Below are 493,834 nucleotides of genomic sequence, written 5' to 3'. Positions count from 1 at the left end.
TTCTCTGGAACCTTTCTTGTAAATGTAGTCTGTGCAAAGGGACAGGTGAGAAGGAGTCTGCCCACTCCTTAGCATGCTTCTCTCGGAAAAAGGAAGCTTGAAGTTTGCATTGAAATCTTAGTTTTACTTTCTTAAAATTTGAAAAGTTCCACAGTGGGTTGAAGAGATGGCTCAACAGTTAGAAGCATGTACTGCTCTTGTGGAGGACCTGAGTTCAGTTCCCAGCAACTGCCTGCTACTCCAACTCTAGGGATAGCCTCTGGCCTCCATGAGTTCCTGTACTCACAGGCACAAATATACCCACAGAAATAGACACATGTTTAAAATTAAAACCAAAATCTTTTTTCAAAAAGTTAATTTTTTAAAATAAATTCCACAGTGAACTACGTTATTCTTGGTCAAGAAAGAATTTTAAAAAACAAAACAAAACAATAACACAGACCCTTTCCATTTTCCTCCAATTTTGTGGCCTATCAGGGGAAATGGGTGATTCTTAGGGATGAAATTATCGTGCCAATATCACATTTTCTTAAGCTTTTGTGATTAAGTTATAAACATTGCTCGAATTAATGTTTTGATATCACTTCCTGATTTCCAGTGGGAGTAGAAGAGGGATCACCCAGCTGTAGCTTTCTCCATGACCCAGTAAGATGCAGAGATGGACAGGCATGTCCCTTTATGCAGGATTCCACATGTCCCATCTCCAAACAGACTGGTGGCTGGAGTTTGGAAACATGCAGCAAACTGGAAGCCACAAAGGCTGGTGTATTCTGGGACCATCCCTGGAAATAGACAACCAGGACCCAGGCTTCTCTATTCACCCCTTCCACTCTTCAGCTTAAACTAAGATTTTCACAATATGAAATTTTCATGGAAATTGCCTTCAGCATAATAGGTCCAGGTAATTTATCTGATAAAAGAATGTCAACATCAAGTACAGTATAATTTGTGTAGTGACAAATTGTAGCCGTCCTTCCAGGCAAGAAAGGACACTGCTGTGCGTGGAATGGATCAGGGCAGGGTCAAGTATAAGCCCCTGGATTTAATATGTAGCTCCCAGAAGCATCACTCTGTCCTTTCAGAAGATAAATGCAAATTATAGCTAATAAAGTTATCATGAGTAATTGCTGCCCCTCCTCTCCTGCACAGCCACTGAATTTGGAGTGGGGAAGAGGCAGTTATGAATGAGACACCTATAAATTATGAATTAGGAGGCATCAGATGGAGTGCTCCTCATTTTTAAAGATTACTAAGACCAACTGTGGCTGCAAGGTCAAATGGACCGAGAGAGGGGTGAGAAACGCCATATCTAGAATGTCTTTGAGACTTCCATCTCTATCTGTGGAGGTGTGTGGGAGTATCCGAGGAAGGAAGATGAGGAGGTGTTTATTTTTCACAGGATAATAGCTATACAAAGTAGGGGACAGGAGCTGTAAATGTGGAAAGCAGTCACATTTATGGACAGTTGGAAATATGTATTCCTATACCACTTTCTCAAAGGCAGACCCCACCAGCTCTGAGCTATGTAGGAGAAATGTGACAGGCACATTAGATACACAAGCTCCAGCAATTTCCACCATTATGGCAAGCAGGCAACAGAAAGTAGCTGGGATCTAAGGGTCAATACCTCCAATTTACTTCTGAACGCTTAGGGAACCATGAGAGGGAAGAGAAGCCTGGACCAGTCCCTTGCCCCCAGTAACTAGAGTAGAACATGCAATAGTGGGAAGCCTTCTGGGTGGTACCTACCAGTCTTAAAACCAAAGGCCAAATACTCAGTTTAGGGCTCATTTTAGCATGAAGAATTTGAACGAATAGGAGTATTCATCTTCACTCAGCTGTCATCATTTCTATTGGGGTCATGGAGGTAGAGGCTGGAGAAAGTAAATCATTGGGACTCCAGTCTTTGTCTATCCATCACTGTGTCCAACCACTATGAAGTGAGATGCCTTCTCTGACACATGTTCTTTCCAATATTTTTGCGTCAGCTTCCATACAAAGTGATGGAACCCATTGACCACTGACTGAAACCCTGAAAACCAGGAGCCAAAATGAATCTTTCTTCCTCTAAAAATTTTTTTTTTAAATATCTGATTGAACATGATGTACTGGGTTGGGTACATTCGTGTCTATCCATTCATAAACTCCTTAAATGAGTATAAAGACATGGCTCGATGGGAAGAAATCTACTAGAGGGAAGAGAATGAGACAAGCAACAACATGGTTTTGGAAGACAGAGAGCAGGTCATGAGTGAGATGAGACAGCAGCACCCGGGGAGGGTGCGCTCCAAGCCAGTGGTGAGGAGAGCTGAGAAACAGGCCACGACACACCACAGAACTCCCACAGCCTCTTTCCACCATCGTTACAGGGGCACCCCCTGAGAAGACAGCGATGTCCATGGTTTGGTAAATCGCGCAGAGAAGAACCATTCCGGAGATGAGTTTCAGGGCCCAGCGTCTGCTTTCATGCACGTGAGGAACCACTTATAGAGTGGAAGCCTGTTGACTGATTGATTGGTCATCACATTGCCTCGGGTTGGGTACTGAGCACTCGTACCACCAGGGCTCTGTGCAGAAGGAGCACTTTAAAGGAGATGGAGGAGCCAGCTAGTGGCTACTCATACTACTTCAGAATTCAGGGCTCTGACTCCTGGGCTCCAGGCTTCTTATTTGGAAAGCAGTATGCCAAGTGGGCTGGCTGCCGAATCATGCCTGCAACTTCTCCTTCCTCCCCCAAGGTGCCATCAACCGGGGACCAAATGTCCAAACAGAGTCCTGTAGAGACATTTAACCTTCAAACCAGAATAGCTACTGTCCATTCCTTTGTTCTTTCCTTCTCTGGACATGTTACAATTTGGCAGGAAGTTACTCACCAGACATATCAAACACTGGCACTCTGAACTTTGAGTTTTTAGCCTCCAGAACCATGAGAAATGCATCTTGTTGTTTATAAATGACCCTGAAATTTCTGTTTCAGTGAGGACAAAATACTGCTTCTTCTGTGATGGCAACATTCCAACATGACCACCATGCCACCAAGCCACATGCCTTGAAAATTATCACAGTAAAGGCACAATGTGGTCCCGTGGCTGCCCTACTGTGTGTTCTCAGCAGTGGCAGCAGGCAAATAGCCTCACTGAGTTGAAATCCTGATGCTGAGCCACCCACTAGCTTGATCTTTACAAAATACTACTTTGTTGACCAGTGTGGTGGTATTGTGTTCCCCAAAATATTGTGCACCCTAATAAACTTATCTGGGGTCAGAGACCGAACAGCCACAATATTAAACATAGAAGTTAGGTAGTGGTAGCACACGCCTTTAATTCTAGCATTCCAGAGGCAGAAATCCATGTGTTCAAGGATACAGTCAAGCATGGTGACTCACACCTTTAATCCCAAGGAGTGGTGGTAGAAAGCAGAAAGGTATATAAGGCGTGAGGACCAGAAACTAGAAGCATTTGGCTGGTTAAGATTCAGGCTTTGAGCAGCACGGTTCAATTATGTCAGATATGAAGACACAGAGGCTTCCAGTCTGAGGAAACAAGACCAGCTGAGAAGTTGGCCAGGTGAGGTTAGCTGTGGCTTGTTCTGCTTCTCTGACCTTCCAGCATTCACCCCAATAACTGGCCACAGGTTTGATTTTATTAATAAGATTCTTTAAGATTCCTGCTACAGACCAGCCCACCAGGCAAGGGTGAGCAGAGCTGGCTGGGTGAGAAAAAGGCATGCCCACAGTTAAGTCATCTGTCTAACCCAAATATCACAATCGTTGTGGTTCACACATACTTGTCTTCACACACACAGGGAGGTCTACAGCTAGGTATCTTTGTCTCTTTACTACTAGTTTTCAGTGTTTTTCTTCTGAATCCTGATCACCCAGTGTCCAATACAGAAGGCTCTAGCCATCTCTCCTTTCAGGTAAAATGAACAATGGGGTCCAGTCTTGGGGCATTTTTCACAGGAGGATTTTCCATCACTGTGGTTGGAGTTTTTTCCAGTCCTGCCTGGGCCCTGTAGCCGCTCTGACCTAAGTAAACACACAGAGACTTATATTACTTATAAACTGTATGGCCATGGCAGGCTTCTTGCTATCTAGTTCTTATATCTTAAATTAACCCATTTCTATTAATCTATAAGTTGCCACATGGCCATGGCTTACTGGTCTGCTGGTATGTTGTTCCTTTGGTGGCGGCTGTCGTCTCCTCTCTGTTCTGCCTTTCATCTTCCTCCTCTCTAGTTAGAATGTCCCACCTAACCCTATTCTGCCTCACCATTGGCCAAACAGCTTTATTTATCAACCAATCAGAGCAACATATATTCACAGTGTACAGAAAGACATTCACCCATCATGTCACTGCTGCCCTTCAGCAACACTCCCAACCTACAGTGCCACAGCTACCTGCTTGTGTGTGTTTTCCCATATGCCATGAAGAGTTCTTGGTAAACAAGGCAATGGTCAGAATGCTTGTCCTTCAGGTGCAGCTGAGTGACACAGCAGAGGTTTGTGTAGGGGCTAGCCTGAACTGTTTGCTCAATAATGAATTTGACTTTAGGGCCTACTGTAACCTAGACCTCAAACTGTCTTCATTTTATCAACTGTTGATAAAGTAGGACAGACAAGACTCACTTTGAGTTGGGCACTTCCTTTACAAGGGTTTGAATGCTTTTTATTTTTAATTAAAATTTATATTTATGTACATATGTGTAGTAGTTTGAATGTAATTGGCCCCCATAGTTTCACAGGGAGTGGCACTATTTGCAGGTGTGGCTTTGTTGGAGTGGGTATGACCGTGTTGGAGGGAGTGTGTCACTGTGGGGGCAGGCCTTGAGGATTCCTATGCTCAGGATAATACCCATTGTCTCAGTTGACTTCCTGTTGCCTACAAAATGTAGGACTCTCAGCTACTACTCCAGCACCATGTCTACTCACATGACACTGTGCTCTCTGTCATGATGATAATGGATTGAACCTCTGAAACTATAAGCAAACTACCCCAATTAAATGTTTTCTTTGTAAGAGTTGCCATGGTCGTAGAGACTATATATAGTCTAGTAAATCCCATATGTATATTTACAGGCTGTGATTCAACTAATTCAATAATGGCAAGCTATGAATGGAAAGTACAAGAATACAGAAATGCATAAGTTGCTCAGTCCACAAGCCTGGATGTCTCAGCTCGTCTTCAGTATATTCTGGAACCCAGAAGAAGTAGATTCCAATGCCAGTGAAGAAATGGAATTGCAAGTAAGGTAAGAGAAAACAGGCAAAGAGCAAGAGCTTCCTTTTTCCATTTCCTTATATAGGCTTCCAGAAGAAGGTGTGGCCCAGATTAAAGGTGTATATTGCAGAATAGAAGAATATTTAACTATGTAAAGATGTGCTTCATTTGTTTGTGTTGCAGAACAATTGTTTAACTATGTAATGATGTGTTGTATTTGTTTAACTATGTAAAGATGTGTTGCATTTGTTTCACCTTGTCTGCCCAAGGCACCTGATTGATCTAATAAAAAGCTGAATGGCCAATCCCTAGGCAGTAGAGGGATAGGTGGGGCCGGTGGGCAGAGAGAACAAGTAGGAAGAGGAATCTAGGCTTGAGAGAGAACCAGGGAGAAAGAAAGGAAGACATCAGGGGCCAGCTAGACACAGAGGAAGCAGGAAAGTAGGAAATCCATTATGATGAAAAGGTAAAAAGCCCCAAGGCAAAATGTAGATGAGGAAAAACAGATTGAAATAAGTTATAAGAGCTAGTGGGACAAGCATAGGACAAGGCCGAACATAATACTAAGTCTCCATGTCATAATTTGGGGGCTGGTAGTCTGAGAAAGCCTACTACAGGGGTGTCTTTTTCTAGATCAAAAGATCTGGATTAAAGGCATCTCTTCCTACCTTAAAGATCTGGATTAGAAGTTGATCTTCCTACTTCAAATTAAGGAAAAATCCCTCATGGGTGTACCCTACCTTTTGGGTTTTTAGTTAATTTCAGATGTAGTCAAGTTGACAACCAAGAAAACCCATCACAAAATGTATGTATGTGTATGTTTGTACATGCACATGCCATTGTGTCATGTGGAGATCACAGGACAGCTTGAGGGAGTATGTTCTTTCCTCTCACCAGGTGAGTCAGCAAGAGCCCTTACACCATGAGCCATCTTACTGGCACTGGACCTTCTGGATTGGGGAGCAGAGCCAAACCATCCTTAACAGTACTGTTTTGAGGATAGTCTCTGACTTGCCTCATAGCTTTAAAAATCCAAATCTGAAGCTGGGTATAGTGGTGCACACTTTTAATCTCAGCACATGGGAGGCAGATGGACTCTGTGAGTTTGAGGCTAGCCTGGTCTACATAATGAGTTCCACCAGTCAGAGCTACATAGTGAGACCCTGTCTTAGAGAGAGAGAGAGAGAGAGAGAGAGACAGACAGACAGACAGAGAGTTTGCTGGGGTAATAAGTCAAGCAAATCAACCAAAGCACCCAACCAATCTATTCAATTACCACAGGCTGAAAATTCAAAATGTGTTAAAATTTAACTTTCATTCTGAATCAAGAGGGCAGAAGCATGGCTTGCCCATGCTGTTTAGAAGTGGGAGCTTTGGGGATGACTAGGTTCACATAAGTTTCTCTCAATGGAGTCTCCATACCAGGATATGTTAGGCTTCATAACAAGAGAGAGAGAAGCCAGTGTGGCAGTGAATGGCTGTAATCCTAGGGTGGGCAGGTGGAGACTAGAGAAATGGGAGTTCAAGGTCATTGTTAACTGCATAGAAAAATTTGAGGCCAGCTTGGCTGACGTGAGGCCCTGCTTTGAAAAGATTACCAAAAAAAAAAAAAAAAAAAAAAAAAAAAAAAAAAAAAAAAAAAAAAAAACTTTTACTGGGACCTGTCAACATGGACCGCATTCGCACCAAGACTGTGAAGAAGGCAGCCCAGGTCATCATCGAGAAGTACTACACACACCTGGGTAATGACTTCCACGCCAACAAGCGCGTGTGCGAGGAGATCGCCATTATCCCCAGCAAGAAACTCCGCAACAAGATAGCTGGCTATGTCACGCATCTGATGAAGAGGATTCAGAGAGGTCCTGTAAGAGGTATCTCTATCAAGTTGCAGGAAGAAGAGAGAGAAAGGAGAGATAATTATGTTCCTGAGGTCTCAGCCCTGGATCAGGAGATCATTGAGGTAGATCCTGACACCAAGGAAATGCTGAAGCTTCTGGACTTCCGCAGCTTCTCTAACCTGCAGTCACTTAGCCTACAGTTGGGATGAATTTCAAAACACCACGTGGAGCCATTTGAATCTGTTCTGTCATATTTTCAATAAACCTGAAAACAACAACAACAAAAAAAAGAGAAAAAAATAAAGAGGAGAAGACAAGGGAAAAAAGGGGGTAGGGGAGAGAGGCAGAACACAAGACATAATATGCATCCCCTGAGTCTGCCAGAAAGGCCATCACCAGAGGCCCTTGAACTGCCCAAGCCATGAGCTAAATAAACCCCCTTCTTTCTAAAAATAGAGCAGTTATTTGTTTATAGAAGCAACAACAAAACCTCAAGATGAATACATTAATCACCCAACAAAATAAATAAACTTGGTTCCTGATAGTTGACCAGGGCTTTTTAGTAAGCTGTGGGCTTAGGTGTGGGAAGACACAGACATATACTGATGACCTAAAGTTAACCAAGTTACAAGGAAATTGTGGCTCTGACTATCCTATGCCTGTCGTTAAGAGTTTCAAAATGCTATGTCTTTGTTAGGATTACTATTGCTATGGTGAAACACCATGACCAAAAGCAAGTTGGCTTGTATTTACTTGGCTTACATTTTCACATAATAGTCTATCACTGAAGGAAATCCAGACAGGAACTAAAGCAGGGATGGAACCTCTTGGAGGCAGGAGGTAGTGTAGAGGCCATAGAGGAAAATTGCTTACAGACTAGCTCCCAATGGTTTGTTCAGCCTGCTTTATTATAGAGCCCAGAGCCACCAACCCAGGGATGACACTACCCATAATGGGCTGGGCCCTCCCCCATTAATCTCTAACTAAGAAAATGACCTATAGGCTTGCCTATAGCCTGAATTTATGGAGGCACTTTCTTACACTTTCTTAGTTGAGGCTCCCCCTCTCAAATGACTTTGGTGTGTGTCAAGTTGACATTTACCTATCCAGCACACAAACGGATACAGAGTCATTGCAAGAAATATCCAATCGAAATTGGGGGCTTCCACAAAGTCTGTTTTAGGAAATGGGTAAAGGAGGCTATGTGCAGGAACAGTTCAGCAGGCGTGACTGGGTGACAGAAAGTTAGGGAGAGTGCACACAGGACACCCAGAGACAGCCTCGTAGTTATGATAGGAGTTTGGGAAATTTTGTCTTAATTCCAAGTCAAAATTCAGTTAACGATTTTTAAAAATAAAACTCAAGCCACTCACACATCATTTCCAAATCAAACGGTTTAGCACAATTCAATTCAAAGATACACTAGTCAGAAACTTACATGCTGTAGAACGATGGTAGGAAAACATTACAAATCTTTGTTTTCTCTAATTAAACTACTGGGTTTCCAAGAGAGCAGAAAAGTTTGCATGTATAACAAAGCACTGCACTTCTGAGCTGAGTTGCTTTAGACAACATTCATTGGCACTGCTTAGTGTGACAGTATGTATGCCTAGTGCAAAGTGCATGTGCTGCATGTTCAGAGACAAGGCTGCAGTGAAGTCATATGATGCAACCCAGGTGAGCACTGCCCCAAACAACTCAGATTCGATGCTTGATTTTGAGCTAATTTCTGGTTGTCAAACACTCAGAAACCTATTACTGCTCTCAAAATGTCTGTGACTCTTACATTGTATGAAACCATGTGGAATCAGGACCCATAGTTTTAAGAAGCTGGGCACTAGAGAACCCCATGTCCTTGTAAGAAGTGTCTGCCTCCACATACACTGTTCATTGGAATGCTACCTGAATCACACCACTTACTTGTTTAAGAGTATCCCCAGGATTCTTGGTCATGGACCTATAAAGCCTACCCAGCTAATACATATAGCTTGAAGACATAACTGCATACTTGCCCAGAAAGTAAACCATGATTTGAAAAAGTAAGCAATTATGAACAAAACACCAAACACAACTTAGAACTCTCTGAAGACTTAACTGTTCAACTACACTAGTAAAAAAAATACATTTTTGGAATGAGAGGGAAATCTCAACATGTTTCAGTGTAGAAAAGAAGGGTGAGGAACAAATAAAATAATGTTGTGAGATGAGCTATCTCAGAAACCTAGAACAACACACTTAGGTCTTTCTACAATGTCAGAATTTAGTGAACAACACTTGATTCACAAGTCACACCAGCTTCTTTGCAGTTTACCATGTAATTCTAACTACTTGGCAGAATAGCTTTCGGAAATCAGATTCTTTTATTCCCATTTGTATTGGTTACTTTTCTTCTTGTGACAAAATGCCTGGGGGAAAAAGCAACTTACAGGTTTATGTTTCATGGTCAGAGTGGCTCTGGCTGTGAGTGCCAGCAGTGTGAAGAAACAGAGAGAGATGAATGAATGATAACACTCCATTCATGTTTTCTTTCCCATTCAGCCTGGGAGTCCAGCCCAAAGAATGGTGCCACCCATTCTGGGTGGATCTTCCCACCACAGTTAAACCTCTATGGAAAATCAGTCATGCCCAAGGGGTTATCTTCCAGATGGTTTTATTTATTTATTTAATTTATATTTAGCTTTCTTCATTTTATTTGTCCTGGGTCATCAGCCTGACCTCCTCTCTATTAACTTCTGGGCTTAAAATATATATATTTTAATTTTTTTTCTCTCATATATTACATCCTGACCTGTTTCCCACCCCCTCTCCTCCCAGTCCCATCCCCCACTTCCTCTCTCCTTCAGATCCACTCCTCCTTTTTCTTCAGAAAAGGGCAGGCCTAGCAGCAGCATCAACCAAACATGGCATATCAAGTCATAATAAAACTAGGCACATCCCCTCATATCAAGGCTGCATGAGGCAACCCAGAAGGAGGAAAAGGGTCCCTAAAGCAGGCAAGAGTCAGAAACACCCCCTGCTTCTACTGTTAGTAGTACCACAGGAACCCCAAGCTACACAACTATTACATATAATACAGACGACCTAGCTCAGACGCATCCAGGCTCCCTGATTGTCGCTTCAGTCTCTGTGGGCCCCTATGGGCCCTGGTTAGTTGATTCTGTGGGCTGTTTACTTGGGGGTGTCTTGACCCCTCTGGCTTCTACAATCCTTCTTCAGGATTTCCCGAACTCCTCCTAATGATTTTCTGTGAGTCTCTGCATCGGCTCCTGTCAGTTGCTGAATGACGCCTCTCTGATGATGGTTATACTAGACGCTGGTCTGGTTACATAAGATGACTAGTTCAGGTTCCATATCCCCTATTACTAGGAGTCTTCACTAGGGTCACCCTTTCAGATGGTTTTAAGTCTCAACTTGACAATCAAAATGAAAGGCCACATGATCTTAATTCACTAACATTAACTCTCAGAGCATATATAATGTATTATACTCATTCATATACCTTTTCTCTCTCTCAGTGGTAAAGGAAGGGTTAAAGGTTGCAGAGTTCAGAAAAACTGTCTTAGGTGGGAGGCAGATCATCGGTAGGGGATCACATAAGAAGTCACACGCAGCACAGACATTTCCAGTGTCACTATGAAATGGCTTTGGTATCACAATCAGGAGAAACTGTCGTGGAGCTTTTGGAGCTGGGGACAGAGGCAGAACTCCTTTGCTATGGTAATTTCCTAGAGGATGTTCCTTAAGCATTGCCTGCCACATTTTGGTCTTGGGGTGTTCCTTTTATAGTCCCGGGTACAAGGTTTGATTGATGAGTGCATGTGCCCGTGTTTCTGGTTTGATATTTTCATAGGTGTCATTATTTATTGGCATTAAATAAATGATCAGTTTGTGCCTCCCGGTGTGCTGCTGGCAAATGGTGGGTGGTTACCTGTATAAACAAGATTCAGAATAACTCAGTTCAAGGCTTGCTCTTGATTTGTCAAATGGAGCTGTTCCAGGTTAGGCAGAACCTGAAAGTGGCTATTCTATACAACAAAGTGACTCAGAGCAGGCCTGGCTCTTTCTCAAGATGGAATGAAAGATAATCAGCAATGTAAAGGGGGGTTATGGAGAGAACACCGAACACGGAGAGGTATTAGCCGGGGTGCAGTGGCGGACAGCCCCACAGGTGTTGATGAGGGTCCTGGGCTGGTCTAGGCTGGCAAGGGAAGTGGCTTTCATGATCTACCCTCACAAACGAAGTCTGAACCTTCCATGGCTGAATGGGTTTGGGTCTGGAATGGCTTAGGCATGGTTTCCATGTGTGTGGATCCTGCCAGAACCTGAATTGTGGGCTGCATCCACCTTCACTCCTGCAGCCAGGCTTCCAAGAAACCGGACACAGTAGAACCGTTAGGTTAGAGCACTTAGGTGAGGAGGGCCGGTCACAAGGCCAGTTCATAAGTTGTGAGGTGGTCGTGTGTGTGTGTGTGTGTGTGTGTGTGTGTGTGTGAGAGAGAGAGAGAGAGAGAGAGGAGATGGGAGGAGAGAGAGAGGAAAGAGATACACAGAAACAGTAAAGAGAGAGGGGAGAAACAGAGACAGACACACATACAGACAGAGACAAGAGACAGAGGAAAGATAGAGAGACACACACAGAGATACAGACAGACACACTGAGAAGAGAGAGAGACACACACAGAGACAGAAGAGACAGAAAGAGGAAAGAGACAGACAGACAGACACACACACAGAGATAGACACACAGAGAAACAGAAAAGAGAGACACACACAGAGGAAAAAGAGAGACAAGAGGAAAGAGACAGAAGAGACAGAAAGGGAGAGAGAGAGGAAAGAGACAGAGCAAAGAGAGCGGTAAGAGAAAGCCTTTGGCGTTTAAAGTAACCAAGTTTGGTGACACATGCCGGGGGCGGAGCTTAAGAACGCAATAGGACCTCGCTTTTCAAACCATCGTCATCAGACGCCGCCGGCAGGGGGCGGGACGTACGGTGGCCACGCCCCCAGAGCGCTCCTCCGCGGCTCTGTGACGCCATCAGTGGGCGACACGCGGTGGGCGGGGCGCCGCGCTAGGGTGCTTCGGCCCCGGCTGGAACTGAGTGGACCCGGCTGGGAGGAGACGCGGAGTTGAGTCTAGCTGGCCGGGTCGGCCGGAGCATGGCGGACCAGATCCCTCTGTACCCGGTGCGCAGCGCGGCGGCAGCCGCCGCAGCCAGCCAGAGACGCGCGGCCTACTACAGCGCCGCTGGGCCGGGGCCGGGGGCCGACCGGCGCGGCAGGTAACGGCGGGCCCGATCCTTTCCGGCGCCGCGGGTCGTCCCTGCCGCCCGCGGTCCGCCAGGCCGCGGACTCCAGAGCCCTCCGAGGGCCACGGGCTGAGAGCCGCGCCCAGGGACTCAGGGACGCCGCTCCGCCTCTCGGCGTTGTTTCGGGAGCCCCAAAACTTACTGTGTGGGCGAGCGGGCCGAGGTGACAGGTGCAACTCATGATGAGTGTGAGAAACACGCCTTGCCGAGTGTCACCGAGTTTTCCAGACGCGAAGCGCCTGTTAGGACCCACTTTGCACGTAGCCACGAGTGTGCGGCACAAGACTTTCTGTTGACAGATGTTTTGGGAGGGCAGAAATGGATATTTAGAGAGGTTAAACTGTTTAGTGGAGCCACTGTTTAGCCATGTAATTAAAATGTGCAGACTTTGCTTTAAGTGAAGTCTCATACTCACATACAATTTCATACCCCAAGATATCATACTATGATTTATAAAAGAAACTTTAAAATGGAGAGTTAATTACCTCGTAGTAACCAAGTTTTAATTTTGTTGTAGAGGTATTGAAGAAACAACCCTTAATACATAGAAGGAAAAAAAAAATACAGATTTCACCGAATATCTAGTTTCTTTCAAATCAGAGCTTTTGAATACTTTTTGAGTTGAACATTAATTATTTGTTTAGAAACAAGGTCTCACTGTGTATCCTTGGCTGGCCTGGAACTTGCTCTGCAAAACAGGCTGGCCTCTTAAGTCCTAGAATCCCACCTGCCTTTGCCTCCCTTAGCGCTGGGATTAAAGGCTTGTGCCACCACGCCCTGCCTTACTTATTTTTATGGAAATTATTAGGTATACTGCAAGGGTCAGCAGGCTGGGCAGTAAGAGTTTTTGGAAGTCTGGTTTTTCGCCGTTTTGAGAGACGAACTGGGCAAGTGTTCAAACGATGTTTAAAGAACTGAGTTGGATCTCGGTCTATGCACTTACTGGTAGTTTGATTTGGGGTTGTTCCTTTCTCTCAGCCCTAATTTCCTCATCTTTAAAATGGTGTTTCATGTCTTCTCTTCTCTCATGGGAACATTGGTTGAGGGTTCCAGGACCTCTGTAGGGGCCTCTTTTTGGAGTGCTTGCCCGGAGGTGGATACTCCAAGCTCCCATCTCTCCTGTTCTCCTTGATGGGACCCAGAGGAGTCACTGCATTACTGGTTTTGTAAGTGATTAACTTTAGGAGCTTATTTTGAAATGCGCTGCCTTTAAAAGTATATTTTTGTCATAATTTGAGTCGTTTTGCTCTACATATTCTGAAGCACTACTGCTTGATGCCTACATATTCAGGATTCAATGTTTAATGTTGCTTTTTTGCTTTTATTATGTCATATTCCTTTGTTTCTGATTATTTTCTTTGTTCAGTTTATCTGGGTCATTTCCCCCACTCTTTCCTTCCCTTTCCTTCCTTCCTTCCTTCCTTCCTTCCTTCCTTCCTTCCTTCCTTCCTTCCTTCCTTCCTTCCTCCCTGCCTCCCTCCCTCCCTCCCTCCCTCCCTCCCTCCTTCCCTCTCTCTTTCTTTCTTTTTTCTTTTTCTTTCTTTTTTCTTTTTCTTTCTCTCTTTCTCTCTTTCTCTCTCTCTCTCTCTCTCTCTCTTTCTCTCTCTCTCTCTCTCTCTCTCTCTCTCTCTCTCTCTCTTTCTTTTTCTTTTCCCATCCTTTTCTTTTGTTCTTGTTTGAATCAGGGTCTGACATTGTAGAGCACCGCCTAGGACTTTTTATCCTCCTGTCTCCACATCCTGAGTGTTGAGATTACAGGCATACACCATCATCCCTGGCTCAAGTTTTTTTTTTAAAGCTGGTATATTAAGGGCATTTATATTCAAGCTGATTTTCCATACATTAGAACCTAAGTGTAGCATTTTATTTTCTGTTCCTTCTGATTTTCATTCCTACACCTCTTTTTTTTTGCCTTCTTTCAGATTATTTGAACAAAATATTTTTTCGAGGCAGTTTGTCTTTGTAGACTAGGCTAGCCCAGACTAGCTGTTAGCACTCAGAACTATTTTGACTCATGTATAGTGTGTTTCAGAGCATCTCCTTGTATAGCAGTTACTTAGAGTAGCTCTAGGCATTGCAGTATATATACACATAACACATTGCAGTATACTGTTGATGTTTTGCATGTAAGATTTACCTTGTTATGGCCTTTGGTCCAGTTCCTTGGCAATGCACTTGTAATGTTATATGTAAGTTTTACATTTTGAAAGTATACAAATGTTTCCCTTGCATATATTGGAAGCCCACATCTGACGGTGTTATAAGTTTTGCTTTTTCTTTCAATTTAGAAACCTCAGGAAGAGAAAGTTTCTTGCATTGACTCATACTTTTTTTTGCCCTTTCTTGACTGCCTATTTTTCTGATATTCTAGAATTTCTTATTTCTGTTCCATTTAAACAATTTCATAGTGATTCTTTTGGAGTAGGTGTGTTGAGAAGTTCTTAGTTTTCCTTTGTCTGAGGAACATCCCTGAAGGCTAATTTCAGGAATATAATAACTACCCCCTTACAGTTTTACATTCTGTGCTTTCAGGTATATGCGTTAGAAACAGCCATGGTTTGAAAACATTCAATGGAAGCTTCCAGAAATAAGCAATTAGGTGTGCTGTTCTGGATATTGTAGGAAGTCTTTTAGTCTATCCTGTCTGGGATGTGATTTCTGTGCCCTGCATATGTCACCTGATGATTAGCCTCTTGAAAGTTATCTCTACTGTTGTTGTATTGACATTGGCCGCCATGATGTTGACAGTTATGGAACTTCAGTGTTCAAATAATTCCATTTTACCTACTAATGTTCCCAAGTACAAAAGAAGTGAACCTGTCAATCTTTTTAGACATATATTGTTAAATTGTATTATAGGTGTGTATGTAAAGGAAAAATCATATTGTTTGGTATGTATGTTTTCAGACATCCACCAGGAGGCATTCCTGGAGGAAAGGGAAAAGAACTATATTGCAATTGAGAGTGACAATCCTTTCAGCATTTGAAAAAGTTAGGCCATGTTGAGCTTTTGTGGTTTTGATGAGAAATCTGTTGTCAGCTGAGTTCTCACTCTTTAGGTGGGATTTCTCTCACTACGTTAAAAAAGATCAGTAGTTTGATATTATGATTTTTTCATGGATTTCTTATGGTTCATTTTTTTTGTCCTTATGTGAATTTTTTGAGCCCCTTTCTCTGGCATTTCTTTATCTGTGGCATTGGTAATACTTCAGAAGCTTTTTCTTGACTTTTTTTCCCCAAGTCCTAAAGTGTGTCATTTGCTTGAGATCCATTTCCTGTTCAGGTTGAGCAGTTCCCGTTCTGTCTTCAAGTTAGCCAATTCTCCCCGCTGTTCTGCTTGTGAGCTACCTTTTCAGCCTTAAAATTCCACTTGGTTTTTCTTCATGTTAACGCTTTTTGTGGGGATTATTTTTCCATTCATTACTCATGTGTTCACGATTGCCCACTGAAGCTTGTGTATATGTGTAATGTATATGTTCTTGTGGGTGTACATATGTGTATGTGTGTGTGTAGGCCAGCAATCTATCTGGGTGTCTTTCTGAGTTGTTCTTCTCCATCTTGGGTTTTTTGTTTGTTTTTGTTTATTTTGAGACAGAGTCTGTTAGGTAGCTCTGACTGTCCTAGAACTCTCTGTGTATGCCAAGCTGACCATGAGTTCACTGAGATCTGCTTGGCTCTGCCTCTGCCTCCCAAGTTCTGGGATTAAAGTCTCCCCTGTATTTTCTGAGACAGGGTCTCAAAAAATTGAATCTGGACTCACCAGTTGGCTAGGTTGGCTGAAAAGTGAGCTCAAATGTCTTGCCTGTCTTCATGTCCTCATCCCTGCGGTTATAGACATGCTGTTTCTGTTTTTTTTTTTTTGTGGATAGTAGGAACTAAACACAAGTCCTCATGATTGTATGGCAGACCGTTTACCAACTGATGCCATCTGCATAACTTCCCATTTCTCTTAGTTTGTATTTCTATTGCTGTGAAGAGACACCATGACCACAACAACTCATTTTTAAAAATAATTTATGTGCACTGGTGTTTTGCCTGCATGTATGTCTGTGTGAGGATGCTAGATCCTCTGGAACTGGAGTTATAGACTATTGTAAGCTACCATGTGGGTGCTGGGAATTGAACCCCAGGTCCTCTGGAAGAGCAGCCAATGCTCTTTACCACTGAGCCATCTCTCCAGCCCCACAGTAACTCTTATAAAGGAAAACATCTAACTGAGGTCCTGGCTTACAGTGTTAGAGGGTTAGTCCATTATCATAATGTTGGGGAGCATGGTGGCATGCAGGCAGACATTGTACTGGCTACATCTTGATCAGAAGGAAATGGTCTGTGGCATTGGTTGGTATCTTGAGCATAGGAGACCTCAAAGCCTGCTCCTACAGTGACACACTTCCTCCAACAAGGCCATACCTCTTAAAAGTGCCACTCCCTATGAGATTATTGAGGCCAGTTACATTCAACCTAACACACCATTTAAGCATTTTTTTTTTTAAATGATAGAGTTTTAAAACTCAAGTCAGAAAAATTTGTTATCTATAATTTTGATGTTAATGTCTCTGGAGATCCTGAAATTTTGGGTATTATGTGATAAGACTCTGAGCCTTGTTTAATTCTTCAGTTTTACCAGACTTCCTGTGATACCATTTTAGTAGCACATGGGGAAAGTGGAAGACACTGCCTTGAAGGGCCAGGTTCCCGACTCCTGAGAGGGCAAGGGTGCTCTGTTTGCCTCCATTTGAGATTCCCACTAGTCTTGTTGGCATGAGAGAGGAGTGTCTGGTTACTGAAGCTTGGAGGCCCCACAGACCTTACAGGTAAGGTCTTTACATCTGGAGAATGGTTGGGGATTCTTCACATACCTTTTGTCCTCTTTCCTTCCCTCTTCTTACCCCCCTCCATCGAGTGAGTGAGTGAGTGAGTGAGTGAGTGAGTGAGTGAGTGAGTGTGTGTGTGTGTGTGTGTGAGAGAGAGAGAGAGAGAGAGAGAGAGAGAGAGAGAGAGAGAGAGAGAGATTAAATCCAAGGATTTATAGGCTAGCCAAGCACTTTGCCACCAGTGTATTCCTTCAGCTTTACTCTTTCATATAAAAATCACTTATTTCTGGGTGGTGGTGGTGCACACTTTTAATCCCAGCACTCGGGAGGCAGAGGTAGGTGGATCTCTGTGAGTTCGAGGCCAGCCTGGGCTACCAAGTGAGCTCCAGGAAAGGCGCAAAGCTACACAGAGAAACCCTGTCTCGAAAAACCAAAAAAAAAAAAAAAAAAAAAAAAAAAAAAAAAAAAAAAAAAAAAAAAAAAGAGACTCATGCTGAGAACAGATGGGTGTTGTCTTGTTATCTGCAAAATATTAGTGTTTCTTGGTATATGTAACACAGATTTTATAATGCTAATTTTCTTATTTTGAGGATCTATACATTTTTTTGAATCCTAAAAGTTTCATAATTATGATGATCTAATATTTTAGTAATTATAAAGATGATTTTTTTTTTTTTTTTTTGCTGTGATAATTATAGCTGAAGGGATCTGGCTTGTTTGTGGTGTTGGGGATGAGCCCAGGTCTCAGTCAGGAGCACTCAGTCTCACAATGAGTCTTAAGATGGTGCTTTTCTACTTGCTCCAGCCCACAATTTTCCTTGGGACTTCAGAAGTTTTTGCAGAAGTTAATAAAGAATTTCACTGGAAAGGGATCACAGTTCAACTTGAAATCCTTTACACTTGTCAAAGTAGGCATGTTTCACTCAGTTTTCTCACATCTAAAGTATTAGTGTGAAGATAGAATTGGTAATAGGGTCCATAACAATTATAGGCAACTAGAATTTATGTCCTGAGCTAACAGGTCATGATCCTTAAAATTTCTGTATTTGTATTTATTTTGTGTTTAATGCTGGATATTATTTCATTAATTCTAGTTCAAAATTTTCTTTCCATGTATAGTATTGGTATAATTTTTTTTTTATTCAAAGAATTCTTAGGTTTCTTATAGAATTTTTTAGAAGTCACTAATTCCTTGGGGCTGGAGAGATGGCTCAGTAGTTAAGAACACTGACTTCTCTTCTAGGGGATCTGAGTTTGATTCCCAGCATCCCATGGCAGCTTACAATCATCTGTTACTGCAGTCCCAAGGAATCCAGTGCCCTCATTTGGCCTCCATTAGCACCAAACATGCACATGGTGCACAGACATGCATGGCAGATAAAATACCCATACATGTAAGAAATAAAATAATAAAAAAATTTATAAGACAAAAAAAAAAAGAAAAAAAAAAGAACAGTTAGTTCAAGGTTGTGATTACTTCCCAGCTCAAGGGACTGGCTAGTCTTCCTCTTTGTTCTTGTTTTTTTCAATCAGGACCATGGCATTTTTTCTGGTACTGTTTCCTTAGTTACTGTGATGATAGTGGTGCTGGTCATTACTGTTTTACCATTAGTTTAGTTTTAGTCTGTTTGTTGAGTCTAGATAATTTATAAAGGGCAGAAATTGCCCTCTTTTTGGTTTTTCGAGACAGGGTTTCTCTGTGTAGTTTTGGTGCCTGTCCTGGATCTAGCTCTGTAGACCAGTCTAGCCTCAAACTCACAGAGATCTGACTGGCTCTGCCTCTCAAGTGCTGGGATTAAAGGTGTGCGCCACCACTGCCTGGTAGAAATTGCCCTCTTATAGTTCTAAGGATGCATGGTTCAGTGTCAAGATGGTTTAATGCTGGCATGTCTTTTTGTTTTTTCTGTGTGGCACAAGGGCAGGAGAGAGGAAGCCTCCTTTATGATAGCATTCGCCCTTTTTGAGGCTATCTCATGACAGAAATACCTCAGGTTAGGTCCTATGTAGCTGAAGTTTTCTCCTATCCTACCCAGTTTTACGGACCCCGCAGCCGCTTATAAAATAATCACTCAGAAGCTTATATTAAATTAAAACTGTTTGGCCATTAGCTCAGACCTACCACTGACTAGCTCTTACACTTAAACTCAGCCCATTTCTGTTAATCTATATGTTGCCACTATTCTGTGGCTTTACCTGTGTGCCTGTTACATGCTGCTCCCTGGACGGCAGGCTGGTGTCTTCTGACTTAGCCTGCCTCTTCTTGTCTGCTTATCCCGCCTATACTTCCTGTCTGGTTACTGGCCAGTCAGTGTTTTATTAAACCAGTGTACAACAGCATTATCCCACAGCAGCCCTGTCTCTTGACACTGAGTCATTAAGCTTCTGTCACACATTTGGAGAGTATAGAGACAAAAGGCTCAGAATAAAAGCAGAATACCCACACTTTAATAATCATGCCTGATCTCTAGTGACCCATAGTATCTTATGAAGACGTTTGGAGCCCAACCACCAATGACCGTGGTACCTTACAGAAATGACCAGACTCAAAAACCAACTTAAGGTGTATAAAATTTACATCTCAGGAAGATAATGAGGTGCCTGCCCGTTCACCCACATGTAGATCCCACTTAAATGGTCCATGATTATGAGACCAAGAAACTTCCCTTTAACAGCACTAAAAGAACTTCAACCACCCCATGGCTTGATATAACCTCTGAGCACTCGCCTGTTGCTGGTTATCATTGTGTTTCTCTAAATCCTGTCTTCTTTTCATGCATTTGGTGAATTCTTTGTACTAATTGTGCCTCCACCTTCCATAAGCCATTTTTTCATGGCCAAGGGGCAGAGCATTCATTCCTCTGAGAGGCCTAGTTTCTCATCTGCTTCTTAATGACTCATAAGTGACACAGTTGAACTACACAGCTCCATTTGACAGGGTCTGCAATTTCCTCATACAGCACTTACTTGTTGCATTGTTTTTCTATTTTATTAGCACGGAGGCAAAGGAGGTTATGTTATTCTTTTCTAAAGTTTCAAGCATTAGGTTGCACTTCAAATTAATTTCTTTAATATAAATTCTCAAGAATATTTTGAAGCAGCAGAGCTGTCAGACACTCAAGGTAACGTGTAAGTGTAGGCTCGCCACTGCACTGGCCTTCTTTCACTTAGACCCATGGAGATGCTGTGCCCTCCAGTCCTTGAGCAGTCTACTTCTGCTTGTCGCAGCAGCTGAGGTGGCGTGTCCTCCTTCTCGAATGAGACACTTGGGTCTGTGTCATCTGTTCTGTTTTCTTTGTTCACATTGTTTTTACTCATTTTAAAAATGTTTCCAGAATTATACTTAATTGCTGGAAACGTTGATTTCTTTTGAGTGACAAACCAATTAAGTGTGTATGACACCAGGCAACAAAGACACTTAGGATTCTCTGCTTATCCTGCCTCTGGGGAAAAAAAAATCCATTATTCATCATCTTATTGTTTTTAAATACCGAAGTAAAATTTTCAATACAATAGGAAAATTGCTTTGGAGAGGGAACAAATTGCTTGCCAGTTCAAAGGCTGCATTTCTGAAGTCTACGTTACTAAACTTAGTATTGCTTATATTCTGAGCTTCTAGAGCTCATCAGGCTGCTCTTCCTGCATTCAAGTTGGTAAGACTGTGACTTTTGCAGCATGATCATTGAGAGAACCTTAATGAAAAAAAAAAAAGAACCCAAAAAATCTTATGTGTATTAACTGGTGTTCTGAATTTTGATTGTAATTTGAATAAATATTCATTTTTCTAGTTTATTTAGAAAGTTTGTTGAAAGACATAATCTTATGCAGAAAAGTATAAAAGGACCTTTTAAGGGGAAAATACTTGCCTCAGACTCCTTTGTGCCCCCCCATCACCTAAAATGTAATTTGTAGAAGATTATATAGAGCCACTAAGATGAGTTGACAGATTGAGGGAATGTTTAAAGGGGGAGAAATTGATGCTATTTCTTCCAGTGTACTTACACTTAACAGAGGTCTTACACATCATCATTCTTCCTGCAGTGAGAGCAAGGAGATGTGACCCTACATTGTTGCTTATAGCCTCAGGAGTTCCTTTCAGAGACCTCTCCATGGAAAATGTTGGGGTGCTTGACTTAGGCGGCAGAAAAGAATTGCAGGCTGAGTCAGTGTGAAGTAGAGTCAGACTTAGGTTAAGTCAAGATTGAAGCCAACCATTTAGAACATAAGATGCCAGGCACACGCCTTTAATCCCAGCACAGAGGAGGTGGAGGCAGGCTGGTTTCTGAGTTCCAGGCCAGCCTGTCCTATGTAGTGAGACACTGTCAAAAAAGGTAAAACATAGTATTGGGGCAGTGAGAGGGCTCCTCACTATGCAAGCCTGAGGAGATGGAAGGAGAAAACCAGTTCCTAAAAGTTGCCCTCTGACCTTCACATGTATACAGACATGCATACACATGTATAATTAAAGAAGGCAGTATTACATGTCCTGAAGTGGGTGTGGACTTCTCAAAACAGAGTCTCATTGAAGTTTCTCTATAAAAACTATCCACATGAATTTTGTGTTTTTTTTTTTTTTTTTTTTTTTTAAATTATAGTATGGTAAGAAATGAAAAGATTTAGCAAAAAAGTAAGTTTTGGTAAACTTATCTAAGGAATCGTTATTTTGGAAATGAGATCATAGGTTGGGGATATGGCTTAGTTGCTTAGAGTGCTTGCCTAGCTCTTGTGAAACAAGCCCGGGTTTCTGTCTCTAGCACTGTTAAAACTATGGTGGTGCATACTACCCTGGTGGCACACATTATCCTGGCAGTGTACTCTGGTAATTCCAGCACTTGAGATATGGAGACAAATACAGGAGATACAGGATTATGCTCAGCTACATAGTGAGTCAGAGGCCAATTGGGGTCACTTGAGACCCTGTCTTAAAAACATCCGCCTGCCCCATCTAAAACCCCAAACAAAAGAATGAGCTTATAAGGTGGTTTCTGAGGTGCACTGATAGTCTATAGACTCATAAGATAAAAGTATAGGTCACAGAGTTCAAAGAAATATTCTTATTTATAAACAGGTCATAAGGAAACCAAGACATGTTTTTACTGCTAACAAGGTTCATAACTTTGTTTGGGAGACCCTCTTGATCCCCAGTCAGCAACGGTTAGGAGCCCCCTTCCTTTCCCATGATTCTTTAGTTTTCCCTGTTTTTTTTCTCTTGTACTAACAATATGATAGGCCATTATGCATATGTGTGTGTGTGTGTGTGTGTGTGTGTATGTATGTATGTGTGTGTTAGTGTTATGTGTATGAGTGCTTTGTCTGCATGTATGTATGTGTATACCATGTGTGTCTTGGTGCCTATAGAAGCCAGAAGAGGGTGTCAGATTTCCTGGAACTGGAGTTATAGACAGTTGTGAGCTACCATGTGAGTGCTTGGAACTGAATCTGAGTCCTCTGCAAGAGTAGCAAGTGCTCTTAACCACTGAGCCACCACTTCAGCCTTCCATTGTCTGTTTAACCAGTCCTTTGGTCATGGGTATTAAAACTTTTTCTGTTTCCTTAGTTCGTCTTTCAAACAGCCAGTGCAGTTATGTCTGTCTTTGTAGGTAAATTTCTGCACATTTAATTGCATGGCTAATTTGAACCTGCAGTTATAGTAGCTGTATATTACTGTGTAGTGACATAAAGGCTTATAATACATCTGCATGAATTGTTCACTACTCATACCAGCAATGAAGAAAGTCTATCCAAGACTATTAGCCACGCTGAATGTTAAGAATTCATTTTCTAGGTGATATGTAGTGATGCATGTCTGTAATTCCACCACTCAGGAGCCAGAGGCAGTAAGGTCTCAAGTGAGTTTTAGGCCAGCCTGATTTATATAGGAAGGTCATATCTCAAACAGCAACAACAGAAGAATTGCTTTATCCACTTGACAAATAAGGCAAAGCACATTTTTAAAGTCTTTTTTGGAGACAAATTATTTTCAAGCTTAGAGCTTCTAATGAATAATGATAATTTGAAATGAGACTGAAACTCCTTTCTGGTGCTTCCCTGGCACTATGCATCTTGTCCATGTCTGTCTCTTTTCTGCAAACATGGAGATAACAGTTTTTGGAGTAGTATGGCTTTGTCAATTTTACATTTACTCTGTATCAGTGTTGTTGCATGTGCTTTGAAGATGCATCTCCAACACTTGCACATTGCTGTGTAACACGATTTGCTAAATGGTCTTATTAATAAAAAACTCAGAGCCAGATATTGGGGTGAAAGCTGAGAGATCAGAGGAATAGAGCAAGCCAGCCACAAGTTCTTACTGCTAGGAAATCCTCAGCCCAAGAGAGAGCTACTTCCTGTATACTCACACCTTATATACCTTTCTGTGCCCTGCCATCTTACTTCCTCCCCTCTGTCACTTCCTGTCTGTATAGACCTCCAGACCTCTATGGTTAACTAGTGCTGGGATTAATGGCGTGTGCCACCACGCCTGGCTCTGTTCCCATTGTGGCCTTGAACTCACAGAGATTGGGATGAATCTCTGCCTCCCAATGCTAGGATTAAAGGTGTGTGCTACCACTGTGGGATCTCTATGTTTAATATAGTAGCTGGCTTTTTCCTTTGATCCATAGGCAGGTTTTATTTGTTAGAGCACAAATAAAATATCAACACATTGCTGCTCCGGTACCTCCTTCATCTTCAAGATCTCTGCTTGAAGACCCTCCATTGGGTGACTGTTTTCCAGTATATTGGGAAGCACACTGCTATTTATCTTTCTTCTGTGATGATGCTTGTTAAGAACAATTTAAGGAAGAAAAGGTTTATTTTGGTCCTTGACCATATGTCTGTCCTCACTGGGAGAGAGAGGAATATTAGGCTCATGGCCACATTGTGTCCATAGTCACCAAGCAGAGAGACACAATATTGGTATCCAGCTTGTTTTCTTCTAGTTATTCATCATGGGGCCTCAGTCTATGGGATGGATGCACACACACGGAGAATGTGTTTTTCCTCTTCCACCAGACCTCCCTTGAAACATTCCTCTCATGGATGTAGGCAGAGGAGGTTCTAACTCCCATCAAGTTGACAACTAAGATCACCATCACAGGAAGACTTGCTGGGTTTGCTTTCTTTCTGAATCTCTCTTTGTCAGTAACCTGTTAGTTTACTTGTTTTGTCCTGTGTGCTTATAGACTTAACATGAGCAGGGCATGTGTGCTTGTTTAACGCTGTGTGCTCATTGCCTAGGACAAGTGTAGCACATGCGGGTACCTAGTACCTAGTGTCTAGTGCAGAAGTGCTAATGTGGTTAAACATAGTTATGTGAGTTTACCTGCTTTTCTTTGTGAATTGCCTTCACTCATTTGTCGTCCATAGTGTTTGCTTATATATATATATATATATTTTGTAAAAACTGTTCACGCCTCCACCCCCCACTCTTCTTCAGTACTGCAGAGTACAGGTGTCTGCCGTGCCTGGCCTGGTGCCTGGCAGAGGTCAGGTCAGTGTCTAGTCTCTATGACCTCCTAGTTGAAGAAGCCCTTAGGAGGTCTTTTGCATTCTGCTTTGTAATGTAAGTGACACACATACTCTAGATCAGTGGGTTTCAGCCTTCCTGGGCTACAGCCGTTTAATGCAGTTCATGCTGTGGTGACCCCCAACCATACAATTATTTTTGCTGCCACTTCATAACTGTAATTTTGCTACTGTTATGAATCATAATATAAATATCTGATAGGCAGGATATCTGATATGCAACCCCTGTGAAAGGATCAGGGCCCATAGGTTGAGAAATTCTGTTCCATATATTTTTTTTTTTAACTTTTATTGATTCTTTGTGGCTTTTACATCATGCATCCCGATCCCACTCATCTCCCCGTCCCTCACATCCTATCTCTGTCCTTGCAACCTTCCCCACAAGACAAGACAAAGTTTAGAAGAAAAACCAAAGTCCAAACATAATGAACAAAACACCCCCCCCCCCAAAAAAAAAGGGGAGAAGAATCTCATTGTAGATGCTGTAGTGTGGCTCTTGAGTCACGCAGTTTACCTCTTAGTCTATTCATCTTTACTTTCAAGTGTTCATTGCCACGTGTGTCATTGGTCTGGCTCGAGGACTCTGGCTGCTGCTAAACAATCTTGCTGGGCTCTCACTGGGGCTCCTCCCACACATCCTATTGTCGTGTGTCATGGAGATCCTGCTTCTTTGGATCTGAATGTTCATCCCCTTCACATGCTCCAACAGTTCATAGATTCAATGGATGTGGGGGTTAACCATTAACTCACAGCCCTGGTTCTGGGCCTGGGTGGTAGCTGGCCAGCCTGCCAGCTTTCCCTCATTGTCACTGCCTAGGCGAGCTCTCTAGCACTGCCTCAGGTAGCTCACCTAATGCAGCCTGCAGCAAGGGGGGGGGGCAGTTCTTTTGTTCTGGGGTCCTCAGATCCAGGTCACCCACTGTGAGCCAGCTCTAATGTTTTGTCCAGGTGAGGTGCAGGGCCCTTTCCCTCTGGATTACTGTAGGGGGCATACAGGGGTAGAGGGGGGGTGTCATCAGAACTCCTGCTGCTGTATCCAGCGAAAGGTAGGGCCAGTGAAGGGCGGGGCTGGCTCAGCACATCATGGTTCCAGTGACTCCCTGTGCTAACATGGGCCATGGACATCATCACAGACCCCAGCTGCAGTGGGACCCCCGACCCAGACATGGCCCTTGGCCGAAGCTCAGGGCCGATGTCACCATAGCCCTGGTGGCAGCATGGGGTACCCAGATCAGCATGGCCCTCAGACCCAACGTGGTCTCAGGTAGCTTACTAGACCCTGGGCATCCACAGAACCCTTGGTGGTAACAGGAGCCATGGACATCACCCCAGACCCAGGCTGCTTGGATCAGTATGGCTCTGGCAGCAGCCTGGTCCTCAAATACTGACATGGTCTCCTGCTCCTGGCAGCAGCCCTGGCCTGGACAACACCATGGCCCTGGGTGACAATTGTAGGCCACTCAGGTCAGCAAGGCCATGTCTATATGATTCTTGAAAGAAATTGTTTTGTCTTTTTGTGTAAGCAGTTAGATTTTCCTCTTTGGCCCATTGGTGATTGATTTGTGCCTCCCCAAAGTATTTGTGGATTTTGAAGATATCTTTCTGTTATTGTTTAAAAAAAATACCTTCTGATGAGCAAATATACTTGGTATGATTTTAGTTATTTTAGAGTTGATAGGGTTGGTACCATGGCCCATGATGTGATCTGTGAGTGAATTAAGGAGAATGGTATTCTGTTATTGGTAGAGGTTTTGTTTTTCTTTGTTTTTAGGTAAATAGTATTTAGGTCAGATTGCTTTACAGTATTGAGTGTCTTTCTCTTTTTTTTGATTCTCATCCTTTTTTTTTCTATAAACATTGAGAGAAGGCTTGTCAATTTTACATTTGCTCTGTATCAGTGCTGTTGCTGTGCTTTGAACTAGGTACATGCTTGTTTAAGATTCTTGTATTTTATTGACCTTTTTAGTCCTGGCTGGTCAAAAAAACTGTTTTGGGGGCTGGAGAGAGATGACTCACCAGAATTCAGTTTGCAGCACATGTTGGGCCACTAACAACCCTGGGTAAATTCAGCTGCAAGGGGTCTGATGCCCTCTTCTGGCCTCCCACACACATGTGTATATGTGTGGCACAGTTACACACATAAACACATACATACAAATATTTAAATGTTTAAAGAATATTTTAGTTGTCTTAGTTAACACAGCTATTTAGCTTTCTTTGGAGTAGTCTTCATATCATGTCATTTTCTATTTTTTATTTTTTAGCAGTACATATCCCTTTATTTAAGGTACTTCCTTGAAGAAGTGATTTTTGTACTCCAGAAGTTTTTTGACACTGCACAGAGGCATTGTTGGGATACTTTAATTGTCAAAAAAAAGGGTGATGCTGCTGGTATTTAGTACTTAGAACTAGGTGTGCATGCATTTTGTTTGCACAGGACAACACTTCACAAGGAGTATGTGGTCACCATGTGAACTATGTCCCTGTTGAGAAGCCCCACTCTGAGGGTTGCAATATCCATAGCTAAGTTAACAGCGTTCCTTGAACACTGTCAGCTTAACACTCAGGTAAGCTAGAGGGCCTTGTACCTTCTTACTCTACTGCTGCTGTTTGTCTTCACGTTTGCTGACAGTGGGAACCCAGCCACACAGTGCTGCCAGTTTTACCTAAAGTCCTGTGTACTTCTGAAGATCTCTTTTTTATTGTTTCTTGCTCTTACAATTCTGAATGTCCTTTGGATACTGTTTTTATCTTGAAACCTTGCTTGGCATTCTTTTAGGGTGGAGCTGCTGACAAAATGCTGTCCTGATTTTTCTTCATCTGAGAATGTTTTGTTTTGTTGGAATAGTGTTCTGTCTGGCATAGACTAAAGTTTCCAGAAAACAAGGAAAGCCATAGCTGTGTTCAAGATTCTGCAAAACTGAATGATTGGCTAGAGCCTCAAGTTTATGGAGTGGTAGGGTGCTGCAGACCCAGCGCCAACTGATCTTGAACGGGTTTAGTGCCATTACTAGTCATTTCTTTCCCCTTGTGTGTCTGACCCAATCCCTTTAACATTTTAACATCAGCCTTTTCAAACAGTTTGGAAGGTTCTTCCTCCTCCTCTGTCCTCCATTTGTGCCCTTCTGCTTATCCTCTTCCCACTCTGATGTCTGCTGTTGCCCTCTCCCTCTTTCCGGCCCCTTCTCCTCTCGTGCTCCACTTTCTGGTATTACAGCCTCCGTACTTGTCCCCACTCACATGCAGTTTTTGTCTGAGTTGCCTCATGCGCTGTAATACTTCCCATTCTGTGCATTTTCCTACAGAGTTCATTTTTCTTTCACAGCTGAAGTAAGTTCCATTGTGGTCTACATACATGCATACTGATTTTTGTAATGTCGGAACTAGTTTTCACTCCTCCCAGCAACGAATACAACTTCCACTGTCCCACATTCTTCACATCATTTATTGTATCTCTTCTCATGCCATTCTGATTGCTGTGAGACGGAATCTTGAAGTAATTTTGAATGGCTAACAATGTTGAACACTTAAAAGTACATCCAGGGCGTTGTGTTTCTGCTTTTGAGGACTGTGTGTTCATTTCATAAGCTCCTGTGTTGACTGGCAGCACACTCCCTCTCTCTGTGTGTGATGTCTACAGTTCTTTATGTAGTGTAGACAACCCTGTCTGTAGTGTAGCTGGCAAAAGCGAGCTCATCCTCATTCTGTAGGCTGTGTTCACTGCTGATTGTTCTCCTTTGCTGGCAGAAACTTTTAAGATTTCATGTTCTCATTTATTAATTCCTGAGGCTGTTTCCCTTGTTATTAGAAACAGTTCAGAGAGTACTTGCCTCTGTGTATATATTGAATTATATTTATTGCCTAACCTTCCTTGTACAGGTTAGACCTTTAAAATGCTTACTTAGCTGATCACTGATTTCCAGCAGTCTAAAAGCTAAGCATGAAATAGCATCTAGCAGCAGATTTTACCTGTGTTGCTGAGAGCTGCCTACCTATGGTCTCCCAGGGTTTGGTCAACGACTTAAGATTATGAACTCTTCGTTTCATAAGAATATAATCTTAATGTATCTGCCTCTGTGGTGGAACATATCTTTATGGGCAGCCAAAATCCATGTTCCTGGACAGTGGTCATTCCTGTTTGACTCAAGACAAACCATTTCTTTGAAGTGGGAGCTGTGTTTTGGGTCAGTATAGGTCTTTCCTTTGGCTTTTTACAAATATAGTTTCTCTGTCTTGGGGCTTCCGTTTTCTTCTGGAGAAGTTTGCAGATGTTTGCTCCATGTTCCTCTACACCCTGTCAGCTGAGTCAGTTTGGAATGCTTCTTCTCTTTTATGTGGAGAGTAAATTTAAGTACTCTGTCTCTTGTACTCATGGGTTCTTACTGGTTCTGTTTGTCTTTTGTATAGATCTGGGACAAAAGGGTGGAAGTTCAGCTTGAATGACTTCCATTTGACCATAGCAACTTCAATAATGAAGGTCTGCTTCATTAACTTTAAATGGAGATGATGCATTCCATAGAAGCCCATTGTAAAATTAAATGAAATGCAGTTGATGAATCATTATAGTTTCTGAAAAATGGATTGTTATCAAAAAGGTAGTGTTGGATTGCATCTGTGATTGAGAACAGTGATGTGGCAGTATGGATGCTAGGCTGCTTTTCTTTGAAGAAGAGTACTGGTTGGGTGGTAGCCCAGTGGTAGAGCACTTGCCTGGCATGTATGATGTCCTAGGTTCAGTCCCCAGTAACACACATGCATGCATGCACACGTGTGTACACACACATAGGCACATGCACTCATACATGTACATGTACTACACACTTATGTACACACATTGAGAGACTGTTGAACTTGAAAACTTATGCTAGTTGTTGAGATTTTTTTTTTTTCATTGAGTGTTAGTTTAGCAAAGGGAATGACAGAGACACTTAATACATGGGACATAGCATGATGTTAGCTCTGACAACACACCCAGGGATGGTGCCCAGACCCCTCATTGTACAGACAACTATGTTTTCCGAAAGTCACTAGTCACTTTCTAGAACTTTGGTGACTATAAAGTTATGTAATATATCTTAGAGATGTAGATTTTTGGCTAATAGTAATATTCTAGGTTATTTTCTTATCAAGCTGAATGTAGTGATTGGTTGGGTGTTAGACAGCCTTTGCTGTGGGATGACTGTGAATATGTGTTGCTACCATTGATTAATAAAGAAGCTGCTATGGCCTGTGGTGAGGCAGAATAGTGCCAGGCGGGGAATCTAAGCAGAGAGACAAGGAGAAGAAGGTAGGATCAGAGGAGATGCTCAGCGCTGTCTGAGAAACAAGATGTAATGGAACAGGTAAAGCCACAAGACATGTGGCGATACATAGATCAATAGAAATGGGTTAATTTAAGATGAGTGAGCTAGTTAGTAATAAGCCTGAGCCATAGACCAAACAGTTTGTAATTAATATAAACCTCTGTGTGTTTATTTGGGACCAAACGGCCAAGACACAGGAAAACTTCTAGCTACAAGCCTTGGTCATTTAGTCACCCAATGTTATGTAAGACTTTTTGTTTTGTTTTGTTTTTGCTTGTTTGTTTGCTTGTTTGTACAATGGTTTGTCTCGGGTGAAGGTAGCTTAGTTTTGAGAAAAACAAAAGGTGATGTCTTAATTACTTTCCTCTTTCTTTGAAAAGAGAGACAGCATAATCAAGGCAATTTACAAAAGAAAGTATTTAGTTGGGGGCTTGGTTACAGTTTCAGAGGGTAAGTCTATGACCATCATGGCCAGGAACCTAATAACAGTCAGGCAGGCATGGGACTGGAGTAGTAGCTGAGAGATTATATCTGATCTGCAGGTTGGAGGCTGAGAGAGAGGGGGGGGGTGAGAGGGAGGGAGGGAGGGAGGAAGGAAGAGAGATTGAGATTTTGGGCCAGAAATGGGCTTTTGAAACCTCAAAGCACACTTCCAGTGACACACCTCCTCCAACAAGGCCACACCTGATCCTTCCCAAAACAGTTCAACCAACAAGGGACAGAGCATTGAAACATGAGCCTTTGGAGGCTATTCCCATTCGCATCACCACAGGTGATTTGTAAACCGTGGCCCGACATTATCCTAGATGACACACACTGTAACAAGACTACTTAGCTCTCTGTTTTTACCTTTAACTAGGTACCAGCTGGAGGATGAGTCTGCCCATTTGGATGAAATGCCACTGATGATGTCTGAAGAAGGGTTTGAGAATGATGAAAGTGATTACCACACATTACCTCGAGCCAGGCTCACACGAAGAAAAAGAGGACTAGAGTGGTTTGTCTGTGGTGGTTGGAAGTTCCTCTGTACCAGGTTCGTCATCTGTTGCTACCTGATTATCATGTGCACAAAGAGTATGTATAGAAATTCAGTTGCTTAGATGTATCAGTATATGTTGGTATGAAATCTAAAGAAAATGTCCTCATTATGGAGTGTACTGACAACATTAATCCACACCAGAGGATGCTGATCTGAAAAGGAGAACACAATTTATTATTTTGTGTGAAATGTTAATGTTGAAAACCTGGAGAAAATTAATAATTTTGTTGCTGATGTATAGTATAATTAATTCTATTTGCTGTATCAATGTAAATGACAAATCCTTTTCTAGATATGAACTTTAAAATTATAATTTAGAAACAATGTAATTATGTGCATTATTCAACTTTAATGCTTTGACTGAGAATAAGATTCTTCTGTTTCCCCAGCAAATCACCAAGTTAAAACCTTCAGATTTCCAAGTGTTTTCCTAGTGCAATGTTAACCTGCTCTGACTGCCTTACTGGAGCCTGGTAGAGGAAAGTGCAGATGCCACCGAGTCCCCTGGCACTCCAGGGACAGGCTGGCACATCCAACAGATGAGTGATTCCCTGGAGCTAAGCAGAGCCTGTCAAATGATTAACGGCTTTTACTGTCTCTCTGTAGTTCAATATTTATGTCAGGACTTTTGCCGCCCTTGGATTTTTAACCTTGGTCCATGAAGGAGGGTAAAGCTTGTAGAACAAACAAATTTATCTTGACTGTCTTTCTTGTCATTATCCCTTTAGAACTTGTCTGTGACTTACAGAAAAAAAATCTAGGTTAAATAGCCAGAATCCCAATATACTTGGAATATTTTTTTGTGGGTACATATTTAATTATAGATTACCTTCTTCAGCAGATCAGGGACTGTGGGTTTTTATTGTTGCTGTTTTGTAGGTATCACTTTGGATAATTTTTGCTTTTTAAGAGCTTTATTTATTGTTGTTGTTGTTATTATTATTATTATTATTATTATTGAGACAGGGTTTTTCTGTGTAGCCCTGGCTGTCCTGGAACTCACTGTGTAGCCCAGGCTGCCCGCGAACTCACAGAGATCCGCCTGCCTCTGCCCCTGAGTGCTGGGATTAAAGCCATGCACCACCACCAGTTGCTTGATGACTTAATTTTTAAGTTTACCCCAGCATGAACTTTCTTACAACCATCATCCTGTGGTTTGTCTAACGTGTGAGGTCAGTAGTGAGCACTGTTTAACATTCCTGGTAACAGAAGTTTATAACTCTCTTTACAAAATGAATGTTGCTAGATTGTTAGTTTTTTTTTTCCCTTTCAAGGATTATTTGAAAACTTTTGGTGTCTTCTTTGTCTGTTTTCTTTTACTTTTAATTGTTTCCCTTGAATTAAATTTAAATCTATAGGACATGTAATAAATGTACAGATGACTCCAGGGTGACTTTTGCTTTTTTTTTTTTTTTTGGTTGTTGTTCTTAAACATTTGATCACATTTAAACATTTGGCCACATTTAGTTTTTCCTTTTCTTGCTGTTATTTTGAATCATTTGAACTGTGTTACTTCATTTCTTCTTAAATCTCAATTCTTCAGTATTCCTTTTTCTTTTCAGTGTTTTGTTTTGTTTTTTTTCGAGACAGGGTTTCTCTGTGTAGTTTTGGTGCCTGTCCTGGATCTTGCTCTGTAGACCAGGCTGGCCTTGAACTCACAGAGATCTGCCTGGCTCTGCCTCCCAAGTGCTGGGTTAAAGGCGTGCACCACCACCACCCAGTTGTTTTTTCAGTATTCTTAAGAAAAGGGTACTTTCTTATGTAGTCACAGTCCAGTAACAAAATTAATGAAATTTAACATTGTTTCAATACTTTGTGTATAGTCATAAGTTCATATTCATTGCTATCTGTTTTTGAGCAGTGTTCTTTGTGGTCCATTTCTCTCAGTCCTTGGAATCCTTGTTGTAGCATCTAGGTGGTTTGGCTTTCCACTCTTGATTTCATCTGGGCCAGTTATTTAGTTCTGATCTTTTGACTCTAGGAATTTTGAGGAATACAAGTAAGTTGTATAGAATGCTTCAAGTCTTGGTTTGCCTTTCGTAGGTTATTTTGAGGCAGTATATACTCTGTAGTTCAGGTTGAACATCTAGAAACCACGCTGAGGCCCAGACTTGCCTTGAACTTGTGGCCATCCTTTGTTCTCAGCCTCCTGAGTGCTGAATTTACAAGCATAAGCCACCATGCTCAGCTGTTTGATTTCCTTTTTTGTTGTTGTTTTTTGAGACAGGGTCTTTTTTTTTTTTTTTTAAAAATCTCAGGCTAGCTTCCAACTCACTGTGTAGCCAAGGATAGCCTTCCATTTCTGATCCTTCTCCTATATTTCAAATGCTGCCATTATAGGCCTGTACTACCACATCTAGATTTAGCAGTGGTGGGCATCTGTCTTAGGATTTGTATTGCTGTGAAGAAACACCACGACTACGACAACTCTTATAAAGGAAAACATTTGATTGGGATGGCTTAGAATTCAGAGGTTTAGTCCATTATCATCATGGTTGGACATGGTGGCATGCAAGCAGATGTGGTGCTGGAGAAGTAGCTGAGAATCCTACCTCTTGACCCCGCAGGCAACAGGAAGTAAACTGATTGTCACACATACCAAGACTTGAGCAAAGGAGACTTCAGAGCCCACTGCCACAGTGACACACTTCCTCCAACAAGGCCACAGCTACTCCAACAAAGTCACACCATAGCATCTAATTCCAGGCTTTGTGCAAGTTCTCAACCAACTTAACTACATCCTCAGCTCTTCGTATCATTATATCTAGGTTGACTGAGTGTTCTCAGTGGAATACTATATGAGTCATGAGTCATGCTTTGTTCCTGTCAGCAGGATGTTTGATTCTTGTTTTGTTGATTTCTGGTTCTCTCTCTCTCTTTTTTTTTTTTTTTTTTGCTTTTTTTCCCTCTTACAGAATATTTTCTGATGTTCATTCAAAAAGTGAGTTCAGTTTCCATGAGTTTATATGCCTTCTGTTGTTTCTTTAGTGGATAGCCAGCCAGTATTAGTCCAGGGTGGTCAATAGGAGGCAAGGGGTTATTTCAGTTTTTTTTTAATTTGTGTTGAGACATGCTTTGCGTTCAAGTATGTGGTCAATTTTGGAGAAAGTAACATGAGCTGCTGAGAGTAAAGTATAATCTTTTGAGTTTGGGTGAATTGTAAATAGCTGCTAGGTCCATTTAATTTATGATGCCATTTAGCTTTAGCTTTTCTCTGTTTAATTTTTGTCTGAATGACCTGTTTTGTTGGCAAGATCGAGGTATCAAAGTCATTCACTATCACTGTGTGAAGGTCAATATGTGATTTTAGCTGTAGTAGTATTTCTTTTATGAACTTGGGTGCCCTTGTGTTTGATGCCTAGAGGTCTAGAATTACAAGGTCCTCTGGTGGATTGTTGCTCTGATGCGTATGTAGTGTCCTTCCTATCCTGATTAGTTTTGGTTTGAAGTTTATTTTGTCAGATACTAAAATGGCTGTACCTGTTTGCTGCTTTGGTCCATTTGCACGCAGTATCTTTTTTCGTCCTTTTACCTTGAGGTGATGTCTGTCCTTGATGGTAAGGTGTGTTTCTTGGATTCAGCAGAATAGCTCCTATTTTCTAAACCAGTCTGTTAGTCTGTCCTTTTTTTTCTATATATGGGGGTTGATATTATTAATATTGAGAGTTATCAATGAGGAGTGTTTCCTGTTATTTTATTATGATCCCCTCCCAACCCCCTTGATTTACTAGTCTGAGATTATTCTTATTTTTCTTGGGTGTAGTTAACCTCTTTAGACTGAACCTCTTTCTGACATGCTCTGTAGAACTGGATTGCTAGATAGATACTGTTTAAATTTCGTTTTATCTTGGGATGTTTTTCTTTCTCCATCTATTGTGATTGATAGTTTTGCTGGGTATAGTAGTCTGGACTGGTATTTGTGGTCACTCAGAGTTTATGGAACATTTATCTAGGCCCTCTGGCTTTCTGAGTCTTCTGAATGTTTTCATTATTTAGTCTTTTTTTTTTATTGTAGGTTTTAATGTTCTTTTTTTGTTTTGTTTTGTTCTTTGTTTTTTTTTTTTTTTTTTTTTTGAGACAGGGTTTCTCTGTGTAGCTTTGTGCCTTTCCTGGAACTCACTTTGTAGCACAGGCTAGCCTTAAACTCACAGAATCCCAGCATATGGGAGGCAGAGGCAGGCGGATCTCTGTGAGTTCGAGACCAGGCTGGTCTACAGATCCAGGACAGGCACCAAAACTACACAGAGAAACCCTGTCTCGAAAATAAACAAACAAAAGAGAGAGAGAGAGAGAAAGAAGGGTTTGCTATTTCCTGTAAGTTTTTTAGGTGATGTTCTATTTGTTGGACTATTGTCACTTCTTTTCATTTCCCTGCATTAGTTTTGTGGGCTCACGAAGTTGCTGTTTTGGACTTGGTTGCTTCTTTCCTAAGTCCGGTTTGTTTATCTGTAGTTCTGTGGCCTTTCATCTCCTCATTTAGAGTATTGCACTACGAACTTTCTGGAGTGCTGACTTGGTTGTTATGAGTTGCCTTAACTTGTGTTTCTCTTCAAATGCCCTTATTTCTCCATTAGTGTTGAAAGGCTGCTTTGCAGCTGTCTGTGTTCTTGGTTCAGTCATTTCCTCTTAGCACATGGAGTAGTTCATGTTAAACTCTTCTGGCTTTTGTGCTTGCTTGTCAAAAGTCTGGTAGTTCTATTATTTCTGCCTTTGTATGTGAGTTCTTCTCTTTCTCATGCTGATTTTAGGATTTTTCTTAACTTTATATTTCTGACATCCTGACTAGTATGTCGTGGAGAGATTTTTTACTGGTTGTGTCTGTGTTCTATTACCTCCTCTGTCTGGAAGCCTAGTTTCTGTAAATTTGGTAATTCTATTCCATTCAATTTTTCTTCAGCTCCATGAATTCTCAGGTTTGGCCTCTTGAATGCATCACACACTTTGGAAACAGCATTCTTGATCCTTGTTCCCTTATATATGTCTCGGTATTATTTTGTCCTCCCTTCCTGAAATTTGTTGTTCTTCATGGTCTTGTCTGTTAATGATAATGTCTGTTGTGGTTTTTTATTTGATTGACATCTCCTTTATTTTAGTTATTTCTGTTTGTTTTCCAATGTTTCAATCTTCTTGTTATTTTTCCTCCATATTTTGAACTTCAGTTTCAATTTATTGTTATGTTCACTTGGGAGATTGTCTTGTTAAGGTCTTGGACAGATTTTCTTAATTCCTGCATCTGTTTGTTTGATAATTATTTCTTTGAACAATAAAACTTAAATTCTTTCTCAGATATTTCAGCTCTCTGATTTTGGATTCCCTTCTAGAGGAGGTTCAGTTGGTGATGAGTCTGGGTGGTGGTTGTGTTATATTTTTTGTGTTGACTTTGTCATGTTTTATGAATTCGTTGGAGTGGGTTTGTTTTGACTGTTTTCAAACCTTTTAAGATATCCTCTTTCCTGTGTCTCTTCCTAGAGGAATGTCTGCATGAAGTTAATCTAGGGGGACTGATAAAACTTGGTGTTCATTGTGGTATAGATTGCTGAAGTGGTCCTCTCTTGGCTGTGTGCCAACAGGACCAAGGCTGGGACTGGATACTTAACACCATGATAATCAGATAGAAAGAAAGTCTGGGTCATCCTTTGGAGTCTATGCATGTGCTGGAGACAGGGTACAAAAAGCTTCATGCCCAGTGAAGTCTGTCTACTTTCTGGGGATGATGGTTAGAGCCGCAGGCCCAAAGTGACCTCTGGGGTCACAGCAGTACAGGTTCTGGTTCCTGCTAGAACCTCAGAGATGAGAACCTCATAACAATAGTGAGATCAGAGACCACTGAAACCAATGTTCCAGACTCCCAGGGGACCCTGGGCACACTGGAAGCGAGCCCCAGACTCTGCACTGACCTGTGAGAACCACTGGACTGAAGTCCTGGCTGCAGTTTGGTTCCACAGAAACTGGAGGCACTGGTTCTCTCCAGTTCTGCAGAAGCCAGGCCTGAACACTCTGTCTTGACATAGTGGTAAATATACTAGTAAATACATTTTTCAATTTTTCTTCTCCTTTACAGCTTTAAAAAAAATAGAATATATAGCTGTGTTTAGATTTAATTTGTAATATGGTGCTTTCTTCATGGAAAATATTAAGAATATATTTGAAAATGTATATGTCATCGGAAAAAGGGCCCAGGTTTAAGGATATTGAAATAGCTCAATAAAAATCTAAAGATGTGCTTATAAAGTCCTTTATATAAATAAACTGTGATCCCATGGGAAAAGCTAATAGCTTGATAGTTAGTGGATATGGCATTAGTGCATGTCCCATTGCCTTGTGGGATGTGTGAACTGAGATCCTTACCATTTTGTTGTTTGGTTAGGATCTCCTCCAGAACTAACACTGTCCTTAGAGAGTCAAGTTACGTATTTAGCAATCAGCATGGACCTAATTCTTTATTGCTTATATATTTTCAGTTTTGAATGTTTGTATTTGTTTTCTGAATGCCAAGCGTTCTTATATTCAGAATTATTGTAGCTACTTATAGTGGTTCTCACAGCAGATGTATAAAATTAATTGCAGGAAGAAAATTTTAGGGAATATTTCAATACAATTAGATTAGAACTAAGATTAGTGAGTTCTAAGTGTTTTGATACGTTGTTGCTTGTTCATCCTGTGAGTATTTAAGGCTCATTTTAAGATTACTTTCAGTATCAGGGGCTGAGAAGGTAGGTACTTCATGGCTCAAAACCGGTTTCTTCAAATTTCTTATTTGACAAAATTTCTAACCTGAAGACTTGCTGAAAATCTTGCTGAAATGATTATTATTATGGTTATTTTTTCCAATTTTTAATTTCTTTCATGTGAGTGAATAAAGCTTCCTGTAGACTCCTGTGAGGGGCATTGATCTATCTATTTCTCTGATCTGGGCTGATGATCTTTCTCACGAGATTTACATTTCACTTGTTATCAACAATTACTTTGTCTCTAGAAAACTGGAGCCAAGAATGGCATTTCCATATGAAGGGAGGAGAAGGGGGATATCAGATGCTGGGATTATTCCTGGTTCTAAATGGCTCCTGTAGTTTGAGTTAATCTGTAAAACATTTGGGGTGTAGAAGCATGGGAAACTGCTCATCTTGTAAGATGATGTGAATACTATGTTGTTTTGGTCATAGTAACCAAAGATACTTACAATAAGTATAATAGTCTAACTTGTGGGAAATAATGGGAAAAAAGTGGTCTGTATTTTGACAATTATTTAATTATGAATAAATTTAAAAGATAGATTCTTGATATATAAATATATTTTATTTAATGCTAGAACACTGCTTTGATTGTAGAGGTATTTATGAAAAGCTGATTCCAAAACATTTTAAGGAAAAGTTTAATTTGTTCATCGCTGGATTTACTTACTAGATTTTACAGCATAAGGCATTGTATGAGTCTGAAAGTGTTCTCTATATAGTCAATAATTTAGGGTACATAGAAATGTTATTAAGGAAATACCCAGTTACTTCTTCTGGAGACCCCTTCCCTCCATCCCTCTCTTTCTCTTAGGTTTTTGGAGGCAGGTTTCACTGTATAGCTCTGGCTGTCTTGGAACTTTGTAGACCAAGCTGGCCTTGAACTCACAGATCTGCCTGCCTCTGCCACCTGAGTGCTAGGATTAAAGGCATGTGTCACCACCACCCTTGAGACTTCTCTTTGGTTATCCCTCTTATTTTTCAGTGTTTTCTGATGTTTTGCTTACATTACTTTGCCCTAAAAAATTGTCCATAATTTAATTTTTTCCCCTTAGTTCTATAAGTCAATAAGGTTCACATATACTTTTTGGTGGGAGTTAGGGTTTCATATTGTAACACAAACTGGCCCAGAACTCACTGTGTTCCACAGTCTGGCTTGTACTTTGGTATCCGTCGTCCTGTCTCAATCTCCAAAGTGCTGGGATTACAAGTATGACTCACCATACCCAGCTATTTTAGATACTTTCTAAAAAATATTTTTGAGGCTTATGCCCTTTCCTCTGAGCACTGAAGTCATGTGTGATTCAGTGAGATTTGTCAGGAAGCTTCAGTCTTTGCACACCTCCAGCCCATCATGAGTACATTTGTTCAGTTCTGTGTAGTAGTGGGACTTGATAGTTGCTCTCTAAAAACTAGATAATTCTGTCTGTACACAATGACATGATCAGCAATGACACATTTCCTAAATTTTTAATGTATTTTTCAAATGCTTAGCTTTATGTATGTACTGTTTTAACTTAGATCTGTCTCTGTATATTTATATATCAGATTAATTATTTGTTGCAGAACAAAACTTTGTAACAATGCATTTCTGAGGAATTGCTGCTGAATTTTGAATGCTGAAAAGAAGTGTGTTCATAAGTAGCTGTATTCACTTGAGGTATCTGACCCCGTAGTTGGTGTTCTGTAGGACTCATTATAGTAATGGAACTTCTTATCTCTGATGTAACCAAGGTGGCTGTTGAACTCTTGAAGCATAGCTGAAGATCTGAGTTGTCAGTTTCAATTAATTAAAATGTTCATCTGTGGCTACTGGATTTTGTATTGGATTGTCAGTGGGAGGTCTTCTTGTACCAGAGTCAATATTCAAGAATCGTGACTTTATAATAGAATGTTAAAAAGCACAGGGTAATGACAGGCTAGCATTAGATAATGGCCAAGGAATACAAACAATCAATATTGATTTTAAATATGTCGAATTAATTTAGACCTTTTAAAAAAGGCATATACCATGTATGTATATCTTTTGTTTCATGCAGTTGCTGTGATTGGCTGATAAATGTTTGTCAAAGAAAGAAAGAACTAAAAGCTCGAACAGTATGGCTTGGATGTCCAGAGAAGTGTGAAGAAAAACATCCTAGGAATGCTATAAAAAATCAGAAATACAATGTATTTACCTTTATACCTGGGGTAAGACCATCATCTTCAGTATCATTTGTATGTCTGAGATTGCTACCTTTTTTTGCCTTCTGAAAAAGCATGTGGAGACTGGTTGTTGATGGCACTGTTTGTTCATACTGGGACCTTCCTGGTTCATACCTTCCCATTTCAAGTGGTTACTCAAGACTTCCTTTGCATTTTCCTGGCTCTATCTACTTAAGAAAATATACAGTTTGATTATTACTTTCAGTTTTTTATAAACATTTATGTTATGGGAATATAAACGTATAGAAATACTAAAGAAAAGATAAATGATCAGGAAAAACATTGTAATTTTTGGGGACACTTGAAATTTGTTTGGAAGTAAAAGTAGAATGTAATATTGAACTCTGCCAAGGAATTTATAAAGGAAGTACATAATTTGTTCACATTAACAATATTTCTATGTATTTATTTATAGATGCCCTTTTCTTTCTTTCTTTTTTTTTTTCCAAGACAGGGTTTCTCTTGTGTAGCTTTGCGCCTTTCCTGGAACTCACTTGGTAGCCCAGGCTGGCCTCGAACTCACAGAGATCCGCCTGCCTCTGCCTCCCGAGTGCTGGGATTAAAGGCGTGCGCCACCACCGCCCGGCCTAGATGCCCTTTTCTATATCAAGCTGTTAATCTCAGGCCTTGTTACATTAACTCATTAGTTATCTTTAATTGAATATATTATTAAATTTAAATACTGAAGCTTAAATATCTTAATTTTTTGGTACTGATTATTTTGATTAAATTATAAAACTGGATTTATTATGAATTTGTAATAATGGGTTAAATTTTGCTTTCTATATATCATTTCCTATTTTAATAGATTCTTGTTTCTTTATGAATGTAAAGGCAGCTGATATTGATTATATGTCTTTTTTATTTTACAGGAATTTGTTTTCTTTCTAATCATTGATTCTTAGCTGATAAATCAACGTGGTTGATCTGTAGAAAAAAATTCAATCATATAGCTTACATTTCTGAAATAAAATGTTGGCAAAGTTTAGCTGTTGGTTTTTTATTTTCTAAGAAAGCTCTTGATTATGTGAAATAAAAGTTGCTTTACCTTGTATGTTTATTTAAGTAGCTATGCTGAGTTTCTTTTGAACCATAATGGTCCTCTCCATCCCTGGTCCACAGCCATTCATTAATAGGCTTAATATATACTGTGCTTCTTAATTAAAATGCGGGATTAATGACTCCATAATCAAAAGACTGATCTCTTATCAGGACAGTAAAACATAAATCATTTTTCAGTCAGATAAATATTCTCCAGTTATTGAGCAAAGTCACCGTTTCCTCCTTAAGTATAAAGTATTAAATACAAAGTGTCTAAGGATGGTGCATTGTCCTAAAGGTCACCAAAGTCACTGAGTATATTGTAAAGTATTTGGTCATATTTAAAGCCAGTAGTGTAGCTCAACTTTGATGAGTATAGATTCCCACAGCCATTGGCTGCCTGCTGAGAATACCTGTTGATGGCTCTGCACAATGCTTGGTTACTGTGTGCATGATTTTCTTCTTTATCAAGTCTCTGAAATTAGTCTTTTCATCTAAAACGTAGTATTTCAGAAACATTTAGTAATTACACAGTAGGAATTCTATGCCATTTTTAGCACAAATGGCAATTTCTGAATTGCTAATAGATATAATTTGTGCTGAGATTTTACAGAAATTGCTGAAGAAAAAAAGCTTTCTTTCCTGCTGAGATTAATTTATGAAATAATTCAAAACATTTTTAGACAGCAATTGAGCATGATTATGGATATAAACATATTTCAAGTATAACTGTTTTTGTTACACGCAGAATTGTGTGATGATGCAGGTAACTTCAATATGCTCAAACTGGTTCTAGCTCTTTAAGCCAACATTCACCATTTAACCCATTGTTCTCTTGTTGAAATTGTTGTGTCTTCCACCTCGCACAAGGAATGGCATCCAAGGAGATTTTCGATTTACACGTTACAACTTTGCAGGCTTCCCTGAAAATACTGTTATTTGTATTATTTCTTCCTTTCTTTTCTTTCTTTTTTCTTTTTGTTTTTTTTTTATATAGAGTCTCCTGATGTAGCCCTGAGTTTCTTAGAACTTACTATGTATACCAGGCTGGTCCCTAACTTACAGAGATCTGCCTGCCTCTGTCTCCTGAGTGCTGGGATTAACATGTCTAAAATTATTTTTTGTTAACTATAACTCCAATTGCTTCTTTTTAAAATTATTTTTTAGTTTTGTTTTTTGCAATATTATGATTAAACCTAGGGCCTCATGTATTCTGGCCTACTACTATTTTCAGCTCCAGAAGACTTGATCTGAATTAAAAAGAGGGGAAAAAAAAGCAAAACCTTTCAATTTTAGCAATCTGAAAATGTATTAAATGATGAAATTTATTTGAAAATAATGTCAAAAACCAAGTACTAAAAGATACTAAAGAGTATGGAGGCTGCTGTCTTCCTGACACTGGTCTGTTATGTACATGTTTTCAAGTGCGTGGTTTTTCTACTCTGAGAGCTAGTAAGTCAAGTATTCTGTAGTCATGCTTGGATCGTTGGCCTGTTTACCTCATATTTGTAAAACTCAGTATCTGTGCTAAAAAAGCACATTGTTACTATATTTTACATATATATTTATTTTTTCCTGTTTCATAAATCCTAGACATTTAGGTTTTTCCTTTGTATGAGCTGCCTCTTGCTTAAAGCAGAAGGGTATTACCTTCTGTGATGTGCGTTTGAATGTTTTACATTTCATTCAAAAAGAAGTTAAACTTTTAGGGAAGTGTGCTTTTCATATAGTTGAAAGTCCTGATTATCTTTAACATTGTATCTTACAGTTGGGTTAATCTTAGCATACCTTTGGAAAGCCAATGTCAGAAGTAATTAATTTGTTCTGAATCAGCATATTTTCACTGATGGAAATATGTTTGCGTGCTTTGCTGAATTTAATTGATTGAAGTGTTAATACATTTTTCTTGAAGAGATTGTGCTAATTTCTGTATTTCTTTTTAGGTTTTGTATGAACAGTTCAAGTTTTTCTTGAATCTCTATTTTCTGGTAGTGTCCTGCTCACAGTTTGTACCAGCATTGAAAATTGGCTACCTCTACACCTACTGGGCTCCTCTGGTAAAACGCTTCTGTAGTTATGCTATATTGTTTAGTACTTAGCATCTAGTTTTCATAGTTGAATGAGTGGGTTCAATTGACTTTATTTTATATATGGTGTTGCTGTGCACCAGTGAACTTTGGGGAAAAGACCATGCTGAGTTTTGTGACCTAACTCCCGTGAGTCCTGCCAGTAAGAGTGCTGCCAGCACCTGGCTGCAGAGCTGCAGCTGTGTGCTCCCTCCTTCTGGAGGGTCACAGAGTCCTCTGCCTGGGGCCCTCTGCAGCTGTGTACCCCCTCCTTCTGGAGGGTCACAGAGTCCTCTGCCTGGGGCCCTCTACAGCTGTGTACCCCCTCCTTCTGGAGGGTCACAGAGTCCTCTGCCTGGGGCCCTCTGCACCTGCCCTAGGGTAGCAGTAGCCTGCCTGCCCCTGCTGCTCCTTCCTGTGCCATTTAGGTGTTGGGAATGCTGCTGGTTGGCTCTGTTGATTAGTCTCCTGACACTCGGTTGATGGTGAAAGTTCTGAGGTGTTTGGTTGCAGGGTAGTTCCTGGTTGCTCACCCAGTGTTTTTTCTATGGCTGATAATGGTGTACCTCTTTCAGATATATTCTCTCTTTATAGTTTTATATGATTTGTTGGTTGTTGTGGTTGCTATTTTTTGGTTAGATGATCAGAGGCAATACAACAGATAAAATTATCCTCTCTATGCAAGAGGGTGAAGCGCTCAGGTGTCTTCAACATGTGACTTCAGGGTTGAAGATCTGAGTGTCTGCTCTTGAGCTGATCCATGCTGACTCATGTAGGCCCTTTAACCACCTAGAGACTTCTTAGTGAGTCTGTAGAGCCAAAGGGAGAGGAGGACCCTTGTTCCAGGTCAGGTCCAGTAAAGTTATACTGAGGTGTTGCTAATGACTCCAGTCCACAAGCCATAACAGTAGGGTAGATTTGAGCAATGACAGAAGCATTCCATAATTGTATGGAATATAAATACAAAATGAATAAATGAATGCTTATTTCACTTGCTAAATCAGTGTTTTTATTGTTGTGAAGAGACACCATGACCATGGCAACTCTTACAAAGGAAAACATTAAATTGGGCCTGGCTTACTGTACAGAGGTTTAGCTCATTTTTGTCATGGCAGGAAGCATGAAGGCATGGAGGCAGACATGGTGCTGGAGAGGTAGTTGAGAGTTCTGGATCGGCAGGCTTGTCATCAGTATATTTTGAAGACCTTTCAAATGAGCTTACTATTTTGAAGGGATTTATTTTATAGAAATGTGGTGATTGGTAAGACAAAAAAATGCTTAATACTGTTTTTTAGTACATTTTAGAATAAAACTGCACAGACTGTGAAACTAGAAAGAAGTCTCTAAGAGGGGACAGAGAGGTGCTGAGGAATGTGGGGAGACCAGTAGGACACATGAGACAAGAAAGCAGAAAGGAAGCTATAGGGAGTGGGTAGAGGAGTACAGGGTGGGGTTGGGGTAGAGGATAAGTGCCCAAGAGGACAAAAAAGAAACATTTTGTTTGAAACTGAGCAGTATGCTCATGAAAAGTTTTAAAGTGCATGTAGGGTGTACACACACTTCTTTTGATCAGCTCCTTTGTATCCAGCACTACACCTGGCAGTGTTGATATTGCGAACAAAGCTGTACGAGATCCTACCCTGATAGAACTTGAATTGTCAGGGAGAAGGTAGTCTAGAAGAGATACTGGTCTAGGTCAGTGAAGAAGTGCATAGAATTGTAATTCATAGTGAAAATGCAAAACCTAAGCAAAACTCCATAGTTTTAGAATGGCCATTCTAATTCTGTGTCACTGAGAGGTAGTGTTTGGGCCTGAGCAAATGTTTGAGTGAAACCCCTAATCTAGTTTGTGTGATGTTTTTATTTGTGAGTTCATTATAATAAAGTGATTTCTAATAGTAAAAATATGGAACCTATCTTATAATTCTGAAATAAATTCCATCTGGTTAAATTTTTTAAAAATTTTCTTTAGTGAGTTTATAATTAAAGAGCCAACAGCATTCCAGAAGCTTTTTTCTTAGATTTGAAGATGATCCAATGTGCTCACTAACTCCTTTAGATTTCTGCTAAATCAAATATTAAGAGACATGTACACAGCATAAGCATTCATCCTTCTTTTCTCTCAGATGCAAACAAGTTTTGCTATTGCAAAATCAAGAAACAAAAAAAATTCATAAAAATAGCTCAATTCTCAGATCTAAATATGGCAACCAAATTCAGGGCTGAAAGAAGTGAAACAAAAAGGGCCTTTCATTCCCACTCCTCACAGTATAATGAATGAGTTTCCGACTGAGATATCGAAATACAGTTAAGTCTTCTATGCCAAGACTTAGAAAGCACTTCCAGAACAAACCTATACCTGAAATCAAGCTAACAACCTTAAAATGAAACCGGAACTGGAAATGAGTGCAGGCATGAAAACAAGGAAGTTGCCTTGGTGTACACTATGTTCTATGCATGTATAAGCACATGTATAACACGTAGGTTATAACACACACACATGCGTACACACACACACACACACACACACACACACACACACACACACACATACACAAACAAATACACACAAATTCATTCCAACTCTGGGTAAAATAACTTTGTGAAAATATGAAATAAAATCCTTCATAAAGTATCCAACTCCCTCCCTCCCTCCCTCCCTCCCTCCCTCCCTCCCTCCCTCCCCATTCTTCCATCCTTCCTTTCTTTTTTTTCCTTAGAGAACCCATTGGGAGACAGAAACAGGCAGATCTTTATGAGTTGAGGCCAGCCTTATCAACAAAAAAAAATAATAAAAATAAAACTAATGAAACCAGAGTTAATAATAAAGGCAAAGTGCAAAAGCAAAATATGACTAAATATACTTTGCTTCAGATTTTTAAGAATTTGTATTCTCAAATATCATTAACTTAAAATAAATTTTATTCTAAATGGCAAATAATATTTAAACGATGTGTAAAACTATAGAAAAAGAGGGAAGAAATAAACCTACTAAAATCATAAATATGGTTGTATTTAGTATTAGCAAATAGTCTGTTTTAAAATTTTCTTTAATGCTATATTGCCTTCATCAAAAAAATAAATAAAAATATGCCAGACATGGTGACCTGTACCTTTAATCCTAGCACTGGGAGACAGAGGCAGGCAGATCACTGTGAGATTGAGGCTAGCACAGTCTACATAGTGAGTTATAGGCTGCCCAGGGTTACATAGTGAGGCTGTCTCAAAAATAAATAAATAAAATTTTAAAGTAAACTCCTAGAAAGTATGTAGCATACATAATATTTTCTAAATGTATGTAAGGAGTTATAAAGAAACAAAATTATTTATCACAGCAATATCTAATAACAAAAATTTAGAAACAACCTATCAAGAGAATGGACATATAAGTTACAATGTAATCTTATTAAATATAGAGAATAAAGATGAAATGGATATACATGTACAAAAATGGACCAGTTTCATAAACGTATGTTAAACCTGAAAAACATGTTGCAATAGGATACAAAGTAAGGTCACTTTCATAAAATATTTTTAAAGGATGCAAGACAATAGTGTATACTATTTTAATGATATATTTCTGAGTCCTAAAAGTTACTAAGAAGTGCAGAAAATTACAATCTTGCATTCAATTCAAAGGCTGCCTCTAGTGGTCTACAGAGCAAGTTCCAGGACAGCCAGAGAAACCCTGTCTCAAAAAAAAAAAAACAAAAACAAAAACAAAAACCAAAGAAAAAAGCAGCAACAAAAAAAGAGCAAAAGAAAAGAGAAGAACAGAAAACAGTCTTCTATGGGATGATAATAAATTAGTAAGATAAAACAAAAGTGAACATGCTGGTTCGGACAGAATAAACAGAAGGAAAAGAGCCCAGGAGAAGGCCCAAGAAACCGAGACCCACTCCTTCAAACACTCAAGAATCATATGAAAACACTAAAGTGGAGGCTGTTATATATACTATATTATATATATATATATATATATAATATGTATATGATCTATAAGGTAAAAAGAAGAAAAATATAAATACAATAAAATGAAAATAAACAATAATTGGTAAAATATAAAGAAGATCCCTGATACAGCATTATGAGACAAGGAACTTCCAAAGATGGCCTTGAGTTCATTTTCTGTTGGGCATCTACTGCTGGGCACGCTGCCTACCTGTAAGAGTAGTTAGTTTCCCCAGTATGACTCACTTGAAGGAAGCTAAATTTTCATTTGCAAGTGGTTCTCAATTGGAGATGCCTTCTGGGTTAGGGTTGGGGGCGTGTATCCACGTCTTTGAGCTGTGGACCCCATCTGGTGCAGGCCTGTGCAGGCCTGTGCATGCTGCCTCAGTCTGTGAATTCACATGTGCATCGATCCGTTGACTTTGAGGGCCTTGTTTCCCTGCTGTCATCTGGCTCTTACTCCGTTTCTGCCTCTTCTTCCTTGGGGTTCCCTGAACCCTGAGGGGAAGGATTTGGTGGAGACATCCTGTTTAGGGCTGAGTGTTTCAAGGTCTCTTACTACATAATGTCTGGCTGTGAGTCTCTGTATTTGTTTCCATCTCTCCTGCATAAGGACATTTCTCTGATGATGGCTGAGGAAGGCACTGATTTATGAGTATAGCAGAATGTCATTAGGAGTCATTTTATTGCTAGTTTTTGTTTTTGTTTCTTTCTTTCTTCTTCCTCCCTTCCTCCTTCCATCTTCCCTCCCTTCTTTTCTTTTCTTTTTATTTTCAGAACCGTATTATTTGGTTTTACCCTAGGTTTCTGGGCTATCTAGTTTTAGGTTGGTCACCGAAGGAGTGTTGTTATATGGGCTCCATCTCATGGAGTGTGCCTTAAGTCAAATGAGAAATTGGTTGGTTACTCTCACAAGTTTTCTGGCACGATTGCAGTATCATCTCTTGCAGGCAGGACGCCATTGTCCATCCCAGGGTTTGTCGCTGGGTTAGCGTTCGTATTCCTCTTTTGGTAACTTTTTTGTACCAAAGTCACTAGCACATGGAGGTGAAGGCTCTGTGTAGTACCAGCTCAACCTCTCTGTGGTCAATGAGTTGTATAGATGTTTACTTCAGTCATGGGACTTGCTATCAGTTTGTGTAGAGCAACCTATAGTTTTGGCAACAGCCTGGATTATTTGGGGGTTAGAGTTATACCAAGATATTTTATATTACTTGAAGCTATTGTGAAAGGTATTGTTTCTCTGATTTCTTTTGCTGTCCATTTGTCTATTGTATGTAGGAAGGCTACTGATTTTTGTGAGTTAATTTTGTATCCTGCTAAGTTTGCTGGAAGTGTTTATCTGCTGTAGGATTCCGAGTAGAATTTTTTCAATCAATTTTGTATCCTATCCTATCATCTGCAAACACAGAATCTTTGGCTTCTTCGTTTCTAATTTGTATGCCTTTGGTCGCCATCAGTTGTCTTATTGCTCTAGCTAAGACTTCAAGTACTATATTGAATAGATGTTGAGAGAGTGGACAGTCATGTCTTGTTCCTGATTTTAGTAGAGTTGCTTTGTGTTTCTCTCCATTTAACTTGATGTTGGTTATGCACTTGCTATAAACTGCCTTTATTATGTTTAGGTATGCCCCTTGTATCCCTAATCTCTCCAGGACTTTTATTGTGAAGGGATGTTGGACTTTGTCAAAGGTCTTTTCTACATTTAATGAGATGACCATGTAGTTTTTGTTTTCAGTTTGTGTATATGGTGGGATATATTTATCGATTTACTTGTGTTGAACCATTCCTGTATCTCTGGGATGAAGCCTACTTGATCATAATGGATGATCTTTTTTGATGTGTTCTTGGATTTGGTTTGGAAGTAATTTATTGAGAATTTTATATCCATGTTCGTTAGGGAAATCGGTCTGCAATTATCTTTCTTTGTTTAGTTTTTATGTGGTTTGGTTATTGAGGGTAACTATGGCCCCACAAAACAAACTGGGCAATGTTCCTTCCGTTTTATTTTGTGGAATAATTTGAGGAGTATTGGCATTAACTCTTCTTTGAAAGTCTGGTAGAATTCTGTTAAAACTATCTGTCCTGGGCTTTTTTTTTTTTTTTTTTTTTTTTTGACTTTTAATGATTGCTTCTATTTTCTTAGGGGTCATAGATTTATTTAATTTGTTTATCTAATCTTGATTTAATTTTGGCAAGTGGAATGTATCAAGAAAATTATCCACTTGTTTAGATTTTCCAATTTGGTGGAGTACAGATTTTTAAAGTATGTCCTCATGATTCTCTGGATTTCCTTGGTGTCTGTTGTTATGTCCCCTTTTCATTTCTTATTTTATGAATTTGGATATTTTTTCTGCATTTTAGTTAATTTGGATAAGGATTTACCAATCTTACTAGTTTTCTCAAAGAACCAACTCTTTGTTCCATTGATTCTTTGTATTTTTTTGTTTGATTTTTTTTTTTTTCTGGTTTCTATTTTATGGATGTCATTCCTAAATTAGATTATTCTTGCCTCTTCTCTTTTTGGGTGTGATTTTTTTTCTTTTGTTCTAGAGCTTCCAGGTGTGCCGTTAAGTTACTAGTATGAGGTCACTCTAATATTTTATTTAGTCATTAAGTGCTGTGAATTTGCATGTTAGAACCACCTTCATTGTGTCCCATAAGTTTGAATATGTTGTATATTCATTTTCATTCAATTCCAGAAAGTCTTTAATTTAATTCTTTACCCATTTTTCTTCTTTCAGTAGTTAATTGTTCAGTGTCCCTGAATTTATAACCTTTTTGTTTTCTTTTTTTGTTGATACCCAGTTTTAATCCATGGTGGTCAGATAGGATGCATGGCATTATTTCAGTTATCTTTTATCTGTTGAGAATTGCTTTGTGTCTGAGTATGTGGTCAGTTTTGGGAAAGTCTCATGAGATGAGGAGAAGGTACATTTTTTTGTGTTTGGGTAAAATGTTCTGTGAACATTTGTTAGGGCCATTTGGTTTATAACATCTGTTAGTTCCAGGATTTCTCTGTTTAGGTTTTGTCTGGATGATCTGTCTACTGGTGAGAGTTGGATATTGATGTCTCTCATTATCAGTGTGTGAAGATCAGTGTGTGATTTATGCTGTAGTAATGGTTCTTTTAGCAACTTTGGTACATACATTTCTAGAATTACAATGTCCTTTTAGATTTTTCCTTTGATGAGTATGTAGCTTCCTTCCCTATCTCTTCTGATTAGTTTTGGTTTGAAGTGTATTTTTGTCAGATAGTAAAATGGCTATACCGACTTGCTTCGTAGGTCTATTGGCTTGGAATATCTTTTTTCACCCCTTTACTCTGAAGTGATGTCTGCCCTTGATGTTAAGTTGTATTTCTTGGATGCAGCAGAAATCGGTCTTGTTTTTATATCCATTCTGTTAGTCTGTGTCTGTTTATTGAGGAATTGAGAGCACTGATGTTGATGTTATTTTGTGGTGGCAATGATATTGGTGTGTGTGTGTGTGTGTGTGTGTGTGTGTGTGTGTATGTTTCTCACTTTTGATTTGCTTCCCTGGGATTATTTGTTGTGTTTTGTTGGGTGAGATTATCCTCTTTAGGTTTGAGTTTTTCTTCTAGCTCCTTTTGTAGGGCTGGGTTTATAGACAAGTACTGCCTAGATTTGGTTTTGCCATTTGTCTTATTTTCTCCATCTATTGTGATTGAACATTTTGCTGGATTTAGTGGTTAGGGTAGGCATCTGTGATCTCTTAGAGTCTATAGAACATTTCCAGGCCTCCTGGCTTTTAGAGTCCTCCATTGAGAAGTCAGTTGTTCTAACTTGTCTGCCTTTATATGTTACTTGGTTTTTCCTCTTTCATTTTTTAAATATTCTTTCTTTTTTCTATACATTAATTGTACAGTTGTTCTGTTAAATAATTGTTCTGTGTTCAATTATTATATGCTGAGGGGAATTTCTTTTCTGATACAGTCTATTTGATGTTCTGTTTTCTTTTTGTATCTTAATAGGCATCTCTTTTAGGTTAGGGAAATTTTCTTCTATGATTTTCCTTAAAATACTATCTATGCTTTTGACCTGGGTTTCTTTTTACTCCTATTATTCTTAGATTTGGTTCTTTTCAGAGTATCCCAGATTTCCTGGATGATTTGTGCCAGGATTTTTTTTTTTTTTTAATGTTGTCTTTGACTGAGATACCTATTTCTTCTTCTGTGTTTTCAGTGCCTGAGATTCTCTCTTCCATCTCTTGCATTCTGTTTGTGAGGCTTGCCTTTGAGGTTCCTATTAGAGTTCCTAAATTTTTCATTTCCAGATTTCCCCCAGTTTGGGTTTTGTTTATTCCATTTCCAATTTCAGGTCTTGAACTGTTTTATTAATTTTCTACCACTGTCTGTTTACGTTTTCTTCAAGATTTATTCATGTTGTCTTTAAGGAGTTCTATCGCATTTATAAGTGCTATTTTAAGGTCATTGTCTTGTCCTTTAGCAACATGGCAATACCCAGTACACAGGGCCTATTGTGCTCGGCTTGCTGGCATCTAGCAGAGGCATACTGTCCTGGCTGTTGGCGATTGTGTTTTCACACTGGCATTTAATCATCTGGGTTTGGGAAAGATTATAAATCTAGGTGCTGATAACTGGTCTAGTCTTTGGTGGTGTTTTGTTCTTTGGGTTTTGTTTCCCTCTCTGGTTTTTGGGAGAGTGTGGTGGCTGTGTGTTGTCTAGTAGGTAATTCTTCTGGGATCCTGAGAGGTGTGGCCACTGGGGGTTTCAGGTCAAATGTGTTACTAAGTATTGGGACCTGATAACTAGGAATGGGGATGAGCTTTTTTTGGGGGGGGGCTCAAGGGATACACAGGAGAGAGAAAAACAGGGTGCAGAATCTGCTAAGGCCTGGGGAATGGGGGCAGAAAGTAAAGAGATGCTACAACATGTATGTAGTCTGCTAGAGACCTGGGATGAGACCTGGGGACTGGATGTTCAGGAGAGGAGGGAGAGTGGAGAGCTGAAGCTTGCCCACCTCCTTTGCTTCCCTACTGGGCTTTTCTGTCTGTCGGGGTTGGCTGGAGAGTTCCCAAAGAAAGCCTGCTGGGATTGGGGCCTGCCATAGCAGGATGAGTGAGGAGGAAGGTTGGAGAAGACCTGTGTGCTCTGCTGGAGATGGAGGCAGAGAGGAGGGGACACTGCAGCAGCAGGTCTGCTGCAGAGCTGGGGTAAGACTGGGGTGAACTCAGGAGGGAAGGAGGAGAGGTGAGGATCTGCAATCAGCCTGCCTGCTTCTCTTGGTTTTCTTAATGACGTCTGTTCTGCCTGGGATGAGACGGGATTTCAGTTTTCATTTGCATTTCTCTGATGGCTGGTGAAGCTAAACATTTCTTTTTCATATGTTCTTTCTTGGCCATTTGTGTTTCATCTTTTGAGAATTGTTTTCATTTTACTAGCCCATTTATCATTTGAGTCATTTGACTTCTTTGTGGGTTTGTTTTGTTTTGTTTTGTTTATTTTTTTGTTTGTTTTTTGCATATTTTGAAGTTACTGCACTGTTTATTTCATCCAGAATAGTTTTGTTTTCCCAAGCAGGTGGTCAGTGTGGATGAGAAATCAGCGTAAGAAGTGTCATTTTTCTTTCTAGTCTCATTTTTTTTCATTTGCATTCAATGTGTGGGTATTTAGAACTGTAGTTGCAGAGTAAGTCACCAGCTGCGGGGATTGAACCCTGTTCCTGGAAGGTCAGTCAGTGCTCTGACTGTTGAGTCTCCTCTTCAGGCTCTAATTTTTGTGTAGTTTATATATTTTTTTTTATGAAATTGAATTCATTCAGCCTTCCATTCATTTGTACCTTTTCCAACTTTCTTTTATTAGAAAGTTTAAATTTATACAATGAGAGCTAACAAAAGATGAAAGGTATCAAGATCAAAATAAAACCAAAACTCACAGGAAATTGTTAAATATGTAGAAACTTGCAAAAACAATATCACAACATTTTCAGTGGAATTACTAATCAAGTTGAAATATATCTGGAAGTGAATTTGAGTAATTCCTCAGAGAACTTAATCGAGAGTTTAAAATTTTTCTTAAATGATTAGATGCTAATAGAATCAATCATGACTTCTTAGGTTTTAAATATAGCATAGATAACATTTGCTGTGATTTAATTATGGGGTAATTTTCTGTTGAAAGTAATTTTTTCCTCTGTCACAGGCTCCTTTTCTATTTCCTGGCATTTACCCTCCCTCACTCCCACATAGATACACTTAGATAAAAACTAAAAAGCTCAGCTACACACATGAGAGAGAACACGTGTCTTTCTGAGTCTGCGTTACCTCACTTTATGTAATATTTTCCAATTCTATGAGTTTTCCTGTAAGCTGCATAATTTTATTTTTCTCTGTGGCTTTATAAAAGCCGTTGTGCATATGTGTACTATATTATCATTGTTCATAAGTCTATTGATGGTCATCTAGGCCGAATCAATTTCCTTGCTATTTTGAATAGAAATGTTGGAAAGCATGGGTATGAGGTGTTCCTATTGTAAGATACGGAGCCTTTGGAAGAAGGGAGTTATGTAGCTGAGCTCTATGGAAGTTCTGTTTCTAGCTTATGAGAAACCTCCAGACTGATTTCCACAGTGGCTTTACAGTTTACATCCTACCAGCAGTGAGTAAGTGTTCTTTCCTCTCCGTCTCCAGCATTGAGATAGCCACTCCGACTGGGATGAGCTAGGGTCTCAGAGTAGTTTTAATGTGTATTTTTCTGATGTGTAAGGATGTTGAACATTTTAAAAACATTTATTGGTTATTTTAATTACTTCTTTTGAGAACCCTCTGTTCAGCTCTTGAACCTATTTTTTTTTATTGTTTTTTGTTTAGTTTTTGAGTTCTTCGTGTGTTGTCGATACCTCCCCCCCCCCCATTCCATAGGCTGCCTCTACTTGATTAGCTTGATTTTGCTGTGCAGAAACATTTTAATTTTACAGGGTCTCATTTGTTGATGTGTGGCCTTATTTCCTGCTTGCTCAAGTCCTATGAAGTGCTTCCTGTGCCCAGACCCTACTTTTTCCTCTCGCATATTCAGAGGTTCAGGTTGAATGTTAAGTTTTTTGTGTTTTTTTTTTTTTTTTAATCTATCTGAAGTTGATTTTTGACTGAATGAGAGATGCAGGTCTAGTTTCGTTCTATATGTAGGTATCTAGTTTTTCTAGCACCAGTTGTTAAAGAGGCTGTTTTTTCCAATGAATATTACATGTGTTTTTATTTTCATTCATTTTGTGTTTTAAGGAGTGATATAAATTGAAGGGGAAAAAGTAAAACTAAATAATAAAGAAATTTCCTCTGCATTTTTTGTTCTGCTTTCTAAAATACTTTTTGTTTTATAGGGATTTGTCTTGGCTGTTACTATTGCACGTGAAGCGATTGATGAATTTCGACGTTTTCAGCGAGACAAGGAAATGAATTCACAATTATATAGCAAGCTTACAGTAAGAGGTTAGCAAGAGACCTTTAATCCTCCTAGCATTTGCTTCGTGTAAGCGTGTTCGAGTTAACATAGAAAGGGAAGCATGCTCATTCTGTTTCTGAAAGCTCACGTGATTGCATATGGGCTCCAATTTCCTTACAGTATGTAATGCTAGAATTTCAGGTAAAATTTTATTCATTTTCTCGATGCTTACATGTGCACACATGCGTGTGTGTGTGTGTGTGTGTGTGTGTGTGTGTGTTGTGCATGTGTGCATATGTATATTTTCATTTTTACACACAAACACACATGTATGTATACACTCGCACAAACCTATATGGTGTGTGCTGTTAGAATGCTGTAACAGATTTGAAAGAAACCCAGCTGCTCTGTGCACATGTTCTGTGATTCATAACAGCTCTTTAATGTGCGTCTTATTTTAAACACACCCATAGAGGTCAGTGTTCATGGTATGGCAGTAAGCATCTGAAATAAATGTCATTATCCCGTGTGGCTTAGTGCATACACATAGTGCACCTTACCCCACATTTGGGCCTTTACAAATACTTAAAGAGCTCATTTTCCTCATTTTCAGTCTGTAGTTAAAGGAGCAGTTTATCGGGAAGATAATGGGGCACACTGTTACACACAGGCTTTGTGACAGCAGAAAAGAGATGTGATGAGTAAATAGTGTGGGGCACACTGAGACTCTAGGTGAGATTAAACCCTGGGCTTTTGTTGAAAAGGAAAGTCAGAGTGGATAGTGTATGTTCTGTCTGTATGTGGCATATATAATGAGTAACTTACCTTAAATAATACCTCATTGAGTATGTGTGACTAAAGGTTAATTTATTTAAGACTTACTGGTCAGTGTTTTTGCTCTATTCATCAAGTTAATGTGGTCATCACCATCATCTAAATTTAGAACATTTTTAAGCATTCCCCAAAGAAACCCAAAATTTACTGGATCACCTCTTCATGTTTTCCTCCTTTTCTTCCACTGAAGTCCTAGGTGACCTCTGCTTTACTTTTCCGTCTCTGGTTTTACCTACTGTGGACATTAATATGTGTGCAGTCATGTACTGTGAGGTCTTCTGTCATTGACTTTTTTACTTTGGCATGCTTTTCAGGGCTTATACGTGTTATAGCATGAAGTAGTATTTTCCTTTTGTTGACAAGTAATATCCCACTGCATGACATACCACATTTTGTTTATCTAATCAACACTGACTAGATAAACACTGGCATTTGAGTTGTTTGTATTCTGTGATGGTTATGAATAACCAACACTCCTATGAACACTGTATAGCTTTTCATAAACATCATATTTATTTCTCTTGGATATATTCCAGCAGGGAGATTGCTTAGACTAGGTGGTAACTCTGTTTAGCATTTCAAAAGAACCACCATGACCCTGTTTTTTAATTGGTGCATCATTGGCATTCTTGCCAACAGTGTACATAGGTTTCAATTTTGCTGTGCCTTCACCAGTACTCGTTACCGTCTGCCATGTTTATTGTAGCTGTATGGGTTTTATTTGCATTTGCTAATGATTATTGAGATTGAGTGTTTTTGTATGTTTATTGGCCATTTTCATATCTTCTTTGAATAATTGTATATTTATTTTCTTCAACCGCTTTTTACCTGAGCTGTTGGTCTTTCTGTTGCTGAATTGTAAGTGTTCCTTAGCTATCTTGGGTAAGCCTTTGCCAGATTTATCATTGCAGATAGTCTCTCCCATTTTGGGGGCCTATAGCTTCACTTCCTTGATATATCAACCTTTTGTTTGGTCTACTTCATCCACTTTCCCTCTTGTCTGTGCTTTTGGTGTTGTAGCAAAGAAAGAGATGGCTGACACTCTAATTTCCCTTTTCTTCTAGAGACTAAGCTCTACAGTTAAGTCTGATCCATTTTCATGTACAGTCTGTTATATGGGTCCACAATGCTTTGCATAAATATCAAGTTGTCTGGTACCATATGCTGAAGACTACTCTCTCTACAGTGTTTTAATCACTAAAGAGTTGAATGGGCTGGGAAGAGGCTCAGTCACTCAAGTGCTAGCTGCACAGACATGAGGACCTGGGTCACAGCTGAGTCCTGGGTGAGCATCTGTAAGGCCAGTACTTGAGGAGGATGTATGTTTGGGGAATGGAGACAGGCAGATTACTGGAGCTCACTAGCCACAGTCTAGCCATATCAGTGAGCTCCAAGTTTAGTGAGAAACTCTGCCCCCAAAATTAATATGAAGAACAACTGAGGAAGACATCCAACATTGACCTCTGACCTCCACCTAGGTGTGCATACATACGTGAACACATGTAAGTACTAGAAAAGAAAGATTTAGGAAAAAGAATCCTCAAATGACCAGGTAAATTAGGTTTGACTTTATATTATTTTGAGAACAGATATAGATTCCAGCTTATTGTGAAATTAGTTTTACTCTGGTGTTTGCAGTTAAGCGCAGTGTGTTGATGGAGTGGTTATGTCTGAAAATTAATAGTTGTACTCATGATGTCAGTGCAGCATGCAGAGCAAGCAGCTCCATGTGCCTGCCCTTAGGCTGAAATGCTGAAAAGCCAAGCAGAAACCTCCTGAACTGACTTTGTGAGAACTTTGGAAAGCATTAAAAGTTTTTTAGCACCCATAAGATTGCTAACTCCAGATAAAGGCAACTGAAAAAATGTTAGAAAACTTTTGGTTCTGTTTCTGATTCCTCTGGCTCCAGATTCTCTCCAAGTCTTGAAGATGCATTTGACAGCCTTTTGGAAGAACAGAAATGATTTAAGAGGACTGCTGTTGGTCTTTCTCTGCAGACTGTGGATGATGGTGGGAAGTGACCCAAGGCAAAGGTTTTTGGCTCACTCTGCTTGGAACACAGGGCAGAAGACCAGAAAATCAGCAAGAATTTCTCACCTATATGTCAGAATAAAGAATAGTCAAAGTAGCCTGGGGCAAAGAATTACAGTTAAGGCCTAAACGCTAGTGTAGTGTAATCAAGTGACAAGCAGCAGAGTAAAGGAGAAAAAACATCTATGCTATTTGAATGTTCAGAATATCTCTATATACTGGAGAGTTTTGAGTCCTGTGTCCATGCTGAGAAATAGGGAAATGCGCAGAAAAGGCCTGAGAAGTTCTTTGTCCGTTGGTTAACTGTATATGCTCAGTGCAGGTAGGAAGTGGTGGCCAAGGCAGAGTTGTAAACTGCCTCATTTGTTGGCTAGAGCCTGAAAGAGGACTGGAGCAGAGTCAGTCTGCAAAGAATGGGACAGTTTTTGTTTCCGTCCTCTCTCCTCTTCATATGCCAAGGAATTTCCAAACATTGGCTGATGAGTATAAGCTGATGGAAGAGAAACTTGAGAGAGCACATTTGACAAAGAATCCTCGAGTTACAAGTCACTCAAGAGACGCTTCTGCAGTACAGATAAAACAACACAACAAACCTAGACTAGGAAGACTAGCGGAAACATAGTGGTTCCAGATTTACTTTCCACAGTCCACTTTCCCACAAAGATTAAGGAGCTGGCCAAGAATCATTCTCAAAAGAACTTTACAGACCTTTCTGATGAAGGTCAGATGTTGCACTACAAGACATGAAGTTTAAACCAACTGTCTTACTCCTGGTCAAGAAGGCAAGGAAGCCACGGGAGAAATTGCAGAAAGATGTCAAGAGAACGATGTATGAATACGTAGAGAATAACTGTAAAGATACAGAAATTATGTGAATATGTAGAAGAATTCTGGAGCTGGTCAATAGGCTAGCTGATGAAAGAAACTTAGCAGAAGGTTGTAGTCGAAGATTTGAGTGGACTGGAGTGTCAGTGACCTTGACTCTGGCAGTTGAAATGATCCAGTCTGAGGGGCATAAAACAAGCACAAGTGAGCAGTTCCTGAGAGGTGTTGGAACAACAGGAAGTGTACTGACATAGACATCTAGGACAGGAGGGAGGGGAAGGATAGAGCAGGGAAGGAGTAACAGCAAGAGACTTGTTCTGTTTGATCAAGGACAGGAACCTGGGCTTTTAAGTTCCTACTACCTCTAGAGGATCAAGAGGAAGAGGTCTGCACCAAGGCACAGACTGTTAAACCCGATGACCCAGAGGAAAGCCTAAAAGCAAAGGAAATGGTTCAGATACGATGTGCTCAGATCACAGAAGCCATGGAGATAGATGATAGGACATGTTTTTAAAGCAATGAGAGCATAAACTATCAGCCAGGAATTCTGTCTGGTAAAACCATGAGTTAAAAATGGAAGAAGAAATTAAAGCATTCTTAGATAAAATTCCCTGATAATATTTAAATTTTTTTACTTATGTATGTATGTGTGTGTGTGTGTGTGTGTATGTATGTATGTATGTATGTGTGTGTATATTGTCTGTGCATGGCATACATGTAGATGTTAGAGGACAACTCATATGAGTCAGTTCTCTCCTTCTACCATATGTGTCACAGGGACCCAACTCAGATAATCAGGCTTAGTAACAAGTGACTTTACCTACTGAACCTTCTTTTTGGTCTACTGATCAGCTTTTATGCACTGAAGGAAACTGTCAAAAAGTGAAAAGAAGGGCCAGAGAGATGGCTCAGCAATTGAGAACGCTTGATCTTCTTGTATAGGACACAGGTTCAGTGTCTAGCACCTGCCTCAGATGACTCACAGACTCCTGTAATTCCAGTTCCTGGGGCTCTAATGCCCTCTTTCGGTTTCCTCAGGCATGTGTACTTGTGGGACATATAACATACACTTAGCCATACACATATAATAATAGATAAATATTGAAAAGGAAGAAAGAACAGAAAATGAGAAAACATGTATAGACCTGGTAAAGATTCAGTATCCAGATAGGTAAAGAACTTTGCACTTTACTAGCAAAAGGATGCTTGACTTACAAATGGACAAAGACTCCAAATAGATATTTTTTCAAATAAGATAGAGAAATGGCCAATAAGCACATGGTGTTCAGTTAACAGCATTAATTAATAGGAAAATGTAAAGAAAACCTCAGCAAGGTAATACTAAGGGTCGGCCATCACTAAAGTAGTGTGAAACAAAGTATTGGGGGTGGATGTAGAAATACTGGAACCTTGGAACATTATTTGGGGTATTGTAAATGTTTCATCAGTCACAGAATAGATTCTTGTACTTCCTTCATGGTTAGGTAGAATTAAAAACAAGAGATCCAAGAACATTTGCCCATGTTTATCATAGTATTTAATATTCATGACAGCCAAAGTGAAAACAGTCTACCAGTGTGTGGGGGCCCACAGAGGTTTCCTAGTGAGATCTGAGCTTGCTTTACCAGCAGGGCTGCATTAAGGGATGGCTTGACCACAGCATCCTTACCAGGTGTTTTGGAAGGGTCTGTACTTGGCTGTGCTGGGAGAGATCTTTTGCCCCGCCCCTTGGCATTCCTATAAAAAGCCCTTTTGAAGAGACTGAAGGGGCTGGTGGTTATTGATCCAGATCCTCCTGAAGCTTTCCCATGTTTCTGTCTGTCTTCTCCACACTATCTTTCTAAGTATTTCTTATCCCTTTCTCCTCAAGAGTACCCTGGGAAAAAGTGGGAGCTGGCCTCCTACACCAGTGGTTAAATGCCTAAATGAAGTGCAATGCATTCAGTCTGTGTGGGAATGCTTCTCAGTCCTGAAAGGAATGAAAGGTTGATCCATGCAGAACAGGGTTGAACACTGAACACGTGTGAAAGAAGCCAAACACAAAAGATTATGTATGATTTTACTTCATTTATGTGGAAGAGCTTGATTAGGGAAGTTGTGGAGATAGAATGTGGATGAATTGGGTGCCATGGATTAGGGGAAGAAGGGAGCAGGCAGCAAGTGCTTACTGGATGTGCAGGTGAGGACACTGGAGCGTGATAGCACTGCTTGTACAGCACTGTGCAAATGACACAGGTGGCCTTAAAGTGACTGTGTGTGTGTGTGGCAGTCAGGTCACATAAAATAATGCCATACAAGGTTGAGGACTGCCTTTTCTTTGGCCCTTTTTCTTCTTTCTGTTTTGTTCTATTCTGATTTGTTTTAGTTTATTATTCTTTAGAAGCCTCTTTTGTTTTCTTTTTTGTTTGCTTGTTTGTTGTTGTTTTGAGATAGAGTTTCTGTGTGCAGCCCTGTCCTGGAACTCGCTCTGTAGCCTAGGCTGGCCTGGAACTCACAGAGATCCGCCTGCCTCTGCCTCTAGTGCTGGGATTAAAGGCGTGCACTAGCACTGCCAGGCCCCTGTGTTTTCTAATGAGAGACAGAAAGGCGTAAATTTGGATGGGAGGGGAAGCAGGGAGGATCTTGGAGGAGCTGGGGGAGGGGAATCCATAATCAGAATATATTGTATGAAAAAATCTATTTTCAATATGAGAGAGAGAGGAGAGAGAGAGAGAGAGAGAGAGAGAGAGAGAGAGAGAGAGAGAGAGAGAGAGAGAAGGAGAGGGGAAGAGAGAGAAGGAGAGGGGAAGAGAGAGAGAAGGAGAGGGGAAGAGAGATATATCAAGCAGCCTAATGAGAAGACACCGTTGAAATAAAAGAAAGTCACCTGCAAGTATAGCTTTCCAAATGACCGGACGAAACCAGAAGTGATCAAGTAGTTTAAAATCTACAATAATCACATATTCTATTGGTATTGCTTACATATGCTGGCAGATCTTGTTGTATTTGAGGACTTTTCTATAACAAGAAATAGAAAATGTTTATGGACCTCTATATTGAGATTAAATTTCAAACTCTATCCTGTTTTATACAGAATGAGATAGTCTGTCCTTTTTAATACTTTTACAACCACCACCACTTAATAATGATTTGATTAATATAATACATTGTTTTGTGATTGAGTACATTTTATTAATACCTCATCACACAGCTTGAAATATATGACAATAATCCAGTTCATTGTTTAGTCAAATAATATAAAGTCAGAAAACATTGGCCAGGTTACTTTGTTTTACTTGAATTTTGCTGATGTGGCATGTGAATTTAAGACAAAAATAGGTATCTATAGTCCAAAAACCCCCACACTTATTTAGCAAGTCAGTTTACTATGTATGTTTTATCATTATAAAATTTCAGAATATAAAATCAACTGCCTTAGAAAAATGTGATGCTAACTTTTGTTGAAAAAAGCAAAATTTCTTTCGTTATCCATACTAAACAGAAATTAGCTTTTAGAATTCCAAAGGATATTGCCTTAGACTACAAGTTCCATGCAAAGCTGTATGATGGTTGTTTTTAACGTGCCTACGAGATGGACAACAGCATGGCCATCAGTGTTCGAGATGGTGTTTTATATTAAATCAGAACTTCAGGTCTGTCTTCTGCAAGAAAGAAGAACTTTTGTCTTTAGGTTGAGGAAGACATTACTTCTATGGATTTTTTACTTCGGTAGTACTTGAATTTAATATACTTTAAAACTAGTTGTCAGCAGGTTTGTTTCAAATGCAAATAGCAATATACGTTTTTTAATGTCCACCACCATTGGGAGTGATGGAAGACTCGAGAGTTTCATACGTGTCAATGGGAACGACAGCTGTTTGGAGACTACTTATGGTGTAGTACAGTCACTCGGGGTGCTTTTGTGAGCTACAGAGGAGACAGCTGAGGTCCACAGCTGTGTGTGAGTTGGTGCAGTGTCTTTTCTGTGGCACCTTGCTTTGTGGATGGGCATTTTGACAATATTTGATAAGGGAAAGCTAGAGTGTAAAGAGAGCATCTGTTTAACTTATGATGAAGCATGGTGTAAATATGTTTTTGAGACATATTAAGCAGCCTAAGACTTTCTGATTACCTCCTTCATTTCTACTATTTCATAGACTGCCTATTGGCACTGCGTTGGTGTGGCTTCCTTTTGTGCTTAACTGTGGTTGTAACACATTACTGCAGTTTACAAGCACATTTGGATGGAAGGTAGCTGGGGAAATGTTTCATTATTTCTTTTGTAAAGGAATGCCTCTTCTTACTTTAAATACGCTAATGTTCTGAAAATGCTTTGTTTGGAAGCAGGATCTGTCCAAGTAGATTATCACCTGTCTTGTAGAACAGATTTTGAGCTGGCTCTTTGCCTCACTCTCTGATAAGCTGCCTGCCTTCCTTGCACAGGTTTTATCCACCCAGGTGGCTGCTACTTGGCTTCCTTTCTTCTTGTCTGTGACTGTGTTACTACTTGTCGCCATCATCTGTGAGTCTCAGATGGTATTCAGTATGTTAATGGCATTGTTTTCTTAATCTGTAAGAGCGCTCACTGAAGCCTGTATGGGAAGACACATTACCCTTGTGCAGACTGGACAACTAAACATTGCCAAAGCACTGCTATATCTTTCATTTGATCTGCTAGGAGAGAAAATATTTACTCTTTAGATATTTGCCAGATGTTTCAAACCATTGTCAGAGTTTTACAAATTCTTTATCTGATGTGAACAAGCTAGATTTTTATTTCAGTGTTTAGTTTTGCATATCACATTAGACAAAAGGTGTGTGCATTCTTGCTCTCTGAAGTCTGTGTGGCAACATCCATATTATTTCTTTGCTGATTGTACAGGTGGCAAAACTGCTTCAGTTACTGAGGTAGATTTAGAGGGAAAGTAGTTAGCTAATATAACTCACTAATTGTGATGTCACATTTCATTAATGCAGTATTCCAAAATTACCAAATTCATTTTTACTAAGATAATAAGAAAAATTTAAGAGGATCTTAAATTATGTTGTTTATAGCTAAAGAAGAATATTTTTTAAATGACTTCGTTGCTAATGTAGGCTAAGCGATATTTTTTTTAGTATTTAATCTGTCTACTCACTAAAGATTTATTTTTATCTTTACTTATGTGAACATGTATATAATGTATGTATGTATGTATGTATGTATGTATGTGCAGGTTCTCATGGAGTCCAGCATATTCCTTGGAGCTAAAGTTATAGGCTGCTAGATGTGGGTGCCGGGAACCAAACTCAGACCCTTTGGAAGAGCAGTAGCGCTCTTCACCATTGGGTTGTCTCCAGCCCCTGTTGAGTGGTGGTGGTGGTTGTTGTTGTTCTTCTTCTTTTTTCTTTCTTCCTCCTCCTCCTCCTCCTCCTCCTTCTTCCTCCTCCCTCCTCCCTCCTCCTCTTCCTCTTCCTCTTCCTCTTCCTCTTCCTCTTCCTCTTCCTCTTCCTCTTCCTCTTCCTCTTCCTCTTCCTCTTCCTCTTCTTCTTCTTCTTCTTCTTCTTCTTCTTCTTCTTCTTCTTTTCTTCTTCACCATGAAGGATGTTTAATATCAAGTGCTTTTTCTGTGATCAGTGAAGTAGTGTTTGGAGTGTGTGTTTAGAAACTTATTTACTTCTTGTAAGTTATTAAATTTACTGGAATGTAATGTCTCCTAATAGTCTCTTGGATCTTTTGTATTTCTATTGTATCAACAGCAAATATGTTATCTATCAGTGGATAAATGAAAGTAAGGTAAGTATACATAAGAACACTATTTAGGCACAAAAAAAAAAAAAAAAGACAGCAAAAGCTTGTGATATGTGCCAACATAGATGAACCTAGAATACATTATGCTGGACATAGAAAGATAGATAAACACTGCATGAGCTCATTCATATTTTGAATATGAAGAAGTTGATCTCATAGAACTGGAGAGTAGAAGAATGATTTGCTAGAAGGATTTATAGAAGGCAGTGGGGACGGAGGGGTGATCAGAAAACAGACACTAAGTTTGGAGACACTAGAGAAGTAAGTTCTGCTGTTCTCCAGCACAGAAAGCTGACTAAGAACATTCTATTGAAAAATTTAAAATACAATATTTTTATCACCAAGAATTGATAAATATGAGAGGGGACAGAAATACCAAATGTGGACTTAATACACATTATTATATATATATGTGTGTGTGTGTGTGTGTGTGTGTGTGTGTGTGTGTGTGTATGTAATATATCTATATCTATATCTATCTATCTATCTATCATCTATCTATCTATCTATATAAAATTCTCACATTGTACTCTTTTTTTTTTTTTTTTTTTAATTTTTTTTTTTTTTTTGGTTTTTCGAGACAGGGTTTCTCTGTGTAGCTTTGCGCCTTTCCTGGGACTCACTTGGTAGCCCAGGCTGGCCTCGAACTCACAGAGATCCACCTGGCTCTGCCTCCCGAGTGCTGGGATTAAAGGCGTGCGCCACCACCGCCCGGCCACATTGTACTCTTTATGCAGTCATTTTGTGCCAATTAAAAACAAAACAAAAATGGAGGAAAGACGTGTCAATAAGATGTTTATATTGAAAACAAGCAATAGCAACAGAAAAGGATTGCAAGGATTTAGACTAGGCTTCCCGAGTCCCCCCAGCCATTTCACACTGATTGTTTTCTTTCCTTTGTGTCATTTCACTTGAAAACCACAAGCACCAGATTTCAGAGTCACATCAAGTTCTGTATCATGGTTACCTCTTTATTCATACGCTTCCCCTCTTCTCCTGTGCCTTCCAAATCCAGTGCCTTTTATTATTTGACCTCTTCTCTCTCCAGGTCTCTCTTGGGGTGTACCTCTATTTTATTTATTTATTTATTTTTATTTATTATTATTATTTATCGGTAGTTACAGATTTGCTGATTGCTGTGTCCTTGGCACAGTCAGGTCTGGGGTTAGTTACTGTTCTTATTGCCATGATGAAGACCTAATGGAAGGACGTAGCCTAGAGAAAAAGACTTGATAGCTCACAGCTTCAGGAGTTACAGTCCACATGGCAGCAGGATCCTGGCAGCCGGTTCTGTTGTCCACAGTGAAGAGGCAGAGAGAAAGGAAACCTGGGGCTTGACTGGTTCTGGTCCTCCCTCACCCGCCTCCCTTTATCCAGTCCTGTATCCCTAGCCTGGGGGATTCTTCCCTTCTCATCCAAACACAGCCGCATGTCTTCTGGGTGATTTTAAATGCAGTGAGTTTGACAGTGAAGGTTAACCCCTGCAGGCCCCTCTCGTCTTTCAGATTCTTCCTGTTTACAGACAGACCAGAGAAGCTGTTTTCCAGGTCCTAGTTTGTTGATCACAATTTTTCCTAACAGCCTTTGGCTTCTGATAATCGATTTGATAAAGTTTAACTTACCATCTTTTTTTTTTTAATTATTGTGGTTATGATGTCCTAATATCTTTCTGCATAACTTAGATGCACAGAGGTTTTCTTTTCTATTTCTGTATTTTCTAGAGATTGTTTAAGGATTCATATACAACCATTTTGAGTAACATTTCTTTCCCATATAGTACATAGTATGTGTCTAGGTTCTTTTATTGCATATGGACATACAGTTGTCCTGGCTCTGTGTCTTTTCCTGCAGCCTTGCTTTTACCCCCTTTCACATGTGGGTGTGGCTCTGGGTTTTCGTTCCCTCTGCGTCATCTTAGTTGACTTTTTGTTTCAATATTGCTCTTTCTGACTACTGCTATTTTACCATAATTCTTGGGGACTGTTATCCCTCCAACTCTGTTGTTCATTTTAAGAGAAATTTTGGATAGTTTGGGGGATATTTCTTTATGTTTCTAGAGTTAGCTTGTCAATTTTTTTACTCTCTTCCCCAGAACCCACCAAAGTCTGGGCTGTTGATTGAGATCATATTAAATGTATTGTTCAGCCTGGGGAGAATTACCATTACCTCTCCCTTTACTCTTATGTCTTTTAAAGTTTTCTCTGTTAATATTCTGTTTATTACAGGGTTGGTATAATTTTCTTCTTGTTTTCTATTGTTGCTGTCCACTGAGTGTCTTGAATTAAGATTTTCATTAAATGAACTTGACCTAGAGTGTCATTAAACAAGAAAACAAAGACTATTTCTTCATATATTTTTTTTCTGCCTCTCTTTTCAGTATCCATTTATACCTGTATTGGGCTTTATGAGGTTGCCATGGTGTTTTCTATGTCTCTTTTAAATTTTCCACTTAAAAGAATTAAATCTTTGGGTGAGTACTTGATACTTCAGGATGTAGAACAGCTTCAGTGCTTTTCACTTTGACCAGTACTTTGATTTGCTATCAATGACAAGATGAGAATGCTGTTTCACATACTTATGTAGTACAAAATGTGAAATTATGTTTAAGCTCATTTGAGAATTTTTAGTAATCTGTTCCTAATCTTAAACCAGCCCCAGTCCTAAAACTTATCATTTTAAAACATATTTGTTTATTTTTTTCTGTGTATGTGCACTAGTGGGAGCCAGAAGAGGGCACTGGATTCCCTGGAGTTCAAGCAGGTTGTGAGTCCCCATTGTGAGTGCTAAAAACTGAATCTTCACAAGAGTAGCAAGTTAATATTTTCAGACACAGTTCAGTTCAAATGTCTATTACTTTGATACATGCTAAGGAATAGCAATAGGAATACATCAAAATCTGTTTTCCATGAGTAAGCCATTATAGTTCTGTAAGAGCAGAAAACGTCATATGCTAGTCAAAATACGATGATTCCTAACATCCAATAGTCTTTCATCCGAGCCAGGGGTTTTCAGGAGCATTCCTTGTCATTGCTTAGTGCAAAGTGTGCATGTTGTTGTTTCGAACCCAGGCTGTGGTGAAGCAGTGGGGGAGCATGACCCAGGGCTGTCTAGAAAGGCTGCGGTCCCTTACTCTTCTGAGTTTGAACTTCGGGTGTTGTTCATCCAGAGCCCTTTACAGTTGATAGTTTTCTGAGCCCGGCATTCAGATGTGATTCATAGTTTAAGAAGGCCCGAGTTGCTGGAATATCTTGCTGTCAATGTGGACTGCTGAGATTTTGTAGTCAGATGGGCTTGTCTGTGATCCTTTCTCACTATTGTCTCTGGGCACTCGCTTCACATACTTCCAGGCATTTATTCTCATATTCTTTCTCTCATTCATATTCTCTCCCTCTCCCCCCTCCCTTTTCTTTTTCTCTTCCCTCCTTCCCCTCCCTGTCCCCCTCTCCCCTATTTCTCTCTCTCTTCCTCCTGCCTCCCCTCCATGTCCTCCTCTTCCTCTCTTCTCGCCTTTCTCCCTCCCTCTCTTTTTTTCTTTCCTTTTCTTCCTTTCTTTCTTTCATTGTTTCCCACCATCAAATTACAGTTTACTTGTAAGGTGACCAAGCATGGCAGGGGACCCAGATGTCAAACCTCTCTCTCAGGGTAGAGGCAAAGGCTATTTATGTATCCAGTGAAGAGGAGGATACTTAAAGTGCACTTCCTGAAACTGGCGGTGTGGTATGGTCTATAGGTGGTATTTGGGGCTCTGACATTAAAAGGGCACTCATCAGACACCTCTGTAGGAACAAGAAAAATGGTTTAGCAAGAACAGTCTTGACACTTCAGAAAAGTAACCTGGGCAGCTGTTCGTAGCCTAACCTTATTCTAGAGGTGTTGTCTATAGTGAAGCTGGTGGGGAGACTTGTAATTCTTGACTTCCAGGAGTAATAATTTCTAACCCAGTTAAAATCAGCTAGCCAAGGAAGAATATAGCATCTCACATTCAGAAATAAAAGGCACTGGGGGTTAGTTAAGGTAAATGAGACTGGCCAGCTGTGTGTTGGCTGAAAATAGAACTCTATCTTTTTTGTTTGTTTGTTTTGCAACAGAGTTTTATTATGTAGTCCTAATTGGTCTGGAACTTGCTGTGTAGGCAAGACTGGCTTTGAACAGAAATAGTCAGCCTCTGCCTCCCAAGTGTTAGAATTACAGACATAGGTCACCACAGGGGGCTAGAAGTCGTCTTCTTTTAATGGTAACATTTTCAGGTCTGTATGTAAGAGATGCTTCTGAGCTGTAAAAGATACATAGTTACAACTGAGGATAATTTTTTTCCAGACAGTGGTAACACCTTGTAGCCCAGGCTAGCCTCAAACTCAGAAGTGCTGCGATTCCAGGCATGCAGTACTGCACTGGCTGTAAGAGCTTTTGGTGCATTGAGCTTGCTATTTTTAGGACATGTACTGACTTTTGCTTTGGCCCAGGTACTCAGTCATTACTGGTGTTTTATTGCTGCTGTTTTGGTGACACAGGGAATTGAACCCAGGATTTTGTATAAGTGCTCTACCATTGAGCTGTAACACCAGTCCATTCACATTTTGAGGCAGGGACTTCTCCAACTGTCCCCATGTCCACTCTTCCACTCACAGGCATCTCTGCTCTGCTCTTATCATTGCTTTCTGTCACACTGAACGCCTCCTGACGTGCCAGATGACCTTTTACATTTTTGATGTTTGTCATATGTAGGAGGAAGTCCCTAGGCCAGGGCTGGGACAGTGGAGGTGCTGCATTCTGTCTGCATGTCTCACTTGGGGTTTGCTGTACTTCTCAGTTGACAACTGATACCAAGCCAACTGCAGTCTACCCACACAAGAGGGCTCTTCTGGGCCAAGACACCAAAACAGCTATTGATATGTGCCACAGCATGAGTGGACCTCAAAACCAAAACACTGCGAAGGCCAAGAGACCAGGTGCAAAGGATGAGTCACTGTTTGAGTCCACCTAACAGTGCTTTAATTTGGTTTTATTTGTTAGTTTTCCTAGTAATTGACACAAACAGAATCATGTGTACACTGTTGTGTTTGCTTCTTTCAGTATGCTTTTGTAGTCTAGGTCTGATGGTATGTAGACCAGTCTTGCTGCTACCCACTAGGACTCCATTGTACAATCATTTTCTCTCTCAGAGATGGGTGCTGGACTCTTCCCAGCTTTTGGCCATTCTGAGCAAAACTTCTAAGGATGTTTTCATTTAAGTTTTAGTTTCTTTTAGAGAAATACCTAAAAGTGAAATTGCTTGGTCACTGGATGGATACTTGGTTTTGTTTGTTTGGTTTTTAGTTTTAAAATTTACTTTTTGAAAGTGGAGTGGAGCATGCCACCTCATTTTGAAGTTTCATAGCCACTCAGATACTGAATATTCATGGCATTTTTAAGATTAAGTGTATAAGCATTAAAGGTGTTTCTCTTACTTAGGGTGTCTATTGCTGAGATGAAACACCATGACCAAAAACAAGTTGAGGAGGAAAGGGTTTATTTAGCTTACACTTCCACATTGCTGTGTCACTGAAGGAAGTCAGGACAGGACCTCACATGGGGCAAGAACCCGGTGGCAGGAACTGAGGCAGAGGCAATGGAAGGGTACTAACTGGCTTGCTCCCCATGGCTTGCTCAGCCTGCTTTCTTATAGAACCCAGGACCACCAGCCCAGGGATGGCAGCATCCACAATGGCCTGGACCCTCTGCCATCAATCACTAATTAAGAAAATGCTTTACAGCTGGATCTCATGGAGGCATTTCCTCAACTGAGGCTTCTTCCTCTCTGATGACTCTAGCTTGTGTCAAATTGACACAAAACCTGCCAGTACAGTGTGTAAAAAAAAAACAAAAAAAACAAACAAAAAAAAAAAACAACTGGTCTTGATTTGAGTCACTGTAAGTTTACAGAATTATGTTTGCTGTGTGCTTAAGAGTTCTGGGATAGAGAGGTTTTGTTATTGGAACAAACACAGGAGTGAGAGTAAGCAAATGACCGCTGTGCAGGTGTAGGGTGAGATACTAGGTAGGCACAGAGCAGGCCAGTGGGAACAGCAGTAGACACTAGAAAAGGCAGAACACTGCCTTGAGGACAGTCATAAAGAACTTGTATGTTATTATACAAATCTTAATGAACTTCTAAGTTACTGTCAAATAATGGAAGTTTGGGGGTGGAGATAAACCTAATGTTTTGGTTTTTCAGTTCTTTAGAGTTCAGATTGAAGTAGAGAGATTACAGTGGAGTCTGTTTTGTGTTGTATTCTGCATCTATGGCTTGAAGTGAGGAGAGACTGGGCATGTGTGTAAGGAGCCTCTGAGCAGGAACACACAGCTGTACTCCTTGCTCTTCCTAGAAGTGAGCCTGGTTCTGGGGTTAAGCCACGTGGATGCTTTCTTCTGGCAGGGCCAGTCAGCCCTCTGCCTTGGCAGCACAGTGACAGGTCCTATGGTGGCTGTGCAGAGAAGGTGGCTCCTCCAGGGCCCCAGGGTTCCCTGCCAGAGCATGGAAGGGAGCTACTCAGGTTCTGTAGTGACAACATTACCAAATAAAAAGCAAGCAGCCTTGTGAGTGTAAGGTTAAGCTGTCCAGGAAATTAGGTCTTATTAACAACGTGAACAGGTCTTCAAAATGTAAATCCGTGAACTTTGAACTAGACAGTTTAGGCAGATGCTACATGGTTTGGTGTTTAGCCCACTAGAGTTTGTTTTTTAAAGGATAGTCTTTCAATATACCCCACACTTATCTCAAACTCCTGTGGTCAAGTGGTCCTCCTGCCTCAGCCTTCTGAGTGGTGATGGAGACAATAGACATACACCACTATGACCAGCTTAGCCTTCTAATTTTTTGTTTATAGTGTAGAATGATTGTCTCAAAACTTTTGACACTATTTACCATAAACATGTAATCATCGATTCCAAAGACATAAAAAGCAGTCACTTATATATAGCATGTCTGAATATTAAAGGCCATTGCATATACGTAATGTCTGTTATCATACAGTAAAATAACCAACTTTTAGGGAGATTTAAGTATTCTATAAACAAATATAAATGAGTATGCTTTCTATGTTTTAAAATTATTTTAAACATTTTACTATATTACATCTTTTAACTACAGGTTTTTTCTTTTCCTTATTTTTAAATTTATGTATTATTCAAAATGTAAAAAGGCAGAAGGAAGGCAAAGTGAATTGGCTGGTCGGGAGAGAAAATGAATTGAAGACAGTGTAGGGATTCTGTGAAGAGTGGCCAGAAAGTCAGTGGCAACCCTTCCTATTTCATACTTAGCTGTGAGAACAACGGTAGCTGGAGGCTTCGAGTGACCATGTTTGCAATGATTAAAAGACTACGTTGTAAGTGTTTTCTACTGGTGTTTAGACGTACTCTTACTGGCTATGGTGTGATTTGTTTTACATGTAATTCTAAAGAACATTGCTGTTTTATGAATAAAAAGTAGTTGTAGCCTTTCTTGGTTTGCCTCATTGAAGAACACAAGACAATGTAGTAATAAAGATGTACTGTGTGCTAAACAAAGCAGTTCCAGAACTGTGGTGCCAGTGAGACTGGGCTTCATCAGGAGATGTTAGGAAATAAGGATTAATGAGAAGCTGGTAGGAGTAAAACTCAGTAATAACTCTGGTCATTAGTGTTAGTAAAGCTCCGACTCTGCTGGCAGTCAGAATCAAATGATGTCAAAGTTGCAAGCCAACCTATTGGTGTGCTACACCCTGTCACAGACCATGGGTGGATGGTTGTCTTGAAAAGCGGAAGGGGGCTGAGACAGAGTATCAGATTGTCTGCCAAACATCACATTGTACATAATATGTTGTAGATACTTAAGTATAATACATATTCATCTTTATTAACAGCTATTCCATATCAGTTAGATAGATATTAAGGATTTACTCAAATATGTACTTAGAACAATTACTTTAAGTAGTAAAATTGTCAGTTTTCAGTTCTGTCCTGTATTGGCAAAGATACTAGTGACTGATGATGTTATATATCATTTGCTTTACTTTCTCTGTGTGTTTTATGCCAACCAGCATAATTCATGGTGTTGATTTGTACAGCTCCATAATACTGTTTCAGTCACCAAATTTTTTTATTTAGTAATTTTCCTGGTCATTGCTAACTAACGTGTAAATATGTGATGAACCTTCCACACGTGATCTTTACTAAATTACCATGAGGAACCCCTTGTTTTCTTATTTTTACTATAATTAGGGGGTAGTTATTTAGTTGTGTTTGGTAGTTTAGTAACAAGATTGATTATGTGTGACTGTATATCTGAAATGTAACTTGGAAATGTGGAGAGACAAATATCTGCTTTTAATTTTTAAAAATTTGTATGTTTGTTTTTTTGTCTAGAGTTGCTTTAGAGTATTACTTATCAAAAGTTACTCTCTAGTGTGCTTCCGTTTCCCTGAGTTAATTGTACTTCTTCTTCTTTTTAAGGTAAAGTGCAAGTGAAGAGTTCAGACATACAAGTTGGTGACCTCATCATAGTGGAAAAGGTTGAAACATTTTTAATATATTTTAGATCTGTATGTATATCAGTCATTCACATTAGTTTAATTACAAGTGACTTCTATTTCGAAGGAACTGTTAAGATAGATATTTTAATCTTAATGTGTGTTTGTAAGATTTGATGTATTTAACTAAATTTAAATATTTAGATTTTCTGTGTATTTTGCTAAAGTGTATTTCAATGTCTTTAGGTAAAGCCATATTTTTTTAATGTAAGACCTGTGTTAATTGCTTACTGTATCTCATTTGACTTTAGAATTGTGTTCAGAACATTAATAATTCTACATCACTTTTTAGAATTTACTTGTCCAGATGGCTATATTATATATAAATTATTGGCTCTAATTCTTAGGGCTAAAAATTTTAAAGAATGAAAGTGAAAGAGCACTAGAAAAATAGTTGAGGCCATGATGAGAAGAAGCCCTGTTCTAAAAAAAAGAACAGACCAGCATGGGGAGTGAATGGATGGGCAGTGTGCAGATCAGGCATGGGGAGTGAATGGATGGGCAGTGTGCAGATCAGGGCTTTCTCCTGTGACATGTAAGGGACTGTACACTGTGTGTGTCTCTCTGTAAGAGGTTCTTCCTAGTGTGCTGTCTCATTCTGTGATGTGTGAGTGCTGTGTACACTACCTGGACATAGGATGTCAGTGCTGTGGTTGTATCTTCTCTGGCAATATCCTTCCTTTGCCATTTATATTCTTGGGGAATTCCTTGTTGACTTTTAAAAGTCTCTAAGGCAGATTCCCATTTGGCTTCCTCCAGAGCTGTCTGCAGTGTGTTGTGTTGGCTGGCATCTCAGCTGCCTGGGGCTGACGGTGTCTTCTTCCCATAGAAATGATCTTCTTGTCACTCTAGTCTGTGTACAGGCATTGTGGTTTGATTTTACAAAGTGGAACAATGCTTAGCATGCACAGGGCACTGAAGCCAAACAGCTGTAGTGTTTCAGTGTATAAATGTTAGAAATTACTTGTATCCATTCAGTTTTTGGAAAAAATTCTACTTTATTATGATCGTTATATCTTTGCACACTTGTGTAGGATGGATTCTGACAAGGCCTTAACTCAGTATATCTTACATACAGATTTTGTTAAGTGTGTCCTTCCCGTCATAGGCTAGATATCTGCTGTGTTGATTAATACACAGTTTCACCTTTGCCTTACTTTGTGGTGCTGAGTAGTGAACCCAGGACCTCCCCTAAGAATGTATTCCATCACTGGACTTTTAGGTGTAATTTAAATATTACATTTAAATTTAGAAGGGGAGGAAGCTGTTATAAGTAAGGAAAATAGCTAAAAATGGTAGTGACTTTACAAAGTGTAGACCTTGTAGGGAATTTTAAGCTATTGTGAATAGAGTTGATATTTTTGAAGTCAGATTAGATTAATTAGAATGTTTTTTATGCCACACTTCGAATATGGAAGCCTTTTGTTAAATATTATATTTGGGACTTGGAATGTGACACTTGTGTACAAGGCTTTGCTTAGGTTGACTTCTAGTTCTGAATACAAATAACAACAACAACAACAAAAACCAGTTTTAAGGCTTGGTCCATAGAAGAATTTAAGTAAGGAGTAAAGTGAATTCACTGTGCTATTTAATTCTTACAATCATGGCTAACAGTACATTTGCACTACTGAGTGTTTGAGTGCTGCAACTAATCCTGGGATCTGCTTCTTTGTGTGTAAGCTTTGAGGACTAAGTAATGCGCTTGGTGCTGGGGTCCTTGTGCATGCTGGGCAGCACGCTGCCACTGTGTTCTTAGACTTCGCCTGTGGCTGCTGTTGTCTGGTGTTGTGTGCTGCTTTGATGATGGTGCTGAACAGCACAGTCATCCTTCAGACAGTTCCCCTCATGCATCAGCTTAGATGCCTGCCATGTTTGCAGTGTATATGTCTTGGGTGAAAAACTTCAAGTTGTAACATTTCTGAGTTAGGCCCCAATATTAAAGGGTGACTTTGTAAAGAAACTGTTTTCGGGAGTTTACTGGTTTTCCTCTTTTTAGCACCCCCTCCCCCCAAAGCATCCTTTGTTTAAAAAGTAAGCATTATATGATGGCAATTGTATAAACACATGTGTAGAATAAGGCAGTACTTTGGGTTATTTTAGAGCTTCATATAAATGAGATAAAGACTCAAATATTTGTTTAAGCAAAAAAATCCACTTACCTAGAGTCAAAGATATCTTTATACCTATATTTAAATGAAAAAAAGGCCATAGTTTTCTGCTGTCTTTACACATATCAAGTTAGTCACCCATATAGAGCTAGAGGCCTTCAGAAGTCATTTGCATGCATGTGACATACATGTTGAGTCAGTCCCTGAAGAGCCGGGCAGGCGTTAGGAAGGAGCCTTGAAATAGACTCAGGGCAGGCAGGACTTAGAGCGCCCCTGTTGTCGGCGCTCCTTCCGGAGTCTGGCAGAAGACTCGCTTAGGGAAGAAGACTGATTGCTTTCTCCAGAAGCAAGGAGAAAACCCATTGTCTTTCTCTTCTTTTCTAATTTGTTCAATGTAATGAGTTAATATACTGTGTGTCATAATGCCCAGAGCAGAAGTGCATGTGACAGAAAGGATCTGAACAGAAGTGTTCTGGGGGTGCTCTAAGGAAGCAAAGGTGCATTCCAGAACAGGACTCTGATGACCCCTTTGAAGGAAGAAATGAGAAACAGAGGGCACTAGTGAATCAATGATGAAATGCCCACCACTTTCACTGTAAACTCCAATACACCAACTTAGACACAGGCAGAGTGGATAGGAGGAAATGTGCTCAAGCACTATGTCATTGACAAGAAAGATACCTCTGCTTCAAATATGTAGAACAATATACCATATAAAGTTAGTTAAGCCAGGTGTGTGCAGTAGCAGGCTGTTTCATTGGTGCCAAAGAAAATGTCGAGTAGAATAATGAAAGTAAAACAAACAAACAAACAAACAAAAAAGGAAGAAGTTACATTAGTAATTTAGAACACTTGAAAAGGAAATATCCAGGTATAAATTCAATTTTCGGGCCTTTGAAGAGGATTTGACGTGAGTTTTTATAGTAATTGTCAGAAAATAGCTAGGCTGGAGTACTTACCCTCATTTTATAAGGCAGGATTATCATTGTACCAACACCAGAGGGAGGACAGTCATTACAGAAGAAAACTAGACAGGAAAAGCTGTCAATAGTAAACCAAGTTCTAAGTCACATCCCAGTAAAAATGATCACCATAAGGATTTAAGTTTCACTCTGGAATGATCTACCATATCAATTGACTAGAGAAAAATCACACAATCATATTAGTGGGTGCCAGAAAAGCATTGACTAGGTTAATACCTACTCTTGATAATTGTAAGCCTTCAGTTTGGTGACCAGGAGCCCCAAACTATTTAAGAGTACCCAGAGACCCCTGTAGAACATCATGTGTAAAGAGCTAGATGGATGCCTCTTCTCTGAACTTGGAAACAAGAATGTTGTTTTTACCACTCTTAACTTGCCTAGCAGCTCTAGTTCCTTAAACAGAACAAAGACAAAGTTGTATAGAATGGGAAAGGAGGCAATAAATGTCCTTAATTGCAGATGGAATGCTAGGGAATATAGGAAATTCAAAAAGATCTATTAAACAGTATATTCAGCAGAGTGGCAAGCTATAAGACCAGCACACAAAATACATTCCCATTTCTGTAAAATAACAGACCATATGGAAACAAGTGAAAAATGTCCCTCCTATGAAATTCAAGTATTAAATATGCTGAAATCTACAATATATTAATGAAAATAATCAAAAAAGACCTAAGGAAATAGTTGTGTTCTTGGGGGATGACATTTCATCTACCTTTGATATTTAAAAACAATGACCAGGTCTTGTCAAAGTCACAGAAAGAGTCCTTTCTTCCCCCCTCTTCGCTTCTTCCTCCCTCTTCCCCCTCTTCCTGCTCTGCCCTTTCTTCTCTTTTCTCTTCCCCCTCCCCATCTCTTTCTTCTCTCACTAATTAAAAAAATGACACAGATAACCGTGCTCCAAAACCAATTTAGAAAGGCACAGGTTTGGCCACAAGGAAAACCAGGGGAAGAATCTCGGTCCCTGTGTTGAGGTCCGCTACACAGCTCCATTAATCAGCAGAGTGCGCGTAGGAAGATGGAAACAAACACTGATGAGACCTCAAGGAGAACTCAGAAATAGGTCCATCCAGATATGCACAACTAACTCTTCAAAAAGGTACAAAAGCAATGAAAAATAAAAAGGAAACTTTCAGATTAAATTAAAGCATCTGTAGGTCAAATAGAAGATTCAGGACTTAGTGGAAAATGAAAAACTTCCAGGAAAAAAGCACAGGAGAAAATACCCTGAATCTAGATATTTTAAATATTAATATTTTATAAATATAGAACTTTAAAATAAAAATATAATTCATAGATTGTATATCAAAAGAATATCACACACTAAAACAATCTGATAATTGCATCTTGTTAAAATTAAATTTTTTTTTGGAAAGAACCGTGATGAAATGATAGGTGCCAATAGTAATTAAAGAAGATGTCATGCATTTGAGAGGGATTGGAGAAGAGGAGGAGGAGAGGAGGATAGAAATGGAAATGATATAAACATAGTACTCACATATGAAATTCTCAATAAAAGTTAAAATGAAGAAAGTAGACGCGGCCAGTAGAATGGCTCAGCAGGTAAGGTGATTATTGACAAGCCTGCATACCTGATTTTGATCCCTAGGACCACATGGTGGAAGAAGACAGCCTACTATAGCAAATTGTCCTCTGATTTCTATAAAATGTTAATAAAAACATTTAAAAAGTATAAAAAGAAGCTACTGAGTCTGTATTGGGTGAAAACATTTGGGCACTATATCTAATAAAGAATTGTTGGTGAAATTTGTAAAATCTCCTAAATCTGAGCAGTAAAAGATTTTCACCTTAGGAGATGGACAGAAAACCTAAGAAAACATTTACCCAGGAACTATAGATGAAAAATAAACATGAAAAAATCCATATCAGTAGTTATCAAGAATACACATAAATCAGAATGGCTAATTTTTAAAAATGATGTCACCAGATATTGACATTGGTAAGAAGGATGTGGTTTACTTAACATATCTGTTGAGAAGACCAGATGGTATAATTATTCTGGAAAATCACATGACAGTTTCTTAAGCAAAAAAATAAAACAAAAAACAGTCAAAAACCTGTATAACTGTCTCATGCTCCAAAGTTTAATTCCTGTGCCTTGGGCCTAGTGAGATGCCTCAGCAGATGAAAGATGCTTGATAACCTGAGTTTGATCCCTGGGACCTACATGGTGGAGCTCTGATCTCTATGGGTGCTATAGCTCATGCATGCATACTCACATATTTACACATATATAATAAATACAATTCCTGTATCTTTGCCACAAAGAAATATTAATTTATGTTGATACAAAATCCTCTACAGGAATGTTTATATCTGCATTCAAGATAGCCAGATCAAAAGCAGATCAGATATCCTGTATAAGATGTCTGGTCAGCGATCCTATGTATAAGTACATCATGGCACAGCATGGGAAGAAAATACAAGACTTTGCTTTTGGGAAGTGAATAATTTGAAAATTCCATTCACATTAGCATCCAAAGAATAAAAGACTTAAAATAGAGCTAACAGAAGAACGCTGAACTTTGAACTTGGAAAGTTCTAAATGTGATTGAAAAGATGTTAAAAGAAAATACTAAGTAAGTGGAAAACAGTCCACCCGGGTAGGTATGTTACTGTTGTGAAGTTGGCAGTACTTCTGAAATGGACCTGTAGATCCATGCTACACCACCTTAAAAACCTCAGCTGACTTCTTGATAGAAGTTGACATACTGGTGTCTATAATTTGCATAGAAATTCAGAGGACTTAGAACAGCTGAAACAATTTTGAGGGAAATTTTTGCACATTTTTGCATACTCAACACTTCTCCATTTTAGAACATAATACAAAGCGACAGTAGTCAATACAGTGTAGACCTAGTATAAATGCAGGGATGATGCATCTGTATCTATCTATATCTATCTATCTATCTATCTATCTATCTATCTATCTATCTATCTATCTATCTATCTATCTATCTTCTAGTCTCTCTCTTCCTCTCCCCCTCCCTCCCCCCTTCCTCCCTCCCTCCCTCTCCCCTCCCTCCCTCCCTCCCTCCCTCTCCCTTCTCTCCTCCCTCCCTCCCTCCCTCCCTCCCTCCCTCCCTCCCCTAGAATTTATGGTTTGTTGGTCCCTGGTAGGTTCCTTGGACAGGCGGCTTTCATGCATCCTGCCATTGATGGTTATCTAGTTGCTTACACTCTGTGTCATTTGACATCAAGTGTGCATACTTGCTACTCCATATATACCTGCGTTTTAAGCTTGGATACGTTTCCCCATGGTTGATCATACAAAGCATGCAGTGCTGTGTCTGTCCGGTGTACTCTAATTAGGCAGTGTTTTATGTGTGCCAACCTTGGCATTTTTAGCATTTTCAGTGTACCTTTCTGGTATGTGTGCTGGAAGTGTAGTTTCAATATGAGTTTCTCTGATGTCTATTAAGTTGGTCACTTTTGTTATGACTTCTGTATCTTTCTGTACTGCTTGGGTAAGAGTGTGGAAATTCTCGTGTGTTTTCTTCTTCTATGTGGGCCTTTCTCTGCTTGCAAGTCCCCAGGCCTTTCTGTCTTGTGATCAGAGTCTCCTGATACATATGCTGCAAGCATCCTTTATCTTCTTTCCTTGTGGCCATATTTGAATAGAATTCTTACTTTTAGGGAAGTCCAATTTAGTAATCTTTTCATTTAAAGTTAAATGTTTTCTTTTCAAAATAATTCAGTAGTAGTGGTGTTGGTGAAGAAGCCCTCCCCATAAAAGTCATGAAGTCATCTGCTGATGTTTGACCTGCATCAACTTTTAGAGGTTCTGTTGTCTTGCCTTGAACATTTTAACTGTGGTTTGAATCAGTTTCTGTGTTAAATTACTGGGAAGGCCAGGCATCATCTCCACTCATCCCCTGTAAGTATCTACTTTCCTTAGGACTATTTCTTGGTAAGACTGTAATTTTCTTATTGCTCATAGTGCTAGTTTTCTCCTGAGCCTGGTGTCCTCATATAAATGGTTCTAGTTCTGCCTTTTCTTGTTTTGTACTGGCATAATTGGCTGTCTTGGTTTAACACCATTCTGCCTTAGTCACTATGGTTTAATCTTCTTTTCCCAGGTTAGTCCTCGAGTGTGTCTTGTTCAGTTCTTGGCCTTAGCATATGAGGAAAATCTTATTGACTCCTAAAGCTTGTAAACATAATTTATTTTAGCTTTTCTTGTGTTCTGTTCTGTTGAGTTCCAGTGTGTCCATGTCTTATATGTTTTCCTCCCAATGCTTTCTGGCTTTGGATGTTCCACTCATTTTCTTGTCAGATGATTATTACCTTTCATTTGGAAAATACTCTTGGATGTTCACTCAGATTTCTTCCTTGACCTGAGGGTCTGTTAGCTCCTACATAGGCACCTTCATTCACCTTTTCACCCTTACTAACTTCATCATTTTTATTTATAAACTGGAGAGTTAAGCCATTTCCTTGTGGTATATGTGCAGATTTTCACTTAGTTCTCAAAAGATATAATTTGTGTAATTATGTGAGTTATTATTTTAATGGTATACTTTTTCCTTAGTTTTTTTTACTTCTTTTAGCATTTCCAATTGATAGAATTATTAATAATAGTTAAATGCATGAATAGTGACTTGTAAAAATGTGAATATACCATCGCATCTTTAGTTACTTCCTATTCTGTCTAATAAGAGAATAAATAGCTCTTCAGATTTGTGGGACTTTTCTGTATTTGCTTATTCTCCAGATTGTTTGTTTACCCATGTTTATTATTTACTGATGATGTGTGTTGGCCCTGGAATAGCCACTGTCTAATTTCCGGGGCATTTTAGAATAAGAAGGAGGCAGTTCTTAGGTGACAAGACTAGTATGATGCATTATGTTTTGTTAAGATGCTGTGGAAATAATATTTAACCTTTTCCACATAAGAAAGGTCTGAATGCCATGTATATGGCTTGCTGTTGTTTTAAAAAAATCTAAATGTTAATTTTTATATGAAAATTATAAATAGCTATTTTAGTACAATATTACTTTTTAAAATTTAATTTTCTTTATTAACTTCTTTGTAATAGTATTATGTTAATGTACATCTTCAGATAATAACTAGTACATTACTTTTTTGCAGAACCAAAGAATTCCATCAGATATGGTCTTTCTTAGAACTTCAGAGAAAGCAGGTAACTTTTAGTGTTTTCTTTTACATTGCTGCAGGTTTTTATTAGTTTGTTTGTTTTTTTGGACAAGTTGATATTGTTTAGCTGTGTCTGACCTGGAGACCAGGCTGGCCTTGAACTCACAGAATTCTGCTTGCCTCTGCCTTCCAAGTATTAAGATTAAAGGCATACACCACCGTGCTTAGCTTGATTTCTTTGTTTTAAAAAGTATAATCAAGTTTTCTGCCTATAAAATTTATTTTTTAATATTCTAAATTCATTCCAAATGACATTTAATTGTTGATATTTAAAAACATCTGACTTTAGTGTTTAATAATTGCTTGAAAAGTTATCTGAGTAGATTTTCATTCATATAGGCTTTGAAAACCCAATTACTTAAATAGTGTAACTCAAAATTGTATTATTATTTTACATTTTCAGTTTTACTTATTTCACATAGAGTTATTTTCTACTTATTATGTGCACAGTAGTAATTATTGTGTTCACTACAGAAGAGAACAGCATCTTGTGGATTCCTGCACTGTAGTTATGGGTACTTGCCATGACCAGTCCATGGTCTCTGTGTGTGGTAACATACCTAGGCACTCTCTCACAGTGGAAAGAACTATGTATATGGACATATTTGGGGCCTAGGTGAGTGTCCATGGGCTTTTTTTTCAACTGGATGCTCATGTGACTAAGTAGAGAAGTCAGGGCATCTCTGCCAGTGTCTCCTCAGCCAGTTGCTCACTACTGCCCTGGCTGTGTGGGCACACTTTTCTTATCTCTAGACTGGGGCAGCATATTAAGGAATGCCATAGCTCCTTTCTGCCCTCTGCGCATGGTTTGTAAAACTAGCTGTCATTTTTTTCTTTTTAGGCTCAGCATGAATGTTTTTTGTAAGTGTGAATACCTTTCAAAAGCCTGGGTTGGGTTCAGAGTTCATTACTTATTTCCTCCATGAGAAACAACATACTTTAAAAATCAGACTTTAATTGTGTGGGTTTGTGCATGTGAGGGGCCAGAGGAGGGTGTCAGTTCCTTTGAAGCTGGAATTAAAGGCTGGTGTGAGCTATCCCATATGGGTGCCAGGACTGGAACTTAGATCCTCTCCAAGAGCAAGGTGGCTCTTAAGTCTTGAGCCGTCTGTTCAGCCCAAACAGCACACTTTTAAAAGAAACACTGGGTCATGATAAAGAGACGTTTGTCTGTGGCACTGTTCTATGCTGTGCTTGCTTACCTTGCTGAACGAGCTGCCATCAGGAGAAAAGCTATCCATGGTAGTCAAGGACCTGTGAGCTGATACTTATTTTGTGTGATTTAGTGTGAGCTTTTATTTTCTCAACTTCTGTACAGACTGGCTAGGTGTTCCTCATATAATTAAGCACTAAAATTACAAGTTTGTCCTTTATTGTGGCTAGAGACTCCTTAATTGTTGTCTAATCCCACTCACCTACTATTAGAAGTTGTATTACAAGAGAACTTTTCTTTTTAGAATGTTAGTACTCTCCGTTGAGAGTACTGCTTGGCTATATTAGGGTAATGTACTCGTTTCCAAAGCATTTCTGTCTAACAAGTACGTAGTGTGGCCTTCTGTTACAGCAGTCCGTCAGTAGGCTTCCTTCGTGACTTGGCACCTCTGGAGTAGCAGTGTTTCACAGTCCAGACTGCCCAGCGCTGTGGGAGTCCATGAGGTCTTGAGAGGCTGAGTTCCTTAGCTGTGGGCATGTACAAGAGCATAGACCTCTTGCTTATGGTATACAGCCCCTTTGTCTGGCTAGATTTGAATTCTAGTGTTTTCATAATGATTTTTTCCTCTTTAGTCATAAAGGATGTATTTGGAATTATGGAGTGTGTTTGTGCTTTTTTGTGATACCTTTATTTTGATATCAGGGTACTATTGGCCTTAGTGTCCATTAGGGATTATTCTGTCTCATCTTACTTTTTGGAAGAATCTTTAAAGAAATTTTATTCTTTAAATGTTTGGTTCAATTCATCCATGAAGTGATGTGGGTCTGACCTTTGAGAGTCTTTGTTTTGTTTTGTTTTTTAATTTCTAATTACTTGCTAAAGGCATGCCCACATTGTTCTTTGCTTCTTGAATCAGTTTTTGTAGTTTGTGTCCTTTTTTTTCCAATTAGTCTACTTTAGGTTTTTTAATTAATGGGCATGCTACAATTATTTCCTCATGATCTTTTAAAAACAGTTTCTGTAACATGGTAGTGATGTCCCCTCCTTTGTTCTTGGTTTATTATTTGAATCTTCCTTTGCTTTGTTACTCGGGCTAAAAGGTTGTCAATGTTATTGATTTGTTGAAAGAACTAACTTTGGGTTTCAATTATTTTTTTTTCAGTTGTCTGCCTGTTCTTTATTTCATTTATTGGCACATACCATTTCTTTCCTTTTCTCTGTTTTTGGTTCAGGTTGATCCTGTGTCTGTAGTTTCTTAAGGTATAAAGTTAGATTGTTGATTTTGTATCTTTTTTAACATGGGTGCTTCCAATTATGAATGTCCATCTGCACTTTTTTTCATTGTCCTCATAAGGTTTACTATGTTATTTTATTTCCATACCTCTAAAGTAGTCTCTAATCCCTTGTCTTTTCATCATTGATCCATTGTTTTGTGGTTAATGTGTTGCTTAATTTCCATACTTGTAAATTTCCCAGATTTGCTTCTGCTATGATTTTTAGGACATTCTGCTGTGGTCTCATTCTGACTCACTCAAATCTGGCTCTAGCATGTGTGTAGCTGTGAGTGCGCTCCGTATGCTGTGCACACCAAGGAGCCTGTTCTGCTCCTGCAGTGGGTTTTAGCTCTAGTCAGTCTTCAGCATTGGCATTCTAATTATCCTGTCCATGGTTGAAGGGGAAGTGGTATAGTTTGCACCTATTTTTGCAAGATTGATAGCATGAGTATGCTCTATGTGATGACTGTCACCCTCCGCACATGCTCTTTCTCCTGCTGTCCATTCTGTGTCCATAGCTGCTTGGTTCTTGGAATTCACTCAAGTTCTTCTGCACTCACTCTCCTGCTGCAGAGCTGTGCAGAGAGACACACAACTGCTGTTCTGTGACCCGCTCCTCTGCCAGCCTCAGTCTCACCTGAAGAGCAGCTTTATCAGGTGCTTTCTATGGTTCTGCTTTCATCACCTGTTGTCATTCTCTGCCAGACTCCACCCTGAAACATCACCAAGTGCACAGAAGCCCGCATGCAGGCAGTTCCATCTGTGCCTTCCCTCTTGTAAAACCTGGGCTTTTCTTTAGCTGGGCACCTGACCACTGAGAGGAGCGCTGTCACAGCTACTCCAGTGGTTTCTTTGTGTTCTCCAGATGCGCTGCTCTCTTGCTGGAGGCATTCTTATGTGCCTCCAGTCCTACTCCTACCCAGCTCTCCCCTGTGAACCTGTGTAATTAATTAGTCTCCCGTTTTTCTTGTGGGATGTCTTACTCTCTATTGCTGTGATGAAGCACCATTGCCACAGCAACTTTGAGAAGGAACAATCTATGTGGTTTACCGTTCTTGAGGGCTAGTAGTCTGTCATGGTGGGAGGCATGGCCGCAAACAGAGAGCGTGGTGGCTGTAGAAGAAGCTGAGGGCTCTTACCTTGAACAGAAGCAGGAAGCAAAGGTGTGTGTGTGTGGGGTGAAGTAAGAGGCTTTGACCTCTAGTGACATATGTCCACTAGCAAGGCCACAGTTCCCAAACATCACTCCCAGCTACAGACCAAGTGTTTAAATACATGAGCCTATGGGGGATATTTTCATTCAACCTGCCATAGGCGATAGCAAGAAACTTGTCCTTATTGCCTCCTGCATGAATTTTTTCCTCAGAGTTCTGTTGCAAATGCACCTGCTTATATGCTCAGTGTTGTTTTCTTGAGGGTGTTGTGTTTTCATATTCCTTTAATAATCATTGTCCACTGGTTATTACTTAGGCCCGATGGAAGAGCCATGACTGATAAAGAATATAATGAAATAGAATTTGGTTAGTCTCTGCTTTTTGTTTGGAGTCTTTAATTCATTTCTATATAGTATAATTATTGAAAAGGTAATATTTACATCTATCACTTGCAACTAGTATTTTCATTGTCAATATAGAGAAGTAGATTTTCAAAGAGTTTATCTGTACCCACATTCCTATTGATAGTACCTGTTTTATTATGATCTCTGTCTGATAGCATACTCAGTATAACAGGTTACTGTGGTGATTTGAATAAAAATGGTCCCCTAGGCTCATGTGTTTGAATGCTTGTCTGCAGTTGGTAGAACTGTTTGGGAGGGATTAGGAGGCATGGCCTTGTTGAAGGGGGTGTGTCACTGGGAGTGGCTTTTGTGCCTTTACAAAGCCCGTGCCACCCCAGGAAGCCTCCTTTTCTCTGTTTCATGGTTGGTACTCAACATGTAAGTTCTTACTCCTCCTCCAGCACTGCTCTTCCCTGCCTGCAGCCACATTCCCTGGTCACGGCTCACCCTCAAACTGCAAGCAAGCTTTCTAATGAACCTTTCTTTTATAAGGTGCTTGGTCACTTCATTTGTTGTGGCAGTAGAAATGTGACTAAGACAGTAAACAAAATATTTTTGTTTGAGAGGCGCTTTTACACATAAATGATTGTGGTAGAAATACATATAAGATCAAAAAGAGTTGGGTCTGGTGGCTCACACCTTTAATCTCATCACTTAGGAGGCTGAAGCAGGGATATTGTGATGAGTTTGAGGCCCAATTAGCCTGTGTACTGAGGTCCAGGCTACTGCGCTACAGAGTAAGATCCTGCTTTAACAAACAAGCAAGACAGACAAAATAATATTCCAAGTACAAAAAATGGTTTTGGGTAATTAACTTTAAAAGGAAATAATAATATAGATTTTGTTGGGGAGTAAATTGTGAACAGCATGCAGTACTGTCAAGTTGGGAGATGATTATAAATGCTGATTTTTTTTCAGAGGAGATATCTGAGGGCTGGAGACTGAGAACACCATTTTTAAAATCATGCAGTTCCTAATAGTTTTGGACATTTGCCAATTTCCTCACCATTTTTCACTGCATCATTGCATGGCCTCGGGAGTCAGCAGAGAATGAATGGAACACCGGAGTATTAATAGATGAGATATTTTGTGGTAACCTCAGACAGGGAGCAGCAGCCCAATTGATGACTATTTCTCCAGTCTTGCCTTATATCCCATGTTTCTAGGAAGGTTGGTCTCTGTGGGCTAGTGATACTCAGTATTTTGATGGTCAGGAGTCTATTTGAGAATCCTAATTTCTTTACCTTAGAAAAATGTACACAGTACACATTGTTACTACATTTGTATTATTTACATATATAATCCTATGTGAGTACTAGTAGATTTGAGTTTGAGACCTCTGTGTAGTTGTAGTCTGGCTTAATCTATCATGGTTCTGTTATAGCCTTCTGTTTGTCAAATTTAAATGTTAAAATATTACTACTCACTCACCTGCAGATATTAAGACTCAGATTGCTTTTTACTGTGTCTTCCTTTTATACAATGGATCAAATGGCTTCCAAACTTGATAAAATTTGTGTGTCATAATATTTCCTTCAATCTGAATTCTTAGTTTCAGAAACTCTTGGGTGATTTTTGCTATCTTCTTTTAACTGTAAAACTTTGTCAAAATAACAGTCAAAATGTAAGGTGTACCTTCAGCTAATCTTATTTTAAACTTATGGTTGTATATTCCTTCAGACCAGCAGCTTCCAACTCAAGGTTTTCTTCCTAACAACCACAATCATTCCTTCTTCTCTTTGTTTCCAATATCCCGACTTTTGACTGCTGCTTGTTCATGTTGAGATTGTTCAGCACTGAGTTTCTGTATAGCCACAGGTCTTATCCAGTTGTAACACTCTTGACCATCTCTTCTGCCTCTGGATCAGACCTTACTTGTGCAATTATATTTCATTCAGTCTGTAGCGCTTTCCCGTGGGGTATGGAGGGGAGTTTTACATGAAGGTCAGCAAAATGTCTTTTGTGTGATTCTAAGTAATTAGTTAAAGTTTCACTGTTGTCTAGTTATTGGCAGAAAATAAACATATTCGGGTTTTTTGTGTTATTTATTAACTTTTTTTTGCTTTTCAATTTTAGTTTTTAAAATCCTTTGTAGCATATCATTTTTTATAATAAAATTCTAAACTTTGGTCAGTGTAGGAGTCCTAAGTGTAACATTGTGGTTTAGAGCTGAATAGTAGCATCTGGGCGGGTGCTTGTCAATACAGCATGGTAAGTCAATCCATGGCATTCTATTGACTGAGTATTAATAAGAGTATTCTATTGAGCCATGACTGGATTGTTTAGAATGTAAATGGAGCTGTTGATGGATCTGGTGACTGATGACTTAAATTCCAATTAATCAATTGTTCCATCAGTTTCTTAATCCAGATCAAATATCTCCTGAGTGCACGCAGTTCTTTTAATGGTATTAGCAGAGATGAATGCTTTAGAACTAATTTTCATCAATCTCTTATAAATGCCAATATCTTTTTCACTTGTATCTAAGTGATAATGTTATAATTTAAGTGTTTGAAAGACAATACAGTACCTCAGTTGTCACTTGTTAGTGGGATGAGGATAGGTAAGTGACACTGTTCTCATCCACATTATCTCTATAGGAAGATATATCTTGCAACTAGTTTAAAAATTTCATGCAGTCATTAAGTCATATAAATATTTAAAAATCAAGTTTAATAGCCAAAGATCTGGTATTATAAATACCAGTCAATGTCTATTTTTCTTTTGTAGAAGATATACTGTAGCTCATCTCTTCCAGAGCTATTGGATAGATGAGTTGTTGCAAGTTGCCTGCTAATGCTTCAGGATGACTTGTTAATGCTGTGACAGCATCAGCTACCTCACAGGGTCCCCTCACTTTATCATCCCTTGACGTGGCTCTTAATGTGACACAGATACTAGCTGGTGGTCTTAATTTGAGGTCATTATATCTGTCCTTTCCTGTCAACTCTTGTCAATTATACAAAATAAAATCAAGTATTCATAAGAAGTCTGTAATAGGATATAAGCAGATCAGTTTAATAATTCAGTTTTACTGAGCTTTAACTAGTATCAGTTATAGCTAGTGCTTTATGTTAAAAAAAAATTACTAGATTGGTCTTGGTAACACAAGCCTTCCTGGCTACACTTCAAATTTTGTTGTAGCCCTTTCCTCTATCATATCAGTGGCTTGAAGTTAGTAATTTTCAGTCTTCTTAGGTCATTTCCCCTTTAAATTTTAAAAATAATGTATACTTATTTAACATGGAGCATACCTTTTAACTTTAAAGGACTTAGATTGCAGAGCTTATTGTGTTTATAGGGTTCATTGTGCTTGCTTGTTTTTTTTTTTTGTGCTAGAAATGTAAGACATTTCAGAGCATATCACCTGTTTCTATTTAAATTTTTGAAAGCAGGGTTTTAGCAGTGGACAGATAAAAACTAGAATCTAGTCCATTGAAGTTTCATTTACTCTTTAATGAGAATACATATACTTACATTTAAGTTGGAGTAAAAAAAAGACCAATCTTGAGTAAACATATAACTTTAGAGTTACCTGATCTGCATTTTTTACTGCTCTTTAGCTTTTCTAATCAGCATGTGAAAAATGTTTTCTGTAACACGAATTGGTAAACGGTCTTATATAATAATAATAAAAAAAACTGTAGCCAAATATTGGGGTGAATGCTGAAAGATCAGAGAAGCAGAACAACCACAGCCAACCTCACCTCACTAATTCCTCAGCTGATCCTGTTTCCACGAATCCTTAGACTAAAGACCTCTGAGTCCTGACCCCTGAGGATCCAGTTGAACTGCTTCTTAGTTCCTGTCTTCTCATGCTTTATAGACCGTTCTCCACCCAGCCATGTCACTTCCTGGGATTAAGGCGTGTGTGCTTTCCAAGCAGAGGCATGAGATCTCAAGTGCTGGGATTAAAGGTGTGTACCATCACTGCCTGGCATATTCCCAATGTGGCCTTGAACTCACAGAGATCCAGACAGGTCTCTGTTTCCTGAGTGATAGGATTAAGGGTGTATGTCACCACTGTCTGGCCTCTATGTATAATCTAGTGGCTGACTCTGTCCTCTGATCCCCAGATAAGTTTATTAGGGTGCATAATATATCACCACAGTTTTCCTTTTCATAGTGCTTTTGACAGTGTACAACAGTTTGTTTATTCAGTTATTCATATCTTCCAAAGTTCATATACTCAGGTGAAGGTTCCTTAATGTAACATCAACTGATAAAGCAAATAGTTGAAAAACCCAGGGAGCCATGGGGTAAAAAACTGAGAGATCAGAAAAGCAGAAAGAAGCCAGCCACTTTCTTACCACTTGGAGATCCTCCGCCAAAGAGAGACCTAATTCCTGTATACCTATGCCTATATGCCTTTCTGTTCTGCCATCTCATTTCCTCTCTCCACTCAGCTACATCACTTCCTCTTCCTGCCCAGCTCTGTCACTTCCTGTCTGTCTGTAGAGACGTGCAGATCTTTATGGTTAGTGCTGGGATTAAAGGTATGTATCACCAGGCCTGGCTCTGTTCCCATTGTGGTCTTGAACTCCCAGAGATCCAGATGGATCTCTGCTTCCCAAGTGATAGGATTAACGGTGTGTGCTACCATTGCCTGACCTCTGTGTTTACTATAGTGACTGGTTTTTTTCTCTGATCCTCAGATAAACTTTATTGAGGTACACAGATAAAATATCACCACATTTCCCCTATTTTTGTCTACAATAAAAAAATAAAAAGTTATAACTAATATAAGAAAAACTGTATACAATAAGTACAATAACTGTATACAATGTCTAGTCCATTTGCACGTGACAAATTTAGTGAAAATATTCCATTATCCTATTTTTTGTGACTCCAAAGGATTATATCTAATTTACATTCTACCCTAATTTGCATTACCAAAACTATCTTTTGATCTCTTTCAAGATTATACACTTTATAACTCTTAGTGTGTTTATTTTCTGAATTTAACAAAGCAAACTATAACTATAACTATCTAATCTTCAACTCCCTCAGAGACCTGTGAAGGAAATAATATTACCTAGTAAAACAGGATGTGCACACAAGCAACTTCCAAAAAATGTAAGTTATAACTGAAAAAGCCAACTGCCTGGACAGCCACCCAAGTTTTCTCTGCAACATTGGGGCATCATCTTTGGCCTATAGACTTATCATATCTGACAGACTAATCTGTGAAGCAGGTTTTTCTAAAGAGCCTTCCTACCTGGTCTTGGCAAGGATCAGCAGTCCTTTGTTTTGTATCCTGCTTGTCCATTTTGGACAGCATACAGTCAGCAGTCAATGTGAGGGCACTTTCTTGCCCAGTGGCTAACTTTTGCCAAAATGAAAGTAAACTCCATGTGGAGATTCTTCAGTGCCTATCATTTTCTCTGAAGTAGATTGATGCTGCCAGGAGCAGACATGTTTCATTGTCATAAAAAAAGAAAAAACATCTCTGTTAATAAAGCATCTTAAATGCCATATTCTGTAAATCTCTGAAGTGTTTGAAGATGATCTGTCTACCTAAAATATATTTCTGCTTGCTGTAGATATCTGAAGTGTTTGAAGATGATCTGTCTATCTAAAATATATTTCTGCTTGACCTTGAAAACATACCTAATATGACTACAAGTTCCATTGTAATGATTAACTATTAACTTATATTTCTTTCTATCCTAATAGTTGGTAATGTTAAGTTTTAATGATTATCAAATTGTGTTACATTGTTAAATGAAATTTATAGGTACAATACCTTGAACAAGATTAGAAATATACATATAGTATTTTCAATCTCAAATTTTTATCAATGTACATAATACAATATAAAAAATCCAACAATGTAAAATACTTACAACTAGCAGTTGCTTTCTAAAAGTAGATTCAATAAATTATCACTTCTTACAGCTCTTGGTCTTGCCATGCTTCAGAGTAGATTCAGATCTCAGACTCCCAGAGTCATTTTCAAATGATAATGCTTATACTCAAATAGTTAAAGGGATTAAAGAAAAGGTAGTGGTATGCTCACTTTGTTGGGGCACATTGCTGGCAACTGTTGTTAACTGAAAATTCTTTAGCTGAACAACAACAGAATGATCTTTATACAGTGTAGGAACAAGACAATATTCATTAGCTTAGTACAGACATTGTTTCTTCTCTAGCAATCAAGGAGACACAAGGTAATTATAGGTATGGATTTTCATGATCTCTTTTCATTTCAGATGATTGTGTAGAAAGGATTATTGGATGCAGCTATGTGAAGATACAGTCTTACCTACTTTTATCTTTTCAGATTTGTGATAATGAAAGTAATAAACAATCACTTAATGAGTTCATATAGCATACATTCTTGGCAGACTCCTGGAAATTTTTCCTGTAAGTTTTACAACATGATTTCAAAGATATTTTTCTGTAAGTGGAGTTTTCCTATCCCGACTTCCTGGTCCCAAATAAACACACAGGAACTTATATTAATTACAAATTCCTGGCCAATAGCTCAGGCTTGTTACTAGCTAACTCTTACATTTAAATTAACCCATTTCTATTAACCTATGTGTTACCACTTGGCTTGTGGCTTTACCTATTCTCTAGCATCTCTTGCTTCTGCCGTGGCAGGCTGGCATCTCCCAGACTCCACCCTTCTTCTTCCCTGTCCTTAGTTTGGTTTTTCTGCCTAACTTTATTCTGTCCCGCTATTGGGCAATCAGTTTCTTTATTAGACTTGTCACAACGACACATATTCACACAATGTAAAGGAATATTCCACAGCATTTTTCTCATTGGGTAGATGAAGAAAAAGGAATAAAACTGAGGCTTCATAATGTAAATGTAACCTTACATGGTGCAACAGTTAGTACATTGTCAGATTAGTGCTTGGCTCCAGGCTGTCTGATTCTTTCTTCTACGCTGTGCTACATTATAGGGATCCTTCATTTTTGTTCATGGGGTCTACTATGGTTAACCCTTCATTACAGCTTGACAAAATTTAGATCACCTCAGAGATTGGTGAGGGATGCCACTGAGTGCACCTGTGAGGGCATTTCCAATGGGTGTTGAATGGGGAAGACCTACCCTAAGTGACAGTGACATCTCACAGACCACTCCCCCAGAAAGGGAAGAAGTAGAAATCATGTCTAGCATCAGCACTTCTCTTTTTCTTCATGTCCTTGTTCATATGACAATTGTCTTCTGCCATACTATCTGCTGCCATAGTGATTTGTTGTCCTTTGGACATAAGACCAAATGACCATGGATTAAATTTGATGAAACCACGAGCCAGCATATATCTTTCTCCCTGTGTTTGTGACAGACATTGTTTCACAACAATGAGAACAGTAACTAAAATAGGGCTACTCTTCTGTATTGTAGCTTGCTGAAAATATCCTTGTCTTTATGTGACTGGATTCCAGGAGCATCCCCAGCATGCACTCCTGTGAAAACGAAGTGTCTCCTAAAGTTGCCAAGTGTAAATTGTCTCTGGTTGAAAACCAATGTAGGGCTTCTGATTTTTGCTAAAGAAAATCCCTGTGCTTATCTTAAATGTTCAGTTATATATCTCTTGAAAGTAATTGTTTCAGTATTTTTCGGATTTTCTTCCCTATTAATAATAGACTGAGTCAATGGCAACTGAGTCATACCCTCTTTCTTCCTCCCAGATCTTCTGTAGGCCCCTGTAGCCAGGAGTCAAGCAACTCCCAAGGCACCTGAAGCTGCCAGGTTAAGACAAAGACCCTAACTAGGAGGAACTGGCCTCTGTCTGTTTTCCCCAGTCCCATGTTGTGGATACCCTGCTGAAGTAGACTTGGGATAAACACTGGACCAGTTTCTTGTCATGTCCATTAGAATTCTATTCCAGGCTCACAGTTCTGTTACCACAGTGAGGTTTGACAGGCTGAAGGAAATTTGTGAAGGTGCTGCTATTCCAAGTGTCTTAATCAGTGTACTATTGCTATGCAGAGACACCATGACTGCAGCAAGTCCTCTAAAGGGAAGAATTTAATTGGAGCTAGCTTGCAGTTCAGAGGTTTAATCCATTGTTATTATGATGGGGAGAATGGTGGCACTCAGGCAGACATGGTGTTGAAGAAGTAGCTTCAGAGTTCTGTATCCAGATCCATAGACAGCAGGAAGAGAAAGAGACACTGGGCCTGGCTTGAGCATTTGAAACCCCAAAGCCCACACCCAGTGACACACTTCCTCCAACAAGGCCACACCTCCTAATCCCTGTCAAGTAGCACCACTCCCTAATGACCAAGCATTCAAGTCTGTGTGCCTGTAGGGGCCATTCTTGTACAAACCACCACACAACTGTAGAATCACTTGAAGAGCAAGTGTTCTGCAGGTCCAGAGAAGTGGCCCAGAGCATCTACTCAGAGGTAGAAACAGATACCGAGGACAAGATTTCTGTACCTTTACCTGAAAATTGGAGAAGAGCCTAGCAAGGTTCATGCCTAACGGGCATTTTTGGAAATAATGGAGAGCTTGGTAGCCAGCTTTTTAAAGGTGGCAGCATGTACAGAAACTCCTAAGGTAGTTCCTGGATCAGGCTCTATCTGGGGTGAGAAACTGTATACTTGTGCTAGGCTCTTAGGAACCATAAGAAAGGACTGCAACACATTCTAAAGTATTCTCCCAGAAACAGTCCTTCAGCAGAGCCCAGGGAACACTGAGAATGTAGGATACTTTGAGGTTGTGTAAAATAACAATGGTGGCATTCTGTGAAACTTACAATCAGTAGCTCATTCCCTCTCCCCCATACTCAAGCTCCTTGTCTTGAAACACTGTTAGTAAAGAAAGACAAGCCACCATTTTCCTAGGGAGCTACCTCAGGGCTAGTTGATCCCTAAGGACAGAAATCTCTGCTTGGGTTGTATTGCAACTGCACATGAGCAGGAAAGGTAGACCTCACTGTCTGTATCCTCCATCACTGCAGCTCTGGGCATTGACTCCTTAGTCTGGCTCCAGCCTCAGGGCAGAAGCGAAGCTGTCCTTGGTGCCTCTGGACAAAAGGCTGACATGTTTGGAGTGTAAGAGGCTCAGAATATCAGTGAATGGTATCGGTATAGACCCAGACCTTCCAGCCCATGACTTGGTAAAGTAGGGAATAGAGGGAGCCTGAAAATTACTAGTGACTTTGATACTGTGCTGAGACCAGGCACCTGGGAGGTGGAGGTGTCAGTAGTGTTCCTTCAGGAGGGAGGGAGGGTGCTGATGGGGACTCTGGGTTGGTTTACAAGGTGTACACCTTTTCATACTGGAGTATAATGTATATGCAGTATAACTAGGTTTGTGGGGGTTGTAACTTTCATTTTATAATTAAAGTTTATAAGTGACTTAAAGAATTCTCTGTGACTGAAGCATGAATTTGATTATTCTTTGTTTTGCTTTTTGCGGTGTTGGGGATTGAATCAAAGGTCTTGCACATACTCAACAAGTGCAGTGCCATAATATACATCCATATCCCTGAATTTGTTGTTTCATGGACTTCCTTTTATTGCTTAAGAATTGCTTTATTACAAGCTTATTGTAATTTGTTCTTTAAATTATGTAAAGCATGTATGATTTCCAGATAAACATTGTAAGGTATGATCAGGAAGGTTCCAGTTTCTGTTCTGTTCCTTTCTTCCCTATGTATATTTCACATATCTGTATTTGTATATGTGTGTAACAAAACATGTATAGATATACATACAGGTATGCTTATACATAGAGCACAGAAACACATGTATGAATACATAACAGATATCTATGGATGCACAAGACCGCATTGCATGCATATAAAAGATACATACACACAGAGGCACAAAAGGATGCAGATTTGCATACTTGTAGTTATATAACAACACATAGAGATATGAACATACATAAATATTTTTCCTCTCCCTTCCTCCCCCCCCACTTCATGTCAGTGTTTATCAAACCCCCTTCAAGCAAGCAGTTACCACTGTAAGAATATCCCACTTTGTACATGCATTGCCCTCTGTTGTTCTTAAACATAATGTTTTAATTGTTCCCCCTGGACAGGGTGTCCTGTAGCCCAAACTCTCCTCAAACTCTCTGTGTCGCTGAGGATACCCTTGAATTCCATATCCTCTTGGCTCTACCTCCCAAGTGCTGGCATTGCAAGTGTGTGCCCCATGCCTCAGTCAAGTCTCTCTCTCTTTCTCTCTCTTTCTCTCTCTCTCTCTCCCCCTCTCCCTCCCTCCCTCTCCCTCTCTCCCTCCCCCTCCCCCATGTATGCGTGCACCATATTTTTTCACTTAACACTGTGTCCTACAGATCTTCTCACATTGCAGAGCTCTTTGTGCTTGCCTTCTTCGAGTTGCTGCCTCTGCTGTTTTATTCCACTTGTTCTCTAATCCTTGTGCCAACCTTTTGTTATTGTAACACTGTTGCAGGGAGTGGTGTGTGTGTGTGTGTGTGTGTGTGTGTGTGTGTGTGTATGTGTGTATCATTTAGTGCATTTGTGTTTGCTTTCATCTCTAGGATCAATTCTGAGAAAAAGGATGATGAGTATTGTCTGGGGGTAATTATATTGCTGGGATTCAGATTTTTCCCCTTTTGAAATTTGATGGGTTTGTTATTATACAATAGCACTTACCTGGGTATTAGCATTTTAGCTGTGCTTGTATTACTGAACATTTATATTGGTCAATTAACATTTTATTACCAAGGTAATGTCAGACTCTGAGATATTTTTGTATGTATCTTATTATCTTGTCATCATCAACACATAGATTAAAAGTAGAAATGATCTAGACAGCTTTCTAAAATAAAATAGTAGTTGATATTAAACCTTAACAGGCATAGGCAGGGGTTGTAACTCAGTGGTAGGGCACTTGTCTAGCATGCTCAGGGCTCTGGGTTTGAGCCATAACACCATGCAGAACATGCACAGGTACTGTCACTGCCACCACCAGAACTACCACTGCAGCAAAAACACAGGCACCAAACAGGACGTAAGTGGTTAAATAGATTTATTCTCGGAGCCAAATGATAGCATCTGAAATGAGGGCTTTTAAAGCTGGTTGTTCTTTGGACTGTTCAGATGAAGCGTTTTGTGGGTCCCACTGTGCCGAAATCTGCTTTGAGAACACTTGTAACTTAGGAGAACTCTTCAGTGCAGTTCTAGATGGTGACGTTTTCTCCTCTACCTCCAAGGTTCATGTTTTATCCGCACGGACCAGCTAGATGGTGAGACCGACTGGAAGCTGAAGGTGGCGGTGAGCTGCACACAAAGGCTGCCAGCCCTAGGGGTGAGCACCACTGGGCACTGTTCCTTCCTCCTTCCTTCCTTTCCCTTCCCCTTCCCCTCTCCCTTTTCTCCTTTCCCTCTCCCTTTCCCCTTTCCCCCTCCCTTTCCCCTTTCCCCCTCCCTTTCCCCTTCCCCCTCCCTTTCCCCTTTCCCCTCCCTTTCCCCCTCCCTTTCCCCTTTCCCCCCCCCTTTCCCCCTCCCTTTCCCCTTTCCCCCTTTCTCCCTCCCTTTCCCCTTTCCCCTTCCCTTTCCCCCTCCCTTTCCCCTTTCCCCTTCCCCCTCCCTTTCCCCTTTTTCTCCCTTTCCCTTTTCCCCTTTCTGCCTCCCTTTCCCCTTTCCCCCTTTCCCTTTTCCCTCTTCCTTTTCCCTCTCCCTTTCCCCCTTTCCTTTTTCCCTTTCTTTTCTCCCTTTCCTTTTCGCAGTGGTTTTTAAGTGGCAAGGAAGTTTCTGTGTGTTTTTCTTTTTCCTCAAGGTCCTTAAAGATGATATGGTGACCTAGTTCAGAGCCTCTTTTAGGTAATATTGAATGTCCTGTTGATTTGGCACTTAGACTATGTTTTTATTTGTTGTTAACGTCTTAGTTAAGTGCTGAGAACTGGCTGCTTACTGAGTAGCAGGGTAAGGTATTCTGGGAGCAAAGAACAGGCCTTACTTAGCCTGGTCTTAAGTGTTTTGCCTGCAGTTCTCCTTCCAAGGACAGGAGACTTTGATCTGGAGGAAGTGAGTGCTGCTGTCTTGTATGCAGAGAGAAGGGCGAGATACTTTCCTGTCACAGCTTAACAGTTGCAGAGTGGGTCCCCCCTCACACACACCCCCTGAGAAGCTGCATGGAGAGTTTAGGGAGAACAGGAGAGTAGATTTTTGTGGATTCAATCATTGCTAAAGCAGCTGTCCTAGATGTCAGTCTCTTCTGCTAGTATACCTTTTCTTCTTTTATTCCTCCCTCCTTTTCTCCCCTCCCTCCTCTCTCCCTCCCTCCCTCCTTCCCTCTTTCCTCCCCTCCCTCCACTCCCTCCTCCCTTCCTCCTCTCCCTCCTCCCTCCCTTCCTACCTTTAAAACAACCAATGCTTCATTTTTGTTAGTTTACATATAGTACAAATCTGGATACAAGAAGCTTTGTCTTACATGATTTGCTGACCTTCCGTGGATAGAGGAAAGATGGAGATTGTCAAGAGTGACCTTTTAACTCAGGCAGTATTGCCAAGAGAAGAAGGGCTTCTGGAGGGGAGGAGTGGCTGCCTTACTGTACAGTTCATGACCTCCATGGACAGCAGGTGCTTCCTCCACTGTGTGTGGACTCTGGGAGTTAAATGTGATTCATATGGCTGAGATTTGGGCAAAATTTGCTTTTTTGGGTATTTTAGTGCTACCTGTATTTCAGGTAGTTTCTAAGCTAGGGTTCATTCCTTAAATATTTTCTATCTTTGTATCTTTGCCAAAACCAGTTGGACCCTAAAATGGTTTCCTTATTCCTTCCTTTATGAAGGAATACAGGATTTGTAGCTGGGTGATATTGAGGATTAACTTTCTTCTCTAGTAACATGCAGAGTGCCTTGTAGCACCATGAATATTTGTCAGTAGGGGTGAAGTTTCTAGTTGGGCACCAGCCCAATTTTCCCATGCTTGATGACATAGCTAAGTGGTGTTTTCAACAGTAGGACCTTACTATCAGAATGTAGGCAGGAACCAATAGCCTGTGATATTTGAGCCTGTGTTTCATCCTCAGCACCCATATAAAAAGCCAGGCACGCACTTAAAATCCATGTGCCAGGAAGGCAGAGGCAGGTAGACCCTGTGAGCCCAATGTAGGGACACTCTCAAAAAACAAGGTGGACAACTGTTGAGGAACAACATTTAATCTTGACCTCTGACCTTCACACATTTGTCCTCCCCCTACTCAATTCAAAACAAAGCATGTAATAAGATACTCATTATCCTTCAGTTGAAGGCAGGGGATGCAGTCTACTTTCTGTCTGGCTATAGTCTTATTTATTCATGGATGTTCCTGATCAGGTTGAAGTTTTTCATAGTCTAGTTTGCTGGGAGACTTGGTAACTGTGTGTGAGGGGACGCAGTAAAGAAACTGCTGATGTGACTGCTCTATGACATGGTTAAGATTTTTATTGTGAATATGAGAGAGAGAACAGCCGGAGATGTCGGGAAGAGTTGAGAACAGAGAGAGAAAGAAGTAGGTTGAACATGGTCAGCAGACTGAACATGGCCAGGGCTAGAGAAATTAGTGGAGGTAATAGATGGCGAGCCAGCGAGAGCTAGAGAATAGAGCATAGCGAGAGAGTCTAAGTGGGGAGAAGGGAGAATAGTGGAGGTAATAGATGGCGAGCCAGCGAGAGCTAGAGAATAGAGCATAGTGAGAGAGTCTAAGTGGGGATGAGGGAATAGTGAGAAGAGCCAGGCTATATGAAGGAGGAGCTGCTGAGGGAGGTTAGGGTAAGGGGGGAGGTGAGAAGGGCTAGGCTGCTGGCATGGACTGTGACTCGATACTGAGGGAGCCTGCAGGTCAGCATGGGCTTTGATATGCAACCCCAGGTAGCCATTTGTCCCTCTGCCAGAGGTCAGGGAATGCCTCCTTTTAGCAGATGGGAAGTGGTTTCACAAGTTCCTGAGGAATGCTGACTTTCATCTAACCTCCAGAAATCCTCCTGTATTTCTGAATAGTTGGACACCCTGAGGCCTAACAGTAACAAAGGGTATTCCATTTTTTAGAGGCATTTCTGTATCTTTGGAGACCACCTTTTGTTTTTTCTCCTTTGTTAATATATTAATACATAATGTTGCTTACTTTGTATTGGCTTTGTTTTCATGCCAACCACAAAATGGGATAGATTCCACTTTCTCCTGTTGGGTGTCTTTTCATATATTATAGTATTTTATTTTTGTATATTTGCTGAGAGAGAGAGAGAGAGAGAGAGAGAGAGAGAGAGAGAGGGGAGGGAGGGGAGGGGAGGGAGGGGAGGGGAGGGGAGGGAGGGGAGGGGAGGGGAGGGGAGAGGAGGAGAGGAGAGGGAGAGGGAGAAGAGAAGAGAAGAGAAGAGAAGAGAAGAGAAGAGAAGAGAAGAGAAGAGAAGAGAAGAGAAGAGAAGAGAGAGAGGAGGGAGGCAGAGAGAAGACATGTCAAAGGACACTGACTCACATTGGTCTGTTTTGATGTCTGTTGTGTGACAGCTGGGGCTGTGCTGCCTTACGTATGTTGTCTTATGAAGGACTGTGTGGCGTCTTTGATTCTTGCTTTTTAAAATAGTTGTCATAAATAAGTGCTACTGCTGTGTGTGTGTGTGTGTGTGTGTGTGTGTGTGTGTGTGTGTGTCTGTGTCTGTGTCTGTGTCTGTGTCCCCCTGAGACAGGGTTTCTCTGAGTAACAGTCCTAGTTGTCCTTTAACTTGCTCTGTAGACCAGACTGGTCTAGAACTCACAGAGATCCGCCTGCCTCTGCTTCCCAAGTGCTGGGATTAAAGGCGTGCGCCACCACTGCTTTTTACGTGTTGAACAGATTCACTTCTGAAACTCTGTGGTCATAGAGTTAACCTTTCTGGAAAGTATGTAATTACAAATTATTGAGTTTCTTGACTTGATATAGAGCTGATTGGATCTTTACATTAGTTCATGATACTTAATTCTGTAGCTAGTAATTTTATCATCTCTGTCATTTTGGGGTATATCTCTATTTGAAAATTTTGTCCTTGTCACAGGTTGCACTTTCCTACTTTGAATGTCTGTCTAGTTTTTTTTTTTTTAATACTGTATATTATAAAAGTTACAGTCAATGTCTGAAATTTTTTCTTCCTTCAGGGCCTCTCATCTACATTCTTGGTTCAAACCCTTGCAGATGAGCTTAGTCCTGTCAGGGCTGTTCTTACATGTTTCTAGAGTGGGCTTCTTTGTGCTGGAACACTGGTTTAATCCCACTGCTAGGATGTGCTCCTTCTGGGATCTACTAAACTCTTTGGTTTCTCTTTCTCTCTCTCTCTCTCTCTCTCTCTCTCTCTCTCTCTCTCTCTCTCTCTCTCTCTCTCTCTCTCTCAAAACTCGATGTCTTCTGAGCTCTCAGATTCTAAGGAAGGTGCAGTCTGGAGGTTTACACAGTGCTGCTGGCCAGATGGTTTTTCCCTTCTGTGCTTGCTGTGTTGCTGTGGGCAGCTGACTCCAGTGGAGGGAGCCCTCTGTGAACTCCTGCACTTCTTTGTCTTTCCACCTCCTTCCCAGCAATTTCAAGTCCACAGTTTTCCTGAGCTGGTCTCTGGGCCTGAGCCTGCCTCCCCTGCTTGGCATCTCCTCCCCTGCTGTGAATTGGTGCTCCCTGACAAAGGGCACACAGTCTGTCTGTCTTCCCTCTGGTCATTGTGTGCCTGCCTGAATATGGCTACTTCCTGACTTAATCCATTTTTATAGTTGTTTTCACTGAGAATGCAGGTCTCTTATTAGTCAGTTCAACACCACTGTGCCTGTTCCCTAGACCTTGGCCCAGTGCATGCTGCAAATGGGATCTTTTCATCTGTGTTTGCACTGCTGGCTTCATAATATCTGTTGTTGGGTCAACGCTAGCGTGCCCTAATGCTACTTTCCTGACAGCTCTTACCTGTCATTCAGTCACTCCACCACTGTCAGTAGGTGGAGTCAAAGGGTCGTTGGCATTATAATGTGCAGTTTCTGAAATATTCCTTGCCTTGAATGTACAGATGAAGAAGCCCATCCATCCTACAGTTGAGTCTGTCGGCCACCTGTGCACCTTCGAGGGAAGGCCAAGCAACTCCTTCCTCCTCCCACTTGAACCAGGGCACTCCTTTCTTTCCTTTTTCTTGGGCCTTTTCCATACTTGTCCTCCTTTTCAGTGTTTTCCATTTTTACTTTATTTTTTTATGTTGCAAAATAAAGTTGTGCTGTTAAATGTAAGACAATTATCTTCTCATTCTCTTTCATACTTCGTTAGAAGGAGTAAATTTGGGCGAGTGAGATGGCTAGCAAGGGTGTTTGTCACCAAGCCTGCTGACCTGAGGCCAAGCCCCTATAGTCCACATGGTGGAAAGAGAACTGAATCCCTCCCAGAAGTTTTCTTACCTCTAAGCTTGTGCTGTGGCCTCTGTATCCTGGCACACACACAAAAGAGATATAACAAGGAAAAAAACATAAAAGCGAATACATTTTCATGGGGTGAGTGTTGCTCCTTCTTGGTTACATATAACCCCTTGTATTGTTTCCTTACTAATGTGTCTGGAGGAAACTAAGAAGGATGTTTGAAAACTGTTCCAAGTGGGTGATGACTCCACTTTCTGTCTTCCCCCTGAACATCCTTCAAGAACCCTGGCATACACTGGCAGTCGGCAGCTCGGGAGTGGCCACACTAAGTGAGAATTTGACGTTTGCTGAGAGGAGCAGCAAAGAAAGTGCAGAATGAAAACCCTGTTAGAAAGAATTTGAAAGAAAATTGAAACTTAGCTAAACAAGAATATGCTGTTTGTGATTCAACTCAAGCAATTCTGGAAGAGCAAAGTAGCAGTTGAAGAGGGTCAGAGTGGAGGTGGAGGACAGCAGAGGAGGGGCTGTTCTCACACTTAGGGTCACAGCGTGGCCTCCAAGGCAAGGCCAGCCACTTCTCCTTATAAACCACTTAAAAGAGCCATTAAAAGTGGAAAGCAGAGAAGCGAGATTTATTCAATGTGGCCACATTGGGTAGAGGGACAGGGTACCCACAAAACCTCTCAGGTACATCTTTGGGGTTCTTAAATGAGATCAGAGTTTCAATAGAGGGCTAAGGACACAAACTTCTAAGCAGTTGTAGTGAAGGCATGTCCCATATACTACTGTTGACCCATCCTTGTCTGGGTCCCAGCCTGTAAAGTGTCTGACAAGGTGCTAAAACCCTTTGAAGTCTTTCTCTAGGAGACAAGATTCCCCCTTGGCTGACACCCTTCCCTTCTCCCAGCATGAGATTCCTGGGGAAATTCCCATTTCTTTGGTGTCTATTGTTTCAACATTGACTGTCAGGTCTAGAGAGCCAGTATCTCTTTAGAATGGCTTCTTTCCCTCTAGGTCCTTCAGAGATAGAGGTGGAGGAAAGGAGAAGTAGAAATGGAGCTAGAGAAATGTAGAAGTCTAGGAGGGTGGGTTGGTGGAGTTGAAGGTAGGTTGGGTGGGAGGGTGGAAGTAGACATGCAGGAGGTACAAGTGGATGAGAGTGGAGACGGCAGGTGGAGGAGGGAGAGGACGGGGGTAGTACTTGGAGGTAACGGGAGTGTTTATATCTTATGATGATGAGCATAGGTATATATGTACATCAAATCATTTAGTTTTATATTTTTATTATGTGTAGTATATACATAATTATGTGCTAGTAAAATAATAAAAGATGCAGTATAGTATTTTCTATTCATTACTTTGAATGACCTTTTTAATCATAGGAAGTCATGCTTTATTATATTCAATGTTTGGAGAATCTTCATTTTTAATGGAAAATATAGATGTTAATTTATATTTAAATTACTGTGGTCTATATTTCATATAATATAGTAATTAAAGAAATATGTATTTCATGTAGTGCTACTTTCAGATTTTATGCCTGATATTTGATTGGAAGTGTGAGTAATTATTGTGAGATAACTGTATAATTAATGAGGACATTTTAACTTTTTATTTGGTGGTAAACAAGAATATTTTCTAGAAAAGAACTGACCTATCTACAGACCATCATAAAGCTGGACACACTATTCTTTTTCTTAGAAAAGAAAGCTTTGATTTCATTGTGGCCAGGCAGTTCAGTTTGTTATCATTTTATAGATTACAGTACCGTAGCTGTCACTTGTTTTAACTCCTGTGTCTGGGAGTGATGGATTTGGAGATACTTTGTGTCCATCACCGGTAATGTCCTCCCAGCTCCTGACAGTGTGTGCAGGGTAGGTAACAGTGTGTGCTAGAGCCTATTGTCCTCTTAATGTGGTCAGAGCATGGAGCTTGGGAAGGGAGGGGTTCCCGTGACCAAGGCTGCTCTGCTGCTCTGCAGTCCCAGATGTGGTTCCCACGTGTGGCTGCCCTGTTGGCAGAGCACTTTCCAGACACTGTAGACATTGGGGATATATGCTTCTGGCTTTTGTGATCAAGCAAATTTATTAACAACCATGAGACTCCAGCAATTTTCAATAAATCATGAGTTGCTGATTTATTTCAAAAGATCTATATAGCAGTAAACAATACCATTTACATTTAATTAGTTTTATTGAACAAGAGGCAATTTTATTTGTAATGAAACACATGTTATGATTAAGGATGTATTTTAATGACCTTTAAGTAATGCGAACAAATGTTGCCCTTGACCTAATAGCAGAGGCTTTCCTACATTATTGAAAACTTCAGAATGATTTTTAAATTATCATGAAACGCTTCCAATGACACTCTCATTATTGTGCCATTATTCAGTCATTTGATGTCTAATATACTAAATGAGACGCATGCTTGTAAATGTTCATGTGCGCGTGGAAATGAGGATTGTTGCTAGCTTGTTCTTTATGGCCCTATATCAAAAGGTGGTGTGTGGTATGGAAGTTTCATGTATTGAGAATTATTGCGACCATGTTTGTTCAGTCATAAGATTGATGCTCATTTTTATTTTCTATTTTCCAGGACCTTTTTTCTATCAGTGCCTATGTTTATGCTCAGAAACCACAACTGGATATTCATAGTTTTGAAGGAACATTTACCAGGGTAAGATATTCAGCATTTGTATAAGTTAAAGGTAGTGGACCTTGGTTTGGAGAGAATAATTCAGTCTAGAGTAGATTAACACAGAAGCTCTAAAGCATGAAGCAAAAGCTGTAAAATGTGTCAAGTTCTTAGAGGTTCCCATGCCACGTCTATGTCTGAGGAGTACATTGGGCAGTCTCCTTGGGTTGTAGCGCATGTATCACTGATAAGATCTGCCTCCACAGGTTAGGAGTCAGGAACACAGCACAGTGTAGCTAATTCAGTCTTGGCTTCAGATAATAGTTGATGACCAGTGTGCCCAGTACTTCTAGCTTCTTGTTTCCTGGGAGGACAAATACACATTTCCACGCATGTATGTGCATTTATACAGTCCTTCACTTCTGTGTGTGTTCTGTTCCACATGCTTGTTATGGAGACTTGGGAAAGCTTGAAGCCCAATTTTGCTCTTGACTATTGGATATAGAAGAACTGAATACTTATTTTAGCAGCTTATAACTGTTAACATATCTCTTAATAAGGGACTTTATTATATGACTATGTTTTTTTTTATATTGGAGCATGGTTGGACATGTTTCTTACTCATATACAAGATTTATGTAGTGAGCATTATCACTTGTAAAACTATTTGCAGGCGCTAAATTATTTGACAGTTAATATACAAGTTATGAGGATGCGAGTTGAGGACCCTTGTGAGTCATTCAGGGTCCACAGGGGAGATGGATATCACTTTGTAGCTGCTTATTTACATGTGTGCTATAGAGCTACATGCCAAGATGTACATGGAAACATGGGAAGAAGTATGTGCTCTTGATGGTCTATGGTCATTCTGTGCTTTTCCAAAAATATTATGAAAAAACCTCATACTCTTTATAGGTAACATTTTAGCATGTAAGAAAAATTGTTACAAATAGGTGTCTTTCAATACAAAAATTACTCCAACCTTCTTTACAAATCTTAGATACTATTGGTGGTCTTCTTTTCACTTCTTTCTCTTTCTTTTCTAGTTTGTATTGCTTATGGCTTCGTGAGTGTTGGCAATATTTGCTAGGCAGATATTTGCAGATCTCAAGGTTGAAGAGTCAATAGTTTGTTCAGAACCTTGGAGGATGCGTCTGGCATTGTGGGTAGAGATGCTGGGGTGGAAATGAAGTCAGTCCTGTTGGAGGAAGCTGTGCAAGAACCTTCTTCATCTTAGGGAAGAAATGGTGCTGTCAGTGAGTTTACACGGCTGCTTCAGATTTCCTGTCACCTTAGGATGGTTATGGCCACCAACTTCACGTTCTGACAGACCTTCACCAGTTCCTGCCCACGATGAGTGTTGAGTAGAGTCCATTCTTTTACTGCATGGGTAGACTTGGCCTTGACAGCTCCTCCCATTTCTCTCTCCTGAAGTGGGGTGAAATCCAAAATAGCAGAGTCAGTGCCAGGCTAGTTTTGTGGATGGGGGAGCAAAAAGGTGACCCTGGGACACTGATGTCAGAGAGGCTTTGCTCTCTGAAGAGAAGGCCTTTTTTTTTTTTTTTTTTTCCCAGATAGGATCACATGTCCTCTGTATGGATTTGATGAGGGTAGCTCTCTAAATCACCAAGGGATGTTTGGAAAATATCAGAGGTGACTATTTGGGACACTTGTGAGGCAAAGGCGGCCTCCTTAAAGGCGTGGTGTGCCTAGGAAGCAGAGTGAGGAAGGGGACACCATCAGAGCAGGCAGGAGAGTCAGCCCCACTCCCACACCGTGGAGTGATGGTGCATCATAGATGATGCGCTGAAGAAGTGCCTTGTGTGAACTGAAAACAGATGCCAGTTCCCATCATGAGGTAGAATCCCTTTTGTATGTCTGGTTCAACACATCGCTATGAGCAGAAAGAGCCTGTGTACTGCATATAAAAGAAGAGATGGAAAGATAGCGGGGAAACAACACTTTCATTACATACAAATTCTCCAAAACCTACCAAGAGCAACCCCAAGGCAGAGGGGGCACTGGAGCACCTCTCATCCCTGTCATTGAGATGTCAGAGTAGAGCTGCACACGCACTCACGTGGCCTGTCTGTCCTTCCTGTGCTAGGAACTGTAAAAACCCACACGGTTCCTCAGACATTCTTGACAGTTACACTACACCTGGTCAAGTCAGAAAGGCTCTCTTATACCAAATGTATACAGTAGGGTGTAATTCAGGCCACTGTATATGTTTTTTAAATGGAATCCTATGTATTTGTTTATAACTGCAGTATAGATTTAGAAATAAGTAAGAATTAGACTACACAATAGCTCCAGGCATTTGGATTCTAAATTTAGAAACCTCTTAATAACTTGTGTTCAAATGTAAATGATCCATCCTCCAAATACAAGGCAAGGGTTGTCAGACTCTAAGCCGTAAGATCCCAATATGTGGTGTCTATAAGAATCTTTTTTGAACACTTACAGTTTAAAAGTAAGAAGACGAAAATAGACCTTAGGTCACGCTAAGTAAAACTGAAGTTGTTTATAACAGTATCACAAAGAAGTTGGTTTCAGAGGACAGTGAGGAAAAGGTTAATTTATTATCAGGAAATACAAGCATAAGTATTTATGTACCCCATAACAGCTTTGAAATGCATGAAGCCAACTCTTAGGACTATAGGAGAAATAGACAGATTCTTAATGGTAGTTGGAAATTTCAAATCCCTCTTAGTAATTAATGAACAGGTATACAAAATCTGTAGGAACATAATAGCCTTGAAGATTATCTTCACAGTTGACTGAACTGACAGTTATAGAAGGTATCATTCACAGTAGAATGTAAAATATATTTTTGAGTATGTGGGAAATTTATCAAAATAGATCAAACAAATCTTAGTATATTTTAAAAATTTTTCATTTATATGTTCTTTAACCACAATACAGTTAAATTAGAAAGGAATAAATATTTCTTGGATATTGCTAAATTTTCAATAATAATAATACATCTTAAATAGCTTATAAATTAAAGAATTGATTAAGAAAGGAATTAAAAATTGTTTTAGTGCTGGAAGAAAACATTTATAATCATGAACTGTCTCAAGAGTTTTTCACTGTGACCTAAAATCTAGAATTATTATGAAAAGTTGATACATATGGCTAAATGAAAATAAAAATTTGCATATCAGAAATAATCATAAGCAGTGTCAAAAGTCATATGAATTATGAGAAAATATGTATAGCTTACATTGTGGCCATAGGGTAACCTGCATTAGGAAAGTACCCTTAGAAATTGACCCAGAAAGGAATGGTATTCTTATACATTACATAATGGGTGAAACTTATGGACATCATTTTAAGTAAACTAAGTTATTCCAAAAGAGCAAATATTTTATGATTCTGCTTGTAAGATGTAAGTAGAGTAATTGGATTCATAGAAAGTGAAATGATAGGAGCTGGGACCTTGGGAGTAACCCAGAGATGGTGTTTCGTAGGGACAGAATTTCAGTTTTATAAAATAAGATGGTTAGTGGTAAAGGTGTTTAATGCTGTGCTGATAAGCTTGGTTAGGTCAGCAGATTTTATATTTTGTGTATTTTCCTCATTTTAAAAAAGCGTTTGATTTGCATTTCTCTGATGATTAAGATGTTGAGCATTTCTTTAAATGTCTTTCAGCCATTTGTAGTTCTTGTTTTGTGAATTCTCTGTTTAACTCTTTAGCCCATTTTTTAATTGGACTGTTCAGTACTTTGATGTCTAGTTTCTTGAGTTCTTTATATATTGTGGAGATCAATCCTCTGTCAGTTGTGGGGTTGGTGAAGATCTTTTCCCATTCTGTTGGCTGTCTTTTTGTCTTATTGACTTTTGCCCTGCAAAAGCTTCTCAGTTTCAAGAGGTCCCATTTATTAATTGTGCTCAGGGTCTGTGCTGTTGGTGTTTTATTTAGGAAATGGTCTCTGGTGCCAATGCGTTCAAGAGTGCTTCCTATTTTTCTTTTCTATTAAGTTTAGTGTAACTGGATTTATGTTTAGGTCTTTGATCCACTTGGACTTGAGTTTGTGCATGGTGACAGATATGAATCTATTTGTAATCTTTTACATATTGACATCCAGTTATGCCAGCACCATTTGTTGAAGATACTTTCTTTTTTCCATTGTATAGTTTTGGCTCCTTTGTCAAAAACTAGGTGTTCAGAGAAAATGCAAATCAAAACGACTCTGAGATACCACCTTACACCTGTTAGAATGGCTACGATCAAAAACACCAATGACAACCAATGTTGGAGAGGATGTGGAGCAAAGGGAACACTCCTCCACTGTTGGTGGGAATGTAAACTTGTACAACCACTGTGGAAATCAGTATGGCGGTTTCTCAGAAAATTAGGAATCGAACTACCTCAAGACCCAGCCATCCCACTCTTGGGCATATACCCAAGGAATGCTGATTCATACCATAAAGATACATGCTCAGCTATGTTCATAGCAGCACTATTTGTAATAGCCAGAACCTGGAAACAACCTAGATGCCCATCAACGGAAGAATGGATGAAAAAAATGTGGTACATATACACAATGGAGTACTACTCAGCAGAGAAAAACAATGAAAGCATGAAATTTGCAGGCAAATGGATGGAACTAGAAAAAATCATCCTGAGTGAGGTAACACAAACCCAGAAAGACAGTTATGGTATGTACTCACTCATAGGTGGATTCTAGATATAAAATAAAGAACAATCAGACCACAACCCATTAAAAAAAAAAAAAAAAGAAAGAAATCTTTTTTTTTAAGTTTTTTTTTAAAAAAAAAAGCATTTGAAAAACCAAAACACCAAAGGATGCTGTGCAGCCTATAGTTTCAGCTGAAAAAACAAGCACAGATTAGAATGAAATGTAAGCACTGCTAAGCATTTGCAGTACATCTCTGTGTGGAGAATAAGAACACCACCACCAGTTGTGTTTGCAAGAGCACCTCTCCTGAGGAGGCTCGTGAAGCTGCTGCTGTGTTCTGTATGGGTTTTCAGATTGCTGCTTGTGCATTTCAGTTGAACTCCATAGAGAGGCCTGCTCCTAGGAGAAATGTGAGTGTCCTTCAGCAGGCATCGAAAGCTCTCTCCCACTTCAAAACTCACTTCTCATTCAGAGTCTCTTACTTTTTCTGATTATATCTTTCCTCCTGGGTTTGTCGTGTTGTTGTTTTGTTTTGTTTTTGTTTTTGTCTTCTGATTGTTTATGGTGTCCAGAAGGATTGTCAAAGTTCCATTATTTCCATAAGGCCTTTGGGCAAGCTTCCCAAGATCTGAAGTCAGAATTTGCCTTCTCCCCACTCAGATTCCCATAACAGATCACATCTCTTGCTGTTACTACATCTGACCATGTTGGCCTCTGTCAGAAGTGTCGATCTCAGACTGTGTCCACTATCTCATTAGCTTTTCAAGGTCAGAGGCTGGCTTTGGGTGTCACTGTGAGGCCTTTGGCATGGTGCATGCATGTGAATTTGAAGAACTTGCTTTCTGGCTGTGAGATCAGGGTGGTCGGAAGAGAGTGGAAGAGCAGGCACAGTGTTTGGCTTTGTGGTGGGTGCCGTTTTTGTTTGGGTTTGAATGCAGTGTGTCTCTCATAGGCTCATGTGTTTGGAGACTTGTTCAAAGCTGGTGGCTCTACTGTGGGAGGTTGTAACCTGAGACCTACTTGGCAGACATAGATGCCATTGGGCTATTGGGCCAGAATGTGTGAATTATAGCCTGCCCAGCTCCAGCTCTAGTCTCTAAGTTTCTTTACTACCCATGCCTTGTTACCAGGTCCCTCATGCTCCTGCTACCACACCTTCCCCTGTCGTAGATTGTTCTCATCCAAACCATGAGCCCCATTTAGTCTCTCCATGCAGTTACTTCTTAGCAGTTGTTTGTCCACAGTAAGAGGAAAAGTAACGTGAGAAATCTGTGGAGTCTGCTTAAATAGCAAGGAATTTATCAAGGGATAAAAACTCACTACAGCACAGGAGATTTATCATAGGATATTGGAAAGTCAAGCTATGGTCCGTGCTGTTCTTCCGCCTGGTCCATCTCAGCATCCAAAAACAATGAGGGAGAGAGAGCCCCACATACGTGCATCTCAGTTCTTAAAGGTCATGAGAGGCCATGCCCTAGGGATGTACTTCAAGGTCATAGGCAGGTAGAACAGTTACCTTCTCCCTCTCTAGGGGCAGTGCTTCAAGGTCATAGCCAGAAGAGCTACCCACTGCAGAAAAATAACTAGTACAGTCCTCTTTAAAGGTCATGATAGTGCTGTTATTGTCTGGAAACTTTATATTGAGAGAAGCTTGGCAAACAGTCTTCACCTTTCGTCTCTGTCTTGATAGAGAAGATATTATAGACACTGGGTCATCCCTTTTTATATAGTTATCCCACAGGACACCTAAATTCAGGATTGTATAGTATTTTTATCAAACTTAAACACACACCCATATGTTTTGTTTTGTTTGGGTTTGGTCTTTTTAGACAGGGTCTCTCTGTGTAGCTATGGTTGACCTGGAATTTCCGGAGATCCACCTCCTCCTGCCTCCTGAATGCTGGGATTAAAGCCATGTGCCACCACACTGGACCTCTCCCATGTACTTTTAATTACTTCTAGATAACTTATAATAACTAGTTCTGTATAAATGCTGTGTGATAGCTGTTCTATTGTGTTAGTCTGGGAATTAGAATAAGAAAGAAAAGTCTAACATGTTCCGTACAGACATATCAATTGTAGGACCAACTCTACAGGTGAGACAGTTGAATAAAACCAGAGACTGCTACAGAGACCGAAGATGAGTTAGTAGCAGACTGTAGCAGGGTGTCCTCATACATCTCTCATTTGCATGGACTCACCATAATATGCAGGGCATGGGAAATCCAAGTGTTACTATATGGAACTTCCTAGATTATATTTTTCTTGAAGATTCTTCATCTACTGGGCTTAATCCACATCTACAGAGCCCAAGAATAGAGTCAATTTTGTGTGTCATGGTGCACATTCATACTTGGAACCAGGTTTCCTGTTTGCCAGCCACCTTTTGAATTAGTGACAATGTCTTGTTCATACTGACCTCCTCCATCTCTCTTAGTTGAGCATTTTCTATATCCTCTTCAAGACTGCTCTACTTAAAAGATTATACTTTCTAGTTTCTATACTTTTCACGTACTGCCATAGCCTGCTACATTTTAAAAATTAGATCAGGGAAGCTGCAGTGTGTTAGCAACATATAACTTCCTTGGTGGTCCATATTGCATGTGTCTGTGTTGTTTGCATGTTTTCACACACACACACACACACACACACACACACACACACACACACACACACACCCCACAGAGTCAACCTGACACAAGAAAGAGTCATTTGAGAAGAGGGACCCCCATCCTTTTGGCCTGGGGCATTTCTAGATTGATAATTGATGTGGAAGGGCCTAGGCAACCGTGTGGAGTGCAGGTGATACTGGGTTGTCTTAGAAGCAGGCTAAGCAAGCTATGAGGAACATGCAACAGGCAGTATTTCTCCATGACCCCCGCTTTGGGTTCTGCCTGCGAGTTCCTGCCCTGTTTAAATTCCTGCCTTAGCTTCATCTAAGGGACTGTGGTCAGAAAGTGTTAGCCAAATAAACTCTTCCCCCAAGTTACTTTTGGTAGTGTGCTTTTTATTGCAGCAATAGAAACCCTAAGAAGGTGTCCCTGAGTTCATAGGCTGGAAATGTGATCCTTAGCACAGCAGTGTTGGCACATGGGACCTTTAAGAAGTGATTAAGGCCGGGCGGTGGTGGTGCAGACCTTTGATCCCAGCACTCGGGAGGCAGAGGCAGGCAGATCTCTGTGAGTTTGAGGCCAGCCTGGGCTACCAAGTGAGTCCCAGGAAAGGCGCAAAGCTACACAGAGAAACCCTGTCTCAAAAAATAAAAAAACAAACAAACAAACAAACAAAAAGAAGTGATTTGGTCACTATGGTTCCTGATACATGATTGGTGCTCATCGTAGAAATGATATTGTTGTCATAGGAGTGTGTTCTTGATCAAAAGATGAGTTCAGCTCTCTTCCTTCCTCCCCATTATACACATTGTGACCTAGCCACTTGAATCTTCCTGGCATATTGCATACAGCCCAAAGGGCCTTTGATAGGATAACAAGGTAGATTATTGAATCTACTCTAAAAAATATAGAAATAATAGGATAAAAAGGTAGATTATTGAATCTAGTCTGAAAAGAAAAAAAAAGGATATAGATATGATAAAAGGTAGATTATTGAGTCTACTCTGAAAAAAAATAGAAATGATAGGATTAAAAGGCAGGTTATTGAATCTACTCTTTAAAAATATAGAAATGATAAGATAAAAGGGTAGATTATTGAACCTACTCTGAAAAAAAAGATATAGAAATGATGGATAAAGGGTAGATTATTGAAATCTACTCTGAAAAGAAAAGAGAGAGAATATGGATATGATAAGATAAAAAGATACATTATTGAATCTATTTTTAAAAAGCAACTAATAGTTTTAAATATTTTTACATTGGATTTGATTTTTGTATGTCATATACAAATTATATATATTAATACAAATTGAGATTGATTTTGTTAGAAAATATTGTACATATATTTCTAATCTTGTTCAAGGTATTGTACCTATACAGTTCATTTAATAATGTAATGCAGATTGCTAGTCCTTGAAAGTTATTATTACCAAGTAATTAGGATATAAAGAAATGAAAGTTCATAGTCATTACACCAAATTTGTAGTCATGTTAGGTATGTTTTCAAGATCAAACATATATTTTGGATAAATAGGTCATCTTCAAACACTTTAGAGATCGACAGAATGTGGCATTTAAGATGTTTTAATGAAAAAAATTCCCTCGCGCTCGCCCTCCCTCCCTCCTCCCTCCTCCTCCCTCCCTCCCTCCTCCCTCCCTCCCTCCCTCCCTCTCTCTCTCTCTCTCTCTCTCTCTCTCTCTCATGACATTGAGACATGTCTGCTCCTGGCAGCACCAATCTACTTCAGAGAAAATGATAGGCATTGAAGAAACTCCTTATGGAGTTTACTTTGTTTGTGGCAAGTTAGCCAGTGGGCAAGAAAATGCCCTTGCCTCGACTGCTGACAGTGTACTGTCCAAATGGACAAGCCAGACACGAAAGAAAGGACTGCTGATCCTTGCCAAGACAAAGTAGGAAGGCCCTTTAGAAAATCGTGCTGCCGGGCGGTGGTGGCGCACACCTTTAATCCCAGCTCTCGGGAGGCAGAGCCAGGCAGATCTCTGTGAGTTCGAGGCCATCCTGGACTACAGAGTGAGTTCCAGGAAAGGCTCAAAGCTATACAGAGAAACCCTCTCAAAAAAAAAAAAAAAAAAAAATCCTGCTTCACAGATGTGTCTAGTCTGTCAGATATGCTAGGCCTGTAGGCTGAAGATGGATGCCCCAACATTGCAGAGGAACCTTGGGTGACTGTCCAGGCAGCTGTTTCTGTCATTTCTCACATTTTTGGAAGTCACTTGCTTGTACTTCCTGATTACTCAAGTATTATTTCGTTCTTAGGTCTCTGAGGGAGTTGAAGACTAGATAGTTATAGTTACAGTTTTCCTTGTTAACTAATTCAGAAACAAAACTCACTAAAGAGGTGTAAAGTATATAAGTTTGAAAGACATCAATAGATAGTATTTGTTTGGTAATACAAGTTAGGATAGAAAATGAATTAGGTACAACATTTTGGCCTCACCAAAATAGGATCAATAATGGAGTATTTTCTCTGAATCTGCCAAATGTTAATGGACTGGACATTGTTAATGTAATTCTTGACTGTATATATTGTATATACTTTATATATATAAATATATAAAAATTAAAATATAAATATTTATATATATAATATATGAATATATAATGTTTTTCTTATATTAGTTATACCTTCATTTATTATTTTAGACAAAAAGGGGAAATGTGGTAATATATTGTGTACTCTAATAAAGCTTACCTGTGGATTAGAGAACAGAACAAGCCACTAGATTGAACATAGAGGCCAGAGAGTGGTGGCACACACCTTTAATCCTAACACTTGAGATCTCATGCTTTTGCTTGGGAAGCACACACGCCTTTAATCACAGAAAGTAATATGGTAGGGTGGAGAAAAGTATATAAGGCATGAGGAGATAGGAACTAAAGACTCTTTTTGACTGAGGCCTTTCTGGCGAGGACTCCGAGGCTTTTAGTCTTGAGGATTCGTGGAAACAGGATCGGCTAGGATTAAAGGTGTGTGCCACCCCTGCCTGTCCTCTATGTCTAATCTAGTGGCTGGCTCTGTCCTCTGATCCTCAGGTAAGTTTACTAGGGTACACACTATATCACCACAGGTCTTACCCCTGGCCTATACTTTTCAGCTTCCAGAACCATGAACCACAGATATCCTTCCATTATTTATCTGTTCCTAGTCTGTGAGATTCTGTTGACAGCAGCAGAAGACAGACCAAGACGTGTAGATCTGAGCAGCATTCTGATGTGATTTATAGTGTCTTCTCTTGTCAGGGGTTTGGCTCTGGTGAATGCCCCTCTTCCTCAGTGTACTTTTCAAAATTTTCAGGAACACAGATCAGAAAATATGTAGGTTCTTCAAAATGTTTGTTCTTTCCACTGTTGCTGCATAAAGGTGGGTTTTGAGAGAATCTCTGCAAACACACACATACATATACATGTACACACACACACACACACACACACACACACACTACTCACATATATATGTACATAAACACCCAACACACATACATGTAGACACACACACACTACTCATATATGTACATAAACACCCCACACACATACATGTAAACACACACACACACACACACACACACACACACACACACACACACACACACACACGCCTAGGTGAGTGAGAAGGGGAGTAGGAGAATGGGCGCAGCACCAGGTTTAGAAGAGGTCTGTGTGTACCTGCCCCATTCTGATTCAGTGTGAGTTCGATAGAGGAGGAAGCTTCCTATATGAGGGCCATCCTATCTCTAAACACAACAAAACTCCTGTTTGTCTTAGAGTTTTACATTTGTGTCTACATTTCTGCTCCTTTAGAGAGTTACTACTACCAGAGTCATCTAAAGCCCTAGTATTGAAGCCTTGGGTGAGTGTTAGAATAAAGCAAAGAAGCCACTTTGGAGATGAGAGGGCACTCTGGACTGACACTCCACGGCCCAAGCTTCATGTCAGAGGGATGTAGTGGGAATGGGAGCATCCTCTACTAGAACAGATTTGCAAGTGCTGCATGCTGTGGATGCTGATGGTGGAGTCCAAGGGAGATCCAAACATGCAGAAAAGCTCTGCACACAGTAGGCGTGCCTTTGTTTCACGTGGCCTAAGGCCCTGTCTAAGGAATACCCTTCAGGTAAATGGCCTTGTACCCACATTTGACGTTTTTAGCCACTTTGTTTTTCTCATTTTAAATATATCAATCTAGAGTTTTAGATTATTATAATATGAAAATATTTTGTGTGCATTTTTCAAATACAAAGAAAGAAAAAGACACTGAATATCTTTGCAATTAGAAATTGAAATTCAATTTAACTATAGAAATGTATCAGTTGAACATTGTTAAAAAGTGATATTCTTGGAAACTCTTTTAGTACAGTATAAAGGAGCAGCTACCTCTGTTGGCAGCCAGTTTAGAGACTGAGTTAGGGATCGGAGCACAGCACTTTGAGGTTGCTGTGCTAGTAGGTACATTGTGCATTTTGTTGTCCCTGTGACTGTAACACAGGCATCGTGTTGTGAGTGAGTCTATGTCTGCCACCCTCCTACAGCATGGGCAACCTGGCTGCACAGTGTTGGGCTGGAAGTGGTTTCTACCTTTCTTCCAGATGTTAACCTCTCCTTTTGTTTAAGACATAAGCCTTCCTGTGGAAAGCTGGGGTTAAATATGGGCTAATACTTTTCGTTATCCTCTACCAACATCTCCTATATGCTCCTGCTGTGAATTTTCTGCCTTAGTTTCTTATATATGCCACAGCACACCCAACCTTTGTTAGTCCTCTTCTTATTAGAACTCTGGTCTTTCTGAGTAGAGCTGCCCTGTCTATTATACAAGGCCACTGTTGAGGGATGAGCCTGGAACTGGAACATTTGGTATTCTTCCCCTCAAAGTGCATTCTTTTTTTTTCAAACTACGTAATTCTAAGGAAAGAGTAACCAAAAGTGAATTGATTTAGAAATTCTTTTCCATCATCTCAATCTTTATTACTTCTGCATGAGATTGGTAAAGAACTTTAGAGTTATTTTTGTGATATGTATTTGATATACTTAATGCTTAGAAACTGTCACTCCCATGACAGAATTGAAGGAAAACCATGGAGAGTGAGTGTTCATCAAGATTTTATTAGAAATAGATAAAATAGGGTAGACAATTAATGGGAAAACCAACTTACATTTCTTAAATTATGTTGTATAGAAGTTTATTTCCAGTTCAGACAGTTTTTTTAAGACTGTTACCTGCTTTAACTCCCATCTGTCTCTGAGAGTTTGACATAAAAGGGAAATATTATGCCAAGTGGTAAATACATGTGAATAATTATTGACACTTTTTTGAAGGAAGCCTTAGGGAGAGGTTTTGATTGTGTTGTTAATTTTCTTTTTGTAATAACCCTGCCTAGCTTTGTATTTTTGCTGTATAGACCAGGCCCTCCTACCTCAGACTTTCGGAGTTCATTACCTGTGTTACCTGATGGCTGGAATTCAGGTTGCCACTGTGCCACCAGAGAGAGTTTTAAAGGAATGAAATGAATTTCATTGTGCTCAAGGGGTAAATAAAGGATGTGCTAAAGGGAAGCTTGTGTGCACTTCTCCCTGGATGTGTCTGTAAGGCTTGCTTTGCAGACCCAGCTCAGTTACCACACACAGAAGACAGCCCTGTTCCTTCTCTTGAGGCACTGCATGCTCCACCTACTCATGGCCTTATGTAGGATAGCTTAGCTTAGTGGTTGGCATGGCCTTGTGTGTGCGTTCAAGTCTGTGGACTCATGATGCCTATGGAAGGTAGAGAATTCCACTTTATTTTTCAGTTATTAATGTATTGGGTAAGTTTATGTTCTTGTGCTGTGTGTGGAGGGCAAAGGTTAACCCTGTAGTTGTTTAGCTATGGTCCTTAGGTGACAAACAAAGATATAAATTATTGTGATAAAATAGGAACATGTTGTTAGGGAGTAATTTTATAAAATGGTAAATGTGCAGATCAAAAAGTGTCTAGTTTTGTATTCCATTGCTGAAACTCTTAGACCAACATAGAATTGAAGGGTATACCATATTGGCTGTATATGGTAAATACAACAAAGAGCATCTGGATTTATCTCTCTAACAGTATTTATCAGAACTAAACTATTGGGGAAAATTATAAAGGCCACTCCACGTAGTTAAAAGGAAGATTTATTTAGTGGATGACTTACAAATGAAGGAATGGATAGGTCGCGGGGGTCTGGGGAAGGCGTATCGCAATCCAGTGGTGTTCTCTGGAGCTCTGCACAATCAATCTCCACCATCCAGGGTCCAGGCGCAGAGAGCGCGCCCAGAGCGAGCGCTTGCCCATCCAGCTCTCAGATTTCAGCACCTCCCCTCGCCACGCCTCATAGGCGTGACAGTTGCCAGAGTCTCAATGGGGGTTGGAGCTTCCAGATCCAAGCTGGAATGGCTACCCACTACACTAAACTCTATTCAAAAGTTGTCATTTCAGTTCAGCCATAATGTCAAATAAAAAGCAATGTGGTCCATCAAGATGACCTGGGTTTTCTAAAAGTTGATACTTTTGTTCTATTAAACTATAAAAATAAAGGGAAAACCTAATTTTCCTTAGATAACCATTATCTGTTTACCTTGAAGAGTGATTTCAGTTCTGAACTGGAGAAGAAAAGGCAGTGTATTCTTGGCATTGTCAATGGAAGACATTGTTGGAAAATATGAAGCAGATTGCTTCAGTATCTGTGTGTTTTGATACTAATGATGTGGGAGGTCCCATGCAGGTCCCAATTCAGTAAACATTTTGTCACCCTTATTATATCAACGTATAGTGATTAAAGCATAAGCATGCTTATAACTCTGTCATCCTTAATTAAATACTAATATAATTCTTGGACTCTAAGTTTTTCCCCATGCAGACATGAACATTTATATTGGATTGAAATAAACATCAGCTTTTCCACATAAAGAGGTATTAGCTGGTCTAGGGATTTTGATCTGTGGTAGAGCAGTTGTCTACATGTGTGAAGCCTTGTGTTTGATTCCTGTATTTGTGAGTACTGTAACCAGGACATAAATTAAACATTGTTCTGTGTTTTGGAAGAGTTCTTTAAGCATCAGTGCTCCCCCACCCCTGGCCCCTAATGAGGATACACGTATTTTTAAAGCATACCTATGTTTTTAAAACTTGCTGCTATGACAGCCTTCACAGTCCCCAAACCCGAAACCCAGGGCATGACTAGGTGCTGTCTTCTCTGGGCACTGTAGAGGAATGCAGGAATCACACAGTTCTAAGACACAAGCCTGAACTCAGTTGAAGGAAGGCAGTAGGTTTCATAATTACTGGTTTTGCTGTCAAATGCATATAAGGCACCTATAGGACAAACAAAACCTTTTATTTTATAAATGTTGGCAGTATTGGAAATATTTTGAAGTAGTCTGCAGTTGCAGACAAGTGCAGCCGACCAGTAGCTCCGGCAGGCCTGAGTTATTCGTAGCACTGGCTTTTTTATCTGGCTGCAAGTAGCTCCAGCTGCAGGTAATCGCTTGTAGCTTTGGTCGGTCCGGCCTGGGGCCTAGGCCGAGCCGGCCCGAGCTGAGAGGAGCTGGTCCTGCTGAGGCGGGAAACTGGGCTGGGCTGCCAAGCCAAGCCAAGTAGTTTTTAATGAATTCTTGCCACATGGGCACCAAATGTAGATGTAACAGTCTTATTAAATAAGAAACACAAAGCCAAATGCAGAGTTAAAAGCCCAAGAGGTCAGAGCAGTAGCTGAGAGCTGAGACTTAAAACCGCCTTTCTATCCTTCCTGCCACTGCCATCCTCCCCCTGAGAAAGAGACCTACTTCCTGTCTATTTGTCTTTTTATTGACTTTCTGTTCTGCCTTCTTATTGGTTGTAAACCCCACCACATGACCTCCTCGTCACTGCCCATCTATACAGACCTCCAGGTCTTCTATGGTTGGTATTGAGATTAAAGGCGTGTGTCTCCATGGTGACTGTGTCCTTGAACACACACAGAGATCTGCCTGTCATGTGATCAGGATTAAAGGTGTGCGCCACAACCACCTGACTTCTGCTATGGCTTGCTATTAGCTCTGACCCCCCCAGGCAACTTTATTTATTAACATACAAATAAAATCACATTTCAGTACAAATAAAATGTCACCATATTTAGGTTCTGTGCCTTAAATATAAATCAGAGAATTGTGTACCAAATATATTTGATAGCTAGCAAGATGGCTGGAAAAGGTACCATTTGAAGATGGCCTGATACATTCATGGAAAAGACACACCCATAGGTAAAAACTTTTTTCTCCCCACATTTGATTTCTTTGCTATTTTGGAATGTATCTTGATAGCAAATTATCAAGTTATAATAAAGATCCTGTGGAAGTTACTGTTTTAAGGAGTAATACTAACAATCGAGATAATGTGACATGTTTTTGCCACGCGCAGACATTGAGGTCTGTAGCTGAAAGTTTTCCTGTGTCCTGCCTGGTCTGCAGCTGTTCAGACCCAAATAAACACACAAAGGCTTATATTAATTTCAAACTATATCATCTAATGGCTCAGGCTTCTTACTAGCTAGCTCTTACATCTTAAATTAACCCATTTTTATAAATCTATATATTTATAAATCTATAGTTCGTGGCTTACCAGTACCTTTACATCTTGCTTCTCCTGGTGGTGGCTAGCAGCATCTCTCTTTCTCTCTTTCTCCTTACTCTCTCTCTAGTTAGAATGTCCCACCTAAACTTATTCTGCCTCACCATTGGCCAAACAGCTTTATTTATCAACCAATCAGAGCAACACATATTCACAGCATACAGAACGACATCACCCATCAGAGGTCATTCACTGTGGTGTGTATTTTCTTCTGGGAATCACCATCAAGTGCAGATCTTTGGGCTTTTGTGATCCTGGACTCTAGCAAGGCTCCCATAATCACAATATAGACTGTGGCTTTACATTAAGATGAAATCCTCAGCTTGTGTATTTTATCTCTGAATGTCAGCATGAAACATGTAAATATGAAACTAAACTATGTACTATAATATTGTGGTGTTGCTATTTGGGTATATTTGATGTTCACATATATAATTAGCAACAAAATGCTTGTATTTGGAGGCTGCTTAATGAAAAATATCTAACATCATATTTTAAAAGGGAGATTTAGGAGAAGTGATCTCTTTCTCCTGTGTGTGTTACTAATAGTCACAGAAGCATTTTTCACTGTTCATGAGCATATTTATATTTTAAAGACTAGCCCTTGTCCTAGAGAAAAATTAGGGAGAGGAAATTCTACCATGTTTATGAAATATAGGAAAATTCTACCATGTTTGTTTGTGGTTATGTCTGTGCTAATATTAGTTTTTTAACTTTCTAGGAAAAGTGCATCTAAGATTAGGAGTGTTGCTTACACCATGTGTTTAACAAAATTTTAGCTTATTCTCTGCAAACAATCAGCATACGAGAAGTACACATATGAAAATTTAAAATTATTTATTATAAATGTAAGCATTAAAGTGTTAGTGAATCAGTCAAATTGTAATTTCAAGATTTTATATTCCCCCTTGAAACTTGTATTTGTGATTAGTTGGGTACAGAAGATGGGCACGTTTCTTTTCTAACGCTGTAGATACCTGAAATGTGAATAGAACATTGCTAATTTTCTAGCTTTGTTTTGTTTTTCTTCTCCCTGAACAGGAAGACAGTGATCCTCCCATTCATGAAAGTCTCAGTATAGAAAACACATTGTGGGCAAGCACCATTGTTGCATCAGGTAAGGGAGAAGTGTCCCTGCATGTCTCACAGACCAAGGATATTAGTCCTGTCTAGGTATTCTAAAACAGTTTTCCTAAACTTCCTGTGGTATTTAGAGAATGCTGGTTGAGAAGCCAGGAGATAGTCTTGAGAGTCTGTGTCAAAGCCTGGGCTACTATTTTCCCCTTGGCAGAACAAAGCCAGAAGTATGAGAGTGTTGGTACAGCCATTGTGGTGGACCAAGGGCCATTTTTCTATGTTTGACATATGTTACTTGATGTATACTAGTGTGCTTTGATGAGGGGGGTCACAGGAGGGCTGGGAGGCTAGTAATAATTTTTGATGGTTCTTACCCACTTTTTGTCTAGCTGACAAAACCTAGAAAAGACTGGCTGAGGTAATGTAGGAGAGTACCGGATTAGATGAAGTCATACAGGCCAGAAGAGATAGCACTAGCCAGGGCTTTGGAATCAGGGAAGATCTGAATGTTGTTGGAGAGAAATTGGAAGACAGTGGAATACTCCTAGTGGTTAAAGAGGAGGTTACTTAAGATGACAGTTTTACAAGTAATTTCTATGAGGTATATTGGAAATGCAAGGTTTGACCACCTCGTCAGAAGTAGGTTGACATCAGTGATGGTATTAGAAGAAGTTAATTGATCTTAAGGAGGGTACCAGGCATGAAGCTCAGTGTCAGAAAGCACAGGGTAAAGGATGCTGGAGGAGATAGGAACCTAGGGACACTTAAAGAGCACTCAGCAGTTTTGAATAGGATGTCAGTTCTCCCGTCATACTGCTAGAATGAAGTGGTAATGGAACATGTCAATAGGCAGCTTTGGTGGGTAGGAAAAGCTTTAAGAAAATGGTTCAGATCATTTTAGCTATACTAAGTACCACAAAAAGTACCATGTCCTAAGAAAGTATGTCAGCCAAGAACCTTAGAGACATGAAATACAGAAGACCTCTCTGCAAAAGAGATGTTTAAAAAGGATTAAAGAAATACATAGACAGGTGGGACCAGGTGTAGTGGATGACAGGACAGTTGTGGGAGTATTCCTGTCCAAAGACAGCTGGGAGAAGGCCTAGTACTTAGAGGACACAGTGCCCTGAAGAAATTCTGAGGTAACAGTGTGCCTGGCCCCAGATGTGTGAATGTGTTGGGGAAGGGGAGTATCAGGCAGGAAGGAAGTTCTGTGATCCTTTGTTTAAATGGGTGCTGTTTATACCACACAGCCCTAGAGAACTACAGATACTCACTCTTTAGAGATAAAATATGAAAATTTTATCATATTTCATATGATAAAACAAACATGGAGGCAAATTGTGAGAATCTTGAAAGTGTTCACTTGTAGATGGGGTGTTTGATGTTTTGATACCCACATATATTTGTAAAATTGTAGATAGAGAAGTAAAGATGTTTCTCCATGAAGATACCTCAGAGGTGGGAATGCCAGGTGCTCAGCTCTGGAGAGAGAGCACAGGTTCAGGGTCTTTGAATTCACCGTAGAAAGGGGCTCATGGCATCTCTGGAAGCCCTCCCCGCCCCTCAGACTTTCCTGACCCTACAGACTGACGAGCCCTGTTCCGGTTCAGTGAGGTGATGCCACTATTGGTTGTTCCCCTCAAATGCCCCTGTGTGCACAGGCCAGAGCTGTATGGCATCCACCCAGGGTTGGAGGGCACTTGTGATCTCTGAGCTTCCCATCAATTTATAATAGAGCGTCTGCAGTATGGGCCATAGAAGCACCTCTTTGGACAGAATTTAAAATTTTCTGTCATTAATCATTCTATTTATAGTGTTAAGTTAAGACTCATTAAGGGATTAAAAGATTCTCTTTTTAAATACTTCATGTTTTGTTCTTTGTTTCTGTTTTAAATATGTATTAGACTGTTGACATCAAATCTTAGTACTATTGATTTGTGGCCTTTCTCCTGGGAGACAGAAGCAACTTGAGCTTAAGGCTTCTGAGATGTCCTGTAGAATTTCCTGGACATAGTTTTTCTGTTTGACTTTCATTTTCAAAATGACCTTGGCATGCAGTAGTGCTACATGAATACTTTTGCAGCAGAGATACTAATAGAGGCATCATAATGTCTGTCACCTCTCAGCCTCTCATATTTGCTGTCCCTTGTAGTACTGGGTTGGATGGGGTGGTTGAGCTCTTAGAGGATGTTCTAGAGCAGTGGTTCTCAGCCTTCCTAATGCTGTTATGCTTTAACACAGTTCCTCCTATATTTAAAAACATAGGTCTTTAGGAGTGTTGCAAGTCTCAGACTACCAGAAGTAACCAGAGAGTCCTTATCTCTCTGTAACTGATCACAGGCTTAAAATTCTTTTTAGCTGAATTCAAGATAGCACCTTTAAAAATTAGATTATATAGGAGCTGGAGAGATGGCTCAGAGGTTAAGAGCACTGGCTGTTCTTCCAGAGGTCCTGAGTTCGATTCCCAGCAACCACATGGTGGCTCACAACCATCTGTAATGAGATCTGGTGCCCTCTTCTGGCCTGTAGGCATACATGCAGGCATGACACTGTATACATAATAAATAAATAAACCTTTAAAAAAATTAGATTATAATTATATCACTTCCCCTTCCCCCTTCTCCCCTCTAAACCTTTGCATGAATTCCTCTTCCCCTTTCAAGTGCATATCCTCTTTTTCTTTGTTGTTGCGCATATACTATGTGTATGTGTGTGTGTTTGTAACTATAAACACAATCTGCTTGGTCCATATACTAGTAGTTGTATGTATATGTTCTCAGACCTGAGCATTTGGTGTTGGATAACTTAATCGGTGTGCTGTTTCCTGGGGCCGACTTATTCCTTCTACTCTCAGTGTTCCTAATTTCCTATAGTTCTTCGTCTAGGGTTTAGGCCTTGAGAACCTTCCCACTAGCATGTCTGTTGTTGGTGTTCCCCTTGTTCAGCTCATGTTTAGGCGGCCATGTTTGGGAGACTTCATGGCACTTTTTTTTAAAAGCTGTGCTGCCATTCTTATGTCTCATGGCCTAGCATGTAATAGTCAAGTACTGTGCCATTGTGCCTTTCTAGGCCCAGAGTAGCTCTTTGAATGAAGTTATTTCTGACCTTCTGCCCTATCATAGAGTTTTAACAGTATGGGACTAGCAATTCAAGTTACAGAGAGCAATAAGGTGTCAGGTGACCAAAGAGACCACTCCAGGCTGCCCTGTGTATCAGCTGCCCTATTGACTCAGAGAACACTATTCCTTTAAATCATTGGTTCTCAACCTTCCTAATGCTGTGACCCTTTAATACAGTTCCTTATGTTGTAGTGACCCCCAACCATAAAACCATTTCTTTGCTACTTCATAACTGCAATTTTGCTACTGTTTTGAATTGGAATATAAATATCTGTTTTCTGATGGTCTTAGGTGACCCCTGTAAAAGGAGTCTCAACCCACAGGTTGAGAACCACTGCTTGAAAAAGCAGGTCAAGTCCCTACATGGAGTTGCTCTAAACATAAAAGCAAGCCTTTCTGAAGCAATGTATGAGAATGTATATGCACAGATTGGACTGTCCCGGATCTCTGCCTCTAGAGCATGTGTAGCATACATGCAGATAGGGCTTCCAGGAGTGGTGCAAGTATTGTGGAAAATGCATAAACTGAGAGTGAACATTTGGAAACATTTAGAGGCATTTGATATAGTTTACTAATACTAAAAAAAGGAAAAAAAATGAAGGCATATTTTCTTTTACTTGGCTTTTAATTTATTTTCCTGGTAATACATTTTTACTGTGTAAATAGCAGTTCTCAAGGCTCGGCCTGTTGTCTGCTCCAGTCAATATGCACCTGGTGCTTGAATAACATGTGATTATATCCTTTGTGCTACCCATTTTTCTACCTCTTGGATCTGGTTGTGAAGCTTCCTTATAAGTGAGCATCTGCAAAGATTGGTAGTCAGGTCCTGGCTGGTGACCATAGTCCTAATGGCTTGTCTTTATATTATTTTTTTAGGTTCTAGAAGCATCACCAATATTTGGTCTACACTTTGACTAACGGATCTTTAGTATATACACAGAATGCATGCTAACTCTTTTACTTTCTGTCTGAGTTTTTGTCTTGTTTTATTTGTGTAGGTATCCCCCTTTCCATTAGCTTAAAGCCACTAGTCCGTTTGTTTAAAGGTCTCAGCTTATTTTGCATCTATATGTAATTTTCTCCAGATCACCTAAAATGATTATCAGTTTATAAACATTAGTTGATGAGTAAGTTCACATGTTGTCACCTCTGGTTAAAAGGTGGCAGCTGAAAATTTTTTAAGAGTCCAGTCATTTAAAATTAAGGAGAGTAGTCAGTTTGACTTGACTGATTACATTTAGCGGTCATACATGTTAAACATTTATATGAAGAATACCTTTTCCCCTAAGGTTGTTGCTGTTAGCATTTTTAGTTTTCATAGAAAAGTTATTTGCTTTAAAATATAACTCAACTATTAATTTGAAACTGGCATTTTATGAAATTTAGATATATGGATAACAGGGAGGCCATAGTATAGTCAAAGCATTCATAACTGACCTCCTCAAATGAAAGTATAATGGATCTTCAGACTCACCCCACAGAGGCCAGCCAGTAGGGCCTGGGTTTCTAGTCAGTAGTCAGTGTGTCATGCTTCTACTAACCTTGCTTAGGACAGTTAGCATCTGAATCTTTACAATGTTTTTTAGATGGCTTTAGTCAAATCAAAGATGTAAATTTTGACCAGAGGGGTATAATCCTTGACTTTCAGGGCTAGTACTCATAAGCCTTAAAATATTGTCTTGCTGCAAACTGAACCTAAATTTTGGTTCACTTCTAGACATTGTATCCCATTGCTCTTAGGGATTTTGTTACCTGGTACCTACCTGTTAGGAATTTCTTTGTGGCTGTGTGTTTAACATGCAAGCATTCTTCAGAATTTACTGAACTTTCTCACTTTGGAGCCAGAAGGGTAGCTTGATTTTTCACTAAAAAATATGGGTTAAGATATTGAAATTCTTGTACTTACATGTCCCCTCCCTTTGAAATGTAAACACATTTGGCATCTGTCCTGTTTCTGTCTTCTGTTTATCTGCCGTAGTGCAAGAGTAGGTCATGTCTTGTCTTGTCATGGCTCAGTGTCGAGACTGGCATCTTCTCCCTTCCTGTGCTGCTTTCTCCAGGGTATACTAAGTCTGTGCCTACCCCATTCTATACATGCATACTCTTGTCCAAGAGATCAGAGAGTCTTATATAGCACTGGACTCATTCAAGCAATTCTGAGTAATTAAAAAGCACGAGGCTCAGAACAACAATGCACTTAAGCTAATTGCACTGAGTAGTCATTTTCAGCAACCATCAAATGAGAGAATACAATGAGAGCCTGTAGCAAATGTTAATAGATTGCACAACTCTAACTTCAGGAATTGTGTGTGTATGCCATGTTTCTTGTTAGTCTTGCATTTCTTTGTTTAATTTGAGTACTGTAAATTACACCAGCCTAGAGTCTGCATTGTTTAGAATCTGCCTTGGTTTTTAGGACAGGGGTTTTAAGCTTGATGGATCATTCTGAAGGCTTCTCTGACATTTGTTTGTTCTGCAGATGTTAAGTTGCATTGTTGTGGGGTTGTATTATTCAACATTAATGGCAATTTTATATTTGAAGAAGTTAAATTGGCAGATAGGAAACATATTGATCAGTCTATATTTTACATTTAACCTTATTTTAATATTGAAACAATTCTGTGGTATGAACTTTTATGTGTAAGAGTTTGATAGTAATACACTAAATCTTGTGTAGGAAGTGTAAGTGGATCATAATGCAGAGACAACCCTTGTGCAGCTGCATGAGCTCCACACCCCTTGTTAGCCAGTCACACCTTCCCAGAACTTGGCTTCACTGTGGTGCTCAGCAAGGACTACACACTGGACAGCCTCTGTGCTGCTGTGTACTGCTGCCGAGGCCTGGGTGGTCTGCCCTTCCTAGCTCAATGAAGCAGAAGCTGAAATGACCTCATGTGCACATGCTGCTGTCAGTGCTCAGATGGAACCATAGTAGTGTATATTTACCCCATGAGTCCTGACTTTTGAGTTTGCTGAGTTTCACATGCTAATGCCACATCTAGGGTTGTAGGTATTGGGAGTGGTGGTGTTCTTGGTGAGGGAGGTTCTTGCTGTGTATTCCATTTACAAGCTTTCTTCCTCTGCCTCTGCAGCAAAACAGTTTTTTATATCATTTTTAAGAGTTAATTTTGGTAGGATTGTTAATTTCAGTAATTTATATGCATATGAATATAATATCTTTCTACTTTGTATTTTTCAATATCAGGAATTTTGAATTTTAAAGACAAAATTAGGACTATAAGTGCTATAGATGTAATGTAGAGATTCCATGGTTTTTAGTTTTTGCAGTCTGTATATGAATGCTTTCAGCCTTTTAACATACAGATTATCATTTTCTTAAGTTTAAAAAGTACATCTTTTTTACCTATAAACTTAGACGATCAAACTCTTATAGACATCCATTAAAGAAATGAGTAGCTTCTGAAATAAAATATTTTAAAATTATATTTCTGGTGAGTTTTTGTTTGTTTGCCTAGTTGATTTTTGGGGTGCTAAGCGTGGACCCTCGGCCCCAGCACATGCTAGGCCAGGGCCCCACTGAGCAGTGTCCTGGTCCTCGGATGTTGTTGAAGACGAGCATCTGAAACAGCTGCTGAGGCCCTGCCTCGCCCTGCCTGCCCAGCGATGCCCTCAGGCGGGGGAGCTGGTCTCCTGGCCTGGCCTGTTGGAGGTCCACCATGTATTGTCAGTGAGGAATAGGGATAGATAGCCTTTCGATGCCAGTTTAACCTGACCTTCGTACTGTCTCGGTGGACAGTAAGGAAAAGCCATGCCACTCCCATTGTCAGGAAAACGAACATTAGTACAGTTTTTAAATGTTCTGTAAGCAAATCGTATTGTTCAACAAATTATTTTACTTCTAAGTCCTTTTTAAAAGTTAAGGTTGAGTTTTCTTGAACTAACCAAATCAAATAGACTGCTGGGTAAATGCGTATAAGCTCAAACAGTATAATATATTTTCCATCAAGACGATTAATTAGAAAGTGTTATCTCTGCTTTCAAGTATTGCTATAAGGACCACTTTCGTGTTTTTGCAGGTACTGTAATAGGTGTTGTCATTTATACTGGAAAAGAGACTCGAAGTGTAATGAACACATCCAATCCAAAAAATAAGGTAGGCTAGATTAAGGAGTGACTGCTTTCATGATCTTGCTTTTTCATATCAGTAAGAAAGTCTATGTAGTGCTGAATAGCTCATTTATGTAGCATAATATGTAATATGAAAAATAGACTCAATTGCTGGTAACTTGTAATGAGTCCTTATGTTTGTATGCATTCTCATCAAGCATTGTCTGCCTCATCCAAGTTTTATGTGCCTTATATTGGGCAGTTAATTCTTGGTTTCTCATCTTAAGTTTATTTTGTGGTTTGTGTTCTTTATGTTGATTGTTTATTTTTAAAATAATCTATTAATCTTTTATATTATTTATCTTGATAATAGTAGTTATATCCGGGTTGTTTCTTTCATTTCAGAAGCATATTGAAAGCCTAAAAACTCCTGGTAACACTCCTAAAATTATCACTTATGCAATCAACATGTGTGTATATGTGAAATCATGCCCAAAGTCAGTGTGAATTTTAAGTATTTGCTGTGTGACTGATTCATTGTTCATAATGAACTCTGTGTTCTACAGTACAGTTAAATGAGAAACTCTTACTGTTTGGTTTATGCTTATTTACTTGAAATGTAACACATATTTAAATAAAACTAACAGTTCTCACAGATCTTGCCTTACTCTGCAGGTTACTAATAGTGAATGTTGTTTTTATTTTGCTGGGAAGTTTTCTACTAAGTACTAGAAATGAAATATGCCCTTAGAAATATATGTACATGTCTGGTGTGATATCATCCATGTCTTCAGCTAAGAGCTGTTTTTAAAATAGCCCTCCAAAAAATAGGAAAGTAAGCCAAGTGTAGTGCCTTATGTCTTTTAAGTCCACCGTAAGTTCAAGGCCATCCTGGGCTTCATAGTGGGTTTCATAGCTAAGAGCCTGTCTCAAAACCAAATCAAAACAGAAAAGCCTTATCAGCCCCAGCGCATGGCCCATCCCACTGCAGTGGATTAACCCCCATGCTTGTTGAGAGAAGTGAGGTCTGCTAGAGAATCTCCCCCAGCACTCCTGATCAGTTAGGAGTCTTTGTGTGTTTGTGTGTGACTCTGTTTAATAATTAGATTGATAGATAGATAGGAAGACAGTAGTAATCCAACAGAGCTATGAATGATAAAAATTTGCATATGTGATAGAATCTTGCCAAATGTTCAGTGTTAGCTTCACCAGATTAAAATTCAGTGATATTAAGTGTATGCACTTGTATGTGTATGTGTATACTACTGGAGTTTCAGTATGAATTCTAACTGTGATGATGAAAAACTTCTCTTTAGATTTATTTAGCAACTCTATTTGGGCTGTCAAATATCCCTTAGTCACTACTTCAATAATAGAACTAAAGTTATGTTAAATTGATCTCAGGATTTCAATTCAGTAAGCTAGTTATAGAATGATGCCCATATTTCTACATTTTCAAAGAAGTAAGATTATTGTTTCCTCAAGAGAACAGAAAGACTACTCTAATGCACATGCAACTTCAAGAGCTTTTTCTCCTGTGTTTTCACTCTGGTGTTTATGGTGATTGAGGATAAATTTAATTGTAAGGAGTAAGTTTAACATCTTAAAAGTTACCTTTTAATCAGACTTTTAAATTCCACCTTCTTCTTCAGTCTGACTTACATCTTGTTTTTTATTGTCTACAGTTTATCCACTTTATTCTCTGCACATGTTTCATGTGGCTTATTGTGGTTCAGATAAGTTGTGGGACTTATAAGTTAGGGACTCTGGTGCTTGAGCTTTGTCAGCTGAAGGAGATTATAGGTTTTGCCATGGACCAGGTTCTAGGCTTTGAGAAAACAGTTTAATTATGCTTCTTAATTTTCATATTTGGAAACTGGAGATAGTGCCCACATGTGGTTGAGAATCAGATCCTGCAAGTGTTGCTTTTAATAAAGAATTTAATATCTAACAAGTGCTCAGTGGCTGCTGTGTTGCTGTTGTTGTTATTGTTATTGATAGGGTCTCACTGTGTAGCTTTGGCCTGCCTGGAACTTGCTATGTAGACCAGGCTGGCTTTAAACTCACAGGGGTGATCTCTCTTCTAGAGTGTTGGGTTTAAAGCTGTGCATCACCACACTCAGCTGTGTTCCATTCCCTAATGTTCTCTGACATGAAATATTTTCAGTCTCAATCGTCACTTCCATTTTAGAAGACTTGTTGATTCATATGTAGACAGTCTAAGCAGCTGGGACTAAAGAGAGGGCTCAAGGGCCGCACTACTAGAGGTCCCTGGTTCAGGTCCCAGCTCCCATAACCAGCTATAAGTCTAGTCCCGGGGATTTGATACCCTCTCCTGGCCAAGTTAGGGAAGCTTGTCAGCCACCATGTGGATGCTGGGAAACAAACCGGACTCCTCTATAAGAGCATCAAGTGCTTTTAGTCAGCAATGTGAGCCTTCTCTGAAGCACCCCTTCTTTTGTGGGTTTGAAATATCCTAGTTTTCTTGGTGTTAGGATATGACTGGTGTGTTCCAGGGTTACATTAGAACCCTTACAGGCTGATGTAAAAGTGCTCTTCAGCTGGCCCCACCCTGGGCCTTCTCAGTCCACTCCCCTTTTAGCCACAGTTGTGGCAGTGACAGCTGAGGTCTGCAGAGCACTTAGTACACTGTGGATAGTTCTCGGAATCTTTTTCTAAAATCATTCATCTTAACATTGTAAGATTTTCTGAAGTCTAATCTTAAAATCATTTTGTAAATGATTTTATAGTCTTACCCCGAGTTTGTCACTTCTGTGTGCTCACTTCTACCTCTGGTATTTCACTGACACCTGTTCCTTCCCATCTGAGTTTACACCTCCACACAGTGGTTGCCTGAAGGTCATGTGCCAGTGGAGCTGACTCTTGGGGACACTGAGTGCTCAGGAGGGCCTGCTTTCTGCAGCAGAGCCTGTAGACAGTTAGGTTCCTTAGGGACTTGTTTCTCAGGCTTGTTGGCCAAACAGATTTTTGTAAATGGTGCATTTATTCAAGAGAGAAAGAAATTCTATGTGTTTACCTATGCAGTGAAATCTTTCCAAGTGCTCAGTGCTAGTTTTATAAGAGTAAGACTTGGGAAAGGACTCCAGATAGGCTCAGTGGACAAAACAGCTAGGATTTTTTCAGGAATTGCTTGCTTTGATATATGTTAAATGAAAAAGAACATGGGATATTGACTGTAATTACAGAACAGGAGGCAGAAGCAAGTGTTTGTGTGAAACTTCCCAAAACTGAATCCAGTGTTCTGGAGCTTTTAGCCTTCAGAGCAGACTAGTGCAACAAAAGTAAACATTTCACAGGGAAATCAGGTCAGTTTCCTGTTTTACTGGGTTTCTAGCAAACAAATGTATCTTGAACTCTGATTTCTGACAGTGATCCTAAGCATAGGACCTTGATTAACAGGGTGATAGCTGAGATTTAGCTATGGACTCATTGCTAGCAGAGTAGCTGTTCTTCAAAAGATACATAATTCTGAAAAAGTGAGTAAGTGGTTTCCAGTCACAATGAGCTAACCCATGCCAGATAATAGGCTACAAAGCCATGGTGGCCTCTGTAGCAGTCCCACACATATTTTGTGTCTAATTCCATCTGACTTGCTCATCATGGTACCCCAGGAACCTACCTTGACAGCCCAACCCCATGACCCCTAGGATAGGACTGGCATCTCATAAACTCACTCTTAACGGCTTTTACCAATGAACGGCATAGGACTAATTTCATTGGCCAAAGCAATTAAATGGTCTCATCTGAGTTCAAGGTCTCAGGAAAGTACAATCCTGTCCTATGATCCGGTGGGAGAGTTGGAAATATCTATTGAGCACTTACTAGTACACTTACAGTGTTCTCATGGATGACATTTTCTTGGAGTCTTGTGGCTGGTGGGAAAAAAAATAGAATCCCAAAGAGTGTTTGTTTCCAAAGTTAAACAGAAGGAGGAAATAATGAAGAAAAAAGAAAGTTGGGTAAAGAGGGCATTTATCCAGCAGGATATAGCAGTAAGTGTTGGTGAAGACTGCAGGATTCACTGAGCTAAAAGAAGGGGTTAGTAGGTCAGTATATTTAGAAGTCTGAGTTGAGTCATTTCAGTAGTTGCAGGGACTCAGCTGTGGGTCCTCAGGGTTAGAGGAGCTAAGGGCACAGCAGGGTATGGTTGTCATGCTGCAGGCCTGGGTCAGGGTGAAGGGAACGGAGGCTAACATGCTATGACCATGATCCCAGACGAGGGAGAAGTCATGTGAATTCAAGAAGCTGAAGAAGAGAGGAAGAGAAAGAGAGAGAGGAGAGGGAGTGAGCAAGGGAGAAGAAATTAAGGGGAAAAGTTAAACTATAAGAGAAAGAGTTTATTGATTTTTTTTTTTTTTTCCTGGTGTGAAAACTCAGTATCATAGTCCTGGTAATGCTTTCAGCGAGGGTAAAGGGCATTGATCAAGAAGGAGGATGCTCACCGGGCGGTGGTGGTGCACGCCTTTAATCCCAGCACTTGGGAGGCAGAGCCAGGCCGATCTCTATGAGTTCGAGGCCAGCCTGGGCTACAGAGCGAGATCCAGGACAGGAACCAAAACTCCACAGAGAAACCCTGTTTCATGGCAGTGGCGGCGGGGAAGAAGAAGAGGAGGAGGAGAAAGAAGAAGAACAACAACAACAACAGCAAGACTCATCTCCCGAAAAAACAAACCTTGTGCAAGCATCGACAGGTCCCAACAACAACAACAACAACAACAACAAGACAAATCTCCCGGAAAAAAAAAAAAAAAAAACCTTGTGCAAGCATCCACGGGTCCCTGTTCATGTGAGGTTGAGCACTTAGAAGAAAAGTGCATAGTGTTACCTGGCCACTCTCTTCTGGTTTAGTTGACATCCTGCCTTCATCATGGTGTGCACATGAGAAAACCATGCCAACTTATAGAACTGTTTTGGGCTTCTGAGATTGAAGGTGGTACAGGAATACCAACCTTGACATGATACGAGTGAATCCTAACAGCTGGTGCAGTAGCAGAGTTGACAGGGAACTTGGTTGGGGCTTACCACACTTCCCCAAAAGGGCCGGGTTAGATTAAAGCCTAGCCACTCACCTTTGACACTGTCGAGCAGATCTAAGGACATAACTCTTCTTAGAATTCCATGACAGTGATGGAGTAGAGATAAACAAAGGCCTTTTATCATCCCATGCATAACAACCTCAGCTCATGACACCAACAGATGGGCATCGGGTTTATCCAAGGCTCTAGATTGATAGGAACAGGTGTCAAGAGGAGAGGACTATAACCCTAGAGGAGGACCAGCAAGTGATAGGTAACTATACAGACAGCGGACCAGAAACCTCTTGTGGCTGGAGAATATAAGTCCTCTAAAAGAGGAAGGAACACTGAAAATGGTCATCTTCAGGCATGTCCGCCAAGGGAAGTAAGGCTGCACTTGGTAATGAGACAGAGTATAGCCAGGAAAAGGAAGTGTGGGGTGGAGGTACAGTGGTGTCCAGATTACAAACCTGTGAATGTTTTGAGGAGCCATCTTGCCTTTTCACATCGTAAAATAAATGTGTTTTCCAGCCATTGTTGCTGGCAAACAAGGGCATAGGACTAGCATCGCATGAATTTGCAGTTCTTCCGTTTTATTATCCCAGGAAGCCTTCAGCTCCGTCTCTGCTCAGTGGCTTAGAGGCTTTCACAGTGTGAGTTTACCAGCTGTGCTACTGGTTGACAGACCGGTGAGGTCCCCACGTTTGTCTCCTCCGTGTGCTCCCACATCTGTTGATACATGCTGTCTGTTGACTGTCTTCTGCCGTGGGTGTGGCTCTCATCAGGGTTCTGTCTGTGACTTATGCTTAGCTCATTTTCAGTTGCTGTGATAAAATACCCTGACAAAATCAACCTACTGTAGAAAGGGTTTATTTTGGCTCCCAGTTTGGAGTATACAGTTCATCCTGGCTGAGAAAGGTTGATATCAAGAGCGTGAGGCCAATTGCGTTACTTCCGCAGTCAAATGCAGAGAGAGCTGCTTCTCAGCTCCCTTTCTTTGCTTAAACAACCCAGGGCCCCACCATTGAATGGTGTCACCCATAGTGTGCAGGTCTTCCCGCCACAAGTCTGTCAAGATAATACCCCACAGGCATGCTCAAAGGCCCATCTCTTAGGTGGTTCTAGATTCTGTGAAACTGACAATTAACTCACAATCCTTGTCACAAAGGAGAGTTTGTAATGTGTTCCATGTGCTAGCAGAGATTTAATGCACACCTGTGGCTCTAGCAGAGACATAATGCACACCCTCCAGTACATACCCACCAGTACCCTCAAAGGTCATCCCTAGTGACTTCCCTTAGACCTTTTTTTTTTTTTAAAGATTTTTTTTAAAGGTTTATTTATTTATTATGTACACAGAAGAGGGCACCAGATCTCATCACAGATGGTTGTGAGCCACCATGTGGGTGCTGGGAATTGAACTCAGAACCTCTGGAAGAATAGTTGGTGCTCTTAACCTCTGAGCCATGTCTCCAGCCCTCCCTTAGACCTTTCTTGTATGCAGACCTCCCACTATCAATTCCCAAAGGTGTGTTAATCTGCCAGGCTAGGTGAGGCTGTTCCAGGAGGTCTTTCTTCTCTACCTAGAAGGGCAACAGCTCCCAGCAGCCGCTTTCTCCCTGGATTCAGGTCAGAGTGTCAGCTTTCCCACTTAGTCTCGTGTATCTGCAGAGCTGAGCAGGTGGACATTGAATATTCACCCAATTTCATTGATAGCTTCAGAAATCTATTCTTAAACTTGCTGTTTGCCTCAGTTAGCATAGTATCTCCACTGTCTTTGACTAATTTCTCTTTGTTTTGTCACCTTTTTTTGTTTTGTTTTGTTTTGTTTGTTTTTTGTTTTCTTTCTAGTAGCTTAAAAATATTTTAAGTCAGTCCTACAACCTGGTATCGCATGTGAGAAGTAGGGAGAATAATCTGACTGCTGTGAGACACAAGCTTGGGCCTAGACACCCCCAGTTCCTTTCTCTTCTCAGTGATTATGGATATCAAATATTTGAGCCTTTGTGCATTTTCTTGGTGTTAAAATATAGATAAACTATGCCTAGCTGCTGACCTGACACCCCTCCTTCTGTGGCATGGGATGTCTGTCATCCTTCAACTTGCCTGGACTGTAAAGTGCGGCCCCACTGTTGGGAGTGCCTGTCCCCATGGAGGACCTGGCAAGGCAAACTCTTGGGTCAGACTTCCTGAGTCAGAAACAAAGGGCTTCAGCCCCCTTTGGGGTTCTGGTGCACATTAGAGGTAAGCTCTACTTTGGAAAGATCCTGTCAGTTAGTGTGTCTGTAAGTAGAGTGACTGACTAATATAACTGATGTATTCTTTGTGATTTCTTCTTCAAATTTCTTTGTGCACTCTCATGCCATACCTTGGAAACAGCTCTACACTTATTTCAGGGAGTTACAGGAGTTAAAAGTACAGCATGATCTCCAGACAGTGATATTGTTCTACTTTTCCTGATGGAGGAAAACTTCCTAATCATAGAGCTCACTCTGGAGATCGACTCTTTTCATATTTGGAAGTTATAAACCTTTGAACAAATAAAAAGTTTTTATTACTAAGCAACTTTACAATGAAATTTGGTGAAAGTTTAAATTACAAGGACTACAGCTTGAGTAATGGACTACTTTATAAAACCTAGCCTTAGATGTATTTAATAAGATGATACTTGATTACATTTAAGAGGGAAAAATTCTTAGAGAAGGTTAAGGAAATCAATCGTGACAGGTTGCCATTTTCATGCCGTTCATAATAATAAGCTGCTCAGAGCAAGAGCATCAAGGATGAAATGATAATACAAATTGCTTCAAGCAGTTATTGTAGTCCCTCGGGCATATTGATTTGTGTTTCTAATAAAAAGATGCTTTCAGATGTCCCATTGACAGAGAGACAGGTGACATGTGCCATTACGGGAATTGGAGCTGCCTCTCGTTATCTGGATTGTTGCAAAGGCATTTTCAGACAATAGAACAAAATAGAGTCAGCTGCGGTATACATTCCCAGTTGAAATGCCAAGGCAGTTTTGGAAAATGGCCTTTTTATTTTAAAAAGGGCCATTTATTAATATTTTAAGACTCCTCTTGATCTACAATAAAATATTACATTAGAATAGCTTGCTTTTGTCTTTCTTGTAGTTGCATACCATCATAGAACCCCTTTGTTTTTCTAATAGCTGCTTTCTTGAGTAATATAGTCTCCAATTTAATGTGTGCTGCTCTACTTCACCAAGAGCTGTATGGGAAGAACCTCATGGATAGAGACTTGGATAGCTTCTTCACAACTGTTATTAACATTAACAAACCATAGTGTTTCCAAGCCTCACCAGGAAAATATGAGTCATGATCAAGCCAACCATAAGGCCCTCTAGTAGCACAGAGACAAGACACAGGACACCTGCTTGGGCTGCACTGTTACCCAGGTCGCCAGCACTGTGCCTGGCACAATGTGGCATCAAAGCCACACACAGCTCTGTCTGCATTGTGAGCATACACTTACAACTTAAGGAAAACAGGAAAAGACGAAATCCTGATGCTAGCCAAGACATGCTCTGCAAGCACATAGAAACATCTAAAGTGCAAATGTTGTTGTCTCTGAATTCCTTTAAATATGAATTTGACTATAAAGGAAATGCCCTTCGTAAGAAATATGTTATTTTAAATGCCTACCTAGTTCTGCATAACATTCTGAATAAGAAACACTTGCTGTGTGTATGTCTATGTTAAGTAAGAATATATTTGGTATTGTTTCCTTATGCCTAAGTACAAAATTATCTGTAACCTAAATTCATAGCAGAGAATTTTACTTTAAGCAGGTAGACAATTTCATTATTATATTCATTTATTGGACTCTGATTCCTTACCCTGAGGCCCTAAAAACTGTTAGGGATTTGTGATAGATTTATTTTTCATATTTCTGGCAAAAGTAAGTTTTTCCTCTCCCAGATCATTCTGACCTATTTCTGATGGCCTGGTCTGAGAGTAAGTCAGGACAATTCTCAAACCTGTTTGTGGAGTGCAGTGCAGTGGATGGGGGAGGTGCCATGTTGTTAAAGAGGAAGAGTGGAGGTGAGCCTTTTCTGTCACTCATGTTCTCAGAGGACTACATGATGCCACCTTTTCTCAGGCCAGAAGATTTCTGTGAGCATCTGATGCTGACCTGGATGGCTTTCTGTGCCCACCCTCCCCTTGTCCCCTTTTACCCACTATTATGTGAATGGAAGTTCTTCCTCCCACCCCACCTCCGACTCCCCCATAATCAACAGGTCACACACATGCTGTAGGTTCAGAAGCAGACTTAGCTGAAGAGGATTTTGAGCCAGCAGTCTATTAAAAAGGAGGGCCCTTGGTTTATCAATGGTTCCCTGCCAAAGACCACTGGGTGGAGTGAGTGGGGTTCGGTTGAGCATGTGTACCTCTCTGCCTGCCTTCTGTTGCCTCCCTCATTCACTCTATGGATTGGGGAAAGACTCCTTCTGTGGCATAGAGCCAGGCTCTGGGCAGGCCATAGGGTATCTGTTCCTGCCAAGCCACTGAGGAAATAGCTTTTCCACAGGTCCAGGAGCCTTCAGCTCATTGTGCAGAGAATTTTTGACATATTTTCACAGTAGTGCGTACTATTCTCTCTTAAGAGAAGTGCAGGTGTGATAAGGTCTGTTCCCTCTCCCATCCATCCTCCTCTCCTCACTCTCACTGCCTCTCTAGGAGGGCTTGCTTTGCCTGTCTAAGCTTGAGGGCCATTTAGCTACACACTTGTGTAGACCTGTGATTATTCCGTGCCTTCTACCACAGTTTCTTGGCTTGGATTATCCATTCATTCTGGCATTTCTGGCACTCTGCACAAGCTAGCTTCTCAGTTAAATGCTGGTTGAAGATGAGTCAGTCTAGGACAACTATTTATTTACTTACCCCTGCCTTCCATAAGGTTTTCAATGTCATGGAGGCAGGAGCTGTGCTGTGCACATTCTTGTATCCCATGCTTCTCACACAGCTGATAGATGCTGGACAGCTGAACAAAGAGCTAAAATAAGAAATAAAAATCACTCTTACAAACATGGTTTATAGTAGTTGTAGATATAGTGACCACATCTTATAAAACTAGAAATACCATTCAAGCTTCTAGAAGCACTCTGGAAGTAGAGAGAATGGAATGGGGTACAAAGACAGTGAGCACTTGCTGCTGGGTACCAAGCTCTGCCTGTGTGTTCCTGTGTGAATTGTGGTTTGCTCTTATTTGGGGAATTATATGATCTGTTACTTTATTGGATTGCTGCTCATTTTCTCCTTCCTTTGGCGTGTGGAAACCTTTTAAGCAGGTTTTGTGTCCTATTACTATGAGAGAACTATCCTGAATATGTTTTGTTCTTCCACTAAAGATGTATCTGGCTCATCTTATATCTTTCTTGTCCTAGCTCTGTTTGGTTTTTAGAAGTTAAGTTCTGGGAGTGGGACCTGGCCATTGCTATTGAGGTGTGCTGTGTCAGGCTCTTGTAACAGACAGAAGGAGGGGTCGGATATGTAGATGGATATATAGATGAGTTAATGGATGGTTAAGTGAGTGGATGGGTGTGTATACATGCATTTAATTCTATTTCGTTGTTTATGTATACTAATTCTAGTAGATTCAGACATACTTCCAGTCTAGCTCAGGTCTACAGGGTTTGTTGGTAGTTTCCTTTCTCTGTATAGTGATTTTCTTCCCTCACACTGGGAAACTGTCTGCTAATATGTGTAATGTGCTTACATATGCAGCCCTTTACTGTAACTAGCCTAGATCTCTGTCCATTTGAGTTCCCCTTGCTTATTTTCTTTCCTTTATTAACCATTGCATAATGGTTTTGTTGCATAAATCAATGAAAGGTATAGTTAAAAGAGTCTAATGGTAAGTATGTAATAGTATTTGTCTTTGATGGGAAAGGCTCTTAGGCCACATGGTCATACATTCCCCTCTAGTGTTAAGCATGCCATGTTGCTTGGTGAATGAAGAGTGATTTGTGCACAGATAGGCAGACGGCTCCACTGGTGGGTGAGTTAACACACCATAGGATAGCATCCATCTTCCCATAGACAACTGTACATGGATTTCAGTACTCAACGCCCTCAGTGTGGGTTTCCATCTCCCACCACTGCCATCACCAAGCCAAGTTGTCACCAGAGAATGGAACTACTGGCAAGTGTGTCACCTAACTCTCACTCAGCAGGTGTGTCACTACCTTTGGTGAGAGGCTAATCCAAAGAGTGATTTTTGTCTTCCGCCTCTTTCCCTGTATTTTGTACATAATAAATAGAATAAACTAGTCTGTTTGAGGTGTGACTTACTATGATGGCATCGAATATACACATTCTTTTAGACTAATGTTCTAACTTAAGTGACCTTAGTGTTAATGGACAGACTTAAGGGTATAGACCTAGAACTGAAACTTAGCATTTAAGCCACATAACCAGATTTCTGTTGACTTTGCCATTAGTGCTGATGTGAAGTATATTTTTTGCATTGTGGTAATGTTGATGGCCCACACTAACTGTGTCACATAGTCACGTAGCTGCTAAAGTGCATTTCGGGAACTTTTTCTTAAGCCCCAAATAAAGACTTAAAAAAATAGAAATGAAAGACAAGCACCAACATAGCACGACTCCAGAGAGTTCATTAACCTGTGGAAATGAGCAAGTTGTATGTGACACAATTTAGAGAGAGATTTGTTTCGTTTTGGTTGAATATTTAGTCATTCAAGCAACAATTTTCTTAACTTAAAGTCAATAATTTGTTTTGTTATTACAATTACAAAAATTGTTTCATAGCCTTAAGATATAGACATGATCTGAATCACACAATGTAGAGAATAGAATCTTCATAATGGATCAATTTAATACGTTTTTAATTCCAAACAATATAAAGAAAAATGACTACTCTGAATTTAATCTTGGCCTCAGATGATGCATTTTCCTCTCGTTTGGGTGAAGGCAGATCATGGGGTGCTCCACCTCTTCCTAGCAGACTGAGCACACAGCCCAGACAGGGAAATCGCCACCAGGGAATGTGTGGGAGCCCACAAAGATTCCAACTTGTGGTTTGACTCAAGGTCAAAGAGCCAAAGTTTATATTGCTCTCCAAGGCTGCATAATAGGGTGCAAAGGCATCTTATACTTCAAGGCCTAATCACAAGATGCTTTGCTGTGGGGTGTGGTTACCAGGTGTTTTGATTTGGTTGTGCTTTGATCTCGAAAGAGGGAGGTCTTTTGCCTCTCCCCTTTCTAGTATATAAAAAGCCCATTAGAAATAAACTCAAGGCTGCTGAGTATTGACTCAGGGCCCTCCTGAAGCTATCCTGTGTCTCCTTTTTTCTTCATGTAATTCTATATTTCCTATCTAGCATTTCTCAATTCCTCACTCCCCTCTTCAAGGACCCTTTGATAGCTGGGGGATAGGTCAGGGCTGGACCCCAACACTGGGCCAGCAGGAATGGTGCTGAAGGAAGGCTAGACTCACCTTCTTGCGCTCTCTTGTTTTTCAAGACAGGGATTCTCTGTGTAGTTTTGGTGCCTGTCCTGGATCTGGCTCTGTAGACCAGGCTGGCCTCGAACTCACAGAGATCCGCTTGGCTCTGCCTTCCAAGTACTGGGATTAAAGGCGTGCACTACCACCTCCCGGCTTGCTTGCACTCTTTATTGGTAGTCAAAGTGCTTCTGATAAATATTCCTGGATAACAAATCATAATAATTCTAGAGGTGATTTATTACCTTACTTACTTAAAAAAAAAAAAACAAAAAACAAAAACAAAAACAAGTGAGCTAGGCATGGTAGTTTACACCTTCAATCGAAGCATTCTGGAAGCTGAGGCAGGCAGATCTCTATGCATTTGAGGCCAGCCAGGGCTGCATAGTTTGACCCTATCTTAATTCAAAACAATATGCTTCTTGAACATTATTTTTCATCATCTGTTATTTATGCTATTTGTATAATTTCATTTCTATGCTAGGTTGTAACTTCACATTCTATCGTGGTTTTGTTTTGTGATATTCCCCAAGTGTTCCACTTGGATCCTCTCCCTCCTTCAGTTTCATTTTAAAGCTGAATGAAGAGTAGTTAGCTATCCCTCCCTAAAGGAATGTGAGCTGTTCAGAGAATATAAAAATGGCACTAGACATTTTCTTTATGCTACAAAGTTATTTTCCAAGCAAACTGCAATTCTCTTTGGCCTGACTGCTGTCACTCTTGAAGGTGGGGATTTGCTGGCCCTGCGTCTGTGTCCTTCTCAGCCCTGGTGGGTCTGAGTTCGGGTGAGCTCTGCTTGTTGAGTTGGGTCAGGCTGTCTAAACTGTCAGTGGTCTTTGTGCTGTCCTCATCTTCCCACATGAGGCCTGAGGCTCTTTTAGGCTGATGAGTCACCATGACTACTGACTCCGCCAGAAGAAGTACAGTGCTGTCCCTGCTGTTCAGCAAGAGTCCCCCAGCCTCTGGTGACTTTTATTCAGCCCTCATGACATGTGAATGAGATTATAGTGTGAGGCATTCTGCAGTGCCTCTCATGTCAGAAATGCTTAGAGTCATAGTTCGAAGCTGCAAGGGAACCTGGGATTTAAATCATTAGTATAAAGAAACCACGGGGTTTGGTACTCGGCTTTTGAGCTTCTAAATAGTTGGGTTTTTTTTTGTTTTTTTTTTTTAAAGATCTGGACAGTTGTCTTGAATGCTGAGGTGTGTGTACTTGTATGTGTGTATATACACATGTGTTTTGAGGCAGAGTCTCATGTGACCCACACTGATTTCCACTTGCTTCCTAATATTGTAAGCACAGAGAAGTTTGATTTTGAGGGACTGGATACTGTTGGGATCCAAGTGATAATTCTTAAGGGAAATTCCAGCAGAGTTTAGGGATTAAGTGGTAGGAGATAGAAACACAAATGTCCCCACGTGGCCTGCCTTAAGGGGGTGGGGCACTAGTCAGAGAGGTCCCGAGGATGGGTGTAGGCTCCTTTCCTCTTGCTTGGGCTCCTAGGGCTGAGGTGTGGAAACTATATAGTAGCAATGTTTGCCTGAGTTTCTTCGTGATGGGCATTCGTGTGGGAGCGCCCCAATTCTTGCAGCCAACCTTAGCTGACTGCCTAAGTCTAGGGAAGACCCCACAGGCTGTTAAGAATCATGCAAGCAAGAGTGCCTTATGCTTCTGCACCCCAGGAGGGAGCAGACTGGAGAGGAAAGCCCACAGCATTGATGGCACTGTGGCTGTGAGGAAATAATAAAGCTGTGCCACATGCCTATGATATCAAGAGTGGTGTCACATGTATTGGTGTGGGCATCAAAGATGACTTTCCCCTTATTAGATGCCACAGGATTCCCCTCACTACCTCCTGGAACTTAGATGTAGGGTAAAGAAGCAGCCACAAAGGCCTGAATTTGAGTTAATTAAATTGCTAATTTTAATGAGTTTGCTTAGAATTTGGGGAAGTACCTACCTGTGTTATCTCTCTCATTCTCCCTTATGCTTACTCCATTCCAGGACTTTCTCCGTCGTGTCCCCCCCCCCCCCCCCAGTGATAAACCCTTTCCTTATGCTCTACTCTCTTGTTTAGTACTTCTACTTCCTGGACAGCAATGGGTCACATGACCTACATCTCCCCCTTGTCTAGGCATAGCAGCATGCTTTGTAGAGTTCACTGTGATGGAAAGTGTTCCTGCCCTTTCAGCCAGGGCCCTTTACTTTCTATCTTCTTTCAAGATTCTTTCTATGGAAAGCAGTTAAGGCTTGCAGGGCTGTGGATGGGCATTCAGAACACAGAAGTTAAGTGTATGTATTTGGGGATGGTGGGGCACTAGGAAGATAGCTCCGTTGGTAAAGTTCTATCTCCAGAAGTCATGTGGAAAACTGCATGTGCTGGCATGTGTTAAGATCCCAGCACTGGGGAGATAGCGAATGGCAAGCTATCTGGGAACCCTCAGGTAAACCCCAGGACCCTGACTCAGAAAGCCAGATAGAAGACTGCTCTGGAAATGAGGTTGACCTCTGGCCTCCAAAGGCAGTATATGCACAACACCAGAGGATCTGTATTTTTTAATGTTTTATCTGTTTTCCCTGAATGCATGTGTACCAGCTATGTGCCTGATACCCACGGAGGCCTGATACCATGTGGGTTCTGGGAATCAAACTCAGGTCCCCTGCAAGAACGGCCAGTGCCCTTGACCACTGAGCCATCTCTCTAGCCCCCAGGATCCATATTTTTAAGCTCCATAAAATAAAATATTCATAGTTTATAAATTTATTAACATCTTATTAACAGAAATTTAGGTTCCTTCAACCTGTCTTCTCCCAATGCTTCTCTCCTGATCTCTTAGTTTTAATTTACCCACCATCTTGAAGCTGTGGTGGCATCACTGAACTTCTTTCTTAGCTAAATATTTTTAGTCATCTAATTTTTACTGTCATCTCCACCGTTATATAGTCTGCAGCTGGGGCAATGTGATAAACTGACAGCGTACAGTTTATTGTTGCAGATGACAACATAGAGCTATATGTATTAAGCATTCAGATTCTGTGAAAGTATCTGATATTATAACCTTATATTTCATAAATTATTCTGTCAGCTTTATACTTTCTAGTTTCAGAACTACTCTTTACTTTGCAGTTGTTAGGACATTAAATCCAGATTTGCCCTTATTTAGTATCCTCTAAGCTTCCACCACACATCACATGACCATCACTCTTATACTATAACGATGCATATAAGCCATGCTAGAAAACTTCTCAATGACACTTGAATTTTGCTAGTAAGAAAAGGCAATATGTCTTGGTTTGATTTTTAATTTTTGGCTGACTTAACACAGATTGCAAGAAATATTTTAAATGAACTTAAAATAACCATCAGATATAAGGCTATAGAGAATCATTCTGTTATCTTTTCCCAAGGTGACTCCCATCCTTCTATCTAAAGTACTAATTATTTTGGCTTATTTTTAAGATTTTAAAGACAGAGTTAAACGCGCATTCTTTTGTTTTTGACTTCTTTTGTACAGTAATATGTGTGTTGTATTTACATTATTGCAAGTCAGTGACATGAATACACCTAGTGTGTGAGTTTCCTGGCTTAGGGGTTCTCTAGACCATCTTTGCCCATCTCGCTATGAGTCTTAATCATCTTCTACAGTTGTGTAGGATTTCTCTGTTCATCTGAAGGCAAGCACTGTGTGGGCTTTTAGGTCACCATTCTACTACTGTGGGGTTTGTACCCTTCTTTTCATTGGGATGAGCCACCGCCTTAATTCTAATATGATCAATGGATCAGTCTTTTCCTTTTATGACTGCAAGAGTCTCCTGACCCAGGTCCTGAAGACACTCCCTTACTTAAACGACCTGCTCAGTAAGCTCTCTGACCACCTGGCATTGTTTTTATGTATAATGTGACCAGGGACCAGGCTTCTTAGAGACGGACAGCACTGTGCAATGCTGCTGTCTCTGCTTAGTAAGATCCATCATGAGTCATCTTCATAACATGACGATGCATGTTACTCAGGGCCTCCTCATATATTGGGCTGTTAATGTAGTCTGTGCTAAAGCATTTTGAGACTGTAAGCAGATCAGTTATAACTGCATTTCATCACCATAGAGCTTTGAAGAGAATTGATTTTATAATTTAGTCTTTAATCAATTAGTATTGTATAACCCTTTCAATATTCTTTGTAATTTTCTAAAAGTTTCATCCTATTTTGATTTATTTCTACTTGAAATTTTTATGCTGCTTTATTCATTATCTTTAAATTTTTTATTTTCAGTTTGCTGTTATATAAAAATAAAATTCTGGGCTCAGTTAGTAGCTTGCTTACCCAGCATGCACAAAGCCCAGGGTTTGATCTCCAGCATGACATAAAACCAGGCATAGTGGTGTGCTCCTGTAACCTTAGCCCTCAGGAGGTAGAAGGTCATCCTCAGCTACACATGGAGTTTGAGGCCAGCCTGAGCTACATGTATATATATATATATATACATGTATGTATGTATATGTCTAATTTCTCTTTGATGGATTGCTTTTCTGTAAGTTACAGACCTGACAGCGTTCAGATAGTCACCCCTCTCCCTCTCTGATCGTGTTCTAAACAAGGAGGGAGGTAGCTGGTTACAGTGATCTCATGCCTGCTCTTAGAGTGCCCCGTTACCTGCTGGGTAGAGAGGCCACTTTCCCCCTTTGTCATTAGAATATGTCTGAATGCTTGGTATCCTGCTAGTCCACTCTTGGGACATTTGGGCCTGATTGGTCAGCTTCAGCAGGTACGTACCAACCAGGGGAGAAGAAATTGAAGGAGGAGGAGAAAGAGTTGCCAGGAACTGTGCTCTTGGTTCAAACCCTCTGCCCCGCTTAGGAGCCAAGCAGGAATAATAAGGTGGGATGAAATCAGGACGGCTAGATAACAGACTGTACAACAGACTGTACAAAGGAGTGTTCTAACCTGGAAAGGGCTGCTAAGTTGTGAGTTTGTGGAGATCATAGAAGATAAGGAAATTAATTAGTTTTATTGTTTGTTAAGCAATGCAAACTTCAAAATTAAGCTTATGGATTAGTTATTAGTTATCTATGTGAAGTTAATCTTGTCAGAGAAATTGGATTATCCATTTGCTTTTTGTTTGACTTAAGCAATTTTACCTTCATTTTTTCTCCATAGAACATAAACAGATGAACACCAGTCGTGGCTTAGCCCACCATGCTCCCTGTAGGAAGCCTTGGGCTTCCTACTTGCTGCCTCTCCTCTCTTGTGTTCCCAACTACTTAAAGTAGACCATGTTTTCCTTCTGGGCAGGAAGCCTTTGCCAGTGGCTTTTAAGATTTGAGAGTATTTCCTAGATTTTTCAAACCTTGAAGAGCAGTGTCTGCTCTGGTCTGTCCTTTATCCTGAGCAGTGGTGTCTGTTGCTGTTCTTACCTTTGTTCTAAGGAGACTCTCCTTAGAACTGGGCTGTCCTGGGGTTCAGCCATGAGCAGCATCATCTAGAATTAGAACCTGTTGACTCTAGCTTGCCATAAGACAATTCACTAATTACTAGAATTTTAGCTCTTTTAGTTTAGGGCAACCTTTTCGTCATTATGTTGCATGCTTGTTTTTAACAGCTAATATGTGTAATTACATTTCAAATAAGTGCGCTCCAAGTGCTTTAACAGCATTTTGATATTGGTGCTGTGACCTAGCAGTTGTCTTCTGGTGGTTGAATAATTAATTTGTTTCTAAGAGCTTTTGAGTTTGATGGTTGCCTAACACAAGGGTTTCCTTGTGGAAGGGTTGCTGGCTTCCAGTGACCCTTTGCTGCCATCTGGTACAAATTCAAAGTGCTTCTGTCATCTGCTGCTAATTGCTGTCACCTGCACATTGCAGTCCCTCATAACTGAGATTCTGGGAACAAGACACTTGCCTTTTGGGGGGAGGTTCCTTGTGCACTTGCAGATGCACCCCTAAAAGAGAAAAGGGGATCAAACTAGCAGAAGCATTTTAGGTCAGTTTATATTTTAATACCTAAGGTGTGAGACATGGTGAGTGTTTTATGAAAGTGATGGATTCCCTGCATCCTGGTGGTTCTGTCTGTGCTATGATGTGTTTTAAATGGTTCTGGTGCTCAGCAGCCTCTTTAGGCCGGCAGGGTAGTTTGTGCACATTTTCCAGAGGCTTCTTTAATCCTCTTCCCTGAGCTGATAAGCTTTCGACAGGGCACTAGCCTATAGCGCCATATTATATTAATGTATTTTCCGTGTAATTTAGAGAACAAGAAGATATCCTGATTTGAAGTCTAAACTGTCCCCTGTGGCACTGGCACAGCTGATCATCGTGAACGAGAAAGATGTGTATATCAAATAGTTTACAAAATGAAGCCAGCTGTGTTTCCCTACATACTGTGGCTTCCTGACATGCATCATTAAACCTTATTAGCTACTTCCTTTTACAAAGATTCTTGTAGTCTTGAACATTGCATATTAACATTTTCTGCCCCTCCAACTGGAAATTATTTGCTTTATTGTAGAGTGTCAACTTGCTCTAGTTTCTGATGCGTTCTAATTGGTACTTTAGAGTATAATCATCGTGAGATACCACGCCATGCATTTCTTTATTTGGAAATTAATACAGACCTTTTCACTTTATCTGTCAATCTGAACAACTTTTCACACAATTCCCAACTCTTGAGATTGCTTACAAGCCATTAAGTATGAAATGGTTCATAAAATGTCTGTAAAGACATAAAGTAACACAAAAATTTTAGATGGTTTAAAATAATGTTACATTTGCCAAGATACTAGCAATAAAGCTTTAGACAGTTTTAATAATAAAAGGGTGATTAAGGAAGATGAAAAGTTTATTTAACCATTTTACCCTTATCATTTAAATTTTTCAGCATATCTTCTGAATTCTATTTTCCTTTCAAAACAAAAAAATGCAAAACATGAGGTCCATGGATTTTGGAGGCTAAGGAACAGGTTTAGAGTTGGGTGTTAGCTATGATAACTTCCCTCCATTCTTTCTCTCTCTGCTATTCTGTTACTGCCATTCTGCTGTGCTGTCTTAAAAATTAAAATGTTTACCTCTTATTAACTTCTAGTTAATAGCTACTTAAGCTGATGTGTGGGTGGGACGGAAAATGGCAGGACAGAGTTGTTCAAGATGATAGTAATTCTGAGGTGCTTCAAACACTGGCCAGCATTTTATATCTCCATGTATTTTTAGTGTTATTATAAATAGGTGATACATATCTAATTGCCAGTAAACTTAATGAAATAGCTGGGAGTGTACTCCTAGGTTCTATTCCAGTGACATTTCATGCAGAGACCTTTTGAGTCAAGGAGTGGCTCTTAATGTAAAGCACTCTTGCTGGTTTTTGTAGTGATAGATGTCCTGGAGAATGGGGAGGTGACCTTCTTCAGTGGTCCATACATCACATACATTCAGTCACCCAAGAGGCAGCAGGGGAGAGTCAGACCCCACCTTTGGCACAGTGACAGCCATTTGAGCTGTTTTCCTGCATCCCATGCCTTTCCTTTCTTCTGAATTTCATGGCACAAACTGGTTTTAGCAGAGCTGTGTGCAGATTCTTCAGCTGTGAACTCAAGGAGCTACCGCCTCGCTGTTGCACAGTCCGACACTCATGAATTCTGTTGTCCTCTTGATATTCCTAAAATGCTATGGCTCCGCATTAGCAACCTCGGACGCCTTAACAAGATCCCACTAGAGAAAAGGGGCATTCTATGGAAACCCAGAGAGTATACTCTCCATGGTCTGACTATATATGTTTAGTGATTTCCTTAACACATCTTGATGGATAGAGTTCAGAATTTTAATATTGTTATCAACCTATTTAAAAATAAAAGATTTTTTTCCTGTTGAGTAATATATTTTTCTTTTTTTTTTTTTTTTTTTTTTTTTTTGGTTTTTCGAGACAGGGTTTCTCTGTGTAGCTTTGCGCCTTTCCTGGAACTCACTTGGTAGCCCAGGCTGGCCTCGAACTCACAGAGATCCGCCTGCCTCTGCCTCCCAAGTGCTGGGATTAAAGGCGTGCGCCACCACCGCCCGGCGAGTAATATATTTTATAGCCATCATCTTCAAATGAATATTTAGGGGTAACTTTGAAGAATGTTCTAACAGACTCTCCCTCCAAGGGTATTTAAAATAAGGTACTTGCTACAAAAAGAAATAGACATTGCACACAGGCCTTCCAGAATGAAAATGTGTCCAATAGTATCTTTTCTTCAGATTGAATTGTTAGGAATAGTGGAACAAAATGAAAAGCAGTGAGTTCCCTGTGTCTTAAAGAAGGCGTGCTTTGACTGCTGAGCTTAGACCTGGGTGTATTCTCATTCCAATGAGAGCATTGCCTCCCAAGGGTCAGCATGCTCTTTCCAGATAGGAAAGATTAGGCTAGTGTTCTACTTCTTAAACAAATTCAAAAGGTAAATAATGTCTATTAAAACACATACAAAATTGCCAAAATAAATTGCATGTGGCCTGCTGCATGGGTGCAGTTAAGACTTAGTAGTTCATATCCCAGAATAAATAATAAACTTAAGATGGAAAAATAACCTACCACATGTTATCATACACACACCAAACCAAAGGGGGCAGGGCTGCTTAACAGTGAAGATGGTTTTCCAAGAACAGGTATCATGGAACTAAGCCAAGCATGCCAAAGAAGGCACCGATTTCCAGGCTTGATCTGATGTGGCCGTGAAACCCTAACTAAATGAACTGGGCATCTAAAGAGAGAGTGTTCTAGAATAGAGTGTCCCATCTCAGTCAGGATAAACCTGGGTGTAGCGCGCGCGCGCGCGCGCACACACACACACACACACACACTCATTTGCGTGTTATATATAACACATTTTTAAGTTAAAAAGGAAGTAGTAATAACACATTATGCTGTTCATCACAACTATTCATTCCGTTGTCTTTAAAAAGGGGACTACACTTTGTCCTTTGATTCCTAGAGTCTGGAGGGATCTGTGGCTCTGCCTCACTGCCTTGGCCAGTGAACCCCGAGCACTGGGAGGTGGCTGTTGCTGGTTTTGTTTCGCCATTTCACACGCATCCTTCAGCGACTGCCAAAGCGTGGATTCCAGAGCAATAGGTAGTTTTCACTAAGTTAGATGAGTTTGCAAGTCTAGAGTCTATTAATAATTCAGAAAGGCTCTAGAAAACTCAAGCTTATTAAGTCTTCATATACCGTTAACAACAGTAAATGTCAGTTAGTGGGGTGGGGAACCTGCTTCTAATTTAAGCTCCATGACAAGAACGTTATCTATGTAAGATGTAACAATTATATGTATTTTACAAGTTTTGTGTGGTTAAACTAAATTGCTAGTACTTGACCTCAGATACCAGTTACTGAATGGTACTGAATCCTGAGGTGTGGTATCAGTGGATAGCATAAGCTATTTGAAGTGAGTATTTTTAATTGGTGGATGATTTGGTAAAACCATTTAAAAATAAAAGCTTTCTATATTGTTACCACAAAAAGGATGTTCACTAGTTGCACTTGGCTTATACCCTATATTATAGCATTTTGTGTGTATGTCAGGGGCAAGGGTTTCAGATCTTTAATAGGATTTCTTCCTTATAATGGCAGATTATCATTCAGAGACCTCTCCCGCCCGTATAATCCAGAGTGTTAAAGCCTATCAATTCTGTCCTGAATTCTGCATGATAAGAAGATATTTAGGTCAACTCTGCTGTCAAAAATAAGTAAATCCATGTGGCTAATGTCCTGGTCTGCTGATCTTGGGGGGGTTGGGGGGAGCCATGCTGTAAAAGGAGAGCAGATTCGAGGAAGACGCTGTGCCAACCTGGAGCGCCCTCTGCTGGCAAAGCCTTGCCATGCCACAGACTCGCTTTTGCTTCTCCCTCCTCTTCAAATATGGGCGTGATGAGGTCTTGACATGCAGCATGAATATACATGGTGCTACCTATATTCCAGACGTAGAACCAGGGCGAGAGTGAGAACAAGCTTAGGATTTAGTCTCCTTGTTACTGACTTGAAAAGGTACTGCAACTATGGTCAAATGTGATCCGAAGTAAGGTGCTTTAGAAAATTGTGGGCTTATTACCCAGGGCTAGATTTCAGTATCCTTTGTGTATATAAAGTAAAAATGAAAATTCCAGATAGATCTTTTATACATTTCCCTTATTTATTTTTGTTTTAAACACTATTTTGCTGTTTCACAATTGAAAAATTCAAAATAATTCTTTAAAATAAAAATCTTAGCATATCAACATGTTAAAACCATTGTATTGTCTTAACATTTGCTGACTTTTAGCATTTTTATTATATTTCAATGAAGATCTTAATGTAAATAAAGGCTGCCAGCCAGCAATCAGCAGCACTAGGCTATCCCTCTTGAACACACAGAATCAGCACAAGCTTTTCAGAAGCAGACCCAAGACTTGTCGTGTGCATGGCAGCTGGACTTGATGGCTGCCTGGACACATGCACTTGACTGTTGTGCTGTTCTCTGGGATTACTAGAAGTTATGGGGAAGGTCTTGATGAGTGGAGTATGTCAGGAAAGGCCAGAGCCAGGGTATAAAGTCCAGCGTTTTGAGAAGACGGGTACCACAGTGCTCTTCAAGCCAGCGGGGAGTGTACCTGCAGGGACCAGCAGTCACTCATTCGCTGAGATGAAGCCTTGTTCCAGTGTGCATTGTCCTACACATCAGGTGAAATGGGTTTTTGTTACTGAGCATAAGACCCACTTGAAAGCCTTTTGTCTCTTGGTTGTGTTTCTCCTTGAGTGTTGAAAGAAGTCTCACTCCTTTGCTTGGTTCCCAAAACTCACACTGGTATGTTTTTGTTTATATCTAATACATAACGATGATCCTGTTTTCGTACATTTTGTGTAACAAAGCCAAGATAAAACCCTAAATTCTGAGTGAAGAATAGTCAAATTTTATTTGTAGATAAGAACATGGGTTATGAATTATTGTCTCATAGTAGACCTGAATGTCTTACATAAATACAGAGTTTGATATTTTAAGTTAAGGTAAATATACTTTAATATTAAGCATTGTTACACTGATACTTATTTAGAGAGCTTTTAAAGCACAGATTATTGAGCCAATAGACAATAATGGTCCAAAGTAGCCCTTCTTATTTCGCAGATCACTGGGGCGGCAACAGTAATAGTCAGCTACATCATCAGCGTGGCCAGCTGCATGGCTGCTGACAGTTAAGACTTAGTAGTTCATATCCCAAAATGAGTAAGTAAACAAACTTGAGGTGACAAAAAGCTAACTCATTATATCAATTTTTGAAGTGATAACTTCAAAAAACAAAACAAAAACCTTCTGATAATAGTTTAAGTTCTATGATAGGAAGTAATTGATATACAATTCAGAAATTGGCTGTGATGGCCAACTTTCATTTATTTAAATACAAATGCCGATCTGAAAAAATGTTTTTTTTTCTTTCTTCTTAATATTGGACTAAACATGATAGTACAGACTGCTTTCTTTCAAAGATATTGAAAAAGGAGTATTTCTTTATAGGAATCCAGTTAGGTCTGTGACTGTTCTACATCAGTGTTCTTAATCTGAATGAAGAGATGATAGTTAATCCCAAAAAAGCTAGTAAAAAGATATTAACAGTTAGAGTTTCCTCCCTAAACATCTTGTTTAAAGATAAACTCATGTTCGTGGAGTCTCAAATGAGTTAGACATTTGATCAGGGGCTTATCTCTTTTTCAAATTGCACTTTATTCACAGAGAAAACATAGGGCAAATTAAAATATATAGTTTTCTTCAGGGGTGTAAATTGGCTCTTTGAAATTTTGTAGTTTTGAAATACTTCCATGTAAGGAATGAGTTCATGTGAATTTTAGCGGATTAGTAAGAGTGCTGTAATATTTTGATTCTTCTAATCTGAGGATGATGTTACCAGTAGTTACTGGTGCTTCAGAGCTGTATTTCATGTGGTGCTTTAAAAAACCAGTGGGTAGGCCTGAGGTTTTATAACACACTGCTCTTGCTCCAGTTTGGGGTGCACATTGATTTCTTAGGAACTTAGTCTGTGCTGGTACTATTAACTTGGAGATGGATGGGAATGGTACTGTTCTAAAGAGATAAGGTCCGAGTCTCATTCATCCATGTGTTCATTTAAAAAAAACTGACTGATCTTTTCTTGATTAAGCAGGAGAACACCGTATTTACCCTTTATTGTTGGTATAAACCATTATTTTACTGAGAACCATTAGCTATTTAAAACTTGGTACATAAATTAAAGAGGAGCTAAATGGATTTGTGATCGTTGCCATTAGTAGCATTTTAGATTATACAGGCAATTATTGTGTTCATTATCCTAGAACAGCCCCTTTGCAGAGCCATTGTGGTTGTCTTCGGCATTATGCACACATTTTCCCTTGGAGATTAAAATTTCCAGTAGCGTATTTAATTTTGTTATCACAGTTGTTTCAGATAAAACAAATATTATGACAAGCAGAAGAAAATTTGCTTTACTAATATAAGAATTTACAGTAAATGTTGGAAATTACTTCCTAGAGTACTTAATTTACCTTTTCTCATACAGTCATAATTACTTCAAGTGATTAATCATGTATCTTAAGGATTAAAAAAAGGTTTTACAATCATAACAGAAGGTCTGCCTTGTTCAGGTGTTTAAAACTTTCTTTAATAATGTGGGAAATACACATCAAAGCTAAAGGTGACACTTTATAGAATCTGTAATTTTGTAGTTAACTAGTTTTTCTTTGAAGTACCTTTTGGGTCCCTCTTAGCCCTTAGATGGAGAAACTTTTAATAAAGTGTTGCAGAGAAATTGAATATAAAAAGATTACTAATTGAAAACGACTTTGTGTTTTTAAAACAAACTAGTATTGGAAATGTCTTTTCTTACTCCCGCCCTTTCTTAGAATTAACCCAAGTCAGCGTTGCCATCCAGTCCCGGAAGAGCAGGAAGGGCGCCCTGAAGGAACATGGGGGACAACTGTCCTGTTGTCTGAGGGAGGATGGTGTCTGACCCTTCTGTGCCTGTCACCGTTACCTTCTTCTCCCTGCAAGGGAATGGGAGAGTTGATAGCCACTGGTGGGCAGTCAACTACATTTGTCTTGGTCAATTAGAAAGGTATTAATGCCTTGAATTATTTGCATATCCTGGGCATGGGCTGCTTTTAGTGTTTTCATCCTCTATGTGGCATTTTTCAAAGGAAACTTTGTATTCATTTCTCAGAGGTTGTTGGAGCTTTTGGTCTTTCACTGCTATGATGCAGGGGAGAGTGTGAGAGGTAGTGGTTATGCATTTCACAAGACAGTAATTCTTTATTTTATTACAAAAAAAAGGCCAACTCTGGAAGGCCAGATTAAATCATTCCTTTCACTTTTTAATGGGATTTGGATGAATAGAGTAAAATATGCACTTTGCATTCATTGATAGCATCTTTAGGTTGAGGTAATTGAGTCTTTTTTCCCTGACTGAATGAATAATGACTTCATCTGATCCTCAGTGAGGCCTGAAACTTAGACCGCCTTTGTCACAGCAGAAAGATCTGGGCTTTGAAACATGCTCTACTTCCCTGGCTTAATTTTTCTTCATTTTAATCCCAAACCCTATTTTTCTCAATAATTCAAGCATAAACTACGTAGTAGTGAAGTAGCGGAAATCGCCTGGTATTCGTCCTCCTTGTGCTGCCTTTTAAATGGAGCTGATAAATCAGCCGCTGAGCTCTGGGCGGCCTCATTCTCCAGAGGGGGAAGTAGGACTCTTGAATACCGTTCCTTTCAAAGTGCTCACTCTCCAGGGAAGTAGTCACCTCACTGTTCGGGTGCAAGACCTGAAGATGGGAGGGCTCCCAAGGGCCTGGGGATTCCCACATGACTTACTGGGCTCCAAGGCAATACATCTGCTGCTGAGAATTGGAGCACATAGAAAGCTGGGAGTCTTCAGTCCACAGAGTTTCTGTTGAAATGAGCTACAGTGTGCAGAGGAGTCTCTGTGCCAAGCCATGCCCTGTTTGTCCCTAAAGAAGTGAGGTGACACTTGTGTGAATCCGGCATGTAGTTTTTGTTCGAAATTTCCTTGATTAGGAGCCTTGCATGGTCATGGCGGGGTGGGGAGCCCAAGTGAACGCATGCTGCAGATGTGCTGGGCATGCAGAGAGGAGCCGTCTGCAGCCCTGCAGCCCTGGGGCACTGGTATGCTGCAGGCACCAGCTGTTCTCTTGGGTCCTGGGCAATGCCCCTTTTATTTCTGTAGTGTTCACTAGGGGAGTTCAGACATGAACCTGGTCAGAGAAGACCAGGATCCGTAAGAAGAGCTTCCATAAGACATATAGTACCAACGTTCATTTTGTTTTTCTTAGTAGACTCTTGCAGGTAAAAAGGAATTCTCATAATTAACTCATTTTCATAACCTTAGAGTTTAGCACAAGGTGTAGGAGGCATGTAATTACTTGCTTAATTAGTTTTTTTTACAATTGCACTTAATGAACTTTTGAGAAATTTAGGGGTTTTTTTTTCTTTCTAACAATGGCTTCTCATGGTCTCATAAGAGTTTGGCAAATATTAATCAAAACGAGATTTAAACTAAATTATTAACTGTGGGAAAAGCTAATTTTCCAAGACACTAAAATAAACCATATTAGCTTAGCTAATTCTCAAACTTGTACATTTAAGAGCTAGAGTTTTATTTTGTTTGCTTTTTTTTTTCTAATTAAGATTTTGGCAATCATATTCCCTCTTCCCTCTCTCTTTTTCTCTCCCTATCTCTTTCCTCTCCTTTCTTCTTTCCCTTTCACGATCCCCTCTTTCCCTCCCCCATTTTCTTTCCTTTTTTTCAAAAGCTATACCAGATTCAGGGGAAGTTGAGGCACACGGAGAGATGCTTAGCCTGGTAGCACTCTGTCTGCTGTTTACACCGCCTGAGTCAGATACAGCCAGTTCAGTTCTACACACTCTTAGCAGGCCACATTAGGCAGAGGCTGTGACTGTGCCCAGTATTATGTGTGTGCTCCAATGACCTGGCTCCTCCAGCTACCTTTATGCTATGGATAGTTTCATGTCATAGAAGAGTTTGGTGCTGGGCCAGCTGTAATGGCTTATGCCTGTTTTTCAATATTTGGGAGGTTAGAGGCAAGAAGATCAATGTAAATTAGAGGCCAGCTTGGTCTGTGTAGGGAGTTCCAGGTCAACCAGGGCTACAGAGCAAGATCCTGTAAAAAACGGTAAATAAAATTTTTCCCCCAAGGCTATCCCCTAAATTCACACAGATTATCTGAAGAGTAACTGGCTCTAAAGGTGAATGTAGAACAGTGAAAGCAGCATGCCTATTGGACTTATAGAGATGCACTGTGTAATATTGCACACAATGTCACTTTCCCTGAGTCCTGTCAGGGACGTGCCAATGACTCCTCATTCTACATTAATGAAACTGGAGGCCCACTGGCCCAGGGTTATACACTCAGGGGACAGAGTCCAAGTCTGAGTGACAGGTTCCAGTATCCTCAGCTTCTGTGTGCCTTCATTCTTCCATCTCATACTGCTAACCAGAAGCTCACGGAGCACACCTCAAAGAACACTTCAAGGAGCTCGAAAATTGGAGTTACACATTTCAGAAGAGCTGAGTTTGTGTTCTCTTTACTTTTAGGGCAAGGGCTGTTTGGGTATCCCTGTTTCCAAAGTCAGGGGAAAATAAACTGCTTTCTTTGGTGTAATTTTCCTTACATTTAGGTGCCCAGCTAGTAATCCATCCACAGGGTGAATTTCAGTGTCGCATGCATGTCATACTGGAGGAATCAGAAGTGTAGGGCTTGCATAAATCAAGCAGGTTCTAATCCTAAAATGACCTCCAGCTTGGCCTTTCTTTGTAAGTTCTTTTGGAGACTTGCAGAAAGGCAGACACACAGAACTGAATGGAAGGTGTGCAGGGAGGGATACTTGAGAGCGACAACAGGGATGCTTGTCTGGTCTGGCATGCCACAGAAGATGGACTTTTTTGCTCACAGAGGAGTTTTGATGGGCTGGGTGTGGCGAAGGCTACCCGTGCCCTGCTTTGTAGTTCTGATCTTGTTGTCATGGTTGGGATCATCCTATCACCCACACAGTGGAACTAACTGTGCTGGTTGAGTTGTCTACTCTGGTCTACTGTTTTACCCTGAGAATGCTCTGCAGGTTACAGTACATTTTCAAAAATTCTACCTAATTCTAGAAGAGGCTTGTCAAGAGAAAATCAAATGGTTTTTATTGCATTATTATAAAGACTATTAAAACCTTTCATTTTATCATGTCCCCATTTTCATGTATTCTGATCAGGATACTATGGATAGGGCCAGTTTGAGTTGTGTATTAATGCTGAGCTTTTTTTTTTTTTTTTTCAGGTTGGTTTGCTGGACCTTGAACTCAATCAGCTGACAAAGGCGCTATTTCTGGCCTTAGTTGTTCTTTCTGTTGTTATGGTAACCTTACAGGGATTTGCAGGTCCATGGTACCGTAATCTTTTTCGGTTCCTCCTTCTCTTTTCCTACATCATTCCTATAAGGTAGGTTTAAAATTAGAAGACGACAAATGTCTCATTTCATAATGTATGATTTTGCTGAAATTGTTTTGTCTCACGTGAAGGAAGTTATCCAGTCAAAGCTGTAGAGGTGGGAGGGGCCAGGAACCTAGGTGAATGTAACAAGTTGCCCACAGAAGTGTAGTTTGGGACTTGACTGGCTTTGCTAGAGTACTTTAGAGAGAACCTCTTTTTCTGCTCTTAGTAATGCTGTCTTAATAGATGGAAGACACCTCTTGTGCAAGCATAAATATGAATCTAGGAAGAAAATTTTTACAAGTTGCTGGTTGCTATTTTATGTCCACTGCTCTGGAGTCTGCACATGTTGCTGACATTTAAAGATACCCGTATTTAAAAGCCAGCCCTAATGGTGTGAGCCTGTAATCCTTAACTGTAGTCAAGATGCCAGGGCCTAGCTTCATAGCAAGATGCTGTCTCAGAAAACAAGCCAAGAGGTCCCTGCTGTTTAAAGGAAGATTGGATAGATTGTTCAAGTTAGATACAGTGCTGACTAAGGCACTCTTTGAAAGGAACTGTTTTTCAAAATGATAAGCAATATAACGAGATTGATAAGTAAACAGTTAATATTCAATTCCTATTTAAAGACTCATTTGTAATATGAACATTCACAAAAATGGTAATTTTAAAAATATACCCTTAGTGTGTTTGTGTGTGTATGTTTACTTATATAAAAGACTGAGAATTTTCATATGAATAAACCTTGTGAATCCTGACTGAAGTCTGAATCTAGACTAACCGTCATTTGTAATGTCAGTCATGGTGACAATGTTACAAGCAGTAAGGCTCTTGTATGCCACTGCCGTTGTGATACTGAATCATTGTTCATGTGGACATTGCTCATTTTTCTGACACAATCTCAAAGCTAGCCAGCTCCATAACTTTTGGCCTTGGGAAGCACAAGCATGTACTAGATTATCGTTGCTGTTGAGCAAATCCTGTCTCCAAGCCTTGCCAGATACACAGACCAGGCTTGCCTTCTCTCACCTCTCCAAGAATAACCTAAGACTGTTTAGCTGTTAAGTTCCTCACACCTAGCTGTGCTGTCTACCCAGGTACCCACAGTTAGCTCCTTGTCATTCACATGTCACCTAAGTGCTTAAGGGTAAGCCTTAGAAAGGTCCCATCAGGAAGTCACAGGTGCTTGCTGTCCTGTCAGTGACTGCAGTTCTGTGTGGGTCTGTATTGATGCCTGTCTGTTTTGTTGACACTCCTCTCCTCCACTAACTCTACAAGGGATGTGGACTGTGTGAACAACTGGCTTTGTGTCTAGTGCCAGAACCAGGTGACACCGTGTGCAGGAAGGGCTCCTGGACATAGCTGCTTTGGGAAGTTACATGTGTACAAATCCTCGTAGATCTCCTGCATGCTCATATTGAATACTGTAAGGGAACTCAAGGACAGATCCTAGTCCCCAAAGACCAACTGGGTAGTGCAGGTAACCAGAGTGTAAGTGTGATATTACATGTCTGTTTTCTTCAACAGTTATTACAGAATTTACTCAGATATGCAGAGCCTTAGGCATTTCTTAGTTGGTACTCTTTCAACCTATGGATGAATGGCTTGCATTGATCCAAGCCTCTGTACCATCTACCACCTTCTTCACTATCCATCTCCTCCTCCTCCACCATCCTCCTCCTCCACCATCCTCCTCCTCCCTCCTTCACTATCCTCCTCCTCCTCCACCATCCTCCTCCTCCCTCCTCCACCATCCTCCTCCTCCTCCCTCCTCCACCATCCTCCTCCTCCTCCCTCCTCTACCATCCTCCTCTTCCTCCACCATCCTCCTCCTCCACCATCCTCCTCCTCCTCCCTCCTCTACCATCCTCCTCTTCCTCCACCATCCTCCTCCTCCACCATCCTCCTCCTCCCTCTTCCACCATCCTCCTCCACCATCCTCCTCCTCCTTCACCATCCTCCTCCACCATCCTCCTCCTCCACCATCCTCCCTCCTCCACCATCCTCCCTCCTCCACCATCCTCCTCCTCCTTCACCATCCTCCTCCTCCCCCATCCTCCCTCCTCCACCTCCTCCTCCACCATCCTCCTCCTCCACCAGCCTCCTCCTCAACCAGCCTCCTCCTCCCTCCTCCTCCACCATCCTCACTCCTCCACCATCCTCCTCCTCCTTCACCATCCACCTCCTCCTTCACCATCCTCCTCCTCCACCATCATCATCCTCCTCCTTCACCATCCTCATCCACCATCCACCTCCTTTCCTTCACCATCCTCCTCCTCCTTCACCATCCTCCACCTCCTCCTCCACCATCCTTCTCCTCCCTCTTCCTCCACCATCCTCCTCCTCCTTCACCATCCTCCTCCTCCTTTACCATCCTCCTTCTCCTTCACCATCCTCCACCTCCTTCACCATCCTCCTCCTCCTTTACCATCCTCCTCCTTCACCATCCTCCACCTCCTCCTCCTTCACCATCTTCCTCCTCCTTTACCATCCTCCTCCTCCTTCACCATCCTCCACCTCCTCCTCCTTCACCATCCTTCTCCCTCTTCCTCCACCATCCTCCTCCTCCCTCACCATCCTCCTCCTCCTTCACCATCCTCCTTCTTCACCATCCTCCTCCTCCTTTACCATCCTCCTCCTCCTTCACCATCCTTCTCCCTCTTCCTCCACCATCCTCCTCCTCCCTCACCATCCTCCTCCTCCTTCACCATCCTCCTCCTTCACCATCCTCCTCCTCCTTCACCATCCTCCCTCCTCCCCCTTCATCATCCTCCTCCTCCACCATCCTCCTCCACCATCCACCTCCTCCTCCACCATCCTCCTCCTTCCTCCTCCTCCACCATCCTCCTCCTCCTCCACCATCCTCCTTCTCCTTCACCATCCTCCTCCTCCACCATCCTCCCTCCTCCACCTCCTCCTCCACCAGCCTCCTCCTCCACCAGCCTCCTCCTCCACCAGCCTCCTCCTCCCTCCTCCTCCACCATCCTCATCCTCCACCATCCTCCTCCTCCTTCACCATCCACCTCCTCCTTCACCATCCTCCTCCTCCACCATCATCATCCTCCTCCTTCACCATCCTCATCCACCATCCACCTCCTTTTCCTTCACCATCCTCCTCCTCCTTCACCATCCTCCACCTCCTCCTCCACCATCCTTCTCCTCCCTCTTCCTCCACCATCCTCCTCCTCCTTCACCATCCTCCTCCTCCTTTACCATCCTCCTTCTCCTTCACCATCCTCCACCTCCTTCACCATCCTCCTCCTCCTTTACCATCCTCCTCCTTCACCATCCTCCACCTCCTCCTCCTTCACCATCTTCCTCCTCCTTTACCATCCTCCTCCTCCTTCACCATCCTCCACCTCCTCCTCCTTCACCATCCTTCTCCCTCTTCCTCCACCATCCTCCTCCTCCCTCACCATCCTCCTCCTCCTTCACCATCCTCCTCCTTCACCATCCTCCTCCTCCTTTACCATCCTCCTCCTCCTTCACCATCCTTCTCCCCTTCTCCACCATCCTCCTCCTCCGCTCACATCCTCCTCTCTTCACGTTCCTCTCCTCACCATCCTCCTCCTCCTTACCATCCTCCTCCTCCCCCTTCATATCCTTCCTCCTCCCAATCTCTCCAGACCACCCCTCTCCTCCACCATTCCTCCTTCCTCCCTTCACTCATCCTCCTCATCCTCACCATCCTCCTTCTCCTTCACCATCCTCCTCCTCCACCATCCACTTCCTCCTTCACCATCATCCTCCCCCTTCACCATCTACCTCCTCCTCTTTCACCATCCTCCTCCCCCTTCACCATCCACCTGCTCCTCCTTCACCATCATCCTCCTCTCCTTCACCATCCTCCACCTCCTCCTTCACCATCCATTCTCTATGTCCTTTCCAGTGTCTGTCTCCACTCCATTCTTATGTATACATTGATCTCCCCTTGCACACACCCACTGTCACTCTACATAGGGCAGAGGGGAAACAAACTTGTTCAGAGTAAAAAGAAAATTGTGTCCCCTGCTTAGGAACTTCACCTTAGGCCAGTTGCACAGTAGTGTGTAGCAGGAATCTTAAAAGTTCTTATTAATAAAATCAAACCCGAGCCGAGTTATTGGGGTCCATGCTGGTAGATCAGAGAGACAGGACAAGCCACAGCTATCTCACCTCACCGGATCCTCAGCTGGTCTTGTCTCCTCAGACTGGAGGCTTCTGAGTCCTCATCCCAATGGCTTTCAGCTGAATTGCTGCTCCAAAGCTTGAAGCTTAACCAGGCCACATGCTTAACCAGCCAAATGCTTAACCAGCCCAATGCTTAACGTTTCTCACCCTCACGCCTTATATATCTTCCTGCTTTCTACCACCACTCCCTGGGATTAAAGGCTGGCTTTCTGGGATTAAAGGCGTGTCACCACGCTTGGCTATTTCCAATGTGGCCTTGAACTCACAGAGATCCAGAGGGATTTCTATCTCTGGGATGCTAGGATTAAAGGTGTGAGTGCCACCATTTTCTAGCCTTTGTATCTAGTGGCTGTCTGTTCTCTGACCCCAGATATTTTTATTAGAGTACACAATATTTTGGTGAACACAATACCACCACAGTAGTGCCCAGTTCTGAAAGGAAGAGCGCCACTCCTGGACCAGGCTGCACAGGTCCCAGGCAGAGGCTAAAACTGTACTCACCTTAAAGGAATAGAATGGCAGGCTTTTTCCTATGGGGAAAATGATGCCAGCTTCCAGATTTCTTGGTAGACACATTGAAATATAACCACTCCAGGTATATTAGGCTACACAGCCACTTTTATCTGAGCATAATGACAACATATTTCAGGACTTCTTCTGGAACTTACCTCCAGATCCTCATGACACTTACTTTGTTATTGTTTGCATGATGTGGTCAGTTATAAATGTCCATGTGTGCTTAGGAGTATTTGTATTGTCTGGAGTGAGTTGTACACATGTCCTTAGGTAGATGTCATGGGATTTTAAAATCATCTGTATGCTTCCTATAAAGGAAATCTCCCTAACTTTTTAAGTACATCTCTTACCATGATTTTTGTTTTCTTCACTTCTATGGTTCATTTGTGTGTTTTAAGGCTGTTATTAAATGTTTACAGGCTTAGAATTGTTTTTTTTTCCCTTTGTAGTGAATGAAAGGGTTTTAGATATAGTGTGTAGCTAGGTATGTTTGTTTCTCCGTCCTTCATCATCTTTACATTTATTGCAGTTTGATGACTTGCCTGCATTGAACACTTGTTCTGACTCTATCTGTCCTACCTCAGTATTTTTGTGCCCTTTTGAATTTGTAGTCCCTTCTGTCCTTGTCATTCTTTGTGTTCTGTCGTGTAGTTTCCCTAGAAGTGTTGCCCAGCGCACATGAAAAGCCCATAACTTTGCTTTTCTTTACAACAATTCAAGACCTTAAAATAGTTGAAGTCTAGCACCCCATGTCTTCTGGTTAAATGTACCCCCACCAGTACACACACAGTGGTATTTGATTTGTATTTGGCCCTCCTGTTCTATGCATCTGTTTGTTCTTATTCATACTCAAGGCTGCAGGCAACCTCTGGGGCTTGAACTCCTGCATAGCATCCCAGGATTGAAGGGTTCTGATAGTGAGTCACCCCGCATATCCAGGACAGACAGAAGGGTGGGCTTGGAGCAATGTTAGTGACATTTACAGATATCCTTAGTGGTTAGGAATAAGACTTGGACATTTTTTTAATTTATATTCTTTTTGGTTTTATTTGTAACTAAAACAATGAGAAGCAGCTATGGGTCTGACATAGGCAGCAGTCAATGCTGCAGGCTCAGTTGGATAGTACACATGCACAAACAAACCAGTGTCCTGCCACCTTCATGTCCTTTCCCCCATCTCTTATAGCCCACTGTGCTAGTCACCTTGTAGTCAGTTTGACACAAACTAGGGTCACCTAGGAAGGGGAACTTCAATTGAGAAAATATCCTCATCAGATTGGCCTGTAGGCAAGTGCGTGAGGCATTTTCTTGATTAATGATTAATGTGTAGGGTCTCAAGCAATTGTAGATAGGACCACCCTGAGCAGGTAGCCCTAGTTTGAATGATCGAGCAAGCTAAGTGAGCCAGTTAGCAGTGTTTGTCTATAGACTGCTGCAGAACCTACCTCTAGGTTCCTGCTTGAATTCCTGCCCTGACTTCTCTCACTGATGGATTGTGATGTGACATGTTAGCCAAATAAACATTTTTCCCCCAAGTTGTTTTTGGTAATGGTGTTTATCACAGCAATAGTAAGCAAACAAGGAAGGACACTTAGTGATCCTCCAGCTTTGCCCTGGGTGATGACAGGCACCAAAGAAGACGGACAGACAGTGTTGTGGCAGAGGAGGGAAAGCCTAGGGTGGCACTCCTGCCTGCCTTGCACTGCCCCACCTCCGTCCTCTCCACGCTCACTTGTGCAAGGCACCATCTCTTGCTGATTCAAAGTGGCATTTCCCCATCTTTTTGGAGGATTCTCAAGATTTTCTTTCTCATGTTCTTCCTTCGGGTTGATCTTTTTAAACCTGTCTGGAATGTGCTGTGATATTACTTTCAAGACACTTGTATTTGAGTGGGAGGAAGGCCAGAGAAGCCTTTCTTCTCAGCTCCAGAGCATTTCTGGTGGGATCTGGACTATACTTTATAATAGACTGTCTCCTTTTATCTCCGTCTTCAGGAAAATAACAACATAAAGGTACTTGCCCATTTTTCTTTTGTTTATTCAATAGAGAAAGCTAGTTATTTTAACAAAATTATGCCTTAGGATTGTTGGAACTAAAAATGATTTCTGTTGTTTTCATATTTAAATAATTGCATGGATTTGTAGTGAAAATGAAAAATATCTACTAAGAAAATAAATACAATCTCACTGTGTATACTATAGAAACCTTTTATGTGTTTAGAACTGGGAAAATGGCCCACTGGGTTACGTGCTTGCTGCCTGACCATAGGAGGTGAGTTAGGTATGGCACTGCACACCTGTAGCCCCAGTGGTGGGCAGTGGAGAAAGGAAGATCCTTCTTTCCAAAACCACAAGTGCCAGGTTCAGTGAGAAACATAGTCTGAGGAAATAAGATTGGAAAATAATAGAGTAAAACATTCAGTGTTGACCCTTGCCCCTAAGAAGTGCATTCCAAGACAAATGTTACATTCTGTAGTTTTTGTTTTATGATCCTAAAATGAACTTAGGTCCCTTCGATCTGTGCATGTCTCCTATATACAGGAAGAAACCGACAGGTTCTTCATAGCACATCAGCACATGTAGGACCTGAGACATGTCTTGGATCAGGTTTTTACTGTTCCTTGTGTGTTCTTTTCAGATGGTTTAAAATGCCCCATGTTTTAATTGATAATCAAAAAACTGACTTCTCAATGCCGAGTCAAAGAGACTTTTGCTTCTGCATAAGGCATCCATGAGCAAGAGAGGCAAAATGCTGTAGACAGAGATAATTCTATCCCTTCTGAGGCACACTTGAGAACCTCTTGTGCAGGCAGTGTCTTTCCTGGAGCACTGAGCTGCAAGGGTTGCTTGTGGTTGCAGGAGACAGTTTCTCATTCAGAGTCAGCGTATGGGAGGCTTCTCAGCAAAATGCTGAAGACTGGATGGCACAGGCCCTGTCCAAATCCTCACCCCGAAAGCTGGAATACCAACAGTGTTGGTGGCATTGGTGCAGCTGTCCTACCTGGGTTACCAGTAAACTCTCACTGAAGGAAATTCCTAGCAGTTTCTACAACTTGTTGTCAGTTCTGGGATTTTTTCCCCCTCCTTATCCAACAGTCCTTCTTCCTGAGAAAGGGGTTCTTTTTCTCCTGATGAGTTCTCACATTGGAGTAGGTGGCTAAGCTTTACACACTCCGATACTCTAGTGGATTCTGTTATATGCACTTACATCTATGTTCTGCACAGTCCTCAGGCTGGGCCACTTCCTTCATTAGGTGTGTAAGGGTTAGCTCTTGTTTTTGTGACCCATATGTGCACAAACATCCACAAAGAATACTTGTCTTAAAAAAGTTCCCTGTATTATTCCCTGTTCCAGCAACCTTTTGAGCATTAATGCTTGCTTTTACTTTGAGTGGAGTATTTAATTTTGTTGTTTGATTCTTATATGGTGTTTTAATTAAAACAATTTAATTTAAATTAAATTAAATTAAATTTAAAAACAAAAAACAAAAAACAGAGCCAGATATCAGGGTGAAAGCTGAAAGATCAGAGAAAAAGAACAGCCAGTCACTAATTCTTACCTCTTTGAAATCTTCAGCCTAAAGAGAGTTCCTGTTTCCTCACACCTTATATACCTTTTTCTGCCCAGCCATATTACTTCCTGGGATTAAAGGCATGTATGCTTCCCAAGCAAAGGCATGAGATCTCAAGGGCTGGGATTAAAGGTGTGTGCCACCACTGCCTGGCTCTGTTTCTCTCCTATACTGGATCCATCTTATGTAGCCCAGTAAGGCCTTGAACTCACAGAGATCCAGTCAGATCTCTGCCTCCCGAGTGATAGAATTAAAGGTTATGTGCCACCACTGCCTGACCTCTATGTCCATTCTAGTGGCTGGCTCTGTCCTCTGATCCTCAGGCAAGTTTATTAGGATACACAATATATCACCACATCAGTTTTATTTTTAGTTGACAATAATTTTGTATGTTTGCAGGACACTGTATGATGCTACAGTTCTTGCCACATGGCCAGATTTTTTTCTCAAGGTCAACTTCTTGCTTTTCTGAAGAGCATTGCACAGACATTTGCAAATATAAATATAATATGAATTTTTATATAAACTATATAAAGCAATAAAGCTTTATATAGTTGGAATTAAATTGAAGATTACCCTTTTACAATTTTTCATCTATGATTACCATGGCTCCATAGATTCATCCATTTCTTACAACTTGCCATCCTCATTTATGAATGTACCACTGAGTGTATCCAAAATCAATTGGAGAACTTTGGGTTGTTCCAGTGTTGCTGTACACATTCATGAGCACACATGTGAACATCCCACATCAAGTATTAGGGATGGAATTATTTGGCTGTGTTTTGTCTGTGGCTTTGCTATATTTCCTAATATTGCCAGGATTTTGCTAAGTGATAGTACCAAGTTATCATTCCAATATCAGTATAGAGCAATGGTTCTAAACCTTCCTAATGCAGTGTTGGGGCATCATCTTCAGCCTATAGGCTTAGCGTATCTGACAGACTCATTTGTGAAGTAGGATGTAAATAAGGTCAACAATTCAGCCTCACATTGGGTGAGAGCAGTCCATGTACCAGAAACACCTGAATTCCACTAGTGTCATGTCATGATTCAGGATTTTAAATTCTGGAAATTGTTGGTTTTTGAATTCAGCTGTCCATTCTTCTTGGCTGTGTATATATGGCTTCATCTCAGCATCCCCTTCTTCTCCACATCCCTCTATTAAATGGCAGTCTAATATTGAGAGGTGTGAGCTTAGTTACTCTTCAAGAATAACTGTTTCAGCTGCTGTTCCATTGCACGTCAGAAGCCATCGGCCCACTGCCTATTCAGCTGCCCTTGAAGAAAAGGGCACTGTACCTTTTCCAGATTGCAAACGCCACTTCAGGGATGGTGCCATATTGTCCTGGCCTCAGAAGATGCCTTTTGATAAAGCCATATCCACACTTGTTTTGGCAAGAATCAGTAGTCCTTTGTTTCGTGTTCTATCTGTCCTTTTTGTCTTGTTGATTCGAGGATAATTTGTTGTCCAGTGGCTAACTTTTGCCACAATGAAAGTTAACTCCTTATGCAGTTTCTTCAATGCTCATATTTTCTCTGAAGTAGATTGGTACTGCCAGGAGCCGACATGTCTCATAGTCATAACAGAAAAGAAAAATTTTCTAAGTTATTAAAACATTTTAAATGCCATATTCTGTTAGATCTCTGAAGGGTTTGAAGATGACCTGTGTATATAAAATAAATCTCAATTTTTAAAACATATCTAATATGACTACAAGTTCTATTGTAATGTCTAACTACTAACTTTCATTTCTTTATATCCTAATAGTTGGTAATAATAACATTCAAGGGTCAGAAAATTGCATTACATTGTTAAATGAACAGTATAAGTGCAATTAGAAATATACATATAGCATTTTCTAACAATATCAATTTCAAATTTGTATACAATATAAAACAATCCAATACAATGTAAAGTATTTAAAACTAGTAATTGTCTTTTTCTTCTTCTCTTTTCTTTAAAAAAAAAAAAACAAAAAACAAGAACCTTAAGTCTAATCTCCTTTGCTTAGCCTTTTTCCTAACCCTTGACAACAACTTGTAACCAACCCCCCTAAACAATGAAAATTATCCCAGACACAAAACCCATTAAAAAGACCAAAAAACCACCTGCCCCACACCACCTCTTTGGGAATGTGGGCGTCATATTCTTAAAATTGCCTCCTGCTGGGTATGGGCGAAGTTATCTTTATTCTGAAAGAAAAATTTTAGGTTTATTGTCAAATTATAGAAAAGGTAACTATATCCTTCGTTATTCAGTCTGTGTATAATGCCAAAGTTCAGGGTTTATCTCAAGTCCTTATTCAAGTAGTTCTTGAGACTGGATCATCTCAGATAGCCCTCTCAAAATTGCTCTGAGCACTTTGTAGTTCAAAGCTAATCTGTAGATGATGTTTGTCAGCTTAGTGATATTATTATTGTCCACGTGGAATTGTTGTTGTTGTGGGGCCCCATCTTCTTCCTGGAGACTTGAGTTGATGTTAGGCCTGGCCATGATTTCCTTCAGAACACTGATAAGAGACTCAAACACAAAGACATATATATGCAGCTAATTGAAGTGTTTTTTCTAGAATTAGTTAGTACTCTATATGACCATTAATATCTTAACAAAGTTTAAAATATATATATATATATATGTGTGTATATATATATATTAATCTTGTAAATTTTGATATAAAATTTATACTTTAAGAATAGTTTAAAGAATCAGAATAGAATCAAAGAGTTGAGATTAGTAATAGAATAGTCCCTTAATTAATTTGGCTTTTCTCCTGTCCCAAAGCAGAAGATGTCTCTTTTCTTCTGGCATGATACAGGGAGTTTGCATTTTCCTTTTAACAACATGCTTGAGTTTAAAGGAGAGAGCCATTCTCCAACTCCAAAGTCAGCTTTAAATTTTAATTGAACTGGGACTATTAGAAGACCAATTGTGTTAAATTTCTTTAGAGAAGAGCAGAAACAAACATTTAAGAAGACTTACAAAATTTTTTTAGATGATATACCCATACGCCATTTCACTCTGTTTCCTGGGATAGATGATTTGTCCCTTTTCTTCAGTTGTCTCATTTGTCCAGTGTTCTTCAGATTCCTTAACCTTCATTCTCCTAAAAGACAAAAACAAAAACCTTTCCCCAAGACTAATTTTGGGGATATTCCTTTTTGGCAAGTTAGCATCTGATTAAATGAAAAGGCATGTGTTACTGGTATAAGTTAGTTTAAATTGGATGTTCATGCTGGTTGATGAACTATCACCTCCTCTAATTAAGAGGTCTCTCTTGTTCACATCGAACCTTTATCAATTTTGATGGTACCCACAGCTTATCTTCTCCTGTAGAAACAAAAGCAAAACCTCGTCCCCAATGTAACACATATCCTGGTTTCCATTCTGAGGCAGCACATCCTTAAAGTATATAGGCAGATTTAATTCTGTAGTTTTTTTCTATTATCCAATGTCTTTGCAGCTGTTGTTCCTTTCTCATTGGCATTGAGAAAATTCAAAGTTAGAAGAGCATTGTGCAGTCTATTTCTGGGGGGTTTTGTTACCCCTCTCTGTTTATTTAGCATATTCTTTAGAGTTCTGTTTGATCTTTCTATAACTGCTTGACCTGTAGGATTATGTGGTATTCCTGTAATATGCTTTATGTTGATGTAACCAACCATCTTATTAAATAAGAAACACAGAAACAATGTAAAAGAGAAAGCCAAGAGGTCAGAGCTCAGAGCTAAAATCTCACCCTTCCTCCTGCTGTGTCCCAGCTTCTTGAAAGAGAACTATTTCCTTGTGTGTCAGTCGTTTCAAAGGCATTCTGCCTTCTCATTGGTTGTAAACCCAAACACGTGACTGCCTCATCACTGTCTGTATGTACAGCCCTCTAGGTCTTAAAGGCGTATGTCTCCAATGCTGGCTGTATCCCTGAACACACAGAGATCTATGGGATTAAAGGCGTATGCCACCACCGCCATGCTCTTTCTATGGCTCTAATAGCTCTGACCCCCGGGCAACTTTATTTATTAACATCCAATCAAAATCACATTTCATTACAATTAGAATACTACCACAGCTTTATATTGTAATAAGTAAAAAACTGTTTCATTTTAACAGAGACATATGCTGGAGCATTGTCAGTTTTAATTTGTGCAGGTATACCCATGATGGCCATAACTTCTAGCAAATGAGTGATTACAGAATCAGCTTTTTCAGAACTCAAAGCAGTTGCCCATTGAAATCCTGAATAAGTATCGATGGTGTGGTATACATATTTCAATTTTCCAAATTCTGCAAAGAGAAACACGTCCATCTGCCAGATTTCATTTCTTTGAGTACCCTTTGGGTTACATCCTGCTGGTAATGGCGTTTGATTGTAGAAGGAACAAGTAGGACATTTCTTTACTATTTCTTTGGCTTGTTGCCAGGTTTTGGAAAAATCCTTTTTTAAACCTTTACAGTTGACATGATGTTTTTTATGAAATTCTGAGGCCTCCAGCACATTTCCTATCAATAATTTATCAATCTCATCATTGTCTTGTGCTAGAGGGCCTGGCAGACCAGTATGGGATCAAATGTGAGTTATATATAAATGATGACTCCTTTTCCTTATTGTATTTTGTAATTGCATAAATAGTCAAGTTAATTCTGAACCATCAGGGATAAATTCTGCAGTCTCAATATGTAATACTACTCTTTCGGGATACTGAGAGTCAGTTACTGTGTTGAGAGGTTCTGAAAAATCCATTAATACCTACAGAGTAGCATACAATTATGATTTTTGAACTGAATTATAAGGACTTTGAACCACTTTACTTAAATTTTCTGATTTGTAACCTGCCTTTCCTGGTTTGTTGGCATCTGTATAGAATGTACGGAACTCCAGATGTGGGTCTTTCTCATATAGTTCAAGGCAAGATCCAATCAGCTCTCTTTATAAGATCACTATCACTTTTGGGATATTTGCTGTTAATTTCTCCCAAAAAAATTACTGCAAGCTCTTTGCCAAGGTTCACTTTCTGTCTATAATTTTTCAATATCCTCCTTAGTTAAAGGTACAACAATTTCTGCTGGGTCTATTCCTGCTAATTGACGGTCTCAATTTTCCTTTCCAAATCAAGTCAGAGATTTTTTCCAAATAAGTTTTTAATTTTTTATTTTGTTTATTTGGTAAAAATATCCATTCAAATATAATATCTTCCTTCTGCATTAATATTCCTGTAGGAGAATGCCTAGAAGGTAAAATAACCAAAATGCAATCCAGCTTTGATTTGCAATACCTTGTATAACTAGAGTTTTCCTGCCTGGCCCACAGTCAGGACAAATCTTTGTTACCTGCCAGTCCCACAATATGATCCACATGCCCTTCATGTACTTTCTTTTCTACCAAGGCCAATTCTTTCTCAGCTTCAGGTGATAATTCTCTTGGACTATTTAAGTCCTTATCACCTTCAAATTATTCAGTTCATCATTTTTTACCCCAACAATAGTTCGTAGATGAGAAATATCTCCAAATAATCTTTGAAAGTCATTAAGAGTTTGTAGTCTGTCTCTCCTAATTTGCACCTTTTGGGGTCTAATTTTTTGTAGCTCTATTTTGTATCCTAAATAATTAATAGAATCTCCTCTTTGTATCTTTTCAGGAGCAATTTGTAATCCCCAGCAAGGCAAAATTTTCTTTACTTTTTCAGACATTCTTTCTTTCTAAAGTATCTGCATTTGAGTCAGCTAGTAAAATATCATCCATATAATGATAAATTATAGATTTAGGAAATTTTTTACGTATCACTTCCAATGGCTGTTGTACAAAATATTGGCACAGAGTTGGGCTATTCAACATTCCCTGTGGGAGGACCCTCCATTGAAATCCTTTAACTGCTTGAGAATTATTATAAGTAGGCACTGTGAAAGCAAATCTTTCTCTGTCTTTTTCTTGTAAGGGTATTGAAAAGAAACAGTCTTTTAAATCAGTAGCTATGAGAGGCCGTCCTTTTGGTAACAGGGTAGGCAAAGGAATTCCAGATTGTAGAGAGCCCATTGGCTGAATTACTTTGTTAATTGCTCTAAGGTCTGTTACCATTCTCCTTTTACCAGATTTTTTAATAACAAATGCAGGAGAATTCCAAGGGCTGGTTGATTCTTCAGTATGCTGAGCATTTAACTGTTCTTCTACAAGCTCTTCTAAAGCCTGGAGTTTCTCTGTTGTTAAAGGCCATTGCTGAACCCATACAGGCTTGTCTGTTAACCATTTTAAAGGTAGAGCTGTTGGTGTCTTTGGAAGATCATCAGTTGTTGTGCCCTGTTCTTGTATAATATGGATGGCTGGTGACCGCTCATTAGAATAATATCTTCTAATATTTCTCTCAGAAACATGTTCTAGTTTATGATTTGTTTCTGAGATTGGAGGGATGTTAATCTGAGTATTCCATTGTTGCAACAAGTCTCGACCCCACAGGTTCATAGCTATGTTAGCCACATATGGTTTTAATTTTCCTCTCTGTCCTTCTGGACCTATACATTCAAGCCATCTTGCACTCTGTTTCACTTGAGATAATGTTCCAATTCCTAACAGTTGAACGTTTACCTCCTGAAGAGGCCAAGTTGGATTCCAAAATTCTGGTGCAATTATGGTAACGTCCGCACCTGTGTCTACCAGACCAGACAACAAAACACCATTTATTTTTATCGTTTTGGTCTTTGTTCATTAATAGAAGTTTGCCAAAAAATTTTCTTTGTGTTTTCTCCTGAATTTTCTATTCTCTCTGTTTTATCATCCTGACCAGCATGATTTATTCCAGTAGGCATTTGGTTATTTAATTGCTCTGAGTAGGGGTTTCCTCTATGACTGCAGGAAAGGTTTGAACTGGATTTGCTATGGGGGCCTGCATGAGGCCCCTCTGGGAGTTTCCCGAAGCCTGGGGCAAAGGATTACCTTGCCTGTCCCTTGTTAATCTACATTGGTTGGTCCAGTGTTTTCCCTTACCACACCTTCTGCATACTCCAGAAGGAAGGGGCATTCTGTTGCCATTATTCCTTGAAGAAACATTGTTTCTAAGAATGACCTGTCTATAGTCCCTTTTCAAATGTCCTTGCTTTCCACATCCAAAACATCTAACATTCCTCAAACCTTTTGAAATTGCTTCTCCTACCCACATATCATCATGCTTATGAGCCTCAACATTAACCGTGTCTCTAATCCAATCTTCCAAAGGTGCAGATCTTACCTTTAATGGCCTGATTATTCTTTTGCGTGCTGCATTCGCATTCTCAAAGGCCAAAGATTCAATTATTATCTGACTAGCTTATGAATCTGGGACCATTCTCTTTACTGCTGAAGCCAGTCTTTGTAAAAAATCTGTGAAAGGTTCTTTTGGGCCTTGTATAACCTTTGTAAATGACTCAGTTTTTTTTTCCTGGTTCCTCAGCTCTGTTCCATGCATTCAAGGCTGCCGTTTGACATAGAATTATGTTTTGGACATCATATAAACATCGTGTTTGTACTGAAGCATATTGGCCTTCTCCAATAAGCTGATCGTGGCAGACTTGTATTCCTTTATCCCTCCATTGTTTTTCTATGTTTTCAGTCTCATCCTTGAACCAAGTTAGCCACTGGAGTCTTTAACTGGGTTCCAGAACAGCTTGTGCCAGCTCCCACCAGTCCTGTGGTATAATCCTATTATATGTTGACCAAGAGTTTAACATTTGCTTTACATATGGGGAATGCATGCCATAAGATACTATTGCCTCCTCCTTAAACCTTCGTAAATCTAACATTTCAATTGGAGCCCATATATTTTGTGTAGTCAGTTGATTAAGCAAGTGCTGTACAGTTACCAGATAAATAAAGGGTGACTGTGTGAAAACAGGCTTTCTTTCTGTAACCTTATGATCCAATCTTGAAACAACTTCACTGTTGATTTCTACAGTCTGAATTTGATTTTTTTTCTATAATTCATTTTTACAGGTTTAACAAGTTTTTGTAAAACTGTTATCCTGGCAGTTAAATTGACTATCTTTTTAAATAGTGAAATGAGGATAAGCATACTAATAAACTGCATAATTCGATCAACATTAATGTTCTCATATAGCTGTTTCATTGTCAGACTGCTTAAAATTTCAAACAAAACCCAATTTTCTTCCAATGTACACATAAAACCCATTTTTTTAAAATGTGGAAAATTTTCTCTTTTAAATAGTTTCCTTTAAAATATCTGATATGTTAAGTGACTTACCAAGTCTGCGTAGTACAATAGAAATCCGAGGGAATTTCAAAACAGCCACCTAGTGTCCGAGATGTGAATCCAGAGAGAGAGAGAGAGAGAGAGCATGCACAAGAATGCATAGCCTCGAGTTCTGGCTAAAAGCTTAATCAGCCACGTGTTCCCGCTTGAGCTGAGTCAAACCTTGGTTCTGGCTTCCTTAAGCTCCGACCATGTGCATTGGCTTTACAGGCAGGGGCCCTGTTCGGCAGGGCAGGCCTGAGTTGTTTGTAGCACCAGCTTTAAGCAAGTAGCTCCAACTGCAACTAACCTCTTGGGGCTACGGTCAGTCCGGCCTGAGACCAAGCTGACCTGGGCCTGGGCTAGGGAGCCGGCCACCCAGCAGGAAACCGCACCTGCCACCAAGCCAAGTCAAGAGGTTTTTAATGGATTCTTGTCACATTGGGTGCCAAATGTAGATGTAACCAACCGTCTTATTAAATAAGAAACACAGAACCAATGCAAAGAAGAAAGCCAAGAGATTAGAGCTAAGAGCCTTACCCGCCTACTGCAGCTAGCCTCTTAAGCCAAGAGACCTCTCTGAAAGAGAACTACTTTCTGTCTGTTTGTCTTAATATAGACTTTCTGTTCTGCCTTCTCATTGGTTGTAAAACCAGCCACATGACTGCCTCGTCACTGTCTGTTGTACAGCCCTCCAGGTCTTCTCTGGTATTGAAATTAAAGGCATGTGTCTCCAATGCTGGCTGTATCCTTGAACACACAGAGATCTACCTAGCTCTGCCTACCAAGTGCTGGGATTAAAGGCATGCACCACCAACGCTCAGCTTTTGCTATGGCTCTAATAGCTCTGACTCCTGGGCAACTTTATTTATTAACATGCAATTAAAATCACATTTCAGTACAAACAAAATACCACCATATGGTTCAACTTCCCTAAGGGGTCTCAACCCACAGGTTGAGAACCACTGATTAGGAGTTTGTCTTTTGGGAACTTTCTAAGTTCTGTCTAGTCTTCTAGTTTATAGTTATGTAGCTCTAACTTTTTCATTCCTGTTCTGCTGACATCTTTCTCTGTAGCTTGATATTTTTTACCCAGAAATTCTGATTTTACCTCATTAAATATGTATGAATCTTTGTATATTGTCAAACTGTCCTCTGTTCTAAAACCATGTTCTCCTCTCACTGTCTGCTGAACGTGAGCATTCTCTCTGTTGACCACTGAAAGTGATCTCATTCTCTTGTGATGCTAGAACTTTAACTCGGGTTTTCAAGTATTTGAAATGTACATTCTAATCGAAAGATACACTCCTGCAAGGGGAATGGGGAGACAGAGACCAAGGGTGAACTTGGGGCCTCACCCATGCTAGACAACTGATTTTTTAAATTAGCATATGATAGAGTTTTCAGGTCCAATTTAAAAAAGAATTATTGCCTCACAGCCATTGTAGAAACAAACACACACACACACACACACACACACACACACACACACACACACACACACACACACAAAAACTCTCCCCAGAGACTTGGTATCATCTCTGTCATGTATACATTGCCTGTTGTGGGCTCCCTTGATCTGTCTTCCACAGACCAAATAGCAAACTAATTAATACGCCTTCAGAATGAGTCAGTGTTTTAACACAGACCTTTCCTCCTTGTGTCTTTGAGTTTTCACTCCTTTTGGTCATGAATCTGCTGTTGCGCCTCTAAACTTTATTTATATTTTCTCTAAACTTTCTCCATATAAAGATTATACAACGTGTGTTAGAGTCATTTGTAGCCGGAAGTTTCTCTGGTGTCCCACTCAGTCCTACATCTGCTTGGACCCAAGTAAACACACAGAGGCTTATATTACTTACAAACTGTATGACCTAATGGTGCAGGCTTCTGGCTAGCTAACTCTTAACTCAGCCCATTGCTATTAATCTATGCATTGCCACGTGGCTTCGTGGCTTACTGGTACTTTCACATCTTGCTTCTCCTGGCGGTGGCTGGCAGCACCACTCTCCTTTCTTCCTCTCTCTCTCTCCAGTTAGAATGTCCCACCTAACCTTATTCTGCTTCACCATTAGCCAAACAGCTTTATTTATCAATCAATCAGAGCAACACATATTCACAGCATACAGAAAGACATCCCACAGCAGTAATTTATAAATATTTCATATTCTTAAATCCTATTATGTTTTTTTTCAAGTTCCCTTTCATATCTGTTTCTGGTATAAAGAAATAATGTTTATTTCTATTACTTGAATCTGACTTTAGTAAAACCTTGTTGACTTTAATAATCTAGAATCTTTTAGACTTTTATATAACTTTGTGCCATTTATTTCTTTTCTTGTTAATAAGCAAAAATCTTGTGTATTATTCAATAAAGGTAAGAATGACGTGTATTCTTCCTTTGTTCCCATTATCAAAGTTAAGACAGTCACCATCTAAACATGCTACCTTTTTAATAAAAACTCTTTAACATTTTCATTGTTTTTAATTCCTTTTCCTAAAAGTTATTTTCAAGTCATAATATAATTTTATATTTTCTAAATCTCTTCATGATTCTTCTTGATTAATATGTTCCTTAAATAGATTGCTATGCTAAATTATAGTCATTGACTTTTTAGTTTCATACCAGCTTTTTATATCTAGGGGACAAGCTAATTTGGCCATGGTTTGTACTCTGTGTTTCACTAGAGTCCATTCACTTGCATTTACTGGAAGATTTTTTCTATCAGTTTACAGTTTACAAGAGATAATACTTTTATAATTTAATAATGTCTTTTCATACCCCCTTTTTTGCAGTTTAGTATCAAAGTTATATAGGCTCATAAAACAATGATGAATCTCCCATTTCTCATCTCTAAAACATTTATGTTGGCGCTGTCTATTTTTTAAACACTTGCATGTCAAGAAGACAGTCAGGACCCTGAGCTTTCTCTGTGGAAACACTGCACAAATTTGCTTTCATTAGTAATCAGTTTGGCAGAGCTAGTTCTCAAGAAATAGATGAACTGTCTAAATTTTCAATTTTTTTTCACAAATTTGTTTATGGTATTATCCCATATATGTGTAAATTCTATAATGATTTATAAATTTTTTTCATTGTTTTTATTTATTATTTTTGACACAAGGTTCTTGTAACCCATACTAGCTTTGAATTTTCTGTGTAATTGGGGCTGACTGTGAATTCCTGATCCTCCTGCCATTACTCATGTCCAGTGTGCCGGGATCACAGGTTGTGTGGCCACGCTCTGCTTCATCACTTCCATTCTTTAGTCTTATCTGCCCTTCCTGTTTTCTTTCTTCTTTAAATCAGTTTCCAAACAACATTGGTAGGTTTTTAGAAATTCATACTATTATCCTTGTGAATTTTCCTACCGTATATTATTTTCTATTTCATAATGTTACTTTCCTATTCCTACTTACATTTAGTATTTTTCTTCATGATATAGATGTTTAACTGATTAGTTTAAGCCCACCCCCTTGAATACATATATTTATGTCATTAATTTCTTTTTATTATTTTGGTTATATCTCTAAAATTTTCATGTATAGTATTTTTGTTATTAACAAGTACAGAAATGGTTTGGGTTTTTTGTTGTTGCTTTTTAGACTGGATCTCATGACTTTAGTAACCCAAGATTGCCTTGAACTTAATTATGTAGCCAAAGATCTACCACCACCACCACTCCCACCACCACACACACACACCTCCATCTCCCAAGTGTTGTATTACAGACATTTGCCATGATGCATCTGTTGTGTGGTGCTGGGTATCACACCCAAGATTTGTACATGCTGGATGAGCACTCTACCAACTGCACTGTTCCTCTTAGCCCCGAAATACTTGATCTCCATTGGGAATTCTTTTACTTGTGGCTATTACAGAGGTTTTTTTTTTTTTTTCCACTGAGTTTGTAATTATATCTTTGTTTACAATAGCTTATTTTCACTTTATCAGAAACAGTAGTGTCTTTGTTCTTCAGCCACCTGTTAAACTACAGTATTGCTTTCATTGAGTAAAAAGGAATGAACTTTAACTATATATAACAACTTGAGCATTGCTTTAGTCCATGTGTGCTTCTATAACAAAACACTGAGACTAAATTAATATAAAACATCAGTTTATACCTCATACTGTGAGAACTGGTATATCTAGTCAAGATACTAATAGATTCTGTGTAGCAAAGGCTACTCTCTATTTGCTGGTAGTGTCTTGGGCCATGTCTTTATAAGGTCTTTACATGGTGGAGGGTAGAAAGTCAAAAGGGAAGTAGCTAGCCCTCTTAGGTCCTCTGATAAAGCAATAACATATTCATGCTGAGGGCTGAAGTGGGGGGTCCTTCTTGTGAGGTTGCTACAGGGGAACTAAATGTGAATATGAAGTTTTAAGAGGACAGAAACAGCAAAACTTTTAATCACAATAGATGGAGAAAATAAGATAGCCCATGATAAAACCAAATTTAAGTAATATCTATCCATAAACCCAGCGAAACAGAAGGAGCCAGAAGGAAAAGTCCAACTTAAAGAGGTTAATCACACCAAAAAAAAAAAAAAAGTCACAAGGAATAAGTCCTAGAATAGTAAATCAAAAGAGGGGAAAGACACACACACACACACACACACACACACACACACACACACACACACAAACAAACAACTGAATAACAGGAATCATTAAACACTGCTTATTAGTAACACAATACTAATAGTTCCCCACCCTCAAAAAAGAGACAGACTCATAGATTGGTTTAGAAAACCGGATTTATCTTTCTGCTGCATCGCTATCATCAAGGATGGATATCACCTCAGGGTAAAATCAGAAGGGCCAAAGAAGCAGGCTGGTGTAGCCGTTTTACATTTGACAAAATAGACTTCAAATCAAAACTAACAAGAAGACATGGGAAGGAACACTAACATACTCATCAAAAGAAAACTCGACCAAGAGGAGTTTTCATTTCATTCTTAACATCTATGTACCAAACCTAACTTCATAAAACAAACACAACTACAGCATAAACCACAGATTGACACTCATACACTGATAGTGAGAGATTTCAGTTCCCCCATTCTTGCCAAAGACAAGTCATAGATACAAACAAAAACTAAACTGAAGAAATGCTGGCACTGAGTAACATTATAAACCAAATGGACCTAACACATATTTACAAAAACATTTCTCCAAAACACAAAAGAATATACCTTCTTCTCGGTTCCTCTTGGAACTTTCTCCAGAATTAACCACATACTTGTACATAAAGCAAGTCTTAACATTCATAAAAAAATTGAAATAACACCCTGCATCCTATCTGACCACAACAGATTTAAGCTGAATATCAACAATAACAGAAAGTTTACAAACTCATGGAAACTGAATAGCACACGAATGAATGAAAAAATGACAGAAATTAAAGACTTACTAGATTTGAATAAAAATGAATATACAACATACCCAAACTTATGGGATATAAAAAAGGTGGTTCTAAGAGGCAAGTTCATAGCACTTGGTGAGTACATAAAAATTTGGAGAAATCTCATACTAGTAACTTAACAGCACACCTGAAAGCTCTAGAACAAAAAGAAGAGATCACATCCCAAAAAAATTAGACAGCAAGAAATAAACTAAAGTATGAAATTAATAAAATAGAAACAAAAAAATAAAAACAATCAAGAAACAAATAGTTGGTTCTTTGTGAAAATCAATAAGATTGACAAACCCTTATCCAAATTAACCAAAAGGCAGAGAGAGATTAACAAAATTAGAAATGAAAACGGAGGTATAATAGACACTGAAGAAAATCCAAGGACTCATAAGGACATACATACTCCACCACATTAGAAAATCTAAAAGAAATGGATAATTTCCTCAGTACATACCACTTAACCAAAGTTAAATCAAGATGAGACAAGCGTTTAAACAAACCTGTAACCCCTAGTGAAATAGAAGCAGTAATTAATAATGTCCCAACAAAAAGAAAGTCCAGGTGATGTAGCAGGAATCTTAGAGAGTCTTATTAATAAAATAAAATCCAGGGCCAGTTATTGAGGTGAAATGCTGGATGGTCAGAGAGACAGAATAAGCCACAGCTACCTCACCTTGTTGGATCCTCAGCTGATCCTGTTTCCTCAGACTGGGAGCTTCTGTGTCCTCATCCCAATGGCTCTCAGTTGAACTGCTGCTCTAAAGCCTGAAGCTTAACTAGCTAAAAGCTTAACCAGCCAAATGCTTAACCAGGCCAAATGCTTCTAGTTCCTGGTCCTCACGCCTTATATATCTTTCTGCCTTCTACCATCACTCCCTGAGATTAAAGGCTCACTCCCTGGGATTAAAGGCATGTGTCACCATGCCTGGCTCTTTCCAATGTGGCCTTGAACTCACAGAGATCCCAGATGGATTTCTCTCTCTGGAATGGTAGGATTAAAAGAGTGAGTGCCACCATTTTCTAGCCTCTGTATCTAGTGTCTGTCTGTTCTCTGACCCCAGATAAATTTATTAAGGAACACAATATTTTGGGGAACACAATACCACCACAAGGCCAGGTGGTTTTAGAACAGAATTCTACAGACTTTCAAAGAAGAGTTAATGCTAATACTACTCAAATTGTTCCACAAAATAAAACAAAAGGAACATTGTCCAGTTTGTTTTACAAGGCCACAATTACCCTGAAACCCAAACCACATAAAGACCCAACAAAGAGAATTTCAGTTGAATTTCCCATATGAACATAAATGTCAAAATTATCAATAAATGCATGCAAACTGAATCCAAAGACACATCAAAAAGATAATCCACCATTATCAAGTAGGTTTCATCCCAGAAATGCAGATTTTTCAACATATGTAAATCAATAAATGTAATCCAACATATAAACAAACAGAAAAGAAAGAAAGAAAGAAAGAAAAGTACACTCACCTCATTAGATGCAGAAAAGTCCTTTGACAAAACACAACACCTTTTCATGATAAAAGTCCTAGAGATTAGAGATATAAGGGACATACCTAAGCTTAATAAAGGCACTTTATAGAAAGCCCATAGACAACATCAAATTAAATGGAGAGAAGAAATTCCACTAAAATCAGGAACAAAACAAGGTTGCCCACTCTCTCCATACCTATTCAATATAGTACTTGAAATGGCTAAGTATTATAAATGGCTAAGATCAATAAAACAAGTGACAACTTGTGTTGTTAAGTATATGGAATTAGGGGGACACTCATATTGCTGGTGGGAGTACAAACTTTTACAGCCACTATAGAAATCAGTGTAGTGGTTCCTCAAGAAGATGGGAATTGATCTACCTCAAGATCCAGCTATTCTACCCTTAGGCATATACCCAAAGGATGCTTCATCCCACCAAAAAGACACTTGCTCAACTGTTTTCATTGCTACTCTATTCATAATAGCCAGAAGTTGGAAACAACTTAGTTGTTCCTCAACAGAAGAATGGATAAAGAAAATGTGGTGTATTTACAAAATGGAGTATTATTTAGCCATTAAAAAAGAAGAACTTCACTGGTAAATGGATGAAACTAGGAGGGAAAAACTGAGTAAGGTATCCTGAGGTATTCCTGAGTGAGGTATCTCAGACCTAGAAAGGGAAATATGGTATGTATTCACTTATATGTGAATATTAGCTGTTAAGTAAGTGATAACCAAAGTATAATCTATAGAACTAGAGGTTAGGTATGGAGTGAGTGACTAGTTAGGGGACAGATAAATCTCCCTAGGAAAGAAAAATAGAAAGTTTTAGGAGAATAGGGGGATGGCTGGAATAGGAAGATCAACTGGGGAGGGAGAAGGACTTGGAAGAGAATTTGGGGAGAGACAGCTAAAACTAAGGGCCATTTGAGGGGTAGTATGGAAACCTAATATAGTAGAAGCTTCCTACACACACACACACACATGCGCGCGCGCATGCGCGCGCGCACACACACACAATCTAACTGAAATCACCAATTAATGATGAAGACAGAGTCACATTAGCTATCTCTTGTCACTAAATGAGGCTTCCAGTACCAAGAATGGCTTACATCTAATTGAGATTTTGGCTCAAAACGTGGAGAGGATGTGGAACTAGGAGAACCCTCCTCCACTGCTGGTGGGAATGCAAGCTTATACAACCACTTTGGAAATCAATATGGTGCTTTCTTAGAAAATTGGGAATCAATCTCCCCCAAGATCCAGCTATACCACTCTTGGGCATATACCCAAGAAATGCTCAATCATACCACAAGAGCACTTACTCAGCTATGTTCATATCAGCATTGTTTGTAATAGCCAGAACCTGGAAACAACCTAGATGCCCTTCAACTAAAGAATGGATAAATAAATTGTGGCACATATACAAAATGGAATACTACTCAGCAGAGAGAAACAATGACATCATGAGGTTTGCAGACAAATGGATGGATCTAGAAAAAATCATCCTGAGTGAGGTAACCCAGACTCAGAAAGACAAATATGGTATGTACTCACTCATAGGAGGATGCTAGATGTGGAACAAGGATGACTGGACTGCTACTCACATCACCAGTGAGGCTACCTGGAAAACAGGACCCTAAGAAAGACACGGAGAAATGGATGAGATCTACATGAACAGCCTGGACATGAGTGGGAGCGATGAAGGGCGAGGGTCAAGGGAAAGAAAGCATGAGATCCTAGCTGGATCAAGAAAAGAGAGGGAGAACAAGGAGTAGGAGACCATGGTAAATGAAGACCACATGAGAAAAGGAAGAAACAAAGAGTTAAAGAGGCCCACAGAAATCCACAAAGATAACCCCACAAAAGACTGCTGGCAATGGTCGAGAGACAGCCGGGACTGACCTACTCTGGTGATGGGATGGCCAAACACCCTAATGGTTGTGCCATAAACCCCATCCAAGGACTGAGGAATCTGGATGCAGACATCCACGGCTAGGCCCCTTGTGGAGCGCTGGGAGTCTAATTAGTGAGAAAGAGGAGGGTTTATATGAGCGAGAATTGTTGAAACCAAGGTTGGATAAAGCACAGGGACAAATAGCCAAATGAATGGAAACACATGAACTATGAACCAAAGGCTGAGGGGCCCCCAACTGGATCAGGCCCTCTGAATAGGTGAGACAGTTGATTGGCTTGATCTGTTTGGGAGGCATCTAGGCAGTGGTACCAGGTCCTGGGCTCGTTGCATGAGTTGGCTGTTTGAAACCTGGGACTTATGCAGGGATGCTTGGCTCAGTCTGGAAGGAGGGGACTGGACCTGCCTGGACTGAGTCTTATCAGGTTGATCCCAGTCCTCGGGGGAGACCTTCATCTGGAGGAGGTGGGAATGGGGTGTGGGCTGGGGGGAAGGTGAGGGGGGCAGGAAGGGAGAGAACAAGGGAATCTGTGGCTATTATGTAGAACTGAATAGTATTGTAAAATAAAAACTAAAATAAAATATAAAAAAAAATGTTGTACAGTTCTCTCCAAACAATCAAAACTCTTGCCAAGACTATAGATTGCTTTCCACAAACTAATAGCAAGTCCCCATTGCTGAAAACAACACATACACAACTTATTGAATGTGGAGAAGTGGAGCTGGTGCCTACATAGAGCCTTCACCAGTACATGCTAGCATCTTTGGTACAGGAATGTCCTCTGAATGCTACCAAAAGAGAAGTATGAATACCAACCCAGCTACAAATACTTGGCTTGACAATGGTATTCTGCCTGCAAGATATGTTAGTGCAATGGTGGAACAAAGTTTGTGAGAGTAACCAATCAATTTCTGATTTGACTTGAGACCCGCTCCATGAGATGGAATTCATACCTGGAACCTAGTCAGGAATCTAGTCTCAGGTTCTTGGTGGACCTAGCATAAAACCAAATACTGCTCTTCTTTAGGGGGAAAAAAAAGGTGGAAAAGTAACAATAAAATGATTCCTAATGACTTTCTGCCATACTCATAGGTCAGTGTCTTGCTCAGCCATCATCAAAGAAACTTCCTCCTGCAACAGATGGGAACAAATACAGAGACCTACAACAAGACATTATGCACAAAAGGATAGACCTTGGAACATGCAACTCTGAACAGGATGTATTCATCAACTCTCTCCCCTCAGGGCTCAGGGGAGCCTGTGGAAGAGGAGGTGGAAAGAATATAAGAGGCAGAGGGGTTGGAGGACACCAAGAAAACAAGGCCCTCTAAAGCAATATGATCAAAGCTCATATTAACTCCCAGAGACTGAAACAGCATGCACAGGACTGTCAGGTGTCTGCACCAAGTCCTCTGCATATATTATGGCTTCCAGTTGATCTTTTTATGAGGTTCCATATTGTGCAAACGAGTGGGTCTCTTTCTTGTTCCTTCTCTTGGGCTGTTCCTTCTCTTGGGCTCTTCTTTCTCTCTGTATTGTCCAGTTTCAATGTGCTAGTTTTTGTTTTATTTTTGTTACTTAAAACCTTGTTTTTTTTCTAATGAGAGACAGAAAAGGAATGGATCTGGCTATAAGGGAAGAACTGTGAGGAGTAGATGGAGGGGAAACTGTGATCAGGATATATTATGTGAGAACAAATTTCAACAAAAGGAAAAAAAATAAAATGGAAAGGAGCTTAGAGCTATCCAGTACACACTTTTAATTTCAGCAAAGCAGTATATTGTAGCTGGAAGTTTTCCTGTGTCCCACCTGGTCCTACAGCCACTCAGACCCAAGTAAACACAAAGAAGCTTATATCAGTTACAGATTGAATAGCCATGGCCTATGGCTCAATTTTCTTGCTAGCTAACTCTTATAACTAAACTCAGCCCATTTCTATTAATCTATATATCATTCGTGGCTTTACCTGTGTGTCATTACATGGTGCTCCCTGGATGGCAGGAGAGCATCTCTTCCACCTCTCCTTTCTTCCTGTCTCTCTCCTGGATTTCCCACCTACCTCTAATAGACAAACAGCTTTATTTATCAACCAATTGGAGCAACACATATTCACAGCATGCAGAAAGACATCCCACAGCACTTCCCCTTTTCTATCTAATCAAAAAGGAAGGTTTTAACTTTAACATAGTAAAATTACATATAACAAAACAGTTATGAAGAAAGAATTACAGTTATAATATCTAGTCTGTTTGTATTTGGAAAAATTAAAGAAAATGTTCTATCATCTACCCTGTCTTTGTGATTCTAAAGTTTCATGTCTAATTTATCTTTTATCATAACCAAGGAAAATTATAACTATTTAGTCTTCAACTACATCAAAGTTATTATATCCTACCTCAGAAGGATATAATATTACCTTAGTAAATAAGAAATACATTATAAGCAACTTCAAAAAATCTGGAAATGACAGAGACAGTTGTCTGCCTGGACAGTCATCCAAAGTTCCTCTGCAATGTTGGGGCATCTATCTTCAGCCTATAGGTCTAGAGTTTTTTCAGTCACTTCTCCCTGTGTTCTATAGAATATCTGGCAGTCTGCCCTGCGAAGCAGGAACCTGAAGAACCATTTCACCCCAATGTGGCAAATTCAGTGGTCATTTTCCTATGGGTCCTGCATGTCCAGTTTATACAACATATTATCAGCAGTCCAGGCAAGAGCAGCCTCTTAGCCAAATAGGTATTCTTGCCAAGAAGAAGATAAACTCCATATGGAGTGTCTTCAGTGCCCATCCTCCCCTCTGAAGTAAATTGGTGCCACCAGGAGCAGACATGTCTCACTGTCCAGAAAGTCTGTTTTTAAAACATTTTAAATGCCATATCTGTAGGTCTTTGAAGTGTTTGAAGATTACCTACCTAACTGAAATATATCTATGTATACCTAGAAAACTTAACTAACATGACTATAAGTTTATCATGGATGACTAGTTATTAGTTTGTATTTTTTAATTATACATTAAAATTTTAAATAAGCTGCTTAAACATAATACCTTCAACAAGAGTATAAATATATATACAGTATAACAAAATTAACTTTAAATTTGTATCAATAAACTAAAATCCATAGCAATGTAAAACATTTTAAACAAGTTGTTACTCTTTAAAAGTAGAATCAATAATCTACCCTTTTATCCTATCATATTTATATTATCCCCTTTTCTTTTTTAGAAAGACATTGCATTTATAATCAACCCCCTTTAAATAAAAAAAAAATATCTATAAACAGTATTTTGGGAATTTGGGTGTAACTTCTCATACTACTTCCTTCTGGATGGGAGCGCCAGCAATCTTATGGGATCCTGAGAAAATTAAAATTATGGTCAAGTCCTGACTGAAGTAATCTGTAATGCTGTATTCTCTGAGCCAGTTGCCTTGAAGCTGTTCTGGATGTTAGAACATCTGGAGACCTCTCAGGGAATCTTAGATGATCAGACCATATTAGCCTGGAAGCAATCCACAGGTTTTTATCTTCTGTGGAAACAAAAGCAGAACCTCTTTTCCAAACCAACATATCATTAGGCACAAATTTTGAAGTCAAGATACCTTCAAAATATATATATTGGTTTAACTCAGCAGCCTTTATAACCAAATGTCTTTCTGCAGTAAAAAATCCCAAAAACAATATAATCCAGACTCTTTGAGTGATTTCCATCTTTATGTGACTTATTTTTTTATATTACTTTTACTGTCTCTTTAAAGACTTTATTTTTTTTAACTATCTATTTCTTTATATATTTAAATATTACTTTATATATAACTCCCCAAGTTCCAAAATTAGTCATGTGCCACAACACTTGGCTTTATCAACATTATTTAGATCTTTTACATTTTCTGCTTGTATTGTTGTAGGGTATACATTTACCTCTAAACATTTTATAGTTTTTTGCCATTGTGAGTAATATACTTCAATTTAATTTTGATTATCATTGGCATATAAAATATACATGACTTGTATATTTTTTGCCTTAAAAATATATTATAAGGAAGAAGGACAAAAACATTCATGCCATAGCAGGTTGACAGCTATGTTGAGTGTAAAAGCTCAAAGTCAAAAGCTATACATTGTATGATTACTTCATATAGTTGCAAAATTGAAACAACTGAACAACTTGGTGGTTTTAGGTGAGATAGTATAGGAAGGTGTGAACTGTTAAAGGTCACCTGTAGGAGCTTCCCAGGGGTAGTGGACATCTTGACCTCACACATCTGTTTTGGATGTACAAAATCTAACAGTGTTTATACAGGCTGCCAAGGCTCCACTCAAGTCTGTGTGGTTGATTGCCAATCAATTCCCGCCTTCGAAGAAGTTACAGAAACAAAACAGTCACGTAGGTAGAGTTTTCCTGTCCCAACTGCATGCTCCCAAAAAACTGGCAGCCACTTCCCAATAACTGACTTGGAGGCTTAATATAAATTATTAGTGCTTGGCTGATAGCTCAGGCTTGTTACTAGCTAACTCTTACATTTAAATTAACTCATATTTCTTATCTATGCTTTGCCACATGGCTCTTGGCTTATTTCCTCATTTTCTGTGCATACTGCTTCCTCAGCAGCACGCTGGTTGGTGGCTTCTCTCCCTCCTCCCTTCTTTCCATCATTCTCCTATAGTTTGGTTGTCCTGCCTATAATTTCTGCCTGGATACCTACCAATCAGCATTTTATTAAACCAGTCTGAGTGACACAGTGTACAGAAGGATTATCCCACAGCACAATCAACCTGCTTCCTGAAAGCTGTTAACGCACCTCAGGCGGAGAGCTCAGACTAAGCGTTTGCACTGTTGGGCACACAGGAACTGTTGTGCATGGAGCAGAACTCTACCTGCCTACCTTTAGTTTCCTTTCTTCATTCAGTGAAGTTGGTCATCTGCCCCACTTGTACATACCTTCACTTTCTACAGTTTAGTTTCACTTACCATGATCAACTGTGCTCTAAAAATTTAAGTGCTCAGTAAAATATTTTGAAAAGTCCACATTCATGTTACTTTTATTATAATATTTGTTATAATTATGTTTCATTGTTATTGTTACATACTGTGGCTAGTTTATAAATTAATTTCAGTAGATATTACATATCAGAGGAAATATAACATACCTAGAGCTGGTCTAGTCTGTGGTTCCTAGTGTCCTCTGGGGATGGAGTAGAGGAATGGCCGGACATAAAATAGCACACAAAGCACATGCCTTTGCTTCTTTGTGCCCTTTGCGCTGAACTCTTGTTAGCCTCATTTTTCTGTGTCAATTTGAATTTTAGTATTTGAATGATTAGTGTCTCGTGTTTGCAAATACATTTATTGTCTCATTCTTTTAGTTGGATTGTGGTCCTTGTGAAACCTTTGAACAGTGCATTTATTTCTTGGATCCAGCATGCCCTGGTCTGTGTGTGGAAGTCAGGGAACTGCTTGTGGGAATTGGCTTTCTTCTTCCACCATGGGTCCTAGGGATCTAATTCAGGTGCCAGGCTTACACTACAGTGACTTCTACCCACTGAGCCATCCTGCTTGACCCAAGGTCTTCTTTCCTTTGAAACCTTGCTTGATCACTGGAATCAAGTCAGCCTTTAGTAAGAGATCACAGAACTGACATACATTAAAATTAGAAACTGATACAAGTGATAGCTAACATCAAACATGTTAGCCTGACTTCCTCCACCTAGAGCATAGAAGACAGTTGCCAGAATTTTAGGAGGATAAGTTGGCAGGAGGTCATGCTAACTAGAACATACACATTAAGCAGAAAGGTTGGTACAGGTTGACATTTGCTAGTAGGCAGATTGCTGGAAACGGTGTTGCAGGGTTTCAATTTCTAGACCTGTACTACACATTTAGCTGGGCTTGGTGGCACAGGTCTGTAATTCTAACAGTTTAGCTACTCAGGAAGCTGAGACAGGAGGATAAAGAGTTCAAGATCTACCTAAGATAGAAAGCAAATTCAAGTCTAGCCAGGCCATTTAGCGAGAGACCCTGGAGATATAGCCAGTGACTATGGATATAGCTTGTAGTAGAGCATTTTGAGCGCAGTGAGGAGTCATTCCCAGGTATGTTGATTCATCTAAGGTTAGAGGTCCCTCAGGCAGCAGTGCTGGCCCAAAGCCCAGGAAGGGACTCAACTGGTCCTGAGGTGACAACATTAGCTGTGTTATGTTGTACGGGGCAGTTCTTAGCTTTTATAGGAAATGGTTTTGATTACATTTGGTAAAAGTTCTGATGAAAGTGGCTTCCTTTTTTTTTTTTTTTTTTTTTCTCAGATTAGAATTGGCATGTGAATTATTTCAGGTAGATTTGTTCCCCAAGGAGAATTGTGTGTGTTTCTCAGGTGGGCTGGGGACGGGCTCACCTGGCAGTGATAAGTGCTGAGGTTTAATTGTAACGAATTAGAGCTTAAATATAGCAAGCATCCTGGGGCCTAAATGGAATTGTATTGTGTATTTTGGGAAAAATGCACTTGAAATTTATTCAGACTCTGAGTTTCTTCTTCGGGTATTTGTAGCTGTGGGATTAGACTGTTTGAACAAAAATAAGTTGTCATGAAGGTAGTCTTACATCTTGAAATCCACCTCACATTTCCTACAATTACAAAAATAAACATTTTCATATACGTTCCTGTTGGCAACATCTCTGAAAGACTACTAGTCATCTGAGGTGATTCATCTTTCCTACTGTATGATAGTAGAGTCATGGTTGTGCCCTGGCTCAGTGAACCATCTGAAGACAAATCACGTTTTACCTGGAATAGGTCTGTGACTAACAGGGTCACAGTTGCTAAGTCAGCCGTAGAATGGACTTGGCAATGCATCTGGTATCTGCTACCATCTAACATGTTTCTGTAATCACATGATTCATAGATTATGCAGCGTGTCAGAGTTGACACCTCCCTAGATAAAGGTCTGTATAGTCAGGACATTACTAAGTAAAGTCAATGTAGTGACAGCCATTATTCTGCTACCATAGAGTGTGAGTACCTTGGAGGTTTAGCATTAAAAGCAAATTATTCCTTTAGCATTTGACCAAATTCACAACATGAATCATGGCACATGTGGAGCTGTAATTCCCTGTGTGGAAGTGTTGTCCTATTTGAGACATTTTACTGGGTCATTTTTGGTGATGGTTTGTGTTCTATGCCCCTTGCACCTTTTTATCCTCTAAAAGGTATTCATTCTCCTCTGCCACGAGCAACTGCTGTTCTGTATGTTCTTCGAGGGATGTTTGTATTCAACTTTAAATGGCCCAGGAGTAATTACTTACAATATGATATTCTGCGAACTAATACATTCTTATAACTCTTCAACAACATAAATTGTTCATGGTTTGAAAAGAACAGTGCACATTAGAGTCTCAGTGAGCTTCTTTGGTTCTTGACACCCTGAGCCTGGTGACAGACTATAAGCTGAGGACAGAAAACAATGCAGGGTGACATTTTCCAAAACCTTGACCAAATCTAAAAGAACCAACACACAGGCAGATGACCATGTTTTTCTAGTGTGCAGGTCTCTGAGCCAAGTGATGAGAGCTATGAAAACTTAGACAGCTGTCTAATCTCCCTGCCGTGTTTTGGGGGTGTCTTCCCGTACTGGCCCACTTTACCGGCTCAGTTCTTCCCCGACTTCTGCCTGTTTATTTCAACAAGGGTCTATGGTTACTTTATCTCTCTTATTCATGGAGAATCTGTTTGAAAGCCCAAATCAAATCAGAATCTATGGGAAAATGTTTTTTGCATTTCTTCTTCAAATGCCCCCTTCATCCTAAATCCACCTGGAAGGGTGTTGTGATTTCACACTGTTGACACAATGTCCCTCGCACTGCTTGATACTTACCATTGACTAACTCAGCAGCTTCTCCCGGATCCCGGGCTGCAGACCCACACAGTGGCAGACCTGCACTGGGCCGCTGGCCCTTTCAGGAACGCCATTTTCTACCCCTCCTGCTTAAGGACTGTCGCCATCTGTTAGTTTGCTGCACTCTTTTAACAAGGCTGTAAGCAGCCAAGAGATGGGGAAGTGCTGGCTGGAGAGAGATGCACAGGTAACACCAGTTACCAGTTTTCCTTCCAACTCATGTCATTCCTGTGATTTTTAAGGTGGGAACCCTACAGATAAATTAATGAAGTTATGCTAGTTTGATACCTCTTAATTTATACATTTGCTGTTGACTGACTCCTGAATATTGTTTTTCAAAGGTGCATTTACTAATAGGTTGAACCATATGAATTACCATGCTGATAGGTCATAAATGGTTGATGAATAGCACTTTCATCCCCATGGCTGTCTACTGAGTTTCCATGGTTTAATTAGAGAGAGATGAACAGGTTTGAGATGGCACATAATAGGTGTGCTGAGACTATTTCCTCCAGTGGACAGTTTTAGAGTGTGTTCTTATATAGCCACCCTTTAATTAAAGCTTGGAAGACATTCCAGAGGCCATCTATTGTAGTCTGTTACATACAGATTTGAAATGTGTAATATTACAAAACATGAAATATTTAAGAAAAAATCAGTAAGAAGCAAAGTGCCTATTCCAGATACCTCAAGACCCTTTTCACATATTTTCTCACAGTAACCTTAAGCATATGTGTTTTCCTCTTTACACCCATAGTACTCTGTGTGTTAATGGGCTACTTAGAACCACTTGCCTGCTTCTCTTGTAGCTCATACTGTAACTCAAATGAAAGGAATTATCCACCCAATTATTACCTGTAAACATTATCTAGAGTATAAAATCATGTGTTCACTTAAATATACACAAATCATTTATTTTAAAGTCTGAAATCCAGTGTTATTTATTTCTATAAAAATTAAAGTATGTGTGTAAGTCTATGGAGCAGGACTGTTATATAGGTCTGGACTCACTGACCATCATGATGGTTTCACTTGGCAGTCTGCGGGTAAACTTGGACATGGGCAAAGCAGCATATGGATGGATGATTATGAAAGATGAGAATATTCCTGGGACAGTTGTTCGGACCAGCACAATACCAGAGGAACTTGGACGCTTGGTGTACTTACTGACAGACAAAACAGGTACTGTTCACTTCTGTTTGTCTTTCAGTGGACCAGATAACATCAGAAATACTGTTTACACATGATGTGTGTCATAACTGAGTGCTGCATTTGTAGGTTTCTAGACCCATTTTTTGAAAGCTGTTTAAATGAGTGAATCTCCATCCTTTCATACCTTCACTGTCTTGACAGCTAGTGAAATGTAACTTTGCTGTAGCTTTAAGTGACTTATTTTTGTATTTTGAATTTTACAGAATCTCACATTTTTTTCTCACAGCTACTACATACCTCTTTAGTGGCTGAAAAACAAAATGTGTATTTGTTTATTGTAGGATGATCCTTGAGTTGTTAGAAGTTGTATAAATTCAGTGTTTTAACAATAGCACTCTCCTGTAAAGATTACTACATCTATTTATCCCATTCTGTGGCTCCATTTTTTCTTTTGTTTTTTTGTTTTTTGTTTGTTTGTTTTTTCGAGATAGGGCTGTAGCTCCATTTTTATTTTGCCCTTACTTGGTATTTTTTTCTGTTATAGAATTCTTAATCTATAATGTACTAAATAAAAGATAATGATTTAAATTTCTAGTGTTAGTGAACTAGAAATAAAAGCAACATACATAGCACAATTAAATAAAATATGTCCCCAACACAACATTCAACATCACCTGTGATTAGTATTAGTTTGTAGTTAGACTACAAAGAATACAGATACACTCATAACATTATTTCTCATTATTATAGAATAATTTCCATTCGCAAAAAGGTAAGACATAGAAGTAGGTGTATAATCAGGAACGAACACATATTTACAGACGTGACAACCAAGGTGGTGAACTGAAAACTAATTAAAATATTAAATCAGCAAAATGGCAGGTTGCTGGTTAAAATACTCAAAACAGCCCTTTAGGTGTAGGTGAAAATAAAGCTCCTATTTACAGTAACATGCTTTCATCAAACTGTGGATATGAACCTAAGGACCTGGATGGGTGTGTGGGAAAAGTAACATTCCTGAGAATTGTAACTAACCATTTCATAAATATAAACTCCAGATTCTGTAGGTGTTAGCTCCCATGGAGAATTTGGAAGTTTAGTGTAATCCAGGGTCCAGTTTGGGGATTTTTATTTGGATTTCAGTACAGTACCAGGTGGAAAAAATCAAGAAAGGATGGATGGTGCTTGTAAGTACAAATGACTCACTTAGGACATAGAGGTTTCTGCTTCAGGAAACTAGACTGAGGAAATGGGTTACAAGTTTCCTTTCCCAATTCCAGTGAGCAGACAGGAAGTTACAGAAGATCTCAGTCTATGGCAATGCTAGGAAAAGTGAAGAGCATTCCAGAATTGAAAGATCTGGAGCAAGGAGGTCACTACCAAGCATACTGAAGCTCCAGATGGCTCCTAGGATGAGCCACACAGAGGGAGGAAGAACTCTCAATACCAGAGTCTGGAGAGGAGGTATTGCACAGCCAGTATGCTTAGGCAGGCTGGTACAAGTATCCACCAGTGAAATGTGTGCACTGCTGTTCAGGGTTCCTAGGCAGCCTTTGTTCAGGAACCAGTCCATTGGAGTAATAGGGGGAGGACTATAGGGTAGAGTTGCCCCATTGCTATGAGCTGCCTAGTCCTGCTGATAGAGACACTAAACCAGACTCTCCAGAGTCATGCCAAAATAATGATATGAGCAAAGGAACACAAAGCCTGGAACAACCTTCAGGACATTTTTAGTCCTTACGAGAGTTTAGTTGAAAGTATAATCCTAGTATCCTGTATCCCAGCAGCAGTTAGGACACTTGGCGTGAAAATACAGGAAAGGTCGGGCGGTGGTGGTGCACGCCTTTAATCCCAGCAGAGCCAGGTGGATCTCTGTGAGTTTGAGGCCAGCCCGGTCTACAGAGTGAGTTCCAGGAAAGGCGCAAAGCTACACAGAGAAACCCTGTCTTGAAAACCCAAAACAAACAAACAAACAAACAAAAAAAAAAAACAGGAAAGGACCTAAATCAATGATAGTGCATGAAGGATGCAGGTAACCAGGCTTTTTCAGTTTAACAAGCACAGGATAGTAGTTCCTACTTGTTTGCACAAGGATTGCATAGGGTACCATATGATGAATAGATTGGCTGTATCATTGAAAAGCATGTGTTATACTTTTTAGTAATTATACTCCTACTTTTTTCCTTCCCAAAAGAAATGTTTGCATATCTATATGGGAGTTATAAAATGATACTGATAATATTACTTTGGTTAACAAAGCAAACCATTTGGCTATAATACACACAGACTAACTTTTCTTACAATAGCACTTAGGCCCACCTGGTAGTGCGCACTTGTAAGCAGGAGGCTGACTCAGGAGAGTTGTGAGTTGAAGGCCAACCTGGGCTATGTAAGTGAAACACTGTCTCAAAAATTAATTTTAAAAATAAATAGGTAAGTGTAGAGTGTTCATACTGTCCAGAGCCCCAACCAGCAGTGAGAACAAAAGATAGATATATGAGCACAGAGAGACTTCAAATCTTAGTAATGAAGGACTAAGACACAGAAGGAAAAAAGGCATCCCTAATGTTTGTTGGTACTAAGATTGATAAAAAACAATTAAACAACTGAACACTTAAAGAAAAATAACTGATTGAGCTATTAAAAAAAAAGACAAAACATATAAGGAAGAATAATCATTAAGGTAACTAGGAATTGAAAAAAAACCTGACTTCTACCTGAATATCAAACAAGATAGACTCTAAAGAAAAGAGGGACACTTTTCTAAAAGAAGGTTGAAAATATATACATGCTTTAAAGGTCTCAATGTACAAGCACAACATGATGCAGGAGAAAATTACAGTATCTGCTATCATAGGAGGAAATGTTAGCATCACTTTAAGTAATTGATCATCCAGGCAGGTGGGAATCAGCCAAAGGAAAGTCTGATAGCATTGATCTCATGGAATAGATTGACTTCTTCATCTGCCACCTAGAGAACACATATTTTCATCTAGTGTGTGTAGGAAATTTAGGCAGATTGGAATGAGCTAGATCTTAGTCAAGTCTCAGTGAATTGCAAGGAGTGGGTGTGCCTATTCACAGTAGAATGGTAGAAATGGGAAAAGTTAGGAACACAATGCAAATAGCAAATAGAATCATTGCTATCTTTGCCTAACATCAGAAGTGGTAAAAGTTAGGAATAAAATAGAAATAGCACACACATAATCACTGGGTACCTTTGCCTGTGGAATATTCAAGGAACTTGTGTTTTTCAATGAAAAAAGGGAAACTGGGCATGGTAGTGCATGCCTTTAATTCCAGCACTCATGAGGCAGAGACAGTTGGCTCTCGGTGAGTTTGAGGCCATCCTGATCTACATAGTGAGTTCCAGACAGCTAGGACTACATAGGAAAATCCTGTCTCAAAAAGAAGAGAGAATAAAATTTAATCTTAAGAGCAGTAGAAGTCAATGACATAGGAAGAGATCCTAAAGATGAGAACAGAAAACAGTGTTGTGGTACTCAAGAGCAGGTGGAGTGTGATGGTGCACATCTGCAGGCCCAGCTGCTTGGAAGGCTAAGGGCCCCTTGAGTCTATGTTCAAGGCCAGCCTGGGCAACATAGCAAGATCCCTTCTCTGGAAATAAACAGTTTTAAAGATAAAACAATACAGCTGGCCAGTCTTTTGAAAAGACTTAATAAGTTTGACTTAAAAGTAGAATCTTGGGGAAAAAAAACAGATGCAAGCAAACTGAACAAAGTTACAATGATGATATTTAAAATAAATCATAAAAGAATATCGGTTCTTTACTGTCAGCAGCTTTGAAATGAAAGCAATAGAACAATTCTTTGGGAAATATAAGCCATTAAATCAGACCCAGATGACATAGTTTTTATCACCTGAAAAATCTCTTTTTGAAATTTTCACATTTATTTCTTTTGTGCGCATGGTAGGCACATGTGCATGCTACCTTACAAGCATGGAGATGAGAGGGCAGCTTGCGGAGTCAGTTTTCTCCTCCACCATAAGGGTTCTGGGGATTGAAGTCAGGTCACTGGGTTTGACAGCAGGTGCCTCTATCTACTGAGCCATCTCACCCCATCCTAAAACTATTAAAAATCATCTTCAGAAGAATCTCCTAACACTGGTAATTTTATCATTATACATATGCTTTGTATATGTAAACTTGCTTATTAATAGACAAGAAAGTGGAGAGGACATGTTATTGTTAGAAAACAGAAGCCAGAACAAGATGAGAAGAGAGCAAGACAGGGAAGGTAAAAGTATCTCTCTTGCATGTCAGTGTAAAATTTCTGAATAAAGTGCCAAATCTAGTAATGTTTAATATTTAGAACTCTGCACAAGCTAAGGAGAAAACCACAATGAAATATACAATAATAGATAAAGCATAACAGATTTGAGACATTTGTTAGAAGTCATTGCCCATCTATGATTTAAGAAGAAAAGCTCATAATAGAACTTGAATGCATTGAGATGCCCTTTACTTTGCTGTTTAAAGCCCTGTGATCAAGAAAAATACAATGTGTAAGCTCTAGATAGATGTGATCCAGCTGCAAGGCTTGTTTAAATTTAGAAATCTATCACTATAAATTACAACATTGCCATAAGAAGAAAAAACCCAGGGACCCCCTCCAATTCAGTAAAGCATTTGATGAATTTCAATTCAGTATTTCCACATATGAAGTTCTTTAGCAAACTAGAGCTGAGGATGAACTGTCTTTATTATAGAAAAGGGTACTCCCAACATATAATCTATAATATGTAGCAAGTATTAACACTTACCAGTAGGATATTTAAAGCTTTTCCCCAAGTCTAGGAGCAACAAAAAGATAACGTAGTCATTATCATACTTGAGTTACTAATTCATGTCGAAAAACAAGGAAAGAGTCAAAGGTTTCTGAGTGAGCCAACCCAGACTCAGAAGGACAAACATGGTATGTACTCACTCATAAGTGGATACTAGATTTAAAGCAAAGGATAACCAGACTACAACCAACATCTCCAGAGAAGCCAGCTAACAAAGAGGATCCTAAGAGGGACACATGGATCTCCCTGGGAAGGAGAAATAGATGAGATCTCCATGAGTAAACTGGGGATGAGGGGTGGGCAATGGAGGGTAGGGAATGGGGATAAGAACATAAGGGAAAGGGATGGTTGAGCTGGAACAGGGATGGAGTGGGAGAACAATGAAAGAGATACCATGATAGAGGGAGTTATCATGGAGATAGAGAAACCGGGTGCTAGGGAAGTTCCCAGGAATCCCCAAGGATGACCCCAGCTTGGACTACTAGAAATAGTGGAGAGGGTGCCTGAACTGAACTGGCTTACCCCAGTGATCAGACCGTTGAATACCTCTGTCATCACAGAGCTATTCTACAAAGACTGATGCAAGCAGATGCAGAGATCCACAGCCAAACACCAGGCAGAGCTCCAGGAGTCCAGTCGAAGACAGAGAAGAGGGATTCTATGAGCAAGTGCATCAGGATCATGATGGGGAAACCTGCAGAAATGACCAAACCAAACTAGTGCGAACTCATGAAAGTTGGATCAATGGCTATGGAGCCTGCATGGGACTGGACTAGGCCCTCTGCATTGCAAGGCAGTTGTATAGCCTGGTCTGCTTGGGGGCACTGCAGGCAGTAGGATTGGAATCCATCCCTGGTGCATGAGCGGGCATTTTGGAGCTCACTACCTATGATGGGACACCTAGTGCATCCTTGAGGAAGGAGGAAGGGCTTAAACTTGCATCTACTGGATGTGCCTCCCTATGGGAGGCCCTTGTCTTCTTGGAGGTGGGGAGTGGGGGGGAAGGTTGGGAGGGGGAGGCTAGGGAATGGGAGGAAGGAAGAGGGGGATCTTTGATTGGTGTGTAAAGTGAATGGAAAAAATTTCTTAATTAAAAAAAAAGAACCATGACAACTAAAAAAAAAAAAAGAAGAAAGAAAAGAAAAGAAGGATGTAATCCTAGCAGCTTGGTGGAAGGGTGGGTATTGAGGCAGGAGGAATTGCAAATCCAAGGTCTTCCTGAACTACAGAGTAAGTACAAAGCCAAACTGAGCACCTTAGTAAGACCCTGCCTTAGGAGACAAAGTAAAACATGGCTCAGTGAAGGGCTCAGCCCGCATGTAGAAGACCCTAGGTTTAATTCCTGATACTACCAAAAAATAAGTACCTACTATTAGTAGATACTTATTAGCAAATAACACACATAAAAAATCTAATAAATTTATAGATCAATATAAGAATTAGTAGGTCATTTTAGCAAACTAATCTAGAAAAATCTATTGTGTTTACAAATAACTAACCAGAAAATTTTACAGAATAATGTTCAATGACATAAAGTTAAAATCATTAATGTAATTGTCTTCCCTGTGGTTGGAGAATATATTTTCTATAGTGTTTGACCTTTCTCATTTCCAGAGGCTTACACTTAGGCAGAGTATGCTGGAACTTGGTGCAAGGCAGAGGCCCTCTACTCAGGTGTGGGGTTGCCCTGACTGCTCCTTCCTGCCAGCCTTTCCTCTGACCTCTTGGATTGAGGGAAGCTTCTTGTTTAGTTGGTGTTCCCTAGGGGAATGTACCACATCTTCTACTTCCCTCAAGAGCTTTTCTTCCTGTTTGGTTTTCAAAGTTCACTTGACTACCACCAGTGGTGCCAGACCTTCTGTGGAAGTCAGAGGGGAGGTTGAAGAGACTGGCTAGATGAGGAGTCCAGATGTCAGAGTAGGATGGGCACTGGGAGTCTCTGTGTTATATGTATAGGCCCTGAGGTTGCTTTGGGTATTGGAACCACCAGTAGTGTTGATAAGCAAAGTACTGACCTGAATTGTCCTAGTCATTCCCACTTTCAATGTCTGTCTTTGGCTGCCTGCTGTTGTTAATATGTAAATGTTTTGTGACTCTAGTCTTCCTTAAAATGCTGATTTCCTTTTTTTAAAAAAACGAGGATGAGATTCTTAATTACAGTTGCCCATTTTCCACTGTGAAATTTCAGTTCATTAGGGTAAACTCCTGAAACCCAAAGCTCCCTTCACTTGGTGCTGCTTTTGAAGCTAAACAGTGCTTCTCAGATATAAGCAATGTTAGTGTTTGGGATTAGATAATAACAAATCCAAAAGACTAGAGAACTGGAAAGAGTTTTGAATACATAATTCTGCAGAAAGGGAGTCACATAGATGAAAAGCAAAAAGTAGCATTGACCTGGCAACAGACAGTGGCTTTAAAGGTGCCTCCACCTCTCCTCAGATCCCCATCTCACTGGCCTAGGACACAAAGCTCATTCAGTGAAGAATTTGGGACCTGAGGCTCCTCCTGCTCCCTTTTCCAGTCCTGGGCTCAATCAAGTAGAACTTATTCTAGCTCTCAGAATCCTGAGACAAGCAGGCTCCAGCCAGAGGAGTGAGGAGTTGAATGTCTACAAATTCTCCTCACCTTGAAAATGGATCACAGTAATCTCTTTCTTACATTGGTGTGAGATTTAAGAATTCTGGCAGAACTGTAGAGAATGTACTGGGGAGCAAACCAGTTGCTGTCACAGCTTTTCACTTGTTTGTCTGCTTGTTTATTTGTTGAGATGGCTTCTGCTTCTGCTTCCTGGGCTGACCTGCAACTCACTATGTAGCCCATGCTGGCTTTGAACTCATGGTAGCCTTTTGACCTCCTCCTCCCAAGTGCTGGGGTTACAGATGTGAGCCACCATGCCTGCCCTCCATTGCCTTTCTGAAAAAGCCTTTCACTCTAAGAGCAGCTGAAGAACATGCCCTCCTTGGCTGAGTTTTCCATTGTCTGGCCATTGTTTAGAGGTGCTGTCGTTATTCCAGCTGCATCTCCAGCTTCAGTCTCTCCCGAAAGCTATCTTCTGGGACTCTTGCTCATCACCTGTTCTCAGGGTGGATCCTGACCTGTCTTGTGGGATTTGGGGTAGGAGGGTGGATCCCTGATTCCTGGGTTTCTCAAGGGTTCTTGAAGGTGGTACATCTGCCATGGTTTATCATAAAAGCCATACTGACTAAACCATAGGCTGATGGCTAATAGAGAACAAATGATATAATTATTATTTTCAGCCGCTAAGTGGCGTTTCATTTCTTCCACCTCAGTCTTATAAAAAAAACATACGTATTTCACACAGTCAGATGAAAAGACGTGAGAGTGAGTAGTGGCCACCCCTCTAATTGTGGTCTCAGACACATCTTCGCTCTACTGAATAAGAGCTGTCAGCCTCTCCAGCTCAGAGGCAACTGCTGGGCAGCTCTAGGGACAGGGACAGTAGGTGAGCACAAACAGAAATCTGGGCAGCTCTAGGGACAGGGACAGTAGGTGAGCACAAACAGAAATCTGGGCAGCTCTAACAGGGACAGTAGGTGAGCACAAACAGAAATCTGGGCAGCTCTAACAGGGCCCATCTTGCCCCCAGCCCCTTTTGTGTCCTGCTGAGACAGTGCACTCTTGGTGTTATGTTCCAGGATGTAAATTGCTAGTTCTGCCTCGTATTCTCTATTTTAGTCACATAAGAATGGCTTTGTATTCTCCTGCAAGTCCATGTATTCTCCTGAGCACATGTGTCAGAAACGGATCAGGTATTAGCTGCTGGTACCTTGTGTCCTCGACTGCAGCAGAGGTTGCAGCAGTGGATGCTTGATGGCGTGAACAGCTCTGGTTCGGGAGAGCAGAGGTGCTGCACTCAGACTTCAGTCAGTTTTCAGACATCTTATAAGAGCTGAACTTCTACTGAAATGCTTCAGTGTAAGCTGGCATCTGAGGAGCTTTACATTACTAACATAATTGTAAGGTGGTCCTTCGTATGATTGTAAATTGGGTTTGTGCTTCATCAATAAGCTTTTTGACAAGAAGCGTCCATCACAGTGGCTCTCTCATTTGCCACAGCAGAATAGAAAATGAAGTGTCCCAATAATTGCATTATAGTTTCCTTCTTGTGGACAAGAAAGCAATGTGGTATAATTAGGTTTGATTGGAGTGCACGTTTCCGGTAAGATCTGGAATTAATGATGTTGCTATAGTGACACATCTGCGGCCAGCAGCGCGTGAAACATAAAGTAATTCATTCGACAAGAGTCGACATCTGTTAGCTGCAAGGACGCAGAGCATATTGACACTGACCAGGAATACTAGACGGTGTGTGATGAATGAACAGATGATGCTGAGACAGGGGCACAGATAATTTGTACTTAATCTGCTGGGAGAACTTCAATCTCCTCACTGGTTGCATTTGACAATGCCATTGTTTAAAGAACAATGCTGCAGTGAACTCATCAATTTTCAAACTTAACTTACGGAGAAGCCTATTAAAGCAATACATTAATTCCTTTGCTAGGAAGTTTTTGTCTTCATGTAGAACAAAACCATTACTTGAAACAACGGGATTTTTTAACCTATATTTTAATTATAGCATCCATTATCCAAGCTGTCATGTTGTTCAGGTTTGAATATTGTGAGTTTCATAGAACGGCACCGTCAGGAGGGAAATGCTGTTCTCATGGGTTTTAAAAGCAACAACAACAAAATGGGTGTGTGTGCTAGTTAGTGTATATAGGGAAGGCAGATCTGGAAACTAAGATTTAGAGTAAATTATCAATGTCCTCTAAACCAGAGGGCACTATGGTCTCTCCATCTTGGTGGTAGCTACAGTAGTCATGTGCAGCAGACGTGCTGTCTTACTAGGACAGCCGGTCACTGGAGTCTGTACTTGGATGTGAGTGGTACAATTAACAGTTTGGGTGTTTAGAGTGATTGAAATACTCAAAACAGGCAGCGGCTGAGTAGATGCCTCCAGTAATAGGAATCCTGCATGATCTTTGGGAAAGGCCTGATTGATGAGGAAAGTAGACTAAATACATGAACAATGTTTTTTGTTTTGTTTTGTTTTTTGTTGTTTTGTGTGCCTGTGTGTGTGTATATATGTGTGTGTGTGTGTGTGTGTGTGTGTGTGTGTGTTTGATTGATTGATTTGTATATGTGTGTGCATGGATGCACATGAATGTTCATACCTGTATGTGTGGTGGCCAAAGGACAAGTTTGGGTGTTCTTCAGGTGCTCCCCACTGTGTTTTGTGAGATAGGGTCTCTCTCTCACCTGGAACCCAGGTAAGCTAGCCTGGCTGGCCATTGAACACTGGGGATCTCCATGTCTCCACCTCCCCAGCACTGAGGTTACGGGCTCATATGCACTACCATGCCAACTTCTTGTTTGTTTTCTGCTACAGCATCTCACTATGTCATCCTGGCTGGCCTGAAACTCTCTATGTAGACAGGCTGGCTTCAAAGGCACTGCCTGCCTTTGCCTCCTGAGTGCTGGGATTAAAGATGTGTGCCACCACCATACCTGGCTAACTTAAAAAAAAAAAAAAAAGTAGGTTCTAGAGATTGAAGTGTGGTCCTCATGCTTGTGAGTCATATACTTTACTAACTGAGTTATTTCCTTAGTCCTGTTAGTTTTTTGAGAGAACTCAGTCCATAGCCTAGGCTGGCCTTGAACTCATAATCCTGACTAAACCTCATGAGTGCTGGAATTACGTGTGTGCCATCATCCCTACTCAATAGCATGTTCTTAATGGCCAATGCATGTAAAGTTCAGTGATTTTAGTTGTCACCTGAGAGGTTTTGTTTTCATTTCCTCTTTGTTTTGCTGGAATCATGATCTCTCACAGTCACTGTGTTGCCTTGCTAGAATCTTCACAGGAAATCCTGTAGTCCTGGGGATGAGCTGGTCCCTGTGCACTGTAATTGGCTTCTTCTGTTTGTCTGTCAAAAGCCCCTGTCTGTCCATGTAGTATGGCTTGGCAGAATCTTGATGTAGCGGCAACTTGCAGCCTAGTGGCTCTGATCAGAGGCTTCACATCTGCTTCCCAGCGTGGACTGCATCTGTTGCCACCCTGAGAATGATGCCTGCAGGACGTTTTTCTTAAAACTCAATTTCCTCTTTGCCTGCCTTGCTCACTGCAGTCCAAAAAGCCTCTGCTTTATAAAAGACTACTGTGTTGTCGTCTCTGAGAAATCATAGGAAGACCTGTTCTCACAGGAACTGTGCATCGTAAATAACTCAGTGTCACTCTCTTCCATGTGGTGGCTCCCTTACCATCTGGTTTTGTAGCCAGCACCTCCCTTCTGAGAGTCTCCACTTTGGAACCCATTGGTTCCTGTCATGTTAAGATGACAGAGTGTGTAGAAATACCCAAGTGCGCGAGCTGTGATGGGTGCTGGAGTGGAGACAGGGGAGCTGTGGCTGCACCCCACCTGTGATCCCGTGGAAAGAGAGTCTGGATGAGTGCAGGAGGACGTGCCACACTGGTCTGTAGAGAACACTCTACAGAATGTTCTCAAGGTCCTCATGCTATGTGGATATTTGGGGCACTCACCTAAAGGACCATCTGTCTACATGCACACTCCAGATCCTAGGACCCAGTCAGGTAGGATGTACTTACCTTGAATACTGAAATATCAGAGACACTTCTTTTTTTTTATCTGATGGGCAGTGCTAGTCAGTGGTTTGAATATATCAGTTTTGAACGGCTTCAAACATTATTACCACTTAGACATTTTTAATATACAGTTATTACATTGTACTTGAGTCAAGTGAAAAACTCAGGCTTTATCTCTCTTCCACAGCACTTGGTATAACTATTTTATAGTGCTTACCACAGCCCAAGTTTAGAAATGTCTCGTTACTCCCCAGAGCAACCCTGTATGCACTGACAGTCACTCCTCACTCAGTACCTTCTCCACTCACAGTCCCAGGCAACCCTGGCCCTGCTTTCTGTCCCTGTGGATTTTCTGCTGGGCATTATATAAGTGATAGAAAACATCTGGGGTCTGTGTATTAGGCTTCATTTAGTAGAATGTTTTCAAGGTTGACCCGCAGTGTAGTATATAGTAAGTACTTCATTCTTTTTTTCTGATAAATACTATTCTACTGTATGTATATACTTGATTTTATTTATCCACCTTTGAATGAATGGGCATGGGGTTGTTTCTCCATTTTTGCTTATTGGAGATAAGCTATATTCTGCTATGAATATGTAGACATTTAGCCAAGGCAAAGTAGACATGAAAAAGAAATGGCGTCCATGTTGTAGAGGAGAGTAAAACTGTCTGCTTATGTACAATGCAGTCTTGTGTATAGGAAATCTTCATGGATCCCCTAAAACCCTAATAGCCAAAGTATGTAAAACAAAATCATTCATAAAATGAATTGTGTTTTATATACTAGCAATAAACTATCCCAAGGTTGAATTAGAAGGCAATTTTATTTAGAATAGTCTTTTAGTTGTTCAGCCTTAACAACTTGCTCTGACTTCTTTTATTATTAAGAAATTTTCTATTCATTTTACATACCAACCACATATCCCCCCTCCTCCTTTTTCCCACCCCCTAGCCTTCCCCTACAACCCACCCCCCATTCCCACCTCTCCCAAGTCAAGGTCTCCCATGAGGAGTCAGCAGAACCTGGTATATTCAGTTGAGGCAAGTCCAACCCTCCCTACCCCGCGCATCAAGGCTGCACAAGGTGTCATATCCTAGGCACTGGGCTCCAAAAAGCCCGCCCATGCACCAGGGACAGATCCTGAACCCCCTCCCTGGGGGCCCCAAACAGTTCAAGCTAAACAACTGTCTCACGTATCCAGAGGGCCTAGTCCAGTCCTATGGGGGCTCCACAGCTATTAGTCCACAGCTCATGGGTTTCCACTAGTGTGGCTGGTCATCTCTGCATGTTTTCCCATCATGATCTTGATGTCCCCCTGCTCACAGACTCCCTCCTCTCTCTCATCAATTGGATTCCTGGAGCTTGACCTGGCACCCAGCCGTGGATCTCTGCATCTGCTTCCATCAGTAACTGGATGAAGGCTCTGTGATGACAGTTAGGGTATTCACTAATCCGGTCACCAGAGTAGACCAGTCCAGACACCCTCTTAACCATTGCCAGTAGTCCAAAGTGGGGTCATCCTTGTGGATTCCTGGGAACTTCCCCAGCATCCTGCCTCTTCCTATTCCCATGATACCTTCATTTATCATGGTATCTCTTTCCTTGCACTCCCACTCTGTCCCTGTTCCAGCTTGAACCTCCCATTTCCTTATGTTCTCGTCCCCCATTTTTTGCCCTCCATTACTCCCCCCCCCCATCCCCTGTTTGCCCATGTAGATCTCATCTATTTCCCCTTTGCTGGAATATCTATGTGTCCTTCTTAGGGTCCTCCTTGTTAGCTAGCTTCTCTGGAGGTGTGGGTTGTAGTGTGGTTATCCTTTGCCTTACAACTAGTATCCACTTGTGAGTGAGTACATACCATGTTTGTCCTTCTGAGTCTGAGTTACCTTACTTAGGATGATATTTTCTAGTTCCATCTATTTGCCTGCAAATTTCATGATATTGTTTCTAACTGCTGTGTAGTACTGCATTGTGTAAATGTGTCATGTTTTCTTTATCCATTCTTCAGTTGAAGGGCATCTAGGTTGTTTCCAGGTTCTGGCTATTTCAAATAATGCTGCTATTAACATAGTTGTTGCTCTGACATCTTTATGACATCCTCCCTGGCTCCAAATAAACAATTAAGTAAAAGGTCTTTAATAATCCGAACCCTGAGATGGGTGTGGTGACCTACTCAGAAGGCACAGGCAGGACGATTACAAGTGAGGCTAGCTGAGCTACATAATAGAAGGAAAGAAATCTAATCAGAGCTTTATTATAATATCCTAGGAGGAGGAGATAATAGTTGTAACCTGGCCTTCAGTTACCTTTTCCATCATTTCAACTGTATGTAGTATGCAACAATGTATTTAATATTTTAGTGTTTTCTGTTTTCATGGTCTTTGTGCATGTGTGGAATTACTCTTGAGATTTCTCCAAAGATGCTAAGAAGCAAAATGCTATACAGTAGATAGCATTGCTGAACTTGGGAAACTTAGGTTGGAAATACTATATCACAGGCTTAAAAAGGATGACTAAAGTGATGTATTAAAATAGGACCCACATTCAAACCCTAAATTTACTATCTAGAAATAGTCTGAATGGAATGATTGTAATGATATGTCTTTGTGTTGGGAAAGCATCTGATACCACTGTGGACCTGTTGCATTTGAAATGCAAGGTTTTTCTTTGCCAGTAATCTGGAAAAAAAAATACACCATCAAGTGAGTGGTATATGATTCAAATACATAGTGCCATATATGCCTTCTCCCATGCATCTTTAGTCCCTAGGCCTTTCTTCTTTTTGATCAGTTTTGTTTGTTTGTTTGTTTGTTTTCTGAGATAGGGTCTTAATGCACATCCCTGGCTGACTTGGAACTTTTTAGACCAGGAACTCAAAGAGATCCGCCTGCCTCTTCAGTTTGGGTGCTGGGATTAAAGGTTTGGGCAACACCATATTGTGCTCGTTTCCAGTTTTAATTAAACTGTTTTCTTCATTCTTTTTATCAGCAGCTCTTTTCATTCCAGGTTAAGACCTGAGCTTTGGGGATGACATTAAGATAATACGGAGAATCTAAGCTGGGAGTATAATTAAGTGATACAATGCTTCATAACATGCTCAAAGCCAGAGATTTGATCCCCAGCACTTGGGGAGCAGGATACCTAGCCAGGGACAGTGGCACACACTTGTAATGCCACACACACACACACACACACACACACACACACACACACACTGGCACTGGCTCTCCTCATTGTGTCCTCTGAACATGGCATACCTCTCCCCCTCTCTCTTGGCCTGTCCTGGGCCCTGTTGCTTCAGTCTGATGAGCCCACAGTTCTAAAGCTTCCTTCATGCTGTCCCCTGGGGGAGTTCTTCTCTATGTCACACTGGTGGTGTCTCTGGAGCACTCACCCCCTCTGAGTGTTGCCTGCCTTGCCTCCCTTACCTGCATTTAGGGCCTCTGGAAATAAGGCTTTTTCCTGCTTGTCTCTTTAGCTGTAGGATTTTGAGGAAAGGAATTCACACTGGCATGCTTTATGTTTTAGAGACTTCATGAATTATCTTACAGGTTTATCTGACCCCTTCTTCTAAAGACAAAGAGTGTTGAAAGTAGCTGGCAGCAAACAGGTTATGGGCATTTGAACTCAGGTTGTTTAGTACACTAACCCCGTGTTTGCTGGTGCTTTGTAATGAACATTTGCCAGAGAAGCAGTTCCCACATCATTTGAAGTTGGTGGAAATGTGGGAGTTGTGGGCTGTGGCCTCTTGCTGAGGAAGGAGTATCAAACAAGGTAGGTAAAGAAAGTAGCTCTAGACTGCATAATGAAAAACTGTATTTTCTATTCTGAGCAGTTTATATTTAAAAGGGTGCCGGTTCCTTTTAATCCCAAGAGTACCGTGAAGAGATGCTTATTTTAGAAATACAGCACAGGTGAGAAGTGTGTTAGAGCATATTAGACCCTGAGTTTAAGAACACCTTCAAAAGATCCTCAAAGCCAAGAAGGAAGAACCAGGGCATGGCGATAGCAGAGGGCAGAGTCCTACCTGTCTGGGACTTTAAACACCCACTGTGCCACCTGGATGCCTGGGAGATCCCTGTGCTGCCTTTGGTGGCATTTATTATGGTTGTACAACAGTTTATAAGGGAACACAGTGTGCACTTGCAGTAAGCTTTGGGGCTCTGAGGGAAGCAGGATGAGGATGGACCCCTGGTGATGACAAGCTGCATGTGCAGCAGCACAGCTGGACTCTGGACCCAGGGAGACTCGCCAGGTGCAGGAGATGCTGACTGCAGCCCCTAACCTTCTGGAGGAAAGGTTCTTGGCTCTGAGTCATGACAGCAAAGAACACAGCAGAGGGGCAGTGTTGTTTCTTGAGAGTGCTTGCATGAGACTGTCTGCAAACAAAGAACTATGGAGTCGGGCATGATGGCCCACCCTGACTAGAGTCTTTGGCAGTTGTTGGCTTCTGAGAGAAGAAGGCCATTCTTCTCTGAGAAATCAGCCACATTCCCATGGAAGGACATACATCTAAATATTTGTCTAGCACAAATTGGCCTTGATGCCTGCAGGGATAGGAGTGAGGGGATGTGGAGTGAGAGGCAGGAAAGGTGACACAGAGTTGGGGGAGAAGGGATGTGGGGGTGGCACTGTGAAGAGGTGGAAGAGGAATATGATCAAAACGTATAAAGCTCTCAACTAATAATGATAGTTTAAATGTTTAAACAAAGAACTTGTCATTATTAGTCTAACCTGTATTAGTGTTTGTTGTAGTATTCTTTTAACTTTAAATATAAAGTTGTTCATAATAAAAAGTTGACCTTCTTGGCCTATTCTAAGTTATCATCAAGGAGAAAAAAAATCTATTTAAAAAATGCCATTTATAGCCGGGCGGTGGTGGCGCACGCCTTTAATCCCAGCACTCGGGAGGCAGAGGCAGGCGGATCTCTGTGAGTTCGAGGCCAGCCTGGGCTACCAAGTGAGTTCCAGGAAAGGCGCAAAGCTACACAGAGAAACCCTGTCTCAAAAAAGAAAAAAAAAAATGCCATTTATATCAAGTCATCTGAAACAATGTTTTTATATATGATTCATCTATTGCGAACTTTGGGAACACATACTTTGTGAACTTTTTACTTACCATTTAGTGTTTTATTTCATTACCTTTGACTTTGTGGTACTGGAATTCTGGCTATCTTTATCATATACCATGTACAGAGCTCCTCCTTTTCACCTGGAGGCTAGGCTGCTGCTGTGATACTCAATGTAACATGTATTTGAAGCTAATTCCACTTTGAGACTGCCATAAACTATGTCTCACATAAGTGATTTAATTTCCAGTTCTCTCAAAATGTATAGTGCACACAGTCAGTGCACAAGGCTACAACCAATGTTGCTCTGGAGGAATTTGTAAAACTGTAATAAAATATGTCTATTTATAAGAGGGCTTGTCAAAATAGTGTCTGAAAAACAAAACGTACAAATCTGCCCTTTCGTAAAGAAGATCTTATATTCTTCTAGAAAGTTCCAAGTCAATAATCCATTTTGCTTTGAATATAAATTCTGACTAGTCATTGATAGGTCTTGTCAATATCATGTATGCCAAAGAAAATAAAAGGCATACAGATGTTTTGTAGCCATGTGAAAAGCCCAACTTTGGTTAGAAATGGCCATCACATTGCCTGTCCCACCTCTCACTTCTTGACTGTCTCGGTAACCCTGCTGTATGAGGCCAGTGCAGAAGCCCCAGTGGAAACCAGAGTCAAGTACTTTGCATGGCAGTCCCCACTTCCCTATTAAAAGGGCATTTAAGCATCCCTTTGTTGTTTTACTTCTGTGAAACCAGGTGAATTAATCATATGCATGCACTGCACGTGTGTTTGCATTAAATGAGATAGACATGGCTCAGCTTTATTTGCAGTCCTGGGCATAGTCATTTTAATGCCTTGACTCTGCTTTGAGGAGAGAGTGTTAAATAGTATGTCCTAATGGCTTTCTTAGAAACTCACCTTAAGGAAATTGTCTCCCATTTCATAAACCTTTCTCCTCATAGCAAGTGATATAAAAGTCTGCTAAGGGTTAAACATCTGGAGCATTTATCTCTCTAACAATAATGATTGCTTTTCAAAAGTCAGTCTTCTTAAGGCTAAGCCTTAAGGCTAAGCCATGCTAATGTGGGGCTAGGTAGTGTTGTTCTCCAGCTCAGTACTGTCACTGAGTCAGTGGTGACTTAGCTTCCTAGTTTATGCCTTATTCAGAACAGCAGAAGTTGCTATCATGCCCGTTAACAGATCTGAATCAAGGACAGAGACTCGGCTTTTCTTTTTTCGAGAATCCCTTCCATTGTTAAAGGTTGTTAATGTGACATGCTTGGGGAAAATCTAAGGCTCCTTGTCAGAATGAGCATTCTGCAGGCTCTTTGCATCTCTAACAGGTGTCCCAGGACACAGTCAAAGATGTGACCAGCAGCCATCTCATCCAGAGCTCCTTATGGAGCAGCAGGGCCTTCCCTCCCCTGCCTGTGTTCATTGCTGCTGCTCTCCCCATCACAGGGACTCTCACTCAGAATGAGATGGTATTCAAGCGGCTCCATCTGGGCACTGTCTCCTACGGAACAGACACTATGGATGAAATCCAGAGCCACGTCTTCAATTCCTACTTGCAGGTATGTGAATGTACTTCTGGATGCCATCTTCTCTCAGTGCACCCACGCTGGTGAGCTAAATTGAGCCTATTATATGCTCATTTGTTTTTTTAACAAATTCTTTATTGTTACCTTGCTATCAATTCTAGTATCTCAATCAAAAAATTATGACTAGCATTTCTACATCAGCAGAATCATGGCAAATATAATGAGCTCAAATCATTTTACTTACATTATTTTTTACTGAATTTTATTTTCTTTTCAAGGTAGGGTTTCTTTGTTTAACAGCCTTGGCTGTCCTGGATCTTACTATGTAAACCAGACTGGCTTTGAACTCATAGAGATCTGCCTGCCTCTGGAATTAAGGCATGTGCCACCTCCACCTAGCTAGTGAGTTATTTCTAAAACTAAACTCTTTAGTAAAACAGTGTTTTAAAGGGCAATTAGTAGAATATTGGTATTATTATGTTTCCTAATAATCCCTTTGTTTTTCTTCATAATTAATAAAACTTTCTCAGCTTTTAAAAAATCAGTTTTTCTTCTTTTCCAATAACTAACGTGTAGATAACTCAACATATGCCTTTCAGTGAACTCTAGCAGCATGAGGATTTGCTGTGTCAGCAAGAATTCTATCTCAAAAGAACATTTTGAAATGAATTTCAAAAGTCCTGTTATTTTATCCAAGTAATTATCATATGACATTTAACAAAAAGATATTGCTACTTCGTAAGAGCTGAGGTACAAGAATGGGAGTTGTCTGATTTCTCATGAGTTTAGAAGCCATGTCATCTACAGAGGCTTGCAGACAAGTGTGCCATGTAGAGTCCTCCCAGACCCTTCTAATTATCCATGTTCCTGACTTTAGAAATATCAGAAACCTTTTGTGTATAGAGAATGTTCAGATCAAATAGAGGGTTTATGACCCTGGGTTCAAGGAGTGTTTATGTGTCAATGATTTTTACTTTTTTTTAAATCTAATGTAATTTCTTTATTGAATCTTTGGGGATTTCATATCATATACCCCAATTCCACCCACCCCCCAGTCCTTCCAGATCCTCTCCTCACCCCTGCAGCACCCCTCAAAAGAAAATTTTTTAAAAATCAAATCAAAACAAAACAAAAAATCTGTCCTAAATTGAAGTTACCAATTCAGGAGTATTAAGCTCGGCAGTTCCTGGAAATGTAAAATATCAGGTTCTTGATGACACTCGATGCTAGGAGTCTCAGGACACTTCTCAGGATGCACTCTGCCTCTTGGTTAGTTTACTTAGACCATAATAATGTCGTGTTTCACACTCAGACCCAGACATGTGTGTGCCTCAGTGGATGGCTGTGTTAGATCTTGGAGCACCACACCTGTGACATCAGCTAAAAAACTAGCTGAGTGTTTTATGTGCAGTAATTTGCTTCAAACATGATTTTGCAGACTAAATTGGACTTTCTTTCCATAGAATTCAGTTGTCAACAGTGCATTCAAATTTTAGAAAACCTTGTTCTGTAATTACCACCAGGCCAACATATACCATGTTCTTGAAATGTTGCCAAATAGCAAAAGAATCTTACTTGTACAATATGCATTTATTTTATATGCTATATCTGCACAGATACCAATGAGCATCTCACACATGCAGATGTCATTTGTTTAGATACAATTTATATGTCTACTATGTTTAAAAGTGTTTTGTGATTCAGAATATTTTATTATTATTTTTTAAGTTTTTATGAAAAGTTTAGTTTTAAAGGCTCTTTAAAATACAATTTTTAAAATTAGTTCTTTGTTTTAATTGCATCATTTATTTTCCTTTTCTCCATCCAAACCCTTCTGTAAACCCCTCCTTGCTCTCAAACTCATGGCCTCTTCCTTAATTGTTGTCACATACGTGTTTGTATATATGTGTCTAGTGTGTGTGTGTGTGTGTGTGTGTGTGTGTGTGTGTGTGCTCCTAAATACACACATATAGCCTGCTCAGTCTGTATGATGTTATTTGCATATGTATGTTTTCAGGGCTGACCATTTGGCATTGGATAACCTCTTGGTGTCCTCTTCCCTTGGGAAGACTATTTCCCCTCTCCACATTCCTTAGTGACCTGCAGTTCTTCGTGTAGGCTGAGGCCTCCTGATCTTTCCCCATCCACTTTGGCCTGTTATCCTTCTTCAGCTGATACGTAAGCAGTCATGTTTGGTGAGCCTTTTGGGTGTAGCTTCTGACATTTCTAGGAGATACAGTCTCACAGCAAATTGTCTGATCCTCTGGCTCTTACAGTCTTTCCACCCCCTCTTCCACAGTGTTCCCTGACCCTTACATGTTTAAGTTGTTTTTTGATGTATCCCTTTGACCGGGCTCCACAACTCTGCATTATAATTGGTGTGGTTTTCTGTAATGGTCTCCCTCCATTGAGAAGAGAAGTTTCCTTCATGAGAGGTAAGGACTACACTTATCTGTGGGTCCAAAGACAAGTATTTAAAATGCAGTTAGAAATTATGCTAGTTTAGTAAAGTGATGTGCTGGCTAGTCTTATGTCAACTTGACACACAAACTAGCAGTATCTCAAAGGAGGGAACCTCAATTGAGAGAATGCCTCCATAAAATTCAGCTATAAGGCATTTTCTTAATTAGTGATTGATGGAGGAGGGCCCAGCTTGTTGTAGGTGGGACCATCCCTGGGCTGGTGGTCCTGGGTTCTATGAGAATGCATACTGAGTAAGCCAGGAAGCAGCACCCCTCCATGGCCTCTGCATCAGCTCTTGCCTCCAGAACCCTGCCCTGTTTGAGTTCCTGTCCTGATTTCCTTTGATGATGAACAGTGCTATGGAAGTATAAGCTGAATACACCCTTTCCTCTCCAACTTGCTTTTTGGTCATTGTGTTTTGTGGAAGCAACAGAAACTGTAACTAAGACAGGTGATTATAAGTTCTCCAAGATCCATGAATTCACTAGCCCTGGGTAGTTAGCTAAGTTTTCAGTACCAGGCATGATTTCCCTCTTTTGAAGAGGGTCTTAAGTCTAAATAAAGAGTTGTTGGTTACATCAAGGTATGCATACCCCTAACTGCACCCTTAGAGTTATCTTACTATGCTGGTCATTATTGTGCTTCATTGGCATCAACACTGGATAAGACTGTTGGTTATTTCCCTCCATTGATACCTTCTCGTACCATGGAAGCTAGCCCAGGGGCCTTCCAAATCAGTTCCAGCGCAGGAGCTTCTAGGCCCGGTGTCTGAAATGCATAGTATCTTCAGCAATAGGACTTACCTTCCACACCAGCAGTGACCAAGTGCTGTTTGGAAGTCTTTTGGACAACCCTGACCAACAACTCAAAAGAGGACTTCTCATGCTGGGTGTTTGGTGTTTTGTTAGATGCCCTTTGATTCTTGGAGGGAGCACTGTCAGCCAAGATAAAAATTTCATTTAAATAGTATGTATACCCTAACTTATGTGTAGTTTAGGTATTTTCAAGTAGATATTTAATAGTGTGATCTCTTATGACTGGCTTGGATATTAGAGTGAACCTGGCTTGTAGGAGGAGTTGGGGAGTGTGTCTTCTGCATCTTCCTTCCTTCCTTCCTTCCTTCCTTCCTTCCTTCCTTCCTTCCTTCCTTCCTTCCTTCCTTCCTTCTTCCTTCCTCCCTCCCTCCCTCCCTCCCTCCCTTCCTTCCTTCCTTCCTTCCTTTCTTATAGTAGTTGGCTGTGGATCTGTGAGAGTCTCATAGGACTTATTTTAGTTGGAAGGGTATTTATAACTCTTTCAGTCTCCTCATTAGTTATGATTCTGTTTAGGTTTTTGGTTTAATTTTGGTGGTTTGGCTGAATCTAGAAAGTTTAGATTTTAGACTTTTCAACTTAATGGAGTACAGGTTTTTAAAGTATTCCCTTATAATTTTCTGAATTTCACTGGTGTCCATTATAGTGTTTCTTCATTTCTGCTTCTGTTAATGTGGGTCCTCTGTTTCTCTTTGGTTAATTAGGCCAGAGGTCTGTCAGTCTTGCTCATCAGCTCAAGGAACCAGTTCTTAGATTTGTTGAGTCTTTGTATTGTTTTCTTTGTTGCTCTTCACTGATTTCTGCACCGAGTTTTGTTACTTCTTGCCTTCCACTCTTTTTGGATTTGGTTTCTTCTTGTTTGTCCAGATTTTTGAGTTGCATCATCAAGTCCTTTATCTGTACTCTTTCTGATTTGTTTAATGCAGGCACTTAGAGCTATACATCTGTCTCCCTCACACAGCTGCTTTCAGTGTGTCCTAAGGGGCTTGGGTTTTCATCTTAATTTAGGTCCAGTACATTTTTTGAAATTTATTTCTTGATCTTTTTCTTTGTTGCATTAATCATTCAGTAATAAGTTTTTTTTTTTTTTTAATTTCTGTGAGTTTGTGTATTTACTAGAGATGTGTTTTCTGCAAGTTTTTGCACTGTGGTCCAAGAGGACATGTGGCAGTATTTCTACTTTTTTGAATTCGTAATGATCTATTTTGTGTCCCAAGACATGGTCTATTTTAGAGAAGCCTCTGTATGCTGCTGATAGAGTGTATATTCTTTGGTGTGTGGGTGGAATGTTCTATAGGTATCTGTTAAGTCCATTTGATATATTATGTCATTTAATTCTGATTTATATATGCATATATATGTACTATGTATGCAAAGTATTTTGTATTCCAGAATATTTTATTTTAATATTTTGTGAATGATTTTATTTTATTGTTTTAAATTTTTAAAAATACATTTTAATTAAAATATAATTATGTTACTTTTCACTTTCTAAGGTTCCCCTACATACACTCTTAACCTTTCTTATTTTTACATATATATGGGGCTGCGAATATGTGTTTGTGTGTGTATGTACATAAACATATGCACAAATGTATAAATATATTATGCTGGGTTCATTTTTGTTGTTTCTGTGTATATAGTTTCAAGGCTAACCTTTGTATTGGATAAACACACTTATTAGTTGCAAGCAGTTCTTTGTCTAGGTGTGGGAGCCTGGTGAGAGTTTTTTTGTTTTTTTTTTTTTCCTTTCTTCCTTAGCATGTCTGTTGATATTATCATTGTTTAGGTCTTGTTTATACAGCATTTCTAAGAGAGACAGCCTCACAGCGGACTTCCGGTTTTCTGCCTCATGCAGTCTTTCAGCTCCCTTTATGTGATGCTCCTTGAGCCATAGATGGAGGAGCTGTGCTGCCAATGTGTCCATTGGGGCTGGGCTCCCCACAATCCATCAGTCACTCCATTGTGTCCAGCTGTGGTTTTCTGTAGCGTCTCTCCTTGCTCTAGAGAGAAGCTCCTCTGATGAGGGGTAGCTCCACTGGTTTGTGAGTATAAGGCTAAAGCTGGAATGTAGTTCAGGAGTTAACACTGCTCTAGCAAACTGGTGGTTGCAGATTCTCTTCTAAGAGAAGCTGTGACCCACTAGCCCCAGGTAGTTGGCTGGGCTTCTAGTGGTCAGCATGGTTTCCTTCCTGTGGAGTGGGTCTTGAGTCCAGTTACACCCGGGTTAGTGATCACCAGCACGGGAAGGCCGTATCTGTTGCCCTTTTACTGTCATTCTTGTGCTCCAGTGTAGCATAGATCTTCTTCATCTTGACTGTCTTTGCCCACTGGAAGCACTGGGTGGTTGAGAGCCTACTTTTCAGTGGAATTTGTGTGAAATTAAATTGCACAGGCATCAGTGAGCGTTGCATCATTCAGAAGAGGGACTGAACTCCTCTTCTGGAGCAGCTCAGTGTAGGGATGGGGGCAGCTGTGGGCAGCACAACTGAGCACTGATCAGATACCTGGGCAGGATGAAGGGATATATAACCCCCCCTCCCCCATGTAGCTTATGCCTGGTGGGAAGAGGCTCATACTCAGTGCCTCTCAGTTGCTCTGATCCCTAGTCCCTTCTGAGTACTGTCCTGAGTCTCTGAAGTTGACAGGAGAATGTGTGTCTGTCCTCTGGGATGGCAAGTGTCCTCTGTCACCCAGTAACAAAAGTCCATCACCGGGTGGTGACAGCTCACTAACTCAGAGCCAAACCTGATGGGAGTGAAGCAGATACACAGTTCTCAGTGGGCAGTTGCTTCCCATGAACAACAGGAGATCGGACAGGCTTGGTTTCTTGACACACCCCATTACTGTATCCAATCCTCGTTAGCTACAGACTAGACCACCAAAGTTCAGAGACTGGTGCACAGCCAGGTTACTTACAACATTCAAGGAAGTTTTAGAGTTCTGGCTGCTTTGGTTTGGTATTGTTTTATGAGCATGTGTGAGCACACCATTCTGCTTTGATCTTTATCTTGCTGTTTTAAGGAGGAAAGTAACAGTTGATTGAATTTAGAAATGGGAAAGTGCCGGGCTTCAAGAATCATAGCAAATACTGTGGTGCATTTGACAACCTTGAAATCGCCAAGCATTTTGCATTGCTGAGATAAAAAGTGACTTATATTCATAGGTAGAGTGTAAGAGAAAGAATCAAATTGCTGTTCTTATCTTAAGCAGCTAATTTTACTTCATAAAACATTCCAGTAGTTTCTGGTCCTCATGTGGACCACTTCATTCTGTCTGCCCTTGTTACATAGCATCCTGTTTTAAAGGTACACTCCCAAGCAAGTGGGCACAACCCAAGTTCTGCTCCACTGAGAAGAAGCCAGTCTTCAACCCCTAAAGTTAAAAAAAGCGTCAGCAGCAGAATCCACGAAGCAGTGAAAGCCATCGCCCTTTGTCACAACGTCACTCCTGTGTACGAAGCTCGAGCTGGAGTCACTGGGGAGACAGAGTTTGCGGAAGCAGACCAAGACTTCAGCGATGAGAACCGCACCTACCAGGCGTCCAGCCCTGATGAGGTCAGTCACTTCCGTAGAGCTTCTTGTTTGGGGAGGGTGTCCTTCACCGGGCACGCCTGTGTGGCCACTTTCCCCTGGACTCTGCAGGCTTGAAGGTTGCTTCTCTGGAGCAAAGATGCAGGACTGTATCCTAGATTCGGACATTAACCTTAGCTGAAGTACATGCAACCCTCTGGGCATAATTCAGACTTTTCAGGGCTCACCTTTGACCCTAACATGTCAATATCTAAGAGTTAGTCCTTTCCATCCTTGTTAGCCACAAATAGACCTCTGAAGTCCAGACTGTTTCAGGCTGGTTGACTTAGGGGAAGATTCTTAAAGATTCTGGTGTTTTAGCTTTATACCATTCCATTCAACAGTGTTTACTCAGAATAGCATGAGAAAATTCAGCTGGCTTTATCATAAGTTAGTTCCCCAAATAAACTTATTCCTGTGGCTGTACTTTATTGTCCAGTTGTTCTTCATGCTGCAGTGAGTCACTGGATCTGTATATTAAATTTCCAGTCGTTCTGTAGAACTTAGAGACATTTGTTCTTTAAAAAGATTTGGAGTATAAATAATTGAGAAGCCTACAGAAATGATTAAAAAATAAAACCCTTAGGTGTGTTAGCTTAGTCCCTTCTAACTTTACCCCATTGGGATTTTGTAAAATCCATTATTACAATTTCCACTTTTTATGCAGTCATTCTGAGTATATTTATACAGTTTTATGTAGTCTGTCCTCTTAGAGTACTTTAAACAATTATGTAAAATAATCAAACCAACTCTGGACTCAGTGTTAACAAATTAGATCTTTCAAATACCCTGCAAAATTGGATCATATATAAGTATATAATCATATAAGTATATAATCAATATGTTTAGGGAAGCTGCTAAATTCTGGTTCTGAAAATAATAGAAAGGTAGACATAGAACCCCCAATGTTATTGATGAGCAGGGAACACACCATCAAGAGTGTTTGTGGGGGGGGGGGTCAAGAAAACAGTAAGAGCAAGGATGGAGAGGGAGGTTAAGAGAGTGTGGTTCTCTGGCAGTATACTTGCCCAGAGTACAAAGCCCTGCCTGCGATGGCGGGTTATCAAGTGGGGAGCACAGGAAGCAGCAGCAGGGAGAGGTGGCAGCCGGGGCTGTCAGAGCATGCACTGTGCAGTCCAGAGCACTGTGCCCACTTTTATGTCAGTCTTGCTGATTAAGAAGCCAGGAGATAGATGCCTTGTAAGTTTTATATGTGAGGAAGGGAGCCTTGTAAGTCATTGCTAGAACCACTGTGTAGCCTTCAGGATGCAGAAAGTGGTGGAGAGATGCATACTGAGGGGAAGAAGGCCTCTGTTGTCTGCAGCTGCATGGAGGCCCCACCAGAGTTGGAGGAAGTGTCTTCCTTTCAGCTGCTCTAGAGCAGGAGTCTGTCGGTATATTGTATATATTTGTCAGAGCAGAACATCGAAACTTCTTGGTCACTAGGGAAACCCAGGACTGTGTTTCTTCCTCTTCATAGAAGTTCACTGTGGTGGTATTCTACCAGCCCAGGTACAGTGATGAACAGTTGTGTAGATACTGGAACCACTTTCCTGGTGAAGGCAGCTTTCCATGTCAGTGCTGGTCTTGCCCTATCATGCATCACTTTCCAGGGCTTTAAGGGTTTTTGTTTTTGTTTTAAACTTGGATGTATACATGTCAGCCCCATGAATATTGAACTGCACATAACGGTTGGGTCTCCTGTATGCTGGCAGTTTTTCACTCTGAAAATCCAGAGCATTGCACTCTGGTGGAGAATCCCCAGTTCCATAAGTCTTTCCTTTAATTTCCCTTCAAGATTGAAGACTACTTGGCCAGGCTGGGTGTCAGGATGTGTTGCGTTGTCTACCTTTCTTCCAACCACTGTGAAAGGCTCTCCCTCTTTGGGGAGATTGGAGACACAGGACCCCAGTTACCTTTTTTCAACGTCATAATGATGAGCCATGAAAGGGAACCCCTAGTGCTCATGAAGATTTGTGTCCTTTCACAAGTGTAACTTGTGGCTATTTTTTAAAACAAGTTTATCTTAAAGTTTTGGATATAAACATTATTTATGTTCAGTGAAAATATTAGCTTATTGTAGCTAGAATAAAATAGTTCAGACATCATGACATGTCATTTAACACATGAGAACTTAAAAGCAGTACAAAAACAGGACAGAATGAAAGTGTTTAATGTGGAAAGCTGGGGACATTTGGTTATTCACCCACCCTACCAGCACCACCTCCTGGACTGTTCTAAATCAGCTTCTTGTCTTTACCCAAGCTCACTCACTGCCTTCTTGTTCTCCGTGTAGTAGTATTACTGGATTGTCTCTCGGCCCCATCCAGGAACCTGCCTGCTTTCTTTTCCCTTCATCCTGACCAGTTGAGTTCCTGCAGCACTGATGCTCACTCTGGTACATGCCGCACTCTGGGGCTGCTGGGACCTTCTCATTGCTGGAAACCTGCCTGTTCAGCTCAAATGCCTGCAGCTTCATTTCCGAGATTCCCAAATAAGCTCTGTTTTGATCTGTCTGCCCTATCCAGCATGTTCTCCCTGACTCATAAGCATCCAGTAACAGTGGATGTGACTGACTGCATTGTATGGTACTCACTCCTGTGGACTGAAGCAACGAGGCTTTCATTTTTGTCTAGATCTTTATATTCCTCTGAGAATTTTCAGTAGTTTTACTACTGTTGTAATTCAACCGAGGTAGTTTATCCCTAAAGGCTGAACAAAGCTGAATTCAGGCAGTTGTAGTTCTGTGCCCCTTTAGTACTAACCTGCTTCGCAGATCGTTAGTTGCTATGTCCTAGGACAGTTCTGAACTTGTTGCTGGCTCTGCATAGCTCTCCAGTTCAGTCTTCTGTGTTAGCCTCTCTACACTCAGAAGAAGAGTGTTCTAGTTCGAGTATGACATGTTTCCCACAAGCACTCGGATTGAAGCCTTGGGCCATAGCTGTTGGTGGTAGTTTGATCTATCTGAAGAGAAAGTGGGCACTGGGAGTAAGTCCTTTTGGGTGTCTTCTCCCTGTCTCTTTCCTGTCTACCATGAGGTAAAGAAGATCGTCTGGGACATGGTGCCATTGTCATTTTCTGCCAGACTCATTGAGACCAAGCAGCCCACGGACTGAACCCTCAGAAACCCTGAGCTGAAGTCAATCTTGACTTTTAGGTTGTCCATCATGTTTTGTAGTTGTTATTGTCATTACAGCTACACTAATAGAAAAGTAGTGCTAGAGACGTAGGGCTGTGTCTATAACTACCAGGTCATGTGGTTCCCACGCCTGCCAGACTAGTTTAAGGAGGAATCTGAGCTAGCCTGGTCTACATAGCGAGTATATATAATAATTTTCTTTTTTATTGATAGGAGTTCGTAGCTGAGATTTTCTTGAGTATCACTAGAGTTTCTGAAGTTGAACTTTTGAAAAATGTTGGAACTATTAAGATTCTGTGAACTCTTTGATACGGACTAAATGGATATAAGAGATGGATGGCTGTTAGCTTTGGGGGTTAGGGGAAGAATATTATGGTTTGAATTTAAAATGTTCCCCACAGCCTTGTGTATTAAATGCCAGGTCTCAGCTGATGGTATATTTTGAGAAGTTCTGGGAACTTTAGGGGGTAAGATCTTGGTGAAGGAACTAGGTTGTTGTGAGTAGCTTGTCCCTATCTCCTTGCAGTCTCCTTCTCTTCCTGTCCTACCATGAAGTGAAAGTACACGCTCTCCCACCACCATGATGTCCAGGCCAAACTCATGAGGTCAAACACCCATGGAGTAAACCTTCTGAAACTGAGACAAATTAAATCTTCCATTTAAATAGTTTCTGTTACATATTTTGGCCACAGATACACAAATGTAACTAACACAGTTGGCCATGTCCACATAGAGCCAGTCTGGTGACCCTATGGACTCCAGGCTGGATGAGAAACAGTTACTGGGTCTGTGAGTGGAAGGAAGAAACTGTGTGGTTGTCTAACGGTGGGCATGTAGGACAGTTGGGCTGAACACCCTTCAAGTTCAAGCAGACCCTTAGTTCCTATGGATTGGCAAGGCTACATTCAGCATTCAGATATTTGCCTATTGGTACATAAAACTACAACAGGAAACTTAAGATTCTTCCTGGAAGTCATACCACATCTCTGATTTAGAAAATGCTGAGGTGTCCAGGCCAGTGGACACCTTTAATCCAGCACTCGAGACAGTGGCAGGGAGTTTGAGGCTAGCCTGGTCTACATAGTGAGTTCCAGGCCAGGGCTATGAAGTGAGACCCTGTCTTCCCACAAAAAAAGAAAGTAAATAGAAAATACTGACATGGTCTGTGAAGATTGGGATTAGTTGAACTGTTGGTAATATTCAAGAAGCTCCAGAATAGAATTCCATGTTGGTAAAGGGAGAAGCTAGAGAAACGTGCTCCATCCTTTGTCTCCCTGGCCTGCACTATACACGTCTTTAGTCAGTGTCCCCTCACCACTGTCCCACTGTGTCTCAGAGGCCATGTTGGCTAGCATTGAACTGGGTATCCTAGGAAACCAATACAGTGTGTCAAAATAGGATTTGTGTGTGTACACATGCCGTGTGTGTGCACGTGTGTGTGTGTGTGTGTGTGTGTGTGTGTGTGTGTGTGTGTGTGTGTGTATTGATAGGGAGTCTAGTCAGCACAGTCCAACAGTCCCAAGTCATTTGGAGATCTCAGGGTGACAGTATGTAGTAAGATCTGTGTGACTTATAAATTGCTGTCTTCTTAGCCCTCAAGAAGGTTTTGAGACAGAAAGAGGGCACACATAACTGCTTTATGAAAGGAAAAAGGCTACCATTCTTTTTCCCAGAAAGAGCTAGCGCTGTTTTTGGTATTGCAGCATTCCAGAGCTCCTCCACAATTCCATATGATCAATGTTGAGAAGGCATTTCCTGGTCATAACAAGGGGAGCCCAGACCGAGGCTGCCAAAGCCATTCACATTTGTGGTTCAGAACTATACTATTTACGTATTCACTTTATTGCCTAACAAAGACATGTGAGTTTTGTTGAGGTACATAGAAAACTTTAAAATATTAGGGATTCACCATCAAAGGACATTTCATTGATTTGAAGACTTTTAAGAGCTTAAAGAATTTATAACAAAGAAACTGCTAACCTTATCCTTAACTCTTTTGACTTGTATGAAAATTTGACGGTGATTAAAGGCAGAATGTTAAGTAATATGTAAAAAGATATGTAACACATATTTTAAATCTGAACATGAAAACAATGAGCTTCATTGTGATTTTTAAAGTGTAGTATTGATGTGGTGTGCAGATCCCACAGCCTCAGGAAAGGCATCCAAATAGCCTGTTGTTTGGCATATTGAACTTCGCTGCTGTTAGCTTGACAGATGATAGCGATGTTTCCCAGTCACCACGGTACTATTGTAAAAGCATTTCTTATTGGATAAAGTGCTCAGAATATTGCACCCCGGAGCTTTATTTAGGGAAATGGTTCAATTGATGTTTTCTGTTTAACCCCAGTGCTGACCTACCACAGCATCCATGTTAATAAGCAGTGTTAGCAGTTAAGAGACTGGTTTGATACAGTCCTATCAACACTATATTCTTATAATCCTATTTATCCATGGCTCTCACGGTTATTCTACCTGATAACTTGTAAGACAGAAGGCCCTACATTTTGTGCATTGCACTGTTGTATGATAATCCCCATCACTTCATGGAACTCTTTCATCTTATTCTGAGGATGAATGTGGTTTGTTGAGTGACCCGTTTTGAGTTTGTAAGCCAGTTGCTGTTCTTTATAGTATAAGCCACCATGGTTTTCATTTTCCTGACTGAAAGGAGGATCTTTTCTATACCAGCACTTTTACATAGATGAACTTTTACTCTACACATCGTGGAATTCTTGAGGGTTGAGTTCATAAAGGTCCTAATAGACACAATAAGTACTTGCCAGGATGTGTCATTGGTCACATGCTTACGTCTACTTGAAGGCCTAAAAGTGATAGTGATGTCAGAGAATAAACAACTGACTTGTATGTATGAGGTAGGATCTATTTATGCCCTGGTCATTGTTTCCTGTGATAAGTGATCAATATTTCATTTTCTCTGAGAAGGAAGTTCTCCTTACCTGTCATTTGTGTACAGGCTCAGCATAGCAATCTAAAGCTGAACAAATGTTAAATATGTCATAGAAGTTCCTTTACAGAATGAAAATCTAGCTTTTCATTGTTTAACTGCATGTCCAGTGCAGTGCAGGAAGCCAGCACTGAACTCAAGTCACAGGAATCACAAGAGAACATAAGCTTAGGCTCAGTGCAGAAGTCATCAACACAAGTGATCAAGGCATAGCATGACCTCTGCTGATTATGGACCAAAAGATTGATTGGCTGTGATTTTTAATGACTGCTTATTCCTGTAAACTAGCTGTTTATTAGTAGCATCCTTTCCATTATATAGTTACATCTCTCAATCAGTAAGCCCTATGTTTAAATATCATCTCAAGATACAGCTATCTTTGCCTTGCTCAACTATTTATGTGTAAGAATCAGCTAGAATTAATGACAAATCACAAGTAGAATATTTTAAAATAAGGAACAATATGTCCTTAATAGCATTACATTTGGATTTACAGAAGAGCTAATGTATGTGGAGTGTTGGATTTTTTAATTCATTTTATTGTGTGTGCCTATTGAAGCAAGACTAATTGTGGTGTTTTGTCGATATATTTGTGAGGAGCAAATCATTGTCAGTGACACAAAGCCTTCACTCTGTGACCTTCAAGACCAATAGAGAATAAATACTGCATAGCCTGTCTGTGAATATTGATTAGTACTTTTTCTAGATGATCAAATTGCATTTTAAGTTAATAATTCTATTAAATTATAACAATGATTGTAATAATCACAATCAAAAATGATGAGATGTCAGTGATTAAATTATGATTTATAAAGTACATGGTAAAATATGTACTCTAAGGGTACAGCTGGCAGCTGTGTGTGTATAATTGCTAATAGGATAGAGGAAATTTCTGTCAAGCGTTTCAAGAATAGCAGCACAGAAATTTCTGGATAATGGAATTATAGAGAAAGGGATTGATAAAATCTTGCCCTGTGTTTTATTTTCTTCCGTATGGTGTGTGTCTGGGGCACACTCGCCTCTACTTGGTTACTTTGCGTGGGAAATGTGACTGTGCAGATGAGGTGCCTGTGACAGCTGTTGGGTGGTCACTAAGTGGCCTGTAGAGAAAATCCCACTCAGACTCTCACTGGTGGTGTTTTGTTTTAACATTCTCGTTTTAATTATTCTTGCCTCTGAGTTATTATCAATAGTCACATTATGTATTAGAAATTTCAGAAAGCTCAGTAGTCATAAAAATAGTCATTCAAAATATATGAAGCCTTTTACTTCTAGATTATCATTTTATATCTCAGAGAAAAATATCCCAGAGGTTATTTCTTGTTAAAATGCCAAGCAGCAATTAATTCCATTTAATATAGATACACACAAGAAGTATTTGATAACCTACCCCTAAGTTTTTATTTCATTACCTACAAAATTGCCTTATAAAATAGACTCAAATGATAGCATTGGATACATGGTATCATTAGAAAGTGCTGGTTGAGGAATGCATTCTTTGGTTGCCTCTGCATCCATGACAGCATCTAAAAGAAACAGGGAAAAAGGCTGCAGGTGCCACTCAATAGGAAAGCATTTGCCTATCACAGACATGGCCTTATGTTCCTTCCCAGCTAGGAGAGCAGTCAGTAGGAAGACATTCACCTTCCACTCCTCCCCTGAGCCCAACAGGCTCACAAAGTAAGCAACCTTAGAGTAAAGCTTCTCTGGTTTCTTGAGCAGCCTTCTTTTTTAATTCACATTTGAGTTAGCCATATAGATAAAGATATTCTAAATTTCTATACGTCTCTAAAAAGAGACATCAGCACCACAGTGCTAAGGTTGGTCTGTCCTTTACTTTCTGGTCTCTGTGATAGATCACCAGCTCTTCTGCAAAGCAACCAGAAGGATTTCTTGTATTCCAGGAAGCAGCTGGTCAGGCCTGACAAAATAGGAGCTTAGGACCTTGGCTCTTACCGCAGTACCTACAGCTACTCATGGTGAAACCTACATCTCCAGTGCACCTTTATTCCCCATTTCAACCACATCTCAGTATCACAGGGACAGAGAATTGAGGGCCATGCTCTCTGGGGCTTTCATCTAGTTCTACAGGAAACTATTATGGAAAAACCCACATGGAGGTCTAAATGTTGGTGATGGGCAGTAACCCTGGTGTCCTTTACATAGGAGAATTAGAAGTCAAACACCAGATGTCAAATACTATGAAGAAGAGAGCCCCTTAAACCACTCCTGTAAAGTGATTGTAGAAAGGGACAAGGCACTTTGGAAACAGTCTGGACAGTCACTTGGTAGTTTGCACAAGTGGGCACACAGTGTGACTTCAGGTCACACTCAGGCAAACATGAGCAAACGACACACTGCAGCCAGGCTTTTCCAGGTGGCCTTTGTTTTTACCTAAAGTCTTCTTGTTTAATCTGAGCATCATTTTCTTTTAGACTCTCGTTGGTTGGGGCACTTTCTCACTTCCCGTGTTTTAGTGACGCTTTTGGAGGTGACTGGCTAGGTGATTTGACTCTCAGTTTGGGTCTGTTGGAATTTTTCTCCAGAGTAGATGGAGTTAGGAGCTTGGAAGGGAGAGCATGTTGCATCCCATCCTGTCCCGTCCCATCACCACATCACATCACATCATCACATCCCATCACATCATCCCATCACATCATCCCATCACATCATCACATCCCATCCCATCATCACATCCCATCATCACATCACATCATCACATCCCATCACATCCCATCATCACATCCCATCCCATCCCATCATCACATCACATCACATCCCATCACATCACATCACATCACATCACATCACAGTCCACACAAGCAGCACTTCTGACGCTGACTCTGGTCACTTGGCCCAGGTGTGTTTCTCAGCTATCTCCACTGATGCTTACCCTTTTGTTTCTTCATTTAACACTGCATTCTTGGTCAGCCAGGTGTCGTGGCATTCAGGAGGCAGAGGCAGGGGAATCTCCGTGAGTTTGAGGCCAGCTTAGTGAGCTCCAGAACAGTCAGGGTTATGTAGAGAGACACTGTCTCTAAAACTAACAACAAAAACTGTTCTTAGTCAGGAAGCTCCCATGTACAACCTATATCAAAAGGGGTATTATATTCCCCTCCTTGAGGGTGAAGTCCTGTATAAATTACACTTTTGCATGAGAGAGTTCTCTCGGTGATGTGTTTAGTCATCCATTTACTTCTCACAATGGATTCATGCATGCTTGTTTTATACTTGGGGTTTTAATCCCCTCTAGTACTGCTTTTTGTATTTAAGCATTGCCTTGTTTTCTGTGCATACAGAGATGCTACAGGCACATCTTATATATACGTCTGCATATATTTTTGCTCCATTCTTAGAATCAGTCATTTCTCCAAGGATCCAAGTTGAAACCTGAAAAGGACAACAGCTCCTGAAACTACATACGTAACAATGCTACGTCATTATGATAATGTTATATGTTAATGCTGTGTTATTATGAGAATGCTATCTGTTTCTTCGGAGCATGCTGACATGCTCTCTTAAAGCATCCTTTTCTGAAGGATGTATATTTTGTTTTGTTTCATTTTATTTTGTTGGTGTGGGGCATATATTCTTTTACTGCGACTCATCCCCAGTCCCCAAAGTACATATCTTTAATTGTTTGAAGCTGTAGGAAGAAGAGAGACTCTAGCTGCCAATGCCACTGAAAGTTTCTTTGCTTTTATTTCTATATGTAATGCCATCAGATACAAGTCCTAGAAAGAATACCTCAGATCTATTTTGAATGCACAGAGAGAATTCACTGGAGATCTACTTCACAGTGCAGTAACTGCCCATGGCTTCAAAGCTCAGGCTGGAGCTGGAGAGTTGCTGAGGGTGAGGTAGCTGCTCCAGGAACTGGCACCTGAATTTACCCATTAGGAGTGACAGAGAACGAACACCACAGTCTGAATTCACAGCAGTTCTCCTGCAAGGCTGCTTCCCCGTCACTTGTCTACCTTTGTATTATCAAGAGAATCTTGCCCAATACCAAGCAGCTTACACTGGGCAATAATTTAAAGTATCTGTCTTGTGGAAAACTTAAATCTGATTTGCTTGGATGGATGTAGGTATGTGATCCTCAGGGTGATTAAACCTTTTGCATAGAATCCTAGGCTAGGTGTAAGTAGCTAAACTGATTTTTGTTATAAGCTGCTAACTCAAAAGGAGCTGTGAAGCCAAGCATAAACTAAATAATAAACAGATGTGAGTCACCAAATATAGAAAGCCTGGTCCTGACTGCAGTGGGGCACTGTGAGATGATAGGGTATTCACGGAAAGATGCAATTTACGGGTCACAGTGTAATAGTAACCTTTCACTGTAAATTGAAAATTAACCTTGGCATATTAGATCATTTGCAACTTATGGAGTCATTGTCTTGGATGGGAAGAGGCACTGTGGTCAGGTGCCAGGCTCTTAACATCTCCATGTCTTCTTCAGTACTATAGTTTGAGCAAGCTGCTGATGCTCAGTTATAGTACTAGATCATTGGGAGCTGTTCTTCATTCCCTTCTCATAACCTGGCAACTTGGAGTAAGAGTTTTGATCCCGGGGGGCCCGTGGAGGTAGACGGGCCCAGCAGTGGCAGCCGACAGGGATAATCAGACCCGGTGGCAGCCGGCAGAGACATTCAGGCCCAGCGGCAGCCCACAGAGGTAGACGGGCCCAGCGGCAGCCTGCTGAGGCAAACGGACCCGGCGGCAGCAGCCGACAGGGACATTCAGGCCCGGCGGCAGCCGGCAGAGACATTCAGGCCCAGCGGCGGCCCACAGAGGTACACAGGCCCGGCGGCAGAGACAAGCAGACGCAGGTAGGCCTGCGGCGGCCCGTGGAGGTAGACGGGCCCAGCAGCAGCCCTCTGAGGTAAACGGGCCCGGCGGCAGCGGCCGACAGGGATATTCAGGCCCGGCGGCAGCCGGCAGAGACACTCAGGCCCAGCGGCGGCCCACAGAGGTAGACAGGCCCGGCGGCAGAGACAAGCAGACGCAGGTAGGCCTGCGGCGGGGCCCGTGGAGGTAGACGGGCCCAGCGGTGGCAGCCGACAGGGATACTCAGACCCGGCGACAGCCGGCAGAGACATTCAGGCCCAGCGGCAGCCCACAAAGGTAGACGGGCCCAGCGGCGGCCTGCTGAGGTAAACGGACCCGGCGGCAGCGGCCGACAGGGACATTCAGGCCCGGTGGCGGCCCACAGGGGTAGACAGGCCCAGCGGCAGAGACAAGCAGACGCAGGTAGGCCTGTGGCGGCGGCCTGTGGAAGTAGACGGGCCCAGCAGCGGCCCGCTGAGGTAAACGGGCCCGGCGGCAGCGGCCGACAGGGACATTCAGTCCCGGCGGCAGCGGCCGACAGGGACATTCAGTCCCGGCTGCAGCCTGCAGAGACATTCAGGCCCGGTGGCGGCCTCCAGAGGCAGACAGGCCCAGCAGCAGCTGACAGGGACATACAGGCCCGGTGGCGGACTGCAGAGGTAAACAGGCCAGGGACGGAGACAAGCAGACGCAGCTTGGAACAGGGACGCCCCTAACCCCAACATCTGGGGAAGAAGCTATCTCGGTGGGTCAGAACCAGAACGAATCTGAACACTCCGTCTGAGAACAACCCAGGGCCCAGCTGCTGATCCTGTGAAACCCAACAATTTGGAGGTGTTGGTGAGACTACCCTGCTCAGCTGAAACCCATCTGGGAGAGGATTCAGATGCCTACAGTTTAAAGTCTGAGGAATCAAGATCAGCTGAGGAGTTGACAAATGAACAAAACGTGACCTGGGAACACAGAAGAAGGCGCTACCCAGACACCAAACCAGATCACCAGAATCATAAGTATATAATTCACCGATCGAAATCAGCTGCCCCTGAAGAAATAGCCCAAGAGCACCAATTTAACCAAGAACCACTACTAAACCAAGACTAAAAATTAGAACAAGAGAGGCACTCTCAGACACAGACACCACCTGCACCTCACAGAGGAAGAGATGAGTAGACGCCAGTGCAAAAATACAAGCAACAACATAAAGACCTATATGGCAACATCAGAACCTAGTGATTCTACACCTGCAAGACCTAAACATACCATGACAGAAGAAACAGAAGAAATCAACCCTAAAAATGACATTAAGAAGATGATAGAGGCCCTTAAAGAAGAAATAAAACATTCCCTCAATGAGGAAATAAAAACTTTCCTTAAAGAGGAATTGAAAAACTACCTTAAAGAGGAAATAAAAACTTTCCTTAAAGAGGAAATAAAAAACTCCCTTAAAGAGGAAATAAAAAACTCCCTTAAAGAGGAAATAAAAACTTCCCTTAAAGAGGAAATGAAAAACTCCATTAAAGAGGAAATAAAAAACTCCCTTAAAGAAATGGAAGAAAAAACGAACAAAAAATGGGAAGAAATCAAATCAAGCCAAGAAAAAGCAATTAAACAGATGAAAGAAACATTCCAAGATCTGAAAAATGAATTTGAGACAATAAAGAAAACACATGCTGAGGGAATACTGGAAATAGAAACCCTGACAAAACGAACAGGAACTACAGAAACAAGCATAACCAACCGATTGCAAGAAATGGAACAGAGAATCTCTGACGCTGAAGACATGATAGAGAAAATAGATTCGTCAGTCAAAGAAAACAATAAAGACAAAAAAGTCCTAACACAAAACGTCCAGGAAATTTGGGACACCATGAAAAGACCAAACCTAAGAATAATAGGGATAGAAGAAGGAGAAGAATACCAACTCAAAGGCACAGAAAATATATTCAACAAAATCATAGAAGAAAACTTTCCTAACCTAAAGAAAGAAATACCTATGAAGATACAAGAAGCTTACAGAACACCGAATAGGCTGGATCCAAAAAAAAAGTCCCCTCGCCACATAATAATCAAAACACTAAACACACAGAATAAAGAAAAAATATTAAGAGCTGCAAAGGAAAAGGACCAAGTAACATATAAAGGCAAACCCATCAGAATAACACCAGACTACTCAATAGAGACTATGAAAGCTAGAAGATCATGGACAAACCTCATGCAGACACTAAGAGACCATGGATGCCAACCCAGACTATTATACCCAGCAAAACTCTCAATCACCATAGGCGGAGTAAACAAAATATTCCAGGATAAAACCAGATTTAATCAATACCTGTCCACAAACCCAGCCCTACAGAAAGCACTAGAAGGGAAAATTCAACCCAAAGAAGCTAAACACATCCATGAAAAATCAAGCAATAGATAATCCTACACCAACATACACCACAGAAGGACAACACAACACAACCAAAAAATAACAGGAATTAACAATCACTGGTCATTAATATCCATCAATATCAATGGTCTCAACTCACCTATAAAAAGACACAGGCTAACAGAATGGATAAGAAAACAGGACCCATCCATATGCTGCATACAAGAAACACACCTTAACTCCAAAGACAGACACTACCTCCGAGTAAAGGGCTGGGAAAAGGTTTTCCAAGCAAATGGACCTAAGAAACAAGCTGGTGTAGCTATCCTAATATCTAATAAAATAGACTTCAAACTAAAATCAATCAAAAGAGACCAGGATGGACATTACATATTCATCATGGGAAAAATCCACCAAGATGAAGTCTCGATTCTAAACATTTATGCTCCAAATACAAAAGCACCCACATTCATAAAAGAAACACTACTAAAGTTTAAAACGCACATCAAACCCCACACATTAGTAGTGGGAGATTTTAACACACCACTCTCACCAAAAGATAGATCTACCAGACTGAAACTTAACAAAGAAATAAAGGACCTAACAGATGTTATGACTCAAATGGACCTAATAGACATCTACAGAATATTCCATCCTAACACAAAAGAATATACCTTCTTCTCAGCACCCCATGGAACCTTCTCAAAAATTGACCACATGCTTGGACACAAAACAAATCTCAACAGATACAAAAAAATTGGAATAACCTCCTGTATCTTATCAGACCACCATGCCTTAAAATTAGAACTCAATAACAACAAAAATTATAGAAAACCCACAAACTCATGGAAACTGAATAATGCCCACCTGAAACATCAATGGGTCAAGGAAGAAATAAAGACAGAAATTAAAGAGTTCCTAGAATTCAATGAAAATGAAAGTACAACATACCCAAACTTATGGGACACTATGAAAGCAGTGCTAAGAGGAAAATTCATAGCTCTAAATGCACACATAAAGAAGATGGAGCAATCCCATACCAAGGAATTAACAGCACAACTGAAAGCTCTAGAACAAAAAGAAACAAACTCACCCAGGAGAAATAGACGCCAGGAAATAATCAAATTGAGGGCTGAAATCAACGAAATAGAAAACAAGAGAACAATACAAAAAATCAATGAAACAAAGAGTTGGTTCTTTGAAAAAATCAACAAGATAGACAAACCACTAGCCAAATTAACCAAAAGGCAAAGAGAGAGCACCCAAATTCACAAAATCAGAAATGAAAAGGGAGACATAACAACAGACAATGAGGAAATCCAGAGAATCATCAGATCATACTTCAAAAACCTGTACTCCACAAAAATGGAAAACCAGGAAGAAATGGACAATTTTCTGGATAAATACCAAATACCAAAATTAAATCAAGACCAGATAAACCATTTAAATAGACCAATAACCCCTAAAGAAATAGAAACAGTCATCAAAAGTCTCCCAACTAAAAAAAGCCCAGGACCAGATGGTTTCAGTGCAAAATTCCACCAGACTTTCAAAGTAGAACTAATACCAATCCTCTTCAAAGTGTTCCACACAATAGAAACAGAAGGAACACTACCAAACTCTTTTTATGAGGCTACAATTACCCTGATACCCAAACCACACAAAGATGCAACAAAGAAAGAGAACTACAGACCAATCTCCCTCATGAACATTGATGCAAAAATACTCAACAAAATATTGGCAAACCGAATCCAAGAATACGTCAAAACAATCATCCATCACGACCAAGTAGGATTCATCCCAGGGATGCAAGGATGGTTCAACATACGGAAATCAGTCAATGTAATACACCATATAAACAAACTGAAAGAAAAAAACCACATGATCATCTCCCTAGATGCTGAAAAAGCCTTTGACAAAATCCAACACCCCTTCATGATAAAGGTCTTAGAAAGAATAGGAATACAAGGAACATTTCTAAACATAATAAAAGCAATCTATAGCAAGCCAACAGCAAACATCAAATTAAATGGAGAGAAACTCAAAGCGATACCACTAAATTCAGGAACAAGACAAGGCTGTCCACTCTCCCCATATTTATTCAATATAGTACTAGAAGTTCTAGCTAGAGCAATAAGACAACAAAAGGAGATCAAAGGGATACAAATTGGCAAGGAAGAAGTCAAACTTTCACTATTTGCAGATGATATGATAGTATACATAAGTGACCCCAAAAACTCTACCAGGGAACTTCTACAGCTGATAAACTCCTTCAGTAAAGTGGCAGGATACAAGATCAACTCAAAAAAATCAGTAGCCCTCCTATACACAAATGATAAAAGGGCTGAGAAAGAAGTCAGAGAAACATCACCCTTTACAATAGCCACAAATAATATAAAATACCTTGGGATAACACTAACTAAACAAGTGAAAGACCTTTTTGATAAGAACTTTAAATCTCTAAAGAAAGAAATTGAAGAAGATATCAGAAAATGGAAGGATCTCCCATGCTCATGGGTAGGTAGGATTAACATAGTAAAAATGGCAATCTTACCAAAAGCAATCTACAGATTCAATGCAATCCCCATCAAAATCCCAACACAATTCTTCACAGACTTGGAAAGAAAAATACTCAACTTTATATGGAAAAACAAAAGACCCAGGATAGCTAAAAGAATCCTATATGATAAAGCAACCCTTGGAGGCATCACCATCCCGGACCTCAAACTCTACTATAGAGCCATAGTAATAAAAACAGCTTGGTACTGGTATAAAAACAGACATACGGACCAATGGAATCGAATTGAAGACCCTGACATTAATCCATGCACATATGAACACCTGGTTTTTGACAAAGGAGCCAAAACTATACAATGGAACAAAGAAAGTATCTTCAACAAATGGTGCTGGCATAACTGGATGTCAATATGTAAAAGATTACAAATAGATCCATATCTGTCACCATGCACAAAACTCAAGTCCAAGTGGACCAAAGACCTAAACATAAATCCAGTTACACTAAACTTAATAGAAAAGAAAATAGGAAGCACTCTTGAACGCATTGGCACTGGAGACCATTTCCTAAATAAAACACCGACAGCACAGACCCTGAGCACAACCATTAATAAATGGGACCTCTCAAAACTGAGAAGCTTTTGCAGGGCAAAAGACACAGTCAATAAGACAAAAAGACAGCCAACAGATTGGGAAAAGATCTTCACCAATCCCACATCTGACAGAGGATTGATCTCCACAATATATAAAGAACTCAAGAAACTAGACATCAAAGCACTGAACAGTCCAATTAAAAAATGGGCTAAAGAGCTAAACAGAGAATTCACAAAACAAGAACTACAAATGGCTGAAAGACATTTAAAGAAATGCTCAACATCCTTAATCATCAGAGAAATGCAAATCAAAACGACTCTGAGATACCACCTTACACCTGTTAGAATGGCTAAGATCAAAAACACCAATGACAACCAATGTTGGAGAGGATGTGGAGCAAAGGGAACACTCCTCCACTGTTGGTGGGAATGTAAACTTGTACAACCACTGTGGAAATCAGTATGGCGGTTTCTCAGAAAATTAGGAATCGAACTACCTCAAGACCCAGCCATACCACTCTTGGGCATATACCCAAAGAATGCTGATACATACCATAAAGATACATGCTCATCTATGTTCATAGCAGCACTATTTGTAATAGCCAGAACCTGGAAACAGCCTAGATGCCCATCAACGGAAGAATGGATGAAAAAAATGTGGTACATATACACAATGGAGTACTACTCAGCAGAGAAAAACAATGAAAGCATGAAATTTGCAGGCAAATGGATGGAACTAGAAAAAATCATCCTGAGTGAGGTAACCCAAACCCAGAAAGACAGTTATGGTATGTACTCACTCATTGGTGGATTCTAGATATAAAATGAACAATCAGACCACAACCCATAGAACCATAAAGGCTATATATATATATAGCATGGAGGTCCCTAGGACGACTGTGGCTTATAATAAATTTCAGTTTTACTCAATTATTGAAAAAAAATAGCCAAATGAATAGAAACACATGAACTATGAACCAAAGGCTGAGGGGCTCCCAGCTGGATCAGGCCCTCTGAATAGGTGAGACAGTTGATTGGCTTGATCAGTTTGGGAGGCATCTAGGCAGTGGGACCAAGTCCTGTGCTCAATGCATGAATTGGCTGCTTGAAACCAGGAACTTATGCAGGGACACTTGGCTTAGTCTGGGCGGAAGGGACTGGACCTCCCTGGACTGAGTCTACCAAGTTGATCACAGTCCTCGGGGGAGGACTTGTCCTGGAGGAGGTGGGAATGGAGGGTGGGCTGGGGGTAAGGGGAGGGCGTGGGAGGGGGGAGAATAGGGGAACCCATGGCTGATATGTAGAATTGAATGGTATTGTAAAATAAAAAATATATATCACAAATAAAAAAAAAAAAAAAAAAAAAAAAAAAAAAAAGAGTTTTGATCCCAGCTTCCCTGTGACACACCATTGAACATTTTGTGCACCATCTTAACCAGCCAAGAACAGCCGATGCTCAAAGGGTGGGTACATGTTGCTGTTGCTTTGTGGCAAACAACCAAGACTGGACATAGAAAGCCATTTGATTTTCATAGACACATCTTTCTGCAACCATGCAGGTCTTCATGCAGTGTTCTAACCCTTATGTCCCTGCCCGCAATAAAGATGACAAGGCTGCAAAGATACAGTGACTTGGTGGCCTTGTCAGAGGCAGCTTTAGAAGATAAATCCTTTGCTGATTTGTCACAAACAGGGAATCACAAAGCAAAGAATTTCTCGGTGGCGATTTCTCATCGTACTTGACAAGCACAGGCGTTCCGTTACAGTATGTATGAGTTATCTTAAGGGCGAGGCCCAGAGTGCTTACTAAGACTGGCAAAGTGAGCTGATCAGAGTGAACTGAGCAGTTCCATGTTGAGAAGGGGACAGGAGGGCTCGAGTCAATGAAGGAGATCTCTGCGTGTGTCCAGAGCAGAAGAGCTGAGTGCAGTACTTGAGATGGCGGCTGCCCCATTCAGAGTGCAGGAGCACAAGGTCAAGGGCTTGGGTTTGCTCTGTTGATGTTCTGTCATCTCTTCTTTTACAGCCTAGCCTGCTGAGTACATTTATAGTCTGATCACAGTTCCACTCCGTTTGTCCTAGGCTAACCCCACCAGTTTTAAACCATCAAAACACTGTGAAGAGATACTTTCCCTAGTGCACTGCATATAATTTGTGACCGGTCACTTGCAAGTGCCTGAGTCTGTGTGTGTTTGTCATCCTAAACAACCCTCACACTTGTGCAGTTCACCACTTTAGCAGATGTCATGTAAGAGCATGGAGAGCCCTGGAGAGACTGCGTGAAGAGTGCATTGGGATGCAGCCTGCCTGTCCATGTCTGTCATACCCAACTGGGCACTGCACCCCACGTTCTTTTCTGTAGTTCTGCCATAGTGCCCCTAGCACTTATACATGTTCCTGCTGTGGGCCTTGGGAGGTCTTAGCATTCAAGGTAAAGAAACAGCTCTCCATCCCAGCCTTTGAAAAAAACATTTTTTTGAAAGTATTCTGCCATTGGGTTTGTGGGAAATTACCTAAAAGTCCTGCTTTTAAAGGGATTCCTGGTCTTCCCAAAGAAAAAAACAAAATGGCCTCTGTGCCAAAGGACCGAGGATCAAACCCCCATGTCTGGTAACCACATGTGCATCCTGCTGGGGACCCATCACCTGTGAAGGTTTCATCTTCACCAGATGCTGAGGGGTAGCCTCAAGCATTGCCATTGTACAAAGAAACAGATTTTGAGGCTGCCACCACTGCAGAAATTCTGGATCTCTGACTAGAAGTTTTATCATGTTCTCTCTGAGGAGATGAGCATAGACAGGACACTAAGACTGAATTCATGACAATGGCACAAGACAAGATTTAAGTGTTCTTGATATTTCTTGAGTTCCCAAAGCCCAAGATAAAATCTAGATGTTCAAGCGGTGTTCAAACTAAAAACACAGAGTCTTACTCTTCCCCAAGAGAGACTCATGCTGGGCAAGAACTGTGTGTGCTTCCTGGCCTCTGGCAAAGCTGCATCTGGGGGACAGAGCAAGGGAAGGCCCCACCTGGAACCCACTGAGGGAAACTGTGGCCTTGCTCGGCTGGGCTGGCATTCCTTTAGACTCTGAGAGGGTTGGGTACTATTTTATGTAACTGTGATGAGATTGCTCTAAAGATAACCCCTTTCCAGAGAAAGTCATAAAGATTTCATGTATTAACCTAAAATTGATTATGCCACTAATGATTTTTAAATTTTATAATAAATAACTGTAAATAAAAAATAGCTCCTATGTTTGAGAACCTGCATAAGCCAGGAATTTATTTACATCATTTCAGCCTTAGGACAGTTTGCAAGTGTCCTTTTCACATTACAGAGGAAAGCAAACCTTGACAAAATAAAGAATTGGACACAGAGCTGCTGGGTGTCACAGCCATACTCAACTCAGAACCCAGGCTGGGCATCTACTTTGTTATTCTCTCTGTCCTAGCTATCATTAATTGTCAACTTGACAAAGACTACAGTCACCCAAAATTGAGTCTCAAGTGAGTAATTTTCTTTTATCATATTAATGTTTGGGCATGTCTGTAAGGGATGGTTGTAGGAAGGCCCAGCCCATGGTCTGAGTGCTGCCATCCTTAAATAGGTGGTCCTGGGCTGCATTAGAGTGCTGTCACACATGAGGCTGGGAGGGAGCCAGAAAATGAGCCAGTGAGCATGTTTCTCCATGGTTCCTGCCCTGACATCCCTCAGCCAGGTGATCTGGAAGTCTGAACCGAGTAAACTCCTTCCTCATGAGGTTCCTTTGAGCCAAAATGTTTCATCACAGCAACAGGATGAAACCAAGGCAGTTCTCTTTACATCTGTAGCTGTTCTGTAGGTACCTGGATGTTTATTATGAGTTCATTAATCAGGTATCGGCTTATCCTTTCTACTAGGAAAAAAAGATAAAGAGGATGGAAAAGCCTGCAGAACCACTGGTGGTGAATTGGGACAAATCATGCGACTCAAGCCCTAGATGGGTTCTTGGGATTCTTTCCTGGAGTCTGAAACCATCTGTTCTGGGAATCCAATCAGAACACATTGCAAAATAGTCTTTATGGTGCATAGTGGTCTTCTTTTAAACAAACAAAAAAATCTTGCTCACCTGTTAAAGAACTGTTCAGAATTGTGTAGGAGAGAAATGAAAGTTACGCACTTCGTTTCTCTGCATCACTTGTGTCTCAGTGGCTCTGCACACCAGTGTGCTGTGTTTCTTCACATAGTTTTCCCCAGGTGGTTGATCCTCACACACACACTCTGATCTCCTCAGGTGGCACTGGTGCGGTGGACAGAGAGTGTCGGGCTCACTCTGGTCAGCAGGGACCTTGCTTCCATGCAGCTGAAGACCCCCAGTGGCCAGGTCTTGACTTACTGCATCCTGCAGATGTTTCCCTTCACCTCTGAGAGCAAGCGGATGGGCATCATTGTCAGAGTACGTCATGGTTTCCCAGCTGAGCTCACACACCAGTTCCTCCAGTCACTGTGTCCAGGCTTTAAATCTATACAGAACTTCCTCCCACCCCAGAAAATGTCAAGGTCAGATATTTACTCAGTACTTTGTGCTTTGTTATTGTTTTGTTTAAAAGAAGAAGAAAAGAAAAGAAAAAACTCAATAATATATGAACTGAGAAGCTTGTATGGCTCCAGTTGATAAAGCCATTCTTCCTACAACCACTAAAGCAGAACAAGTAGAGGGGGGCAGTAGTAATATTTTAGTGAATATTGCTTTGTTTTGTCCTCAACAGAAATCATATAACATGCCAAAGAATTTAATGATTTATGACCACAAAGTTACTAATACAAACCTTTTTGCTTGTTACCATAACCAGTACCAAAATTACGTTTTGTAATTTCACTTGCTAAATAGTGAAACTGTCACACTTGGGGAAGTGGAGAGCATTGATACTTAGACTACAGACCAGATCTGTGTCAAGAACTGAAGTGCAGCGTCTTAGGTGTTTGCCCCTCACTGCACTGGTGTTTAAGGATGGTTTCTACAAAGAAAGCCCATGACACGTTCTCCGAAGACCTGCTTCCTCCAGAGCATCTCTCTAAGCCAGTGGTGATTGACATGGAGCACTGCAGCCCAACTGTCTTCTGTGTCTGTTCTTACCCTACTCCAGGACGAATCCACAGCAGAAATCACATTCTACATGAAAGGTGCTGACGTCGCAATGTCCACCATTGTCCAGTACAATGACTGGCTAGAAGAAGAGGTAGGCAACCTATTCTCAGCTTTGTACAAAATGTCTTCATGAAATTTAGTAAGCCAGCGACAGAAAAGTAGTACCTTTTCCACACTTGTACCATTGGAATGAATCATGTTGTCACCATAAGCCAGGCATGGACAGGTGGCCAGGGATGGTAATATTCTTCTACTAAATTTTCTAAATATTTATAGTTCCTTCCAGGTCCATATAAATAAAGGCTAAAACCCTGGTTAGTTACAAAACCTCTGCTTCCTATAGAAATAATTGCTATTTTGTTTAGTATATGAAGTGTGCAGATATGTAAAAGTAGATCTAAAATAGCTTTGGATACATAACCAATTAGGTGTGTATGTATATGTATTTTTTAACAATATTGAAAGGAGACTTTAATTTTTATTTTAATCTAATGCTAATTTGTTTTCTTAAAAAAAAGAACAGAAAATAAGGTACAAACATAATCAACCCTATATTGTTATTCCTAAACTATAGTTAGCCTCATGAGGTTATAATATTTATTGTTAAAGTTGTATATTGGTCTGTAATTAGATTTCAAAGTAAAACTAGGGTTGCTAGGATATAGCCAGGTCAGTCGCGCTCTCTCTCTCTCTGTCTCTCTCTCTCTCTCTCTCTCTCTCTCTCTCTCTCTCTCTCTCTCTCTCTCTCTCTCTCGTGTACACATTACTGCAGGTGCCTTGGTCTCTTGTTCCACTGTCAGACTGCAGAGATGATCTGTCAGCACAACAGCCACACCCGATATTCACGATGGTCCTGGCAATATGAATCAATATCTCCTTCAGGGCACTTTGATTTAATCAGAGACATGAATAAATTAAACTCCCTGAAGACCTAGTAAAATGCCATAAAAATTACTTTTGGTCATAATGACGTGCAATTAATTGTAAAATACTTGTTTAATTTATTTAGCTTTATGAGGTCAAATCAATAAATGTCTTGCAACAGACAGATAATGTCAGATTGTTGTTCAGAAAGATAACTTCATTAAAAATCCTATGCACATTTGTTTGTTGAAATTGTATTTTCTTGCCATAGATAAATCTTTTGCCTCTTCACCACCAGTATGTTATGTACGTTCTGTTGTAGCCTGAGAAAGCCTTTCATTTTATCAGCAAAGTTCCTGGGTGTGTTCAGAAACATGCATGTTGATTGGGTTTCTTAGAGCCTGACTCCTACCTGCAGTATGGCAAGGACCCCTTTGTTTGGAATCACACTGTTTACAAGTATAGACGACATGTCTAGCAGTGGGATTGATGCCACTGGAGCAATTTAGATTTTGAAATGAATCACTGGCTACCTTCAAACAGGTGTGCCTAGAACACTGCCAGCATTGGACCCCAAATCCTCTTTCTTTTCCTTAGCCCCAGCTAAAACTTTTCTACTTTTAGTAGGGGAAAACAGTATTCTATCATAATTATTATGCGCTATAATTGGGATTAGCATCTTTTCACACACCTATTGAATGTATTTCCATTTCCCATTTATTATATAAATAGGATGATGACTCGTCCAAGGGCCTGTCTTTCCTGGTCCAGTTAGGACCTGAGCCCCAAGCTTGGTGCATAGGGTGTTGACCCATGTGATCAGCCCAGTGCATGTTTTTGGTGGTCTGTCTCTGCCAGACATTGACATGCGACTTTACACCAGAGGACTAATGTCCTTCCAGAATAGCCCTGTTGAAGCAATTTCTATGATGGAACTGAAGCAGACAGCTTGATGCTTTGCCCAAGAACACAGGCAGCTGGGGCCACCCGTCTTAGATCTGTGTCACGTCTCTTCCTCACCCCCTCATGGGGCAGTTATGCTGGAGACCTCTTGTGGGGTGGGGTACAGTGACAGGGAGAACTTGAAGACACATTCTGCTTGTTTCCTCTCCTTTCCCTGGGCTTTGCCTGTACTTTTCACTCAGCTGTGCTGTGTCTGTGGCCCTGCAGTTCCTGTGCTTCCATGTAGTGGACTTGCAGCACTGCCCAGGAGGGTCCTGAGGGGTCCCTGAGGACAGTGCTGTCTGTCAGGAACTCCAGGAGCCACAGGTGAGAGCCCCTTTTCTTGCAGTGTGGAAACATGGCTCGTGAGGGACTTCGGACCCTTGTGGTGGCCAAGAGGACTCTGACAGAAGAGCAGTACCAGGACTTTGAAGTGAGTTCCTCAGTCCTTGACACTCAAGCCTCTTCCTTCTTCAGAGAACTTTGTTTTCTCACTGACGTGCGACCTTGCGTGCAGTTCTAAGGTCTGTGTTTCTGAAGTGTGGGGGCATAGGCTGCCCTAGTGGTTAGGGGCCCTGCAGCGTCCACAAATGCCAGCAGCTCCATGTCCTCAGCAGAGTCGGGGTGTGCCTCGCAGGTGCTTCAGACCTTGGAGCTGTCTGGATTCTGGAATATTTGCACAGGTGACAGGTTACACTATCCAAAGTCCCCTCAATCCAAAATGCTCCGGAAGCTGAAGCTTTCTTTAGCATGATGTCATTGCTCAGGATTTATCTGACTTTGGATAATTCAGTTTCCATATTAGGGAAAGTTCAACTAGAGTTAATAGATTTTCACGTAGCAAATAATTACAAATAATCAGAGCACTTACACAGAGCATTTATACAGCATATTACTTCTGACCCCAAGAGCCAATTCGCTCCACACTGAGAGAGCATTTACACACATGTTCCCCTGTCTCCTGTACCCTCAGAGCTGATACAGTGCAACTGTGTAAGTCATACACACATGAAACTTGCATGTATATGTATGCCTGTTCCTTCTGTCTTCAGAGCCGATACAGTCAAGCCAAACTGAGCATCCATGACCGGACCCTGAAAGTAGCTGCAGTTGTGGAAAGCCTGGAGAGGGAGATGGAGCTATTGTGCCTCACTGGGGTGGAGGACCAACTGCAAGCTGATGTGAGGCCCACACTCGAGATGCTGCGGAATGCAGGAATCAAGGTACAGTCCGCAACCTCTGACTGCCAAAACTGCTTTCTAACTGAGTCAAACTAATACTATGCTCCATGGGAGGAGGAGGGTACAAAAGATAGCTTCTTCCTCACTAGTCATCTAGTTCCAGAAGTCTCCACAATGCCCTACTCCAGACTTCTCTCCGACTCTGTCTCTTTCCTCACTCAAGACAGCATAGCCCTTCTGAAGCAGGCGCTGACCCTGTCCCTCCCCATGACACATGTACTTCCTGGGGATAGTCTTAGGACCCACCAGCTTCTGGCCAGTATGTACAGCCTGGGGTTCACACTCGCCTTGCTGATTACTTCCTCACCTGTACACCATCACAATTCTGCACATCAGAATTGAACAGAAACCTTTCTGGAGTAGCCCATGTACCCAGATCACCCAGTAAGCATCTGTGGTCCTGGGTACATTCGGGTGTCCAGATCCCATTGTAAGTGGCACTAGTTAGGGAGGAGGTCAGTGTAGGAGAAGCCCAGCTTTGTGTAGGCTTCGAGTTGTTGCTGAATCCTTACATGATGACTCATCACATGCTGCTCTAGAGCTGGGGTGGACAGAAACCAATTGTTAGGTAAGGTCATTCAGAAGCTGTTCTCTGTTCAGCTGGCTATGCTTCTGAAGCAATGTGTCTATTGCCGCAGAGTTAGGAGAGGCCTGCAGCGGTCAGCTGCTCCTGCAGTTCTGCCCAGCGCAAGTGCAGTGCTGGCATCCTTCCCGCAGGGACTGCAGATTCGGTGCAGAAGTGCTGCACTGCTTGACACCACAGGAGTTCTTCCCTGGCCCCTTGTGGTCACTGCATTACTCTCAGGAAGCTGCCTTCTCTCCGAGGACCTCCCTTTGCCCACAGTGTCCAGCTTCCCAGCTGCTCCGTTGTGTGAATTGGCAGTAGGAACACAGTGTTTGCAGGAATCCAGCCGACATCCCGGTCACGAGTTGTGAGGGTCAGTCCCTTTCCCAGTAGACCTGACTTCCAGGGTGGCATTTTCTCTGGAGACGTTCTCCCCACCTGCTGTGCTGCGGTCCCCTTCCTCATCCATCTCTTCATGGCTAATCTAGCATTCACAGGAGTGCTGGTGTGGGGGAAGCTGCTTTCGTAAGGTTAGGGTTAGGGGTTAGAAATGGCTGAGTGTTTTAAGTAACCTATGATCTAGTTGATGACTGTGCGTGCTGGTTATCAATACTAAGGTAGTAAAGCTCCTTGGTACAGAACTTGAGGTATTTGTAGTGATTCTGTGCTGTAGTGCGTACGACCTGTGTCTGTAAGCCTTGCCCTCTTAGCTCTTCGCCATGTACCACCCGACTGGCCTGCTCTGAAGAAGGGAGTGTAGTGTTCTCAGCCACATCTCACTATGCTTCCTGAGTGACAGGTTGCTCAGCAGTGGCAGTGTACACTGTGGTCACTCGGTTTGTTATAATAGTGATAGTTCCTAATGAAAGGATGCTGATTAAAGAGAACAGCCAGGGCTGGTTACACCCCTGGAGTAATCCTTATGCCATGCAGGTTTTTCTGTCCCCTGCTCCCACAAATGTATCTTTCCACATGATAAAAATTCTTAGAGACTCTGATGATGACAGCATTAGTAATGCATGGACTGTTTGCTGTGCTGCATAAATACCTGATTACTTTACTCCTTTACAGTCGGGGCTTCTAAAGCTTTTCCACTCATGAGCCCTTTGCCTGAGAGACTTTGTTACATGACCCTAAGTATATACAGAATAATCTTACAAACCAAACGTTTATTATTATAAACCATAAAGAAACTTTTTTTTTTTTTTTGGTTTTTCGAGACAGGGTTTCTCTGTGTAGCTTTGTGCCTTTCCTGGAGCTCACTTGGTAGCCCAGGCTGGCCTCGAACTCACAGACATCCACCTTATTTTAAAACAATTCTTTATATGATTTTACCATTCACTAAAAGCAAAAGCCAATTTGCATACTAATAAGATTAATGACTTTTTTTTAAGTATAAAAATTAGGTCTTAGCTCAGCAGTTTGTGTGGAGCATCATCTTCAACAGTTTTCAGAGTTGACCACTATTTTACTTTAAGGTGTGAATGCCATTTTGCATAAACACATAGTGATGGGGAGGAGCAGAGGTTTGTTTAGGACCACTTTAGAAATTAGGAATTCTGTCCCAATTCCAAGCCAAAATGGGTTGAACTTTTTTTTTTAATGAAACCCACATCAACTCAACCAGAGATTTTTAAAGCTAACCATTGTGACACAGTATAATGCAGACATTTACATACTGAGGAATGACAGTATTGTTTTCACAGTTGAACCATTATGTTTTGGGAACAAAAGGAAAGTTTGTACAGTAAACCGCTGCAGTTCAGAACATTCAGTAGTCCGGAGGCTGAGCCACAGTGCTTCAGGCTGCTCAGGGTGTTGTTGCGTAGGGGAGGGTGTGCACGTTGTGCTCAGAACCCAGGCTGCAGTGCAGTCTTGGGGAATCCACGCAAGTGCTGCCCAGAGCACTGTGGGCTCCTCAGACACTTGCTTTAAATGATGTTTTGGTCATTGCATATTCAGAAACCTTTTTATTGCCGTTTTCTAACAGCACTCTTCCCAAGTAGTTAGTTCCGTGACCACGAATGAAATCCTGACCCTCAGTTTAAGCAGCAGGAGTCTGGGTATAGTTTTCACAGTGTGTTTCCATGTGTGTGCAGTTTGTTAATGCTGAAGTAACAGTTTGACACTTCATTTGATACAAGTACATGTTGGCTTATCTGTGGTCCCTTGGCCTGTTTGAACGTCGCCTCCCAGCTGAAGAACTATATTGACATGAGTCTGTGTGGTCCTCTGGCTCTACGCACTGCCTCTCCACATCTTAAGGCTCCTGCACAGCCTCAGCTGTGTGTCTGCACACCACTCCGACTTGTTCTTCCTAAACAAATCAGCACTTTCTCTATTGTGGTGCAGAACACACACCCATAGTTGTCTTCTAGCACTTGTAGGTGTGGCAGGCTTTCTCAGACCACCAGCCCCAGGGCATGACTCAGAGGCTCATCCTTCATTATTATGATGCTCAGCCTTAGCTTGCACTTGTCCCACTGGCTCTTAGGACTTAACCTGTTTCCCCTCATCTACATTTTGCCTTGGAGCTTTTTACCTTTCTTCCTGTGTGTTCTGCTTTTCCTGCTTCCTCTGTATCTGCCCGGCAGCTGCCTGCCTGCCTGGCCCCGGACATCTCCCTCTCTTTCTCCCTCGTTCTCTTCTTTCTGGAGCCTAGATTCCTCCTCCTACTTATTCTCTCTACCCACCAGCCCCGCCTATCCCTCCTCTGCATAGCTATTGGCTGTTCAGTTTTTTATTAGACCAATCACATGGTGCCATAGGCAGGCAAAGCAACACATCTTTACATGGTTAAACAAATGCATCATAAACAAATGCAACACATCTTTAAATTGTTAAAGTGATATTCTACAACAGTAGGTACACAGTTGAGTTCATGAAATAAGCTCACAATTTCCTGCAGCCGTTGCTGTTCCAATCTCTATAACTCTCCATCTCCCCAGCCTGAAACTTCCCCACTGAAGTTCTCACTCCTCATCCTATGACTATGGCTTCTCTGGACTCTTCATATATGTGGGATTATGCAGGATTTGTTCTTTGTATCTAGCTGATCTCATTCAGCAAAATGACCTTCAGGACCCTGTGTCAGAACTTTCTCTGTTTAAGGATCAGGGAAGTGACCACGTTTCATTTCTCCGTTTGACTCAGTATACTCTTGGCTTGCTTTACCTCAGCCTTATTGTGAAAATCCTGTGAGTGTGGTATACAGACATCTGTGCACAGAAATACTTTAAGGAAATGAAATCATATTATTGAAGTTCACAAGCTTAAATTATTTCATAGATTTGGATGCTAACAGGCGATAAACTGGAGACAGCTACCTGCATTGCCAAAAGCTCACACTTGGTGTCCAGAACTCAAGACATTCATGTTTTCAGGCCAGTAAGTACATTTCTAAATCACTTTGAATTGCTAAATGGCTTTTGTTCATTTGTTTGGATTTTTGTTGTTGTTGTTGTTGTTGTTGTTGTTGTTGTTGTTTTGAGGGGTTTGGGGTTTGGTTTGCTTTGGGGTTTTTCCAAGTTTTTCTATATAGCTCTGGCTGTCTTGGAATTCGCTCTGTAGACCAGGCTGGCCTTGAACTCACAGAAATCCACCTGCCACAGAAATCCACCTGCCTCTGCTTCCCAAGTGCTATGATTAAATGTGTGTGCCACCATACCCAGCTAAATTGTTGAGTGTTTATCTTACAGTTAAAATGTAATTGCTAAATATCTTTTAAAAATCAATGTTGGAGATGTCTTTTTACTCCATAAACACATGCTGAATGGCTTTGAAATGCATTTTGATGGTAAACAAGCTGTAAGTTGTAAAGCATTTTTCTCCTATACATTTCATATTGCTATGCTACAGCCATGCTACTCAAAACTTAGGAAAACTGTATGTTGCTTTTTGAACATCCATCCCTATTAGCTGTACCGTGGTTCCTCCTGGGAGACAAGTGCAGACAGAAAGCAGAAGACCAGTCTGCCACCATTTCAGAGTAAAAGCTCTTCTGTGAATAGTGCAGAGAAGATGATAGAAGGATCTGAATTTATGACTTTACTGTACATACTAGTTATGATGAGTTTAATTCAAACAAGAAATAGATGTTCCTTGGGTCATGATTGATGGTGGGCAAGCAGACACCATGTGTCTGTGGCTGTCTTCATAAAGTGCTTGCACCTACAGAAATGGTTATTTCAGTATCATTTACATGTAAATGTATTTTATTTTGAAACATCAGAATCTCAAATTATGCCCTGCAGACTACTATTTGCAATTAAATTATTAATGTTTCTGATAAAACTTCCGATCAATTTTTGTTGACTTTTCAGAGTTATGGCACCACAAATTAAAAATTTCACAATAAAACCTACCTACTTAAAGCTGACTTGGAGATTAATTTGGAGCATGTGAAACTTCATTTATTTCACTCCTATATCATGTCTTTTATGCCCCCTAAAATCTTCACAGAAGGCACATGCAAAGCCAGTGCATTGATTTCTGGCATATTTTCATTCTAAAATTAGCACTTCAAGATTATGGCCAGATTTTACCCTTTTAGACTGCTTACTTCTTTAAACACAGCAAAAATGGATGAGATAAGTTGAAACTCATGGCAGAAAGGACAGAAGTGACTTCGTGAAATTACTTTGCATTATTCCACATATTATAAAGAAACGTATTTAAAGAAAACCCCAGTCTATATAATTAAGTTTCTTACCCGGTGTGTGAGAAAGAGAATTCTGACTTACAATTCTCTAGGGCTATGTTCGTGATGCTATGCTCACAATTCTCACCTACCCCACCACCGGTTTAATATATCATCTTATAGAAAGTGCTGAAAATCCTTTGTCATTACATTCTTATAAGAATGTTTTTACATCAGCAATAGCCCTTGTATGCCTTCATGACCACAAATCAGAAAACAGTCCCTGTTAGAGGTGTAGGTACAAAATATGTAAGGACCTTGTTACAGGACTTCTGTTTATAGGCTAAGCACCTTTAGGTTCTAAATACAATATCTAAAGGATCCTACTGTGAGTCCCTGAAAAATGTCTTACTGGTTTATTGCCTGCATTTTTAATTCATGGTGCTTTTTTTTTCCTCCAATCAAGGTTACCAATCGGGGAGAGGCCCATTTGGAGCTGAATGCATTTAGAAGGAAGCACGATTGTGCTCTAGTCATATCTGGGGACTCTCTGGAGGTGAGATGAGTGTGGGTATATGTGTGTCTGTATCCTGTTCTAACCATGTACTACCTGTGTATCTCTGTCTCCAGAGGTCAGACTAGTCTGTAACAGTGTATGTCTTGATAGGACTGTCAGTAATGTACCATGTTCTATCTGTCCATCTGTCTCTTAAGACTGATCTCTGAGTAAGTGTGTCTGTCTGTCCTCCCAGGCCATTGAGCCAGAATTTCCTGAATAACACATATTCCTCAGCAGCCCAGCCCCCATGTCCTGTCATGGCAGTTGTGGGGTTTTTGTTTTGTTTCATTTTGTTTTTCCTGTGTAGCATCAAGACTTCTGAATGGTCAGTCCTAAGAGTGTGCTGGCCGTGTCTGCCTGATTCTGTCCTTTCCTGTTTAGACACTGCTTGAGTTCAGCAGATCAAGGCCCTGGCCTGATTTTTGGTCCCCTGCTCATTGTTAATAGTATCAGCCTCCAGTGGTCATGACAGTTCAGCCTACAGTATTTATTATGTGTTTGTTCAAACCAGTGTTTCCAGGTGTGTGTTTATGGGACATATGGCTACCTGTGTAGAGGTGGTGGGCCCTCCAGTTAACCTCTGGCGTTCATCCTTCAGGACACTTCAGAGTGTAGGGGCCTAAAGTGAACTGCAGGAAAAATCCAGATGGGAGAGGCTACTGGGCCAGTTGTTATTTGTACTTAACTATTATATGTGTGGTTTTCATCTTCCTGGACACTTGGTTGAGGTAGCCAGTTCCTCCTGTTCTCCTGCCCTAAAACACTTAGGATTATGGACCTCACATTGTGACATCACACCACATTGGTGTGTTTCCAAGTCCCGGTATCTGTAGAGCCACACTGCAGTTCTGTTAAGGTTTGATCCTTGCTGCAATAAGGATTTCGGTCAGTGCTTGCTGACAACTCCCAGCATAGCTGAATTGTGACTTGGGTTGTATCAATGTCTAGTGATCATGAGATGATATTCATTTTGTTTGTTTGTTTTATTTTAATATGTTCCAAATAGTCTTTTCTATTTGTAAAAGTAGAAAAAAAAAATTCTTACATTCTGATATGTTCCAAAACATCTTGTAAGTAGCTAACCAAAAGCACACCTCTTCTGTGAGATTAAGGTTATATAAACAAGAAATCCAAACCAAAAGAAAAATAAAGCACAGAGGTTGAGACAGTTATAGTATGTGAAAATGAGTGCTGGGAGGCTCCCAAGGCAATCCTCGACTTGACTTTAGACATCTTCTTCCCCTGAACAGAATGCAAACAGAACACAGTAGCATGGGCCCTTCTCAGGCAGACAGGTAGAGGTGGGTTGACAAGAATCCTGGCTACAATTGGGAAAGGAAGTTTTCCACAGCTCCTGGCAGAGCATACACCTGCCACCCTCCATGAAGCTGACAGTTAGGTCTCTGGTCTTTCAGGACATAAGCACCCTCCTTTTGTTGGTAGCCTTCTGGGCCATATGACTGAAGACCTGCTCCTCTAGTGCCTGTCCTTCATGATGGGAAAAATCTTAAGAGTTTTTGGAGAGTGAAAAAGATTCCACCCCTTAGACAGTGCTGTGAGATTTGGGGTTTCTCAGGCAAGGTAGGGAATTAAGAACTGGAACTATCACTTTGGAAAGGCCTGGAATATCTAATGTCATGGATCAAACCAAGATCTCCATCAGCTACGTGCCTGGGAAGCACTGAAACCAAAATAGGAATATAGGCTAGGGGAAAGGTGTTTGTATACTGGCTCCAGAGAACACACATCTTTTGGATGTATTAGCCTGGCAACACTTCAGAATGTCCTATGGCCCCTGACCCTTGCCTCTGTCTGCACCATTCTCCACCCACAATGCACTATCTTTAAGAGACCTTGTACTCTTCCTGCTAGGGACCTAGCCACCCCGTCCATCTTCTCATCTTGCTCTCCTACACAACTGAGCAGGTTATGATATAGTTTCGAGGGCATAGTCCCAGATGAGACCCAGAAATCCAAGTCTGCTTACTTGAGGAAGCCTTAGGCTTCCCAATTCTGCTTACCTGCTGCTTGAGCCCAGGGTTGTGTGGTGACAGTCGAGTCACAACACTGTCTCCCAGGTCTGCCTGAGGTACTACGAGCATGAACTTGTGGAGCTGGCCTGCCAATGCCCTGCTGTGGTCTGCTGCCGCTGCTCACCCACCCAGAAGGCCCACATCGTGACCCTGTTGCGCCAGCATACCAGAAAGCGCACCTGTGCCATCGGTGAGCCCGGCACCTTCAGCCATGCCATGGGTGGGTGGTGGGGCAGTGTGCCGCCTTCCTGTCAACAGTGAAATGTGACAAACGGCCAAGTTTTCAACATTTACAGGCAAACTTGTGTTGTCTCTAAAATGGACTACATCTACATTACAGGAATTTTCAGTAGTATAAAAAAGAAAATGAAGCATATAATGGAAAGATGTTTCATTTAATCTCCAACTCTTGGTGCTTCTCAGGTGATGGAGGAAATGATGTGAGCATGATCCAGGCAGCAGACTGTGGGATTGGGATTGAAGGGAAGGTAGGTTTGTGCTTTGTCACACACAGACAGCACATGTGCTCCTGTTCAGTGCCAAGCCCCATCCTAGGAGAGGTCAGCAGTCAGTCTGTCCTTTTGGTCCTCAGGCCCAGCCATAGGTTGTTGGTAAACAGCAGGAAATTAGCATCCTTCAGCATCCTTCTTACGCTGGGAATGTCCTTAGGAACTCTTCGAGGTCCTCTGGGCTTGTGACCCAGGTCCAGTGCCGCTAATTCCGCTGCACACCTTTCTTGGGCCTTCGCTAACTCTCAGCTCCTCTCCCCTGCTTCACGTGCTTCCTTCTCTGTGTAGGTGACCCTTTCTCCTACCAACTAAGCCGGGGTTGAGGCTTGTGTTTGTGCCAACCTTGATTGCTCCTTGTGTAGTCACCCACATATAAATCCACACAGCAAGACTAGAAAACTGCACAACTGGATTGGGTCTTCTCTTTGGCTGCTGTGTTCTCCTCTCCCTCATGGTAGCTTTGAAAAACCAGAGGGGGGTTGTTTTTGCAGATGTGAGGTAACAAAGGTTTGGGGAATTGTCTCGGGGAGGCCTGGGATCATGTGATGAGGTAGGGTGTCCCCATAGCCAGTGCCATCCCTCCCTTCTTATTTTCTATGTTGCTAATAGACCAAAGCCCTTCCTTCTTAGGAGCAGCAGCTGACATCTGTGCTTACGCACGGGTTCTAGTCCAGGCTCCTCTACCTCCCACACTGTCTGATGCAGATGGACGGAGGCATACTGGGTGAAGCTGTGGGTGTGGAGCTGGCACTGCCCCTAGTCCTCTTGAGTTCAGATGTACACTGAACTCAGCTTTGTGTGCAGTCCTCAGTCGGTGGTGTTTCTCAGAGGTTCTTTGTGGTTCTTCAGGAGGGGAAGCAGGCTTCACTGGCAGCGGACTTCTCCATCACACAGTTCAGACACATCGGCAGGCTCCTCATGGTGCATGGGCGGAACAGCTACAAGCGGTCTGCAGCACTCGGCCAGTTTGTCATGCACAGGGGCCTCATCATCTCCACCATGCAGGTAGCAAACCAACACCGGCTTAGCACACAGGCAGTGGCTGTCCCACTGTCATGGGAGGTGACCACTGGACTCACTGGGTATCATTCTATTGTAATGGAGATGGTGTGAATGTGAGTAGCGCAGCTGTGTCTTTAACTGACGGTGTTCTGTCTTTTAAGGCTGTGTTTTCTTCAGTCTTCTACTTTGCATCTGTCCCGCTGTACCAGGGATTCCTTATGGTTGGGTAAGTGAAGCAGATGTTCTTGGTGCCTCTCAGCTTCATGTATGTGAGAACTTTTATTTGGAAAAAGACGTGTAGAATGTCGAGTGATACTCAGGGTGTTCTGAGTAATTCTTGGCACATAAATATTGAAGATGACTAACTGCTGTAAAGTCTTACACTGAGTTTGAAGAAATTTGAAAAACACCTGGACACTTGAGCTTTTTAAGACTGTGCTAAGTTTCTCACTAGATTTTGTTTTCTTGGGGAAGCCATAATTTGTGTCAGGAACCACAGCAGAGCTGAGATTTTATAAAAGGGCCCCGTAGCATAATGAGAGGGGCAGAACCAAGGGGCGGGCATATGCCAACACTACCGTCAGCAGGGGTTGAAGCGGGCAGGCCACAGCTGCAGGCCTCCTGAGCCTGCCCCTGTCCCAGTAGGGATACGACGTCACCATGAAGGGAACAGGACCAGCCACTAACTGGGAAATGAGATAGAAAGCAGTGGGACGTCTTCTTAGCTTTGGGAAAGACATGGCTAGTCTGTCCCTAGCAGCAAAAAAACCCTACATTTAAAGGCAGCCACTGAGAGATGGTAGACAAGTGCTTCAAAAGCATAGTGTGCCACAATGATGTTGCCCACCAAGTCTGAAAAGAAAGACTCCAAGTGAACAAATGGTCATCTGTCATCCTCATCCTCAGTTGTTATACGTAGAGATCATATAAATGTGACTGTTAGTGAGTGACCACAGAATAAAAGCTGTCCCCTGCCACTTGCTGTCTGTGCCCATCAAGGCTCGTCATTCACCTCAAGCCAGGGCTCCGTCTTATAACCAGAAAGAACCTGGAAAGTGACAGTTGTAGCCCTGACCTTGGTGTTGCCCTCACTATTGAAGCATGGAGGTGGCTGTCCTCCTGACATCCACGTTTGGCATGTGAGGACAGAGAGAGGCACCTGGGAAATTCAGGACCATGCTGGCTCAGACTGAAAAGGATTGGCTGGGTACCGCCCTCCTCTGTGGTCACACCAGCATCTTTCTCTGCTGTGGGATAATCCTCTTTACACTGTAAGATTTGTCACTCAAATTGTTTTAATAAAATGCTGGTTGGCCAGTAGCCAGGCGAGAAGTATAGGTGGGGTGACCAAACTAAGAATGCTGGGAAGAGAAAGGGCAGAGTCAGGAGTCATCAGCCAGACCCAGAGGAAGCAAGATGAGAATATTGTACTGAAAAAAGGTACCAAGCCACATGGCTAAACATAGACAAGAATAATGGGTTAATTTAACTGTAAGAGCTAGTCAGTAATAAGCTTGAGCTACCAACCAAGCATTTATAATTAATATTAAGCCTCCAAGTCAATTATTTAGGAAGCGGCTGATGGGTGTTTGGGAGTTGCTGGTGGAGCAGAAACTTCTGCCTGCATTTCTCCACAGTACTCAGCTGCACTCCTGGCTGGCAGAGGGCAGACAAAGCAAGTTCTTCCACCTGCAAGCTGATACTAGTACATCCTAAGTGCATGGGACAGCTCCCAGAATTGCTAATAACTTAGCCAGAAACAGGGGGGTTAAGGTCTTTGTTAAATGTCAGGTCCTGTGAGTCATCTGTCCTCTGTCAGTATCAGTTCTCTGCTGTGAATGCTGGGTCCTCTCTGGACTTCCTGCCTTCTTACACCTCATTGCATCATCAAAGCAGAAGGCGCATCTGTGGCTTTGCCTCCACAGCATCAGGTCTTTTCCCACAGCACAGCCACCCTCTTTCAAGACTGTATGTCCTGTTGGGCCCACCCAGAGAATCTATGATAATGTCTCGTGGATAAGTCCTTAGCTTAATTATGTGAACTGCCTATCCACTAGTTCTGACAAGGAGAATGTGGGTCTCTGGGAAGCCGGTATGTTTCTGACCACATTGTGTATAGTGAAGAAAAGGAAGCCCTCACATCTCAGAAACAGATGTGTTTGCTTCCCACCATCCTTGGCCATGGCCCTGGGGAATGTACATAATCTCCTGAGCCTGTTTGATCCAACAGGAAATTATAATGAGGAGCTCCAGGTAGTATTGTGGGCTACTTGTAAGTGCTTCACACAGAGTGCAACAAATGATAGGGATGCAAAAGAGACTAAAGTAAATATGCCTCTGCTGTGTGACTAGAACCTATCATGGTGACATTCCAGCCCAAAGAAGTGGTGGATGATCTGCATAAACATTAGGTCAAGCTGGGCATAGTGGTGCATGTCTGTAATAATCCCAGCACTCGTGAGGCTCAGGCAAGACAAGGTGAGGCCAGCTTGGGTATGTAGGGAGTTCCATTCCAGCCTTGGCTACAGAGTAAGACCCCATGTCAAGAAGAGGGCACTGGGTGTTTTTACCAGTTTTATTTGTGATAAACCCAAATTGCGAATAACCAAGATGCATTCACACAAATGAGCAAATGGTTCAATGAGTACGGCTTATCCACCATAAGGCACCACTCAGTTGTAAGGAAGGCACTGTGCCCAGCCACAGCCTGGATCTCAGGGCATGGCACAGAGTCTGGAAAGCCATCCCCAAACTTGCCTTCTGCCTGTGTCTCCACAGTAGCCCTAACATAACAGAAAGAATGGGTTAGATACAGGCCTGAGGACTCGTTGTAGTCAGGGAGACAAAGGCATACTGGTGGGCTGGGTGTTGAGTGTCGGGCAGGACTGCATGGGGCACTAGCGTGGAAAAGGTTAAGATAGCTCTGTATTAGATGGCTGCATGTGAGTCTGCAAGGGCCAGTCAAAGTTCACTAAGGAAACTGGACCTGTGGTACAGTACTGTGTAATCCTAGCACGCAGGAGGCTGAGGCAGGAGGATCACAAGTTCAAGGCCTGCCTGGGCTTCCTAGGAAGTTTCAGTTTATCCTTGGCTGTGAGAACCCTGTCTCAAAAAATAAAAAGTTTAAAAGAAAACTCTGGTTTTAAATGGGTGCCCCTCTCTCTAAGAGTCTGTGATTTATACGACAGTCCTGTGCTGGGCTCGGTAGCCAGGCTCAGAGGGAATCTAAATTGGTGTCGCCGTGGGGGTTTGGGTGTGTTCTATCAGATTGTGTTTTCTGGGTTTGGAGACTTGAGCCTAGCTCTGCATCTAGAAGCATGGTCTCAGTTGTGCCACAGACAACATCCATCAGGCTGACAGGATGTGCCTTCTTGTTTTCCTAGGTATGCCACTATCTACACCATGTTCCCAGTCTTCTCCTTAGTGTTGGACCAAGATGTGAAGCCGGAAATGGCAATTCTCTACCCAGAGTTGTACAAGGACCTCACCAAGGTAAGACCCCAGTGCCAGCCTCGTTCAGTGAGAGCACACCAGCACTGGTCTTTGTGTGTTCCAGCAAAACAGAGACAGCCTCTTTCCTGGATAGCATACAGCTACGTAGCAAGCACAATAAAACATGTTTTGAAGTACTGTTTTTAAAAAAATTCTCAACTCTTTGTAATAGGCATATGATGATACACATAAGATAAGAATTTAATGAGTGTTTTGAACCATCTGTGGAACTTTCATGAATTTAGCAAAGACATCCAAATCTGTGTCTTCAGTCTTACAAAGGACCCTCTCTACCTGTGGCTCAGCCTGCCTAGCAATGTCACCATGTGAGAAGACCAGCCTCCTTTTACTCAGTGCAGAATGCAGCACTCTCCAGCTACAGATCTCTAAAGTCTGTGACTGAGGGTATCTGTGCATTCCTGGGTCTAGTTGTGGGCTTCAGAATTACACGTTGGAAGTGACTCACAGCATGTCTCTGTCCCGGAGACATGCTCTGTCCTGTGGAGATAGTGCAAAGCATAGTCTGCCTGCAAAGACTGAAGCTGCCGCCACTGAGAAGAGGCCCCCGCGCAGCTGGAACTGTGCTCTTCAGAGTAAGCCGTTGCTAAGGAGGTCTGAAGTTGGCCGTGTGTTACAGCAAAGCATATGGTTTTAAAGCTAAATACCAAGAGGACAAGAGAAGAGGAGTAGCTGAGCCCTGCACATACAACTTGTTGTAACTTTGGAATTTCCTACATGGCCAGTTTTTCCTAAGCAGCACAGAAAACAAAACCCACTGGCCTTCAATTTAAGTTAGGTTTTCAGTTGATAACCTGAAATTATCAACTCCAATTTAAAGCAGTTTAAATCAATATGATCTAGTGAAGAAATAATTAAATTGGGTGTTCAAGGGATTCGTTGCTAGCCCAGCTGACCATTAGCAGATTAGGATGTAGCCTAGCTGACTGCTAACTAATGGACTAGACTGTAATCCAGCTGACTGCTTACTAACAGACAAGACTAGTGCAGCTGACCATTGACTCAACAGATAAGTGTTAGGTAAAGTCACATTACTTTAGGGGTTTCATGGTATTATTATAAGGACCAAATTTATAAAACTTAAGCCTCTTAAAAGAGCTATAATCTATCCATATAATTTTTCAGGTTAAATAAATCTTCATTATTAGAGTATAAAGTAAGGTGTAAATGTCAGGAGAGATTATCCCAAATTTATACATAGTACAAACAGAAGGAGCACTTTGAGTCTGAAATCCTAAAATGAGATGTGATAGGATCAGATAGGGTCATAGAAACAGAAACTATAGGAAGTTATTGCAAATGACTAGTTTAGGAGCTTGTTCATTCCTTATCTCCAGATATTCTGCAAATGTTTGCTTAACAAAAGGGAGAAACCAGCTTTTGATACAAGTCTAGACACCCCTACCCCCTCTCTCCACCCTTCTGAGCTCTAGGCAGGCTGCATCCCATTGGAGTTAGGACACTGGAAGTGGTGTTGCTTAGGTTGCAGCACTCACTCACAGGTTTAGAGGGACTCCCAGTAGCAACAGTGAGATGACAGGCAAGCACAGTCTTCCACGGGCATTAGAGGAAACATGGCTCTCACCACTTGTAACAATTTAGGCCTTGTCATTATAGTATCTATTATGTTACATCTCTAGTATACTTCAAATCCTTCAAAAACAAAGTCATAGCAAGTGGATTAAGTTGAACTGTCTTGTCATAATCGAAGAACCATTTTGAAGCTTTTCATTTCTTCTGAACACTTTGGCAAGACATCCACATGGCTGCTCTTTCTGTCCTTTAATAATCACGGAACCAAGGTGGTAGTGGCGCACACCTTTAATCCCAGCACTTGGGAGGCAGAGCCAGGTGGATCTTTGTGAGTTCGAGGCCAGCCTGGGCTACAGAGCGAGTTCCAGGACAGGCTCCAAAGCTACACAGAGAAACCCTGTCTCCAAAAAAAAAAAAAAAAAAATCACTTTTAATAATCACGAAACCAGAGATGGGCCACCATGTGCCCATGTAAGAGGCACCTGCCAGATCTGAAGGGCATGAGGTGTAGTCCTTGATCCTGATGAGCCTGCATTTTAGCAGCAGAAGAAACCATGTTCTGTGGTAAATGTAGGGTGGTAGCAGAGGACAGCAGCATGCAATAAGCCATAACTTGTAACAGTTGCCCTCTGCTAATTTATTGAGCAGCCAAGGGGGTACTGTGTTCTTTGCAACAAATACCCTGTGACTTAGTCACTTTTCTGTTGCTATGAAGAGACACCATGACCAAGGCAACTTATAAAAGACAGCATTTAATTGGAGGTGTGCGTACAGTTCAGAGGAACAGTCCATGACCAGCATGGCAGGGAGCATGGCAGCAGTGAGCAGACATGGCGCTGCAGCAGGAGCTGAGAACCTACACTTGACCCACAAGTAGGAAGCAGAGAGTGAGGGTCTGGGCCTGGCATGGGCTTTTGAAATCTCAAAGGCACCCCAGGTGACACCTCATCCCCTCCAACAGGGCCACACCTTCTCATCCTTCACAAAACTGGTCTACCAGCTAGGGAGCAAGCATTCAAATTTGAGTCTTTTGAGACTATTCTCTTTCAAACCACCACACACTGTTTCCTGCATATACTTGATAACTGGTCCACTTTACTGTTGTAGTCAGATTTGCCAGTTGTGGACCTAAACTTCTGTTGGTCTGCTTCTACAGCCCAAGCCATACCTGCCCCTTCTTAGATGTCACCAGGTGTGGCTTAGGCCTTGCAGACAGAGATGTCTGCTATCTGTCTGTTCACTAAGTAAGTGATGAATGAATGAGGAAGTAAATCAATCGACTACATGAAAAGGCAACATTTCTTCTTCCAGAAAATACCAGTTTGCTTTCTGTAGCTGAAGTTTTTCTCTCCAGCTCCTGCCAATCCCCCGCAGTCCCACAATCCACTTATAAAATAATCACTCAGATGCTTATATTACTTATAAACTGTATGGCTGTGGCAGGCTTCTTGCTAACTATTCTTATATCTTAAATCAACCCATTTCTATTCATCTATAAATTGCTACATGGCTCGTGGCTTGCCGGTATCTTAACATCTTCTCATGACAGTGGCTGGCAGTGTCTCTCTGCCTCAGCCTTCTACTTCCCAGAATTTTCCTTTCTCCTTGTCCCACCTATACTTTCTGCCTGGCTACTGGCCAATTAATGTTTTATTTATTAACCAGTCAGAACAACACATTTAACATACAGAACATCCCACAGCAGCTTTCCATACAGAAAATAATGTATTTGTAACTGAAATACTTCTTGTTCTTTCTTTGGAATGCAGTTATGCTCTGAACTATTACCGTTGCTTCTCTTGAGTTCACTCACTCTCACAGGGAATTGACGTGCTGGTACCTCCCCAGCCCTGCACGTTTCTCTGTGTCCTAGACGGACACGTTCTTAGAGAGCTGGTGAGTCTGAGAACAGGGCTAGGGAGGTGATTGGAAGTCAGCTGAGACAGCGCACACCCTGAGGTCCCCTGCCTGGTTGTGAGTTTGCCTCACGGGTCACAGGTTTACATCACTGGCTAATGGCAGAACTAGTTTGTTTGTTAACAAGTTGCCAACACAGCCATTAAGTAATTGCACATGGCCCTTCCTGGGAACCATGCGACTGTCTGACATTTCTTCTTTTCTGTAGAATATTCTCAATGATTCTCTTAAAATGTGTGTCTGTGCCCTTGTATAATTTTAAAGTAATGCTGAATAAAACCAAAAATTAAAGGCACAGAATTTTACAAAGAAAAAAATTTTAATTTCTTTTTTAAGTTCCATAATTATATTGGAATCTCATAAAAGATAAAAGTATTTTATGTGATTTCTAATTCTAATATACTAGCAACAGTTAGACCCAAAAATAATACCATTTTTAGCAATATAAATAGGCAGAGCACTTTACTATAACTCTGGTAACATGCCCAGGAACTATGACACACCTTTGAAAGACTTTTAAAATGTGAAGGGCATTTTTGATTTGGGGACTAAACTTAATGGTGATTAGTGACAAACTGGCTCTAAAATTTAGATGGAATGGCAGGGAACCTGGCTTTGTTGAAACAGCTTGGGAAAAGAGCAAGGGCACTTTCATATTTCAAGACTTGCTATAAAATAACAGTAAAGGCAGTAGACAGAGCAGACACAGGGAAGTGGAGAGAAACGAATCCACACTTCACCTCTGACCTTTGAATTCAAGTGGAGGAATGGGCAGTATCAAAAGATGATGTCAGGACAGCTGGTCATACTTACTTTCAGCCTTTATTCCCTCACTCCACATGTGCACAGGCACTCAAGTGACCATCGGTGTACATGTAAACTGTAGGCCTTCTGGAAGAAATACAGGACAGAATAATTCGTAACTTGACAAAGAGTTTTTAGACATAGATCAAAACCATTATCCAGAAAGGAAAAAAATAAATTGGACTTCATCATAATTTTAAAGTTTTGTTTTATGAATTATGTAGTTTGGGAAGTGAGAACATGAAGCCACACCATGGACTGGGAAAAAATATGTTCAAGTTACACTCTGACAAAGGACTTTTATTCATAATATATAAAGAACTCTCAAGATTCAGCAAGAAAAAAAAAACAGTTTAAAGAGTGAACAAACGATCTAAACTAACCTCACAGTTGATGTACAGATGTCAAGGAAGCCTGTGAAGAATGCTCAACATTATTTTCCACCTACGTTACAAACTTAGACCAATCAACTAGCAGTACACGCCAATTAAAAATGACTAAAATAACTACCCAGGGCTGGTGAAGTCATGAATCTTGGAGGACAACCTGTTACGGCCACTTTACTCCATCATAACGCCTAACTTTATACTAAGGCCTGTGCACCCACAAATAAGTGTGGCTATCACCCCAAATCAAAGAGTCTTCTTTTTGCAGCACATGGAGACCATTACAGAAAGCTAAACAGGTCAGAATCAGAAATCAGCTCATCATGGAGACCCCAGCCCCAGCAGACACATCCACAACACTACTCCCGCACCTAAGGCTCAGGAACATCTCAGAAGAGAAAGTGAAGACCAGGAAGTCCACTGTGAGATTGTCTTCTAGAAATGACAAGGAAGCTACCTCACGATACCTCAACAATATGACTGCTTAAACAAGACCTGAACAATAACAATACCAAACAAGGGAAAACCCATCCAGTCCCACCTCTAGACTAAGAACTACAGGGAGCTAACAGCTGCTGGGAGGGGAGAATTAGTCTCTCCCAAGGATGAGCTTTTAATTGGTTATCCAGTACAAAGTGATCAGCTCTGGAATTACACACACACAAGCAACACCAAACGGACTCAGCAGGCTGTGCTTCTGTATTGATGCACACATATACAATGAATATATTTTATATATATTCAAAGAAAAAGAGGCCATCAGTTTAAGAGGAAGTAAGCGGGGGTATGGTCGGGGTTGGGAGGAGGGAAGTAATGTAATTAGATTTTAATTTAAAAATAGACTTAAAAAAAAAGAAATGCCAAAGTTCCCAATACTCGTAAACCTACAAGCTGGTGAGGATGTGTACCAACAGGAAGTTCATGGTGGCTTTGTCATAGTTGCCAAGAGCTCCTTGGACCACGGAAGAGATAAGCGTTCTATTGACCACAGAACAGCAGCGGTGACACTGATGTGTGGTGGGACGTTGTACAGAAGTGAGAGGAAAAACAGATCATTCACACAGTGAGAGTCCCAGATGAATCTCAACTCCGAGTCAACTCCATTCCCCTGAGATCTGGAGATGACAGAACCTGAGGGCAGGAACAGATCAGTGGTTGACAAAACTTGAACTATGGGGTGGGATGATGGGGGAGCGTGCTGTATCTGCTGTTGGGTTGTAGATACCTCACTATGCACGTCAGAACCTCCAGACTTGCAAAATGGAACTGCTGTGGCTCTGATAGGAAGCAAAGTTAGTTGAGATGGCCTGGGAGAATACTGTAATGAAAGAGGGAGTCCTGGCTCTTCTGAGAAGCCAGAAATGTCCTCTGCTAGTACCCAAAGGACAGATCTGCTCAAGTGTAGTCCTGTGTGCACATCAGTATGTACACCTGTAACCTACACATAATGACAGCATGATTCCAGCCCACATGTGTGTCATAAACATGTCACTGTGAGCCACGCATGCGTCCCACACCCAGTGACACATTGTGCTTTCATGCTGATGGTTTGCTCATCTTGGGGTTGATTAACCCTTTTGCAGAATTCTTTTTTTATTACATTTTTGGTTCATCTACAATCCAAGTGTGTAATGTTTTATTGGAAATATATTAATGGTAACTCCCATTAATGTGCTGTCATTAATAGTTTCTATATGTTGTATTGTATAGTTTATTTGACTTGAGATACATGCCATTATCTGTATTTCATAGAAAAGGAAACTGAGGCATGCATATTTAGTCAGAAGCTGAGGATAAAACAAGAGGTGTGTACTGGGCAAGGCCGATTCTAGATGTCTGTCCAGAGCCTGTGTGCTTTTCACATGTTCACTGCATGGACAGAGCCCCTGTTGGGTAGCCTGGTCTTTGATACTTGAGTGACCGAGCCTGCCATTCAAAGGAGCAGACATTCCGTATCCGGGAGAACAGTTTTATAAGCAGCTTGAAGTCCACAGTCAATGAGTTGCTTCCGTGGCTAAAATACTGGTACCACAGAGTGAGATTCTTTCTCTCACAGATCTATTTGTAAGCATCTGCATCAAGGAACATTTCCTCTGATTACTTAGTGATGGTTTTTAGACCCATTTTATTATGTAGAGACATATTAATCTGTGGCCTGTATAGAGTCAGCAGTAGTCATACATGCAGATTAGATGTGTGGCCTTAATGCCCTGATATGTTTGCAGCCTTAACAAGACCCATGGCACAAATGTCCCCATTAACTTCCATCGTTTAAATTGATCATCTCCTCTCAGTCTCAGTGCATTTCAGAAAATCTGGCTATTAAGTAAATCTCTTCATTTATACAAAACATTAAAGTTAAATTTCCTTTTACATTCCTGAAGTAAAATTAGTCACATGCTTAATTACAGATGAACTTTGTGGCTAAAGAAACCTGCTAAAGTTCTCTGCTTTTAAAATCAGTATTAACTTTAATAAATTACAGTATAGTGAATTCTTCTTGTGCTCATCTGTAGTAAGAATTAGGGCTCAGTCAGCATCTTCACTGATGGACACTTACAACCAAGGAAACTGCTTAGATGAAAGTTTAACTGTTGTTTACAGTTAAAGTACAACTTGAATTACAGTCTGTACATGTACCTGCATGCATGAGTGTGCACTGCATGTGTGTAGATGCCCGCAGAGGCCCAGGCATGTTCACATCCCCCGGAGCTGGGGCTCCAGGTGGTTGTTCTGCACTGCCTTCTGTTGGAAGGACATGAAGCTCCCTGAGCTGCCACACTGTCTCTCCAGCTCTGCGGCACACATCTTCCTACTCATGCACTTCCATCACTAGAAGCCCCAGCATACTCCAGGTCATCATGGGATCTAGGCTTTGGTGTGTGATTGCCATCTGCATCCCAGAATTGTCTCCTGGGCCCCCATAGCAGTCCAACTTTCATTGTGGGCACTTATGACCACATCTCCTAAAGAAACTCTCTCCCAGGAAAAGGAATATATTAAATGCAGAACTTCGGACTCTGATTCACTGACATCACAGGATGCCAGAAGCATGCAAGTAGGAGCTGAAGGAGAGGGCCAGACTCCTCATTCTTGACCTATACATGCAGGTGTCTCCATAAGGGAGCGGCTCATACCCATCCTACTCTGGACCTTAGCACTGAGAGAGAGGGCAGTGAGCCCTTGACCATGCTTCTTTGCATAGAAGTACCCCAAGCCTGTGAGATTCAGTGGAGGTGACTGAGCAACATCTCATCTCTGTTCTATGCTGGGAGCCTGTGCTTAGTTTGAATGGTAAAGCAAAGTACACAGGAAATCCTTCCATCTATCTGTGCTGTACTTACTAATGTGGAAGATTTTCCTGAAAAGAAATTTTTATTCAGGTGGGACAAGTCATAACTGAAATGCCTTCACCATTTTTATTTGGGAGTGGGGAAGTCCAGAGAAAACTGAGAAGTAAATATTTATTTCCAAAAAGTAACAAAATAGAGGTAAAATACTTTTATTACGATCTTTATCTACTAGTTCAGTTAAATGTTTGTCTGTAGATACCAACTTCTGGGTTACTAGGAATCCAAGGACATGGCTGTGGCTTAAGAACTCCACAGATGAGAGGAGAAGGCATATAAGACCCCAACCAACCACAGGCATTCAGTACACACCCATGATGCCCACCCAGGCAGCTTCTTCAGGGGACAGCATCACCTGAGGTTCCCTTTGTCAGGGTTAGGACAACATATGGGTGGGCCTAGGGCCCTTGAGATACTCCCAATTGTAGTTGAAGTTTTTCTGTGTCCACCCGGGTCTGTAGCTGCTCAGACCCAAGTAAACACACAGAGACTTATATCACTTATAAACTGTATGGCCATGGCATACAGGCTTCTTGCTGTCTAGTTCTTATATCTTCAGTTAACCCATTTTTATTAATTTATAAGTTGCCATGTGGCTTGTGGCTTACTGGTACATTGCATCTTGCTTCTCATGGCAACGGCTGGCAGTGTCTCCTCACTCAACCTTCCACTTTAGCAGATTTCTCCTCTCTGCTTATCCCACCTGTACTATACTTCCTGCCTGGCTACTGGCCAATCAGCGTTTTATTTATCAGTCAGCCAGAGCAACACATTCACAGCATACAGAAAGACATCCCCAGCACCCAATCCCCTGTCCCTTGGGAATATATAGTCAGGCACGCTGCTCTGCTCTCCTAACGAACTATTCTACTGTCCACCCTAGGGGAGATCCCTTTCCTTCAAGACCTTCCTCATTTGGGTTTTGATCAGTATTTACCAAGGTAAGATGGACCCTGATTTTGCCAGACCAAAAGTGTGTGTGTCTGTGTCTGTGTCTGTGTCTTTGTGTGTCTCTGTGTGTGTGTGTGTGTGTGTGTGTGTGTGTGTGTGTGTGTGTGTGTGTAGGCAGTACTGTTTTCTATTTTCACCCGCAAATTAAATTTCAACAGTTTTAATTTCTTCAGCAGTGAAGTATTGGCCTCTGTTTGTCTTGTAGATTGGTATTCCAGCATGTAGATGTGTGCAGTGATATTCTAGGGAGAGCTTTTGGTTTTGGAGATTTTGAATTTTAGAGATAGGGTGTCTTGTAGCCCAAGTGGGTTCAGTCAAACTCATTTGTAGCTGAGACTGGTCTTGAACCCCTGATCCTTCTATTTCTGCCTTCCAAGTGCTGAGATTACAGGTCTGTGTCCCGTGCCCAGTGTGTGTGGTGCTAAGGATCAAGCCCATGACCTCCTTTATACAAAGCCAGTGCTCTACCTACTTAGCTGCGTTCCCCAGCCCCAGACTGGTACTTTTTAACTATTGTATGTCAGCTAATCAGAAAACTCTAGTAAGCACTTTTTATATTGTGCTATACAATGGTTTTCTATGAGATAGTGAAAATAATAAGGCTTTGAGATACCTGTTATGTAACTGGAAGCTATTGCCCTCTGCTAGAGTTCCAGTGAAGGACAAATTACCTGAGCATAACTGGCTGGCAGATCAGAGATCTTGTGTAAGACATACTATGAAATCAACCAGAGCGGAAGTTGGCTTCCTGTAGCTCTTTAGAGTTTCTGAACCTCCAGCATTGGGCTGGCCTGTGTGTCCTCACGAAGAGTGTGTGTGCTCCTGGTCCCTGGTGCGTGCGTAAGCCAGCTGGCCCTGTGCTTCCTTCTCTAGCTAGCTTACGCAGTCAGTTCCCAGCCGGCAAAGAAGCTGCACTGAAAGGCTGCTCTGCCCTCCTTCTCCCAGGTGGCATCCTCATGTACGGGGCCCTGGTGCTCTTCGAGGCGGAGTTCGTCCACGTCGTGGCCATCTCCTTCACAGCACTCATCCTGACTGAGCTGCTCATGGTAGCGCTGACTATCAGGACGTGGCACTGGCTGATGGTCGTGGCGGAGTTCCTCAGTCTGGGCTGCTATGTTGCCTCACTTGCTTTTCTAAATGAGTATTTTGGTAAGTGCCTGGAGCTTTGATTCATGATCTGCAGCAAACTAACCTTTTGTTGTTATCTCTTCACTAGCTCATATTATAGACAAATCCCATAGCAGAAAGTTTCACAACACAGAAGCTGGTTTTATGGAAAGATAAAAATCTTGCAGTGATTTTGTACAGTTAAGACTTTCACAGTCTTACTTGTTTATTTCCAATCATTTTCCCTACAAGAGCTGTGCAATTTATGTTTTCATGGTGGAAGCCACTGACTGCTTCAAGGCAGGTGCTTTTAGAGAGGAGGTCTGGGTGGGTGTGAGCCACGTGTATTCTACTTCCTTCTGCTGTCTACAGAAGTTACAGCAGCCCAGCAGCCAGCCAGGTTCCTCACGGTAGCCTTAGTCTCCTCCCTGTGTGACGAGGGGTCTTCACCAGCACTCCCTGAGATGGAGTCCAATGCCTGTTGCTTCTAATGTATTCCTTATGCTAGCCCTAGCCCAGCTCACAATGACTTGTCAGATGACTTTGGGATATGGGGCCACTCTGAGCCCAGCTTTCTTAGAAAATAAGGTCCTAAGTGAAGTGTGCTGTGTTTCCTCGGGAGTTGCCCATCTGTGAATCCACAGTACTGTGTCCTCAACGTTCCCGGTACCTCCCATGTCCCTTGGCACTGCTGCACCCTCTCTGGGCTGCACCCTCACCTGGCCCACTCTGCTACGCACTAATAGCTTTCGCCATTCTTCTTCCCCAGCCAGAGGTTGAGAATGGCAAAAGCCAGGTCACCTCGGTTGTTGTGGCTGATTCTTTCCCGAGATCTGTCAAATCAAGGCAGAAAGCAAAGGTGCCCATTTGAGCATCAGTGAGTGTGGGGCTGCACTGCTCCTGGTGTACAGAAAGTACCCAGTGGGGTACCCACTTCCCAGGCTTCAAACAGAGGATTTGGACATGCTCCATGCACCCATGGTGTGCGTTCTTCCAGCTGCCTGATAGGCAGGCGGTGTGGTTCCTATCCGAAAGGAAAGGCTCCAGGCTTCAGAAAGGAGAAAGCTTTATGTGTCCCTCTGTGTTCTCCATGTTCACGCATGACAGCAGCAACGGGCCATCATGAGCAGTTGTCCATACAAGTTAGTTACACACCTATGGCCCCTGCACTTAACATGGAGACACTGCAACTTAGGGGTGATAAGTGTGGGGTTTGCACACTGATGAATGAAGGTTGTGGACCAGAGCCACAGCGAGTAAATTCAGTTGCTGTAGGCCATCACTCTTCAGACCAGGCAGGGGATGATGCAGATGGGGAGTGGAAAGACTTAGCTATACATTAAGAGAAACCTGAAATATACATATATAATGCCTATGACTTGTAAGAAAGGGCTCTCAAATGAGAGTGTCAGGTGTGGCAGTGTTCTGAAGTGGACACTCCTAGACACTAGCACAGATTCAGGGAACGTGTCTGGGCATTTGCTTCCGTGCTATAGTGACGTAACTGTTATATTGCATTCTCTTTAAAAGATTATGTGGCAGCAGGCAATGAAATGAAAGTTTAAAACCCCAAGCACAAGTGCATTTCACACTAACATTCTACTGCTCTTGAACGCATTTCTCCAGTAAGTAGCTAACTAACCACTTAATGCCTGAGCCTCTTTCCAGCTTTCCTTCACCTGCTTTATTCATGTTTTCTCTTGGCACAGGTATAGGCAGAGTATCTTTTGGCGCTTTCTTAGGTAGGTAAAGTCATTATTCCCTTCTAGAGTACAGACATTTAGGAAAACAGTGTTGGTGGGCACACAAGGCTAATTCTTTAAAGTTCCAGTACAAACCAGTTTTCCTCTAACTCAGCACTTCTCACCTCACTGAGACCTCGGGAAACCGCCCTGAGCTACCTACCCGCATAGTGTGCTCCTGGGTGTTTTCTGGCATCTGGCCCAGCCGTCCTTCCTAAAACAGACTTGCCTGTAAGTGCCAACTAGAGGCTTTCTCCAGCTGTGCATGTAGGGCCTAGGCTCCAGGCCCTAATGTAAGTCTGTAACTCCAGTGAGCAGACCCTCTTATCCCAGCTTTAGCAGCAGTCTAGGGGACTCTGCAGTTTCTAGACTCTTATGCACGGGTAAGAATTTTCACGTGTGTTGCCATGAGGACTTTGATGACCTTGTTAACAGCAAAGTGAGCCTGTGTCCTCTGTAAATCATGCTAAAGTATTGTCTGCCTGTTAGCCGTGTACAATCCCTTCCTAGTGCCAAAAATGTGTTCACTGTGTGGAGAGAAGCACAGATTGAACAGGTGTACAGACCAGACAGCTGGGGGCAGTCAGGACAGACCTGTGTGCATGACCATGATGGAGCCCATGGCTCTGGGAACGCTGAGGGGTTCAGTCTGGGTGGGGTATGATCTTAGGGCCTTGAAGCTCCTGTAGTTGGCTCTCAATCTCTCCTCCGCCTCCTCCTACAGATGTTGCCTTCATCACAACCGTGACCTTCTTGTGGAAAGTGTCCGCCATCACTGTGGTCAGCTGCCTTCCACTCTACGTGCTCAAGTACTTGAAGCGAAAGCTGTCCCCTCCCAGCTACTCCAAGCTGTCCTCCTGAGTGTGACAAGAGGCCAGGTAGAGACCCTCGTGCGCTGGGCAGCATGAGGGCCTGGCACTGCCGGGGGGCTGAGGGCTGCGCTCCCCGGCCTTCCTCCCAGTGTCTGTGCTGAAGCAGCAGGAACAGCTACTGAAGGGAAGTGATTGCTTCAGCACGGCTGGGCAGGCTTCCGTGCCTGAGCATCCGAAGCCTGATTGCCAGCACCCGGCTCCTTTCTTTGATGGTGTGCTGTAGAAAGCCATTCCTGCTCAGACGGGAGATGCCATGCCTGCACATGCCACTGAGCCTCAGCAGACAGTGGGCCTGCTCGTCCACGCTCTGCCGCTGGCACACTCCTCTTCAGATGCAGTTTCGCTTCTCAGTGGACAATACACACATAACAAGCCCAATGGCCAAGCGGTGACACTTCTGATATCCTAATTCCGTTGCAGCTATGAATGTAAACCATTCCTCACGACACTGCTGTTAGCTGGTACATTTTTATATCTGTAAAACCATATTCAACCCGTTTACGTAGAACTCAGCTGTCCTGTGTCACTCACAGTACCACAGTGCTTTGCTTCCTTCGTAGGTGTCCCTAGTCCACCCGGGCTTCATACTCTCGGCACTCGTCTGAGCTTGTGACGGCAGATCCTCTGTCGAAGGCTGCACTGAGGGCTGATGGGGGTTCCTTGGAGGGATGCTGGTTAGAGTTCGCCCCATGCATTGTGTGTGCAGCTCTGCACTGGGCAGTGTGTGCCCACCACACAGTGGCTCTCGGGACCTCAGCTCTTCACACTGTAAAGCAGGCTGTGGGAGTCTCCTTTGCACTAGTTTTTGTATGTGTCTATGCTCTTCCGCTTGACTCCCCTCAAATGTGGGCCCCTAAGACCCCGCGATCTTTGGGGAAGGACAAGCTGTGTGAGTGGAGTACTGAGGATATTGCCCTAGCAGGCCATGGTCTGGGCAGGACCCTCCACCTAGGCTCCTGTGAGTGAGCACTGCTTTTCAGAGGAGAAACTCTTGGGCTGCAAATAAAGCTTCATCTGTCCCTACAGTGCCTGTTGACTTGACCGCTTTTGTTATTAGTAAGGAACCTCCTGGATGCTTAAGCATTCCCTTTCCCGACAGAACTGCCGTCAGGAAAAGCTGTTTCCTGAATCCCCACAAGATGTCACTGTTCGTTGTCAGTTCACAGGCGGTTTTCTTCTCCCTTTTCAAAGAGGGAGCCCAGAGGTCATTGACCAACATGTCTGACTAGACTTCATGATGTCCCCACCCCTTCATTGATGCAGCGTGAATTAAGGGTATCGGATTCACAGAAATGCCAAGAGGCCATGAGCTGAGGGCATATTACTTGGGTCAAGGTGTAGACTGACTGCAGATCACTCACTCACCTGGGAACACACACACACACACACACACACACACACACACACACACACACACGAAACTAACCAGCGTGGTGGTAAAGAGTTTTGGGCAGCCTTGGAGAACAATACCATGAGCCTCTGGGGTTCAGCAACTTGCACACAGTAGTGGGACACAGAGCAGGAGAAGCAGTCAGCCTTTACGTCTTCAGAGGTTGAGATGCATGAAATCCTAGTTAGAGGCTGTGGGAAGCCAATGTGGTTTCTCATCCATGAAGTGAACATAATCTCCCCCTCAGGGTGCCGCTGTCCAGGTCAAATGAGACGACGATGGGAGGAAGCCCTGAGCAGATGCCTGGCACACAGTGACTCAGAAGGTCTGTGTAGCACTGGTCCTTGGCCGGATTGAAGAAAATGACTGCTTAATAAAGGATCATTAGACCTGATCTAGCTCAGGCCTACAAAATAGCTCTTCAAGTGTCAGGGGAAAAGAGCCACCTTGAGGGGCGGTGTTGTGTTCCTGCTGGCTTCTGAGACAACCTTGTTGAGTATAGTTTTAAATTCTGGAGCTGTGTCAGCTCCAGAAATTCTCCTGGACAGGCTTGCCTGCTGTGAGCACTTTCCAGCCCTCCCAGGGCATCTGCAGGCCTGCTCCTCTGCCTTGTGCAAAGGGCAGGCCTCTGCACTGTCTAAGGGCCCTGGTCTTGACCTCACTCCCCATGGGAAGCTCCAAAGCAGGAAACTCATAAGTTCTACACAAAGGCATGTGGCAGACATGGTCTTGCTTATTACACATGAAAAATGGATGTAAGGAACCTGGCAGGAGAGAGAGCAAGTGGACAGACTCCTTGGAAAGATGAAAAGATCCACTCACTCCAAGGAGACAGCCTGGGGATCAGAGGATGGAGTGGACAGAGTACGGAGCAGTGGAGTGGAGTGGAGGGTGGCACAGGAAAGGCCAGGGACCTGGGCAGGCATGGCGGGTGAACAGAGGGAAGAATGAGCTGTGGCCAGGTGGGCAGGTGCGTGGGTAGGCAGCTGTATGGCCAGTGGTTAAATAGGTGAGTGGATAGGTCAGTGGGGGGGGGGGATGGATGGATGGGTAGGCAGGTGGTCGGTGTGCCCAGTCGGTGAATAAGTGAGGAAGCAGACAGCTGGATAGATGTATTGATAAACAGATGAGTATAGACTGGTGTGGTGGGTGGATGCTGGGTGATGAGTGGCCGGGTGGGCGGGTAAACTTAGATGGCCGCATAACATTTCAGCCTAGGACCACCAAGCTTTTTCTTCCGACAGTTGTGAAGCAGAGAGGGCCTCGCTGTGTTCCCACAGAACCATAGCATTGTTAAAGTGGCTGCTGGTTCTTTGCTGTGGTGCTCAGAGCCCAGCAAAGAGGCTATAGTAGAAAGACTCAGAGTAGCCGAGCAAGCCAAGTGCTGGCCCACCTCTGCGGGAGGCCTGGGAACCTGTTCTCATGGGCAGCTCCAAGCATGATAAGAGTACCAGAGGCCTTGGTCAAAAGACAGCTGACCCAGCTAGACAAAAAGCAAAACTAACTATATCCTAGCCTGAGACACAGTGGGCTGAAAGCAAATGTACGGGATGGCCACAGTGTGCTAACGAGGGGTATCATGAAGCCAGGTGGCCATGGCAGTATCATTCACAGTAGACTGCATAATAAAAAATATCCCTTAGGCCAAGGAGACCATTTGATGGAAATTCTGCTGAGGTGAAGTGGATACATGAAAGAACACTCTGGTCTCAGTAGACCAGTTGCCTTCCTAAGCATAGCTAGCTTATTTATTTTCATTTTTTAAAGATTCTTTTTCTCTGTGTATACATGTAGTGTGTGTGGTGCATGTACATGTATGTATATGCAGGTATGCACACCCATGCATATGTGGAGACCAGAATGTGATATCAGGTAACCTGCTCTATCGTTCCCTGCCTTACTCCTTTGAGACCCGATCTCCCCCTTAGCCTGGAGTGAGGCTGGTACCCAACATGCCCCAACGACCCTGCCATCTGCCTCACAGCACTGGGGTTGCAGGTGCAAACAACCACACAGAGATTTGTATGTAGGTGTTACAGACGTGAACGAAGTTCGTGCTTACACAGCATCTCCCCGCCTCTGTGATTGGCGTCTGTACCACTGTCGGGAACAGCAAGCCTGGAAGGAGAGAAACCCAGGGGATGCTGTCAGCCCGTCGCCATAGCTGGGCACCCAGCCACTGCAGAAAACACAGCAGAGTGGCAGGTGCTGACTCGGGGACAGCCCCAAAGAAGCCCAAAGCCAGAATCAAGTGGGCATGATGCCAACACTTAGGAGGCTGAGGCAGGAGGATTGTAAATTTGAGGACATAACAAGGTCCTGTTTCACAAATCAAAACAAAAATCAAGCAGCCTGTTTATAAGAAGGTGGAAGAAGGGAATGGCTAGAGACATTCTAAACTATTTTCAACGTAATGAAAATGTCAAGATTTGAGAGACACAGTCAGAGCCATGCTTGAGGGATGTGTAGGTCCAAATGCTTATATGAGAGGGGAAGTCTAAAATCAAGACTTCATTTCTGGGAAACTAAGGGGAAATAGCAAAGCAGGAAGAAAAAAAACAAACGATAATGTCAGCAAGGAAAGGTTCCCACTGGAGGCAATAATCCCAGAAGCCAGCTCTGAAGATCAGCTGGAGCCCCCACCCCACCCCACCCCACCCCACGTGCCATGCCCCCACATGCTGAGGAGAAAAGAGACTAAATCTCCACGCTTTGGTTCCATTGGTGAGACAGACCAGCAGGTGAGTGTGAAAACACACCTGAGAAAATCAGGAAAGAGAAAAGGCTCACTGGGTCCATGGTCTCTGGGTGTCAGCCCATCGTCCAGGGAAGCAGAGAACCACGTCGGGGAGTGTGCGCTGGATCACAGCTGCACTCTTGGAGTGGACAGGAAGCCGAGGGGTACTGGAAGGGACCAGGGCTCCCCTGTCCCCTTCCTTCTGGGCACACCCCTAGTGGCCTAAGATCCTCCCTCGGCCCCATCTCTGACTAGGTCGCACACTTTCCCACACACCGTCTCCTGGAAACCAAGCCTCCACACCTGAGTCCTTGGCGGGAACCCTGCAGTAACATTCTTGGGGCTCGGAGGGTGGGGGGCCAAACATTCTGTGGCAGGCAGTAAGCAGCACTATAGCCCGTCATTTCTGCTCCTCACTGTACATGGTAGACAGGGGAGGGGTCTTCCCCACAGCTTACAGTTTTTTACTTCCTATGAATGTGTATATTCAAAATACAAAGTTTTAAAAATAACAAAGATCTGCTGAAGCCTGAGAGACTTTCTGCTGAGTGGTCAAATCAGACACATCAGACCCTGGGCCGAGCGTGGGACGTGAGCTCAGGCCTGGGCAGCAGCCCTTCAGATTCCTCTGGGTTTTCTGGAAGGAAAGCCAGTTGGCAAGGCCAGTCGACTGCAAGCCGATCTGTGAGAGGCAGCGATGCGTGGCCTGTGGACAGCTCCCGCGTGGGCCGGTACCTGAGACCCAGCCCAGATGGGAAGGACCTGCGTGGGCCAGGGGTCAAGAGGCCACAGGTCCATGTCTTAGGAAATGCCTGCCTGCCAAAGCTTCTGGCCTTGATTTGCCACGGGACAGGACTCCCCAGGGTCGCAGAGGGCACAGTAGGTACCAGGAGGGAAGGCTGCCAACCTGCCCTTCTCACTGCTGGGTGGTTACTTTTTCAGTCCCACAGCTCTCCTGCGGAATGTTCTTGGACACTATGAGGATGCTGTCCTTATGCATCCTCTTGCCCCAGCACATCTGGAGTCGGGCACCCCCTGCTACTGGCACCCTGGCCTTGCAAGCCTTCATGCCTCAGGACAGCAGCATGGTACCACAGGCATGCTCGGAGAGTGCAGTATCAATAATTAAGGGCTGGAGAAACTAAGGCACAGAGAATTTTAAGGGTTGGGGGAAAATGAACTGACCTTGCAGGCAAGGGTGGTACATGTGTGGACCTGGCTGTGCCTAGCACACTGCTTCTCAAGCCACAGGGCCACATCCATGTAGGTCCCTAAATCATGCTTGCTAGTACATCCAGGCCCGTATGGAAGACCTAAAGGGAGTGGGGTGGGATGAGGTCATAGTGCTGGACATAGACAAGCACCTTTGTCCCCCATGATGGGTCTGCACCCTGCAGCCCCCGAGTTTTCCCAGCCAGGGGCTCCACGGGGTACCAGTCAACCCTGGCCTCTCCACCCTTCTCATGCAAGATTGGCTGGCTTCACATTCCCATATAAAAGCTGTCCACCTACAAATGTAACTGTACAACCATGCCAAGCCCTACATTCTCCCTTCAGCTTGTAAGTGTCTGCAGGATTTGGCCGAAGCCGCAATGGGACACGATCTGTTCAGCTCTGCCTACTCCCCTCTGTCCTGCCTTTGGGCATTGGTCAGTGACTTGACAGAGTGGAATAGGAGTCTGGGAAGGACCCTGGAGGGACAGTGTCCAGCTCTAGATTCCAGTCAGGCACATGACACCAACCTGTGTCATCACACAGTGTCTTTCAGCAGTGTGCAGATGTCAGGTTATAAAACGCCTTCTCCCACCAACCCCTGTGCCTCCCTCAGTCTGCATTGGCACCTCTGAGTATGGATGTAATTCCAGATCATCCCAGGAGGGGGCAATAGAAACCAAGAAACGGTGCTTCCGAGTTGCTCTGGATGCCCAGGCTCTGGTCTCTGGGCGGGTTAGTTACCTAATGGACAGAATGAGCACTCCCTCGATGCCACGTCTTCATGGGGCCCAACAAGGCCTCCTGGCTTTGTTCTGAGAGAGGAGCATGCTGCTGCTCACAGACACTGGCATGCAGATGGTATCTGGTTTTGCCCAAGTGGGAAGCCTATTTCCCTTTGCAATGGGGCCCCAGTGTCTGAGTTCCAAGTGCCTGGTTCTTATGAGAAAAGTTCAAGGGATACAACCCAGGGCCTGGGCCTTGGGGATTCATCTGGTAGGTTCTGTATACCTGTGGAGCCAGGGGTCTCTGGAGGGTGGGGAGGGCTGAGATTTCCCCTTCCATTGTGCTGATCCTGAACACGGCATTATTGACAGAATCTTTCCAAATCCTGTCACTGTGGCTTTGACCCAGAAAAGAACTTGGCATCCTTCAGTTACACTTTGAGTAGTCCAGAATGTCTCTGCTGCCGGCTGCTTCCCACCCTGCATCTCAGCCAGCACTGTGCCCAGCACATTTTAGCAGTTGGTATGCTCCCTACGGGCCCAGGGTGAACTGTGACCTTAACCTAGGTGCACATACAGATATGTGTGGGCAGCTTTGCAAGTATGGAGTTCAGCAGCAAGTGTCTTGAGGTCTTCCAGAACCCACCCTCAAGGGGAAAGATACCATGGGTACCACTTCCCTCTGGAGGAGGGAGAATGAAGCCTTAAGAATCGAACACTCATGCAAGTATCTGGGCTTTTGTGTGAAAATGGAGTTGAAACATTGCCTATTGATGTGCCCATGATTTGAGAAGCCCAGTGGTGCTGGCATCCCAGCTAGGGTGTCGTCCATACCCAAAGGGTCATCCAGCTGCTCCCAACCAGCAGCCCCTTCTTGACCTAAGGCTGAGTGACCACGACTCAGTTTCTCCCTGAGAAGAACAGCCTATTATTATTGAAGATATGGACTAGGAACAGGGCTCTCTGAACATGTGAAAGGCTGTGCGTCAGAGCAACCTCGGGCTCTCCTGGAGAAGTGGCTGTACTGTGCCCTTAACCTGGAGGCACCGAGTTACCCTGCCAGGACCTGCTGCCATTGGTCTGCACACAATTATTCTGCTAAGACCTGCTGATCCCAACATTCATTTCTTGAGGCCATTTTCTGGGTAAAGTGCCCACAACACAAGGAACTCTCCACCTCACCCCATGAGCCCTAGAGATGGGTGTGCCCCTCCCCCAAGTCTGGAAGTAAAGTACAAAGAATAGTCAAACAGTAAGACCTGCCCTACCTACCCTGACCCCTCTACCCGCCTGCAGCTCAGGCCCCTCACATGTAGGTCAAGTTCTGCACAGGAGATTAACCTGGGTCACGAAAAGGTTGTGGACCATTGCCTTTCAATTATGCATCTGACTCCCACGTCCTCGGGGTGCTGTTAATTGTTGGTATTTCTCTTTCTGTAAAGAGTCCTTTGTAGTTCTTCAAGGTTGTGAAGCTAACATTACCTGCTGTAGGTTTGTGGGAGAAAGCGCTGCTAGCTATCTTAATTTCGGTGACTAATGGTGTGTTTGCATCCCTCATGCAGAGTTTCCCAGGGCCAGCCCCTTCCTATTCATACCATACGTGAAGAGCTTCCCAGAGCCAGCCCCTTCACAGCCCTGTCACACGTAAAAACTTCCCAAGACAAACCCTTCATATTTATATCATACGTGCAGAACTTCCCAGGACCAGCCCCTTAATATCATTTCATACATGCAAAGGTTCCCAGGGTGAGCCCCTTCATACATCATGCATGCAAAACTTCCCAGGACATGCCCCTTTATATTCATACCATACATGCAGAGCTTCCTAGGACCAAGAAAACAAAATACTGGTGTGGAGATAGATGGTATGTTAGAGACAAGGAGTGAGAGGAAGATGTTCCAGAGATGGAGTAGGGACTGATCTTCAGCTAGAATTGGGAGGCTGTGCCAAGGGCAAACTTATAAAGCTGTAAAATACCTAGGCACAATGGAACAGGGAGCCTGGGAGCCAGAAATGGGGAGAGGGGTATCCTGGGAGGCATGCTGGGTCTCCTGACAGCACACTGAAACTGAGGAATGGCATGTCGAGAGCCCCTCCTCAGGCCTGCCTGCTGACATCCTGCCTGTGAACCACTCCAGCACTCAGTAACACAGCTGCTGTCTGTCATACCGCCAGGGCCAACTTAGCCTTTCTTGAGGATCTGCTCTCCACCACTACTCCTTTGGGTTCTCCCTGCTCCTCATCCTCCTTCACAGACCACCTACAGGCTCTCAAAGTCTCTCACCCTTGAGAGGTACCAGCCTGAATGCCCTCAGCTCTGAGAAAAGAAACTCATCCCATTCCCAGAGCCTGCAGCTCAGATGCCCACACGAGTAGTCCTTGGGAGAAAGATGGGCATCATAACCACGAAGGAGACGCGGTCCCTGCTAGGCAGCTTGCCCACTCAAGAGCCACGATCTCTAAGGGGCTCTGGTCCTCACCAGTTAGCAGAGTCCTCAGTGCCACAGCTGCTGTCATTGGCCATGTCCTTATACCTGGCTTCACACCCCAGAACCCCAGGAGACCTGCCCCACCCCACGCCCCATGTCTTCCTCTAGGCTGGGCATAGTACTGAAACTGTAGAGGAACACACTGCCTGCTCTCAGGCCCTCTGTGAAGACCAAATGTGGGCACACAATAGCATGAGGGCCAGAGCCCTCGCCAGGGGCTTAAGAGGTGACCATGCACCACTGGTGGGGTACAGGGCATTGACAGACTGTATAGGAGAGGGAAGAAGAGAAAAGTGAAACCAAGCATGTAACAAGGAGACACAGAGGGACTAGAAGGTTAGCGGGTCATTGTGGCATGTGTCTGTGGTTATCGCTGCTCGAGAGGCTGAGGCAGGAGGATCATTTGAGCCCAAGAGTTCAAGGACAGTCTGGGCAATGCAACCAGATATGGTCTCAGAAAGGACAAGAAAGATAAAGAGGAAAGAGAGGAGAAAGAAAAGAAAAGGGGGAAAGAGGGAGTCCAGGAAGGAAGGGGGAGGAGGGAGAGAGAGGGAGGGAGGGAGGAGGGAGAGAGGGACTGGAAGCAAGCAAATGGACATTCTATTTAGCCTTTGAAAAGGAGGGGCCACCCTGGCACATGCTGCAATATGGTGGAACTCAAGAGCATTTGCTAAGTGACACAAGCCTGACAGGACAGGTAAGGCAGGGTTCCATTTCTTCACAAAAATATGTATTTTTTTATTGTGTGTAAGAGTCTTTTACTTGCATGCGCATGTGTGCTGCGTGTGTGCCTGGTGCCTGCAGAGGTCAGAAGAGGGCACTGCATCCCCTGCAACTGGAGTGAAGGGTGTTTGTAAGCCACCATGTAGATGCTGAGAACAGAAACTGGGTCCTCTGGATGAGGTAATCCCCCATACCCAGTGTGGAGCCGTCTCTGCAGGCCTCCAGGCCCCAGGATTCCATTTCTATGGAGCCCTCGAGTGCCAAGTCCTTGAGACAGCTGCAGAGCGCCAGGAGTCCAGCATGGACGCAATGGGGAGGTCTCAGTTTGGAAAGACAAAAAGTCACACATCATGGAGGACACACATGCTTAAAATGGGCTTCAGTGGGGCTGGGGAGGTGGGTCAGTGGGGAAAGCCATCGCCATACAAACCCCAGGACCTGCATTCAGCACCCCAGCTGGGCACAGTGGCACATCTGTGATCCTAGCATTCCTACAGCAGGATCGGGGTGTCGGGGTGGACAGGAGAATCCCCAGAGGCCTGAGGGCCAGCAAGCCTGGAGTATGCATTGATGACAAAGGTCAGGACTGACACCTGACATTCTGTGACCCCCACACACACACACATACACACACACACACACACACACACACACACACACACACACACACACACATACACCCATGGCATGGGGGTGCCTGCATACATTCACACACACACAACAAAAAACTTTTTTAAAATAGGTCAAAATAGTCAATTTCATGTTATGTTTATTTTTTTTAACAGTTTTGAAAAAAGTAAAACTCTGTTTTAAAAGACTTTCTGGAGAGAGATTAAGCCCAGGGGAAAGCCCCCAGGCTCAGAGGGGACAGCCTGGGCATGCTGTGTTGGTAACTCGAAGCCTTACTGTGGAGCGACTTATGTTCATTTACACTCTGGCAGGATGCCACTTCCTGTTTCCAAGAAGAAATAAAGAGCTGAGCAGACTTATAAAAAGCACCACATCTTCTTGGACATCAAACGGCCCCACACAACCTCTTGATGGGCTGGGTGTAAATGAAGCAGAGACACATGGATTAAATTCCCCTTGCAATTTACTCCAGTTTAAAAATTAATGGAAAAAGTGCCTGGCAAAACTTGTTTAGAGCTTTATTGAACCAAAACAGTTTAAAAATAGTTTGGGAAGCTGGGCCTGCACTGGGTGGTTGGAGCTGCGTCTCGCCAGGCTGAGGGGCTCCTGGGGCAGCAGGAGCCACACGCTCTGCAGTGGAGAAAACTGCCACCCATGAGAAATGAAGGCAGTCATTTGATATCAGAAAAGGAAAAGAAAAAGTGCAGCCTCATTACCTAAGGCTGGGGGCAAAGTGGCTCACTGTGGGTTACAGCTTAATTAAAATATTCCAGGAAAGTGAATGTTTGAAGAAGGCCGCAATGTTGCCATCAGAAAACTGTTGTTTCTCATTATAGACGTTTTGCCATTTAAAAAACAAACAAACCCTGTCCGTTTGAAAGGGACAGACCTGAAAACAAAGGGCCACACTGTGGGCCAGGAAGTGACTCCAGGATCCCCTGCCTGCCTAGAGGGAGAAACAGGCCTCCTCGGGAGGGTCACTCCTTGCGGCCACTTCTTGTCCCCTACGGAGTGCAGCAAGCCAGACCAGGCTGACAGTGGCAGGTCAAGACTGCTGACAGACAGAGCTGGGCACAGCGTGTGAGGTCATCTCCAGCCTCCAGCTGCCTTTGCGGACCTGGCCAGCAGGACCTTCAGGTGCAGACACCGCTCTGTCCGCAGCCTGCGAGGAAGCACGCACGAATCCAACCAGCCTGCCCAGGGCACGCTTGCACACCTGTTTTCCCGGAGACAGCGTCTTGAAGGTTTCGCGTTTCTCCCGCTCGGCCCGTCAGCAAGGCTGTGATGGCGTCCCACTCCATCACCGTGTTCTTCCTTCCTGGTTGGAGGGGGGGGGTGCTTTCGGATAACCCCCCCCCAAGCCACTCTTTTCATCCATGGGGAGGAAGAAAAGATACTGGCCAGCCACATCTAGTGGCCACTGTCACACAAGCCATGGCCCTGGAGTTCTTGTAGGCTCCCATTAGATGTAAGAAGGAGGCTCCCAAATCAGACTGGACTGAGTCCAGAAGGGAAGTGATTCTGCCACGCAGGTGAGACTTCTAGGGCAGGTTTCTATGGATGCTGGAGCCAGGGCTCAGCCTGGTCTCGGATTCTGACCCTGGACTGGGTCCCCACATTGAGTGACTTCCTCAGATTGGGGTAGACAATCTGGAGCTGGAGTCTCTGCAGCCTCTCTTAGGGAGGAACACTGAGTGGCTGGTTTCTCTCAGGCATCCACCTTGGTCCAGGGCAGGTAGTGAGCACTGGGCAGGTAACAACCCATGCAGAACTGGGACCTTCCTCCAGCAAACATCATAGGATGGGTCATGCCGCACTGGGCAGGACTGGCCGGGCTGCTGTACCTGTTGGGGGCGCTGGCCCAGAAGGAATGTCACCCATTCTCTCCGCAGCAGATGTTTTGGAAGAGATCTGAAGGGGATAGTCCCTCAGCCCCCAGGAGAAGGAAACTAGCATTCAAGGATATGAACATGTGGCATGACATGACACTGTGTTCAAATACCCGAGTGTGGTGGCTATTTTTGGTTGTTAACTTGACTACATCTGGAATTAACTAAAACCTAAGCAGTTGGGTACACCTGTGATGGATCTTTTTTTCTTAATTAAATCATTTGAAGTGGGAACCCTGACTAATACAGAGTTGGGTGGGGTTCTATAGAACTTACAGAATAAAGGGGTTTATTAGAATGGCTGGCAGGCAATGGTCCAGCTAGTCCAACAATGGCTGTCTACCAATGGGAGTTCCAAGAACCCAGGAGTTGTTCAGTCCAAGAGGCTGGATGTGTCAGTCGGTCTTCAGTATATGACAGAATCCTGAAGACAAAGGTACCAGTGGAGGAATGGATTTGCCGGTGAGAGCACGCGGCAAAGAGAGCAAGCTTCCTTCTTCTGTGTCTTTTAATACAGGCTGCCAGCAGGAGGTGGGGCCCAGATTAAAGGTGGATCCTCCCACTTCAAAAGATCCAGATTAAAAGTGGGTCTTCCCTGCTGGGAGAAAGGCGAATGGTGGTGCACACCTTTAATCCCAGCACTCAGGAGGCAGTGGCAGGCTGAGCTCTCTGTGGGTTCTGGTCTACAGCCAGAGCTACATAATGAGACCCTGTCTTAATAAAAATAAAAATAAAAAAGTGTGTCTTTCCACTTTAAATGATTTAATTAAGAAAAAAATCCCTCACAGATGTGCCCAGCCCATTTGGGTTTTAGTTAATTCCAGATATAGTCACGTTAACAACCAAGAATAGCCACCACACTGAGGCAGGTCACTTTAGAGAGAAAGGAAGATCACTTCTGCTCATAGTTCTAGAAGTCCAGGGTCCTGTGTGATGGCATCTTACTAGCAGAATTCCAAGGCACACAGGGCAATGCCTAAGGAGAGATATGGAGCATATGTGTCAGTTCTGGGGTCTCACACAGTCACCAGAGTCCGGGTGTGGGTGTGGTTCCACCCAACAGTCTTAGCTGACCCTAGTCACCACACAGAGGTCTCATCTCTAAACACTATGGCCAGATGTACTTTCTCCGCCCTACTAATGCCACACCGCAGGATGAAGTTTTAACACTGAGCCCCTGGGGAGCACTCAGACCATGGCCGAGCCAAAGTACCTGACATTCTGAAGGGACAAATACCAGGGCCACAGTCTAGCCTTAAATGGATAGAAAGTTATTTGCATAGGCCAGAAGTTAAAAAGTCAAGGTGTCAGCGAGGCCAAGCTCCCTGAGACCTGGGGTGGGGATGATGGGGGCGCCTGCCTCTTCCAGTCCTGGGTGGACTTCCTGTATCCTCTGCACCCCTTGACTGGCAGAGTGTCTCCCCAGCTCTGACTTTTTCCTCACATGTTGTTTTGCCTTATACGTGCCACGGTGTCCTCTTCTGAGAAGTTCTGGGTTGAGAGTTCCAGTGATGACTCCAACTTAGCCACCTCTATATGACCTCATACCCAAATAAGCTCCCATGCGCAGGTGCCAGGGGTCAGCCCTTCGAGGCTTGTTCAGAGGATGAAGTTGAACCCAAAGCTAAGATGTATTGCGTCCTCCAGAGTGCTGTGCCGTGTGTCCTTCACAGTTGCCCTGTGAGGCGGAGCCTGCTAGCCTGGCACTACAGGTAGATGGGGAACAAACCTCAAAGGCACCAGCTCCCAGCAGGAGGAGGATGAGCTGTGCTTACCCATCCCCAGGGAATGGGTGGAATTACTTTTAAACCCCTATTTAAAGTCTCTGGCAAGGAACTGACACCCCCCAAAGTCTCTAAAACGGGCCCAGGGGCAAACAGCAAATGAAGAAGCATCTGTGGAGAAAACCCTGTGGGGATTTAATGAGAGAGTGGGCATCTGTGGCCTCCGAGCAGCCCCTCCCCCCCCCCCACACACACACGCACACTTCATCCACAACTGCCAAAGACTCCCTGTCTCCTAGCTTTGCTTTGGGAAAGTGGTGCATTGTCTTTGAAAGGCTGCTCTGGTCTGCCAAGATGGGGGCCGCTTCTGCCCAAGCCAGACGGCAGGCTGCTCCGCAGTGTGGAATGCTGGGGAGGTAGATGGTTTTGTCGCCTCAGCCCAGGATGCCGTGGACCGGGGAGAGGAGCAGCAACAGTGACAGGATGGGAGAAGGGTCACCACACGCCAAGCTCCTAGAGAGGGTGTGATTCTAGAAGGGAGTCTGTCACCGTCCCCATCCTGGCTCTCGTCCCCTGGCTCACCTCTGCCTTGGGAGAGACGGCTGCTGTCTTTGCCCAGAGCGTCCGGCGTCCACAGGCAGCGCCACTTGGTGAAGCTCACACCTGAAGCTGCTCTGGAGAGAGCCAGGGAGCCTGGGAGTAGAAATGCATAGTCTGGAGTTCAGGATGGCTAGTTGTCCAGAGAGAACCAGAGAAAGCCGCTGCGGAGGAGGCCTCCCTGGGGTCAGAGTGGCAGTAAGCACGGCTCCGGAAAGGAGGCACAGTGTAATGATAGCTCATTTGTGGAGCAGCTTCCATCCCAGAAAACTGCTGAAAAAAAATGACACCCCAATCCAATGCCTGTCGAAAGAATATAATGGGAATACATCTGAGAAACCAGGGTCTCGCTTCAGACCATGTCAGGCAGGTAACTGTGGGAGTCGCCCAGCCACGCCTCCTAAGGAGCAGTATCGTTGGCTGGTGCTGGGAGAGGGCACAGACCTCGCAATGGTGGTCCCTAGGTCACTGACAATAAGCTAACTGAAGGGGTCTCTAGCAGGCCTGAACATGTCAAACACTGCAGACCTGTCTTCCCACTCCCCTTCCCTCTCCCTTCCTAACTATTCGATTACCCCCCTAAAGCTAGCCCCCAAGGTCCGGTCCCCTATTTGGCCACTGACTCTTTCCTGAGACAAAACACCAAGATGTACACAGGGCTGTAGGAATGTGTGGAGACCAGAACCTGGAAATTCTGTCATGTGTTGTCTAAACTGGCTAGTTTCCAACTCGACTCCCGAGATGTGCAAAGAAGCACAAACCATACACATCAAAACGCAGGAGACAGGATTGTCTCTGAGAATTGTCAGGTGTTATATTTAACCAAAGAAATACTACTAAAACTTTAAACTCTCTTCTGTAAATATGCTCACAGATCTGAAGTAGGGCTTGGTTAATGAAGAGGTGACATGAGGAAAATCCCAGCAAGCCCCAAGGAAGGCAAACTTCAAATAGAGCCCGCCAACAGAGAGAAGAAACTGTCAAGAAGAGCCAAGTGGAACCGCCAGAGCTGGAAGGCACAGCAACCCAGTTACTGCTGTAAACGATGCGCAGTGGGGGCTTCGCCATTGACCTGAGCTGACGCGAAGAAGGAACGGGCAGATGTGGCGCTATTCCAACTGAGATCATACGGGCCATGAACAGAGAGAGGGAGAAAGGATGAGGAGAGAGGGAGAGGGTCAAGGAGTAACAGAGTAAGGAAGCAGGAAAGTAAGGAAATGAGAGAGCGAGAGAGTGTGGAGAGAGAGAGAGAGAGAGAGAGAGAGAGAGAGAGAGAGAGAGAGAGAGAGAGAGAGAGAGGCTTAAACTATCACAAATGCGTAGACCTACCTACACCACCAGGAAAATTCTAGCAAACTCCAAGGAAGGTAAATTCCAAGAGACCAACAATCTGACCCCAAACAGTAAAACTACAGAAAGTAAAAGATGAGGGGAAAATATCAAAAGCAGAAAGGAGGGGGCGGGGTATTGTCTCTTGCAATGGAATCCCTGTAAGGTTAAGAATCAGGTTAATAACCCCTGATTCTGAGGAGAAGCAACTGAGTCTTGAAGACGATGAGACAGCATGTCCAAAGGGAACTGAGAAGAACTTGTCATATACCCCGGTACTCAACAAAGATTACTTCAAAGTCTAAGACAAATCAAATACTTTCCTAGAGAAACAAAAACCAAGAATATGCTAGTAGCCGAAGGAACCTCCTTGCAAGAAATTCAAGGTGCTCTTCAGGCAACAGCAAGAATGCCTGGACAGCAACCTGCATCTACACCAAGTGGCAGAATGCAGGAGGCAATCCCATGATTTTACAAGCCAATATAAACGCATGTTTCCTTTTATTATCACAACTCATTTAAAAAACAATCACATAAAATAACCTGTGTATAATGTAGTGTTCTGCCCATCGCTTACAGAAATGTAACCCAGGTGTGATATATTTGCCAATAACAACACAAAGTGTCTTAAGTGACTGCAGATGGTAAAGGAACAATTCCCACAATGCACTATGAGGCTTGTCACATCACGTGTCTGTAACGGTGTAGCACGTCACACCATCGGGGCCATGGGAGGACCACAGAGAAGTGATATTTCTGTGTGTCACCACAAGAGTCAGGAGAAACCCAAGGCCCCCCAACCCCACCCCCAGGTGGTTACATGTAGCTGCAAACACAAGAGCGGCCTCTCAGGGATGCTGCAAACTAGGGGAGCACTTTTCACCAAAAGCATCCTGTAATGCAAAGAAAGCAGTGAAGGACAGAAGAGACACGGAGAAAGCAGGAACCAAAAGTGAAATTCAGCCTTATCAGCTAAAACATGAAACGTGAGCAGATTAACACTCCAATCAGTCAAAGGGCGGCCGCTGTCAGACTGGATAGCAAAACATACAACTTCATGTTGTCCTCGGGAGAGACGCTTTAGGTGGAGGGGTACACACTCACTACCAGGATGGAAAACACACAACATGCCAAAGCTGGAGTGGCTATACCACTGTTGAAACAGTAGAAAGAGACCTTCAGAGGTGGGGCAGAATGGCTTCAGGGAGGAGGTCCCTTATGGCCACTACAGGCAAAGAATATGAAAAGTAAAGAACACTAGGTATCGGGGCTGGAGATGGCTCAGCGGTTAAGAACACCAACTGCTCTTCCAGAGGACCTGGGTTCAATTCCCAGCACCCACATGGCAGCTAACAACTGTCTGTCACTCTAGGATTTGACACCCTCACACAGACACACATGCAGCATTGCACATAAAATAAAAATAAATTTAAAAAAAAAAAAAAAGAACACTAGGTATCAAGAGAAGCAGTCTGGCATTGATCTTGATTTCTTGGGCACATGCCCTGGAAGGGGTTGCTGACTGACTGATTGATTGATTGATTGATTGATCATGGTTTTCCCCTTTGTTTTGTTTTTAGGGCTGTGTCAATTTCTCACCAGAAACTAAAAGGAGAAAATGTTGATCTTCGCTCATGCCTTCAGAGTCTCGTGGTTCCACTGCCTTTGTTTGGGCCTGTGGTAAAGCACAGCATCCAGGCAGCAGAGCTCACTGGGACAAAGCTGGTGACCTCAAGACCTTGGGTGACAGAGTGGAGTGTCTGGTCTCAATATGCACTTCAAGAGCATGGCATTCCACCCAGTGACCTTCCTCTTACTAGGTCCCATCTCCTAACGACCCCATCACATGCCCATGGTTCCACCAGCTGGAAAACAAGCCATGGCCTTCTGGGCCTTTTTGACCCAAACCGTAAGGCCTCGTAATGAAATGGATGATAGGCTGGTTATGGTAGATCATAGAAGGAAGGCTTCTTTCTGCACTTGTCCAGGGAAGAGGGGTGGTGGAGATTAAACAGATGTTCCACAAGTAAAACTGAAGGGTTAAGCTCTCTGAACCCCAAATTTATGGTCCCCCCCCCAAATACCCCAAGGTCTGAGAGGGAATGCTGAAGGTGCAGGAACTAACTCAAGGCAACCGTGAGGATTCACTGGACTGTTAAAAGACAGCACTTTAAAGGTAACCTGACTAGGCCCCCATAAGTGGACAGCACATCCAGAGAGGCTGTTAGCACCCATCATCAAACCAGCCAACTAACACAACCAGCCAGGTGTGCTGCAAGCCTGTCACCCGAGAACCTGAGAGGTAGACGCAAGAGCACCAGGAGGAGTTCAAGGCCAGCTTGGGCTACATGAGACTATCTTTTAAAAAATAACGCCCCTGAGTTCTGGCTTGTTAATCTCACCCTTTACAGGCTCTGGAGGAAAGCCCAGTCCCGTCCCGTTCCCCGCCCCCCCCCCCTTCCCAACACCTCACAGCCCTTGGCCTCCTCCCGTGCTGTGATGCAAAGGAGGCGGACCCAGGTGCAGTTTTAAAGAAGCCAGTACTGTGGCTCCAAATGCAGATGCAGTGAGAAGATGTGTATTTGGCTACAGATGTCTTATGTAGCTTACACAAACAAGATGCATGTGGGTGAGTGGCTCTGGGGTACGAAGAAGCTCTCCCTAGCCTGGTGCGCTGTACCTGCCCACAGCGCAGTGTGTACAGCTCCTGGATAGGCCAAGGAGGCTCCAAGTTGCAGAGTCCTGGCCCTGGCAACCCAGGCTCTGGCACTAGAAGCGCCCACCCTATCACGCTGAGGTTTCCTGGGCACTTGAGTTTTCACACCAGGTTAGAATCAACAGCTGCCAGGCTCTTGGAAACTTTGAGCCCTGGGTGGATACCCAAGTGCGCCCCAGGAGGAAGGATTTAGTGCCCAAAGACACTTTTTAGATGGTCAGCTTCTAGGGGTGTATTTGCCCCAATAATCCACAGAAGCAACAGTAATCTAAAAATAGTCTTGTTTTCTGTCCTACGCTCCTTTTAACTTCGTTAGTCATCGCCAACCCTTAAAATAAAACCCGTGTAACGTCTCTCCTGGTAGCAGCTATAAACAAACCTCCTCTAGAGGAGGCCGAAGGAAGAGGAAAAGAGGCGGTAGGGACGCGCAGGGAGCGCGGCCACAGGACGAGGCTTGAGCCCGAGGTGGCCGCAGGGCCTGGCGGACAGCGTGGAGCTGGCCGAGCTCCTGCGCCACTGCCTCCGGAACTCCCTGCGCCTGGCGTGCGGCCACCGTGGTCCCGGCAACGGCATTAAACAGAGGGAAACAGGCCCGGGATTCCGTCACCCGCAGGGGATAAGGAGGGCATTGAGACAGACAGGAAAGGGCTTTTCTGGATGGGGTGAAAAGTTATTTATTGGAGAGGGAGGGGGAGGAGCAGACAGGAGGAAGAGGAGGAGCGGGAGGAAGAAGAGAGGGAGAGGAAATGAAGGGAGAGGAGATGAAGGGTGAGAGCAGAAAGGAGAGGAGATGGAGAGGAAGAGGGGAAGGAGGAAGAGGAAGGAGCGGAGATGAAAGACGATCCTGGAAGAGTCCTGGCCCCTTCCTCCAAGCTTTCCACAGCCAGTCACGTCCGGAAAGTCCAAGAGTGTGAACAGGCCAGCGTTTCTGACAGGACGTGTCGGAACTCCTCTGGCCTCCGGAGTCCCCAAGTTCTCGGATGGGCCCTAGTCTTCCCGCCCCGCCCCGCGGATGATGCCTCCGCACTGCCCTGCCTGGTCGGGGTGGGGGTGGGGGACGGAAACTCTCAAGGCAAAATCTTGGCACCCTGGCCTGGCGACACCAGGACTCAATGAAGAGTGGATTTTGGGGGTGGGGTGGGGTGGAGAAAAGGGTCTTGGGCAGTGGGGTCTTGGCACCCCCTAGCGGCGGCCAATAGCGCAGGGAGGCTACCGCGCATCCCTGCAGGTTTTTTGGGTTCCGTTTTGGCATCCTCGCCCGACATCCCAGCATCCTCGTTGAGCCCCCAGCTACCTCATAGGTCACTCTCCACATCATCGCGGAGGCACCCTCAGCCTCGCTTCCTCCCTATCCTCTCCACTACCTATGCTAGTGCCCCCCCCCTCAATGCCAGAGGCAATTGGTGCGCGCCATGCCCAGCTCTCCACGTGAGCAGCAGGCCAGCAGGTCGTGCCCCTGAGACGTGCTGGGCATCCCCTGCGGCAATACAGCCCCCGCCGCTGCGCTTCTCCTCTGTGGTAGGCGCCGAGGCCACTGGAAGGAGCGGATAGATGCTTCTGGTGGAGTGGATGAGTTTTAGATGGGCGCTTTGGTATCATTTAACATCGGGCTCCACTTGCTGGCTGGAGCAGATTTCCCTAGGTTTAGGGGGTGTGGGGTCTTTTGGAGCACTCACTGGCTCAGTCCACGCCCCTCGAGCCCCGCAGTCTCGCCGCCCCACAGCAGACACGCTTTTTTGCTTTGTGGGTTTATTTTAAAAGCACATGAGGTGTAGGCCAATAGACTTATGATTTCTATATACCAGACGTTCTAACTGCCCAGCCCTCCAATGTCTCCCATCCAAAGCCAACAAGAAAATACGGTCGGGTTTTGGCAGCAGAGCCGCGCTTTAGGAGATGCAGGGAGATTTGAAAGAGAAAAAGTGTGAAGCGAGGCGGGACAGAATCCGCAGAAGTTCCCAAGCTCTAGCCTTCTCCAAAGCCAGAAATCTCACGGTTACGCCCACAAAAAGAAAAAAAAAAGTCACCCTGTGGTCCCCTTTCGGGTCCGCGGGCGCCGGGGCAAAAGGCACAGAGAAGGAGCCGTGCAGGTGGGCGCTCTCTCCTCGACGCGCTGCCTCTCTCCTTCTCATACAGCAAGAAATCTAGTTCGCTCAGATATTTACAGAGTAAAAATGACAGTATCTGGCTGTCCCGGGACGCCCATGCAATCTGTTAGTAATTTAGCGGGATGGGAATTTCCTTACTCCCGCCTGCCAGTGGAAGCGCTTTTCCAAATTTCCACAGCGGGGGAAGCCTGCGATTTTGCATAATGACTTCAGCATGCAAGGCGTCTCGGCACCCCTCCCCCGCCGCTCGTACCCCCAGCTCCTCATTAAAGGGGAGAGTAGCTCTCTCAGGACACCCGCGAGAAGCTGCTGCCGTCCGGGCTTGGCGCCTTCGCCCATCGCCCCCTGGCAAGCCCTTTCCTTCCCATTTCGTCCCCGCCAGTCCCTAAGTCCCCACTCTCCCCATGAGCCCTTTTTCCCTCTTAGTCTCCCCTCACCACCCTTCGCGCCCCATCTTTTCTCTTGAACACCCTTGCCCACCTCCGGGTGCCTCTGTGCACCTCTGGAAGCCCCTTCCAGTCCCTCGAGTCCTCATTACCCCCTGCTGGGTCCCTTCCCTCCCTGGGCGGCGGGCTGGTCCACCCCGGGGTACCCCTATCCAAACCAGGGCGCCCCGCTTGCCCAGTGAACTGCAGCCGCTGCGCACGGAGGGCGGCGCTCCGCGACTTGTCCCCCGGGCCCCGCGCCGGCTCGGGAGGGCAGGGGCGTGATGTCACTGCAGGGAGGGGGCGCGGGAGCGGCCGGGCGGGCGGGAGCCGGGGGAGGTGTTTTCCAGCTTTAAAAAGGCAGAAGGCAGAGCCCGGCCCTGCGTCAGAGTGAGACCGAGAGGCTCCTAACTGGGCGGCAGAGTCGCCGAGCCGAGCCGAGCGCCTGGGCACCGGCACCCCGGCGCGGCACACACCTCCGACCCCGCGGCGAGTCCCCAGCCGCAGGCAGACCTGCCACGCGTGCACACCCCCCCGCATGCCACCTCCCCACGGCGCGCGGCGCTGAGCCCGGCCCCGCGCGTGTCGGCGAGGAAGAGGTCCGACTAGGGGAGCCGGCCCGGAGCTGCTGGCCCCGCCAGCTCCCGCTCCTCCTCCTGCTGCTCGCCGCTGCCGCGACCGCCGCGTGGATGCCAAGTACCAGCTTTCCAGTCCCTTCCAAGTTTCCACTCGGCCCTTCGGCCGCAGTCTGCGGGAGCGGAGAAACTTTGCGGCCCGCGCCGCCCGCCGGCGGCACCATGAAGGCGGCCGAGGAAGGTAAGCCCTGCACCCGGTCCTTCGCCCCCCGCGTGCCCTGGCCCTCCGCGCCCGCTCGCCGCGCCCCGCTCCCATCTCTAGCCCTCCTCCCGGGCCAGGCTGCCGGGGCCGGTCTGCGCGTCCAGGGAGGGGCGCGGGCGTCCGGCCGGACAGCGTGGCACACACTGTGAAGGGTGTCCCCCTGGTGTTTCCCCGGCGCAGCCCAGATTTCTAGCGCGCTTTCTTGCCAATAGGTGTCTCCTCTTCTCTAGCGCCGAGTACTCAAACTTGGCTTTGGCTGGGGTCGCAGAGATCCCAGCTGGGGAAACTTGAATCACACCGGGGAGAGTTAAGGATGGGGCAGGGAAGGACCGTCAGAACCGGGGGAAAAAAACCACCCTAGGATGAAGTGAGGTTACTTTGGAGAGCAGACATGGAGCTGCTTCTACTTCGGGAAGGCAAGACCACCCGTTAGGGTGAAGAGCAAACCCATGACATGAACTTTGAGGGTCTTGCACACTCTCAAATGGGTCAGGTCGTAGGTGCCTCTCACTAAGTAAGGGTTTAGCCGGCTGGCCCCAAGTGGTCCAGGCTTCTAGATGCTTCTCAAGCTTGTGACCAAATGTTGCATTCCGACAAGAGTTCTACCTTAGAAAAATGCCTTGGGAAAGATCGAAGAAGATCTGCCAGATTTCAAGCTGCTTCTTCCAGGTGAAGAATATATGCTGGGATCTGCCCTGACCTGGTAGGGCCAGAAGGATGACATGGCCCGGACCCCCTGTCCCTTTGTGTCCCTTCAAAGGAACCAGTACAATAACTTTTACAACAGGTAGGCTCCTGCAGGTGTCTTTGGAACACCCTTTAAAGGGTGGCTGGATTTTCAGCAGGGGATTAACCTGACCTGTGGACAATGGAACCTGGGAGTCATGTCTCCCCATTCCTTTTTGGCTCCGAAGGTGTTATTTAAAATTACTGAACGCCAGCTGGACCCTTGCTAGGGCTGGGGCACTCCTATTTACAAGGGCAGCCATCCTTTCCACGGGCACTTGGAAGGAAAAATTAGCTTCCTGTGAGACTCTGATGCGTGTCTGGCAGGGGCAACAGTTCCCAGAGAGTCAGCCCTGGACACCTTGCTTATCTTCAGACTCAAGACTCATGAATTCAGCACAAACTGATTTAAATTTTCAGAGCTCAGCGTCCTGGGCAGAGAGTATTGTGTGAACTTTGAACCAAAGGGGGCAGGCATGGCTTGTATCACGACATTGCCTTCAATTTTAAAGAGGCCCAACTGTCGCCGCCGATGATGTCTCAGTGTTCACAGGAGGAGCTCTTGCTACAAGGAAAGTTAGCAGTGTGTTTGTTGTGGTTTGGGTTGTGAGTTTCTTGACACTTACTTCCATATACATTCGTCACTTTTTTAAAGGCTACATTTCTTCAATTGTAGAGTTACTGTTCCATTGCTCGGTAAGAAACCTCCTCTTCAAAGCTGACTTCATGGCTCACCCTTGTAGTCCTAGGTGTAACCTCAGCACCTGAAAAACTAAAACAGGAGGATTGCCGTGAGTTTGAAGCTAGCCTGGGCAACAAAGCAAGGACCAGGTGGGCCTTGGGCTACAGTATAAGACCTCATGTCAACAAAGCAAAACACACAAAGGGAGGAGTATACAAAAGGAAAAGCCATTGTGTGTGTGTGGGGGGGGGGTGTTCATTTCTTGTGTAACCTGCCTAGAGAAGGAAGTTTGAAAATGTCCCTGCTGAAGCAGTGGGTTGGAAGCAATGATGCCCTTTGATCAAATCATATTGGTCGTCGTGCTGTGTAGAAAGAATGTGTATGTACCCGGGCTAACCAGAAACTGCGATCCAGTCCCGAGACAGGCAAACCCATACAGGAGAAGGGAACTGCATGCAGCAGGTCAGTGTTGGCCATTGCTGAGGGCCATGGGGAAACCCCCTCTTCTGGAGCAGGCCTTGACCTGGGCACTAGCTGCTCCCTAAGGTCTTCCCATTCCAGCTGGATGGAAGCTCACCAGGCCCAGCCATTTCTGAAGGCCTTGTTGCTCTGCTCCGAAGAACTCCAAGAAACACAAGCCTGTAGGTAGCCACTGCGTCAGAGTTGCCTCACACAACGCCCCACGGGCTCTCCGGAGCTGAACAAAGCTGGCCCTGTTCTCCAGCCATTTAGCTTCATGGCATTGTTTCCTAATCCAGATTAGAAAATGCTGCGGCCTTGTACCCTGCTTCATCACACCCAGAGCTAGGGCTGGCCCATTAACATCTTGCAGACTTGGGAGGAAGTGGTCCAAGCTAAACACTTCTATCAAAACTGGAGTATCTGCCGAACTGGCAAACCAAGCTTCATACCTTATAGAGGATAGGCAAGGGGGCTGGCAGACGCACACGGGAGCATTTCACAAGTAATGTGTTGACTGACTCCTGTGTTAGTGAGCAGACAAGGAGGGAGCCAGAGCAGCCCCTGAGAGAAAGGCCCAGTGGGCTTCCTCCCTGTGGTCCCAGCATCTGGGGGCATGTGGGCAGGAGAAGGCAGGTGCTTTGCAACTTTAGCAAAAAGTTTTATTCAAAATTGGACAAGAAGGGATGTTAGGTGTGTGTCACTGGGGAAAAGGTGGCTGAAGGGAGATCGAGGTTTCTCCACAGAAACCAGAACTTCCATTTCCCCAAAGGTCAGCAGAAAAAGCAAACTAAAACAAAACAACGCTCCAACATGCATCTCAAAGTGAGAACTATTATTAGAAACTAAATCAGGCCAGACTGAACTATAGTTTATCACGGGAGAAAACCAGCTATTGAAACAGGGTCCTAGGAGAAGTGGCAGCCCACGTGAGGCCCAAGTTAGCCTCCGGAAAAAGCCATCCCCCAGGGCCCAGGGCTGCAGGGCAAGAGGACACAGAGGACACTTCCATCTGGAGGCAGATACGGACGCAGACCTCCTCCTCCTTTCCTTCCTGCCTCCCTCTCGGGTTCTGAGACTGGCCTCTCCTGCCCTAGCCACCATTTTCCTGGTATTCCAGATGTTGGTTCATGTGGTGCCAAGACACCAGGAAAGTTCGAACAAAACCTGGGAGAAACAGGAAAAGATGGATGGGGCTCCACAGGCCCAGGCTTTTCCTTCTGATTGCGGTGTGCACTGCACTGTCTGAGTGGGTAACGCCCAGCACCCACTCAGCCTTTGGGAGCTTTGAAGTCACCCCCTACTAGAACATGAGTGTGTAGAGTGTCTTAGGTGCTGAAAGATTGAGGTCGTTGGTGCACGAAAACAGGATCTGCTTTGAGTGAGGTGACCCCCATGGGTAAACTTGAATGGTGTGTAAGCAGCTGTGTTCTGGGACTTGACCTGAATAGAGGAGAGCACAACCCTCAGGAACCCCCACCCCCATTTCCCTGTCACGTTCAGGTAATTTCTTTAGTAAAAGCGGGGCTAGAAAATGTTCACCACCACCCCACCCCCCAACCCCCACCCCACCCCCGCCGCGCGCAGCGTTTACTGTTGGAAGTTGCAAAACTCTGAGGTGGGCTCTGGGATGCCTCCCTGCAGGTGGTTCTTTGCCGCCCATCATTCTGCTCAAGACGCAACCTGGAGGAAGCCCTAGATAGATCAGGAGAGGCCATGTTTTGAAACTTTATATATATATTTTTTTCTTTTCCTTTCTTTTCGAACTTTTGAACTAATCCAGCAGCCTTGGTCTTTTTCCTGGTGCAGGGAAACAGCAAGACCCAGGGCACCTCCTTCGGCTGTGGACTGCGCACCACGCTGAACAGGAACGAGGGGACCAGCTGCGAGGCCCGGCGGCGGGTCCAGGACGCAGCTCCAGCCCCGCCGGCCCTGCGCTCGGGTCCGGAACAACCGCACAGCCCGGCCGAGGCTGTTGCGCTCGCCTTGTAGTGGCCGGCTGTGCCGAGGTTGGGGCGCAGACGCCGGGGCTGCTTGAGGGGGACTGAGTTTCTGCGGGGAGAGGGTGTCCTACGGGAGACCGAGGTCCCCAGGGGAGGCGGGGACCCGGAGGAGCTGCGCGGGATCCTGCAGCGACCAGGCATCCCGTTGAGGGGCGGGGATGTCCCTCGGACCGCGCGGTCCTGCGGGCGCGAGTGGAGCCCAGGCTGCGCTCGGGCTCGCGCGCGGAGTTTATTTAAAACTCGGAAGCCGGCGGCCGCGAGCAGCTTGTTTATGTAAACCCGGAAACACCCGGGGGGACAGGGGCGGGACCGGGGCGGGAGGCCGGGGAGGGGACAGGGGAGGGGACAGGAGGCGGGGGCCGCGTCACGCCGGGGACGCGCGCGAGCGCCGGGCGCACCAGTGCCGCGCGACCCCGACATGACGGGGCTGGAGCAGGACCCGGAGTTCGACTTCGATTTCCTCTTCGAGTTCGATCAGAGCGGCGGGGGCGCCGCGGCCGCAGGTGGGTCCGGCGGGGGGCGGCGGGCGCCTGCACCCCGCCGTGGGCCTGAGTTTGCTGAGGTCGCCGGTGCCCGCCCCAACCTGGCACCAGCCGGGACCCCGGGCCGCCGCCCTGTGCGGCCAGGAGCGTCACAGACCAAGTTGCTGCCGGCCGCGAGGAGGCGGGAGGCCACCTGTGGGGCGAGCCTGCCACGCTCACCCGCCGGGGCACTTCCTGGCATCGGAGCACCCGGCCCCGGGAGAGGGCTCACCCCTCCTTCCAGGAGGCCCTTACCCGCGGGGAGGCTGTGTCCGGCGCAGGACTTGGACCTCGTAGTCCGGGGACAGATGGTCAGCGGCGCTGCCAGAGGGCGGTCGGAAGCCGCCCTTTCTGAGAGCCCGGCTGCTACCGCTGGGCCCCGGGGACCCGGAGCCAGGAGGCCCGGTCCTGTGCTGACCGCCACCGCAGCTCCCTCAGCAGGAAGGCTCTACCACTTGGGTTTTCAGTCCACACCTCAGCAATAGAACCTGTCTTTCATTTTCTCTTCTCTCTGTCGAAAGTAAAGCTTTCAGCTAGGCCAACAATCAATGTGCTGTTTCCCCAAACTTGATTCTCCTAAACCATGACAGCCCGTTCCAGCCCCCCTCCTAGTAGTTTGGCTCTTGTCTCCATCTGACTTTCTGTTCCAAGTTGCACACAGCCCCCAGACAGCGTTCTGTGCTTTCCTTGGGATCTGCATTCCAGACTTGTGGGGACAGAACAGACAGGACACTTGCAGCGCACCTCTGAAATGAGTGTGTCGTGCTTCTGTAACATCCACTACCCTTTTTTTAAAAAGTTCAACATCTTGTTCGCCTTTGAAGATGAGTGCTCTGACTCCGCTGTCACCACCCAGCAACTATCATCTGCCCCCAACCCCAACACACCCCCCAAACCTTTTCTGATAGGTTTGTTTTCTTCTTCCAAGGCCCAGGTTACAGGCTGTGGGGTGAGTGGCATCCAAGGCAGGCAGAATCTGAAGAAAGGCAACTGCTGGGAAGAGATCAGGGCTGGAAGTGGAGACCCTTGATCTCTCTTGGCCGTGTTGCTTTGGGGAAGTTAGATTTGGTGCTGTAGCAGTGCATGGGGCATTCTTGAGCTCTCTCCAGAACGCTCAAGCTCCAGGTTAGAGCTTACTCCTGACCTCTTCTTAGGGTGTCCATGCTGGATTTGGATGAGTGTGGGTCACCATGGCTCTTTGGCTCCCCTGCGATGCCCTCAGCTCCTGTCTCTTTAGGGATAAAGTCATGGGGTTGAGCGTAGCCTTCCTGGGCTCCCCAAGCTGCCTGCTGTTTGGGTAAGGCTTCACTGCCTTCCAGTGACGCCCTTGTTGGCTCTGAATAGACAACTGGCTACAGACCCAACAACAGGAACAGGGACAAGGCTCCAGAACCTCATGGTGGCCTGTGGACTGCTTGGGGGACGAGTATCCTGCTGGCTGTTATACCTCAAGGGAGGATGCAAACTTGGTAGTCATTTCCACAGACCTAGGCTGAGAATCTTTGAGGGCAAGGGTGTGTGCGTACTTGCTCGGGCAGACGGTTAGTGGATCTCAGCACGACCAGCAACTCTCCCCACACGCCAGGATCTTTGACTCATAAGTGGACACAGCAGCTTTTCACTTGTGTTTTTCCATGTTGGGACCCATAATGCCAAAGTTAAGAGCCATCCAGGACCATTCAGGAAGGAACACAGGATGACAGTTTCGGCTGTTATCCACGAAGAAGACCCCGAGTAGAGGCTTTGCTGAGCCCCAGGCTCCCTTCTGGCCTGGGAAGCAGGTGGCTCCTTGAACTCTGAGTGGCAGGTGGGTTTAGGTCACATCCTCCCCTCATGCATGTGAGGGAGCCTTGCTTTTGATGTTTTTTTTTTTTCTCTGAAGTAGAGTGAAAAGGTGAAGTCTTGTGTCTCACGACAGCTCAGGCTAGATGTGGCCGTCACAATACAGTGTCCCTGGAACAGGGTGCTCCCTAGAGCTACACAGAGGTGCAGGGATGTGCCTGGGATGTCCCTGTGAATCCCCGTGGGTCACGGCCTCAGTGAAGCTGAGGTGCTTGCAGCTTGCAGGTCACAGGTTACTGGAGAGAGCTCTGGGCAAGGGAGGCCACACTGGGAAGAACTCTTTCTCCCTCTTACAGAGTTGAGAGAAGGTGCTGGAAGGCATTCTACATGTACAATATATGTTACATTTCTCTGTGTGTGTGACACACACACACACACACACACACATGTGTAAGAAGGAGAGAGAGAGTGGGAAGATGGGAAGAGAGAGTCTGACTTGGGCTTTTCTCTCTTATTACCAATATCATAATTGCATTTTATTAATTATCCAATTACATTATTTATACTACACAGTCATATGGAGTTACTAAACGCTCCAGTCCCTACTGAAAGGTAGAAAGAGCTTCATATCACCTGGAATGGGTCTAAACTTAGGTTCAGTAATGAGTAAACAATTCTGAGATCAACTACAAAATAACATTTGAGTTTTATATATCATACTGAGCAACGAATTCATGTGTTTTTTTTTTTTAAAGGACATGGCTACCCCAGAACAAGGGGACACAGTCCCCCCCCCCTCCACTCACCCATAGAGGGCAGGCTGGGCTGCAATGGGCCTAGGCAAGTCCACATTGTTGCTCCCATCAGGTACCCATCCTGTTAGTCTTTACCGGACTCTTTGGAGGGAAGGATTGTGCCTGGTGCTTTATTTCAAAGTGCTCAGCAGGGGCCAGAGGTAGACATACAATAGCCACTTGTGAGGAGAGGAGAGGAGAGGAGAGGAGAGGAGAGGAGAGGAGAGGAGAGGAGAGGAGAGGAGAGGAGAGGAGAGGAGAGGAGAGGAGAGGAGAGGGCATTTTAAAGTAAGCAGCCTAGGGCAGAACAGGACTTTCGAGCAATACCGCCTTCCAGTATCAGACACCTTCTGCCTCCACCCTGCCAACCAGTGGGCCAGCCTCAGCTTTTGGGGAGAAGGCAGGGCCACAGACTCCCTTCTGGGGCTCAGGAAATAGCTGCTTTGCTTGTCAGCTGGGAGGCGGGTGTGCCGCTTCCCGCCCCAGGGCTCCTGTTTTGTAAGTTATTTTGGCCTGGCCGCTTAGCTCTGTCTCCGTGGCAACTCAAGAGGAAACTGGCCAAGGCCCTGGGCCCAGACAGCTCTGCCCACCGGCTTCAGGCTTCAACAGTGTTCCAGTGGAAAGGGGGCTCTGCTGCCATGGGATTTGGAAGAGCTGTTATTCTAAAGTGTTTTCTGCTGAGGAGAGGAACTTCTCCTTTCCAGCAGGACGTAGGGGAGCCCATGTGGGTCTGTCAGTCCCCACCATAAGAATCCACGGGAGGAGTGGGCCTTGCCCCAGGAGAGCCCTGAGGATGCTAGGGCTTGATGTTTTTGGAAAAGGACTTCAGTCTTTGCTGGGAGCAGCAGCCTCACTGCGTTCAAGTCCTATAGCTGTTTTTCTCAAGGGCAAACTTGCCCGTGTGAGCAGGATCTGTTAGCTCTGTAGCAGGTTTTCAAAGGAAGGCCTGGCTATGCCGGAGCACCTTGGAAAACAGAACAAGTGAAAGCCATGTTTTAGTCCGCACCCGAGGGAATGCTGGAGGTCTTCGAGGAACGATGTGGACCCAGGCTGGACACAGGCCCCTTGAGCATGCTGTCACGGTGAGCTTATTTGTGGATCATTGGGTGACATTTTCTGTTGCTTCAGTGAGTCCAGCTCTCCGTCCCGTAAATCTCCCTTCGGCATATCGTTGCAATGACAGTACTTCAGAACCTGCCGCTGTCTGTCACTTCACAGGACTGACCCCGTCGTCGTCCACGCTGTCCTCACTAGGTAGCACCATCCAAGGTGCTAAGCAAACAGCAAGGACTAGGCTACCCCGTACTGTTCTGTTTCCTCTTGTCTCCTCCCTAAGTGTGGAAACTTGCAGCCTCTCCCGTGCCCTGCAGGCTCTCTTGCGTGTAGAAAGGACCAGGGTGGGCAGGCATCTGGAGCACAGGACCTGGCTGGCAGGCTCTCGCCGGTTCTATTTCTAGCGTCAAGTCCTGCAGCGCATGCAGCCCTGGGCAAGGCTAAAGGGGTGTTCCTTAAAATGAAAGGTGAAAGTTGGCTGCGATGGATGGGTCCCGCTCTGTGCTTGTGAGCCGTGAGTTCTGGGGGTGGCTATGAGAGCCACGTTTATGGGACAGCATCACGTACGTGTGGTGTGGCAGACACACAGCATTGCCTTCACTCGCTTCTGACAAAAATGCCACGTGCTCTGAACCGGAGCACCTACAGAGAGATTTCACAGCAGGTGCCATAGGTCGCCTGGTGGGAAGGAAACAGGCATTCTCCTGTAGCATGTCTTAAAAGGAGATAGAGCAGGTGCTGCCATGGAGTGCACTATTCAGAAGTAATGCTTTGGTACAGCTGAAGTAAATTCTCCCACAGAAGCAGAATGTTTTGGTCAGTACTGGCTTGTTGGTTTGCCGAGGCTGGTAGGAGGTAGCCAGCCCCAAGAACTCTGGATTTGCCCAGCGTTGCCGGGACCCCCCATCACGTCCATGTGGAGTTCTGCATGCAGCAGGGTGATTGACAGAAGTGAGCAAAAACCTGGCGATCTGTGGCACCTGCAGAGGATGGCCATGCCTTCATTACATTTTATTACATAATAGAGAGGATGCTGTGAGAGGTCTTTGCTTTCGATTATGCTTTTCTTACTGGGGTGTCCTGCACCTCAGTTTAGTGACCCATTCAGCAAAAGCCAGGCTGCCAGGCACAGCAGCGTCTGATGTTACATAATCGGTCCCGACATCTCAGGGCTGGTAAGGAAATTACTGGGAAGCTTGGTGTCCTTACAGCCGCTCTAGAGCAACCCCTGTGAATAGGTGGAAGTTAGTGCAGGTGGAGGGCTAACCCTGCCCCACAGGCCCAGGCTTTGTAGCAAGAGGAAGCTGAACTCAGCCACCCGCCATGGAGTCAGTCAGTGGGCACGTTGACTCCAGAGGATTAAGAGAGGCAGACACACCTCTCACAGACAGGTGTTTAAGCTTCCATTCTGGAGACTGACCGAGGAAACCCATGTGTACGTTAGTTGGTTTTATTTTGAACATGTTTTTGAGAAAGGCGCTCGTGTAGCCCCAGGCCAGTTTCTAACTCACTATGTAGCCAAGAGAGCTTCTAATTCATGATCCTCCTGCCTCCACCTCCTGAGTGCTGGCCTCACAGGTGTGTCTGGTTTATGTGTTGCTAGGCATTGAATCCAAGGCTTTGCTAATGCCCGTCAAGTACTTACTTACTGAACTATATTCTAGCTCTGTTCTGTTTCTTAATTAGTGTTCTATGGATTTTTCTTTGCCCTGTTGATTCCTATTTTATTAAACATTTTGGTTTAAGTGAAGGCCCCTCCTGTAATGTCCTTGGGCCCGTGTGCCATGTTCCACAACTTCCTCTTCCTCTGCATCTGGGCCCAGAACGAGAAAAGCTCCTTCTTCCTCCTTCTCGGGGCCTTAGAAAAACCTATTGCTAAGTCAGCCCCAAGGAGACGAGGAGAGATTTGCCATATCATCTGCCCTCTGCCTGCCGCCCAGCCTTGTCTTCTGGAATCTTCCAGTTCCGCAGGCAGCTGGAGCCCTGGCCTCAACACTGCAGGGGTGTCAAGGCAGGACTGAGGACAGCCCGGGACTTACTTTGCTTGTTGCTAGGAGTTTCTAGAGAACTCTTCAAATTTTCCTTCCCACCAAAAGAAGGTGGTCAGCTGCAGGGCCAGCCCTGGCCTGGAGTTCACAGGATTCTTTCATTTGGGAGACAGAGAACACAGGAGCCAGGTCCTGCCCAATTGCAGGTAGGCCTCCTTCGGGGCCTGGCAGCTCAGGGCAGTGGAGGGCTGGTCTGGGTCTTCAGACCGCACCTCTCTGTGGAGAACGGGGCAGGCACTGGGCTCAGCTTGCCCAGGGTGTGAACAGCTGCTCTGATGCCAGTGTTTCCCATTAGCCTGAGTCTCAGACTTCTTTGTCTTCTGGAGTTGGGTTCCGCTAAGACGAAAGATTTATTTATTTTATGTGTGAGTATTTTGCCTACGTGTATAGATATGCACCACATGTGTGTCTGGCACCTACGGAGGTCAGAAGAGGGCATTAGATCCCCTGGAACCAGAGTTACAGGTGGTTGTGAACCACCATGTGAGTGCTGGGAATTGAACCCAGGTCTTCTGCAAGAGCAGCACACATTCCTAACCACCAAGCCACCTCTCCAGTCTTGAAAGTCAGCTTCTTTCTGTTATTCCAGTAACATAACTGGCAGGCTTCCCACAGTGCAGAGAGCTCCAGACACATGTGGCAGCGCAATGTTGGCAGGACTGGACTTCCCAAGCAGGTCAGCTGCCTGCCCAGGGCTGGGGCCCGTGAAGCCATCCCACCTGGGTGCTGTCTGGGCGGTGTCCATGGCACCCACGTGGGTATGGTTGCCGCCGTTCTCAGGATGTGTACCTCAAGCACCTCTGTTCAGAGGTGGTGCCTCTGGCAGAAGCTTGCCTGGCCACACTGCTCCACACACCTGCTGCAGGCTGTGCCCTGGGATGTGGACCCTTCTGCAACCCTGGTGGTAGCAAGGCTCAGAAGGCTGGAGAGCAGAGCACAGATGACCTCATCCTCGAGGCCCTTTGAGTGATGAGCAGGGAGGGTCATGAAGGACTCGCCTGTCTGTGGGTGGCAGTGAGTCTGTGATTTCTAAAGATGACCAGAAGGGGCCTGGCTGAATGTGAGCAAAGTGGTGACCACTAGAGAAACTTCCTGAAGGGGGCATGTTTCAGAGGATGTAAATACATCAGGGAGCACCGAGCCAGAAATCCAAGTTCAGAGCTGAGGCCGAATCTAGAGAAGCAATCGTTCTTTCAACTTGTAACTGACTGTAAGACCCCAACGCTGGTAAAGGCATTGTTGAAATCAGTTACTGAAACTCCTACCCTGTTAATCTAGCATTTCCTCCTCCCTTTTACCAGTATTCTAATTAGCAATGACACGGTGACATTTTGGGGTTCCCCACCTTACACTCCTGGCTTTGGTTGACTCGTTAAGACCTGAATTCTTATCTGAAGATGGGCAGATCCTGGTCACACCTCCTTAGCTGTGGAACATTGAGTGTGCTTTTCCCCAGAAAGTTCTAGATTAGAAAGTGCTGCACCAGCAGAGGGAGGATCTCTACAGCAGCGTCTTTCCATGTGTCTACCACCTGTCTGGGACAGCAAAGCACAGGATGCACAGAGAATCTCCTTCCTCCCTCTGCCTCCTCCTCTTCCTCCTTGCCTCCCTTCTCCTTTTGCCAAGATGAATCTTTAGACAGCCTCTGGCCGTAGCAGGAGAGAAGACAGCTTCTGGACATAGGTGTCCTTAGTGCTGCTCCCACATGGGGTCCCTGGTAACCTGCTCCAGACTTCTCTGCTGGTCACCTCACAGAGGAGCCGGGACATCTGTTTCACCAACCAGCCTTTGGTCTTTAGGCTTGATTTTTCCCACTTGAACTTGTTCTACCAACGGGGCTCTTCGGGGCTAGTGTTCTTTCTCATTATGTTCTATGGACAGTCTGTACGCCGCCCCCCATCAGTCTTCCCCACGGCTGCACTTGGGGTACTGCGGGTGGCCTGCCTCTGTCCAAGGCTTCAAGGCACAGCTGGACATGGAGGCTTACTGACAGTGAGCAGCTCTGCACTTTTTTCCAATGCTCACGGAGACAGCGTGAGCTTAGGAACTCAGCAAAGGCCTTCTCTAAGACCCGGATGACACCAACGACCAGTCCTGTCTCCTCAGAAGTGTTGTCTTCTCTAAAATGTGGCTTTGGAGTAGTTTAGAACAGTGTCATTTTCTGTGTTAGGCTCCAGCTTCCCAAGGTACGGCATTCAGACCCGGCCATGGTGCTTTCGTAGGACAAGGACCCTCCAACCATGGCATTGGCGGGAAGGCCCACCCCACACGAATGCAGCTTCCTGCTTCGGGTTGCTTCTGATTCCTCTGGCTGTCCCTTGTTCCTCTTTGTCCCAGCTCTAGCCTTTCCAGAGGGCCACTATGACTCAGGAATTAATCACTGTCCTCTCAGTGGATTCTGGACCGGGACCCTTGTCTGCCTCATAAAGAGGCTGCTCTGTTGCCAGAGGGATGGTAAGCTACCTTGGTGGTAGAAGACTGAAGTAAGCAATAGTGGAAACTTTCTATCCTACCTGAGGCCTGGCCTGCTCCTCCTTGAAAATTTCCTGAGGTTTGGCTGGTGCTCTGAGACCCCAGCCTTCCTGGAGTTTTCCCTTCTTGGTTTCTGAGCCAGGGATCAACAGAGAATGTCCTTGAGCACACTGTCGCCCAGCGGGGCACCGGAGCCTGGTGTGGAGCAAGGATTTCCTTGGGCTGATTTCCATTATTCAGAAACCTGGAGATGCTTGTCTCCAGACACACGTGAATGGCTCTGGGATGCTGAGAACCATTTCTGACGAGAAATCCAGAAGCAGGGCTTTCCTGTTAATTGTAATAATGATTTTTTAAAAAGTGTTTATCAAGATATAAATAGCACATAATGATTCTGAGATCCAGTTGTGCCTTAGAATCATGTTTTGTTTTAGAAGTTCTGGAAGGTAGATTTCTAGGTACTAGCCAGGCTCAGGGAGCCATAGAGCAACTTCAGCATTCACATTTTCATCCATCCTTCTGGGTGTGCTCTTTGCTTCCGAGTATACGGGCTGCTTGATAGTTATTTGCCAATAAAAACCTGTTTAAATGCCTGGACCCCTGTGTCTGAAGCATATACCTCCTTTGACCTATACATCTGTTGTTGCCCCTCCCTCCTTTCATAACCTATCCAGCCACTGTCCGTCCTTCTGTCCATCATCTGCCATGCACGCACCCATCTGTCCACCCATGAAATGAAATGAACACCTGGCTCGGAACTCAAACTCCTCCTGCCTTGCTCAGCCTCTGAAATGCTAGAACTACGGAAGCGCCTCACTGTGTCTGGCTCTGCAGACAGCCATGAACCAGTAGGCTAGAACATGGCTTCTACCGGTCAGAGGGATGGATAGATAAAAGTGCATGTTAGCTTGTGATGTATGCTGGAGAGAGGGAGCAGGGCCTGGGAGGGGAGAGGAGGTGGGGTGGGGGGTGGGGGACAAATTGGAGACGATAGCTCAGCTATTGGATTAGAATATGAAATCATTACAGTGTCTGGGGAATGCAGAGTTGACACAGAGAGGACAGTAAGGGACAGCTGTCTGGCATTTGGTGGGGGGACATCTGGCTGAGGAAGGCTGTTGTGCTAGAATCGAGTGAGGTCTGAAGTTAAGCAGGAGGCCTTGGGGCAGCCTGACCTCTGGACACTTCCGGAGGCTACTCCTGGGGCCTGGAGTCCTCAGGGGATGGCTCCAGGTCTTGGCTTCACTGTCTTTGTGAGTATGTACTTCTGACTCACTGGCCTCATCTTTTCTCTTCTTTTCTTCCAGAACACTACAGTTATGCATCCCCTAGCATCGCCTCAACTCTGCCCCTTCCCACACCACACACCTCCTTACCAGCACCATGCCATGACCTCCAGACATCCACCCCGGGCATCTCAGCTGTTCCTTCAGCAAATCATCCCTCGAGTTATGGAGGGGCTGTGGACAGTGGGCCCTCAGGGTACTTTCTGTCCTCTGGAAACACCCGACCCAATGGGGCCCCGACTCTGGAGAGTCCTCGAATTGAGATCACTTCCTACCTGGGCCTCCACCATGGCAGCAGCCAGTTTTTCCACGACGTGGAGGTAGAAGATGTTCTTCCCAGCTGCAAGCGGTCACCATCCACAGCCACCCTGCACCTGCCCAGCCTGGAAGCCTACAGAGACCCCTCCTGCCTGAGCCCAGCCAGCAGCCTGTCCTCAAGGAGCTGTAACTCTGAGGCCTCCTCTTATGAGTCCAACTACTCGTACCCATATGCATCCCCCCAGACCTCTCCATGGCAGTCCCCCTGTGTGTCTCCCAAGACCACGGACCCAGAGGAGGGCTTTCCCCGAGGCCTGGGTGCCTGTCACCTTCTGGGATCTCCAAGGCACTCCCCATCCACATCTCCCCGTGCAAGTGTCACCGAGGAGAGCTGGCTCGGAGCACGTGGCTCCCGGCCCACGTCCCCTTGCAACAAGCGCAAGTACAGTCTCAATGGCCGGCAGCCCTCCTGCTCACCTCACCACTCACCCACACCGTCCCCGCATGGCTCCCCTCGGGTCAGTGTGACCGAAGACACCTGGCTTGGTAACACCACCCAGTACACCAGCTCCGCCATCGTGGCAGCCATCAACGCCCTGACCACTGACAGCACTCTGGACCTGGGCGATGGCGTCCCTATCAAGTCTCGGAAGACAGCCCTGGAGCATGCACCCTCAGTGGCCCTCAAGGTAGAGCCAGCTGGGGAAGACCTGGGCACCACTCCGCCCACCTCTGACTTCCCACCCGAGGAGTTCGCCTTCCAGCACCTTCGGAAGGGTGCCTTTTGCGAGCAGTATCTGTCCGTGCCGCAGGCCCCATACCAGTGGGCGAAGCCCAAGTCTCTGTCCCCTACGTCATACATGAGGTAAGCAGTCTGTGACTGGGGTTGAGCTGTGTTTGGGGGGCGTACAGTAGGGATGTCGCTGGGGCAGAGACGTGCACTGCCCTGGCTTCTCTCTGGAGATAGCAGTATGCTGGTACACGTGGCACTGTCACCACCCGCTCTGTTTCTTCTGGTGGCAGCTTCCTCCATGCCCTCTCTGTCTGACAGTTCCTTTTCTAAGGACGCCTCCAACCAGATTAGGGGACCCCCAGGAGTGTTGCTTCACAGACGCTAATTTTTTGGAGGTCATGTTCACAGGTGCCAGGGGTCAGAGTTGCAGCCCATGGATTCTGGAGCTGTCGTAGTTCTGCTCAGGCTGAGGTGCCTCGCACATCACAGTTGTGTTTTTTCAATAAGCCCAGGGAGGCAGCCGTCCTCCTGTGTGTTCTGCCTGCGGGGTACCCACTTCCTCTCTCTGCCTTAATTGCTCTCGCCGTGCTGGGGCAGATGTGGAGCCCTCAGCTCCACGGTCCCCCAGAGCCGCCCGCTCACCAGTGTTCCACCACCAGCACAGCCAGCGCCTCCCAGGAGACCGGTACATGCTTGCTGGCAGCCTGCTAACAGGGAGCTCGCGCATGTGACAAAACTCGGGTCTTAAGTTGTTGGCTTTTCTTTCTAACAGGATGCAGGGCTGCTTGCGATTGCCCGGGCCCATTTCACCAGCTCCGTGCTTTTATCTGTCCCTAAGCAGCCTTCCCGACAGGTGTGCCACTTGGGACGCCTGGCAGGCTGCTTTCTGCTCCAGGGTTTTTACAGGAGGCGTGAAAACATCTCCTCGGGCCGCTGAAAGTACATGTGCCATCAGGGTCTGGCCTGCTTCTGTGAACTGAGGCACCTCGGATCCAGGGACCCACCCCGTAGCACAGGCTGTCTAAGACCTGGTACTTCTCCTTTACCTCCTTCCCAGCCCCTTCTCCTCAGGGCAGACTCGTGCCCACTTTGGGCATGACCACCTGATATTTGGTACCCTGCTCTCTAGTGACTGTGAGGCCACTAGCTCCAGAACTCAGCTGGGTTTTTTTTTTTTTTTTGGGGGGGGGGTTCCTTTTCATACAATGCAAGCTCATGGCCATGTGTTACTCCAGGAGACGGAGGGGCAGTCTGGGAGTCACTCCAGGAGACGGAGGGGCAGGCTGGGAGTCACTCCAGGAGACGGAGGGGCAGGCTGGGAGTCACTCCAGGAGACGGAGGGACAGGCTGGGAGTGGCACAGCCAAACCTTTCTATAAGTTGCATCAGAGGGCAGGTGTACAGGTTCTAAAGTGAGCCGGGCCTGTCCTGGGCACAGAGTGTGAGCTGAGGGCAGAGGGGTGGAACGGAGCTATTTCCTGTCTTGATGCACACAGGCCTGTCAGTCTGTCCCGTGTCCCTCCGTCTGTCCTGGGAACACAAAGGGCTGGCAGTTCAAGCCATATCATCAGAGCATGTCATGAACAAAATTTATCTAAAACACGGGAACCTAAAAATCCGTAAAGAACGGGTGTGCCTACCATACTCTCCTTACGACTTTCATTTAACTAAAACCAAGAGCATTTCAACACTGGCCCTCTCCGCTCACAGTCATCCGCGTGACAAGTTTGACTTGTGGTCCGTGGCCAGTGAAGGTCATTGTCCCTCATAGAGACTGAATGGAACTCCTGAGACCAAGGGCAGGGAAATGTTCTGAAATATAACTGGAGCCATAGCAGTAGGTTAAGATTCAGGTAAGCACGTGGGCGGCGTGCTGGGGCTGCCAGTGACAGGAACCGCGGGCTGGTGCCTTTTCTACCAGGCACATGCTCTCCCCAGCTCGGGGGCTGGAAGCCCGAGATGGATGTGTGTATGGTCAGCGGGCCCCTTCTGTGATTCTTTCTTGCCTTGCGTGTGGTACCATCTCCCACCGTGTTCCTCGCTCATTCCTGTATTCCTTCCTTTAAGTACCCCAGACCTGGATCTGGGCTCATGACACCAACTTGGTCACCTTTAATGGGCCTTTCTCCAAATCAGTCGCCCTCTGAGGTGCTGGGGACTAAGAGTCCAAGTTGGAACTTGGAGGACACAGATCAACAGTGACTGCCCATCTTACTTTTTCAGGGAAATAGCACAATGTCTCCAAACATGAAATCTGTCCCCATTTTCTATTTTTTTTGGTTCTTCTCAGAGGTGCCCACAGCAAGTTGGGTATTTCTGGTGGCCCACAGCTGGCTGCCTGCCTATCCCAGCCTGCTAGTGGCACAGGCCCTGGAAAGGTAGCTGGTTTTTTCCTCTACTTAGGAGCATTGACAGGGGCCTGGTGGTCTGTGATCCTATGGTCTTTATCTCGCGGTCTCAGAGCCCCTGGGGTGGCTGTGATGCCATGACATTCCTGTGAGCTAACACAAACAAACACCACCCCATCCTGGGGCCTGAAGTTCACCTTTTCCCACTGTTTTGGTTCACCTCGAAATATGTTTCCTGGTCCCTTTGAATGGATTTCCATAAACTCACTAATGGCTGCTCCAGGCAGCTGGAAGCTCTCGTGGAGATGAAATGTGGAATGGCTTGACCACCACCATGAAGAAGCCAGACTCCCTCCCCACAGACACTCTTAGTGGACAAGCACAAGGCAGCAGGGACCTGGATGTGCCCCTGAAAGGCTCTATCCCCACAGGCCCCCTAGATTTGGTCTGGAGAGTCTCCCAGTGTGAATCCACCTCCTGCCCTATCTTGGGTGTAGTGCCTCCTGAGTCCTTTCAATTCCATCTGGGGATCTTGTTTGTTCTTTTTGTGGTGTCCACTCCCTCTCCTGTTCAGGGTGCTCCAGTCAGTTCCATGGGAATAGATCAAAGAATGACGTGGAATTCTTGGTACAACTGAAGAAGTTACGTTTGTGAAGCTAATAATGATGGCTCGGCTTTCATGGTTCTAGACACAGGCTCTAAGTGGATGCTGCTATAGGAAATTGGCACAGAAGCTGTGGTACCTTATTTGAGCCTCACTGGTGGCAACAGCAGGGGCAGATGCCTTCAGTGCAGGTGGAGTCCGGCACCTTTGATGTTGCTGCTAGCTAGGAGCAGGCGGCGAGTGGCCGCGTGGAACAGGTGGACACCAGAGTGCCTGTGTCTGGAGATGCCAGTTCTCCTTAGGTTGTTCCTAAATGTAGTTTTCAGATTGTGGCCCTTAGGGGATTGTGGGTAGTGGATGTACGTGTGCATACTCCCCCCTCCCCCGTGTGCTCATGCATGCACATGTGGAGGTCATAGGTCAGCTTTGGATGTCCTCTGTTGCTCTCCACACTTATCTATCTATCTATCTATCTATCTATCTATCTATCTATCTATCTATCTATCTATCTAGTCTTGAGGCAATGTCTCTCATGAAATCTGAAGCACACCAACCTGGCTAGGCTGGTGGGCGGACGAGCCTCAAGGATTCACCCGCTTCCCCTCTCCCAGTGCTGTGGTTACAGATGTGTGCCACTGCACCCAGCTGTTATGTGAGCACTGGCGATCCCAGCTCAGGTTCTCACGTTTACGTCAACAGCAGGCACCTCACTGACATGCTGTCTCCATGTCTCCACAGCCGTTTGAAAGGACTTTTGCATTTGCCCAAAGGGACTAAAGTTTAAACAACTGTTCGTCTACCCATTCCATCCTGAGCCGAACTTCACGGCATACCCGTGCTGTGTGTCACAGCTGGGGTCAGCTCTGCATTGGAGTGTTTTCTTCCCTTCTAGGACAGGCTCCTGGGAAGCGTCTTACTGTCCTGACGTCCTCAGCCAGCATGATCTCTGGACTTGCCTATAGAAAGGCAAAGTTACATGACGCATTCAGATAAGAAGGAACTGGTTTGGGGCCAGCGGAAGCGTTTTAACTAAGTGTGGGGGCAGCATCAGGGGCAGGCTTGCTGAGTTAGGTTGTGAACCCCGGGGGGCCATTGCTTTCTGAAGAACAGCATTCCCAAGGGGCGGGGCAGGCTTGGCAAGGCTTTGACCCAGGGAGCCGGCTCTGTTGAGATGATAAGAAATGGATACTATGTTCAAATCAGTCCGTGTCAGACCTTGTTTCTTTCAGGCTTTGGCTGTGATGTTGGACGCCTTGATGATAGTGGTGGCTTTGATGATAGGCACAAGTGTTAGCTTCAAAAGGTCCAGCAAGTCCTCTTGCGTCTGAGGTTATCGGAGTAGCTCAGAGTTTATCCTAAGTGGGAATAAGATTAAATACGCCTGTAAATGTTCACAATAAACCCAGGTCTTATCTTTCTCCACACTTGCCCTACTGCTCTTCTCAGGGGATTTTCACTTGGGGTAGCTGTTCTGTGAATCCAGTATCCTTGTAGCCCAGGGAAGGCACAATGTCTGTGACGGTTGTCCTGGCTCCTGTGGGTCCTCAGGTCCTTGGGGGTGATGGCCCACCTCAGGGCTATGGTAGCCAAATTGGCCTGTTCATATCTGTGACATCTGCCAGGAACATCCAAGTCTCTGGGCTCTGAGAGGCTCTGAGAGGCTCATTGGACCCATGATGATTGTAGATTGGTTGCAAGCTGGAGTCTGGGAAGGCCCTGGCTTTCTTTAGAGCACAGAAGGGTGAATGAATTGGTGGCCACAGGGAGCAGAATCTTCCCAATGGACTTGGCTGTGCCGTGGTGGACTTAGTGGCATTTGCATCTCCTTGGGAGATTGTTCTGTGAATAATAAAGCAGTTCACAGCCATTCCCAACCCCCTGTCCATATACGTCCCAGCACCCTATCTATATAAATTCCGGTATTACGCTATAGGATTATCAATACTCTTTCTATAGGATTCCTAGTACCTTGCCATAGGGTTTGACATCCAATGCCTAGTGCCGTGTCTCTTGAGGGCCACCCCTTTCTAGGGGGAAACTTGGTGCCATGTTGTTTCCCAGCAGTCCTTTCTGCATCTTGGTGGTGGAAGCATCTCAGCTCTTGTTTTAGGGCCACCCTCCTAGGTGCCATGAGTGCTGACTCCCCCGTTTCTCCCGACAGCTCTCACCAGTGTGCAGTGTTCACAGTTGGGGACTGAGTGAAACTGAGTCACTGGCTGGGAAAACTTAAGTGATTGGTGCTGGGGGCTCACAGAGGCTGCATTCCCCTGTGCTGGCGGGAGCATCGGAAAAGCTCTACCCAGCAGAGCCAGCCTCACCCAGCAAGGGACACACACAGACAGGCAGAGACTCTGGTGGAGACAGGCGAGGCTGCCACGGGCTGTGGATCCATGGACATGCACTTTGTGTTCTCAAGAGCTATCTGCTGTTTGTTCTTGGTTTCGGGATTGGCCTTTGATATCCCTGCCCCAGGTCCAGGAGCACACCACCAGTCTCACGGGACGGGGGGTGGGGTGGGGATGGGGCGGCTGTCACACCCATCTTCCTACTATGCCACAGACCCTGGATGTCTCTGAGGCCTTGGAGAAGGAGGAGGGAGGGCTGGGATGAGACTGGGAAGAAGTCTCGGTCACCCTGTCCCCATCTTAGGGGCCTTTGCAGATAGAGAAGCAGTGGCCTGTGTCAGGTCTCCACACAGCCACCTCATCCCTGACAAAAACCCAACGAGGTCCCTTACTAATGTTCCCAGATGATAACTGATGAAGCCAGGACAAACACTCAAGATGAGCTGATCCTGAAGCCTGTACCCCAAATGCTACCTCTGTGATGCCCCTGACTCTAAGTTGCTCCATGGAGTCGCCCTCCCATGAGCCCTATGGAATCCTGGGAGGATGTAGGGGCTCCAGGGCAGGAGTGAACCCAGGCCTCCTTGGGGAGAGCCAGAGCCCAAGAACTCACTGGCCCTAGAGAATGGGACTGCCTTCTAGGGCCTTTGGGGTTATGGGCAGAGCACTTGAGACCTGGGAGCTGTATGTGGAATTCTCTGTTCGCTCCTCCAGTGCCTCTCCAGTGGCACAGGGTGCCTGAGATGTCGGACTCCTGTTCCTGGTGTCAGTTCACAGTTTGATACAGGCCTTGCCTCATTTACTTCTGCCTGGAAACTTAGCCTGATGTTTCTGCTAGGACTTTCAAGGAGGCTGTGGACATGAAGCTCCGTCGGTCAGTATGGGGCATGTTGGCCTTTGATTTTCCTTTGAGCGTTCTGTGAAGAAAGGGGAACTCATGTACTTCCGCATTCTTGAGGAAAATAAGATGACACTAATCTTTGAGGCTTGGAGCTCAGGCCTTTTTTTTTTTCTCCAGTTTTTTGGTTTTTGAGAGAGGGTTTCCTAGCTGTCCTGGAACTCACTTTGTAGGCCAAGCAGGTCTCAAACTCACAGAGATCTACCTGTCTCTGCCTCTCAAGTGCTGGGATTAAAGGTGTGTACCACCACCACACAGCTGAGTTCAGGCTTTCTAAGTACGACCATCTGGATCTTAACTGTTGCCGGTCTCAGAATAATAAAAATGTAACTTCATGTCCCTGGGAGGGAGCGTAGGCCGTACCTGGTCTTGGTTGTCCCCACTCAGGTCTAGGAGTGTTCTGGCGCTGAAGCCTTCACCAGTCTCGAATTTTAAGACTTCTCCAACTGCCAAAACCCTGGCTGGGAGGAAGTGTCCAAGGCCACACGCATCAGTGAGCACAGATGAAACAGTCCGATTTCTGCTCACATGTTCTCGCCTGAGACAAGTTGTGGGCAGTCACTGTTAGTCTGTTGGGGCTGCCTGTGGGACAGTGTCTCTGCCTAGGGATGAGACCCAGGTGGGGGATAAATGCTCACTTCTAATATACAACTCTTAGCTGCAAAACAGTGAGGCTTAGTGTGTGTGTGTGTGTGTGTCTGTGTGTGTGTGTGTCTGTGTGTGTGTGTGTGTGTGTGTGTGTGTCTGTCTGTCTGTCTGTCTGTGCGTCGGTGTCTGTGTATATGTGTGTGGTGTGTGTGTGTGTGTCTGTGTATTGTGTGTGGTATGAGAGTGTGCAGTGTGCAGTGTGTGTATGGTGTGTGTCTGTGTGTGTATGGTGTGAGTGTCTGTGTGTGTGTGGTGTTAGAGTGTGTGGTGTGAGTGTGTGTGTTTATTGTGGGTATGTGTGTGTGTGTGTGTGAGAGAGAGAGAGAGAGAGAGAGAGAGAGAGAGAGAGAGAGAGAGAGAGAGAGACCAGAGGACACCCTCAGCTATCACTCCTCGGACTCCAGCCACCACCACTATTTTCTTTTTCTTTTCTCTCTTTTTAAGAAAGGGGGTCTCTTATTTGCCTGGAGCTTGCCAAGCAGGCTAGGCTAGCTGGCCACTGAGCCCCCGGGACTCACCTGTCTCTGCCATCATAGCCAGCACCTGGCTCCCCTCCCCCCAGCCTCCAGAATGTGGGATCTGGGGATTAAACTCAGGTCCTGTACGTGCGAAGCATGCACTTGACTGACAGCTAGCTCCACAGCCCTCTCTTTGTCTTTTTATAATCTATTCTGAAGTCTCTCCTGGTGGCAGGACTGTGACATGTCGGGAGCCATGCAGCCTAGTCTCGGATCGGCATTGTTGTACTTGGAAGAGTAGCCAGGGAAGCTCCATCTGCTGCAGAATTCTCAGAAGGCTTTACCACATCCCCTGAAGTCCCATCTACAAGGGACTATTATAGCCCTTTGCCAGGTGAAGCACCTATAAGGGGAAGGGAGGGCAAGCCTGCCGTGATAGCGTAGGCATGGTGTGTGGACACCACACCTGGCCAGTGTTGCAGGTGCAAGTGTCCCAGCCCCATTGGAAGGTGTCCATTGGGACGTGATGATCGTGTGCACGTGTTCTTCAGATACAAACATTGCCAGGAGGTTCGGCATAGGAGTGGCCATGCACCTTTGGCCCTGCCATCGGCAGCCCGGCATAGGCTGGCTGCCCAGCTCGGCCCCTGCTCTATGGGCTGCTGCTTCCAGAAAATCCACTCAGGTCCACCAGGATGAGCAGGGTGCAAATGCCTAGCTCACCCATACAGGTGAAGAATGCGGCCGTGTGTGTCCAAAGCCCCAGGTAGTAACTTGCTATGACAACCTTGTTTTTGCTGGAACCAGAACTCTGGAACCAAGGAGCCCTGGGCAGCCGGTGGCACTAATGGCCTAGGATCTCTAAGTTAGGGACAGAGTCGTGACACCTTGTGTGGGTGTCCGACTACAGGTGCTGATTCTGCAGGAGGCAGAAGTTCTGTGGTATGTCTAGGTCCTCCAGCCTTGGGTCCAGACTGTTCCGTGTCTCGTGATGACTGAAGGATTTGGCCTTGTGACAGCTCAGAGTGTCGTGACTGAAGTGACAGCGGCACTTGCTTTAACTGACCATAAATGACAGTGGCTTCCCTGCGGGCTGGTGCCCTATTGAACAGACTGAGCCAGCTTTCAGAATTTGACCAGCCACCATTTCAGCATCACTCGGAAACCACGTTGTAGGAAGTAGCAGAAGTGTCCCGTGACCTGCCTGTCCTCCATCCTGTGTTCTTACGTCCTGCTCGAGTTATTGTGTTAGTTTGTTTTGATTTTCATTTTTCATAAGTCACTCATGGCAGGTGTGGTCTAAGGCATTCTCATTATTGAATCATCGGGGATGTGAGTGCGGATCAGCTGCAGCTGCTAGGAGCCGCTCGGCGGCTAGAGAAAGGCATGGCGTGGAAGAGGAAGGTGGGTGCCCCAGAGAAATGCAGGGTATGCAGAAGTTGGGCCTGCTCCAGGCCGAGGGAGCAGGAAAGGCCGCACCGTTCCTTTCCCACAGAAATCCTCCTGGGAAATATCCTCCATCTGTCCTTCCTTCTTACTTTGTTCTCTGTTTTCTAGTTTGAAACAGGTGGACAGGGCAGAGACCCTTCCAGAGCCTGGCCAGAAACCCAGGAGCCCAGGTCTCATGGTGCTTCGAGATTCAGCCTGGCTCATGAGTTCTGCCCTCCACCCACCCAGTTACCGGGTGGCAAGAGTTATGTGGACAATGATGGGATCCCAAGCCTTAGAGGGCAATTCTTGAGCTTCCGATGCACAGGAGGAGGCTCATGGGATGCCCTGGGGTCAGAGAGGTCTGGGGTTGAAGGGCAGGGTGTCAAAAAAAAATTGTTTCTTTGGAGACACTCCTCCACACGTTCATTGGTGAGATCTCAGGAAGCAGCCAATGTATAGAGTCTGTGAATCTGCAGTTTTAACACTTACATGTAGACCAGGATGCACACACACCTGCATGCATATACTCACACGCCTACTGTCTATATCCTGCAAGGTGCAGATCTGTGACTCTGACTTGGTCTCCTGAGCCAGGCATATATTTGCTTTCTGTTACAGGGGCTACCTGTCTACCAGGCTCTGCCCACGTCCTAGGCAAGAGTCCCTAGGATTTCCTGTCCTGTGCCCCAACTACTGGACCAGCATAGGGACTAGGGTGGGTGGAGCACAGAATGAGTGGAACACTCATCCTGAGTTATTGCTCTTAGGCTGCATTAAGTCCTAGAGAGCAGGGAGAGCCATCCTGGTGGAGGCTGGACCATAAATGGTGGAGGCAGGCAGAGGGCAGCTCCTTTATTCCAAGCCCAGCTCTCAGGAAGGAAGTCAGGGATTGGGCCATTTTCCTTCCCTATTCCTGCTTACACCTGGGGTTGGGTCCCACACTGAGTACCTGTCCCCCACTTGGGTGTAGAGAGGAGCCACTTTTTAGTGGCATGCCCAGGACACTAGTCCAATAATAATAGGATGGCTGGTCAGCAGTCTCCAGCCAGGACAGTGGTGTTCAGAGTCCTTAAACTATTTCAAAGTGTCCTGGTTAATAAGGTCTCACTCCTGCCTTCGCCCTTTCCAATTTAAGAGGAAACATTTTGCTAAGGGTTTGGCTGTTGGGGCTTGGGGTCCCTGAGGCCCTCCCAGCTTGTTTTGGGAAAAGTAGGAACCTGGGAACCTGTTCAGACAGCCAGGAACCCTGTCAGCGACGACACTCATGTTCAGGTAGAGTGAGGAAGGTATAACCCACACATCTGCTCCCCATCAGACCATCCTTAGGCCGTCCATTTTGTCGGTCTGAGGTGGCCACCGGGGCTTTTTCTGTCCAGGCACTGGGTTAACCTCTAGGAAGGCCAGCCCCTCTTGGGTGAGGCAAGTTTTCCCAGGCCAAGAGTCCTGTGGTCAGGGGGCCGTGGCCCAGATGTGTGTTCTCACCAGTGTTGCTGGGTGGTCCTGGGCTTGGCCTTGGATGGATGGACAGATGGAGCCCTTGAGGCCCAGGCTTTGCAGAGCCAGCCAATAAGTGCATTGAGAGCCTTCAGCAGCCCTTTCCCCTCCCCATCCTTCCCCCTCCCTCCTTCCCTGCCTCCCTCCCTCCCTTCCTTCCCATTGTCTCCCTCCTTCACCATTTTCTCCTTCTCTCCCCACTCACTCCCCACCCCTTTCCTCCTGACTCTCTCTTTTTTCTTCTTAATTAGAGGAAGGACTTTGGCTGCTGCCCCTGTTAGAAAGGTGAAATTCTCATTTCCCTTTAACTCGCTTCCATTTTCCTCCCCATGGGCAGACTTTAGGCTTAGATGAGCTTCATGGATTTTAGGATGACGGAAGCATAGAAAGAAAGCCTTCACATTTTCCCTCTAAGACATGCACACGAGGCGCTTTTAACTATGGAAGATTCAGAATTGAAAGGACTTTTTTTTTTTTTTACCCAAACTATTTAAGCAAAACTGTGCCCCCTCTGGGTTCTGATACCCAGGAATTATTCTGAAGTTCGTTTGCTCTTGTACCTGTAGCTGGGATGACTTTCCTGGACAGACCACTGAGGAACACAGCACGAGGACCTGACTTGGGCTCTCAGTAGGCACGTAAAGCTGGACGTAGTGGGAACCCATCCTTCCTCTCAGCATGCCTAGAGTAAAGTGAGGTACAGAGTGGCTGCTCTTAAGAAGGTCGTGGGCTGCCATATGCAGCAGGGAACCACCAGTGAGACCCTGTCTCAAGTAAGGAGGAAGCCGATAACCAGCCCCTGAGGCTGTCTTCACACGCTAGCGCATACACAAAACTAGGTCCATTACTGTGTGATCTGTTTTCTGTTTTGTTTGTTTTGTTTTTCCAAAACAGTGTCTCTCTGTGTAGCCCTGGCTGTCCTGGAACTCACTCTGTAGACCAGGCTGGCCTCAAACTCAGAGATCCTCCTGCCTCTCCCTCCCGTGTGCTGAGATTAAAGGCGTGCGCCACCACCACCCAGCTGCCATTACTGTGTAATTAAAACAAAAATATGCACAATAAAAAGAACCACTTATCACTTATCATGTAACTTAGTCTGCCATGCTGGTCATTTTCAGCTCCAGCTCTCCAAATCTGCCCTTCGCAAGTCTCAAGTCTTTCGCTTTCCAATGCAAGACATTTTAAGTCTAGAGCCCCAGCACGGAGGTTCCTGGCTCTGTCTTTCACCCTGCCATGCCTGGCCCTATCATTCTGAACACCTCTGGGCTTCTCAAAGCTTCATCTGTACATGTTTTAATGTGTGCGAGACAGGAATTCAACCTTCAAAACTGATGATACCATTGACTCACCTAGAAACTCACATAAAATAAGCCGTGATCTCAGGCCAGTGTTCACGGCTCCCTAATTTGGAATTTTTTTAGCAGCTGTCGGTTTGGGGTGGATCCTTTCTCCATTCAGCATTCCCTCCCTCCCTCACATCTACACATTTTGCTTTCCTCTCCTTTTTCTTCCTGACAGAAGTTGCTCTGGACGCCCCCCCCCCCCATATGGATCTTGCTGAAAGTGTCACTTGGCTCTTGTGTCTGTCAGATCGGTGTGGACCCTAGGGCCCTCTGGATTTGGATTCTCTGGTAGCCCAGTGGCCTTTGCATGTCTGTGGGGGCAGATGCCTACGTCCCTCCATGGTAGCTCAGGCATTCAGTGACTGTTTTAACCCACTTACCCTTTCCACCACCTCCCACACAAGGTGGCCATGAGGCCATGCCCCGGGCCCTCCTCAGAGGTAGCTTAGGCGTCTGAAAGGGAGAGGAAACGACGTGACACTTTGAGTCACTAGCTGTCATCTGCCCAGCCTCGGCTTTGAGCTCTGGTTCGAGCAACATCTGTGCTTCTTGGGCAGCACTTCTGAGTTCCCTGGAACGTTGTCTTAGGAGAAATGGGAAAGGCAGCACTCAGAACAAACACAAAGCTTTCTCTTCGAAAATTCTTTCAAAAAAGCCTGTACCCACAGGTACTTTCTGAGTGCTCTGATGAAGCCCATGTTGGTTCCAGTCAAGGGATGTGCTGTGTGACAGACAGGGTTCGGAGCTGGGATCTGAGAGAGACTTGTGTGCCACCGAGCAGTCTAGCTGAGCTGGATGAGGTGTTGATGAGGGGTGTGTAGAAGGTCTGCATGGAGGGGAGATGATACTGGAACCCCCAGTGGCCAGTTGGAGAGATGAGCGCCCCAAAGAGCCTAATGGTCCTTACGCACCAGCCTCAGATGCTCAGAGACAGTGGAGCTGGGAACTGTGGACCTCGTACAGACAGGAGCCAGGGACTGTGAGCCTACTTGGGCCTCAGGTTTGTGATCTCGTATGGAGTTGGTCTCGGTGCTGTGACCTGTGTGCCAACAGCATTTTCATGCTTCCTGTCAGTGGGAGGCGGAGCCCTTTCTCATGGGAACAGTGATTCAAAACAGGAGAGCTGGTGGCTTCTCCCTGCGCTACGCCCACATACCAAGCACTGTGGAAGATCTGACTCGCCCCGTTATCAGGGGAAGCTGCCCATCATTCCCACGCAGCCTATCGCTCCATCCCTCCTCCCCCAGCATGGAGGCTACATTAGCCATTGTCCCTTCAGACCCTACAGCTGGAAGCCATACTGCTTTGTGACCCAAGGCCCTCAGCACCCCAGAATCAAGGAAAAGCTACACACACACACACACACACACACACACACACACACACACACACACACACAATTTCTTGCAAGCATTCAGAAAAAAAAAATCTAAATTTATTCAAAGCCACTGAATGTTTGCTTTGAACAGGCTGAGAGGAGCAATGGATGCTTGATTTGGGGTCTGTGGGATAAAGAGGTCGAGCCCCAGCTCTGTGAGCCTAGCATAGTCTAGCCAGCAACATGGCCCAGCCACAGGCTGCTCACCTCTGATCTGCTCATGCTTTATCCTGTAATGTGTTTCTTTTCATTGTCATTGCATATTTATTTAGTCATTTGTGGGTGTGTCATAGTGCACACGGGGAGGACAGAGGACACCTTGCAGGAGTACATTTTCATCTTCCACCATGGGGGCCCCAGGGATCAAAGTCAGGTCTTCGGACTCAGCAGCAAGTGCCCTCAGCCACCGTGGCATCTCTCTGCTGCTTAATTTGATTTTTTTTTTTTTTTGCAGATTTATTTTATTACTTTTGTGTGTGTGCGTGTGCGTGTGTGCGTGTGTGCGTGTGTGTGTGTGTGTGTGTGTGTGTGTGTGTGTGTGTGTGTGTGTGTGCATATGAGTGCTAATGCCTGCAAAGGCTAGAGGTGGTCATGAGCAGTCTGACATGGAAGCTGGAAATCGAACTCGGATCCTTTGGGAGAGCAGCCAGTACTCTTAACCATTGAACCATCTCTTCAGTCCTGGCACTGTGTCTCAGAATGTTTGTCTGTCCTGTGGAGTTAGCAAGGCCTGGCCTTCCCTCTGTGGCATCATGACATTGTTCATCACAAATGGCAGTTTTAGAACAGAGAAGGTGCCAGGCCCACGGTAACTGACAGTGGATGTCCCAGCGTGGCCAGCCTCTGTTGGGGTGGAGGTTAAGCTGTGGGAAGTGTCCCGAGGCCCCAGAAGATCTTCAGTAAGACACAAGGCCAAAAAGGAAGCAGATGGTTAGGGGCCAGGTATTCCCAGGAGTTTTACTTCTGGTGGGTCAGAAGTATGTTTTCACTCAGATTTATTCTTTACATACCACCCACTGCTTTCTGCTTCGAAGTCAAGGGTTGTATAGAGGGGCAGACAGCAGCACATCAAACCGTTCTTGGGGGACACTTCTGAAAATGAGTGAAATATGTCAGGCTGATGTTACAACGAGTTGGGGCTGGGGTGGGGAGACTCCCTTATATCCCAGGAGAGTGTGAGGCTAATGCCTCAGGAACCCCCAAAATGCTGACCCTGTGTTCAGGATGGGGCAAAGATACAGTCCCTGATTTAATTGTGTGGACATCAAGTCAATGGCATTTATGTTAGCCATAGACTGGGTAGTAACCAAAGTCCAGCTGCACAGTAATATTTGTGTAATAAAATGTGGTGTGGAGATTAAACCACTTTTTATCAATGCAGTCGGATAATCAAAAATTTGATTTTTCTTTAAAAAAAAAAGTCAGGATACAAAATTATATGTTTTGTGAAGACAGATCCCTTTTATGTAAAATGCTTGCATATCCACACCCATTTATTTAGACAGTGTCTCTGGATCATTGGTGTATGATACAAGATTTTCAAGTGTGCAAGTAACTTCAGATGACTTCATTTGTACAAGTTGAGGGCTCTCGGGGCCCTGCCTAGCCGGCTGTTCCCGGGGTTGCATTGAGCGTGACTTTCAAACGGGGTAGAACTGAACTGAGGATGTGTACAGAGTTTTGGGTCAGTCCCGAGTGCACATCTGTAGCAGGCAATCGCAGCCCCTGCATCAGATGTCAGAGACCCCGTGGGCAGCAGAATCACGGTGACATCTGCAGTTCCGACCCCAGGAGGGCGGCCGTGGACAAATGGTATTCAGCCAGCTTCCTCCTCCAGCCTGGTCCCCATCTCTGATTCGAGATGCAGTCAGTCCTGTGGGGTTTGAGAGATGTCTGATTTATGGTGAAAATTTCCAACCAGAGTTGATGGTCTTAAATGTGTAAGTCACCCTTCACCCTGCCCCTTTTCACAATTCTCTGTCCTTTTGGTCTGCCTGTCACTCTCTTTTTAAGAATTTCCTAGGGGGTGGAAAGTAGTTCTTTTCATTGTGAAGCTTTCTTTCTCTGTTCACAGCGAAGTGTAGTCTTTCTGTGTGGACATAAGCAACGTCTATGCACACGTGTGACACACGATGAAAAGCTGCAGGTGTGGGTGGCTTTGCAGTGCCCCCCCCCCATGCCTGGGTACCCATGCCGCTTCTGGCTCGGGGGACTGTGGCCCCACAGCCCTGGAAACACACCCCCTCCTGGAAGCAGGAGGCTGATCAGCTCCCATGGGGCACCTTCCCCAGGATGCCGGCCTCCCTCCCAGCCCAGCCCTCTGCTCGCCACCGCTCTTCCTTCCGCCCGCCCCGACAGCTGCTGGAAACGGGGTGTGTGACATACACAGGAAATAACCCTGACAGGCATAGTGTGAGCTGTGAGTGCATGGCAGCACTTCCAGAATCAGGAAGTCTGTCCCTTTTGTCATGTCGTTCTGAGGCCGCAGCCGGCCAAGCTCTGCCATCAGCCTTCCTCGGTGCTAGGCAAATGCAGGTGCTCTGGGCACTCACTACCGTGTGTTTGCGAGTCAGGTTCCTGCAGGGATGGCCCAGCTTGTACCTGCATGGTGACAAACTCAGGTGCGGCTCGTTAGGATTGGAATGGAAACAAAGCACATGTCAGTCTGGAGGAGGAAGTGGGTCCAGCAGCTCTCTCTTTCTCCTGGGTCTGCTGTAACTGAGCACTGCAGGGTAGGTTATTCCCGGAGCCCCATTTGGCCAAGGGTGCCTCTCAGGGTTTCCCGTAGAGGAGGGAGACCTTTACTGTTCCTAGTAAAGGGTATCCAGAACCCTGTCGTCCCCTTGGTTACTCTCCTGGCTACAAGCAGGCTATCTGCACCTCTTCCATTGCTCTGGGCAGTCGATTCGATTCGGTTAGCATTTTGAAGACTGGCTGATTTCTTTTATTCATGAAGCACGCACGGGCAAGCTGTGACTACATATGGTAACATAGTAACCATGGCCTTATGGAGACTTGGATGACGCTGAGGATACTCAGTCTGACAGCAGCGGTGAGGGCTGATCCGCTGAGAGTGTCTCAGGTACAGCATGGACAACTGTGTCTGGGTGTCTACCTGCACTTAAAGCTCCTCTCTTCCTTTGCAGCCCGTCTTTACCCGCCCTTGACTGGCAGCTGCCATCCCACTCTGGTCCGTACGAGCTTCGGATCGAGGTGCAGCCCAAGTCGCACCACAGGGCTCACTATGAGACAGAAGGCAGCCGGGGGGCTGTGAAGGCCTCAGCTGGAGGACACCCCGTCGTGCAGGTATGGCGTCTTCTGTGACCTGCTAACAGCCCCATACCTTGGCATTTCTCAGTCTAAAACAGTTTTGCATCCACAGCTGGGGACCTTCCTCAAACTTTAAACACAGCCTCCTCAGAGCCAGTTAGTTAGACGTTGGCTACTTGCATATCTCATTTCCTTCTGTGTAGGAATGCTCCTTATCTTCAGTAAGCCTATGCCCCAATGAACCCTTGATAGACTGAAAATGCCAAAAGTCAAAATACATTCCCTATACTTCACTGACCATGCACAGGTCCCGCATAGGCAGAAAGTCAGCCACTCCTCTCTTCACAGAGGGGCCGGCTGAGCAAAACTCGAAATTCAGACTGTAGTTTTTCTGCTTGGGTATCACTTCCACACTAGCATAGAGCTACAGGGAAGCCGGTAAGCGGGACCGTGGTGAGTCAGGAGCTGTCCGTGGGTGCCGTACAGTGCTTCTCATCACATCTGCAATGGTTCTGAAGGCTCACCCCAAACAGACGGACTTGCAGGTCTGGCTGCATTACACCAGCTCTTTCTTCTGCAGCTCTGTTCTTCTCACTCCAAACTCTGCACCCCTGCAGCAGATGCATACTCTCCACATACGTGGGATTGGTGGGCAGCCTGTGCTTGTGAGCCTGCCTGGAGGTGTTAGGGGTAGGGTCTGAGAGAGCAGGTGACGAGCTGGAGTTCTGAGGGGAAGGTGGCTGAGATGGGCACCGTCACGCCTGTAGAACTGTGGGGAAGGAAAAATACTCGCTTAGAGGGGAGATACAATGCTCACCCGTGCTGGCCAGGAGGCACATTGGAAACTAGGGGGCCCAGCAGCATCACAGATCCGCCTTGCCCCTTCTCCACCTGGGCATCAGTGCGACATCCCAATGGGCTGTGTGAGGTTGTCCTTGCTGCCCTGTGCCGTACCTGTCCCCTTGTGCGCTTTGAACCCCAAGACATGACTGTTTTAAGTGGCGCCAAGAAATGCTTGTTCTCTGCCTGGCTCTGGTCACATGGTGACATAGAGAGAGAGCTCTTTACCCCGGTACCCCAACATCATAAACCCAGGTGCCCAACCCTGTTATTTTCAGGACTGATGCAAACTGGAAGGGGGTACTCAGCAGGGAACCAGGTACTTTTATTTTATTCCATTTAGGTAAATAAAAAGCTGGCAAAGGCAGGAGGTGCCGGAGACAAATGGCTGTTTGCCAACGCAGCAATCAGCCCCATGGAATGGGCCAGGCGAGGTGCAGAAATGAAGCACTTTAGAGGGCTTGTGGGTGATATTAAGGCGATATTTGTGGCCCGCGTGCCTGATGCCAATTAATACCTACTTTGTTAGCGGCTTGATGTGATAAAATGCAGGAGACATCGGTACGCAGCAGCCAGCTTGACATTTTAAGTTTCTACCTTCCCAGGTGGAAGTCAGGTAGAGCTGGCCCTCAGCTGTGCAGGGTAACTACAGGTATTTACCTCTCCTTTCCTGCTGCGGTCTTCACTGAATGAAAGTGCATTATTGCTGAATGGAACAGGTTTTAATAAGAGAGGAAATAAGTCCGTTAAAGAAAGGCAGGAAAGTAAGTGGAGAGATAATGGCCAAGCTCCTCCACTTACTTGGATCATACAGGCAAGGGGCTCTGGGGAGGGGGGTGCAAATACTGTGCCTTCATCAGAACGATGAAGCTGTGGATACGAGTCTGCGCCTTTTTGGGTCTGGGCTGATGGTGGTTATAAGAATCTCAGCGGCTTTGGGGAAATAAAGCCAGGAGGAGTGTGGGGAGCCCCTGTGTTTGGGGGAATTCGTTGTCTGTCAGGCTCTGATACTCGTTACCCATGTGTCAGATGCCGAGTTGACATGCTGCCCCTGGAGAACCAGGCTCCGGGCATCTTGGGCACAGGGCAACATTTTTCCCTCAGTGCAGATGATATCCAGGAAATTGAGGCATTTCTGAGGAATGGTGAAATTTAAAACAGCGTTTAAGAAGCACCCTCTGAATTATTTAAAGTGGTGTTAAGGGAAGGTGGTAAAACCAGGTCAGGCTGGCTCTGCTTCCACAGAACAGCCACCCCCCTCCTCAGCAGCGTTGAAAGGCAAAGAAAAACAACCCCTAACCAAAAATGCTAGGTTCTGTCTCACGTCTCATAGTGAGAAATTAGGAACCCAAGGAGTTTTCTGGAATATTCTCACCAAGTAAGTTCACACCTATGCCAGTGTGTGAGGTAAACAGCTAAAAAGAGGGTATTTTAGGGTATTTGTTTTCTTTTTTTGGCTGGTGGGCCACAAATTAGGTAAAAATAGAATTTGCACGTAATTATGAAACACACAAAAATAGGAAATTCTCTTGGTTGCCATGAAAGCGCCGTAACCACAAGGTTCTACCCCGGGCTCCTGGGTTGTTGTGACACACCCTTCAGCGCCACCAGCCCCGCCGTCAGACCTTCCGTCTCTCAGAGGTGGGCACACTGCACGGCAGTCTGGGTGAGGCCACGGACCAGTCCACATATCCTCGGTGCAGCCGCTGCGCAAGCCATTTTGTGGCCAGTGGTGTCTACTGCGTCCCTGCCTGTTCCGCCTCACTCCTGAGCTCCTAGAAGCTCCCGTCTCCTCAGCACGGTCCCTGTAGTGGATCCGGCACCACGGTTTCCTCTGTGTCTCAAGAAGTCTGTCCATAAAGACAGCAGCAATCTGCAGGACGGAAAACCTTAGTGGTGCTCAGGAGGGGAATTGTAAAAGGGAGGAAGACGTGCCCCTCAGACCCGGGGTCCAGAAAGAGGCGTCGGGTCAGTGATCCTCTCCCTTGGACCACGCAGACCAGACTCGGGCATACTGGTGGAGTCAAAGGTCATGCATTTCAGAAAAGGAAGGGGCATCTGCCTCTGGCCTAACTTCGCTTTCAGTGGAGAGGCCAGTATCTGTGAAGGACCTGCCTGAACAATCGGCGGTCCGGTGGGAGGCTTAGGACTCTCCCCCTGGCATAGACTTGCATTTTGATCGCTGCTCTCTTCTCGGGGCTCATTATCCCCCACCAGGAGGGTGTCACGTCTGCTTTTGTCCATGGATGTCTTTTTTCACGCCTCGGTCTGAGTATCCAAAATGGCCACAGGCTCCCACTAGCCATTCCGTGATCACCACGCTACCCACTCTTCCAAAACACTGGCTTCATAATCTGATGTTATCTAAAAAACGTCATGCCAAGTCGGAATGGGCAGCCACAGGTTATTCTGGACTCAAGGAGGGGTTGGTAAGGGCTTACCTATCGGCTTTCCTGGCAGTGCCCAGGACCAGTTCAAGAGCCACCTTGCAGTGGACATGTTCTGTGCAAAGTCTGTGGGGGATGTCCTTGGTGCTATGGTGGCTCCCTTCCCCTCCCCCCAGTTACCACTGTCTTCCATTCGTTACCAAGACAGGCGCTCCTACATCTGTCTACAGTGTGCTGTGGTCTTGCCACACTGTAACCAGTGGGAAAGGCCGAAATTTTCCTTGACTATGAAACTTGCCTTGGTAGAACAGATGCCTCAAATACTCTAAGGTAGAGGCATCTGCCTCTCCAGCTCTCCAAAGTAAGACGTCATTATTGAGCATCATCCTATCCAGCAAGGACCCTCCTGACCTTGATCTGGCCTCTGGCTTTCAGGTCTCCATGTCTGTTGGGTCGTGGCCACCACTGACAGAAGTGGCTGAGGATCCAAATTCTCCAGAAGCAAGGCAGGGGATGTCTAGGTTGGGCCTAGAGTGAACTATGGCCTTGTGGGCTCCTACCTTTAGGGGGCCCCACTGCAGAGCATCGTGGGGTCTGAAGATCATCTCCCACCCCAGGGGTCACATCATCCAGCTCTGTTTACCAATCACCAGATGACTTGTCTGATAGCATCTGCACATCACACACAAGCCCGCTCTGCTTGAATAATTAATAGGCCACTGAAATATGAACACTCAGAAGCTGGTCAGTTCCTAACATTTAGGTTTGCAGCACGGGACTCGCCATTTAGGACGGTGGCCAGCGTAGCCCCTGCCTGGCCATGAAGGATTCAGATCAAAGAGATGCGCAGACCATGGCCCAGACGGGTGATGCTGGACTCAGTGTGGATATAAGTCAGATACTCTCAGGGCACAGACAACAGGGACTTGAGAATCTAAAAGAACTGGGGCAGAGTCGTAGAGGAAGCCATGATAAGCATTGGCTTGTGCTCAGACACAGGGGCCAGGCAGAGGCCAGTGGGGTCTCATGGCCTTAGGGACCCTTCAGAGGTCACTTAGCTTGCCCCCTCCCCCATATAGGTTCGTGGCAGATGCTTTTTGTATCATACAAGACATTTGACAGCTAAGGGCATCCACTAGGAGATGACTTGCATTTCTCCAGTTGTTAAAATTGTCTTCGCGCCAGGCTGTTGTTATAATTACTTTTCTTTCTTGGTGGTGTCTTTCCTCAAGTCCCAGGGGAGGTTTAGAGTGGTAAAAATATTATGAGAAGTGGGTTTGTGAGGGGTGTCTGACCTGTGGTCACAAGGTACCTTATCATTTGGTTTAGTGGCCTGGGATGCTCTGTCATGTGTGAGCCTGCTTCCCCCGGTCTCCCAGGCCTCTCCTCTGGAATACACACACCCGGAGGCTAACAGAGAGCCAGGGTCCTTCAAGGACCAGTGAGGGGTTTGCTAGGTATTCCGATCAGAGCAGCAGGGGGTTGGACAGAGGGGGAAATAACGCAGCACTTCACTCTGCCTGGAGCAGCAAGCTGTTAAAACATGCATATCACAGAGGTCTAACTGCAGCCCTGACCCCAGAGCATAAACATGCTGGCCCTGGTCTACACAAAGCCAGCTGACCTGCGTGGTCTGGATTAATTTTTTATGGATCAGCCTGGACAGTGCACGGAGTTCTCTCTCCTTTCAGGACATTTCAGTGCAAACACTTTGCCATCCCTGCCCACCATGCACAGGCTGACTCTCCCATCCCTGCCCACCATGCACAGGCTGACTCTCCAGTCCCTGCCCACCATGCACAGGCTGACTCTCCCATCCCTGCCCACCATGCACAGCTGACCTCCCCCTCCCATCCACTGCCTCCCCCCCCATGCACAGGCTGACTCTCCGTCCCTGCCACCATGCACAGGCTGACTCTCGTCCTGCCACCATGCACAGGCTGACTCCTCCCTGCCACCATGCACAGGCTGACTCTCCTCTGCCACCATGCACAGGCTGACTCTCCAGTCCATGCTCACCATGCACAGGCTGACTCTCCGGTCCCTGCTCACCATGCACAGGCTGACTCTCCGTTCCCTGCCCACCATGCACAGGCTGACTCTCCCGTCCCTGCTCACCATGCACAGGCTGACTCTCCCCATCCATGCTCACCATGCACAGGCTGATCTTCTCCAGTCCATGCTCACCACCATGCACAGGCTGACTCTCTCCGAGTCCCTGCTCTCACCATGCACAGGCTGACTCTCTGGTCCCTGCCCACCATGCACAGGCTGACTCTCCCGTCCCTGCCCACCATGCACAGGCTGACTCTCCGGTCCCTGCCCACCATGCACAGGCTGACTCTCTCCTGCCCATGCACAGGCTGACTCTGCCTCGCTCACCATGCACAGGCTGACTCTCCGGTCCCTGCCACCATGCACAGGCTGACTCTCCCATCCATGCTTCACCATGCACAGGCTGACTCTCCGGTCCCTGCCCACCATGCACAGGCTGACTCTCCGTCCATGCTCACCATGCACAGGCTGACTCTCCCTCCCCACCTGCACAGGCTGACTCTCCGGTCCTGCCCACCATGCACAGGCTGACTCTCTTCCCTGCCCACCATGCACAGGCTGACTCTCCGGTCCCTGCCCACCATGCACAGGCTGACTCTCCGTCCCTGCCACCATGCACAGGCTGACTCTCCGGTCCCTGCCCACCATGCACAGGCTGACTCTCCATCCTGCACCATGCACAGGCTGACTCTCCGGTCCCTGCCCACCATGCACAGGCTGACTCTCCGTCCATGCCACCATGCACAGGCTGACTCTCCGGTCCCTGCCCACCATGCACAGGCTGACTCTCCGTCCATGCTCACCATGCACAGGCTGACTCTCCGTCCCTGCCCACCATGCACAGGCTGACTCTCCTCCTGCTCATCCGTCTCTCACCATGCACAGGCTGACTCTCCCATCCACTGCTCTCACCATGCACAAGCTGACTCTCCGGTCCCTGCCCACCATGCACAGGCTGACTCTCTGGTCCCTGCCCACCATGCACAGGCTGACTCTCTTCATCCCTGCCCACCATGCACAGGCTGACTCTCCCGTCCATGCTCACCATGCACAGGCTGACTCTCTTCATCCCTGCCCACCATGCACAGGCTGACTCTCCGGTTCCTGCCCACCTTGCATAGGCTGACTCTCCCATCCATGTTCACCATGCACAGGCTGACTCTCCCGTCCCTGCCCACCATGCACAGGCTGACTCTCTCATCCATGCTCACCATGCACAGGCTGACTCTCTCATCCATGCTCACCATGCACAGGCTGACTCTCCCGTCCATGCTCACCATGCACAGGCTGACTCTCTTCATCCCTGCCCACCACGCACAGGCTGACTCTCCTGGTCACCTAGATAGTGCCTCTCCCTTCTGCACATGTACTCAGCACCATGTCCATTGTTCAGCAAACACAGGGGTTTCCTGAGAATCCCTCCTGAGCACACTGCAGCTTTGCTTACTGTACGAGCTCCCAGTGGCAAAGCTAAGAGTGGACAGACAATTGGTGGTGAGAGATGAGCTGTTGACCTGGGAAGACATCTGGGGACAGCTCTCATACCAGTGTGACAGTGGAGTGGAGGTGGCCCTGTCTGCTTCCTCAGTCTACAGTAGCGGACTTGAAAAAAACTGTCTGGCCTCGGTTTAGTTCCACCGATGTACTCAAGGCGGGGGCATCCGCTTGTGAGCCCACTTCAGACCCTTACCATCTAGCAGAGTGGGAAGCAGTGAGGGCACCATGTGTGCCCGGGAGCAAAGGCAAGGCAGGGCTACAAGCAGAACCCTCCCCCCTGAAACAAGGAGCCTCCAGGCCTGCCACCAAGTCCCCAAAGCTGACTTGAGAGCCGTGTCTTCTTTGATCCAGGCTAGGGAGAGTTTAAATGATGACGTCTTGGGCACATAGCCTGCAGATGGTTCTCTAGTTACAGGCCAGCTGAGGTCTTCCTGAGTTAGGGTCCAGATGAGACAGGTCTAGTCAAGCCCCTCCTCTCCCCTAGGATCTCGGACACTGTCCTTGGGTACAGGTGAGGTGAGGACCGTGGGAATGGAGTCAAAACAGGAGCTAACACCTCTAGCAACAGTGACAGCAGGAAGGGACACATCTCGAGCTGGCTCCTGGCCGCGCGTGGACCCTCTTCCTGGTGACTCTGTGGCTTTCCTTGGCCCCGAGGACCCAGAGGCACCACAAATGTCACCGTCTACCCACGGGCAGCTGTTCAGAGGTGAAGAAGATACAAACAGTGGTGAGAAGCTGCAGCTGTAGCCAGCGTTCTCTCGGGAGTCTGGGAAGGACTGGCGCTTTCTCTCTGAGTCTGTCTTTTGACAGTCCCAACTCAGGCCACCACGGGAGGTGGGGGTGGAGAGGGCCTATTGTTGAGTGCCTGCCCTGGCCTAGTGGCCTTGTTTCTGCCACCCAGGAGAACACTGGGCTCCTGCCTGTGTGGATGGAGGTAGTTTGCTCTGCATCGGCACGGATGGCCGCAGGCCTTGCCTAGGCAGGCACACAGTCAGGACCTTACTGGTCATGTGGGTAGATGTCCTCAGCATGGCCCCCAGGGCTGAGAGAAGGAACAGACGATCTGGGATGGCATCATGGTATCAGTGCCCTGAGAAGCCTTGATGAATTTTGAGTATCTTCAGTCCTTCATATCACATTTCCAGCCCTACATCCTCCCTCAGCATTCTTGAGGCTCTCATAGTTTAACGGCAAGGGTTAGATTCTCTTACATGTGCCCCATGGATGCTTAATGCATGGCCACTGAATCATGCTATCCACACTGTAAACAGCCAAACTCACCAGATTGCTGGCTGCCACAGGCTGGATTCTGCAAGGTAGAGGGGTTGGGATTTCAGGGCAGCAGCCATATTTTCTGGGATTTCCTTGCATGTCTGGGCCTGGTGTCACCATGGTAGCATGTTGTAACACACTGCATGGCGTGGTATAGGTGGCTGCTCCTGAGGGGCCCCTGCCCTGTGTACAAGGTAAGCACTAGCCTAGCATGTCATTGTGGAGCCCGGGTGAGTCCCAGGAGGGTGTACAGGTGGCTGCTTCCTGAGTCTATTGTGGCCTCTGAGGTGCTGAGGGAGGGAGGAGCCTGTGCTGGGAGTTTCTGTACCTGCTTGCCAACTTTGCAAGAGGGAATCTGCTGGCTTTTGGTGCCTCTTTCCTTGGATTTGGGTGGACAGAGAGTAGGTGAAGGCTGCCATCTGCAGGGCCGGCCTCAGGGATGCTGCGTGCCACGCTTAACATAGAGATGATTCAGGCTGATGTGCCTGGGGCTGATTGGGCTGTGATTCCTGGCCATGATGACAGGTCCTGAGGACATTGAAGCCCTGTGGGCCCTTATAAACCTTCTTTGCAGGAGCTGAGAGGTGGGTGGTGAGGTCTGTCCCACCGGCATGCTGCCTGAGTTTGTACCTGTCTTTCTCCCCGGCCCCTTTCAACCCCTCAGGCTAGGCGGCAGTCAGTCCTGCACAGTAGTCCCATTGGTCTTGTGCAGCACAGACGGACCCTGATTCAGTCACATGGCCTTGGTTTAAAATCCCCACAATATCTACTTGATACCCAGATCTTGAAGGAGGATCCCATCCACTTCTATCCAAGGAACTTTCAAGTAAGGGAGGTTTCCAGGAAGGGAGTTGGATGGGGCTCCCGCTCTCCTGAGTCAGCATGCAAGGCAGGAAGGTGGCCATTGGGGGAAGAGCAGAGAAGCTGAGCTGGAGGCCTCCCTAAGGAGCAGGCCTAAGGTCCACACCCAGGTGCATCCTGGCTGGGGTTGTGAACGGCGTGCTTCAGATGTCCACTCTGAGCTGTGCTGTGGGTCCTGCCTCACGGGTCATAGAAGTCACATCTGATGGAGGTCTGAGGCTCGGGGAAAAAAATCAGGAAACTGGTTTTTCCTTGACCTGCCACATTCCCATACCCACCTCCTGTCTGCCCCCAGCCTTCTTCAGCACAGGAGAGGAAACACGAAATTTGTGAGTGAATTAATTCCTAGGATGGAGCCAAAGCTCACTTTGCAGGACCCTGTAAGAACGTGACCTCAGGACTGAGGGCACTTCAAGAATCTGCACATACACAGGGCTACTCGAGCCTCCCAGATGAAGACCAGGAGCCTGGGTTCTAAAACCTAACAGGCCAAACACCTGCTCAGTTCAAGCGGCAGGAGAGCCATGAAGCTACAGTCCGTTTCTGAAAGCCGTGGATGGAGTGTGGCTTCCTCCTTGAGAACCTACACCAGGACCTTTTGTGGGAGAAACTGTACCAGGTGCTGGGGAGGGGACAGGCCCTGGGAAGTGGGAGGTTGGATTCACAGGCCTCTGTAAGGAAGGGAAGGCATGCTTGAGCCCTCCGCTCCCGTCGAAAGCACGTGCTTCTTCATCGGTGCTAAGGAAGAGCAGGCTTTCTCCACATGGGGATGGTTCGCTGTAGTGGAGACGAAGCTTGGGTCCTTGGTATTCTAGGCAGGCATGCTACCACTTGGCTACACCCACAGCCCTGAGACATTTTTAAGTAAATTAGACACCTGATTATTAGAGGCCTGGAACAGCCTCAGGCTCTCAGCAAGGTGGGGAGACTTCGCCAATGGAAATCAAGGCCCCATAAAGGTGTGGCATGTGTGGTTCTCAGTGAGGGCCCAGCAGGCATTACCTGTGTGTGTGGTCTCTGGCATTCATGCCCTTGAAATATTTACATGGATACACCCATTTTGGTTCTTATTTTGTTTTTAAATTTTTTTGCCTTCTCAGAAAGGTAGAGAAAGTTCGTACATGAAAAGACCTGAAGGAGCTACGTGCAGCCTCTCACGGCTCCCTGTGCTGCTCCTAGCTGTGGGCTGCTTCTGGAAGAGGCCATGTGTATACTGGCCACTATCCCTCAGGATCTGGGGGACAACTGTATGCCTCATTTTGTCTGTGTTTATAAATATGGTGTTGATCTTTAGTGTGATCACTGTTCTCATAGGAGGAGTCCTCAGAATTACATGGTATAAATTAAGTACTGCTGTGGGCTCATGACACAGACATGCACATGTAAAACCAAGTGCACACGTTTCCATAAACACATGCTTGCTCACCCAGGCATGCATTCATGAAGCAAATGCACAGGCTCTGAAACACATGTGTACTCATACAATTCAAGGTCAAATGCACACCACACCACACACACACACACACACACACACACACACACACTCATAACAAACACATGTACACAGTCCCATTTAGGTCATATTCACACCTGCTTATATGTTCATAAATGTATAAACACATGCACAGACATACACAAACATTTGTACACATATATCAGTGCACACACACATGCATACTTGTAACACCCTGAAAGCCAGAGGATATTTTCTTTGCAGACAGAGTTGGTCACTAGCACAGATTCTGTGGGTGCCACACACTTGACCTTCTGTGCTAGGGAGCTGTGCCCAGAAGCTCCGCCCTGTGCTGCCTCGTGGGGAAGCCCAGGGGCCTGATGTCCTGAAGCCCATTTGCTGGGACACAGGACCTCAGGCAGCAAATGCCTAATGGTGTCAAGGGCCTCACCTCGTCATGCAGAACGGACAACGGTGTCTTTTTGGCATCCTTCAGGTGCTGCTGAGTGGGTGAAGTTGTCTTTGGTTTGGTTTGGTTTTTGCAGTATTTGCTAGGCAGACTCTTTTACCACCGACCTACACTCCTAATCTCCCTTTTAACTTTTAATTTGGAAATAGCAGTCTCCTTGAGTTGCCCAAGCTGGCTTTGAATGTGTGATCCTCCTGCCTCAGCTTCCCGAGGGCTGGGGCCATAGGCCTGCAGCACACAGCCTGGCTGGGAAGTTGAGCTTTAATTCTCCTACGGGGGTGTCTGTGAGGGGTCCTGCCCTGGCTGGTCATTTCTTTCCTCCCAGTCAGGCACACGGGGGCATCTGGAGTGACAAACAGCTGGTGGATGTCCCCATGCTGGTTGTTCTGGGGGCGAGGGGAGGGCTCACCCATGCTAAAGAGCAGTAGCTCCCCAGGGTCTGTGCCTCTAGCTACAGCTGGTGTGGTAGCCCCCACCTCACTAGAGTGACATTTGGCTCCTACCCTCTCAAGTTGTGGGGCAGGAAGATGGGTCAGACCCAGCTCCTGTGGGTGCATCGAGGCCTCCAGGCCTCCAGGGCAGAGTGGTGAATTCCCAGGATGCCTCTGTGCCCTGCTAGGAGACCAGTGCTCTGCAGTCTCCAGGAGAGGGAAATAGAACTTCCAATAACAGAAACTTCCCGTCTCCTGGCAGGAGTGTTTGTAATGAGGAATTGGGGCTGAAAACAATCTGAGATAATGTGACTACAACACGAACTCTTAATTAACCAAGTAGAGGGAATTGGGTTTAAAAAATAGTGAAACCCACCCTGGGTGCGAGCCCCAGCACCAGAAGGAGGGAAAGTGAGACCAATTTGTGAAATGATTTCTCTCTGTCTTCTGGGACGTGGTGGCATGCTAATGTTACTCGGGGTCTTAAATGCAAATTTCCCTTGAAGTTGATTGTCTCAAGTGCACATTATGCCTTTGGTGGAAGAATGCCACATGACGGTGTCCTTTGCTTAGTAACCAAGTCGGAGTGACTGGCTGAAAGGCAGACCATTTTCATCAGTTAACTGGCGCTGTTAATTCAGATCATCCACCAGGTATGAAGGTGTGCACGCTGGCCCAGCTCCAGCACTGAATAAATTTGTCCTCCATCAGTCTGTTGGCCTGTCATTTCCCTGGGTAAGTGCTGAGGTGGCACACAGGCTAAAAACAAACATTTTAATGCGCAGGAAACCGAGGAGTGCTTACGCCTTGCAAATGGAATAATGCATTTTGTTTCGTTTAGAGGGAAGCCGAGGAGGCTTCGGTTTGACAGGTAACTTTGTAAATGTTGTTCTGACAGACACTGTGAGAAGCCAGAGGCAGAAGGTCCATGCAGTGGGATGTGTGAAGTAGCTTAGATTTTCTTTTCTTAAAGTGAACTTCGTGCTTTAAATAATAGATATTTACCTCCCAGGTTAAGCCTTAAATATTCCTATTTTCACTGAAATGGCATGTTTCTAAAGGATACAATTATACCGTGTTCACTGCCTTACATCCCTTAAGAAGCTTGGCGTAGCAGGGGTCCCGGGGGAATTTTCAGTTGTCATTTTAAAGTCATCTGACCCAAGCCAGGCTGGGCTAGAGCCTTGGGCCACTCTGAGGATTGCCCAGCAAGAAGGTTTTGGTCATAGATTCCTTTATGTGTGTGTGTGTGTGTGTGTGTGTGTGTGTGTGTGTGTGTGTGTGTGTGTGGTATTTCACGAAATACAATACTAACGGGCACAACTTGTCCGTGGATTTCTTCTTTTTATTTATTTATTTTTCAATACGTCATACTGTAAAACTACTCTAGTCCAACATAGAGTAATGGCTTCTTAGTTGATTCATCACATTGCAGGAGGCGAGGGCCTGGCTCCCAGGTGGCTCCCGACCTGGGTTGCTAACCCTTCTGGCCACCGTTTGCAGGGACTTACTTCTGTGTTCCGCACTCTGTTCCTGCAGATCTAGACAGTGCTAGGCGTGACCACTCTGGCCCAAGGGTGGCAGAGGTAGCTAGCTTTCTGTGCTGGTGACCTTGGATGGGAGACTCTATGTAGCATTCATTCAGTCAGCCAGGCCCACAGCAAATTGGGGAGTCTGGGAGGAAATTCCCTGTACTTTTTGGCTCCACCAGACTTCATCAAGGATTTCCACTGTGTGGTTATCCCAGGGTGACTGAGGACCTGTGGTTGGCAGGCACCCTCCACACTCACATGTATGTGCCCTTGGTTCATAGCCTGCCTGAAAATATCCGCACAGGTGGTCAGTGAATCTGTCGGAAGTGACTGAGTTTGTGGATGCTGTGACTCCATGACAAAATAGAAACAGATGCCTGGCCCATAGCTCCTGAGCCAAGCCCAAAGAGAAATCTTTCCAACCTGACCCAGTGTAGAAAATACATGAGGTACATGTCTGTGAGTATGTGTGTGCGGACAGAAACACCACCACCACCACCACACAGACTGTCTCATACACGACTGACACTCAAACTCCATCACCCAGGTGATGGTCAGAGTCTCTGTTGGCTGTGCCGAATACATCCAGGGCTTGTCACAGGACCAGCATTAATTTCAAACATTAATCAGAGGCACTTGTAATGCTGCCCAGAGGTCCAGGGAGACAGAGTTTCCCTTGGAGCCACCTGCTGGTGTCACGGAGTGGCTGGTCGTGCACATACCACAGCCATCCTCACGCATCTTCGCAGCACAGGGTCCTGTCCCCACAGTCGTGACATCTGCATGGTGTCAGGCACAGGGACCGGTGGGCTGCTTCCATCTTCCTCTTCACCATACAGTCTGCGGTGAGCTCTTGATCCTGCGCTGTCCTGCGTGGTGATGTTCTCAGCCCCCCGACTTCCTTATGTCTCCAGAGGTAAACTGGGGTAAGCCCCATCCCTGACCCTCAGCTTGCGGACTGTTCAGACCTCTGTCCTGAACACTGGTCAGCAATGGGCCTTCTGACAGGGCTCTTTCCTGGGAACTCAAATTCAGAAACAGTTCCTTCCCCTCTAGGGGAATCAGAGGAGGGTCTGCATGCTTTGCTAACACGCTGTGGAGGGATGGTTCCTGCGGACCGAGCTGTGCTGTGGACACAGAAATGGGACGGACACAGAGCTCTCTGGGCCATTTCTCACCCTCAAATCTAAACCTTGCATGTCAGTGCTGAGAAGCCTCTTGGGCTTAGGGGGCGTGTGTAGGCTCATAGAAAGTTGTCCCCCCTTGCCTCACGGGGCTTTGAGTTGGGAAAGCAGAAGGGTTTGCTGAAGAAAAATGATGGGGTTGGCCCTCAGATGAGCTCCTCCCACTTTTGCCTTCTCAAAGTGGGCAATGGCTATCACCGCGTGTCGGTTCAGCTGGGAAAGGACAGGGGTCCCCCAAGCCCATGTGCCGCTCTGCCAGCCTCCACGTGGAAGCAATATGCTCTCCTTCCAGCCGTTGGAGGTGAACCCTTTGTAGGGCTCCCACTCCACCTACCTCCTCTGCTTATTGAGGCAACAAAGCCTCGGGCCCCTGCCCCATTAGCCTCTGGTGAGTGGGGAACACATTTTTCTTGCTGCGGCTGCTGCTGGTGGCTGCGGCCTGGTGATAATTGAACTTCAGGGTCTGGGTTGTACCTGTTTGAAGTACAGTCTTAGTCCCCGGGGCCTTTCATCTTGAGGTAGGGGTGGCACTGGCCGTGTGCCACATGCTGGTGGATCACAGGACCTAATGAAAGTCATGGTGCCCATGCCTCTCCTAATGAGCCACCAGCATGCATCGGGCCAGAGGCAGTGGCTGAGGCCTTTGCGGGAGGGACATGTGAGAGGTCCACTGCCTTGTAAAAACCCAATACCCAAGGCCCACATCAAAATCCAGCAGCAGCTAATTGCACTGTCTGATTTTCTGGTTCCCATTTCTAGGTTTCATTGGTCTTTTTTTCCCCAATGTTTTAAAATGAAAGGCACAATCCTCTACCAGCCCACAAGGCTGGAATTGTACTGGGAAGGCAAGAAATGGGTAGAGCATGGGATCCTCTGCAGCCCCTCTCTTCCCTGTTACCCCTCTTTCCCCTCCCAAGAATCCGTGGCTCCATTTCTTGTGGCTGAGGTTTTGCTCCATTAGGGTCTGTTCCTCCACTGGGCTTCACCATCTGTGCTTCGGGATCCTCAAAGACTGCTTGGTGCTTTCTGGAGGATGGTGTTCATCCCCCTCCTGTTTGGGGTTGCTAAAACCAAACTCCTCGTACCCCGCCAGCTCATCTCAGGTTTCCACCTGCATGTCACCCTCGGCTCTGAGTTCCAGCGCTCAGCCCTTCTGCCCCACTTGTGGCCAGGCCATTCTTCTGGGGCCTCCATGAGGGGCTGTGGGCTTAGCCACTGATAAAGAGGGTGGCAGTGACTGGAGGATGCCATACTTAGTCATAGACTGAGTCCTCGAAGCCCATCACAAGCATGGGTGGCTCCTGATGCCCTACAGAGTATATCATCCAACCCAGGCTTCCGTCAGGGCAGCCAGGCACTATGGGGCATTGGGAGCATGGCCCATGGGGCGGGCAGATCTCAAGATTCTGGATAGAATGACTGGCGGGGAGACTACTAGGGGTGAGGCAGAGGAGCCAGAGCCATGCCTGCAGGCTGCCTTTCCTCAGCTTGTGTGGGTCTTTCTGTCTAACACGTTATCCTCTATGGTTGGGACCAGGGTCACCCTGTGCAGGCATATCGCCTGCACCTGAGAGGGGCTCTTGTATCGAGCTCGAATGCTCATCCTGGGCTGGAGTGGCGGCGGTAGGCCCCTGGCTCTTGGCCTGATGGACTTTGAGTGGTCACACTGGTGTTTTTTCTCACAGCTGTGGCTTGTCTGAAAAGTGAACAGTGTAAGTCCTCTGTGGCCAGAATGCTGTGGTGGCTCTTTTCAACGACTTCGAAATGAGTCCAGTGAGAAGAGAGATCAGGAGAAGAGTAGGAGAGTGGGCAGACCCTCCAGGACCGAGCAGTTCTCAGGCCCGGTGGCCTCCGAGTCCTACAGGCCTCCCCTGTCTTTGCAGAGTCTTGGAGGCATCTTCCCACCCTGGGATAGAGCACGAAGGGACCCCCTTTGTCCACAGTCTCCCGAGGATGAAATACATGCCTTGGTCCCGACATTTGTCAGCTGATGACCAAGTGCAGTGCTGGAGACACACGGTGCTAATGACTAGCTGTTGCAGGAGGGAAGGTGCGCTGGGGACAAAGGACAGGGGAGTTGACACCCGGGGTGACCCCACTTCTAAGCTCTGGTTGTTTATCTTGAAGGATGACCGTTTCCTTAGCACAAAGGCCACGTTATGGATTGTCCCCTGAAATCTAGGTCACCCACCTGTGGCCTGGAAGAAGCATCTAGTTTATGTGGCCTGGTTTGAATTATGCAGATATGGTGGGATGGATAGTGACTACAGGCATGGGCAGCTCACTGTTGCCTCATCACTGGTTGTGAGATACTCTGTCCCCTGACGAGCCAGCCGTGGGGTCAGCGGCAACTGGCATGGATAGGACATTTGTTGCCACCTCTTTCTGAAGGAGAGGTACACAGACATAACAGTCGTGAAAGGATGGCCGAGACACAGTATGGTGTGTGTGTGTGTGTGTGTGTGTGTGTGTGTGTGTGTGTGTGTGTGGATGTGTATCACTGTACATGTTTAATTGTGTATAATTTTTGTATATGATGTATGCACAATGTTTTATGGGAGTGTGTGTGATGGTGTGCATGTGTACACATTTGCACATTGCCTCTAGGAGTGCATGTGAGCCCATGTGCACACTACCTATCTGGTTATACATGTGCAAGGGCATGTATGAGGTGTGCATTTGTACATTGGTACATGTATGTGAACATGTGTTGTGTTTGTTTGAAAAGAGGGCCAGGAGTGTTGAAATTCTAATCTATATTCCCAGGGCCTTTATTTTATTTTATTTTTTGAGATAGGATCTCACTGTGCAGCTCTGGCTGTCCAGACACTCTCTATGTAAGCTCTGGCTAGCTTTGAACTGAGAGATCTGCCTGCCTCTGCCTTGTAAGTGCTGGGATTAAAGGTGTGCACCACTATGCCCAGCTGCATTATGAATTTATAATTTTGGGAAGGACTAATATTACATCACAATAAGCTGAGGGACTGGGCACTGGGCACTGGGCGCTGGGTGCTGGGCACAGCTTTCCTCTGCTGACAAATGGCCATTTTCCTGCAGTTTATGTGCGAAGTGCTTACTGGGAGTTCTTTTTTTCTTCGCCAGCTACATGGTTACTTGGAAAATGAGCCGCTCACGCTACAGCTGTTCATTGGGACAGCAGACGACCGCCTGCTCCGGCCCCATGCCTTCTACCAGGTCCACCGGATCACGGGGAAGACTGTCTCCACCACCAGCCACGAAGCCATCCTGTCCAACACCAAAGTCCTGGAGATCCCTCTGCTCCCAGAAAATAACATGCGAGCCATGTAAGCTGGGGGGGGGGTGCTGTGCCCGAGGGGACAGGCTCCTGGCTCTGCCCCAGCACCCAGCGCTCTGCTTCTAACTCCCAGGCCCCCAGCCCTGTGGCTCAGGCCTGAAGGAGCTTACCAATAGTTATGACAACAGATTTGTTTAGTTCTGGGTTCTCAGTTGCTATGTATTGCACCACCTACAAGCACTGTCTCAATCACGGGAGCTGTAAGTGCTGCTTCCAGTGCCTGCATTTAGCTCCTATTTACTTCTGAATGCAGCGGTGCTCATTCAAGGAATGGCTGAGATAAACACTGAAAAAGTAGGGAAGGCAAGGCCTCTGGGCTGTGTTTTCACTCAGAGCTGCCGATGTGGCTGATGTGGCCAGGTGCGGTGTGCAAAGCCCATACGGCACACAGTCAGCTTAGAAAGGAACTTATTAATAAGCAGAGAACACATCACATAATGTTAGGCGGGGGCTCTGTTCAGTTTTGAGAGCCCTGAACTGTTAGTGGAGCAGAGAGAACATGTGCTCTGGTAGTTCCCATGGGAGTCACACCGTACTGGTACCCCAGGCTGGGAACCGATAACGGCACACATAAGCAGGGATCCAGGCGGCCATAACGAAAAAACGCAGATAAGTGAGACCGGGCACAGACTGGAGGGCTTGATGATATTGCTCTCAGGGATCTGAGGTGACATTCCAGCTGAGAGATGTCTGCCGAAGGGGCCTATGAAAGCCTGGGCTCTACATGCAAAGGCTGCTGGGTGTGAGATTGCAGTGTGTGTTCACGCGTGAGGAGGCCAGCGTGGGGAGGGGGTGCAGATGAGGCAGAGGGGTGGGGCCGGATCACGTAACACCTTGTGTGTACTCTGATAAGTTCTTCATAACGTTAAGCCTTCTAAGACAAGGACAAAGGGAAGGCTTTCCATGTGCGTCAGCTTCTCGACAGCCCAAGAGATGTACTCACCGGGACTTCATTGTCGATCCTTGGGCTCCCTTCCCTGGCTTTATAATTCAAATTTCCCAAGGACAGGACAGAGCCAGAACATCTCGGAGGAGCCAGGCTCAGCCACAACTCCTGTGCCCATTGTACCTCAGCAGGCTCCAGCAGGAGACAGGGGGACAACCATCTGCAAACACAGCCACATAGCCCAAGACATGCTCCGAAGGCTACATTTGTGTGTGTGCTGACCTACAGGTCCCCACACCACTGCTTGATGTGGGAGACACATGCTTGTTCTCCTCTTATATGGGGAAAGAAAAGGTATTGGTTTTGATACATCAAGACTTTTGTAATATTTGGGACATTTTACTGGACTCTAGGTTTGAATGAAATTATGAGGTAAAATGAAGTTATGGGAAATCTTAGAAGAAAAGTTTCACAAACCATAGAAGATATTAAAGTGAACAAAAGGAATAATGTCCCAGGCCTTGAATATGTTAGCTGGAGTACTACAGGACACACGGGAAGGCACATCCTTTCCAGGCTTTTCCTCTCAGAGCTGTTCTGCAGGGTCTGAGATGTCTGGGACGGCGAGTGTCTGGTCTCCGGGGCCCCGGGTGGAGACTGCAGTCTACATGGCTGCTCAGTTCCCACCCTGCTGGCATACCTAGATGCTGTAACCCTCCCCATAAGCTTCTCCTCAGGGAGGCGGTGTTCAGCAGGGACGGGCTAGGAGGGCTAAGTCTTTTGGGCTGGCAGTCAGATGGTTGGTGCTCCTCAGATTCGGTGCTGGGCCCTAAAGCCAAGCCATGGCCTTTGTTTCCGGCAGCATCGACTGCGCTGGGATCCTGAAGCTCAGAAACTCGGACATCGAGCTGAGGAAAGGGGAGACAGACATCGGGAGGAAGAATACCAGGGTGCGGCTGGTCTTCCGGGTTCACATCCCACAGCCCAACGGCCGGACGCTGTCTCTCCAGGTGGCCTCAAACCCCATCGAGTGCTGTAAGTGGTAACTTGGGAACTGAACCATGCCGTCAAAGGTCCTTTTCAGTCCGCTTCCTGGGAAACACAAGCACCCTCGCAGGAGACCCGACTTCTGTGTCGCCCTCAGAGGGTGCATCTGGGTTACATATTCCCATGTGAAGCTGGTCAGGACCTGACCAGAGTACACAGCATTCCTGCCCCTGGCAGCTACGGACGTTAAAAAAGCAACGTTTGTCACGAAGCAAAGTTGTGTTGACTGTGTCTACACTTATTCCCTCTTTATTGGGGGAAATTGAGAAAAGGAAGTTTGGCTTGGCAGCCACCAGGCTGAGCAAACTGAAACAATTCCTCTTCATCCTTCTTCTCTTCCTCTTCCATGTTCTGCTCCTCTTCTCTCTTTCCTACCTGGCTCCTCTTCTCTCTCTTTCTCTTCTTCCCTTTGCTACATCCATCTCCCTTACTCTCCTTCTCTTGTCTTTCCTTCTCCCCAATCCGTGTGTGTGTGGGGGGGGAGGTGATGGGGTGTGTGTGTGTACATGCTTGCACAAGCACACACTTCTGGGGATGGAACTCAGAGCCCCATGCATAGTAAACGAAAGCTCTGCCCCGGGCCATCCACCCGCGTCCCAAACCTGAATTTTGTAAACTCTGTATGACTATTTATCTTCCCTGGTGGTACCAAGTTTCTGCCTTCAGTATGTGCAGTGGCCACCAGAACGTGGCGAAGGGCTCCTTGGCCTCGGAAAGGAACAGGGGTGGCTGCTGCCTTCCTTTCTTCTGCTGGGCTGGCCCCTTGTTCGCAAGCCATGACCCTGGAAACCTGTCCGTTCCCATCCTGCCAACTCCGCTGCCTTCTGAAGCCCTTCCCCATCCTGAGAACTCGGTTCCGGTGGGACCAGCCAGACCTGTGAGGAGACACATAGTTTCCACCAGCCGTTGCTGCTTGTCTTCATTGCCCTCAGACTATTGTGTCCTTCTCCTCCAGCTCTTCTGGCTTTGTCTCCTAAGAGACCCCCACCATGGTGGGGTCTTTAGTCCCATGCTGAACATCCTAGTTCTGCACAGTCCTCTGTCCTTGGCCCCTGGACTGTGGAGCAGGTCCACCTGTGTACCCAGCTAACCCCTACTTCCCTGGGAACAAGGGAGGTCTTCCTTAGTCACACACACTGAAGCCATGTGGCTCTGCCCTCTGTTCCCTTCTCTCTCTCAAGCCACTGGAGACCTGAATTTCTAAGGCTGGATCCTCTTCCCTATGAGGTGAACTCTTCCCTGGCCTGGATGGTCTGACTCAAGGGAGTCTGAGGTCACCCATCTGACACAGGTGTTGAGAGTGTCACACACACACACTCCCAACCTCTACAGCCTTTCATCCACCACCCTCATAAAGTTGCTGATCCCGACCTGGTCTCTGTCAGCTACCTGTCAAGCTTTCCACTTTGCCCCTGTCCCCAGGCTCGGGGCTAACACTAGGACTAAGCTTTCCTATCCAGCTCTTCTGAGGGTCTCGCTGCCCTTCCACTCCAGGGGCCGTCAGTGGATGTCAGATTTCCTGCAGCTACAGAAGACAGTGTTCCGTTCTTACCGTGGACCGCGTCCTGATGGGTTTGCTCCACTCCTGACCTAGTTGGAGCAGCATGCCTATGGTCTTCCACCTAACGTGGTTTGAGGCCCCCTACAAAGTTCAGGGCTTGGTCAGTCCCCAGAGAACCTGAACAGTGAGGTCAAGCGGCAGCACCTGGGGCCAAGCATGCCCGCTAGGGTTCCTCCAGGCAGCCAAGGCAAAGCTTTGCTCAGCTCTCGCCTCTTCTGATACAGCCCAGCGGTCGGCCCAGGAGCTGCCCCTTGTGGAGAAGCAGAGCATGGACAGCTACCCAGTCATCGGCGGGAAGAAGATGGTGCTGTCTGGCCATAACTTTCTGCAAGACTCGAAGGTCATCTTCGTGGAAAAGGCTCCAGGTGTGTCCCCCAGGGTGGCTGGGTGAGCCCCTGCTCTTGGTGCGGGTGGGAACTGGCTCCTGGGCTGGCAAGATGTGGACGCCTCACCTGCACGATCCATCTGCGAGAGGGTGTTTGGTCAGAGCATGGGCAATCACCAGGCAGAGGTAGCCCCCAGCTCACAGAGCTCTGTATCGCTTGTGATATGGTCCCTTTGGAGTCTTTGTGTCGCTGCGAGTCAGGTGGATGTCCACCTTGGCATCTCCAGGCCCAGACTTCCGAGAGCCACTGCCTCTGTTAAGGAAGCCTGCAGGCTGGGCATCTGAAAACTACTTGCTAGGGTCGTCTGGTTGCCCAGAGTGGGCACCAGGCTTGCCACCTGTTTCATGCTCTGCCAGCTCTTTCTCCTGGATTTCCCCCCCTCCCCCCTTTCCCTTTCCTACCTGAGGGAGAGCTCACTTGGCTTCTCTAGGAAGTCAATCCCCTGAACAAGTGCCGGTTAGTACCATAGTGGATAAAAGTATGGGCCTGCTGACCTTCTGGGTGTCCATATCATGGACATCCCATCCCAAGCCAGTGTTCTCTCTGTTGTTGGGACCTTCAGTACCATAGCCATGTGTGTGAGTGTGATCCCCATTTCCATGGAACCCACGGACCCTGCGAAGAGCTCCATGAGAAGACAGGCATGCACTATCACTGCCTCAGCTTCTGCTCACACTGGCCCCGGGTAGAAATGTCTTATGAGTCCCAGACACCAGTGGGAAGGGAGCTCAGAAGGGGTGTGGCCCAAGGAGTTGTGCAAGCTGTGTTTGCATTTTCTTTACATCGGGAGCCATTGTGTCTGTGTGACCTGTGGGGACCGGGAGTGTAGCCAAGGTCACTTCAGTTAGACACTGATCCGAGATGCTCATCATTTCCAGAACAGTGGGAACTTTTCTGGCTCCAGATGGAGGCAGCCACTCGGTAGAGCTGTGTGCTGACCAATGAAGCTGCTGGGCACAAGGGAAAGATCCTAGTCCATTGATACTTAGTTTCAGAGAAAAGGAGGTGAGCTGGGCACGAGCCTCTTGAGTGGCATTTGGCCGCAATTATCCTCCTCTACAAAGACTGTATGGAGCTTGGAATTTTGGACCCTGGTCTTCTAGATGGCATTTTTCAGGGATGCCATGCCCTACCCACATGGGCAGCCAGGGCAGCATCTACTCAAGGCTGGTGTGTTGGAGGCTTTTCCTCCTTTTCTTTCTTACCAACTGGAGTTTTCTTGGAGGTGGTCAGTCCAGTACTTAACCTAATCACCGGAAAGCACTGAGGCATTCAATAGCCTCCATAATGGAATCTTGATTTTGTACCATTCACAGGAAACTTAAGCACTTCAATCAACATAGGCTTTCACAGTTAACTCAGCCCGCCTCTGTAATCATGCATATAATTGGAAAATATGTTTTAAATTATAAAGAAAACCCAACTAAGTACAATGATAAAGAGAATTAGCAGTGTCCACACCCTTCTCTGGGGAGGTTGATTCTGAAATCATTTGACCTTCGGAGCCTCAGGCATGCCTCCCTGTCAGACAGGAAGTACAGACTTAACGCTTTGCACTCTGCACAGTGAGATCTCGGTGCTCTAACCAAAGAGAGGCACAGCCCCCTGTGGCTTTGTCACAAGGCAGGGTCCAGACAGTTTTCCTGCCTGTTTATGGTTCTTCGGGTTGGGGAGGCCCTGGGGAGGTGCCTTCTGCGCAGGAGAATTGAGCACAGCCGTAGACTGGGCAGCTCTCAGCTGTGGCCAATAGTCGGCAGCCGGGTCTGAGCCCGGCATGGTGCGGCAGTAAGATACAGTGGGAAGATTCATCTTCTGCCTGCTAAGTGAGCAGCCCTCCACGGACCACGAGCCCCCACTGCACCCCGCCTGAAGCCCCATCTCCCCTTCGCTGGATTATCCCTACCTTAAAGCTACGCCCATGAGGTTGTATGCTGAGTCCCTGACCTACCCTCACTGGTTACAGTTGATGTCTAGTCTACATAAGGCGTTCAATAACTGAGTAGATGTCACAAATGCACACAGCGCTGTGAGCTTTTCAATGTGAGAACACGGCAGTTCTGTGTCCTGGTGGTGTTTGTTGTTTCATTTTTTTATAATTAGATTATTTGCGTATCCATTCAGGTGTGTATATGCAAATGGTATTTTTCTGAAGGCAGGAAACCAACATCTGCATAATTCTCTTCTTTTACATTTGGTTTTCTAAGCAAATGCCATCATTAACCTACCATCCCATGTGAGGTCTGTGGAGACAAGCTTTATCTAGATGTTTCTTTCTGAGAAACCACTGAGCTTCATTTGAATGACTAGCAGAGCCGGGCGCTGGTCTTCTGATAGTATGTCTGGCCCATTTTAAAGTTCTGTTTTTAAACTGCTGCTCGCAGGAGGAGCCACACTTGGATGTGAGGAGCGACAGCTGTGTGGAAGCCGTGAGGTGGGCAGGTGGGGCTGGCCGCTCGCTCTGGAAGGGGCCACCCCGTGGCTGTGACTGTTGTGGACACCACTGAGTCAGGCAATCAGGACCACAGCCAGGGGTTGGGTTCCGATGTTTCTTCCCTGCGTGATTCGGGATGCCTGAGTCACAGGTACCCTGCCATTCTGTGGGCCACCATCCAGCGCTCCGGGTCACAATGTTCAGTGACTCAAAGGTTCTCCGGATTCATCAGAGCGGCCCCCCTGCCAGGAGGACTGTGGGGGTGGGTGTTGTTCTGCTGCAGTGACCTGGGTAGGGGTGGCCGAGCCAGGCAGCCAGCTCCTGCACTGTGTGTGCACACCTCACCCTGCCACTGCGCTCAGCAGCTAAAGGAAGTTACCCTATGGCCTCTGGGGCTGGCCCCTTCCGGGGTCGTCTGTTGATGCTCGCCGGGAGGGATGGGGACCACAGGGCATCAAGCACATGGCTCCGGCTTATCCATAATGGAGGGGTTGTGCCTCTTCTCAGGCTTCCTCATCACGACAGGCAATTGGTTACTCGTTGAAATGAGACTGTCTTTCAAGGGTGGAGGTCAAAAGTTCATACCAGAGTATCAGGAAACACTGTCTGATGGTGGAAATCCTTGGAGGACGTTTGTCCAGGAAGCTGAGGTGGTAGGTGAGGCTTGTGGGCCTTCGCCACATGGGGCCACATGTCCTGTCAGATGTTCGGGCAGCGTTTTGACCCATCCACTCCAAATGCTGCAGGAGTCTGGCATGGGAGATGACAGGCCAGCTGTCGCCCCAGGGATGGCTGGGTCTTCCGATATACAGACTGGGTGGCAGGTTTGTGTGTGAGTGAGAGTGTCCGACGCCTGAGCAGTGAAAACCAAAGATGTCTTCCTGAGGCTGGCTCACTCTTCTTTGGAGACTGGCCCATGGTGAACAGAAGGTGCTGATTTCTAAGGGTACTACCCGGCTCCGGATGTTGGCATTACATCTAGCTTTATAAACTTTAGGCTCTGTGTAAAAGCCTTATTGAAGCCTGCTTGGGCTTCTGTTACTGCATTGAAACTGTGCCAAAACCTAGATGTCTGCACCACCAAACCCCGACACAGACAGATGACACCTGACCCTCCTCATTCCGTCTTCTGTATTTGCTCCTCAGCGGCACTGCCCTCTGATGTCCCGAGATAAGTCTATCCCCAAAGCACAGACCCAGGATCCTCTGCGGCCCACGGGTTCCGCCTTCACGAACTGACCCTTCCTCTCTCCCTTGGGAAGGTTTTAGTGCAAGGACACAGGTGTGGGCAGAGGCTGACGGTGGAGCAGGCAAACAGAAGGTCGAGTTTGGGAAGCGACACCAAGTGGCACGTGGGTACATTTGTTCCCTCTGATGTAAGGCAGGTGCTTAGACGGCGATTCCACTTCCTTGCTGGCTGCTTTTCCTTGTCCTTGCAGCGCAGGGCAGCTGGAACACCCATGGGAATGTGCTCTGATGTCAGCCAGAGAGAAGGTGAACCACAGGGGTGGAAGGGCGCAGGGTAGAAGGGCCGGTGTGGATCCTCCTGAATCTAGAAGAATGTGTGTAGGAGGAAGTGCCATCACCACCCAGCTAAGGGGTCCAAGAGGATGGAGCAGAGACAGTTCATCCCGGCGTGTCTCTCTTTCTGGGAACAGAGCTGGTCCTAGGGCTTGCCGGAGGAGAAGGTGCTAAGCTGAGGAAGAGAAACCTGAGGGCAGCTGAAGACAGCAGGTCCTGAGAGGGTTGGGGACTTTGGACTCTGCATGTGCCATGTACTGTGACTCCCCCCAGACTTTCAGCCTGCTTGCTAATTGTAACGAGTTCCAAGGGACCCCTCTGTGGGTAGCACCTACTCCTGGCCAGAACACATAGCTGGGAACCCTCGGTCTCCAGCCAAGTGCATATAGCTGACAGTCTCTGCTCATTTCTGTTCATGACCACAGGCTTCAGGGTACACTATCCCATGACTAGGAAGCAGCCTCCAGGGAGATCTATGGCTTCAGGACAGTGTTTGGGGAACAGAGAGTGTCAGTATGGAGGTGTGTCCCGACATGCGTATGTGTGTCAGTGTATACATGATATGTGTATAACAGTGTTTAATGTTTAACCGAGTGTGGGTGAATGTGTACGCATGTCAGTGCATCATGAGGTATGTGTCTCTGTGTGTGGTGATGTTAGTATGTGCATACGTGACGTGACCAAGTACTCCACTGGCCCCTTGTGGAATGTCCCTGTCACTTGCAGTGCTGAGCAGAGGCATCTCAAATTCTCTGACATTTTCCACCACGTGGCTGTTACAGTCAGAGACAACCAGCCATGTTTCATCCACCACGGGGATGGAAGTGAAGTTCCCATAGTGGTCCTATGGTCAGCCAGTCATCTCCTGTCCATAATCTCCGCACCTCAGGCCATGTGACCACAGAGACTTCTTCTCTTCTGCTTCCTCAAGAACTTCTCAAAGTCCCCCAGATGCAGCTACTGAGGGCTTTTTTACTCATTGGGTGTCTCAGGGTCAGCTGTAGGAGTTACACATACCCTGAAGCCACCAGCTGGGAAATGCTTGCCTTTTTCCAATTCCCTGGCCATGGTGCTGGGGTGGGTCAGACCAGAGGACAGTGTCTGCTCTCAGGCTCTTTACATCATCAGTCCTGTACACATGTGCTAATTTTCATCACGGGCATAAAAATACCACTGTGCTGACCTGGTCAGGCAAGGTTCCATGTGGCTGCCTTGCATACTCAGTCAGCAAGATTTGGGGATAGAACACCCTTGACGTTCTGCTTTACAGACATGCCCAGGCCTACATGGTTCCAGAAGTCACTGACCCAGTGAAGGAAGGAATCTGGGGGACTGGATCTATAATCCTTCACACAGACAGCATTTCTAAGAGTCTCAGGAGGAAACAAATTTAGAAAGGCAGTGATAGACTTACCCTGGGCATTCAGAAAGTAGACTCATCTGCCCAGAGGCCTCCATGGTAGGAAAGGTCTGCCCAAGGGTCTCCATGGTAGGAGAGGTCTGCCCAGAGGCCTCCATAGTGGGAGAGGTCTGCTTTATATCCTGATGATGGCAATCTGGGCATTGCTGGTAGGCTTCATGGGCAGTGTGAACCCACTGTCTCAAAATGGAAGCCACATAGGGTCCCTACAAATGAGCAGCTGGTCCTTGATCATCTAGTTCTTCTTCTGCCTTGGGTGTTGTAGGATCACATATGGTAATTGCACTCAGAATCCCACTGGATGACACCTTTCTGCCTGGTGCCTGTAGCCTACACACATACGGATCTCTCCCAGGGTACAGTTCCAGTGGCTCTGTGGCTATCTGCTCTGTGCCCAGGATACTTCAATCTCAACGAAAGAAGTCCCTTTTCCATGAGCAGTGGCACAGGTGTGGCTGGGTGTGTCTCTGAAGTTCCAGTACTGGAAGTACTTACCAGAGTGGCCATGTGGGAGATCCTGGGCTTCTCGGGGTGGAGTCTAGCGAGAACGATGAAGTGTGTGTGTGTATGTGTGTAAGAAGGGGCGTTCACCCTGCAAGTGAACAGAGTGCTAGTTAGCCAAACAACCCCTTGTGAAGGGCAAGCCTGGCCCTCATCCCTCTGGCATCCTGCCTAGCCATGGAGCCTTTTCCACACAGACTCCCACATGGTACCATTGCTACCAGACCCCCTCCTCCCCTGGGACAGAGTGGTTGCTGAATCACACCAAGCTTCAGGGGTTCTATGTTGGCCACCAAGAGCCAGAGAAGTGGTCAGCTCTTCCCCTCTCCATCCCCTCCTGGCACCTTATGGATTTGCCTTGGGGATAATTTCTGTCAGTAATCGTCAGACTGTCTGTGCCTTGCCGCCTGGTTTCTTTCACAGAATGGCATTTTTATCCCCCTAGTGTTAGATCCCAGTGCCCTGTTCATGTCTCTGACTGACCAGTACCCCCATGTGGCCACATAGATAGGTTGTCCAGGAGATAGACATGATCATTCCATTCTCTGTAAGCATCATGAATGAAGTTGTTGTGAACATTCATGAACAAGGTTCTGTGTGTGCCTGTGCCTTCCTCCTGGCGCATACCTGGGCGTGCTCTGTTCTCAGCTCCCCAGTGCCACCAGGCTGTTTTATGAAAGGCTAGGCAGTCTTGTTCTACGTTGGGGTTCTGCTGAGGAGTACAAAGCTGCCCTCCTAACCTGGGAAAGAGCCCTCTGGGGAGCTGAGGGCCTCATATCCATGTCCACTAGCTTGCATGGTCCACAGAAGGTTAGAGGACCCATGTGCACACCAGGCTGTCTATGCTCAGAGCCCCTCTGCGGTCCAGCTCTGCACAACCTTTGTGTGTTCACCCAGCCTCATAACACATCCATCCTCGCACTTGGTGATGCTGGAGTGTTTGGACATGCCCCCTGCCTCAAGGCTGGTGGGATGCAGATGCAGAGTAAGAAGGATGAGGGCCTCCTGCCCCACCCCAAGGAGGAGGCAAAACATATCTCAGGAAGCTCCTCCACTCCTGAGGAAACTTCATCTGGAAACAGTGGCTCAGCCTGGCGTGTGACTAGCCTGTGGGCCTGTGGTGGTGGCAGCAGCGTTCTGTAGCCAGTGGAGCCGCTTCAGACCTGCAGGCTGGCTGTGTGGAAACCTTGGGTGGGTGTGGTGGGGAAGCCTTTCCGATGACTCACGCTGCAGGGAATTCCCTAATGATTTGGAATATTTTTACTTCTGAACTGGAGCACAGTTTCCTACTGGGAGCCTAGGGAGCTGATAAGATGGACACAGAGGCCCTTTTAGGATGGCCGGCTGGCTCCCTGCCTGGTAGAGGCTCGACTCTGAACAGTGCTATGTGAATGTGCCTCTGAGCTTGGGCTCTTCGTTGGGGATGCCATGGGCTCATCTGATGGTCCAGGGCACCCATTCCAGTTGACACTGATGATTTCCTCGGGAGTATAAAGGGCCATCTTCACATCACTGGGCCCTTGGTCTCCTGTTAGAAGCAGCCTGCCATGTGTGCATTCAAAAGTCCAATCAGCTGTGTCAGAACAGGGAGAGCCATCACTCAGTTTCCTCACTGTGTGACAACCGGCAGATGGACCTGGGTCCAGATGGGTGGGACCAGTGCTTTGAACATACTGGCCTGGGGGAGGATGATTGACAGTAGCACACACGTCTTGGTGGCTGCAAGGAACCATATCTCAATGGGAAACAGAATCTGATGGTGTGATTTAGAAGGCAGGAATGGAGCTCTGCCTTGTCTGATGGTGGTAGGCATGGAGCTGGCCGGTCATGACACAGCAACTCACAACAGCCCCCTTCTCAGCCACTCTGATGGAGGGAGCCTCCCTCACAGGAAACTGTGGTAGAGAGGGAAAAAGACCTTCCGTCTTTTGAGAGCCCCGTCCACCTGTATGCCTACATCTTATTAACTTTTTTGCCACATGATTTGAACTTACAAAAGACCCTCCGAGGGAATTTGAGCTGAGCTGAACTTCTTTCCATTCTCAGAGTTGACAGGGCTACTGCACAAACTCTTGAAGGATGTGAGATGTAATCCCCCCCCCCAGAGAGTGCCTCAGTTTCCTCCTTCCTTCTCCAGGCTTAACTGCTGTCTCTCCTACTTGGACAGGAAGGCTGCGCCTTCTCCACGTGGTTCTCAGTCTGGGTAGGAGCTTCCAGGCTGATGCGGGCCACACTACAGCTGGTGTGCCTGTGTACAGGCAGAGGTGCTGCAGTTTCTCTGGGGGCCAGAGGGTAGCCTTGCCCTGGGAGATTTCAGAAGCACAGACATGCTGCCTTTCCCCGATGAAGGGCAAGCCTAGCCTTTACCAACAGAGCATGCCGCTGGGCCCCACAGCCGGAGCATGTTCAGAGAACTGCATGTGGGTAATTCCTATTTGGCTCTCATGACTACATGTTGGCATGTGTGGCTGAAGTCTCTGAGCTGCCAGGGCCAGGGGGGTTCACTGCTCACGACATTCCATTGCTCTAGGGATGGCCAGGTATATTTTTAGTGTCCTGTTGTTTTCCCTGAGGGACGTGGCTTGGGCTCATCCTTCCTGGGCTCATCTGATGGGTGACTTGCTCAGGGCCTGGGGCGTCTTGGAAGCTGATGTGGCCTGGTGAGGCTGGGTGGCTTTTGGAGCCTCGGATGACTCACGTTTCCACCCTGTGCCTCCACCCTCCACCCACCACTGTCCAGCACTGAGGGAAGGAGCTGGTGTTTGATTTATCAGTAATGCGGGGTTAGTGACAGACAAATGGAGTGTAAGCAAAAACTCAGTGTGTGCCTAAAACGGCTCATCTCAGGAACTGACTTCATTTTGGAGAAGATAAAAGCTGGGATGGATATCCGTCAACTCGGTAGCCAGCCAGCTGTCCCCAGGTCATGGGCCTGTCGGCAGGACTGGGGACTCAGAGTCTGTGAGTGGCAGACACCCTTCCTCTAAGCACTGGGTCCACACCTCATCGCCAGCTGAGAACAATAAGTTCTTTCACTGTGCCTATGGGAGCCTTTCAATATTTTTTTTTTAAACATGCAAACAGCCACTGGGCTAAGGTTAAAAATACCACGTGTTTTGCATTTCTAGGTCCTGATGTGGCACAAAATAGCCAAAGAAAAGCTTTTCTTATCTCCTCAGCATTTCCTCTGAGTAGAGGCTAGGGCATTGCTCCGAGTTCTCCCAAAACAGATGGGAAGCTGGGGGGAAATGGCACCGAGTGGCAGAGCCAGGTTGTGCTCTGCACATGCCATGTCTTGCTGGGATGGGGGTCTCCCTGCCTCTGCCTCTCTTCTGCATTTCCCTCCCTCGGAAGAGGCTGAAGTGTAGGAATCCTTCCTTGATGTGTGCCGGGGCCAATAAGATGCATCTGAGCATGGACACAGGGATGGACCATTCGAAACACCCTCAACTATATGGGTCCCTCCTACGCCAAAGGTATACTGGGCATAGTCTTTGGACTTTACTAAGTACAGAGGGCCAGGGCACTGCTTGCCACTGGAAAGGCCAAATGTCTAGGGGACCCAGAGGACTGCCCTGACCCACACCCTAAGCACATTTAGGCAGTGTGGACTCATTGACATCACCATTCCTTCCCATTCTCCCCTCCCTGAGCCTCAGTTTCTGGGTCACCTGGAAGGTTCTGAAGACAGACTATCCCCACACAAAGTGACAGATTTCTTCCCACCCTTTCTTCCAGATGGCCACCATGTCTGGGAGATGGAAGCAAAAACTGACCGAGACCTGTGCAAGCCAGTAAGTACTTAGAATCCTGACGCAGGGACTGGGGGCTAGCCTGGGGCTCCTGTTTGCTAAAATGAAGAAATGCTAAAGAGTAGACCAAAGTGGAGAGAAAATATGCCACATATCCCTTGCCCAAACAAATGCTCTTAGGATGGCGTTGGGACCATGAGGACAGAGGCTGGACGGAGCTTGAGTTCTCTTTGTGCTGTGTGCATTTTCCCTTTTAGAGTGCCAGGTTCTATCTCCTCTCGCTAATGGTCTACCCCCGGGAAATCTTGGTATTCTAAGCCTCATTCATGGACACCCAGCACCTGCCTGGACATGCCACCCAGCCTGTGTGACTTGCCACCACCCTCTCCAGAGAATGCCTCAACTACCTGGCACTCTTGTTTTCAACTTGACATGGATGAAAGGGTAGACCTAACAGGAGAGCTTAGATTTGCTGGTTGGCTCTGCTGATGAGGGATGGTGTGGCATGACCCGTGGGTGACATAATTAGTCTCTCGCCCGCCTGCTCATAGACACCTGCCCATGCTCCCTCTTTACCTCCACATCGGGCCATCATTGTTTGTGATTGGCTAATTCTGTCTGCAGCCCTTTTTGCGACTCCAGTATGTTTCTGACCATTGGTTTCTGTCCTTCCAGACATTGGTCTCCGTCTGAAATGGCCACTGGAGGCAAAGTGGAGTCAGGTCTTGTTTGCTGACTCCAGTCTGTCTCCACCGTTCTCACAGTTTTCTCTCTTGTTGGCTTGGCTTTCGTAGTGGTGGAAGTTGAACTAAAGGGCACACGTGCTGGGCCAGTGCTCTGCCACTGACCTGTCATCCCAACCCCAACAGTGTCGTTTAACTGGACGTTAGGCCAGGGATGCTTAAAGCAATTATCAGCTCAGACAAGTCAGACAAGACATCACTGAGTTCTGTGTGTGTTCTGTCCAGTCTCTGAAGAACATAACACACTATAGCCAGGCAGTAGGGTTTTTAAAGACATCCAAAATCCTCCCAAATTCTCTAGCCCATTCCACTGACTGCTTTCCAATCATCTGGGCAGTGTCCTTGTGAACACAGGGCACAGGGAGCCTTTGATGTGTCCTGAGTGTGTGGAAGTCGGGTTTAAATGACTCAGAAGCCCTGGGTAAACATGAGTAAAGGGCTTTTTCTCTTGGGCCACCTGTGAACACTGGGCAGCAGGAGTCACATACATAGGAGATGCTGGTAATGGGGCTCACAGAGTGGACAGGTGGTCAAGGCTCCCCTTAGCATGGCAGTCAGAGGGCGTTGGCTTCACCTGCAGCAGGCACAGGCCGCCTGCCTGTCCCCTAGGTGACTCTATCAGATCAACCATCTTTGCTTTGCTACCACAGTACTCTTCCAGGTACGGATGCACTCTCCAGAAACCTTTCAAAGGATTTGCCAGATGGAAAAGTCCTCCCTGGCCAGGGTGATACTTGTTCATTAAGGTGAAACGTTAAACCTTCATCTGAGGTGCCTGGTTTCCTCTCTCCCAATGGATGGATACCCTTAAGGGAATATTGAAGATAGTGGCACACACACACACACACACACACACACACACACACACACACTATGTAGAATCATACATGCACAGAAACATACATGCAAGGCACACACATTGCATTTGCAGATATTCTAAAAATGGGTTTCTGCTGTATATGTGGTTATACATTGCATCCGACTCAGAATATAAACTTTTCCCAAAGCCCACGCTAGCGGCAGCCCTTATCGTCTCTGACAGTGTTGACAAGCTCCCACCATTTGATTTCAGGTCGCATTTCCTCTGTATTTTAGAGCAGAGCTCCTGTGGAAGTGGTCTGTGTATAGGGTTGAAGTGCACTGACCTGCCAAGGACAGCCTGCCCCTCTGGGCCTTTCTGCTTTCCTTCCGCAGGGTCCCAGAGGTCCCTCCCTCCCTCCCTCCCTCCCTTCCTCCCTCCTCCCTCCCTTCCTCCCTTCCTTCCTTCTCCCTTCCTCCCTCCCTCCCTCCCTTCTTCCTTCCTTCCTTCCTTGCTTGCTTTCTCTTTTTTTAACTTCCTTCCTTTCTCCTTTTGTCTTCTTCCCTTCCTTCCTCCCTTCCTCCCTTCCTTCTTTCTTCCTTCCTTTCTTCTTTCTGTCTTCAGTCTTTCTTTCTTCCTTTCTTTCTCTCTTTCTTTCTGCTTCAGCTTATCAGCACGATCTATCGTTCCTGCCTCTTCTCTTTTCTTCCTTCTGAGCAGTCATTTCTTTTGTAGACTCGGTAGTAGCTGCCGACATTGAATGCCAGCAGTACCTGCAGCTTCCTTCAACGTAGCAAGTCCTAAAAGCCACCCAGTAACCGTCTATTTATTCACTGTCATTCACCTGACTGAACTCAAGCTTCATAGCAAGACCACTAAAAGCCGGACACAGGCCAGACCTGAGTCACCACAGTTTGGGGCAGCCTCCTACAAAGGTGGCCACGTAGCATGGGCAAGCCCAGGGCAGGCTCCCTCCTCCAGCTCTCACTTGCCCCTCCCCCAGCCTCATTTCTTCCGAATGAAGAGAAGGCAGTGTGACAGCTACAACAGGTTGCTGGAGTGAGAGTCTCCAGGGGGACGGATCCCAGAGGACAGAGCCCAGAGAGCACCCTAGCCAGCCCTGCCCTGGTGCCGGTGTCTAAAGGCTCTCGGCACCAGGCTCCCTCTGTACTAAAGGAGGCTGGATCTGAAGTTCTTCCAATTTCTGTTTCCAGTACTGAGGTTATATTATTAACATAACTCAATAAAGTTGGCTGCAATTGATTTGCTACCATTCTAACAAGCTATGGTTAATTACCTCAACAAAAGAAATGATACCATGGATTTTTCCAATATATTTTTTTTTCCTGGCCTGTTAAACTAAAATCACATGAAAGAAACAAATTGAAGAAACTTCATGGATTTGAAACTCCCAGCAGAAATCTGGTATAGACTGCAGCACTGACCCTCCTCAGGGTAGTTGTACCATGCATGGGGTTCACCAGGCAACCCCGGGACACCCCAGCTCACAGTCCTCATTTGGGTGTCTCCACTCAGTGCCAGTGACTCATGGCTTGCATTTTTGTTCGCCCTTGAAAGAGCGTGAAAAAGCTTGTAGTTTTCTGTTTAAAAACAGGAAAGAAAACACCAGCCACCACAAAGATGTACAGTTTTATCTTCTGTGTTCTCAACTGCTCCACTGCCCCCGACTGAGAGCTGTTTGTCTTCATGTTGAGGAAACTGGGGATTCTGGCGGGACATCATGGCCATTGCTACACCTCCACTCTAGACAGTGTCCACAAGGAATGCCCCCTCTCATGTCTCCAAGAAGCGCCTCCTAGAAGTAGGAGCAGTTCTTTTCATCTAAAGGCCACGGGCCTTGGATGTCGGGGCAGGAGTAGTCCTTGGAGTCTGCTGTTCCAGTTAGCAGTGAGGCGACTCCACTCTCTGAGAGATGCTCATGGGCTCTCTCTCTTCTTGGGCTCAGTTCCAGCATAAAGGTCTTCCAGCCTCTAGCCATGTGGGAATTCAGGGTTCCTCTTCCCTGTGAGTACACACTATGGCCAATTCGTGATCAAACATGAACAGGTCACACACAGAAGTCACCATTAGAGGCCCTCTGGATGGTCTGAGACAGCTGCTTGAGTTGACAGTGGTACCTCAGTACAAAGCACTCCTGGTCTGTGAGGTCCTGACTGGTTCCTCTTTGCTGTTTTCCTCCCAGAATTCCCTGGTGGTGGAGATACCACCTTTCCGCAACCAGAGAATAACCAGCCCTGTCCAAGTCAGTTTCTACGTCTGCAACGGGAAGCGGAAGAGAAGCCAGTACCAGCATTTCACATACCTTCCTGCCAATGGTAACGCTGTCTTTCTAACCTTAAGCTCTGAAAGTGAGCGTCGAGGAGGCTTTTACTAAGCCACAGAGGCTGGGAGAGGATGTTGTTATAAGAACAGTGTGGCTGTGTTGCTGGTTCACACCACGTGATAGCCTATTCACACGACCAAGTCGCCCACCTACTCAAAGAGAATCGAAGCCTGGGTGTGTTTTCCTGTGACTGGTGCATGCTGGGGTGATCACTTGCTAGCCTTTTGCAAATACACAGCAGCCAAGCAGCTCTGCTACGCTCAGGAGCTGATGAGGTCTGGGTATATAGCTAACCTCTGTGAGTCTCTGGGGTAGAAAAAGTATCTGTTAGAGCAATTTTGTAGGTAGCTTCAAAAATAAGCCTGCCACAGTCGTTGGGGGACATACATGATTTTGTTCCCATGGTGATGGTTCCACACAGCATGCAGTGTGTCCCCACTTAATAATGCCATCCCCTGGGGATGTGACACTTTCAGGTGGAAGGCCTTCTGTGAGTTTACTCATTTTGGGAATGGCTTCTTTTCATTCAGAAATGATCAGTTCGCCTTTTCAACTTTCTAGGGTGTTTTATTTAAGAAAATACCAGTTTTGTTTTTATTTTTTTTGTGTGTGGGCTTTTTTTTGTTGTTGTTGGTTTTAAAAAAAAAAAAACCTCCCTAAGCTTGTAGAAAGGTGTGTCCCAGGCATCCAGGGTTTCCTGTGTGGTGCAGGCCATTCTCCTGTGGCAGGATGTGTGCGCAGAGAACAGAGTGGGTTGTTATCCTGAGTTCTATTGTATTTTGAGTCAGCTCAGCTATGTCAACAACCTTTTTATATTGTTGCTTCCCCCCCCCTAAAAACTTCAGATATTCATATCATTTAAGAGGGAAATTATACAGCAGCCACATTGCTATCTTAGTAAAATCAAGATTTTTTTTAAGGTTTTGGTTTTTTTTTTTTTTTTTTTTTTGAAGTGTAAAGGCGTTTGGAATAGTTTAGACAGTAAGAAAAACTGGTATTGAAATGCTGAAATCAACTGTCTTATCAGGCAAGCCCTAGGGATGCCCTTCAAAACTAGAACAATAACTGTTAAGTTTTCATAAAGGGCATCCGTGTAAGCAGTGTGAGAGGGCCATGGGTGAACCCCCACACAGCTGCCCACACCCCATCCTGCCCCCGCTCTGGAGTTCATTCCGCAAGTCTCTTCCTTTCATGAAATAATGTACAGTCTTTCTTACAAAAACAAGTATTTCATCTTCTTTTTTGGAAAGTGCCATGATTGTGTCCTGATTATACTTCCAGCATGGTTGATCTAAGATTTACAAAGGTCTAAACCTTATAAAGAAAAAAAAATCATTTTCTAAAACGCTGTGGAAACATCATGAAGATTAATTTTCCCCTGTCTGATGGCATCTTTGAGCCTTTGGTGGGGGTTGTGTGGGGCACTCAGTGTAGTAAAGAGCACTGTGCCAGAGGGTTCTGCGGAGTGGTATGCGCGGTGAGGCCCCAGGGCTTGGTGGCCGAGTTCCCCGCTGACTCCCACACTGCCGTCCCACATTGATGCGGCATCAGGGCATGGCAGCTGCCCCCTCCACACTTGGTTTTCTGTGCACCAGTCTGCCTCCCGCAGGCCACGCAGCCTCTCGCTGGAACCTCCCAGCCACCCATCAGCCTCCTGTGCGGTGCAGGTCTTCCTCAGCCCTTCTGGGTTCAGCCCTTCTGGGCTCAGCCCTATGGTCCCGACTTCTCTCCAGCCTTTTCATCTGCTGCCCTGACTCTTGCCTCCAACCCCAAGATTGGCTGCCCACCACCAGCGTGGACCCAGGGACTGACCATGTTTGGACACCATGACTAGACTGTGAGCTCCTTCAGAGACACCTTGGTCACCGTAGGGTTGCATCCCCAGCATTACTCATTGCCTGGTGCCTGGCTGGCTATCAACATGTGTTTTTGTGTTGTTGTTTTTTTTTTTTTTAAATAAATAAACACGCAGATGGAGAACCCCAGCTCCCGTGTCCCGTGTTCTGTCTGGTGCTCACCCTCCATGCTCTGTGCCATCGGTTGCTCTGGGATATGTAGCTCCGAGAAGGCTGATGCTGACACATGGCTATATTCACAGCACCCATGTTCTCGGATCGATGCGGTTGAGTCCCGGAGACCCTCCAGGGCCCATGAGAGGCTCTTAATTAACCTGGCACCGTAGAGCTTATACTTTGCTCCCTAGACACTGGCTGTGAAGTTACAAGTCTTCCCCCTCCGCCCCAAGTCTTCCTGTATTATTAAGTGGGCTTCATGTACATTTGTATTTCACAGATCTGTGGACACAGGTTCTTAAGGTCATAAAATATGCTGTTAGGTATTTGAGAAAACAGGAATAAATCCTTTTAAACCCTACCTGTGAAATTCATTTTCATCCATAGGTATTTAAAATCAAAACTCATTTTTTAGTTTTCCTTCAGACTCAGGTGTGAGGACGCTTCAAGGGGCTGCATCAGACACCTTGGTCCTATCCTTGCACAAAACTGCCCCTTGTACGCCTGGCTCCTTTGAGTCTCAGGGTGCTGGAAATCAAGGTGCCCAGGGTATTCTGCTCCTTATGAAGCAGGAGGGACACCTCTTGGCCTCTAGCATTCTTCATGATAAGCTCACCTGGTTGACGCCTACCTTGCTCCATCCGCCTTCCTTACTCTTAAACTGTGACAGTGAGTCAGGTGGCGGGGAAAAAAGAATGAGTGTCTAGGACCTCTGGGTTCTGGGAGGCTGATGTCTTTGGTGCCGGGTCTGTGGTGGCCCTGGAAGGGCAGCTTGGCCTCCCACCCCCATCCCCACTTGGGGTGTGTCTAAGAGGGAAAGTTTCCACTTGAACGTAAGGCACCATCTGCAGAATGGGAACATCCCGTTGGAAATCCTGCACCAGGTCCTGTGGTGTCTCTGGGATAGTCATCAGGCGCAGATGGTAAAAGCACCTGTAACCTGAGAGGAGGCTTCCGAGTGCCCAGACCCAGCTGGAGAGGGCCTCCCGGGCTCCCTGAGTCGCTTGTCTGCCATTGGTTTTGCTTTACTCCCTGAAAGGGAGATGGACTGTCTTCCTCCCTGAGCCGTGGGGTCTGAGATGGACACCATCATGAGATGCGGGCTATGCTAGGAATGTCTAGGTCTGAGCCCTTATTCTAATATGTCAGGATTACGGAGTGCCGAATGGGGATGGGGATGTCTCCTGTTTGAGTTCCAGGGTGAGCATCTCTGCCAGTCTGCGCCCTTAGAACAGCTCTTTCTCCCAACCACACATGGCAAAAACTGGTGTCTATCCACAGGTGCCAGGGTACCTTAAAAAGAGAAGAGAATCAATTTATCTTAAAAAGCACACCCCCAAAGTCAGTGTTTCTGTACAATGAGAAAACAAATCAAGTTAAACTGTGGGATTTTGAAATTCTGAGACTTCATCTGAAACTGTTTTAGCTAGTTAGGAGTCCCCTGGTCTTCCCAGCCAGGGGAGGGTTGACCAGGTGAGATTGAGTGCTGCTTGACCCCGGGATACCTACCCCCGCCCCCAGCCCTGGGAACTGTGTGAGGACAGAGACTCACCTGCTGTCAGAGACCAGTACATGACTGTAGGACAGGAAAAACACTTCAGTGGACCAATGTCATCAAGCAACCCCTGAGCAGGTGACGCCCACAAGGACAGAACTCCTAGGATCAGGAGTCCTTGAATCTCTAAGCTCCGCCCCCCCCCCCCCCACACACACACACACATTGCTTTGCATGGACTCTGGGGTGGAGCCATGTGTGATCCGGAGAATAAAATACCATAAGGAACTTTCTTGAACCCTTCCTGGTTATTAATAAGTGCATCTTTCTGGTCTATACCAGTTGCCAAGATGTGTTTCCATCTCTGAGAAATCGGGGAAACTATTTCTGCCAGATTCTTGGTTGTATCGTTAACTTCTGGAATCATGGAGACTTGGGTGGACTTGAGCAGAGAGGACCTGGGCCTAACCATGGAAGCAGAGCCCCTGCCTTATGATGGATTTCTGGCCTCATGGGCCCTGTAGTTCAGTCACTGCCCTGACCAGGACTCCAATGAAAATGTCAGGCCTCAACTCGTGACTGCCCAGGCCTGGGTGCTGAGACCATGATGGCATGGCAGTATTGTGCACAGCCTACGGCTGTCTGCCTGTGTACCCACTGCCTGTCACGGAGTGGCTCTCCTGTTAGAAGCCTGGGGCTGGAGAAGGGGGCTGAGGACTGCCATGCTCCAAGAGTGTCTTATGGAGAGATCACAGAACACAATAGACTGTTAGGATGAAGGGCAGGACAGTTTCCCTCACTCGCCATCATTCAGCTTGAGCCTTCCTTTTTAAAGAGCCCAGAAGACTTCAAACGACAAGGACCACAGTGTGATGTGTGACGTGTAAAAGCAATGTTAATTCTAGGGAACTCTGCTTCCTGATTTTCTTCCTACAAGCTAAATGAAGTCTTCATGGAGAGAGCAGAGGTCAGGGTGGGCAAGGGAGAACTGTCTCTGGTTCCTGGAGCTGCAGGTGGTAACTACTCTCAACTTCCTAATGACCTCAGTAACCAACTGACCGTTGTAACTGGGCTAGGTGTGTGCCTCAATGTTCAAATGACACACTGGTCAGTAGACATTTGGGAGAACGGCCAAGGGCTGACTAGACCTCTGGATTAAGGAGCACTGACCCCTTAAACTCTCAAATCCATCTCCAGTGAGGAGGGACTCCGTTTCTCATTCTGATGCCAATGTAATGAGGATAAAGACAATGGACTCTTGCACTGTACGAGCCTTCTGCATCCATGAGGAATGGTAGGCACTAAAAGAAGCCATTTCTGGACCTTGTGGTCTCTCAGGTCTCCCCAGATGTTAGAAGGCCTCACACTGGAGGGAGAGCTGGCGGCACCCTGGCCTAGATGCTAACATGATGGCCCTGAGAGAGGCAGACCTCGTAACCGTGTGGCACATCCGTGTGCATGCACGCTTCCGTGGACCTTCAGGTTTCACGTAGGGAAGGAGCTGAAGGGTGAAAACTGGCCCTGAAGATAACAGGACAAGAGAGAGAGCAAACCACGGAGCACATGGGACACCTGGACTGCTGGGAAAGGAAGGCTGTGACGTTTGTGCCCCCGCCGAGGAACCACAAGGATAGAAACCCTGCATCTACTGGGGTTGGAGAGGGAGAGGCCCAGGGAGCCCTGCCCCATGGCCTCTCATGGAGAGATAACAGGACACAATAGACCTTTAGGATGGAGGGCAGGAAGGTAGCTTGGTTTAGAAATCCAAGGGCCATGTGCCACCAAAAACAAACAAAAGTGTGAGTCAGAGTGAGCTGAACACCCAAGGAGACTGAGCACCGAGGCGTGCATGGGCAGGAGGGTGGGCAGAAGGAAGCTCTGCCCGTGATCTGCCAACAGAGATGCCTGCCAGACGCTGCCTGTGAAGTACTTTCAGGTCCTTGGCTGCCCCACCCAGCTCTGTCCTGGGTAGTATCGCAGACCCTGAGCCCCAGCTGCTGGAGGGGGCGTCACTGCCACAAAGAGCAGCTTCGGCGCTATGGGTTAGAATGGCGCTGATGAATGCTTTTGGTGTGCATGGCCTTTTGCGACCACTGCTGCCGTCAAGCATAAATGGTCCTCATCCCTCCCCACCTGGCTGTGTCCCAGCTGGTCCACTTGGGCTGTGGGAAATCAAGAACTGCTCCATTGCTGGGAGCTAGGACCTGGCGACACGTCTGACCTCCATGTTCTCTGTGATGCTTCTGTAAAGGGGATATTCCCAACCTTCACCCACAGGACAGATGAAAAGACCTAATGAGGTGGTGTGCAAAAGGCTTGAGTCAGCCAGCCTTGGCATATGCTTGGGGATACCTTCCATTTCCAGCCCCCAGGGGGCGGAACTTCTGTCCTCCAGTTTGGTACATTCTACTGGAACACGAACTTCCTCGAGCACGCCACCCCCCCACCCCCCACCAATACATCCCTCCGTCTAAGCTCCAGGTCTAAGCTCTCCTGGAGACTGGCTCCCATGTTCCCAGGAAGCTGGAAGCCACACACCTGCACAGCCAGTTTGCATGCTGAATGGCAGGTGTGCCTATTGACCTGCAGGATCTATGGACACTCGGTGGCAGGATGTGTGAAGCCTTTTGGCCTGGACTTGGATGGCTCTATGTGTTCTTCACCCCTGAAATCTTACCCCCAGGTTATCATTCCTGGGCTGTTTATGTTGATGGTGAGACTAGGCTTTAATGTCACTCTGCCATGAAGACAATCTGACTTTTGTTTTCTAGGAGTTTTAGACTTTGAACAAAACCTCTTTTGTCCAGCACTGGAAATGTAGCTGGTAAAGTAATTCAAGACAAAACACTTGAGTTTGCTTGAAAGTGTAGGCGTACAGTAATGGGACATGGATGGAAGAAGTCCCCACTTGGACTGAGCATGAAGGCCATGGGAAGGCATCAGGTCACTCAGTGCCTGTTTCTGCCTATAGTCGAGTTTCACTGTAGACAAGAAAGGGGATCTATAAGGGTGCCTGACTGTCTGCTCCACTACAGTGACAAGATGCCCCCAGCTGGTCAAACATCAGTTGCTAACCCCAGGGAGGCCTAAAAGCCCCATTTCCTAATAGTTCTACTGGGGATTAATACTTCAACATGAGTTTTGGGGCATCCAAGTTCTCCCAGCTTCTCTAGATGCAGAGCTTAGGAAGTAAGGTATGGTCTGTTGCAGTGCATTTACCCACCAACCCCACAGTTCCCCAGACTTTTCTTGAGTGCGAGCAGCAGGAAATATTAGATAGAAGGATTTAGAGTGTGGAGATAAACGGATAGAAAATACAGGATAGCCTCGAGAGGGCCTGGAACCTAGTCTAACGGGCCATGACTGTCTCTGCCCTAAAGCATTTATAGAAGCGCCAAGGGGTAGAGCTAAAGACCTCCTCCCCCAGCACAGTCAAGTGCAGACCATCTCAGACACCTGCACTCAGGCCCATGGTCCAATCATCCTCTCTATGCAGACCTGCTGGGCAAAGCCTCGAGGAACCTGAAAATGGGCTCCCACAGTCTGTGATTGACAGATGTCCAGAATGCCTGGTGAAGGAGGCTGTGTACCTACAGCTCTTCCTCAAAATCTTTAGACAGATCCTACTGTCTCATAGCTGATGAACCCTAGGCTGTAGGAATGAATTAATCCGTCGATCACACATTGGTCATGATAGCTTCCATCCTGTTTCATGTGCTATGACTGCATTTGTGAGCGGTGGCTGCCCATTTGGCATGCAGAAGCACTTTGAACACTGAGGCCCGAGCTGGGCAAGAATACTTCAACAGAAACCCAGCAGAGCGCCATCTACACAACTGGGTCATTTCTCTTCGTGTACACACACCTCGTGTGTCAGGTGCTGGGTCCTCTGCAGAGCAAGGGACTTGGGGGCACGAGGGTCAGATGCCAGTGAAACTTGGCTGGCAAGCTTGCTCCATTAATTGTCTGTATTTTCTTTGCAAGCTGTCATCTTCTCCCAAATAAAATGGTTGGATTTGGGAGGTGCTGATAACTACTGGAGCCGATACTCCGGAGTGCTGCATTTAAAATAGGAACCATTCTGCCTGCCTGCCTGTCTGTCTGTCTGCACAAAGGTCTGTGTGATGTTTGACTGATCCCAGGCAAAAAAAGACCAGGGCCCATCTACATGGCTCTGGTCCACAGTAGATACATTCAGGTTCTCTCAAGCACAGATGCACAGTCTTTGTATCCTCAGGTCCATTTTGTGAGCATCACAAGAGGGGACAAAAGACATTCCCACATCACTCCAGGAAAGAGCCACCTTGTCCCCCATTGACTGTTTTGGAGAAAGGTCATACTTTACCCTGCTCCCTGTTCTGGCAGTCAAACCTAGGGTGTCCTGCACCCTGGGCAAGCACTCTTAACCACTGAGCCACACTTCAGTCCAGCTGGAGGTTATTGAAGCCAACGTCACCGTGTGGCTGAGATTTCCCAGACTCCTCTCAGGAAGATATACACCATGTTAATCTGCAGGTGAGCTGGCCTCACCCATCTCCCTCATCTAGGAGGTCAGTCTTCGGGTTCAAGGCCACGCTGTGAATCAGGAGCCTCCATCTTCTCCTGAGTCCTGTTGGCTGCCTCTTCTCTACTCACCTAAGTTAGTCAATGGGTGTTTGTGAAATATACACTCCAGTTCTGGAATATGATGTGGGTGGTAGAAATCAGCTGTCCACTAGCAAGCTTGGACATAGGGCAGCAGAGGGAGCTAGGACAGCTGGGGCAGAACTGGCTGTTTCTGGACTCAGGTTGTAGATGACTTCAGAAAGGCCTGTGGCCAGCAAGCAGAGATGGACCTCCTGGGAGCCTTCTGTGTGCATACAGCCCTGTCCTAGTTAGGGGCTCAGCCCAGACATTCCTTAGCCACATACTATAGAGAGCCTCAGATCCGAGCCACAGAGACTCTGTGCCTCGACCTGGTACGCAGCAGGTAGCCTTTGGAAAGTGCCTGTAAGACATTTTAAAAGCATAGCTTCCCAGAAAGAGCCTCCCAGCCTGACCTGGAAGGACATGTCAAGAGGTGAAATTCTGCAAGGCCTAGCTAGGAGTGGAATGTTGGTAGAACATGACCTGCCCAGTGGCACCCAGCTGAAGCCTGCTGGCCTCATTGGGAGGCGTCCTCTACCTGCTATTGCCATGTAGGAACAGGAAACCATTTGCTAGGCTGAAGTATCAAGTCTAGAGGCCAGGGATGCTGTTTAGTCCTCTTTGGTCCACAGAGCATCATCACTGCAGGAGCTGCAGGAGATGGGGCCAGGAATGAGCCTTCCCCATCCACATGACCGGGCATCTATCTGTCCCTGGTAGTGTCACCTATATGTGGCTGGAGGAATCCTGGAGGCCAGTGAGTCCCAGCCTGAGACACAAACTCTGAGGGGACTCCAGGCCAAACCTGACAGCTAAATAGTCTCTGTGAGGACTGGGCTTCCCACAGCAGCACCCGTATGTGAGAGTCCTTCTGTGCCCTGCAAGGAAGGGGCTGTGCTGTGCAAGGTTGCTGGACTGGAGTGGATGGCTGTCAAGTGCACACAGTGTCAAGTATGCATGATGTCACACCTCTCACGGCCACACAGACACAGCATTGTCTCGTGCTGGGTGTGAGGGACCAGTCACAGCAGGAGCCAGCAGCCCACCTTCTTCATGAGGGCATCCTTTGTACCTGACAGCTGGCCCGAAAGATTGTCATTAATCCCTCATGTGTTTGCTCTCCATAATAAACCGTGTATTATAAACGCACAGCTTTGGTAATGTGATGTTTTCAGTGTGCCATGCCATAGCGCTGCAGCGAGCTACGCCGCACCGGATCCCCTTACCTGCCCCCCACCCAGCCGAGCGTGGAGACATTGCGTCACACTCCTGCTTCCCTCTGGCACAGGAGACAGACCAGAGCCTGGGGCTTCTGTGCAGCACACGTTCTATTTCCTGACTAATAGGAAGCGAGAGGCCCCATCCTCCAAGGCTCTCAGCTCCACATGAGAAATGCAGACGACACAGGCAGTCTTGAGATTATAGGGTTTCTACGGATGCTGTGAGGGGTGGTGTGTAATTCCAGTTGAGGAGGCAGTTATGGGGAACCTCAGCGAAGGACTGGCAGACTATGACTCTTGGATCACTTCTCTGCCAGAGGGACAGGCCCCTCTGTCTCCAAGCAGTCCTCAGGTGTTTTGAGTGACCATTCAACCATCAGTGGCCTCCATCTTTGAGTGGTATGTGACCCAGCAGCTTCCATCAGGGATGGACAGCATGTCAAGTGTGGGCTGTGACGGTATCCTTAGAACGGGAGACCTCAGGGTCAGCAGGTGGCAGGAGAGAACACTGTGCCTTCTTTCTCTTTGTGTGGACCTGTGTGACATTGTCCCCAAACATCGGGCTGGGGTCAGCCTCTGAGGGTAGCGGACCTGGATATAAGGTAGTGTTATAGCAATGGTAATTCTCAAGTCTGTCTCCATCAGTCCAATCAAACAAACAGGCTACTCTCCCATGGTGGCAGTGTGGCAATTCTTGAATGGAGGTGATGTCCCAGTCCCAGATGCTTAGAAAGAAAGAGGCAGAGTGGAAAGGGGGGTAGCAGCTGGTCCACAGTAGGGACTGCATAAGCTCCACCCCAGATCCCAGTCCTGATCCACTCAGCCCCTCCAGAGATAGAAACTTGGGAGTCCAACTGAGACTCTTAGGACTCGTGTTCCTTGTGGTCATGCAGAGTCTCCTGTATTCATCTTGCCCAGGTGACCATTTGAAATCCAGGCAGACTCTGAGGTGGTCGGCAAGATGTCGGGCCAGTTCAGGGCTGAGGCATTTTAAGCAGGTCCTAACAACAGAATCTACAGGGCTCCCCAGAGAAACGACCACACCCACTCTTGGACTGGCCTCTGGATTGCTGGCCCAGGCCCAGCCCACGCTCACTGCCCCTGCCCCTGTGTGGCAGGTAAATTGCATTCTCGGGCATTTCCTGGGCAGCTGTGTTTGGGACTATACCTTTCACGTCCTGCTGGGCAGTCGAGGCTGGGTTTTACAGATCGTGCAGGCTGCTTTATGGGAGAGTTGCATTGGCCTTGGGACCTGGCTAGGGACCTGATGCCATGAGCAGAGCAGCTTAGTCTGGAAATAATTCAACTTTCCAGTCATGTACTTTTTAAAAATCATGAGCTCTGAAAACTACCCGTCTCATTTAGAACTGAACCTTCATAAACGGATACCGACTGGCTAAGAATGGAGCTAGTCATACCCAGGATCCTCCTTTCTGTTGGATGCTCAGCAACATTGGTACCTGTTTCAGGCCAGCCCTGTGCTCACAGAGACTGGCTGGATACGGTTCTGCTCCTAGGTGCCTCTCAGAGCCGGCCTTCTACCTGTTCCTTGCCAATTCTGGATTTACAACATGGTCGAGCCAGCTGGCCTGATACTGAGTGGGGGTCGTTCCTGAAGCACGGCTTACCCCCACAGAGCTGTCTAGACGGGCTCATGCCTGGAGCTGAGTTAGTACCTGAATAACACATTTCACTGCAAACTGGAGAACCCAGATGGCCAGGGGCTTCCTGCTCCTGGGCAGCTCCCGGGAGATGCCGTCCTTAGGAAGGGCGGGGGCCCGGCAGCTGATTTCATATATTCGACTTTCTAATGTCAGAGGGATGGGTTTCCCTTCCTTCCTTTTTTTGTTAAATGCCAGGATGTCCGCCGTCTTTCTTGTTCTGAGCAGAGCCTCCCATCCTACAAAGTAGTTGGGGAACCTGCTGAGGAAGGAGCCTGGTACCTGACGGAACCTAGCATTCCCATGGCCTAGGCAAGAGGACAGATAGGGTGGCTGGCGAGCTGAATTAGGCCTTTACTCGGAGTCTTTTCTAGGAAGTGCTGTGTGTGAGGAGTGCTTGCCTTGGGGCCCTACTCCTGTGGGTCCCTTTGCCACCACAGCTCCAGAGACAATTAATGACCACTCTTGGAGCTAAGGATTTAACCCCTGAAGTATGGATGGGGAGGATAATGGGGGGGACTTGGGGAGGAGCTCTTCCAGGTCCCATACTGATCAATCCAGCAAGTTCCTACCTGTAAGCAATCCGAAGCCTGAGGTACCTCCATCTCAACATGTGCCTGGTCTTCTTATGTGACTAGGTCCCCTCCCTTATCCAAGGGTGCTTCCCTCCTTGCCACCCAGGGGTGGCTTGGAGGTCAACCCTGGATTCCTGGCAGGTGGACCTTTATAGATCTTGTGGGGAGGCAGCCCCTTGAAGCCCACTGCCAGGCCACCATGTCCCACCTCTGTCGTGTCCGACTCACAGGAAACGCTGACAGCAGGTGGACCCCCTCCCATTCTCTCATGTGACCGACTGACCTCTGACTCCTGGCTAGTCACCCTGGCTTCATTATGTGTGTAGAGTCTCTGGCATGAATCCAGCACAAGCAACCTGGTTTCCAGAGTCATGATGAGCACATGACAAGGTGTCATAAGCAGGGGACCCACAGTCTCATGGAAGGCTGTCGGGCTATCACGTGAAGATCAGCTCTCCATTAGCTGTCGGCTCACCTGCTCAAGTCACACTCTATGAGTGAGTCATTGTGCAATCCTCCTGGGGGGTCACACCTAGGGGACCCCGGGACTTGCATGTACTGACCTGGAGGACCCAGGACTGCTTCAGCCAGTTGTGACTTCTGGGCTGAATGCAAGAGTCTCGAGCTGAGAATACAAGCAGCACAAACCACTGTTGTCCTCTCGGAGGAAACGTCCAAATGTCAGCTTCCCCTGAGACTCAGCTGCTCCAGAGCCTGCCCCATGCACTGAAGCCAGCAGGAGCTGACTTAAAGCCTAGACAGAATGAAAACGGGGTGAGGAGGCTGCAGCAGCCAACGGCTCGACTGCCCTCTGTAGACCCAGAGGCTGGGCCGCTGGTGCTTGAGGGCCGTGCAGACCTGCCACTGAGAGGTGAGGCGAGGCCACCTCGACCAGCAAGCCCGAGTCCAGGGCAGAACCTCCAGGTGGGGGGCTTGTGCTGTGAGGGAGGCTGCCCTTCCCAGGAAGCTCCCAGTGGAGCCAGGCTTCAGAAGAGCTCCACAGTCGTGGCTCACAGCAGCTGGTGGCGCAGGGGCCTGGCTCTAATGAAGAACAGATGTACATTCCTGCTGGCTCAGACCGTGGCTAAAGATTTTTCCTCAAAATGCAGATAGGCTTTTATTTACTCATGGAGAAGCCAGGCCTCCCTCCATGGCATGTGTGTTTGTAAGTGGAGTGTGCGCGCCTCTTGAAGAGGCCGCGGTAGTTGGGCAGTCCCTCACGTGGCTGACCTGCTGCCAAACCCAACCAGGCATAGCGTGCGAAGAGGTGAGACACAATAGAGACTTCTGTAACTGTTCATCAGGCACATGGCTTACGCGGCTCAGTGCTGCTGGGGGTCGCCAGAGAAGAATCTCAGCCACCCAGCCGGGTCTCTGAGGGAAGAGGGAGACTAACGAGAGACCGGTGGCCAGGAAGCGAACGAGGAATGTAGGGCCCAGGGTCTTTTCGCCACCTCTTTCTCTGCCTGACAGTCTCGTCCTCATTCTCCTGTAGAAACCCACCCGGAGCAGAAGCCTGGAGTCTGCTCTGTCCACAGCCTGGGGCTAGTTCCAGGTCACAGAGGCTACTTTATCTCTGTGGTGCTTCCCTGAACGGGGGGCCTTCTTGCTCAGAGTGGAGAGGGAGAACTGGGAGGCCCTGCTTGGGGCTGTGGGGTCTCCTGGGGCTCCCGGGTCCCCCGGGGCTGCCTGGTCTCCTGGGGCTGCCTGGTCTCCTGAGGCTGGCTGGCTGCAGAGTCCTCACTTGGATGTGGGAAGCAGGAGGGATGCGTGGAGACATGGTGCACTTGCCCACAGGAAAGCGTCCTTCCCTTTCCGTGTCTACTGGCTTCTCAGCTATCTCAGATGTTCATCCACCTCTGGATCCTCACCGGAGCCAACTCAGTGCGTGCTCAGTTTCCACATTAGCAGAACTTATAAGAGTCGTCAGTAGCCGAATTACAGCCATACCTCCAAGCTGAAGTGTTCACTTTGAGCGCTACAAATCCACAGGCCCTGGGCTCCAAAGCTCCTGCTGCCATTTGCAAATAGATTTTTATAGCACGCCAGTGCTGGGGGATAGTCCAAGGAAAATAGTCCTCTTCGTATTAGAAGCAGCTGTGACTTTCTCAGCCAGTGACTCACCCTGCTTTTAATTGGGTGGGAGAGCCAGCAGAGACAGAGGGGCTCAGTCAGGACGCTGTTTGTTTTGCGCGGGGTATCCTAGCCACAGCCTAGCCTACCCATCTGCAACTTATGTTTATTTAACTTGTTCTTTCCTCCTCACAGTTCCAATTATAAAGACAGAACCCACGGATGACTTTGAGCCAGCTCTGACCTGTGGACCAATGAGCCAGGGACTCAGTCCTCTGCCCAGGCCCTACTTCAGCCAGCAGCTCGCCATGCCTCCCAACCCCGGCTCCTGCCTCGTGGCTGGCTTTGCCCCCTGCTCGCAGAGGAGCACACTGATGACCACGCCTCCCAATGCAAGCCCGAAGCTCCACGACCTCTCCTCGACGGCGGCCTACACCAAGGGCCTCACCAGCCCAGGCCACAGTGGTCACCTTGGACTTCAGCCACCGTCTTCGGAGGCCCCCACCATGCAGGAAGTGCCGAGACCCATGGCCATGCAGCCCAACTCGCCTGAGCAGCCCCCGCCCGCCCGGCTGCAGCCGCAGGTGAGTCCACATCTGAACAGTAGCTGTTCCCTTGGTTGCCAGCAAGTGCTCTGTCCCAACAGCCCCTCTTCTCCACTGCCGCCTGCGGCCCACGAGCCAACCTGCTTACAGCCCTCAGCCCTCCCTCCTGACGTGGGCCACCGGCAGCAACAACTGCAGAAGGTTCCAAGAAACGAGTCTCCAGCGGGAGTGCCAGAGGTGCGTGAGGACAGTGGTCATAATTTGGCCCCTGTTCCTGTAGTGGTCAAGCAAGAACCTGAGGAATTGGACCAGTTATACCTGGATGATGGTAAGTGCCTGCCACCGCCGCCACCGCCACCACCGCCGCCGAGCAGGTGTGCGCACAGCCATTGAGTTGGGGAAGGAAGGGGTGACCTGGGTGGAAGACAGTCCCCATGCTGTGCCGTGTAGACTGGTCTCCAGCCAGCAGGCTATGGGTCCGCAGTTCTGCCCTGGTAGTCTTGGCGACCCCCGCCTGATCGATATTGGTTCCAACTTGAGACTTTCAGATTTGGTGTCAAAAGTGAAGCCAGTAACTGTCCGGGTCAACCTCAGAAAGTCACCACAGGAAAGGCCTGTCACAGAGTGTGGCCTTTGGGGTTCGGTCACCTAGAAGCTTCTTAGAGGAGAGGTTCTAAGTCAATGCCCGTGTCAAGCAAGCCCGGCTCGAGGCAGTGGTCCTGTAGGCAGCCATGTGAAAATGTTCAAATGGGACAGCAGGGTCAGGAGCCTGGAGGCTGGCAGCAATGCTAAGGTGACTGTCTCCACTGTGGCTCTGTCAGGGTGTGGCATCTCCTTCTGGGACAGTGCAGCTCACTCTGGGCAGAGGGACATACCTGAATGTAGTGTGTCCAGCTGTGCCCAGGCTGCCTGTGATGGGCACAGAATCTCCGAGCACTAACACAACCAAGTGTGTCTCTGCTGTTCTGCGTGTGTGTGGGGGGTGTGCGTGCATGCGTGTGCGTGTGCGTGTGCGTGTGCGTGTGTGTGTGTGTGTGTGTGTGTGTGTGTTCCTGCCAAGTGGCGAGAATCTTCCTGACCACGTGACTGCCACAGTGGCCGGTCACGTGACTGCCACACTGCCCACTGGGAGTGGGTTCAGTGGTGTTTTCCAGCTTGCTCAGGGTGTTTATTGGAGCTGGGGACTCCCTCTGAGGCCAGTTGGTCTCCCCAGATGTGGGCTGTTTCCCGGGCCAGGTGCAGAGCAGCACATCTGGAGCAGGTCCAGCTCCCTGCTGCACCTGGACTCAGGTGAGGCCAGGACCATGCCGGGGCTTGCTCAGCTCCCCATCTCCAAGGTTGAAGTCTTGCAGCCTCTCAGCTACTCTTCCCCATGCCTCTGCCTGTGATCCTGATGATCCTTTTGTTTCTAGGGGACCCTTGAGAAGAACGTTGGAGAGGGTGCTATGTCCTGGGTTCTGCACCTTCTCCTTGACACCTCAGGTGTAGGGTGAGTCGGATTAGCGATCAGAGGATATTCCAAGCTCCCTGCGGACAGGCCCAGTGGTGGCTCCCAGGCACTTGGTTAACAAGGATCTTACATTTCCCTCCAAATTCATAACTTAAAGCTTTGGGGGAATGACTCATGCAAAAATTTTGCTGAGAAATATATTCAGCTTTTGAACCTTGAACCCAGAGTCTTGCTCCGTGCCACAGTTGGTAGCCATGTTCATCTGCCCCTGAATAAGCCCTCCAAGCCTAATGGGAGGTTCCTGGCCCCCCTGGGTCTTCTCTTTGGATCCACGTTGAAGGACTGCTGCTGCCCTTATCGACAGCTCTATTTACACATAAGTGCAGGACTAGAACCACAGTGACGGTGCCCAGTGCCGCTTCCTTAGCATGAAGATCCAGCCCGTGTTCCTGGTACCTGTGTCTAGGGTCCCGCCTTCTGCTTTGCCTCAGGGAGTGCTGGTGTGGGCCTGTGAGATCATAGTCATCTGGTCAGAGGCAGTGTGACCGGCCAGCCCAGGACTCCCACATCTGGGCAGTGCCCTCTGGCCCAGAGACAGGAAGTCGGTCTTCGCCAGGTTTCCCTCTGACCCAGAGGCCACTGTGGCCGACATCAGACAGAGCTTTGTTGTGGGCATGGGATGAGAGCAGGTGAGGTTTCAGGGAGGGGGACACTGTGTCCAGGAAGCGACACAGCAGAACTCGGGACTAGGGCTGCCCACATGTGGCCGGGATGTATTTTGTTGAGTTTTGCTGTGTCCCCGAAAGACCATCTCAGAGTCTCCCATGTTGGGGTGCAAAGAAAGAGTGCTGCTTCAGAAAACAGAGAACCCCTAAAGGAAATGAAGTTTAGGAAGAGGAGCCGAACATTGGGCGTGGGTACCTGTCCTGGATACTGTGTCTTTTTCAGTGGGTCTTAGTTTAAATTCCCTGGGGAAGGAACAGAGAGAGAATAGAAATCACCACAAAATCTAATTTAGAAAGTCAGACTCCATTTCCCCCCAATGCCCTTATTTAAAAGCAGTCAGTCATCAATTTACCCAACAGGGAGAGGCACACTGGGGAAGACACTCTTTTTATTTGAAAGTAGGAAAGTTGGGGGTAATCATCTCCCAGTCGTTAGGCTGGACCCCTGGGACACGTGAGGAGGTCAGGGCAGAACGGACTTTAGGCTCCTGCTTTCTTCTGGGATCTCCTGCTGCAGCTAGCGGGGAGCCCTTAGCCCTACCCAGAGCACGTTTGGTCTCCGATACAGTCACTAATGGAAGGAACACAGGGACAGACTGGTGACCTGGAGGTCCCCAAGCTGCAGAGTACAGGGCGAGCAGTCGAGGAGTGTTGACTGACTTCCACCCAGCTCTGCAGCACTTAGGGATCCCCTCTAACTGCGTCTGTGGGCTTCAGGGGTTCACACAGTGCCAAGCTGTGGCTGCCCTGCCTGAGAGGAGGGGGGCAGGGAGAGTATTTACATACTGGTTCTCATGTGGTTTGTGGCATTGTGATTTTGTTTTCTGAGAACAGAGAGAGAGAAGGCAGTACTAAAATACGATCTCCAGTCTTTGAGAATGCATAGCACGCCAAACACACAAATTCTCAGCATTGGCATCATGGAGACATCAGGGAGTTAGTGCCCATGTGAACAAACAGTACATGGTGTGCCCCACGTTGGGTCTACAGGGCCACACATTAGATTTGCAGGGTGGCACACCTCTCAAATGTCTCCTTATCTCAAGGAGTAATTTAAATTATGGACAGAAACAAACCTCACCTTTTCCAGGAGTCTTTTTTAATACCTACTCTGAAGTTTTGCTGAAAATGTGTTTGGCCCATTCATAAACCTTCAGTGTGTTTTCTTGTTCCAACCATCTGCATAAGACTTAGACTTTTAATTCAAACTTTTCATGGTTTAGGTTTTGAAGGTGTTGGCACAGTGGCTCTCACATTATTTTAAATACAGACCTTTAAAAGGTCCCACCAAAGCTTCCCATGAACTGTTTTTATACTGTTTGCTTAAATGGCCTGTCACTGGCCTGAACTGTGGGACAGCGTTCCTGTTGTGATGAGCCCTCTCAGTTGCGTGTGTGAGCATCTCCCTTGCACACAAAGCTCCCACTTCAAGCACATCTGGAAACTCCTAAAATACCATGAGGCGTATAGGGTTTGTTCCCACATCTGTGCAGATGGGACCCTGCCACGAAACTGCTGTGGTGCCACGCAGTCAGCCTGCTTCCAGCTCTGTGTCTGTGGCTGCAGCAGCCGAGAGGCATTAGCTTCTCAGTCTGTTGCTGTGCCATGCCTGCCCCCCCACACACACTTATGGTGACCACCCTGCGGCCTCTGCCACAATCAAGCCTTTCAGCTCCATCAGTGGCTGCCGGGTGTCCAGAAGCCTAGATGTCATTAAAACAACAACAGGTAGACCAGACAGCCCAGCCGTGTCTGCCGGCTGGCCGAGTTTCTTCACCCTCCCCTTCTTTCCTGAGCTTAAGCTGCTCTGGAAGAGAACAAAAAGCTTTCCTCATGGAAAGTTTGAGTAAGCTGGCAGCGTGCCCAGGCCCAAGCCTTCCCCGTTGCTAGCAAGATGATGGCAAGAGCGTGTATACAGCGATCAAACACACCAAGTCATGAATACTGCGGACACAGGCCACCCCATGACAGATAGGAGAAGGAATTCAGCCATGCATGCATCTCACCGAGTCAATACTTCATGCCCTGGGGTTCCTGCCTGTGAGTTGGGAGGCACAGAAATTATACCACACGCCGCCACCACCGGAGTCAGAGACTGCTGGAGGCAGTGTAGACCAGCCGGCTGCATAAGTAGCTTGTTGGAGTCCCCGAGGGAGGGATCTCCCAACATTCACGAGTTCACTGGGCCCAGGCCTGTAGCCGCTGCTTGGTGGGGTTTCCAGCTGTTCACTGCAGGGTGAACAAGCCAGAGAAGGCTGTTTCCCAAACCTTGGTGCACACCACAGGGTACCAGGCAAGCAGACGTTGGCTTAAATATTTCTGTTGATATCTAGGCGCATGCCTGTAGATCTGCACTGAGTGTCAGGCAGTCACTACCAGGAAACCTTCTGGGAAGGACCAGGGTTAGTGTGTACTCTGAGACAGAGAGAGGCACGGCTCGGGCACAGGGTTTCTGCCATCCGGGAGCTCCGCGCCGCTTCCAGGCAGGCAGACGCAGCGGTGGTGAGGACTCGAGGCTGTCTGCTGAGTCAGGCTTTCTGAATGGGGTGTGTTTGGCCACCGTGGACCTGTCCTGGCGCTGCTGCTCGATGGCGGCCTCTAACCTACGGTGTCATGATGCTTTCCTCAGAGTCTGTGCTTCTGCAGGCAGGAGGGGAGGAGGAGGGCTGTCCCGCTGCACAGGGGCTGTGAAGAGTTGGAGTGGAGGGTCTGCTGGACTCTGCACTGTTTCCAGTTACATAGCTTAGATGGTGTACGTTCTATGTAGAGTGCTTGGAGTTACCCTGTGTTTTAATTGTGGTGTCATCCTATGGTCCTCTGTTTTCTGCCTACCAGGAGGGGGAATTCAAATGTGTTGCTTTCAGCCATTATGAACAGTCTACCAAGCTAGTTTTCTTCCTTAAATGGGGAGTTTGTGGCATCGTTCACTTGAAGTAAGACAGCATGGTAGAACAGAGAAAGCTAGAGGCAAGAGCTAGAAAGACTCCGTGGGCCTAGAGACTCTGCTAGTTAGTGCCAGAGAGCTTTCAGAAACTCCAGGCCAGGAGGAGGCTCAGACACATCTTTGAGGTGGCTGTGTGGGTGTGTTTGCGGCACCTTCTGTTTCTCACAGGCAAACTCAGCAGCAGCCACGCGTTCGTGTGTGTTCTGTGGCTGTGATGCCAGGTTCTTCTTGTTTGGAAACAGTGCTGTCCTCCTCCTCTCGAAGGGTTCAAACCCTCCCAGAGCCATCCTAAGGGCGGGCGTTCCTCCACGTCTCTCAGTTTATGCGGCAGTGTGTTTGTTCTGCAATCCCTGGAGTGTCTTTCTTCACACGTTCTGTTGATTCTGCAGATCTGTGAGCCAGGGAACAATGGGCCACTATGCTGGCTCCGGAGCACAAAACCATCAAGCGCGGGTGGTATTGAGAAGTATGTCCACCACATTCCAGGAGTCGAGTGGTTGGTGGCTGTCAGGAGTGTGGCGGTCTCTGCCATCACTGTTCCTGAAAACTGGCAGGGCCCCTTGCTCAGCTGGCTCGCTCCAAGCATCCCTGCTGCTGGAGCCACAACACTTGTTTGAAGAATCTTTTAGATGCCAGAATGTGTTCTTGCTTCCGGGATCCGGGGCACCGAGGGGAGCCAGGGTATCCAGGGGAGCCGAACAGTTCTTTACCCAGGTGGAGAAGAACACTGGTGGCTAGAAAGGTAGTGAGCGCCTGCCCACCGATGCTAAAAGCATCACCCTCAGCCCAGTTTGAAGCATGATGCTGACATGCGAGAAGCCTGCTGGCAGCGATGCATGAGAAGTGTAGAACAGCCGATGTAACTTCTCACGCCTGCCCCATCCCGTGAGCAGGAGAAGACGCCATTTCTCACCTCTCTGGGCACGAAAGGCAACTGGAGCTTCTAGACATGTCACTTGACAGTCGTGAGCAGCAGATCTGGAACCCCAGCATACTGTCATCCTAAGGCTCAGCTCCACCATGGAATATCCTCCACAGAGACATGCAAGCAAACACTCTAGATCTCTGGCATGAGCTGGCCTTGGGAGCCATGGAGGAGCCTACTGTGTGCTGTTTTCTTCACCTCAGAACTTCTTCTGGTTCTCTGAGGGACTCTGCTAGCCTGGCAAGGGTGGCAGGGGGAATGGAGGTAGAAGTTCCAAACAAGGGCAGAGGTTCTCAGTATGTCAACTGTCTCCCCAGGGAACCTCAGTGCTCTCAAATCTGCCGACTCTCCACATCTGGAATCTAGAGATCAAAAGGGGAAGGTGGCAAGCTGAAAAGCATGTGCTCAAGAAACCCGTTTTATCTTGGAGTCCCCCACCCCCAGGCTTTTCCCACGGCGCAAAGCCAAGACAAACTGAGAACTTACACAGTGAGAGAGGCTGGACTTCCCTAGAACCCAGTGTGCTGTCTGAGCTCAGGTTAGTCCCTAAGCTCACTGGACAAGTCCCAATCTCAGGTATGATGGGAGACAACTGCTGCTGGCTAACTCGTGGTGACGGTGATGAGGAAGCTACTCAACACTGTGATGTCAGTGGGCAAGCAAGAGCCTAGCCAGAGCAGCCAGCCCAGGGTCAGACAAAAACCTGGGACCATCCTCGGAAGCCTGGATAACTGCAAATGGATGTATATGCTCTGGAAAAGAGGCCAGGCACTCTCCTCTGCTGCCCCAAGACCACACAAGCAGAAGAGAAGTCATGCTGGCCTGCATCCTGCAGTTAAAGGTGTGGCTGAGCGTGGAGCATTTCCTGATGAACGCTGGAAGATGTAACGGCTCAGGACTTAGAAAAATCTCTTGATTGGACCAACCATGCACAGACCAGCAGCTCTTCAGACCCAAGTCTGAGCCCCAGGAAAGAGGCCTACCAAGCAAATAAGAATTTCTAGAAAGGGAACAGAAAACTGAGTATCACCACACTGCAAGGAATACAGAAGCTACAGAATTGGTCCGGGACAGTCAGCAGCCAGATAAACAAGAAGCAAATGCCCCTACAGCAACAACTCCCAAAGGATGAAAGCCTTAACCGAGAGTTGCTGTTATATATTACACATAGTGCCCAATCCTAAGGGAAAAAAAAAATAGGAGATATGCAAATTAACAAAAAATACACCTCATATACAGGAAAACTACACCAGTGAGAAATGCCCCTGTGTAGCAAAGGCTTTAGATCCGGCTATTTAAACATATTTAAAGGACTAAAAGAGGCAATACTTAAATAGTTACACTGAAGTATGATGACCTGTCTCACCAAATAGAGAATATCAACAATGACACAGACTAAACCTTAAAAAGACACAAGTAGAAATCCTCGAATTCTTGGATTTGAAAAGGTCGACACTTGAGCATTTCCTCAAAGTGCTGAACAAACAGATTTCAGGTGGAAGAGAAGAACCAGCAAACTTAGGGACAGATCAAACCATTATCCAGTCTGAGGAACTGAAAAAAAAAGGAGGGTGGATAAGACTGAGCAGAGCCTGTGACTCCGTGAGGAAGGTGCCTGCTGCCAAGCCTGATGACCTCCATCCCTGGGAGCCACAGGGTGGAAGGAGGCTCTTGCACGTTGTCCTCTGACCTACACACACACACACACACACACACACACACACACACACACACACGCTGTGGCACACGCACACCCCCAAACTCTGCACACACAAAATAAATGAACACATGTAAAAATTAGTTTTCAAAAGTAAGCAGAGCCTTAGAGACTTGGGGACAGCACAGGGGTGCAGACAAAGCCTGTTGGGGTACATAAATGCTGGGGTAGGGTGGTAGGGAAGTATCTGGGCAGATAGTGGGTGGAAACATCATAAACTTGATGTAAGCCATTCTAGACATCTGTAGAGGTTTATGAACTCCAGATAAGATTAATTAAAAGAGATTCACACTTAGATACATCATGACCAAACCGTCCAACATCAAAGAAGGCAACCCTGAAAGATGCAGGACGAAACTTCGAGATGAGTGTCATAGATGCAAAGATACAAGGGGACTATACATTCAACCCCCTGAGAGAAACTGCTGACCAGGAAGACTTCTGACAAAACTAGCCTTCAAAAATGAAGGAGAAATACGGTTGTTTGTTTGTTTCAAATGAACAAAGATACACAGAATGTGTTGTCAGTAACTCTGACCTACAGAAATACTGAAAGCAGCCAGACAGACTGAGAACAGGTTCATGCAAAGAAGTCAAAAGTACTCGTGTGTCAGTCAGGTTTCTCTAGAGGAACAGAGCTAATAGGATGGGGTGTGTGTGTGTGTGTGTGTGTGTGTGTGTGTGTGTGTGTGTGTGTGAATTAAGTCATCTTTGAAATAGTAATAACAGCTGACTCACACCTGAGAGCTAAGAACCCAGTAGTTACATGGTCCTGGAGGCTGAGTGACTCAGGGTAGTCCCACAGTGTCTGTCTCACTGGGGGGTGAGACAGGGACCAACAACCAGTTCAGTCCACAAGACTGGTTGCTTCAGCAGTCCAAAATCTGGTTCTAGAAGCCTGGAAGGTTTCTAGGGAGCCACTGGTCCCTAGAGTATCGTGAAATCTTGTAAATCTGATATCAGCAATAGCAAGGCAAGTTAACTCAAAGGAGGCAAAAGGGGAGGTCAAGTGAGCAAACGAAGATATTCTCTTCCTTCTGCCAAACCTTTTCTATCTGGGCTGCTAGCAGAAGGTGCCACCCGCAATAGAGATGGGTCTTCCCATGTCAATCAAAGCAATCAGAACACTCTTGGGGGTTGGGGGGTGTTCCTGACTCCAGGGATTCTAATTTGTAGCAAGTTGACATTAAAACCAAACATAATACCTGGTAAAAGGTTATATAAAAAAAAGTGATGCTACCGTATTTTAATTTCTTTCTTCTGACTCAAAACTGTATAAAACAATGACTGCAAAACTGCTTGTGGACTTACAATCTTAAGAGTACATCATTTATATGACTGTAATATACAAAGGGGTAGGGAAGAGCTGTAGCATATCAAAGTATTTATACACCACTAGGAACTAAATTAGAACAACCTGAAATGACAAATGGCCAAGTGGTCACAGCAGCACTGCATTAAATGTAAATGGACTGAGCACTCCAATAAAATGACAGAGACTTTCAGACTGGATTAGGAATGAAACAAAATAGGATCCATCTATGTGTTACATATAAAGGATATACTATCGATTTGAATGTAAAGTAACAGCAGGCTGAAAGTTAGTGATGGAAAAGGGTGTCTTACCAAAGAGCCCCAGAGCAGCTGCGCTAATGTGAGGTGCAGCCTTTTTTTTTTTTTTTTTTTTTTTTTTTTTTGTGGCTGATGAATGCCTGGCCCAGGCTTGCCTATGAAGAGGTTTATTTAATCATCATTGGAAAGGCAGGGGCGCGGTACTAGAGCAGGCCACTTGATGGGGGGAGTCCATCTTAGCTGTATCCCATCATGACAGAAATGTATGTATGTGGATGGAAACACCTCACCAGGCACACAATAAATCAGAGAGAGAGACAGAGAGACAGAGAGACAGAGAGACAGAGAGACAGAGACTGGGACTCCACAGGCCCTTCTAAAGGACAGCCCGCCCCATCACATACTGGATCCATCTCCTAATGGCACTACTTCTCACTACCACCACCTGGAAAACAAGCCTCGATTCACAGAGGACCTTTTGGAGGCTCAATTAAACGACAGCTAAGCCAACTAATACCAGATAAAACCAACTTCAAGGGGGAAAAATGGGCGTTACTGTAAAAATACAGTGATGGTAATGTTCCTTTGAAAATTTTATAATTGCAGTCATAAAATGCTACATACAATACTGCCCCATAGGAAATAAAACAAAAATTATAGAACTGAAGGAAGATGTAGACCCCCAAAATTGCTAGATGTTGCAGTAAAACAAAATAACCACAGAGAAAATCAGCAAGGATGTAAAACAAGCCTGAACCGAGAGACACACATAGAACCTTCTAGAGAAGAATGCATGGAGGAGGTTCCAGAACAGAGTTCTTCCTAGGATATAAAGCAAACCTTGGTGAGTTTATAAATATTGATTTTTGAAGAACCAAAAGATTACTCTTTGAAAATATAAACATTGATAAATCTGGTGTTTGATAAAGAAAAGTTAGAAATAAAAGGTGAAATTCCCACTGGTTCCTTAGTTGCTAACAGGATTATAAAGAAATGCTATAAATAACATGGCACCAGCAAATTGGACAACCTGGATAAAATGGAAAAATTCTTAGACACAAATTACCTAAACTTCCTCAAAAAGAAACAGAAGGATATGAATAGACCTATAGCAAGCAGAGAAAACAAATTAATAATTTTAAAATATTACCATAAAGAAAAGCGCAGGCCCATACAGCTTCATTGGTAAATTCTACCAAATGCTACAAGGAGTAAAATAATACCAGTGCTTCATAAGCTTCCAGAAAACAAAGAGGGAGCACCACCCTGCTGATTCTTGATTATAACGTTATATAAAAATCAGAGGAAAACATCACAAATGACCCAGAGACAAATACAGGATGTGAGTACCTAAGCAAAAACCCATAACAAACTGGGCCTGGTTGACAAACTTAAATAAAAGATGGCACACTGTCACTAAGTGAAATTCACCTCAGTAATGTGATGTTGGTTTTGCGCCTGAAAAGCAATGTAGACTCCCACCTGGGCAGAATAAAAGCTAAGCATTGCCCAGTCATCTCAACAGATGGAATATCCCATCCCATACAATCCAAGCCCTTACCTGATGAAGATCACCAGCCCACAGTGGACATCACACTCACTGAGAAAGGTAGAACCCCAGTCTCCTAGGACAAAGAAAGAGGTAAGGAATCTACCTTCACATACCATTTGGCATTGTTCTGAACAGGCCTGTGCAATCAGGCAAGAAAAAGAAAAAATTAGGGAAAAATAAGTAAAATGTCTTCCTTTGTAGATACATGACCCCCTATGTAGAAAATCCTAAGAAATCTGCCTCTGGAAGAAAACAAACCCAATATTCAAACCTGTAACCCTGGCACTAGGAGTGAAGGGTGAAAAGAGAAATCTCGCTGGGGCTTGTTGACCATCATCCTACCTCCGGATTCAGTGAGAGAGTAAGGCCAAGAGTGACAAAGTAGGACACCTCCTTTGGCCTCCATACATGTGCACAGACACTTATTCTTACACACGCACATACAGCAAACATACACCCTCACACAAAAATAAAGCCCATACACAAAAGAATTGCTATAGTTCTTGAGACAGTGTGGCTCGGGCATAAGACATATATACCAGTGGAATGGGATCCAAAAATATATGTTTAGATTGATGGTAAACTGGTTTTTGACAAGGATATTAAACCATTTGTTGGGAATAAAGACAAGCCCTTTAAGCAAATGCTACTGTATCAGTTGCATATCCAAATGCAAACAAACAATCAAAGAAAATACATCACCACACATGCACGCGCGCGCACACACACACACACATACAACCTCAGTTGATTGTAGACTTAAAACTTTTGAGGAATGTGAGAAAAAGACTGCCATTGGGTTAGACAAAGACTTCTTAACTATGACATTAAAAATACAGACCATAAAATAAAAACCTGACCAATTGAACTTCATCAAAATTCAGCATTGTTGTTTCAAAAGACACCACTGAGAAAGAGAAAAGAAGAGCAATGGCTGCCCAGTATCACACAGCTGTCTGGTCAAAGACGCTGCCCAGCATCTACAAGGAATGCTTGCAGTTCAGTCCAAACTGCCAGTGATTGGAAAGCCATTTCTCCAGAGATGTGTAGTCATCTTAAGATGCCTTGATGAAGATGATGGTTTGTCAGTATTGGGCCACATATAAAAAAAATGATCCACAAGGTTATGTCACTTGGGGATGTGACACTATGACCCCTGTAGTCTGTATAGGTGTATTCTGTAATGTCATCACAATGATGAAACTACCTAAGGACATGTTTTCCAGATTATCTCTCCATGCCATTGAGTAATACATGATTACATGTCATTAGTCATTAGGGAATGCAAGTTGAAAATCATAGCAAGATTTCATTAGTGTGACTGAAATAGCAAACTTTGTAGAAAACGTTGGGAAGTGGAGTCCTGACTTATCACGGACAGGAGCAAGGTAGAATAGAGACTTTGACAACTTCTTAAAAGCTAAAATGAGTTTACCATTCTACCCATCTGTTTACTCCTAAATGGCACAAGTGTTTTTGGAATTCTTTAGAATAGGCAAACCCTGGAAACACCTGCAGTATCCAGCAACTGGTGAATCGTCAGAAGTGCGGTACTCCCATAGATTCAAGAAACAGACATGGGGTCATGTTGGGCTCATATGGACTTGCAAGCCTGGAGCTGAGTAAAGAAAGATAGGCAAATGGGTCAGTCCTCTACGGTCTGTTTATGTCAACTGTCTTTGGAAGGATGGGGCAGAGATCCACCATAAGTGAGGACAAGGAAGCTTCCAGGGATGTTCTGAAACACTCATTAGATCACATAACTTCAAGCTGGATGTGGTAGCCCATGCTTGTAATCTAGAAGGCTAAGGCAAGGGATTGTTGTGAGTTCAAGGCCAGCCTTGCCTACACAGCAAGACCCTATCTAAAAAAAGAAGAATTTAAATAAAAATAAATCTGTCAATTTACTGAAATATCACTGGATGGTACCTCTGAAGCAAGAGCATTACAATGTATATAAAATACTCTTTCAGGAATCTGACGGGACCAAGGTTGCAGAGTACAACCTTCTGACTTTGTAAGCGAACTCGCTATGTGACCTATAGAGAGCTTCACTGCGGCCCTGTATACATGGCATAGAGCACCTGCCTTGTGGTCCTGCTCAGAGTTGCACTGCTGTGTCTTATCTGGGTCTTTCTCTGACCTCCTTCCTGGACTGTTCTCTGTGGGGTCTCCCACAAAGAGATGGGAACCGGTAGGTGGAGGGGTGTGACGGACGGCCTGATGGTCTCATCTCACCCCCTTGATGAGAGCCAAACTCAAGTGCAGTTTTGTGAGCTCTGTCAGCCGTTCAAAGTCCTCGAGGCCAGAGGAACAATGGCAAGCCGATGGTGTTCATGCGGTCTCTCCACACCATTCTTCAGTGTGTTAGAAGAAATATCCTCGCAGCATGTGAACCAACTTTGGTGGCAGACATTCTCGTGGGAAGTAAGCCCACGGGTCCTCATCCCTGACTAAAGGATCACTTTGAGAAGATAGGCAGAGGGTGGACGCCTCAGTCCAGGTCTCTTGGCACGGGCTGACTGAGCTTTCTGGCTCATCTGGTGTCTCTGATGTCATTTTGGTTGGCTGCATGGAATTTTGAAAATTCCTTTACTGTGTTCAGTTTTAGGCTTTTTTTTTTTTTTTCAGTTTTAGTTTTGAAACTGGGTTCTTCCTTCCTCCTAGATTATGGAGTAGCCACCAACACTTAGGGGAGTCTGTCTCGCCAGTCCCCAGGTCTAACAAGTCCGATACACAAGACAATAGGCCAGGCATCCAGGCCCACAAGAGGTTATCTATCCGCCAAGAGGCTTTGTTCCCAAGCCACAGACAGTACAGGGACTGTCCCAGTCGCTCCCTGGGAGGGGTAGCCTTATCAGCCCTGTTCCCACACTGCGAGGTGGTCTCCTCAGTCTCAGCCTATCCCTATCAGGTCTTCCAGCTGCTGCTTCTGATACGGCAGGAGGTTGGGGTCTGGAAAACACAGAGGACCAGGCTCTGGACCCTCCCAGAGCAGGCTCATTCAGGGAAGTGGGAGTGGGTCCCAGCCTGATGGGTACTGTGTCACCTGATAGTCGTGTGGGTCACCGGGGCTATGCTTCAAAGAGCCAAGGCTGCATTCACAAGTGACGTTCGAAGACAGGGTGATCTGCTGTACCCCCTTTCCCAACCCAGGACTCCTGCTTTTAAACCACCCGCTTCTTAAAAACCCCGTCCTCTGTTTCTGCCCATAAAGTGGACGGGTCTAGAGTTCAGTCTCACATGTCTCCACAAATGACTTTACCAGGCTGGACGTTCACCCAGCAAGGACTGGAAAATGCATGGCAGAGGCTCAGTAGCAGGGGCTCGGCAGCAGGTCACTGCCGAGCGTTCAAGCTGGGAGGAGCCCTTCACCCAGACACAGAGGCCGCCTTGATGACAGGCTGACTGGGCGCAGTATTCACTGGGCTGTGCCTTCAGAAGGATGGAGGTTGGGGGCAGGGGCGTGTTTGTGTGTGTGTGTGTGTGTGTGTGTGTGTGTGTGTGTGTGTGTGTGTGTGGACGAGTGCGTGCACGTGGGTATGTTGCGGGCACAACTCCGTCGCGTTGGTTCTGCATGCTGGTTGCTGCCCTTGGCCAAGCTCCCTGCTTTCACAGCATCAAACTCAGACTCGCCTGCCTGTGCTCTTTCCCGTTTTTTCCACGGTAGCTGTTACCAGCAAGCTGCAAACTACCGTATATCACTCCAGTTTAAGAACCTAAACTTTAAAACAAATTAAACTCTTGTTGACATTGTAATAAAACTCAGAACGAAGCTGAATGGCTCAGTAAAAGGGAACTTCAATTATTTTTGTGGATTTCAGATTGTTTCCCGGGTTCCCCAGACTCCGGCGTGGGGAAGTTATTTCCTCTTGGCAGATGGCTGGAGAGAAAAAAAGGTGGAGGGATGGCTGGGGTGAGGTGGCAGGCGCTGGCGAGGTCTGGGGAGAAAGCCAGTCTCAGGCACCTGGATATTTGCTCTGGCCTGATCCACAGCGTCTGGAGTCAGGGGTGCGGGGATGGGTGTGGGTGAGTCAGGGGTACAGGGACGGGTGGGGGTGAGTGAGGGGTGCGGGGATGGGTGGGGGTGGGGAGGGTGAAGACTGGAAGGTGTGGTGACTTGGAGCCTTTGGTGTGTTTTAACTGAAGAAAGGAGATCAGATGTTTGTCAAATCCTGTGTGCTAACTAAGTGGTCCTGCTGGGTTAAGAGAAGCCAAAGGCAGTCTGCCTGCCCTTCTTGTCCAAACCTGGTGAATGTCCAAACCTGGTACGGCAGCCCCTCATTTCCCTCTGTCTCTCTGTCTCTCTCTCCTCTGTGTGTGTCTGTCTGTCTGTCTTTCTGTCTTTCTGTCTCTCTTTCTCTCTCTCTCCTCTGTGTGTGTCTGTCTGTCTGTCTTTCTGTCTCTCTCTCTTTCTCTCTCTCTCTGTGTCTGTCTCTGTTTCTGTGTGTTTCTCTCTATTTCTCTGTGTCTCTGTGTGTCTGTCTGTCTTTCTGTCTCTTTCACTCTCTCTGTCTCTCTCTGTGTGTCTGTCTGTCTGTCTCTCTCTCTGACTCTCTGTGTCTGTCTGTCCCTCTCTTTCTGTCTCTCTGTCTCTCTGTGTGTCTGTCTGTCTCTCTCTCTCTCTCTGACTCTCTGTGTCTGTCTGTCCCTCTCTTTCTGTCTCTCTGTCTCTCTGTGTGTCTGTCTGTCTGTCTCTCTTTGGATTCTCCTTGTCTCACCCTTTCTTGCCCTGTCTCATTTCCTATGTGTGTCTCTCTCTTTCTTTATCTCTCATTTATACCATTTCTTCCGTCAGCATATTAACTGTGATGTTGGATTTTTTTTTTTTAAATATCTTTCTCTGACTGAATGGAAATAGCTTTCCCCAGGATTGAGGGCCAGTTTTCCATCCTTCACGCTGTTTCCTGTTGTGGCCATGCAGAGTTAAAGTGCTGCCCCACAGCATGTGGATGGAGGGCAGGCAATCCGTTAATCTAAAGAACATCTCTTGGGAGGTGTGGCTGGGCGGGGGTAGCTCTTACCTGAGTTCCAAGCCAGGGGTGCTGGCCTCCCCATGAGACCCTTGTGGTCCCTTCCCCAGCAAGCCACTTCCTGTCCCCTCCTTCTGCTTCCTGTTTCTCTGCTTTCAAGGCCAAACTGGAAATGGGGTTCATGACCTTCAGTTCATAATGTGCCAGCGTTCCCGAGGCACCCTTCGTGGACTCGACTCCACTTACAACTGGTGTTCTGGGCCCAGGTTGCCACCTCTCCCAAATCTAGCAGCTGGGCAAGCCAAGAACTGACCAGTCAGACAAGGAGCTGGCCCTGGGTCCCAGGTGGGCTCGCAGCCCCGCAAATGCCCTGTGCACCCATCTGGAAGCCGGCAGGCTCTGGACTTGGCTCCCTGCAGGACCTGTGCAGACATGGGTTTCTCTTTCAGCAGCCTGGTGACCAGGACTTGATTCACTCAGAGGTTTCTGATAGAACCTCTGAGTGTGCTTCTCTGTGTGGGCAAACCTTGACTTGGCGCCTACTGTTTGTGAAGAAAGAGAAATGGAGATGGTAGGGAGCCCCTGAGCTCGGCCATGTGCTCCAGAGGCCCCAGCTCCTTTCCTGGAGTCTGTCTCTCTACCTGGGGAGTTTCCCCTCTGTCTCCTTTTCCTTGGAGCTTATCCCTGTCTCCGCCATCTCCTCACCTGGGGGTTCTTCTCTCCCCAGTCCCCTCACTCAGAGATCCCTGTCTCCCTGGTCTCTCCGCCAGGGTCTCCGCCCCCCCTGTGTCTTCATCCAGAGTCCCTCTCTTCTCACTGGAATCTCAGTCAAGGAAGCCAGGCACACACAGTGTGTGGTCTGTGGAAGCTCCTGTGCTGCCGAGGTCAGGATGACGCATTGGCAAACCCTCTCAGAATGCCTCTGGGCCTCAGACTGAGTCCTGGTGTCCCAGGAACTCATCATTTGCTGCCTGCATGTTGGTCTTTATTCTGAAGATGTGTTTAAGGTTCCTCAGATATCAAATGTGAGGGCGCAGAGAAGGAATTAATGCCAAAACTACTGGACACTGTCAGCAACCCTTCAGGAGAAATTCCACAAATGCAGACAAGACATCGATCACAGAGCAGCAAGGGCAGTGTGACGCTCAGATGCACTGTGAAACCTCACTGCATCTCTAGTTCCAAGCCTCAAGGAAGGAAGCGAGTAGGATGATCTGCTGCCACCCTGGCTTCACCCCTGCAGTGGTGCCCACACTCCAGCCCCGGTGCAGAGTGTCCCACACTTCACCCCTGCAGTGTTGGCCACACTCCAGCCCCGGTGCAGAGTGTCCCATACTTCACCCCTGCAGTGGTGCCCACACTCCAGCCCCGGTGCAGAGTGTCCCACAGACAGGTGCAGTTATTACCTATCAGTTAGAAAACCAGAATCCAGTCTTGGGAGCTAGATCAGCCATTCAAGTGCTCACCAAGAGGCTCCGAGTCCATTCCCCAGTGCCCACATAACACCGAGGCTCACAGAGATCCTTGTAATTCCAGCACTAAGGAGGTAAACAGACAGACAGATGCCCAGAGCTCACTAGCCAGCCAGCCTAGTTTTCCTGTCGTGTTTCTGTCTCAAAATAAGTTGATGGCATTGAGGAACAACAACTGAGACTGTCGTCTGGCCTCCACATGTGTGTGTGTCCGCATGTCCACATGTGTGTGTGTCCACGTGTCCACATGTGTGTGTGTCCGCATGTCCACATGTGTGTGCGCACACACAATATTCCTAAGCCTCTTTGTCCCTGCCATTGCAGGTCTATGAAAGTATTGGATCTCTGACCCCTCAGAAAGCTGGGTGGATGTGGTGGGAATATTTTAAACAAGGAGAAGTTCAGCATCCAAAATTGTAACAATGGGTGACAGGGAGGACAGTGCTCATTGTCCCCACGAGTCAGGATTAGATTCAGGCTCCTGCTTTGGATGCGAAGGATCTGAGATCACAACCAAACAGGCATGTTAGATGAGTGGGTGGGCTTCCCAGAAGACCCCAACTCTCTGTTGGCATGGGAGTAGGGCTTGTGATGAAGGTGGAGCTCTGAGGAGCGGCCCCTCTCCCAGCCGGGCTGCTAAGGTGTTACACACTCCCACCTAGGTCCCTGGAAACCATGCTCCGGGCGGGGGGCGGGGGGGGGTGATCCTTGAGACCCGTGGTCTTTGGGAGCCAGGGTCCTGCAGTGAGGCCTGGTGTCCGGCCTCACGCTAGTGGCATGCGTTAGCACACAAAGTCAATTAGAGCAGGTGCACACCAGTCCTGTTGATTTGATTTAGGTCTGAGGAAAGCTCCAGTAATGTGCAATTACAAAGAACTTAATGGCCCTTTATACTGAATGCAACTTCCATGGCATCTAATATACTTTGATGAATTGCTCATTATGTGCAATGTTGGAATAGCCTCCATAAAGATTAATAATTGGATAATCAATACAAAAATTCAATCTTGGGTTTGTTGTTTTTTTTTTTTCACTCACTCCAGGGTCAATATATGCTCAAGATCACAGAGTCTCATTTGCCTGCATGTTTCTGCCTCCCTCTTCCCTCTCCTTAATTTCCACGTTAGGAATCTCTGTTTCCTGTGCAGATCTCAGAACAGTGAACCAGGGTCTGTGACTGGTCACTTTGCCAGCGGTGGATGGCAGGTCAGACTCGCCTCAAAGTGGCTTCAGTTGGGTGGGTAGGGGGCACACAAGATCCCTGAGGTGTCCTATCACAGGAGCTATGAGAACACAGAGGATAGGTTAAGTAGCCTTTTGTAGATGGTCGGGAAGGTAGTGGACATAAGGAAGTGTGGACATGAGTGTTCTGGGTGGAAGATTCCAAGTGGAAGTTCCACATGGAGAGAAGAGTCCTGCATTCAGGAGGCAGAGGGCAGCCTGCAGAGTTGGCCAGGGCTGTGGGAGCTCAGAGTTCTATTCTGACATGCCTGACTGTGACCCAGGAGTGGACAGCTTTGGTGGGAGCTGATGTAGGAGGGATCCCCTGGCAAAGCATTGTATCCTAACTCATCTCAGGGAGAAGAGCTGGCTTGGTGTATCCCTGGAGGCTGCCATGGGGTCAGCAGACCCACTAGTCAGGGTGAAGGAGAGGAGGCAGGCTGTGAGAGTCACGGCCAGAGAAGAGGAACCATCTCCACTGTACCCAGTGGTGAAACAGACAGGGAGCCTGGAGCTGGCAGGCCTCTTGGTATGGCAAGTCCTCTCAGTCAGGAACTTCTACATCTTCAGACTGGCCAGCCACAGCTTAGCGTTAAGAGGATGTAGACTTCAGTAATGGAGAGAGCAAAGGCTGCGGCCACTCAGGGTGAATGGGAAGGTAAGAAGGCAAAGCCAGGGTACCACCACCGCCATCTGGACTTCGGCTGAGATGGAACCCAAGGCCCTGGGAGGCAAAATGTATGGCAAGATGATAGAGTCACAGGCTGGAGAAAATGGTGCACAACTTTAATCCCAGCACTTGGGAGGCAGCAGCAGATGGGTCTCTGTGAGTTCAAGGCCGGCCTGGTCTGCATAGCTAGTTGCAGTCTACCCAGTGCTACGTAATAAGAATAATGAGACTCCTCCTCCAGTTACTTTATGACAACAAATAGACAGTTTAGTGATGCATGCCTGTCGTCCTGGCACTGAGAAGACTTGAGAAAGAGGGTCACACTCTCTACCCCGGTAAACGTGGAATCAGATGGCAACCAAGTCCAATTAAATGGCAGCCTCCTATGAACTCAGGGCCCTTACTGTGGACTCGCTGAGAGGAACCTGCCCATCCTGTGCCTCTTGGCTGCATGGCTTCACAGGGCTGTTTGCCTAAGAGGCGTGAGTTACAGCGGTAATAGCCAAAAAACAGTCCCGTAAAAGCCATATTGTTTACCAAAGATGAGAGCTACCTGAGTGCCATTTGAACTCCCTTTTCAGTACCTGAGGAAGGCCCGGGCAAGCCATGTCAACTCCCACAGACTCGGAGCAATCAGGCCTAGCTGCTGCCGAGGTGACCCGTGCTCAGTGGGTGAACTCCCCAGGGTCTGGGACCACCTACCGTCAGTGTGTGTGCCCGGCTCTAAAACTGTGGGACAGGAGGGTCGGGAGCAACATCCTGCTCAGCTTGGCCTCTGCAACAGGATTCAGACCCCTAGGGGAGCATGCAGCCTCTTCAGCCCCTCTCTCTGCGTTTCCACTCACGACATCTCTCCTTCCCTAATACCATCTGCTACCGGATACCCGAGGATCATTAAGTATCCCAAAACCTCAGCCATAATATCACTTTTAGCATCATGATTTCAGTTTTGAAGAAACAAATTCATGGGGCCGGAAAGATGGCTCAGTGGTTAAGAGCATTAGCTGCTCCTCTGCATCCCCAACACCTACATGGCCACTCACGTCTGTATGTGACACCAGTCCCAGGGGATCTGATACCTTCTTCTGGCTTCTGTAGGCACTACATGCACGTGGTACAGAGACATACATGCAGGTAAAACACTCAAACACATAAAATAAAAGTAAAGAAAAAATAAAACAAATTCATAATTGCTTCTTGGAATCTGGGCAATATTTGGGGCATTTTGAAGATGAGGGAAATGTGACTTCCTGAGGGATGTATACTTGGTCTTCAGCAGAGCAGCAGAGGAGAAATGTGTGTAGGCCATCCTACTGAGCCACAGGAGAAGACATGGCCTCAGGCTCTCCTGGTCCCCTCTGTGGACGCTGCTGTGACAGGTATCAGCCAGAGCCCGTGAGTGTTCTGATTCCCCCCAGGCTCATAGGATGTATGGAATGAACACGGAGTCCTAGTCCCCCAGCCTCAGGCTGTGCTCACTATGACCAGCTGGGCTCCAGAAGGAGTGGGGGACCTGTGGCTCATGAAGGCTGGGGATGTCAAGGTGGTGCCAGGTCCTAGAAGGTTGTGGGTGTGGTGCCCACGTGGCCTTCACTGCTACTGGGGACAGGGGTCAGTTACATCAGAAGACAGATTGAGAGGTAGGTGTGTGCTGCTTTAGAACCTGGCCCATCACGGAGTCTTCCTCCCTGGGTTTCGTGTGTGTGTGTGTGTGTGTGTGTGTGTGTGTGTGTGTGTGTGTGTGTGTGTTGTGGTGTGGTGTGTGTGTGTGTGTGTGGTGTGTGTGTGTGGTGTGTGTGTGGTGTGTGTGTGTGTGTGTGCGTGTGTGGTGTGGTGTGTCAGAAGTCAATCTTAGGTGTCATTTCTCAGGAGCTAGCACTTTGTCCTTGAGACAGAGTCTCTCACTGGCCTAGGACCTTCCGAGTGGGCTAATCTGACTGGCTAGTGGACCCCAGGCATCCTGTCTCTGACTCCACATCTTCAGCTCTGGGGTTACAAGCACACATCCCAGCACATGGCTTTTTCTGTGGGTTCTGGGGATTTGAACTCAAGTCCTCATGCTTGTATGGCACCCACACTCCTGACATCTTCCTAGTGCTCCAGGGCCTTCTCGAAGAGATGCTCGTCTTCAAATGTGAGTGTTCCCAACAAGCATATGACAAGTAGGGCAGGTTCCCTCACATTCACACCCACTTCGTCTGCCCTGCCAAATGCCAAGGCTGCTGGGTTGTTCAAGCACCAGAACCTGACCTCTTTCTCTCTGTACCTTTTTATTAGTGGCTGTTTCCTTACACGAAATGCAATGGTCACACCTGACAGACTTACTGGATGCCTCTTAGGTAATGTAAGGTTCTGGTTCAAGGTTAAATGAAGCAGGTCCCACCTCCCAGAAGCATAGGAGCCAGGCAGCTTTGAGCTGTCTGTTTTGCTGAACGAGCAGCACCCGGTGACTCACACCTGCTGCTGCTGGGGACACTCAGCCGGGGTCTCCCCAAGCTCCAGGTGGAAACCAGGCTGCTGGAGGGTGGCTTCTGCATCTTCATGTGGTTCCTTGACTTTCTCACATGTCATATGTCAAATAGCCACATGTGAATCCCTCTGTTTCTTCCTCTGTGTTGCAAAGGAAGGAGGGGCCGCCATTGTCTTTGTCCCCGAGACCCTGGTCCCATGCGGAACCAGCCAGAACAGTGCGAGAACGACAAAGTGGAAACTCATGCTGGCCACTCTCCTTCGGGTCCATTGCTTTTTATTTTCACTTAAACTTTTTGTTTTCATTTCTCAATTCCGTTAATTCTGTTGAATGGTAATTTCATAGTTTGGGGAGATATGTTTTACATTTTCTAACAACACAAGGAAAGCCCTGGAAAGAAAAAAAAAAAATACTTGTTGGTGGTTTAATGGTCCTGGTGAGTAATTGCTGAATGGAGTTTGGCACAGATAAAATAGCAGAGCAGATGATATGGAAACATTCTCCAGCCTGCATCAACTGGATGGCCAGGCCTGTGGAATCTCCCGCCACGTGGCCAACCCCGCTGGAGTTTCCACACGGCTGTCTGCGTGCTCGGGAGTTTTCAGGCTAAATAGGGAAGCAGGCTACCTACGGTAGGAAAATCATTCCGTCTTCACGGCTGACAGTCCTGCGTAGCGGCAGCGCCCGGCAGCACTAGCCCCACTCCAGGTGGAGGGTCATGTTTTATTAAAACTGTGACTTGTTGTCACTCACTCCGCTGTCCCACTCTCTCCCTCCAGAAATAGCAAGCCCCGTGGCGGTGGCTCGTTATGATTAAAAGATAAAAATAAGTGGAGGCTGAGATAGACGCAGGCCGCTGAGGTAAGACGAGCGCTTACTTTTTAATGAAACTTGAGAAGCCGCGCTGTTTCCACTGCTTCCCAAAGCATCTTTGAGAAAACCAGAAGCGTGGACCACATTCAGACATGCTGAGAGTGTGCATTTTCCAAGTGGAAGTGGTCATGACACCCAGGCTGAAAACCTGTGTCCTCTGCCTGGAGGGCTGGGCCGCTGTCAGTGGGCAGTTGTGGGCATGCAGACCGCTGGGCACAGGATGATGGCTGATCAAAGGGTACACTTGTGAAGGAGATCCCCATCCTAATACCTCGACCCTTTAATACAGTTCCTCATGTTGTGGTGACCCCCCCCAACCATAAAATCATTGTGTTGCTACTTTATAACTGTATTTCTACTGCTCTTATGAATCGTAATGTAAATATCTGATCTGCAACCCTGAAGGGGTCTCAACTTATGAGCTGAGAACCACTGCTGTAGGAGGCTGTGCCTTCTCAAGAAATCTAAGAATTCTAAGAGCACAAACCCGAGCCAACCCTGGATGGCTCCGGTATGCTGATGGTGGGATAAAAACATCCCTTTCTCCCACCTCCTACTCTCTGGCCCCTCATTCCGATGGCATTTGTGTCCCTAGCTCCTGTCTAGTGCGGTACTTCGTGTAAAACCGAGTCTGTATACGCAGCACGTAGAAACAGCGAGGGCTTCGCACCCTACAACTCACCGAGAACAGAGTGGCAAATACATGCATCATACCCCCTGGAAATGAAAGTTAAGGCAACGGAAATGTGTGTATACTAAGAGTTTCAACCACCATCATTACAGGCTTCTCTTGTTCCGAGAATCATTATATTGTAAAAGTTCAAGGCGGCACACACAAGGCACTTCTCAGAAGGAGTTATTTAAGAATTGCCTTCAACTTTAGGTGTTTCTAGTTCTGCTTACCTAAATCGCTATCCTCTTAGATCCCAGGTCTAACTTTAGCTAAAGGTGCATTTTCTGGGAAGGTTAAAGAATACTTTTTTTTTTTTTTTTTTTGCAATTATCTTTTAGTCATAGGAATGAGAGAGAATGCCCTTCCTGTTTGGTTTCACCCCCAAAAAGTTATTTTGGCTTTTCTTAAAAATAAAAACATTCTCAATGGCTTAAAGTCTGGGGGGGAGGGCGGGAACATGCATTTTTTTCTGTCCCTCAGAGAAAATGGAGTCAGTGAGTAGCCATTACTTTTGTGGCGTGTGCTTGTTTATGTGTGTGTCAACGCATGCGGGAGGGCCCCTGGGACCCCCCATGGTCCATTGTGGGGTTCTGTAAGGATTGTTCAGGCTTTCCTTCCCATCCTGCTTCTGTGGAAAAGATGAAGAGCACTCTGAGGAGAGTCCTCTATCCAGAAATGAAGGGTTGCTCCGCGCCTGTAGGCAGTCCTTGGTTAGGGTCCCGGTTTGTGTCTTGGGTTCCTGAGGCTGGAGGTACAGCTGCTTTCTTTGTTGGAGCCAACGTCACTGGTGAAGGAGCAAGGTGCCTGTGCCACTAAGTGAACAGTATCTGTGTCAATGAGAGGAAAGTGTTTAGATGCTACAGCAGTGGTGTTTTGTTTTTTAAAATATGGCCCTTATCTATGCTTAGTAAATGTTTTGAATGTGAAAGTAATGCAATTACGTGGGCTGAAATTGATGAACCAGAATTCTAATCCTTTAAGTCTGAATCTAGTGTCTAAGAACGAAAATCGAATCTGAATATCATCAAAAACAAGTTTTACCTGTCTCTCCCGGTTCCTCATTCCCCAGGCTGAGGGTGGCCCCCCTCCCCAGCATGATGGTATTCAACTGGTCTCTTAACGTATTTGGGTCACTCAGACAGTCCCACCAAGAAAGAGGGACAAACGGACCATGTGGGCATGTGGGGGCCAGGGAGAGGGGGCTCAGTCATGCCAAAACGCCATTTCCCCCGTTTTGCCCAGATCTCATTACGAAGCTAACACCAGCACTGACCTGAAAACCCAGAGCAGATGTCTGCTCTGATAACCAAGGCACACATGCACCCTTCAGGGAATCTGGAGGATAAAGTTCCCCGGCCCAAGGTGAGGGTGCAGGGCGACCCCTGAGCAGCCATTTTGAGCCCTCTGCACGGGTTTGGCTGAGCCGCGCGGTCCGACTCTGCTTTGCATTCGGTTCAGACCTTGTGACTTCCAACGCACCGCCGGGGCTTTTCCTCCTCCTTCTGACAGACGGTCAGTGACTAGAAAGTTCACCAGAGAGCACTAGCGCCCTCGTGACCGTGACCGTCAGATCGGAGGATGTGGATGAGGGTCGGGTGGGCGCCATTGCTCTGCCCTGTAGAAACCTGGGGAAGGCTTATGTTCCCTAAGGGAGCCGCGGCCAGTATTCCTATGACTGTCTGGGAGCTTCCGAGTGACAGGGCCACACCCACGGGCTGCTTCCCACCTGTCCCTGCCTTCCCTCTCCACCTGAGGACCAGCCCGGCCTGACCCCTAGGTCAAAGTAAGACCCGTAGTGACATCAGACTCCTGGGAGCCACAGGAGATGAGGCTCACGAGCTGTTCACCCCCTGTGTGATGGGCACTCGATGGATGTTGGGCGAGTGAGCAGGGAGGCAAGGCAAGGTGCTCACAGTGGACGCGGGCTGACGTCGCCCCTGGTTTGAGACTTTTCACCCGGGACCATTTATGTTTCCATTAGCTGGCTGAAGGACCTAAACAATGGGAGACCCTGGGGCCTGCTGCTGCCATCCCTACCACACCTCCTCTCACCACAGCTTGCCCAGGCCCAAGGTGGGTTTTCTGAAGCAGTCTTGGATCCTCCCCACAGAGGGTTACTCACAAGTCTGAGTGATGCCCCACCTAGCCTGCAGATACTCCCAGGAAATGCGTGATAGATAGGATGCTGCTCACTGCAAACGACATCAGGGTACATGATGGGTTTCAGGCATTCCTTTCTTCCTGGGGGTCCTTTTGTGCCTCCATTCTGATCACAGGACATCCTGCATCTCGGTGACAAGCTAGACTTCAGATCCTGGGCTTTCCTCTGGGACAGTTACTTTCTGCTGCACCTTAAAGATGCATCACTGCCACTCAGCAGAGTGTCCCATCACAGACACAGTCAACTTGTCTGTCTAGGACTGTCGTACAGCTGTGTGAGGTGGACTGGGTGGAGCCCTTGAAGGGCAGGATTGGAAGAGGTCAGATTTTAAAATGAGGCCAGAAGCAGAAAAACGATGATCACGTGAGATTGGAGCCTTCTTTTTGAGCTTACCTGGTCTCATCCCTCACTGTTCACATCCAAGAGTCGCCCACCAGACCTAAGCCCACCACCACACTGCAGCAGAGCGAACGCAGCTTCTGAAAGGTGTGCCAGCAGGTTTCCCCCAGGATCGATCTGACGACCTGCATCTCTGAGGGGGATTTGTTCACTGGCTGGCTGCCTCGTAGCAGGAGAGACACTGACCCTAGGGCTGTTTGCTCTTTCAGTGTCCCAGAAACCAAGTGACAGGGTTCTGTGATTGTTTACCTCAGTCTGCCCACCTTTTAAAAAAGACTTCAGTGCGGGAGAAATGACTAAAACAAACAAAAGGAAACAAGCCAGCCTTTCAGCCCCACAGAAGCCCGGTGTTTGTCATGAGCTGGTAACGGGGGCATGCGTTGATGCTCAAGGCTTTGTTTCATTTGAACAGACTCGGGCAGCAGGGAAAGAAAGCAATAGTAAATACAAGCATTGCCTGCAGAGACAGAAACTCTGCGCCTGGGGGAAGCTTTGCAAGTTAAAACGGGGATGGCATGGGAGTAAGTTTAGAAGAGGGAACTGGCGGAAGGATTTCCGAAGCCTGCATCCCTCTGTCCCCGCCACCTTCTCACCAGGTCCCGGGCCACCAGTCTAGGCTGTTGATGAGTTTCCCAGTGAAGTATGTTCTTAAAAGTCACATCTAACCTGTGGACTTTGCAGTGGGAACACAGGCAGCAGACACAGAGGACGGGGTGGGACGATGCACGCTGCATGTGTGATGCACAGACCCAGACCCAGCGCCGTAGACCACAGCAGCTGGAAAACAAGAGCCACCGACCGAGCCCCACGCGGCCTTCTGTGGTGTCTCTCCCTGGCAGAACTGGTTACTTTGATATCTGCCTTATTCCCTACCATGATTGCTGCAAGCATCCCCAAAAATACAGACTGAAGCCTAAAACCCACAGAGGGTATGTAAATGGTGGGCAAAATAATTGTTCATTATTAAGCAATTAATAATTTTAAAGTTTGACTTAAGACCCTCAGTCAACAATGTCAGGTGGCTCTGACTCAAAGCTTTGTCCTTCCGAGGACAAGAGAGAGTCGGCTACAGGCATGCTCTCACGAACCCTCATTGCTTTGCAATGCTCTCTGCAGTTTCACAAAACCCACAAGTGACCAGAGAGAGATGTGAGCTCTGACTCTCATGGGCACCTGAGATTCTCCCGCCAGTTTTCTGGCAGGGCACTAAAAAGGAAGACAGCAGCTGTGTGCAAGTGTGACCATCTCACTTGGGGAGGACTTTCTGCCTCACTTGGGGAGGACTTTCTGCCTCACTTGGGGAGGACTTTCTGCCTTGCTAGTGATTTACACAACTCGTAAGTGACTAGCCAAGGAGGCTCTGTGCAGAGCTGGAAAGACCCTTGTTAAGATTTCCAGGTCCTGTGAGCACAGGTGGAATTCTATGCCTACACTTTGAACTCTTTAGTTTTTGTACTTGAGACAGAAATTGCTGACTTTCTGTTTCAGTCGATTCCAGGCATGCACACAGGAGTGGGTGTGAGTGTGGGTATGTAGATGAGATTCGTAGGGACGCACGCAGCCTGTGGGCACATCCCAGGTTATTATAACAATTCAAAGTGCCACACACATACTTTAGAGAGAGAAAAAAAGCAATAGTTTCCACCTTAGGAGCATTTTAGAGAAAATCAAATATAAGGGGAAAAAACCCTCCTTACTTATTAAATTGAATTGTGGTCTAACAGTTTGCCACATCCTGTTAAGGGACATCTGACTAAGTGAGCAGAGGTTCCTCTTTCAGGCAAGTCGTGAGGGTCACATGTCACCTGCAGTTCAAAACACCTCTATAAAGAGAGGCCTTCTTGTCAGTGGAAAAGCTGAATAAGAAGATGGAAATCATCGGTGGAGAGAAGACACGGTGGGAACTCGTGGGTGTCACCGCCACAGCTGTATCAGAGAGAAAGCCACCCCAGAGGGACCAGCAGAGCCAGGGAAACGTGGGCCGATAGGGACCCAGAGTGGTGACCTCATGGAAGAGAAAGTGGTGGCAGGAAAAGAACGGAGGAGGGGGTGATCGAGGTGTTGGTCAGCCATCTGTCAACTGCACCACCTCGGGTGTGTCCCTTGTCCACCTGCAAAATGGAAGCACAGGTGACTTCACAGGCGCTATCGCAGACATGCCTAGAGAAATGCACCCCTCTGTCTTATAAATAGTTGGGTGGGTGGCGGTCACCACTGCAGTCCTGCCCGTCCCAGCGGTATGGACAGTTGTATGGAATTCCACTAGAAAGCAGGCATCCGTCTTTGCTGTCCATCAGCTGCTGCCGGCCCCGTTCAGTCCCATGGGCAGTTTTGGGAAAGCTCTTACAGGGGAGGATGGCTTGGGCTCATGAAACTTCATGATCCTAACTGGACATCGTGAGCCTGACCAACAGCAGGACACGGGACACCTCCAGCCCACGAGCGTTGGGGCGGGGAAGCGGGTCAGCCGCCTGAAGTCGTGTATGGCAACAGGTGCTCAGGGACCGGCCTGGAGCTCTCCCGAGCTCTCGGTGGTAACCCCAAACAAGACTGAGAAAGCAGACCAGACATTTGGTGGCCTGCCTACTGCTGCCTCCAGCGGGGGACCCCTGTGGCTGAAGACCACTGAGTAATTTCCCTTCCCTCAGCAGGGCTCTCCCTTTGAGGCTCAGGTGCCCCAGTGGGTAGCAGGGGGAAGCCCACATCTCATGTTTCTTCCTCTTTTACCTCTAAAGCAATTTTTTTTGTGTGGTCTTGTCAGGCCCATGAGTAGCTAGAAGATTCTCAGCTGCTTTTTGATGTCTCTGACCCATGCCATCACCCTTATCCCTTAGAACCCCCATGGGCCACAGCTGCTCTTCAGATCATCTTTTGGTCCCATTTTTATTACTGCCTGGATTCCTCTCCTGGTCCATCATCGCTCTACCTTAGGCCATGCAATTACTCCTCCAACCTCCCTCCTTCCATTGTTACGATCCCTCAGGCTCCTCTCTTAAATCCTTTTATCTCGTAGTATTTCTCAGACTTCCCTTCTTTCATTATCAGCTTTACTCCTCAGTTGTGTGTGTGTGTGTGTGTGTGTGTGTGTGTGTGTGTGGTGTGTGTGTGTGTGTAATGTATGTACACATGTGTGAGTGCATGCCTCTGGCATACAGGAAGGCTGGAGGAAGATTTGGGTATCCCATTCTATCACTCTCCACCTCACTCCCTTGAAACGGGGTCTCATTGAACCTGGAGAAAGGCCGACAGTCAGCAAGCTCTGGTGATCCTCCTCCTGCCTCTGGACCCCACGGTGCTGGGGTTCCAGGTGCATAGCCACACCTGGCTTTTTAATGTGAGTGCTGGGGATTTGCACTCAGGTCCTGACTTTACTTGAACAGTAAACACTGTCACTCACTAAGCCTTGGCCCCGGCCCCCGCCATCCTTCATTATTCCCCCCCACACCGTCCTTGCTCTCCTCATCACTATTACTCCTTAGATCTCTCATTTCTCACTGGGCTTCTCTTGTTCTCCTCAACATGATTCTTTATGCCTCCTTTCACTATTAAACACCGCTAGTGGAATGATTGGTCTGTTAATCAATCTATGCTATGATTTGAATGAACAATGGAGCGCTGGTTCTCTTCGCGTAATTCGGTTTGGTGCCCCAGTTCTTGTATGGAGCCCAGTTAAAATGTGTTTGGAACCCAAGGAATTGCCTCTGCCTCTAAGTGGTGGCTCATCTTCCCAGTCCTGGGGTTTCACACCCCGCAGGCATCTTCCCCAGCCTCGAATGGCCACCTGCCACTCGGAGAGGGTCTCCAATCCAGAGCCCCAGGTGGAGCGTTCCTCTTAACTCTGCACCCTGAGCCCTAATGCATGCGGCAAGGCTTGGAGACAGTGTGAGACAACTGAGACACCCTGGCAGTCAGGCACAGCTGTCTGTCACCGGAACAGAGATGGGTGTGGCACAGTGGAGGGACTGTGGCTTGTCTCCACCCCCCGCACAGAAACCCTCTGCACAAAGCTCTGTGCTTCATCAAGTGTCTGAGCCCTCCTAACTTGGCCCCGAGACATCCTAATTTCAGGCACGTCTTTTTCCACCTTAAAAAAAAAAAAGGAAGGAAGGAAGAAATGAAATCGTGGTCTTCCTTTGTCGGCTGTTCTTCGACAGGACGCCGATGAACTAGAGTATAAAGTAGACAGGTGCGCCTCTTCCAGGAGTTCCACACAAGTGACAGGCAAAGGTGAATGAAATGCCTCTCGTCCCGGGGTACCCCTGCTGAGGCGCCAAACGTAAAGCTCAGCCCAAAGAGGTTGGCAAGAGAGCCATGAGAAAAGCCTTGTGGACTCAGAAGGGATTCAGGAGGGGCACGTGACTGTGGCTTGCACTGCCCAGAGCAGACGGCCCTCGGTCCTCCTGGGGTCCCTGCTGCCCGACTGCTCCTCAGGGCTGTGCAGCGGCCCCGCCCCCACACCCCAGGAAACATCATGGAAAATGTTGGTAGCTAAGGAGCTACCAGGGCGCACTCCAGGGACAAGTTGAGTCCTGATTGCTGGTCCCAGACCAGCCTGTGAGCACCTGGGCCTTGTTATTCCTCATTAGTGGCTGTGAAGTCACAGGGCCAGAGGGAGCCTGCCTGCCTTCTGGTATTTTCCACACTAAAGACCGAGCCCTCTCCGTAGTGTGCTGGTCAAGGATCACTCCTGGATCTGCACAAAGGGGCCCAGGAGTGCCCCCCACCATCACCACCACCAATGAAGCTGGCCAGGAAGCAGCCATGGTTCACCTTTGAAAGTGTGACTCTTGAGGGAACAGCTTGAGGAACTCCCCTAGGCAGGGGAGCCCAGGAGCAGCAGTGGCCCTGGTGTAGGAAGCCTCGCTCTTGTAAGTCTCTTGCCAGGCAGCTCCTGTTGGACGAGCCTGAGCCCTGTTTGTCTCCGGGCTTCCTTCTGCTATCAGCTCCCATGACACAATTCCTGGTTCCCCCCAGTTGCGTTTTATTATTGTTATTCTTAAAACTATTGCTGGGGAAGGGGTGTTGAAAGGCACTTTGGGGAAGGGAGGGGTGATGGAGCACACGCCCCCTGATGGCTCCAGGAAGTGTCCTCAGACAGGCCGGGGCCTCCATTAGGGAGCTCTAGGGCCTTATCTAGGTGCAGGGCGGGTGTTCCAGCCCATGGCGAAGGGAAGCCTGGGTGGTTCCCTGACGTCAGCGTGGGTGCCCTGCCTTCAAACTCTGTTAGAAAAATGGGACGTGGTGACAGCTGCCCAGTGACATTTCCTATCTCGGTGTGGATCAGGTGGTTGGGCAGAGAGAGGCAGGGTGGGGAGGGAGGGATGTTGTGCTGTTGGCTGGCGGGGGCCTTCCCTACCTTCTCTCATTTCCTGTCCATCTGCCAAAAATCACACACTGAGAGTGGCCATCACTGGCTTGTGGGGGCCACTGTGACTTGACCCTCTTCAGAAAAACAAGTGAAGTATCCCAAACAAAGGGAGGTTCATGACCATGGTAGATCCCACCACCTTCCGTCCCAGCCACTGAGCGCACTCCAGGGGGGGCGGTGTTGTGGTGTGTCAACGTTTTGTTTTACAAACTTGGGGAACATCCTGGAGTTGACTCCTGCCCTGAGGAAGGTATTCTGGGGCATCTAAGCGTCGCAGACGGAATATAACCCGTTGGAAATGTGGTGGTTGGCATCTCCTGCTATTGACTTGGAGGTTGGCAGTATGGTACCATTTCCCTAATACTCTCTCCTCTGGTTTCCTTGCAGTAAACGAAATCATACGCAACGACCTCTCCAGCACGAACCCCCACTCCTAACTCAGCGCGTTGGAGCTGGCAGGAGCTGTGTGGAGTTGGCTCAGTGCAGAGAACTGAGCTTCAGCAAGCGAGACTTTGATGAAATAAACTGAACCCACATCTGGTACCACTCAGAAATCCCAACCTACCGAATGCTAGGAGCTTGCGTCTGAAGAAGTAGCTCTCTAACGAGGATGGAGTAGAAGAGGGGGCCATGGTGACTCTTGAGAGAAAAGCCATCTCAAGGGAAGAAGAGAAGGGCTGGCCGGTGAGGCCAGGGACAGATGCTGGCCCACGAAAGAGGGGCCTGTGTGGCAGACTGAGCCCAAGGCTGACCCTTCTGCCCACTGGATTCAAACACAGGAAGTGCCTTATTTCATCCGACCACCACCCCAGGGCATTGTGGAAGCAAGCATTGAATTTTCTACCATGAGAGTATTTGTAGGAGCCAAAGCTATTTAAAAACATAAGCAAAAACAAAAACAAAAAGCAAAAACACTTTGTTAGGAGCCTTTATCCTTTGTGTTAATTGATAGGATTCTGGTAAGCTATGGCTTCCTACTTATTTCTAACTTTCCTGGCTGTCCTACACGATTTGCCTGCCTTATCCAGTGCATTTTAGAGGTCTTCCAATTGTCATCTCGGCTCTTTCATAATCAGCTCCCTCCTCCGTGTGACTAAAACCATAAGTTTGTTAATAATAGCATGCTGAGATTTTTTTTGTTCTTAATCTGGCTTCAAACATAGTGAAAGGAAGTTGAACAGCACACGACAGGGTCCTGGACAGAACAGAGCCTGCCTGCTACAGGACAGTACCTTGTGTTTGCATGCATGTACATATAGGCATATATTTATGTATAGATAGATATTCAAGAACGGAGATGGCGATGACCAGTCCATGTCCAGCGGGGCTTCCATGTTAGCAATAATGAGTGTCCACCTTGAGAATGCACCTCAGAGTCCAGACCCGATTTTCCAGCACCTTCCATCAGGGTCTGTGACCCCTGAACAGGCAAGGTGGCGTTTTCTTATCTCATGTAGTTACTGAGGACTCTAGACCACCGTAGAGCTGTGCTCAAATGCCCACAGGCTACCAAATGGCCAAGTCTGAAAGTGGTTGTAAATAACCGTTACAAAAAAGGAGTGTAATATATTTGTTCAATTATAAGATTATTATTTCACAGAAGCCTTATAGCTCTCTGCTTCATCTAAGAAAACAATTACCAAAAACAATGTTTCTATATGCAGTCTGTGGATAGTGTGTTTTCAGGTTAGTTACTGGTAACAGATAGGCTGGTGTCAGCTTTGTGTAATTAGCCGCTTATTACAGTTACTAGCAGTGACCTATTATTTCTTATAACCAAAAAGCACGGTTTAATTAAAACATGTTTAATGATTGTGCCTTAGGAGTTAATGCCCCCTTATGGAACATGCCTGAATTGCACCTGTGGGTGGAAGTTGTAAATCAGTCACAGACTGAGTCATGACAAGAAAAGCTCTCTCACAGGAAGATGTATCTTCAAAATGTTTGTTCTGTACAATGGTGTCTTACCTTTCTCCAACTCACAGAAAGAAACAAATGTCTGAAAGCCATACTGGACGTTTTCACACGACTGTGAAGAGCTGACGTGCGCCGCCTTGTACACACATAGCTCCTGGCCACTTGTAGGCTGCCTCCCGCCTGCATCTAGTATGTACCTGTGTTTATTAGCATCATGGAGCTGCATGGACCATTCTTAGTAGACTGTCAAATGAAAGCAAGCGTTTGATATTTGTGTCCGCTATCTTTGTAGTTAGAAAATGGATCCAATAAAGCAGTATTTTTTTCTTTTTTCCCTTTTTTTTTTTCTTTTTTTTTTTTTTTCTGGACAGTCTGTGTGAGAATGATTAGGGGGTCACTCTGCTTTCTTCTGTATTGCATGTGAATGTGGGGATCTGTGACAAGTGCCTCACGGAGTGGATCTGGCTGGCCCCGCATCATCTAAACACAGGAAGAAGCGTGTCTTCCCTTCCTGAAAGAAACGAGTGGATATTTGGTAGTGTTTCCCGGCATTGTAAACAAAACACTTCAAAAATGCTCATCCAGTCTAGGTGGGGAAGGAACTTGTGCTTATGCCAAATACTTTCACTCAGAGAGAGACTCGGGTGAGGCGCTGCCACCCACGTGCTCGCTTGTGATTGGACAAGTTGCTTTAGCAAGAGCGTGCTTGTGCCCTGGTTGGGGCAGCCTGTGCCTTCTCTCTCCATCTGCTCTTCTGCTCCGTCTCTCTTCCCCTCGCAGACCAAGGAGACATGAGATCGCCGTAGTGTTACTGACCTTAAGTGTCTCTCAAACAGTGTTCTGTGCCCAGGGCTTGAATGCCAAAACCCTTGTGTCCCCTGCTGAGAGGTTTACAGACTGACTTACAGTACAAGAGAAACTGCCCTCACCTAAACTGATGTTCATGTGTCCACTCCACCAGGGTGCTGCCTCGAGGTTTTTTGAAGTAAGCTTTCCCACAAGCTCATGGGACCTGCCCAAGGAGAATAACAAAAAAAAGGGGGGGGGCAGAGGGTGATGTGGGAGAAGGTGGCCGGTTATTATACTCAGAGTCTTTGACCTGTGGATGGATGGTGAGTCTCAGAAGTCCAGGATGCTGGGTCTAAGGAAGCAACAGACTTGTATGTCTGCGGAACAACTCGGAAGCTACCTGTCCCCTCCCTGTGCTGGGGACTGGGCCAGCTGGGCTCTGAGGATGGCGGCGTGGTGCCGGGAGCTGCCCTTACCAGCATGTGCTTTGTAAACTCCCACCCTCCTCAATCCCAACAGTAGAATTTTATAGCTCTCCAAATACACACAGATATACAAGATTATGGAGGGATTCGGCCCAGGAAGCTGGGCTACTAAAAATGACACCATTAGTTTTTGAACCTTCTAGATTGATTTTGACCAATGAAGAAACGTTGAAGAATCCCTGGATTCACTTGTAGCAGGGAGGTTGCACAGGTTAGCAGGAAACCACTGGGGCAGTTGTGAGTGGCCCTCATGTCTCCCAGAGCAAAGCTGTAGTTCTTAGGGGAAGTGGGGGAGGCTAGGAGAGGCCTCAGCTTAACTGGGATGGCTGGGTTCTCCGGAGAACTTCATTCTCTGCTGGATACTGGCTTCCCATAGTGTCTGTCCTCAGTGACCAAAACCACTGAGGAGCCTTAAGGACAGATGGATTTCCCTAGACTTGTTAAATATCAGAGAGACAAACAGCAACACAGAACCACCCCACATCCGCTTCATTTCTGACCTGAGACTTCGTAGGAAGACTCTGATATGTATACAGTTTGTCCTCATGATCCAAAGTCCAGATATTTGGGGTCCAGCTACCTTCCCTGGAGGCTCCCAACCTGGGAAGCCAAGGCTGACTGAGAGTAGTTAATGAGTCCCTGATGATGGACAAGGCTCCCCTGGGGTCTCTGACCTCACCCATGAGCACAACCCCAAACCTCCGGCTTACCCCCATGATTATACTGTGGATGAGCAGATGTGGACGAGCTGGGTCTCTTTTCAGTGCCAGTAAAGTGTTCGTGGAATTTGTTCCCCATAGAGGGTGTAAACTGTACTTGGGAGTTTCTGATAGGAGATCCTTCTGGGAGGAAACTGAGGCAGAGGTAAAGAACTCTTAACTTTCCTCTCTCTCTCTCTCTCTCTCTCTCTCTCTCTCTCTCTCTCTCTCTCTCTCTCTCTCTCTCTCTCTCCCCGTGTGTGTGTGTGTGTGTGTGTGTGTGTTTGTGTGTGTGTGTGTGTGTGTGTGTGTGTGTGTGTGTGTGAAGAAGATTTCATTGGGGGTTGTTCTTCATGAAGCCAGCAGCCATCTCCTTGTTCTTTTGAGACAGGGTCTCCTGCTTGCTTGGAGTTGCCAATCATGTTAGGCTGGTCAGCAAGTCCTGGGGATCCTTCTCTCTCTGCCTGCCCCGTGTTGGGATTTCAGCTATGGACTGATGTCCCTGTTTGGTCTGGTTTAAATATGGGCTCTGGGAATTAAATCCAGGTCCCCATGCTGACAAAGCAAGCATTTTGCTGTCTGAACCTGGGTTTTGGAATTCACGGGAGATGGAGACAACCATTTTTTAGTGTGAAGCACTGTGGCACAGTATGTGTACGTGTTCACACGATGTGTGGCCCCTCTGTCCAGTCCCAAAATATCTTCATTACCCCCAAAAGCAAAGCCCATGCTTGTTCCTGGGCCCCTAGATACAGAAACTTAGCTCTGTCCCCAGTAGACTTTCTGGCTTGGGGCAGTTGACACACATGGGCTTCCAGCACAGTGTCCTGTGAGCCTGGCCTCCGTCTCCTGCCCATCTCTGACCTACATACATCTACAAGGTAGTGCCCTCCAGTGCTGTGCCCCCCATGCAGCCACAATGCTGCATTGTGCAGCCCCCATTGCCACTTATTCATTCCCCACGGGCAGATGTTGAGTCCTCTTCCCGTCTGGCTCTCTGTGAGCACTGCTCTTTTGAAGGCTCGTACACATTTACTCTCAGCTCTGGGACAGACGCTGAAGAGTGGCGCCCCTGGTCATGTGGCAACTGAATGTAAGTTTACAGGACTGTTTAAATTATCCCTCCCTGAGACAGACCCGGCTCACTAACCTAATTTGGAATTACACATGTGAAGCACATCATATTTATAATTCTTTATGCCAAAAAAAATTAAGTTAGGTCAAACATGACTGAACGTTTGCGAAGACGGAGGCTGGAAGCAGCCCCTCGGCCCGCCTGTGACCGCTCTCAGCAGAGCTGGCCCATCCAGGGTTTCTGCTGGGAAGCTGGGACCACAAGAGCTCATGTGAGTCATTGCTGTGGTCCCAGCAGAGCCCATGGTGACGACTCCCTTTACTTGACACACAAACTAACACAATGAAGAAAAAAAGCCGTGGAAAAGACTTCCAGAGCTGGGAGGAGCGAGCCTGGAGTGAGGACGCCCTCAAATGGCAGAGCCACTGTGGGTATGGCCCAAGGAGCAAACCCAGTCCTCCCATTCTCCAAGTGAGGCTCAGCGTGCTCTCTGTGTCTAGGTTTCGACAAAAAGCGTTCTCACCGCCTCTCAGCCCTGTGACCCACGGGCCTGCAGACATGGCGCTGGTACCCTTTGTTTGACTGCTCACAAGGGTTCTTGCTTACAGTGCTTAGAACAGAGAGGTGAGCCATGCTGCTGCCAATGGGCTTCTGTCCCCAGCACCGCCTTCACCGTTAGCCATCCTTTTGTCTAAAGAGAAGGGAAACACAAATGGGAATCCGTCTGAGGCTCACCCAAGTCAGTGGAAAGCACCCTGGTTGCCGGGTTCCCTCTCAGCCCCTCTCTCCTGCTATCGCCCGGTCTAGCCTGCTCTAACGAAAAGCTGAGCCCTGCTTACTCCTACCACCGGTCTTTCCCACCCTGCTTTCCCAGCCATGCGTCTGTCACTGCCACAGACTATTTCAGGACAAGGATATTGCCCATTCCATGTGTCTCCCGGCTTTAACCCTTGAGACCCGGAAGTCAGTTTGCAAAGTGTCTCAATTCTCTGCCCACCACAAATTCTCAGAAGTGCCCTACACTCACATTGCCTATGACAATAGAGGCCACCACACTATGCTGAAAGAGACCTGTTCCAGCTTTGGGGGGACGTTGTCATCACCAACCGGAGAGAAGAGAATTGTGGCACTATGACCATTGGTTGGGGGAGGGGCACTCAGCTGCTAAGATTCTCCCTGCCTTCCTAGACATTTCCCTTCAACAGCAACAATGGAGTTCTTCTGCACTTCCAGGGACCAAGGCTGGCAGTGGCTTTGGAATCCAGGGTTGCCTCTGGCATGGTCCAAGTATAAAGTATAAATTGCAGTCCCTGTGTAGACAACGGGGATTGGATGTGGACAGCTGTGCTCACAACCCCTGTTTGGACATTGGAGCCAGGGTGTGGATAGTTGAAACCACAGACCTTGTGTGGACACTGGAACCTTAGTGTGGCTGGCTGCACCCACAGCCCCTCTGGGGATTCTGGGGTCTGGCTTTCTTTAGTCTGTTCTTTGAGGATATTCTTCTAAACATCCACGGGGGCAAAGAGCTGAGTGGAGAAGGAGATGCTGAAAGAAGCCCCCCACCGTGGCAAATCTTATCTCCTGAAACCTCTCACCCTTCCCTAAACATGGGACGACTTAGTGTTGTCTCCTGAAGAAGAGCTGTAGACAAGACTCCCAGAGATACCAGATGCAGGGAGGTCAGGACAACTTCCTCCCATGGTCATGGAGGATGCTCCTCCTGGGAACCAGCCACTATGCTGTGAACAAATCTGGCCTGGCCACAAAGAAGGCCATGTGAAGGATGGCCAGCTAACGCCATCTAAGCAAGTGAGTAAGAGAAGGGAAATAAAGTATGGGCTGCTGAGCAAGTGTGAGGTTACCTGCCCAGACTTGGGCCTCCCTCGAGGACACAGGACCACAGGGACCAGCTGTCCTAAGCGCCACCCTCGACAGAATAAGCATTGTCCAGTGAGGTCATTGACTTTTGAGGTGTGTGCTGCATGCAGGCAGAGAGACAACAGTCTGGGGACTTTCGGGGCTTTGTGTGCTGTGACAAGGGGGTAGGCCTTATCCTCTTGGACAAGAGGGCTGCAGCAGAGCAGTGATGGTGTTTGCCAGACGGGTTTCTGAGGACAGGAGAAACATGAGAAGCTGATCGATCGTCATAGAAATCACGATGAAAGATGAACAAGAACCACACGAAGCATGTTGATGAACTTAGCGATCCAGGATGTGTCTTGAACCAGGGTCACCAGCACAGCCACCACAGGGAGAGTGGAATGTGGTACACCACAACCCTAACATGGCACTGACCCAAGGCACATCCTGGACCAGCCAGGAGTGTTCATCTCTCTATACAACCATGCTCTGTACAGGACAGAAGTGACCTTCTGCTCCAGGACCTAACGTGACAATGAGTGCCCTCTAAGGAGCTGCTGAGGAGCATCTAGGGTCTCCAATGCTCACCCCACCTGAGCCCTGGTCCTTTGTTCCCAGTCCCAGCTAAGGACATCACCTGCCTGAGATCTGCTGTGGCCTTCCTGTTTCTGGGACACACCTCCCTTCACTCCAGCTCACATGCCCTGAGTGACTCTCCAAGTGACGAACTCCACTTCCCTTTATTCCTAAGACTTCAGGACAAGACTGTAGTGCTCCTGCCTATAGAGAAAGGACAGGACTCCCTTGCAAACCTCTTGCAGAAAGTCCTCTACCATCTCTGTGATTTGTGACTCTTTTTTTTTTTTTTTTTCAAGTGACAAAGAAAACCCTTGAGAACCTAGACCAAGGTCTGGGCCATTTAGGTTGATATCCAGCAACAGAGGTAGAGTACCCATCTTGGTGTCCACAAGTCCCGACGCTGTGTTCTTCCAGGTGTTTGGCATCCACAGTTCTCCTAATGGCACAAAGATTCACAGCCACGCTAAGCTGGTATCACCAAGTCTCTGAAGCAGAGCCTCTACAAAGCCTCCTGCCTGCTCCTCCCAGGCACTCAACACGGTGTCTGTCCCAACAAGCAATGACTTGTACGTTTGTCTTTAATGCCAAGTCAAAAGAAAGTTGGACTGAAACACTCCACGCTTGATGGGACAGTGCTGTTTGTAGTCTCACTTGCTTTATATAAGGTTTTACTGAGGTGTCTTGTGTGACAGGGCTCCACCTGAGAACAGGGGCTGTCCTTACTGGGAACTGTGTGCACCCTGGAGTGTCTCTGCATGTCCAGTCATGCTGGGGCCTTCTTCCCACGCCCATCTGTCTTCAAAGCTTCCTCACCACTCCCCACGGTCTCTCAACCCCTCTCCCTCCAAGACCTACACTGGAGAGGGTCCAGGACAGCACCCCAGGTAAAGACTTGGGCCAGGAGAGTGGAGAATCCTTGAACCCACCTCCGTTCTCTATCAGACACACTGTGAGGCTGGTTTGGCTCCGCTCCACAGCGTGCGGGATGACGGCACGGCACAGCTACTTGCTTCTCCTCCAAAGTCTTCGATTGTAGCCTCACACTGAAACTAGCCTCGGGCTAGGATGGGAAGAACACGCCCCGCCCCCCCCCGCGGGGCCCCCCCCCCGCTCCAGCCACACACACACACACACACACACACACACACACACACCCTTAGTCCCTAGAAGTGTATGTGGAACTCAGATGCAAGTCCTCAGCAAAACCACCGGTGTCTGAAGTTTCCTTTGTGGGAGTGTTTCTAATACAAATTCGGTTACCTTAATAGTTATGGTGTTACTTGGTTATTTAGGGATTTTGTTGTTGTTTGTTTGGTGTGTGTGTGTGTGTGTGTGTGTGTGTGTGTGTGTGTGTGTCATGCCTGGTACAGACATGCACACTCATGTACACAAACAGTTCAGAGGAGGGTGTTAGGTGTCCTGTCGTTCTCTCTCCACCTTACTCCCCCGAGAAAGGCTCTCTCACTGAGACTGGAGCGGAACCACACAAGCAGCCCGCAAGCTCCAGGACCACCTCTTCCCTCTGCCAGCACTGGGGCTACGGGCATGCCTGGCCACACCTGACTTCTTACATGGGTTCTGGAGATTTGAACTCAGGTCCTCATGCTTGTTTGGCGAACCCTTTGAGCCAGTGTGCTATCTCTTAGCCCTTGGAAGTTTTAACACCTGTAGCTTCTGACTTCCCGGACTTTTCCGTCCATTTCATCTAAGTTGTATAATTGACATCCAGTGCCCTGAGAGTACCCAGAGCTATGACCTCTCTTTTGCTAGTGACCTTGGCCAGCAGTGTGTCCTTTTCCCCCCTGATTAACCTGAAGACAGTTAAATTTTGTGGATGTTTTAAAGGAAGCTGTTAGCAGCTACGTCAGGCAATGCTCTTAGGGGCGAATCCGTATATTAGAATATGCGCCTTCAGAGTGTCCTTTAGGGAAAAGAAGCCTAGCGGGCTCCCAAGTCTTTCTGCCCGCCATCCTTCTTCCTGAACTATGGCCTTAAACCGAATGTGCCGCTCTTCCACACGAACATGTATAGGCACCTCAAATCAAACCCCAAGGCTTCCTTTGTTCAAGGAAGGCATAGTTTTGGAAGTAGGTCCTGTACTCTCGTTACCTGCTGCCGGTGGTTAATCTGTCTGCACTCTTTATTTCTTGGCTGTGCTTGTTCTGGCTCCGAGCTCACTCATCAACATGTGAAACACGGCCCTCATTACAAAGCAACTTCCAATTTCATTCATGAGCGCTGGTTTTTATCCTCACGCCCTCTTCCTTCGTTTTCATGACCTGCCGCCCTGTATACCTTTACCCGTCCATTTAACTCATCCCAGAATCCTTTGAGAAGACAGTCTCGATTGAGGGACTTACCAGGTCAGATTGGCCTGTCAGCATGTCATGGGGGTTTGTCCTGATTGCCAGCTGATGTAGGGACCAGCCCGCAGTGAGCAGCGCCATTACCTGGGCAGATGGTCCTAGGCTGTCTAAGAGAGCGTGAGTCTGCTGGTGAGCCAATAAGATTCATTCCTCCAAGGTTTCTGCCCTGACTTCCCTCAACGCTGAACTGTAGCCTGTACACTGAGATGGACCCTTTCTGCCTCTACGCCACCTTTGGTCAGTGTTTTCTCACAGTAACAGAGATGTACTTTGTAAAGGGGGAGCTAAGGTCACAGACCTGAGACCTTTGCCAATGAAGGTTTACAGAAACATGGTTTTCCCTCAAGCCTTCCTTCCCCACTACTTATTAAATATACTTTCACTTCCTGAAATCCAGTCACTCCCGGTCTCATCTTGACTTCTTGAACCTATTGAAAGTATAGATTTTTTTTCCCCAAGCATTTGGAGATCATCCAGATCGCTCAACATCGTTTGTACGGTTTTTAGTTTTGAGACTCATTGAGACTTGTTTTATAGTGCAGAACACAGGTTATCTTTGTAAGCTTCTCAACACTTGATAAGATAAAAATGTCTGTTAAGTATAGTTGAACATTCTAGAAATCCAGTTAGGTAAAGCTGCTTGATAACGCTGCCTGAGTCTTCTGGCTCCTGACTGATGTTGTGCCTTCTTGTTAATAGGTCCTTACCTTCATAATACGGGTTTTCATGTTTCTCCTGGAACTTGTGTGTTTTGAAACCCTGTTATTTTGCTGTTTGGGCTATTTAGAATTGACATGAGCTCCAAATTAATGGACTTCTTTGGTTTTGTGGCGACACCCTCCCAGCCCCTGGAAACACTCTGCTGTGAAATTGTCCTGCTATGGTTTCATTGACCTTCTCCTTAGTGTGACATGGTATACAACTTATGTATTCACAATTGAACTTTTAACCCTGTCACATCTTTTCATGTAAAATGTGTCTAGAGGCATGTAGGCTGTTGGTCTTCTTGCTTTTGAATATGCTTTTATATTCTCTGGCCCTGAAACAGGGTGGTTTAAACTAAACTACTGTATTTAATATAATTGTTCATGTGGTTTGTATTTAATTATATAGTCTTGTTTCCTATTTGTCCTCTCTAATAACCCTGTCCTCTTTTCTACTTTTTGGGGTCTCTGTATTAGTCACTCTTCTTGCTGCTGTGATCAAACACCCGAGAAGAGGTGACCTGAGAGGGATTTGTCTCCTCCAGTTCAAGAGGACCAGTCCGTGATGGGAAGGCATGGCAGCAGGCAGCTCAGGGTGGCAGGGGCCTGCGGCTGGCTCACCTTATTTCATCCCGTATCTGTAGATCAGGAAGCGGGGAGTGGGCAGGAAGTGGGGCCAGACTATGAAAGCCCACCCCCAGTGACCCATTTCCTCCAGCAAGGTTCCACCTCCCAAGGCTTCTACAATCTTCTGTAACAGTGCCCCCCCCCCCAGGCGGAGTTCAAGTGGCACACCCGAGTCTGTCCGGGGCATTTCACATTTCACATTCAAACCCCAGCAGTTTTCTCAGAACTCCGTGTGGTTGCCTTTGCTAGCTCATCACCTAGCCCTCCTGTTCTCTGAGCTGTGCACGAACCGTATCCTGGCTAACGGCTGCGCTGTGCCTTCCTTTCTGCATGTCCGCTTCTCTGCATCTGGCTTCTGTGCCTTTGCCGCTAAGCACCTTATCGCTCTCCACGCTGCAGGTCCTGCAACGAGTCACATTCGTTTGCTTAAAGAGTAAATTATATGTGACAGATTTCCATAATAAAGTAGAAGTTTTTTGCATTTGTGTGTGTGTGTGTGAGAGAGAGAGAGAGAGAAGAGAGAGAGAGAGAGAGAGAGAGAGAGAGAGAGAGAGAGAGCATTCCTAGAGCTGGCCCATTTCATACAGGTTTGATCCCCAGTGTCCTTCCAGAAGAATCTAGAACCTTCCATGCTATGTCTAGGCCTGGTAAGGTATGTTATTTCAGGCTCTGTATGTGTGAAAAGCTTTTAAGTTGTCTCTTTCCTTAATTTTCTATTTTCAAATAAGTTTAGATTCACAAGAAGTTGTGAAAGAAAGAAAGAGAGAGAGAGAGAGAGAGAGAGAAAGAAAGAAAGAAAGAAAGAAAGAAGGAAAGAAAGAAGGAAAGAAAGAAGGAAAGAAAGAAAGGAAGAAAGAAAGAGAAAGGAGCTTTTGAGCCCCTTGGGGGCTGACTTAGTGGGTAAGAGCATTCACTGTGGGTTGGTGTAAGGCCCCGAGTCCTACTCCTCAGATTAGTTCCCTAACACCCACGTACAAAGCTAGGCGTGGCCATGTGTGCCTATGACGCCCGCCAGCACTGTGACTGCCAGCCACGGGAGGACCACTGGTGTCACTGGGTGCAAGACCCCATCTCAAGGGAATAAGGAAAGAGTAATCAAGCAGTTCGCCTGGCATCCTCCTCTGCCTCGGGGTGCACACCAGCACACCAGCACACACGCCACAGAAAACCACCACACACACCCCAAAATCTTAAAGCACACAGAGGTCCCGCTGCCGCTTCGCCACATCCCCCTCAGCACAGGAAACTGACGTAAGTGCAGCCTTCAGGGTACACGCGACTTCCCGGGCCTTGTGCCGACGATTTCTCTGCAGTTCACCTGTATGTGTGTACTCATATAGCCACCACCAGGGTCAAGACCCAGGACTGCGCCTCAGTTTCCTAACGCCCCACAGCTGCTAATTTCTTCTCCACATTTGCAGTTTGCCGTGTTCTGTAAGTGGGTGTGAGAACCGGCACCCCAAAACTGGTTTTCCTCACGGCCATCCTCTGACCCAGCCAGGCTGCCTCTGTATCACAAGCTCTATCAGTCCCCTCAGCAGTGTCCATGCTGTGGAGGGGTCAGGATGCTGAACGACTGCCCTGCAGAGGGGCGTTTGGAATTGGGGAGGGTGTCTGTAATTTAATTAATTTTTTACTGTTATCGATCAAACCCAAGGCCTTGTGCCTGCTGGGCAAGTGATTTAATGTTGAGCTATGTCTTTAAGCCTGCTTTTTTTTTTTTAGTTTTTGGATCTTTTGGATAAAACCTGCTGTGAATGGTGGTGTACAGGGTTTCAGTGAACATGAATTTCCATTTCTGCGGGATGAAGACCCAAGAGCCCAGTGATACGTTAAGTGGAGCTTTAGTTTCTGAAAACCTGCACAAGTCCCTTCCAGAGCTGCTGTTCTGTTTTATGTTCCCACCAGGGACATTCGAGTCCTTGTTTTTATTAAAACCGTTTTTGATACATGTATAGTGACATTTTATTGTGGTTAAAATTTGCGTTTCCTTGACAACTAATGATGTTGAACATATTTCTGGACGTCTAGACACATGGGTATCTATGAAATGTCTCTCAAGTCATTTCCTCGTGGATTGTCTCCTGGCAGGTCCAGAAGTCCCTGGTGTATTCTAGATGCAGCCCCGATGTGGGGGCTATGGCCTGTGAGTACCTCCTGCCAGTATCTAGCTTTTCTCTTCAGTCCCTTGATAAGCTCTGGAGAAAGGGCCCCCTTTTCATTCTGGTGAAATCCAATTGACTAATTGGTCCTCCTCTAGGTCAACTTCTGGTATCAAACCTAAGAATTCTGCACTCAATCCTAGACCCCCAAAGCTCCTCTTGTCTTTTATCTTACATTTTACATTTAGGTTCATGATCCCCTGGAGTTCCTGCTTTGAGAAGGGCATGGAGCTTAGGTCAACACTTATCTTTTGATCCTGTGCCTCTAACTGGTCGAGCGCCATCTGTAGGAAAGGCCCCTTTGTACTTTCCAGTGTGGAGATGAAAACCTCTTTGTGGACAGTCTGTTCTTCCTCCTTGATCTGGGTGTCTCTCCTCACTGACACCCCCTGTGAGCACTACCCTATCAGCAGCACCACCCCATTGCCAAACCCACCAAAGGCCAGCACCACACCACTGTGTGGACGGCGCCGTCACAGTCACCCTTGGAGTCTGGTCAGGTGACTCTTCCACTTTACACTTCTTTATCAGAACCACCCCAGATGTTCTGAGTTCTGAATCTCCCTCTGCTGATGTTAGCATAGGCCTGTCTATTTCCAACAGAAACCTTGCTCGGATCTTGATGATGATTATATTAAGCCTGCCAATTTGCATAGAATTAATGTTTACTAGGGTGAGTCTTCTAGCCCACAAGTACATTGTATTACCCTGTTTGTTTTGGGCTTTGTTAATCTTTCACCTGCACTAAAAAAAAAGTGTTTGTTTGTTTGTTTGTCTGTCTGTTTGAGACAGGTTCTCTCTGTAGCCCTGACTGTCCTGGATCTCACTATGTAGACCAGGCTGGCCTTGAACTCGGAGAGATCCGCCTACCTCTACCTCCAGCTCTTGAGCGCTGAGATTAAAGGCATCAGCCTTTACACCTGGCCTGCATTTTGAACTTGCTTGTTTACACCTGTAATTCCATCCCCCTCATTGTATGTAAATGATATTGTATATTTAATTTAGATAGATGCGGAGATTGTTAGAACATGGAAATCTGGTTGGGTTTTGCATGTTGACCTTACTGCATTCACTATTAGCTCTAGGAGCTTGTTGGTAAAGCCTCAGAATCTTCTTTATAACCAGAGTATATAAAACAAGGGCATTTTGCTGGGCGGCGGTGGTGCACGCCTTTAATTCCAGCACTTGGGAGGCAGAGGCAGGCAGGCCTCTGTGAGTTCAAGGCCAGCCTGATCTACAGAGTGAGATCCAGGACTGGCGCCAAAACTACACTGAGAAACCCTGTCTCGACAAAACAAAAACAAAGACAAACAAACAAAAAAATCAAGGGCATTTTGATTTCCCCTTTCATGTTTCCTATTTTTTTCTCTCTTCCAAAGATTGAAGGGTTTTTGTTTGTTTGTTTAGCGTAGTTTTTCCATTCATTTCTTTTCTTAGAGTTCTTTAAAGTCACCGCCCTTCAGTCCTGAAGTGTGCACACTGGCAAGATTGTCACTTTACAGAAAGCCACCACTAGTCCCAAAGGCAGAGAACAATTGATTGTGGGGTGTCCTGCCCAATGGACACATCTACAGCGAGGTCCCTTCACCACAGGCCCAGGGGACATTGAGGAAGAGGGTGGAAAGACTGTAAGAACCAGAGGACCAGCCACACCCACAAAATCTCAACCATCTACACAAGACCCGAGCAGCGACACCAGTTGACAGCCCAATTTATTATGGGTGAAATATCCGAGGCCCCCACCCCTAGATGAAAAACCCCAAGCAGTGGTCAACTGCTGAGAGATTCAGTCCTCCCCAGAGATGAACCCTCTAAGTGGTTACCCACTCCCAAGTGGTCAGTCCTAAAAATATAAACACAAGCAACACTAAACAGTTGACATATTTACTTGCAGATATATAATTAAATGAACGAGAGGCCATGAATTTAAAAGGAGGAGAGAGGGATGTGGGAGCGTTGAAGGGGGAATGACATAATTATATTTTAGTTAATTTAAAAAAAAGAGTCTCCGACCCCATGCTGGTCAACTCCTTGCTTTACTCTTCATCTTGGGGAAAGTGTCTCTCTTTCCCCTTTACAGATGACGTTCGCTGAGGGTTATGTGGGTGACCAGTACTGGGTTAAGAAATAGTCCTTCTTCCCACTTCCCTGGGGAGCTTTTTATCATGCATGTGTGTTCAGTTTTGACATTTTTTTCCTCTGATTTGATATAAGTGCATTTTTTTCCTCCAGTCTGTTAACAGGCTGGATCACATTCAATTTTATTTTTAAAAAAAATTAATTTTTTTATTCATTTATTTGTGGATGTGTGGGTGCCACAGTGTGCATGTAGAGGTCAGAGGTCAACTTTCAGGACTTGGATTCCCCTCTCCTATCACATGAACCACAGGGATAGCATTCAAGTCCTCAGGCTTGTGCAGCAAGAGCCTTTGCCCACTGAGACAGCATGGCACCCTAAACTCCATTTTTGAGAGATGATTTTTTTGACTCTCAGTTTTGGGTCCTTTAAAGGGAGAAGAGGGGCTATGGGAGGGCCGTGTTCACTGAGGGCTCAAATCTTCACTGTTTGCTGTGTGGAGTCCACCATCATTCTGACCTCTGTTCTTTTATGCACACCATTTGCTCTGGCTGCTGCTATAATTTTTCCCTTTATCACTGGTTTTCAGCAAACCTATTATGTAATTTGGTCTACTTTTCCTCTTTTCTCTGGTAGTTAAGGTTTTCATGGATCTGGGCTTGCCCTTTTAGTAAACTGGAAATTCCTCAGTTGTTATACGTGCCGGTATCTTCTGCCACTACTGCAGTGAATGTAATCACTTGTATTATCAGACTTTTCCACTTCTAAGTTTATATAGTTCCCAGTGTTGTGTCTTCAACTTCACTCATTTTTTTCTTTGTAGTCCTTAATCTGCTGCTAGTCCTATCTACTGTTCCTGCCGATGCCGACACCACAGTTCTACTTTCAAAAGTAGAAGTTAGAGTTGGGTTTTTAATACTGACCTTGAACTCATAGGAAATAGCTCCAGAATCGGTTCACTGCCCTTACTGGCCGAGCTTGCCTCTCTCCCATCTCCAATTGCTTTGCTTGCCCGGCTAATTCGGGCATCATGGTCTGTGCTCACCCACACTTTTGAATGCCTGTTGGTTTCATGTGGACCTCACCACCTTGGGTGCAGGATATATTTTATGCGCTCATCAAGTCACCTAAACTTTGTTCAGTGTGCAGTTGGATCACTGGAAAGCATCTGATCCACTGGGGTCTTCTTTGTTTTAAAACTCTACTAGGTTGACACAGAGCCCTCCTGGGGACATGGCTGGGTGTCCTCTGGATTCTCCCACTCTGGGTGAAATGAGGCATTGCCCTGACCCAGTGTGAAGTCCCAGGTGTTTTGGGGTGGTTTTTTCCCAGGGCTAACGGCCCTCTGGTGGGAACAGTCTGATCAATCCTCTGGTCAGCTCTCTCCCCTATAGCCATCTGCCCTAAGGATGCCCAGCCTTATCTCACACTGCAGATTAGCAGGCTCTGGGTCCTCCACCCTGGCCAGGGTCTGGAGCCCTCTCTAAGCCAAAAGGAAGGCCTCACCTTGCTTGTTTGCCGTCCCTCAGGGACGCCTGTCCTTCACTGCCGGACGTCTAATGTCTACCACATGTTTCATATATTTTGTCCACTTCTGAGTTGTTTTGGTGGGAGAGTAAATCTGGTCCTTGTTAGTTCATCTTGGCTGAAAGCAGAAATTCTGATGTTTGATATTTCAGGGCTTCCTTAGTAGGCCAAATTTCAGTCAGCGCACTAGTCAGCCTTCCTTCCCCGGCATTTTATGTCATGTAACAATAATGCTATTCAAGGAAAACTGTGTGTCTAGCCAAGAGAGTGGCTCGTGATCACTGGATATGCCTTGGGGCCTCGTATAGTTTTAATCGGAAGGGAGAGCATCAAACGGGCTGAAAAACTGCTCCCGCTGCCAACTATGCTTTTTACCTGGAGCAAAAACAAAGGAACCCTGGGCGAGAGCCAAGAGGTTTTCACAGTTTTTACAAAGCAGAAGTGAAGTAAATGTGTCTCTGTTCAGGTGGTGTGGGCGTCCTCCTACGCGGCTCAGGTGGTCCACGCTCACGTGCAGACAGTGTGCCCCCGGGGCCCGTCACCCGCTTTCCCACTGCTCAGACTGTCCTCAGGCTGCAGAAGGTCTGCACACTCCAGCCACCGCCTGCCAAAGTCCAGCTCCCTCAGAGGCTGGTGCTCGGGACCCATCAGAGCTGTGACCCGGCACAGCCACGGTGCAGGTCTGGAGACCACCCAGCAAGGTATCTCCCTACTTGGTTTTATAACCCCAATTGAAGATGACTGGATTTTGTGGCCATTTCTCCACCGTGCATTTCCACATACTGTAACAGGAAGCCTTATTAATGGAGACTCCCTTCACCCGGAATCCCTGGACAGTGTGATGCTTTGGCTAGGTTCCTCTTACCTTTCGGCTTCCTCTTGAGAAAGGGGTTTGCCAAGCAATTTAATCACTTAAAAACAAGAATGCCAGAGCTACTCTTATGGGAACAGGGTTAAAGACTTTGGGAACACTCATTGTCTGCATGCAAATAGGCTGCTAATTATGAGATTTTCCTCCCCTGTTCATTGGAGTAGACCCAGCAGGACCTCGACTTGAAAATATGCTATTAGCAATTAGTTCCCATAATGACACGTACTTGAAAGGAATAAACAAAATTTTTAAAGGCTACCTAATCCAGACTTTTCACTAATTAAGACTCCACTTAATCTGGATTATAACAGTTCATTCATATAGTTCAAATTCTACTTTCAAAGAGCTATTCAAAGAGACTCTACCCAACCCCATCCTCAAGGCTCCCTGTGAGGAAACCTAAGCTAGTCCACCTCTGATCTGCAGATGAGAGGACACCAGGTGTGCAGGGTACTAGCATTTGCTTATGCTTAGTCTAGGATGATCTCACTGTGCCAGTGTTAATACCGCAAGGAAACAGGTCCTCACATCATTGTATCCACCTGCCACTTATGCATTTGCCTACCCACCACCACCCATTCATTCATCCACACATCCATCCATCCGTTCACTATCCATTACTCAGCCATCCATCTACTTTCCATCCACCAATCTACCAATCCATTTATCTATCCAGCCCCTCATTCACCCTTCTAGCCATCCACCCACACATCTATATGTCCTCCTATATTCATCAGCTGTTTATCCACCTCTACACCCATCTACCTACCACTCACTCACCTCTTCATCCTTCACCCGCCTACTCATTCATCATCATCCATCCATCTACCTGCTGTGGGATGTTCTGTGTGTCCTGTGGGAGCCCGTTCTTGGGTTCCTCGTGGCTTTACCCAGCAGGTCCGCATAGAGGATGATTAGGACCACGGGCCTGAGTGCAGGTGTCTGAGAAGATCTGCACTTGGCTGTGCTGTGGTATGGTCTCTATGCCAAGTTGCTCTGATTGGTCAATAAATAAAACACTGATTGGCCCGTGGCTAGGCAGGAAGTATAGGCGGGACTAACAGAGAGGAGAAAAGAAAGAACAGGAAGGCAGAAGGAGTCACAGTCAGCCGCCACCCTGACAAGCAGCATGAAAAGATGCCAGTAAGCCACGAGCTGCGTGGCAGGGTATAGATTTATGGAAATGGATTAATTTAAGATATAAGAACAGTTAGCAGGAAGCCTGCCATGGCCATACAGTTTGTAAGCAATATAAGTCTCTGTGTTTACTTGGTTGGGTCTGAGCAGCTGTGGGACTGGCGGGTAACAAAGATTTGTCCTGACTGTGGGCAAGGCAGGAAAACTCTAGCAACATCTACCCACACATCTGCTCATCCCTCCACCCATTCACCCACATTTCTATGCATCCATTCATTATTCTTCTACCCTCCTGCCCATCCACCTTTCTATTAGCCCACCAGCCCGCCCATCCTTCCTTCCATCATTCTATCCCATTGTGTTGTCTGTGTTTCTATGTTCTCCCCTTACAACTCATCATGAAAGTTAATGTTGAGATTCAGTCAACACTTAACACAAGAGTTTGCTATGACCTAGTAAGAACAAGCAGCTCTGCTTGTTCAAACACTACATCCTCTCTAGTTGAGTATAGATTGGGCTTTTCTATGAGTTGGTTATAGTTTCTTGGAAGATCTGAGGCCCACGAGGTGCGGTTAGGCATAGTTGTCAGGACAAAGTTTTATGTTTGGGCTGAACATCCAGGTCGCAGAAATTCCCTCATTTCCTTCAGCTGTATTCCTTTCATCGGGCAGAGGGGCACAGCCCTACCGTCTTGGCTGTTAGTGACGGATGGCTTGGTATTCCCCCTTGGAGACAGATTTCCTAGCTACTCTGTGGAGCCAAACCAGAGCCTGGGATCCCACCAATTTGGCTGCCTCTGTCTGGAGCTTCTTTGGGGTCAGACCAGGATAGCAGAGCCCTAGCAAGAGAGGTCTGTCACTCTGGGAACACTGGCTAATGTGGACACAGGATGCCAGGACCAGCACAGGGGAGGGCCCTGAGAAAGGAAGTGACTGAATGAATCAAGGCATGTATTCTGTAGCACTCCAAAAATCTGGGGATGCGCTGCCAGGTAGGGAACCTTAAGTACTGTCCTAACAAAGGTGTGTTATCACATTTGATACCTACAGTAACTAAGAAGATACTTTTCGTAGGGGTTAGAAGTCCTACAAGGCCAGGAAAGAGAGTCTGGAGCCAGACATGGTGGCAACTGCCTACAGTCTCATCACTTGAGAAGCATGGGTGGGAGGATACTGGAGGTTCAACACCTACCTAGCTTACACAGTGAGTTCTAGGCCCATCGGGACTACATGGTGAGATCCTGTCTCAAGAAGAGGAAGGAGAAGAAGAAGAAGAAGAAGAAGAAGAAGAAGAAGAAGAAGAAGAAGAAGAAGAAGAAGAAGAAGAAGAAGAAAGGAAAGGAACTAAACAAATCTGGATTAAGTTAATAAGCCTGATGCAGGGAGGTATGAGATATTTGAGGAAAGGGTTTGGGGCTTTATGTTTTGACAACATCTGCACTTCCTTACCTTACTGAGGACACAGCACTGAGGGCTGGGGTTAAAGGGCAGGATGTCCAGACTCAGGGTGCACTTTCCACCCCACTCTAGGCCTCTGAGAAGGCAGTATAACCTGGGATGCCAGCAGCTGCCTTACAGTGGGTTACCCAGCTCTACCGTCAGAGCCAAATGCAACCGGATTCCCTTCTAGCCACCAAGTATCAATGCCACACCGGGACAATGCCAGCTCTGGGCACTGGCCATGTCCACTTTCCTGCAACTGGCTGGGCTTCACAATGGGTAGGTTCAGTCAGGCATGGGGAAAGTTCTCCCAAGGGACTCCCATGTGCAGAGGTCAGCTGAACTCTGCCAACCCTGCCCAGGGAAGAGGTCAACAAGGATGAGAGCTGGGGTAGAGGGGCTCCCCAGGGCCTGGGAGGGTAGAAGGAATGACCCGGCTCCTTGCCAGTTGGCTGTGACTATCAGCTCCCGGAGATCCCACCCAGATGCCTGTGAGGACAGGATGACAGTCCCTCCCTGGCTCTGGCTATTGATGGCTCCAGTTCAAGCCAGGCTGTGGCATGTCCTAGGCCTTTCCCTAACTCTTTCTTTTTCTCCTAACTGTGGCCCAAATTGTCCCTCTCTCTACCTTTGAGAAAAGAATGTGTTTCTATCTTTCCAAGGTTCAGTCTCAGTACCAACAGGAAAGTCTGCCTCCAACAGCATCGACTGAGTGGTCTCCAACAGGGAGCACCCTGAGATCATCCTTGGGAGACAAAGATGAGCCGAGCCACTGACTTTTTATGGAACAGGAGTAAACAGGGTTAAGTATGTGGAACAAGCCCCAAGGGCAAGCCCCATGTCTGTTGTAAATGGTCCCCAATGGACACCAAGGATCTCCGGCACAAGAAAGGTGAGCATTTGCAGCTAAATCATGAGAAGTACATGGGGCTCCACCAGAGCCCTGGGACCACCCTGGGCCCTCCTGGGCCTTCCCCCACCCACTGGGTTGGCCAGGAGACCCTGGTAGTTCTGCTACACCTCACAGATGTGGAAAGAACTTAGCAAAGCTTGCAAAACCAAATGCAAAGAAGGATTCCTCCCCCTTCTTTGAGGTTGTATTCGGGGACGCCAAGATGTCATCACACAAGCATCTGCCAGAGGTCAAAGTTGACTAACATTTGAGGAAAAACTCCCAGCACACGTTTGTAACGCTTCATTAGCCAGATCATCTGTTTCTTGGCCACGTGTTAACCAAAACTTTGTGGCTTATCTTTTGATGGAATCGTGATGAACTGCAGGGCAAGCCCCTCCCCATTAGTAGAGAGAAGTTTGAGAATAGGCTTGAACACAAAGCTAATTAGCTGCGATTCAGTCAGAGCCTCTGGCTTTCAGAGTGGGTGCGGATGAGACAGGACATGTTGACTTGAGACAACACCTAACAGGCTATGGCAGGGGGGCCTCCAGGACCACAGTTGGAGCTGGAGGCTGGGGCAGTCCTTCTGGGTACCTGGTAGGATGACCTGGTCATGGGTGCCAGTTCTCAGCCTGTGTTCTCATAGGAACCTTAGTATCTGAGCAAAGAACAGTTCTTAGTGAGTCCTTGATTCCAGAAGAGTCTAGCCCTATGAGGCTACAAGTCTGCCCATCTCTGCTTGGAAGTAGACTCATGAAGCTAAGAAAAGTCCTAGACTACACACATGCGTGTGTGTGTATGTGTGTGCGTGTGCGTGTGCGTGTGCGTGTGCGTGTGTGTGTGTGTGTGTGTGTGTTTTAGGTTTTGTAGCTGAGGAAATGGATCAGTGGGTAAAATGCTTGCTGTGCATGAATGAGAACCTGAATGATACCCTCAGCATTCACTTAGAAAGGTGAGTGCAGTGGTGTGTGTCTGTAACCCCTGTGGAGACTGGTGGATCTAAGGCTTGCTGACCAACCCATGGAGTCTAAATGGCAGCAAGCTCCAAGTTTTAGTGAAAGACTTTGGCACATTCACTGGAGCCTGTAGTGGGTAGCCATTCCAGCTTTGACCTGGAAGTTCCAACCCCCACTGAGGCTTTGGTAACGGTCACGCCTACAAGGCGGGGTCGAGAGAGGACCCTGAAGACCGGAGATCGGATGCACCAGCTCTCTTGGTTCCTGGACCCTGGACGCTGGAGGTAGACTGAGCAGAGTTCTCCAGAGAACACCGCTGGACTGTGCCACACCTTTCCCAGACCCAGTAACTTATCCCTTCACTTGTAAGTTACCTCACAAAATAAACCTCCCTTTTAACTACGTGAAGTGACCTTAAGAATTTCACCAATAGGAGCCCATATATCCACATGTAAATTAGTGTTTTTAGAAGGGCACTTGTCATTCAGGATGATGATTATGGTTGGCCAGTGTCCCTTTGGAGTTGCTAGGTATCCATTGATCAGCCTGTATGATGGGGACCCTCTGGTCTGGATCTAAGGGCATCTGGGCCCAGGAGGAGCAGCTGCTATCAGGAGGACAGCAAACAGTGAACTACTGTCCTCTCACCATAGGCGGAAACTGAGGGACTTCACCCACACTGCACCAGACGGCCAGGTCCTTGGCCACCCTCAGAGCACAGACCATGAACATCAGGATTTTCACAGCCACTCTTCAAACCTCTGTATTCAAATATGGAATAAGGAAGCAAACCTCCTTACTTCACCCCTGGATTCCCCAGAGGTCAACATCTGCAAGGGCTTTACCCCTCAAGGCCATCCCTTCTCTCTTCCCACAGCGTCTTCTTTCTGTACAGTGCCCTGTGTCTCATCCAATGTGGTCAATATTGACTGCTGTCTGTAAACCCATGTGAGACCACCATGTCCCATCCCACCCGTCATTTCAATCAGCAGCGTTCTTCACCCTGCTCACTTCGCTGTCTTCTGGAGTCCCTCCTGTGGGGGTGTAACTGCCATCCCTGGTTGCAGGGAGCCTGGTGGTTGGCAGTGTGTGCCCTTCACTTTGTGTGGGATGGAAACTGCTCTCCCATTCTGGAAGGTACAGTTTCCTCAGGTCCTTAGCAACTCTTGTTTTCAACTTTGGCATGTATAAAATATCTCACTGCTTTAATATCCAATTTTTTGGGGAGTGGGTACCACCCTAAGAGGAAAACCCAATTCTGAGTGCATTAATGGAAGATAGGTTTTACAGGAGATTTTGTGATGAGAATTATGGAAGAGACTTATGGACCCAAACCCTTGTTCAACTCTGTTTAGACTTTTCTTCTTGGTAGGAGTCTCTACTCTGGGCAAACATCTGCATCGCCAGCCCCTTTCCCCTCATCCTCCACTGTCCTGCAAGACTCCTTTCTCATGCGCATTTGATCATTTCTCTGGAGAAAGTCAGGCTCTCCAGAGGAAGGCAGGAGCACCTCAGATCAGAGGCAAGAGAAGTAAAGTTGTATCCACAGCCTCAGCGGGGCACGAGCCATACAGCAAGGAAAACACTGGCGCCTTCTCTGCTGCCCTGGTTCCGATGACTTTGAGGTGATCCTGTTTTGTAGTGTTTTGGTGAAGTACTTCAGAACATCACAGAAAGTTCTAGCTAAGTTGACGGCCTGCCCTACTGTGCCGCTCATTCAGCAGATCCCGTGTCCCTCTGCCTGTTCCATTCCTCACTCTGGCCACTTGGCAGTCTTCAGAGAGGACACTCTTGTTGGGGAGTCGCTGACCACCACCTGAGCCCAGCCCTCATCTGTTGAAGCACCTTCTTACCCTAGGGCTCAGCTCTGTGCAGTGCAAACACACACATACTGCACATTTTTTTCTAGGCATTGCAGGGCTTAATGAAAGCATGTTCACTGACAGATGGGGGTCGGGGGCGGGTAAGGAGGCTGGACTGGCCGCCACATGCCGCTGAGGCCCACGGAGCCCTGACTAGGCTGTGGCAGCCTCTTCAGTGGCACTCTTTAACCAGGCTCTGGCTCACCTCAGGACATGCTTTGTTCACGAAACAAGGGTGTGTTGTTTCCCGTCTTTTATTCTTGGTGGGTGAGCAATATATTTTTTTAAGTACTAAACTTGTGGTTTGCAAAGCAAACATTACCCTCACTTGCTGCCAAGGCTTGTGCTGAGATGTGTTCTGTGCTGTCGACCTCCTGGGGCCAAATCCCACTTTAGTCTCAAATACAAGCCTAGAAAATTGGAGTCCTGAGAGTCCTGTGTTTACACTGAAAACAGCGTTCTGTTTCCAGGATTTCCCTGAACCCAAGCGTGGTGACAACAGTTTAAGAATTGAAAAGAAAATGACTCTCCCCTTTCTGACAAGATTCACACTGCCCCTTGGCTTCACTGTGGGGCTGGGGACGGCCGCTGCCCGCTGTCCCCAGCACTCAGACGGTCAGCCATCAAGCTCCCTCCATGTGCTGAAGTGGACTCTTCCAGGTCCTTCCCAGCTTCTGTGCTTCTTGGACACAAAGAATGGTGTCACACCAGGCAATGGTGACGAGGCTGCAACGGACCAACGTCATTGCTCAGCACCTCCTAATACCAAGTCTGGGGCTAGCCCATCCCAGCTCCCGGCACTAAAGCTGGAGAAAGTGAGCGCCAACAAGGGGTTGGTTTCTGCTGCTGGGGGACTCTGCCAGAAGTTTCCTTAAAGGACAGAGGGGTGTGTGACTAGCCGACATTACTTACTTTGCTGTAAATAGAGCATTACCTGCCCAGGATCCAGTCCCCATCAGCCTTCATGACTAGATGCCTGCTGGTTTGCACATGGTCAGTATCTCCAGGGGATCAAGAGCTCAGTGGAAATTCACCGTCCCCTTCCTACCTCTGTAAAGCAGGCCTGTGGCCTTCAGAATTCCCCGTCACTCTGCTGGAGAAGCTTCCAGGAATGTCGGTTAAGATCTAAAATCATCCTTTCAGGGCCCTTCTTCCTGGTGGCCTGGTGCCCATCCCATCTCACCCTGACCATCACCCTAACTGTAACTTGGAACTCAACTACTGACTATGATAATTAGTAGACTTCCACCATTCTCCAACTGGAATACATCAAGTATAGGTTTTGCCACATAAATATATACAATGATTTGGACTCATTTAAGACAATTTAATGCCAAATTATTATTCTGGGTGTGTCTGTGAGGATGTCTGGAAGAGGCTGACATTTGAGCAGTGGACTGGGCGCAGCAGACAGCCCTCCCCAGAGTGGTGGGCCCCAACCAGTCTGCTGAAATCCCGAACAGAGCGAGATGCTAACCCTCCCTGTAATAGGTGGGGTTTGGGGGGAGGTTTCCTGCTTTTAGCCCCCAACTGCATGCAAACTGAGAACCAGTGTCCTGACTCTCCTGGGTCTCCATGGCAACCACAGGCCTCTGTGATCAAGTTAGAGAATCCTCGGGGGCTGGCAGCCAGGTGCGAGCATGCAGACCGCAGAGCTGACTTGTCCTAGGTCTCTGTAGAAGCATATGATTCCTCCAACAATGTGTCTGGGGGCACAGTGATAGATTCATACACGGGACCTGTTGGCAGGCCACAGCTGACCAAACACCCAACCCCAGCAGCCGCTTAGACTTAACTGCACAGGCTCACTGGAGATCTCCAAAGCACACCAAGGTATCCGGCCAGCTTCTCATCCTGTTCTACAATGAAAGAGCCTGGGATGGGCAGGAAAGTGGCCATTCCCCTGCCTTGGAAGACCTCCCTCTCCTGCCACCCTCTTTCTTTTAAGCAGCAGGGTGGTTGCTTCGGAGCTAAAAGCACTGAAGGCAAAATTACCAAGAGTAGTCCACGCAGAGCTCCTGTCCTATGCACTCGGCATTTCTCAGCTGTGCTCTTCAGTGGAGTTTCCCACTGCAGAAAAACAAGCTCCCCCAGCCCCCCATGGATGGCCATTCTGTGCATCCTTAATGCTGTGAGCTCAGTTGCTTACGGGGATCTGAGCTTATCTTACCACACGGTTGTGGTGGTATTGTGTTCCCCAAAATATTGTGTACTCTAATAAATTTATCTGGGGTCAGAGAACAGACAGCCACTAGATACAAAGGCTAGAAAATGGTGGCACTCACACCTTTAATCCTAGCATTCCAGAGATAGAAATCCCTCTGGATCTCTGTGAGTTCAAGGCCACATTGGAAACAGCCAAGCATGGTGACACACGCCTTTAATCCCAGAAAGCCAGCCTTTAATCCCAGGGAGTGGTGGTAGAAAGCAGAAAGATATATAAGGTGTGAGGACAAGAAACTAGAGGCATTTGGCTGGTTAAGCATTTGTCTGGTTAAACTTTTGGCTGGTTAAGCATTCAGGCTTTTGAGCAGAATTCAGCTGAGACCCATTCCGGATGAGGACTCAGAGGCCTCCAGTCTGAGGAGACAAGACCAGCTGAGGATCCGGCGAGGTGAGATAGCTGTGGCTTGTTCTGTCTCTCTGATCTACCAGCATGGACCCCAATAACTCGCCTCAGGTTTGATTTTATTAATAAGAACTTTTAAGATTCCTGCTACACATGGTGGTACTGCCTGTTGAACTAGGAAGAGGTTGAAAAGGACAGAGCCAAGTCTGAACCTTGCTGCCACAGGGTACCATGTCCCTACTTTCTTACTGGATTAGGGAATGGCTCCTCCTACCCATTCCCCACTCACACCTCAGCACTGTAGTTCAGGAGCTGCAGCTCAGTGGCTGGATCTCAGGTGAGGATCCGAGGAGCATGCATGTCACGTGTGAATGGTTGTGAACTCCCCGCACACTCTGTCTAAGGACACGTGGAACCTGGAGTTCTTGTGTTGTTGATCTGCCTGCGGGTGTGTGTGTGGGGGGGGGTCGGGGGCACAGTGCACAGGCCATGGCGTCAGAAGAAAGAGAAACAAGGAGACCGACAGCTCTAGGGAACTCGGACAAGGCATGAGCACTGGAGGGTTTTGCTCACAGTCGCCTGCTTAGATGCTGTGATGGGGACTCCACGGGACCAGGGAAAAGGCTGGCTGTGGTGACTGTCAACAGCCCTGCGTAGGCTGGACAAAGGGAATCGTGCACAGGCCAGGGTCCCTGAGCAGAGGGCATTGAGGAATGCAGGAAGGGGTGCGTCCCTCAGAAGAACCTTGCTTGGGTCAGGACCCTCAGTGGTGGCCTAGCCACACTTCCCCCCTGCAGCCACGGTGCTCACTGCTTCTGAGTTCGAGCCCTGAACAGCAAGGCTGAGCTGGGACTCAGGACAGGGTACTGGCCATATCCTGATCGTCATCTTGGGAACTTAGTGGCTCCAAAGCATGTGCTCAGGCTCTGGTCTTCTAGAATTGGGCTCCTGTATCATTTGGTTGGTGTTTCGAAGCGGGCAACTCCATCCTGGCCCACCCTCAGAGCCTGGGCTAGCCTGTGGGCCTCTGGGTCGCTCTGCTCTCAGGACTCTGAGGCAAAGCGGGTCCTCTCTACCTCTGTCAAGTGCAGTGTACTGCACATATCCACTCGCTGTTGCTTTCTACAAGGCTGAAGTGTTTATGTTACTTTACATTTTGTTTTCACCTTGCCTATTGCTCGTCACTTGAAGTCTGACTTCGCCCAATATGCCTGGGAGTGTCCTATCCTGCAAATCAGGCAAGTATGTTCTTTCAAACTCAATTCTGACTCCCTTGTGGCTTTCTGGGCTTTCTGAGCTCACATAGTGCAGCGATGACCTCGTGGCCTGTGGAGTAGACCATCCTTGTCCTCGACCCAGGCATACACACTGAGGAAGAGGAAGGATAATTAGAGGCTGCAGCATGTCCCCAGGGCAGCCATCATGGTGGTCGGGCATGCCTTCAATAGCAGCAATTTATTCCTATACCCGTAGTGCCAGAGCTAGCACCCATAGGGCCGGTTCCACACAGGACGGAAGCTGCTGCATGCTCCCGTTTCAGTTGCCCCTGAACTTTGGCTTGGAGAGTCTCCACTCGAGCCTGGCCTATCTGATTCCAGCCATGTAAACGTCTGTGTCGTCTGTGCCCCACAGTGTCTACTGGGATGTTAGCTGCACGGGATGAGCTGCTGCAATCTGGCCTCATCCTACCAGAGTCTCATCTGAGCAGTGCTCTCCAGCCCAGGCCACCCTCTGGTACCAACGCCTGCGAATTAGGGCATCACCATGTGCATTTTCGGTTGACACAAGTCAACTTGTAGCAGAGGTTGGTCTGTTAAGGCCACCTGTCTGACTGACACACCAGTGACAGGTGGTTAGAAGTCCCGAGCTGCTCAGCCCCCTTCCTCCAGCTGACTTGGTCTAGACTACCATCCTGTGCTCCTTCCTCATCGTTGAAGATATGTATGCAACAGCCTCTGGTCACTGATGGTCTGCAGCGTCAAAGCCTCGGTTGCTCCTTCCTGCCTTCCTGCCCACCTATTTCCTCCCTCACCTTCTTGACCTCAAAACAAACAAAAAAAAAACATTTGCATTCTTTTTGATGACTTGGGAGCTTCATCTACAGTAATGCAGAGGAAACTGAGTCCAATTTTGTTTCTCTCTCTCTCTCTCTCTCTCTCTCTCTCTCTCTCTCTCTCTCTCTCTCTCTCTCTGTGTGTGTGTGTGTGTGTGTGTGTGTGTGTGTGTGTGTGTGTGTGTGTGACCATGTGTGAGTGTGGGTGTGCATGTGTCACGGTGTAAGAAGACCTCAGATATTGTTAAAGCAGGGACTCTTGTTTGCCACTGTGCATACCAGGTAAGCTGGTTCTCAAGCCTTCTAGAATTCTCCCGTTTCTGCCTAGTGTCTCACTGGGAAGCACCTAGATTACAGATATTCACTGTATGTCTGACTTGACATGTGTTCTTGTTATCCAGACTCTTCCTCCCATGTTTGTGGGACAAGTGCTCTCCCGGGGGAGCCATTTCCTGCATCCAACTTGTGTGGAAAATAATCAAATGCAAGTTTATCTACAGCATGACCTCTCTTAGAAATAATCCTCCCTGAGCTTTCAGTTACATGCTTGCCACATAAACATGAAGACCTGAATTTCATCCTCAGAATCAATTTAAAAACAAGCCAGGAACAGCCAGGTATGGTGCCATGCACCTGTATTCCCAGAGCTGGGAAGGCAGAGGTGGGCAGATCTCTGGTCCACTGGTAGCCAGCCCAGCCACATCAGCAAGCTTTGGGAACTGTAGAGACCCTGTCTCATAAAACCAAGTGGTTGACACCTAAGGAGCACGAACAAAGGTTGCCATCTGTCCTCCACACATGCACACACATGCACATAAAACAGTCCTCCTTGAATCTAAGAAACGTCAGTGATTGTTAACTTCTTTACAGAATGGCAGAAAGGGAAGCTGGGGAGCTTCCTCCCATGGGTTGATTCACAAATTTGCTGTCTCTGTGCAGCAGCACCCATAGGTTTTTGCCCTGACCCGGATCAGAGAATGGACACATGCAGATCTGAGACTCGGGCCAGTGGCCCTGTGGTCTCACCTGCGGCTTCAGTGGCAGGGACAGAAGTGATTCCAGACTTGCTGCTGGAGCGTGACGGCTCTCGTAGCATTCAGCCCGTACCCTCCCATAGGGCCACTTTGCCCCGTGTGACTTGGCAGGGCTATGAAGTTCTTCTTTTAAATCTTCTACTTGTTCCCCTGAAAGGTGTGGCTCAACATGAACAGGTCCTGACCACCTGCCTTTCCCGAGTGGGAGGCATATCAGCTCGAGGGGTAGGTGGCCCTACCAGCCATCTCTGCTCAGGTGGAGACGGAAGCACCTGAATCCCTAGGCTCTAAGGGCTGGAGTAAATATCAGGGAGTCTCCCTCTCTATTCTGACGGGGAGGGGGTGTGGCTCTTCAGGGTGGCAGGCACAGGGTCAGAGGTGTCCAGGAGATTCTGTGGAGATCAGTCAGAGCACGTCAGGCACCAGCTGCCCTTGAGACTTTCTCAGGTCTGCCGGAGAGCGCCACTGTGCCGAATCCCAGCCACACCCTGGGAATGGAGAGATGCACACACTGTAGGTTTTGCCAAAGGCCACTGAGTCTTTTGTCTTAGGAACTGAAAATTAGGCAAACTGGTGCCAAACCTCACGCCTATGCTTGGTGGGGCTGAGTTTCAACGGATCACACCTAGGGAGACACCTTCAGCCACAGAGACCAGCGCCGTCCCTGGGCGTGGCCCAGGTGATTCACATGAGACCACTTCTGACTCACATACTGGCTGCCCCACCCAGTCATGAGAAAGCCAAGCCTCCCAGGGCCAGCCTGGCCTGATCCAGATTCCCAGGAGGCCCAAAATCCAAGTGGATCAAACCTATTCTTCCTTCTGTCTTACAGATAGTGGAGCTAACGAAACAACCAGCCTAGAATTAGCGCATTGAATGAATAACTAGAGGAATAACCCAGCAAGCGGTGCCCGGATGCGTATCAGTGACAGCTTTGGAAGGGAGGTGATAGCCTGTTCGCAGGTGTGGCCTATTGTGACAAGGGAAGTCAGGACCGCGCTGGTGAGCTCAGTGTCTTGTCCTTTGCTGTGGTCTCCATGGTAACATTTCATTCCCGCTGTTCTTCACTGTAAGGGTTGATGTCCCCGAACTCTGTCCTAAACAAGGGGTTCACACGTGGAGCCATCTGACACTCCTCTCTGTCCCTTCGCTGTCCCACTCTACTCAAAACTCTCCGGTCCCTTGGAGGATCTGACCACCTCTGTGTGCTTGGTGCTCTCTAAGGGACGGCCCGGTTCTGAGAGCACGGAGCTGAGCTCCTCTCCGAAATATGCAGGCCTTCCGTACCACTCCTGACCCACGAGAACACCTCTCATGGGCTGCCGTGAGGCTCCTCCGCACAGCACCTTGGGGAGCTACCACTGGACCTTTGGATGATGATGTGTAAGGCAAGGCCCCTTGGTCATTAGGCCTGAGGCTCGCGACTTGAGGAGGTTGGCAATGACTTTCATGTTGACAGAAGCAAGAGCTCAGGGACAGGTAGCCAGCATAAAATCACATCTTCTTGTCTAGAGTTAGTCCTGGACCAGGTGTCCCTAGATGCCAGCTTTGCTGAATCTCCAGGTTACATTAATGTCCTTATTCTAACTCAGAGCACAGCCTGCCTTTCTGACCAGTGATGAAGATGGATCTTTCGGACAGAGTACCCCAAACTGAAAACAGATCAAGGCCACCTCTCCCTCAACAGTGGCTGATGGGTCTCATGTGCCCATACTGTTTGGCTTAAGAAACTTTGGAATGGAGGGTGGACTGGTGGTGGGGGAAGGCTGGAGGGCTAGGAGGAGGGACGAGGGGAAATCTGGGATTGGTATGTAAAATAAATAAAATTTGCTTAATAAAAAAGAAAGAAAAGAAACTTGGGAAGGTGCCGACCTAAGCCCAGAAGGGATGTGTGGCCACATATAACTTTCCCCAGGCACTTTTTAAACTCTTTTTTTTTTTTTTTGGTTTTTCAAGACAGGGTTTCTCTGTGTAGCTTTGCGCCTTTCCTGGAACTCGCTTTGGAGACCAGGCTGGCCTCGAACTCACAGAGATCCGCCTGCCTCTGCCTCCCGAGTGCTGGGATTAAAGGCGTGCGCCACCACCGCCCGGCCAGGCACTTTTTAAAGACTAACCTCAGCAGGTCCCCACAAAAGGGCTAAATATTGGAGAAAGCTCTACCCAGGCTGCCCGCCAGAAATGCGTCTCCCAGTGGCAGCTAACTCAACCCTTTTGGGAGTTCCTTCTGACTACCTGGGGGTATTAAAATGATGCTTAAGCCACACCTGATCTGCCTTACTAAACGCCAAGCCGAGGGTGGAAAGCGCATTTCAGAAGCTGACTTGGGTCCATGCAAGTGCTCAGGTCTTCTGAATTTATCCCTGCTTTCAAGTCCAAGTCCGCGTCACTGCTGTGGGACGCCTTTAGGTCAGGGCAGGCTCTGCACTGGAGCCTCATTCAACCCCTGTCTCATCCTCTTCCCGTCCTCCATCCTTCTGTTGTTTTTGCTGTCAAAAGAAAAAGAAATCAAACCAAGATATGGTTCCTCTTAGTCCCCGGCTTGGGAGTGGCCTTGTGGCTGGTGGAAGAGACTTAGGTGGGGTCAAAGGCCAGGGGTATGGTGGTCCTCTGGAGGATTACAGACCTCAGTAGGTGTCAGTCAAGAAAGGGTCTCCCAGTGAGCCTCACTTCCTGTTTAAGGTTTGTTTAGGCGTCTCACAGAGAAGAGGTTTGTGCAGGCAGGATAAGGAAGTGCAGAACAGAACTTCCTGCTCAATGCCACCACTCTCGGGCTGTTCTGCCCCTGGTAGGAGACATGCCCACTGAATAGGTTTCCCACTAGAAATAGGTTTAACAATAGAACCAATCAGAAGAAGAGTTGTCCCTTTCTGCCCAGGACCATGATGCCTTGCCAAAACAGAGGCTGGAGAAAGGTGACTGAGAAACCTCCAATTCTGCAGAGAAATAATGGGAACTCAGTTAGTGATAGCAAGTGGCTGATCACAAAGGGATGTTTGCTGGCCCTGGAGGCAGGGATGGCCAAAAATGACATATTTTGATGTATGGAAGTACAGGAGCTTGATGGGGATGCTCAGGCCTATTTTAGCAGGAGCAGATGGTGTGGCTCCAGGTATGATGGGCAGGAAATTTAGACACTCAAGTTTCCTGCTGGACCGTGCTTTCTGAACTAAATTTGCCCTGAATTGAGGAGCCTGAGTGGTTGCTGCTTTCTTGGCCATAGGCACCATCTTCTCTTTGCCCTTCGCCATGGAAAAGACCCGGGCTGACCACATCCAGTGTCATTAAACCCAGCGAGAGTCCAGGCCTTCCCCTTACAAGGTAAGTGGGATCTCTCCTACAAGTTGATAGTTCCATGCCTCCCTCTAGGAAGTGGGATATGAGGAATGGTGGTATACCACCTCAGAAGCATTGTTTGGTCACAGGGAAGCCAGCTGCAGAAACTCTGACAGCAAGAAGCCATGGTACACACAAGTGTCGAGTCATGGAACAAAGATGTTTCCACACCTTAGCCCTTCTTAAGAAGCTGACCAAAATTATATGAGTGTCCAAAAGTGTAATAAGAAATAAGCCCACCTGGCAGTGGTGGCGCACGCCTTTAATCCGAGCACTTGGGAGGGAGGGGCAGGCGGATCTCTGTGAGTTCGAAGCCAGCCTTGTCTACAGAGCTAGTTCCAGGATAGCCAGAGCTGAACAGAGAAACCCTGTCCCAAAAAAAATGGGGGCTAATGAGATGGCTCAGCAGTTAAGAGCACTGACTGCTCTTCCAGAGGACCTGGGTTCAATTCCCAGCACTCACATGGCAGCTCAAAACCACGTAACTCCAGTTCCAGGGGGATTTGACTCCTTCACCCAGACACACACGCAAAACACCAATGCACATGAAATAAAAATAAATCCTTTAAAGAAGAAGAAGAAGAAGAAGAAGAAGAAGAAGAAGAAGAAGAAGAAGAAGAAGGAGAAGGAGAAGGAGAAGGAGAAGGAGAAGGAGAAGGAGAAGGAGAAGGAGAAGGAGAAGGAGAAGGAGAAGGAGAAGGAGAAGGAGAAGGAGAAGAAGGAGAAGAAGAAATAAGCCACAACCTTGATTCAAATGAGTATGAGGCATGGTGTTCAGTTTTATCATGTTTTCTAATCAACTCAGTTGGATAAAAAATATTTTTTCTTTTACATTTTGTGAAAAAAGAACCTTTCTTTTATAATGTTCGTATCTTTTGTCAATGATAAGTAGACAAAAGCAATCACACACACACACACACACACACACACACACACACACACACACACAAGCTTGCTCCTCTATTACTTGATGTCTTCACTGAGCATGTGGCCAAGGCTGAGTTAGCCGGTGGTACTGGGTGGCTGGTGTGGCTCTGGAAGCAGACAGGGAGAGGGAGAAAACTCTCCCACCCCACATGGCAGCTCTCCTCACTGCATTGCCCCAAACTGAGCACCAGACATGGCTAGCAGCAGCTTCACCCCAGTCTGTGGATAAGGAGTCCTGTGGCTGGGTGGGCTGCTCACCCACAGAGCTCTCTGGACAGCTCCCAGCTTGTCCCCAGCCTCCCTCACCTGGTGCTGGCGGCCACCACGCTGTTGGCTTCAGATCTTGGCTTCTTGCTGTTGGGACTTCTGCAGCTGGCTCCCCTGTGACCCAAGCAACAATGCTTCTGAGGTAGCATGCCGCCATTTCCCTATATCCCGCTTCCCCGGCACCGTCTGCTTGCAGGGGAGATCCCAGAAGCCACCTCGAAGGACTTCTGCCCTCGGTAACTGCTTTTGTTCATAGGTAAGTCTGGGAGCTGCTCTCTCAGTGAAGAAGAGCTTTGCCCATTGGCTCCCTGTCCCCAACGGGGCCAGGTGTGCTCACAGCACTTCTGGCTTCTGGGCTCTGGGGCCTTCCTCTACCCTCTTGATGCTGGGGAAGTGGGGTCGGGTGCTGACACCTACCACTCAGAGATCAATCGTAGAAGGAGAGGTGGGGCTGGAAGCTGGAGTGGACAAGGACAAGACCCATCGCCCAGATACTGCAGGGCCTTTGCCCAACACCAGAGCCACAACCATGGCCAGGCCTGGTCCCGTTCAGTGCCATGCTGTGCAGCCACAGCGGCCAGCTCTGAGTCCCTGACCCTTCCAGTATTTCTCCTGCAAACAAAATCATCCCTACAAGATTCTCTCCTTAGTTCTGGGGTCTCTCTTTCTGCAAGAAACTCTGCCAACTTCTTCAGAGGACACACACAAACACACACTTGCTACTAACCTGCTGTGGCAGCGTGGGGCATTTTCTAGTCTGCTTGGGCAGCAAGGCACCGTCCACTCTGTCCTGTACCATTGTCACAGCAGCTTCGCTCTCCCTGACACCAGCTTGCTTCCTGCGTCCTTTACCATTTTCCTCCATGTATGCCCCTCATGCTCCGCCAACCCGGCCAGTTTCCTCCCACGCTGGTCTCTCTTGGACCTTGAATCTTTGCAGAACTGCTCATTGCTGAGCATGCAGCTTCCTCGGGACTAGTCACTGGGTGCCCATTAGCCTCGGAGGTGAACCTTGCTGCTGGCCTCAGATGGCCAGGCTAAGGGCTCCACAAGGTTTGATGCCCACAGCTGACCCCTGGGAATCGTTATCTTCCTTCCCAGAGAGTCTGGTGTTGGAAGGGTCCACTTGTCGGCCAGACTTTATACCCTAAATGTGTCTCTCAAGAATTCATAGTTTCCACTCAGATTTAGACACTCTCAACCCAGGCTTTTGATCGTGTCCCATCTTCTTTTCTTCTGGAAGGAACTGGAAAAATAGGTTATTTGGTCAATAAACACATAGGTTACCCTAGGCGCTAAGCACAGAGGGAGATGCTGACTGCTTGTGGACCCTCCTGGTATCAAGGGGACGAGCAGGGTGTCCTGCATGGACACAGGCAGCTGTGCTCTGGAGCATGGGCTGGATCTGATTGGAGCCCCAGGGAGTCCAGGGGACTCACCCACATTTTCGCAAATTGCTGGGAAGAAAAGACTTAAAGTGGGCATATCAGGAAGCAATGATGGTCTGAATGTGAATGAGGTATGTGCTGTGCACATAGCTCTGAGGCCACCTTACCTCTAGAATGGTACCACAGAGCTGTGGCCAGAACACCATCTGTACTGGGGCTGGCATGCCCTGTGCTCCCCCACCCCCCAGCCAAGGAGACCGATGGGGCAATTCCACAGGGGAAGTAAGAACAGATAGCAGGCTGGATAAAATAAGAGTTTCCCCTAAATAAACAGACACGCCTTTTAACTGTCTAAAAGCCGTGGCGTCTCTGGGGCCAACACATGCCACTCAGGCCTAATCCTGTTGTTCTTGACTTCTGGCTCCAATGCTGTCCCACTTCAGTTTACAGATCAGACACCAACTGTGGGTACCAACTCAGGGGAGCAGCCATGATGAGCCTTGAAGCGTAAAGAATGAGTCCTTGCCAGTCCAGGGAAGGCGGGGCTAATCCGTGGAGTGGGCGGGGCTTCACAAGAGTATCTTCCTTCCTTGGAGAACGTTTTGTCCTGAGTGAGTCCAGCCCCTAGCTGCTCCCTGGACTCTTCTTGCTGTGTGGTATCTCTTCCTCTCACATGGACCCACTTAATAGCGTCGCCACCAGTCTTCCCAGGAACCCAAACTCACGCTATACTCAGACCTCCAGAGCAGAAAGCTGCACACACTCTGACATTTATAAAGCATGCTTCCTTGGGTATTTGTACTCCAGCAACACAAAAGGAACAAGGACCACGAGAGAGATGAGAGACAGAGGTTTGTGCAGCCAAGGTCAGAGAGCATCTAGTTAACATGAAGAGTCACTTGGGTTGCTCTCCCTCGCCATCCTGACTAAGCCCACCTCCAACAGCAATCATTCGAGTTCATCCTGTGACCTCTGGTAGAGTAGCATGACCTCCAACCTATTTCAATAACCATGCCATCCATCACTGATGTCCCCCACAGACACCTATGGGTGACCTATCTGGTCACTGCAGCTACATTCAGATGATTCCCACCTCGTTGTGAGCATACCTGACCCCATCCAACTCTGACCCCATCTCTCCCTGACCTCATCACACCGTGACCATGCCCTGCTATGACCATATCTCCCACAACCTGTTGAGCTGGCTTCTATGCTGACAGCTGATCTGTTCTCTCAGACTCTTCCCAGAAATCCCCAGCATGCTCTCATACATGTGAGCAATTGGAAAACACGGATAGGGGCATGACACAGCACCCATCGTTAGCGGATGCTCAGAACATCTGGTCAGTTGTACACCAGCCCGGAGCTTTGCCGTGAGGACTGGTCTGTTGGAGGAGACTGAGCTGGAAGTGGGGCCGGCTCCCCTCCGCTGTGCCACAGCACTTGGCTCAACAGGGCCCAGGAGCACTGTGCTTCTGCCCATGGGAGACATCAGGCTGTGCCCGTGACACTGGGCAGAGGAGATTAACAGAAAGCCTCCTGCTCCTCCTGGGTGTCAGGCACTGGGCGAGAGCTGATGGAGTTCCACAGAAGTTCCTAATTATCTGTGAAATTAAGGATCTATTTTAAGATGAGACTTGAAGAGTGAATTCCACCAAAGGGGTTGCAAACACCTCTCTCCTCCACGGTGAGGCTGGGAGAGGGAAGGGCCCACCCCATCACGACAGACTATCTGCCTTCGAGGTCAGTGTCAGGCAGATAGTCTCCCAGCATCCCCAGCACTGCGCAGAGCTGCAGAAGAGGAACAGCCTGTGCTGGGAGCGCATCTTGCCCTCTCACCTTGTCCAAACCTGCACACACAGCTATAGCTCGCTCCTGCTCCCAGTGCATGGTGCAAGTGGAAGCTGTTGCCTCGGCTCGGTAGCTCAGACATCTGCTTCTGGCAGGATTTCAGGCCTGGATGAGGTAAACACCCGAGAGCCGCCTGCTCCATGGAAATGCTACTCTTCTCTGGAGACCCCACAGATATAACCATCATTGCCACCCCATACGAGGTTTATGTATGAAGGGGCAGGTGAGGGGACTTGCCTCTGTGTGAGGAATGAATACTGCAGCGAGACGTTACAGCTTGGGATTTAGTCTTTGCAGTGAAGAAGACTCACGTCAGGGTTCCCAGCTGGGCCATGTTTGTGTGTCCAGGAGAATAGGAAATATCATCATTTGCTAAGGTGCAAGAGTTAATAGTGATGCCCCACTTGGCTCTAGAATGTGATCAGTCCATGACAGGAGTGTTCCTAGGTCAGATTCACAGAAATATGACAACCAGGACTTACTGCTGACCATTACTCACCCAGAAGCTGGGCCAGAATGATGAAGAGACTAGAAACCATGTCCCACCAGGAACGGCAGTGAGCCAAGGTGCTCTGACCTCTGGAAGAAGAGGCCCATGGACTTCTGAAGGCAGGGCAAATGGGAGAGGGGAGCTTGGCCTCTAAACCTGCCTGAGAAGACACCAGGCAGCTATGTTCAGGTCACACAACAGCTGCACAGACCCACTGTGCCCCATCTCCCAAAGGTATGTGCACAGCGGCCACTGGGCAATTTCAGGAACAACCTATGACTCACCATACTGTCTCTCTCAGCTTAGGACAGTTTTGATGGATAACAAATGTCTTAATTAAGGTTACTATTGCTGTGATAAACCATGCCTGAAGCAACTTGGGGAGGAAAGGGCTACTTTGGCTTACTCTTTCATATCCTAGCTTGTCACTGAAGGGAGTCAGGCAGGAACTCAAACAGGGCAGGAACCTGGAGACAGGAGCTGATGCAGAGGCCATGGAGGGGTGCTGCTTCCTGGTTTGGTCTCCATGACTTGCTGAGCCCAGGGATGGCACCACCCACAATGGGTTGGGCCCTCCCCCACCAATCACAAATTAAGAAAATGCCCCACAAGCTTGCCTACAGCCCACTTTTACATTTTCTCAGTTGAGGCTCCATGCTCTCAATGACCATTGCTTGTATCAAATTGACATAAAGTGAGCCAACAGAAAAGGAAACTGTTGCATTCAAGTCCCTGCCCCGTCTTTCCCCATTCACCCCAGTGCCATCTGAATCGCTACCTATCTCCCTGTTTGTCCCAAAGCTGTCCTGGAGGCCATGGAGCTCACAGTTACTACCTTTCTCGTGTCCCCTGAGGTTTCCTTGCCAAACAGAAACCCGAGTTTCTTTCCCCAAGCCCACCAGAGCTCCTCGGGGGTCGTGCCTGCGTTCTGCTGCCTTGCTGCTGTGGTAGCCCCTCTGACTGTGCTCCGAGAATGAGGGGTGAGATGTCTTGTCAAGAAATTATTGTTAGGGCTGGGGGCGCGGCTCAGTGAATAAAGAGCTTACCACTCAAACATGAGAACCTAAGTTCGGGTCCCATCACCCACATGAAAAGCCAAGGTGTGGCAGTGTACACCCATCACCTCAGAGCTGAGAGGGAGTGGGTGGCTGGAGGATCCCTGGGGCTTACGGGCCAGCTACTCTAGCTGAATCAGTAATCTCCAGGTTCTCACAAAGTAAGGTGGAAGACAGTTGCAGGGACCTGGGGGCCACCAGCTCCAGCCTTGGGCTGGGCCATGCTTGCAGCCTGGCTGTGCCCTGCATGCTAGCCATCTGTGGGGATCTCATAAGCTGAACTTGACTGGCACCACCTCAGCCACTGCTGCCCTTAGCACCACAGAGCATGACTGCTCACCTTCTTCTAGTATGGCGATGTCTTCCCACACTGCTGGCTGCTGGGTGACTGTGGGCCACCAGCATAGGTTGCACTCGGGGAACTGGAAAGAGCCAGATACCCCAAAGCATACATACATACAGAGTTGCTGGCTGTCACTGAAGAGGTGGAAAAAGAAATCATACCTGCCTATGAAGGGAGCAACGCCATGGAGAAACTAAACTGAGGCATGGTGCCCACTCCAGGGCTGGTTCAGGGGTGCTTGGCTGAAATGGGCTGCAATGCCAGACCCTAACTTCCTGATAAGTACTCAAGGCCTCGTCTTTCTACCAGATGGAATACTACACCTGTTGAGATAAAATTCTGTTTTATCAAAATGATGATAATTTAGTGTTTTGTTTTGTTTTGTTTTCTGCCATGGTTCACTAAGCTCTGAACCTACATCCTCAAAGATGTGGAAAACATTTTGCAAAACATTAAGATGTATGTTTTAAGTGTCTAGGAAAGACTCGGGTCTTTTTCTTTCTTTTTCAAGCATTGATTTCAAAGATGCATGTGAGATTACATCACAGCAAACTGTTGTTTGCCCCTACAGACCAGTGTCTCCCTTGAGTCTTCTTTCACATGCCTCTCAAGTCTGCAACACTAATTTGACTTGTTCCTTCTCAGACATCGTTGACTCTGGGGACTTGAGTCTGTACAGACAGCACACTCTGCTTAGTAGCTGGCCCTCCTGCTGTACGGTGCAGACTCTTCTTACTGGAGTTCCTTTGCTTATGAGTCTGCATGACTCTGAGTGCTTTTGAGTCTGTCTTTAAAATGCACAAATCGTAAATGTGAAAGAACAACCCACCCAACCCACCCAACCCACCCAACCCAACATGTGCCTGAAAGTCTCCATCCTGAGACTGCACACAGATTTCAGTCTTATGTTAACTGTAAGTTAATTGATCAAAATATCTGGAAGAAAATGGTTGAAATTGCATCTCTTTAATACTTATTACTCAATACAATAAAGCTTGTTTTCATTTAAAAATAAGGTGAAAACCCATTGAGGAAAATAGCTGATGTCATTCTCTGACCTACACACACACATGCCACATGCACATATGTACATACACAGTTAAAGCATTATCAGATTTGTACATTAAGATAGAATCTTCATGTTTACTATAAATATCCTCATTTTTCAGAGACAAACACCAACATGTTTGTTGAATTTTTGGGTAAAATCTATCTAGGATTTACTTCAAAATAACATGAAGGAGACAGAATAAGAGAACTGAAACAAGATGGTTTTGAGATGAGCATTTGGAAGGTAGGTGAGGGTCCTTCCCATGAAGTCAAATAATTGATCCTAAAAGAGACTCCTATTCTCATCCTCTGTGTCCGCAGTTCTCAACTTGAGGGTCACACATCAGGAATCCTGCATAGCAGATATTTACATTACAGTCCATTACTGTAGCAAAATTACAGTTATGAAGCAACAATGAAAGTAATTTTATGGCTGGGGGTCACCACAACGTGAGGAACGGTATTAAAGGGTCTCGGCATTAGGAAGGTTGAGAACCACTGCTCCATGCCTTCATTCTCTGCAAGGTGAGAGTTCAGAGACTCACACCAAGACTTTGAGAAGGTTCCCTCAGTCACATACATCCTGGCCAGCGCCCCTCATGTCATCCTGGTGTCTGTTGGAACCTGACCGCCAAGCCTGTACCCATGCAATCTGCTCTACACGGCATCAGCCACCCCAGCAGTGAGCTGTGACATCTCTTAGGAGGGTTCCTGATGACCCACATACCCTTCTCAGGTCTCCTTCCAGGAATGTCACACATCAAAGCAAGCCCCTGGGTTTTCTTTTAATCTATCTGAGAATATTTATGCAAATACAGCCCTTTCATTAAAAATACGTTGGTTCCTTTGGAAAAAAAGTTTGTAGCCAACCAACTTTATTCACAAAATCCCTACCCATGCCAAGACACAGCTTTTCCCCAGCCCCGGGGAAACCCAGACCTACAGTGATATCCCCTGCTCTCTGCCTCTGCCCTCACCTTGAGAGTATTCTGGAAGCAAGTTTCCATGGCTCCCGTTTATTTCTCTCTTCCCTCTCACGACAGATCTTCCCACTGTGTTGTGAGAGAGCAACCTTAAGCTTGTGGTACACAAAAACAGACATGAAAAAAAAATGAACAATGGCTACTCATCTCTCAGCAGACAGAGGAAGACCTTGGTCCATCTCTGAGTTTGCAGTGGCCTGGCCACTGGGGACAGAAGGAAGGGAAATCTTCTCGGATCTCATCTAGGCATTTCACCAGCTTCATCAACGCTGCTGGCACACCATCTCATGCGCACATGAGTTAAGTGGACATGAGGAGGAAGTTATAAGCGACCTCTTGTGGTCCTGGTGGCAGGCAGGCTTAACTCATCTGCTTGGCTTTCTAACCTAACTTGTTTTGTTGAGAGTCTATGTGTTATTTCTCTGTCACAGTGTCATCTAGGACTCCAAAGATGGCTGTATCAAGAGCTACAGAAGAGCAGCAGTGACATTTGAGCACCGCCGCCGCCCCCCCTGGCCATGATGGCTATAATCTCCACCACCAAGGCTGGCAAAACCCTGGGGTCTCCAGAGCCCAGATAGCCTATCAGTCTTCCCGGCCATCTTCTTTGTCTTTTCACCCAAGACAGTCCAAGCTTCTGCCGCACACACACACCCTTTGTATCCCTCCTTCCTTTACATTGTAGCTTTCCAACCTCTTTTTAAACCAAGTCCAGCCCAACCAGCACATACATGCAGATGTGAAATAAAACTTGGTAAACAACACCCTCTGATGAGCGATTCCCGATGGAAATCGGCGGTCCTGTTATGACAGAAATAGACGGTTCTGTCCCGCTCCGCCCGTGACTTTAAACTGCTCCTTAGGACTCATTAATTTGATTTCACAACCAGCTAATGGGTTGCGACCTGCAGCTTGCGAAATGCTCTGTCGTCTGCAACCTGGAAGCGGTGGGCAGTGCCGACACCAGCCTCTGGCTTGTCTCTGCGTCTCCTACCTTCTTTCTCACAGGATTCCGTGTCTGCTGTCTCCTAATAATCCCACTGTGGAGGGATTCTGCCATCGCCTTCTCCTGGTCTTAGTGTCATACCACCAGCCCACTTGGTCCCAGGTCTCTGTGCTCAGCAATCAGCGAGCAGGTGGCAACTACCTGACCTTGTCCATCCCATATTTTCCCTCCCTGAAACTCATCCTTTACTGTGGCCGGAGACTGGAAAATGAGATTATGCTACCACAGAGGACCCAGCAAAGCTTAGACCTAGACTGTGGTGCCCCGGGGTTCTCTTTAAATCCGTATTGTGTTCTCCAATTGTTTTCAGTGGATTGTGCTAGACTGGGAACTACAAAGAAAGTCAAAGTGAGGATGAGAGTGAGAGAAAATATAATTCCTGCAGCCTGTCACTGTCTGTCCCCTTTGTTAGAACAGCCAGCTACATGTGGCCTCTCACCAGGGGTGTGTTGTGGAGTGTGTGCTTGCTCCCTAATGCCTGCTGCCAACAGCGCAGGCCCCCACAGGGTCTAGATGTGCTGGTCCCATGCGACACTCCATGTGATAAGGTCCTTGGGACCACTGAAGCCCATCTGTGGGGCTCCCCAGCCCTCAGCGCTGTGTCTGGTGGCTTTTGTACGTTCACTGTATGATCGGCAGATCCCACCCTTGCCCTTAAACACAGCTCTGCTCCTTCTTTCCCCCAGCGACCTTTTCCTCCAGCATTCCCTCACCAGAGAAGCTGGCAGTAGCCCGGGCTGCCTCAATCCCCTGTACAGTGGGAGTGTTTGGGCTCAGGCAACACTGGAATTGGGCTAGAAGGGGAGCGGTGGGGTGGATCTCCCCTCTTTTACCAAGGGAGGTTGAACTAGGCAGAGTCCGAGATAGCATCTGCTCGGCATCACAGCGGCTCTTCTTCCAGAGATCACAGTGGTGCTCTCGCCCTAGTGCTTAAGGGAGACAAATCTTGGAGTCACTGTTGAGTGAAGAAGCCAGGACAGCCCAGCACAACACGTACAACTCACTCTCTACAACTCCAGGAACCTTGGCTGCCTATGGAGGGTAGAGTGGACCAAGGGCAGCTGCTGCAAGCGAATGGGTCTGTGTTTCCTAGAGGTGACTATAAGTACATGCATCTGCGTGAGATTCATCAACTGACTCTTGGTACCTGGGAAGCTTCCTCTGCCCTCAGTTCTTCCCTCCTCCAACATGCGAGTCTTGGAGGAGATGGAGAAGGTTTAATTCTTTCTGACAGCCCACGGGAGTGTTCCATCCCTACCTTCACACTCACATAGCCTGGCGGGAGGAGGGAGAGGGACAGCCTCTCTCTTCACCAGTCCCATAAGGCAGTTGCATATGCCTCATAAATGGGTCCCATTGGCCAAAGCCTGGCCCGGAGGCCACCTGGAGGAAGGAAGCCTGGGAACTCACCCGTTGCCCAGCCGCTGTTTTAATGCTGCAGGTCCACCCAGCCTCCTGAAATCTCTGTGACCTTGGAACACTGTCTCTCCCTCCTCCTAAAGTCTCACCACAGTCACAGTTGGGTGTGGAAGTGACGCCCCACAGAGTCATGAAGATGAGGGTGTGGAAGCTGACACTGATGTAGCCCATGGCGGGGGATGAACTATGGAAGGGCTGAAGGAGCACACTGTACCCACAGATCAGGAAAAGCCCCCCCCCCAGCACGAACAGGAGCCTGAGGCTGTGAAATGGAGTGTGGTTGGCTTGTTTGTTTGTCTGTCTGTTTGTTTGTTTTTACTCTTTGGGAGCCTGCCACCCAGTTTCCAAATAAATTCACAGAGGCTTATTCTTACTTATGAATGCCCAGCCTCAGCTTGGCTTGTTTCTAGCCAACTTTTCTAACTTAAATTATCCCATTTCTCATTAACTACACTTTGCCTCTGGACTTTTTACTTTTCTTTATTCTCTGTATCTTTTCTTTTTATTCTGTACCTAGCTAGGTGGCTGAGTGGGTGGGTGGCTGGGTGACTGGGTCCCGGCATCCTCCTCTCCTCCTTTTCTTGCTCCTTTTTAATGTCAGGGTGCCAGCCCCACCTATCCTTTCTCCTGCCTCGCTATTGGCTGTTCAGCTCTTTATTAGACCAATCAGGTGTTTTAGGCAGGCAAAGTAACACAGCTTTACATGTAATACATCTTTGTATCATTAAACAAATATTCCTCAGCATAAACAAATGTAACATACCTTCAACTAATATTCCACAACAGTGGAGCTGGGCAAAAGCCAGGTCAGACCCTCTGCAGAACTGAATAAGGCAGCCTGTCTTTGCTTCAGCGACTCAGCAGAGCTGAACGTGCGTCTGAAACGTGTGAGGGGGTCACAGGTAACACTGATCTCTGGGGTCCACGACAGCCCTTCTCTCTACCACTTTCATGTAGTATTGACAGCTGAGATTAGGCATAGGGTCTTCTGGGGGTGATAAAAAGTGTCCCCAAGATGATGGTGTATGGCATGACCCTGAAGATACATTGAAAGCTACTGTGTGTGCATTTTACGTGTAGATCAAATGGTCTGTGAATGATGCTTCCACGGAGGAAAAGGTAGATCCTGGCACACTCTCCAGTTCGCAGCCAGCACACCAGAGCTTCACTCTCCAGTATGAGTGGACAGTCGAGGCGCATCACTTGTTTGTGGAGTGTCTATGCAGTGAGGCTGATTCCTTACTGGTCCATGGAAGATCTTTGCTAATATAGAGAGCCAGTTGTTCTTAGCGTGAAACTGGCCACAATGAGAGTACTTACACGGAGAAGTTGGACAGGACCTAAATCTTAGCTTTTTTTCCCAAGCCTAAATGTTTTTTAGTACTTTACCATATCTAAAACAGGAAAAGGAAACAAAGACACAGATGTATGAAGCAAGAAAATACTCTCATTTATATTTAGAAAGATAGTTTCAAAATGTACACACACACACAAAAGGAGAGCCAGAGTTTTTGTTTGTTGTTTGTTTGTTTTTAATTCTTGGGAATCAGTAAAAATAAGGGCACAAACAAAAATATCAAAGGAAAGGTTGGGGATAAAACTGAGATATACAGAAAAGGAGAACAAAACATGAAGAGAAGGTGGCAGAGAAGAGGGATGGTGTAACCGTCCACCCAAGAGGTCCAACTTCTACCAAAAGATATTCCAGAGATAGGAAAGGGAAGTGGAGAGGAGGCTGCGGATACGCCCTCCACACTACCTAGACAGACTGCTCAGAGCCAGAGACGGAAAGAGAGCCCAGGACCTTCCAGGGAGAAGCAGCTTCGGCCAAGGATGGCAGTGGGGACTAGGAGAGGGCCACATGTTTCTCAGGAAAGTGTGTGGTGTACGTCACACACAAGCACTTGGGAGGCTGAGGCAGGAAAGTCACAAGTTCAAGACCAGCCTGGGCTTCATAGTGAAGCTTTGTTTAAAAACAAAATCCCTACCTCAAATCCCAGTATGGCCAGGAAAGGAAAGACATGGTCAGATATGCAGGAGCTCCCGGAAGACCTGCTCAGCAGCCAGAGTGAGAGTGAGCTGTGATGAACAGGTGGAGGCCAGGCAAGACGAGGAGGCGGGTGGTCACTGTCACAGGAAGGATGCTTCTTGCATATCTCCAGAAATGAACTGAACCATCTCACTGTCCCAGGACTTCTGGCTCTCATGGAAGATGGGAGTGACTAAGGAAAGGTCACATGCTTGGCATTGAGGCAGTTATTAACTTTAGGCAAAGTGTAACTACATAGAAAGGACATACAGTGGTATGACCATGTGCATTTAGATTTCAGGTCTTACTGTCATAGCAAAGGCCAACTGTTGACTTAAATTACCCAGAAGCCCATTTCTCCCATGAGACCATTTGCACTTAAGCCTTTCAGCACCTTGCCTTACCCCCCAGGCATGTGGTTGTGGTACCCGTGTGACACCCTGATGTGGGGCTCTAATCCTACCATCAAACTATGTGTCCTGGAAGGAAGGAGGGAAGAGACATTCTTCTCTTCACAAGTGCTACTCATAGATGGGCCCTGCTGGTCAGAACATCACCCTGTGGCCCTCTGTATGAAGAAAGCTTAGAACTTCCCTCTGCTCAGCAGCGTGTGACCATCCTAGGAAGACAGATGGGCATCTGGAAGGGACAGCGTGTGTGGTATCAGAGGGTGACCCCCGGTTTAGGTTGGCAGGAAAACGGCATTGAGTGGTGATGTGAACGAACAAGAACTTGCCTGTTAGAAACACAAACCAAAGCTTTTAATGGAGGAATGATGTGACGCCCATGCTCTTCTTAGACGGTCAAATGCATGAGGCATCACTTGCAGGACTGAACAGTAAGTCTTTTAACAGGCCCCAGGATTTGTTGCCTCCTGTCTAGAAGAGGATGCTGGATCTCGTTTTCTCTGCTGGAGCCCCTACAGCCAGGCAAGAGCAGAATCAGTGTAGACAAGACATCCAGGCTCCCTGCCTAGAGTCAGCCCGACATCTGTCTGGGGTGGGAGAAGGCAGACCTGTGCTTCTGAGCCGTGGGCCTTCCTGAGCCCAGGTGGGATAACAGTAGATAGTGTGTAACTCTTAGAAATCACTGAAGGGCAGCAAAAACACACCTTGTCAACTTGGGAATTAAAAAAAAAAATCCAGCAAGCGCTGAGACCTGAAGGTGGCAACCGAGGATGCTTTGAGGCTGTGGTTGTTATAAATATAAAAGTGTATCTGAATTGTTTTAAAAAGCTATTAATTTAAAAATAAAAATTAAAGAAAACAATAAAGTGGTATGAAAAATAAAGTCTTGCAGAAGCAGCAGAGAGAGCGTACATGACCAAAAAAAAAAAAATTAAAATAAAATAAAAAAAACCCCTAGATTTTAAAAACAGAAACAGCAGCCGCTGTTGGTCCACCCTCTGCCACCACCACATCTAGCCTGGGTTTGTCTGGGATGCAGGAGTCGTCACAGCCAGACACCAAGCACAGTCCCCGAGCACTTGAGACCCAAGGCTCCACAAAGCTGGAGGCCAGTGCCTGGAGAGTGAGGCACCCCTGGGTGGGGCACCCTTGCCCCTGCTGCTCACAGCACAATTAGGTTGCCAGCATATGGCATCACTCACCCAGCGCAGGCTCTGGGAGGACCTGCTGCTGGCCCCGTGCTTTTCCCAGATTGCCTAGCTGGCAGCTGGATTCCTGGATCCCATCTGCACCCACCCCTGCTGGCTCCTGCCATGCTCAGAGTGGAAACACAGGTTGAGAGTTTAACTCTTGCATGGTTGGAGCTTAAAAATGAAATCTGGCAAGTGATTAAACTAAATTGCAGACCTAATTGCTTTCACTTAAAACAATATTAAGGCAAATGTGATATTGTGTTTAACTTGGAGGAACGGCGCCATGGGCAGCGTAGTCCAACTCTGGTTCCTCCTCACAAGGGAGGCCATGCCCTGCAGACGGCTCACACAGAAAGCTCAGGCGCTGACATCCTAAGCAATGCTTTCCGTTGGAGCCAACGGCCAGCACACAGCTGACCACGGGTGGCACAGGGCAGACCATGGGGAAGGTAGGGCTTCATCAAGGAGTAACCCGGCCCAGCAACGGGGTGGTACTCAAAGGGCGAGAAGGAAAGAGCCCTGGAAGGTTCTGCAGGACACTGAAGGCCAGGCAGGCCTTGGAAGGAGCTGGGAAAGTATGTAGAATTACAGAACGACTGGAGGCTTCTATTCTTAACTGTCCTCCACCACATTTTGCAGTTTTTATGTTCACTCCCAAGTCAAATTTTATTCACGGTTGCCAGAACAGCTGTTCACACAGTGGAGATGAGGCCCTAGGGTTTCGCCCCTCCTTAGCCCGCCTACAGTGAGGCAGCCGGCCCCTGCACAAGGTCTTGGCCATGCCCGGGAATGCTACAAGAGGGGTGGCCCTGGGGGGCAGGCAGGAGCCCCACTCCTGAAAAGCCTCCCACAGCCCTAGGGCTCCGACTTACTGTGCAGTCAAGGCCTCTCTTCAGTGGTCCCACGCTGGCAGGAAGAAAGAAAAATACGAGAAGGATCGTGAATCTGGGACCTGTTTTATTGGTCCTTCTATTTCACATTTCCAGTTTGGAAAAGTACATGTTTTATGTGTTCTAGGCACCTCATCAATGGCTGAGATATGATGAAAAATGGAAGGAGGAGAAAGGGGCCTTTTGTATTCAAGGAAACAAATGCTGGTCAATCGCCACTCATCCGAGACTCTGCACTGTGTCTAAGTTAAAGGGTTTAACTTCAGCTCCTTCAGTCTAATTTCAGACGTGGACCTCTGCTTTGCTGGGCACTGGGTGCTGGGCGCTGGCTGCCCTCTGGTACTGCTGACTCCAGCTTGTGTTCTGCAGAGTACTCTGTTCCTGTGTGTGTGTGTGTGGAAGGAAAGCAGGTGTGCAGGCATGGTGGGAGGCTGGATGGGGAGGTTTGCTGTGCAGGAACACCCTGGGGGGAGGTTTCAAACGAATCTCTGTGGAAAAGCACGAATGACAAAGACTAGAGAGGACCTTTCCTGGACACGTAGACACGGGACGAGCACTGTCTGAGCATGGCCCTGGCCTCCCAGAGGAGACGCAATAACCAGCACTCTGCTTTGGCTTGGGGCCATGGATTGAGCACAGGCTCTGGTTTGGCCATGGTCTCTTTCTGCAACGGCCCAAGAAAAGCTATTTCCATTGAATTGGGAATCTGTTTACTGTGGGTGTGCCTCGAACAGCAAGAGGCCAGGCCTGAGTACGCCGGGATTTAACGTGCCCTGGCTGCGTTGGCCCGTCTCCTCGAGCCACCGGGATACTGTTAATACAGTACCAGCAGCTGGAAGCCATTCGGTTTTATAAATCGAAGTGAGAAGACGGAGAAAAATCCAAACCTGCCCGTCTGCCCCATTCCACAGCTGTACTCACAACTCAGGGAGCCTGCCGCCCAAACACAGCCACCTCCCTGGCGTTGGCTGGCTGACAAGAGGAAAGAAAGGAGATTGCTCTAAGCCCCAGGTATTTTGGTGAGCTGGGAGCTGGCCGGAGCAGACTTGGGCGCCAGTAACACCTCCAGCTGGCGGGTGTATTTGGCAACAGTCTTCAGAAGGGCACCCTGGAGAATGTGGGGTGTCTGTGGGCCAAGGACTTTCCGGCTGCCCAGTAGGACCAGTGTAGGAACCTAGCCGCAACATGGGCCAGCACAGAACTTCCTCAGTGGGTCCTCTGTTCTCCTGAAAGGATTGCTGGGAGATCCACAGAGAGTCTGGGCAGGAGCTCATACCTACAGGTCCAGATCAAACGACCACCTGATGATGTGCCAAGAGGCTAAAGACATGGAGAAGCCGGCTCTCAGCCTGTGCCGGCTGGGCTTAGACACCCACCCCCCAGCTCCTCTGCCCGACTCCCATCCCTCCTCTCCACTTGCGAAGAATATCCATCATTCCTACTTCAGAGGCCAGTGATACCATGAGAATCAGGCTACCAGAAGAAGACGATGTGGCAGGATGAGGCCCGGTGACTAGTGATAGTGATGACAGTAATGGTGACGATACCAGTGATGTTGGTGATCATGGAGATGGTTGTGATAGTGCTGGAAATGGTGATAGTGCTGTTGCTGGTGATGGTTGTGGTGACGGTGGTGATTGTTGTCATGGTAGTGGTGATGGTGATAACAGTGGTAATGGCGATGGTGATCATGGTGATGGAAATTGATGTGATGGTAGTGATGACGGTCACGGTTGATGGTTGATGGTAGTGATGATGGTCATGGTTGTGGTAGCGGTTGTGGTTGTGCTTACAGTAATGGTGGTCGTGATGATAATGGTGGTGGTGGAGTTAACTGTGATAGTGGTAGTTATAGTCACAGTGATGATGTTGGAGGTAATGGTAATAGAGGCCTGAACGTAGTGTTCGTAGCGATTGGAGGTAGTGACACTGGTGTTGATGGTGATGGTGGTGATGATGGTGATGGTGGTGATGATGGTGGTTGTGACAGAGGTGGCTGTGACGGTAGTGATGAAGATGTGGTTGTAATGATTATGATGCTGACGGTAGTTCAAGTAATGGTGATGGTGAAGGGGGTGGCAATCGCGTGATGGTGAAGGTGTTGATGATCTTGGCTGTGGTAACTGGTTTCTATCGGTTTGATGTGGATAAAGACAAGTGCCACCTGTCCTAACTGTGTCCTCCACGTTTGTGGGTTTCCCACACGCACCAGCGTCCTCTGCATGGGCAGCATGGTGGTCGGCCAGCCTCTCTGCTCGCAGTTTTAGAGGAGAGCTACAGTCATCGTCCACCCATGAGCACCTACAGTGTAACGTGTGCACCTGCCTGGGGCTAGCTATGACAATAAACTCCAGGTCAGATTTAGAGTCACATTTAAAAGAAAAAAAGTCTAGTAATTTTCACTTTGATTACAGACTGAAATGTTAATGTCTTCTTGGGTTGAATTAAACAAGATAAAGGTTTAAAAACATTATCTTATTTATTTTACTTTTTAAATGTGGAAACCAGAAGACTTACAATGATATGTGTGCTTCCGTCAGACCTCCATCAGGCTATGCGTGTCCAGAAGTTGCTAGAAAACATCCTCCCACCTGCTGATTTTATTGGAGCTGTGTCTAATTCCGACAAATGTGAACGTGGGTCACAGGGAGATCTTCACAGCATGACACTGAATTATTGGGGTAATAGACTTGGCTTTGTGTTTTCCCGTTTTTTAATAATGTCAATAATACAAAACTTTGAGGCAGCAAACGGTCTACAAATAACTCTTTATGTAGATTCGGAACCAAATGCCCTACTTGCTTCTGAGTCTACCGCAGCACTTTGCGTGGGTGTGTTCACGTGGACATGTGTGAACACATGAGGTAGCTCTAGCAGTGGACCGAGATGTCCACTGCTCTCAAATGTTAGAAAATTACAGTAGCCTCTGGAACACAGGGCAAGAATCAGCGAGGCTAATGGCTTCGTTCCCTCTGCCTTTAAAAGTCAGGACTGGGAACATGTAACATCTCGACTTGATGGTTCTTTGCATTTGGCACATGTGCTGTGATGGAGGACATGATGAGAAACAATGGGGGAGGGCAGAAGAGACAGGGTCACCAAATGGCAGAACTGGAGAGAGCCCCTGAGGTGGTCAGGATCTCCACCCCCTGCTGTGAAGGGTTGGCACCCACCAAGTGCAGGCAAAGCTATGGTGGAGTCAGTCACGGTTGCTGATCCAGGGCTGCATGACCAGGAGCTGGTGCCAGGTTCACGTCACCATTGGGAATCCCCTACTTCTGCTATGAGCTTGGTAGGCTCATCACTGTGAGAGAGCATTCTCATAATGGCCATGGAAGGGTGCATGCTTGTGGATGCTCTGCCTTCCTTCACCAAATCTCAGATGGGTGTGTGTCAGGATGGGCAAAGCCTTGAGTACTCCCTTCCCCATTCCATCACTTCTCTTCTTCACCAGTCTGCATTGGTGGTGTATTTGTGCCAGATTTAATAGAGAAGGTATATGAAGGCTCTCTCAGATGACCTAGACATAGAATGTTCTAGTCCTTGACACATCCCAGCTTCATTTCTCTCTCAGTGTCTGGGGCCTTAGAACTCACGTCATGAATAGATGTGTTCCCCTTTCTCCTTCAGGGCCCCATTGAAAGTCACATCAGCCTATTTGACAGATAGTAGACCCAATTTCTGCTTTAAAATGTCCAAGTCACCGGGAGGTGGTGGTGGTGGTGGTGGTGGTGGTGGTGGTGGTGGTGGTGGTGGTGGTGGCACACGCCTTTAATCCCAGCACTCGGGAGGCAGAGGCAGGTGGATCTCTGTGAGTTCAAGGCCAGCCTGGTCTCCAAAGCAAGTTCCAGGAAAGGCACAAAGCTACACAGGGAAACCCTGTCTCAAAAAACCAAAAAAAAAAAACAAAACAAAAACAAAAAGTCCGAGTCAAGACACCAGGCTGAGTAGTCACCTACAGTTCCACCCTCAGTAGGAAGGACCTGGATTGTACCTGGGGCTGCACCACCCACTCCCCACATGACCTGCTGGGCAGGGTGGAGCCACAGAGGGACAGAGTCTCTTTCACAGCTTCATACAAAGCCAGCCAGGCACGACAATACTTTGGGTTGCAGTGTCTGGGCCCAGGACTGTAAGAGACACTCAGTATATAGTGAGAATCCTCACAAACAGGAAGAGTGGCATTTTCAGAGGGGCCCCAGAGAGCAGCCTGCCCAACACCATGTGAGGATGCAGTAGGAAGGCTCCATCCATGGAGGGAAGTGGCTTTCCCCAGACCTGGAGGCCACTGTGCAGTCTCCGGCACCTCGAGAAACCGTGTCTATTACTTACAAGTCACCCATCCTATGGCACTTTGACAGCACCACAAAGGGACTGAGACACAATCAGCAAGAGTTGTGCCCTCGATGCTCACAGGACTGTACTGGAAGGCTTTTACAAGCTCACAGCTCAGGAGCACTTCCTCAGCCAGGGGCTGGTTTCTGTGACAATGGTGGCAATGTAGGTTTCCCCAGCTACTTAACAAGCGACTTCCAGATGAGCATGGCTGCTGTGTGGCCAGAGGGACCCAAGATGCTGGGTTCTGCATATGCCATTGGCAATGGCATGAGAAGCAGGGCGACTGGAATCCTCAGCTCTTGCTCCATTCCTCCCTGAGCCAGCTGGGAGCCGTGAAGCTAAGGGTTTATGTGCCCCCAGCAGCCAACCTGTCTGCAGACAAAAGATATCCACAGGGGTAGAGGGCTGGCTCAGGAAGAACGCTTTGGGAATGACCTGGGAACACACATAGGCATGTGACCGCCAACATGTCACAAGAAAGGAGATGTGACCAGAGACATATGCAGGGCATCAGATCATCCTACATCCAACAGAAAGCCACAAAAATCAGAAGGACCAACTTAAATACCCAGAGGCCAAGCAGATTTGGAGACTGTCAGTGTGTGGCAAAGCAGATCTGTGGTTCCATTCCCTCGGTGTAATTAAACAGAGTGTACAGCATACACGGGTCTCATCTGATGAAACATTTGAGGCCAGGTGCAGAGGGAGGCTCACCCGAGGCTACAGGACCATGTTAAAGGGACCAACAGTCTCTTTCCGGCAGGCCCTGCAGATGGAGACAACTGTCCTAGCCTGGGAACACAGTTTGAAGGAATTCCCAGTGGTGGGGTCCCAGAGGACCTTGCACCTCCCCCAACTCTTGAGTTCTCCACTGCAGGTTGTCCTCAGAAGCCTGTGTGTCAGCTCCACTTTAGAGAGTTCTCGGAGGCATGATGGAGAGATGGGGGTCACACAGGGCCAGTTGGAACCCACCCGTGGACACCATGGCCAATTCCACCCCATACCCAACTCTGCTCCCTGAGTTCCCACGTCACTTTTTTGGGTCCCTGAGATGTCACCAATTAGAGATCTACTTGGGGGTAGACAGGATCCTGATCTAAAAACACAGCTGTATCCGGGTATGAAGACACTATCAGCCCCTCACACATTCGCTGGAATAATTTTGCTTATTGGTTTCTTCCCAGCTCTTCAAAGCCAGCTCCACTGCTGGGCTGAGCTTTCAGATGGACCCAGGGTCGGGCTGGAGGACTGTGCCTATCCTATCAGATTCTCCAACCAGAGTCGGGAAGGAAGCCTAGCCCCAACACACCCTGTTTGGAGGGACAGACCTGAGCTCATGGTTGCAAAAGAAGGTTTGGAAGCATGCAGCTTGCTGTGGAGAAAGTGTCTCTTCAGTGGTTCATTTTGAGGAAGTACCCTTCAATACCCTGACCTGTAAGGAGATAGTATCTGCTGTGTAGAACTGAACCAGCTCTTATGGAGACCAAAGGATGAATTAGCTTAAGTTTCTCTCCAAAGTCAGTGACTTGAGGCTGGACATAGTGGTACCTGCCTGTAATCCCAGCACTTGAGAGGCAGAGGCAGGAGGTTTGGGAATTTAATTTAAGACCAGCCTCAGCTATCGCAAGTTCAAGGATAGCCTAGGCTACATGAGTCCTTATCTGAAAAAACAAAATGAAAAAGACAAAGACAGAGAGAGAGAGAGAGAGAATAATTGGGGCAACAAGTACATTCACACAACACATCTGAAAACATAGACCACAACACACACACACACACACACACACACACACACACACACACACACACAATCTACTCATGCTTGTTTGGTACTTCCAGGTCCTGTCTCCCGTCCTCCCCTGCACACCCCCCCCCCCCCGTATTTCCCAGGTGGACCTGCTGACATGAATATCTGAGACATGGCAGTGACCAGAGCTTTGGTTCACCAATAACCTCTTTCCTTTCCCTAAGCAAACATAATTCAGTGATAGAAGACTTGCCAAGCATGCATGAAGCCCTGCACCCATCCTCGGTGCAGGAGGAAGAAGAGGAGGGAGGGGAGGAGAAAGGGGAGGAGCCGCTTCAGTGGGAACAGTATACAGTGTCTCAGTGGGCAGTTGGTGCATGCCTAGGACAGTGGCCCCGGCCCCATCCCTGAGCTCTGATGTGCTCACAAGCCCCACCCCTGCTCCCTGGACAGGACATCCATCCCACTGTTCCTCATTATAGTCATCTTCATGTTGACACAAAAACATGAGTCCTACCTCGAATATGAATCACCATAGCCCAGGAGCATGGGTTCCGATTACTCCAATTACCGAGTTCCAGTGTGGTAACAGTTTCTCAAAGCCTTTATAGTTACTGAACAAAGGAAGGTCATAAATACACACTTCAGATACCTCAGTGGAAACGTCGGGAAGGCATGTTACAGAACAACAGGGAAACCTCTGGAGCATGCTGATTGGTTATCTGATGATAGCCTTCCTTTGGGTCGGTGGAATCTGGTAGTTAGTACATTCCAAAAAGATGTGCCTAATGGCCTTGGTTGGGGCAAACCTGTAGATGAGCAATGAATGGCTAAGAGAGCTAAAAATAGCACTCCATAATTTGGTTCTGAACCTGCAATAACCCAATTCTCCATGACCACAGAAGTTTCTAATCGGTCGGTCAGATTTTTGGACTCTTTGCACAGGTATGACTTTTTTTTCCTTTGAGAACCTCAATTCACACTTCCAATTCTCAGGCCAGGGTTCCCACTGTGTTGTCTCTCCTGGAGAGTTCTCCATCTCTCTTAGGGATCCAAGACTGACAGCAGAAATGAGCTAAGAGAAGTGAGCCTATGAAGGATCCCTGGAGATCCAGGTCCATCACACATTCGCTGGAATAATTTTGCTTATTGGCTTCTTCCCAGCTCTTCAAAGCCAGCTCCACTGCTGGGCTGGACTTTCAGATGGACCCAGGGCCAGGCTGGAGGACTGTGCCTATCCTATCAGATTTGACGGTCCCCCCAAAACAGCAAAAACAATCAACAACACCTGGGTCATGCTGAGAACTATAGAAACTCCAAATTACTACGAACTGGGTGGCTTCAAACAGCAAACTAACAAGACTTTCTTGTGGTTTTTCCCTTTATTTTTTTTTAGCTCTCACAGTGTTGCTCAAACCTCCTGCCTCAGTTTCACAAGTTACTGGAACCACAGGCTTACTTCATCAGACCTCAGATTGACATTCACCGTCCAAAAAAGAAGTCTAAATTAAGATGTGGACACGGCTGCACTCCTTGGATGCCCCAGGGACGTCTTCCCTGCCTGCCTCAGTCTGAATGGTTACCAGCAGCTCTTGGCTTGTGGTCACATCGTCCCAGTCTCTTCCGGGTAGCTCTTTGAACCCATGCATCCCTCTTCATTGGACACTGGTCGCGGACTAGGGCCTTCCATAATGAGCTGATTCTGATACATCTGCAAAGACTATTGCTAGAGTCTGCACTGGGCGTTTCCAGGTTCTTGGCATCTTGTTCAAAGAACTGGAAAAAGTACAACCACAAACCAGGAGGCAAGGGGTTTTATTCGGAAGCAAAGTGAAAGTAAAGAGTACATAAGATGCAAAGATTTTCCTGTGAGCTCTAGGTCACTTTTCAGGACTCTCTTGGGGGAGAAGAGATGGGTGGTTGCTAGGGGCAGGGCTGGGGAGGGGTGTGTGTGCTCTGATACGCTCATGATGAATGCACTTGGGTTATGTAAGCCTTTATCCACTACTTCCCAGGTCCTTTCCCACAATGCATCTGATTTCAGTAACATGCATGCACAACCATGCATAGCCACGAGACGCTAAATGGGGGTGAGGGGTTCCCTAAAAGTTTACTCAGAGGACACAGGTCCTCTTAGGAGGCATGCACCTAAAAATAGTCCACACTGGATCAACACACTGACTCTAATTTCAGGTTATATTCCAGGACATGTTTAGCCACAAAGGAGATGTTATTAGAGGTTACATGGGTATTCTAGGAGCTGTTGTGGCCAAGTGACCAATTGCTTTGTTTGGTAGGTATGTGTCTGTGTAACTTGATGTAGGTTGGGGATCCCAAGTTGCTAAGCTATCCCTACAAATTGTCTGCTTCAAGTCCTCGAATAAGAAAGCAGGTGCCTGAATTATAGTATCTCCAGGCCTTTGGGGGAGCACAAAAACATGATCCATGTCCCATTTTCCTGGTACGAGAAGAAAGCAACAGTGTTTCTTTGATGTTTAATCAACCTCCTCCAATGTGAAGCCTAGGGTCCTCAGACACTGTTCCTCAGAGGTCATCTACACATAAATGACCACTACACACTCTGGCTGCCAAGAAATCTGATACCCCTCTTGGACTGTTTTTGAAATCCTAGGTGGACTGAGGGATACTGAGGCAAGTCCAGTGCCATAGACCCTCCCTCTACTTGACTACCTTGACTACCAGGTTCAGGTGATGGCACTGGCCCACATCAGCACACCTAAGATTGTCCATAGCTTCCTACTTTTTCAGCTTACAAGCTTTTGCCCCGATGCTGGAGGCTGCCAGGCCACCAGGAAAAGGAGCCACTGTCCAGGGCTCGTGACAGGCATTTGCTTACCTGCTCCACTAAAGGACTGTTCCAGACCGTCAGGATGGTTCAGTGGGTAAAGGCACTTGTTTATAAAATGGACTACCTGAGTGCAACCCCCCAAGCCCAGATGGCAGAGGGAGAGAACTGACTCACTCAAGCTATCCAGAGATCTCCCCATGCGTGATGTGGCATGCATGGTTCCCCTTCTCCACCGCGCGCGCACACACACACACACACACACACACACACACACACTAAATAAATAAATAAATAAATAAATAAATAAATAAATAAATAAATAAATAAATGTAATCTTTTAAAGAGGAGGTGTCCTCTTGGACCAGGACTCGTGTCTAGGGATGGAAAAGCCACATCTTTGGAGTGGAGTCACCATGGCTAGGAGGTAAAGGAGCAGCTTCTGGAGGGGTAGGAACACTGTGTCTGGAGAATGGAGGAGTTATCCCTGAGGGATGAAGGAACCACATCTGGAGTACAGAGGAGTCACTTCTGAAGGATGGCAGAATCACAGTGAGGGATACAGGGGTCATTTCAGTGGGGAGGGAGTGGAAGAGCCACATCTGGGAGATGGGAAGGCACTTTGGGAGACTCTTAAGTATCATCAGACCTGAGGGCTGGAGAAGTCACATCTGGGGGCTGGAGAAGTCACTTCTGGGGGCTGAAGAATCTACTTCTAGGGGATGGAGAATTTGCTTCTGGGGGATGGAGAATCCACTGAGAGAGAGAGAGAGAGAGAGAGAGAGAGAGAGAGAGAGAGAGAGAGAGAGAGAGAGAGAGAGATCTCCCTGAGAATGAAATGAAGTACCACACATGTGGTGCCACCAAGATTCTTTGCCACATCCCCTGCCTCAGTGGCTGAGATGGGGCCACTCATCTCATATGAGGATTTGATTTGGGCTTTACTAAGTGTACCCCAAAGCTCTGAGTATCGGCTTCATTAAGAGTTAATTAGGAGAGGAGAAGGGAGGCTGGTAACACAAATGAAGTCTCTCCGCCATGGCTCCTGTGGCTAAGACTCCATCCAAACCACCCTCTGAGGGTCAGGAAAGCGGTTCCTGGGTGTTCCTGTGTCTGCACACTCTGCGCAGCCCCTCAGACAGGCTCGGACATAGCAAGGCACTAGGAGTGAGGCAAGAGACAGGTAAGAGCTCCTTAGGTGTGGTAGACGCCAGGCAGGTGCCATGGCAGGCACACTCAGGGTTCTTTGAATGATCTGCCCTTGGGCACCACGGCACCACAGGAATGAGACACTGGGTGATCCCAGGGTATCATCTGGCCTTCCAAAGAAGTGTGCCATATTCCTTAGGAACCTTCAAGCTCACAACAACTTCCTGGGGATCCTGGGCCATAAACTGCTTCAGAACATCCCACTCCAAGAAAGTAGACACCCATAAGGGTGCAGAAAGCTCTAGGAGAACTGGCCAAAAATACAGTGGGCAATGGTTGGAGGCATTTTCTCCTTATTCTGATGGCTCATGCTGCTCTGTGAGGGCTTAAGAGACAGAGCTGCTGGGTGCATCCATCTGGAAGGTCCTGGCATGCTGTGCTGGCACTGACAGTGTAGGGGGACCAGGGGATTCCAAGGGGATAGCAGGTGTGGCACACAGGTGACAGGGGACCCCAGGTCTTAAGAGGACCACAGTGTGAAGGGTAGAGATACAACATATTCCAAATCCCAAGGAGCTGGCACACGTGGAGGATGGGGACCATGCAAGGGTTTCATCATCTAGCCAAGAGCAGCTCATGAGCCACGCACCACATTTCTGCCACTTGGTGGCCTGGCATTTGCTAAAGGACTCTTGATGTTGGTCCTTGAAGCTCCCCCTCTGGTGAGCAAACTGGAGGAGAAAACTTCCGTGTAGGGTGTTTACAAAACTCTATGTGCTATGACAAGGGTTCCCTGAAACACCTGGAACGTTATGGCAGACTGACCTTGGGGCATCTGATGCCAGATCTCTCTGTGCAGGCCCACGGTGTGGCTTTCACTTCCTCATTTGGTCCAAGGGCTGTGAGAACTTGGTGATGGGCTCTCTCCCCTGTGGATAGACGGGTTGGGGCCTCTGCCACCGCTCCAGGAAGAAGGCTTAGGCTCCCAGCACCCTGCAGCAAAGCTGCCTCCTTCCCAGTAGGTGGCTGGCTTCCAGCGCAGAGCCAGAGTCTGCCCCAGGGAATCTGACCACAGGAGTCCTGTGAAGGAGGCCTCACTGGTCTCTGTTTCTCTTGCCAATCTTGCCAGAAGTTTCTGGCCTCCCATGGATCCTGTTTCCTCCAAATTGTCACCTCCACCCTGGCTAGGTAATCCAGCCTCCTGCTCCCATGATCATCTCTGCCTGCTCTTGAGGTGGTCACAGGGTACCTGGCAAGCCCCCTAGTTCAGAACTCTCCAGCCAGCAAGAAGCCCAACCTCCTAGTTCCCAAAACCCAAACCGTAAGGCTCGGAACACAGTAAACCTGTCTCCAGTTCTATGAAGTCAATGTTTGTTAAGCCTGTTTGGAGCCAAACTGGTCTCGTGCCCCTGGGCCCCACTGCGTATAGGCTGCAGCCCAGCTGCTCAGACAGCGTTCCAAAGAGGCGCGAGAGGAAGGCAGGCGAGGCGGGAGGCCCCGCCACTGGGCTCCGGGGCCCCACAAGTGCAGCCAGGGTTTTATTTGCTAAGCAAACCTGCGCAGGCGCCCCTGGCCCCTTCTCCAGGGTGAGGCTCAGCCTGGACGTGAGCATCACCGGCTTTTTGTTTGGTTTTCAGCAGAGCCTGTCTCCAGCCTTCCTCGCCTCATTTTATGTAAACTCTGGGGTCCTGCTGGCTGAGAGTGAGCTCTGTTTTTTTTTTTTTCGGCAGCTCTGTGGCTTTTGGACGCAACAGACTTGAAATTAGTTCATGGCGACCCAGACACACATCACAGCTCAGAAACCACACGGGAGCTGTGCTGCGAAGGCCGCCGCGCCTCGAAGCAGCCAGAATGAAATTTATAACAGTGACCTGGGCCTCGTCAGCCTCATGACAGCGTGTAAAGTGAGTCGCTGCTTACTCACCAATTTGCTGGCGAGGTCGGTGGATTAAGAAATGCATCAAAGGTCAGACAGTGGGAGTGTGTCTAGACGGGCTATTTCAGATTCGACACTCCTTGGGTTTCTTTAGCAACCTTTGCAAACACTGATTTTTTAGCACTGTCATAAAGAGTTGTGCTCACTTCTTCAGTCAGAGAGACCACTCCAAGTGACAAGCACCACATCCAGTTTATGTGTCTCTGCGGTGTCCCTAAGTTCCTCTATTTAGAGACGACAGGGACCCAAGGGTCAGTCCTGTCTGGCCCTCCCAGGGTCAGGCTCCTGGAGAGGCCAGTGCTTTTCCGGTAAAGCAGGCCTCCAGGAAGCTCCAGGTCTGTGGCCAGAAAAGAAGTGACTGTGTCCCCTCAGGACTTGAGGGCAAGCCTGGTTTGTCAGAGTCCTCGTCATCCCTCACGAGTTCCACATAGGGTTTCCTGAGGGCTAAGGAGAAGAATCCATGAGAATGACCCATGTGACTTTGAAGTCCAAGTCCTTCCTACCTTGACATGGGGAGGGTGGAGAGATGTGTGAGGAGAGGAGAGCGGCCTCCCGCCTGAGAACACCGGGATTCACTGGACTCATCAGCAGGGTTCTGAGACTCAGGGTCGTGTGGCCATCTCTAGGGCATGGGTGGTTGTAATGGCTGGGGCTGCGGGGTGGGTGGGTGGAAAGCCAGCAGCTGCTCTTGACCCTGCGGCACTCCAGTTGGTAACACAGGGAGTTTCTTGATGGCGGCCATGCTGAGGGTGAGGAGACCTGGCCCCAGAGAAGCAACCAGGTACGAAAAGGGGGAAAACCTGGCCAGCAAAAACCCTGAAGTGCCCGGTTTCACATCTGTGGTAGCCCTTGTTCCTTTTCTACTCACCCACGCAGGATGAGTGTCTGTCCCATCAGCTGTGGACCACCCGGAAGGGAGTTGCTGTAGTCCAGGCTCCCGTAGGCCATCTATTCCTGCCAGTCCCCAGACCAGAGAGCTCTCTGCTGTAGGCACAGGTCTGCCATGGGCAGGAGCAGCAGGGAGCGTTAAAGGAAATGACAGATACAAACAGTAGAACCTGCAAGAAACATAAGAAAACAAAACAGAGGTGCAGGGCAGGAAAGCAGCCCAGAACTGGAGAGACGGTTCCGTCCAGCAGTTAAAAGAACTGCCCGCTCTTCCAGAGGACCAAGGTTTGATCCTCAACACCCACGCGGCAGCTCACAACTGTCTGTAACTCCAGTTCCATCGGCTCTGATGCCCTCATTTGATCTTCGCGGTACCAGGCACATAGGTGGTACATAGACATACATGCAGGAAAAACACCCCCCCACACATTTTTAAAAAATCTTTAGAAAAGCAGGAGGAGGAGGAGGAGGAGGAGGAGATGTAGTGGACAACATAGGTACTAGCTAGGCACAGTGGTCCATGCTCAGGATCTCAGTGCCGATCAGGAAACAAGATCACAGCAAGTTCCAGTCCAGTTGGGATATACACCAAGACCTTGCCCTAAGTAAGAGAGAGAGAGAGAGAGAGAGAGAGAGAGAGAGAGAGAGAGAGAGAGAGAGAGAGAGAGAGAGAGAACACTCCAGTTCGGAATGATCTACATATGTGTGCTTCTTTGTGTGTGCATGTGTATATGGCTTGTTGGCATGTGTGAGTGCATTTCCACGAAGCCATTGGCATTCTGCTAGAGTCCTCCAGGGGTTAGAAGCTGCCTTATGAATGGGTGGTAGCCTGCCTAAAGTCAAAACCTCAAGTCTGGGGGTCTTCGACTAGTACTGCTGACACTGGACCAGGAAGCTGGCATAGTCACCTGCTGAGGGGTCACTGTAGTAAGAAGTGTGGCATTTCGGGTATCCTTCTGCCACCCCGGACTGATTCCATAGAACAACAGCTACAGGGAAACATGTGCTGTCTCAGCATCCCTGACCTCTACTTACGAGATGAAGCAACCTCTTCCCAGTGATGACCATTAACATACGGCATTACATATGTCTCCGAGGAGCCCCAAACTCATCTCATCAGGGGCCCAAAACACATTGTACGAAAGAAACAACAGCCACCAAGAACTAGGGATATGAACCCCTAAATCAGCCAGTGGTAACTCCCTGACAGCAACCTTGACAGCGATCTGGTTTAAACTGTGTCCATGTGATAAAGCGCATCTGAGATGACATGTTCTGCTATGCCTGTCGCTGCGTCTCCTGAAGCATCCTTTCTTCTCTCCACGAGGACAAGACTGTCTTCACCATCTCAGCACCTGTTCAGTGTAACGCACACCAGGGATCGAACAGCAAAAGGAAAATGTCGACCTTTCGGCCGAGAGCAGAGTTCTTCTTCTCCCCCCACAGCAGGAACATAGCCAAATCTAGATGACACCTGACGGACTGAAGAGCACAATGCACGTGGACCACCTCCCCCCAAACCCATTAGAGCTACTCTAACAGGAAATCCAGGACAAGTAAATTCTTCCGGCCTAGTGCTCTCGCTCCACCTGCGCCGGCCCTCACCAAGGTAAACCACCGCAGGTTATGGTTCTGAGTCACCCCAGGGTAGGGACCCCTGAAAGGAGGACAGTGAGACACAGCCCTCACTTCAGACACCTAAAGATGTGTAAGGAAATAAAGGCAAGCGCATAAGCCTGTAAAGGACGGCAAGAGGACCCACAACAGTGCAAGAGGCCAGAGGCCATGCAAAAGGGTCCCCGTGTAGCCCGGGGGCGGGGGGGGGGCAGCCAGACCCTGCCCACCACCAAGCTCTTGAGACCCAGGGATGTGAATGGGGTAAAGGTAGAGGACAGAGGGGACAGGGAGAAGCTGGTATCTGGCCTCTGCAAAGACACAGGCAGAAGAACACAGTGCGAGTGAGATGCCAAGAAAATCCACCTGCTATAGTGTGCAGAGGAAGTTGGTCACAGGCCTGGAGCAGAAGAGGAGAGCAAGCAGCTGTGGATGGGAAAGTGGAGGCAGGGTGCTGGAAATAGAGGGCTGGGAGCATGCTTGGAAACAGGAGTTAGGTACGGGAGGCCAAAGGCAGGGGGCTTGGACTTTGGGGGGCGGAGGCATGATGGGGACAGGAGGTAAATGATGTGGGCTTTGATAAACTGACCCCCGAACAGTGGGATTTTGCTGATCCTGAGCTCATTTTCATGTCTTTTTCTCTAAGATATAGGAGGTGACCCACCAGAAGATGCATCTGAGGTATTCTTAGGGCTCTCCTGGAAGACTAGAGGGCCTGTCTGAAGCTGGAATATCAGTCTCATTTCAGAGCCGTGGAAATATAAAAGAGCAAAGGATGCTTCGTTTTCTTTCTTTAGGAAGAATAATCCGGCCAGCTCAGGCCCTGGTCCTCAGCTGGCTAAGCAGTGTGTACGTTCTATCTGGAAGGGCAATTTTGGTCCAGGAGGTCCTGACATTCAGAGGAGGCGGGCAACTGTTAGTGTCTCTTGGACATGTGTGTATCAGTCCTTCTGTGTGACTCATACCTGGCCAGCAGTTCAAGGACACACCCTGCTCCACGGATGGAAGGAAGCGTCTGGTAGTTGGAGTTGCTCTTGTGCCCCTAAGTGGGATAAGATGTGTCTAGGTGCAATGTTGTCGTTGGGATCACCCCTGTCCAGCCTTCCTAAAACCTGGGTGCTTTCCTGTATCAACTGCTGATGTTTGCTGATACAAAGTGTCAAAGAAGATTATAACACGGGAGCAGTGGCCACCCGGTAGGACCTGGCCTGGGGCAGTGAGTCCTGAGCCCTGAGCCCCCTCCAGCTGGCGTCCAGCCCTGGCTGTGCCCTCCCCCTTTGCCCTGGATGCTCACTCCTGGCCATTCTGAGCTGGCAGATCCAAGTTCCTCAAGCTGTCCCTTGTTTCTGCTTCTGTCATTGTTTCAGGGTCTAGTCACCAGGGAGGGTGAGCCGCCATTTGGGTTTGCTGGAGACTGTCCTGTGAGCCTGCCAGGGAAGCCCCCAGCCCCGGGAAAGCTGGGACATCTGGTTGACCGCTCCTACCACTCTTGATTCCCACTGCCGCCTGATCCTAATGAGTCTCCTGTTCCTCTGGCTCCTGCCGCCCTTTTCTTACCACACAGCAGGAGCCATCGTTGTGACACAGCCCGCGACTGGCAGGCAGGTAGTCCTCATTGTATGCTGATGTACCCTGAATCTGTGCCAAGCTCGGCTGGCACCATTTTGGCATCTCGAGGTGACTCACTCTCAGAGCCCTCCCTTACTCCTTCCTGTGAGCATATCCCTAGAGCAATCGGCCTTTTTCCGGCCACACAGCGGCTGCCATCCTTTCTTCTCTGGGAGCTCTAGCTGGATAGCTCCTGCTGCCTACTGTTCAGAGAAGTCACCAAGCCTGTGATCTCAAGACCTTGGGCTTCTATAGTCTCCAGAACCATGGAGACTCTGGGATATGATGTCCGTGGATGTCTTCCTGTTCCTGGGTCTATTCGGTGGCTGCGAAGCTGAATGTGCATACATACCTCTGCCTGGAACACATGCTCAGTCAACATAGAGCATGCTAGAAGGAGCTGCTTCCTCTCCTTTGCGTGGCTTTCTAAAGGTGACCTGCTCCAGAGGCCTCAAGAAGGGTATTCCCTACCTGACTGAACCTAGGGAGGGCACACTCACTCCGAAACTGGCTTGTTTTATTTTACAGATGCTGTAAGACATGTGGTCACTTTTTCCTCCCCCCCCCCCCGTTTTCACTTGCTTCTAGAATGCACAGTGAGAGCAATTGTTGCTTCTAAATCACCTATCTGCAACAAGTAATGGCTCATAGCTGTAAGCAGGTGTGAAGCAGGAGGATCTCCATGAGTGCTAGGCTAGCCAGGGATATTAGTGTGGAGACGCTGTTTCTAAAAAACAACAAAAAGAACACAGGGACCTCACCCCAGTCCTGTCTGGGAGAAAGTGGAGTAATTCAAAGCACCCAGCTAAGATCCAGGAAGCATGAGGGGGAGGTCCCAGGCCCAGGGCTCCAGCAGGCCCTATGGTCTATCTGTGTTTGCACAGAGCAGGTGACTGGGGTCTAGATGAATCCCTCCTTAAGGACATGGTGGCTCCAAGTCCCCCTGCCATTTCTCTCAGTGGGGTTTGGCTTGGCCTCGTGCCCCAACCTTGTCTGTCCCACAGGTGTTTCCCTAATAAATCTGCATATTTAATCCTGCTCTGGGAAGGACCTGCCAGACAGGGCCTGGCAAATTACATTTACTGACAAAGTGGACAAAGAGAAAGGGGTCTGTTTGTCTAAAGTACTCCCGTTGAGGCCACAGGCAACCTCAGAATGGCTGCTAATTTTATCAATCACAGAGTGAATCCGGGTGGGGACTGGAGGCGCAGAGTGGGACACAGTCGCTTGCTGGGAAGCGAGTGCGCTCCTCGTTTTGGTTATGATCAGCGGGAGGCCCCGTGGCTTGCTGGTGTTCCCTCTACCTGGCTTTGGCCTCTGCTCTCGGCACCTGGACCCAGCACACCCTCACCCACTCATTCATGAGGAACCTAGGGTGTGGAGAAGGTTTCCATCCAGCACCACAAAGGCCATGCCTCGCTGAGCAGGAGGGCAGCAAAGGCTCACGTTTCACAGCATGGCGTGAAGGAACGGGGCGGGTGTTTCAGGCGCAGAGCCCTGGTGTGTGGAGGCACTCTCAGGCTCACCATGAGCTGGGCTCCTCTCTTCCTCCCAGAAGCCACAGGCCCGTCTTTCATCTCGTGCCTCCCAGAACCTGGTGGTTTGGGTTTCCCATGCCTTGGCAAGCTGCCAGAGGCCTCCATCCACAGGCCCAGGGCTGGCTCGGGGCACAAAGGAGCTCTGTTGGTGGAGCACAGGGCGGAGGCCCCAGCTGGCTCCAGAAGGGTCTGGCCCAGACCAGCATTGGCAGGAAATCACTGGCAGCCTCAGGTACCAGAGGGAGCACTGAGGGCGAGAGCAGCCTCTGTCAGGATCTGAGCAGTGGCAGGCTCTGAAAACCCCAGCCGAGCCGCCCAGGAGGGGCTGCCAGTGAGTTGCTGAAAGACCTGAAACACACACACACACACACACACACACACACACGCACACGCACACGCACACGCACACGCACACGCACACGCACACGCACACACACACACTACACATACCAAGCACACACATACACACACCACACACACACATACACACACAACACCACCTCCACCACCACCACCACCACCACCACCACCACCACCATCACCACCACCAGCAACAACAGAGGCTCACAAGGCAGAAGGGGCGGAGCTGGCCCCCATAAAATAAATAAACAGAAGCACTTACAGGGAACCTGAGCCTTGCTGGGGAGGGAGAAGCTGGTGGGTGAGAGTGTAAACATCTGAGAGATATTTGATCTGCTCCGGCAGCAGGCACAGGCCCTTGGCATGTGCATCCCAATTGTGTGCTCGCTTCCCATGCTGTGTGGGCGCAGTGTCGTAATGGAACTTGCCCCATGTCTCTGCCACTAATTAGCAGGTGACCTTAGGCAACTCCCCTGAACCTTGGTTTCCTTGTCCATAGGGGGAGGAATGATTGATGGAGACACCAAGAGGAGGGGCGGGGGGTCCTGCTCGTGGGAAGGTCATCAACCAATGACCAAGGAACAAAGTGGAGAGGATGGTAGAGGGTGGCAGCGCTGCCCTTGGCAAAGACAGCCCCCACCTGGCACTGTGGGGGAACACAAGCCCTTTTGATACAGAGTCTAGGGATCAAGGTTGCGAGACCCCAAGCCCCACATCAGCTAGGATCTTGAGGGACAGTGCTACTCTGAGCCTTGGGCTGTACCCAAAACCGAGTCAGCTCCTCCAAGGGCTAGGAGGAAGCGGAATGCAAACCCTACTAAACTAAGCAGGTGAGAGGCGGCGGACACCCCTCCTCAGCCCTCCTCCGCCAGACGCAGAGCTCCTTACTACCCCACCGTCACTGCGCTTCTCCCTTATTTCAGCATTGAAGCCATAAGCGTTGTATGCGACGAGGGAATGTCCTTGAGGAGGTCAGAGCTCACCACCAATGGCCACCCCCGATCACAACTGAGCCCTGCATGCCTTGCCTGTGTCCTGTAGGTTCACTTCTCAACCCTCATAGGTGGCACCTTCGTGCCTAACATCAGAGGAACCACCGTGGAGATGTGAAGTCCTTAGTACAATGCCCTCCCTCACTGTGAAGTCCCAGTCAGCTGACTCTGGGACACGCTGGCCCTCCCTGACGGTGGAAGGCTGTTACTTTCTGCTTTCACAGGGGAATTAACGAAAAGTTAATCTGCATCTCCCTGTTTCGTGAGACACTTGTGAACTATGTCTTACCCTCAGAAGCTCATTGGAGGATCCAAAGTCATCCTCCCCTCCCCTCTTTCAGCTTCCTTCATCCTCTGCCTCTCAGGTCAGCACTGAGGACTCAGTGAGGAATTAGAAAGCCTTGCTTGCTAGAACGGAAAAAGGCCTGCAAACCGTCACATGCATGCTGTGGTACATTTAATAATAAAAACAGTAGTTGGATGCGGTGAACTCGCTGTCCTTTTCACATAAAATGGAATAAGTGCATAAGGTGAATTCTATAGATTATCCTGCCCAACCCTTTCTGGAAGGGAAACTGTTTCAGGACCTGTCCCCAGACACCATCACTAACTCAGGTCAGAATAAATACTTGGACACATTCCTCATCTCTACCTGTATTGTTTTCTCCACACCAGTGTGTGCTACCTTTCTGTGAGCTTGTAAAACCTGTGGAGTGTACAGGAATCACAAAGATGTGCAAAGTCGGACACAGTGAGAAGAATGGGGCCTGTTCACAGGAGATACGTCTATGTACCAGCTCTCAAAGGTAAGTTCCCAGACCATGGTCTTTTCCACTTCTCTATGGGAAGCCGTGGTGTGGATCCCTGAGCCAGGGCCAGAGTCACAATTCTCAGCCAGGGATCCACTCCATATGCATCTTCTCAAGTGAACCCTGGGAAAGCGTGTGGGACCTGACACCACCACACGTGGGCAACCAGGCAGATGCCATGTCCCCATTGCACACATGTGTTCCTACCTTGGCATCGAGCCCATTCATTCCTGGGGCAGTGGGTCTTGTTCTGTGCATGCTACACAAATGCTCTACCGGCCCGCCTTGCTGCTGAGTTCTGTTTCCTGAAAACCAAAGGCAGGTGGGCTGAGAGGGGGAGCTCCATAAGCAGCCCCCAGGCAGATGAGTGTGAAAGTGAGTGCGTGAGGAATTGGTATTAAATGGACAAGTTCTCACGAGAAATTCCGGTATCTCCAAATTTCAAAAAAAAAAAGGGAGTCTCCAAGGCCTTAATGGTTCCAGCATGGTTGGGAACTCCAAAGTGCCTTGAGACTCAAGGCCAACTCTTACCTGCAACAATGGCACAAAGTAAACATCCCATTCCAAACAGGAGTAAGGGGAGCATGGAGAAGAGAGACAGGACCATAGCACATAGCAATACTTTTCAAACCCATGTCTCCAGATTCCTCCACATCCTCCTATAGACCAGGTCAAAAGGCCTGAGAACCACATGGGTCAGCTTCAGACTTAGCCACAACCCCACCTTTGTGAGACCAGTTTTACCCATCAGTTATTTTTTCATCACCATAACCAAACACCGGATGGAAACAACCTAGGTGAGAGAAGTTTTATTTTGGCTCATGGTTTCTGACACTTTAGGTCTGTCAGGGTGAGGAAAGACCTGCAGATTACCAGGAAGCAGAGGGAGACCCAAAAGCAGGGGCAAGGCTATACTTTCCAACGCTAACCACTAGTACCCACTTCCACTAACTAGGCCTTAAGGCTACACAGCCCTCCGAAGTAGCAGAGCCAGCAGTAAGTGCTCAGAATATGAGGCAAGAGCTGGGGCATGCCAGGTTCAAACCATAACAGTAAAGACAAAAGGAAGGAAGGAAAATGGCCTGCATCATCTGGTGTCCTGTTCTGTGTGCCAGGCATGTGAAAGTTGCCACTCCAGCCCAGCACCAGGAGAAAAAAGGCTGACCAAACTAAAAAGTCAGCCGTTCTTCTTAGAGCCACGAATAGATGAGGTCACAGGGAAACGGTTGTCCTGGTAATGAAGAGACGGGCAGGAAGTCACAGCTCACCCAGGCAGACCTCTCTCCAGGGAGCAAGAGCCAAGTTGGGAGCCTGGACTGTGACTGACACATTGGTGGAAGCGCAACCTTGGAGAGAAACCTCGAGCACCCAGTCCTGAGGACACACTTGTGAATTTCCTCTCAAGGCTCCACCAAGTCCTTGTGGGGAATATCAGTGGAAAATCCCCTAAGGCTCTGGCACAGAGTGGGGGAAAAGCCAGGCTGAAGGACACCAGCACTCTACTCTAACAAGACGGCCTTCAGAGGAAACTGACCCCAGCCCAGACTGCTGGGACTCTATGAGAGCCAAACCTACCCGGAGGAAAGGAAGTGTGCAGCTCGAGTTCCCTCTGGCCTTCCTTTTCCACCACACGTTTGTGAAGTTCACAGTCCAGGATCACAGGATCAGTAGGGTAAGACTTTTCTATGCCCTGTACATAAAGTCCTCCCACAAAAATATTTTTAAAAAAAAATCACAAAGTGGGGTTGAGAGAATGGCTCAGTTGGGAGAGTGCTTGCCTAGCATGAACAGAACTCTGAGTTCAATCCCCAGCACCACTGAGACTGAGTGTGGTGGTCCATGGCTATAATCCCAGCACTCAGAAGACAGAGTCAGGAGGATCAGGACTTCAAGAGCATCCTTAGGTACACGGCTGTGGCATAGGCTACATCAGACTCTATCTCAAAAGAAGAGATGAGGAGAATTCCAAAGCACACTAAAAAGAAAGATCACAGTTTGCAGAGACAGGGCAAGTCTGAGCTATGGTAGGAGCGTTGGGAAGACCAGGCAGGAAGTGTGAATGAGGATGACAGATAAAATGATATGTGAGAATGGATGAGCAAGGTAAGCAAAGAGGTAGAAATTCTAGGAACAGCCAAAAATAAATGCTAGCCATAAAAACACTGTAACAAGTGAGGAATGCCTCCAATGGGCTTAAGAGAGGACTAGACATGAAAGCTTTGAACTTGAGCACATAGTAACAGAAACCTTCCAACCAAGAAGCAAAGAGAATAAAAACTGATAGGAGCAGAGAGGAATATTCAAGAGTTGTGAAAAGATAAGTATAATGAGAATCCCAGAAGAAGAAAAATAAGACAACTGAGAAATCCCTCAAATTAAGATCAGATGTCCAACACAGATGAAACCCAGAGAACCCCACACAAGATAAATACAAACAAAAAACCCACATCCAAAACCTACACTTAGAGTTTCATTGTCAAACTAAAGAAGGTCAAAGGTAAAGACAAACATTGGGACTGGAGAGATTGCTCATTGGTTAAGAAAGGGTACTGCTCTTGGAGAGGACTTGAGTTCAGAGCCTAGCTCCCACATCAGAGAGTTCACAGCTGCCCATAACCCCAGCTCCAGGGGATCTGACACCCTCTTGTGGCCTCCACAGGACCTTAACTCATGTGTACATATCCATAGACAGACACACACTTATACACATAATTTAAAAATAAAATGTAAGTATTAATGAAAAGGGAAATGGGGAGCAGACATTAACTGGTAATACTGAAGGAGAGAAAGGAAAGAGATATAAATAACATTAAGGATGTTTGAGAAAGTCTAGGGAAAGCATATTATTTTACAAGCACACACATATTTGTTTAACAACAGTACACCACAGTGGTAATGGACCCCTCAATAGCCATAGACTAACAAAAACCCAGCTGCCCAACATGGAAAATCTCCATTCCAGTTCTTGGTCAGGAGGATCCAAGAGACTCCCCCAATCAATACAGACTAATGCCATTGCCCCTGGGTGACTCCCAGAGCTGGAAGGTGAGATCTTACTGCTGGTGGAGACACCACACACTTTAGACACAGGACTTGGAAGAAGAGAGAAGGTACTGACCTGGAAGGGCCTCCTCCCTGAGGACTAGCTCTCACGGTATTAGAAGGTCTACAAGCTGCCAAGGGAGAAAAGCAATCAATTGTCCTATCCAGCTGTGAAGCTTACAAACCACAATGGCTGGCCACTGCAAGGTATCCCCAGTGGCGTAATAGTGACACCTTTATCTTGTCGCTAATCAACAGCTATCTAATTGGACTTCAGGCTGCCTCAGTAGGAGGTAATTCATGCCTGGAGCTGTAAGCCTAGCCAACTCCCTGTGGTTGGTGAGGTCATAGACCCTAAAGAAGAACCTACTACCGCCACTTTTCTAAAATAATATAATTTCTAAGTGTGTTCTAAATACTTTTCCTTATCCCCACAGGAAAGCGTAGCTCTCACCCACATCAGACAACTTTTTATATCATATGGAGACAAGTATAGAGGTCCACAGCCAGTCAAAATGCAGCGAATTAAGTGACCACAGAGTCCCCATCTCCAGCTGATACGTCTGCAATGTAGCCCTTACACCTAAGGCTCAGTGGCAGAATTTCCCTGAGGGGTGGGGAGATTGTAAGAGCTGGGAAGCCTGTTATAGACAGTGTCTTCTAGACAGGAGAGGGAAGCTGCACCCACAGACTCTCGACAATGTGGCTGTCAAAACAAGACTGGCATAATGGCAATACCGGTTGACATTCCAACATGGATGGGGGAAATTTTAGAAGGTCCCACTGTTAGATGAAGAGCTATGAGCAATCAATGGCTGCTGAGAAGGGAAATCAGTTTGTTTGTTTTTTTTTAAATAGGGACTAATTCCCAATAGGTTATTCAGTCCCAAGTGGTCAGCAGTAAATACACATCCACACAAGTGTCACTAAATAGACTCAGGAGGTGGGTTTCCTGCGTGTGGGTTGTTTGTTTTGTGTGTGTAACAATAATGATTGAAGAAGAGGAGGTCATGAATTTGAGAGAGCACAGGAAGAGTTGTAGGGGGAGAGGAGGTAGAAATTATATAAATTCAGCACTCATGTATGAAATTCTCGGGAAAAAAACTTGGAAAAAGTCAATTAAATACAATAATTCCTTGAAAAAGAATCATTGGTATGTAAGTGAAATGAGTGACCACAGAGACACGGGGACAGGAAGGAGGAATTGTAGTTATTCTGTGACTGTGGGGAATCCAGCCCCACACAAAGCATGTGCTTACAAGCGGGATGAGATTAACTACAAATCTATACTGTAAGCCGGGGAAATTTGTAAAATATTTTTAATGTAGCTGGTGTGCTAAGAAAAGAGAACAAAATGAAGTAATAAGAATGTCCCAAACTAGAAAAGTTACAAAAGAGTAGAAGGTGAAAATAGGAACCGGAAGCAAGACCATGACACCAATGACAGATACTCAACCGTTCGTCACTCTGAGTGTCGGTATATAAATGTACTGATTAAAAGATGGAGATTGGGGTAGAGAGATGGCTCAGTGGTTAAGGGCACTGTCTGCCCTTCAAGAGGACCCAGATTCAATTCCCAACACCCAGATGGCAGCTCACTGTTATTCCAGTTCCAGAGAACACAACAGCCTCTTCTATTCAGGTTCAGTGCTATTGAGCTCTGGTTTCTATGTGATGTACATGTTCTACGACCTTGCACATATTTCATAATTTGTATAATACTTCTAAAGAGGCTGAGTGTAGGCAGCTGGGGAGAGGGAACCACATTGTCTGTCATGGTGAGAGCACAGAGTCCCACTAGGACAGATGCTACAGAATCTGGACCCGATGCCTCTGGCTGCGGCTCTCTGAGAATCTAGATAGTGCCTTCCTGTTGGCTCCAAAGTCAGGAGGTAGGTTCAGTGTGAGGCCCATGGAAAAGGGCAGCCCCTCTGTGTTATGTTGTCACTATTTGGCATATGTCAGCCATGCAGCCTAGAAGATCTCAAGAACTGGACCTGCCCAGGTGCTGAGACAAGAATCTCAGAGGACTGGGAAGAGCGTGCAGTGCAGGGGGTGGGGGAGGGAGCATATAGAAAGCATCTGGCATGGTCAGGAAAAATGGCTAGAGGTCTGCAGAGTAAAAGCAGTATTGTATATGAAAACCTCGGAGGAGAAAGGGGACCTAGATATCCCTCTTTCTCGGCTTAGATTAGCCGAGTTTAACAAAGCGTATGCAGTACAAAACCCTGCAGCATCGCCCGAGATGTCCCATTCTTTAGGAAGATGCTATCATCATAACCACAACCACAACAGCCTCAGCTGACCCCTTCCACACACAGGGCCAAGAACACTTCCTTCTGCTCCTGGCTGTCTGGCCTCACTTACAGAGCCCCTTGACTGAGTGGCACAGCCCACTTCCTGCCCTGTGGATGTGGACAGAGAGGAGAAGCAGGTCAGACACTGAATAGCTCCGAGGCTGGGCTTCCCTGGCCGAAGACTGACCTCACCACAACCTGTCCTTATTTTCCTGAGTCTCGACCTTTTTCTGTTCCCGGGGAGCTAGGGCTGAGTCCTCATCTAGGGGAGAGTACCCCAGAATGGGCAGGGTGTGGAAACAGAGATGAAAGTTCACCCTCCTGCAGTTGGTACCCACTGCCCACGGGGGGCGTGCGTGCACCACTAATGGAGAGCAGGGTACATGGTGGTGATGGATAAGAATATCGCTGGGGTTGGAAGGAGTGTTGGGGCTAACACAGAAAACTCGAGAACACTGGGGATGTGAAATAAAATGACTGAGAGCTGGATATGAAATAGGCAAACTGACCACATGGGCATCCCCACAGCAGGGCCAGGTGAACATGTAGAGGAACGTGGGGTAACAGGGGCATCTCCATGGTGGGAGCAGGTGAACATGCAGAGTGTGAGGCTTCCCAGTTGGCTTGGCGTGTGACATGCTCAGAGTATTAACCAGTGACAGTAGAAATGTCTAGTTTCTACCGTAAGTACCAGTTAAAGGCAAACAAGAACTAGTCAGAGCCCCTAAGGGTCAGCCACTGTGTCGATGAGGTGCCCAACCCAGCTGATAAATCTATACATCAACGCTGCATCTGAGGCTCAGGGGAAATTGCAGGAGAGAGAGTACAATGATTTGAAGAGCCAGGGAACCAGGATATTCCAGCCATGGACTCTCAACGTACAGTTACCTGAACAAGGCCTGCATGATCGCAGCTCCAGCTGGCATGCCTACGTGAGTGGGACTCACCAGCTCACCAGGCTCCACCTCTAGACGAAAACCCACAGGACATCAATGGCTGCTGAGAGAGAAGAAACAGTGTCCTCCAGGGCAAAAGCTCCCGGGTATGACATCCAAGCCCAAGTGGTCAGCTAGCCATACACATGGGTTGTGTATGGTTGCAGGTGCACGCATATGTGTTTGCATGTACATAAATATGCCTGTGTAACATATATGTTTAACAGTAATAATTAAAGGAGAGGTCGTAAGCTTGAGAGGAAGTTGGAAAGAGACGTGGGAGGGAGGAGTTGGAAGAGGAGAAGCAACGGAAATGATGTAAATACAGTACTCACATTTTAGACTCCAAAAAAGTTAAAAATTAAATATAAAAATTCACTCTCAAGGACATTCCTTTTCCCCCATGTTAATGATTCGGAACAGAATTATAAACTAAGAGTCCTATGAAAGAGTGACTCATACTTTTTTTTAAAGAGGGGGAGGACAATTGAAGTAAACATCCTTCTAAGAACAGCAACACCAGTAACACCACCACCCCCATTTGCCCAGTGGAGGCTTCTTTAGAGGGAAACTGAGTCCCAGAGGACCATCCAGCTCTCTGGCCTGTTTCTTTATTAATTTGCCTTGAAAGCCATCTTCAGGGAGAAGGCAGTGGCTCTCTAGCCTCACCATGTCCACCACACCTGAAAGCCGTGTCCTCAGCTAAGTGAATGGCTGCTGGCTTCCCTGTGCGGGATTCTTCCTCTGGGCAGCTTAGGAAGGTCTCTATGGGGGACAAAAGTCTAAGGACTGCCCTGTCTGCAGACAAGCCTCTAGGACGGCCACCGAGGCTGGAGTTTGGTCTTTATGCTCGCTAAACCCTTTGGAGGGACTCTATATCCTTGGAGGGCTCCAGAGCCTGGCAGGAGCCTGAACAGCCAGGAATGCCCCCGCCATGAATTGACAGCAAAGCCCTGCTGGTTTGAAGCTGGAGGCTCCACACTCACCCCTGTAACTGGCCAGGGAAATCAACACTCACAAAGGCAGTGCTTTGTTTCAACTACGCCTTATTCTGAAAAAAAAAAATTGAAAAGCAATTATATTTTAATAAATGTGGCTGTGATTACAGATGGCACTTCATTTCACAACAGAACCTGTATGCCCTAGCAATTAGCAGCCGGAAAATTAGCAACACGGAGCCCATTGCTGGGTCTGCGTGATGTTTTCATTACAGGAGTTACAAATCACCTATTAATCTTCCCCTAAACACACAGCAACATGCTCGCATTCCTCACCTCAAAGTCAGTTCTGTGAAGCCGCTCTAAGTAAACAAAACAGGATGCCAGGAGGCCGCTTGTCAGCACGGGATTCATGGCATCACTGGATCCCCTGGTGTGACTAGAGGATTAACCCACCGGAGCCAAGTGTCACGGAGTGGCTGGGACTAGCCTGCAGAGCCCAGCCCACCCACAGCCTACCCAGAAGGCCAGTGTGTCTGTGGATAGTCTGTCTCCACAGGGATAAACAGTCTCAGAGAGACAGTGGGCTATGGATGACTGTGGGAAACAGAGGAAGCCATGAGTGAGCATGTAAGAGGCAAGTGACGTCCTGGGCGAATGTTTATTATTGACAAGGACCCCATTGCCTCAGGCCCATAGAAACTGGCAAAACCTTCCTTGGGGTGAGACGGAGAGGATCAGCAAAGCCTTCCTCTGACCCAGTTACTAATGTTTACAAATGATGGACCAGTGTATGCAAAAACTGGCATCCGCAGCTCCCCGCTCCCGATGCTACACTCTGAGACTGCTCCCCTCCAGAGACTCCCTAGAGAGACTAGCTAACCTCTGCTCCCCATGCTGTACAGAATACCTATGCTGAGGTTCCCGGCTGCTGTCCTACAGGCCACTCCATCTGAGCAAGCACAGCCCATCCGACCCCAGCTTTTCCGTACGTGTGTCTGTATATCTGCCCTTTCTCCATTCCTCCATTTCCTTAGGTTTTCGGGACCAACCAAGCTGCACAGGATGTGGCAGATGGCCAGTCTGTGTATGGATGGTAAGTGTGTATGGGGGTGGTCAGCCCATCCAAGGACAGCTGGTTTGTCCAAGCACAGTCAGTCTACTAAGAGATTTCCTGATTCCCTAGCAGCCTGTGTCAGAAGCCAGGCGCTTCTGACACAAGAACACCCGAGGCGCATTCTGCTTCCATCTTGCAACTGAGCCAGGAAATGGTACAGATGCAGGCAGGGTCTTGGGTTTACAAAGCCTCGGGTCCCATGCTCACCTCCTGGCTTTCTGCCTCCTTCATCCATGCTACACTTTACACTTGCTTCTTACACGTCCGGAACAGGTCAGCAACAGAAGAGAATGGGCAGGGAGACGGGAATGCCAACTTCTCCTTCACAGAGCCATGGCAGGTGTGGATATGGTTGTCCTCACTCTAGCCCACTTCAGCTGCCCATGAGCAGTTCCTTCGGGGACCCAAGGCCTAGGAAGCGCTACAATAAGAGTGTCCATATAACCTCCTGCCCAGGTCCTCAGACCCCACAGCAGGGTATATCCCATGACAAGTCCAGGCCAGAGGAGGGTATGGCACTGAAGGGTCTTCTACTGCTCACTGGCATGAAGACCAGGGTGGCAGGCTTGGAAGGAAGCCCGAGGTCATGCTTCTCAAGTAGGAGGTCCCAGCCCCAAGATCAGATGCCTGCTCCCTCCCACACACAGTGGCAGCAAGAGGGGACCATCCAGCCCACCACTAGGGATTTCGTGTACCCCACCCTGGCCCCAGGAGTCAGAATGAACATTCATAGACTTCTCTCATTGAGGCCTTGAAACACTGCACGTTCACTATGTAGCCTGTGCACCACAAGGATACCAGAAGGCTCAGCCTAGGGGAAAGGTGGCCACTGGGTGATTACTCTGTCCTTCGGGGACCTGGGTCACCTACACTAGACTGTCCCATGGGGGAACTGAGCCATATTGCTGTTTCTCCCCCTCACCCACCCCCCGCTGTGCCTGGTGAGCGTTTACCTCTCGACCTCAGGCCCCACAGGGAGCTGTAAGGAGTTCACACAGGGTCAATCCACCACGTTGGTCCAGGAGCAGCCGAGCCAAGGGAGGGAGCAAAGTCCGTAATCTAATGAAGTTTCCCGTCTCTGGCCACAGCGATCGCACGCTAAGAGCCACTCTCTCTTAATTAAGCTCAGCTCTGAATGCTTTTAACCACGCAACGTTCAAAGAAACATGTATCTTTCCAAATTAGCTTTGTATTTAAGAATGATAAGAGAGCGAGGGTGGTATTAATTAACTTACAGTCAGCTGTAGAACAAATTTGCCAGGTTCTTATTTGCTTCAAAGGGAGCCAACATTTATTAAAGCTAGAGGAAGCCCTTAACACTTCCTGGGCACATCACAGTCATCACCCCATCCACGGCACAGCATTCAGGAAACTGAGATGAGACATTGGGGATCTCAAGTGAAGTTCCTCCCTAAAGCCCAGCTGCAGAGCTGGGCTTCCTACCCAAGTGTGTCTTGCTCCAAAGCCCATCCTATATTTTAGAACAATGTCAAGATCAACTACATTAACTACACATTTGTTAAGGCAATGCAAGGAATATGTCCAAAATATGAGCTTTGATTGGAAAAGCAGGAGGAAATACTTTTTCAAAGAATAGAATTTTTTTCTTTTAATTTTGTTTTTATTTTATGGTTGTGTTTGCCTGCATTTACATTAAATGCACCATGTGAGTGCAGTGCTCACAAATGCCAGAAGAGTGCACCAGACCCCCCCAAAAATTGGAGATACATATGGTTGTAAGCTGCCATATGAGTGCTGGGAACTGAACCCAGGTCCTCTGCAAGAGCAGCAAGTGCTCTCAGTCTCTGAGTCATCTTTCCATCTCCAAAGAATTTTCAGAGAGTGGAAATGGGCTCTATCTATAAAACTCGAATCCCAAGTCATTTAGCAGGGTCTGTTTAAGGGAGTCCATCAGGTCCTTAGCCCATAACTGACGATGCATTTGTTTAACATACCCATCTGGATAGACAGAACTCCACCTTGAAGCTGACTTCTGGCCTGGCCATCTGAATGCACACAGAGACATGGAAAAAGCCCTCGGGAGGCCACAGAGTGAGCACACTGAGCGAGGCATCCTACTGAATACAGGGTACTGTGTGTCCTCCTCGCTTACCCATCAGAGACAGAAAACAAACCACAGGTAACCAGCTCAGCTTGGGGAGATGGTGCTCAGGGCGAACAGGACTGCAAATGCAGGCACACTGTTCCCAGAAGGATGAGAGGAGAGCTGGGAACCACTCACTGAGGTGGCTTGCTGGTTCAGAGCACTTCCGAGAACCTCTGAGTCCAACACCAAGCAAGTTACCACTCCCCTGGGCCAAGTGCTTCTGCATAGCCATGAGCTGAGGCGGCACCATGCTGGAAACAACTCTTAACAGAGAAATACAGCACAAATATCACAAAGGGAGCAGAGAGAGTATAGAGAGGTGACAAGGAGAGTGTGCTGGTGACTGAGACAACCCCCAGCCTGGAAGGGCTCTGGAACCTGGCGCATCACAGGTACCACACCAAAGCACAGTGTCTTTGACACTCCCAAAGAGACAAATGGCACCTTGCACTCTCTGAGCAGAGGAGTGACAACAGTATCCCTGATTAATGAGGAAATGTGCACCACTTCATATACGGCACCCTTTATTGGAGATTTAAACGTACTTTGAAAAGAAATGACCGGCCATGCTTGGTGCACGGTTCCAGAAATAGCCCAGTTTCCATCACCGCTGTCCCGAGAAAGATGAGAAGAGTCGTATGAGGAAGATGGCTCATGATGACACTGTTGTCCTCATGCCTATTCCTAACCCGATCTCCTTGCATGCAGCGCTCTGGGTCAGGCTGTGTAACCCATATTCCCCTAGGACACACCTGACCTGAAGCAGGGCACAGGCTGGCAGGGCAGCTGTGTCCTTGGCAGTAGAGACTGGGCTCCCAGGAAACAGTGCCCATTTCCTACACTTGGTGTTCAGCCTGGATTCCAGAGGAATCTGTTTCTAACCTTAGACTGGACCAAGCCTTGCCTATTTACACCATTCTCACCCAGTCGAATGTGTGGTCACTTCCACCCAAGATGGTCCTCAGCTCGCAAAAGGACCAGCGCAGCCATTCATAAATCCAGACATTTATTTTCTCTTGAGGAGAAACTCAGAAGTCACCTGAGAACACAATCTAGATTCTGGACAGGGCTGTCCCAGCTTTAGGGTGCGACCAGCCAGTGCGCTTCCTGAGACTTCCTGGGATCTGAAGTGCTTGCTTTTCGCCCCACTCCAGGGAGCTCAGCTCTCCTTGTCTCTCCTCCCTAGACACCATGGTTACCTGTGGTACTGAGCACCTGCGGCAGGTGGAATGATGTGGCTGTGCGATTTTTGCAAAATGTTATGTCCATTTCTGGGAGAACAAATGCTCTGAAGAGTCAAAACTACTTGAATAATGCCCTCTACCTCGACGGACATATTCAGCAGTTCACAGCCAGAAAGTCTGGGCTGGGGCCTGGCTTGTTTTCTCCTGGGTGTGTCATTTAACAACTTTCCTCGTGTGCCATAAACAAAAAACCTTGAGCTGCGCCTTTGCAAGACTGTCCATCAGATCTTCCTGACTGCTAACCAAGATTTGAGAGTCCAGGCCCTCTCCTGGTCTGGAGACACAGCCAGGTCAGAGTCTTAAAGGGATGCCACAGAGTAGAGCCATAGAGACCAGCGCTGTCCGTGGCACTTGATGTTGGGATGTTTTTCCACCACCTATTCCCTGAAGAAGGTGATGCATCCTGGGGTGGGGTAGTGCTGATGGCCACAGCCCCAGGATGTTGACAATGCAAGTTTCCATCTAGTACCTCTCCTGGCTGCTCCAATGGGCTACCGAGGAAGGTGCTGCCTCTTCAGATGACGGAAACAGCAGAGAGATCTAGAGAGGCAAAAATGAGGGTTAACCCAGCGGTCACCTCTGAGGGCCGCGTGGTGTGCTCCCACCCAACAAACGATGCCACTGGCCATTCAGACATGCATCCTGGGCAGATGAGTCTCCTGTGTCCTCAGCGATGACAGGTAAACTATAGTGACCATCCATCACGGGACTGGAGCTTTCACAGACTCATGCTGCTCTCAGCCTTAAGCAGAGACGCTTCTTTATACCCGGGGCAACAGCTCCTGCAGAGACTCATAGCTGGTCAAAGCACTTAGAGTTAGTATTGAATGCTTAGCTCTAAACAGGACATCTGTAATGCCTCTGACACGACCCAGGAAAGATCACATGAAAAAGACAGAAGGCCTGTAAAGGCTGGAGGATGGGGAGGCGTGCTGCAGAACACTGTCCTCCAGATGTGGCATGCTGTTGCAATCACAAACACATAGCCACAGTGGCTCCCTCCACCAGACTACCAAAAAAAGAAAGAAAAAAAAAAAGAAAGGAAAGAATAAAAGTAGGGAACAGAATTGTCAGGAAGAACGGGTTCTGTGAAGGATGGGGGAGGGGAGTAAAAAATGACCACAATGCACTGTGTATGTGTATGGAACTGATGCCAATAATTTTAATTAAAAAAAAATTTTAAAGACGAGAGCTTTCAAGTAAAACATGGAGTTTTGGAAAATGTGTATCTGCTACTGTTAGCTTCCCAAAAGTTCCATTTTTTCCGGGGAAGTTGGCAGTGATTCTAAATGTGACTGACAGATCATAGAGAAATGCATCACCAGCTGGAGACTCAGGAAACCAGTTTTTCCAAATGAAGGGGCCACTATGTCACAGCCACACACGGATGAAGACCCTGTGGGTCCATGAGTCAGACCAGGAGGTGTTCATTGATATGGACAGGAAAAAAAGGTGACTCTGTGTGGCTTCTGAGTCCACAGACAGCTGCCCTGAGGAAGCTGCCCTTGTCAGTGCCATGCGATAGCAAAGAAGACTTCACGGAGAACCAGCCGAAGCCACGCAGTTATGCTCCGTGTGCTTCCCTGTCCCAACCAAAGAAGCAGGGTGCACAGTCTGCAGAGAAGCCAGAGGGCCGGGGGCTGGCTGGTAGAGACTTACTTGCCACTGTCTTTGGGAGTATTTGCTGTGTCTCATGATAATATTTAATGGAGTTGTTTTCAAATGGTCAGCCAGCCCATGCTCCATTTCTCAGTTTTCATGCTAAGGGGGCATACCCCGCCAGGTAGGGATAGTGCTTAGGGCCTCTAAGAGCTTTAAAGAGCACAGACATCTTGACACCAGAGGGATGGAGACCTGCTCTGGTCAGAGCTAAGCACAGATCAGTTTTCCACCAGCTCAGCTGCGCTCAGCCTCTGCCCCCTGCTCTGGAGTGTGCAGGAGCAGTCTTGAAGCCAGGCCTGAGCTCTAAATCCCCCATACTCTGGGGTCCTTTGGTTCATGTGATGATCACCAAGCCCTCCGCCCTCACTGGCATCTTCTCACATACTTCTGCCAACTTTCTTCTCTACCAGAAGGCAGGACTCTCTCCAGATCCTCCCATGTTGGTTCCTTGCATCATTACCCCCAGTTTAGGGAACAATCTCTACACCTGGTCCTTCAGTGCCTACGTGTGAACAAAACACGGCCCCGCAAGTCTCCACAGTGTCAGCTCTGGTGTTACAAACACGGAAGAGGGTGACATGTGATGACTGACATGTTTCCAAAACCAAGAGATCTCTGGATTAGAGTGACTTCAGAACTCTGAGTTGTCACAGAAGTGCAATGGGACCCCATGGAAGAGCGTTCACCTCAAGTAGGACAGTGTCTTGTGTGGTCCCCTGAGGAGAGGTAGCCCCATCTTGATGACCTCTAGGATTCAGACAACGAGAACTACAGGAGGTGGGGAAGAGGGAATCAGGAGTGCGTTGCCGAGTCACTTCATCAGGTCACCTGCCCAGGTCTCGCTTCCAGGCCCACCTTAGGGATTAGGGAGTGTATATGCATGATTGCATAAGTCTATGTTTGTGTGTAAATAAAGGTGTGGTTTCATGTGTGCAGATGGATGTGTGTACATTGGCGAGAGTATGGGAGAACAGTTTTATATATATATATATATATGTATGTGTGTATGTATATGTATATATTTGTGCATGTCTATGATTACATGTGTGTGTGCACTGTTTATCAGTGTGTGTTTCTGTGTGTATATCATAGGTGGGTATGTGGAAATATATGTACATATGCACATGTCTGTGTCAATGTGTGCTTGTGTATACACACATGCCACGTGTGAACATGTGTGGTGCTGGGGATTGGCTGTGTCTCTGGGTGTCTGCCTGAGTCTGTCTGTACATGTGAAGGGTGTTAAGTCTCAAGCACGGTTTGGTATGCAGAACTAACCACTGTCTCCATGAGGCAGAGCCATGTGGCAGGGCTTTCAGCTGAGGCTCGTAAATAATGTGTTGCTGATCAATGCCTTCTGTCTAAACTGGATTGAGCCAGTTTTTTGTGGAAAATCATGGTTCAAATTCCATAGGCTCTGTCCCAAAGGCCTCAGATGTCTGGCCCATCCCTGTAAACCCCAGAAAATATGTCATAAGGATATTCCTTCAGGTGTGAGCCCAAGTTCTGCTATCTTGGAGCTCAAATCATTTAGGCAGAGTGGGGTCACTGCCATCCATGTCATCGTAGACCCAAAAGTGATGGTTGGACTCAGAAGTTCCTCTAAAGAATTCAACCTCGGTTGCCTGCTGTCATGGTTGTTGTCTAAGTAAAAAGTTGCATATGGGCTAAACATAAAACACCTCTCAGACACATTCACCATGGCAGCTTAGAAGCAAAACTATATATTTTTTACTTCATACAGCAATCCTTATTCAGTCTGTCTTCCTGTGCGTCTTCTGTACATTTTTAAATCTTGACCTTACAGATTGAATGAGTTTGATCGTTGTCACCTTTCTGAACAAGTCTTTTCCTTTCACTGAACCCCCGTGAGTCTGGTTTCCCATCTCTCACCCTGTAGTGGACCTGGGGTGTTCTGTGATTTCTCAGCCCTTGAGATAAGAGTTGAGTTGGAAGGCTGGCTGGCCCTCACCTTGGAAATTCAGGCTTATGGGCACAGAACCAGGATCTCAGGTGATTTACTGCATACTGCTGAGTCACAAACAAGAACTTGTAATTCACAAAGATGTGGAGAATCTCAGGGAAGCCATGCAGTGAGGAAGACATGCACAAACTTTGTGCGTTAGGATTCCCTCCTATAAAGAAAAAAAAAAAACATAAAGGTGTGCAGGGAGGCAGAGATGGGGACCCCTGGAGTGATGTCATACATGGAACATGTCGAATGGCATTCTTAGGACATAGGCATCTCGCTATATGTGTGCTTTTAAAATAAAAGATTGAAACACATATAGACTTTAATGGTGTGAAACTGACCTTGAAATGCAAAGGACAAGGTGAACACTGGGTAGTGGGAAGGGAGACACAAATGCATGAAAAACAGAAATGCTTATTACAGGATCCGGGTAGTCAGTACACGAGTGTTCAGTGTGGACTTATTCCAATTCTTCTGCGTGGGCGACATGTTTTCAAAGAAGATGCTTCCTAAGTTTTGCTTGTCCCATTTCATAGCAACATGTGAGGCCGGGTGCACCACCCACCAAGCTCAGCACCCTTTCCCTTTCCCCACAAATACCCACTTTTCTCTCCACCATAGTCTTGGTGTTCTGCTGGAGCTGACTCTAGCCCTGACTCCTAAAGGACTGTCCAGCAACATGGTATCCCCTTGCCTTTGATGGGTATTTTGATAGACATATACCCAAAATTAGTCCAGGAAGACACCTCTTAGCTCTGGCCTCCGGTACAGGACTTTCCTGCTCATGACCCAATTTCTGTCAGAAACCACCAGGTAGTGACTAGTGGAACCAGTCTCAGGATACAGAGATTAAAAACAAGATCACAGGGTTGCTATGGGATCAATTTATCCTTGAAGCCTAATCCCCATGAACCTGTGAGCTATAGTCAACCCGATTGTTATGTGACCCTACACTTTGGTTTAAATTAATAGTAGCCCCTGCTAGATACATGCAGAAATTACAGTTCAGTTTCATGTAGCCTTGAAAACCCTGCCTAGGCCGAATGAAGCACTAAATGGTGACTTCAAGGGGCACCGCCATGCCTATGCTGTGGGTTTCCTAGTTTATAGAATCTTACTGGTATGGCTGCTACCAGCTGCCATTTTTATCATATTTATTTTATTTTATTTTATTTTTATTTTTGTGGATGGAGTTGACTACCCTCAGGACAATAAATCCTTCACTAGAAATACAGTTTTATAAGACTGGGGCCTTTTCATAGCTTAATTCTCTTTCAAGAGAACATTTACACAGTAATAAAAACATCATTCGCCTGTCCATCTCTACTACATGAGGCAGGCAGTACCTACCTGTGAGGGAGCTAAGACTGCAGGCCTCATCTGCAGGCTGAGCACTGGGACTTTCCTGTTGTGAGAGTCCCTGAGCAACGCTGACTGTCTCACCCGCAGAGAGCTATTTCTGGGAAAGAAGAAACAATCGATTCTCTAAAAACACCCAGGATCCAGCCAAGCTTCCCCTTTCGAAGGAAGAACAGAAGTTTCCTCTTCCGTGTTCTTGTGGGAACCAAGGCAGGTGCGGGGATGTGAGGCCAGTGTCTAAAGAGGAGCCCTGCTGCTGGTGACAGGGCCAGCCAATCTGCCGATGAATAATCCCGAGTCACCCTGTGACAGCATGAACTCTGACTGTCCATACCGGCAGACAGTGATTAACACCGCAGTGGGCTCTTCCTTCCCATTGGAACTGGGGGCGGGGCCAATTTTTCTTTAACAAATAGCAAGAAAAGCAAGACAAAAACAGGAAGGGGGAATCTGTTAACCCCAAATCAAACATCTATAGGTATAGGATGTTACCTTTAAAGTGTGTATAATGTTACATCTACAATGTGTAGGATGTTACTCAAGTAACATTTGCTAAGGACTTTAAGACTAGAGAGATGACTCCATCAATAAAGCGCTTACTAGGCAAGCATGAGGATCTGAATTCAGACCCCCCCAGCTGAAAAGCTGAGCAAAGGAACACATGACCATGATCCCTGCACTAAGGAGGCAGAGACTAGAGAATCCATGGGGCTTGCTGACCAGCCAGTCTAACCAAAATCAGGAGAGCACCAGGTTCAGTGAAAGACCTTGTCTCAAATATCAAGGTGGAGAGAAACTGAGGAAGACACTTGATGTCAACTTCCAGCCTCCACACAATGTGCACCCACTCACACATGGTGGAGTTTGGGGACCTTCTCCAGCAAGGAACACAGCGGACATTTTGAAAGTTTGTTTAGAAGCTCATGCTATTATTCACATGCCAAGCAGCCAAGAAAGATCTGGAGTAAGAGGGCTTCCTGAACCAGCTCATTATTCATAGATCTCCAAAGGGCAGTAGTATTTTGGAGGCTCATTCCCAGGGTAGTCACATGGCTCCTCTGTATCTTCAATGTTCTCACCATATGCCCAGAGGTAACTGCCACTGGCTTCAGGCGCTGTCTGCAGCAGCCACATCACAAAACACAGGGAAGAATCCACGCTAAATCTTCCAGTAACCATTAGGCTTCCCCAAAAAGGGTCTTGCCCCTCCACATGGGCTTGGGTGCCAGCACAGTGAGTCCCAGGAAATCTACACCCAGAGCAGTGGCATGCAGGTACCACAGCTCAACTTCTTCCTCAACTGGGCAGCTTAGGGACAAATCTACAATGCCTGCAGTCCCATACAATCATTGCTCTAGGAACGCAACAGGGTCCTTCTTCTGACCATATCGTGGTCAGATGGGTCCCCCGCCTCTCATCTTTCATACAATAGTCGGCTTCATCCATGAACACCTGTTACGCATTTCCTCTGGTTTTGAACCTCATTTCCACTCTGTTTCTTCTGGTTACAATTTATTGGGCTTTGTTTGTTTTTTTGTCTATTTTGTGTATTCTGTCCCATGGGACCTATCTCTCATCTTTTCTGGAGTTCATCCAGGTTTAAATCAATTAGCAAGTTGGCATACATTCTGGTTGCTCCCATCTCAAGACAGTCATTTCAGGCTGCCTGGTCCTGTGTATAGGTCTGGGGACAGATGCTGTCCCATACTCCAGGAGCAGAGGCTTCTCTGCTTGTGCTCCAGCTCACAGAAAGTCATAAAGATGCAGCACCGCCTCAGGGGCTGAGTCGGTCCCCCACCACCTCTGTCCACAGCTGGAGTAGAGGTAGCTGCTGCAGACCCCCAGCAGTGCCCACACCATGTACCCTGTGTTGGAGGCTGCCATCTGAAAGCTAAGTATAACCTATCATGTCCCATGGCCACAGCTGTCAGAGTCTGGAGATTTCCACCCACTTCTGGGTCCACACTTGAGAGAAGCCCTGTGTTTAGAGATCCTAACAGGCAGGTGGCAGCTGGCTGTCTCTGAGGTTCCCAGGCCTGCTCCTAGGGAAGCTGCCTGCCAGTTGCTGTGTCCATTTGCTCAGCTGGCCATGTGGAGGCAACAGAGGGGTTGCCTGAGAGATGCGTGATTGGCAAGGGAGCAAGTGCAGTGACCATCCAGCGGAGGCACTCATTTGTCATGTCCAAATAAGCGGCTGTCACTCTTCCTAACGGAACCCGAAATCACAGCCTTTCCTCACATCTCTCTTCTGCCTGATTCACGACAGCAGAGCAGGCCAGTGGGGCTTCTGTGAGGTTACACGATCCTTAAGAGAAGGAGGGCCGGCTCATAGAAAGTGGAAGGGACTCTTAGCAGTTCAAGAGACTGGGGCACCAGTGAAAGTCCAGTAACACCAGGAGCTACCAGGACAGGCTCACATGGCCCTTCTGGGGCCACCAAGAGGGTGAAACTTAAACAGCACAGACAACATAACTTCCTAACAGGCATCCAATGTTAAATCAGGGCCACCGGACACAGGACAGGTAACTGTTACCACAAGTGTGCCCCAGACCTTGAGAACAGCTGCCAATACAGATAAGCAAGAGGCCTGGGTGCAGCCTCCTTCTCTGTCCCATCCAGGGAGGCCAGTCACCTGAGAGATGCAGGCTGCAGGCTGCTGCCCAGCTGTTCTTGCAGGATGGTGAGTGGATGAAGGTGCAAAAAGCCCCAACCTAGCAGAGATCTCAACTGTTTCTCTGCCGTGTTTTCTTTTTTGTTTTGTTTTTGTTTTTGTTGTTTTTCAAGACAGGGTTTCTCTGTGTAGCTTTGGCTGTCCTGGAATTCACTCTGTAGACCAGGCTGTCCTTGAATTCACAGAGATCCACCTGCCTCTGCCTCCCAAGTGCTGGGACTAAAGGAGAGCACCATCCCACCAGGTTCTGCCATGTTTTTGATTTGCCAACATGATCCCTCTCACCATGAGCTACACCCTCAGAGCACAAAGGCCTACTTTTGGCTCCAAATAAAGGAGCATATCTCCATGCAAGTCTCAGTGTCCTTACCTGAATCTAATCAAAGTTTTCTGCACCTGAGGAAAATCTCAATAGGCTTTAACACCTGTAGTTATTCCTGTGAAGCCCTGGGCAAGACTGCCCTTTACTTACCTTAAAGCCTAAAGTTCTGCTAACTTTAAAAAAAAAAAGCCTAAAGTTCTCACCTGCTGTGGAGGCCCAAACCACAACCAGCCTGGTGTGTGCACATCACCATGAACGGAGGCTGGTAGATGGCCAGATACCCAGGGTACTAAAAATCACCTATTATTAATGGGTTGATGTTAATCTGTGTCTTTAAAACGAGTCGTACATTTTTACGAATTTGAGTGTTACAGATCTTGGTGTATGTATATATTTAGGATAGTGATGTCTTCGTGATTAACTGTTCCCTTTGTTGTTAACAGTTTTTTTATTATCTACAGCGGCTGCCCCTTAAGCATCCACTGTCCTAATCAGTGGATTAGGACTTCGATGCTGGGTTAGGCTAGGCCACAAGGGCTGCAGCCTGAGGGGATTCTTTTCCCTCAGGCACTGACTCTTTCAGAGCTACTAAGGAAACTATCTAAATCTAAAGAACTCAGTACTCAAAGGTTGAGATGGAATTCTGCTCTCTCAGAGAGGCTGAATAGCAAGTAGCTAACCTTCTTCCTTTTGCTGGCATCTTCCAAAAAACCCAGCATCCTTCTCTCAGCCTCCACTTAAAAAAAAACCTTGCTACACATGGTTCCTCCCTACCATTTCCTGTCAGCTACTTGCTGACTCAGTCTCTTGCTCAAAGGTTAATTTTATTTAATCAAACACGTCTTTGAATTGTTAACAAAAGCAGTAGAAAAAAAATGCAACACACTTTAAAATAATATTCCACAACACCCTTGATTAAGGTGAAGTTTCCCTCTTTATCTTTCCTGATTAGTTTTAGGTTGAAGCCTATTTTGCCAGCTGTTAGGGCAGTGACACCTCCTTGCTTCTGAGTCATTTGACTGGAATACTTCTGTCCATCCTTTTACTCTACAGTAGTGCCTGTCTTTAAAGTTAAGATGTGTTTCTTGTGGGCAACAGATAGATGGATTTTGTTGCTTGATCCCTGAAGTCAGCCTTTGCCTGTTGGTTGGAGAATTGAGAATAATTAAAGTTATTATTGAAATGTGTATGTTAATTGCAGTCATTGTGTTGTTGATTTTTGGTGTTATTATTTGTGTTCTTGGTAGCACTTTGTGTTTTAATTATTATGGCTTCATATCTCTTTCCACAGTCTCTTTCCTATGCTCAGTCTTCTCTTCAGCCCAAAATATTGCCTTCTGTATTTTCTTAATGTTTAGTTTGTTGGACATAAAATTTTTTAGACTGTTTATATCATGGACATATTTTTTCTTTCTCCTTCAAGCATGGTGGGCATTTTTGCTGCATCTATTAGTCTAGGTTGGCAATCATGGTTTGTAGGACTTGGAGAGCATCGCTCTGGCACTTCTGGCTTTCAAAGTTTCCACTGAAACTTCTGATGGGTTTTCTTTTATGTGCAACTTGTGCTTTTTCTGTTGTAGCTTTCAATGCACTGTCTTTGTTTTGTATACTCGGTGTTTTAACTGTGATATGCTGTGGGGATTTTCTTTTCTGGTCTCATCTATTTCAGCATTCTGTGTGCAGCTTGTATCTGGATGTGTGTGTGTCTTTCCTCTGTTTGGGGAAGTTTTCTTCAATGATGTTGTTGAATATCTAGTCTATGCCATTGACTTGAGATTCTTCTCCTTCATCTATGCCTTTAATTTCATAGTGTTCCTCATTTCCTGTATGTTCCGTGTGTGTGTGTGTGTGTGTGTGTGTGTGTGTGTGTGTGTGTGTGTGTTTCATATTCCTTGATTATTTGGCCTAAATACTCTACTTGATCTTTGAGCCTTGATATTTTATCTTCTGTTTGATGCATTCTACATGTTCCTTTGAGTTTTCTGGTTGAGTTATTGGATGGTTCAAATCCACCTTCCTTTCAGCTTAAATCTTCTTCGGTGTTTCCGTCTCCGCCTCGAATTCTGTTCTCGAGTCCTGTACTGTCTCCATCGTTTCCATCAGACCTGGATTTGTGTTTTCCTGAGCAGCTCTCAGTTGCTTATTCCCCTTAATCTTTTCTCCTTCATTTCCTTGAGTCGGTTCTTTACAGCTCCTTTACACTCCTCGAATTCTTTGGTGAAGTCTGTGATTACTCTTTTAAAGTCTGGGTCCTGGGGTTCGGCTAGATAATTCTCATTGACAAGCATTCCCACAGGACTGGTAGGTGCCGGAGAGAAGATACTGGCTTGGTCTTTCACGTTGTTTGTGTTTTTGTGGTGAGATCTGATCATGTGGACTTCTTTAGTTAATCCTGTGTCTGATGTGGCTAGAGCAGGCTGAGATGAAGAGAGGATGGGCAGGCAGGCCAGGCATAAAGGTTGGAAATGGCTTAAGTGAAATGAAGTCTGGGGGACAGAGGGGAGTGTGCTAGAATGGAGGCTGTAACTCCTTTCCAGGTCTAGAGTGTGTCGGTTTATCTGGCTGGGTGAAGAGGTTGGTGTGGCATGGGATGGGCCCAGAGGACAACTTCGGGAGGTGAGTCTCTCCTTCCACCATGTAGTTCCTGGAGATTGAATTCCAGTTATCTTGTTTGTCAGCAAGTGACTTTATACACTGTGCTGTCTTGCTGGCCCAAATACTGTAGTTTTAAAATATTGTTAGAGCTAACAACTGTATAAAAACAGCGAGAGAGGGAGAGTCTATTTTGTTTTCTCCTAAAACTCAACCATAGTACAGGGATTTTCTTAAACAAAACAGCACAAACAGGAAAAAAAGAGGAAAGCTCAGAAGCTCACGTCCACAGAGCTGAGAAAGTAACTAATAAGACAGTGGAGAATCAGAAGATGCCTCCTACATGCCCAGAGACCCAGAGTCCCGGAAGCCTTTGGCAGGGGTGAGATGCCTGCGAGCTGAGAAGATGCCATCAGGACCAGGTGACCAGGCTGCTCCCCAGTCCTGGAGCCTGGACTCTCTGCCCCCTGCAAACACCAAGACATCACCTCTAAGCCAGCTGGGACAGACATTCAAACAAATCCAACTTTGTCAAGGAAGCTGGCCAGTCTAAACGGAGTCCTGAAATACAGACAACACCTGAGCAGAGGGAATACAAATACAACCAGATGTGAAACGTGGACACTGGAAGCAACTGAAAGAAGCAGGAGGTGTGGGAAGAAACCTTAACCTCGTTGCCTGGATGGGCACCACAACCATGAAGTATGGAGAAAATGCTGTGCTCTCATCGGAGCACACAAAACAAACACCAGAAGTCCCTGAAAGCCAAAGCGATGATGGGAAAAGTCCACAAGAGCTGGCACACAAAGGAAGAGCTGGGGAAAGACACCAAGATCAATAGGAGAGAAGTCTTGAGGGGCTGGGGATGGTTCCAGAAGAGGCCCAAAGATGGAAAAAAGAAACCACCAACTGCGAAGTCAAGAGAGGTTTGGTGGAACCAAAGGACTCGTCCCTTGGCAGGAAGATCTCGTGGGGTCCACTATGAATGAAGACCACTTACTCATTCCATACCTCATTAGAAGGATAGAAACCTGCAGGTCTCCAGAGACAGTGAGACACACAGTGGCTTCTAACATCTGCAGAGCATTCTTGGAAACTAGCAGATGTGGTATGACCTCACAACCCAGACACATCTACCTATCCAAACCATCTATCTAGTTCCCTGTGGGGTAGGACAGTCCATATGTCTGCATCTCGTGGAGAAAACCAGGAGAGAAGATGCTTGAGCCACACCCGGAGAGTCCAAGTTCCTGCACTGCAGTCATGAGACAAAGCAGGCTGAAGCATCGGGAGTCACAGGGTGGAGGACAGTGGAGGCACTGGGGAGATGGAGTATTGGGATTTGAGATGGGGGGGGAGGGGGGGCGGAGGGGGGTCAAGTCATAATGGGGGGAATCTTTGGGGAGAAGAAACTGGCAGGACATGTAAGACCAGACATGGGGGTTTTGGGACCTTGGAGTCCATTTGTGCCTGTGCAGAGAGTAATGTGAGTGGGGAAATAGAAATGTTCATCCCCAGAGAAGGAAGCGCCATTCTGTTTGCTCAGTATTTATTGTTTATGTATCTGTAACAGAGAGGATGCAGTCGGAGCAGGGAGAGCAGGAAGGATTTGGCCTTTTCTCTTCAATCAGGGGAAGAAATACATGACATTCACCTTACAATACAGCCAGTGATTGGGTTATTTTTGTTTGTATTGCCCAAGCTGGTCTTGAACTTGAAATCCATCTATCTCAGCCTCCAGAGCAGCTGAGGCCACAGCATTTGGCTTTATGGCCAATCATTAGAGACCCCAGATGTTAAAAACAAAACAGGGTAGACGCAGGAAGAATGTCCTAAAGGATAAGAGCTGAGGCTGCTGTTTGCAGAACGTTCCATAATAAAAACTAATCACAACATCCAATATGGCCCTGATGAGGGCCTGTCCCTACAGAGGGTGTGGGCCCAAGATAAGGGTGTGTCCCTGGAGCCTCAGAGGCACTGGCAGTGCCCAGTACAGGTAACAGTGACTTGTTTCCCATGCCAGTTGTGGGGCCTTCGTGGAAACTGTGATTGTCCCCCTGCTTTCTCACAGCCCCCCGGAATGGGAGGTCCTGTCTTCCTTGTGCAAACGTAACCTTGGTTTCAAGTCCTGCTCAGCCACAGACGTGGTTTAGAAAAAGCACCATGTGGACTTCGTGGGATCACCAAGCCTTTTCGGGGGACACCTCCTTATCATCAAGAGGTCTAAAGGACGAAGTTTATAATGCCAAGAGGTCTGCACATAAAACCAGATGGCCATCCACCAGTGGCATTGTGGGCAGGAAGAAAAGTGGAGGTGAATCCTCATCTCAACCTCATTGTGCCCAGGGCACCAGCCATTTCAGCACAATCCAAACTGAGGTTTAAGGCTTGTATACACCTGGAGCTACCACTTCCTTCAAATCACACAACATTCGTGGAGCAGAACCTCAGTTTCCCAATGTAAGATATTGTGGTGGTATTGTGTTCCCCAAAATATTGTGTATTCTAATAAATTTATCTGGGGTCAGAGAACAGACAGCCACTAGATACAAAGGCTAGAAAATGGTGGCACTCACACCTTTAATCCTAGCATTCCAGAGATAGAAATCCCTCTGGATCTCTGTGAGTTCAAGGCCACATTGGAAATAGCCAAGCATGGTGACACACGCCTTTAATCCCAGAAAGCCAGCCTTTAATCCCAGGGAGTGGTGGTAGAAAACAGAAAGATATATAAGGCGTGAGGACCAGAAACTAGAAGCATTTGGCTGGTTAAGCATTCAGGCTTCTAGCAGCAGTTCAGCTGAGAACCATTGGGATGAGGACACAGAAGCTTCTAGTCTGAGGAAACAGGACCAGCTGAGGAATTGGCAAGGTGAGATAGCTGTGGCTTGTTCTGTCTCTCTGATCTACCAGCATGGACCCCAATAATTGACCTCGGGTTTGATTTTATTAATAAGAACTTTTAAGATTCCTGCTACAAGATACGAGAGCAGGTGCTTTAAGCCAACAGGAAATAAAAGGAGTCATAGAAACAGTGTGGGTTTAACCCTGGGAGCACTGAGAGTCTGAGACTCTGCCTCCCTGTTCTAGCTGTGACTCACCCTTCCCTCAGGGAAACTGGGAACTGAGTCAAGACACAGTCATGTTTGCTGTTTGTGATGCTTTGGAGCAATCTGTGCCTAGTACACTCACTGGGACTGAGAACAGTCAGTCACACGCAGTGGATGGGTGCACGGTGTGAGTGTGAACATGCCTGTGGGGCCCCTCTACACCTGTGCTTGTGTACTATCGTGCATATGTACCATGAGCGGTGTGCTCAGGGCATTGGAGTCCCTGTTCCAGGGAGCACCTAACTGAGCCATTCCATGAGTAAGCTTCCCTTTCCAAGCCACAGGCAAAGCCTCCAGTTGTTACCTTTCACATCAGAGAACACTAAGTTAAAATTATTAGGAGAAGAAGAAAAGGGTTCCTTGAGTGTCTGTGACCTTAAAAACTTAGTACAAAAGTCAAGAAGTCATTTTCTTAATAGGACAACCTGTTGCAGGCTTGGGAATGAGCTGACTACAACCCACATCCCCTTGTGGGTGCCCTGTAAGCTCTGGGCAGCCCACGTTCTCAGTTCTTAAAGGGGCTGGTACCTGCAGGGCATCGGATGTGGCATGCTGGCCACTGGTCTGGTCTGATGGCTGAGAGCTGCGGTGTCTTCCATCAGGTCTGCTCCTTTGCTCTCAGGAAACCCTGCCGTGGCCAGAGACTATTTTTACCTCAGAGCTGACTCAGAGAATCAAGGCCACCTAAAACGTGTGCTGGTGTGGCTCTGGTGGTGGGAAGACACCCAGCCGAAGGCTCTGCAGAGCCAACCATGAGCATGTCACGCCAGCTCCCATTAAAACACCTTTTCACTTCCTCAGAAAAATAAGCCAGGTATATAATCCAGATTGTGGAAAGCACACGAAAAACAGGAGAAAGAAACACTAGGTGCTATCCGTTGAAATGTAGCACGTTGACATTTTATACATGCCCTTCCAACAGTGTGATTGTGAAGCTGTGTGTGTTTGTGAGGGTGAGTGTGTGGATGCTGAAGTCAGACTGTCGGGGTCAGAATCCACCCAGAGCCTGAAGAGTCTCAGGTGAGACGGTTTCTCTCAAAATGCTGAGTGACCTGCCCTTTGCCAGCATGACCTTCACACCAGTGGACATCACAAGATGCGTAGATGGACCCCAGCTTCCGCACGGGGCAAACATGCACCCACCCGAGCTACCCAGCACCTCCAGGGAAGGGATTTCAGACTGCATTCCAACAAGGCATCCAGAAACCAACAGCATGGGCACCCCCCTTGAGAAAATGGTAGGTCTCCTCAAATGCCATTGTGGAATATCACCTCTCCCTGTGTTTCAAACAGGTTTTGTTCCTGTAAGAACTCAATTATAGGAAGGTAGTATGTGTTCCTTCTCACTCCGCTCATCCTTAATCAACCAGTCCCTCAACAATTACTTACTGAAGACCATGTGGTTTTTAACATGGATCTGGAAAAGGCAAAAACAGAAAGAAAAAAAAAGTCACTTGTCATCAAACTGTTGGTCGTCTATCAGGTAGACCCCGATGGCAGAGGAGAGTGTTAGGAGGCAGATTGGAGGGACATACCCCTTTCTGGAGTACTGGGAGTACTCGTTATCAGAGCACTTTTAATATAGTGGAAGCGCTGCTCACGCCAGTGGGCTGTCTTCCTTTGTAAATGCC

The 493,834-nt window shown here is 45.5% G+C and overlaps 3 protein-coding genes and 1 long non-coding RNA gene across 17 annotated transcripts; 3 read left to right on the top strand and 1 right to left on the bottom strand.

Moving 5' to 3' along the window:
• The first annotated feature begins 6,888 nt into the window (after positions 1-6,888).
• Positions 6,889-7,329, top strand: LOC114694924 (40S ribosomal protein S17-like). Its single transcript, XM_028872032.2, has one exon. The coding sequence runs from the start codon at positions 6,889-6,891 to the stop codon at positions 7,264-7,266; it is 378 nt and encodes a 125-aa protein (XP_028727865.1). The 3' UTR covers positions 7,267-7,329.
• A 4,772-nt stretch (positions 7,330-12,101) lies between these two features.
• On the top strand, positions 12,102-267,890 carry Atp9b (ATPase phospholipid transporting 9B (putative)). 10 transcript variants are annotated; one of them, XM_028872015.2, is made up of 32 exons: positions 12,102-12,333; positions 30,861-31,034; positions 39,811-39,961; positions 42,961-43,074; positions 54,393-54,501; positions 66,292-66,384; positions 72,384-72,442; positions 80,668-80,719; positions 95,870-95,964; positions 103,594-103,674; positions 120,565-120,640; positions 127,760-127,836; positions 156,659-156,819; positions 191,031-191,173; positions 209,113-209,225; positions 215,761-216,024; positions 236,726-236,887; positions 237,579-237,671; positions 239,736-239,819; positions 240,439-240,609; positions 244,481-244,579; positions 246,298-246,387; positions 248,469-248,613; positions 248,847-248,911; positions 249,782-249,937; positions 250,096-250,160; positions 253,318-253,426; positions 262,318-262,375; positions 263,331-263,534; positions 265,202-265,234; positions 265,959-266,112; positions 267,744-267,890. In XM_028872015.2, the coding sequence occupies exons 1-31, from the start codon at positions 12,212-12,214 to the stop codon at positions 266,093-266,095; spliced, it is 3,555 nt and encodes a 1,184-aa protein (XP_028727848.1). In that variant the 5' UTR covers positions 12,102-12,211; the 3' UTR covers positions 266,096-266,112; positions 267,744-267,890. The 10 variants fall into 10 exon arrangements, with proteins under 10 accessions (XP_028727848.1, XP_028727849.1, XP_028727847.1 ...); XM_028872016.2 differs by lacking the exon at positions 267,744-267,890 and having other exon boundaries at positions 215,776-216,024; positions 265,959-267,131; XM_028872014.2 differs by lacking the exon at positions 267,744-267,890 and having other exon boundaries at positions 265,959-267,131.
• Positions 267,891-287,182: 19,292 nt separating this feature from the next.
• Nfatc1 (nuclear factor of activated T cells 1) lies at positions 287,183-400,983 on the top strand. Of its 4 annotated transcripts, none has more exons than XM_028872011.2 (10): positions 287,183-287,617; positions 301,486-302,587; positions 318,548-318,707; positions 335,758-335,960; positions 337,720-337,892; positions 339,690-339,830; positions 349,463-349,518; positions 353,222-353,354; positions 367,220-367,897; positions 399,122-400,983. In XM_028872011.2, the coding sequence occupies exons 1-10, from the start codon at positions 287,491-287,493 to the stop codon at positions 399,169-399,171; spliced, it is 2,823 nt and encodes a 940-aa protein (XP_028727844.1). In that variant the 5' UTR covers positions 287,183-287,490; the 3' UTR covers positions 399,172-400,983. The 4 variants fall into 4 exon arrangements, with proteins under 4 accessions (XP_028727844.1, XP_028727846.1, XP_028727845.1 ...); XM_028872013.2 differs by having other exon boundaries at positions 287,184-287,617; positions 367,220-367,608; XM_028872012.2 differs by lacking the exon at positions 287,183-287,617 and adding an exon at positions 291,874-292,011.
• A 53,948-nt stretch (positions 400,984-454,931) lies between these two features.
• LOC119086292 lies at positions 454,932-470,113 on the bottom strand. 2 transcript variants are annotated; one of them, XR_005089547.1, is made up of 6 exons: positions 469,954-470,111; positions 467,043-467,140; positions 459,895-462,570; positions 459,015-459,470; positions 457,916-458,019; positions 454,932-457,102 (listed from the first exon to the last, which is right to left on the bottom strand). It is a non-coding gene; the product is annotated as an uncharacterized LOC119086292 (long non-coding RNA). The 2 variants fall into 2 exon arrangements; XR_005089546.1 differs by having other exon boundaries at positions 457,916-459,470; positions 469,954-470,113.
• Between the last annotated feature and the right edge of the window lie 23,721 nt (positions 470,114-493,834).

Source organism: Peromyscus leucopus, chromosome 19, assembly GCF_004664715.2.
Source record: "Peromyscus leucopus breed LL Stock chromosome 19, UCI_PerLeu_2.1, whole genome shotgun sequence".
Classification (NCBI taxonomy): Eukaryota; Metazoa; Chordata; class Mammalia; order Rodentia; family Cricetidae; genus Peromyscus; species Peromyscus leucopus.
This window is presented reverse-complemented; position numbering and strand designations above follow the sequence as displayed.

Excerpts from the sequence above, each read along its gene's own strand:
- LOC114694924 (XM_028872032.2), top strand. The coding sequence starts at position 6,889 with ATGGACCGCATTCGCACCAAGACTGTGAAGAAGGCAGCCCAGGTCATC.
- Atp9b (XM_028872015.2), top strand. The coding sequence starts at position 12,212 with ATGGCGGACCAGATCCCTCTGTACCCGGTGCGCAGCGCGGCGGCAGCC. Across the intron at positions 54,502-66,291 it reads TAGCAAGCTTACAGTAAGAG|TATCCATTTATACCTGTATT; the intron begins GTTAGCAAGAGA and ends CTCTCTTTTCAG. Across the intron at positions 239,820-240,438 it reads AGCAGTACCAGGACTTTGAA|AGCCGATACAGTCAAGCCAA; the intron begins GTGAGTTCCTCA and ends TTCTGTCTTCAG.
- Nfatc1 (XM_028872011.2), top strand. The coding sequence starts at position 287,491 with ATGCCAAGTACCAGCTTTCCAGTCCCTTCCAAGTTTCCACTCGGCCCT. Across the intron at positions 318,708-335,757 it reads GAGGACACCCCGTCGTGCAG|CTACATGGTTACTTGGAAAA; the intron begins GTATGGCGTCTT and ends TTTCTTCGCCAG. Across the intron at positions 335,961-337,719 it reads GAAAATAACATGCGAGCCAT|CATCGACTGCGCTGGGATCC; the intron begins GTAAGCTGGGGG and ends TGTTTCCGGCAG.